General features: G+C 35.5%; 2 protein-coding genes and 1 long non-coding RNA gene across 5 annotated transcripts; 1 reads left to right on the top strand and 2 right to left on the bottom strand.

The window, feature by feature from the left end:
- Positions 1-177,851: 177,851 nt before the first annotated feature.
- Positions 177,852-570,718, top strand: EDIL3 (EGF like repeats and discoidin domains 3). 2 transcript variants are annotated; one of them, XM_074360330.1, is made up of 11 exons: positions 177,852-178,441; positions 297,367-297,495; positions 323,340-323,369; positions 362,862-362,990; positions 403,060-403,173; positions 431,727-431,908; positions 463,727-463,882; positions 465,449-465,593; positions 469,793-469,977; positions 541,977-542,132; positions 567,802-570,718. In XM_074360330.1, the coding sequence occupies exons 1-11, from the start codon at positions 178,375-178,377 to the stop codon at positions 567,949-567,951; spliced, it is 1,443 nt and encodes a 480-aa protein (XP_074216431.1). In that variant the 5' UTR covers positions 177,852-178,374; the 3' UTR covers positions 567,952-570,718. The 2 variants fall into 2 exon arrangements, with proteins under 2 accessions (XP_074216431.1, XP_074216432.1); XM_074360331.1 differs by lacking the exon at positions 323,340-323,369 and having other exon boundaries at positions 177,853-178,441.
- On the bottom strand, positions 256,719-262,808 carry LOC105074877 (rho-related GTP-binding protein RhoG-like). Its single transcript, XM_010962551.3, has 3 exons — positions 262,798-262,808; positions 261,258-261,360; positions 256,719-257,713 (listed from the first exon to the last, which is right to left on the bottom strand). The coding sequence occupies exons 1-3, from the start codon at positions 262,806-262,808 to the stop codon at positions 257,300-257,302; spliced, it is 528 nt and encodes a 175-aa protein (XP_010960853.1). The 3' UTR covers positions 256,719-257,299.
- Positions 556,069-567,784, bottom strand: LOC123618930 (uncharacterized). 2 transcript variants are annotated; one of them, XR_006727411.2, is made up of 4 exons: positions 567,219-567,784; positions 566,788-566,981; positions 566,263-566,460; positions 556,069-560,021 (listed from the first exon to the last, which is right to left on the bottom strand). It is a non-coding gene; the product is annotated as an uncharacterized LOC123618930 (long non-coding RNA). The 2 variants fall into 2 exon arrangements; XR_012505495.1 differs by having other exon boundaries at positions 566,788-567,784.
- Positions 570,719-576,716: the final 5,998 nt, after the last annotated feature.

Raw genomic sequence — 576,716 nt, 5'->3', positions numbered from 1 at the left:
CATCACATACTTGCCTAAATGTTTTAACTCAGGTAGAAGTATAAAGAAAAACATTTTAAATTATGTAAGTTTATACCCACAGAAATGATTTAGTTATGAGAACTTACTCGGCATTTATAGTTGAAAGTATTATGGAACATTTTATATTCATTTACACTTCAAATGTACTCAACTTCACCAAAAGAGATGTATGTCAGATTTTAATTAAAATTTTCCATTATAAATTCCTCTAAAATTTCCTAAACTTTCTTCTCTTCACTAGTAATCAGTGAGTGGAAATTACATGAGCAAGACCGGTACATACATTCAGGTTCTCAGCCTTACACTGTCGTGCCTTACTAACAGCTTCAGAGGGCTCACTGAATTCTTTAAAATAAAGTTTTCAAAACACTATTTTACATTAGTCAACCTGTCCTTCAAGCAGATCATTCATGCAAATCTAACACTGAAGGATCTTCTCTGTTAGAGACAGTGAGTACATAAGAAACATTTGCCCCTTTGAAACCGTTTTTAAGTTCAAGAAATGATTGTCTTCTTCCAATTACAGAATTTACAAGCTATTTTGTTTCTGCCTCTTCACCCACTTGCATTTCCTTTTTTCCGTTTTCTACTTTTGATCCCTTTCTCAGTACACATATGCATGCATGTGCACATAGTAAGTTTCAAATTTTAAAATCACCTGTTTTAGTCTTATATCTTCTAAAACATGTAATATATTTTAAATGTACTGATTAAATAAAATATATACTAAAGTAATCATTTAAGACACAAATTTGACTTGGAATGCAGTATTCTAATTTTCATATTAGAAAACATGGTCTGTTAAGTGTCAGTAGCATCGAAACAGTTTTTTTCTAGAAACTTAACACTATTAATATTGAAAATATTCTAAAACAAAAACACGCTGAAATAGCCTATGAGGAGCTGAGAATTTGAAGCTACATTAACCCTAATATATTTAATATATATAATTCATATATAACTATATATAACCACATATGTATTACCTTAATATTTATTATACATAACTATAACATATAATGTATATATTATATATGTAGTACATATATGTGACTATATGTGTAACTATATATAACCACATATAGTTTTATATATAAATATATATAAAATGATGGGAGGAAATGAGGTGGGGAGAGGAGAGTGTCTAAAAATTCAGAAAATGCTAAAAATTGTTAGCAGTGCATAGTTAGGCTGGCTGTATTTCAAAATTCTTGTCAAGTTTTAGCTCCAGTAAATACAGCACTCTGTCTCCACACCCCTGCCCCCAACACCACCAAATGACTGTCAGATTTTTTTATTTTAAAAAGGGAGCAAAACTAAAAAAACAAAAAAAAAACCACAAAAAGCTAACGGAAAACTCTGTGACATGCTCACTTTAATATGTAATGTGAGATGGTTATAGCCTATTTATGTTGCTTTAATATTAGACATCTCCTAAAATTGCTCATTCATCTTCCATCTGCATCCTTAATACTTTTGGTCAAACCAGGCCTGTCATTTCTTTCATGTCTTACTTTTCTTTTCCTTTCTGGGAAATAATCTTTGTTCTCCCAGCTACAGGCCAAAGCTCAATTATACTTATGAACACTCACTTTATGAAGATGCTAAATCATGTTTTACATATTTCTAGGTAATTTTATATATAACTCCTTCACCAGTGACACAAATGGTACTGTTGGTAGGAAAAGGTAAAAAAGTCAATAAGAAATTTTTTTTTGTTAAAATTGAAACTTATCAAAAACACTTTATCTGTAGTCTTTTTAGCCACTTTTTCCGTATCTAATTTGCAATTTTTTTAAGCATAAAAAATATCTCATGCTTGAGCAAAACCGTTTTGTTTCAGCAGACAAAAAGTACTGAGATCAGGTTTTTCCTAGTTCTAAGACCATTTAATTATGATTGGGTGACTTGGGAGGAAAGGAGTAGTTTTCATCCTCCAAACATTGCATTTACTTGTTGGGACTAACCATGAAGTTCCTAAATTTCAGAGAGAAATCTTTTGCTAGGTTCCCTGTAGGCAATTTCTTTTACAGAGGCAATAATTTTTGCTTTAAGATACAAACATTTAGTATTATGATGTCATGGCTCAAGCATTCTGTTATTTTTGAACATGAGGTAGAAAACTCTGGGTAGAGACAGGAAAAGGAGAGGCTAAAATTACCTTCTCTCGGCTATATATTACAGAAATAAATGCACTACGTAACACTGAATAACATATTATTCATTCAGTCTAAACATTTAATATTTTCCAAAGAACATACATAAAAAGGAAACCAGAGAGTTACACGCTTTACTACATGGCCTGAAACTCTAATGCCAACTTGAACCAAGAAGAGAATTAAAATTACTGTCACTTGTAGATAACCTTGATGCCAGTAGCCATTATTATTGTCAACAGCGTAAATACAAAATGAGCCATAACCTACAGTCTTTGAATAATGAAAGCTCCAGTGCCCTAAACTAAAAGCACTCAGCAGAGCATCACTGGCTAACTACACGCTCTCAGCACAACTCTGTGAAGCGTCAAGAATAATTGCATCCAATTCCTGTTTATTAGGTTTAGAAATGTGGCTCTCTACACAGTGTACTCTCTGTAGCCACGTGCAGTAGCTTAACTAATAGGTATGGAACATAGCAAGAGACTCAGTTCTTACATATCAGGATAGTTACACACTTCCTGTTGATGCTCAGTCCACTTTTTAACCATTGAAATGGCAGATCAGTGTTTGCTGCCTGGATTATCTTGATACCTGCTCTTGGTGTGTTCCTGTCAGGAAGAAAACAGAATACATCAACAAACCTCAAAGGAAACAATTTTCAGGTGTTTTGACTTGCTGTTTAATATGTCCCTATACCTTCAGACACAGGAAGTTATAGTAGGCTGTGACAGTGTTTGTTGAAGTAGTATAAAAGAGAAGGGGACAGAAAGTGAGGGAAGAGGGGAAGGAGGGAGAGAAGAGGAAAGAGGAGAAAAATAAAAGGAAAAAAGTGTATTATTACAATGCTGTATCATAAATATTTGCAAGCTGTATCTTCTGTTTTTTTTTTTTAAACACTCTCCTATCATTCAGAGACTTACTTTATTTTTCTCCTTCATTGACTTTGATGAGCCATTGGCTATCAGGACAATGACAGGTTTTAATACTTGCCAAAATATGCATGTACACGTGTCAGTGTAGTAAGTGGGTTACCACCTATAGAAGAGTATAATTGCCAACCAGTGTTTTCAACTGGCTTTTAGGTTGCACTAGAGGCCTGATCTGATTAAGGAAAGGAAAACCTAGACGGGCTCATCATTTAAAAGGCCAGCTATTTAACAGCTGCAGAGCTATTTAACAACTGGTAGCCCTAAATTTAAGGTATGGTAAAGGAAAAAGAAATAACAGACCTATCAAGTCTATGCTTACTGTATTTTTTTTTAAATTTTAAAGATATAGATTGACTTCAAACTTCTTATTCCTTCTTTACCCTCACTTCCTTAATATTAGACTATCAATGCCACTTGGCTTTCTTCGTCTGTCTTTGATGATTCCACATATTTACATTTAGTATAAATTTAGGAAGAATGTGTTACCAGATATTTCAATTTTAAAGCTTTTCAAAATTTCATAAAGGAGTTGCTATGGTCCATGATTCCAGAATTTATTTAAGCAGGAGAAAGGGATGTATTTTAGGTAGTCACATGTCTTTACTGTGATCCCTGAATTCCTATCATAAAGGCAACCACTTTCCAATGGAAAGTCACTTCTCAGCAATCATAGGATTATTCTCCATATCAGGATTTATTCCTTGAGCAGGAAAAAAATCATCACTAACCTAACAGCCACAAAGGCTCATTAACGTTTCATGGAGATGGGTAGTAGAACACCAAAGAATATGGGGTATTCATTAAAACAAGGCTGTGCCAAAATGCCGAAAAATAACAGGATGGGAAAGAGGGAGCCATCTTTCCTCCTTAAGAGAGTTACAAGCCAACGAAAGGAGGCCCTATGCAGTTAGCATCAAAAATACACCTCCCCAAATGATTTTATGCATTCCTTCCTCACCTGTGCCTCACATGGCAGGAACAATAGCCTAGCTGTTAAAATAAATGAAACGTAGAAAAAATGACAAGGGAATATTTGCCTCATATGCTTCAGGAATGCTCCTTTCAAAAGTTCAGAAACCGATGTAATCTGTAAATGATTCCATTTTTAAGCAGTGAATTCAGAGGATGTGTTGCTAAATTCACAGAATACACTTGTCTCTTTACTGACCAAGTCTGTTTATAAAAGAGCTATTAATTACTAGACTGTTTAGATAACTTGATTACTTTCAATTAATTTTCTCCCCAGTTAGGAACTTCAGTTATTGCATTCAGCTCTGTAATATTTGGCAGTGATAAAGTGTTCAGTGCTTTATTGTCTGTAGAATACCAAGGATTATAATCATAATCTAAATATTTTAGTCTCTATGACACACTGAAAACTTCTGAGAAACTAAGTGAACCAGAAAGACTTTTTCTTTTATTGTATACTAAAAACTAAAGCACATCATTAACATTTTTAAATTGTGTACATAAAGGAAATTTGACAAGTTAAAAAATAACTTAATCTCAATAAACAATCCCAAAATAAGCAGGTACTATATAAGAAACCTGATAAAATGCCCATGTCCTTGAGAGTACAAGATACATAAAACAGTCCCTTTCTATTTTAAGGAAGAAATTTATGGCAATTATATTGATGAGTGTATAATGTTGCCTAGGGTGCCATTCTGCAGCCCATGGAAAACATTTCTTCTTAAGTATTTATATTATTTATCCATTTTCTGACATTTAAAAAAGGTTTGCAATCAGGAAATTATGTGAGAACAGATCGTTTTAGAATTGTTCCACAGGAAAAAAAAAATTTCCGCAAGTATTAAAGTCTAATTAAATTATAAATTAATAAAACTGAATTACTGAAGACAATTAAATTTGACATGCATTTTATTCTACTACAATTAGTTGCCAGTTTTCATTACATTTGAATGCAGCTCACTGTAGCAATTTCACTAAAATTAAATTTTAGATGAGAAAAATATGCATTCTCAGCCTTTTAAGTTTTATTATTTACTTCTTAAAGGAAATCTTTCATGTACATCTAGGCCAAAACTTTGCTAAAATGAGGGGTTTTTTTGTTTGTTTGTTTTTTAGCTTGGATTTAAATAACTTATCGAACAGTTTTAAAGACAAATCTCATTAGACGTTCAAACTATTCACCGTGACTTTTTCTTGTCATAACATTATTTTTGTGATTCTTGATTATTTAAACGTAGAATCCCTATGTATTTTTGAAACAGTGCCACTACGGCTGTAAATACTGGTCAGAGGCAGAACATACTGAATGTAAGAGAATCCAATTTCATATTTTTGTCCCAGAACGTTGTTGCGAGACCATATTTAGATTAAGGCAATTTCTTTTTCTACTCTGATGCGCACAACCTTTTAAAATGCCTGCAATAGAGATATAGGCTTCAATATGAATTGCAAATGACCTTTTAAAGCTTTAAACTATTGCTTATATGTCTTAAGCCATTGCAGTTTCACAATAGGGAAACTTTGCTTTCCAATGTTCTTTACATTTGTATTTGTGTGTTACTTTGCATATCTAATATTCACATATGTAAATATGCACATGTTCATTACCTTTTAAGAAAATAAACATGATATTCTTGGGAACAGGCTACAAAGTATTCAGAGTGACTTGTGTACCCAACAGAATCCTCTGACTGTGGAAATCACCCTTATGAGTTCTCCTGAGACAATCATAGTCAGATACCAGTAGCAGCAAAGAAACAGCATGTAGTTAACCTCTGCCTAGTTAGAATTAACAGACAAGATCATATGCTTCAATTAGGATTCAAAAAATAATGTGTTTTATCATGGACAGAACAGAGAAATAGAAAATTTGAAAGCTAAAAGGAATACTTTTCCCTCCTTCCAATAACCAAAATTGAAAAGCATTTCTAAAAGTCACATAGAAATATTTATAGATGCATTAAATACATGTGAATGGTCTCTAATAGTATTTTAACATCAAAGCATGAAGAGCTAGACTACAGCATATTTCTGCCCATTTTAAATATTAATATTTAGGTTAAATAAAGCAATCATGCATTAATTGAAAATATTTTTAAAACACTGTAATTTCTATATATTGATTTAGAAACATTATATCCAGCATATGTGGTACTAAATCCAAAAAAAGGAAAAGCACAAAACTTGTTAAATATCTTATGATAACTCATTTTATTTCAGTTATATTTGCCAGTTATGGAAATTTTTATTTTAAAATAGTGATCTGACCATTTTAGTAGGTGGTAGTAAAGAAGCTGGCAGAATACAAAAATTGGAGGGGCTGGAATGAGGAAAACTATTTTTTATAACAATAGAAAACATTATGCTCACCACTGATACAAACATTTGAAATATATTTTCTCATGTATTAAAACAACCTTCTAAGAGACGTACCATTATTATTTCCCTTTTTCACGTGAGGAACCTGATACAAGTCTTTGTGGTTAATACAGTGCAGCCTGAGCATTTGAAAGCACGTAGCCTAGTGCCAGAGCCCATACTCTTAGCCTCTACACCACATCCATCCTGAAAAAGGTCACATAGAGGGAGAAAAAAGAGGAGGCTTATGGGTGAGATTGTAGAAGCCAGAGGAATGTCAGCTTCTCTTTGGAGAAAAGATAAGTAATGATTAAGTGATGATAACACAGATCATGAGACACTGGAGGAGGGGGAGTTTCTGATGGTTGGGACTGGTGAGAGCATTACCTCTATTATCTATAAGAAAATTACTCTCTGAAAAAAGAATAAGAAAGATGGAGAATCCACGGTCCCTGATTCCACACTTGAGTATTGTCAGGAAAGATTTGAAAGAGACAGTATAAAGAATACTGTCTGGAGAAAACAAGAAATAAACAAAAATATAGCTGAGAGGTAGTGAGGACTTAGTTGGGGCTAGTTAGCAAGACATAATAGTAAAGGTGCAGCAAGAAGATATGTGTGACTTCCCAGCACTGAAGTGCTCGGGGTGACCAAACATTTAAGAAGCAGACATTCGATAGATTAGAAATGTTCTAAAATTTTTAAGAACCAATTATCTTAATAGTTAAAAATAAATTTTATTCATATGTAATAATGAGGAGTATAAAATTAGACACTGGAATCTGAATCTTTTTGAAAGAATGATGGGGAGTTTTAGTCAAAGAACTTGAACATCCAAGTGCACAGTTTGCCATCAAGGTGAATGATACACAAAAGAAATACTGAGACAATCAGGAAGAAGAGAAAATGGGAACCCAAGCACTGCAGTGAGGTAGGTAGAGGGGCGCTTCAGAAGTTAAGAGAACTGGTGATGCAGATGAGAAAACTGATGTTGGTGCTCTAAAGTGGAGAGTCTCACTCCATGTAGAACCTAGGACCTCAAAAACAGTGAATTCTTTGAGTAAGAAAACAGGAGTGAGTTAATTGGTAAACAGGGACATGGCTCATTGGCCTTGGGATTTGGAAACTCAGGCCATAGGAGAAGATAAAGCCTCCCTGGGCACAGTCCTATAGGGAAGTGCTATTTTGGAAGAGATGGTTTCAGACAAGGAAATGTGATGAAATAGATGATGGGAAAAATATTTCTGGAAAAGGCATGTCTTTCTCCAAGGATAGAAGATGAAGTGGAGAGAATTTGTTCATTTATAGAAAGAAGCTCCCTAGTTTGCAGCAGAGCAAAGGGGTAGAGAGACTGATCACAGAAGAAATGGCAGTTCAGGGAGAAGAGCAAAGGACTAGAATTGTGCCAAAGGGCCAGGGTAGTCAGCAGTGAACCAGTACTGGTAGAAGTTGAGAGCTGGCTGAAGGATAGATGGTAGAAAAATGGTCCAGCCAAAATGCATTCATGATAAAAAAAATCAATGAGTGGTTCCCATTTAACTGAAATATCCAGGTGCTGAAATGTTGGAGAGGCAGAGAGAGTAATGGTAGCACTTGGTAAGGCTAAGTTCCAATCCTGGGACACAGAGGACTACCTCAAGCTAAGAGGAGGATTCCCTGTGACTATAGTGATAACACAGTGAGCTGCAGCACTGGACCCTCCTGTAATGCCAAGGCACGAAGAAAGGCATTAGCCAATAGGAACTTTAGAGTTCTTTAAAGTCGTCTTTCACATTAATTAGTGTCATAAGTATTTTAGATCTAGGTGATCTTCTGATGTTCATGCTTTACAAACTTCCTTTGTCTCCAAAATGGGCAGTCATTATTTCCTGTTATATGTGATATCAGTAAATCTGACTCCATGATAAAGCATTTTCTACACAAATTCTTTTTCACTTTTCACCTCACACAGTATGTAATCCTGTACAAAAGTGGTTTCATACAACTACAAAAGAAAATTTATCTTGAGCAATATCTTTTCCACATTTACTTGCCTCTGTAAAACATCAAAGGAGGAATTTTTCATCATGGTTCAGTTTTTCTATGTGGGTTGTTTCTATGTTTGCCCCTAAGTTTCTTTAAAAGTTTTTTTTCCCCCTCTGCCTCTGCTGATCTTTTGAAATTCTGTGATTTCTGTCACCTAACCCATGTCTACATGACAACAAACAAATGTTTCAGCAGGAATAATTGGTTCCTAGAGGAATGTAGCATCTGATGTCCAAACAAAATCATTAAAGCAGTTTTTGCATTTGGAAAATTTGAAGGGATTATTTCTGAACCAAATATTTTTATACATTTCAATAGTCAAAAACATTATATAATCTTACTGTAAAAAAAAAAAAATCCACACAATACTTGGGCTTCTAGGACTGCCCACACCTAACTCTCCTAGAAAGATAATCTCTAGAACTTTCCTGGAGACACCTACCCTTCTTTCTCCCACTTTACATCTTTCTTTATAATCCTCAGCACTAAACTCTGCCTCACCACCTGAATTAACATTTTAAACTTAGTAAGAACAAATAGCGTCAAGTCTCCATTATTTTGACAGGCTTGAAATTGCTCTGGTGATTCATTAATCAACTTATCAAATATGGAGTGGGATAGTGAATATACTAATTGAAAGTCAAGAAATAGAGCTTAATTGTTTAATGTCAAAAGCTCAGGGACAGATTTCAGGTAATTGCTAGGAAGCCTATTCACATGAGTTTTAAAATATAAGCACTTGATCTAGGTTAAACTAAAGATACTTTCTAATTATTTGGAAAGGGCTTCTCGGGCACACACTTCAATCTGGATTAAATAAGTAACTTAAATAAAACAAGGTGCCTGATTGTGAATAAAATTTTAATTAAAGTCTAGTACAAAAGTGAAAATAAATTACATGTATGCAAAAAAGAAAATAAATTGCCCTGTTGAAGACAAATTATAGTCTCAAAAGAAAGCAGGGCCTATTCCTATTTTGAGGACATAATTTGTTTTTAATATATACATTAGAGCAACTATTTGTTACATTAGTTCTGCATATGAAAGTGATAATGTCTCTGAGCTTTAAAATTGAACAGAAGAATTTAAACATTCTTGTCTTAATTTAGAGAGACCCTGATTTCTATTGAAACACGTAAAAATGGCCTGAAGGATTTTACATTGATTTTTTTTCCTTTCAATCATAAGTCTAGGAAATGAAAGACCTGGAGAACTTTGAAGGTTAAGGAAATAGTTCTGAAAAACAAAATCCTAAATGGCTTCAATACCCACTTCTGCTGAGAGTAACTTCCATAAAGTTCTCACATATTTCTGACAATCGAGTTACACATTTTACCCTGCCTTTTATGTCTTTCCACCAGGATGTCTTGCCAGCACACCGATTTTAACCGTTCCAAAAATGAACTTTTAACACAGATCCTCACCTAAACCTGGCCCTCTGCTCTCTCCCCCCTTTTTTTTCTTATTACCATGATTCTAATTGTACCACCACTCAGTAATTGAGACTGAGAACATTGGCATCATTTGTGTGTATGTATGTTTGTTTTATTTTTAATAAGATTTATATCTGAAACAGTTTAAGGTTCATAGAAATATTGAGAAAGTACAGAGATGTCCCATATACCTTCTGCCCCGACACAGGCATAGCCACACCCATTATCAACATCCTCCACCAGAGAGGTATGTTTGTTACAATTGATGAACCGACATTGACACATCATTATCACCCAGTGATACATAATATGGATTTGGGAAAATTTATAATGCCATGTATCCACCATTATAGCATCATACAGAGCAATTTTACTGCCCTAAAAGTCCTCTGTCCTATGTTCTGCCTATTTGTCCCTGCCTGCCCACTACCCCTGGCAACTGCTGATTTTTTTTTTTTAACTGTCTTTTTGGCTTTTCCTTTTCATGAATCTTATACAGTTGGAATCTTTCAATAAGTATACTGCTCTTTCATATCGTCTTCTTTCACTTAGTAATATGTGTTTAAGTTTTCTCCCTGTCTTTATGGCTTACTAGTTCATTTCTTTTTAGTGCTGAACAGTACTCCATAGTCTAGAGGTGCCACAGTTTATCCCGTCACTCACTGAAGTACATCTTGGTTGCTCTCAAATTTTGGCAGTTAGGAATTAAGCTGATATAAACCAATGTGTGCAGGTTTTTATGTGGATATAAGTTTTTACCACCTTTGGTTAAACCCCAAGAAGCCCAATTGTTGGATCATAAGCATCGTTTTCATAATTTAGTTGTTGAATGTTGAGTGAAAAAGATGTAGATGATTCTATTTGTGTCTATCAAATGTACATTAGAGATACCAAGTATTACAGATAGATACAGATAAAATGAATTATGTACATCAAACTCATGAAAGTTACAACCAGGAAGCTAGTGAATAATGCAAACTTTAGTTTTATTTTATGTTTATTTTAGGAAGATTAAAAGTCAAATTTTTAAAGACTAGTTTTAATATATTTTATATCTTCCTGATTTTTTAATATAATTTCCTCAAAGCTAAAAAGATATATACATGTAAGACAACAGTGTCAAAGAATAAAAAACAGTAAAGGGAACAGAAGAATGGGAAGAGATAATTAATCTAGGACAGAGTTAGTATGCAAAGTATACAGCAAAAGGACTGTACAGTATAAACCATACAATTGCCAAGTTCCTCCTCTGTAATTTGACCTTTACCTATTCTCAACATTTTCACTTCCCTATCCTGTTTTCTAAACTTATTATGTATTATTTGGCTCACTCTAATTATAAACTCTTCAATCCAGTGCCAGTTTTACATAATGCTTGATTATACTGCTTTATGTCTTCTATAAACTCTGCTTGCAAAAAGAATGAACATCTTCATTTTAACTAAATATTCAGGTCTGTGGTGATCTGGCACATGCCTTCCTTAATTCCTTTTGTCTATTCCACCTCTCTGTCAGAAACACTATACATTTCTACCAAGATCTGTCCTCTTTTCTGTTTTCTCTTTTGTTAGTTATCTACTGTTCTCAATCATGAATGCCTTGTCCTACGTCATTATATCATGAGAATCTATCCACCTTTTACATTTTAAGGTTTAAAATTCTACTCAGTTGCCATCTCATTGGTAGAATCTTTCTCAATTTCAAGTGATAGAAGGGAGGGAGAAGAAAACTTCCCTCCTGCTTTTGTATAAAAATTAGTCCATAAGTTTAGTTCTTATCAGTGTCTACTTAATAATATAATTAACATACATAACTTACCTTTTGTTTCCAGCATGTGAGTCGTTGGAGGATGGTTTGTGTATATATGGTCAATCCTCCCTAATGATAGGTGTGGAACCCAGGGATACTGAGGTCCAACTGTACTACACCTGTGCATAAAAGGGACTTGGGCATCCACAGATTCTTTCCATGGAGAGGGTGGGTGTCCTGGAACCAATCCCCCATTGATACTGAGGTACAGTTGGACTTACATATCACTCAAAATGCATAGTACAGTATGTACTTACTAAGTAATCAAAATACATTCATTACCCACAGCTTGTAGGAAATATTGCAGGATTCCACCAAATGGCATACTTCTCATAATGCCCTTTCCCATGACAGTTATAGCAACATACTGAGTTCTGGTTACCAATAAAGTCCATTCACAGCCTTTCACGTAGTGGAACTTGTGTACTCTTTTCTGCTCATCAGTGTCAGTAAAGCCCTTTCTTGATAAACACTAGAAACATAGCAATGAGAGGGAAACTGAAGACAAAGTGGGAAGCTGAAGAAGGAAAGTGGGAAACTGTCAACTCTTTTCTCTAAGAAGCTCTTTGACCACCATGCACATTTGCCCAGTGTTCCTAAGACCGTGAGTTGCGGTATGGTACGACTTTCGCCAAATCAAAACACTCTACCTGGTCACATGTGGTTTTAGACAGTAGACATGTTGTTTCCCCAGTAATTATGCTAGTCCTTTAATCTTCTCCAGAATCATTTGCAATTGCAAAAAAATTCAAAACAGCCTTTGGAAATTAGGCTTTCAGTCTGTGAACAGAAAACAGAGTACAACAAACTGTCAGTCGCTTATTATCCTTTCCAAATATATTTATAAATTTATTTAAAGAAACTAACTTCATTTAACAAGGTTCATGATATGGGAAGTAAAGTGACACTTAACCTAAACTCAGTTTTCTTCCAAAATAATGTTAGTAATGCATCCACTTGACACAAACATTTTTGATTTTTGTAAGGCACTACTTTGTGTGCAACTCAGCTTTATCTCACAACCCCATGAATTAGATAGGGTAGTAATGACATTGACAGATGAGAAAGATCACAGAGAGAGTTTACCTGACTTACCTCTGTTCATTAGTTGTAGCAGGGTTAGGAGAAAATAATGTCTCCTAGCTAAACAACAGTACTAGCAGCTGCTCAGTCTTTTGCTCTGTTTTCTTTTTGGGATGTAATCTTGTCACTCGAATATAAACTCCTTAAGAGCAGAGATCATTTTTATCTTTCCCAAAGCACTAAGCACATAGGATAATTCATTAGTGTATTATATTAAGGATAATGAATATATTAAGCATATGTATTTTTCCCACATTGTCTTCATTTGACTAGGGAAGGTAAGTGCTTCTTTGGCAACTAACACAGAAATCCAATATCCATCCTCCTAACGTCATGTCAAAAATATCACAGAAAGGATTTTATTAAAAGGTCTAACATAATTATGTTTTTTTTCCCCAAATAAAAATATGTCAAGTTATATATATAACGTTAAAATAGGTAACTAAAATACATGAATTATATAATTCTGTACAATGTAAAATAAAAATCACCTCTACACCAAAATATATTTTTCATCCACATAAGATAGTCATTTTCTCTTTCTGTATACATATATCTTTCTACATTAAATTTTAATCACAATCTGCGTATCACTTTGCAACCTACCTTTTTACTTGTTCACTTAATAATTTATAATTATTCTTACATTGCTGTTAATTAAAACAATACTATACCAATACACACTTATTAGAATGGCTGAAATCCAGAATACTGACAATGTAGAAAAGTTGAACAGCAGTAAATCTCATTTTAAAAAAATCTTCAGAAGTATGTTTCTCAAAAAGTAAGAAAATGATAATAAAGGGAAGTTCTAACATACAAGAAAAATTTGGCAAGTAAAGAAAGTAGTAAACACTTGAGTAAGTCTAACCATATATTGACTGTGAAATACAGAAAGTAAGAATAATATGCTAAAAAGGAGAAATAAAGAACTATGATACTTGATTAAAAGGCCATGTAGTTCAGGAAAAGGAACATAATCAGAGACAGCTTTTTATAGTCGTTGAGTCTTATTTTAAAAGTTAGATACACTAATATATTTATCCTGTATTAAATCATATATGGAATTAAAATACCAAAGATAACCTTTAAAAGAGTAAAAACAGAATGTGCGCCTTCCAAATGAATGTGGGAGCAGTACTATAAAAAAAGAAAAAAGCTTTCGTCAATCATACCTTAATAAAGCAGTTTTTTTTTAAGAAAACATTTTCAAAAAGGCCAGCGAAAGCTTGACAATGTGATAAAAATCATACTTTGGGTTATATCTATAATAGAATAGCTAATACCAAATTAACCTTCCCATAGAAGGCAGTACAAGGTGAGTATTAGATGAAAGGTGATGATAGATATAGATTCTTACATATATAAAATATATGTGATGGTATATTTGTGTCTATACTACATGTTTAGATACATATATTTATATATAATACACATATTTTATGTATAATGTATTTATATAAGTGTTATATATCACACATACATGCACACATATAGACATATATGTACATATACAAATATATAGAGAGGTTTAAAAATTATTAGAAACAACCGTGACAACCAGACCTAAGAGGGAAGAACAGGGAGAGAGACACATCGATGTAAGCCTTGAACTCCTTGAGATTTTCCCCTCAGAATATTTGCCTATTTGAACTGAGAGCATAAAAGCTAAAATGAAGGGATCACAGTGGTTATCACTAGTCAGAGGGAACAAAAAGTTAGACTTCAAAGTTATCAAGCATTTAATACTTGAGTAATCAAAAACTCTTGAGAATTGATGTGCAAGTTTTTTCAAGATACTTGTCAACTTCTGTAGCAAAAAATAACTCTTTAAAAAAAAAGTTGTAAATGTGAAAAATCTCCCAATAGGTAATGATCATAATAGAAATCATGAAAAAATTAGAAATCTCTCAAAATTACATGGTAATGAAAGCGTCATACATAAAAGCTCAAGAGATGCAGCAAAAACGGTCCTTTAGAAGGAAATGCTAATGTAGGTGCTTTATTAGGGGAATAAAGTGAGTTGGAAGAGAAATTATTGAAATTGAAAATGAGGATAAAATCTAAGTAACAAACCAGGAAACTAGTTCTTTACAAAAACGAATTGTAGGGGCAAAGAGAATGCACCTAGCACACCTCCATCTATAAGCATGTGATGTATCCACAGTAACAGCTGCTGCACCATGAAATCATTGTCTTGTTTACATCAGGACCATGGCTTCTCCCAGTCAAATCTGGGATCATAATGCAAGCCTGATCTTCGGAGACTTGGGGCTCTTCTTGTGGTAGACTTCAGCTCAAGGACTCCCGGACAAAGGCCCTGCTGTGTCTTTTTTAGACTGAATGGATGTCTAAGGCACTTTACCCAACTTTTCCTCCCTCCTTTCCTTTCCTTGACTTGCCTGGTGGTCTAGCAGTCCTCTGAGATATTCACCATCTCCCTCCTCTCCTATTTTCTCATACATAGGCATTTCCCTTAATAAAATTCCTGCACATTTAATTCCATCTTGATAACTGCTTCTAGTAGAACTGAGGCTAACACATAAAAACAAAACAGCTGTTCAGAAACAGAGAATGAAGGCACAAATAAATATTAGCAGAAAGGACATAATTGTTGATACAACAAATTTTTAAAAGATAACAGACGTGTGGACAAATTTGTACAAATAAAATTCTAGACAGAAAGTTCCAGGGAAATTTACTAAAATTGGCTCAAGGAAGGTGGAGGGAAAGCCTGATGAACTGTAAGCAGTCAAAATATCAAACAGTTTTAAAAATCTTTGCCAAAATGAAAGACAAATCCAAATAATTTTACTGAAAGTCCTGACAAATATTCAAGAACAAGATAATTCCTGTGTCATAAGAAACAGCATAAAGATTGGGAAGTGGGGAACCGAGGGGCAGAAAAATATACCAGGCACATTAAATGAGATTAATATTATCTTGATGATAATTGCATTTTAAATTTAGGTCTAAAACATATGTTTGTTTTAATATATAAATATTAAATGGGTGTAAATTCTATGTCTAGATTTTTTTCTTTTTTTCCTTGTGGATGTCCAGTTGTCCCAGCACTGTTTGTTGAAAAGATGGTTTTTTCCTCATTGTAGTACCTTTGTCCCTTTGTCAATCAGTTGACTATATTTATGTGAGTCTGTTTCCAGGCTCTGTATTCATTCCACTATTCTGTTTGTCTGTTATCATGCCAATACCACTGCCCTGATTACTATAGCTTTATAGGAATTCTTAAAGTTGAGAAGCCCCAGGCCTCTGACTTGATTTTCCTTCAGTATCGCCTTGGCTCTTCTGGATCTTTTGCAAGACTATAAAACTCTTAGAGACAACAAAAGAGAAAACCTAGATGACCTTGAGTATGGTAAAGACTTTTTGGATACAATATCAAAGGCATGATCCATGAAAGAAATAATTGAAAAGCTGGACTTCATTAAAATTCTAAACTTCTCTTCGGTGAAAGACTGTCAAGAGAATAAAAAGAGCAACCACAGACCAAGAGAAAATATTTACAGAAGACACATCTGATACAGAATTGTTATCTAAAATATGCTAAGAACCCTTCAAATGCAACAATAAGGAAACAAACAACCCAATTAAAAAGGGGGCCAAAGACCTTAACAGACTCGTAACCAAAGGAGATCGATAGACGGCAAGTAAACCTATGAAAAGGTACTCAACATCACGTTGAGCAAATGTAAACTGCAACAGTGATATACCAATATGCACCTATGAGAACGGCCAAAGTCCTGAACGCTGACACCACCAAATGCTGGTGAGAATGAAACACCACGCAATCTCTCATTCATTGCTGGTGAGAACTGCAGAACTTTGGGCACATAACAACTCCATGTGAATTTTTGTGCTAAGAAATGATCAAAATCTGTCATTGCTTCTAGCAGCATTAGATGTGTCCCTAGGAAGACCTGAGCCCTCCATGAAATGCTGGCCTGAGTAAGCTCAGCACTGCCAGGAAATGTGCTGTTCTTCTAGCCACCGTCTGAGGGTAGGTCCCTGACCTCTCTTTCTTAGAGTGTTTACTAAAAATGGTTTACAGTCGTGACTGTATCTTTTAAGCTCAGAAATATCTTTCTTAAGGACCTGAGAACCATTCCTTTGAAATGTAATCATTGGGAAGGATAGCGCCTCATGCTCCCAGGCTCCCTGGAGGAGAGAATGCTCACTTTGCTAACTGACAGCTAGCAAATACAGCTGTCCTCTTTTCATCTAGACTGACTAATCCTTTGTAACTTTTTGCTTCTCTGACTCTACTGAACTCCCACTTACCACCCCTCATCCTCCCTTTGAAATGCCTATTCACCTCTGCACAATCGGGTAGGGGGCTCAGCTCTTTCCCCTACTATCAGTACTTACTAAATAAAATCTCTTCACTACTTTAGCTAACATCCAGCTGTGTTTATCATTGACACTTGTGGAAATGCAAAGTGGTACAGTCACTTTCGAAGACAGTTTGGCAGTTTCTTACAACAACAAAGGAACTTATACTTCACAGCCCAGCATCCATGCTCCTTGGTATTTACCCAAGTAAGTTGAAAACTTACATCCACACAAAAAGCTGCTCATGGATGTGTATAGTATAGCAGCTTTATTATTGCCAAAACTTGGTAGCAGCCTAGGTGTCCTTCAGCAAGTGAGTGATTAAATAAAGCGTGGTACATCCAGACGTTGGCATATTATCCAACGCTAAAAGGAAATGAATTATGAAGCTGTAAAAAGACAGTGACGGATTTAAATACATATTCAGTGAAAGAAGCCAACCTGAAAAGCCAACATATATGATTCCAACTGTATGATATTCTGGAAAAGACTTAACTATAGATACAGGAAAAAGAACAGTGGTTGCCAGGGATTAGAGGAGAGGAAGGGTTGAATAAGTGAAGCACAGAGGATTGGTAGAGCAGTGAAACAGTTTTGTGTCATACCCTAATGGTGGGTACATACCATTATGAATTTATTCAAACCCATAGACTATCCAACACCAAGAGTGAACCTTCATGTAGACTATGGACTTTGGGGGATGATGTGTCAATGTAAGTTCATGGATTGTAGCAAATGTACCACTTTGGTGCTGGATGTTGATAGGGAGGCTGGGTGTGGGGGTGTGTGTGAAAGGGGTGTGAAGGGATAAATGGGAACTCTATTTTCTGTTAAATTTTGACAGAAAGCTAAAACTAAATTCTGTTGAAAAATACTGTGAAGTGTGACAATTTTATACCAATTAGGAAGAAGAAAAAACAATGTTGTCAATGAACTAAGACATACATGCTTTAATAGCACTTAATTTTATTATATAAATTTTTTTTAAATTAGAAGATCTTGTCAAATCAGTCTGCTATCTTGGTATCAAAGAATATACAATAAAAATTAATTGGAGAGACTTCCTGTCAGCTCCTTGGAATCTGCCTCAGTGGCAGAGACTCAGCTGGCTGAATGCTATGCCCTTCCCAGAGGAGCACATGAGGCATTGGTTTGAAGGCACAGCCAACGTGAGATGACAGTGCCACACCCACTCCTGGGGCGGCAGAGACCTAGAGGGCTTGCTTGGGCCTGCATCACCCTTCAGTTTCCACCTTTATACAGTCCTACTTCTTTTTTTCTCCTGGTCACAATTGTTGATCTCTACTCAACAGCATGTCCCCCGAACTCTGGCTCAGCGTCTACTTCCAGGTGATATTTCCCCAGTGTGCTTCTAATAGTCAAGGCAGTATCATTTTTGTTTAATATAAATGTCTCTTAATACCATACATAATGCACTTAAAATATGTCCTATTCGAGCTTAAAGGCCCAATAAATGTATATTACAGCATCTTACTTGGGCTTCCATCAGCTACTGGTATTTAAGCAGGGCCTGGAAAGGAGTCCCCAGTTTAATAGTCTAGATGGGGAAAGGGAAAAATGATGCAGTTGAGGGACAGCAAAGGCCAGGAGGCAGGAAAGTACAATGAGTGTGCCGCAGTAGAAAGAAAAATGGTTTATCTGGACAACGATGCAACTGGAAAGGGAAATTAGGGCAAGAATGGATGGAGAGGTGGGGGAAAGCCCATCAGAGGGTCAAGCCTTCAACGAGGCTTGTACTCAGTGCTCAGCTTGAAGCCCAGATATGTGTTACAAGTTTCAGCTTGTTTTTGACCATTGAATGTTACCTTCCATTTAAAATATTAGGTACTGCAAAGAGTTTATTTACAGCAGTCACCACTTCAGCAGACTAAATGCCCCCTAATCTATTTAAATTTAATATTTTGTTTATATAATGAGGTTTATATTATCTACTTTTCCTTACTCTATGTTGCCAAATTATATACTAATCACCTATAGATACATTGCAAAGATTTCAAAGGTACTTTAAAAAATAAGTGAAAAATGATCACTCACATTCTCCTACTTGATGGTCTTTATAGCTCACAAAATGTATTTCTGAAGTTATATGTAGAGAAGAAACAATAACTGTCTATGTGAAATTACCCTTAAACAACTGAGCCACCTGGTGGATCTTGTACCCAAGAATTTAGCTTCCCTCCTTCAAATCATGTTTTCTTAAGGACCACAGAATTCTCACAACCACCAGCAGATTTCTTAAAATTTCTTGACCACAAAACAAAATCAAATTAAAGGACGTTCAGGAAGTCAGTGAAACAAAATTACTAATGCCTTCCCTTCGTTTTCCTTTGGCAAATGTGCAGTAACAGAAAAGATCCAGTATCTTTCTGCACGTTGACCCACGCAGCTCCACTACCACGAAGGCAGCCACACAACACTCAGAGCTGTTGAGGACATGCTGCCAAAAGTACAGAAGGGCTTGGCAGCGAATAACAACATTTTGCATTTTTGTGCTGTGCCCATCGCAGTGACAGCTGCTGAGACAGATTTCGAAGTCTCTTACACCACCAGTTACCCACGTATTTCTATCCTTGGCACCTCTTTCAAGAATAGCAAATACCAGCTGTTCCTTCTGGCCACCAAGGCAGTGCATCACATTGCTTCTGCCCCACAAATAAGTAAATAAGAAAGAAGTAACAGCAACAGTAAGTAAAATCTAAGCCGAGATAAGGGATAACCAACCCCCAAAAAGTTTCTATTTGTACTTCCAACCTAGCACATCAATACTTTGGCTCACACTTTATCCAAAACATCATGCCACTCCTAATCTTTCCTGGAAATACACACAAAAGTGAAAAAAAAAATCTGCAGATAGCCTGGATGATGTGTAATTTGAGAGCTTGGAGGAATTTCAGTATGTTCCTTAAAGAGTGCCAGAAAATAGCAGTATCCTGTAAATCTCAGTAGTCGAGGCAGTGGTTCCTATCCAAACCTGGTTGGTTTCAGAAAACAATTTTTTTAAATACTATTATTATATAATAATTACTATCCATTTAATGGGGGGGGGGCTTTTTAAAATATTTGGGGCATGTGGGAAAGACCTAGATAAAGAAGACTATGTAGATGTAGGTTCTTTCTTATTCAACATAACATAGCACTGATAAAAAAGGATGGCACCATGTTTAGCTAAACCTTAAAATACTTATCTATTATTATAAGAGTGTCATAAATATTAAATAAGCTCCCTGGTTCCCCTTTTATAAATATTTTTTCATACTTTTTATCTTTTGATTTAAAATAGACTCATAAATACATTAGCATAATATTGAAAAAACCTATTTTTACTGAACTCCTACAGTCTGTCAGTAAAAGAAAAATAAGTTAAACTTCCCAGTTGGTTTTAAGTTCTACATTGGAAGTGCATGTGCTTTTAATTTGAACTGATAAACATTTGGAAGCTTTCTTATCTCTGACTATAAAAGATTTTGGTAGGATGCTTGTTGACTGAGGAAAATAAGGACATTTATTTTCATTTTTTCTAATTCTTGGTTATATTTCGGTTCGTATATATCAAAGGAATATGTAAAATATGGAGATTCTGCTAATGAGCCAGTGACCCTGTAATATGAACAGCCCCTTAAGGAATGATTGGGCTACTCATTGAATGGTTTAAGCTTCACTCTAATTTAACATGCATTCAGGAAAATAGGAGAATGTATCATAATTCTGGTTGTACACATGAGATTAAAATTAGACTGTACATTAAAAAAGTCGATGCAATATCTGAGTCTTGACAAACGTGTGCTTTTAATCTCGACTACTTTTTACCAGGTTGTTAGTTATTCTTTTCTTTTGTTTTATTTTCTTAGAAATGAACCAATTCTTCCATTTCAGAGGAGCCAAACATTCATTCATCTAATAGTACAAATGTAAAAGGACTCTTCACGTATCTGGTACCATGAGAAATGCCAGCTCCCAGATGGTGTTCTCATAGAATATCATACAAACCTAGTGCAACGAAACACTGATGGTTTCAACACTTGAGCCCCAGGTTTAGCATCCTACATTCAAGAAGGTTTATGTGACCTTTAAACATCTTTGGGGGTGTGTTTTATCAAATTCCTCTTAGCAAAAAAGCATTTTCAAAATAAAGCTGTCAATATAGGATTGAGTTTGCTAAATCCATGTAATTTTGAATTGATTTATTTTCCCCCTGAAGTGATCGATTAGGACTAGAAGTCCTATTTTGTTAATGACTCAAAGTTTACACTTTGAGAACGGGAAGTAAGATTTTGTTTTCTTTTTGTACAATACTTTTTTTTTTCCACATTATTCCTGGCCTTTGCTGCAGAGGTTCTTAGTCGGAGTGAGCACACACGTGTCCTGGAGGAATGTGAGCCACCACCTCTGGAATTCTGTAGATGAGTCAGGAAAACTCGTCTCTAGTTTCTTGGTTGAGAATGTTGAAATAATCTTACTAAGCTTGTTTTACTCTACCTTCAGGTCAGAATCTGTGATTTTTCACTGTCTTTGAATTTTTAATACTTGGGTTTGTGGTTTCATCATTTAGAAACTATTTAGCACCTAGTACATAACAGACACATAACACATTAACTCTAAAAATTTATAACTACCCTGCATTTTACATTGAAGGACACTGAAACTCAGAGGAACCTGAGGGGTGTGCCTTTAGGACGCTTAAATTAGCGATATAAAAACAAGATTTTGCATTTACCCTTGGCCAGTTCCAAAGAGTGTATTTTTTCTTAACCTTACTGCTGCGCCTTCTGGCTTATTACTATATTTTTAAAATCTAAATTTAATGTGGAGAAAGGGACTGGATTCCGAGGTGGGTGGGTATAAGAGACTTCAGCTGTATCAGTAGTAATTGAGGTTACATAAGACATACATTCATGCATTTTTTTTTATTAAAAGTAAAATGTGTAGTTTGAAATGCAGCTGGACTTTTAAGTTTATGAAGTTTCTATTTTAATAGTCGAGTTAGAAAAAATTTACCATTAAACTCTGAAAGTAGAATTAAATATTTTGTGGTAAATCATGGGCTAGTTTAGCTATAATTATCTGTTCAACTGTGGCAAAGCTGAGGTCTGGTTTTCGTTTTTTTTATAAGTAGAGATTTTTCCTTAAAAGTGAATTTTAAGAAGAGTGCATTTTTTTCTTTAGTTGAGAAATAGATGTGAAAAGTAAGAAGCATTTTTTTTTTCCCTAGGAAAGGTATAACTTGAGACCTAAGTCCTTGGGATTTTCTCCTGTGTTGGGTTTGGGGGTATCTTGGATGACCAACAATGACCTAAGACAGTCTTGACCCCCTAGTCATTTAATGTGTTTCTCTACTCCAAAGATCCTTTCTCTTACATGTAATTCCATAGATGTCATCTCCCAAGTTCTTGAGCCAGTGTAGACCAAGAAATTTGTGTATGCGTGTTGTTGTTTGGAAAGGACTTTTGATCTTACTGCTTGATGTTTCATAGATTACACTTGTTCACAAGATTTTTCAGCCAAGAAATATTTCAGTCTGCTACATACTAAAATCGGATAAATAATGGATACTTGATTAAAGTGAAAATTGTTGGCAGCATTCTTTGGAATCACTGTTAGGCCCCAACAATACCTGGCCTTTCCTTATCAAGGATATTCAATTGCAAAGGTATGTTTCAAAAAGATTTGTAATACACATTTTTGGAAGCAGAAAGTTCAGGTAAAATTGTATCCTGTCATATTTACCACCTAAGTTTGTGTCAGTCCCCTTATGGGAAAATTATGAGTGCATCAGAACATGAATGCTTTCAGGACAAAGCAAATTACCAAATATGATAGATGTAATTATGGCAGATCAGCAGACCTCAGTGACACTTGATGACATCTTACCGACCCTAAGAAACTATACATCAAAAGTGAGAATGGATCTGTTGAAATCTAGAGTGAAGTTTAGTGTTGACAAAAATAAAAGTATGCAAAAGAGTGGCAGAGGGAATTGAAGTCATAGATGAAACACTTCATATCTTACAATAGCAGAAATTGAGAATCTTTTCCAATATAAAAAAATCTACTTCAATATATAAGTGTATATGGAAAAATTACCTGAAAAAATAATTTATGTAATCAGCATTTAGTGTTACTGTCCTAAACACAGCAACCCAGATGGGGGCATATTACAGACTCGTGACCCCTTATAAACTTTCTGTCCTTATCATTAGCCCTCAAGGATTTGATGTGTTCCTTTGGACTGGAACACGTGTCTCCAGTCAGTATGGGAATTTTAGCTATAATTTTTTGAATCAAAAAGTAACAAAAGGTAGTCCAAATTAAGAGTAAAGCACATCAAGACAATATCAGCTATATTTCCAAGTTAGAATTTTAAGCATATGAGACTTTCTGTTACTCTTAATACTATTCAAAAAAAGTTTTGAGGCATTCAGCCTTTTGTGCAAAAAATATGAAGTTATTTTCCTTAGCTATATGCTTTATGGAAACGAATTTTTGCCATAAATAATAAATCACACAATGGCTTTCATATGAATATATAAAAATATAGATTACTCCATATCTAAAGAAAAACAAATTTGAAATTTAATGCATTAGAAAAGAAAGCTGAATGTGAAATTTTTGAAATGGATTTTCATCTTATTCCTATATGCTAACTGTATCTTGTAAATCAATTATTTGTGGCTTTTCCTTTAAGGATGTGACTTATGTTTCAAAAATCATAAGCTTTTGTTTGAAATGTCATCACCACCACATGGATTACTGAAACTCAGTTCACAAGCCATGATAGGTCCATTTGTTCAAGGATGTAGAAGCTTGATTTTGTAAAGCTAGACTGCTGAGCAGCAAAATAGCTACAGTTTAGTTCATGATTGTGTCTAAATGGAATCAGCAGCTAGAGAATAAGCAAATCAGACTGTTTCTAAAAGGATGGCCTCAAAAATAATCACTTTCAGGGACCCTTAGGACACCATGTAGAGTCATTCGTGTAAAAGGCCAGGTTTTCATCCTTAGGAGCAAGCTATTGTTGACGGTCCCTTCCTGTTGCATACAATGATATAATGAACTTGCAACATGTCCATTAATTGCATGTGTGGTACATCTCAGAGGTTAATGGAGTAAGATTAAATGTAGCCTGAAAATAAAATGAAATCAAAGAGTTTCAAGACCTTTGACTTTACAATCTCACAGTATACTACTGGAAAATCAAAGTGATTGTTATCCATGTTTAGCACACACCTATATTTAATAGAATCATTTTCCCTCATTACATCTCAGTGTGTTAACAACTGTTATTAATCAGCTACTTTCATTTAGCATTACACTACTTACCTGCTGATTTGTTAAGTACAGAAAAACTGATTTTACTACAAATGTTTTAAGTAACATTTGAGTTTCACTCAAGTTAACTAAAATCTCAGTGACACTGATGATACTTACTGACTCTAAGTAACTATACATCGAAAGTGAGAATGGATCCAGTGAAATCTAGAGTGATGTTTAGTGTTTACAGAAATAAAGATATGCAAGAGTGGTAGAGGGAATTGAAGTCACAGATGAAAACTTCACATCTTCCAGTAGCCGGAATTGAAATTTTTTTCAATATATATATAAAATCTACTTGAATATATGGTAAGAGTATATGGAAAAATTAGGTGGAAAAAAATTTATGTGACCAGCATCTAGTATTATCAGTGTTCTAAATTTTAGCCATTCTAATAGGAGTGTTGTGGTATCTCGTTCTTTTAACTTGGAATTCCATAATGGCATATGATGTGGACGATCTTTTCATGTGCTCATTTGCCATCTGTATACCTTCTTTACCATGCAGTCTTGAGGAAATCAGTGACTTACAGATCACAAAAAGTTTGGCAAGTAAATTAGTTCCTTTACTAGAGACATGGGAGGATAAGAAGTTCATGAAGATAATAATGGATGTTTAAAGGTATTTTCAAATATAAAAGGACAGTTGTAAATATTTACATGATTGAGATTACTAAACCCAAGATGTGGGAAAGTTGATTATTTTCAGTAATTGTGACTTAGATGTTAAACCAATTCTTTCAAAACATGGGACCCAATATTCTCTATACTATATTTTGTTGTCTGTATGATGTTATTATTCACACTTCCTGTGCTCATTTGCATAACTGGATGATACTGCTCTGACCTACCGCCTCTATTTTTTTCATATTTATCCATATTAGAACTTTTATTCCATTATATTTTCTCATGATCTCAAAATTCTTGGTTACTAGAAATATATATTATGATCATACAGCTTACTTTCAGTATATAAAAAGAAAGATAGCTATTTTCTGCTCCCTACAGTATATATCGTCCACATTAGAGCAGCTGATGATGCTGCCACATGCTGGGAAAAACATTTCACTGACAGACTCTGTCATCTGGATTATTGCAAGTGACAATGAGGCAACTGGTCTGGTGAGTTTCCAGACACATTTCTGACAAAGCCAATCAAGTGAATATGTCAAATCAGTCGTGCCACTATTTTAACTTTGATCCCAATCCTAAAATAAATCCCTTCCATTAGAATTTTGTAGTGTGTACAAACATAATGAATAAAGATTCTGCATTAAGATTCATGGAGCTGTTGGGAAAGCTAATTCACAGTAATGTGTTGTTACTTATTGATGAACTTTTGTCAACTTACCTTCTGCCAACTATTAGTGAAATTACTCTTTTGTGAAATTTACTCCCCAAGTCATTTTTCCTCATTTAGTTTAATTTCTAATTCTGTGTCAGAATATTAATGTTTGGTCCCTTTAAGGGATGTTTTCTGGATTCTGTATCCTGATTTACTGCCATTGAGGTTAGGTTTGCTTCCCTCTATGCTCTTTCTCCAGACAAAGCAAACAAGGGAGTTGTTGACAAGAGAAAGGTGTGTTCTTTGTGGTGAACAATACCTTTCGGAGTCTGCAAGGGGAGCATAATAACTGATTTATTCTTGTACCTCTAAAATATGTCAATTAAAGATACATGGTGCAGCTGTATAAGTGGAGATAATAAAACTTGGCAAAATTACATTTTAAGTACAGGGAATCACAGAACTGAACATCAGAAAAATAGAGAAGCCTGTGAAGCCATTGAAAGAAACCTAAAATTATATTAAAAATTTAATGCATAAGACACAGATCGTGAAAATCATTGGACTCACTTAAATTTCAAAGTGGATATAAGGTCAGTTTGTCTTGTAGTGAAGCATCCATAAGTTACAACCTAGCTTCAGCCACCAGCTGTTGGAAAATAAACTTGATAGGCTTTGTTTTTGTAATAGAATAATTCCTCTTTCTCCTCTGAGAGCCTTCCCAAAGTGTTCTTGTAATTAATCCCAGAGTTTTTCCTTTTTCTATAGAGCCTGTTCTGTTCTCTGTTTTCTACTATTTCTCCCATAGTAGATACCATGGTATGTGCCTTTCCTCCTCATTTGGCTTTGAATTTCTCAAAAGCCAGGCCATGTCTTATTTATAATTACATTCCATTTTCTCCTCTACCACTTAGTACAAAGTTTGACACAAAAAATCCTCCACTAACTTAATTATGTTATCGCCATAAGGGAAGAAAGTTGTAAACTCTTTACCTTCCAAAGAGACAGCCTCTAAGTAATTTGTCATAATTTCCTATCATATATAAATACAAAGAGAGACAAATGAGTAGTTAGAGCCTAAAGTTGGTAACAGAGTGTCACTTTCCTCTTGGTCTAAGCCTCCCAAAAAATTCTGCATGTGTTATGTAACATACAGTGGAAGCATTTAGAAACATCCATGAAATGATTTCCAACCACAAACGGCAATGTGCCCAGGACCTGCTTTGAATTAACAGTGAGTCAACTCAGTACTGTATTATTAGGCAGGAACATTTCAGCCTCTGAGTAGAAAGACTTCTTAGAAATTATAATTCCTTTTACTAAGGGGGAAAAATAAGGAGAAAAAATTTTTAATAAATTAAAGTTTCATGGATTGAGATGAATAAAGTATTGACTAGCTTTCTAATTCCCCAGCAGGATTTCTGTGAATCCTAAACGCTGTTTAGAAAAAGTTAAATTTTTCTAGTGACTGAGCATAAAAAAATGATAACAGTATAAATAATTTGTTTTGGTTTGGAAAACAATATTATTAATTTGATACTGTTTATGACTAAAGTATGCTAGTATGACAGTAGGGTACTTGTTTTAGGAAAGTTGAAATAAATGGTAGAAAATAAACTATGGAAAGATAGTAAAAACATTAAAAAGTACCAACATTTCTTTTTGTAACTTGCAAAACTGAGATGATCTAATTGAACAATCTGTTACGGCGATGTCCCAAGTTTGATTGGAAATACATCCTATGTGACTATGATCTGTACCTTTCTGTTCTCATAGCTCATGTCATCTTAAGTGCTGCGTGCTCAAAAGATAACATTATCAGAGAAAACAATAAATTTGACCACTGAATCATTTGTGTAATTTTCTAGAAAACAATCGACATAAATTATGAAATATTTCCTAATTTTTTTCCATACGACATTAGAGTAGAAATATTGGTATAAATCGTTAGAACTCTGGTTGATAACTTTGGTTCTCACAAAAGGGCTTTTAATTCCTGCAGAGCTCTTGCTGAGAGACATGCCAAAAACCCCTTGGACTGATAATTGTGTAGGATGAAACTTATTTACAACTCCAGTTTGTCTGCTTAAGAGTCTGCCACCATATCTATCAGAAGGATCAAATGCTGGACGACGTTTTCTGTGTGCAAATGACTCCACAGAAGAGTCAAGATGATCAAATCCCTCTCAGCCTCCCAGGTTTACTAAGAGGACCCAGTAATAAGGGCAGGAGGGGAGAGAAGTTAGGGACAGAATATGCCTTGCCACCTGAACCATAGCATCTTTTGCTCTTGAACATTTTCATTTTGTCTATTAATATATCTTTTGGTGAGGAGCAGATAAAGATCTAACAGTGACTGGAATCATATGATTATTCAACCATGGCATAAAAGAGATAAAAGAGAGTTGTAGGCTGATTTATTAGAGCAATATCAAATGATGAAGTCATCTGTTCTTGTGCAACAAACTACCCTAAAACTTAGTGGCTTAAAAGAACTATAATCATTTATTTTTCTTATGAAATCTGCGGTTTGGGCAGTGCTCAGTAGGGAAAACTCATCTCTGTTCCATTCAGAGTTAGTCGGGTTGCTCAACCGAGATCTGAAGGATGGACTTCCAAGATGAGTCACTACCACGGTAGGCAAGTTGGTGCAGGATAGGGCTGAGAACTGAGCTTGAACTGAGGAGTAGGGGTCTTGGTCTTCTCACGTGGTTTCTCTGTATGGTCTAGAAGTTCTCATAGCCTGGTGGTTGGATTTCAGGGTCAAACATCCTAAGAGTTGGAAGCTCTGTCACTTTCTATGACCTAACCTCAGAAGTCTGAGTTGTCACCTCTATCCTACTTTATTGGTTGAGGCGATAGCAAAGACCTCTCCTAGTTTCAAGAAGACGGGGAGATAGAATCCAGTAACGAGATTCTGAAAGGGTATCTGGGATAGGGAATATTGTTAAGGTCTTTTTTGGACTATGAAAGCTGACTTAGGACTCCTAGGAGTGATATAAGAGATTTGTTATGTAGATGAGAATTTAAGTAATGGTGGGAGCTAGTTAAGTAGGTGATGTAAGCCTGGGCACCTGAGTCCAGTGGTGGATCTGAAGTCTGGAAGAGAACATGGAATTGGAGTAGGGAGTGCAGGTACACAATGAAGCTCATTAGGATGGGCCAGAAACTCAGGAATGAAGTAGAACTTCCATCAGTTTCTCTATAGAAACGGCAAAGTCTGGTTAAGAACTGTTTCCAGGCCTCCACATTTGATGATGCAGATAAGCTGCAGAGACAGTGATGCACTTTGCCAAAGACCTGCATGTAAACTGGTCCAGGAATTAGCAAAGCTAAAGAAAGCTGCATAGCCAGCTTTGGAAGAGTTAATGACCTAGCTGCTACCCCACTGCAGCAAAGTGAGCCAGTGCACCCCAGACCAGAATTTGAGCCACACTGACTTGAGTGAAAATACGGCTGCCGTTTCATTTCCTCATTCCATCTCTCACAGTATTTTTCTTGTGACTAATCCTAACCCAGAACCATCCAGGGAAAGGCACTGTAGTTCTGGCTTTGCTAAATTGACTCAGTACAAAGCTGTTATCATAGCTTAAAATATGATCCATTTTCTTGAATGTGCCATATACACTTAAATAGGCTATATTATCTACTTTTCATGATTAGTTGCATATTTATAGATCTACTTCACTGAGTTTTTTAGGTCTTCTACAAGGTTACCAAAGTATTTTCACTTGCTTGATCCTAGGTTGAGAGAATGTGTCCTGCCATTAATGTCTTCCTGCTTCTGCTTCCATGGTTTTTCTGCCTTAAGAATGTTACTGGTATATCAGTGGGTCTGTAAATATTAATAAATATATCTTCATTGTGAAGGTAGCCTTTAAGATTATATCATGTCCCTCATTGTTTTTCTCAATACTTCTTGTCTGATTCTTGTCTTGTCAGATATTAGTATTGTGACCTCTTCTTTCTCTTGGTTTGCATTTCCTTGTATGTCTTTTTAATGTAATCTTCTAAGTTTTTAACTCTTCTGTCTTTAAGTGAACATCATGTAAAGAGCAGAAGGTTGAATTAGCTTTGTTAACCGATCACCAAACAAAAGATTTTTTTTCCTTTTATAAGGTGACTTAAGCCAACTTACATTATCATACTTGGTCACTTACATCAGTCATATTGTTTAATTTTTCTCTCTCCTTTTGAGGAGGGTTATATATACACTTTGTCTTTTAAGAAGGCATTTGTTTTTGGTCCAGTTGTTACTTTGAGACTAAAAGTTCAATAAAATATCCTTAAATCCCTCTAATATCTCTATTTTTATGCCTCTCTAATATGAATTACTGTATTGAAATGAGCTAGTAAATTCTACTTGCCACGGCGCTCTGTCTTCCCAGGATCTGAGTTGAAGTAATAGCCTTATTATCTCAGTTAATATCTCGATATGCTCCCTCTTACTCCTTCAGTTCTAACAGATTTAGCACATGCACATTGGCAGAGCACACAGTGTTGCCTATACTAAACTGTCTTCCTTATAGTCATAATTTAAGGTCAACAGGTAAAAATATATTTAATGCCTTTTTATGTCAATGCCATTTTTTGTTTGCCTGAAGTTTGTAGATTCTTCAGTAAGGAATTATGGGAATATATTTGCATATTCAATTCAGTTTATCTGAAACCTACATGTCGAAAGTTCATTTTGACCAGATACAAAAATTTATGGCTCACGTTTTCTTTCATTAAGTATTTTAAATGTTATTTCAATGTCTTCTAATGTGAAGTGTTACAGTTGAAAAATATAATGACAATCTAAAGTTCTTTCCTTTGCAAATGACTTGTTCTTTCTGCTTGAATGTTCAAAGGATTTATTTTCTTCTTTAAAATCTCATAGTTCGACAGTAATAGGTCTTGCCATTCTTGGTTAATTTTAACAATGAGATGCTCTTTGAGCATGTAGCTTCAAGTTGTCTTTTATGTCAGGAAATTTTTCTTGAGTTTTATACTTAACTTTTGGTATGTTTAATTGTTTTAGTGTTGGTTTTCTTCAGAATTGATCAATCTCTCTCTGTATGTCTGTCTCTATATGTAGCATTTTTGATATATATATAATATGCATTTCATTTATAATATATATTTATAGAATCTTTTCCTATCTTCTATACCTAAATTTTTTATCTTCATCATTTATTTTAAAATTGTCATATTTTTCATCTCTCTCTTTAGATGTAATCCATTTACGTACTCTTAGGTTCCTTCTAATTTAGTGTCAATTTATAAAATGAAGTTTTGTTTTTATGAATCTGTCTCCTTTCATCAAATCTTTTTCTCAAATCCCTTTATTTTTGAATTGATTTGCTTTTATAGCACATGTCACTTTTAAATTCATGTTTATCATTTTGAAATATTAGGTTATTGTTTCATCTGATCTGTGAGCAAGTTTTTCTGGTGTATTTTTATTGTTCATTAGGATGCTATTCTGTTTCTTGTTCTTTCTTTCTCATCATAAATTATGTATGGAGTCTGACTGAAACTACTGTTGCTCTCTTATTACATGCGATTATTTTTTCTGTATTTTTAGGGTGTTTGTGTGGCTCAGGACAGCTTTGCTTTTTGTAGGAGGAGAAATGATAATTAAATACAATGCAGGATCCTCAATAGAATAGAACAGAATAGAATACTGAGAATAAAAATAGATGAAAAATTAGTGGTATTTGAGTACAGCCTGTAGTTAATTTAATAATAGTGTATAAATATTAATTTCCTGTTCTTAATAATTATTATAGTTATGCAATCGATTTTTTAACATTTTTATTGATTTATAATCATTTTACAATGTGTCAAATTCCAGTGTAGAGCACAATTTTTCGGTTATACATGAACATGTATATATTCATTGTCACATTTTTTTCTCTGTGAGCTACCATAAGATCTTGTATATATTTCCCTGTGCTATACAGTATAATCTTGTTTATCTATTCTGCAATTTTGAAATCGCAGTCTGTCTCTTCCCATCCCATTGCCCCTTGGCAACCACAAATTTATATTCTATGTCTGTGAGTCTATTTCTGTTTTGTATTTATGCTTTGTTTGGTTTTTTTTTAGATTCCACATATGAGCGATCTCATATGGCATTTCTCTTTCTGGCTTACTTCACTTAGAATGACATTCTCCAGGAGCATCCATGTTGCTGCAAATGGCATTATGTTGTCGGTTTTTATGACTGAGTAGTATTCCATTGTATGGAATTCCACCTCTTCTTTATCCAGTCATCTGTTGGACATTTAGGCTGTTTCCATGTCTTGGCTATTGTAAATAGCGCTGCTGTGAACATTGGGGTGCAGGTGTCATCCTGAAGTAGGGTTCCTTCTGGAGATATGCCCAGAAGCGGGATTTCTGGGTCGTATGGTAAGTCTATTCCTAGTCTTTTGAGTAATCTCCATACTGTTTTCCACAGTGGCTGCACCAAACTGCATTCCCACCAGCAGTGAAAGAGGGTTCCCTTTTCTCCACAGCCTCACCAGCATTTGTCATTTGTGGATTTTTGAATGATGGCCATTCTGACTGGTGTGAGGTGATACCTCATTGTAGTTTTGACTTGCATTTCTCTGATAATTAGTGATATTGAGCATTTTTTCTTGTGCCTATTGATCATTTGTATGTCTTCCTTGCAGAATTGCTTGTTTAGGTCTTCTGCCCATTTTTGGATTGGGTTGTTTATCTTTTTCTTATTGAGTTGTATGAGCTGCTTATATATTCTGGAGGTGAAACAGGGTAAAGGATATAAATGAACTCTGGCAATTTAAATTTTTTTTTAAATTGTGATATAATTGACATATAACATTGTGTTAGTTTTAGTTATACAACATAATTATCTGAATTAGTTGAATTATATTATTATGTTGTATACCTAAAACAAATATATATATATAATCAAATGATTACCACAGTAACTTTACTTAACATTCATCACCTTAGTTACAAATTTTTGTGTGTGTGTATGAGAAACTAAGGTTTACTCTCTTAGCAAATTCAAGTGTACAATACAGTATTATTAACTATAGTCATCATGTTGTGCATAACGTCCCCAGGACTTACTTATCTTATAAGTGGAAATTTGTACCATTTGACCAGCCTCACTCCCATCCCTGCCTCTGGCAACTACCAGTCTATTCCTTGTATCTATGAGTTCTGTTTGTTTTTTTTTTTTTCTTTCTTTTAGATTCCACGTGTAAGTGATACCATACAAAATTCATCTTTTTCTCTCTGACCTATTTCACTAAGCATAATACCCCTACAGTCTCTTCATGCTGTCACAAAAGGCAGGATTTCCTTCTTTTTTATGGTTGAATAATATTCTGTTGCATGCATACACAACATTTTCTTCATTCATCTCTCAATGGACACTTAGGTTTTTTCCTTATCTCGGCTTTTGTAAATAATGCTGCAGTGTATATGGGGATACAGCTGTCTCATCCAGATAGTGATTTCATTTCTTTAGTATATATACCCAGAAGTGGAATTGCTCAATATTATAGGAGTTCTGTACACCATATACAAAAATAAACTTAAAATGGGTTAAAGACTTTAATGTAAGACCAGATAATATAAAACTCCTAGAGGAAAACATAGGCAGAACAGTCTTGGACATAAATCACAGCAATGTATTTTTTTGAATCAACACCTGAAATAGTGGAAATAAAGTCAAAAGTAAACAAATGGGATCTAATTAAACTTAAAAGCTTTTGTTTTTATCTTATTGAGGAACCTTCATACTATTTTCCATAATGGCTGGACCAATTTACATTCCCGTCAGTGCACCACAGTGCACAAGGATTCCCTTTTCTCCATATCATCACCAACACTTACTTCTTCTCTTTTTTATAATAGCCTTTCTGATAAGTGTGAAGTAACATCTCATTTTGGTTTTGATTTCTGTTTCCTCGAAGATTTATCATATTAAGTGCCTTCTCATGTAACTCTTAGTCATTTGTGTGTCTTATTTAGATAAATATCAGTTCAGTTCCTCTGTCCACTTTTTAATCAAATCATTTGTTTTTTATATACTAAGTTGTAAGAGTTCTTAATATATTTTAAATATTAACCTTGCATCAGATATATGATTTGCAACCATTTTCTCTCATTCCGTAGGTTGCATTTTCACTTTGTTGATTTTCTTTGCCACATAGAAGCTTTTTGATTTTATGTAGTCCCACTTGTTTATTTTTACTTTTGTTGCCTTTGCCTTTGATATCAAAGGCACATCTCAGTGAGCAGCATGTTGCTTATGTTTCCTTCTAGGAGTATGAAGGTATGTGTTGTTTGAAACTGCTAAATTTTGGTGTAAGTTGTAATGCAGCAATAGATAATTAATACAGGAAGAATAAAAAGAAAGAAGATAGGAATCTTAAAACTAGGACCCAAATAACAAGAACTTGGAGTAGAAGGATGAAAATAGAAGATTCATAGAGATAAAAGGCAGTGTTACTATGGGTGCAGTTTTAGGAGTTTTAGGAGTTTCCTGGAGGAAACTCTGAGAAAACTAGACTTTAATCTCTATATACACCTATAGCTTAAAATTGACTCAACCAGACTGAAAAGAAATTATCATATATAATGTACATTTTGGTACTTAAAAAATCACTTTTTGTGTCATGTTTGGGTCTGAGTCATACTCTGTTTTTACTATAAATGAAAGAAATGTATTAAGGTTACACAGGCTTGGATTTGAATACTAGTTCTTTGGTACACAGTTTCCAACTTGATCTTCAAAACAGGAAGAAAGACTGGCAAAAAAAAACACCTTTTTTCATCTTAACTTATTATGCTTTTCAAATTTAATAACCTTTTTTAAAAAAATTGGATTCATTCTCTTAATTTCAGCTTTAGACTGTCTCAGATATGTCTGTAATGTTAAGATTTTTCTCCTATCTCAAGAAATAATCTTAGCCAGGTTAATTAAATCTCTACATTATATATATGAACTCTATCTACATTGTTATTAAATTTCATATGTAGTGGATAAACAGCCATCACCAGGAAAAAAAGCCATTAGCAAATACCAAAATACAATTCTAACCTGGGATAACAATTTTACATGCTATCAGTTACTAGGGAGACAATGGGCGAGCACATGGCTGTATTGACACAAAACTCTCGCTTCTTTAGAAAGCCTCCTTGAGGATAGGCATTTGTATAAGTGGATATATAAAGAGTTATATGCTTTACTCACCTCTCACTGTAATCCTTCCTGAACTTTCTACCAAACCGTAAATTCACATCAAATGTTCATACAGTTGGTTTATCCAGTATTAAATGTAACTCTCAAGAATGTTTAATATTACACAAAAGTGTGCCCTCCAACCCTACAGTGTAATTTAAAATTGAGCCATAGGAAAGAATATCTCCTAAATTTAAAACATTCTAAAATTCTATTTGCTGTCATTGTACTTCTTGGATATGAAACACACTTCTTTTTCATTAATCACTCTGTGCTCTTTTTGTGTACTAATTTTCATTGAAAACCAAAAAAAAAAAAAAAGTTGCCATTATTGACTCTTCCCAATCAAGCAGAAATTTGATATTTGTTCATATTCTTTTACTCATTTTATACTCTTCATACTCTACCACACACTTTTTTTTTTTAATTTCTAGAAATGGACTCCACTGATTCCATTATCTCTCTTGTTTCAAGAGGAAATACTATTTGAGTACAGTGCAGTCCAGTCCTCTAGCTACAGCTGACTGAGGGAGGTGTGAAGAGATGGGATCCACGCTGGGGCAAAGGGGACTTTTCTTATGAATTTGAACTTGATACTTAGAGAGACAAGTGAGTAGATACATAACCACAGGTTAGTTATTAACTTTTATGGCTCAGTTTCTACATATATGAATTGATCATCATAAAAGTACTTACCTCTTTGGGCTTCTGTGAGGATTACGTAGGATAATATACAGAGAGAATGCCTGGCACTTAGTACATAGCCAATAACTGCTTGTTCTGTCGGTGGTTGTTATGCTTGTTCTTTTTGTTTCATTGTTGCTTAGGAATATTCTAGACCAAAAAGTAGAGCAAGCCTACTTACATTAAAAGATTAATAAATAAATCAAGAAATAAATACACAGAAGGCACTGGAGTCTTTGTATTCAGGTGTCTTCCATGTCTAGTGAATTCCTCTTTTTAGTTTTCATGAGCTTCTCTGCTAATCTCATAATAAAGTTGGAGTTTAAGATTAGTTGCAGTAGATCTACCTTCAGACAGAAGAGCTATACCTAATATGAGAAGTTTTATGCACACACATACACACACACAGATACATATAATATATTCAGAATATTATCAATATTACTAATTTATCTTTTATTACTCTTTAGTAGAACAGTAACAAATATCCTGTGACTACTTCGAAAGTTTTTATCATATTTAAAATAAGGCTAAAACTTTAAGTAACAGTTGGTCATGGTATTGTTTGCTTCCCTTTAATAGTTAATGTACACTTTCTATTTAGACACTAGAGTTAATATTCTATCCGCCTTCAGATTTCATCAACCCTGTCTCAATGGAGCAACTAATGAATGGACACTTGTGATGGTGTTAAGTTATTTGGCAGCCTACATGATTTTAATAAACACATCATTTTAAACCCTTACCATCTGTCCTTTGCTCTAATTATAGTTGCAAGATGACTATAATTATGAATTATATCCCAGAATAAGGTGCAAGTGATTTAAATGTTTTACATTTTTAATCAGTGGTTATCAACTAGTATATTCATTTTTGTAAGTAGACAAGAACCTAAAAATGAGAAACATCTTCAATTTCTCACACACAAAAAAAGCATGCTTAAACACATTATGGGACATTCCAATAATAGAATACTCTGGAGTGACTAATGATGCTATATACATAGACGTTTTGCACATCAATCAAAATATAATAGAGAATAACCTCTGTTTTTAAATGGCTTATTTATGAGAAACCCACCTATACTCACGTGTGTGTGTGTGTATTCTAGAAGCAGATCCTGAGAAAGGATTTGAGTATATGTGGTAAATTTAATGGTGTATTACTTACCTGATGTATAACAAATTGCCTAAAAACATAATATCTTAAGTGACAAACATTCACTATCACACACATTTTCTGAGAGTTGGGAGTACAAAGATGGCTTAACTGGGAAGTTCTGATTCAAGGTCTCTCCTGAGGTTGCAGTCAGAATGTCAGCCCACCATCTGAGGACTTAAGTGAGAAGATCCTCTTCCAAGAGGGCTCATATTCATAGCTCTTGGCAAGAGACCTTAGTTTCTTGCTGGCTGTTCACAGAACATGCTGCCATTTCTTCTCCGTTCTCTTTATTAGACCCGTGTGACTAATTCCAGCATACCCTCAAGAGGAGAGGAATTAGGCTTCACCTCTTGAAAGGAGTATAAAAACTTGAGATTTATTTTAAAACCACTACAGTTATTTAATCTCAGGAAAGGCTGATTGGGGAACAGGGATATGAGACATGGCATGGAAAGAATTCAAAACAGGTTATATTAATGGGTAGGTTAATGATTGTGGACAACCAGGCTCAGTTCCTCCTGGGGAATCTCTGGGAGAGGGCGTGGAACATGGTTGTGTTAGTTTTTCTGAGAAATTGAGATTAGATGAGCAATTAATTTACTGGGGAAATTCCTATGAAGGATAAAAAGGAGGAAGCAAGAATAGACAGGGAAAACATTTGGAATCAATGTAGGTGTGACAGCTATGAAGGGAGAGGGGAAAGGAAAGGGGATTTGACAGGAAGAGTCTCAAACAGCAGTGAAGTGCAGTTCTGAGAGTCAGTCGGGTCAATAGGGAGTGCCCATTGGAGGTGTCACAGATGCCACAATAAGGGTTGGCATTAGGGATCCACTGTGCTTAGTCATTCACTTAGAGCAGCCCTAGGGAAGTGTGGCTGCAGCATAAGTGCAGGGTCAAGAAAGGTGGCAATCCAAACTGTCAGTCACTGAGCCCTGTGGCATAAGATGTGAGCAGTGTTATTTTCTGCAGCCCACTTGTTGCACTGCACAGACCTAATTCTCAATGCAAGTTCCAAGAATAGATCCATGATGATTGCCTTGGCCCTCCCTTCTTGAAGAGAACAGTAAAAGAGAGATTGATGATGCCAGCTACAGGACCCATGACTATAGTTGGTCTTGGGGTCATAAGTCTCACTTACCCTCTCCTCCATTGTCATTCTAAGGTCCCCTCACCCTCAGCTATTACCTTAGCAGGTTTTGATGACTAAACTTGGATTGTGACCCAAACTTTCATTCCTGAGGGCCTAAGCCCTTGGTACTCATGGTTTCTTGAGCCATAGTTGTTACTGATGTCCATTCACAGTTGCAATAGGCATGAGGGAACTGGGGACCACATATGGTGGATCATCAAGGTTGCATATGTACTTCTACCTGCCACAGTTGTATAAAAACAGCTCAACCATCTCATGCTTGTGAGCATGGATTATTCTGGCCAAGATGGTGACTACTTTTCTCACCTGGAGTCCAAAGTCCCCTGGTGGCGTCTGTAGCTTACAGTTTAATGGTTTCCTTGCCATGCTAGTGACATCGTCTTTGCCCATAGGATGATCAGTTGGCCCATCCTGAAACTCCAACTTACCTCTTGTTTTCTCTAAATATTCCTGAACTGCCTTTGTTTGATTAGATTTTTGAGAAGCAGCCAAGATAGGATTAGGTATAAAAGAGATTTACTTCAGGGAAACACTCATGATGAAGAAAGGGGAGGAAGAGGAGTTAGAAGGAAGAGTGCTCAGACCACAAGAAGGTCTATGCAAAAAAGAGGAGAGGGAAAGATGATTGGGGGAGAAGAGACTCAGCTTTGTCAGGCACGTGGCAGATTCTCCAGCCTTAGTTGCCTTTTAGAGAAGTCCCACATCTCATAGGAGTGGTCCACCACAGTATCTTAGTCTCCCTACCTGAAGAATTCCAAAAAAGCTGAACTCTTCATCTTTTAATTCCCATTATTATTGCCCAAAGAAGAAAGTTCTCAGGCAGAACATCATGGGTGCTTTCAAAAGGAATCCATAGGCATGTGTCAATGAGGGTCTAGGGAATATTTGGGGGAAACCAGTGAAATTTTTTACAAATGTGCATATATTCACATACATCTTTAGGAAAAGGAAAGTCTAAAATTTGTAAACAAAAATGTTGATAGTAATGATATCTGAGTGGTTAGATTTGGGGCTTCTATTTAGCTTTTCAGTATTTTTTGACTTTTCTGATAATTAATATTTTACATTAAAGTTTAGTGATAGAAGTTAGTTTTATTTTTTAACACTTTTATTATGGTATGATTCCTGTATAGTAAACTACACATATTTGAAATGAACAATTTGATGCACTTTGATAGCTGTATACATGAATGAAATCACCACCAAAATCAAGATAGCTAACATTCCATTACTCCTCAAGAGGTGCAAATTTCAAATTCCCAATTTATCCTTTCCTAACCCCTTTACCCCCAGGTAACCATAAGTTTGTTTTCTATTTCTGTGAGTCTGTTTGTTTTGTAGATAAGTTCACTTGTGTCCTTTCTTCTAGACTCCACATATAAACGGTATCATACAGTGTTTTTTTCTTTGATTGACTTCACTTAGAATGACAATACCCAGATCCATCCATGTTGCTGCAAATAGAATTATTTTATTCTTTTTTATGGCTGAGTATTATTCCATTGTATGGATGTATCACATCTTCATACAGTCATCTGTCAATGGACATTTAGATTGTTTTCATATCTTGGCTATTGTAAATAGTGCTGCTGTGAGCTTTGGGGTACACGTGTCTCTTCAAGTTATATTTTCTTCCAGATATATGCCCAGGAGTGGGGTTGCTGGATCATAGAGTAAGTCTATTTTTAGTTTTTTGAGGAATCTTCATACTGTCCTCTACAATGGCTGCACCAATTTACATTCCCACCAGCAGTGTAGAAGGGTTCCTTTTTCTCCACATTCTCTCCAACATTTATCATTTGTTGACTTTTGAGTGATGGCCATTCTGACTGCTGTGGGGTGGTATCTCATCATAGTTTTGGTTTGCATTTCTCTAACAATTAGTGATGTTGAGCATCTTTTCATGTGCTTGTTAGAAGTTAGTTTTAGTTATGGTTAAAATGGTATACAGCAAAATGCAAACTACTTCTGACATATTGTTCATGGAAAACAGGAGAATCAAAGGACATAGATTACATCTATGTTAAATATATTTAAGCAGACACACAAAGATAGTTACATTATTATGGTTGTTTTGATTATCACAAATGGGAAATTTATTGGGACAAGTAAGGAGTCTGTTTTTAAAAGTTTGCACATTTACCGAATATCAGACAGATACCTCACAAGTTTCCATTATCTCTTTACTTTTTACCTAAATTAAAATGCTATTTGGAACTAGATTTATTCAGTGAAATATTTGACTACTGAATTTGCTTTAAATTGTAGTATTCAAATGTAAACCTAATACTCATATTTGGGGAAGTCATAAAAAAGGTTCTGGTTGAAATTTAGTAATGCTGATGTTAACCACAAAAATGCTGTATTAAACCACAACTGAATTAGCATTTCAGTAGTCACAGAAAAATAAAACACCAGTGTGGGCTACTAGTGAGATAACCTTGCTGCAGAGCACCACAAAGGCTCCATTTCCACTGTAGTCACAATTCTCTGCGGGAATTCACCTAGTGTTAAGGTCCTTCCTTCTCTCCTGCAAGGCAGCTCCTCTTCTGTAGACAAGAATGAGGGAAACATTCTGCTTTGTGATGCTAAAAGTAAGAAAATAAAAGAGAACGAAAATCATCTCAAGTTTAGATAGAAGTCAGTTCACATCAAGGACAAAGACTTGGCTGCCAAACAAAACTAAATCTCCAAAAAAATAATTTTGAATGTATTTGACCTTTCTTCCCACTTTAATTTGTCTCAGATTCTGAATTGACTAGAAGTAGAATAATTTTCTTTGGGCTCTAGTTGTTCTGCATTTGGCCCTAACCACAGCCCACCTTCAGTTTGACTCCACCCTCCTTCCAGCTTATCCATGAAATGAACACAGCCTTTTCTTCTCCTTCCTCCAAGAAAAATAAAAAATAAACATAAAAAGACTTGCACTATGTCTGCAATTTCATAGTTTTAATTTTTATCCATTCTGATTCTTTGTTCTTTTATACATTTATTCCTTAAATTTACCTCTTATTTTGATGATGACTTCATGTTTGGAGAATTCCATTTGTTTTTATATTTTATTTTTTGTGACCATCTACTGATGTGTTTTTAGTCTGATAGGTGGTGGTTCTTAAAAGTATTTTTTCAGTATTTTGTTTGTAACTGATTTAATGTTCTTCTCAGTTCTGATGCTCTTTGAGACTTTCCAAGCATATTTTTGGAGATCCCTAAGTACTCAATAATAAAGCCCTAAAATAAATTTAAGTGTATATTGGACCACCTGGATGCCTAAGACCAAATGCCACTGTATTTGAGTGGCTAGATTTGTGTTTATTATGTGACTGAGTTGGCAATAATACCACTATGTCACAAGTTAATGAAAGGAAAAAAAAACCCAGAATGGCCAAAATAACAAGATTAACACCAAGAGAACAGTAAATGGTGCCACTGCTCTACATAAAAAAACTTAGTATAGTTTGAAATTGAAAATTTTATGACAGTTTAGAAGCGCCTATGCCTAAAAGCTACTATTCACATCTTAAAAGGCAATTTAGTTTCAGCAAAACAACATTATTAGTCAAACAAAATCGGTATTGTTAATTTGAATTTTTATTGTTTTTATAGTTTATATTTAACTTGTAAATTTATTTGGCATTGTCATTTAGCATAAAGGTCTTATATCTGGATTTATTTTTCTACCATCTTTAAGTACCACTGTAATTAAAATGTTTTATGTCAACACTGTGGATTCATGATATTTGTTCCATTAAAAGTGATAAATATATTTCTCAAGTATAAAACAGTGAACTAGAAGGTCACTATAAGTGAAAAATTCTGAAAATCCATTAATGCGCATATGCAGATTTCAGATGTTTCTTTGTACCCTCTAGAAAATATGTGTACGTAGATTTCTTGCATCTAAGGATTTTCTCTGATCAATCAGAAATTCTGAAGAGCATAAAATGAGCTAGCTAGCTAGTCTTACAATATTGCCAATTATTTTCTTCCAATTAATGCCTAGATTTATACTTTCATCTGGATCCCTCTATTTCTATTATGTTTGCAGAATATTTCTGAGAAACTGTTTTCACATTTTGTGTTTTGTGCACTTACTTGTTTTGCTGCCACTGTTTCTTTTGATAAAGAATGGTTAGTAATGAGGCAGTCATACCTTAAAGATACTATGTTCATTTTATTTATTGCCTGTTAAGGCTTCAGGGTTATCAGGTTGTTTCATGACTCATAGAAACATTTTAAAATACAATTGACCTCTGCTTTTTCTCTGGAAAATAAATGAGAGGATTATTCTTCTTCAAAAAAATATTTATTGACATAATAAAGAATCATGTTTTCCAAGTATTACAAAGTAATGGGTATAAAACCTTTTTGGAGGAAATGATATGTAAAATGGTAGCATTTTTATGTTAGCAGAATACAGTAAGAATGACTTGGCGAAAGAAGATTAATACAGAAGACTGATCATTGTAAACTCATTAGTTACAGTCAGGGAACAAAATACCACTATTTTTTCTCAAAATATTTTTGTCTTGATGAACCCAACTCATTGAATGTTTCTTCATTAAGCACAGAGCATACTTCTCTGATGAAAATCTTCAGCATTGTTTGTTCTGCAAAGCATAAGTTTGAACAATATAAAATAAAAATAGAAAAATAGCACCATAACCTAAACCATTGGTTGATGAATAATGCTTTATTATCAAAATCAATTTGGGGTCCCAGAGAAAATTTAAAAACAATGAAGAAAGGATAGTAGGAAGACTCTTACCCACTTTGAAAGCATGATTTAGAAAATGAAGTACATATCTGAATATAAAATCTTCCCCAAGTTAAAAATCCATAGAAGAAGAACTAAATTATTTATTAAAAAAAAATGAAAAATAGGGGTGGGATCAAGACAGTCTCTTCAGTGTTGTTGGGAAAACTGTTACAAGTAAAAGAATGAAATTAGAACATTTTACCACATAATACACAAAAATAAACTTAAAATGGATTTAAAAGACCTAAATGTTAGACCTGAAATGATAAAACTCCTAGAAGAAAACATAGACAGTGGACTCCTTTACGTTGGTCTTAGCAGTATTTTGGGGGAGGGGGTGGATATCTTCTCAGTCAAGGGAAATAAAAGCAAAAATAAACATGGGACCTAATCAGAGCTTTGGCACAGCAAAGGAAACCATCAACAAAAGGAAAAGGCAACCTACTGAACGGGAAAAAATATTTGCAAATGGTATGTTTGATAAGGAGTTAAGTTCTTTACATATGCTGAATATTAATACAACTCAGTATTGAACAAAACCCATTTTTAAAAATGTGCGGAGGACCTGAATTGTCATTTTTACAATGAAGCAGACAGGTGGCCAAGGGTCACATGAAAAGATGTTCAATGGGACTGATCATCAGGGAAATGCAAATCAGAACCATAATGAGATACCACCTCCCATCTGTCAGAATGGTTATTATCAAAAAGACAAGATACAACAGGTGTTGGTGAGAATGTGTAGAAAACGACCCTAGTATACTGTTAAGGGAATGTAAATTGGTACAGCCACTATGAAAAACAGTATGGAGTTTCCTCAAAAATTTTTAAATAGAAATACCATATAATCCAGCACTTTCACTCCTGAGTATATAATCCTAATTTGAAAAGATAAATGCACCCTTATGTTCATAACAGCATTATTTACAGTATTCAAGATATGGAAACAACCTAAGTGTCCATTAATATTGAATGGATAGAAGAAAGTGTTTTACACACTATATATAGATATTCACACACACACACATACACACACACACACACACGTATATTCTACTACTCAGCCATAAAAAAAGAATGAAATTTTTTGTTTGAAACAACATAAATGGACCTGGAAGGTATTATGCTTAGTGACATAAGTTAGAGAAAGAACAAATAGTATATATGTTAATTTATCTGTGGAATCAAAAAAGTTTTTAAAAAGAAATGACTATAATAATGAAATAGAAAGAGACCAACAGATACAGAGAACAAAGTAGTAATTATCACTGGAGAGAAAGGTGGAGAGAGGAGTAAGATAGGTGAAGTGGATTAAGAAATGCAAATGATTAGGTACCAAATAAATTAGTTACAAGAAAGTAATGTATAGTATGGAGAATATTACCAATATTTTATAATAACTATGTGAAGTATAGTTTATAAAAATACTGAAATCACTATGTATACGACTAACATAATATTGTAGGTCAAATATACTTCAATTGAAAATGCAATTACAAAAATGAAAAATGTAAAACTTCTTAAATAGTAGACCAAGGCAGAAAATACCAGTACATCCAAAAATAAAGATTTAAATATTCCTATGAAAAAAAAATTGCTGAATTCTAGGGACATAATAAAAGTACATTACTTACCACCTATTTAGTTCCACTAAGGTAAATCTTTACATATCATCTGTCATATAATGAAATACTCTCATATTCTCAGCTGTTTGAATTGTAACAAGGTAATTGGTGTTTATAATGATAACTTATCAAGCACTCAGAGAGCTTAAACTATAATTTTGATGCTGCAATTTTACTTTTCATACTATAATTTTAATACTAAATGTATTCTCCTGTGTATCTAATACATAAAAATTTACTAACATATAGTAAGCCTTTACACTAAAATAACTGATTAACCAAAATGCCCTATCTTACAATTTTAGCTTACAATGGTCTTACCCTATCTGTAGATCTGGAAAGTAGATAGTAAATATCACCGCTTTGCTGAGAAAACTAAAGTTCCAGAATACCTTTTTTAATAGGATCTTTCCGAGAACTTCTACAAATTAGAGTTTCTCCAATTCCATCAATATCTCAAGCTCTCACTACTTGCAGTGCTTTGTTTTGTATGTTTTAGGAATATAAAGATACCATAACCTGCTTCCCTTCCAGAAGGGTGATGTTTAGTCAGTGCAACTTAGTATGTAGATAGAAACCAGTAGGTCCCAGGAATCTGCACTGATCCCTCATCTTCCAGATTACACTTCACACCTTCAGCCTCACCACTGTCCCAGAGGGTGTCTCTACACATAGACTTACACTGTGTTTGAATTATTGTAATCTAGGAAAATTTATAGGGAGTTTGCAGTTAATAATCCATTCATGTTAAAAGTTCTTATTACTGAAAACCAAGAAAGAGAGAACAAAAAGGATCAAATGACCAAGACACTGAGTATATGGTCTAAAGCAGATACCAGAATGGTCAGCTCTTAGCTCAGTTTGTTAGGATGTGATTAGATCAGTTTCAAAGATAGAATCGTCCACAGTTCAGAAGATAGTTTGCCTCCCAAAGCCAGCCTAATGCTCATGGCTGACCTTGCCTAAAGGAAATCTGATGAGGACCATGCACAATTCACCAAGTCATCCAAAGGCATCACTGAGTGTTAGAAACACAGCACATACGCTATTACTTGTATGTTGGAAATACTTCACCTAAAACAGACATCAGAAGATTGTGATTGTCTTGTTACAAAATCATGGGACTAAGAAATTTTGATACAGTGATAAGTGGTAGATAAGCATTAAAAATACCAGATTTTTTTTCTTAATCTTGGGAGAATATTAAAATATCCATTCCATTTAGTAAATAAGTTGATGTCTGTAAGTTAAATAACTTGATATTTTTTCTTTAGACTGGTGAAAGATAATTTCTTTATTCACCAGCTGAAGTGACAGAAAAGGTAAAAGATAAAGATATTTCAATATCATATTTCCTTTAAAGAAACAAATATCAGAACAACAATCAGATTCCATGACACCACACAATTTTAGAAACCTCAGACGCTTGCCGTTATTCTGTGTTGCTTCTGCAAATTTTCTTGTATTTATTAACAATATGAAGGTTACCATGACACCTTTGGCAACAAATCACATTTTTCTGTCTCTGGGAAACTGAACCACAGTTTAAAAGAAATGTTGGCTCTGCCAGTATAAATATTCTAAGTGTATCCATTTTCTTCTTCTACAATGTTTTTAGCACAGCTGTTTGCCAGCTTTATGCCTCAGTTTTCTCCAATACACTTTTCCTCTACATGACTACCATGTTCTAAACAGCATTTCTCTTCAAAAAGTAACAAGGACAAAATGAGTTATACTACAAAGGGATGGAATGGGCTCTAAATGAGACAGATGGAGTGAATGAGATTTTTTTCCCCATTTCTTTCCCACTATTTCAGACAGAAGGAAAGCCACAGCCTACTATTTTGAATAGCTACTATAATATACTATAATATGATGTTATCTTTCCAGTAATGAATATTTGATCAATTTGTACTACTTTCATAAATCCTCTTATATCTAAGAATTTACAGTCATAGCTTTTTCTAACGTTAGCTGTATAACTAATACACTTCAGTTTACAATGCAACGCGTTTGTGAGCTAGACTGCTGAGCATGGAGAAACGGCTGTCCATTAGAGTCAGAAAAGGATGTGAAGCGTAAGGACCACAGAAGCCTATTGGATCACTGCTGGAAATGTGCAGTTACCACAGGAAGCACAGTTCCCAAGAGCAGTACAAAGTATGCAATGGATGTTTGGTTATTTTCCAATATATGTTATCTAATTGCAAAAACAAGGATATATGCAGTTAAGAGTTTTGCAGTTCTGTGGTTATTTTGTTATTTAAGAAATAATCTTTTCTATTTAATTTACTACAGGTATCTTAAACATGTGTAGTCAAATAATTGTCAGAATAAGTCATCAGTAACTAAACATAACTTTTTCAAGTGTTTCTTACTTTTAAGAGAACAGAACGTAAATAAGGAGCATTGCTTATCCCTCTTAGGAAACACAAACAGAAAAGAAAAGGAAGGAAGGAAAGATAAGGGAAGGACGGTTAAAAAGAAGGGAAGGAAGAGGGGATGAAAGGCCAGAGAAAGACAGGAAACAAAAGAGAAAAAGAAATCATATTTGAATGCTTTGTTTTTCTTGAGCCTGTAAGCCTCACATAGAATCTAGTAGTATTTCAGGAGCCAAGTAAAGTGAATATAGATTGCTAGCTGACTTCACCCACTTCAAACATTTGATGCTCAGTCACCAAAATGAATGCTAGAAACAGTAATGTTCAGTAATGAAATTAATTAACCACTTTCTATCAAGTCTCCTACACCTGAGAAAACTAAAGCCAGGGATATCTCTATTTTTATTTACGAGTACTAAAAAGCAAAACTAAATTCTATTTTTAACAGAACCTATTTAAAGGACAAAATAAAAATAAAGTAGGTATGTATTCTATCTTCATCCCGAGTGATACATGATGATTTTCCTTTGTTTTCTCAGGAGATAAAAATTATTTCAAATTTTTCCTCAAGTTGGAGAGACTGATAGGAAATAAATGACAACTAAAGGAAAAAACTCAAATTATATTTTTTCTAGTGTTTACCATATTCTTCACATCAAAAGCTCTTTTGCTCTGAAACTCAAATATATAAACTAGTAATAAGTGTAATTTTTATCGACTGCATACATTCTACAGCTTGCTCTCTTAGTCTGTTATTCTGCTATTTATTTAGCCATATACTCACATTACCTTCAAGGGAACAGTCCAGTTTCACTATATGTATCATAATCTTAATCCTGCTTTTTTTTTTGCCCTCCCTTTTTAATTTTTATTTTTATTGAAGTATTGTCAGTTTACAATATTGTATCAGTTTCTGGTGTACCGCATAATAGTTCAGTCATACATATACATACATATATTCATTTTCATATTTTTCATTATAGGTTACTACAAGATACTAAATATAGTTCTCTGTGCTGTACAGTATGAACTTATTGTTTATCTATTTTATATATAGTAGTTAGTATCTGCAAATCTTGAACTCTCAATTTATCCCTTCCCAACTCTTCCCCCTCTGGTAACCATAAGTTTGTTTTCTATGCTGTGAGTCTATTTCTGTTTTGTAAATAATTTTATTTGTCTTTTTTTTTTTTGATTCCACGTATAAGTAATATCATATGGTATTTTTCTTTCTCTTTCTGGCTTACTTCACTTAGAAGGACAATCTCCAGGTCCACCCATGTTGCAGCAAGTGGCATTTTATTTTTTATGGCTGAGCAATATTCCATTTTATATATATATAAAATATGTGATATCATATCTTCTTTATCCAATCATCTGCCCATGGATATTTAGGTTGTTTTCATGTCTTGGCTATTGTACATAGTGCTGCTATGAACACTGGAATGCATGTATCTTTTTGAAGTAGAGTTTTCTCCAGATACATGGCCAGTAGTGGGACTGCTGGATCATGTGGTCAGTCTGTTTTTAGTTTTTTAAGGAATCTCCATACTGTTTTCTATTAATGGCCTCACTAAACTACATTCCCACCAGCAGTGTAGGGAGGTTCCCTTTTCTCTACACCCTCTTCAGCATTTATTATTTGTGGACTTTTTAATGATGGCCATTCTGACTTGTGTGAGGTGATAACCACATTGTAGTTTTGATTTTTCATTTCTCTAATAATTAGTGATAGTGAGCATTTTTTTCATGTGCCTATTGGCCATTTGTATGCCTTTGTTGGAGAACTGCTTGTTGAGGTCTTCTATTTTTGGATTGGGTTGTTTGTTTTTTTGTTATTAAAAATGTATGAGCTATTTGTATATTCTGGAAATTAAGCCCTTGTCAGTCTCATCACTTGCAAATATTTTCTCCCATTCTGTTGGTTGTCTTTTTGTTTTGCTTATGGTTTCCTTTGCTGTACAAAAGCTTGTAAGTTTAATTAGGTCCCACTTGTTTATTTTTGCTTTTACCTCTATTGCCTGGTTAGACTGCCCTAGAAGAACATTGCTGAGATTTATGTCAGAGAATGTTTTGCATATGTTTTCTTCTAGGAGGTTTATAGTGTCTTGTCTTATGTTTAAGTCTTTAAGCCATTTTGAGTTTATTTTTGTATAAGGTGTGAGGGAGTGTTCTATCTTCATTGATTTACATGCAGCTGTCCAACTTACCCAGCTCCACTTGCTGAAGAGACTGTCTTTTCTCCATTGTGTATTCTTGCCACCTTTGTCGAAGATGAATTGACTGTAGATGTGTGGGGTTTTGTCCCCCTTGCAAAAGGATTTTACTTTACCTCTGGCATTCATTCATTACCCATTGATGAATCTTTTTTTCTTCTCTTGTTTTACCCATCCTTAAAGATGACAGGAATTAAGTCATAGTAAAATAGAGAAAAAAAAAATTTTTCCCTTAACTTGGAGAGCAGTAGCTTTTGTTTTTCAGTGAGTTTTTAGAATGTGCTAAACGTTCTGTTGTTCTCACATTACTACATGAGCAATGTACTAGATTGGTCCACTTTTATAGATAAGAAAACGGGCGCTAGAAGTGATGATAGGAGTGCTGTGTGCTCATTTCCTGAGGAACGAGGCTGATTGAGAGCCTGTGTGACTCGGGTTTGAGCTCAGCACAGTGCCCACCCCTCCCACCGCATTTGGGCTATGGAGCAGATTCATCTGATCCTGTGTCGTGTGCAGGGATCATACCTTTCTCTCTGGTTGCCTTCTTTTCTGTCTCAAGTGCAATAACATTGAGAAGGATGAATTATTATGTGAATAACTCTGATACACCTACTTTTCATGCTTGGCAGCTGCTTTTTAGAAAAGTTTGGTTGTAGCTTTCAAATGCCTTTAGTAAATTACCTTTTCAGATTTTTATCAGACATGTTTTAATATCTCTTAGAGCATAAATTCCTGGCATAGGGAACTTGTTTAAATACAACTTTTACAAATAAACACATAAGCCTTGAAGATTAACAGCAAATGACTCAGAACAATACTTGATATGTTACATCTCTTTACTTTGGAAATGATAATAGATTTTTACTTCACACATTTAAATTTGGATTATAATTTCAATGATCTTAAAAATATTAAAGGCCACATCTTCACGAACTAGGTGTTTATGCATAGCCATAAGGGGTTAATCGAGCATAGACAGCACACACTTGAGACTCCAAATTGAATAATTTGATTTGTAAACAGGTACTTAGTGTACAAGATGCCATTACACATGCAATTATCTGCCTTCAATTAATTGTGTGCATCTCTAAGGAGCAACTTAAGAATGTTTGTTTCAGTTTCACTAGCTGTAAGGCCTGATATCTATAAACATTTATTTTACTTATGCTATCGCTTTGACCTTTGGAAAAGTACATTGCTAACAGCAATAATTATGCGCCTATCAGGAAAGATTGGGACTGGAATAATCATACCCCAAGTTTAAGTCATTCTCCTCTGATCAGTCCCCTCTCTCCCATGCAAGATACATGCCCAGAAAGAAAACCAAGCTCAGGCTTCTCACTAGGATGGTGAAGCATGTATTATGAAATCTGTATTTGTTAATATAGAATTGCCCTTAGTTTAAAAACTCCTATAATAAACTGGGTATCAATTGCATCAAAGCTAGGATAAAGGTAAGACACAATATGGGCCTTTGAATAGAGCTTCAAAGCATCATTTTAGGGCTGCCTTTAGGGAGAGAGCTTTCTTCTCTCCCATCTCTTTGGTTATGAAAAGACATTCCTTGTTTAGCTTCTGAGAAATCCATAATTTTCTGTATTACTGTTAATTTAGAAATTTAGTTCTACTAACATGGGAGTGATTGATCCGCCTCTTCACCCCTGTTCTCATCTTCTTCCACCTCTGCCTCCCCCTCTTCCTTCTTCCTCACAATCTCACAGAGCTCGAAATTATAACTTCAAAACACGTAGAAGGAAACACTATGGACCCTACAGCCTCCTAAGCAAGTCCAAGGCCTTATTTATCTTTCTGCCTCAGCTTTTAATGCGTGAGTGATCGTCACATTCATAGTAACCAATGAATTATCGCTGAGTGAATGAGTATTTTTTCCCTTAAACATCAAAATGGTGATGTCATTCTGGAAATTCTGAGACTGCCAGTGTGCCAGCCTTCAATCTGCTCTTTTTCTTTTACTTTCATCTATTGTATATGAGAGCCATGCAAAAGATACACATGAAAGGATATGGAACCCTTAAACAAATATAAGGTTGAATTCTTAAAACAATAACGATTTTACTGGTATGCCAAAAAGATCACTCATTCATGTGACGAATACATTTGAACACCTACTATGCTGCAAGCCTGGTTCTAGGCACTGAAATGTCAAGAATGAATAAAACAAATATTTCAGGCCTCAAGAAACATATGTTTTAGTGGAGGATGGAAAATAAACCAATTAAGTGTGTAAAGTATGTAATACTCTAGAGGAAGTGCTAAGGAGAAGGAAAAATAGTAAGGAAGTGGGATGTGGAGTATCAGAGAGGCTTGACATTTTCTGTATGGTGGTTGGGAGAGGCCTCCGTGAGCTGACTTTTGAGTCACGACCTGAAAGGGAGAATGGAGATAATCATGCAGCTGTTGCTGGGAATAAGATTTTAGGTAAAGGGAACAACATGTAAGGGACCTAAGGTGGGAATTGCCAAGCTTGCTCAAATAACAGAAGGGATATCAGTGTGACTGGATGAGTGTTGAGGTAGGGGATGGAATAATAGAAGTGATGTCAAGACAAGAAAGAAGTTGGGTCAATGTAGTTTATGTTGGTCACAGAATTTTACTCTAAGTTAGATAGGAAGCCAGTAGAGAACTTGGAGCAGAGTTTCAATGGTAAAATTCTGGCTGTTGTGTTGAAAATTAACTGCAAAAAAGAAACAGGCAGAAGTGGGACAGACAGATAGGAGGCTATTGCTTTTCTAGGCAGAAGAAGATGATGCCTTGGACCAAATCGGGATCAGTATGAATAGGGTTACTGTTACGGGCTGAACTGAGTCCCTCTGAAATTTATATGTTGAAGACCTACTGCCCAGTACCAGAGAATGTGACTCTGAAGATAGAACCTTTAAAAAGGCAGTTAAGTTAAAACGAGGCAGTTAGGGGGCTAATCCAACCCCTAACCCAGTGAGACTGGTGTCCTTATAAGAAGAGGAGATTAGGACATAAAAAAAGACAACAGGGATGGGCATGCACAGAGAAGAGGTTATGCTGTGGACACAGTAATAAGGCAAGTCAAAGAGAGAGGCCTCAGGAAAAAAAAATCCTTCCCGCGCCTTGGTGTTGGACTTCCAGCCTTCACAGCTGTGGGAAAATACATGTCTGCTGTTTAAGCACCTCAGTCTGTGGCATTCTGTTACGGCAGCCCAAGCTGACTAATACCGTCACTAAGGATGAAGATGATTGGTCAGATTGTAGATATATATTTAAAATAGACCCTACAAAATTGTCTGATGAAGCCAATTTGAGGTGTGAAAGAAAGGAGAATCAAGAATGACACCTCAGACTTTGACCCGGCAGCTAGCAGAATTGGAGTTGTCATTGACTGACACAGGAAAGATTCCAAGAAGAATTGGTTTGTGGGGGAACATCTCAATTTGGACTCCCTTGACACATGAGGATTTGAGTGCATGAAGTTTGGGAAGTTTAAAGAACAAGAGTAGGGAACTGTGGAGGTGAAATAAGAAAAGGAAGGTTGCCACTCTGGAAGTTCTACTAAGCCAGCTGACAGAGAGAGTGTTGGAAGGCTTAAGGCTGTGAGAAACCTCCAGGAAACAGCACTGAAGGTAGCTCTGAATTATCCTACCTTGGCAGTAAGAAAGTGGATATTGTTATCAGCTTCCAGTCACTGGTTGGATGGTGTTGATTCCACAGCACTTTTGGCTTCATAGTGGGTTTCTACAGTGGCATGCAAGAGTCCTTGGGTCCAGAAGTGCAGGTACTGGCAGTTGGAAATGGGAAGTCAACTAGAGTTTCTCAGTGAGTGAGTTTGAGAAAGTTTCAGTGAGTTTGTAGAGGCATATGGGAGAGGAAAAGACAGCGATTACTACAAGGAGTAAGCCGGAGCTTGTGGGGACCAAGTGAAGCTTGAGATTCTCTTAGACATCCAATTGGAAGTGTCAGTAACAATCTGGAGTGAAAGCATTGTCAGTGTGACATCTAGTGTAGCAATTTTAACCCAAAGAGTAGGAAAAAAGAAAGAACTGAAAAAAGTAGTTTCCTATGAGGTAACTGAATTTTAGCCATAATACATACTGTTTAACTCAAGGTAAATCAAAGTATTTATTCCACATTTACAAAAAAGAAAAAAATTGCAAGGCCAGATTATGTCATCTTTATTCAAGGATCAAAATTATAGCTATTTGTCCTCTTATATCGTTAATTTTAAAATTACAGACTATAATCTCAAAAGGATTTTGTTGAGGACTTATTATTTTATTATAAGTTCAGTTGTTTAAAATGAATTAATTCTAATGACTCAAGTTGTATATAAATTCCTACCATCAGTACTCTGAATCATCCTACCTTGGCAGTGAGAAAGTGGATATTGTTATCCACTTCCGGTCACTGGTTGGTTGGTGTTGATTCCACAGCACTTTTGGCTTCATAGAACAGAAGTCTAAAGCATTATATGGAAATTCTAATTAAATGTGAATCTTTCTCCAAATGGATCCAGAAGGCTTCATAATAGTTATGTCCACAGAGTTATTTCATAAACATTTTCAGGGTAAGAATATTGCTTTTAAAGCTAGTCTTCCTAATTTTTTATTGGAAACAAAGCTTTCCTAGATTTAGAGATTTCTGAAACAAGTACTCGCAAATAACTAAAACACAACATGTTTAAGTATAAACCTGATCTAGCCCATAAAAAACCTGTTCTTCCTTACAGGTTCCTTATCTATGTCATGCTTATTACCATTCACTCAGTCTTCCAAGTAAGGATATTGGGAGTCATGCTTCCTTTCTTCTTCTCTCTCAGCGAGTGGCACAATCATCCAGGTACGAAGGTCCAGAATTCTAGGAGTCCTCCCATTTTTCTTATATACAGTCCATCAGTACACCCTGTCAACTTGACCTCCAAAACATATCCCAATATAAATCCAGAAAGTCTACTTCTTTCCATCTCTACACCTCTCCAATGGCTATTTATCTTAAAGGAATAAAATCCAAACTTCCTAGACAGGGTTACAAAACTCCACATAATCTGGTTCCTCAGTCTTACTCTGACATTTTGATGTCATCTCATATCATGGTACCCTCTCCCATTGTGCTCAGATACTCTGAACTTTTTATTACTTATTTTAGCCCAGCTAATCCACTTCCAAATTTTGGTTCAGGTGTCTTAAAGAATGAAGAGGACATAATCAAGTTAAGTGTAGTAATGTGCAATCAAAAGAGCTTTGCACTGTGGTTATTAAGAGCACAGCCGTGGTGTGTGATGGGGACCACAAGAAGTTTAATGTTACTGCAGCATAAGCAGGGAATGATGTGGGACAAGTCTGGAAGGTTAGCAGGAATGGGATTATGGAAGGCCTTCTAGACTTTGTTGGATTTTATATTTTTGTTAGAGATACGTGATCAAGACTCTTTGTGGAATATAATAAAGTGCTGTACACCTTCTCTAAGGAGGTGGGGAGGGACAGAAATCACCTAGAAGTATTTTAACATTTTGCATACAATTTCACAGGGTTCTGAACACCATTCTTGGACTGAGGTTAAAAATCCTTGTGAGTCCTTTGGAGTCATTGAATGATGTTAATCAGAATGGCATTTTAAATAGAGTATCATGATAACTTTTGTCAATAGAATGGATGTGAGTAAAACAGTATTGGAGATGAGAAGGATGCTTAGGAAAATATTCAAGAAGTCCATAAGTGATGATACAGGAAATGCTGGATTGTAGAGACATTATTTATCAGATGTGTCCAGAGGAAATAGTGATTGATTGTATATGGAGAGTGATGGAGAAAGAGTAGTAAATATCTCTCCCCAGGTTTTTGGTTTGAGTTCCTCATATTCTTCATGACACTTTGACTTTTGTCTGGTCACCTTTAATTTCTGTTAGTGAAGTCACTTATATTAAATCATGTGCTATTTTACTTTATATTTTGACTCCTCAGAGAGTTGGACAGTTTTGAGTGGATAAATAATCTAGGCACTTAATAAATATAGTCAATCCTTATTATTCAAGGTATTAATGTTCTATGATAAACACTAGGTTAGCAAATACTGAACAGTTGTTCCTAGGGAAGAAATAGGGTTAGAGCCCTACAAGCCACATGTCTTTTCCATAGGCCAGTATGTAACCTTGTTTTATGTGTATTTCAGTTTCAAGAAACCTTATTTAGTATGTATTGTTGCATGACATTGAATTCCAGATAAGCAGCACTATAACTTATGCCTGAATAAAGCTTGTCTGTTTAATATACATATTTTTTCCATAAGGTACATCACAGCCTTCCTTCTTGCACTTAGAACACTAGCTAGCACTTCAGCAGTTCTCTTGGGGGGCATTTTCAATAGCAAAAGCACCAACAAAAAGCACAAAAATCTGGGAAATGTAGCAGTAAACAGCACAAAAACCATTGGTATGAGAGCTGAATCAAGATGGCGGAGTGTCATCTTATTCAACCTCAGCTGGCTTAGTATGCTGTTGAGGAACTCAAGTTTTCCAATGCTGTGTGTGTCTGCAAATGACAGCGACGTACCCTAAGTATTGGTTTTGGTGTTACAAATATATTTTAGCAAGTGGACAAATAATAAATCCACAGATAATGTGGATCAACTGCACATTTTTATATTTAAATATTTTAAAACACACAAAGAACATATCCGTCCAATGTACCCAACACCCAGATTTGCCAATTATAAAGGTTTTCCCACGTTTCCTTATTCATCACATTTTCTTCTCTTGTTGCTCTTTGCTGAAATGTTTTAGAAGTTAATTCCAGATGTGATGTCATTTCACACCTATGCATTCCTAAAAAATAAGGAATTTCCTTTTTACAACTGCAATGCCATTATCACATCTTACAAAATTAACATTAATTCCTTTGAATTACCTAATACAGATCATCAAATATTTCTAAGCAGAAGTTATCTCTACAGGTTTGATCATATGCAAATTTGGCAAAACTGGTTCTCAACCTTGTCTGCTCACTAGAACCACCAGGGAGAATTAAAAACCCAGCTCCCTAAGCACAGGTCCCACCTCCAGAGATCTGATGTAATTGGTCTGAGGTACAGACTGAGCATGCTTTTTGTTTGTTTGTTTGTTTTTATTTTTTTCGAAAGCTCTTTAGGCAGCTCTAATGTGTGGCCAAGGTTAAGAACAACTGTTGTATCAGTGGTAGGCTTGCCCCAAATCTAGTGATGCTAAGGATTATCGGTAAAGTCTGATGAGGACTGTGACTCTCTCCTTTGCAAAGTTCACCAACCACCTTTGATGGAATGTGTCTTTTGAATTTAATTAATTTTAGGATGTTAGATCAGAAAGTTATGAAGCCAATAACCAAACTAATTTATCAGCTACTCCCTTAGTGCCTTAAAGGGCCTATTTTTCCCCTCAAAATGCTTACATTAATTCCCAATATGTTTGGAAAATAAAATTGAACATTTAGAAGAAAGCTTAAAACACATAATTCACTTTTGAAAGAAATATACTTAAAATATTTGTTAATTCTGATTGAATTTTATAAGAATAAAAATACTCACATATGAATATTTTTAAAAGTTAAAGAATTTAACAGAATGATTTTTAAGATAATATATAAATTCTGTGCTTGAGCAAATGGGCTCCAAATGGATGAGATTATCGTGGCACTAAAAATATTAAAGCCATCAAACATAGCAATGCTAAAACTATGAAAAACAGCTTAGAGAACAGTGCAAAGTTTTAAAACAACATAGATGAAAATTGACCTGAGAAAATTAAAATGGAACATATTTTTAAGTTACATACTAAAGCTTTGCCTTATTTGCAACAATCTGACTTGAAAAAAAAAAACTTGTGTATTTTATTTAACAAGTTCAGAATTTTAAATGTTCACCTTCATCTGTGAGGTATCTCTGACAGAAGCTGAGGAATATTTTGCAAAACCGCTAAAACCCTTGGGAGATTTATCATTGGAGAATAGCCACATAAGTATATTTCTGTCTGTGACTTAGTGAATAATGATATAATGGTGGGTCATTTTTATTATATCTCTTTATCTGTTACAAATTGCTTTCTAATAAAAATGTAACTTGAGATTCACAATAATTTGAGTTAAATAGGGCCAGCAGTTATTATCCCTAAATAAATTGAGGTTTAAATGTTTGACTTGCCCAAGGTAACAAAGCTTGTACATTTTGAGATTCATATCACTTAGAGATCAAGAGATTTACAAGGCGATAGGCATGTAGATGAAAGAAGCCAGGCTTATTGTCTGAGAACTTCATTTGCACCTTTTTACTTTCAGAGACAAGAGCTATAAATAGCTGTTGCTAATGCTCTCAGCGATTTCTATATAAAGGTTCCACAAAGTAGAAAGAATCACAGTGTAAACTAAAGGGAAAAGACACGTAAAACAACCAATGAGTGAGAAGTTAGAAATGGATGTAGAGTCATATTATTCTTTAGGAACAAAGTAGAATAAAAAAGAAAACAGAAGGAGTGTGGATTGTAGACTTGTACATGGTAAGAAGCAATACAGTTTAATAAAACCATAAATGAAAGCAGCATGACCTGTGGATGCAATTATCTCTGCCTTGGAGCTCTACAACATTACCTATTCCAATGAAATACAGCTCACTTTATTTTAATTGAATGAACCTGCCTAGCTGGAAACACTTCTCTGACAGTTATTCTGTTGGAATCTCAGTATCTTAGTGAATTAACTGAAAGATGTGTCTTAGAAAGAAGAAACAGTGAGACAAAGACAGGAGAGATTTGGGAAAGTGTAGTGATAAAGAAACAGGCCAAATAAAACTTACTGTCCAGGTGTCCTGGACTGCAGAAAATGTATGTATACACACTCATACACACATACACACACACACACATATTTGAATGCAATTTAGAGAAGAATGTAATTATAACAAATTCTGTTTGTTTACTTAAAATTTTATTACGCTACGTGAACAGAGATTCAACTTATATTTCTTATCTCCTTATATTTCTCCTATAAATCACTCTCTGGAGGTCTTGAGGCAACAGTTAAGTTGACATACCTGATCTTATCTCCAGCCTTTAATCTAGAGCTAAATTCAGTTTAACTAAGTTTAAAATAATAGCTAAAGAAAGCTAAATAGGCCTCAGATGTCAGTGCACGTTAGTAAACAGGTAGCCATTGTGCAGGAAGACCTCTACGAGAAACACTAACAAAGCAGAACTGAATAATACCGATGTTTCAGACTCAGTGAAAACCAATTACAGAAAAGCAACCCTGAGTTCCATTGAGCTGGAAAGTATTATTTAGCTACCATTAGAAAAGATGAACTAAGATACCTCACTAAGAACCTTATTAAAATCCTCTGTCATTGTAATTTTAATAAGTAGCTAGATAAAATCTAAACGTTTGGAAGAGTTTTACATTATATAAAGGAAGATTTAAGGTCTAATCATGTAGGTCCTGGTAGCAGTTCTGCCCCTTACTAGTTGGGTGGTATTCAGAAATTCATTTAAATTTTGTAGCTCTTGGTTTCTGCCTCTCTGTAAAAGGGTCAGGTTAGTAACATATTAAGATTACAAAAATTGGTGACTACACAATTAGATCTGTGTTGAAGGAGTAAAGTATACTTTGTTTTATTAGAATTAAATCACATACTGATTGAAATTTTTCTAAAAAATATATAATCTATTGGCGATTGAAGAAAACTTAATTCTTTTCTCAGCTGATGTACTAGTATTTAAAATACCATGTTCCCAATTAACTGCATTTGCCAACTAATAGTACTCTTCATTCAAACATTCATTTTTTCATTTGTTTAACCAATACTTCTGAAGCAATGTCTATGTTCTATATCCTGTACTCTGCCATGGGCATGTGGTAGTGTGCCCTGCTGCCTGGAACATAGATTCTACTGAGAGAAGCAGAGAGGAAGCAAAGAAAAAGACAAAAATGTAGTTCCACGTGCTGAAAATTGATTAGAAGAACACAATGTTTAGAAGTGTAATAATGGAGAATCTCCTGTATATTTGGAGAAGAGGGAAGGCCTATCTGAAAATGAGAAGAGGCTGCCCAGCAGCCTAAGTGGAGAAATGAATGAGATCCCATGTGAGAAAGTTTTGAGGAAATGAAGGAACGTTGTGGGACTAAGTGCTGAAGAGAAAGACAGCCTAAGAGAAGAATGAGAGGCAGGTAAAAGAGCCATGTAATATAGAGTATTTAAACTTCTTTAAGGGGTTTAGGGCACTACTTACGGGCCACTGAAAACCATCACAGACTTGTAAGCTTGGGAGTGGTGGAAATAATTTACATGTTAAAAAGATCATCCTGATAGTTGGTCAAAAATTAGATAGTAGGGAGGGCAATAGCAAAGTACAGAGCTAGACATTGGAAAGGAGAAGTTGTTGTCAATGGTAGAAAAGATGGGAAAAAACCTTAATAGTATTTAAGTGATGATGTGCTTTTCTAATGACCAAGGTTGTTACCAACCTTCCCAGCTGTGGAGTTTTGTTTTGGGTTGTTTGTTTCCACCAGAATTACTCAGTTCTTGGGTCCAGGCAAGAAGAAAGTGGAGTGTCAAGAATATGCATTTGCAAGAGTATGATTGCTATGGATCATGAAATGTAGGTGGTGTAAGGAGGCAATAGGAGGAGGAGGAAGTTGATAGATACTATGTGGTGGGATTCACAGACTCAGTCTCCAAGATTCTGTAGAATTATAACACGGGGCAAGGGTGTTCTTTACGGCAGGTGAACTGAAAGGATGAAATGTTGTGTTCAGAGAGTAGAGTATTACAGTGAGAAATTTTAGAGATGGTGCATCACTCTATGTGGATGTCACCAAATGATGAAAGGCATGAAAAGAAGCTAGAAGACTGGGGCATGACTGCATTGATGGATGAATTAATGTTAACATGGGACTTATGCCATAGCCTTTGTAGCTTAGCTCTGTGCCTTAATGATACCTGAGCAATTTATAGAAATGTCTGTTACCCAAGAGATAGGCTCAGAACTTTTTGAAATCACATTGAGTGTGATTTTTATTAATTTTACTGCCATATCATGTTACTGAAAAGCTGTCATAATCAATATAAATTAGTGTTAATGCAGAATTATTTCAGAATTTTAATACCTTTCCAACAACCTTTTAAATTGAACAAGTGGTTAGCAATGTACTGGCCTGTCATTTAAAAAAAATTATGTGGCTGATTATTTAAAAAACAATAACTGAGAAATCTGAAAATATGGTGAGATGAAATAATATATGTGAGAAAATTATCTGTCACTCAGATAATTAAGTTCAAAAGAGTGTGAAGCCCCATTCCATAATCAAAATTTGCTGGAGTCTATAATTTTATATGTACAAAAGTTTAGGACATTTAAAACTAGTTCTGCCCACAAGTCACCAACTCAAACATAAGTAATATGTAACAATTGTCTTTGACCACAGTTTAGAATCTACATAATGTAAATCCTTAAAATTTAAATATGTGTATGTGTATTTGTATACTATGTTTTAAATGAAATTTAAATAGTATAGTTGTGCTTTGGTTATTTAAGAATCATCATCAAAATCTTACATTTGTTATTGAACTTCTTTCTCATGGCTCACAATGTATTTCTATAATTAGATCACAAATTTTGTTAGGACACATACCATGTATTTTTTCCTTGAATATAATTTTTCTTTGTTAAGACTTTTTTAAAGTAGTTTAATGTTCACAACAAAATTGAGAAGGTACTGAGATTTCAAATATACCCCATGCACCCACACATGCATAGCCCCCCAATTACCAACATTCCCCCAGAATGGTATGTTAATTTTCCATTGACATACTTACATTTACATATCATAATCACCTGAAGTCCATAGTTTATATTAGGATTAACTCATGGTATTGTATAATCCATAAGTTTGGGAAGACATATAATGACATATTCATCATTGTAGTATCATCCAGAGTATTTTCACTGCCCCTTAAATCCTTTGTGCTCTATTCATTTTCTCCCCTGACCCGCAACCACTTATCTTTTCACTGCCTCCACAGTTTTGCCTTTTCCAGAATGTCATATAGTTGTTATCATGTAGTACGTAGCCTTTTCAGGTTAGCTTATTTCAGTTACTAATAAGCATATAAGTTTCCTTTATGTCTTTTCATGGCTTGATTTTTTAGTGCCAAATAATATTCCATTGTTCAGATGTACCATGCTTTATTCATCCACTCACCTACTGAAGGACATCTTGGTTGCTTACATGTTTTGGCAGTTATGAATAGAGCTGCTAGAAAGATCCATGTGCAGGTTTTTGTGAGGATAAATGATTTCAACTTTCTCGGTAAATATAAAGGAGTGAAAATGCTGAATTGTATGGTAAAGGATGTATTTACTTTCGTAGGAAACTACAAAACTGTTCTTCAAAGTGGCTGTGCCATTTTGCATTCCCATCAACAATAAATGAGAGTTCCTGTTGCTCCATATCCTCAGCAGCATTTAGTGATATCAGTGTTTCAGAATTTGGCCATTCTAATAGGTGTGTAGTGGTATCTTTTTTTTTTTAATTAGCAATTCATTAATGGCATGATGTGCAGCACTTTTTCATATGCTTATTTGCCATTCATACATCTTTTTTGATGAAGTGTCTGTTCAGGTCTTTTGCCCATTTTTAAGTCAAGTGTTTATGTTCTTACTGAGTTTTAAAAGTGATTTGTGTATTTTGAATAATATTGTTTATCAGATGTGTCTTTAGCAAATTTTTTTGTAGTCTGGCTTGTATTCTCATTTTATTGAAATTATGTTTTGCAAACCAGAAGTGTTTAATTTTAGTGAAGTCCTGATTATGAATTATTTATTATTTAATTTTTGCCTAATTTATATTATTTAATTATTGCCTCTGATGTTTTATTTTAAAAGTTATGCCTATACCCAAGGTCATGTAGGATTTCTCCTGTATTATTATCTAGTTTTACACTTTTGCATTTTACATTAGAGTCTGATCCATTTAGAGTTAATTTTGGGGCAAGGTGTAAGTTGTGTATGTGTAGATTCATTTTCTTTGCATGGAAATATCTAGTTGTTTTAGCACCATTTGTGGAAAACACAATCTTTGCTCCATTGTATTGTCTTTGCTCCTTTGTCAAAAATCAGTTGACAGTACTTATGGGAGTCTATTTCTGGGCTCTATTCTGTTCCATTGATCCATTTGTTCTTGTACCAATACCACACTGTCTTAATTACTGTAGCTTAATAGGAAATCTTAAAGTGAAGTCGTATCAGTCCTCCAACTTTTTTCTCCATTTATATTGTCTTGGTTACTTAGGATCTTGTGCCTCTTCATATAAACTTTAGAATCAGTTTGTCAATATCCATAAAATAACTTGAGATTTTGTTTGGGATTACATTGAATCCATACATCAAATTGGGAATAAATAATGACCTCTTGACAATATTGACCCTTTCTATCCATGAACATAGAATACTTCTCCATTTATTTAGATTTTTAAAATTCAGTTCTTCAGAGTTTTGTAGTTTTCCTCATGTACTTTTTGTACATATCTTGTTAGATTTAAACCAAAGTATTCCATTTGGGGGGCTGCTAATGTAAATGGTATTTTGTTTTTAATATTAAATTCCACTTATTTATTGCTGGTATATAGGAAAGCAGTTGACTTTTGTATATTAATCGTGTATCTCTCACTTTAATCACTTACTAGATCCAGGTGGGGATTTTTTTCGTGTGTGTGTATGTGTCTTCTTTTGAATTTTCTATGCATATGATTATGTTATCTGTGAACAATCCGTATACATCTTGTTGCTGCTTTTTGCCTTTATCCCATTAGCATGGGATCTGTGGTGAAGTCTCCAATTATGATTAGTGGATTCATCTATTACTCCTACTGTAGTCTATCAGATTTTGCCTCAAAGTTTGACATACTATTGTTAGTCTCCTTCATGTTAAGGATTGTTATGACTTCTTGGAGAATTTAACCCTTTATTATATGTAATGCTCTTCTTGTCCCTGATAAATTTCCTTGCCTTTGAGGTCCACTCTGCCTGAAATTAACACAACTACTCATGCTTTCTTTTGATTAGTGTTAGTATGGTATATTTTTCCACTTCTTTTAAAAAAAAAAACTATATGTGTGTTTGTATTTAAAGTATGTTTCTTGTGTACAGTATACGATTGGGTATTGTTTTTCGGTCCACCTCAACAGTCTGTCTTTTAATGTATGCAATTAGACCACTGACATTCAAAGTAATTACTGATAGTTGAATTAGTAGCTACCATGTGTGTTTCTTATTTGTTGCTCTTGTTCCAATTTTTGTCTTCCACTATGTTTCTGTCCTTTGTGGCTTTATTTGAGCCTTTGATATAATTTTATTTTCTCTCGTCTCTTACCATATCTGTTATGCATCCGTTTTTTTTTTATGTTTGATCTGTGGTTGCCCTAGAATTTGCAATATATACTTAAAGCTTATTCAATTTCACTTTCAAATAACACTATACTACCTCCCAAGTAGTAGAGTACCTTATAGTAACAAAATAATACCAATTATCCTTTCCATCCTTTATATCACTGCTGTCATTTGTTTCATTTATATATAAGCATATATATATTATATATGTATATATTGTATATATAATCAGTTATATAGGTTAGTTTGTTTTTAAACTGGTTTCCCTCGAGGGCAGGGTTTTTTAAAGAACAGAGTACTCTAGAGTACATATTTCAAAATGTCTATCTGCCACACCTCCCCTCCACCCTCCATAGGAAGTGAGAGGACTTTTTTCCAGTATTAACTGTGGGAACCTGGTTGAGCTCCTGTAGGTAAACCTCATGATACTTTGGGGGAGTTCCTCTATGTCTGGGTCTCCTCAAGTTTTTAACTCATATAGTGTCCACATTGAACCTCCAGCAATTTAAGAATGAGAATTCAGGCTTTCCTACCCAGACATTGGTTCCTATGACTGTTTCTACTAGTAAGTCTGTTCCAATAAGTTGGGACTCCCTGTATTCTTCTGTCTCTGCAATCTTAAGTCTCGTATTTTGCTCTGTGTCCTTTCTGTTATAGATTAAAGAGGAATTGTTGATTTTTCAATCTCTTCAGCTTTTTACTTTGTTATTAAATTTTTATGCTTTTATGCTTCTTGCATGTGGAACTGGAAATTTGAAGTTCATTATAATTTATTAGCAATATATATTTGATGAGGTTTGAATAACTAGTGTGAGGAAATGAGGAACTCATATTTTCAGATTATCTTTCCCTTCCCCTTCTCCCATTATAATTCATCTTCCATCTTTCTACTCAACTGGATGGTAGAAAAGATTGGCCTGTGTCACAATTACAAGGTGTTTTTATAATAATAATAATAATTAACTATTTGAATACTTTTCTGTGTGCTTTGTATTAACATTCTGCTTACATTTTTATCATTTATTCTTGACAGCAACTGTACAAGGTGGATCTTTTAATTCTAATGTTAGAGATGTGAAACCTGAGACTTAGTTAATTATTTTGCTTAAGTAAATGGCCAACTCCCTAAATTAACTCTACTCCTAACTTTATTCTCACCTTCCCAATTATACCTACTAGTATCACCAAATCATTTTCTCCTATGATAAGTTTGACACCACTACTTCTTCAAATTCTCATCTTGATGGACCATGTTGGAATAACACACTTGCATCTGCTTCTAGAAGACTCTAGATTTTTAAAGTGGTTTTAATTTTTCACCAGTTGTGTTTAACTTTTATACAGTGCCATACTAATTTTGTCAATTACTCAAAATTAAGATTTTGCTTAATATACCCTAACTCTATTTTAACAGTGGTAATTCTATTTTAAATCACAATTTTACTACCATAGCAAGAGTTCAAACCAGATTTAATTGTTACAGATACACTATTATAAAGTATATTAAAAGTCTTTAAAGACAATTGATAACATTTTAGGAGATATACCTATATCCTTCTTCAAATCTCACTCTTTATTTATCTTCCTATCTATTCTCCAGTTATGGCAGGTATTTCTCCCCTGTAATTTATTCTCTTTTTCTGCTGTGGAAATAGAATACCTCAATTTCTGTTTTGAAGACCACATTCTCCATCTCCCTTGAGGCTAGACGTGCCCACGCACTATGGTCTGGATAATGAGTTGTAAAGAAAGCAAAATGTTACGTAGTGATTTCTGGAAACCATTCTTCAGAGACAGCGAGCATGAGCATATACCCTTATTCTTACCTTCTCTGTTCTGCTGATTAAAATACAGATGCTATTGTCGTTGATGGGATTTTAAGGTCACACGATGGAACAGAAAGGGTGCCCAAGTCCCTGATACTGTAATGCAACCTACCAAGACCTCAGTCTGCTTAACTGACTTTTAAATAAGAGGAAGAAAAGTATTTATTTACACTTCTCTTATATTTTTTATTTTATTTTATTACATACAGTTTAGCTTAATAGAAATGGATTTAGGACAAAAATCCTTCCTCTTCTCTACCGTCTGCCTCTCCATATTAGCACCATTGTTTTTAATTAAAGCTCCTATGTATTCCTTCACTGCACCATGGAAGAACTCTACCAAATACATCATCAAACTTAATTTTTATTTTTAAATTGTTGACTCTAGGAAAGTTCATTTCTTTCTGAGTTTTAATTCTTTTGTCTACTCATTGAGGTTGGTGATACCTGCCCTTGTCTTGCCTGGTGGCTCTCTTCCTGTGAAATCTAACACCTACAACTCTTGATCAAAAAGTTTAGAAACAGGGGGGTACTTTGTGAGAAGTGCCAAATAACTCTGGAATCATTCACATTGTAGGACATTCTCCCTCAAGCCAGAAGTATTTTGTATATTAGGAGTTTGCTGTAAAAAGTTCACCGAGTGGTCTCTGGACAGGTGGATTTTGGGGTTTTATAAGGCTATTTTCTAGGCTTGAATCTCAGACCCTATCTGCTTTGGGCTGGAGTATGCTAGGTTTCTTCAGAATTCACAGGGTATTAATTAGGCTCCAGGCCTTTCTATAATAATAATAATAATAATAATAATAATAATAATAATAATAATAATAATGATAATAATAATATAATGATGATGATGATGATGTGCTAAAAAGTGGTATCTTGATTATTAGTTTTCACCTTCTTTGTAATGTCTCTAAGCTAAATTTAAAATCAATACACATTAACATTTCCTTATGTGTATGCAGTTCTAATTCACAAGTATAGAAGCAAATGCCTTCACTGCAAGAAGACTGTTTTATGTGCCTTTAAATTTGAAACTCCCTATGAATTGAAGGGGATTGTCATGAGAATGCATCTGTTGAGCAACTTGCAGTTTGGCGAATATTCTTTAGGAAAATTACATTAGCATCAAAATGGCAACTTGCAGACTGAAAGGATATTACAATGGTTTGCAAATTCTCATCCTCCTTCACTTAAGAACTTGAAGGCAGCACCAGAAGCCATCTGGGCTGAGAGCTGTTGGTTGTCTATGTTCTGATATTACTGCTACTAATTGCAAAGCAGAAAGGAGGGGGGGAAAGTTCCCTGTATATGCCCTCCAACTGAAGGCAACACCAAATTTAACAAGTCAAAAAGATAGCATTGAATTATAGGTGTTCAAAATGCACTGAAGTCACTGGGATTAGTGCTGTCTGTTAAATATACTGCCTTGAATTCAGGGCTCTATTTGTGGAAGAGAAATAAAGAATAACAGAAGCTGATCAGTAAATGTTAAAGAAATAGAAAAGAAAAAACAGCCTAGAGCCCAAGGCAGTGAAGTTGGCTTAAGGCTAAATCATAACTTTCCTTTCGTAACCAGCAAAATGTGTAGAAGCCATTTCTCAATGTCTCTATGTATGAAATGTAGCAATGTTATGCCAAGCTATATGTTTATAATCAAAGGTAAGTGTGATGATAATATGATGGTTTTGAGGCCTATTGCATGTTGTATAGCAAAAACAAACAGACAAAAAACCCTTTAATTTAGAGTACTGATTAATAAATTACATTTGCTTGGAATATTGGGCAGTCAAAAATGCACTGCTCTCTCTCCAGGTCAGTCCATTTATTCAGTAGAGAGCAAAGACTCTGTGTCTTGCTAATTATATAGTGAAAATAATGGAATATCAGAGCAACCTTCTAAGAATCTGACTTGTTTTCTGTTAACTTTTTTCCAGTTTTATTGATCTATAATTCACATACATCACTGTGTAAGTTTAAGATGTACAGCATAATGATTTGACTTACATATATTGTGAAATAATTATTACAATATGTTTAATTAGCATCCATCACCATTAACCTTTTGACCCAGTGCCCAGTATGCCTGGTTTTAAGCATAATGTACTTCAGTCCAGATACTTCTGGGTCACTCCCAACAGAATAGGTAAAAGAACTGTCTTGCCACTTGGGGTCAGGCTGCAAAATAATATAATAATAATAATAATAATTTGTTATTTTAAATAATCATAACTCATATTTTAATGGAGATGTACAGTTTACAGTATGCTCTCATTTGATTATAGGCGGGTTTACCACTGTGTTTTTTGCATTTACTAAGAACTCAAGAGGTATTCGTGGATTAACTCTATAATCTTCTTGCTAATGCAACGGGTGAAATATTCAGTAACCCTGTTTACATCATCACCTCAGCTGTCTGGTCTATTGTGATAATTTCCACAGGGAAACTGCCTCCAAATACCAACACTACAGTTTTACTGAAAAGGGAGGAAGATTTAGCCTGACGATTAGTTAAGGATGTGGTTTTCTATGTTACTCAAAGGCAAAAGCTGTTTTGTTTACCTGGGGTACCAAATTCTACACCTGCAGTCACTTTGAAGCCATGGCTTGTCCCATTAGTATCCCAGTCACAACGATTTGTTCTTACAACGTTTTTTCATCTTGCTGAGCAATACTTAAGTGTGCTTTGGCATCAGATTGCTTTTGGGTTTTGTTCCATAATGTTTTTATTAAATGTGTATGCTAAAAGAGGAATGAGTCAGGGAATAAAAATTACCACTGGAAAACTGTAGCCAGGCAGGCTTCATAAATAATGCTTTGTTTTGATACTGATGTCAATCCAGCCAAGCCTTTTCAATGCCTATCTTTGTTATTCTGAATGTCGCAGATGCTAGCACTAGAGCTCGCTTGCTCTCTCTCCCTTTTTGTAAGAAATCACAGATAGAAGGATTGCAGATGAAACCATTACTGAAGATCAGAAATATGTTTTGCTACAAAATGAGAAGACCTCAGGATATGAATAAATGCAAAATGGAGAAAATTATAAATTTAGTTACTGTCCCCATAATAATAATTAAAAAAAGGAATAAAAGAAAAAATAGGACTGTGAGCTAAGTGGAATGTTATTCTTACAAAATGCAATAAATGAGTTAGCAGTACTTATATTCAAATAGTTAAAAATATTACTGAGGAGAACAGAAGTCCTTTAATATGTATTGAACCAGTTGAGGTTGCACGTTTTCATACAAAAAAACCTCACAAGATGCATTAAGTAATATGTGCTTTATTTTCAAGTGGTTGCACGAGGTCATTTAATCATAAGATTGGGAAGATATGACAGACACCCCTTGTGACCCTTCCCATGAGTCATACCCTTGTGTGGTCCCTTTAACTAGAGTGTGGGAGGACCTGTGACTTGCTTCTAGGCAAAAGAATATGGCAGAAATTATGCTTTTTTTTTTTTTTACCTTAAATACTGTTTAGCAGACTGGAGCCAGAAATTCTCCTACTGGCCTTAAAGAAGCAAAAGGCCACGTTGGAAATCACCCAGGAAAAAGACACCATGGCAGGGAAGTGTGGGCAGCCTCTAGGACCTAAGAGGACCAAAGCCAGTAACCAGCAAGAAGCTGGAGCCCTCAGTCATAGAGCTGCCAGGAAATTAATTCTGCCCACAACCTGAATGAGCCCCCAAACAGATTCTTCCTTATTTCAGACTCTAGGTGAGAACACAGTCTGGTCAAATCTTGATTGTACAGACCAGAGGACCCAGCCAACACATGCTTGACTCAGCCCATAGAAGCTGTGAGACGCTAAATGTGTACATTTTTAAGCTCCTACCTGTGGAGCAGTTTGCTAAGTGGCAATAGAAAATGAATATACCCAGTGTCACCAAATTGAACAGAACTGTACTTTTTAATCTTTTTTTTTCTTTTTCATTTTTGGTGAGAATATTTAAGTTCTACTCTCAGCACATTTCAATTATGCTTTACATTATTATCAACTATACTCACCATGTTTTACATTAGCTCCTCAGACATTCATCTTATAGCTGAACATCTAAACCCTTTTACTAACGTCTCCCTATTTCCCCCACTCCTCAGCTCCTGCAACCAGTTTTCTACTATTTGTTTCATTGAATTTGGCTTATTAGATTTCACATGTAAGTAGTACAATGCCGTATTTTACTTTCTTGGTCTGACCTGTTTCATTTAGCATAATGCCCTCAGGGTCCATCTATGTTGGCCCAAATGCAGCATTTCCTTTTTTCTCATAGCTGAATAATATTCCACTGTGTGTGTGTTTGTGTGTGTGTGTAGTGTTTGTGTTTTTGTGTCACATCTTCTTTATTCATTCATCCATTGATGGGCGCTTAGGTTGTTTCCATAACTTGGCAAATATAAGTAATGCTGCAGTGAACACACAGTGCAGATACCTCTTCAGCAGCCTATTTTCATTTCCCTTGGATATATACCTCCAAGGGGAAATTCTGGATCATATGGAAGTTCTATTTTTAATTTTTTGAGGAACCTCTAGACTATTTCCATAGTTGATAAACCAATTTGCATTCTTACCAGTAGTGCCGAAGGTTTCCCCTTTCTCCACATCATCATCAACACTTATCTCTTGTCTTTTAGATGACAGTCGTTTCAACAGGTATGAAGCAATATCTCACTGCGGTATTGATTTGCATTTCGCTGATGGTTAGTGATGTGGAGCACTTTTATGTGTACCCTTTGGTCATTTGTATTTCTCTTTTGGAAAAATATTTATTCCTCTAACTGTTTCTTAATAAGATTTTTTTTTGGATATTTGGGGTTGTATGAGTTCTTTATATATTTTAAAAATTAATCTTATCTAGATACAGGATTTTCAAATATTCCATTCTATAGGCTGCCTTTTCTTTTTGTTTCCTTTGCTATATGCAAAGGCTTTCTAGTTTGATATAGTCCCACATGTATACTTTTGCTTTTTTGCATTTGCTTTTGATGTCAAACCCAAAAACTTAATACCAAGACCAATGTCAAGGACCTTACTCCCTATGTTTTCTTCCAGGAGTTTTATGGTTTCAGGTCTTATATTTTACTCTTTAATCCATTTTGAGTTGATTTTTGTGTATGATGTAAGACAGTGGTCCAGTTTTATTCATTTGCATGTGGCTGTCTAGTTTTCCCATCATTATTTACTGAAGAGACTATCTCTTTTCCATTGTGTATCCATGGCTTCTTTGTCATAATTTAATTGATATATATTCATGGGTTTATTTCTGAGCTTTCTGTTCTTTTGATCTATGTCTAGTTTTACAAAACACCATGCTGTTTGACTACTGTAGCTTTGTAATAGGTTGAAATCAAGAAGTGTGATGTCTCCCATCTTGTTCTTTTTCAAGTTTGCTTTGGCTATTTGGGGGTCTTCTGTGACTCTATAAAATTATAAAATTTGTAGTATATGTAGCATTGCCATTGCAGAAGAATAGAATTTGGTGAATGGTTTTTCCAGAGCAGATTGACTTTCTGCAGAGTAAAATAAATGGCAGAACTGTTTTCAGGTTAAAGAACATAAATTTTAAAAGATGGAATTACATATTAGTTTTTAGCAAAATGAGACTAAAGTACTAGGAGTAATATATTATATGTTAAATGATAAAGATACAGTATTACTATTTTGAAATTTAAATCAATGTATCTTATAAATCTATATTATTGGAAAGAAGGAAATAATGTGAACTACTGGATGTTTGAAAAACTTGCTTGACTAAAATTAAAAGCTGCAGAATCTTAAGACTAAATACAAATGCATAATGTTAAGAAAAAACTGAATTTTGCATTATGTATGAATGGATTGGAAAAATTCACTGAAGAAATACTCCAAATTTTTATAAAGGATAGATACTAAGAATTTTGCTTTAAATTTTCATGAAATAGAATTTGGTTGGACATAACAAGGAAAGCCTATGACGATAATATTTGCTTAAAATTGTAGAACAGCTATAGAGGGTGAAAAATTGCTGTCTGTAGAATGAAAGAATGACTCAGTTACCATCCATCTTAGGTGATCCATAATTCTCCTTCAGCTGCTCTGAGAATGTGGGAGCCCTGTGGCTGCTCTGCTAGAAGTGCTGCCTACGAAACTGGAGCAGCAGCAGGGGCTGGTTATGGAGCACAAGTTCCGGTGCTTCAGCTCTTGGCTGTGTCTGCAGATCCCTGTACTTGTCACCAAACCAGTGCTCATGCCACAGCTACCTCTGCTGAACTGTCAAGGGCTAGAGTCAAACAGGTTCTCCCAGGTCTGGAGACCAGCCCTAGCAGAGGTCTTGGGAGAGCAGATAGAAGTGAGGTGGTCACCCTGGAAGCAAGAGATTCTCCTTGGTGACACCTCCATTGGATGACCTGGTACAGTAGGGCAGGGGCTATGGTGCCTGGAGGACATTGGGCTCCCGTGTGCCTCGTATCTGCTGGACATAATCAGTACAGGCTGGTGTCTTAACCGTTATTGCCCCTCAAAAAGAAAGAAATCTAATTTTTACTTTCAAATGTTGTTAGAGACACATTTCAGAACATACTTAGAGATGATCTCTCTCAAAGAATTGAAATTTTCCATTGCCTTTTTCATGAAATGTTTATTTGATGGAACTTTGTGTTTATCTGCTGAGAAAGCTCATGGCCGTAAATGACCTTGATGAGCTTCTTTCAGTTTCCATGTCCTTCCTGTCTGGATTTCAGACTCTGTCCTGTGTTTTCTTAACGCTGTTATCTTGGATAAAGTACCTACTTCATTTCTCTTTTCTCAAGTACCTCATCTAAAAATGAAGATAATACCTTACTGAAATGCCAAAATAAAGTAAGATTATAAATGCATAGTACTCAACTTTTGCATCTTTGTTTTTCCCATAAATATACAGTTTTAAATTATGACTGTGTTCTCTTCAAAAGGTCCAAATTTAATCCCTAAAACTTTTTAGGAGCAGGAACTCCAGCTTTCTTTCAGGAATCTCCAGAAATAAATTTTACTGCACCACAGTAAATTCAATGAAATATGAACTCTCACATATTTCCCACACTGACATCTTTTGAACTTTGCAAGAATTACATGTAAGCCTAAAGAAACTGCTGTTGACCTTTGCTTATACCTCAAATTTACAGTTAAAGGTTTGAAAGGTCAATGGTCTATTATTTTTCTACCTTTTGTATTTGTCTGTATGTAGGGGTGTAAAAGTGGCAAAAATAACAGAGCAAGTTAAAGTGTCTGATACTGCTCTGATATGCTGACCCTCACAAAGTCAGTATGTAAAGCACTGTGTTTGGTTGAAAGGCCAGCTATATCCTCTCTTCAAAGGACTCGCTGTCCTCCTCACCACTTTAATTCTCTTAAACAGATATTTACACAAGTATACCACTTAGTAGTATTTGAGTTATTACACTGTATGTTTTGATCTTTCACATCCATCATGATGCTAGTAATAAGATAGACAATAAAATTTTTTTTTCTCCAAAAACTATGAAGATAAGTAGACTGTCATCAATCACGTTAGAGTAAGTATAGGAAAAGTTAACGTCCTGTGTCAGTGGAAAGTTTTATATTATGGCTTCAGATAATGAAGATTAGCAAAGCACTTTTCCAAGATGCAATTCTGATTAGTTAAAATGAGTGAAAAATGATACTCTAATCTCACTGGAGTTTCCTAAGGACAGCCATCCCAGAAGTCTTAATAACAGTCACATGGCACAGTGGTTCTGGAACTTTTTCATAACTTCACCCAGTGAAGTTTCATTGACTTCCTGTGGCTTTAATCTGGTTGGGGAGATATGCCAATGTAGCTTCTGTAATGTAGAAGAAAGGAGAAAGCTGTAATTTGGGAACATTCTTCTGTCAAGTAATTTAGATTTGTTTGTTTCTTACTCTTAAATATGGTCTCTCTAATGTTGGATCTAGCCATTGACCAGAAGCACTGATCAGGAATGGCAGACTGAGAATACATTGCTCTCTGCATTGGTATGGCAATACTTGGATAAGGAGAAAATGAAACACCCTGGAAGTACTTCAAGACCAGCAGGACAAAGGCAAAAATGACAAGGCTAAAATTCTGATTGGTGATATCACTTTTCCCAAATGAAAGCTTTCTTCCTTGTTGGAACCTTCAGTCTATGAATTCATTCTTTATATTGAGCACATCTGTTGTCTTGGCATTTGGCCATTATTCCTGCAAAATAAGCATACTAAAATTTGAAGACAGTTCTCAAGCTCCTTAAATCTTCTGTTCAGAGATGTTAAATCATTCAATCTCTTACTCATTTTCTGATATGTGTTGTACATTCTTCTGCATCTTAATTTTAAATTTGTCACTTCATATATCTACCTTGTTTCCTAATTAAAGTGAGGTGTAGAAGGGAAAGGAGGAGGGAAAAAGAGCAAAAGATGGACCTTGCAAACAGATAGATGAACAAAGAAATAGAAGATTCTTTTTTTTTTTTTTTTTTTTTTGGCTTTGTATCTTATTTGGAGTAAATATTTAACTCCAAATTCTGTTTGGAAGGGAGTGGCAGTGAATAACAGGATCACCATCAAACCCAAGGAAGTAGAAAGAAAATATGAAAAAGTGAGAGTAAGAGAAAATTAAAAACTGAATTGACAAAGTAGAAGGGAGGAGAGAGAGGGGGGAAAAAAGAAAGCTATGTAATAAAGTAAAAATAACATCCAGCATTTGTTGGGGGTTATTTATTTTCTGATCATTTAATGTTCACAACAATCCTGCAAGGGCTTTATCTTGAATTTTGCAGATCAAGACACTGACTCTGAGAGGCTTAAATAACTATTGTATGGTGAAACCAAGGTCTGCAAGAACGACTGTCTGATCCCAATGTGTAGGAATGCCATCATCTACTAAAACATAGTGGCTATTTTGATTTCCTGAAGAATCTTTTCTTGACTTTCATGATAAATAAAATTTCTTCAGGGGTAAAGAATCACTTTAGCCTCAAGGAATATGTGCCAAGGCACCTAAATGCATGGTTGACCTTTCATGTGACCCTGGCTATAAATTTACATGAGTAACAGCCTAGTTTTAAATTCTTAGGCTTTTAGTTTAATAAACATTAATATTCTTTCACACTTGAATGTATGCCAGTCATTTTAGGAAGGATAATTAAATTTTAATCAACTGATAGACTTCTATATTATCCAAAATTTAAAGAGTTTATTATAATTAAGACAATTTAAGCATGATAGGACTTTTCTAGGCATTCCAAAAAGGTGATTGTTAATTCTTTAAGTAAACCACAGGGCAAAATTAAAGCATGCAATTGAAAATAGGCATTTCAGAAGTCCATAATAAATTCAGCTTTTGAGATTTACACAGCTGTCTCTGTATTAAACAATGAAGAACAGATTGGGGGAGATTTTAGATTTATCAACCAAGTGGTAAGTGAATCTCTATACATTTCATGGGGTTTGATAAGCATCTAAGGTTTCTGGAAGTTACTAGAATTTTATCTCAAACCAATTTTTTAGTTAGAAAATGAATTATAATGTCCTGTGAGACTAAGCTTTTACAGATACATTGGGGTAAATCTTACTCATCCCTGGGATGACAAATGCTTTTTTGCATTGGTAATCATTCATTTACTCATTAACTACTCAGTACCTATAATGTGACTAGCATAAGGCTCAGGTAGTGAGGGCAGAGGTATAAATAAGATATGACCACTTCCTCTCAGATAAGTACACAATCTTGTAAAATGTGAAAAATAATTACCCTTCTGAGAAGTAAGTGCTAATAGAGGATGTAAGTAAGATCAAACTTCTGCCAGGAGTAGTGATTGAGGAAAGAGCATTCGCCAGGAAATACTCTTGAGAAGAAATGGCATTTTAGCAGAATTGAGTAAATTAATTAGATAAAATAGGTTTTCATTGTTCAGTGGTATTCTCAGAACAGACCTGTCAAAGTCCTACTTCCTGTTTCCGCCAAGTACTGCAGCTTGTCATTCTGGGAAACACTTTAAAAGCTGTTTTTGTCTTGTTTTTAACGAGATGATGTAATGCTTATGTTACTTTCCATGGAAAGACCACTCTTTTCCTCAAATATGAAGATTTCCTTTGTTACTCAAAAAACTGAAATTACAAGATTATTCATCCACTATAAATTGAACCTCTGAAATAAGAGGCACTCAAAGCCTGCAGGAGAGCACACAAGAAATTTCTGACCCTAGGATTTGCCAGAAAGGCACCTATAAGCAGTATTTCCCCTTCCTAAGAAAGAAGCCTTATGACCTGTCCCCATATCTATTCAGCCTTTCTTAGCTTCCCCCAAATCCCTATGCCACTCTCCACTAAAAACTCAACTTCACCCACTTAAGCTCCGTCCCTCCCTGGTCCACATTGTATTTTTGTCTCTTGGCTCATTTCAGCTAAAAGACTAATAGAATTTCTTCTGTAATGGCTCTCATAACCCTAGGCAGTTTCATATAAATGCAGCCATACTGTGAGCTTGTAGGCGTGATCTGGAGCCTTGAACTTCTAGAGATTTTTTTCTCCCTTACTGGAGAAACAGTCTTTAGCATAGCTACATATGCATCTCGAATTTTATTCTGCAAAATTATGCCTTTTAGCTTCATTTTTATTTTTATTTTATTTTTATTTCATTTTTATTGTTACAGGGACACAATAACAAAGATACATTGAAGAATTTCTTCAGGCTGTAAAAAAAATGAGTTAAAGGAGTTCACTTTTTCAGCATATTAAATTGTCAGAATAAAGTGATTAGCATAGTCATGGAATTTCAGATTGTCATAAAACCTGATAACATTTTCCTAGCCTGTTTACATTAAAGATAAAGTGAGACTCTGAGTCTCAATTTAACCTTCTTTCCTTCTTTAAACTTTAACCTTCTTTCCTTCTTTAAACTTTATTTTAAAATCTTTAAATTGTTTATAGCATGATTTGCACACTTTGTTTGAATGTGTTTAATTTTTATAATCAAAATTTTCAAAATAGAGTTGTTAGTATTTCCCCCTGACACTTTTAAAGATTTTTCAGTTATTGGCCAAAAACAAAGGCAAAACACATAGAAGTACCTCCGAATACCTGATTTTAAAGAGCAAATAGAAATTTCTGCCACTTAGACTAAAATACTCAGTAATTTAGTCTGCCTTACAGATGGATAGCATCAACAGCATCCCACAGAGAGAAAGATACATAAGCAAAATGTTTAAAAGTTGTAATATATCTAGTCTGATAATTGAGGTGTCTCCTCATTAGTTTTTCATTCTTGCCCAGGAAGAGTAATGGTTGTGTTTCCTTTCACTTACTCTAATCAAACGATTTGAACTAGTTTGCTAAAGGACTGGGAAAAAGAACATGTGAGAAGAAAGGAAAGCAAGTTTTCAGGGAAAATGAAGGAAAGAAAAATACAGTGAAGTCAGGCATAGAGCAAGTCCACGTGATGCGTGTCTTAACATGACTTACTACACGCAGTTGAGAGAAAGACCTCTGACCTTTTTTCTATTTTTGTAACGTTTACCCACTCATAGGTAAAATCACATCAGATTTTAGTGCAGTTGACTGAACAATATTATTTGAATTAATCCTCCTAGCTACTTTTATTTTTAATCAACATTCAAGAAAAAAATGGCTGTCTCCTTTTAGCTGCATGTTCTGCAGTTTTACTACATTTTTAATGTGAAAAAAAAATTCCTACTGAGTAGTAATAGTTATCCAGAGAAAACCATTTACGTTGTTCTCATAGGCAGTCAAACAGAAGGACTCTGAACAACAGTTGATCAGTATAAAACAGAATAAACATGTAGTAACAGAATAAAAGTGTAGTAACTATTTAAGAAATATAATCTGCACTGCCTCTGTCTCAGCATAGCGTGTCTAGCATGAATGTTTTTTATTTTTTAAATTACTAGTATCCTTTTATTATTATGATTTTTGCTACAAAGAGATGATAACCAGAAGAACAATTGAACAAATGACAATGTATTTTTCACTCTCTGGAAAAAGATGGGAAAAAAATTCAACTGCCTGTCACATTTTATCTTGGCTTTTTCATATGATATGAACACTTAAATGTATCCCCTCATTGATCTTTATATTTACCTGTTAATGTGAAACATTTCTAAAACTACATAGCATACCACAAATTTCTTGTAGACTTTGTGAAAATTGAAAAAATTATCAAAGAATGATGGTTTTCATATCAAATTAACATCAAACAGTAAGATATCACTTAGTCTTTATGATAGGATATGCAATAGGAAGAAGACCTAATTTATTTTTCAACAGAAAAGGGAAAAGCTTGTGTCAGAAAGTGTTATTAAAATACAACACTTGCCTGTTAGTGAGACTGTGCAGAATACATGAGAATTTGGAAAGTAAGTGCTAGGTGAAAACCTATTATGCATATGCTCTTTAATTTGCCACGCTGAATCATTTTCAAATTGTGATCACCCAAAGTAAAAACGGAATAGCTGTCATTAGTATCTAGTGGTGTGAAGGAAAAAATATATATATTTGACCTCAGTACTATAAAAAGGCTAAACTCTAAGCCCATCTATGTAAGTTAAATTTCAAGACTGAAACATATCATTGACTAACAAAAATTTTAATGAAAATCTAAACATAATTTAATCCTAAAAAACCAAGATACATAGTATTAAGTGGATCTCTAATACTATCAAATAGTTATTTTTAATGCTGTGAAATTGAAAAATAATACTATACATGTGATCAGAAGTAAAAAAGACATCTTTCAGGAAATAGAAACTTATTTTTTTGTATAACAAAATCAGCATGCATAGCACTGTAAAAATGCTAATTAAAATTGAAAGGATTACAGCATTATTTGTTCAACACATGTTTATTGAGTGCTGTTTAGTTTACCTTTGCTACGTAACAAATTACTACAAACACAGTGCTTAAAATAACCACTTGTTAGCTCATAATTGTGTAGATCAGAAGTCCAGGCATGGTGTGTAATGTAACACTCAGACATAAATGAGAAGATTTATTGCAGAAATTGGCTCACATGATCATAGAGCCTGAGAAGTCCCATAATCTTCTGTCTAGAACCAGAGGACCGGAAAAGTTGATGGTCTAACTCAGTTCAACTCCAAAGATCTGAAAGCCAGGGAAGCTGTTCATGGAAATCCGATACCAATTTGAAGGCCAAAGGAGCAGGAGCACCGATTTCTAAGGGCAAGAAAAGTTGGATTTCTCGGCTCAGAGAAGCAAATCCACCTTTCCTCTGCCTTTTGTTCTGTGGGGGCCCTCCATGGACTGGATGATGCCTACCTACTTGACTCAGTGCACCAATTCAAATGCTAATTTCTTCCAGAACCACCCTCAAGGACGCACCCAGAAATGTTTTACCAGCTATCTGGGCATCCCTTTGCCAAACAAGTTGACTCATACTGTCGACCATCACAAAATAGCAACTTAGCTGAGTTCTTCTGTGGAGACTCTGTGGAAAAATCCTCTTGCAGACTTAATAAGATCGTTGGCAGAAATCACTTTCTTGCTGCAGTAGGATTGTAGCCCCCATTTCCTTGCTGGCTGTCAGTCAGGGGTGATTCTCAGCTCCCAAAGACTGCTCTCATTACTTGCCATGTGACCTTCTCCATCTCCAGACCTTGGGACACCAATAATCAGGGTTTGGAGTACAAGCAGAAGACCCAAAGAATTCTGAGAAGTTGTGAGTGACCAAAGAGATAGGAAGAAAACCTTGAGAATATGGTGTCATTGATGCAAGTGAAACAGGTATTTCAAAGAAGAGAAGGCGTCACACTCTGTCACTGCTTTTCATAGGTCAAGGAAGATGAGAGCTGAGACCTCACCATTGGATTTGGCAATGTGCAGAAGAATGTCCGTTTAGCAACAGTTTCAGCAGTGTTGCAGTAAATATTGAAGAGCAGGGGAGAAGAATTGAAGTAAAGCAGATGCGGAGATAACTCCTTTAAGAAGTTTTGCTGTGAAGTGTATAGGAGAGAGAGATACTAGAAGGCAGGGAAAATGTGGTCAAAATAGTTTGTTTTTACATGAGAAAAATGACAGCATGTTCGTATGCTAATGGGAATGATCTTCCATGTGAAAAATTGATGATGCTTTTGAATGACATCCTTGAGTAGGTCAGACGGAAAGGGATCTTAAGCACAAGTGGAGGAGTTGACCTTACTAGAGCAAGGAGAGTCCTTCCATAGGAAGAGGAGTGAAGGCAGAACATGGATTAGCTAGGTACAGCTGCTGGTAGCCAGATGGATGTGTAGGTGCCTGCGAATGTTTTGTTACTGATTTCTTCTTTTTTCTTAGTTAAATTATATTGTCAATTAGCGCTTTGCAGATAGGAAAACCTAGTAGTAGGAAGAGCACTCCTAAAATAATTAAGACTGTATTCTCATACTTCGCTGCCCTGAAATAACTCTGTGATTAGGTTGGGCAGCCCTGTAGAGCTGTGGAGTCTCTGTGCCTCCACTCTTCAGTCTGCACAGGGTAAGGATTTAGCTAGTTACCTTTACATCTCTCCCAGTGCTGAAATATTAATAAGTTATAATAATAGTAATGTTTTTACTGGCATACCTTTAATTCTGAACTGCAAAAAAAAAAAAAAAAAGAAAAGAAAAAAGTACCATACGTTTGTTGAGTAGACAACAGGGAAATGTGCAAAACTCCATCATTCAGAAGAAAAATTCTTTTCTAATTAGGACACAGAGTATTTCTATTACAAATTGAGAAGGCAGGATTTATTTTTAAGACAAGGGCTATAGGGGTCAATTCTCCTCACTCATATCTCCATAAAAAATGCCATGGAATCATAGATTACCAAGATAAGACTTGCTTATCCAAAAGTTAAAGAATTTAATTATAGAAGAGACCTTAGAGATGATAAGATCCTCATTTCTCGAAGGAGGAAACTGAGATCTAAAGAAAATAAGGTAATTGGTCCCAAGTGCATAGCTATATGTCCACTCAGAGAGACAGGAGCCAGGTCTCCTGGATGCCAAATGAGTGTTTTTACTTTATGCCAGGTAATAGACATTTATTCCCCAGCATAGCTCTCCATCTTAATTTGTTTTTTTATTTATTTATTTTTATTGAAGTGCAGTCAGTTACAGTGTATCAATTTCTGGTATATAGCACAATGTCCCCAGGCATGCATTGCATCTTTCTTTCTGGATTGGAATTACACCAGTTTTTACTCAGCAATCAACAAGTATTTGTTGAGCAATCACTACCTGTCCATCTCTAATTTAAAATTGGAGATACAGCAATAAACTCAATGTATGAGGCCAGTGGTCTCACAAAGCTTAATTCTAGAAAAATAAATGCATCCTTGTTCCAGGGATAGATAAATCACTATTCTCAAGAAACATTCTTTCGTCTTTTCACCTATTCCAAGAACACAGAGCACTGGGCTCGGTGCTGGTGGGATGGACACAAGCATAAGACGGGGTTCCTGCTTTCAAACTGCTGATAGTGAGTCGAAGCAGGCAGAAACAGAGAAGGACAACTACAGATGACATTGATAAATGCTGGGACAGGAGTGTGCACAAAGGCGAAACTCTAATTAAGACTAGGAAGTCAAACTCATCTTCCTGGGATAGCTGATACCAGTGTCCAACAGGATTAAAAATGTGTGAAGAAATTAACCCACTAAAGGTGAGGAGGTAAACAGCTGTTCAAGTCAAGTGAAAAAGCCAAGAAGCCAGGGAGTAGATTGTACAATGTAGGAAATGCAAGACATTCTACTGAATGAGCACACCAGGCAAAGAGAAAGAAGAGATTGACATGAGAGGGTTTTTCTCTTTTGAGGGTTTTGTTAATAACTTTATTTAAATGTCCCAAGGATCCCAAACCCCACTGAAAAATTAAAATTTCAGAGAACTCTAGTAAAAGCACATAAAACCCTCACAGTTAGTATCACAATTCATGACACAGCTCTTATTTTGAGGAAGGTTATTTTACCCTTTATTATAAAGGCACGGAAGTCACCTGAGACCTTGTGTATTAACCACACTGCATATTAGGTTTGGAGAAGGACCTGGAGAGGCAGCCAATGGAAATTCTGTGTATTAGGCCTTCACAGTGTGCCAAGAATTGTGCTAAGCCCTTGTTCTCCATAACAGCCTTAAAATTCTGCTTAGCCATTATTTTAGCACCATTTAACAAGTGACAAAAATGAGATTCAGAGAGTAAATAGCCATCCACACTACAGTGTGCATAAGAGGTGGTGTAGAATGAAGGTCTTTCTAAAATCAGATATAGAATTTAACTGTTGCCCTAAAACGTACTTGAAATTGTACTTTTTATGATCTATTTTTTCTACTTGTTGTTGCTTGTTTATTTTCTTTTAATTTTTGTTTCCACTGATGGTAAATGAAATCCTTGGATGATTTTAGCAGGAGATTATGATTCAAGTAAATTTGATTTTTTAAATTTTACAATAGTCTGGCTGTAGAATGGATTTAGAAAGAATAGACAAGTGAGAGAAAACAATATTGGTGGCAGAGAGACATTTTGGAAGGCCCTTTGAGAAGGCTGTGAAAATAATGAAGGCTTAAATTAAAGTAATACTACAAGGTATGTTAGAATTAGATAAGTTGAAAAGTACTAAAGAGGTTGAGTTGAGAGTACTTTGTGACTAAACGTGGAGAATGATAGACCAAGACAGGTGTTCCATTACTGATAGTGGGAATACAGGGTAACAAGTGTTGTGGGTTGAACTATGTTACCCAAAAGTTAAGATGAGGCCATACTGCAGTGGAGTGGACCCTAAATCCAATGACTGGTATCCTTAAAGAAGTTAGGAGACACAGAAGCACGCAAAAGAAAGCAGGCCGTTTGAAGATGGGTACAGAGTTTGGGGTGGTGCAGCTAACAGCCGAGGAACACCAAGGATTGGTGGCGACTGCCAAAACTAGGATAGAGGCATGGGATGGATTATCCCTCAGAGGTTCTAGAAGGAACCAACCCTGACAACAGTCTGATTTTGGAGTCCCGCCTCCACAGCTGTGGCAGAGTACATTTTTATTGTTTTAAGCCACCTAGTTTGTGGTAGTTTGTTATGGCAGACCTAGAAATGTAATACAGAGAGCAAGATCATCAGTAGGGGGAGGAGGTGTCATTGATTCAGATTTTCTTTGGTTATATTTGAGGTCCTTATGGAGGAATCCAGAAGGGATTGGAAGTGAGAAATTTGAAGATGAGGGAAGATATCTGAGCTAAATGTATAGATTAAGGATGTTCTTCCTAAAACTCTTCTATTATGTTTAAATGGTTAGCTCCTTTATTTCATTCAGTTCTCAGATTAAAGATGGTTGCATCAGAGAGACCTTACCATTCATCCAATCTATATGTTACAGGTTTTAATTCACTGTATAAATCTTATTACTCTACATGTTTCTCCTTCCTTTTTTAATCCTTTTTTCCTTCCTCATTGGGTGTCTCTGGAGTGTGGGAATGTTAGAATGCAATTACATGTGGCCTGAAAACACATTACTTTACTGTGTTCCTTAGTTGCCAGAGGACACCGCCTTCACTAAGGAAGTGAGAAATCCATAGTGATGGTGGTGGCAGCCTCATTGAGATGCTGAATAGAAGCTGTCTTCTGAGGGCTGGCAGTGATGGCAGGGCTGCTCCTATCAGGCATCAGAAGCTAATGGTAAAGCAGAATGGAAAAGGCTGGTTGTGAACTCATAGCTATAAGCTATAAAGTAAATGTAATTCCACTGGTGGGCAGCAAGAATAATGTGACAATGTGTGTTGACCCACAAGCATCTACAGCAGTGGGTCAAGTTTTTCTAAGGGTAAAGTAAATGGACAGCTGGTTACTGTGTTACGGGTAATATTATTATCGTCAAAAGCAATTGTGAGTAAATTTAAATGTAATAAGTAGATTTTCATGGCTTTAAGACAAATTAAAAGAAATATCTTTAAATTGGTTAGGTAAGGGATGAGGTTTTCTATAAAAAATATATCGGAAAATACATCTATCTTTGCCTTCTAAGACAGCCACATAATGACTTTGGATTCTTGTAAACTGACACACTGGCCTTTATTTCTCACTTGATAACATGGAGTTTATTTGTTTAAAGTATTTTCCTTTCAGATATATTTCAGAAATCCAAGTCAGTCGTTCATATGCATGCAGAACTTCTAGAATTGTGCTAAAGTAAATAAAAATAGATCATTGAAAATATATTAAAATAATCTTATTACAGAAAGGACTTAAACTGCTGGAAAGTTCATCGATGGTTCAGGAATTGTCAGTTTTTGACCGGATGAACAATGTGTGTGCCATGAACTGAAGCAACTAAAGCTTCCTGTTCAGCCTCTCTTTCATGCCCATATTTCTCTTTCTTCCTTTCTTCTTTTCTTTCTCTGTCTTTCTCTCTCCCTCCCTTCCTCTTTATCTCTTTTCTTTCTTTCTCTCCCTTTCTTTGTTTCTTTCTTCACTTCCTTTCTTTCTCTCTCTCTCCTCTGTCTCCCTGTATTTCTTTTTCTCCCAAATACACATTTTTCTGTCCACCTGGATTCCCTCTGTCTCAGGTCTCTTTTTACTGTTTCTGTGCTTCACCCTTCTCCTCTTTCTCATTAACTGGCATTTAATATATAATATGGATAAATATTTTCATGTTGGACTTGATTATAATACAAAAAGCATTTTGGATGCTGTATTTTTCTAAAACAAAATTACTTTTTAAAAAAAATAAATAGGAAAATGTGCTTGTATTAATTTCAAGCTTCTAAACTTCTGCATTAGGATACCTAATCTCAGACTGATGGCCCAATGCTATACTTCAAATCTTTTTTCTGTCATTCCAGGAAAGCTTACTTCCGTATAAACCACTGAAGTGGCAATCTTTTCTTCAGATTGGTCTCTGCCTTCATAACCTGCTCTTTATATGGCTTTATTAAGATTAAATGATATGCCACACGCTTCACATGTTTAAAGGATAAAATACAATAAATTTAAACATGTGACTGCAACTGTCAAACCATCAAATTAATAAGCAATCAAGATAGTAAACACAGTCATCCGCACCAAGATTTCCTCTGCTTCACTATAATCTCTCCCTCCCACCTTCTTCCCTCACCTCCAGCCAACTACCAGTCTGCTTTATGTCAGTATGGGCTAGTTTGTATTTTCTAGAAATTTATACAAAATGTTACTCTTTGTTTGTCTGACTTCTTTCATTCACTCAGCAAGATGTTTTGACTTTGATTCATGTTATTGCCCGTACGGTCTATTTACAACTGATTTCTTACTTGGAAATTGTCAAGTTCGCCCATAAATCTGATGAGTGAGCCAGCGTAAAAGCTCTGAGAATGGTATCTAATCTATCTAGACTCTCATCTTTGGGGGTATTTGAACTTGAGACGCACATTAATAGCAGGAGCAGAATCTACCAAACATGCAGAAAAAGAGACAGGTTTTGCCTGTTTCCTCAGACTGGCAGAGCAAGACCAGTGATGGGGCTCATAACATACAACTTTGGCATTTTATTTTACTATTTTAAATCTCTCTGTATGTGAATATATCTCTTTAATGTAATTTAGAATTATAAGCATTCCTTTTCTGAAAATAGGTCTTAAAATGACTCATTTTCACAAAACTACTTATTTCATTAGCAAAAGTAAAGGCAAATCAACTGAAAGAAATACCATGTTCCTGATGTTGGCACACTGACAACAGTAAATAACATTCAAAGGCTCTTTTAACTGACAAAGGAAATACCCTTTTCAAGGTTATAAATAACTTTGGAGAGTTCATTAATATTTTTCTTTACTCTATTGAAAAACATAATGGATAAAGTTCTGAGAGGAATAAACATTTCTAATAAAAAGAATAGAACTGAGAATATTGTCAGGAGTACTTCAGGATTTACAATAAACCTGGTTGTGTTAGGGAAGCCCAATGCATGTTTCTCCTATAGGAACAAAATATCAACTTGTCTAACCACTTGTCTACCAACACATGACCACTTCATAATAAATTCAAATCATGGAGGAACTTTAAGTATGCTTCCAGGAAGAGCTATTAGAAATACCTCTGCATTGAAAGGTTAATGAATCCATGAGAAGTCAAAAATATTGATGTAATATTAGGTTAAGTCATGTAGTGCATTGGTATTCAGGCATGTTTGAATCATTAAATGTTTTCAAAAGAATTATTATTCACAGATGGTCCAAAATCGATGCCTTGGCTTTGTTGTGATATTTAGAGTCTACCAAAAAAAGTATGTGGAATTTACTACCAGAAATCCAAGCCACATAGAATTAGCGTAGTATGGCGAAATTTCTGAAGTACAATTTTAGATAGTTCAGTATCAAATTTTTTCCAGTAATTTATAGCCTTTCCTGAGTTTTTAGAGAAATCATAAATAGTATATTGCCATGCACATTGCTTTATTGAAAACCACTTTTGGTGTGATTAGAAATCTCTAAAATGTATTTTTATTTTATTTTAGCATTTATGTTTATACATACACACAGTGTTCAAACCTTGCATATACTTATTATTAGAAATAACTGAATTACAAAACAATCAGAAAAATTTTCCTGAATTTTACTAAAGAATTTTAAAAGCAAGTTAGTATTAAAGTTAGTAAATAAAACTAGTAAATTATATAAATGTTAAACCATGAACTTAAACTATTTCTAAGATTACAGACAGCCTAAAGACAATAAAAATTCAATGAAGTTATACAAATAATAGAGAAATAAAGGTATGCTTTGAGTACAAATGTCTTAATTCATACCAATGTAAAAGAAATATTAGAGAAACCAAAATAGTAACATACAGACATTTCCAAAAGCTCCAGAACAGAATGCAGTAAATTGGAAATGAAGAAATGATTCTTTTAACAGTTTTCTCTATAATACCACATTTCTTATTATCTCTCCTTCATATAGTTATAGAAATCTTCATAAAAATTTTCTTTTTTCCAATCCCAATTTTATATAAGTGGAGACCAAGCTTTAGAAAACTTAAATAATTTATCCAAGGCCTCAAATTTTAATGTGGGATAGTGGATCTTCTTTCACACCAAAACCAATGTTTCTAATCATTCTACCAGCACTTCTTCATCTATGGACAGGAGCTTTACTCTCTTACTCTAACTATAAAGAAATCCTTAACGAGTTGTTGCATTACATATCTTAGCCTTGGTTTCCTTGTTAAATGATAGCACTGTATAGGTAAGCTTTAAATGTTCTCAGTGTTAAAAACAGGGCAGCATTGTGACTCTCCATTATTAGTGTATGAGATGATTTAAATCATTGCATAACCTCAGTAGTGATTAAAACTGTTAATTTAATTGTTCACAGATTATCTGATCATTGTTTGTAACTGATTAAAGGAGTCGGGATGGACATTCAGGCCTTTAGACCTTTTCCCTATGTCTACTCTCATCTCCCTCACAATTCTGGTACTTGAATTCTCAAAGAGACTCATTTCATCTTTAAATAAATTAGACAAATTTTCTTATGTGGATTAATTCTATTTCTCAGTGGTATGCAAGGATTTATTCTCTGTTTTATCTAATGGGGCCATGCAGAAGAGATATAATTCCTAACTCATATGGTAGCCCTGAACATTTCTTTTCTACGCTAGGCAGTCCTGCTTATGATTCTTACTGTAACATGGTTTCTAGATTTTCATCTTCACAATATTTTTCCTTATCTGAGGTGTTTTAGATTACCTGAAACCCTTTTGATATGTGGCTCCCAGAATTAAACACAATATGCTTAGACAGACTGAATAATTTGTTTACTTAAAGTCATATAAATGGAATTTAACAGAGTGCATCACATAAAAGAAAAAAAATCAGATATTACTTTGAGGAGTTAATATAATAATGTTCATCTGCATTTCAATTTAAAACAATTTAAAAATTAAAATAGAGTCTAGGATACAATATGTACAACGAACTGAGTCATAGCTTTAACATTAAGGTATTAAAATAGTCAGATTTATGTTCTGCTTCATAAATAGATTACTAGTATGCTCTCACTTATTTTTCTAACTATTAAAATGCTAACAATAGGTATCATAGACTTTTTTACTTTAAAATTAAAACGTTTAGGCAGATAATTTGCTCATCACTGTCTCATAATTTAGTTAGAAAAATATATTTGAAAGAAATTTCAGTGTCATTAAACATAATGAATTTCACTTTGTTCAATGTCAGAAATGCTTAAATGTATAGGAAACAGAATCAAGAAAAGTTAAGACAAATCTCTATGAATTGAATTGATTAACGTAATTTGCTAAGAGTAAAACCATAAGGGTCAGCCATGGGGTTGAACTGGGAAGGGTCCAAAGGAAGATTTATATACAGATGATTGAATTATTTCTGTAGCATGTATCAAATACATGCTTGTTTATAATTCAATAAATTCCCTGGTGGTGTTCCATTTGTCAGCATTTTTACTCACTGATGAATATTTTAAATGCTCATGTTTTGGTTGACTTTTGTAACTGAACCACTACCTAAGAAATGAAAACATTAAATCACAAGATTGTTGATCTAGTCTTTTCAGTTGTCTTGAAACTATAACTCAGTTTGCTGTAGAACATATTTATCACATGTTTAAAAGTCATCTTTCAAAATTGGCAAAACCATCTGAAAGAAAACTTGGAAAAGTATCTGAAAAAATATTCTTTATCATATGGCAAATTAAGAAATAACATAACATGATCAAGAATGTTTATTATTTTAGCTACTTTTTCTATAATACAGAAAAGTATTGTTATTAAATTTAAAAATTAAAGGAAATGTAATAATTGAGAACTTAAATATACGTAAAAAATCCTGGAAAATTCTATTAGGATGAAAAACTCCTGTAGTTTTTCATTTTCTAATGCTCAACATTATTACAAAATCTACTTTTTTCTAACCTGTATCTTCCTGCAAATCATCGATTCAGATTTCAAACATACTGAGCCCTCAGTAACTTTTCCATCCCTTCGTTATATAACTATGTTTCACACATACTTTATTACTCTTGACTGTTTTTCAAGATGATATCCTATGAGTTTTGAGCATAAAGACTCTATAAACAAGTATGTATTGTCTGTTGAGATTTCCTGAATGACCCTCAATGATGTAGGCTTTTAGAGTGGTACTCTTATCCTTTTTACACTTGGCAGAACTTAATTTTCAGAAAATAGATAAGAAAAGGACAATGTGTGATGCACCAGATAAGTTTACATCTGTCAATAAAAACACACAGAACTTGTGTTCTCATATATAGCTTTCAAGGATGCATGGGGTAGTGTCATTGGTATAAATAATTTAAAAAAATAAATAAATACATAAATTCAGTGATTGAACAATGAATGGCAATTTAGTAGATAAAAACCCTAAAGTTCAATAAGTTGAGGCTATGGATGAAATTGGATGAAAATAAGAATTTTTTCACTTTTAGCCATGTGAATTAGCTAAAATCAGACTAATCCTTCTGCAGAAAGTAAGCCAAGAAGTTACAAAAAGTCTGAGAAACATCTATTAAAAAACGTAAGAGAGATAATAGCAACCAGATTTGAAGGATCAAGATCCAAAAGAAAAGTACAGGGATATAAATCCAAGATTCTAAGTACCTGTCTCTCTTCCTGCCTTAGCCCTCTTGATATATTTGCCGATTTGATACCTCTGTTAAGGAGGCTAAGATGTTGGGCAGTTTTCAAGAGTTGAATGGGGCTAGGAGACAAATTTTAGAATTAAGGACCTGGTGAGGAGGAAGGGCTTTGGAAAATACTCCATATTTTTAGACAGAAATCTTGAAGGTCTATATCCTAAAAATAAGGAAATAATAAATCAATCCAAACAAAAAGTTCTTAATAGGGATAAGATAAAAGAATAGAAAAAAAAAAACTGGATTGTATCCTAGTTTTCAGAAACACTTTAACTCTGCCTTAAACTAGCTCAAACACTGTTTGGATCTTTTTTCATTGTAACTGCCTGTGAGAAACAAAATAATTCCTCTCTGGAAGAAATAACATCAACATAGGCTCAGATTATCTTTGCGATTTTTTCAGACACAACATGCTGCATTCAAGTAAAAATTACCAGACACACAAATGAGCCTAAATGAGCAAACCAAGAGAACATAAATGGACAATAGAAATCAGCCTATTGACGATACCAGATATGAGGTTTAAAATAACTGTGATTAATATATTTAAAATAATAAGGAACAATAATTTCAGGAGAAAACTGGAATCCAGATTTTAAAAAGATTAATGAGAATTTTAGTCTGAAAGCTATAATGAAGTACTAAATAAATGATCTTAATAGCAATTCTGATGGAGCAAAAGATATTAGTAAGGTTAAAATAGGTTAGCACAGTATACCCAGACTAAAACCTGGCGAGGAAATGTGATGGGGGAAAAAATGAAAAATAGAATAAGAGATATATGGGCACATTGACAAAGTCTAGCATATGTTAGAAAGGAGAGAGAAAATAGAAGTAATATTTAAATAGATAATGGCCAAAATACTTCCAAAATCTATCAGAAGATATCATCATAGATTAAAGAATCTCTACGAAAAGTTTTTTTTAGAAGCAAAATAAAACCTAGACACACCATAGTAAAATTGGTAAAAACAAACAGACAAAGACAAAGAGAACATGTTAAAACGCAGCCAGGGAATGATTTCAAAGAAATTAAGTTGAAAACATTAAGTCTGACTGCAAGCTTCTCTGTAGGAATGAAGGAAACCACAACACAATGGAACGACACCTTCAAAATTTTAAAAGGTAAAGCTTTGACCTAGAATTTAACACTCAGCAAAACTATTCTTCAAAAATGAGGGGAAAATAAATATATTTTCATAAAAATAATTAGCTGAGAGAATTACTAAAGAAATATTTTCAAGCAGAAAAGTTCCCAAATAGAAATAACAGAATAAAGAGCAATGAAAATGTTAATGTGTGGATAAATGCAAATGAATATTGACTGTATAAAGCAAAACCAAGGATATTATGCAGTTTTTAAAATACATGTTGAATCAAAACAAAGCTATATTTCACAAGAATAAAAAGGTAAGACTCTGCAATATTTGGGAAATAGAAAAGCATTAATTTGTATATGCACATTGTAATTTCTGGGGGTAATCACCAAAAGATTAGTAAAAGAATAAAAAATTTACAAGCTAGTAGATAAAAATCAACAAGTCATGAGTAATCCAGAGGAAGACAACAAAAAAAAAAAAAAAAAGAAAGAAAGAAAAGGAATATACTACAGATGGGACAAAAACAAAAGAATAAAAATACTTAATACAAATATGTTAATAAATAAATGTAAGTAGAATAAATATTCTAAAAATAATGTATATTATATACTGTTTACAAAAGAAAAACAAGGGTAATTAATACTTCATGCAAGAGTCAGACCTTAAATAGAAGGATACAGAAAAACATGGAATTAAAATGCACAATTATTTGCCAGGATAAAATCCAAAAGAGAGAATGTGTAGTTAGACTAAAATCAGGCAAAAATGGACTTTAAAAAAGCATTACTAGAGTTTAAGGACATTTTATGATGGTAAAATTTTTGAATCCCTATAAAGATATAATTCTAAATGTGTTAGTACTACATATATAGACTCAAAAATATCTAAGGTTAAAACTGACATTAATAAAAGGAAAACAAGACAAATGCACAATTGTAGTAGAAATTTTAACAAAACATCTGTGTCTGACAGAAAAAAATGACAAACCAGTAAAAGTGCAGAATATTTGAACAACACGATTAACACTGTAATTTGTGTATGATTACGAGTAAATTTACATCTATTTAATTGTAGCATGTATGTCCAGTCTAATTTTTTAAACTTTATGTTTATAATTAAGGAGCAGAAGTGTGAAAGAGAAGTTCTTTCTGTTTTTTTACTGGACCACAATGGGTGTTTTCCACAATGGGTGTTTTCAGTCTGGTTCTCTTCAATCTTGTTGTCAGGAGCCTTCTTAGGTCTGGTCCAGAGAAAGGCTTGCTCCGGGCTCCACAGTTCAGAATATTCTTCTTATGAGGTGAAGGGTCTGCAAGAGCGAAGCGAAATGCCCCCCTGGACATGTCCTCTTCCCCTCTCTAGATCATGCTTAGGGTACTTTGTCTGCCCTAGCGTTAAATGCTTTGTCTACTAGGATTTCTCTGTTTCGTGTCTTTATGATTATTTTAATAAAACTCAAGTGTCTTTATCTCAGGCAACTATTTAAGAGTTTAAGTAAGTAGCTTCTTCTCTTTGTTAAATATGAAAATGGAAGTTCAATAAATATTGGAGCAACTTATTTTACTTTATGATAATAATTTTTAAACACCTCCCCATTACATAGTGATCCAGTGACTGCTATTTTATGCTTTAAATGTATATTTACTTTAAGACAAATATAAATTTACCTTGGAATGTTGGCCATTCTTCCTTTTTTCTTACCAAACAATTCTTCGATTTTGTGCTTTGAGCAATTCATTTTTGTATTCGTAATGGAGGTAGTGGAGTAAGGGTCAACACAGATGCTTTGCTGAAAGGGCATGTAGCCCAAAGGGTCAGAGAGATAATTGAGTCTGAGAGCACAAATGAATGTCATGGCTGAAATTATTCCCAGGTCAGTAGTGTTATTACAAAAGCACTACCATTAAATAATCTTTTCTTTTCTAATGTCAGTCAAGTCTGAAAGTAAATAAATAATTTTTGAAAAGATAAAATACTGTGAGATGCAATGAGGAAAAAAATAAAATGAACATTTCCTGCAACCTAAAGTTTCAGGAAGTACTTAGAGTTAATTTAAATAAATACACTTAAAAAATCCCCCAAGCTATTATTTGAAAGTATTCTATTTACATTAAAAAGTTACCATCTGTTAACTGTTTTTTAAAAAGTCTCTTAAGTAATGTAGATCACTATATTTTTGATTATCAAATCTTGAGAGAGAATTCTCCAAAAAGCAGACTTCTAAAACTAGGGTATTTTTTTCATCAGCTTGCCAAACTATAAGAGATTAATCTTAGTTACCTCTTTTTTATTAGTATATTTTGGCAGGTGTATTTTTTTCACAGTAAGTTATGTCAGTAGTCAGGTAAAAAGACCACTGCATTTACTTTAATTTTTAAAATCCATATTAGATTTATTAGAAATTCATAAATCTAGTTTATGAATCTAGTCAATTAAAATTTTACCTAGTATATTATAATATATGATTCTAACAAACTTTATCATCTTTAAGTTGGCCTTAAATATAGTTGGTTAATTTTATTTTCTTAATATTATATCTGCATTTCTAAAGGAAATATATTCAGATTTTTCTTTAAATATTTTTATATTCTAAATAAAAATAAAATCTCAAGTTTTCTAGAAGTGTTCAGGTATCAAATAAATTATAAATATTCTATCTTAAAATTCTTATGTCTTTCTGAACTATTAATAAAATCTTTAATTTTTCAAATACAAATCTATAATAATCATGCAGTTATACACTTTGAATGAAAAGAGTAAGCCTTTTGAATACTAAAAAAATATCTTGAGCATCACAAAGATACTCCTTTAGTTATTTTCTGGACTTAATTCTAAACCGTTTAGGTTAAAAGACTCACTGGAGTATAGTAGAATCATCCCACATAAACTGGGCTCTGAGTCACAGGTATCTCAAGTTATACAGCAGGAGAGCTGCTTAATGGGAAGCTGGTATTTGCTGCCTTCTCACCTCCAGCCCCCCACCATCCCAGGCTGATTCCTATTTATTTTTATTATAACGAGGATTCCATATGGTACCAAACAGTTGAGCTTTCAGTTCAAATCTCTTAGGGTTAATTTACATATTACTTCATTCTCATCTGAATCTTCAAACTCATTCCCAGATTATAGCTATCATTTTTTTTTGCTAATTATTTAGACCCCCCCCCTTTTTTTAGTTAGCTTTGAGAACATGCTAGTGCTTTCTCTTCATTTAAAGACTTCTTTCCATTGTACACTTCACATGCTTATATATTCTTTCATATCATTTTGCACTCTTTTGCCTCATTTAGCTAGCAAGAATGCTATATTACTTTCCACACATTTTTTTTCCTGTCTTGCAAGTCCAGAGCTTTTACACTTACTAAAATGACCTCCCATTGGATTTCACATATATCTTCTCACTTCTGACTCTGTAGTCAAACTTTAAAGCTATATTGGTAACGGTAATAAATATTTAGTCAGCTCCTATTCAGAGTGAGCATGTGTAACAAGCCCACTTATGAGAGGGTACCCTTCCAGAAACTAAAGTTGTATTCTTTCCTATTTTCAAGTTAAAAAAAATAAAAGGCCAGAAAACTATCTTGGGATCATTAAAGCTAGCCTTCCTTAGAAAGATTCAGAAGAAAGACACAAATTAAACTCTTTGTATTCTGAGGGTTGAACATGAAAATCTTTAGAACCAGTAGTTCCGGTGGGAGATGAAAGGTGAAGAGAAGAAATAACCTAGGAAGTAAAGTCATGTTCTCAATCTTTTCATAGGGAATGCTTCTGGAAACAACTAATGCCATTATAGAAGACTGTGGGAACTAAACAGTCTGTGTATTGAGAGCTATAATTTTGGTTGGAGTGGAGGAGGTTCATGCATGGTGTTCAAGGACCTATTGGACTGTGCTGGACCAAAAATTCAATAGCAACACATTGTGGCATCCAAATAGTACTAAGGGTGGACTGATCAGACTTCAAGGCTTTCTTTGTTTGTCTGTAAGAGCTAAAATGACCACTTTTAATCATTTAAGTGATTAAGATACTTGACAATTCACGGGTATTTGAAAAAAGAGTTGGCGAGTTCTTGAGCAGTGAGTTAGAAAATAAAAGGAAGGTGATCCTCTCTGCCTCAAATTTGATAATCAATGAATAGACATTAGAATTTAATTTGAAAAGTGGCTATGCTCTAAGTATCTGTATCTATGTGATTGAAATGGCATAGATGTTATGAATAAAGATTTCAAGATGTTGTGATATGGGTAATAATGTCACAGAAGAAGGAAAATGATAGATAATTGAATGCCTTCTCTCAGCCAGACTCCAGGGACTAATGGTGGCCCACTACAGGGAGAAGGAACAGGGCAGAAGGTAAAGTAACTGTTTACAGGATGGACATTTTTGTTTTGACACAAGCAGAGCTGATTCAGGGCCCACATGCTGATACATATAATCCAGAGTTGGGAAGTGGCTTTTTTCTCCCTATATTTTATTTTTAATTTTCTGTATATTATGATGTTTGGATATATTTAAAAAAAAAAAATTAAACCACCTTTCTTGCTGGGAAGAGACTGTCTCTCCTGGCTAGTCCATTCTTAGGTAAAGCAAAGGGACCAGTGGGGAACATGCCTTTGATGTGCAAACTAACCAGTCTAGAGCCCTATCGCCTCTACCTGGCACATGTTTCCCAGGAGGTACTGTTCCTCTGCTTTAATCATCCCAAGGCCAGGAGATACTAGGCAACTGGGGACCATCTGTAGCCCAAGCCAGCTGGAATTATTCACATTAGCCAATGCTAAACTGGTTTACCCTGTCTTGCCTTAGTCTTCCCGAAGAAACCCCAGTAAAGGCCGTGGCCTAAGCTCCCCTTGTGCCTCCTGACCTGTGCTGGTGACCCTGTGGCCCTGAGTGGCGTGTGTTTACTTCCTTCTCTAGGACACTTGAGTGTAATAAACCTTTTCCCTGTGCTCCTTGTTCTCGTTTCCTCCTGTGGACGCACCAGCATTAGCATATCATGTCCAACACGTGCAATTTTAAAACAGCCCCAGTCTCTACCCCAAGCATCTGCACAGCTGTGGCAGCTCAGGGTCCAGTGTGTCCATCGTGGGAGGAGGTGTATTGCCACTGAAGGAACGACAGTGACCAACAGCAGTCACTGGCCTGCCCAGCAGAGCAGTTCTGCAAAAAACACAGAACCAGAACAGACTGCTTTCTGATTCCCATTAGACACATTTTAGAGACTCCCAGAAACAATTCTAAAGTACACATAGATTTCCTAAAATTATGCGAAAAACAAGCCAGCAGTATTGGGGAATTTATATTAACGTGACCTGATTGGACCTATAGGCTGGGGAGGCAGAAGGACATTCCGATTTTACATCAGTTACTGAATATGTATGTGCAGTTCAAGGTGTTCTTGGTTCCTGCACTTGTCAGGGGTGAATAAATGTTTTGTTCTGCTTTGACTTTTTAAACGTAATTATTAAGAATTGATTTAAGGGAGGTCACATGAGTGTGAACAGTTGCTATCTGTTCAACTCGGTGTCATCAACTCTATGAGTATTTCGAGTGCTGTTCAATAAATATTTATTACGCTGAAGTGAAATAAATAGGAAAATCCTAGCCAGCCTATGAAAGGGTGCCCATGGAGGAACTTAAGGAACTTTGCTGAGTTTTCCAAAAACAAAGATTGTGGGGAAGGTAGTTTTCTTTTCTGTTTTCATAGGAGAAGATTGTTGTCAATTACACAGCCCTAATGACTATGGAGCACTGTTGGTCCATGATGTGTTAAGTGTTAGTCAGTACTAGCTAATCTTCCTTGAGTGTTACTATATGGTAGGTACTAGATTAGGTCATTTATAATTATCATCTCATTTAATCTTTTCAACAATCCTGTGTAGAACTATTTCTCCATTCCTTTTGATTTTACAAATTAAGATACAGAGAATTAGATTGGTTTAATAATTTTAGTGAGGAACCAGTGAATACCTATGAAGGCTCTAGGATTTTACCCTGCTTGCAAACAAGTTAGTGTGCCATCGTTTCATGGATGCTGGTAGAATACATGAGACTTTTGGGTCAGAGACAAAGGACTTTGTTATTTATTACACTGTGAATAGCATGAGTTTCATGTTCATGTCAGTCCCTTTGCCCCCAAGTCCCATGTGGGCAAGAGAGAAGGATCCAGTTGGATGCTCAGCACACAGTGGGTCTGTGTTACCACTGAGGAAACCCCAAACTCAGGAATCTGATATTTCATAAGAAAGAATAAGATATGCTGCTTGGTCTGTACTCTGGAGAGAGATTTTGTTTTTATTTTACTGGCTTGCTTTTACTTTATTTTATTTTACTCTTCTCCAGAGGAAGATACTCTGTATTCCAAAATTGTTCACTATAAACAAGCATTGCTGAAAAGATACTGTGGAATATAAGGACAGTTAGTCTCTGCTTATAAAATAGGCAGATGTAAGAGACACATATTGAAGTAAGTCTTCCCCATATGACCTCCTTCTCGTACGTATACCAAGTCACCAATAATTTTTCCCATGAGTTTGTCACTCTGTCACTAGTCTGATGAATAGTTCTCATTAGCAGAGCTAGGATTTTAAACCTAGACATTCTGACTCTTATGTCTCTGAAAGGACATCTAAAGGTACTGAGAATAGTAAAGATCTAGAATAATTTAGAAACTTGGCACTAACTAACCAATAGAGAAAGAACTCAGACTTCTAGGTTAAAGGGTTGAGAGAAATGAACTAAGATGAAAAAGAGAATTGTGTGACCTAGAGATCAGAAAATTAGAGCTTCACTTTTTGTTATCTTCATTTTCTTAAGAGTTAATATCTGTGTTAAAAAATAAAAACTATTTTGTCCTAATATTGAAGACAAATTTGCTTGACAGCTATAAATTATGGTAGATTTCTTTTTAAAATGTATGCTTATTCATGAAACAAGCATATATTTAATACTAATATGTTCCAGGGCTTCTTCTAGTTTCTACTGTTCAGACATATTAAACTGTCTATTCAAATATGCACTGAAAGGATTAAAAATACTGGCTATTTGGTGTCAATTCCATGAATTAGTCTAGATCCTTACTCAGTATTCTCACACATCGTTTTAAAGAGACATAGTGATAACAAGCATGGACTACGTAGTGGGATTGCCTACATTTAAATCTTGAGTCAAATACCAAGTAACTGGGGTGAGCTTTGTCATAGCTCATATCATGTTATAAAAGATCAGGGTCACCCAGGAAGATTGATTCAAGAGAAAAAGCAGGATAGAGGTGACTACTTTTGTGATGGTGTTTCATTTTAAGGCTCTTCTTACCTCTTCAAGTGTCATCCCTCATCCTTCCCTGGCCCCTGCACCATCACAAGGCGTCTGTGAGCAGAACCATTCTGATAGCTCCATCACCCGAGCCCACTGTCCTTTCCTCCTCCGCACTACCACCAATGTAATGCTTATCCCACTGCACTGGGATTTCCTGCCCCTTCCAAGATGTGTACCCTAGGGTGCAGCTTCCTTTCCTAGCTGATGCATCAATCATATAAAACAGAGAACCAGGTAGGCATCATCTTTTCTTTAGCAGGGACATCACCTGTGTGTTGGTCTCTACTTACCTTTCTGGTGACTCTCCTGCAATATCTCTGATTCCTTTCCTCTCATTCATTTCAGACTTCCTGTGTTTGATCTAGAGTAAATGTAAAACAAACAAGGCTTATCAGTCCCAGGAGTTGAATCTAAATGTATAATAACTTCTTTAAAATAAAATCTTCACATCTCTTGCTGAATTCCCTTGATGTTTCTAATTTTATGTTATCAATTTTGGTTTCTTAAATATATTTTCCAGTGACTTGACCATTTTGTTCATCTTCCCCAAAGAACCAGCTCATAACTTGTCAGTTCTGCTGTTCTTTTTTCTTTCTTTTCTGAATCATAATTCATTAATCTCTTCTTGCATTTTTCTTTATCTTGCTTTATTTTTAATCTAACCATCCTAGAGTAGACTTCTGGTAGTTGTTTCAGAATGTATGCTTCTTAGAACAATTGAAATGATAATTTAAATATACATAGTTCCTCAACACTACTAAAGAGAAAGATTTTAATGTCCCTAATGTCTTAATCCTATCATTCTTTTGAGGGCTAAGGCAGGTGGTTTGTGAATGAGCAAAACATGTTCTTAAAGTGGCTAAGAGCACCACAGTTATGAAAGTTGAAGGAAAAAATGCGAACAAAAAACTTGTGAGAACATACAGAAGAGAAACATTTCCTCTACTTCAAGGAGACTTGGAACCTTCAGAAGCTTCGCCTCTGGAGTCAACCAGTAGGAGTTTTCTAATGCAGACAGATTTCTGGGGCTTTGGTTTGGAGAAGACTTTGCTCCCCACGGGACAACCATTTACATAGAATCAAACAGTTTTCATCTTTGTGTCTTGGCCTTTTATAAAGCTTTTTATAAAGAAGGGAAAGTACTCTGAACACAGCAGTTGTTCCCTAATTCTTTGGGGGGTTTAACAGAAGAAGAGAAGCACTATGGTTTTTCAGTCTTTTGAGTATCTTGATTTGTTCTGAAGTTTGGCTTTGGATGTGCTTTGCATTTAATATATGTTTTAAATCAGTAAATGCATGCATTGTATCTATATTTTATATATTTTCTGAAAATTTTTATTATATATACATACATACGTATGTATAAAGGAAGTACACATGTAAAATGTCTATATTAAGATATAAGTGAGAATAAAATCTAAAGCAAACTATGGGTGGTAACTTAGAAGGGAAAGAGGGACGTTCCTCCCAATGTTTTAAAACACAAACAAAAGGGGCAGATCATTTTCTGAGATGATGTGCATCCAGTGATACAGATCAGTATATTTTACCATGTTGCTCCACATGGCAATGATGAATTCTGAATCCCATAATTTATTTGGTTGGCATAGTTCTAGCTTATGCAAACTATCCTTCAACTACATATAACAGACATCAACTTCCTATCAGTCCAGAGAGACAATCTGTTAAGATCCCAAGGAAGAAACACATAGAAATGATTTGTAACTGTGAAACTTGTCATCGACACAGACACATCACAAGGAAGAGGACTACAGCCCATCAGCCTTACAGAAAAGAAACTCCATTTCTCCTAACTGTTGTCCAAAATGGGCTTAATTAAAGCAAATGAAAGTTTTGCTCAGCAGTCCTCAAGACAACAACTTTAGTGGAGTAACCTCCACAAATAAGATTTTGCATGCTTTTGTTTGATGCTAAATAAGAACTTTGGTTAGAAAGAATTCAAGTCACCTTCAGCTAATGAAGCACTCTCCAGCCCTCTTTCCCTGGACTAGGGAAGAAGAGGGCTGTCCCTTCCTGAAAGGGAACACCACAAGAGCAGTTTACAGAAAAATGCCAGGGAAAGGAGATGTAATGGGTGGTAGAGTGGGTTTTAGAATCTCTCTACTCAGAAATGAGCCATAAATGTAGCAGATATCGTTGATTCCTAGACTTGTCTTTCAATCCATTCTGAATACATATTGGGAAAGAGATAAGGACCTCAAATTCTATCTAGCTTTCTATACCTATATTTAGATTTGTTTTTCCCTCTTGAGCCCTGGAAAACCAGGCTGTTCAAAAGTATTGTGGTATAGGTAGCTTCCTCAAAGTTTTAGAAAAATATTGTAAAGGATTCATGATTCTATAAGCCTCTGAGAGACTACTACTGTCCGATAAAGTTGGATTTCCAAATTCTAGGTTTGAAATCTACTCAGTCATATATATTCTTCATAAGGGAACTTCAGTGACCTAAAGAAGAATCATGGACATTAAGATGACAGTTATCCAAGTTCTGAAAACTTTAACAAATCAGGGAAACAGTTTACAATCTTTGAAGGATACAGAATCATACAGTACACAAGGTAAACATGAAATATCAGAAAAAAAAGTCTATTTTACAATATTTAACAAACATATGAGAAAAAAATACTTGTTTCTAACTTAGAAAAGGGAAACAGACTTTATTTATAAGTAGTGAATTCTCCTTTAAGAAAATCTTTCAGATTTTGGCAGGAACTCCAATCTCTCTTTTAAGTCATTTAAGGAATACATGATCTCTCAGGTAAGAATAGTAGCTTCCATTATGACTTTTTTATTGGGTGAAAGCATGTCATCACATTTTCAGGAGAGGATTCTAATTATCTTCCATTATTATTTTAAAATGTTTCTCCTGAAGTTGTTTCTTGTCAACTATGTCTCAGTTACCATCCAACATGCTACTCACCCCTGTAATTTGAATAGTTGAACTCAAGGTCCCTTCCAGTTGGTTAGAATCTGTCAAGTGATACTGACATTTGAACTTGTGCATCTGTAATCTGTTTGCTCCTACTAAGTCTTACCTCTGTATGCCACCTATTCTCCATAATGCCTAGTGAAAAAACAGAGTTGATTTAACGACATCCTGGCCCTCTCAGCAAGGCACCCCTGTGGGCACCATGGCCCTTTACTGTATGTTGTCATAAAAACTGCCACCACCATAGTTATTCAGCATATGTTTTTAAATGCCTAAGTTTTGCAAACACTGTACTAAATTTACAGGAGTTCAGAAATGACCACCATAGAAACTTTTTCCTCTGGTGACTACTCCTGAGGAGGTTGGAGTCAGCATCATGCATTTCCCTACCTCCACACCCACAACCATCCCACCGGTGACACCAACATGTACACATCCTGGAAAACTCAGACTTTTAGGGAGTAAAAAGAAATAGCGAAATATTTTCACATCAGGTGGATGTGAAAATGAGTCCTAAGTGTAATTTGAATGTTCTTTTCTCTTCAGTGAGGTTGAGCACCTATAATATGCTTTGCAGCTGTTGGTGTTTCTTTGACAGTGAATTCTCTGTTCATATCTTTTGCTAAGTTTATTGACTGATATATCTCTTTCTTACTAATTTGTAAATTTAGACTGGGAAATCCAAATTTACCTAAATACATATTAGGAAAAATAGCCATTCATATATAACATGAATTTCAGTTTGATCAGTATTTTGTCTTTTTTTTTTTACCAGTTTGATTGGTATTTTGTCTTCACTTATGGCACGACCTTTTACATTTGTCTAGGTGGTGTATGTGTCTGCATTTTAGTCAGATGTATTAATCACTTGGTAAAATAATCACCTGGGGTTCTTCCTGTGGTTTCATTGGTAGGATGACCTTCGATATTTTGGGTTCATTCCGTGTAAATCATAGAGATGCATTCTTAAGTTGGTAGATAGGTTTGTATTTGCCATCATTATTTCCAAATGGCTACTCAATTCTACAACCACATTAATAGACAAAGCCATGTTTCCCCATTCAGTTCTTGTATGTGTTTGTGTCCATCTTTATCCATTTTGGAATTTGACAAATAGGTGAAAGTTATAGTGATTGGATACAACTAAAAGTGTCTCTAATTCATAAAATTAAGGAGTTGTCCAATCAGCATTAATAATATATTAGAATAATCAAATATGTATTATTTAGATGTATGTTTTATAAGAATAATGGATATATTTTAAGAATATAGAGATTTACTGTCATTAACTGCTATATGTAGATAGTAAGGTTTTCTAAAATTGTATTTATTACCTTTATGTAGATAGAAATCAATGTGTTAATTATTTTATACATAAGCACTAAATGGCTCTTAAAATAAATTGTAAATATAGTTTCTAAAATAGTTAACTACCATCCCCTTGTCACTTATTTTATCAGTTTGCCTAGAAATATCTCTTAATAAATTGCACAAAGGCAAACTTTATAAAACTATCATGAACTTTAAGGTATATGGAGTCCAAATAAATACAGCCTCCTAAATTATGAAATATCCTGATGACTAATTTGAGTCACTACTACATATGCTAAAACACATTTATTTTTTATAGCACAGATATATTAGTAATTTGAATACTCAGAAGATACAGATGTATCTTGGATACTCAAAGATAGGTATATATTTCATTTCTTGTATGTGAACAAAAATAATCCTAGAGTAGAATGTCCTAAAAGTTACTCTGGGCTTCATGAATTTCATGTTAAAAATTCTATAACTGGCTTGGCTAATCCTTGTTTTTCTCTTGTAGTGGACTGAGAAACATGCTGGCATAATTTTCTTTTAAATTTATTGTCTAATGCCTAGCATAGAGCATATTAAAATTGATGTTCAGTAAATGTTTAGTGATGACATTTTAGCCAATCATATAGAACAAACTGTGATTTTAGCCACTCATATTAATAACTTAAAATTTCTCCAGATGAGATTCTACTGGCTAGGAAGTTTTATCATCAGTTCAGTATAAGTTTTCTTCAATTTCTAGAGAAAATAACTCAGTATGTTCATGATCAAGAAAGATACTCCAATGCAATGACCAGACAAGGCAAACTTTTAGAAATTTTGTCCTTTGCTGACTTGGATGCACTGCAGATATACTTGCCACATAGAGCAGCTACTGACCTAGAGTGTTACATAACTGGGACTCTGACAAAGGTTCTCCTTCTAATTTTCTACATAAGTATGAAGACATCACTTCATTTTAGGCTTTTATCTATGTCTAGGAACTAAAAAAGTATCTAATGCCACAAAAAGTGAAAATTATACTGCAGAAGTGGAACTTTAAAAAATGCTTGTATATAAAAACAGTATGAAGGGATTGATACCCACGCTGATAGTTTCTCCTGTGCAGCAGCATCAAAAGTATCTAGATACTGTTTTGTTAAAAAAAAAGAAAAAAGGCAAAACTCCAGGAGGTCCTGGGTTCAAGCCTTAGTACCCCATTTAAAAAAAAAAAAAGGCTTACAAAGGCAAAAGTCAGAAGCAGGAATAAAAGTGAAATGACATAACAGAGGGGGAGCCGAACATGAGGGCCTTCAAGTATATATTTAAATAAAGGTCCCCAGAAAGGGGAAAATGTAAAGAATGTTAAGGATAATCAAGAAATCTGTCTCCTACTCCAAAACTTGCTTTGTGGAGAAAAGAAGTGCCTAATATTCAATTAGGTAGCCCCAAAGGTACCCACACATCAATCAGTTAACTTAACTTGAGAACTTCAATGTTAAGAATGGTGAAAAGTCTGACATCTTACTCTACTCGCTAGCCAACACGTCTCAGTGTTTTGAATGTTGGTTGGAGACGTGGGATTCCTGGACTAGGGACAGAAGCATTTATTTCTCTCAACAAAGCAAGCAGCTTTGAGCAAAAGCATGTTTGGTGTCCATTCTTCAAGTCCAAATTCTACTGGAGGGAGTTACTATCTCTATCCTCCAATGATTTTTGCTACCAAAAAAAAAAAAAAAAAAAAAAAGCCTGGGAAAAGGTACTCTGGAACAGTAGCACTCAGTGCTTTTATTTGTAAGATGTCCAGAGACTCCTAAGCTCCATAGAGGATTCTCTCCCAACCTTTGCTATTAGTGATTGACTAATGTAGACAGTATATTGTGACTTGTTAAACACCGAACTCACGTATTACATCCTTGTAAAAATGTTGCTATACTACATTCAACTTCTGTTAAAATACTGTTTGCTAAATATGTTTAACCTGTTATATAGAAGAAACCTGTCTTTTCCAGTTGCATGTCTGCACCATTTCTTGGGGATTTTTTTGTTTTGTTTCTCTTCCTTTTATTCTTAATTAAAGAACAGGAACTTCTTCCTCCTGGATACTATCCCAGGTTAATTTATTCAGGTCAGTTTGATTTTTCATCTTGTTTTAAAGGTATTAACTTGAAGGTCATCTAAACGCTGAGTATTTCTGAATTCCTTCCCCTAAGTTATCTAATGTCTATTCTGAACCACCACTGCAAATGGACATTGTAAAAATTTTTTAAAGTTAAAATACTTATCCTTTAAAACCTAAGGAAGAGGGGTAAAATTAAAACAGTGAAAATCTATAAAGATCTTTAATAACGTATTTTTAACTCACACATTTATGTAATTAAGCACACACATAGACAGACATATATACAAACTTATACACATGGTTAAGTGTTTATACATTTGGATTCTAGAGTTAGTTTACCTATGTTCATACACAGACGGCTACTCAGAGCAGAGAAAACTCGGTTTCCACATGTGCAGAAACAGAGATAGCAGCAGTTACATGCATACATCATAAGCTTGCTGTGAAAATTAGTTCAATAATAGTGCAACCTTTAGTGTATTACTTAGACCTAGTAAGTGTTCAGTAGTTGCTAAGTTATAACTGTAATGCAGAGTAATGCAGAATGGCTATGCTCCCAGTCACTAACAAGCAAGTTGAATGGCCTTACAGACTTCAGTATCTTCATCTGTGAAAGCAGTACTTTTGCAGTACCTGATTTCTTATATTCAGTCAAACACCAAGATTCTTCTATTCTGTGACTATAATTATATGCAATATTTGTTTTGAAATGTCAGCATTACGGTAAAATTCAATCATGAGAAACTAACAAAAAACTATTATTGCAATTCTACTATCATGATTATTATTCACACAACTGTAATTACTATTCTGATTCCTAGTTCTTATTTAGCTTTGTCTCACTACCAGACAGTAAAGTTTCACAATCATATTGTCCCTCAGAAAAATTCTTGAGTTAAGTACATTAATGTTTGTTTTGCAAACAAACAAACATGGGTTAATAAACTGACGAAGGTCACGTAACTGGAAAGAGCTAAGGATAAAGCCTGAGGAGTGAAGGAACAGGAATGCATTTTACACAAAAGGATAATTTGGGTGGTGGGCATGGATTTCTAAGTTAGTGTTTTTTGTAGGCACTAGATTATTAATTTATTTTTTTCTGGGAGATAACTTTATTATTTTTTCTTTCTTCTTTTAAAACATTTTTAAAATTATTTTTCATTGAAATGTAGTCAATTTACAATGTTAGTTTCAGGTATACAGCAAAATGATTCAGTTATCCATACATATATATGTATTTTCTCAGATTCTTTTCCATTACAGCTCATTACAAGAAATTGAATATAGTTCCTTGTGCTATCCAGTAGGTCCTTATTTATCTATTTTATAGATTATTAATTTTTGAACAAAATTCTAAGTTCCTCAAAAACAAAAACCATTTGTTTCCCAGTTTCCTTCAAAACTTCTGTAAACAATAGGCTCTCAATGAACACATACTGACTGAGTCAATCAGCCTATTCTCCTAGGATTATCTTGATAATATATTTGTTTCTTTGATAGGACATGAACAATCTCAAGGCATGAAGGAAGAGTATTTTTGTAAAAAAAAAAAAAGTTTCACTGAGTAAATATAGAATGGTTAGCTATGGTAATAACTAGAACACAGTATATTGACTTCAAAAGCTTTAGTCGTGAGTGTTTGCAAAAAGGAAGTTCTGGCACAGAATTGAAAGTGATCATTGACTTCTGTGTGAACATCAAGTGGTTGGCAGGAGATGTGCAAAGCGGAGATCAGCACTTCTTCGTGCAGAAGGTCGAGCAGACATCTGTCTTCACTGAAGACGTACCATGTTCTGATGAACCATGGCTGACTAAGAATGTCAACAACATCCCCTAGAGTTAAAATCTGGCAAGATTTAAATGATCTCTGTTCTGAATAGAGCAATTTTTTTTTAATTTAAAATTATGATTTCTAAATTGTCTCAAATCCTCAATTATGTGTAGCATTTTTTTTTTTTTCAAGCTTAAGAGGAAAACACAAATGCCACCAAAATTAAATGATTCCAAATTGGAAGTGGATCATGTTGAAACAATGTAATTTTCCTTCCGGCTTTTAACATAAAGCATCAAAATGATACCCATTTTTCCAAATTGCAGAAACAATGTAGAATATGATCAGTATGGGACTGTTACACGTATAGTCAGACACAGTCTTTTCATTTGTTTAGCCAATAACACGTTATGCAAGAACATAAATTCTTGTATTATTTTGCTTAAACCATTGTTGCATTTTCTCCCAGTACTTCATAAAACAAAAGTAAAATTCGAGCCAAAAATTCACTTTTCATTATCAGAAAATACAGGATGCCCATATTCTTTTTTTGTGTGTGTGTGTATATATATTTTTTTCTTAAAGTACAGTCAGTTTACAATGTTGTAACAATTTCTGGTGTACAACATAATATTTTAGTCATACGTGAACATTTGTTTTCATATTCTTTTTCACCGTAAGTTACTACAAGATATTGAATGTAGTTCCCTGTCCTATACAGTATGAACTTGTTTATCTATTTTATGTATGTATTAGTTGGTATCTGCATATCTCGAACTCCCAATTTATCCCCTCCCACCCTCTTGCCCCTCTGTTAACCATAATTTTGTTTTCTGTGTCTGTGTCTTTTTCTGTTTTGTAAATAAGTTCACTTGTCTTTTTATTTTTAGATTCCACATATAAGTGATGTCATATGGTATTTTTACTTGTCTTTCTGGCTTACTTCACTTAAAATGAGTCTCCAAGTCCATCCTTGTTGCTGCAAATGGTATTATTTTACTATTTTTTATGGCTGAGTAGTATTCCATTATATAAATATACCACAACTTCTTTATCCAATCATCTTCCCATAGACATTTAGGTTGTTTCCATGTCTTGGCTATTGTAAATAATGCTGCTGTGGACATTGGGATGCATATAACTTTTTGAATTAAGGTTCCCTCTGGATATATGCTCAGGCGTGGGATTGCTGGATTATATGGTAGTCTATTTTTAGTCTTTTGAGGAATCTCCATGCTGTTTTCCATAATGGCTGCACCAAAATGCATTCTCACCAACAGTGTAGGGATAGGAGTTCCTCCACACCCTCTCCAGCATTTATTGCATTTATCACTTGTGGACTTTTGAATGATGGCCATTCTGACTGGTATAAGGTGTAAGGTCATTGTCGTTTTGATTTGCATTTCTCTGATAATTAGCGATATTGAACATGTTTTCATGTGCCTATTGGCCATTTGTAGGTCTTCATTGGAGAATTGCTTGCTTAGGTCTTCTGCTCATTTTTGGATTGAGTTGTTTGTTTTTTTCTTAAGTTGTATGGGCTGTTTATATATTCTGGAAATTAAGCCCTTGTCAGTCTCATCGTTTGCAAATATTTTCTCCTGTTCCATAGGTTATCTATTTTTTAACTTATGGTTTCCTTTGCTGTGCAAAAGCTTTTAAGTTTAATTAGGTCCCATTTGTTTATTTTTGCTTTTATTTCTATTGCTTGGGTTGATTGCCCTAGGAGAACACTGCTGAGATTTATGTCAGATAATGTTTTGTCTATGTTTTCTTCTAAGAGGTTTATAGTGTCTTGTCTTATGCTTAAGTCTTTAAGACAATTTAAATTTATTTTGCCCATATTCTTATAACAGAAGTTTAACTACTACTTGCTTAGATCATAATTTGTAGCAAACATCATGCTAATAATCATTTTTTATTAATCATTTCTATAGTATCTGACTTTAGAGATGAAAAAATTGGCTTTAGAGTGAATCACAGGTCAAGGTCTCTGGCTGGACAGTGCGTGAGCCACAGTGACCTCCTTTAAGTTCTGTCTGACTCTGATGCCTATGCTGAGACAGTATCATGGCCTTCAGTAAATCTATATCCTTTTCAATAAATACTGTGGCAAAATCGCCATGGCATGTGAAAGATCCCCCAAAATAGGACTTGTTGATCTGGTACAGCCCAAGTCTGCATTCAACTTCATAGGGATGTTAGGAGTCCCTAAAATTAAATAAATTAACATAAAAGTGAGTAAATACAATAGATGCTAGGAATATCTTTCTTCTAAAATTACTACTGTATATTCTTAAGAAAAAACTAAACTTTTAAAAAGTACTTTGCTTGTTTTTAAGTCTTTAAGAAATGAGTAGCTAAGAAGTTATGCGTTCTGTGTGATATAATACACGAACAGGAAGCCCTGATGCTCCATTTGTGTGTGGGTGCCAGGAAACATTTCCAATTCTCAAGATTCTACATATTGTTGGCTTAGTTATTATTGTAGTTTCTTTTTGTATAATTTCAACATTTGTGAAACTTTTCATTATTCATTATGTATTTAATGTTTATTTTATAAAAATATCCTACAGTGATCCAAAGTAGTAAGATATTTTAAATGTGAAGTCATAGTCCCTAAAATTATTCTCAAACCAAATATACAGAAGTCAGAATATTTCAAAGAAAGGATGCCAAATTTCATCCACTGATTTCCAGCAGATGGGAGGTAAGCAGCCCAAGATGAAATGATTAATGACTTTGGGAACAGACTAATTCCAGGGAATTGTAAATGTCAGTTTTCTGTCTTCCTCCCCATTCTGAAAGTTTATCAGTGTGAAACAGTTTTCCTGATGTGCACAATGAAGGAACAGTCTTCCTGCTGAACCTAATTCAAAAATTCAGTTCACTTACAGTGTTGTTAATTTAAAATAGGCATGTTATGCGACACAAATGCTGTCTCACAGAAATACGTATACTTTTATAACAAAAATATAAAATGCATAATGTTCAATGCATTTTGAACTTTTAAATTGAATAAAATTGATTAATTTGTATTTCTTTAAATAGTTAAAAGTTTCTCCTGACAGTATGCCATGTGTCATAAGTTGAAAATTACATAGATTGCAGTCATCCTGGGGAAGGTTCTTGTGATAGTCAGAGTACTCTACTGGTCTCCCACATTCCAGTCCACTGGAGTACATGCCCTGTTTAAGCCATTTCCCTTCAGCGTGGGTGGGCCCAGTGACTGTGAAGGGGTATCACTCCCAGGAGAAGCTTATATGGAGAAAGTGAAAGGATTTTGCAGAAATAAGGAATGTCCTTAAACAGCTGACTTTAAGTTAATTGAAAGAGAAGTTAGTTATCCTGGTGGTCCTCACCTGATTAGAGAACCCACGAAAAAGAAAAAGAAAGAAAGAAAAAGAGAGAAAAAGAAAAAGGCAGAAGGAAGGAAGGGAGGGAGGGAGGAAGGAAGGACCTCTAAAGGTCAGCCACAGAAGAGATTCAAAACAGCAGAGTCCTTTTCTCGTTGGTCTCAAAGAAGTAACCTGCTGGATTATGGAGAGGGCCACAAGATAGGGAAGAGTAGGGAGCTTCTAGGAGCTGAGGGCCTCAGCTACAGCTTCAGAGAACTGAGTGCTTCAATGGCCAGTGAGTTTGGAAGAGAAATTAAAGCTTTAGATGAGATCACAGCCCTGGCTGATGACTTTGTTTCATCCTGGTGAGACCCTGAGCAGTGGACGGAGAAAGCCCATGCTCAGACTCCGTATTCAAAGATACTGCAAAATGATAAATCTGTGTTGATTTTAACCAGTAAATCTGTGGTCATTTGTTACACAGCAATAGAAAACTAATAGACTTAGCTACAGCTATCTTCTCTGGTATTGAATCATAAAGTCATTCATGTGCCCTTTGCTTTAGTATAGGGAGAAAATTGCAGGTGAATTTTCATACTCCCTGTATTGTCATTAGATAGTCACTCTTTTCACCTTCAGCACTACTTACTTTTCACCAGTTCAAACAACAAAACAAAATACTAGAAATTTTAACACAGAATCAAGTCCGAAAGGAAAAAATAGAAAAATTAAGTATTTTGCATGATCATGAAATCAGTGGAAGCCAATAATATCTCAGCTCTCTATCCAGTATAAGTCACATCCTGATTTTCTCCTATGAGACTGAGCTTGAGTTTTCTTTTATTTTCAAATTCCTCAAACTATGAAATATAATATCTTCAAATACATTAATCTCAAATAATTCCATTTCAACTGGACCAACCAATTTGAATGTCCCATGGGATTGATTACACAGAGATAATAGGCTAATAAGCACATGATGAAAATGACTTGCTGTGCTGAGAAAAATCACTTGTCTTTTGTTTTTTTCCAATTGTGGTATCTGTGAATCACTCAACAACATAATGAGGATTATTTTATATATGATGATTTTGATGTTCCAAGTCAACATTTAAAGTATTTTTGAATTATGCAATAGGATATACTTCTAAAAAGATTCCTTTTGTGAAAGCTGGATTTTGTAGTCAAGCATTATGTCTTCATTGGTATTTTACATTGAACTTTCAGAAGGAAAAATTGGATATAAAATAATCACACTTTCTTAAAATTCCAGTTAGTGCTGTTTTTCTAAAAAATTTTAATTTTACTATACATCAAAAATTTGAATATATCTTTGAAGTAACCCTAAGTAAGTCTAATGTTCTATATAAATGACTATTACAAAGTCATATCAAATGATCTAATATGAAAATTTAATCTCAGAATCAATAAAATTAATTTAGCTGGATATGATTATCTCTGTGTCAAATGCTTTTGACCTCAGGACATTTTCTGAACCCCAGGTCAGATCCTCTGTTACAAGTTCCTAAACACCTTATTCTATTTTAATAATTGACCAACTGTATTTTAATTATTTTTGAATGCTTCCTTCCATTCCCCAGCACAAGCCTTTGAGCTTCACTAGGAAAGAGACTTTGTCTTGTTCAGCACAGGACCCTGATAAGAACAGTATGGAGCTTCAAAGAAACCCTTAATAGGGCAAATTGACCAAAGGAGGGATAGAAGGAGAGAGAGGGGAAGGAAGAGAGATGAGAGGGAGAAAAGGAGAGAGCTAAAGAGGGAGAAAGGGAAGGACAAAGACAGGAAATAAGGGAGGAAAGGACCAGAAGATGAAAAGAGGAAAGATTCAAAGGCAAGTAAGAAGGGAGGAAAGAAGGAAGAAAAACTATTGTTATGAATGTAAAGAATAATCCGTCTCTCAACAGTAAGAAAATCATACCTACCTTTGAATAAGTGTCTACAAATAGATATTTATTATCTCTTTAAGATAAGTATTATCTCCATTTTACATCTTTATATATTTTATAGTTCATGGATTTTTAATCTGCAGCATAAAACTCAGGCTAGTATTCAGAAATAGTTACCTTAGCTATTTCCCCCCAGTTTTATTGAGATACAATTGACATATAACATAATATTAATTTTAGGTGTAAAATACAATGATTTGATATATGTATTTATTGTGAAATGACTACCACAGTAAGTTTAGTTAACATCCATCACCTCACATAGTTACATTTTTTCTTATAAGAAATTTTAAGATCTACTCTCACAGCAACTTTGAAATAGACAGTACAGCATTATTAATAATAGTCATCATGCGGTACATTACATCCCCAGCATTTATTTATCTTATAACTAGAAGTTTGTATTTTTTTTTTTACTGCATTCACCACTTTTGCCCCTACCCACCTCTGTCAGTCACCAATATGCTCTCTGTATCTATGAGGTTTTTATAGACTGCGCATATAGGTAAGATCATACAGTATTTGTCTTTCTCTGTCTGACTTACTTCACTTTAGTATTGCCTACAAAATCCATTCATCTTGTCTGAAATGGCAGGACTTCATTGTATTTATGGCTGAATAATATTCCTCAGTGTGTGTATGTGTGTAGCATTTTTTTTTCCTTAATTCATTCTTCCATCCATGAACACTTCGGTTGTTTCCATGTATGGCTATTGTAAATAATGCTGCTAAGGACATGGGGATGATATATCTTTTCAGGATAGTGTCTTTGTTTCTTCAGGTAAATACTCAGCCATGGAATTTGTGGATTGTATGGTAGTTACAATTTTAATTTTAGGGAACCTCCATACTGTTTTCAGAGTGGCTGCACCAATTTACATTCCCACTAACAATGCACAAGGATTCCCTTTCCTTCACATCCTCACAAACACTGTTTTATCCTGTCGTTTTGATAATAGCCATTCTAATAAGTGTGGAGTGACTTCTCATTGTGGTTTTGATTTTGTATTTCCCTGATGATTAGTGATAGTGAGTACCTTTTAGTATACCTGTTGGCTATTTATATATCTTCTGAGGAAAAATGTCTATTCAGCTTCTTTGCCCATTTTAAAATCATATTGTTCACTTTTATTCTATTGAATTGTGGGAATTTTATATACATTTTAGATATGAACCATTTATCAGCTATATAATGTGCATATATTGTCTCCATTCCATAGGTTTCCTTTACTTTTTGTCAGTGGTTTCCTTTGCTGTGCAGAAGCCTTTGTTTGACATAGTCCCCCTTTCTTCTCTTGCCTTTGCTTTTCGTGTTAAATCCAAAAAAATCATTGCCAAGATTAATCATTGCCAAGAGCTTACCTCCTAAGTTTTTCTCTATTAGGTTTATGGTCCCAGGTCTTATGTTGAGATCTTTAATCCATTTTGAGTTGATTTTAGAAAAAAATTCACTGATTTTAATGAGATATGTTATGATGCTCTCTAACCCTTCTAAGACAGCCAGGTATTTTCAAACATAGTTACAAAATGAAGATGCAATTCTATACATAATTAACAACAACTTAAACATAAACACAGTGTTTTAATTTTAATTATTAATTTTATAGCATATTTATTTGATGTGCTTTAAATGAAAGAGACATTTGAACAACACAAGTGTGAATGGCTTGCGTCCACTTAATATGTGGATTTTTTCCAATAGCAAATATATGGTATTACCTGATGTGTGGTTAGTTGAATCTGTGCATATGAAAATGCTAATCCAGAGGAACCCCATATTCAGAGGGCTGACTAGAAGTTATATAGGGATTTTCCACTGCTGGAGAGTTGGCACCCCTAACCTTGTGTTGTTCAAGGGTGAGCTGTACCAAAAAAAAAGTTGTTGTCCAAAAAATAATGTAATTTTTTTAAGAATTGTTACAACAATTCATGATGAATTGAAGCATAATTTGAGACAAGTTTCTTTAAACAATAATAGCAAAATCTACAACATTCATAATGTTTTAATAAAGTCTGTCTAGAAAGTAAAAATTATCAGTGCTTACCTTACTCTGGCTTCTCCCACCATGTGCTACAAGACTTGCTTACAACTCAGTCTTGGGTTAACCCCTGTCTAGCTCCTTGGCAGTGCTTGAAAAGTTCTCTAAAAGGGCAGTTTCTGAATGCCAATTCTTTTCAGAGACTAAGGATGTCAGAATGTGCTATGAAGTAGGCTACTTGGATGTCAGAACCTTTTTATCACTCGAATTGCTGTGCTTAGGACCTTCTCTGTTTCAAAAGCATCTACCTCCAGTCCCCAGTGCCTCCACAGTCAGCACCACACCCACACCACGTGCTCACGTGGAGCCCAACGTCTATATTGTTTTCAGAAGTGCCCCACTGTTGCTACTTCATCTCCAGTGTGATTCTGGTCCCTGTTTGCCACTTAGTACTTTCCCTTCAATGGTAACCATTATATTTTACTACCTTATTTACTGGTACTCTACCAAGCATCTGAAATTTTCAATTCCATTCTTAGTTTTTCCTCTTAGCTGTTTTTAGAACCTTTTGACTTTAATTTTCTGAATGCCTAAACAGTTTCGTAATGAGTCAACCATTTTAAGACAATCATAGTAGGTTAATGATTTTTTGACACTGTCACTGACATTTCCTAGAACTCTGCAGTGATCCTTCCATCCTTTCTCTTTTCAGTCACGTTTTTTTCCAGCAAGAACATAGTTCGGTTGCCAAAGCTATCATATCATATTCATCTTATTAATTCTTCTTAACTTTTTAGTGTCTCCATAAAAGTCTTGAAGAAACATATGTATGTATCCACAATCATGCATCCACAGATGTGAAAGCTGCAATTACTAATTTTTCCTATCTGCTTAGCAAAATGATCAACCATATTTTATCAAATATAAACTTCAGGGATTTAAAAAATATTTTTAATGGTTATAATTATTAGCTCCTGCCAACCCTCTCCACACCATCCCTAATCCTAACCCTTGTTCATCCCTGGTTTAGACTCCTTTAGGGTGAATGAGGATGCTGATTCCCAGAAAACTGATTCTCTGTTTAGGTTAACACACATGCTTATGACTCTTGTCCCTTGTAAGCTCTTTGGAGACAATGTGCACATTGTTACGGGGGTCATGTGCTCTGTGCAGGGCACTGTCCCAGGCACTGTGGTTGACTTAGTAGTTCCATGCTGCTGCCCCAGGTTTACTCTAGTGGGTGGAAGAGTGGGTTTGAGAGAGGGGCTCTAGGATCAACAGAGTTCTGAAAACTTCCATTTAAAAAGAAGCCATTTAATTAATGCATAATAGTGTATGTAATGACTTAACTGGATCATGAACCTTTTTTCTCTGCTCTCATGAATAAACCCTGTCTTCCTACCTCTGATTCTCCCTTGTGCATCTAGAAAAGATGAACAATACAGGAGGGAAAAGTCTCTAAAACTCTGCTTTTCATTTGTTTCTCAATCAGAACATTGAATGCAAGTATATGGAGTTTAGAATTTTATATAAGTTGAAAAGGAAAAAAATGAAGACCTGAGTAGGGAAATGAGAATGAGGGGCTGACTGTTAGAAGACAGAGATGGTCTGATTTTCATGAAAGCAGATAAATATGGGTTATCAGCTCATGTTCAGGTGCTGGACATCTTAGGGTTGAACCCTGGCCTCTATCAGCTACCCACGAACTCTTTCTCAGCTAAATGATATGTGTCAACAAATTTTGAACATCTTACTTTTAAATTACGTTTCTAAGTCTGGTTGATGATGATAATAATAATACCTTAACTCTTAGCCTTCTGTGAGATTCAGTAAGTTTAAATTTTATAGTACTTTAGAATAAGATATGGCACTTAATAAGTGTTTTATATTATACTTATTATATATCATTTATGTTATCTATATTATAGTAAAAATCATACATTGTTGCTTTTTTGAAGTTTGGAAAATAGATTTAGAAGTAAACAAGGTGAGGCAGGGAGAAAAGAGGGACGCGTAGGTCCCAAGCAAGAGATTGGATAAAGGTGGTGATATGAGAAAAAGTGAATGGATTTTTGGAAGTTAGAATCTACTCTGCTTGGATCTTGGAGGTGAGGGAAAGAGAAATGAAGGAAGATGCCTAGATTTTCAGTGTGAGTAACTCAGAATAGTATAATTATGTGACTTTAAAAAGATAAGACACAGAGTCTTTAAAGAAGCAGAATTTTTTTAACAGAAAAATAAGAATTCTGTTTTATATTTTAAAAATTTCAGATGTCTATTAAATATACAAGTCAAGAAGGCAGCTGTGACCATGATTGTGGAGTATGGGGAGATTTGGGATTTGGAAATTCAGGCTAGAGTTGGGAGATTTGAGAATCATAAGTCTACGGATTATCTTTAAACTGTGGATTTGGGTAAGATGACTTATGGACAATCTGTAGATACCTCAAGGAACTGTTACTAAATAGGAAGGAAAAAAACAAATGAAAGTAAGAAACTTCATCAATTCCTAATATTTACAACAATTTTCTGTTATCCTGTCTTAATCAGCTTGGGCAATTATGACAAAATACCATAGACTGTGAGGCTTAAACAAGAGAGATTTAATAATATTGTGTTGTATACTTGAAAGTTGCTAAGAGAGTAGATCTGAAAATTTCTCATCATACAAAAAAATGACTATTTGTGATAATGGATGTTGGCTAGACTTATTGTGGTGATCATTTATATACTCAAACACACACACATATATATGTGGAATCATAATGTTGGACACTTGAAACTAATATGTTATATGTGAATTATGTCTCAATTAAAACAAAAAATAGATGACAACAGCAAAGTACACGTTTCTCTTCTCAATTCTGCACATGGAACTTTCTCCAGGATAAACCATACATTAGTCCATAAAATAAGTCTTAATAAATTTGAAAAGATAGAAACCATGCAAAGTATCTTTTTCAATAATATTGAGGTGAAACAAACAAAAATAGACATTTACGTTTTACAGTTCCAGAGGTTGGAACATCCAACATCGAGGGGCTGGCAGATTTGGTTCCTGGTGAGAGCCCTTTTCCTAGCTTGTCTTCTTACTGTGTTGGCAGAGATAGCTCTGATCTCTTTCTCTTGAGGTAAGGACACTAATCCTATCGTGGGTCCCTACCCTCCTTATCTCACCTGAACCTAATTTCCTCTCAAAGGCCCCACCTCCAGACACCATCACATCAGAGATTAGGACTTCAGTATATGAATTTTGGGAGACACAACCATTCTGCCATAGTTTATGCCCTTCAGATTATTTATATCTTCTATGTTTGTATAGTGGAAAGATATTTATAACAGTGTGCACTTCTTCCCAGTTCTATGTCCAGTGACATTATATGGATAACTTGACATCAGCCAGGGTGAGAGTATCTATACCATAGACTTTGGAAAATGCTATGGATTCCTCTTCCCCAACCCCCTGAAAAACTAATTATTCAATATTTGCTAGCATATACTCTATGTATACCATTGGGCCAAAAGAGGTTTTATATGTTTTTAGGATGAGAGATACCACTAGTTACTCATACACTGATACACTGATACTTCGAGGACAAGTCTACTTAAAGTTCTAAGATAATTCCAAGTGGCTTAATTCTGTTAAGACAATATATAAGTTAATTCCATGATAGAGTTTTTGAGAGGGCAGATTCATAGAGGAGAACATTATTACAAAATCAGTATTTTTAAGAAGAGTGGATTGGATCCAGAAAGCAAGTGAAAAAATTGGCCTGAGATAGGTAAGAAGCATCTATAGTGACACGAGAGAAGGTGAATGCCAGTAGTTTGGTGTGCTTGTGTGAGAAATGATGAGAACATTGCTTCTTTTCCCACCAGAGGAAGACGATATCCCCACTGAGCCCGTGTTTTGAGAAAGACGTGCCATTTCACCCAGTAATGACTGCCACATCTGCCCCCACCTGAAATCCACGTGTCTGACAACTTGCTCCCCATTTATTTCCTCATTACAATCGAAAGCATTCCTTTCTATTATTTAGGAAAGGTCTAGAAGTCTTAGAAATGAAAATACTAACCCAATTTTATTTACACTACTTAGAAAAATTAATCTCTGAAATTATATGCAAGTAGCAGTTCTCACAAATCCTCTAAACATCTGTAAGAAATAAACTTAGGGCAAATTTTCCTGAAGTTTATGTAAATCCAAAAATACTGTCTGTGTTTTATGAGTGGAATGTTTAGTCAGCCCTTAGTACAATTGATGCTAAGAAGTTCCATTAGAATGTACAACAATTGATAAAATACTCTATTTCTAGTACCTAAATATAAATGTTAGAACCTGTTATCTCCAAAATGGTGCTGAGTGGTCACCTAGAGAAGAGGTAATCTCTAAAATAATAAAACTTAGAATTCCTCATAACTGGAACTGACTGTCTGATGAGAATAACTCAATTGAGCTCAGCATAGCCAAAAAGCTTTTTATATTTTATTAAAACTACTAGGCCAAGGTGAACCTTTTCACGTACCTAGAATAATTTCATTTCTTACTGGTCTAGTACTGTTAAGAAAATCATGTCAGTTCTCTGAGGAGAGGATTTTTTTAAACTTATCCTGTATCACAGATACTGTGACACATGTCTCTAAGGGAGCAGCTCATGAAGCAAATAAGGTATTGCCAAGCAGATTGGTTACATTGTTGGACTCAGGGAGACTCATCCAGGTTAGCTGAAGAAAAGAAGTTTAATGTAGAGATACATATATGGAGACAGAAAGGAGACAGAATCTCACAGAAATTTAGTATAGGATGCATATAAAAGCAGGTTAGGTCTTTTGCAGAAACAGTATGATGGGTTCAAAATATTTTTCTACATCAAGGGCAAGAGATTATCATCTCCCTTTCCAGTGCATTAGCATTAACCTAGCTTGTATAGTCTCTGTATGTCAGCTGAGTTCTCCACTCACTTCCTACAGCTTTCTTCACCCTGTATTTGTACGTCTCTTAAATGTTTCATAACTTGCATCATTCAACGTTTACTGCGATTCTTTAATGTGCCAGTGACTGTACTTGGCAATAGGGAAGAAGACAGATGAGGACTTTGCCCTCACAGAGTTTGCCTTTTCCTGGGGAGATGGAGATTAGCCAGAAATTCAAGATAAGTATAGATTGTGAACATTCTATGAAGGAAATAAACAAAGGCTGGTGATTAAAAAGAAACCTGGGTGGTGCAAAGCAGGGAATGAAGTGGGGGGGTGGTGATGAGCAGTACTAGTTTACGTAAAGTGATTCGGAGGAATCAGCCAGAGAGCTGGAGGATGAGTGACACAGCAAAGATACGAAGCGGAAAGAGTTTTGGTATAATAATCATAGCAATGGCTTCACTGTAACCTCCAGCTCACTGATAGCCCACGCTGGCAAATCTCATTGACCATTCATTCATCCTCCCCTCAGTGCTGGGCAGTGTGCACGTTCACCCAACCAGGGAAGCCCTATGCTTCCAATTTAATTCCTCTACTGATTCTGTGCTTTGCAGCTTCGTAGCAGATTAGATCAGATGAAGATGGTAGCTTGTGTCTGTTTTGTTCTCTGCTGTGTGTTTAACGTCTAAACAGTTCTGAAATGACTGGTTTAATGAATAATCTGCTGGAAAATAGGTGGATTAGAGAAAGGATGGATTTGAATTTTATCAGCCTAGTTAGGGATACTGCAGTAGTGTGTTTTCAAGACCTTTTCCTCTGAGCAAAGTTTGCTTTAACTGTTTTGGAAATGCAGTTTTAATTTGTGTGAGTTAAAAAAAAAAGGCTTAAACTCTTGCTTATGTTCATTTTGGTTCATATGAAAAGTCATCGAGACTCAAGAAAACTTAATGTATAATCCATATTTTAAAATCCCAAACACTGAATACTGTGCCTATGCTTAACTGTAAGTTGCTGTTGAATAAATGAGAGAATGTGCATATATGTTTATAGTTCTTCTATTTTAATGTTAGCTTGGGAAATTTTATAATATGGGTTTCTCCTCTACTGAAATACATAGAAAACTTGAGATGGTTTAAGTTCAAATATACAAAACTTTTCCAACCAGAGAATTAATGACATTGTTCAATTTTAAAGTTATTTCCCCCTCAAAGCATAACTTCTGAATGTAGCTTTCAGAACTTTTTTGAAGCTATGTGTTCTCTGAAACGAAAAATGAATTATCACACATGTCACCCACAGAAAAGCAGTTACAGAGCAGATGAACATTTAATTAGTGTTTTTGATATATTTCTTGCAATATATTTTTTATTCAGTAATCAGTTAAAAATAGTATTTAGTGTTACTCAAACCTCCGCACAGTCAACTTCTAGTAGGATATATTTTTTAAGATTGAATCAGAAACAGACATTTATCATAAATAAATAAGAAAATGATTTCCAACTCAAAGAAATCAAATTTTCTTTTGACAAATTGGTGTAGGTTTTCTCTACAGAATCTGAAATTTCAGGTTGCAAATTGTAACAAGATGAGGCAAAACTGTCTCTTAATCTCTGGAGATAAGGATGCTAATTAGATTAATGATGTCTGGGATCTAATCACAGATAGGTTCAGGACCAAACATGTATCACTGCAGCCACTGAGGGAGAAGAGAGAGACATACGATTAGCAGCTTCTGTCTGAATGAGAGACTTACTTTCCAGACAGTTCCAGCAGGGTGAGCACTTTGATATTGTGAGCGTCTAACTAGGGCACAATTGCATATTAACACCTTCACCAGCTTTAAACCCTGCCTGAAATGTCAGACTTCTGGCATATTTTTCTAATGGTAAGTGAGACAATTTCCATTCAGTCATTCACTCTACAAACTTGTGTTCAGTGTCCAGTCAGTGTAGGCACTGTCCTAAGTGCTGTCTGGTTTACTTAATTGCAAAACAAAACAAAAAGTTGTGTCACATGAAACAGAAAATCACACAAAATTGTCATATTTTAATAGAAGTTATAACACACATGAGTTAGAAATGTTTTTAGGTAAAATATTACTGAACCTTAAATGAGAAAACTGAGGCCCATAAAGTGGGTCACGCCCTTTAACTGAAGAGAAGCCGTAGGACAAACTGCAGAGCAGAGCAAGGAGTCACGTGATACCCTCAGGTCTCCAGGAGGGTCACAATTTTATATCATCTTATTGTTTTAGTGACATTTATTTTTGTATTGTATTAATGTTTGAGATAGAAATGCAGACATGGTACAAAAGCGAAGAATATGAAAAGATTTATAAGTAGAAGTGTCCTTCCACCTTCAGCCCACGTGCACTCATTTTTTTCTTCAGAGGTTACCAAAAGTACCAATATTTTAAAAATTATTCTGAAGATCCTATAGGAACAAGAGACACATGTATGTGCATATGCATATAGTGTACCTGTATGTGTACATGTATGTGCATGCATATATGCATATGTGTATGTGTATTTTTCTTAATAAAACATGCTGGCTAACTATACATGATATTCTACAGCTAACTCTTATCTCTTAAAAATATTCCCTGTAGCCTGTTCTATATCAAGATGTGCTTCAGATAGAAAAATCTGAAGTCATTCTGATCATAATCTTTCTTTGGAGATATTTTTATTTTTCCTCTTTGAAAACTTCTTTTGATCCCAGTAATCTAAAAGTCACAATCATTAGTGTCTTGTGAGGGTCTATTTTTAATTATTATGCTGTGCATGGTATTTTGCATTTGCCATTTCTAATACCCAGGGTAGTATACAAACTTTGCCCTTGGTTCCTTTTCCAAGGAAATGATCCTGGTTTTTAACTGAGATAATGGACAGAATTCCTAACAAGTGGTAGAAACAGAGACTTTCTTTTGTCCAACCACTGTTTCTTTCTAGTTCTCACGGTGTACAGGATGCTCACAAAGAACACAGAATGGTAGCAATCAGTTCCAGGTTGCCTGATGCTGCATGAAATCCAGCCAGCAGTTCGTGTTATCATTCCTATGGCAGATGGCAAAAATGACCACCATCTTTCCCTCCTTCCTTAGAAAGGCAGAGTCTGTTTCACCTTGAATCTGAGCTGGCCAGTAGAATGTGGTGGGAGTGACCATGGGCCAGTTCTGAGGCCTTGCTCCTTTCTGTTCCCTTTCAGAACTGTGACACTGCCATGTGAGCAAGACCAGGGGTGGCCTGCTGGAGCGTGTGATACGCGTGTCCACTTGGCCCCCTGGCTCCAGTCAGTAGTTAGCCAAAGCCCCGAAAGAGAGATGCCTAACTTGCCTGAAACTGAGTTGGAAAATTAAAACTGGGTTTTGTTTTGTTTTTTTCCAACTGATAAGTTTCTCAAAATAAGCAAGATCTGGGGCAAAGACTAAATCAAGGGTATGGCTGTAAGACCCCTTTTTAAAGGTATCTGAAAGAGTTCAGATAGTGTCTATTAGACACTCTCAACTAGAAAAAAAGAAGTGATTCTATGAGTCTTAAGTCTTGCACAGCAGCCTAATCATACTGTAACCCTATAGCTGCTCTATGTGGGCTCCTGTAATCAAGGAAATGATCTTTATTCTATGTCTTAATGAGACAGTAGGGAAGAACCTAGCATATAATAAGGAAAATTCTTGGGATTTATCTGAACTGCTGTTTTCTGGACTATAGATAAAACCTCAGTTTAATGTGGAAATGAGGAGAAAGTATTTAAAATTCATCTTCTGAACCATTAATGATGCCCAGAAGGGAATAAGAATAAAGCTAAGCGAGCAGGGCTTCAGTTACTCCAACCTGTGGGAGCTTCTCACCTATTTCATTTGTGATTATTGCTGTTGCTTTTTGAGTGGTAAAAGCTATGCTTAAAGCTACAGAAGTATTGTCTCATTTAATCTTCACAGCTACTCCCTGTGCAAACTATTATGTACATCATTTTGCAAATTAAGAATCTGAGTCTTGGAAACTAAATTATCCAATCTTTCAGTTAGTAACTGGCAAGTGTTTACTGTAATACACAGGCATGCACAACATAGGAGACAGTGGTATTATATATAGTTAGGTACCACCCCTCTTTATAGGTTTTAATAAATTTTTTATAAAAGAAATGTGCTGCTAAGATGTTTGAGATCCATTGGATCACTTATAGAACATCTAACACAGCTTTCATTCTGTGTTGCTTCAAGAGTACGAAATTGTTTCTAAAAGTACAGAGGTTTTAGAAAAGAATTGGAAGTCATTATTCATCCACCTGTGATGTTCTAACTTTTGTGTTTTTGTAGCATGGCAGATTTTAATGTGTAGAACACACCACCAGATACCAATTTATAGTAGAGTAAACACATACATATTTCCTGACACCGCTTCAGAAAATTAAACTTTGATAGTTATGTTATAAAGACATAAATATGTCAAAATGAAATTTCCCAAAATGAAATTTTAAAACACAGGTGTCTCAAGCTTTCTTTCACTAAAATACCTTGAAATAACAATTCTTCAGAGCAACCTAAGTACTGATAAGAAAAAAAATATTGATATGCCACCAGAATAAAATGCTAGGTTGACAGACAAGATTTCTGGATATGGAAAGACATTTTATTTTTAACCTAACCTGGGAATGTCTGTGAAGGATGATATTACCTAGGTAGTTTGTTTTGATGGGAAACATTTAAAATTTAATTTGCTAAAAGTAGCTTAGGAAAACCCTCAATTTACGTAATCAAATAAATGAAAGAACATTCTCTCAGTAGGCATTCATCCATCTCAGTTATCTCATGTATCTCAAGGCTTAGAAACTACATTTTTACGCAATCTGGAATAAATCAATTACATTTTTTGCGTAATTTTCAAATCTTTGCAATTTATAAGTTACATCATACTTATGAAGGTGTTAGATTAATATGTGAATAATGCATTTTCTCATTTGTAAAGAGTAAGTCTACTGTATAGTAGTACTCTTGTGGGAAATGTATTCCCATATACTTTTCACTCATCGTGCTTTTTTTTTTTTTTTTTTTGCTGGGTCATGACTTAGAAAAAAAATTAATGATAATAAAAAAATCACCACCCATACTTAGTGGGTTTCTTCCTAGTTTCTTCCATCAAGCCAGACTAGGAGTTATAAATGTATATCACCTGCTGGAACTAGTCCTGGTGCCTTTAAATTCTTAGAGCTCTTAGTCAAAACATAATGATGATAGCAATGGAAATAGTGATAATGGTAATCATAACAAAAGCATTGTAAGTGAGGGACGTTTAGAATGTAAATAGATATTTGAAGTGTCTTTTCTAATCCTTCTTGGTAAGTAATAGAACTGAGGTTAAGGAGGTTAATTTACTGTCTTGCTGACATACAGTTTGAGGTTGACACTTTCTTAGCTTTCTAAATTCCATGTTGTTATTATTTACAGTTATGTTACAAATTGGGTAATCTATTGTCCTCACCTTAGAGGCCGCATTTTCTTATGTTAGAGTTACAATGACTGTGTTTTATGAAAAACAGAATCCCATGAGGAATTTAATAACAGTGAAATGGTCAAAATACTAAAGGTAATATACACTTTTACTAAACTGCTGATAAATACCAATCAAGCAAAATAATACTTCAGTTTATATCATGTATAATTTTTATGACCTTAAATAAATTTCACGTGATATTTTTATTGTGGATTTCTCATTGCCAGGAATAAGTCTTAAAAATCCTAAACCCACCTAAAAGTATATTTCCATTACTGTGTTACCTAGTAACCGCCCAGCCTATTTTGAAGTTATTTTGGTTGATAAGAAATAATGCCCATCTTTAGGAAAATGAGTCATTAACATAAATTAAAATCCCGTCATGATTACATGGGGAACACAGGGCTGTCAAAACTTCTGGCTAGTTGTACATGGCAGGGATATAATATGTCACTATGCTTTGTAAAATTATGTTACCTAAGTTATAGATCCAAAAAATGACCAAATTTACTATGTAAAAGAACTTTGAAAATTCTGGTTTTATATCAAATGCATAATGTGCCAAAGTACTTTGCACAGCTAATGAGATAATGTATATTAGGATTATGAATTGTAAATTCTTCACAATACTTGTATGTGAGATCAACTATTCATTTGGTGAGCATTGATTACAGACATCCTACTGTAGCAGATGAGGGATATAGGGTATAAATGAACGATGTAGTCCTTTGAGTCATTAACATTCTACTTAATATAGAATATTCACTTCAATTCATGGATTACAGGCTCAGGAAAAATTTGAAGAGCCAAATAAAGATTTTTGTAAGCATTATATTAAAGGTGAACTTTGAGACCCCATCTGAGACCATTTGTGTCTCTATTAGAATCAGACTTGGCTGTAAAATGCATATGGCAAAAAATACTTAACTTTTTCTAATAAAATAGATATATTAAAAATTCAATTGATGAGATACATTTGACATTTTTTATTGTCTCCCAATAATGAATTATATAATATAGCATATTTCTAGCATAAGGAGCTTGTCCCTTCAGTGAATATTTGTATATTGCTTACAATTATTATACATTTATATGTGAAACCCTACATTATGAACCATAATACATTTTTGGCTTTAAAGATGCTAAAATTCCAAGACTCAATTGCATTGATTTTGTTATTAAAATCAAAATATACTTCTATGAAGAAATAATTAACTGGAATTCCACAACCGACTATATTTCAAATCTAATAAAATTTAGTTTCATATAAAGTCAAACATTAGTCATAAACCAAAAAATGTTTTTGCTCCAAATTTATTCCGTTCTAATTTTTAAAACAACCACATTCAATTATTTCAACACATAAAAAGCAGTAAGCATTCATTCTAATTATAAGGGTCCACATTTTCTGAATTCTCACTGTAAACAAGACCAAATAAGTTCATATACTTATTTCACCATACCCTGGCACCGTTATGACTGCATGCCCATGAAGGTAAAATCAGTACTCAGCAGAACGCCTAGAGCAGCAGAAACTAACCATAGTACAGTGTCAAGGACATCCAGTTACTTCCCAGGGACTCACTATTGAGTGTAAAAATGAGAGTCAACAATTTTTTTCAGAGTCTTGTGCATCTCATGTTTTGATGTTTGGGTGATATCATACCCTTGAAAAATCCCTCAGCTGTAACAAATCTTTTTAATCTGGCCCTTTGGTAACTAGGAAATTAACAAATGTATGTTATTTCTCGTGGTAAAAGTATTTTAAATGAGTCTTCCATATTTTCCCTGGAGACACTCATATAAATGAACTTCACTCTTGTGGTAGGTTTATAGGGATACTGGCCTTGCTAGTTGATGCCCTAGAATCGTTATTTTTTCTAATGGTTGTATTAAAATGATCATTTCCCATTCCTGAGGAAAATCTGAGCTCTGTTGCTCTCAAATAATTATGGAGTAACATGTAAACCTCAGTTCAGAAAAAAAAAATTGAATAAAATTATTACAAAGACAATGGTTACAAAACATAGTCTGAACAAAAATTATGACCTGCTTTACAGAGAACTGGAAATCACATCTGTGTCTAAACCAGATTTCAAATATCAGCCTGATACTCGTGGCGCCAGCGCCCAACCTGGAGCGTACTAAGAAGGGAAGGGAAGAGGCTTCCAGTAGATGTCTTGATAAGGTGTAGTTGTGTAGGTGGACCATGTCTCTAATTACTCATTGGTGCTAAGTCTTTTTAGGTTAAGTAATTTAATGATTTCCAGTGGATGGCATTCATTCCTTTGAGATTTAAGTATTTTTCTAAGAATATTTAGCCAAACCAGCAGCACATGTAAAGAGCACCCTTGGTTGTAACTGATTAAGCATAAAATGTCAGATTTTCCCACTGCCAAAGTGTAGTGGTCTTTCAGTGCTTAGAAAAGTACATCTTTTTAGATCACTTGGGTATCATCTAGTACACTATAGTTAGAATAATTTAGGAAGAATTAAAAGCCATAACCTGGAAGTTTAAAAGGCCTTTGTTCCTATACACCACCTTTGTGCCAGCCCACAGATAATAAAGATAAATCATTGGTGTCATATACATAACAAATCCTGGTATAGATGACTTCCTAACTTTTGCACTACAAGTATAATTCTACTTGTATTATGTATTGTTATAAATGTATATGAAGAAATTTTTAGTGTTTGGAGACACAGAAATGTGAGAAATTTAGAGGTATTTTATTTTAGTGTTGGAAATTTTGTGCCATAAAATCTTTCTAGCACCATGTGATATAATATTTATAACATTTAGAAATTATTTTAGCAGAGAAAAAAATGCGCAAAAGTTTATATGATTCCAGGATCAGTTAATACAATACAGGTCTTTCCTATTTTCATATAGGCAGGATTTATCCTTTTCATAGACTAATGCAGCATCAGTTTATTGCAAGTTGGAGATGAAATGGAGATTATTACATTATGAGGTAGTTATTTCTGGTTAGATGATTTCTGATTGGTTTGGGTTTTACCCACTATATCTTACAAATGAAGCAATAACCAAACCTAAGAAGCATTAATCTCAGGGTAAACATGAATCAGATGGATAGCTTGGCCTGTCTATTTATTTCAGCCATAATTCCACGGATTAAATGAATTAAGGTTGATAAATCCTTAACTGATTAATAAATCTAGGGACGCTTGATGAATATCCTTTAACTGTTAAAATTACATCTTAAACGTTAACCCTGGGGAAGAATGATGGAATGCCTCAAAAATCAGTCTAATTCACTTGTTTTTTTCTCTAAATGTACAAGCTTAACCTACTTTCATATACAAAGAAAATTTAAAGAAGAGAAGAAATTCTAAGATGCTATAGTGTTCCAAAGTGAAAATCAAAATAATAAATATGCTAACATAGTTGACAGTAGACATTCTACATTAAAATTCTTCAAAGATAATGAACACCTTCTGATGCCAATACATTACCATTCAACATCCACTAATGTAGAAGGAGCCAGTTTGTCTGCAAGTGCAATGATCAATAAAAATTCCCTCCTCCCTCCCTCTCATCTCTCTTCTTCCTCCTCCTCCTCTGTGTCATCTTACTATCTTAATCAGGTTGATGTCACAGCCTCTATCCCATCACTTTCAAGTGAAAAATCCAAAAATAATTACTCTTGATTCCTATGTCTCTCTCTGCCCCACAGCCCATTAGTATTGGCAACTGTCCCTTGTCTTGGCAGTTTTATCTCCTAAATAAGTCTTTAAACTTTTCCCACCTCCTCATAACTAGTTTAATTATCCTTGTTAAGGTTCAAATCATCCCTCTCCTGCACTACTTCACGATTTTCTTAACTACTTGCTTTCCCTGCTTCTAATCTTACACTGTCAACTCTGGTCCCCACACCATTGCCAGGGTGCCCTATTTGAAAAGAAATCATCTCTTAAAATGCTTCAGTGGCTCTCTGGTTTCTATAAAATGGAGTCCAAACTACCTTATGTGCCACAACTAACTTATTTTATCCTGGACCCTTTATCTTCACTCTTTTCTACGTGAACTTTTTGATCTGAGTACACTGAGCTGCATATAGTTCTACACCTACAGTACCTTGTTTTCTGTCTTGCGGGGTCTTCACACGAAGTTTCTTATGATAAGAACTCTCTTCATCCATTCTTCACCTTGTAGAATACTTCCTACAAAGTATTTTGTTTTAAAGATTCAGGTTATATATGTCTATCCCTAAGTTTTCCAGTATTGAATAATTATTTGTGTATATGTTTTCTACCCCACAGCATCTTATCTATCTTTAGCTCTCTGGGAGCTGGCAAGTGAATAGAACAGACACTCAATACATTGTTATGAATGAATGGTAGAGTTCCAATTAGTATATCAATTTCAGAATGTTTATCCATGTTAATAGAAGACGTAAATAACTCAACTTAGGCTTCATGACTCAACCAGAACTTCGTGATCTGTTGAAATGCCAAAGTTGTAGGACAGGAATTATCCTAACTCATTTAAAGCAATTTAAAATGTGGTCACCCTATAATGGGTCCAGGAAATGTACTCCAAAATGTATTTCAAGTCTGTCTACTTATACAGAGAAGCAAGCTATTCTCTGCGGGAAAATTTAACCATTAAAAACTACCGTGGGTCCTTTTAGGGTGAAAGCAAAGACCCTCACCTCTTCTCAGTAGACAAATAGTACAATGATAAGGTCCTTTCAAACTCAGTATCAGATTATACAAGAATTTTTTGCTTTAAAAGTGGTGCAACTTTAATCATCCGTATGAGCAAGCAAATGATCATATTCATTGAATTTTAGCTAAAATTCTGGCCATTTCCTTTAAATCTTTTATTCCTTATTGAAATTTAAACTCTGTTCAAGATAAGCTTTAACATGTAAAAGAAAAGTATTTATATATTTCAAGTTTAATAATACATTCATTTAATAGTCAATTGTATTTTCAATTTACACAGTCTGTTAATTCTCTGATTTCATGACTGCACCTCTTCTGTGGCCTAGTATCATGTAAAAGCCAATGCAGTATTTGCTAACTGCTTGTGAATGTATCTTCCAGATAACTGTGATTTTTTTTCTTAATGGCAGAGGTCTTTCCTTTTCAGATCTTAAAGGGGTAGAACTCTCATTAATAGAAAAATGAGGGTTACATAAAATCTTTCTACCATTGTAACTGCTCAGATCCTATTCAAGTTAAATAGCTCTCCAACAAGAAGTTAATATGCCAGCTGAGTGTTAGCATGACGCAGCTTCAGCACAGAGCTCTTCTTTTCAGTTCACAGAATATCCTGTGGTGAAGGTGTTGATGTTGCAAAAGAAAACTATTTCAGTTCAAAGGAGGATGTTTAATTCATATGGGATTTCTTTCCTTGTTGTTGAGTTCTGCTTTGTAGGGAAGCATGAATTGAAAGTTGAAGAACTAAACTCTGTTCTCAGCTATGTCACTGTCTTGTTGCTTTAGGTTATGTGCAGTCACAAAGCAATTATCTCTCTGTTTTTATACATGAGCAAATAGAGATATTAATTTTCCCATAAATAACTGGAGAGAATCAGAGTCAGCAGGTTGAAATAAGAAATTGTTAGTAATGAAAAGTAGTATAAATAGAATTCAGTGACTGGCTGGATAAAGGTATAGGAGGACCTTCTGAAATTAGGTAGATTTTCTCAAAGATGTGGCTTAACATATGGCCTGAACTTGAATCTTGAGAAATGTCTCTATTTAGGAGGTACAATAGAAGGGTGTGAGGCTAGTTCCCGTGATGGAGACAGTTCAGAAGGCTGGTAGAGGAGCCAAGTGGCAGGTGTGGCAGAGACCAAGGAAACTGTCTTCCAGACAATCCACCCATTCCCTGATAAGCATCTCTCCATCTCTACGACCCATTTGTAGAATCATCTCTTTTCAGGCAGCATAATGGACCCCCATTACCCCCCAACCTCACCAAAGATTTTCATGTCCGAATCCCCAGAATCTGTGAATATATTTGATTGTATAGCAAAGGGGAATTAGTGTTGCATGGAATTAAGTTCGCTAACCAGCTGACCTTGAAATAGATTTTCCTGGATTATCTGGGTGGGCTCAACATAATCACAGCAGTCTTCCACTTTTCAAACAGAAGAGCATGAGAAGATGATGTGAGGAGGGATGCAGAAACCGGAGTATTTTGTTGGCTGTGAAAGAGTTCAGCCTGTCATTGCTGGCTTTGAAGATGGAAGGGGCCTTCTGACAGTGTGGGCAGCCTTTAGATGCTGGAAAAGGCAAGGAAATAAGTTCCCCCCTAGGGCCTCTGTAAAGAAGCACAGCCCTGCTGACACCTTGATTTTAGACCAGTGAGACCCACATCAGACTTCCCAACTCCAGAACTGCAAGATAATAAACTTGTGTTTTAAGCCACACATTGTTGTCATTTGTTACAGGCACTTCCAGTGTAACAAAATTTCAATTTCTTTGGTACACTGGTCAAACTGAATTGTTAAAAAGGAAACACCTTGGTACAGGAGAAATAGTATTGGGCTTGGAGTTAATAAAACTGGACTCTAGCCTTGACTTATAAAAAATAATCAGCCAAATGGACTTGGGCAAGCCCTTGAACTTCTGCACCTTACTTTCCTCCCCTGTAAAAACAGAGAGATTAGATGATACCTCAGGTTCCTTGCAGTTTTAACTATTATAAGCAGATGACTGAGCTCCTTCAAACTAACATGTATTTTTCAGTTCTGTCTTATCACTAATAACCTTCCCTAAAATTTTTGAATTGCTAAGAGAATGTGCTTTCCCAAGAAAGGAATTGATTTCTGAATAGGCATTCTGGGGAGTTCTTGGAAGGGTATATGAGACAGGGAACTTTCTAGACCTTTCCAAAATAGCAAATAGATGGGATTTTTAACCTTTTGTACCACTGGCCTTGGGCCATTCTGAGACAGTATGTTCCCAATGTGACCTCCCTCCATTGCCCCTTATCTGTCTACCCCTCTCCACTTCACACTTCATTCGTTCTGGGGTGCTTGCCTGATGCAAGCTGCTGAATTTGCAACTTACTGTTTTAAGTTTGACTCTGCTGAGCCCTTGAAATAGAGGCTGTGTAAAAACTTCCCCTAGGACAGCCATAGGCAGGCCATTTGTGAATAAAGCTAAAGGAGTCTGTCTAGAAAGAGTAAAAGGAGCAGGTGAGAGGCGATTTAGTCTGAGAAGGGGCTGCAGAGGCATACATGAGAGAAAGATAAGATGTGAATGAATGGTCACTGCCTACCTCTTGGCCTAGGGGAGACCCAGCTTCTTTCTACTCTCTGGATGATGTGCTATGCACCTGCCAAGTATTTCTCCTTTTTTTGTTTGAGCTCCCTTGTGTTGCTACATTTTCTTGCAATCAAATAATCTCTGCCTGCAGCAACAGACCCTCACCTAACCTATTCAGCACTGATTCTCCATGCAAATGCCAAACCATTTATGAAAGATCAGTTAAAAATGAGCTCATGTCATTTAGTGATCAGAACACCTAATTATGAGCTAATAGCTATTCAAGTATATAAATTAATAAGCATTTCAACTCACAGCATTAGAGTTAAAAATTAAAACACATTGATTTCAGTATTTTTTTCTCTTCTATTTCCTGTTAATATTTCCCACTGAGAAACCAAAGCAGGTATGAGAGAAACACATTAGTGTTATTTACTAGGCATTTAGCTGTGTTTAGGGGAAGAAAAAAAGGAATGCTTGCCTATTGAAATCTTCTTGGCTTTGTAAATATTTTTACAGAAAAACTTTGTTATAGACTTCTGAAGGTTATTTTGTTTATACCCAAAAATAATAAATGAGGATTTTTACTGTATAATTAAATGTTCTTTATTAAACAGTCATATAGTGCCCTGAATTTTATATTATAGTTAAATACATGAATGTATCAAATATTAATATTCTCTTATGGTTCTATAAAAGATTGTGTCAACTTCTATTCTACCCAGGGATTTTTCCATTGCATTAGGTATAAATATAAACTCAGAAAAGGTGGAATTTATTGATGTATTACTAGAGTTATGGCAGTGACAGCTTGTCATATGTTTTGCAGAGAAAGTCATTAGCCAAATGGAAATTTAGGTCAGCTAATAGTTCTGAATGATATTTAGGGAATCACTGAAATTATTGAAAATGTGCTTCATATTTCATCATGCAAATGTCAAACTTGATTCCTCATTCATTTATTTACAGTCATGTTCCCAAACTTACCTGAATATGCAACCAGTGACGATCTATCATTTAATAAAGCTTTCCTCCCCCACAGTTCTGATTTTCAGCAATCAAGGTAAAACACTGCATCTCATGTCTTTAAATAAACTCTCACTCTCTGACATATACAAATAAATATTTATGCGTATTAAGTATACATAAAGACATCTCACAGAGACTAAATAAATGAAAGTTTAAGTGCTTATAACTTCTTTCCTCTCATGCCTTTGAAATAAAGTGTATGATCTGTGCTGCATAAAAGCGGGAAGATACAAATAGCAGAAGTACCAGGAGGCCCAGATTGCCTCATAGCTTCGTTGGGTGGACCACTCAGTGAAGGGAGTTAGACAATTAAGAAAGAGAGATGAACTAGCATAGATGGGAGAAGAAGTTAGGAAAAATTAAATGGACAAAAAAGTAATTAATAGAAGTTTTGATGAGGGTTGTGTGCTATACTTTCTTCTATGTAATATTCTTTAAGAAGACCTGGATGAAAGAGTTACTATAATCTTCAAGATTTTCAGAGTCAGAATGATTGTTCTTTTACATGTTTTCCTATGCTGAAATTAGCCTTGACTGAAGAAAAATACCACCTTGTATTCTTTGAGATACATGCATATTTATATGTATGTGTGTGTGTGTGTATATATATATACACATTAATAGATTTGAATGCCTAGTATATTAGAATAGTTTTATGTGCTTTGATTTTAAGAAAAAAGAATAATGAATAAAGTTATATGACTATTATTCTCTCAAAGTTTAGCCTAGGATCAGTGCAAGGGCTTTCTGATGATTTCAACCTGTCTGTAACTGATTTTTGCAAAATTCTGGCTTTTGGCTACTTTGCTTTCCATTAAAAAATGATACTGTTCTTCTCTTTTCCTCAGTTAATTCATTCCCACAGTCAGGTTCTCGAACTGTTTACTAATAATAGCCCGCAGCTTTATACTCTCAAGTTTAAGCTTCCAACTCTCCATGTACAACCTTTTATCTTTCAGTTCACTCTCTCGAGTGTCCCGATTACAGTAATTCTCTGACTCCATCAAAACCTCCAGTTTATTGCTCCTACCATCTTTGCATTTTTCCTCAACCCCAGTTTTCCTCAACCTGCTCCTTATCTGACTTGTCAATGACAAATCAGTCATTATTACTCCTGTGTGTGGACCCTCTACATTGTCCTTTATTTCCCTCTGTTACATTTTCTGAGAAAAATCCCAACTCTGGTTTAACCTAACATTGTATTCCACAGCTGCTTGGAGAAATACCTACAAGCAGGCTCAGAGTCAGTTTATGATAACAGACCTTAAATGGGTCTTTAGTACTTCCAGTCAGTCCTACTACCTTCTCCAAGATGAGTACTTGACACCTTCCTTCCTGTCTGCAAATTATCAACAGTCTTCTCCTACCATCCTCTCTACAGATGACCTTCATTCCTATTTTACTCAGCAAATGAAAGTGGTAGGAAGAGACATTCTCTTTATCCTCTTGCCATCGAATTCAGTTCTTCAGATGCAATACCTCTAACTCTTCCCTTAGCAGTAAGTTTTATGAAGGTCTTTTGCTCTGTTTCTTTTGTTCGTGTTGTTTCTTACTCTGTCCCCAGCACCTAGAACAATGATGGGGATATAAGCCTGTAAGTAACTGTTGAATGAATTCAGTCTAATCTCTGAGGCCCTCTACAACTATGATACTGTCCTTCAATAGCTGTTATTGTATTCTTTGTCTCAACTTTTTAGTACCTACAACAGTGCCAACATATAGTATATCTTTACCAAATTAACTCAATAACACTAGCTAATAGCAAATTTAATTATGTTCTGTCCATCTTTCTAGGATATTTTCTAATCATGGTTTAAGAGACTTGCAAAACCTGAAAGTTGATCTTCAACCAAAAAAATTCAACAGAATGCATTCTATTAGAATTCTAACATAGCCAAGGTCAATAATTATGCTTATTTGTAATTGATTTTGAAGGAAGTGGTCCCTTTTCCAAAAGCTTTATTGTTTAATTTTATATCTCCTAAACTGTAGGCTCACAAGAGACAAATAAAAACAAAAGCATACTAAATAAGTTCCATTAGAATCAATCACTTTGGTCCCAAGGGGTGAGCTTACTCTTTGTAGAGTTCTTACTTGCAAATAGACACTACTGTTTTTTCAGCTTTAAGAGGCACAAGTGGAAGCTCATAAATCACAAAATTATCCGGATTCCCAAATTCAAGCTTGGGTCCATAACTCTGGGTGTTTTATAGTCTTTAAACTGTCATCTGTTTATGAACATCATAGCATGAGATTAAACTTTTGTAGTTGATTTCTCACTGTAGTAAACTTTCTCATCTCTACGCTTGGCAGTTTCTGACTCTGATTTCACTCTCTGTTAAGTTCATTGATGAAACAGCAGAAAAAGAACAATCTGCCAGACCATCTTAATGTTTATTGACAGAAATTGTTCAGATTTTACTCAATAACAATTTCTAATTTTCTTGTTTTCATCATCCATTTACAGTCTAAAATGTTACAGACAATTGACATCATGTTACTTTGCACATAAAAGAGGAAAGATATGCATTCAATAAACATTTTAAACCAAGACTCTTGGTTTGATTTACACATATACATAAAAGAAATCTCTATGTTGAAAACAAAATGAGTTCTTGGAAACCATGTCAAAAACTCATATTCATAAATTGGCTCATATTTTCTTCATTAACAATATTGTGTTGGTAAGTTTTGTGTTTTCTCAAGGCCTTGACATAAATCACAGACATAAACAACGGTGGCAAATAAAAACAAAGATAGGCCCCAGTCCTGCTGTCTAAGGCACGTAGAATGGATTTATATTTTCTTCCATATAATAGTTACTTTCATATTTGAAGGGCACTAAAATGTACTGTCACCTGAATATTCTTTGCTCCAAATTAATAAAAATCCTCACATCCTTTCTATGCTGTTCTATCCTTTTATATGCTAAGATTTTATTCATCCCTGAAGATTCCAGACAGTATTGCTATCTTGTTAAAATTTTTTTACCTCCAAAAAGTAGAAAAGTAATAGTAGCCTCTGCTGTGCTTTCATTGGTGCAACCCTAGAGTAGACCTCATTCCCCTCTGACTTGGCATTACAATTCGTGGTATCTTTGTGGCTGCCTTTAAGACAGAGACTTCATCTCCTCATCCTTTTTCAGGGCTTAGCAGGGAATGTAGGGCACATAGTCGGTACTTAGCAGTGTGTTCTAAATGGAATCAAGTTAAATTCAAGTATATTCTAAAATCAATAAAACTGAAACATTGACTTTAATAGGAAGAGACAGCTCAGGTCTAGTTCTGACTTTTTTGCGTATGTGTAATATTTTGATAAGCTAGTCATAAACTTAGCATTTTGGGGATTTGGATCATTTCCTTTTTATTTTTCCTAGAAACATATATTCATTCTTTGTAGATAAGATTAGAAATACAAATGAGCAAAAAGGAAAATAATAAAACCATCTGAAATCCTACCACCCAAGGGTAACTGCAATTAACATTCTGTGTGTATCTTTCAGGTATTGTTCCCAGGGTATTTCCCCATGGGGTTCTCAAAGGAGAGAATAAGAGAAATGACAGACTAAGTTAAAATAGTTCAAGGCAAACTGCTGTCAATTAGTCTGAAGCTACCATCTTGGTGATACACATGAAAAGAGGATTTTAAAAATTTAATTAGTATTTATTCTATCTTATCTTGTACCGATGTTTTCCATTGACCATATATACGCAGTAAAAAGAGTCAACTCAAGACTCTAATTTACTTTTATATTATTCTCACTATTATTCCAAAAGCCCAATTAGAAATATAGAATAATTTGTCTAAATGTCTTTAAATTTAAATTGTCCAGTTAATTTAGGTTTAATGTCCAGTACCATCAAGTAATATGTCATAAAATTAATCACACATTGATGTTTTCTATTTTTCATTTTGGCAATTAGCATCTTATGTTATTTAAAGCAGAAAATTCAATAGAATTTAAAAGTGCATTAGAATTAAAACTAATGAAAAACATTTAGGTAGTATTGCCTAAGATATTTAACTCATATTTTTTAGGTATTGTATATATTTTACCTGCAATTTTAAATCTTGTCAGGACTCTAGAGTAAATATTACTTGGTGATTAATAAGATTGAATGCTATATATTTTAATAAAGTCACTAATTTCTCCATTGATCCCTCTAGATAATATGTGGTGTAGTCAAGTGCTAATTTTTAAGAAACTTGCTCATACATAGAATATATGAAAATGCTTGCATACAATTCAAATATGTTAATGTGAAAGCTTTAAATTGTTTCCGATCACTTCACCAAGTTTCCCTGCTTTCCTCTGTAAATAATAGGCTTAATCTTCCACTGATCTTACGTCATATACTTATGTCCTGATCCAAGGTTTTTATGTACCTCCTCTCACAGATATTCTAATGAGCATTGTTTCTCTAAAGGGAGAGCTACTTGCCTTGGAATGAATATTTGGAGTTCTCTCTTCCCTCATTGTCAAGTAGCAATAAATGATTCTCCTTGAAAGGAGAGAAAAGAAGATAATCCAGATTGCAAAGGATTGAGGAGGGAATTTATGGTAAGAAAGTGGGTAGAGTAGGTTCCTATCAGGATTTAAAAGAAGTTGTTTAGAAAGGGAATAATTACAATGGTGGGATCAGGTTTAGGGGGAACCATGGCTAAACTGTCACCACTCCTAAGCCCTGGGGATAGGAGGATAGAATAGTCACAGGAACCCTTTTAGTAGAGGTGGGAGTTGGAAGAATGGATACTGTACTTGCATCCTCCCTTTACCCTCTAGCTTCCTCGTTGCCAGACCTAAGGGAGACCTGAAGCCTTGGGAAACCATTGAAGTAATACATTCACAGTGGAGAAGGATGAAGACTAGATCTGAAAGGCAAACAGAAAACAATTAGGGGAGTTAGTAAACATACAATTAAAAACGCTTGTAGCTAAAGAGTGAATTAAGATCAAGAAAAAATGGTTCCTGATTTTACTATAAGAGAAAGTAGTACATATTTTTGAATAAAAGAGATGTCATAAATTGAAGCAGATTGAAGAAAATGTGGAGAAAGAGAATAGTTGAGGAAACAAAAATTTAAAGTCAGGAACTGCCACATCAATGACAAACGAGTCCAAGATGATCAAGGCAATAGGGAATATATGAATACACACACACACACACACACACACACACACACATATACATACACACATATATACGTATACATATTATATATATTTAGTGTCAACCTTTAACAAAACTCAGCAATAACTTCCACTGCACTTTTATAAACATAATAAACCCTCTCTCTGTCCATCCCAATTTCTTTCTTGTATTAAGTTACTTATGAAAGCAGGTTGTCTCCACGATGGAACAATTTAAAGTGAGATTTGTATGTTTAATTCAGCAAATATATTGAACAACTATTATATATAAGGCAATGATGTGTAACACAAGAATAAATAGAGCAGGTCCCTGATCTCTAAGGGTTAAAAATAACCTAAAGGAATACAACATGTAAAACCATTAGAATTCAAATTACTCTGTGTAAGCACAGTATGGTAAGAGGAAAGTCTTTAGGAGACTACATAGAACAGAGAGTAATGAATTTTGAAGAAGACAATGAAAAAGGTTTCATAGAGAAAGTGCTATCTGAGATGTGCTTTTAAAAACAGTTAAGATTTCAACTGGTAGTGAACAGTGTAAACACATTGTAGACAAAGGGAATAAGTAGCAAAGAACAAGCAAAAGTAAGGAAATGTGAAAATGGATGTTTGGTGTAGGAATGGTGAGAAAGTTCAGTGCAATGAGCATGGGGTGCATAGCTAGAGGATGTGGCATATAGCCCTCATTTATTATTTAATCTCCATTTGTTTGTTTCCTTACTAACAGGACTGATTTATTCATGGAAGAAATATTCCCAAACTAGTAGTAAGATTTGCCAGCGACTTTGCAGTAGTACAGGTGTCCATGTAATTAAGTTCTAGTTGAATTTTTGGGTAAGCTAGAGGCAAGGATTTTTTCAAAGATGGATGATGTCATTTAGGCAATTTTTGCCCTTTGCTTTTTGCTTTCCTCCTTCCTGGAATGCAAATATGAAGGGTAGAACTTTAGCTGCTCTCTTATGACCATGAGATAATAGGTATATCCTACAGAAGGCTAACTGTAAGAACGGAAGAATCCTAAGTCCTGACTGTACAGTGGACTTACACCACTCCCTGACCGCACACTATTTCTGTATATTCTTTGAGAAGAGAATTCCTTGTCTTGGTTGGCTACTTTTTTGTAGATCTCTGTTCTCACAACTGAATGTAATTTTTAACTGATAAATATAGAGATCAGGTTGAAAAGATGCCACTTATATTGAGCTCATACTGTGCCTAACTCAGTTCCTTCTACATTATAAACTCTAATTAATGATATTTCAAATTGTATTTATCACGTGAATGAATTAATACAACAGTTAATGAATTAATTAATCTATAGGGGTGGTCCCTCCCACAAAACCTTAGTGCCATAGGTAGAAAAAAGAATAAGAAAAAACATTCTGATACCTTAAAAGAGGTTGTAGTGAATAAAGAGGTGAATATGTTTAAGGTGGGTTTAATTCACTCCACAAGAACTATATTAAGTGAAACTAACAGTACTTGAGTTATTCTTTTAAGATGAATAGTGGGGAGGGAAACTGCTACATTCTAGGTATGTAAGTGATAGCAGCTAGATAGACACTGGTCTGATCATGAATGACATTTCTTTTGTGCTTTTATGATATGTTATTAAGATGATGATTCCTCCCATTTTTAAAGTCCTCTAACCTTCCCTTGTTAAAACTTCAAAGTTTAACAGCTCACACTGTCAGGAATGTTTTCTTTGTGTCTAACTGACATCTTGCACTTTTTAGAGGACACAGAGAAAAATATGCACCTGTTTTCTGAATAAAAATCCTAACAGAGAACAATGTTATAGCTCTTAGGAAAAGCAGCTAAAAATTATGATGTGACTAAGAAAATTATTTATCCCAAATATTTTTTAAAAACATAGCAAATGATTGGAAGAAGTCAGTCACCTTAAAAATCAGTTGAAACAGCGTCACTCTGTAATCTTGTATCATTGTTATTGAATTCTTATGCAGAAAGTACTGTTACATACTAACATAATCCAATTAAGCATCTATCAACTGTCTAAAATGGATATGTGGAATATTAAGTAAAAAACTGATCTTTACTAATGTAATCATAGAACTTCATACTGACATCTTTTAAAAATACACTGAAATATAAACATCATTATGCTTATATATGTACATATATACTACATATAAATATATACATGTATAATGTAAACTAAATTATTTACATAGGAAATATATATTAAATTCCTTCAAATGTAGGACACTTTACCAGCTTATATGGTTGCTACAAAGAGAAAACAGTTGTAATTCAATACAGTTATTTCTATAATTGGAGCAATTTCATAAAACACTGAAATATATCTGAGTAGTCAAGAGACCGTATCTGCAAATGTAGTGTATTGTGAAATGATAACTAATTTTCCTTGTAGGAATGGGAGGCTAATGTACTCTGCACAAATATTGCATGATACATTTTCACTAAATAAAATATTTAAAGCACTCAGGACAGAACCTGGCCTGAAGTTGTTACTAAAAATTATGTGTTAATTGCACTTTCCATTAGTTTCCCCACACATTTCCAGTTACAAATAGCAAGTGATGTTAATGCTTTATCTTTTTAAAACATGTCTTGTCATTCCACTTCTGTAATCAAGAGCTTATTTGCTCATTTATTTTTTGTTCTCAAAAAGTGTTGGCCCAGACCCTACGACTCTCCATATTCTGCTCTTCCCCAGCTATCTAAACATTACCTCTACTTTGTCTCACATTTGCCCTCCAATCCTGTCTTCATGAATGCCACATTCATTTACACTTCTCCACAATTACTCCTGCTATTTCTGATACCTGAAATGCTTTCCATCTATAAAATTCATTCATCAGTTCTTACTGTTAATCTTGCCAATCACAGTTTCTACAGCTGTGTTACTACCTTTATTAAATATCACATTCTGCACAAACTCTTCCATCTTGGGCTCAGTGTTTTACTTGGGATTACCACCATAAAACCTAATATTTTATTGATTATTAAATACATTAAAAGGATTTGAGATAAAGAGAAAAACAGATTAAACAGTAACGTATTTCCCAGTATGATTTTTAAAGTTTTCACGAATAGAAGGAAATAGATGAGACCCTAGGTCATTCATTCAGATTTAGCAAACATTAATTGAGTGCTAATTTGTGCCAGTCACTATTCCAGATCCTTGAGATTAAAATATCTTTCATGGCAGGGAGATGAGGTGGGGAAGAAGATTCCTATGTGTGTGTGATTTATGTTTGTAAATCTTATGTCTAATGAGAGGAGAGAAGTATTTACTAGTATGTATCAGAATGAGTAGATCATCTTGTAAATTACAAAGGAGAAGTAGTACGATGGAGGAAAAAAGGAGCAAAGTAGGGTATGGGGAACCGTATCCTGGTTGAGAAGTTTGAGCATTGAGTGGCAATTATTTACAAAGTACAGATAGAATAAACAACTCTTTTAAGGAACTGGACTATAGAAGCAAAGAGGACACTAGTCAGAAAGGAGGGCAAATCCCAAGAGAATATATTAGTTGTTAATTTAAGTTGGGAAATAACTGAACATATGGGCTACTTTCAGTTGTCAGTGGGAAGCAGAGACAGGAAAACAGGATGATTAGTTGTACAGTGAGCAAAGAATATAATGGGAACTGACCACATGAGAATAAACGGCTATTTGGGATTGCTTTGAGATAAACAGAGTGTGAGTTTCCCCCCTCGATTTGATCTCATCAATATGTATTTGTTCATGTGCCTGGAAATTGTATATTTTTTTCTCCTTTTTGTGTTATAAAAGGTTAGTATAAGATAAATGAAGGAAATGAGTCTATACAACATTATTGGGGTCTGTTGGTTTCAGAGAACTTGTTAAAGTAATGTGGAGCTACAGGGACACCTGAATATTTTTTTTTCCAAAGTAAGGATTTTGAACACTTAAAAGCCTAGAAAATGTGAGATAAATTGGGAGGCAAAACCAAATTCATCGTGCAGAACAATGTGAATGAAAGTATTCCTATAATGAAACAGAGTGAGGCTTGCATTGAGGCGGTGATTGGGAATCATGACAAATAGGAGAGCTCCCAGGCCAATAGCTGGATGTGTTGGCAGATTACCAAAAAGGCACTTATGACCCTAAGACCTAGGCCCAGAGCTGACAATCTAAATATAAACGTGTTTCTTTAAAAATATTTTAATAAATTCTTCACCTATGGTGAGGAGTTGAGGTCCACTGAAACCTTAATAGTGGAATAGATGAACAACTTCACATATTGTTGAAAGATCCATTAGCAATGAATATTTTTGCAATTTGGAAAATTAGAATTAGTGAATATGTTCTTTTCTTTCTGAAATATGAAAGAAGGCTTGCATCTGTATAATTTTAAAAAGAAAACCTGCCTACATGGGGGGGGTGGCAGATTGAGAATACACTGTTAACTTGAAAAATTTAGAACTAGCATGAAAAAGACTTCATTATATTTTATTTGTTGCAGTGACAGACGAGAACCAGTTCTGACTCTGCTGCTTTGCTGACTCTAAGACACTGAGTGAGTTTCTTGGCCTCTCTGAGGCTCCGTTTTCTTATCTTGAAATAAGAATGTTACTATTAATTGCAATATGTTTATTGTGAGAATTTAATGCAGATAGAATGTACAAGCATTGTCCTTGATGTGAAATAAATTAGAGGCATTGGTATTGTAAGTGAATCAGACCTGGTGTTGGCATTGGCATTGGTTTATAGTGATGTTAGTGCTTATTATGGTGTTGGTTTTATACCGGTGTTGGTATTGACATTGATAATCACTACAAGATACAGTCTGGAGGCAACTGTTAGGGTGGTAGGAAAAAGGGCCCAAATTTTAGTTATCATAAAGGCTAGAACTACTAAGAAACACAATGAGAACAATCCATCTTCAATAACCTGGAAGATGAAGACCTTTGCATGAAAGACAAATGAAATCTCCCAATGTCTGACAATAAAACTATAGCAGGTTCTTACGTGAATAAAAGTTGGCCTTCTGGGTCAGGATGGATGTGTGAACTAAAAATTAGGCATCATAATACCTGTTTGAAAGTCCTACAGTGCACGTTAAATGAGATAACATGTCTGCGGTAATGCCTGCAACACTCTAGGTTATTACTTCCTCATCAGTCCTCTCTTGCTTATGTAGATTCATCTGATTTTTTCTCACCTACATCTAAAGGGAAGAATGAACTGCAGCTCTGTCTTTTATGATGCTCTTATATTATTGAGAAATAAGATTTTATTCATTCTCTTAAAACTAAAAAGAGGTCAATATATATGAATAAAGAATATAACAAACTCTGAAATCAAGACAGTTTTAAAAGGTCCATTCTATATAAAAACATGGCCTTATAATAGTTAGAATCAAGAGAAATGGCTCCTACAAAACTTCAATGTATTCTCCTTTCCTTGACTGAGATGCTGAGAAATAAAAGCATCTGTTACTTTTATTTAAAACACTTGAAAGATGGGAAAATGCAGCTGCTTAAAGATAATTTCTAATTTCTATAAAAAACATGAACTAAATGTTTGATATTTTTAGAAATTTGGAAAACACGCTCATAGATTAGAAATTTAATGGATGTGTTAATTCTCTTGCAAAAGATGAAAAGAAGGATTCTATCTATGCAGTCCTCACAAGAGAGCCAAAAAGGAAAAAATAAAGACTGAGGTCATCTATTTGGCTGAGATAGAATGACTGACAACTTTAGCAGCAATCCTGCATAATGTAAACATTTTGGCTATGAAAATGATCAGTATTATTTTTAATTTTCTGATTTTATTATATTCCTCTATTTTTTACTTTTAATAGTTTACAATTGTTAATATGTTTTTGTATTAATTGTTAATACCTGTATCATCACCTTAATAACCTGGGCAGAGACCACATATTATATATCTTTAATTCTCTTAAGTGCTTAGAAAATAGTTGTGATCAGTACATATTTTAAAATGAACTAAATTGTGCAGATTCACTGTGTAATGACCTCGGATTAATCATTTCAATTTATTATAATTTAAACATAAGGCCTATAACTTCTATTTTAAATTTTCTTTCATTGTTTTAAAAAATCTATATCACAAATATCAATTTTTCTTCAATTATGAATCAAAGGAAAATTGGGTAACATGTGGAATGAGTTTTGTGTAAAGTTTTAAAGAAAAACAGCAATTACTTAAAGAATAAGGTTTGTTTGCTTTGCTTAAATAAGTGATAGGGTGGAATAATGCTGGGAAATACAGTAAAGATGATAAGATAGAGGATGTAGAGCATGTCTGTCTTAATGAACAGGAAGATATATCTTGAGAAATAATTGAATGGTTTCTTTAGGGAATGTGGGGCCAGCTCAGAATATTAGGACAAAGAAACAAATGTTCTATGTTAGTTATAGACTGCCATTGTTTCTAAAAAGAGTACCAAGATTAGAAGGTACGTGGAATTGAGAATAGGTCATGTTAAAAGTATCCTTGCATCTGGTCCCCTTAGTTGTAGCTATATCATGGTGGTAAAGGGTAAGAGATTTTGAAACACACTATGAAATCTTGGGTTCATGAATTTATTTTCTTGATGCTAAGAATAGTTGAGCATCAGTAACATTCAGACACTGAAGTCTGGAAAAATTTTGTTAGTAAGCTTTGTGAGATTTATGGGAACTGTCCTAGGCAAGTTGATTTTTAAGGAAAACAATTGCAAAATATTATCATAATCAATAGTTCTCTCTCTCTCCCTCTCTCTCTCTGTCTCCACGCACTGTGTGTGTGTGTGTGTGTGTGTGTGTGTGTGTGTGTCTGCATCCACAGAGAAAGAGAGAGAACAGAACACACACACACATTTTGTTTATTTGGAAACAATAATGAAAATACAGTAATGTATTTTTTTAAGAATAATATATGGAGGGACAGTTTACTTCAGAAAGGCAAAGTTTAAAAAATTAAGCAGTGTGAAAATTTTAATTTTAATTTACAACATCATTAATAAAACAAAAAAGGAAATCATCTGTTAATCTTAATAAATGTCAAAAAAAGCATTTGAGAAAATTCAATCATTCATTTTCTTTTTTAAAAGCAAATTAAGAACAGATGTAAAACTGAAAGCTTTTTCCCTGAGACTAGGGATGAAAAAGGATTACTATTATTACTACTTTTATTTAATATTTTACTTGATGCCCTAACCAGCATAATAAAGCAAGAAAAAAAGTTACTAGCCCTGAAAGGAATGAATAAATTTATCTTTATTTGTTGAAGACCTGATTGAACAAGTAGAAAATCCAGGAAGTTCCAGATAGACTTTAAATCTAAATGTGAATGGTGAAATATTTAATTTATAAAGGAAAAATATTGAGTAGCTTTAAGATAATAAATAATAATATTTTACATAGGACATAGTGGGTGCTAAACCTAGAAGACTGAGAAATTGGATTTCATTAAAATTAAAAACTCTGTTCATCCAAAGACTCCAATAGAACAATGAAAATGCAACCACAAGCTGGGAAAAAGATATTCATAATACAAATACTCAGCGAAGGACTCATATACAGAATAAATTTTTTGAAACTCCTATAAGTGAATAATAAAAATGCAAACAATACAAAGGAAAACTAGCCACTAGAAAATGGACAATCTAAAAGCAAAATATGATCTAAAGATGTGTTTCAAAACAGAAGATATCTAAATGTCCAGCAAACAAATTAAATGTGTTTAGCCTGTTTAGTTGACACGGAATTATGAAGCAAACCACAGTTATATTCAACTATCTATGCATCAGAATGGATAAATTTAATTAATGACCAATATAAAGACAATGCCAGTGTTTGAAACTATCTGAATTAATAAAGATCTCATATGTTGCTGGAGTAGGTGAGAATCAGTACAAACTCTCTGAAAAACTATTTGACATTATCTCCTAAAGGTGAATATAATATTCTTGTATTTTCCCAGTACTTTTAGGTATACAGTCGAGGTATGTCCCCCAGTTCTCTTAGTTATATACTGGTGGGCATAAACCCAGTACTCATAAGTATATACTCAGAGGATGTAACTATTTAAAATGTGCATATGTGTACTAAAAGGCACGTACAAGATTACCAGTAAAGCACCATTGTGTCACACCAACAAAACTAGAGATAACGAAACATTCGTCAGTAACAGAATATATAAATTGTAGTGTATTCATATATAGGATTCTATCCAGCAATTCAAATCACTAACATACTGCTACATGCAGTATGAGTTAAGCACACAGTCACAAAGTCTATCAAGATAAATCACACTATATAATTCTACTTATATAAAGTTCAGAAAAGAAAAACTGGTTTGTGGTGTTTGAAATTAGAGCAGAGGCTGTCTTTGGAGAGGGAGAACTAGTACTTGGGAGAGAATGAGTGAGTAGTGTCTGAAGTACTGGTAATATTCTTTCTTGATCTGGGTGTTCCTTACACAGTTAAGTTCAGTTTGAGAAGTGAGCTGTTCACATATGTTTTGTGTACTTTTCTGCATGTATGTTATACTTGAAAAACTTCATGAAATCGGACAAAAGTAAATATTGTGAAGGCTAAGAATCTAAAGAATATTAAATTGGAATAGTATACTTCAGGAAAATTAAAAGAGGAATATGCCACGTTAAAGTCATATTTTATCTTAAACACAGAAATTAAAAACAGACACAATTGAATTCTCTTGAAAAATAAATCAACTGAAGTGAATAGAAAAATCATTTTCCATTTAAAAGCATCAAAGAGTTAAAAAAGAATATTTAAATGTATGTTAAGTTGTTGAATTAGAGTATTCTCAGGTATTAGAATGAGCTTTTTATAATTTTTGTTTTATTAAAATTATTACTAAAATTTCAGTGCTACTGTTAGAAAATTACATCCCAAAGAAACGAATTTAATTAATAAAATATTTTTGTTTGTTAATCTTTGTCATCTTCCACAGCAAGAAAATTAAAACTTTACCAACAAAGCAAAATGAATGATAAACAGAAAAGTCTTAAAAGTTTTAACCTTTTTCTTTAGAAAAGCCTGCAAGCAGAGTAAAGGCATGAAAATTTGAGAATGTGTACTACATTGTAAAGATTATATTTATTGAAATCTGATATACTATTCCTCAGTAACTGTTGAGAATAAAAATATTACAATGAAAACCTGTACATCAAATTAATAAATCGAATCTGGACTCATTTAAGTGGTAATTTAATAGTGGAATAATGGAAGATTCGCATTAAATTTTATTATTAGACATAATTATTTGAGTTCTTTGGATAACATCAAAACAAAGCTTTCAGAGTAGATTTTTACTGTTTAGTGTCAATATCTATCCCCTTCTATTTGCAGTTTAATTAGATTTTTAATTGAAAATTGAAGTGATGAGTTAGAATAATTATGGATTATGTAAACAATTATATCAGTAGCAACATTGTTAAGCCTTTTAGATATACAGAGGAATAAAAGGGTATAAGTTTCAATATAATATTTTATACTTTGATATAATATATTAGAATATATAGTGCTATATTGGATTATGTGGTAACATTTTTCTGCAACTGCTTGGAATAAAACTGCTTATTAAATGACATTATAATATCTGTTTTTGTAGATCAGTATGAACGTTTCTGAGGCCATAATATCAAGTTATAAAAATCATTTAATACAGTGACATCAGCAACATGGCTGAATGAGATACCTCTCACACATATTCCCTCCTCGACAGTAATTTAGCATCTGTACACAGAGAAAAGCTTGATTATTTGCCTGTTGAGTTCTTAGAAATAGGTATAACTCTTACAAAGTAAAGCAGTCCAGTATGAAAGCTTAAAATAAATAAAATTAAAATTTTAATGAGATTTTTACTTTCATTATAATTATAAACTGTATAAAATGTTAAAAGTCTGTTGTCAGAAGCCTATTAAATTAAGGAGCTCTGCTACACTGTTTAATCGGCATATCCTCTGCTTTTTAATAAACACTTTCGGGCCTAGCCAGGCACATCAAGGCTTCATTTGATTCAGTGAGTATCTTAATTGCAATCTCATTAAATCTTTACTATCCCACAGAAAGACTCAACCTATAGGAATATAGTTTACTGATTCATGGATAAATAGACCCAAATACAAATTCATGTTTTTTAATGATCATCAATTCTTAATGTGCCTTTGTTCTCTTTACCATAGCAGATTTTTCTGTTTCTCCCTATGATCCTTGTACACTGTCGTATGTACTTGGTACAGAGCTATTTTATCGCTACTTCTAAAGAAAGGACCTGAGTATTCCTACCTGCTTCAAAAGACTATTGTCTTCCTTGGGCCAGCATTAAAGGTTATTACAAAATATTGAATATAGACCCCTGTGTATACAGAGAAAATTTGTATATGTAGTGGTTAACATTTGCAAATCTCAAACCCCCCAGTTTATCCCTTCCCATCCCCTTTCCCCCAGTAATCACAGGATTATTTACTATATATGTGAGTCTGTTTCTGTTTTGTAGATGAGTTCATTAGTGTCCTCTTTTTTTTTTTTTAATACTCTACGTATGAGTGATATCATAAGGTATTTTTCTTCCTCTTTCTGGCTTTCTTCACTTAGAATGACAATCTCCAGGTCCATCCATGTTGCTGCACATGGCATTAATTTTTCTTTTTAATCACTGAGTAGTATTCCATTGTATAAATATACCACAGCTTCTTTATCCAGTCACCTGTTGATGGACATTTAGGCTGTTTCCATGTTTTGGCTATTGTAAATAGTGCTGCTATAACTATTGGGGTGCATGTATCTTTTCAACTTAGAATTCCCTCCAAATATAATGCCCAGAAGTGAGATTGTTGGAACACATGGTTTTCTATATATGGTATCATGCCATTCACATATAATGACAACCTATTCCATAAATAGGTTCATAACCAAAGTATAGGTAAGTAGTCAGACTCATGAGAAATTACTCTATTATTAGAAAGATTATAGAGCTGTATTTACTTGTGTTTACTGAAGTATATACTGAGATAGACATATGATGCTTGTGTCTTCTCTATAATACTTAGAAGTCAAGATGAGATTATCCATACCAAATTCTTATTTCTGTAGTTCATTTCATTGAAGACTATCAACTCATACTACAGTGGTCTCGTTTAACTCATTTCTTAAGTCCTTAATCATTCTAAGTTTTATTTCTACGTACAAAATACAAAGTGACAGAGAAAAACAAGACTGTCTAAAAGGGATAGATTTCTAATTTTCAGGTTGTGATTAGATTTCTTCCAAAAGACTGCTGTTAACTGTGTTTCTGAGTTTTATTACCTGATTTCATTAGATGTTGAAAGTTAATAGTTTATAATTTTCACTTACTCAGTATTCATTGAGTTGCTTACCTTATTGCTCAATGATACATAAAAAATCCAGGATAAATAATGATTTCTACCATCTTCACAGAATCTAAAAAACACTTTGGTGAGAAGTTTTATTGGGCATATCTACAGTTTAGATAATTATTTGAAACTTTTCAGTCTGATTTTTTTCTATTATGCAAGCACAAATTTCTGTAATTATATTTCTTTGCATCATTAAAAAAAAAAAATCTCAAACACAGAGTTGCTAGTACAGAGCAAAGAACTTACCCTCTTTCTGGAATATTTCAGAGCCTGCATGTTGCCCCCAGCAGGACACCCTCTTTACCTGAGTTGGGCTTTTACTCCCCAGGCCAGACTTCCCCTCCACATGGGAGCCAACCTTGTTTTGTCCATCTCATTGCTTTAGAATGGAATAACCCAAGGAAGGGAGGGAAAAGAACAGCTGTAATGACACTTCAGGACTTCTTCCTCAGTCATTTTGGTTAAGGAGTGTATATTGTGTGATCAGTTACAGCATCATACTGAGGAACCTTGGAAAATATTCCTCCAGAAAAAAGTAACTCAGAATACCTTTGCTTTATTTTATACATTTGAATACCTAACTAGGAGATTTCTTCTATAAACATCTCACAAGAAGCAAATTTAATCATATAACAGCATTACTCACTTATATCTAATATTTGCTATATAGTTTTATGTTATTATATTTGGCAATAGTCTAAATTGATAACATTTATACAACTTTGGAGACATTTTGAATATATATTTCAATTAGCTTGTGTTCCAACATCTGGAGATAATTTTCATATATTTTGTTACGGTTGTGAATTATACCTAGTCATATTCATTAGAATTACTATTGTTCTTTTTATTTTTTTTTTTAATTTGAAGGCTTATTTATTTTAAATAACAAGTCTTAAAAGACGTTAAGCCTTAAGCCACGTATAAATACTTTGGGGAAAATGATAGTGTATTCCAAAATAAAAGTATTTCTGCTGTTATTTCTGGAAAAATGACCTGTTTCTGTAACTTTAGGGACAAGGAATAAGCATGCTGTTAGTACTAAGTGCATTTTCTACAAGTAAACCACAAAGTGCTTCTGCAAATCAATATGTTCTTTAAAAAAAATATTTTTAAACCTATGCAGAGGGGAAATCATTTTCAAAGTCAAAGGACAGTGGGAGATAATGGGCACTGGAAAGTTCCTCTTTCTTTCCATTCAGAGTGCCCCTGTGTTCTCTCCTCCTGGAGACAAAGCAGTTAGGTACATGACCCACACAATGGAGAAATAACAGCCCAATAATCCTGAGACAGAGAGCGTGGCCGTGGAAACTGCTGCAGTGCTGGAATAATACTGGTTTTCCTTTAATCCATTTCTAGAATTTTTGCAGAGATTTTTATATTCTGTTTAAGTGTTACAATTTAGAAGTACTTTCTACCCATTTTCTACCCTGATTCTCCTCCAATAACATATTTGTGTGTCACAATTTTGATAAACAAAGTAAGTACATATGTTTTTTAAAGTAATTTTTCCTCACTGGTTTTTATTCAAATACAATCATGTAATATATTTCACTTTGCCTGTCCAGACTGAGTGTGTCAGTATTTGTCTTGTTATGTTTTGGGAAAGACATAAGGAGGGGGCAGATCATTTCAGCTCAGAATCATACTGCTACCAAGAATCTGGATTATAAATATTTAGATTTAGAATGATCATGCATTCAACAGACCAAAATTTATGAATAATCTCCTTTTGCCACAGAATTGCAAAATGTTAGCTCCAGGGACACAGTGATAAATGAGATTGCACCTCGGTCTTAGAGATACTGAGTCTGAATGGTGCCTCCATGGAGCAACCTTCAAAATGTTTAGAAAATTGAAAGTGAAAGGCGTTCTATCATGTTCTGTTAATCTCCATGAGAAGAGAACATTCCCTTTAGAAAGAAGTAAATTGTGAGAGTCAATGAACCTAGAAAAGGTTGATTAAATATTGATAGGTTTCTGTGATACATTGAAAATATGTATAAGTAGGAATCAACATTTGCTGGATTAAATCGTAAAGGACCTAGAACCTTCAAAATGGTTATAAATTTTATCAGTATAGACTTCTTTGCCTTAACACAAGCAGTCATGTTTCAGCTGTCAAAGAATCAGATAATTAATGTAATGTATGATGATTGAAATTTTGATTCATTCTATGTCTCTTCTGTTTCATTTATTGAGGAAGTTTTGAAATATCTGCCTTAATAGGATAATTGCCTTCACCCTTCACTTTACTTTTCCTTTGTAGACATTCTGTACAAGTGTCTGAGATAATGGTATAACTCACTGTATGTTTTGTTCATTCAAAAATACTCAGTTTACGTCTCCTACAACTAATAATACTGTTCACATTCCATTTGGCTGATGAATAGCTTCTCTTACACTTTCATGTGGTACATCTCAGTTGAGTCATATGCTTATAGTGTCATTTTGAAAATCATTACATTATGTATTTATTTTCAGCTACTGTAACTTCTTGTGTCCTACTGGATGCTATAGTAAGATTAAGGAAATGTATCAGTTATCGATTGCTGTATAACAAACCATCCCACATATTAGTGGCTTGAAACAAGAACAATTTACCATCTCTCATAATTCTGAGTTGATTGGGCAGTTCATCTGCTGGTTTTGCCAAGATTCAGGCATGTGGCTTCATTCACCTGGAGGGTGGCTCAGTTGGTGGTTGAAATGTCTTCCACAACGTGTCTAGAAGGTGAGGCCATCTCTCTCAGCTGGGGTACTTATATTTTCTTCCACTTGGCCTCTAACCCTCAGGTAGTTTCGATTATACTTCTTCCTAACATTGTGATTTCAGGGTTCTAAAATAGAGCAGAAGCTTTGAGGCCTCTTACGGCCTAGCCTCTGGAACTCATACAGCCTTACACCTGGGATATTCTGTTTGCCAAAGGAAGAATGAAGATCATTGCAGGGACAGATAGATGGAGAAACAAAACAGAATGGGAGAAAATATTTGCAAACCATCTATCTAATAGGGGGCTAATATTCAAAATATATAAGGAACTCATACAGTTCAGTAGCAAGAAATATCTGATATAAAAATGAGCAGAGGATCTGAATAAACATTTTTTAAAAAGTCATGCCAACAGATACATGAAAGGTATTCATCATCATCATCATCAAGGAAATGCAACTTAAAACTATAATGAGACATCACCCCACATCTGTTACAATGGCTATTATCAAAAAGACAAATGACAGGTGTTGGAGAGGATGTGGAGAAAAGCAAACCTTGTGTACTGTTGGTGGGAATGTAAATTAGAACAGCCACTTGGAAAACAGCACGGAGGTTCCTCAAGAAGTTAAAAATAGAGCTACTCTCAGATCTTGGAATTCTGATTCTAGGTATATATTCAAAGGATACAAAATCATAATCTCAGAATGATATCTGCCCTGCCACCCCACTCTGTGTTCATTGTAGTATTATTTACAATAGCAGAGGTAGGTTATTTCCATAAATATCAGTCATTGGATGAATGGATAAAGAAAAAAGTTGTGTGTGCTTGTGTGTTCATACGTGTATGTTAGAGAGAAAGGAAATTTTGCCATTTTTTGCAATATAAATGGACCTTGAGGGTGTTATGCTAAGTGAAATAAGTTAGACTTAGAGAAATACTATACGATCTCACTAATATGTGAAATTTGAAAAAGCTGAACTCATAGAAATAGAGGGTATAATTGTGGTTTCCAAGCGCTAGGGGGTGGGGGAAATGAGACAGATGTTGGTCAAAGGGTACAGACTTCCAGTTATGAGACTAATAAATTCTGGGAATCTAATGTACTGCACCGTGACTGAAGTTAACAACTGTATTATATACTTTAAAGTTTCTGAGAGAGTAGATCTTATGTTCTCATCACACACAAAAGAAGGTAATAATGTGAGGCACTGGAGGTGTTAACTAACTCCTACTGAGATCATCACTTCACAATAAATGTGTATCAAATTACCATGTCGTACACCTTAAATTTACACCATATTACATGTCAGTTACATCTCACTAAGCTGGAAAAAAAATAACTAAAATCATAGAACCCAATAAAGGAAAGCTCCACGAGGTCAGAAACCTGACTGTTTTGTTGTTGTTCATTTTGTTTTGTTGTTTTTTTTTAATCCTTTTATCTTCAGTAAACAAGCAACATTTCACATAATGTGGATTCAGTAGACATAAAAAGCATAGTAAGCTTTTTGTTGGTTTGTTGTGATAGATAATATGTAGTGAGTTGGTACAATAAATATAGTAAACTTTTTGTTCATTGTGAGATTTTTTGTTATTTTCCTTGTTTTATGTTTGCTTCCTTGTTCTGTACAAGAAGGTTGAACCCACTTGGTTTATAAATGAGGGTACAGAAGCCCAGAGAAATTAAGTGAATTATCTAGATTTAAACATTTCAAGTACAGCAACAGTTTTAACTACTCTCTTAATATACATCCTCCATGGGGAAGTTACATGTCCATAATTTCTTTCCACAATTAACTTGGATCCCTTAGCTCTTTTACATAATAAAGAGAAACAAAAGCTGTCTCCTGTAAGCAATATATGTAAAGATTTTTAACAAAGGGCATATAAGAAGTATTGATTTAGCTTGTAATGTATTTAGTACCATTACTATTTTAAATTACTATTTGCAATAGATAGATTTTTCCTAGAAAAATACAATTAATTAAATAAGCATTCACTACAAATCTGATTTATCTTAGATCCCTTTTCTAAATTCAATAATACATGCAGAATTTCTCATTTAGTAGTCCAACAGCCAAACACATACGTGTTTATCTGCATATAAATGCTCAACCTAGATACACATACGTACTGACATGCATTTGATTTAATACTGGCATTAATGCTGCAGAAGAATGATCTAAGAAATTAATTAAAATCTTAAGATTGTTTTAATCGATTCAGTATTGGGATATAACTGTTATTTTCATTTTAAACCATCTAAGGATAAATGTCTGTAAGGATCATAGTTTTAAAGATCATTGCACAAATAAACATAAAGCTATTTACTTTTAAATCCTGAATCAATAGTTGATTTTTAAAATGCAAGTTAAACACTATTGTGTTTTAATGTTGGAAATTAGTTTTAATCTCATAGTAAAGAAGATTTTAAACTTCTTATCTAAGTATCATTTTTAAAAACTATACTTTGTCATGTTTGCCTTGCAATAATATGAATAAGAGGATTTTCATATTTTAGGAAAGTAATGGAGCATTTTTAAACATATAAATTCTTTATGAAGAGCTGTGCAACAAAGAGCTCACCATCTCCTTGGCAGATTTGAAGAACAGCTCTCAATATTAAAATCTTCTTCCTTTTACTGGGCTGAGATCTGTATCTTGGTAACTTCTTTTTAGAATTTTCTCAGCTAAGCACCTTGAGAATTATATCCGCAAGGGAACCCACAGCTCTCTTCATCCTATCAAGTACTTCTTCCTTTTCTATACAGGAAGGATACTCTTGATGCCAGTGGTTATCCTAATGGTTTTTGGAAACCCTGGTAATGGAAGCTTATTTTGAGGCCCTGGACTGTTGAGGATGCCTTTTGCTTTGGGCATCATATTTATTAGGTCTCTCTGTGGTTTTGGTCTATTTCCTTGATTCTAAAGGGATATATACATACCTGAAGTGATGGTTAAAGCCAGAGATTATGACAGTTAATATGCTAATCTTTTATGGCTCAAGAGGATATCCTAAAATAACTTCTTCTCAAGCAATAGTTTATTGGTAGGTAATCTGAGATAATTATTAATTTTGTAAAATCTGCTCTGAAGGAAAAAGTTTATTATTTTATGTGTATTTTTTAAATAACAGTGAAATATACAGCTTAGAAATAAACTGTCTCAATTTAAAATAAGAAATTAAGCTTCTTTAAATGATAATGAACCTAATGGAAGAAATGTTCAAATAAGCACACTTTCTAGAGTAAAAAAAAGTCATATATACATTCTGGAAATTCAGACCAAAACATGGTTGACTGAATTCCTTTGTTACCCCATTTTTTATTGGCCAATAAAATTTCCCTTCCTGTTGTAATAAAAAATCAGATTCTCTGAAATAAAATAAGGGAGGTAACTAATAGAGAATTAAGAATCAGCGTCTTGTGTCCTGGACGAAGTTATTTAAAGGCTCACCTAAAGTAGAATACCATGAGCAGCATAATACTCATGAGTACTTATCAGTACTCCTGAGAACATGAGAAATTGATCAGCTTTAATCCTGAGCAAGGAGCATAACAAGATTAAGAGAGAATCAATAGGGCAGTCTGATCAAAACCTGGTGAATTAGGCTTTTCATACACATTACCTCCCAAACGTACAAGCCTCACAAAGACTTTTATGTAAATAGTATTCATCCCATTTAACAGATGAAGAAAGTAAAGCTCAGAGAGCTTACTTTATATAATAAATAAATTGTGAGAAAGAGCAGCTTGTTTGACTCAGAGCCTCACCCTTCTCGTGATACCACAAGGCAAGTCATTGTTTTTCCAAACCACACTGAGGGGAATCCAATGAGTCATGGGCTCATTTTGGGTCACTTTAGCAGTGTAGAGTAGCAGCAAGAGCAGAGGCTTTGAGTCAGGTGACCTGGCCTTGGAATTTCCCTTACTGAGCTGTCAAACTTGAGTGAGTAATTTTGGATCATGGTATCTAGTTTTCGTATTTATAAAAGACAAAGTTAAAACTGGATGTTCTAAGACTTGTTACAGATTTGAAGTTCTGTAATTATCTCACACACCTCTTTAAATTATATTTTCCTTTTAAAACAAGAGTTACCTGGGTTTAGACAATTGTATTTATTTTTCATGTCAGTTATTAAAAATATTTGGTAATGGGATGGATTGTACTTTGCTAGATATTGGCACTACCCTTTGATAAACCTTTCAAAGTCTTCTAATGCCATTATCAGGTGTTAGATTTCCAAATGAGCGATGTGTGGCTGACAGTCTTTTGATGCTGGTAATTATCTTCTTACTCAGAAACTACAAGGTCCTTTGGCTCATGTATACAGTTAAATTTTTGAAGCACAATGGCAATACTCCATTTTATACATTTTATGTAATTCAGTGATTTGCTCATGGGAAGAAAAAGCTGATATTTGGATATAACTAGCAATATAGCATAAAATCTGAATTTTTTAAATGGAAGATTATGTACATATGATAGTTGTGTAAATTTGTATATATTTGTATACATACACATAGGCCTAGTAATTTTTTTTGAGTGAAACAAGATATTTCACGTACATTTTAAAGAAATAAAGCTAAATTTTTATGTCATTAAAGTTATATTTTACTATGTAAATAAAAAGGAAATTTTCCAGGCCCTCTACCTACCATTGCTTATTTTAATATAAACTTTCTGTTTTACAAATGAAAAAATACAGCTAAGCCAAAGGAAAAATTACCTTCAACCCCATAATACAGACATAACCATTTTTTAAATTTCTTGATATACATACTTCCAAATTTCTCTAAGCATTTGTCTATATAAATATAATCATAATATATATCCTCTTTTCTTAACCTGATGTATTTAATGTTTCATATAAACAGATGCAAATTATAGTAGTCAGTGCATGCAAAATATTTGACTACACAGGTATAAGAAAATTCTTTTTTTTAATTCATTATTGAATGATTTCCAATTCTTGATATTAACAACATACAGTAAATATGTATATATATCCATCTGTGCTTGACTAATTTTTCCATTAAAATAAATCTCAAGATGTGAATTTATTAGATGAAATGGTGAAGCAGTTTTAAAAGTTTTGATATTTACTGTTTAATCTTCCCACAGGTTTTTAAAAAAAAAATCATTTTACACTTGTACTTACTTCCTAATAGTCTTGCAAACCCTGAAATCCTCTCAAATAATATCTAAATACTTCGGCCGCCTTAACATTTTTCCATGAGATCATACAAAACACACAACTATATGAATTATAAAAACATTAAAGATGAAGCCCTGTAATAGTCCAGCCGATACTTATTTTGCCCCATGAAATGGAAGCCTACTGTTTTTGTTTGTTTGTTTTAAATCTGAAACTGTTACATTCTTTGAACTCCCTTTTGGGAATGGCTTGCTCGCACTTTCAGTCCACGTGCTTTGGTAGAGCTGTTTCCATCCCCAGTGTTGTGAGATGTATGTGACCCACACCTCAGACATGCATGTTTCCTTCTTGTTTCTATGTACAGTCCACACCTCCAGCCATATTGTAAACACACACAGTGTGTTACTGCCCTGTCTCCTCTCTCATCTCTGAATGCGTAAACATTGTATTTTACATAGTAGAATAGAAATAGAAATAGAAATAGAGTAGAAACATACAGACAAACTAGGAGCAAAATGACGACAACAACAATAAAACTTGAATATTTATTGTTGAACTAGTATTTATAAGTTCTCCTAATTATCTTCAAACGTTACAGCTCCTCTACCTGCACACAAGACAATGAGCTTTTGAAGGGCTGGTTGTGATTCTTGTATTTGTTTGCCTTTTCTGCAGAGTCTTGCCTTAACAGAACAGGAGCTCAGTGAAAAGTGTGCTGATGGATTGAAAACAAGATTTAATGACAAATAGAAGTAACAAAGGAGGGCCTTTTCACAGGATAGCTGATAGCCTTAAGAGCCCATAAATCTGTATTAAAGATAAGATAAATTGAACTGCTAAACTTTGCAGGCCACACTGGCTACAATATCTCAAAGATTAGTAACATCGTATTCCTAAACAATCACATACAGCATAAGCTATAAAATGTACAATTATACTGGCCCGATTCTATTTGGGGTATGTTATTTTATTCACTTGCCTTTTAATTTCAAAGTATATTGCCTTTCCTTATCATTGAAAATGCAGAAAAATTTTACTGGAAGCCTTGGTTTATTCTTGACATAAAGTAATTCATAGAAATAGTATGTTATCATAGTTTTATTTATAATTTTATAAATACTTAATAATTCAAGTAAATAACTAGCTAATCAATACGTTATTCTGTGTTTAAAAATTAGAGTTTTATTTATTCATTCTTGACCCGCACTTTAGCTAGAGATGAAGCCTTTATTACAAGCCCAGAGGGATTTCACAATATAGCAGGCAAGCCTCAGATTATTATTTGTTTCATCAAGATTTAGCTCAAAAAAGTAGAAAACTCATGGACTTGTCAAGACATTCAGAAATGCTGTATGACTGATGCAGAGTCAAATAACTGATTCAAAAATAAATCCTGCATAACAGGAGGTTTATATGAATCAAAATGGTTTCCTATTACTTGAAACCTTCACACTATTGTGTTGCTTACCTACTGAGAATATTTTATTGCTTTTTAAATAAAAATAATTTTATAATTTTACAGCATATTCCAAAAAGCAATATATGTAATATTTAAGTTTTTTAATTAAAGTTAAATTTCAAAACACCTAGAACAATGTGCTCAGAGATAAACTTTGCTAATACTTTAATGAAAACGTGCCAGAATGCTTCCTGTGTAACAATTAGCATTTTTTACAAAAACTGTATCATATTGTATATAATTATTACAGATGCATTTATGATCATTGAATTATGATTATTTCTCCATATTCATGAATTTTTTTCTGTGATATGTTAAGGGTCACATGTATGCCATTGCTGAGAGTACTATTATTTAATTGATCAAGCACATATTTACATTTAATTAGTCTGTTAACGTTCATTAACTGTTAGAAACAAAATTCTGATGAATAATAGAAGGATACATTTTCCATTCTCTTCAATAAGACTTGCATTTGTTTACTTCTCTTAGTCAGTTTGGTTGCTTTACATGATGCCCACCATGAACTAGAATTTCTAGCAGCAGTTTGTCACTTATTCTATCTTTCTTTATTACACTGGTAACAGAAAAATGCAGGTTACTCCACAAATTACTGAGCAACTGACTACTTCATTCTGGGGAAGGACAGAGCAATTTTATAGGATGATCACAGTTCTCACTAGAGGCAGACTTGCCTTGATACTAGTGAAGCTTGTGTTTCAGGGACTCTCATTTTTCACCAGCTCTTTCCAAGGCCCTGGGAGGGGGCTGGCAGTGTGTTCATATGGCTATAGGCCTTTGAAAATTTTGAAAAAGGAAGGTTTGTAACCATTGTCTCTTTCCAGTCCAACTTCTCCTTTGTCTGTACCTTCCTTTATGTGGGGGGTGGGAGGGAGGGTGGCATTGGAGGAGCCATGGGAATTTTGGAGCTACCGTTATAAAAAAGTTGAGATGGGAACACATTTATTTTCGGTTTAATGACATATATTTATATGGTTTGCAGTCACTTTTACTTACTGTAGGTAACTACTCACTGTTGTAGATAGCAATAACTCCATGAATATTACCACCACTTACTACCCTGACTAACTCAGGGCTAGACCTTACAGAAGTAACCTGCACCAACTGTGTGGAGAATGGAGAAACACAGTTCAACAAATACAGATCCAGAGATCAAGTCTGTGGAATATGCCTTGAAATGTTCCACATTGTTCATAAAAGAAAGTTAATAGAGTTTTATGAACCTTAATACCAATTCCAAAATTTCAATATTACTAACTAGGAGTTGTGACATAAAGAAAGTTAACAATTCCTGTAAAATCTTTTGATTAATCATGGTAGAGAAAAGATCAAATTATTTTTCCATCATCACTATAGAAACTCATATTTTAAAAATTGTTCCTAGTATACATCCACAAAAATTACAGAATATATGACATGTGTCAGGCTATTAATAAAATGTTTAATTTTGTGATCTTTGAAATGAGATATATCTCAGCTTTTTAAGAATTAAAAATAAACTTGGTCATTCTAAACGATAACTTTCACTTACATTTATATAACCATTTCAAATTAGATTGAAATACGTAATGAACAATACATATATTTATGATACATTATTTAAGGCATAATGAGAGAGAGAAAAAAGATGAAAATAGGGAGAAAGGAGGGAGAGAGGGGTAATGTATAAATATTCCTGTAATCTGTTTACATTTAGCATATATTCTAGAAAGGTATATTCTAAAATGTTAGCAGTTATTAAGAAGCAGAGGTAAATTTACAAGTGAATTTTTCTAGCATTTAAAATAATCCAGATTAAACATAAACCTTTACCTTAATAATTTAAAAATTAATTAAAACCATCATGTTAGGAAAAGCGTAAAACTATTGATGTAGTTTAGTTAAACTTTAGCTAGTGTTGGACATATAACTTGTTTTGAATATTTGATATAATAAATAATGTTATATATATTATACTTGATCTAATAAATATTCTACAATAACCACTCCTATACCTGAATTGTAATCATATATGAAACTTTTAAATGAACTCCTTAGGATCAGTTCTCAGAAGTTGTTTTACAGGGTCAAAGCTTATATTTTAAGTCCATCTGTATTATCACATTGCTTCTTAGAAGGTGGAAGCAATTAACATTTCCACTAGTGGTACATGACAGTAGGTCATCACAGTATTTTTTATGCATTGATATTTACCTTTAATTATTTTTATGATTATTTTGATCTACAGAAGTGTTTGTTTTTTCATTTTTGTATAGACAGGAAATGATCACTAACCTCTTTTGTATTTACGTTAGTTTGTTTTTCCTTATTCAAAAATTGCATTAAAATTTTGACCCAATTTTTCTTTAATTTTATGTGGTTTGATAGTAAAGCTGATTAGCTTATTAGTAAATTTTTAATTTATTTTAGTGAATTATCCAAATGGCAGTTTTTTCTTATTTTCAAAAATATCCAATTACTAGAAGTACGCTACTTTATTTGATCTGCAGAAATGTTTTGAGTTACACCTGCATGTTAAAAATTGGGAAGTTTCATATTAGACTTCAAGTTTTGAAAAACTAAGGTGTAGCTATTTGGGGTCTATAATCCCATAAGGCAGCAACTGACTGTAGTTGGATATCTGCTACACACTTTAGATTGGACATGCCTTTTCCAGTTTGCCACCACTCCTTACTCTGTTCAGTTAGGTTCATTTCACTCTTCTCTGTGCCTGCCTAATCATAGTAGGAATTTAGTGTAAATTTTCAATGTATATTTTATGCAACTTTTAAAGGTTACACTGAATTTATAGTTACTACAAAATATTGCTGTATTCCCCATGTTGTACAGTATATCTTTATAGCTTATCATATACCTAATAATTTGTATGTCCTACCCCCTCACCCCAATATTGCCACCCCCCACCCCTCCCCACAAGTAAGCACTAGTTTATTGTCTATATCTTTGCTTCCTTTTTTTCTTATATTCATTAGTTTGTTGTATTTTTTTAGATTCCACGTATGATATCATACAGTATTTGTCTTTTCTGTCTGACTTATTTCCCTTAGCATAATACTCTCCAAGGCCATCCATGTTGCTTCAAATGGCAAAATTTCATTCTTTTTATGGCAGATTAGTGTTCCATTGTGTGTGTGTATATATACATATATACATACATATATATATACACACTACATATATATATATATGTAATATATACATATATATGTATGTATGTATGTATATATACACATACACTACATCTTCTTTATCCATCCATCTGTTGATAGACACTTAGGTTGCTTCCATGTCTTGGCAATTGTAAATAATGCTGCTGTGAACACTGGAGTGAATGTTACTTTTGGAATTAGTGTTTTTGGTTTTGGTTTTGATTTTTTCCTGATGTATACCCAGGAGTGGAATTTCTGGGTCATGTGGTAGTTCTATTATTAGATTTTAAGAAACCTCCATACTGTTCTCCACAGTGACTGCACCAATTTACATTCCCTCCAGTGGTGTACTAGGTTCCTTATTCTCCACATCCTCAACATTTGTTACATTTGTTACAGAATGGTGGTAGCTATTCTAACAGGTGTGAGGTGATATCTCATGGTTTTCATTTACATTTCCTTGATGATTAGTGATGTTAAGCATCTTTTCATGTACTTGTTGACCATCTAAATTTCCCCTTTGAAAAAATGTCTGCTCAGTCCTTCTGCCCATTTTTTAATCAAGTTGTTTGTTTTTTGGTGTTGAGTTGTATCAGCTGTTTATATATGTTGAATATTAATCCCTTATCAATCATAACTTTTGCAAGTATTTTCTCCCATTCAGTAGGTTGTCTTATCATTTTGTCAATGGTTTCCTTTGCTCTGCAAAAGCTTTTAAGTTTAAATAGCTCCCATTTCTTCATATTTGCTTTTGTTTTGTTTACTTTATGGAAATGTATCAAAAAACTATTGCTGTAATTTATGTCAAATAGTGGTATGCTTGTATTTTCTTCTAGGAGTTCTATAGTATCCAGTCTTACATTTAGGTCTTTAATCCATTTTGAATTTATTTTTATGTATGGTGTTAGAGAATGTTCTAATTTCATTCTTTTACACTTGGCTGTCTAGTTTTACAAGCACCATTTACTGAAGAAATTCTATTTTCTCCATTGTATATTCTTGGCCCCCTTGTTGTAGATTAATTGCCCATAGTGTATGAGTTTATTTCTAAGTTCTGTGTTCTGTTTCATTGATCTAGTTGTCTGTTTTTGTGCCAGTACCATACTGTTTTGATTACTGTAGCTTTGTATTACAGTCTGAAGTGAGGGGGCATGATTCCTCCAGCACTGTTCTTTCAAGATTGCTTTGGCTATTCTGGGTATTTTGTGTTTCCATGCAAATTTAAAAATTATTTGTTCTAGTTCTGTGAAAAGTGTCATTGGTATTTTGATAGGAATTGCACTGAATCTGTGGATGCCCTTGAGTAGTATGGCCATTTTAATAGTATTAGTTCTTCCAGTCCAAGAACATGGTATATCTTTTCATCTGTTTGTGTCATCCTCAATTTCTTTCCTTAGGCACTGATTTTATAATTTTCCCAGTACATACCTTTTATCTCCTTAGGCAGATTTATTCCTAGGTATCTTATTCTTTTTTGATGTAATGGTAAATGGGATGGTTTCCTTAATTTCTCTTTCTGATATTTAATTGTTAATGTATAAAAATGCAACAGATTTCTGTATATTAATGTTGCGTCATGCAATGTTAACAGATTCTTTGATGAGCTCTAGTAGTTTTCTGGTGGCATCTTTAGGATTTTCTATGTATAGAATCATGTCATCTGCAAACAGTTTTAATTCTAACTTTCTAATATGGATTCCTTTGGATTCTTTTTCTTCTCTGACTACTGTGGGCGGGACTTCCAAACTATGTTGAGTAAAAGTGGTGAGAGTGGCTATCCTTGTCTTGTTCCTGAAATTGGAGAAAATGCTATCAGATTTTGACCATTGAGTATGAAGTTTGCTGTGGGTTTGTCATATATAGCCTTTATTATGTCCAGTTATGTTCCCTCTATTCCCACTTTCTGTAGAGTTTTATCATAAATGGGTGTTAAATTTTATCAACAGATTTTTCTGCATCTGTTGAGATAATCTTATGGTATTTACCTTCAGTTTGTTAATATGATGTATCACATTGATTAATTTGAGGACACTGAAAAATCCTTGCATCCCTGGGATAAATCCCACTTAATCATGCTTTATGATCCTTTTAATGTATTATTGGATTCAGTTTGCATTCTGTTGAGGATTTTTGCATATATTTTCATTAGTAATATTGACATGTAATTTTCTTTGTGGTGTTATGTCTTTGCTTTTGGTATCAGGGTGATGCTGGCCTCATAGAATGAATTCAGACATGTTCCTTACTCTTCATTTTGTAGGAATAGTTTGGGAAGGATACATGTTAACACTTTTCTTCAAATATTTGGTAATATTTACCTGTGAAGTCATCTATCTGTTCCTGGACTTTTTTTGTTGAATGTTTTAAAATTACTGATACAATTTAATTACTGGTAATTGTTCTGTTCATATTTTCTATTTCTTCCTGGTTTAGTCTGGAAAGAGTATACCTTTCTAAGCATTTGTCCATTTATTCTAGGTTGTCCATTTTGTTTTCATATAGTTGTTTGTAGTAGTCTCTTATGATCCTTTGTTTTCTGTGGTATTAGTTGTAACTTCTCCTTTTTCCGTTCTGATTTTGATTTGTACCCTCTCCCCCACCCTTTTGTTTTTATGAGTCTAGCTGAAGTTTTAGCAATTCTGTTTATCTTTTCAAAGAATCAGCTTTTAGTTTCATTGATCTTTCCTATTATTTTTTGTCTCTATTTCATTTATTTCTGCTCTAATCTTTATGATTTCTTTCTACAAAATTTGGGTATTGCTTGTTCTTCTTTCTCTAATTCTTTTAGGTGTAAGGCTAGGTTTTTTATTTGAGAGTTTTCATGTATCCTGAGGTAAGATTGTATTGCTCTAAACTTCCCTCTTAGAACTGCTTTTGCTGTGTCCTATAGGTTTTGGATCACTGTGTTCTCATTTTCATTTGCTTCTAGGTTTTTTTTTTATTTCCTCTTTGATTTCTTGGGTGATCTATTGACTGATTAGTAGCATATTGTTTAGGTTCCATATATTTGTGGGGTTTTTGCATCTTTGTGTGTTTTTTTTTTTTATTTTTTGCAATTGATTTCTAGTCTCATAGCATTATGATTGATAAGATGCTTGATATGATTTCAGTTTTCTTAAATTTACTGAAACTTTTTTGTGGCCTAGCATGTGATCTATCCTGGAGAATGTCCCATGTGTACTTGAAATGTGTATTCCACTGCTTTTCGGAATGCTCTCTATATATGAATTAAGGATATCTGATCTAGTGTGTCATTTAAGGCCAGTGTTTCCTTATTGATTTTCTGTCTGGATGATCTGTCCATTAATATAAGTTGGATGTTAAAATCCCCTACTATTATTGTGTTACTGATGATTTCTCCTTTTATGTCTGTTAATATTTGCTTTATGTATTTTAGTGCTACTATGTTGGGTACATATATATTTACAAGTGTTATATTTTCTTCTCAGATTGACCTCTTGATCACTGTGCCATGTCAGACTTTGTCTCTTGTAACTGTATTTTAAAGTCTGTTTTGTCTGATAGAAGTATTGCTACATTGGCTTTTTTAAATTTCCATTTGCATGGGGTATACTTTTCCATCCTCTTACTTTCAGCCTATGTCTCTAGATCTGAAGTGAGTCTCTTAGGCACCATATATATATAGGTCATGTTTCTGTATCCATTCAGACATTGTATATCTTTTGGTTGGAGCATTTAATTCTTTTAAATTTGAGGTAATTCTTGATATATGTTCTTCTTGTCATTTTGTTCGTTGTTTTAGATTTGCTTTTATAGGTCTTTTCTTTTCCCCTTTCACTTCTTTTGTTCTCTTGTGATCTGATGACTATTTTGTTATGTTTGGATGTGTTATGTGTTATGTTTGGATACCTTTTTGTGTGTATGTGTATCTTTTATAGATTTTTGTTTTCAGTTACCATGAGGTTTTGTATAGCAGTCTGTGTGAGTGTGTGTGTATGATGTATATGATTAGTTGAAGTTGCTAATCTCTTAATCTCAAATGCATTTTAAATACCATGCATTTGTACTCTACTCCCCTCATGATTATTGTTTTTGCTATCATATTTTTCATCTGATTGTTTTGTGTGTCCCTTAACTAGTTACTGTGGATATGGATTATTTTACTGTTTGTGTCTTTTAATGTCCCTGCTAGCTTTTTGTATATGGCTGGTAGCCTACCTTTACTGTATGTTTGCCTTTACCAGTGAGCTTTTTCATTTTGTGATTTACTTTTTATAGTCATGGCCTTTTCTTTTTTGCCTAGAGAAGTTCCATTAACATTTGTTGTAAAGCTGGTTTGTTGAACTCTTTAGCTTTTGCTTGTCTGTAAAGCTTTTGATCTCTCCATAAAATCTGAATGAGAGCCTTGCTGAGTAGAGTATTATTGGTTGTAGGTTTTCCCTTTTCATTATTTTAAATATACCATGCCACTGCCCTCTGGCCTGCAGAGTTTCTGCTGAAAAATCAGCTGCTAGCATTATTGGAGTTCCCTTTTTATGTTATTTGTTGCTTTTCCCTCATTACTTTTAATATTCCCTCTTTATCTTTAATTTTTGTCACTTTAATTACAGTTTGTCTAGGTGTGTTCCTTTGTATAGGAGTCTCTGTGCTTCCTGGACTAGAACAACTGTTTACTTTCCCTGTTGAGGGACATTTTCAGCTGATACGTCTTCAAATATATTCTTAACTTCCTTCTCTCTTCTCCTTCTGGGACTTCTATAATGCCAATATTAGTGTGCTTGATGTTGTTCCAAAGGTCTCTTAAACTATCCTCATTCCTTTCTACTCTTTTTTTCTTTTTTCTGTTCAGCAGCAGTGGTATCTACCACTCTGTCTTCCAGCTCACCAATCCATGCCTCTGTAGTATTTAATCTATAGTAGTTTCCTTCTAGTGTATTTTTTTTCACTTACTGTATTCCTCACCTCTTTTTGGTCATTCTTTATATTTTATAATTCTTTGTTAAAAACATCTATCTTGTCGCTCTGTGCATCCATTCTTCTCCCAAATTCTTTGGTCATCTTTATGATCATTACTCTGAACTCTTACTCAGGTCAATTGCCTAAATCCACTTCACTTAGTTCTACTCCTAGGGTTTTATCTTGTTTCTTCATCTAGAACGTGTTCCTCTTCTGCTTCATTTTCCCTAAGTTGATATTTGTATTTTTAGATATCTGGTAGGTTACTTACATTTCCTGACCCTAAGAAGTAGCTCTCTGTAGGAGATGTCTATGCATCCCAGAAGTGCATTCCATTCTAATTATCCAAGCTATGGGTGCATCCTTCTGTTGTAGTGGGCTGTGTAGACGGTCTTGTAGGCTTGGTTGCCCCTGGCCCAATTGGTTTCTAGGTTCTGCCTTGTGTGGATGCTGCTGGCTGCTTATTAGTGGCACCTGGTAATAAGGCAGTTGGCTGCACAACCCTAGGGAGTCCTGGTGCTAGTGCTGGCTCACTAGTGAGCAGAATCAGGGTCCTGAAGACTTCAAGGCTCTTGCATGCCCACTGGTGAGTATTCTAGGTCCTGGGATTACTGCCAGACTACTGGCAGGCAGAGCTGGTTCCTGAAGTCTGGCTATAGGGCCTAGGGATTCCCAGAACTTGTTTCAGATCATTGTGGGGAGTGAGGGAGGTAGTAGTTCCTCACACAGCTGTGCCTGGGGCCCTCGGTGTCTCGAAGGTTATCTTGGCCTGCTAGTGACAGGGCCAAGGCCTAGCTGATCCCGGGGTAGGGTCTGGCTTGCTGTGGGTGGACTGGGTCCACAGGCTGTGGGATCATGGTTTTCTGGTGTCTATACCCTGGTGGATGTGGCTGGTCTAGACATTTGTGCATGTTTCCTCAAGGGCAGGGCTGGTGTCTTTCCACTCGTGGATAGAGCTAGGTTTTGGCCCTCTGGTGGGCAGGACTTTGTTTAGGGGCATGTCTAGTGGTAGCTGTGGGCTTAATAAATCTTTAGGCAGTCTATCTACTAATGGTTGGGGCTGAGTCCCCACCCAATTGTTTGGCCCGGGGTATCCCAGCACTACAGGCAGTTGACTGTGACTAGGTCTTGGCACTAATGAGCTAGAGGGAGACTCCCAAGATGGCAGCTGCCAGCAGCAGTGTTCATGTGGTAGAATGTTCCCCAACATGGCTGCTGCCACTGTCTTTATCCCCAGGGTGAGCCACAGCCAATCCCTGCATCTCCAGGAATCACCCTAAAACCAGCAGAAAGGCCCTGTCAAATTACTGCTTTTGCTCTAGGTCCTAGAGCCTGAGAGATTTTGTGTGCACTCTTCAGGAGTGAAACCTCTATTTCCCCCAGACCTATGGGACTCCCGAAATTAAGCCCTGCTGGTTTGCAGTGCCAAATGCTCTGGGGGCTCATCTTCCTGGTGCAGGAAATCTGGGCTGGGGAGCCTGACATGGGGCTCAGAACTCTTACTTCTGTGTTAGAACCTCTACAATATAAAATTATCCTCTAGTTTGTGGCCTGCCCACCAAGTATGGGATTTGATTATACCGTGAGTCCACCCCTCCTACCTGTCTCATTGTGGTTTCTTCTTTAAGTCTTTAGTTATAGAAGATCTTTTCTGGTAGTTTCCAGTCTTTTCATCCATTATTGTTCTGCAGATAGTTGTTGTTTTGGTGTGCTCATGAGAGGAGGTGAGCTCAGATCTTTCTACTCTGCCATCTTGGCTGATCTCCATGAATTTTCATTTTAAATAATAGATTAGATAGATGTTTACAGAGAAGACTTATCGGGATTAATCTGGGATATTTTCCTCATCAAACTGTGATGTCCCTAGTGTCTGGAGTTAAACAGGTTCCAATATTGTTGAGTTCAAGTGGAGATGTAGTCTTGGCTAACTGACCAGGGTCATGAGTGTATAAGGGGAGTATGGGGGTATATGCTGGTGAATTTAGTCAAGACTAGTAAGTTAATGAAATATTTGGGCTGCAAATTAACACTAGTCAAGAAAAGAATATCTGAGTATTTCACAGGCCTTAAATTTAATAATTTAAAAGGAGCTACTTAGTATAATGCCTGAGACATATTATATAATAAATGTTTTTTGAATGCATAAAACAGTACGTGAAGGGGTGGGGGTATAGCTCAGTGGTAGAGCACATGCTTAACAGGCACAGAACCCTGGGTTCAATTGCCAGTGCCTCTATTAAAAAAAACAGTAAATGAATAAATCTAATTACTACCCCCACCTGCAAAAAAAAACAAGAGTAAGTGAATGATTGAACATCTCATGATTAGGTTTCATTACTAGATGAGAGGGAAATTAACTGAGGAGGGGAATCAACCCACACTCCTGGAAAAAATTAGAGCTCTGAGTAAGTGATGAGGAAAATAGTACCAAGTGACAGAGGAGCCGATAATGCTTGTCATCATATTAATTCTTCAGGTGAGTCAAAGAAACAGACTGATCAAAAAATTTGATTGATAGAAATATTATTAAATGATGTTCCAAATTAAGAAAGTAAGATATCTTTTTTTTTTGGTCTAATTTTGTGAGTTAGCTGGTCAATCCATAAACAGCTCCTAGGTTCATCTTAAGAGACACATTCATATGTTTGGCCACTTTTCTCAAGAGAATCAAAAACTGCTCTTGACATATTGATGATGAAGTAAAGTTTAGGAAAACAAATCATACTAGACAACCAACACTCCTGCTTACCAGAATTCTTAATAGAGATTTATTCTGTAGAATGAAGTTGAGTAAGCAGAGACTAAATAATAAAATCTTAAATGTTCAGGATGCAAGTGAAAAACAGACTAATACCCACTTGTGATTTTTTTCACTTTCTTCTTTCTTGGTTGCTGAGGCCTCTGCTTCCTAAAATTTGCTATCCAGGTGTTTGGCTTCTTAGCTTGTGCCTCGTGTTCCACTTCCGGCCCTCCTAGGACTATGCCACCCCGTGCTGCCCCCTCCACGTTCACTCACCTTTTGAATTCCAGCGTGTACTCTGATTTCCACTTATCCTGATATGAGAAGTATCCATGAGGATGCCCTTAACTTTAGAGAGGAAAGTTTTCCCTGGGTTTCCTGGGAAGACATTGGTGCATTCCCCCCTCCTCCCCGACACCCTCCTTTTCTACTTTGCCTATGTTTAAAGAAGAGACCAAAATCAGGCTAGGAATTAACTTCCTTTGTTAGACCTCTTCACCACAAAATTGTTTAAATAGACTTAGGGATAGACTCACTACCCTTTTTAAAGATTTATACAACGAGGTATGGTATAGCTTCCTTCTCTGCTTCAGGTAGTTGGGAGATTTTCCTGAAGGGGGCAGAGACAAGCCAGCATATGACATACTCAAGTTTGCACACCTCTGGCACTGAAGTAGGGCTTGAATGCCACCAAAATTTCATACTACTGAGGGTTATTTAGATTTGTTTGGGAGTGCTGAACAAAGTAAATAAAATGAAAGGAATTATGATGATTTCCAGTTTCCTTTTCACCCCATACTAAGGACTGAATGGAGGGCTTGGTCACTGTCAGAAACTAATCTTTAATTCATGGATTTGTTTATTAAGGACTGAATGATCTTAGAAATTAGAAAGCAACAATACTCTAGTCGTTACCCTGAGCTGTCTGTGAGTTGGTGCTTATTACTCTAGTGGGATGGGATCCTCAGCCAACAGTCCCAGGGACTGCCAGGAACAGTGAGTTAAGTTCCCTGCTATCCACTTCCTCCACAGCCTTTTAGGGCAAAGGTGCCATCTGAGACTAGAAAAGGAGATCGGTTTTGTAGCATTACAAAGGATTTTACAGAACTAATTAGAAGCAAAAGAGCCGGCGTCTCCCTTGTTAGGAATGTAAGCTATTCAGGGAATTCAGAAGATTATTCTTCTGTGTTTGAAAAAATAAAAATTAAAAAAGCTAAAAGAAATATGATGATAATAAATGTAAGTAAAGTAGACTATAAAGCAAATAAAACAATAAAAGATTTTACTGTGATTAAAAACTATTAGGGGTAAAGGGCCTAGAAATTACCTTTCTTTAAAAGTAAACTGGCTAACAGTTGTGGATCAGTAATCTATGCACTAAAGTTATCAAAACCAAGGCTCTTATAAGGGAGAAAACTTCTTGGCATTTTTCAGTCATTGCTCAAGGTTCCCAGGCAGAACTGAGTCACAAACTCGAGCCATAGCCCAGAGTGACACGTTATTTAATACAGGAAAGGAAAATGTTAAAATAATAGACGGGTGTTTTCGGCTGATCCTGAGTCATATCGTTATAGACGGTACTTGAAACATTTTAACCGCTGACCCTACACACTATTATGATGTCTCCTACTCATAAACAGGAAGCCCAGAAAATAGTTTACATCTCAGTATCTCTGTTAATTTTATCTTTAAAATTAGACAAATGCAATTTTATAACATTGTGGCAAGAGTTCCTCTCTTCTTTCCATTTGGAGGCACTTTTAATTTACTCATCACCAATTGGGAGGAATTTAAAGAATCCTCTAAACTCATCATTTTTAAGAAAGCCTGATTTTTCATTTCTATTTTCAAATTTATGTTTTTTGTCATTACATTATTTTAAAGAAAACATTCAGGAATGTATTCTGTACAGTAAAATGGTAAATAATAATTCAACTAAATGGGATATTAATGTTTTCAGTTTTAGTTACTGATAATTAGAAGATTGAGGGCCCATATTACAGTGGGTTTTTACTGTGTAAGCTGCAACTTTTCAGTTCAAAATGTCCGTTTCATTATCTTTCAGATCATAAACTGCATTACAAATCAAGTTGTATCTCTGTATGTGTTTAAGAAAACTATAATGATTAGAATAGACTAGAAATCTCTGAATTCTCTGAGGATGTAGTGAGACAATGGTGAAATTTTGCTTCATTGTCTCTTTTATATATGCTTTATAATTTTGTTCATGAAAATGAAAGCTTCCCTATGAATTAAAGTCCCCAAGATCATCAAATAAAATAAGAAAGGCATGCTGTCATGGTGTTTTCAAAACCTTATTAAAAATCTTGGTTTAAATCACTTTTTTTGTTTTGCTCACTCTCAAAGGCATAAGTTCAAGATATTATAATTTTCCTCATGGTGAGGAGCGTGATATTTCCTTCATCCTTCCAATTTTAATATAAGCATTATGGTTTTGTACGGGTTTTTGTGGGAAAGTTATGGGTTAAGAACAGTTAATCACATATTTCATATTATGTTAATGCAGTAATTTAAGAAAAATTACAGCTATGATATGAGACATGCATAATATTTTATTTTAGTGAAATGTTTAAAATTACTGTATATGTTAAGGAATGTGATAGGAGTATTTTGTCTTCAGATAGAAGTAACAGAATCAATGTCAATTAACACATAAAATTAAATGTTAATCTCCTCATGGAAAAATAAATAAACCATAATTTAAATTGCATTTGCCAAAATACCATGTATTAAAATACATTCCACTTGAACTTTATTTTTCTTTAAATGAAACAGTGATTGTGAAAAAAAATTTTTGACGGAGTTCTCTTGTTAAATTGTAGCTTATTTTGGAACCAGGGAAACCAAAGAGGATTTTACATATTCATTTGTTTATGGAGACAGAAATATTTTACTCTAAGTTTCATTTAGCTTTGGTCCAATTACTATGCCTGATGTATCAAACTAGAAGTCTTGTATATTTTAAATAAATAAATCTCTGGAGAAAAAGAGAAATACCAATGAAAATTAGATAAAAGGGATAGATATAGTCCAGACTTGTCCTTTGGACTGTTTCAGTATCATTTTTCCCCAGTTAACCTTATATTTAAACAGCTATGGCTATGGTGGGCATGAAAGGAGTTTTTGTCATTTTGCTTTAAATCTGAAGACATTGCGTTCCAGGTTTCTGTCAAATATAACCTCAAAGTTTACAACATCCGATCCTGTCGAATCCTCACAAGCCTTCTTTCTTGCTTGCTGAAGGAAACATTATTATTTTTTTCTTTTTTTCTATTCTGTACATTCATAAACATTATTTCCTCTCTACACTGACAGTAATGTCTTTATTCCTTAAAGTTATTTTTTGAGAAAATGCTGGTATATAGAAAATGACTGTACCATCTGCGACCCAGGAGACCAGAAGTCAGGTACTGTGCCACAAAAGGTCACTAGAATGGTCACTTTAGAGTCAGGATCAATGCAAGTGTGTATTTATTTAGCATTTATTTGGCAGCAGTTATAACAATTCAATGGGGAAAAGAAATAAGTATGAAAATATGAAAAGAGGAAGTAAAACTAATAGAACTTTCAGATGATATAATTGTATATCTGGAAAACCCCAAAAAAATCAACTAAAAACCTGGTTTAAACAGTAAAAGACTTTGATAAAGTAGCTGGGTATAATATAAATAACACACAAATAGCCTTCTTATAAATGTAAACAGCTAATTACAAAATATAACAGGGAAAAAAAACCTCCCTTGGAGGTAGGTACATAAAAATATAAAATACCTAAGTAGAAACCTAACAAGAGAAACATAAAAGAAAACTCGGATATATAGATAGGAATAATAATACTATAAATATGCATATTCTCTCATTTCAACTAGACAAGTTTATTCCAAAGTTCATATGGGGAAAAATAAATGTGCACCATTAGTGAGGGAATATTTTTAAAAATGAAGTTGTTTTACCTGAGCAGTTGTTAAAAAATGTTTTTAAACAAGAATACCTAAGAGTGTGGTGCTAGCACATGAATAGATAATTCAGTGGTGTCATCTATAAAGGCAGTCAGTAGCACCAAATATATCGTGATTATAGGTGACTGTGTTGGCATGCCATAGGAGTAAAGAAGACATGAATTTATTCAGTAAATGGTTTTTATGTAACTGGTAGTTTTATGTAAAATAAGTAAGATCTGTACTACCCCTTTACACAAAAATAAATTTCAGTTGGATAAAAATTGAAAATACACACATGAAAACATCCATAAAAGTACTGTGAGAAAATATAAGAGAATATGTTTATAAACTCAGAATAGTGAGAGCCTGTGTTAGCAAAAAATGAAACCTAGTAATCATAAAGCAAAGATGGTTAAGTTTCATCACTCCAAATATAAAACATTTTAGCACAGCATAAGCAAACAACAGCTGTAAACTAGCTGAATAAATTTTTTGATGTAAATATGACACACAATTGGCTATTTTCTCTATTATATGCAGAGCTCCTACCAGTCAAGATAAAGGTCAGCAGTCTGGTAGAAAAAAGAGCAAAAGGCATGAAATGTAGTAACATAAAGAAAATATGAATTATTTGTTAATATGTGAAAAGTTGCTAAAACCACATAATAAAAAATATTCAAAACCATGAGATACCATTTTTTTTAATCTGCAAGACTGACAAGAACAAAAATTGCAGTCACACTGTATTAACCAAGATTGTAAGGAAGACAAGCTGTCTGATGCATTATAGGTGGAAGGATGGATCCATACATGTTTTATGACTCACACTATGGCGGTATCTACCACAATTTTAGATGCAGGCACCCTCAACCAACACTACCAGTTCAGGCAGTCTATTCTAATGAGTTTATCTTGCACATGTATCCAATTGTGCATTCACTGCAGCATCGCTTGTAATCACAAAAGATTGGAAACAACTTAAATGTCTATCAAAAGGGATTTATGTTACACAAATACTATGCCAGTCTTTGATGCAACTTCAAAAATTTATAACTTATTGGGGAAAAAAATCAACATGCATAATGTTTATAATTTAGTAATTTTTGTGAAAAGCAAGTATGTATACACGTATACACTCTATATACACATGTGTATTTGTGTGTTATTGTGTGTGTATGTACATATGCACATGTCTTTTGAAGGATATACCATCATAGCTACTAGGTACCAGCTGGTGGCCCCAGGGAGGGAATGTGTAAGAAGGGAATGTCATCAAGAGGGAAACTTTTATTTCCTTATATATCCACCTGTACCTTGAACTTTTATTAAATCTGTGTATTAATTATTTTAGGGAGCTAAAGACTTAGTTGCTAAATGGGTTGAGCAGGAAACTGGAAGGAAGGAATTAGAGCCAGCAGAAATTTCTCTTACCAGTGTCAGACTCTGAAGACAAAGGGTCACTCTTGTGTAATGACCCTGCGTACCTTCTGGAAACAGCATCCATCAGGGAATCAGGCAGCAAAATACTGGGAACTCTGAATTTGGTATAAAATGTGGGGTTTTAGAAATGAATTTTTCCTTAGTGTTCATAGTGGAAAGACTGAATATGTTGTAATAACTATAACTGGAAAGTAACCTTTAAAAATTGTACAAAAATAAAAAATAGGGGGCAAAAAAGTAATATTCATCTATATCCAAGACATGCAGTTACCTTTGCAGCAGGAATCGCTTATATTTGGAAAGATTAGGCTGATGCCAATGAAACAACTAGAGAAAAATAAGAAGTACTGATTCTAAGAAAGCATGGTTCTGTGGTGCTGGAATAATTTGGGAGGTCTTATGAGGAGACAGGAATTTAGCTAGTAGAATTTATAAGAGATCTTTTCAGATGGGGATAACAGCATGGCCAGAGAGTTGGAGGAAAGAATTTTCTTGGTGTTTATGGAGAGTGATGGAAAAAAAAAAGTGTGATGAGTTTGAGTTATGCAAGTATTTTAGACAACTTTAAAATGTACTGGGAATTCTACATTCAAGCAAAGTATACTGTAAAATGATAAATCAAGACCAGAGAGCATGCAGACTGTACTTTAAAAAAAACAGACAATTACAGTATAGCCACTTAAATTGAAAATATAAGTAAATGAAATAAGTTAGACCACTGACAAAATAGATGCCACAACAGAATGGTTGTGATAACTGCTCCTGGAATCAAGCCAGGACTCAGATTCTAGCTTCTGGCTCCATCCCCCACTGCTGCCTTAATCTTGGGCAAATTACTTGAATGCTTTGATCCCTGGTTTCCTCAACTGTTAAATGGAAATAATAATAATATGTACTTCATCAAGGTTGTTGGGATGATTTAATGAAGCAATGTATGTGACAGTGCATAGTGCTTGGCATACAGCTGCCCCCCCAATTATTGTTGCTGGTAGAGTAAATTGGTTTCTGGATTCGGACTGACATTAACTTGAGACCATAGGCAACTTACCTAACCTATCTGTGCCTCATTCCTTTTCTCTAAAAAGGGAATAATGATAGTGACTTACTGTATTACTTTTCCCTGGTTGGTTGATTAACAAGTTATCAGAAATTTAGTGGTTTCAAATACCAATTTATGAGGTCACAGCTCTGTGGGTCACAAGTCCAGGTGGGCTTGACTACACTTTCTGCTTTAGATCTCACAAGGCTGAGAGTTTAATTCAGGAGAATTTTGGATATTAAAGAAAATAAAGTCTTTGAAATGCAAAATACAGTTTTTAAATATAAAATTTTAAAAAATAATAGTAGTACTGAGTGTAACTTGATCAAATTATCTGACTTTTCCTATACCTAGTTTATTGATAAATATTACTCAGTAATTACAGGAATAATAAAAATTCTATATTTAGTGTTTATTGCTTGACAAATTAAAAGATGAGTTAATTTTTCTATATAATTTAATGGGGGAGGGGAATGGGGATAATCAGCTACTGAGGAAAATTCTTTTGGAATTCCATATGTGACTGTGACCTTCATCATTATCCTCATCATCATCATCACCACCACTGTGTGCCCACTACTGGCCTGGGTCCTTTTGTGACAGTAATCTACCACTATGAGTTTGGTATTAAATTACTAAGTCCATTTTAGAGAGGAGAGTACTGAGGCTGGACAACTAACTGACTTGCTTACGTTGAAAGAATTATAATGATAGAGACAGTATTCCAGTCAGATATGTTCTGCTCCAGAATCCAAACACTGAACTGATAAGAAAAATTCTTGAAAACTAGTAAACTTTTCAGTCTCTTTTTTGTCTGTTTTGCAGATATTTTATTCTGCTTTATTTTCAGATGTTTCCCAAGTTGTTTTCCTTGTAACACTAAATCCAATATGTTAACAGGTGTTCTGTGAAAGAGCTTGCCTTAGTAACTAAAGTTTGCAAAATGCTGGCTTAACACTTTGGGAAAAGTTTCTTAATCACTGGACCTTTCTAAGTTTTTAATATGCTAACATTCACTGTGAATCTTTAAGAGGCTGCTTTGATAGGTGATGTTTCCCAAAGTTATTTGACCATGGCACTTTTTTTTTTTCCTATTAACATCTTGGGGAGAGTGAGCCTGCAGAAGATACTTTGGAAAGTGCTGTCTTCAACTGATACATAGATTCATTTTCAGCACTTTAGGCATATATTTGGAGAAGCTATAAAACTGTAGGTTGGATCGTATGTGATTAGTAAAGGTCCCTTAGCACTTCATGTGAAATAAAAATTCGTAACAGAACTTCACCCTTTTACTTTTTCTTGTCCTTTTTTTTAATGTCTATTTCTGTGGCCCTTTAACATTTCTTATATTTCACTTCTGAAGAGGCTCTATATGAATTTAGTAAGAGTGAAATGAGTCCTATAAATGTAAATTAGATAAAGTGCCTGGAATTTTCAAAATGAAACGCTTATTGATGTATGATCATTGTCAATAAGTGGGAAAAAAAGACAGGGTAACTAAGTACAGGGAACTGAGTCTAAAGTCTATGTATCAAATTTAGATTGGAAATGGGACTTAAGAAAGTAGAGGTATTAAACTGGCAGCATATTTTACAAGTCAACTACCAGGTAATACAGAATGGCATTTACAGTCACAATTCCAGGCATTTGGTCATAGAATATGCATTTTAATGTAGTTTTACACTCCTGGAGTTTTTTGGGTTTTGTTTTTTAAGAATTTAAACTAAAAGATAGTTTTAGTAGCATATGCTGTTGCAAAAAAAATTACTTAACTTGCTAACATGCCTATTAAGTGAGGTCATATATTATCAGAAAAGTAGGAATAAACAGAATAAAATAGGAAAACAAAAAACTCTTGGCACACTTTTTTTCTTTAAAATCTCATCACAGAGTCATTGGTTTCTGATTTTACGTTTTTGAGATTTAGTACTATCCTTTAGAAATAATACCTTTAAAATAATATTAAATATCTCATTTCAAAAGTTAAAGAGGTGGACATGCCACAGCATGACTGAAAGCACAATCTCAAAATTAAGTAAGAGTGATGTATCAGAAAGTTGGGATTTGATTAAGACTGCTTTGCTACAGCTCTGCACAATGATGTCTTACTCAAACTTCTGTTGCTTTAAGCAAGAAAATAGGCTGTAAATCGATGATTCTCTCTCTTAGCAAAGGCATTTTAAAAAATATTCTTTTACCCTTCTACCAAACGAGATCTGAACAAACCTTGTTTTGAAATCATTTTTATTGTTGCTGTTGTTTTTTGTTGGTGTGTCACTGTGTACAGTACCTTAACTCCTCCATAGCAGTATGCAGTGTTACTTTTCCATCAGCTTTGCATCCTTGTTCTCACTTCAAATTCCAAAGGAAGGTAGAAATTGAAGTTTAGAGGACTCAAGGAGGTAACAGGAGGTGAAGTTGCATGACCAATTGTCCTCTTTTTTGGGAGGGGGTGCTACTCCTTTCAAATTCTTGCCTTCAAGAATGTTTTCTTCAATTTCTCTATGTCTATGCTTCTGTCTCTCCCTACCTCCCCCTCTAAAAAAAAAAAAAAAAAAAAAAAAAAGACTTTTTCACTTTATTACCTGCAACTGCCAGAACTGAATCTATGTACGCCAAGCAAATATTCTAACTGAAAAACAGACGAAAAAGCACTATTGTAAGCCATGAGCTGTATTTTGGCTCATCCACTTTGACTGCAAAAGCTAGACCATTTGTATTGCTTTTGGCGGGTAGAGGGGAAATTTGACCTACCATAGTGATGCTTCAAGAATCTCTCCTTGCCTTCTGTCTTATTGCATGGTTCCCAAACTCACCCTACTATTTATTTGAAACAGATATCCTGCTTAATGAGATTCATGTCTCCCACTCGCTTGCCCCATGCGGTCACCTTTTTTTGCCCACGTGAACAGATGAGCCCACAACACTCTCTTCCAAGCCTAGAACCAACTAAAGTGCATACAGAGCAGCAGCGGAGCAGCCCTGTCCTAGCTTAAAGGTTGGCTGCTGACTAAGTTGCCTTTCCTGAGAATCCAGGACAGTTCACTTTGCAGGGTTCTGTCCTCTCAAGAAGCTTCGTGCCCCAAGAGTCACTTTTCATGATCTCTTAACTTCTTTTCCTGGCTAGACTGAGAATGGAACTTGAGGGGATTCCGTAACGTGGTTAATTATAATCAGTGCTGGAAAACAAGAGTATATCAGACACCAAGGGTGCCTCTCTTAACCCCAGAGTCTCTGGCGTGTGTGGAGAAGGCAGGAGCGCTGTAGGAACTTCAGAGGCAGTGGCAGGTGCTAGGGTGTGGCTGCAGTTGTCTCCCTTTTCTTTTCCAGCAGAAGGAGCCACCTCTGAGAGGGAGAGGGAGAGAAAGGGAGAGAGAGGTGGGGAAGAAGAGGGGGAGATTGGTAGAGGGAATAGGAGGGAGGGGGCGCGGGGCGGGCGGGCGCCGGGGAGCGCGCCTGCGAGGCTCAGGCTCGCACGCACGCCGCCTCTGTTTGTACACAGTGCGCTGCCGGCTGCCGCCAGCTCGCTCCCGCCTGCTCACGCTTCATTGTTCTCTTAAGTCAGAAGCCCGGCAGCCGCGGCAGGGAGAGCGCAGCGCACGGTCTGCGGGTGACCCAGAGCCGCCGCGGGAGCCCGCGCCCCGCCCCGCCCGCCGTGCCTCGGCTGGGACCCACCCGCAGCGGAGGCTGAGCCCGCTGGCGGCTCCCTGGAGCTCGCCCACCTCCCGGCACCAGAGCGCTGGCAAAAGGGGAAGAGTCCTCTCTTTGGTCACCACTCTTTCTCGTCCACTCCAAGAATCTGTTCAAGGAAAAGCTGTAGGAAGAAGACATCTTCTTGAATCCTCTGTCAGGGGCGGGGTCTGCCTGAGCTGCGGTGCCACCTCAGCGACACTACCCCCTGCTGCGACCCCTGACCAGCGGGGTCAAGTCCCGGAGACGGGATCATGAAGCGCTCGGTGGCCGCTTGGCTCTTGGTCTGGCTCAGCCTCGGTGTCCCCCAGTTCTGCAAAGGTGAGGCAGCGGGGTCCGGGGCCGCTGGGCACGGGACAGGCGGGGAGTCCCTTGGGAGACGCTATTTAGAGGGCTGGAGGTGGTTTCCCCTACGCGCTGAGGGTGGTGAGCGCCGCAGGCGACGCACCTTGGGTACCCCCCAAAAAGTGCTCCGAAGTCAAGAGCGGAGTACGCGGGGCCGACTGGGGAAGAGGGTGCGTGATACCAGGATGAGATCGAGAGAAAAACCAGGGCACAGGGAAGGTGGGAGGGAAACCAAATTTTCTGCAGCTCACTTGGCCACCGGGTCTCCCTAAGAACGCTACCTGGGCAGTGTGGGCAATGCCGGCTACTGGCGCCAGGCGGGGCTTTCGCTGTGGAGCAAGGGAAGCGAGCATACCCCGGGTGTCGGTGGAGTAGTTGAAACCGCGAAGAGGCTGAAGAGCGGAAAAGCTGTCACCCCCTGGGGTGCAGTGCTACAGTGCTGGCAGGGCTGAGCAGTTGGCAAATCTGAACCTGGGCTGGGGGTTTTAGTCAGGGATGCGATGGAGACCGTTCTCACGCGTCAGTTCGGCTTTCTCCCGCCTCCCCGTACTGGACGCACAGTACAGCATCAGTATTAGAAAAAAAACAAGAACCTGCCTCTCTTCTAACCCAGGGGCCTAGAGCTTTGCTAAGTGCTCCCTGTGGTAGAAGCGTAACTCCTGTTAATAGAGAATCGTACATTGCAAGACATCCCTGGTGCCCCTGCCTCAAAGCGAAAAAGTTGTAAGAGTTGGTCTGGTGGTGCTTCCCATGACTTGCATGAAATAAACCAGTCTGTTAAAAAAAAAAAAAAAAAGAAAGAAAAGAAATGTAGGACTTCAATGAGTCCCCTGCTGAGTTGTATAGTCGACTTCCAGGTCTTTTGCGGAAGATGACTTGTCAGTACAAGCCTGGGTTGGCCCCGTCTCTGTTCAGGTCAGTGTTGAAGTTGTCTCCTGGAAAGGGCAGGGGGAGCGGCAGAGACTCTGGGGAGGCCGCTTCAGCAGACCTGCGCCCTTTCAGCGGCCGCATATCCAGGCAGCCTCTTCTAAGGGGTACGAGTATTTAAAAAAAAAAAAAAAAAAAAAAAACCTTCGCAGACTGCTTCAAGTGGAGAGCTGAGTGCACTACAGGATTTAAAATGCTGTGCCTCTGAAGGAGTGGAGTTGGATTTAAAAATGCATTGACTCAGATCCATTTGGGACTACGCACTGCGTGAATATTCTACACCATCCATCCATGTACCCAGCCATCTATTTGTTTCACAGGAAAATTATGAACTCTTGGGCTACCGTTTGCCCAAGAAGCCGGGTGTTCCTGGCCATCTGCCCTCGCTGCCCTGCCGGTAGCGATCCATGGCCGCGCCTTTCCTCAGTCTCCCTCCCTCTCTCCCCCAGAATGTGACTATTTTCCCCAGCATGTAGGGGTGTGTGTAGGTGTGTGCCTTGCTTGCGTTTGCAAAGTGCCCTTCCAGTTATCAGGCGGAGGCAGCCACTCCACTGAAGGTTAAGGAATGGTAATGGCTCTGTAGTTGCGCTGCCAGTCTCCCAGCGATACGAAGAAGACAGTGCTCTCACTATCTGTATTTCTCCTTTCTCATTTCCTGTCTGGATTCCTTCTGCGCTTTGATCCCTTAGCAGGAAGGGAAGGGGAGAACTGCAGGCACTCCCCTCTCCTCCTCCCTTGCCCGCCTCGGTTCCCACCCCAAACACGAAAACACACACTCACCCACTCACCCTCTCACACGTACCTACTCCATACCTCCACTGCCACCATCAGTCCCGGCTTGGAGGTAGAGGGCGAGGGAGGGGAGTGTGGAGGAGGAGAAAGTGCGTCTAGCGTGTGTGTGTGGTTGCAGGAACCCTGGGGCGCGGTGAGTCCCGGCTCCCTGCATCTTGACACTCTGCCTCCTGAAGATACCCACGCATAGGGCACAGTTTACTCTGCCAGACAAGCCAACCTTGGTGTTATATTTGGGCTCTCCATTCTGGCTCCTAGGCAATGTTCTGGCGCTGAGTACTCCACATTTTTCAGTAGATTACTCCCTAGTTTCCAGCTAGCCTATGGGGAGAGGGATAGAGGACTTTAGGCAAGAAATGGGCCATTTTTCTATGAGCTCTTTTTGTTAAACTTGCACCTTTTAAATTTATTCACCCTCAGCTCTGCGGAAAAGCAGAATGCAGCTTGCACGACAGCTCCAAACAATTAAACTTTGAGCAAACTTACTGAAGCCAGTATTAGGATGAGAATTTACCTCGCAGTGCCTCCCTCCTCCCCAGAAATCATTTATCTAGTGTATGCTTTTTAGAAATTGGTGTTTTCCTGTATGGGTTGCAGTATACATTAATTAATGCCTGGGATTTGATAAGGACATGTAATTCCTTTCATTAGTCGTTTTTATTTTAAAATTAAACCATTGGATCAGTCAGACTGAATATTTTATTAACTCTTAAATTATTCATCATTATGGGTTGCTCTAAAAAATCCAATAACATGCATACAATTGCAGCAAGCACGTGACATCTTATGCAATCTGTCCCTGTGCCTGCAGTTTGTGCCTGAAGTCTTTAAGCAAATGGCAATGTCTAAAAATGTCTAGATATGTCCTAAATACTATGAATCATTGGTATTTGCACTTCCTTTTTTAATCAATGGTGATTTTTAGTTAATTCTAGGTGGGAATCAATTAGTACCTGAACAGTCTCAGTCATGATAATAAGACCATGCTTTTATCATTAGTATAGCAATATTTATGTTGAAATATAACGGGCCTTTGTACTTCTAAAAATTTATTACACATTAGTGTCTTTATTACCTGATTTACAGGATCATTAATTTTATACCTTAAAAATAAGTTCAACTTCAGATTTCAGGTGAAACATTGAAAAATAATTTTAAAATATTGAATTAAAAATAATAAACTGGAGGCAAAGTGTCCTGCTCTAATAGTTTGAAACTAATACAAAACCCTGGCCATGCCACACACTGTCATGGTACAAAACACATTTTTTTTCCCCTGTGTTCCTGAAAAAGTTTTCCTAATTAGTCTTGAAATGTTTTCTTAGAATTGAAATACATTTTGTTTTAAATTTATATAGTTTGGGGAAAACATTTATAATAATGTAAATTAAGGGATATGAAAATTGAAATGGTCTATTCTCCCTTTTTTTTGATCTTGAATTTTTAAAGATCTTCAAAACCAGACAAATTTATTTTACTTCTGAACTCTTCTCTAAATTAAAACTCTATTGTATTTTTCTCAGATATCTTAAGATCAGTGTTCATATCAAACATGTATGCAGGATCTAGGGTATTTAATATTTTAATGAAGTTTACTCTTATTGCTAGATGTACAGAATTTTTCCTTCTCACAAAATGATAGGAATATAAACTAAAGGGATAAAATACATATGACTAAAATAGAAAAGCTTGATTACTCAGAACCATTATAAAATAAGTTTGATAGTTTTTAGACTCTAACAGTCCATACTCTTGATTTCACTGATATTAATTAAGATGAAAATTTTAATTAGGTAATTTATTTTTAAAACTTTTCCTCTTTTGAAGGGTTTTGAATAATGGAATAGACTGTGTATGTTATCATTTGTGTACACTTTTAAGAACCTGCCTGATTTGAGAGTTTTGTAAAGGCTAAGTAATTCTGATATCTGTTGCTTACTAAACACGCTCGCAAGGCACAGTAGCTTTAAGTATGATTTTATGATGATGTAGTTTCATTATATCCTTGCCAAAGACACCCACAAAAAACCATGTGGGTTTCAGAACTCAGTTCAAATCAGAGTAAAGCACAATGAGTAGGTACCGAGAAACAACTAACAAATTTTGCAAATATGTAATTAATGGTATGGCTTCTCTCATAACTAGTCAATTTACTCTTCTGAGTTATATGAATTTGAGCTTATTTCCTAGTAGTTTGCACACTGACGTGATTATGGGGAAAAAAATCATGGAAACCCAAAGCCAAGCCACTCCTATTACTCAGTTCCTACCTGTGTTTTAAGGAAGATGCTTAGTGTATTTTGCTTTTGTTTTTAAAATTATAACCCATGAAATGATTATAATATCTTTTCGTTAATTGAAGCAAACACTTAAATATTAAGAGTCAAGTGGTTGACCGCATGAAGTGGATTATTGAAAATTTTCTCGTGGTTGTGTGATAATGCTAGAAATGAAGTACTATAAATACTTAAACTGAATGAAGTACCACTTAATTATTACTGAAAATATCTCTAAAAAGTCTTTGACTTGGGGAAATTGTTGGAAGGAAAAATAGACTGGAATCAACTATGCCCTTGCCAGCAGGTGTCAGGATAATAAATGGAGATCTTTTAAAGGGAAGATGGGGAGTGGGGGAGCGGTGGGAATAAACTAGTAAATGCTAATCTGCAAATCCACAAAAAGTGACTTTTTACTCTATGTGAAACATGTATCTAGTTAAGCTTTCAGTGCTCCCCAGAGAAGAAAGGGGACGGGTCATTGCAAGGACCTACTGCGTGTACCATAGGATTATAACTTGGTTGCAGAATGCAAGTGCATGTCTAGGTTGAACCATTATTTTTCAGAGATCTCCTGAAAACCTTCCAAGGAAATGCACAGAGAGCTCTGTGGTGCTTGTACTAAAACAATTATTACTGAAACGTTTGGCATACTTTTAAGCTTACTCTCCATAACAACTGCAAGTTTTATAAATAGAAGTTCTGTTATATTGACTTCCATGGATGTATATTCAACTATGTATTTGTACATATCTGTATTACTGGTAAGAGACAACCTTGCTTATCCTTTGCTATCACAATGGTAAGGTGTATGTATCCTTGGAAGTTTCTATGTAACATAAATCATGTGGCAAAAAAGACTAAATGACATGATAAAGTTCTGTCATTACCCATTTCAGCCAGTTACTAATCCTTATATATGTGCCTGTTGTGTTTCAATAGTTGTCAGTGACTTGACATCATTTATTTGTTTCTAGTTGATCCTTATCTGTTAAGTTGCAGATTAATTCTAGCATCTGCTGTTATATTTCTCTTAAAATAGCATTACTGATTCACTGTTACACCATTTCTACAAGTTCTCTCGGTTTTTTATAAAGTCACAGACACCATGCCAAACAGTCTGTCTCCAGTGGCATCCTATCTGTGTCAGAGTCCCCCTTAAGTAACTACCCCCAACACACAATGTTTCTTTGCTGGATAGCAACTAGGGCGCAGCATCTACTATAAAATCCTGTTATCATTATCAAAAGGTTGCAAATCTCCAAAACATTGTGGAATTTGCAGTTTATTTTCTTGTGAGGAAAAAACAAGAGAAAATGATAATGTGAAGCCTCTACTGCTAAATCTTGAGGTTTAAAACATAAATGGAAATAAATTAGGATCTGAATTATGGAACAGTTCAAGATTTTATACCTTGATTTGATCACAGAGTCGTGCCTAAAACTATCAACTGGGCAATAATTTATATCCACCCCGCCCCCTCCTTGTAGAAAAGCCTCTTTCTTTGCCTGGAGCACAGAATTGAGAATCTGGGAGAAAACATCAAAAACTCCTGACCACCTAGAATAGATACTACATTTAGGCCTTAAAGCATATAGTAAAGTCTATTTCTCTTGGTTTTTAAGTTCCTGGACTCTCTATAAATGGATCCAGAAAATGAAAGGTGTATGACGGAACAAGTAGGCTTAATCAGAGCAATAAAATATGGCAGCTGTTAGACAAAGAGAAGATTGAAAAAGCATCCACACAAGCAGTGCTAGCTAACATTGTAAAAAATTAGGGACACTTACTGGGGGTGGGGAGAGGGGCTAAGTTGAAAGGCCAGAAGGTATTTCCTTGTAGGAGAATATTACAATAATTGATGTCAGTATTGGTTTTGCATGCTAGACAAAGACCCACTGCAATATGTTTGACATTTGGGGTACAAAGGCAGTGAAATGTATGCATGGAAGAGATTTTGTCAAAAATGTTTAAGCTTGAAAATCTGCTTAAAGGTCAAAGAGCAGATTTCTGAGGAATATGCTTGTTTGAAACTTTATTTTCCCATCATTCTAGAGAAGATGTTATTATATATATTTTATTGATTTTTTTCCCTCAAGTAATGAAATGAAGATATGTATTACAAAACAAAGGACTCAATTTTATAGAAAAGTAGACTTCGGAATGCAGATAAGACGTCCTGCAATTATTTGGTTATATTTTAGGAGAAAATGACCTCTTATTTTGTTTTAAAAATGTGTTATTATGGTGTTAGTAACTGTAAGATTTGTTCAACAGACGATTTAACAGTGCGTGAAGTAGAATGGAGGATTTAAGTACAAGAATGCAAGTGAAGGCTTTCTAAGTACTAAAGCACTTTTGAACGTGATTGTTACTATGGAGAAAGAAGATTGACTAGATCTTAGCTTTACTTTTTCTGTTTTTGCAAACAGGTCTGTATCAAATTGATCCATCTCTCTTGAAAATAGTTTAATAAGTGTTCTAGTCCATAAGTAGGAAGGCCAAGGTTTTAATCTCTTGTCAAATGATTTTGTGCTTGATTTGAAGGTAATCTCTAAATGGGTTAGGGCACCATGCATTCTTGAAGGTTTATGCCTGGTATTTGATAAAGGCATTTATTTTGGGAATGCACCATAATCCTCTTAAGTCTCTTCTTGTACTGAGGTCAGAATGACCATTTACATTTTACTGCCACTGGAGATTATATGAAGACAGTCCTGGTCAAATTGTTCATGACTCCTGAGCAGAAAAGACTAGAACAGTGAAGTGGGAACATTGGAGCATGTTTCATTTGCAATAAGTTGACGAATCCCTCCCAGTAATGTAGAGCAGTCTCCCAGTTCTAGGCATCAGTCTTTTATCTGTGCTCACATCTTTGATGTCCTTCTCCGCTCATATAATTGAACTCTTAATTTCATTCACACTATTTTTTCCTGTTTGTTTATTCATCTTTTTTTCTTTCTATAGTTTAACTTTTGTACTGTTAACACTCACTTTTTCGAAATACTGTCTATAGGCAAACAAAACGCAAATTACCATTTAAAATGCTTTAATATTTATTTATAAGTTCTAGAGTAATATTTTGTGCTTCCTGCAGAACCAGGGCTTAGAACAGTGCTAGGCAAAACAATCAACACGACTGAACAGCAACAAAACTGAAATACTCAATATGTATTGAAATGAATGAAACTGTCCCCTCAGCACACCCGCTCATCAGTGTGTCATAAGGAGTACCTGCATATTTTCGACAGCAGTATGTCTTTTATAGAAAAGATAAGTCAAAAGTAGTTTGAAGAACCTTAAAAGATTTGTTTCGCACTTTGTTTTATAAACTTTTTTTTTACAGTCTGTGTTGTAAAAATGAGCCTACTTTGAAAATACTTCTCAATACTCCTGCAAGAGCATTATTAAATATGTGGTATTAATGGACATTCATGATATGAAGTGCTATCTATCTTTGTTATGCATCTTCAGTTAGAAGAAAAGCTACTGCTAAGTGATAGATTTCTTAGATACAAGGATCTGACATTTCCAGCTAACTTTAATTCTGACCTGGAAACAATAATTTTCAGACATCAGTTTGTTTTTCCTTACTTTTCTTTTCTTAGGAACTGCCATGATGTCACTTTAAGCATCTTGGTAGGCAAGTTAACAAGGGGCATTCATTTTAATATCTTTCTTAAGTATAGTTAGTAAGTCTAATATTCATTTAGTGCATGCTGTGTGTTCCCCTGTTCTGAAAACCATCTTGATTCTCACAATAATTTTGTGAGGCAGGTACTGTTGTTATTTACATATGGATAAAAAAACAGATACAGAGAGGCTGAATAATTTCCCAAACAAATAGTCTACTAAGTAGCTTGTTAGAAATACAACCCAGTTTAAATCTAAAGTCTTCTCTCTTAACTACTAAACTAGGCTGTATTTTGGTGAGTTACACATCCGGTATATATGTCACAGGGACATTTTGTTAAATGATTTTCTGATTTGTAAAACACACATGTCATATCTTACTACTATTTAACTGATAGATATTTTGGGAGGGGTAAATTCTATTTATTCTCTTGGGGTATTTTAAAAATTTTCAAATTTAAGTTGGCTCAGTGTCATGCCTCTTTTCTTTTCACATTCGAAAATCAAGGTTGGAGTATGCTGTTTGGACAGAAGGAATTACTGTGTCTTCCAGAATAATGCATTGGTAGTAAGAATAGTGAAGACAGGAAAAAGAGGAGGAGCATTTGGGAAGTGATTCAAAGTGCATGTTCTTCGAAATCTTTCAGTTTTATTTCAACATGACTTTTATATTTTGTTTTTGTAGGGTTCCACTGCTCCATTGTTATTCAGTATGATATTTAAGAGCATACTTTCTCTGTAATTTTCAGATACGTATTGTAGGACAAAGTGATTTTAAAGGTTAGCAGATACATACTGTAGGACATTGTGATTTTAAAGGTTAACAAGGTTTTTATTTCTGCTAGTTTAATGAAGGTATTTTATTTGCCTTACATCCCATCTTCATTTAATTTTATTTCTATGTAATGTCATTCAGAAATTTTAGCCAAAGAAGGATACCAAATGGTCTCAAATCACATCAGCTAGAAAATTAAATTTTCTGGTTTCTTTTAAAAATCATTTAACCAAAATATGGTTTGTTTTTAAAAACTAGATTTAGATTAACTTTAAATATTTTACAAAACAATGAGAATTACACCATCTGAGATCATCTTGTCAGTATCTTCTTCTGTACAGCTGTATAATATTTAATAGTTTAAAGGGACCTCCACATGCTTCATTACATTTATTCCACAATAACAGTGATAAAATATTTCATAAGCATTTCCCTTGTCTGTTCTACGGAACATAAGCAGAGAAGGCATTCTTAATATTGTTTAACAGATAAGGAACCTGAGGTTCAAAAAAAGTCAGATCACCTGTAATTCAGCATGACCTGTAATTCAAGCAACCAGTGACACAGTTTGAACTTGACTCTATGTGTTCTGATTCCAACTTACTTTATACTCTTTTCTGCTACAGCACTTTACTTGAGGTAATTATAGTTGTGCTTTTTTCTCAGTTCTTGGATTCACAAGATGAGAACGAGGAGTGGATGTACTACTTGCTTTTTCAGAAATTACTCTGCCTCTCAGTACAGTATTAACACTTAATTGCCATCAGCATATCATACTCCCTTTCCTCTTTGGAGCCAGTTACTAACCATCACAATATCCTGAGCTTCCTCAAAGGCTTTAGAACCCTGTTTCTTCTCTATTAGTTGTTCCCTTAAAAACTTGCGACCCGTTTAACATTCTGGTGTTAAACTTGCTGAAAGTTACCAACACTAATGATCTCATCTCCATTTTTAGCTACCTACTGACAATGCTGTTCATTAGACTTTCTCATCATGTGATTTATTCAGTTACCAGTTACCAGATCTCTGACTGTCCATCTCTTACCAAAATTTTCTGTCTTTCTACCTCTCCTTGCCCTTCATTCCCCATGAACCCACTCTTGTCATTGCTCTAATTTTCAGTAGTCTCTCTCTCTTCTTTCCCAGCCTGGTCTCTCTGTTTATCCATTTCAAGAGGTATTCAAACATTTGTGAATTTCTCAGCCCAGATGCTTTCATCATTTTTTCTTCATTATGTCCCAGACTAAGGTAATTTCCAAAGTCCCTTTACTACCCCTGGCACTGAGAAAACTGGAGTTCTGTCAAAGGGTGATAGGATCCAGTAGAAATCCTGGTGGATCTGAAAGGTTGAGTTGTGGATCTTAAAGGGAATGAGTAAGAAATAGAGAAAGTGATGGTGTGAGGAGTAAGATTATGTGGGCATTTGCAGTAATTACGCTGTAATTCTAACTATGATCAGTATAAATTTGGGAGTATGGCCGTAGGAGTTATGATTGAGGGAGGGCAGAAGGCAAGCTCGTTGGAAGAAAAGAGTGAAGGCGTGAATGGTTGGGTGTTGAAAATCCCCCATGTAGGTATTGAAATCACCCAGAAATTATAGCAGGAGAAATATTGGAGAGAATGACAGTGAACCAGGAACAGAAATCTTCGAGGAATGAGGGGGTATGGTATAGAAATCAGGAAATAGGTGTAGTAAGGGGATAGGAGTGGGGAACAGAGATCAATGGCATGAAATTAAAACTGGGGTAATATTTTTGTTTCTTTTTGAGAGGAAAGAAAGAATATTCAGGAAGTTGCACTGAGGAACAAGAGGGACTCCTGCCTACCTCATGTCTAAAGCTATGGGAGAGAAAACAGTATCCAGTTAAGAGGGCTGCAGGGTAAACAGTGACTCAGAGGAGAGCTGATTTTGTCTAGAGCAGAAAGGCAGACTTACAAGAGCCTAGTCCCAGGTGCCATGCTCTTTGACAGTGCTCATCCTACAGCTGTTGACACATTGAGCTCATTGTAATAACTGATACATCTCACGAAGAGCTATGCTTTTAAGCACATAAAATATTCACATGCGACAGCTCTTTTAAACCTCCCAACCACCTAGGGGGTTATTACCATCCCCATTGACAGATGAAGATACAGACTGAGTAGGGTAAGTGATCAGCTCTCAAAACTAGGTGTTATAGACCCAAGTCTAGGACTCATTTTTCACTCTAGCACAATTACAGAGAAAAGCCTTACATCCAAGGAAGGACCCCTTCTGAATTTAAAGCACAGCTGGAGGAATAGGAAGATTTCTGCAGTTATGCCCTGACCTACTTTGTCCCGCTCAGATGGGCCTCTGTATTTTGAGGTCTGCATAGTTTTGGTTACTGGGAATGTCTGTGTCTCTGTGGTGGCCTTAATCCTCACCCACCTTGGATTATTTGTCCAGTGGTTCTTCCTGGAAAACAGCATTATTACTATGGGAAATTTATTTTCCTTTTTAACTGCTTATAATTGTGCAACCTTATATGCAAAGAATTCTTTTTCCTCAAATTTACATGTTTCAAGTATTTGTAAACCATAATGTTCCTTTAGTTTCTGACATTCTAAAGTCGTACGTAGTTTTTCCTTTAATCTGTCCTTGTAAGCCAATCCTTTCATCATTTTAGTTGTTTCATTTGGAATCTGTCCAAGTAGCCTACATAATTATGCAACAGGCTTGCCAAAAACTCAGCAGAGAATTCCAAGGATGTGCTTCCCTAAAATAATTCCACACACATTAGTCTGTACTTTTAAATTTTGCAAATACATTTTTAATTTTTAATCTATTGTTTTGCTAGGTTTTTTTCCCTATCAGACTTTTCCAAGTAATACTTATCTATGTCCTTTTTTCCCCATCGCTTTGTTTTGCATTAGCCTTCACTGGAGTTTTAATTTATTTTTCATTCTCTATCTAGCATGATGATCGTTAGTACAATATGATGTATTCTCAGCCCACAGAATCTCAGAATAACCTAATTTATTTCCTGAAAATTATATTATTCTGCTATTTATTGCTATTTTTATATCACATACATATCAGCTAAATAATAATGAAATATACAAATTCCTATCCTTAGCTTTTTTTTTTGCATATTTATTCCTTTCAGGTCTTTGAAGTATTCATTATCTTCTTGAAACTATCATCTGTCTCTATTTCCATATTTTTCCTATGTCTATATTTATTTCTAGCTATCTCCTTCTGTGTGTTGCCATTTTTTGCTCCCAGCTCTTTCCTCAGCTTAAACTGCACATCAGAGAATCTCTCTGATTACCTTCTCCAAGTAGCTGAGGATTTAACACACACACACACACACACACACACACACACACACGCAATATACCTCTGTCATTAGTCTCTATCATTCTGTCCTTTTTGAAAATTACGGCATTTAAAATCGTTATCATAATCATAATCACTTGTTTATTTACTTTCTGTCCTGTTTCCAGTGTATTGCAAGTTCCATGTGGACAGGAAAAACATCTATTTTGTTCCCTAATGTGTAAATCCAGCTCCAAATATGATGCCTTGTTACAGTAGGTACCCAGTTAATATTTGTTGGCTGAATTTATGCGTGCTTGAATGAGTGAAAAACATGAATGAAAAACAACTCTGCTGGTATATAAATCTTTCTCTGGTTAAAAAAAAAAATGTTCGTTTGCTAGACCTGTTAACTCATTTAATAAATTCTTCTCTGCTTGACACACTGATGCACTGACGTGTGATTTATGGCACAAGTGATACACTTTTAGAAAGCAATAAATACTTAAGTGGTGGCAAACTCTAAGAGCTGACTAAATAAATTACCTACTTGTTTCCATAGCTGTCTAATTTATGAACACTTTAAAATTGTAATTTGGATTTTACCTTAAATTACCAAATTGCAATAAAATAGTTCCAATTGTATATGGAGAATAGACAGATTCAGACAGCTGTCGTTTTATTATCAAGAGTTGGCAAGAAAAGTATGTGAAACAAATTCAAAGTGCTTGGTGGAGTTTTAATTGTCAGGTGGAGGAGCTGCAAGGTAGCCCTTTGGTCTGCTAATTGCCCCAGTGCCCTGGCGATCGCTCGCATGATCTCCACCAGCGATAACTTTCCTCCAACCGTAACTTTGTTCCCTCCTCCCACCACGCAGTCACACCTGATGAGCCCAGATGTACTTGCCAGAGGGAAAAGGACAGCACCTGGGTGCTGTATCAACACAAGCCAAGAGCCTTCCTGAATCAGCTCTGTTTAGAGTTGTTTGCATGATGACCATCTTTATGTCACAGCAAACTGCTCTTCATTCCTCTTTGGGCAACTTTATTTCTGTCTTTCTTAAATGCCTCAGTAGTTCTAAAACAATCTGTACGCTTGTGACCCCTGTAATTGTGTAATTTCCACTCCTTTTCTGAAAGCTGTGAAAGGGACATGTCTTTTAAAAGGTATACACAGCAAAGGATTATGTATAGTAAAAACTGTAAAATCTAATGCTTTGCTCCTTTTTATGTGATAAGAAAGAAACTTTTTTTTGGAGGGGGAGTGAATTCCTCATCTTTGTTTTGAAGTTTTAATTATTTTTGAACCTATAGCCACTCATTCAAGAAGAGTTGTAACTGGTGATATTTTGGTGTCTACATTATTAGACTTGTTTCAATAAATAAATATCTCAAAGTAATGTTTTTATCCATAAAAGGGATCATACCAGCTAGTTTTATAATCCATTCAACAGCTTTTTATTTAGTAGAGACAGATGCCAAGAACTGCTCTAGGTTTTGTAATGAAAACAATGAACAAAATGAACAAAAATCCTTGCTCATATAGCGCTTTCATTCTAGTAAAGGGAAACAGAATAACCTAAGGTAATTGTCTTGTCGGTTAAGAGGAGGGTATAAGGATTTCAGGAGTGGATTTCATTTTTATGTAGGGTGCTTAAGTCAAGCGTGACTGTTCAAAAACTTGAAGAAAGTGAGTTGTGTTGCAAGTATATTGTCTCAAGTTTCATTTGTCTTTATATGTATTAGGTTTATTATGCAACAATTAAAATAAATTTATTTTGTAAAATATGTCCATATTTTCTCTTACGAATTCTGCTTTTAGCATCACATTTAAGTACATAATAATTGCTCTTCTTTTTCCCACAAAATATGCCCCAACACAGCTTCCAACAACTGTTAGGGTATGAAGCATGTATCATATACTAAATTCTAGGAAATATTTGCATCAGCTCAGATTCCTACTGATCTGCTTCTTTATTAGTGTGACAGTAGCACATGGATTTAATTATTGTAACTTATGTTTGTGCCATTATGTATAATTATTAAGAAATACATCTGAATTCATATGGTGAATACTTTAAATGTAGAATGTATTCAGATCAAAAAGTATAAGTAAAATGGTTGCTAAAAATAATTTCTATATAGTCTTTGGGAAGTGGTATAGATCAATTTGACATAACTTTTTTTCTTAAGTATAATTGCTTTACAATGTTGTGTTAGATTCTGGCATACAGTATAGTGATCCAGTTATACATATACATACACACACATATTCTTTTTCATTATAGATTGTTATATTAAATATAGTTCCCTTGCTATACCATAGAACATTGTTGTTTATTTTATATGTAGTAGTTTATATCTGCTAACCCCAAACTCCTAATGTATCCTCCACCTTTCCCCTTTGGTAACCATAAGTTGGTTTTCCATGTCTGTAAGCCTGTTTTTTTTGGAAATGTTTCTTTCTTTCTCTCTTTTTTTTTTTTTTCTTTGATTCTCCGTATAAATGATATCATGTGGTATTTGTCTTTCTGTCTGACTTACTTCATTTAGTATGATAATGTCTGGGTCCATCCATGTTGCTGCAAATGACATTATTTTATTCATTTTTATATGAGTAGTATTCCATTGTGTATATATACCACAATCCCTTTATTCAACCATCTGTCAGTGTACATTTAGATTGCTTCCACATCTTGGCTATTGTGAATAGCGCTGCTATAAATATTGGGGTGCATGTATCTTATTGAATTGGAGTTTTCTCCAGATACATGCCCAGGAGTAGGATTGCTGGATCATATGGTAACTCATATTTTTAGTTTTTTAAGGAATCGCCATACTATTTTCCATAGTGTCTGCACCAAATTAACACTGCACCAACAGTGTAGGAGGTTTCCCTTTTCTCCACACCCTCTCAGCATTTATCATTTATGAACGTTTTAGTGATGGCCATTTTGACAGGTATGAGGTGATACCTCATTGTTTTGATTTGCATTTCCCTGATAATTAGCAATGTTGAGCATCTTTTCATGTACCTGTTGGCCATATGTATGTCTTCATTGGAGAAATGTCTGTTTAGGTCTTCTCCCTATTTTTTGATTGGGTTCTTTGTTTTTCTGTTATTGAGTTATATAAGCTATTTTTATATTCTGGAAGTTAAGCCCTGTCAGTTGCATTGTTTGCAAATACTTTCTCCCATTCTGTAGGTTGTCTTTTCATTTTGTTTATAGTTTCCTTTGCTGTGCAAAAGCTTTAAGTTTAATTAGGTCCCATTTGTTTATTTTTGAAGTAACATTTCTTGATAATTTTAAAGAGATTATTTTGTTTTATATTCCCCATAATTCAAGTACCTTGAATGTTTAAAATGCTATTACCAATAACAGCTGCATAGTAAACTAATGTAGGGTTGGAGGTTTCAGTTTTCTGATTTAACTCTAATTGGAAATATGTTATAAATTAAGTCAATTGACTTTAGAATAATAAGAAGCATAAAGAACTCCTCCAAATTGTTTGTGAAGGCAATTACTAGGAGCAAAGCCTAAAATCTGAGCCCACCAATTGGAGCATACAAAGTTTAACAGTGACTTCTTGGGCTCGTTATGTCGGTATATCAGTCTGAAAGTATGCATTTCTACGTGTAACTGCATTATAGAAATCTTCATATTTAGATCATTTGGCAATAAAAACCAGCACTCCATAACAGCTAATATGATGAAATCATACTTATTATAATCATACAGTGTAGTTTGAATCAACCTTTTTTTTTTTTTTTGATTCAAGAAATCGTAGGAACACAGTGACTATGAGGAAGATACAATTTAACAATTTAGAACTTATTCAGATGGTTCAGTGGTTCCCTGACTCTTACAAAAGGAAATTAAAGCAAAATGAATTGATGAATAATTTGGTTGCACTTCAGGAAGTTAAACACTATTGTTTCTTTTGTTAGAGTAGTGACCAAGGTGTGCAGTAAAGCAAAAATACATTTTTGTTAAGTGCTTTTAAAGCTGGTAATCCAGAAATTAAAATGGAAACCAGTTCAGGAAACCTATTAATACATGTTTATAGTTAAAACTTAGTTCTGTTGGCATTACTGCTCATTTGAGAAGTTGGTTTATAGGTATTTTACATTAAGTTCATTTTGTTGTGTATCTGCATAAGCTTGTTATTACAGGGTGCTGTCACTCAGACTGTCACAGTGAAACAACATTCAGAAAACTCTTGTGTAGCCAGAGTATTTATGACCTCCAATTTAGGTTATTAGTCTTATGCTGAGGTGGTCAATGTTGATTTTTGGGGTTTATGAAAATTGCTGATATATTTGCAGTGACAAAATGGTACCATAAATTTTAGAGGCATTTTGTTATTCAAGAAAAGCCAAACAATCTTAAGTGTATAGTTTAATGAGTTTTCAAAATTGTATATGCCCATCTAGTCACTACCCAAAACAAGATATAGAACATTTCCATAATCCTATAAAATTTGCCCGTGCTATTTCCAGTCAAATCCTATCCCTCCTCTCTCCATTATGTTTTTTGATTTCTGTTGCCATAGATTAATGATTAATTTTGTTTGTATTTGGACATCATATCATTGTTATGATAGTGTGAGTGTGTGTGTGTGTGTGTGTGTGTGTGTATTTTAGTCTGGCATCATTCGCTCAGCATGACTATCTTCGTATTCTTGTTGCATATATCTTGAGGGCATTCCTTTTTATTCTTGAATAATATTTCATATAAATATGCTACAATTTGTTTATTCTGTATTGATGAACAAGTAGCTTGTTTCTGGGTTTTAGCTATTCTAAATAAGGATAATCTGAAAAATCTTATAGAAGTTTTTATTTTGTAGACGTATGGTTTCATTTCTCTTGGCTAAATACCTAGGAATGAAATTGCTAAGTCATGGGTAGATATATGTTAACTTGCTGAAAAAGTACTCAACAGATCTCCAAAGTGATTGTATAATTTCACTCTCCCAACAGTTACGTGTAAGGGGTCCAGTCGTTCCATATCCTTAACAAAATTTGTCACTGCAGCTGATGCTTGAACAATGAAGGAGATAAGGTCACTAAGTGTCCACTAAAAGTGGACCTGAACTTTTAAACCCCCGTTGTTCAAGGGTCAACTGTATTAGTCTTTTGATTGTAGCCATTCTAGTTCATATGAAGTGGTATCTCACTGTATTTTAATTTGTGCTTCCTAATGACTAAGAATTGAAGAACTTTTTATGAGTTTATTGACATTCGTATATCTTTTGTGAAGTATCCAGTCTTTTGCAAAGAATACTTCTTGTTGTTGTTTGGGTACTGAAAGTTGACTTGTAGGGGTTCTTTATAAATCCTGGATATGAGTACTTTGCCAGATACATACTGCAAATACTTCTCCTAGTCTGTGGCTTGATATCCAGCTTCTTAAAGGTTTCTTTTGTTGTGGAACTTAGTAATTTTGATGAAATGCATTTTATTGACATTTTTCTTTTAGAGTAAGTATTTCTAATATCCTGAAAGGTATTCGCCTGGCCCATTGTCACAAATATATTGTCTTATTTCCTCTAGAAATTTCATATTTCTGGTTTTTACTTTTAGTTTTATGACTCTTCTTAAATTAACGTATGTGTCACGAGGTACAGGCTGAGATTTATTTCTTCCATAGGAAGATTCAGTTATTTCAGCTCCATTTGTTGGAAAGACTGCTTTCTTCATTGAATTGACCTGCCACCTTGGTTGTGTCAATTCTGTCTTTAATCCCTTTATCTTTACACCAATATCAGGGTGCCTTGATTTTTTTAGGTTTATAATTAAGCTTGAAATTATGTAATGTAATTCTTCTAAATTCTATCTGTATCGTTTGTATCTTCATACAAATTTTGGAATTAACTTGTCAATTTTTTTTTGAAGTCCTGCTGGAATTTTGATTAAAATGGCATTATATTTATAGATCACCTGGTGGGGAGTGGCTGTATTAACAATATTATATCTTCCAGTTGATTAAGATCTTATATCTGTTCATTTATATGTCCATATGGATCCATATTTAACAGAAGTACCAATTCCTTTTATTTCTGTAGGGTTTTATAAAATATAAAGCATTTTCACATTGATTATCTCATTACTCATACTTTATCTTTTTTTGTATATATACTTTTATTGAAGTATAGTCATATTACAATGTTGTGTCAGTTTCTGGTGTACAGCATAATGCTTCAGTCATACATGAACATACATATATTCGTTTTCATATTCTTTGTCACCATAAGTTACTACAAGATATTGAATATAGTTCCCTGTGCTATACAGTATAAACTTGTTGTTTATCTATTTTATGTATATTAGTATCTGCAGATCTCGAACTCCCAATTTATCCCTTCCCACCCCTTTCCTCTCTGGTAACCATAAGCTTGTTTCCTATGTCTATGAGTCAGTTTCTGTTTTGTAAATAAGTTTGTGGGTTTTTTTTAATTCCACATATGAATGATATCATATGGTATTTTTCTTTCTCTTTCTGGCTTACTTCACTTAGCATAATGATCTCCACTTTATCTCATTTTAAAGCAGGAATTAAGTGTAAACAGTGGAGATCATTTAGTACCATAAGGCTTCATAGTGCTTACAAAAGCACTTTGCATGTAGGAGATACTTGATGGACAAGTTGAATTCCCAGGAGACCATTTTGTTAATACTTTTATAATATGACAATGCTGTTAGAAAACAAAAATCAACATTACAAATAATGAAATTTTTTAAACTGAAGTGTATAAATACCCAAGTTTCGAGAAAAATAAACAGATTCATAGCATCAGGCCTATTAAAAGCTGAAATAACAAAATCTTTAAAACACTGGAAATTACTTAATGGACTCAGAGAAATTTAGAATACCTGTGATCATTTTATTCTCCTAGAAATAAAGATTACACTTTAGCCTCCTTAGGTAAGTGCTCTTCCATTTATAAAGATAATGGTAGGTAGAATTCTTTCTAGCTTTTTACAGAATAGTCAGGCTCCCGAGGCAGGAAGACATGTACAGGGGCTTCATCTGGCTTTAGAAGCTTAACAGTTGTGTGAGTGAGTGTGTGTGTGCGTGTGTGTGTGTTGATGACCTTATCCCAAAAGAGTGTTATCACCAGAATGCTTTTGCTTTGACTGAATCTCTTGAATCAAGTCCAAGCTAATGTGATTTTCTTTTAAACACTTTAAGAAAAAAACATGAATTGTCTGTCTTTTCTGTTACCACTTGTTTTGCAGAATTGACTTAGGAAAGTGGACAGCTATACTAAAAGCAAGATATATGCTTTTGAGCCACTCATTGCTGGCACTTTTCCAGTACATTCAGAAATATTTAATGTGTGAATATGGTGCCTAGAACATTTTAGGGAAAAAAAAAACATTCCTAGGAGAACCTTGCTATATAATTGTAAGCCACTCCCCAAGTAAATTATTTTTTTGCTGCTTTATGTGATAATTAAACTCTAGATTGAGTTATTGGAAAAGGGATTGCATTCTTCTTGCTTGAGAGGCAATTATTAGCAATATATTTATATTAATTCTCCTCCCATGATTTAGTTATATCACATATTATTATAGTGAAATGAAATAAAAATTTTCTAAAAGACTACTTTTTCCCATGCTGATTTGTGGTAAGATTTCATAGATCTATACTAAGCATTGCTTTGAAATTTGCTTAGGTCTCTTTCCTTTCGGTGTTTACTGAGGTTCTCATTTAGATAATTACCATTCTGGAGGTTATAACCTGCACAAGTGATGGCATTACTTATTCCTTCTTTACTAATTTAATAGGAAATGACTGATAAAGGGCATTCGATTTATCTACTCACTTCGTATTAAGAGATGTTTAGGGGGTAGTGAATTTATTCCCAGGCTTTAAACACCTTGGCCTTTAATTTGTCAAACTTCAGTCTTTAAGTAAATTAGCTGGGTTCCTCCTGAATTAATTGAATTCAGAGAAGGCTGTACAAATAGTTGTTCCTATATTTTCTCACACTTCAGTAAGGTCCACACTGTTGGAAAGCAATTAGATTTCAGATTACTCACTTACCCCTGAAACACCTGTTCTTTGACCACATAAAATCTCCCCTTTTTCCTTGTATTAACCCTCCTCATGCCTTCCCTTTCTTTTCTATTCAGCTTTTATCATTTTGCCCCTGACGTTAGCCACTCCCTTGTGAATCTTCACCTCCCCGAGACCTTGAGCTGTTTTCACTTGGTGTTCATTCAGGCTTAGATGATAGTAATAGTTTAGTATTTCAGTTCTAGGAACAAGGTTTGGTCAGTGCACTGAGAACAGATTCATCTATGGTATGTATTATCTTTGAAAGTATTATATCACAATATGAATTTTTAATTCCATAATGATAATTATAATCACTGAAGATACAGAAAGACATCGGAGACTTGCGGTCAGTTATTCACTCCTTGTTAATCATGGGTTTAGAAGAGACGAGTTAATTGAACAACTTGAATTGTTTAATGGTCTGAGGCTGAGATGATCTGATCCCATGAGGGGTACAGCTGTCCCACGGTCTGTGCTACAGCCCTCATTCTTCTGGTCAGTGCAGTGCTGGGATGGGCAGTGCCAGGTTTAGCCTCTACCTCTCAGATCTGGTGCTCTAACTGTTGCATAACCTCTTTTTCCCCAATACTGTTCATCCACCAAAGCACTCTGGCTGATAGATTCTTTCTTTTGATATGATTATACATTCTGTTAGTTCCCTGTCAACCGCTGCTGTCCTGAAAAACAAGTCTTTTCTATCTGTTGGAATTTTAGAATTCAACCATCAGCCAGCAAGTTTATTTTTCAGATTTCCATGTTCCTAGGGGATTCCCATCCTGTTTAAAATTGCAACCTCGGTATGCATAAGCTGTATAACTAGAAGGCCATAATTTTGGAATTTAAAGTCTTGAGTTTGTTATTTATTTCAGAAATAAAATTGTATATTCTAGAAATGCAATTTGTGCTTTTATGTTTAATGATTTAGCAGTGTGTTGTAATAAATCACTTATCTAATTAAATGCTTATCTGATCAAATTTTGGGTAAAAGTCGGGCATGAGAGAGGACATTTATCCAGATTCTTGCTGTGTTGAGTGTTAGTTGCCTTGCACGTTTTATGATAACGCTATAAAGGCAGACATGCCTGGTAATGTTTTAATCAATCAAATGGTTGATTTGAAAATTTTATTCTTCATATTTAAGTCGTCTTAGACTGAAACTACAAGATATAAAATGGAAATGTTAATTTGTTTAGAGCAGAGCAGCAGAAATAGTCAAATGGCAGTTTTTAATAAACCCACACTCCCATATCTACATGAGTGTTCTTTAAAGTAATCACCCCGGGATGTTTATTCCTTTTTCCCAATGATACCACAACTGTTCATATATGGTAGCTTAAATTCCTTTTGGAACTGCCTTTAAAGCCATCAGATAAAAATGAGAACCAACTATTTCATGCCACAATTAGCTTCTTTCCCAAAACAGCTTTATCTTGATAATTAGTTTTCTAGGCTTGATACTGAGAGATGTTTTACACCATCTAAAAATTATATATAACCTCCAATGACCGAAAGCTACCACCATTTAGGTTCTTCAGTGTGTGACAGCACAGTATGTGGGATATTTCAAAAGGGAGCTTCGTGTTCCTTCAGAACAACTTTGGTGTCCCCTGCTCACATCACATTATTGTAGATATTTGCAGTTAAGAGCAACACTTTACTGTAGCCTTATGGCTTCCGTATGACTAGAGAAAACTGCCCCACTTTGGGTCCAAGGAGAAGAGAAGATGCATTAAATAGTAAGAGAAGGCCAGGTGTATTTCCAGAACACAATCTCCATTTGTAATGCGTTCACTGGAACTGGCCTCTAAACCCCAAATTATGAGGTTCCAGGGTATACCAGAGCTAATTATTGCTTGTGCAGAATGTTCCTTGGCTGCATGGAGGATTTTTGTGGTTAGTCTGGGTTTTCTCTGTGAATACTGCTTCTTTGTGTCTACCGAGACTGATTCAGCAGCCCTGGGGAGAAAGAAATGGGTGAACATTCTGCCAGTGTTCCTGGTAGTTCTGTGTTTCCATTTTATTCACAGAAAGATGAGAACGTGGTGGGAGTCCTGGGGCAGCGGAGCGCAGTGAGGGGCTGCAACTAAAAGTGGGAACTGACATCAGAAAGACTGTCCTCTTAAGGCCAGAAAAGCCAAAAAAATGATATTTGAAGAATCAGTTCCTAAATCATCAATGTAATGATTTCTTAGAAGAAAATAAGTATGATTAGTTACAGCGAAGATTGTATGGGAGAGGAAATTACAGCACTGTATTTATGATGTGGTTACAGAATAATGGTCCCCCAAAGATGTCCAGCTCCTGATCCCTTGAACCTGTGAAAAAGAAACTTTACAGATGTGAGTAAATTACAGATCTTTAGATGGAGGTATTACTCTGTATTATCTGGTGGACACAAGGTAGTTACATGGGGCCCTTAAAGTGGAAGAGGGAGGCAGGAGATTAAGAGGAGATGTGATAATTAAGGCAAAGTCAAAGTGATGGCTATGAAAAAGATTCAGCTGGCCACTGATGGCTTTGAAGCGAGAAAGAGGCCACACAAGTCAAGGAGTGTGGATAGCTCCTAGAAAATGGTAAAGGCAGGATAACAGAATGTCTCCAAGAACCTCCGTGAAGGAACACACTCCTGCTAACACCTCGATTTTCGTCCAGTGAAGCTCATTCATGTTTCTGTCTTTCTAATGGTAGGTAAGGTAATAACATGTATAGTTGTCTTAAGCCATTGATTTTGTGGTAATTTGTCACAGCAGCAATAGGAAACTAATACACTGATGCAGGAGCATCTCTCCCACTTACATAATCCCAGCCATTCCCTCTGTGTCACCATTCTTGCTTTGGCATCCTGGATTTTGGGAATAATATATTTTTACATAATTTTTATGTGATTGTTTAAGATTTTTAAAATACTAATAGAGTGAGTTTATCTGAATTAAAAACAAATTTAGAGGACAGTGTGTTTAAAAATATGTCGGTAAATTCATTTAAAAGACTTAATAGCGGTAGTGAATTGGACTACAGTTTTCTCCCGAGTATGTTCCTTTTTCTTAATTTTAATGTGAAACTACACTTTCTAACACTTCTGTAACTTCGTTAAAAATTATCCTTAAAAGTTTTCTGTATAATTTTACAGTACTAAAATACTGTTATGCTTGGTATTGCTAGAGACAGAGGGGCCATCTGCTTAGATTTGGAAGCATGCTTTTTTTCATACAGAGATCTATATATCCAGAGGATCATTTTAACAGAATTTGATAGGTGATTTTCAAGTACTTAAAAAAATAGGGGAGATGTGAACCTAGAGGTAGAACAGTGATATAAAAATTCTCATAAGAAAATGAAGAAAATTGTTAAGATAGAAATTATATAAAATGTAAAATGGAGTTCTGTACTGTTATGTCTTGAGTGTATTTCAGTAATACATATGTGGGGAATTGTAGCAATGTAGGCCTGAGGAATTACAAAATTAATTTTATATAATTAATTATCATTGATTAGCTGGACATTTAAAAATTATTTTTAGTGAACTCAGTGGAGTTGGACACATACTCCCTTCCTTTCTGGTATTTAAGCATTGTCACCATGGAAAGGGAAAGGGAAGAGGCCTCAACATGCCTCTGTTCCTGGTGTCGCTGCGCACTCCTCCTATTTAAAAATTGGCACCTGCTCTTTCTGCCCAGCGAGGTCAAATGCGAGACTAGTCTATGCTTTGGCCTTTATTATGTATTTACTATGTTTTGGTTGACATTATTTCATTGAGCTTTCACCACACTCACAATTGATTCATCTACAAGGTTCTTATTACACAAGTGTTTATCATATATATGACCAGAGTTGTAAAGATTTACAGAAAACCAACAACTTTAAGAGAAGAAAATAATAACTAGTCAAGAGATGACTAATAAAATTAGTATTTATTTTAACAACACTCTCTGACTAACAAAACAGTCTGAAGCAGAATATTGTTGTTTACTAACCAGTTATCAGATATAGGAAATACTGAATAATGCAAAATAGACACAATGGTAACCCACAGCAACAGGGCTTCAAATGAAAATGATATACATAGAATTAAGAGAAATCTCTGGGGTAATTGATGACTACCTACAAAATTGTTTTTCAAATAAGCTTCCTTGTGATTGTGCTGTCAGAGTTACCACTGAAGTGAAAAAAAAAAAACATGTGATTATACAACTTTGGGGGAAAAGTTATCAGAAATCCTTCCTCCCAATCAATTTTTAATTCACTGTTCTGTGCACTAGAGCAGTTATAACTTAGTTTTGATATATATAAAGTGAAATAAACTTAGTTTCATAATTTTTAGTTCAAGGTAAGTCTTAATCAGAACTATTATTTTTACTAAAATCCTAAGATATTTTTAGTACTATTTAAGTAGATGCATTTAAAATTCCTTTATCCTGGAATTAATTATGTTTCTGTAAGAGACGTCTTGTAAACACACCTCATTTTATCATTTGTAATTTTAGATCATTTGTGATTTTTCGATGAGAAAACCACAGCTTGATGAGTTTAAGTTATCTACACAAGATCACACATGAAATAAGTCTTCAGAGATCAGACTCTTCCCCACAACTTGCCTCTTGGTCAGTGTTCATACTGACTGGGAGATGCCAGTGTAGCCATACTAGTTGGTTTATATGGAACTTCCTCTTTGATTAGTTAGAATCTTTTTGTTCTGTTTTTTTATTAAAGTATAGTCAGTTTATAGTGTTGTGTTAATTTCTGGTGTACAGCATAATGCTTCAGCCACACATATGCATACATATATTCATTTCCATATTCTTTCTCATTTTAGGTTACTACAAGATATTTAATATAGTTTCCTGTACTATACAGTATAAACTTGTTGTTTATTTTATATATAGTAGTTAATGTCTGCAAATACCTAACTCCCAATTTATCCCTTCTCACCCCAGCTTCTGCCCCTGGTAACCATAACTTTGTTTTCTATATCTACAAGCTTATTTCTGTTTTGTAAATAAGTTCAATTGTGGCTTTTGTTAAGATTCCACTTATGAGTGATATCATATGGTATTCTTCTTTCTCTTTCTGGCTTACTTCATTTAGAATGATAATCTCCAGGCCCATCCATGTCGCTGCAAATGGCATTATTTTATTCATTTTTATGGCTGAGTAGTATTCCATTGTATAAATATACCACAGCTTCTTTATCTAATCATCTGTCAATGGATATTTAGGTTGTCTCAATGTCTTAGCTATTGTAAATAGTGCTGCTATAACTATTGGGGTGCATGTATCTTTTCAACTTAGAATTCCCTCCAAATATAATGCCCAGAAGTGAGATTGTTGGAACACAGGGTTTTCTATATATGGTATCATGCCATTCACATATAATGACAATTTTACCTCTTCTCTTCCAATTTGGGTCCCTTTTATTTCTTTTTCTCTCCTGATTGCTATGGCTAGGACTTCCAATACTCTAAGTGGTGAGAGTGGGCATCCTTGTCTTGTTCCAGTGTTTAGTAGGAAGGCTTTCAACTTTTCACCATTGAGTATTATGTTGGCTGGGGTTTGTCATAAATAGCTTTTGTTATGTTGAGTCATGTTCCCTCTATCATTTTGGTAAGAGTTTTTTTTATCATAAATGGATGTTGAATTTTATCAAATGCTTTGTCTGCATCTATTGAGATGATCCTGTGATTTTTGTCCTTTCTTTTGTTGATGTGGTGTATCTCATTGATTGATCTGCATATATTAAAACATCCTCGTGTCCCTGGGATGAATCCAACTGACCATAGTATATGATCTTTTTGTGTGTTATTGGATTCTGTTTGCTAATATTTTGTTGAGGATTTTTGCATCTATGTTCATCAACGATATTGGCCTATAATTTTTTTCTTTTTTCGTAGTGTCTTTGTCTGGTTTTGGTATCAAGGTGACATTGGCTTCATAGAATGAATTTGATAGTATTCCCTCCTCTTCAATCTTTTGGCAGAGTTTGAGAAAGATCAATATGAATTCTTCCTTGCATGTTGCCACAACTGTTCTGATTGGTTGGTGTTCATGACTTACCAGTTGTTAAATACGTTGACTATCACCCTTGACTCTACTGCCTCAAAGAAGTGCTTTTCCCAAGTAGGTCTGCTACAGAAACTCCTGGTCCTGCACTATACCCATCCTATCTTTGTACAGCCATTAGGGAAACAAATCTAACCTACCCTCTTTGGTGGTGGGAGGTAAGGGGTGAATTTTCTTTAGACTTACCTCTTATCCACATGCCGTGGTTTTATACACTTCACTGAATGATTGACTATTTTAATTGGAAGGAATCTTGGAGAGCATTCTAGTTCACATCCTCATTTTGTAGATAAGGGAATTTACATTTAATAATTGATAAATGTTAAATGTAACTGAGGTTCAGTATGAAGTAAACAGTATATAGTTTATTCCTAACAACAGCTCTATGAGGTTAGTATTATCTCCAGGTGACAGATGAGGAAAATGAGAGCTTCAGTAACTTTCCCAAGGTCACCCAGCTCATCATCAGTAAGACAAAACATGAGCCCTGCCAGAGTTTTAGGACTGAAGGTCTAGTTCATTGCTTGCTTGCACTGTTAGCCACAGAGATAGAAAACAGGCATCTTGGGTTGCTCAAGTTTATACAGCAAATTAGGAACATACCTAGGACCAGAACACAGTGTCAGCAAGACATCTTAAAATAATGCCAAAAAATTGTAGATAAATTTTGAATCAGATAATACTGCAGAACAAGAATGATGCTGCAAATTTATTGTCCTAAACAATCCCAAGAAGAGTCAAAATAGTTTAAAATGTGTAAATAACACTAATAAGAACATACAATTTCCCAGAACTGCCTGTCATTGCTGACTTACGAACATTTTTTTTTAACACCCCAATGAGCTAGTTTAAAGGATGAAAAAGGATAGTAGGGAGGTGGCACTGCTGTAGCTGAAAAAAAGCTATTGCTATGTTACTCAGTACAGTCGTGTTTGGTCACACATGGCTGTTGAGTATGTGGCTAGTCAGAATTGACATGTGCAATGAATGTAAAACACATACTGGATTTCAAAGACTTGGCAAAAAAATGTAAATTATCTCATTTAATTTTTATATTGGTTATATGTTCACATGATAATTCATTTTATTGAAATTAATTTTGTGTCTTTCCTTTTTTTTTAACGTGGCTATCAGAAAATTTAAAATTGCATATGTAGCTTGCTTTATATTTCTATTGAATAGTTTTGGGCTCAAATCAAAGATAAAGGTGAATATTTAAATCAGAAGTGGGACATCTGCCCACGAAGTACTGTTGTGAGTTTAAATGATACATAGTATGGCTGCCCTTTAAAGACAGTTCTGGCTCACTAGAATTTAGAAAGCTAGATGATAACATGCTATTATTTTAATAGTATTATTTTTGTTCTTTCAAGACTAAATCTTATCTATGTGGCTTGCCAGGTGGTTGGCCTTTAGTTTAAGTATGTACAAGCTTGAGAGGTTTAAATATATGCGCAATTGTCCTAAATCTTTTAAGTGGATGTAAAGCCAAACTTATTCAGGTGCTCATTTACTTCAACAGGACATTCATCTACAGAGACTAATAGATGTATCAAGAATACTCAGCTTTACTTGTAAGTAAATAAGTACAAATTAGAATGGTATGATACACTCTTTGCCACCTGTCAGCAAGGCAAAAATGAGAAGTTCAATTAATATCTAATATCCTGGTCGTGGATTGCTGGAGAGAGTATAAATTGGTTCAGATTTTCTCATGGGAAAATTGTCAGTAGATGTAAGAGTTTAAGGAATTTAATATAATAACTAATGGTGAGGCATAATATTGAGAGACAAATAACCACTAATCACATAATATTGAGAGAGAAATACACTAAGGTAACTTACTACAGTGAGTAAGAGCACAAATGCTAGAGCTAGTCTGCCTGAGTTTGACATCAAGATCTTCCACTTATTACTTGTGTTAACATTAAGTTATGTACTGAGCTCTCTGTGCCTCTGTTTCCTCATCTGAAAAATTGAAACACGAATAAGAACTGCCTCACAGAGCTGTTTTGAGGATTAAGTTAATATTGTTAGAGATTTTGGAACAGTGCCTGGCACACAATCAATTACGTATACATTCTTAAGTTCATTAAAAAGCACTTGCTAAGACATATGTGCATATAAAAATCTCTGATATCGCATATGATGCAAAATTGGAAAATGAGAAATTAAATAAATGGTATATCCATGCTATAAAATGATGTGCAGTCATTAAAATGATACGAGCTCTATTTATTGACATGACAGAGCATTGATGCTATTCATTGGACAACACAACGTGCAATAGTCTACTCTGTGTATACTCATAGGGAAATGACTGGAAACGTGAACGTGATTCCTTTGAAAATAGAATTTTGCTTTACACGATGGTTTTTTTTTTTAATTATCCTGGATTTTTAAATTTAAGTTCAAATTTCAATTCAAGGTGATGTCCCAAAACATTGGTTCTTTTCTTTAATAATGAACTATGTACTTTTGAATCAGCAGATATTAAGTGCATTACTGCTGTTACTTCCCTTTTAGGATGAGAGAGTTGGTTGATCTACTAACTAGATCACTACATTACAACACACTCTGACAAGTAGCCTTAGGAGGAAGAAACAAGCTGCTTCAGGTCAAGCAGGGTCAGGGAACACAGGTGGAAGGGCTATCACTAATTAGGCTCCTCTGGACCTTGAGTTTTCCACAACACAGGCTTCAGAGACGTCTGGTACACTGTTGCTTCGAGACCTGTGCTTGGGAAAGCAAGCCGTTATTCTTTATAAATAACAGCAGTAGTAGACCATGTTTCTAAATTTGGCAATAGAAGTTAATAAGAATATTATTTATCTCTTTAAGAAGGCTGCTATATTAGTAAAGAGGAGAGATGAGGGAGCTATATCTTAGGTGAAATTTTGAACTGTAATATACAAGAGTTATTCAGATTAGGGACTGGGACAATGACTTGTCATACGTAAGAATTGTATTTATTAAAGTAATGATTGAATAATTTTCATATTCTAAGAGGTAATGAAATAGGATTTTTACTTAATGAAACAAAAGGTATTTCAAGTGTAAATTGCTAACAAACACTAGCTAGAAACATGAATTTTGTGACCATTGAGGTGATACTTGAAACATTTTGAAAAAATTAGGATTCTTATATCTTCAGTAACATTGAGGACTTTCTTTGTGTTGTGAGTTTTCTGGATGCCCGAGTCAGAGAGAAAAACTTAGCACATTGGAAATCATTAATAGGTTTCAATTTATGCATCTTTAATCCAACTAGCCACACACCATCCTAGATTCACAATTTCCTTTGTGGTTAGTTTTTGTTTGATTTGATTTGGTTTGATTTTGCCACAGAAGAACACAGAAAATCAAAAAGGAAAATCAGGTGAGACGCTTTAGATAAAACCAAAGAGAGAATCACTGAAGTTTTTTGAATAAGGAAGTTTGATAAAATAGGTATTTTTTAGAATACTGCACAGGAAAGGTGGAAAGGAGAAAGACAAGATGGGGGAGCAGATGCTGTCAGCGCCCATCCTGCATCCTTCAGGCCCTGCCCTTTTGGGTACTCAGGATGATGTCCAGTGGCTGTACCATTTCTAGGCCTAAAAACTTTTTCTGGAACAGATAGAGTGGACATGAGGAGGAACTAACACCTCTGTGGATCAGTCCTCAAGCAATAGTTGTGGGGAGTTGATAGCCTGGCTCTCTTCACCAGAAAGTATACATCTCTGAAGTATTTTCCACCTTTTCCTCATAGAATTAGGCCCAGGTCACCCTCTGCAATAGTGTAGTAAGAGCTCTTTACTGGCTGCCTCTCCTTCCGTGAATCATTTCCCACTCCCTTACCGTCGCTTCCTGGGCTTGGACCTAGTGTCAGGATTTACCTCTGGTGAAGGTGAATGAGATAACAGCATGCAGGCAAGAGACAAGAAAGGTCTTTATCTTTTTCATTCAAAATGGCAGTCCAGCATTCCAAGTCTTTACAATATAGATGCAAGCAAATATTCTAAATGTATCTTATAAGGAAGAGTAATTCAATTAAGTGGATGTTGACTCCTTTCAGCATGGAAGAAACTACAGTAGCCCTGCAAGGGCTAAAACTAGTGAAACTCACTTATCTACCTTCAAGGAAACCACAGTTTAATATTGGGGGAGAAAGCAAATGTAAAGATAATTATAAGATAGACTAGTACAGTATGCGATTTCAAATTGAATAATTATTCCTACTAGTTTTAGATCTTAATGCTTACTAAATATTTTCTCCAAAATTAACCTTAATTTAACCCTCTCTTTAGAAGCTAATAGATTGTATCTGGAATAAAGGCAAAATATGGCTATATTTATTTAGGGAAAAAAGATCAATAGAAAAGTCACTTGCACTTAGTTTTACTTACTATAATTAATGATGTGAGCACAGTGCATTATAATAATAAAGGCAAACATTACTGGAAATGTCAATTAGCTATTCCCAAATGGGGCATAACATTGCTTTCCTCTTACTCAGTTTGTGTCCTCTGCTTCATGATACAAGATCTGTAAATTATTTAGGGCAGTATGAGATGAGTTTTCTGATAAGACAACAGATAAAAATAGAGTTTTGTATTTGAAGAGATCTGAGTAAATTCAGTTTTATTGTTTTTCTTCCATTCATATATATCTAATGCTGCCTAGGACATAACTGTGGACAAAGGGACACTATGTTACAATGTCTGACCTCCTAGATACACATAAAAGAAGCCAAGGCTCACCTCTGCAGCTTACGTCCAGATCTAGTCTTAGAAGCCTTAAGATATTGTTATTTCTCAGTGTATTTTTGTCAGTACTTCCTGTGTGGAAAAGACAGAAAACAGACTTAAACCAGAGAATGCATTGTCTCATGTAATTGAAATGTTCTGTCCTCAGACACAGCTGGATCCAGGGTTTTAATGCCATCAGGACTTAGTCTCAGTACATCCCTTGGTTCTGTGTTGGTTTCATTGTCAGACAGGCATACCCCATATGAAAGCAAGATAGTTATCAGTGGCTCTAAATATACAGCTTATTAGTTTCAAACCTAGTAGAAAAGGAATAAGCTCTATCTCTGAAGACTTTCACAAAAGTCCTGCAGTATCAGTGGCTCTGATGTCCTCATTGCTTCATTTCCGAGTGACTCTAATAGTCACTTAAAACATGGAGACTATCAAAGAGGGGAGTTTCCCAGGGAACATCAGGGAGCTGTTAACAGGATACAAGGAATAGACGTCATAGGCAAAACCAAAAATGTCCACTGTACTCACCTACTTAAGGAAAATACTCTGGAAAATACCAGGATAAGCAAAATAAAATTGGCAAGATCAGTGGTTCAGAGACACAGAGCAGCAAGGATCAGTCATTTATAGTCCTCAGACTAAATCAGCAACAGCAATCCCCCCCCAAAGCCTGTTTCTGTAAATAAAGTTTCATAGGAACAGAGGCAAACCTATTGGTTTATATATTGTCTCTGGCTGTTTCTACACAACAGCAGTGGAGTTGAGTAATATCTGCAGAGATAGTATGACCTGCAAGCCTAAAATATTCGTGTCTCACCTTTTATAGAAAAAGTTTTGTGACCTTGAAATAAAGATTTAAGAGAAAGGAATAGTATTAAGTTGCTACAATTAATAGAGTAAATAAAATCTGTAGAAACATCAGTTTTTAAAATAGACATTGGTGCTTTCTGAACCTGTTCCAATAGACAGTTTTCTAAAATCATCTGCTTCAGTGGTTTAGGAAACATTGCTGTAGTTGCATAGGAATCTGCTGAATGAGATTTCCCCATACATTTTAGGTTATTAAATATGTACCTATTTTTAGAGGTTTTGAGCCAGCCTTTACTACCTTGAAATTTATTTTTTTTGGACTTGCATATGACTGCATTTCATTTTTAGGAAATTTTGAAAAATGCTTGGTTAATTTTATGTGTGTGTGTTTCTGTGTATGTCTCTGTACGTATAGATGATGCATAAAGATTTTTTTATGGCCTCTATTCATCCATCCATATAAATTAATAATGGAACCTAAACACATTATCCCTTTCTGTACCACTGTAAGTCCTTACTGATTAGGGAGCAATTAACAATGTTGTGCTCGTTTGTATAAAGTGGACCATCTTTGGAAGATGCTCAGATTATAGTTTTTTTTAAAGTTTTATTTTTATCTTTCTGCTTATTTAACTTTTTGAATGAAAGATTCTTTAAATTCTATAGTGCTTTGTAATCTTCAGAAGTTTCATGTTTCACACACATGATTTCATATAATTTCATAATAACCCTTTTCTCCCATCCCTTTATCACCCCTTCTCCCTCCCTCTTCCCACTGGTAACCACTAGTGTGTTGTCTTTATCCCGATCTGCCTCTTTATCCACTAGTCTGTTGTATTTTTTAGATTCCATGTATAAGTGATATTGTGCAGTATTTGTCTTTCTGTCCGACTTATTTCAGTTAGCACAGTGCCTTCCAAATACATCATGTTGTTGTTTGCAAATGGCAAAATTTCATTCTTTTTATGGTTAACTAGTAGTCCATTGTAGATAGATTCTACTTCTTTATCAATTCATCTGTTGATGGACACTTAGGTTGCTTCCATATCTTGGCAATTATAAATAATTCTGGTATAAATATTTTGGTGCATGTATCTTTTCAAATTAGTGTTTCTGGGTTTTTTTGGATATATACTCAGGAGGGTAATTGCTGGGCCATATGGTAGTTCTACTATTCATTTTTTGAGAAACTGCCATACCATTTTCCACACTCATTTACATTCCCATCAGCTGTGTATGAGGATTCTTTCCTCTACGTCCTCCCCAACATTTGTTATTTGTGTTCTTTGTGATGATAGCCATTCTGATAGGTGTCAGGTGATATCTCATTGCAGGTTTGATTTGCATGTCCCTGATAATTAGAGATTTTGAGCATTTTTTCACATGCCAGTTGTCCATCTGCATTTCTTCTTTGGAAAAATGTCTATTCAGTTCTTCTGTCCATTTTTTAATTGGTTGTGTTTTTTTCTTTTTTATGTTGAGGTATATGAGCTGTTTATATACATTGGATATTAACCCCTTACCAGTCATATCATTTGCAAATATTTTCTCCCATTCAGTATGTTGTCTTCTCATTTTGTCAGTGGTTTCCTTTGCTATGCAATTTAATTAAATCTTTTTTGTTTATTTTTGCTTTTATTTCCTTTAGTTTAGGATACGAATCCAAAAACTATTGCTGCAATTTGTCAAAGAAAGTTCTGCCTATGTTTCCATCTAGGAATTTTAGAGTATCTGGTCTTACATTTAGGTCTTTCATCCATTTTGACTTTATTTTTTGGTATTTGTTAGGGAATGTTTGAATTTCATTGTTTTAAATTTAACTGTCTAGCACCATTTGTTGAAGGAATTGTCTTTTCTCCATTGCATCTTCTTGCCTCCTTTGTCATAGGTTAATTGAACATAAGTGTGTGGGTTTATTTCTGGACTCTCCATTCTGTTGCACTGATCTGAGTGTCTGTTTTTGTGCCACTATCATGCTCTTTTGATGAATGTAGCTTTGTAGTATAGCCTGAGGTCAGGGAGTATGATTCCTCCAACTCTATTCTTCTATCTCAAGATTATTTTGGCTATTCTGCATCTTTTGTGTTTCCATACAAATTTTGAAATTATTTGTTCTAGTTCTGTGAAAAATGGCCTTGGTAATTTGATAAGTATTACATTGAATCTGTAGATTGCCTTGGGTAGTGCGGTCATTTTAACAATATTAACTCTTCCAATCCAGAACATGGTATATCTTTCTACATGCTTTTGTTGTATTCAACTTATTTTAGCATTGTCTCATAGTTTTATGAGTACAGGTCTTTTATCTCATTAGTTAGATTTATTCCTAGGTATTTTATTCTTTTTGATGCAATGGTAAATAGGGTTGTTTCTTTAATTTCTCTTTCTCCTACTTCATTGTTAGCCTATAGAAATGCAACATATTTCTATATATTAATTTTGTATCCTGAAATCTACTGAATTCATTGATGAGCTGTAGTAGTTTTCTGGAGGCATCTTTAGATGCCTTTTATTTCTTTTTCTTCTCTGATTGCTGTGGCTAGGACATCCAAAATTATGTTGAAAAAAGTGGCAAGAGTGGACATCCTTGTCACATTCCTGATCTTAGAGGAATTCTTTCATCTTTTCACCATTGAGTATGATGTTAGCAGTGGATTGGTCATATTTGGTGTTTATTATATTGAGGTTTGTTCCCTCTATGCCCACTTGCTGGAGAATTTTATTGTAAATGGATGTTGAGCTTTATATAAAGCTTTTTCTGCATCTACTGAGATGATCTTGTGGTTTTTATTCTTCAGTTTGTTAATGTGGTATATCACATTGATTGATTTGCATATATTGAAAAATTCTTGCTTCCTGGGGATAAATCCTATTTGATTATGTTGTGTGATCCTTTTATAGTGTTGTATTTCGATGGCAAATATTTTGTTAGGGTTTTTTCATCTATGTTCATCAGTGATTTTGGCATGTAATTTTGTTTGTGATATCTTTGTCTGGTTTTGATATCAGGGTGTTGCTAGCCTCATAGAATGAGTTTAGAAGTGTCCCTTACTCTTTAATTTTTTGGAATAGTTTGAGACTAAGTGTTAAAGCTCTTCTGTAAATGTGTGGTAGAATTCACCAATGAAGCCATCTAATCCTGGATTTTTCTTTGTTGGATATTTTTAAATTACTGATGCATTATGATAATTGGTCTGTTCATGTTTTCTGTTTCTTCTTGGTTCTGCCTTGGAAGATTGTAACTTTCTAAGAAATTGCCCTTTTTTTTTAGGTTGTCCATTTTATTGATGTATAGTTTTCATAGTAGTCTCTTCTGATCCCCTGTATTTCTGTGGTGTTGGTTGTAACTTTTCCTTTATCCTTTCTGATTTTATTGATTTGGGCCTACTCCCTTTTTTTTCTTGATGAATCTGACTAGAGGCTTATCAATTTTGTTTATCTTTCAAAGCATCAACTTTTAGTTTTATTGATCTTTTCTATTATTTTTAATCTCTTTCATTTATTTTTGCTCTGATTTTTATAATTTCTTTCCTTCAACTAAGTTTGGGTTTTGTTTGTTCTTCTTTCTCTAGTTGCTTTATGTTTAAGGTCAGGTTATTTATTTGAACTTTTTCTTGTTTCCAGAGGTAAGCTTGTATTGCTACATGCTTCCCTCTTAGAATTGCTTTTGCTGAGTCCCTTAGGTTTTAGGTCATTTTATTTTCATTTCAGTTACCTCTTGGTATTTTTTTATTTCCTTTTTGATGTCTTGAGTGACCCATTGGTTGTTGAGGAAAATATTTTTTAGGCTCCACATATGTTTTTTGCAATTTTTTTCTGGTAGTTGATTTCTCGTCTGATAGTGTTGTGGTTGGAAAAGATGCTTCATATGATTTTAATTTTATAAAAAATTTCCAAAGCCTGTTTTGTGGCCTAGCCTAGGTTCTATCCTAGAGAATGTTCCATGTGCACTTGCAAAGAATGTGTACTCTTCTGCTTTTGGGTGGAATGTTTTATATATATCAAGTAAGTTCATCTGATCAGTTGTGTCATTTAAGGTCAGTTTTTACTTATTGATTTTCATTCTGGATGATCTATTTGGTTAATGTAGGTGGGGTGTTTAAGTCCCCTACCATTATTCTTACTGTTGATTTCTCCTTTAATGTCCATTAATATTTGCCTTTTATATTCAAGTCTTCTCTGGTGGGTGCATATATAATTTTAATTGTAATATCTTCTTGTTGTTGATCACTTTATCATTATATAGTGTCCTTCTATGTCTCTATAACAGACTTTATTATAAAGCTATTTTGTCTAATGTAAGTTTTACTAGTTCAGTTTTCTTTCGATTTCCATTTACATGGATTAACTGTTTCTATCCCCTCACTTTCAGTCTGTGTGAGTCTCTTGTAGACACTATATGTATGTCTTTGGGTTCATCCTGTTTGGTACTCTGTGCTTCCTGAACTTGGATGACTGTTCTCTTTCCCAGGTTAGGGAAGTTTTTGGCTATTATCTCTCCAAATATTTTCTTAGGCCCTTTATCTCTCTTCTTCTGGGACCCTCTATAATGTGAATATTAGTGCACTTAATGTCCCAGAGGTGTCTCTTAAATGATGCTCATTTGTTTTCATTCTTTTTTTCTTTTTTCTGTCCAGTGGCAGTGATATCTACTACTCTGCCTTCCAGCTCACTAATCTGTTTCCTTGTATCATTTAGTCTACTATTGATTCCTTCTAGTTTATTTTTTATTACAATTATTATATTCTTTGTCTCTGGTTGTCCTTTATTTTTTCTAACACTTTATTAAAGGCTTCTAACTTTTTGTTCTATGAATTCATCTTCTCCTGAGTCTTGGTATTTTTTATAGTCATTACTCAAAACTCTTTCTTCGGTAGCTTGCCTTTCTCCACTTCACTTAGTTCTTCTTCTCGGGTTTTATCTTGTTCCTTTGTCTGAAACTTGTACGTTATTCCTTCATTTTATCTAAGTTGCTATTGGTATTTTTATGTATGTAGTAGGTTAGGTACAGTTCTCAACTTTGAAGAAGTGGCCCTCTAGGAGAAGACTTGTGCATCTCTGAAGCACACTCCACTCTCCTCACCCAAGCTGTATGCTCTGGAGATTCCCCCTGATAAGTCTGCATGAGTCCTTCTATTATGGTGGGCTGACTGTGTGGGTGGTCTAGTAGACTGGTTGGCCCCTCATCCAGCTGAATGCCAAGCCCTGCCTCATGAAGATGTGCTGGCTCCTGATTAGGGGGGCCTGGTCAGCAGGTAGTTGACTGCAGAACTCCAGGGGGCCCTGGGGCTAGTGCTGGCTCACTGGTGGGCAGAGTGAGGGTCTAGAAGACTCCAGGATTATTCCCCTGCCCCCAGTGGTGCAAGAAGCCAGGTACTGGCATTACTACCAGACTACTGGCAACCAGAGCAATGCCCTGGAGTCTGGCTGCTAGGCCCAGGAATCCCAGAGCTGGTGTCAGACTGCTGTTAGGGGATGCTGATTCCTGACACAGTCAGGTATGTGGTCTGGTGTGTCCCAAAGCTTGTGCCAACCTGCTAATGGGCAGCACTGGGGCTAGGGTCTGGCTTACTATAGGCAGACGGGGTCTGCAGGCATGGGATTGTGGTTCTGTTGCACCTAGTGTTTGCTCCCTGGTGGGTGAGACTTACCTAGAAGCTGGTACTGGGTTCCTGGAGGTCAGGCCTGGTGCCTTCCCACTGGTGGGCAGAGCTGGGTCTTGGGCCTGTGGTGTAAGGGCATTGTATAGCAGTATGTCTGGAGAGGGCTGTGGGCTCAGAAAGTCTTTAGGCATTCTGTGTGCTATTGGCTAGGGCTGTGTCCCCACCCTACTAGTTATTTGGCTTGAAGCATTCCAGCACTGGTGCCTGCATTCTGTTTGGTACCAGGTCTTGGCACTTATGAACTAATGGTGCCTGCCAGCACTGACTTCCTCATGGCAGAATGAACTCCCAAATATGGCTCCTGCCAGTGTCTATGTCCCCAGCTTGAGCCTCAGCCATCTCCTACTCTCCAGGGGATTATTTGAGACCAGCAGGTAGGTCTGACCAAGGCTCCTATTAAATTACTGCTTTTTCTCTGGGTCCTGGTGCTCATGAGATTTTGTGTGGGCCATTTGAGAGTGAAGTCTATTTCCCAGATTCCTTTGGGAATCCCGAAATTAAACCTCACTGGCTATCAAAATCAAATGCTTTGGGGACTTGTTTTCCCGGTGCAGGACCCCTGGGCTGGGGAGCCTGACCTGGGGCTCAGATCTCTCACTCCTGTGGGGGAACTAGAATGTAATTATTCTCCAGTCTCTGGGTGGCCCAGCCAGGGGTACAGGACTTGATTATATCATGAGTCCGCCCCGTCTACTATGGTTCCTTCCTTAGGTCTTTAGTTGTCAAAGATCTTTTCTTGTCGGTTTTGGTCTCTTTCATGGATGGCTGTTCTGCAGATAGTTGTGGTTTGGATGTGCTCCTGAGAGGAAATGAGCTCAGGGTCTTCCTACTCTGCCATCTTGGCCCAAAACTAGATTGTAGGTATTTTGTTACACAGTAATCCAGATTCAGTTTTTGGCAACATGGTAACTAGAGAGCTATAGCTTTACTTTAATTCTTGAGCTGAACTGAAGTGACAGCATTTAAATTGGGAGAGTGTCTGGATTTTTTGTTATCCTGTTTTTTAATTTTTCTGTTTATTTTTTCCCAGTAAAAGCTACCTCAAGAATAATAGACACTTTGAAAATAATATTTGAGTAATTCCTTTTTCTTTTCGTAGGTAGGTGAATTCAAAGGACATTTCTTTGGCAGAATATGTGTTTCAGATGTCTCTATTCAGTAGGATTCTCTCTCTCTATGGCAAGATAACTTGTGTGTTATACAATAATATAATTACTGAAGATTTAAGTGGTTAGGTATTTCCTCTGTGGTAAAGTGGGAAATGTTACAGAATAGGTTTATTCTGTAGAGCTGGTAGAATATTATCTGTGTGGGCCAAGAAAATGAGCCACAGGAAAAGATGACAGGATAATGACTTGGTCATTAAAATGTTTATGTGAAAATACCTAATCCTTTTAAAATGTTTCCTAAGCAGTCTAAGAGTTTTTAGAATGGCACCACCAGTTTACATCAGCTTACAACTGATTGGCTGAAAATGAAAATATAATTTTGAAGCAACATAAAATGTTTAAATCAAGAGCCCTCGCCTTTGACACACTGAATGATTTATTATTGTCTAAAGCAGCTGTATTTAGTAGAGGTGTAATGTGAACCACATTTGTGTAATTTAAATTTTTCTAGTAGCTACATTAAAAAACACAAAAATAAATAGCTTAAATTAATTTTAATAATATATTTTAATGGTGACTCTAGTTGATAACAGATTAACACTCTATTGTATAATGGAAATTTGCTAAGAAAGCAGAACTGAAATGTTCTCACCGAAAAGAAAACAAAAGGAAAATATGTAAGGTGATAGATATGTTGATTTCCTCAACTGGGTAGGGGGGCGAGTAGAGGGAATCCTTTCAAATGTAAATAAACTTATATATATATATATATATATATATATATATATAAACATATATATAAAAGTATATATAAAATCACTACATTGTGCACTTTAAATACCTTATAATTTTGTCAATGATACCTTAATAAAACTGAAAATTATGTTTTACTTAACCCAGTATGTGAAAAATACTCTCATTAAAGCTTAACAGTATAAAATTATTAATGATATATACTACATTTTATGTTTTATTCTAAGTGTTTGTAACCTTGTGCGCATTTTACACTAGCAGTACATCTCTATCTAGATGCTGCATGTTCATCAGAAACAGTTTATCCGTATTTGGATTTCGTTAAGTTTATATTTGAAAGAGAAGAGTCATGTATCCAAGGTGTTGCTAGCAATTAAAATTTTTCTGATAGCTACGTTAGATTAATTATTAGATTTTTATTTAAATGAACATTCATACAGTTATCCAAAAAAGTGAAAATTCTTCAGCCACAGGAGCCACATTTCCTATGCTTAGGATATCATTGGGCAGTGCAGGGGGGGCACATTAGTCACACAGGTCAAAGTTTTAAAATACTAGTGACTTATTTCCTTATAATATCAAAACATACAAATAGGAGTATCTACAATGTGCCAATTGTAACAAAATATATGAAAATTACTTTCTACACTAAAAATTGACTGGCCTATATTCTGTAGGCATTTTGGATATTTCTCTCTTTGTTTCCCAAATAGTGGCTATCCTTCCACAGCTGAAAAGCCTCTGCTACTGTAGGTAGCAGCTTACATAGATAAGATGGGCTAGGGTTTTTGTTTGTTTCTTTTTCAAAAAAAAAAAAATAGAATTATTTTATTGGAGGAACATTTCTCTAATATGTGTTGTTCTCTTTTTCTGGTTATTAAAGATTAAACAGTTTCATGTCAGAATCCTGGTGGGACCTCATTCTGAAACTCTTCCTGGGCCTTGGCTACAGAGTGACTCTTAAGTAATGGAGGCCAGAGGCCCTGGGCCTTTAGGACCATGTTAAGAGTATTTCCCATAGGACAGGAGACACCTCCTATTTAGTTCCCAGGTTCTGGTCCCAGCCATGGATCCAGCTAGAGAATATGAGTTAGAGGGAAACCACAGAGATCAATCTCAATTCTTCTTCTCCTGTGGACATACAAGTAAATTTACGTCTACTCATGCAGTATATATGAAATATACCTTAGTGATTGTTTGGTTTAGGTTCGCTTTCTGAAGTCCTAAAGTAGGAAGAAGTTCCTGTGGAAATACATCACTTGTTAATTCTCTTAATTTTCTAACAATTAAAGCAAATCCAAGTATATTTCCCCGGTACAGATGAGCTGGCCTATCTTAAAATATATACTACTAGACAATTTCATTTCTCCTCCAAAAAGAAAAAAAACAATTTATTAACAACATAACATGAATGTCAAAAAGCTATTTTTACTTGAGGTTAGAAGAACTTAAAGATCTGACCCATTGTTACAGTAGTTCAAGAACATAGCTAAGAAGAGAAGATATGCCAAACACATTTTTTTCAATTTTAAATGTACTGAGAACTCAGATAGCATTAAATAAGAGAAAAACATAATTTCCAGGTGCTGAATTTTATCAGATGAAGTTTCCTGCTTAAAAAAATGTATTGGGAGGCAAAGACAGTGTGCATCTGAAACTTTAAATAGGCCAAATTTAAATGACTTCTCAATACTTCTTTAAATTTCTCTCTAAAGAAAATAAACTTGGTTGTTCGTTGCATTTTAGCCATTAAATATTTCAAGATATAAATTTACCATGAGTCTGAGTCTTGAAAAATATAGAAAAATTATGATTTGGAATCATGAAGACTTTAAGAAACTTGTGAGAAAGTAGAAAGAAATTTGGACAGGAAATTAAGTGAAGGATTGTAGTCCAGACTTTATTACCAACACCTTGGTTTAGAACAGTAAGGTTCTTTGAAAAGGGGAGGTTTATAGATAGAACTCATGGCTACTTAACAGTTGAGAAATTCAGCAAAAACACTCTTTGATTATAAAAAAAAAAAATACTGTCAACATTTGAAAGGAAACTTGATTACAGATATATAGACAAATGATTTCTAAGTTTACTTTCAGCTCTAGAAGTTTTAAAGTTTCTAAAACAAGAGGGAAACTGTGAAAAATGAAGAATAACATTCTGGCAGACAGCTTGATTCTAAGTCAGTATTTGAACTTAAAACTGGAATGTAATACGGAACAATCATGAAGGAGAGATAATTCATCATACAAAGATTGACTTGCTGTGCTGTGTTCAAAGAATAGATGAAAGAAAGGATTATTTGATTCCAGGAAACTGAGTTATGGTGGGTCATAAATTTTATTGATAAAATTTCTTTCAAGGGTAGGAATCAATTCACCCCTCAGGGCCAAAAGAGAGCACATGGTGATTGTAAACCTTCATCATTTAAAATTGGAAGAAAGGCTGTTATTTTAATTAAGAACTTAAGGATGGTATAAGGAAAAAGCATGCATTGATAATGTATTGAATGCACACTGAGCTTCTAGGTAGGAAGAAGCTGTATTAAAATAAGCTAAAATATTTGTATTAAATTCTTTGTTATGACAGAGGGGCATTTGGATACACAGAAGGGATATTATGCTTAAATTCTCATTTGGGTTTTTCTTAAGAAATATGCCTATTTGCCAGTGGGAAAAAGGACATTTTCAAAACTTCTTAATCTACTAGAAACTTAAATGTATTTAGATGAAGTGGGATGGATTTTCTGATTGATCTCATGTCAGATTATGTTAGTCGGCTCAGGTCATCAGGTTTTTTTTTTTAGGGTCTAAGAAGGATTTGAGGTGATTGTGTGAGATTTCTGGCCTATACAGTTAATGACAATAGAAGCTGTTCAAACTTACTTTGAAAAAAAATACAGAAATATTTAACAAACTTTATAGAAGTATTAGAAACATGTATTTTCTGTCAACCTGAAACATTTTTTTTTTTTTTTACTTTCTCTTGGTTTCTATGAGGCTTAGCTCTATTCCGACTATTTGGTGTGTGTGTGTGTGTGTGTGTGTGTATTTTTAATACATATATTTTATAATCAGGCACAGTTGTCAAACAGCTGTTCATCCAACTAGAATATAAAGTCTATCAATGCAAGGAGTTCTGTCTTGTCGACTGCTCTCTCCCTTAGTCTAGAGTAATGCACATCGCAGGAGCTCATTCAGTGTTTACTGAAATATGTTGAGTGCATGCTATGTGTAAAATATTGAGCTATGTGGAAAATAAAAGATAAATGCGTATAAATTCCGTAAATATTTGTGAGAACCTATTTTTACAAGATGTGTTCTGGTACCAAGCCAGTTGGATCAGTCAGGGGAGATAAACCTTAACCAGGCAATGAATGTAAGCTGAAAAAAAAAATGTAATGGGTGCAGTAGGGGAAGAAAAAATTCCCTCTGTTCTTCTAGAGTCTTGGTGGAGACCTCTAGAATAAAAGACAGGTTAAAAAAAGAAAAACAAAAATAATTTTAATAACATTTGTACTCCCTATTTCACTCATACCCCAACCCTCCACCCCTCTGGGAACCACTTGTTCTCTGTATCTATGAGTCTGTTTCTGTTAATGTTTATTCTTTTTTTTTTTTTTTTTTTTAGATTCCACATTTATGTGAAATCATACAGTATTTGTCCTTCTCTGAGAAAGACAAATTTCGCTTAGCCTAAGACTCTCTAGGTCCACTCGTGCCGCAAATGGCAAGGTATTTTTCATGACTGAATAATACTCCATTGTATAACACATCTTCTTTATACATCCATCTATTGATGGGCACTTAGCTTGTTGCTTCCATATCTTGGCTATTATAAATATGTTGCAATGAACATAGAGTGCATATATCTTTTTAAGGAAGTGTTTTACTTTTCTTAAGATAAATACCCAGGAATGGAATTGCTGGATCATATGATAGTTCTATTTTTAATTTTTTGAAGAAACTCCATACTGTATTCCATAATGACTGCACCAGTGTTCATTTGTACCAACAGTGCATGGGAGTATCTTTTATTCCACATCCTTACCAACACTTGTTATTTGTTGTCTTTTTGATAATTGCCATTCTGACAGGTGTGAGGTGATACCTCACTAAGGTTTTGATTTGCATTTCCCTGATGATTAGTGATGTTGAGCATATTTTCATGTGCCTTTTGGTCACCTATCTGTCTTCTTTGGAAAAATGGTTATTTGGGTCCTCTGTCCATTTTTTAATCAGAATTTTGTTTTGTTATTTTTGAGTAGTATGAATTCTTCATGTATTTTGGATATTAGCCCCTTAATGGGTATATCACTTGCAAATATCTGCTCTCATTCAGCAGACTGCCTTTTTGTTTTGTTGATCGTTTCCTTCACTGTGCAAAATCTTTTTAGTTTGATCTAATCCCACTTGTTTATTTTGGCTTTTGTTTCCCTTGTCTGAAGAGACATAACCATCCCCCCACCCCCAAATTACTAAGACCAGTGTCAGGGAGCATACTGCCTATGTTTTCTTCTAGAAGTTTTATGATTTCAGGTCTTACATTTAAGTCTTTAATCCAGTCTGAGTTTATTATTGTAGAAGGTAAGAAGGAGTAGTCCAGTTTGGTTCTTTATCACGTAGCTGTTCAGTTTTCCAGCACCGTTTATTGTAGAGACTGTCTTTTCCCCATTGTATATTCTTTCATCTCTTGTCATAGATTAATTGCCCTTATAAGTATGGATTCCTTTCTGGGTTCTCTATTCTGTTCCATTGATCTATGTCTGTTTTGGTGTTGGTACCATACTGTTTTGATTACTCCAGCTTCATAGTATAGTTTAAAGTCAGAGTGTATGTGTGATACCTTCAGCTCTGTCCTTTTTTCTCAAGATTGTTATGGCTATTTGGGGTCCTCTGTGTTTCCATACAAATTTTAAAATTATTCTAGTTCTGTGAAAAATGCCATTGGTATTTTGATACCAACTGCATTGAATCTGTAGAGTGCCTTGGATAATATGGTCATTTTAATGGTATTAATTCTTTTAATTCATGATCATGGTATATCTTTCCATTTGTTTGTGTCATTTTCAGTTTCTCTCATCAGTGTCTCATCGTTTTCTGAGTTCATGTCTTTTACCTCCTTAGTTAGATTTATTCCTAGATGCTTTATTCTTTCGGATGTGATTATAAATGAGGTTGATTTTTAAAATTTCACTTTCTAATAGTTTGTTATTAGTGTATAGAAACATAGCAGATTTATGAATATTAATTTTGTATCCTACAACTTTACTGAACTCATTGCTGAGTTCAGTTTTTTGGTGGCATCTTTAGGATTATCTATATGTAACATCATGTTATCTGCCAACATTGACAGTTTTACTTTATCTTTTCCAGTTTGGAATCCTTGTATATCTTTTTGTGTGTATGTGTCTGATTGTTGTGGCTAGGAGCCCCACTACTACATTGAATAAAATAGTAGAGTAGGTTTTTATATTTATGTAAAAATTAGAAGTCATGTGCAGTTGTGAGATACTGTGTGTAGGTCCACCCAGTGTTAGATTCACAATAAGCATGCTGTTACAGTTGAAATACTGTAGGAATTCTCATTTTCATAAATATGAAAGCCAGATACATGCATTTTACTTGGAGTAATAGAGAGTTCTGTTATGTATAAATATAAGTAATAATATTCCCTTTGTGAAATTCCATGAGTAATAATACTATCTATCAACTCACATTGTTATACTGTGTTCTAATTACTTTACACACAGCAACTCATTTAAGTCTCACATTATCCAAATAAGAAGGTGACCATTATTATCCTCATTTTAGAAATAAGGAAGCTTAGGTGCTGCCATGCTAAGTGACTTTCCAAGGGAGTAGAGATTATGAGTGGCAGAACTGTCTAATTTCAGAGCCTATACTCTGAACCACTTTTTTTTAAATTGTCTTTCATGTAAAAGTTTTATTTACATTTATGAAGACTGTAAAATTATAAATTGAGCAAAATGTATTATGTATAATTTACTTAGGAATCAAGAATATGTTTTCTTCATAGGCAATAGTAATACCTGTATTATGTATCAGGACAACAAATGAAAGGAAATAAAAACAAAGCAACCAAAAAATCCTTCAACAGCCTAGAATGTTATAAGATCTCATATTTATATACTTCAGAAAATGAGTTATTAAAGACTGGTTTATTCGTCTATACTAAAATGTTTTTCTTTTTAATATTGTATTAATTTTTTCTTCTACATGGACAGAAATTGAAGTCACTATTTTTAAAAACTTAGAGCATAAGCAGAATTCAATCGTTAAGTGTATTTTCCCAGAGTAAGACTTAAAAAAAGAAACCCTCTAGGATAGCCTGCCCCTCATTTCTCATCTTTCCTAATACTTAGTTTTTTCTTTCAACATCACAGTTAGAAGTTACTTCAACTGCAAATGTCTTTTAGCTGTACTTTATGGAGCATTCTATGTCCATGCTAGAGTTAAGATTAAATAACATATCTCAGATATCAACATGCAGAATTTTCATAAAGGTGATTGTTAAGAGCAATAAATACAATATCACAGAAAATTTTAAAAAGTATTCCAGTGTTTAAAAAAAAAATCTCAGGAAATAAGTCAATCATTCAAGTTGATAGGTAATATCCTGATACAAACTTCTTAAAATTTGTGCTTGTCTGTAGGCAGAGGGAAGGCACCCAATTAAGATAAAAATTAAATATAAAAAATACAGGATGACTGATAGAGTGCCTGAGAAGAAGTTAGAGGAGATAAAAGTTAGTATGTTCCCTGAAAACATAGATTAATTATAATGATGCTGATAATGCCAATATAATTTATACAATGCTTTCTGTGGATCAAGCCCTGTTCTGTATATGTTAATTCATTTAATTCTCACACAGCCCTATGAAGTAGACACTGTCACTACATTATCCCTATTAAACAGTGATCTGGAACACAGAATATTTAAGTAAATTGACCAGGGTCATACAGATGAAGAGTGGAAGAATGAGATCTGAACCCCTAACACCATAGCTCAAAAGTCTTTCCTTTTAACCATAACGATAAATTGATAAATGGCCTCTTGTACAGTACAGGAAGGTAATGTAGATCCTAGTCATTCATTTTTACTGTTTGCCCAGCACCTACCACAGTTCCAGCACAAAGAAGAGCAAGGGAGAAGAAGGGGAAGGCAACAGGAGAGAGCTGCAGGTCCAGCTACATAATTTTCAGGGCATAATGAATATATGGGACTCCTTGTTCAAAAATAGTTAAGACTTTAAGTCAGCAATAGAAGAACATCAAACCAAGCGAGCACCACTTCCAAGTGTGGGGCCCTGTGTGACTTCATAGGTCACATGCCTATGAAGCCAGACCTGGGGAGCTTCCTTAGCTTTAGAAAAGAAATGCAGTAATCTCTTTTTCTATGGAAAGGTTTTGGTGGATTGGATGGTCATTCTCCGTTCTTCACTCCCTCCTGTCATGTGACCCTACAGTGTGAAAGACAAGAAAGTGAGAGCTCTCACTTCTCCCCCACAGTGATGTTGGGTTTTGTCATGAAACTTATTTAGGCAAAGGGATAAAAGTAATGCTTCAATATTGCCAGCATGGAGCCAAACTTGGGCCAATCTGCCTGTTAAACTGCTTATGTGAAATAAGGTAATTAAGGGACTATGCTAGTAATTTTACATATTTTATCTCGTTTTATTTTACAATGACCACTGAACTTAGGTATTATCATCGGATGCCAACCACTTTTCTTATGTGCAAGTAAGGAAAGTGAGATCCAGATAAATTAAATATGTTGTACAAGGTTATATGGCTGTATCAGTCAGCTGTTGCCAAATTCATGCTGCATAGCAAACAGTCAAACTCAGCAGCCTAAAAGAAAAAACATGAATTTTTTGCTCACATGTACAAAAAAAATTCATTTAAAAAAAAGAATTCTAGTTTACAATATGTTAGTTTCAGGTGTACAGCAAAGTGATCCAGTTATATATATATACACACACACACACACACATATATATGTTCTTTTTCAGATTATTTTCCATTATAGGCTATTAAAAGATATTGAATATAGTTCCCTCTGCTTATACAGTAGGTCCTTGTTGTTTTTCTGTTTTATATACAGTAGTCTGTTTCTGCTAATCCCAAACTCCTAATTTATCTCTCCTTCCCTTTCTCCTTTGGTAACCATAGTTTGTTTTCTATGTCTGTGAGTCTGTTTATGTTTTGTAAATAAGTTCATTTTTATCATCTTTTTTAAGCTTCCACATATAAGCAACATCATATGATATTTGTCTTTCTCTGTCTGACTTATTCACTTAACATGATAATCTCTAGGCCCATGTAGGTTGTTTTTTGCTTACAGATCTGGAGATCAACTGGTGCTCAGATCTAGACTGGGCCCAGAAGGGCAGCTCCTCTTCCTGCCGTAGATTGTCTGGACTTGACCACAGGCTGCAAGTTGAATTCACATTTACTTCACATGCTCATGTCTTCTCACGACGAATGACAGGAGGGCAAGAAGCTAACCGAACCACACAAGCACGTTGTAAAGTTTCTGCTTACATCACACCTGCATGCATTCTGCTGGCCAAAGCAAGTTACAGGGCCAGCTATGTTCAGTCAGAAATGGGCTTCTTATGGAATGGTCTCCTTGTCCTCATCCTCCCAAGAATTAGGATATAGCTTCCCAAGGTGGTTGGTTATAGAGATTCTAGCCTGAATAGTATTATTGTGAAAGAGAATAAGAAGAATTTTAATTAACAGAAATCTAGAGTTAGCTTTCTAGATGTATTTCTATATCCAATTATTTGATACAGATATGTGTATATCTAAGTATATGGATCAGTATTTAATAGTTATGAAACTTCAGAAAAGCATAAAAGCTTGACACAAACAGAAAGGAAAATGCACATTCTTGTCAAATTGATGATGAATAGTCTCATATTTTATTATGGTACGAAAAAGGACAGCCTCATAGCTTTTGCATAGTGTTCATATGATTATGATTTCTTATTCAGTATGGAATTGAATGTTACAGTTCTATAGTAAAAGTGAAATACTTGCATCAGTACAGAAGAAGCCATTTTTCTGATTATGATTCATCATTTACCATGACCAAAAATAGTTAGGGAAAATATTGAAGGTCAGTCTGAATATAGTCACTGAGTCATAAATTTGTGGGTAATGTAAAATAAAACCTACAGAGTGCCAGAAAAAGTGTTTTTATTCTTTATTATATCAGAATTGTTTTCTGTGTGTCTCTAGAGCCAGGCCCTTGGTGTGGATTTTTTTTTCCCCACTACTTTCAGAATAGTCATGCTCTGAAGGGGCTATATATATATACACACACAAATTATGTTTGTACAAAGATATGTCTAAACATAATTTGTAATTAATTTTAGTCACACTGTAATAACAGTTTTTTTTTTTAAGTTGTCTATGTTTTCTGATTTGAGCATGTAGCTACCATTTGGAACTGAATGCAGGAAATTTCCAACCCCATAGTCTCATATATATACATTCAGAGTGGATCCCACCCTCTCCATTCTTGCTTCTGGCTTTAGGATAGTTTCCCTTTACTGTTTGCCAAAGCAGACCAATGTGTACCTAGACAAAGTTCTTAATACAGTGAGTCAAGAACAACCTCAAGACCCTGGCTGACTTTACTACCTTTGTGCGAATTGGAACAGTTCCTCCAAGAAGACAGAGCTCTAAGGGCGCACAGCTCTTACCAGAGGACTTTTCTATGAATTGGGAAAAAGTACCTCTTCAAAGTGTTATATGCAGGCTTGGGTCATTGCACAGGGCTAAACCAGTAATATGTAGGCAGGAATTCAGCCCTCACTTGGTCACTTGTCTTGACAGCGTTATGCAGTGAAGAACCTGCACAACTGTAAGGAGTCCGTATGATTAAAAGAACTACCACAGCCTAGGCAAGAGCTTGAATAAATTTCCAGCTCTGCTACTTAATAGGTAAGTGACATTGAGCAAGTCCCTTAAACTTAAAAGAATTTTTTAGAAAAAATAATCTTAGGGTTTTGAGATAAGATCTCACTTGAAGGGAAAACAGGGAAGATACGTCCCTGCATCTTGTGTTCGAACTGTATTTGTATTATATAAGAGAAATAAAGTTACAAAACATTGTTATTTTATAGTGATATTTAGCATTCTCTCAACTTAATTATGGATTAAATGCATCTAAATTTAAGATACCACCATCCACTTTGTGAACCAAGCCTGAATCCAAGAATTCTTTATGAACTGCCTCCCCCCAACCAGTCAGTGTTACTGAGCTTTATTAATGCCCTTTCTTTAAAAATAATTTATATTTCACCTTTTTTCTATCACTACTCTGGCTGCCTTGGTCCACACTCATTATTTTTTCCGTGGGTTATTGTAATTACTGCTTATTAATTCCGAATCATGTTTCAATCCCATTAATCCATTCTCCGTACTGTCCCAGTAGTTACCTTTACCGTGTGGATATCCCCTCTGCCTGAAATCCTTCAGTGGCAGACCGTAGTGCCCAGGAATGAATTTCAGTCATAAGCATCACATATGAGGCCTTTCATGCTCTGACGCCCATTGACTCTTCCAGTCTCATCTTCTACCTTCATGTTTTTCAACTACAAGTAGACCTAAACACATGAAGCTTTTTTACATTTCTTTGCTTTTCAACTTCCTGGTCGCACTATCTCAAATGCTGCACTCCCAGTTCCTATGATTTCTTACCCATTCATTAAGTTCCTGTTTGTGTATCAGAGTCAGTTTAAATATTCCCTAACCCTTTACCCTTTCCTCCACTTCTTTTCCAAGGCATATAGTTTTTTTCTTGTTTATAACAGTTAATTCTACTTGTATTATAATTATTTACAAGTTGTGGTCTCCGTTTAAGTGTGTTTGCTCTGAGCTAGAAGCCAAGGTCTTAGTTTTGTTTTTGTTGTTGTTGTTGTTGTGTTTCTTGAAATATCTTTGGATTCTTATTTAAGGCATGACTCAGGATAGCTGTTCTGCACATGTTTTCCAGTGAATGGCACTACCTAACACATTCAGTGTCTAGGTTAGGGCTTGCCTTCCAGTACAGACAGATACTATACAATGGAAGTAGAAATAACCTGGGGTAAGATGGAAGATATAATAATGCTATTAAAAAGAGAATGAAAAGAAGAAAGGAAATTCCAGTGACAAGGGGTCAGGAAGAGGAAGGAGGAGCAGATCTGGAAAGCAGGGACAAATTAAACAGATAACATGGCTGCAAAGCCCTTACCAGAGAAAGGAAAGGAAAACTTGTAACATCTGAAGAAAATTTTAATGCAGACAAAGAGATTGCCTAGAATGGACAAGAAAATTCAGACTAAACATTTTGTATATATGGTGGCTATGCCAGAGGAAGGGGTGAACAAAAATTACAAACCAAGGATGTAAAATTAAAAGTGACTTAAGAAGTCATGAGGAGTAATAGAAATGGTCACTGTGTAAACTAAGAGCAGGAATAAAAAAAAATTACTGTAAAGGGTTTAGTGAAATATTGTTATTAAATTTGGAATTGTGAAGAAAATGGGATTCCTTTTAAAAAATAATGTCTGGTTTCTTTTAGAATAATGTAATTACTAACAAAATGGAATAAGACTGTAAATTGTACTCTTGATTTGCTCTCAAATACACCATTCCTGTCAGTAAGGAGGACAAAATATCAAGCTCGTGCCTCTTGGGGATGCGTGATAACATGAAAGAAGATAATAAGAGAGAGTGTGTGGATGGTATACGCGGCCAAGGGACCATCACCATTAGGATGTCCTTCACTATAGCATCACTTGAAAGATGCCTAGCTTTAGCTGGTACTTCAGAGGAGGGAAGACAAGGTCCAGTCAGCCTCTGTGAGAGTCCAGCACCTTGAGGCCAGGGCTAGGATTCATCATAGGACTCAGCTGGATTAATCTGTAAGGAACCCCATTGCCCCAGTGACTGGGCTGGCTGGGTGGTTTGCTTAGGCAGAAGTGGCTTCAGGTCTTGTGAGGCAGTTAAGACCGATGTTACTTGCCCACGTTCATCTATTAAGATTTTTTGCAAAACCTGATTCCCCACCCTGTTCTACTTTCTCCTACTCAGGAGGATTTTTGTTACGCATTTAACTGTTTAGTTTATTAACCAAAAACTGAGGTGATTTACTTTTTAAATTGATAAATGTTGCTCATTAAGGGTTGCACCATTTACTACTATAGTTTAAATGTTAAGCCTTACTGGGGATCAGCTAGTTTTAACTGGCTGTTGGTTCAATATCTGAGTGCTGGTTGCTGTTACAGTTCTTACAGTAAAGTAATTTTGCACATGCTAGTTTGGATACTGTAAAAGAGTTACTGTTTGTAGTGTAAATATATCTGAAAAAGTCCAGTCTAACAGATTCTGGAGGAAAAATGTCTCCAAACAAATGAGCTCCTGCTAAAATCACTGGAAGTGTATCGTGTTACAATGGTAAGGGCTGACAGTTAACCAGGGGCTAATTTAGGAGTTAGAAGCTGCATTTAGATATTTACATACATCTTCTCATTAATACTCACACTGTCTCTCCCAGGTAGATAGCATTAGTATCCCCATTTGTTTGAAGAAGAAACTGGAGTCTAGAGAAGACAAACCATTTTATTCCCAACCATTTAGTAAGTGGAGGAGCAAGATTCAAACCTTCACAGTGAGCCCAGCTGTTTTCAGACATGCTACACTGGAAAATCATACCTCAGTGAATGGATTCACAATTACTTGATTTTATGTTAGGTTGGGAAGATATTTACTATGTGGAAAGCTCTTAGTACTTTAAGCCTGTGAGTGGTGGAAGGCTTTGTGCTTGGATAGTCAGTAACTGCTAAAGGCCAGGCTGTGATTACAAAGTGACTTTTCCCCAAGGTACACTTCACCTGTGGGGCCTCTGTCAGTCACAGCTCCTTATTCTGAGCACCTCATGGGACTAATATATTGTTGGTATTTGCAGTTAAGAAGGACCACTTGTGAACCCCATTTACTAGGAACTTATAAGACCTCTCCTTAATTTTGGTATAACTAAGAGAATCAAAATTCAGTATGACAATGGAAAGTAATGAGAATTACTTTATATAAAATTTATTTTATTTCCCACATAGTTTATAACGGAGAATATATATTTACATGTATACTTATATACATAGAGAATAGAGCTGGAAAGGATTTGACTCTTCTGACCCAAATTTAATTTAAAATTTTATTGCACAAAAAAGGCATGTGAACCAAATATTCATCAGTGGTTAATTAGAATGTTAAGAAACAAACAGCCAGGATCTATTGAGGGAGGATTTAAAAGAAAAGATGATTGTACTGGCAGAAAAACAGACACACAGACTGTAGAACAGAATACAGAGCCCAGAAATATACATACACATATAGAGACAACTAATTTACAACAAAGAAGCCAAGAACATAAAATGGAGAAAGGAATGTGTCTTCAATAAATGGTTGTTGGGAAAGCTAGACTACTGTCTTACACAAAACACAAGAATTAACTCAAAATAGATTAAAGACTTGAAAGTAAAACCTGAAACCATAAAACTAGAAGAAGAGATTGTGCACCCTTTAACATTGATTCTAACAATATCTTTTTGGATATGTCTCCTCAGGCAAGGGAAACAAAAACAAAAATAGACAAATGGGGCTACACAAAACTAAAAAGCTTTTGCACAGCAAAGGAAATCATCACCAAAACAAAATACAACATACTGAGTGGGATATTTTCAAATCATATATCGGATAAGCAGTTAATACCCAAAATGTATAAAGAAATCATACAACTCAACAACAACAAAATAACCCTATTTGAAAAAATAGGCAGAAGCTCTAAATGGAACTTTTTTTCCCAAGGAAGACATACAGGTAGCCAATAGAACATGAGATGTTCAGCATTACTAATTATCAGGGAAATGCAAGTCAAAACCACAGTGAGGTATCACCTCATCCCTGTCAGGATGGCCATTATCAAAAAGACAAGAAATAACAAGTGGTGGATAGGATGTTGGCAAGAATGTAAATTGATACAGCCAGTGTGGAAAACAGTATGGAAATTCCTCCAGAAATTAGGACTAGAAATACCATATGATCCAGCTTTTCCACCTATGAGTATTTATCTGAAGGATATGAAAACACTAATTTGAAAAGATGGATACACTCCTATGTTCATTGCAGCATTATTTACAATTGCCAAGATCTGGAAACAACCTAAGTGCCTGAGAGATGAATAGATAAAGATGTGATATATACACACAATTCAGTAATACTTGGCTATGAAAATGATTATGTCATGCCACTTGTGACAACGTGAATGGACCTTGAGGATATTATGCTAAGTAAAATAAGTCAGATGGAGAAAGACAACGTATGTTTTCACTTATATGTGAATATAAATAAAAGTAAATGAACAAACCAATCAAAACCGAACACATAGATGCTGAGAACAGATGGGTGGTTACCAGAAGGGAATAAGGGAGATGAAACGGGGAGAGAAAATGCATAAAGAGGGTCAATTTTATGGTAATGGATGAAAACTAGACTTCTGGTGGTGAGCACACTTCTGTGTGTCGTACTGAAGTCAAATTACAATGTTGTACACATGAAATTTACATAATTTTATAAACCAACATTACCTCAATAAATTGTTAATAAATAAGAGATCATTTTAACAAGACAAATAGATGATACTTGACAAAAGATAAGTAAAAAAAATTAAAAACTTGTAACGGTGTCATTAAAAAAGACGGAGATTTTATTACAATGAGACTTTAAGCTCAATGGATTTAAGAATGAGGTTTGTTTTCATCATTTTTGCTCAGCACATAAAACGTATTCAATAAATATCCGCCAAATTTATGTATCTCTGAAAGGGCAGGTAGGAAATTAAAAGCCAAAGACTGAAAAGGCAGAATGAATCAGGGCCCGTTGGCAACAAATTCTGAATGGGGATGTTTGGATTAAGTTTAAGATAAAGAAAGTAATAGAACTTGGTTTCTTGTACTGTAGAGAAAAAAAATCTCCCCTCTTTTTAGCTTCTGTATTTGAAGAATAAAATACTTCATTCATTGCACATAGCCCCTGTGCAAGGGCATCACTCTTACATGAAGAGATTGAGGATGAAAGAAACTCAGTGTCTACTGATACCTACTTCTGTTCTTTTGGGCAGGAAGAAACATGCTGTGTAATTATTACACTTCTTAAGTCACAGTGGTTGCTCCATTTCCCCAAGCTACCTGAAGGTTACATCTTTGGTATCTTTGGTGTCTTTATCTTCCATCAGGCAGCATTCAGAAATTCTTCTAAATAAGAATTTTAAATCTATAGTGATTTTTCTTAGTTAATTTTTGAGGGAAAATTTTGTGTCACTGTCTTTTTCCTATTGAATATGTTATGGTAGGAAATAACCTGATACAATATTTATGGATTTTAGTGTTGTACTTGGTTATTCGTTTAACCTAAGGCCTTGGGGTCCTGTCGATTCGTGAAGAGTGTAAGCTTCAAAGATTAAAAAACAAAAAATGAAAAGCAAAATTTTAGCGTAAGAGAATGTTATGCCCTAAGAAATAGTTAGTTTCTATTTACTTTGACACAGAAACTTACCTTTCAATGTGAAGTAACTCTTCTGTTAAGTTTGTGCTTGTGGTCTTTGTGTTAGTTTGTTGTTAAGGAATCATAATTAATCACTTTATTATGCATATTTCAGTTTCTCAGGACTATTTTTCTAAAATATTTCTCAGTGAAATGTTAATTTTGTACGCTTTGAAACCTTCCTTTTGTTCCTACTTAGGAAGGTATACATTTCCTTTTTATTATTTTATGTATTATACATAAATTTCAATTTGTATATATAAGTAATATATTATTTAGTGATAGCCTAATGTTTATAATTATTTTGCTATTGAATTTTAATAGTTTCTGAATGCATATAATAATTCATCTTCAAAGGCCCCTATAGAAATGGTAGTTATTCTTTACATTTATAAAAATATATTTACCTCATGATTTCTTTCTAAAAAGATGAAGACTTGAATATCACACAGATTTTTCTCTTACTGTATCTACCAGTCTCATTATTAGCTTGTTCCCTTGAAGTTAAACAAATAGAATGTGTTAATGCATGTGTTTATTTGAGATCTTGATTCAATTTTCATTCAAATCAGTTTTTATTTTTAATTTTCTCCTCTATCAAAAACTGAACTCCTCTCAACCCCAATTTTAAAAGGCAAATTATGTTAATTTTCAAGTGGGGAGAAATGATGGTGTTTAAGCAAGTGAAATGCATAGCTTTAGTTGTTAAATTCTTATTATAGCTTCAGCTCCTGCTGATCAGCCATATTGTTTACAACTTAAATACAAGAAATTGGTTATGAAAAGTTTACCAATTCACAACCTGAAGTAAGGAGAAGTGCCAAACTACATAATCATATGTTAGCAGGAGGTTAAGCCTGAGCCTTAGTATAACTCTGGATCCTCCTTTCGCGAGTGGTATTACTTTAAAAAATTTATTCACATTTCCCCTTTTTTATTGGCCATTCTCCTTTCCTTATATACTTCTCAATTTTTGTCATTTTCATTTGTGTCTCTCCTACCTACCTACCTACCTACATAAGTGTGCAGACACACTTTTAAAATAGCCTGAGAATCCCTGTCCTCAATGTGGCAAGGAAGGTGTAGACTGTCAGGTTTTGTCCCGATTCTGCAATATGCTGATGGGATTTTCGAGGAGATCTTTACCATAGCAAACTCTTTGTGTTCATCACTGTGGAACTGTGGGGTTACTTACTGAAGCTGTACCTCTGCCATTACACTGTTGATTGAATCAATGACAAACACCAGTAAGAGTAAGACAGCCACACTGTCCTGGACCCTCCTTTCATAGGACTTTATGTCTCTGCCAGCTGAGAGCCTGGCATGTTTTCTGTGGACATGCAAGGAGAGCGGTCCTGTTAAGCGCTGTAAGGAGAACAGCCACTTAACTTTCAGTGAAAGATTACATGAGGTTGAAATTCTATAATCAGAACTTTATCTTGAAAATCTCTATAATAGCGTTCCACTTGAACTTGAGTTAGGAAATCAACCATTGCAGTACTCTGTGTGCTTCATTTTCCTAGACTAGTGTGATACTAGATTTTCTCTTCTATCAGTCAAACGAGATCCCTCCACTGGACTGGCGGGGGAGGCTTTCACTGAGTCTTCTAATGGACAGATGTATTCAGCCACTTTGCCCCTAACTCCAGAGTGAATACAGTAATTTGAAGGACTCGTATAATAAGTTTACTTCTCTTTAAGTCAAGTATCGACTGAGAATCCAATGTTCCAGTTTTGAATATGTGCTGGAGGAGTTAAAAAACATAAATGAATAGCTCCTGTACCCTGGTGGGTCCTACTGCTAAAGAAAAAATAGTATACAGAGAAACGTTTATATAAGTGTTCTGATAAGAAGTCCTTTTGAAGGTAAATACCAGTGAGGAAACAAAATGAAATGAAACAACAGAGAAGTTGCTGTAAGGGCTAGAACGTCAACCCCTTCCTGATGCATTTTTCATTGCCTCACAGTGTTCTAGGGCATAGAACTAACCCTGTGCCCTTTATTACTCTTGGCTGAGGGCAGCGCCGCTACTCAGGGAGGGGGAGCCTGACCACAGGCTTGCATGCAGCCCTGCAGCAGCCTTCATAGTGGCCCTGTCTACTTAAAAGATAAGTGGAATGGAGAGGCTGGTGAGATTTGCAAATGATAACCACTGTATATAAAAATAGATAAAAAATAAATCTCTTCTGTCTAGCACAGGGAACTATATTCAGTATCTTGTAATAACCTTTAATGGAAAAGAATATGAACACAAATATATGCATATATATGCATGACTGGGACATTGTGCTGTACACCAGAAATTAACACATTGTAACTGACTATACTTTAATTAAAAAAAAAGAACTTGGGAATTTTGTTGATAACTGATCTCTCTGTTGCAAATGTTGACCACAGTTTTTTATGTCCAAACCTTTATCTAGATGATATTTTTATTGACTCTGTTCATTAAAGACAGATAAAGGAAGATAGCTGAATGTGAGGAGTGAATATTAATAAGAATAATATTTTAAAATTTTATTATTTTTAGTTTATCCCTCTGGGAATAAACGTGACTATATGTAAAATACATAGCCTTAATTTATTTAAAAAAATAAGATGTCAACTATGAATTCAAGAGCTATAGTTATACTACTTCTATCCACACAATTACATAGACTAACTTAATTCCATTTTTATTGTCATAAAATAAGTTTTCTGACTTTTAGGTAAAGAAAATATGCATTCATAGAAAATATGATCCTGAGACTTTGCTTAGGTACTCAATTTACACAACATTAGCAAGGCAAGTGGTACCTCTCAGGGAGGATTTTTGGCAGCTCAGGGCAGGGTGCACTGCAGCCTGCCTTGTATCCGTCTGCCCATCTTACTCACACTTGTTTGTTGTCATCTGAATGAAGGCAGGATGTGCTTTTCTACATTTATGAGTTCCAAGCATGACAGGACCAGTTTTAGAACTAAATCCTTTCTCTTTGCACTGAAAAGAAAAAGTAGTTTGTTGCTCCAGGAGAAAATGGTAGTTTTTCTGGGACTTTTAGTCCCTCAGGTTATCATACATACTCATATTTTACATTTATTTGGGTTAGTCATATGCAAGTTAATATTATAATCATCTATAATGTCTCTGGAGAATTAGGTACTCACTTCCTGATGATAACTGTAGGTAATTAGATATCTAGGTATTTAGATATTTTACTGTGATATTTAGCAGTCAAACTGGTAATTTTGTTCTCTCTGAAATGGAATTTCTTTTACAAATCTATACATAATGTGTACAAAAATACAAACTGTAATTTTGGACAGGTCACCTGATAGAAAATTCCAAGTCTTTGTTTTCTTTTGTGCAAAGGAGATAATATGATCTCTCTGATTTGCCAGTTTTGTTCTGAAGAGTTTATGTGAAAATACTTTGCAAAGTGCTGATTATTATAAGTTTATCATTGTATTTATGATTATTTTTGAAGTTGTCTTTACCATTATTATCAAAATGATGATAAATTTATACAGGAGAATGAAGAAGCAAAATAATACCAGTAATAACTTACTAATTTTGAGGTGGAAGCAGAATATCAAATGCAGAAATAGAGACAAGCAGTATAGACAAAAGGAAGTATAATCAGTATGCTAACTTCTGAGAAAATTATGTAAGTTAATACCTGGCACAGCATCATAGAAGGCAGTCAGGGGACCTGTATGACTCAGGGAGCCTTTCATGGTAAGCGCTGTGTAACAAGCACCTAAAGAACATATATCATGCGTTTACAAAATTCAAAATTAGAGTTGAAGTGTTATCTTGAATATTGAAGATAAATCTTACTATTATAGAAAAACATCACCACATTTAATGGAAATTGCCCAACTTTGCTTTACTCTTCCTGTCTTTTTATAGCTTGGGATGTTGATAACATTCAGCTAGTAGACAAGGGGTTTAGGTTTTTAACAAAGTAGTTGCCATGGAAGAGAAAAAATAGTGGTCATTTTCCTTTTCATGCCTTTCTCTCTCTTGTTACTGGGGGAGGAAAAAAGAAACCAAATACCAAAGTAGTAACCTGTTCTCAAAGAAGATACACTCTTGCATTTATTATAAGGAGGAAATGTGCAAAATAGGAGTACTTAGCATAAAACTCATTTAGTATGCAGATAGTGAGGTTTCCCAAGTAGTGAGAGATTCAGTGCTGCCTGCTTTTCAATGCTGGTACGGCTGAGGGTTCCTTGGCAGAGAACGGCAGTTCTTTTAGAAGATGATCTCTCTCTGAAAGGTCAAACAGACAGCGAAGTTGAAAGTTCCCTGAGGAAAATTTCAAGTGTTTGTAAGAAACTTTACAAGTCTCTGCCTCTTCTCCTTTTCCCAGCGGAAATAATCTTACAGATGCAGTGAGAGATAATATGAACCACCGACAGTTACTTGAAATTTACTTCATTCAGGCGACTGCACTTCTTTTACTGATGGAATGATATGAAGCATTTTATCTCTGCTGAATCCTGGTGTTCTTTGAGCTGAAGAAATTTGCCATTTTCTGCACTGAAGCAGAGGCAGGGTAAGGAGATAGTGGGGTGAACTTTGTCTTTCTGTAGAGCCATTTGTAATACACATGAAGAGACCCTGGGCATAATCTGTCCAGTTCAGAAATATTTGATTCAAGTTTCAGAAATCAAAAGTCACCTGAAGCATTTATTGTTAGATGAATTGCATCACTCAATGGTGATACGCAAAGGTATCTTCTCTTGAGGATATTAATGCTTATTCTCTTAGGGTAGTAATCACATCTTTTTAAAGAGTCAGAGCACAGAGATGGAGAAGAGGTGGGCGGAAGTGGTGGGAAGGGTTTTCTCTGTAGTCAGTATCACCATGGCATGATTGTTTGCAAAGCTTTACAGGCTTGGATCGATTTCATCTTAAGACACAGCTTCAAGAAATATGTTCTGTATATAAAATAGTAGAAGAGGATTACTGAGAAAGGCCAAAATGTTTAATTACACATGACATGCTTCTACAGTTATGTTTCAGAAGATTTTCTATCTTACCTGTCCTTTTAAAAAAATATTCATTTTTGGCTCCTTTCTCACTTTAATGAAGCAGAAGGAAATAGTACTTCTGAAGAACTTTAATCAGTGTTATGGAATTGGTAGATTTAATATTGGAAATAAGTCCTCTTTGAGCAGCATCCATTTATTCATTTAATTAGTAAGTACAGACTGCCTCCAAGCATTCTTGGAGTGCCCCTGTGTGCTGGCGAGACCTCCACATACTATCCTCATACAAAACTGAGATGAATTGGGGCTATACTCTCCATGGGAGAAGTAGAAATAAACCCAGCTTTCTTAATCTTGCCAGTCAGAAGGAAAAGGTAAAATAATAAAAGTACAGTGTCTCTCTGAGAATTCCTAATAGTAGGCCCCACTCATAGGGCATTGGGACTGCCATTCATGCTAACTGTATGGCTCTGAAAACTGCAACCCTAAAATTTAATATAAAGTGGTCTTGGGAAATTGGTGTCTGAAGTGTGTAACTGAAGTTAATGCAAAACCGTTCTGTAGGGAAAAAATATGAAATACACCACTCTAAGTTTTCTAACAGAAAAAGCTCCAAAGAACATGAATTTAAAAGCATAGAAAATAACACTAAATATAGAGATACATAATCTGCTATGAAAAGAGTTTAGAAAATATAGAGACAAGTTTGCACAGACTGTATATAGCAAAATTATATGCAGAATATAAAATAAATATCTTTAATCTCTTTAAACAAACCTAAAAACAATGGAGTTGAAAGTGTGGCAAAGGTGAAAATGACTATAAAAGTTGGCCAGTTATATTTGAAATAGAACTAAATTAGACTTACAGAAATGAAAAACATAATAATTGAAATTCTTTTTTAATAAATGGATTCGTTAAACTGAAAAACTGAAGAGTAGACATAATTAAAAAGACATTTGGGATAGGGGCAATTTATCTAAAGAAACTGATTACAGAACAAAGAGAAAATGAGATGGAAAAATTAAAAGAGGAGTTAAGAATAAAGGATAAATAAGTTACAACATATGTCCAATTGAACTTTCTAAAAGGGAAAATTTAGAAAATGATGAAGAAACAACATTGGAGATAAAAGTAGCTGAACTACTTTCTAGAAATTTATGCACTTCCAGAAGAAGGAGAGTAATCATGTTGGGAAAGTCTGCATAAAGGAATAGTGAGCCAATAAAAAAACAAACACAGAGGAAAATAAAATTGAATGTATAATGTGTAAACTCATAACAAAAATATGCAATCTCTTTTAGGTTAGAAAAATCAAGTTATAAGCAAATCCCTGGAAAGCAATTGTACTGAAGTCTAAAGTAGATGATCATTGGTAAAGACTGAAATATCATTGTATTAGTTTGAAAAAGGATAAAAATATTGATTAACCTAACAGTTGAATAAAATACAAGATTTCAACTTTCTAGTCAACTAAACTAAAGCAGAAACCAAATAATCATAACTAAAAGGAAAGAAATAGAAATATATATCCCAAGCAGGGCAGTGAATGAAGTGAGGGTGAGGATGAGGAGAATCTCGGTAAGTACAAATGAGAGGTAAAAATACACCTAAGCAAAAGCAGAACAAATTAAAAGCTTAAGATGAGACGGTAGAATTAATCTAAACATATTGGTGATCTCAATCAAAATGAATGGACTCTGCACTTCAAAGGAAAGATTGCCAAATGAAATAATAAAGCAAAGTATTTACAGGGCACAAGTTCAAAATATAAAGATACAAAAATGTTGAAAGTAAAATAATGAAAAATATAAAGTAGCAAATACCTAATGAAGCAATTTCTTAAATTAGGCAAAATAGATTTAAGGAAAGGAAACTACCATTATTAGAGATTAAAAGGGTTATTACATATTGATAAAAATGTTAAATCTCCAGTATCATATATCAGTTCTGATCTTGTATCAACTAATGATAGTTTCAAATATGTAAAGCCAAAATTAAATAAAGATCAATTGACATTATCAACTGTCAAGGCAGGCTTTTAACTTCATATCCTAATAATTGATAGAACAAGCAGATAAAGTACATAGCGAATATCTAAAATATAAACTCAATCTAAGGATACATATAGAGCGCTGCCACCTAACAAATGGAGAATATGTATAATTTTCAAGAATATATAAAACATTATCCAAAATTTTTAGCACTTTAGGTTATAAAGCAGATTTCAACATATTTCAGAGTGTCAGTATTATGTCACTGTATTCTCAGAACATAACTTTAGTTTAAAGTCAATAACTACAAAACACAATATGTTTGGAAATATTTAAAAAGCATATTTAAAAAAACTCACGAGTCAAGGAAGTAATAGTGGGGATTAAAAAATACTTGGAAATGAATAATTAAAATATTACATGTCCACTTGGGTGATGCATTAAAGAAATTATTAGTGGGAAATGTGTAGCCATTAGAGTTATTATGAAGAATCAAATAGAGATATTAGGAAGGAAGAAAAAGGTGAAAATCATGTAAGCATTACATTTGAGAAATTAGGTTTAAAAAAATCCAAGATAATTAGAATTAAAGAGATAATAATGGTAGTAGCTCAAATTAATAAAATAATAAAATCAAAAAGGTCAATAGTTGGTTCTTTGAAGTTCCTAAGATAAGGTGTTAAAGATTCTACAAGCTAAAAGTGGCAAGGCCCTAACAAACAGCATTAGTAGGAGAAAGAGGGTCATAATTGCAGATACTACAGAGAATAAAAAGGTAACTAGAGAAATGAATGAATTCTTTAAAAAAACACATTTGCCAAAATTCACTGAAAGAGAAATAGAAAATCTGAATAGTCTTCCAACTGTTAGAAATAATTAAAGGGAAAGATACAGCTTTTAGAGCAATCGTCCTAAAAGAGAAATAGAAAATGCTTCATCATATTTTATGAGGCTTTTATAGTTTTGATCCCCAAACCTGACAGGAACATTTGGAGAAGAAAATATTACAGATCAGTCTTACTCACAAAGATAATTGTAAAAATCTTAAGCAGAATTTTAGAAAAAGAAATAAAGCAATGTGGGAAAAAATAATGCATCATAATCAAACTGAATTTATTTTATGTATGTAATCTGGCTCAGACTTTTAAAATCTGTTCACCATATTAAAATGTTAAAAAAGAAAGTAATATCATCTGTAGTTGCAGAAAACAATTTAGTAATGTTCAGTAATCATTTGTGACAAAGATTTTTAGCAAAGTAGAGTAGAAGGAAATTCCTTTCTTAATACGAATTCTCCACCAAAAACTTCAGCAAACCTCAGACCACAAGAAGTGATATAGTTGCATGGACAGTAGGGCAACCAATTGCACTACACCATTTTATGTGGGAGATTTCAGCAACCATGGATATAGTGTCATCGAGGGTCCTGGAACTAATCTGTGGATACTGAGAGACAACTGTATATACTACAGTCAGCCTTTCTTCTTGTTGGCATCCCTGCGTGGAAGAAACCTTGGTGGAAGTTTTTTTTTTTTTCCTTCTCCGTTTGGTGTAGGATGGCTTGAAATGAGAGTGTTGGTAGCAATCTGGGGTTTAGGTTGCTCTCCCTGCTTGTACAGTCAATAAGAAGGGCTGGATCTGCCTAGAGGAGGTCAGTATTACATAGGATTCATAGGATGATGTGGTAGCAAAAGATTTAGGATGCCTCAGTTCTAATTCAGCCTCAGGTTAGAGATCTTCATGAAATCTGCACGTCTCAACTTCTATTTCTGGTTCTTCAAAATTCTTGCTGTTAATTAGATTTTATTTGCCGCCCTTTCCCCTGGGTGCAGCCAGAGCTGGCTGCCCACACTTTTCAAACTTCACCGGATAGCTAAGTTCCCAGGGCTCTGTTAAGATGCGGATGCTGATTAGTTAGATCGGGGGTGGGCCCTGAGTTTCCGTCTTTCTAACAAGCGTTGCCGGTGCTACTGCTCTGCATTTTTAAGTAATGTATTTCAAATAGTAGGGTATTTTTTAAAAGGTTCTAAGAGTAATTCTTTCAATCAGTATACTTTATTGACTGAACTTAAAAAGAGATTCAATCAACCACAGACAACTTTTTCAGAAGTATTAGTTACATTTTCTTTAATTAGCTGCTTGTTATAGCCCAAATCACAGATACACTGAAATCAGTGAAGCGTTTTATCATTTAAAAAAAAAAGTCAAGCATGGAAGGAGATGTGGTGGAACAGAAAATCAACAAGTGAAATACTCTGGATTTGGTAATCATGAGACTTAGGTGCTAACTAATCTTAGGTCTCCAACTACTTGATTATGATTTAAATGATCTAAATCTTAGCTTCTTAATCTGAAAACCTAGGAGTTGAATGAGCTGCATGGTTTCTCTGGATTGCTACAGCTTTAAACTGACATGATTCTAACACTTTCAGAATTACAGTTTTGAGGTAACTCACATATGAGATTTCAGATCATTTATACATAAGCCAAGCAGTGAAGTGCAGACTTGAGTCCAGGCAATTACCTCAATCATTGAGAAACATAATGAGCATTTTCAGTTGGGTTATTAGTATTAGATGATCAAATTCAGTGGAAATAGATCAGTTCATCTTTTATCTTTCTAGTCCTTGCCGTATATTCTGTTAAACCAATGGTAAATGAAAGAAAAATTGCAATAGAAAAACATTCATGTATTGTGAACCTTTAGTAATGTCACCTCACACGCCTCATTATCCAGTTTCTACAACTGCCATAAAAAGCATAAAATCCAAAAGATGTTTATATTTTAAATTAAGCTGTTTGAACTTCTTGAAATAATGAGGTTAGAATATAATTTTCTTGATTTCTTTGATTCCTGAGACTTAGTCATTTAGAAAATTGAATAAGCATATATACTCATTAAATTAGGTGTGGATTTTAAAGTTTATTGTCGAAGGCTTTTCGAAAAATTTATGTATTATCATGTCTTGTTTGGGACTCTATAGAAAAACTCTATTTTTGTATTTTAAATATTTCACATTATAGGACAGGAGAGTGATAGAGGGAAAGATTAAATGACGCCGTTTTATGTTCAAAGTGTTTTGGAAGGAAGATTGATGTTCTTTCCAGTAAAAGTAAATTGGCCTAATAATTTTAGCATGGTGAAATTTATGAAATCTAAGAAACCTTTTAACTTACATGTCTGTATGTCTGTGTTAACAAAAGATTCTCCATAGCCTAAAATAGACATTCCTTTATATGCATTTATTATATGAAAGTCAAATGCTAAATTAAGAAGGAAAAAGATAAAGCAAATTGGGCACAAAGATAAAGCAGATGTTTCTGATACTGTAAAGACCTAGCAGAGCAAGTCAGGACTGTGATGGCAGAGATTGGTCATTGGAGTCACTGCCCTGTCCCTTCCGCATGATCTGTGCACCTCATATTTCTTTGTCCTAATTCAAACTCCCTTCTGGTTCCCACTGTGGTCTTCCTTTCCTTTTTCTTCTCAGCTACCGGACCCTACTAAATGGTATCTGCCCGATGTTCTCTGAACCTGTAGTATGTGGATCTCATCTAAGTATCTACAATTTGGTTACAAAATTGGACTCACCTGAAGCTTTAAAAAAAATGCTAGTGCCTAGGTCCTACCCCTCGAGATTCTGATTTAATTGGTCTGAGGTGTGGCCTGGGGACTGGGATTTTAAAAAGCTTTCCAGGTAACTAACATGTAATTGGTGAACTGCTGAAATGTACTGAGAAGTGGACCCGTCTCTTTGGAATCACCATCTACTTATTGCTCAAAATACCCTTCTAGGTGGCTATTATATACATTGTAGAAAAAAAGAAATGGAATATCAGAAAGGTTAAATGACTTATGTAGGGGCAGAAACTAATGTTCCCTTATCCCTTCTGAGTTCTTAGCTGAGACCTCTGTAATGAAAGATAGATGAACAAGAGAAATAGAGAGGTACACTAATTTGTACACCTCATGCATACATGAGAGAGAGGAAAGAAGAGAGACTCAGAGAGATGGTTTTCGAATTCAGGCTTCAATACCATCTTAATAGGGAAAGCTTGGGGAGAGGGGAATGCAAGTTCCTTGGGGGAGAGTCAATGATTTTTAGGAGAGATGAATGGGCTTTTAAAAGAATAGAAGGGAGGTGTGATAATTTATGACCGTTTGGGTGTGGTGTCTTCCAGGCTCCTCTCTTGTGATAAAAGGTCAGTCCTCCCTGGTTGATGAAACTCCCTGGGAGGGAATTTATGACAACTGAATGCCTTTTGAAGCATTTGTCTTTAGGCAGATAAAAGGAGTTCAGAGAAAGCCTCTCCCTGCATTTGCTGTTTTTGAAATGCCTACAGCTCAGAATAATCAGTATATGAAAGTGGCATATTCTGGAGTAGCGTGTCCTGGACTCCTACAGTTGTTACTTGCAGTAGCGTATTCTTCTCTTCTCCACTTGCCTATGGTTAATACCACTGGTATGTGATAGCCATAGGATTCTACCCTTGTTTTCCATGATTGCAGGCTGGGTCCTTCGCTTTACTTAGAAATAAGCCTAATTTTGTGCTGTGTGACCCAGACTCTTATCAAAGCTGTGGTCTCTTTTCGTATTGTATCACAATATTGTTAAATCAGTAGTTTTCATAAAAAGTTAAAGAAACGATATTTACTTATATATAAAACTAATACTCTGAATCTGTAATGATAGAATGATTTAAGTTATTTTCTCCCTTTCATTTAATGTGGTGTGACAGTGGTCCATTTGAATTTAAATTGGTATGTTATGTCTTTTAACCTGACTGGCAGTGCCAAGATAGCTATTTGATATTTGCTATATTCCATTTAGTAAAAAAGAATTCTAATCTTCCCCCATTTAGTATTAGATATGCATTGAAATGTATGCATGTATTTTCAGTACTGTGGGCTCTGTCATAAAACCCAGACCTTTACTATCAGTTAATTCACATAATTTTGTGGCAGGAGCAGAATGCCCCTCAAAACATTTCTGAGATTTCTGAAAATTGTATTTTTCTTTCAAAATATATTTATTTAAGATATTCCAATATTATATGGGATAATTACTTGAAATTACAGATTTCCTTCTCCTCATTCTCTATGCTAAAATTACTGGTTATATTTAAATCATCCATTTGTTGAGAAAGAAGAATCCTAAAAGATGAGCACTTGGCTGGTTTATTTTGTACAGCTGACAAAAAGTATAACCTAATAACAAAAAAAGATTGTTAAAATGTTCAATAGAAAGTGCATTGGATGGCGGGAGTGCACCTGGGTACCATCTTTTGGGAGTGATTTGTCATTATGTACCGAAGCCAGTGTGTGTTAATTAACTAACAAAATGAACCTAAGACCATGCAATTTGAAGTACATGGCTTGTAAAAGAATATTTATAGTGACATTATTTGTGAATTTAAAAAACTGGGGGGAAAACCCCATATGTCTGCCAGTAGTGGAAAGGATGAATTGTTATAATCATCCAAGGAATACTCTATAGCAATGAAGAAAAACTATTTCATGCAACAATCTGGATCAGTCTCACAGAGGTATAATGTTGACGTGAAAGAAATCAGACTCAAAAGATGGCATTTATGAAGTGAAGTCCAGGGGCAGGCAAAACTAATCTGTAATGGTGGTGGTCGTAGGTGTGTTTCCTTTGGAAGGTGATTGTTGACCAAGAGCACCAGGGAGCGTGGAAAATGCCTTATATTTTTATCTGGGAGGCAAAAAGGGAGGATACTTGTGTCAACCTGGAGCGGCACACCTGGTTTCTGCACTTGATACAAGTTGTAACTCCTTCGAGGTACATTAGGTATGTGTATGCACGTGTGCGTGTGTGCATCTACTTTTTTTAGTTTTGATCTGAAAGGACCAAAGCCTGATTGAGCAAGACCTTGGAACTCAGCAAATATTTGTATAAGCATAAAGAAAAATTAATTGTGACCTCAGAAGATTTAGAATTAGCACCTTAGATGACTGGGTCACTCACCTTGGTGCTTAGATAACTAATCTGTTTTCAAGGTTTGCCTGTCTTTGGGGGTGCAGTGGAATTAATTTTTTGTGTAAATTCTTCAAATAATTTTAAATTTCAGTCTTAACATAAAGGAAATTGAGCATACGATTCTTACAATAGACGGTTTTTTCATGATAGCAGAGCCTAAAACTTAACATTGCCCTAATGAATTCTCCTCCACATTAAAAAATATATTTGTTTTCCTCCCAGTTACTTTGGGTAGATTACTTACCACCATGAATCTGAAGATTTCTGATAAAACCTCATGATCATCATTAGCATCCTGCACAACGATAACTATTTATCAATGATAAAGTGCTACTCTGAGCTGAGAAGTGTTTTCTGAAAGAATGTCTAGCTATCAAAGTGCAGATATTTCTTGATCAAGAGAATGCTTTTAGAATGTTATTGTAAGTTGTGTGGTCTCAGTGTCAGAATTCATTTCCTTGTTTTCTGTGAAATTTCTGTCGTAACAGGTTTGCTGTGTCACATTTGTAAGAGTCTCTGGAATTGAGGGGAAGCAAGGGTAGCACGGGGTGACAGAGGGGACAGAAGGGTCTGAGGAAATAACATGTATCACTATCACATAAGGATGAATTGCTGGCTTGAGAAACATTTTTTTTAAAGTAAAGATTTCATATAAATGGATAGGGGAAGATAAATGGGGAAAATCTGTTAGAGACCCTAATCTTGAACATAATCATGACTTACAAGTTTGAGCCAAGGTAAAAATTTTATTCTGCATGTGTATCACCAGTAGACAGCTCATGAAAGGAAATATAAGTATGTGTTATTAGATCCTATATCTTTACATAAACTATGAAAAATTTATTTGACAAACTGCAAATATAATGTCTCCTTTTGTATGTCCTATAAAAATCACTTACCCTACATAAATGATAACTATTTTCCTGGGTTTAAAAGGAAACCACTCAGTGATGGTGGAATTTTGCCCATTTGCATGACCAAAAGGTTGTATTGAATCTCCTGAGCAATCTTTATTTGAAAATATGATATATTATTAGAAAAAGAAGTAGCAATTTTTAAAAATCACTATCAACGATCTATTGGACCAATAGATTGATCTCTTTATACAAATGGTATTATTTTTTAAAGATTTATTTTTAGTATTGCATCTAATGTTACGAATCTAATCCTGTTAGAATATCAAGCATTTCTATTTTATAAAATCTGAATCCTAAATTAATAATTTATTTATATTTTTTTCAATATTTCTAGAAATTGCTGGCCAAAAATGAGTGCTAAATATATTTTTATCTCTGACCAAGGAAATAATTCTTAGTGAAATTGAATTAATTTAAAATACAAGAGAGGGCATGTACCAATCATATAAAAACCAGTTGCAATTAAGGTGTCACTAGTTTAGACTGCCCTGCAAATGGTTAGGAGAAGACGTCACTGGAGGAGTTAACACAGGAAACATTAGGACTATTCACGTGTACAAATCACCCTGAGCTTTACAATCCTGGACACCTTCAGCTGCTGCTTCTCTCTTCTGCATTCCAGATACATGTTCCTACCTGCCTGCTGGTCATCCTCCAAGCCCTTCATACTCAGCATTTCCAAAACATACTTTGTAGTCTCTCCTCTGTCTGCCCAAGCTGGATCATTTATTAGTAATGAAGGCCAGGAAGCGAAGAGGTCGAAAGGTTAGGCTGCTTGAGCATCGTTGTCTCTTAGATTCCTCTCCTGTTCATTTTTGTGTCTGTTCCTCTCACATTGAGTTTTCCAGGGGACCCCTAAGTTGTCTCCCTGCCCTCAACCTCCTCTGCCCTCCAGTATTTCCTTTACACTGTTGTCCAGAATTATTGTTGTAAAATATAGATCTAACCATGATTGCTTGAAATTTTTTTTGTGGGTAAAAGGATAATGCAAGAATCCTACATAGTTTTGGCCTCAAACTGCCTGTTTTCATTTTTCTACCCTAGCCACTCTTTTCAAACCCAATTTTGTCTTTTTTTTCCCCCTCCTCATCCGTATTCTCCTCCACCTCTTCACTACTTTGTGCACTAGAGACCAAACTTTTTAATATACTGTGTCTTCTCATCTCTCCTCTTACATTTTTTTATATCTGTCTTTTCCTGAACAGTCTCTAGCTAATTGTGGACTTTCTTCAAGTTCGGCCTTGCCCTCTGCTTTTTTTTCCCCTCTAATAACTCCCTCAGAGAGAGTTCATTTGCTCTTGAAGCTTCAACTGCCACTTCTGTGCTTCCAGTGTTTGCTCAACCCAGAGCAGGCAGCCTGCAGCTGCTGACAGAACCTTTCTAAAACATAATTTTTGACAAGTTATTTTCCTCTTCAAGAACTTATAGTGTTTTTTTTTCTATTGCTTATGTGTATAAATGGATAAAGCTGGTCTAAATAAATACCTCTTTTATAACTGTAGCTTATATGGCGTTTCTACAAATGACTTCTCTGTTTGTGGGCCCTCTTTCAACCGTCCCCTCTTTATTTTTCCGTATCCAGATTACTCCAGCAGCAGTCTTACCCATACCACTGTTAATTTTCTTTTCTGTGACTTTTCTTACTGTTCTCTCTGCCTAGAACATCCTTCCCACTTGTCCATTACTCTGCAGGTACCATTTAACACAAGGCAGGTGGGATTCACTTACTCCATGGAACCTCCTTTGACCAATCCTACTTCGCTCCTGTCACTTAGTTTGGAATGACTTATCTTTTGCTTTTAAAACATGTTCTTGTATTTCTTTTTGTTCTTTAATTGTACCTCCCTAACTAGATTATATATCTGTTATGATCATGTAATTTGTGTCTTTTTTTTCCCCTTCTGGTACCTAATACACTAGAGATGGATACTTAGGTAATGCTTACTGGAAGAGTACATGAATGATAATTAACTCTTACTGAGTATTCACCGAAAGTCTAGTATTATATAAAGTATTCTACATGAATCATTTCGTATATTTTTCTTAAAGCTCCTCTGAAGTGGTACTGTTACAGCTTTCCTGTTGCAGGTGGGGAAACTAAGACACGAGAGGGTAAAATGGTTTGTAAGGTCATATGGCAGGTGAGCAGTGAAGCTGGGGTTTGGGGCCTTGTACACATAAAATCACTAACTCCATTTGGAAAATATGACTTCACAGGGCTACAGAAGATGCTGCCATTGATTACATCTTCTCAGGAAATGACTTGCTCAGGAAGCATGCCTTACAACCCTAAAAGTTGTGCCACCAACTTTGACACCACAAAATAATAAAGCAGAAGCACTGGGAAGGAATTGCTTTTGGCAGAAATGACTTATGTTTAGGCCTTGACTCATGGTTGAGGACTAACTTACTGACTAAGCTCTAAAATGTTTTTGATATCACCTAAGCAGTTTTAGTCGAGAGAGTTGTGGATAATTTGAACTATAGACTATAATTCACCCATTTGTCATAGTCCCAGATCTCAAGGAAGATTCTGTTTCATTCATAGAAGGTGGGAAATGAGAGTAAAATTATTGTTGTAACAATAACATTTACCAGTATGGTGTTTTCAATAAAGTGTGCCCCAGTTTTAGAAATATATCCTGAGCATTAGAGTTCAATCAGTTCATATGCTCCTGTTTCCAATATTAATCCAACTTGATGACTTTAAAGGAATACAGTCCAAGTGCGTCATCAGGCTGGTTGCTGTTGTAATTGGTCTCCTACTGTCTTTCCAGCCAGTGCTCAGCCCAAGCCAGTGGCCTTTTTATGTGGCAGCTGATTCTAATACTTTTCTGCCTACAGTGCAAGAAATGTAAAAGGCAAAGGGCTCACTTGTGCCTGGTGAGTTTTCTCATGATAACGTCCTGAGCTTGCTTTGGTGCTTTTGTCTTAACAAGGAGAAAGTTAGAAACTGACAATTCTCATGACAAACAAAGAAATTCTGCTCCTTTAAATCTGAAGAGGTTTGTGCTCAAATTCACAGGTCAGAGGATTTGAAGGACATGACACAAAAGTCAAGAAAACATGTACAACGTGTATCTTGAACTTACTTTTTAAGTAATGAGTAATACAACTCCCAGCTTGGAATTGTACAACATAGCATCAAATCACACTCAGCTGAGAGCTTTCGCGAGTCCTTGCTTCATTTAGCTAGTGGATTACAGCCTATATCTAAAAAGGCTCCTGGGATCTAGGGCAACTGAGCTAATATGCACCTTTGGGAGCAATTCCACAACAACTGTTAAGAGCTCAATTTCGTAGAACAAATTATGTACAAGATAGGCGCAGCAAATAATTGCAAGGTGGTCCAAAGAAATGGTTTTACCATACAAGGGGGAGGAGCTGGTTATTATAATTGTTCACATATGTACCCATGGGGAAATCCCTGGAATTAAAAAAAAAAAAGTTAATAGCATTTAAATGCATCTTTTCTATTCTTAAAGACTGATGAAGTCAGGATTATTTAATTACTCCTTTAAGCCCCGTATTTGTTATTTTTAGATTTATATTCTGACTGCTTAATTTTAGTCACTTTCTTATATACTAAGAGTTGTTTTATTTTGTTAGCAAATCCAACATGTTCCAAGCCGCTATCTATTGCAGTGTTTTGCCCTCCTAAGAGCTTTAGATTTATTTTTAGCTACTTTCAAGTTACATTAAAAAGACATTTTCCCGTCTCTGGGATTACATTGGTGATGACTATTTTTATTTATTATTTTTCATGAGCGAGATCCTTGATTCTGACACATTACTAAAACCACACAGAGTGAGGGCTTTATTTTTTTAATTTTATTTTAAGGTGTGATAGTTTTTATCACCCCTAGCATTCCTTCGCTTGTATCTGTTGGTTGTGCTTTTTGGCTGCTTAGATTCGTTTTATATTGAAGTAACTTTTTGAAGGTTTAGTCGTGAAGATATAGAAGTAATTAATGGGTTTCAATGAGGCTTATCCCCAGACAAGATGTATCATTCATCAGATCCTCAATGTGAGATTCAGAACATAATTTCACCTTACACGCTCAACTGATCTTTTTAACAATTTGTTCTAAGGTTTGGCTTCAAACGTTCATTTAGGATACATAAAACAAATTTTCCCCTGGCATTCTTGTGTCAACCTCACTAAAGTAAGAAGAGTGGAATAGAGGCTGCCTATTCAAAAGTACAGAATGCAAGCTGGCATTCAGCATTGTGTGGTCTGTCATGCATGTCAGTTAAATGACAGAGATGCCCCAGATATTCTGGAACACATTGAGAAAACTCCATATTCCAACTAACACAATTTTGGTGCACCCTAGGTAACTTTGAGTTGAAAATCCAGAGTTTGACATTCTTGTCAGTCCATTGACATATACCAAAAAATGTAGTCCGGCTTGTTGCATTAGGTTAAAACCAAGACATTCTGTTACCAATTCAGTTTTTACCTAGAAAACATTCCTGTTACTCAATGATGAAACATTAAAGATGAGCTGTATTGTTTCCTGGACCATCTACTACTGTATATCTTCATATATTTACTGTTATAGCAGGCTTTTCTAAAAGCAGTTAGTCAGATTTTTGAATAAATTTTGGTTTGTACACACCAAGAAATGCATTACTCTGTAACCATTAAAAATAAAGTGATAGATTTCTACAGGTTGCCATGAAAAGTTGCCCAAGATACACTGTTGAGTGAAAAGCTGGCTGCAAAAGAATTTATATGGCACATTCCACTTTATCCCACACAGAGACACACACACACACATATGCAGACATTCACAGAAACAGACTTGTTCAAGTGCACCTCAGGGAAGTCAGATTCAAGAGATGAAAAAATAAAATTTACATTGTGATTTTATACTTAATGTAAAAACTTAGCTGTAACTATTAAAAAGGATTTATGCCTAATAGAAATTTAACTGTATTGAATTATTAACTTTTAAGATAAAATGTAGGCATTATAATGTAAAAACAATTAAAATAGTAACTTTATTATGTATACCCTTGGACATTAATCACTAAATTAATTGTGAGCGGCTACAAGGCAGGCTAGGACAGGAAGGCTGGGATGGGTAGTGTGTTCAGCTTTGGAGGTGGTTCTTGGTTCTCCGGTTCTCTCAGTGGGAACCAGTGACTGTGATGTCAGGAGTAAAGGGACAGAAGAAGCAGAAAGCACTTTCAAATATATTGTAGCCAGTCCTTAGATGTTATATGTCATGAAAAGAAACAGAGGTGGGGAAGATTCTGGCCAAACAGCTAAGAAAGAGCAGAGGATGGATACCAGGAAGAAAACAGGAAATGGCAGCTTAGAGCACAAGGGTACAGGTTTACTGTGATGTTACACACAGATTTTAGTCAGTGACTCAGAGAAGGGTGCTAGGTGGCATGTTGTGTTATTCAGCTGTTTGTGAAGGAACAGGATGGTGTGGATAGTGACATTCAGGCCAGTCCAAAAAGGGCCCATAAAAGACAGAGGGAGAACTTACATAACCTCGGCCACAGGCTAAGGGGGCCCAGGCCATTTCATTAGACGCCTGCCACAGGTACCACTCAGATCCTTCTACGTGGCGCTTCTGGGGCTGTGCGGGACACAACCTGTTCAGCAGTCCACACTGTCCTGAAGGAGATCTTCGTAACTGGAAAATTGCTTCAAGGAAAAGTATCAGTATTTTTCATTTGCTTTTAGAGATGCTGTGGCTCGTACCACAATTCATGATGGCAGTCGCCCTAAGAAGCACACTGTTCATTGAATGCATTAAATTAATGGATGATTAAATGATCTTGTTCCATTCAAAGGGCCTGAGATGGGGCATTAAAGTGGACACTGTGGAGAACTCTATTTTGAAGATATTAACAGAGAAACTGAATGAATTCTGAGGTTTAAGTTTACTTCATTTTTAAGGTTAGGAAAGACCTGGCGCCTGATGAAAGCTGAAATGAAAAGGTTCATGATGAGAGAATGATTTAAGTCCTGAAGGTGATGACTGCAGAAACAAAAGTCTGGCAGGTAGGGCAAGGGATGAGACCCAGAGTGCAGGCAGGGGAATTCTCTGCAGAAAAGACATCACCTCTACCTCTGAGAAGGCTCATTTTGGAGCTTCTAAACTGCACTGTGAGCATCGTGATGGCACAGGTCAAAGCCTAAAGGAGGCATGAGTGAAATATTTTCATCCTGAGTAAAAATACAGGCTGGTCACAGGGTTTCTGCTAGACAATCTCGGTCTTTGCCACAAATTTTGGGGATTGGCCACCTTCTACATTGATTGAACTAGTTTCTACTATTGTCCCCGTGGGTTCAAAATCACCGGCAAGTTAAATGATGAGATTGCTTAGGATCGAAGACATGTAATAGAAATAGACAACACAAGAAAGACTTCGGAAAATGACATTTCATTTTTGAGAAATGAAGAGGATAAATCCATACTAGACCATCTACAGAATACACAGGTTCCTTTTAAAATTGAAGTACTTCAGATTTCAAGTTAGAAAAAAAAGTACACAACTATTCATGCGCTAATTGAGCTACAGAAAAAAAGAAAAACTTCAAAATGAAACTGGTAAAAGAATAAAATGAAGTCTATGCCATTAATACTAAATCTCTTAGGAAGTTACCAGTCAGATTTATAATTCCACTAAATGACTGCTTTTTAAGACAGACATTATACAAATATATTCCCTACACAGTCAAGACTCTTGATAGAGAAAATATTGTTAAAAAAAAAAAAAGTTCATTCTTGGCCTCTGCAGCTATTTAAATTCAGAATAGGATGGATCTTAACTTCTTGTGTCTTACAGTACTTTGATAATATGATGAAAACTATGGAATTTGTAGTTAGAAAAAAAAATTACACAAAGCATACACATCTGGACACCAGATGAAGAAACACTCAGAATTCCTGTCTGGTTTTTTTTCCTCTTCTTCATATTCTCTTTATCTGCTTTAGACCAATCAGTGCTAAGGAATTAGAGACACTCCTTGTAAGGGTCAGCAAAGATCATCACAGGAGAGCATTTGGTCTTGCTGATTTTTTTAAATGGAGAATTTACTTGATTAATGATTGCTTCAAAGAGTCGTAAGTCACAGTGGCCTGCAACTTGATGATTTATAGTTGTAGTTTAATTCTTTACTACAAGTTTGACAAGCTCTTGTTAAAGTAATGATAATTGTGATTTATACGACTCAATGGAGGCTGACATATTTCAGCAGGGAAGGATCTGACCATTTTATTTCTGTACTTGGCCCACTGCAGCAAGCAAATACTAAGGCTTACAAGAATAAGAGTATGCTGTATTACATATGACTTGATTTAACAAGATTATTTTGAGATTGGCAAGTCTAAAATTTGTCCTGTCATAGTAACTGTCTTTTGTAGTTCATACTGTTGGATTCATTTTACTTCATGAGTTTGCATTTGGCTTTTTCTTACTTCTGATTCCATATGGTTCTGTAAACTTTCCAAACTATTTTATGAGATGTGTGTGTGTGTGTGTGTGTGTGTACGCATGCCTATGAGCAAGATTAATTGGCTTGGAGTCATTATATGTGGATTCTAGTTCTAGTCTGGATTCTACCACAAAAAAATTGTTTTTCTTGTGTTAAGAACTTGTAACACTTACTCTCTTAACATTCTTCTATAACAGACAGCAGTGTTAATTATCATGTTGTTCAGTATGTCCCTAGTACTTACTTATCTTACAGCTGGAAGTTTGTACCTTTTGACCACCTTCATTCAATATGCTCTCTACCTATCCCCACCTCTGGAAACCACAAATCTGGTCTCTTCTTCTATGAGTTTGTTTGTTTGTTTTTGAAGTATATTGCCCTAAAATATTATGTTAGTTCCTAGTATACATCATAAGTGATTTGATGTTTCTATACAAAATGATCACCACAATTAGTCTAATTACCATCTGTCACCATACAAACATATTACATTATTTTTGACTCTATTCCACATGCTGTACATTCATTTGTAGTGAACAAATAGTTCTTCAGGATGGATTTCGACCTATGCTACTATTTGTTAGGATTTACATTTTATTTTCTGTATATGCATAGTTAATTTTAAATTATAGAAATTTAACTCAGGAAATGAAATAATTTTCTTATATTATACACCATATCCATTGTTAAGAGTTTTTATTGATAAGATTGCATAGATGATACAAACTGGGTGTGGTAAGCAGAATAGTGGCCTCCCAAAGTTGTTTACATCCTTCCTAATCCACAGGACCTGTGAATATGTTGCTTTCCCTGGCACTTTGCAGATGTGATTAAGGTTAAGAATCTTGTGATGAGGAGACTCCTGGAATATCCAGGCAGATTCAATGTAATCACATGGGCCCTTAAAAATCAAAGAACCTTTCCTAGCTGAGTTCAGAAGAGAGGATGATGTGACTGCAGAATCATCAGAGAGGTGCAGCGTTGTTTACTTTGAAGATAGAGGAAGGGGGCCAAGAGGTACAATACATGGGCAGCTTGTAGAAACTGGAAAAGACATCAAACAGATTCTTCCCTTCAGCTTCCAGAAGGGAATGCAACTCAGCTGACACTTTGATTTTGATCCAGCAAGAACTGTGTTGAATTTCTAACTTACAGAACTGTAAGATAATAAATTTGTGTTGCTTTGAGCCCCTAAGTTTGTGGTAATTTGTTAGCATATTAGCAGAAAGCTAGTATACTGGGAAATGGTAAATTCAGATCAAAAGTGTAGATTTTTTTTGTGTGTGTGATAACCAAATTTTCAATATGCTATGATATACAAAATGTTACAAATGCACAGGTTAATAATGATTACAGACAAAATATAAATGCTTTGGGCTTATGGTGATTAATTTATCATGTGATTTTTTTACTTCCTATATATCAGATATGATGGAAATAAAGGTATACATACAAAGATCACATGAAAATAAAAAGGCAGTAACTAACTCTTCTAGAATAATGAACTTTGTACATGAAATACATTTAATAAATTGAGACTATTTAGAAGAGCAGGAAATAATAGTTATAGTCAGAAAAAGGAAAGAACTCCATTTAAATATAGTTAAATTTATACTGAGAGAATAAAGGGTAGGTTCAAAAGATAGATAAAATATTTTCTACTGTAGAGAAAAGATTACTTTAGGGAGGTACAATTATCGGACCACCCTTAATGAGAATGTAAAGTTTTATAGGGATATATACAGAATGGGGATCTCAAGGAAACAACATCTTTGAAGAGAATTATACTTGCACTAAATGGTCATATATATATATATATATATATATATATATATATATATACACACACATATACACATACACACACACACAGATATATACACACACGTACATATGTATAAAAAATATACATTCAACTAATAATGCTTATTATTTAAAAAATATATCAAATAATGCCAGGAGTCCTAATAGAGGAAAAAGCAGTTCCCTGCCACCCAGCCCTATCCTGCTGCTCTAGGCATCACACTTTCAGCTGCTTAAGCTCCTTCTTGTCATGTTAGCCTACATGCTTTTAAAAAATATGTGTCTACCACCACCTCTTAGTTCAGTGACTTTGGACATGGGAGCCTTACGATATGTGGTAAAGATTATACCTGTCTTTCTACCTACTACCTGTTAGTGGATTCCAGAGGCAGACCCTCCCTACCTCCCCTGCAACTTAGTAACAGAATATTCTGAACTAAGTTGTCCCCTCATCATTTAGTTTCTCAGCACAGCTGATAGATTTTCCAGGCATTTGAAAAGTATTTTGTGTGCTGGTTGTGGTTCCCCACTTCACCAGCAGATGAGCATGCTATACTGACCAGTATATATATATATATATATATTTTTTTTTTTTTTTTTTTTTTTTTACTGGAGACAGGAGGTTTTATTGATGCTGATGGGGGTGGGAAAGGCCCCCCAGGAGGGCTGAGTCAGTCAGCAGATGCATAAGGCCTGGGCACATAGGGGTAGGTTAGGGCACATTCATCTTAGGATTCTGTGGCTCCTTCTTTGGGGAAGGGAGAGAGCATCTTGATGGGGGAGCAATTTGAAGAGCAGCAAGGGAGAGGTTAGGGATGGCTGAGAGCTCCTAGCCTGAGAGAAGGCACCATAATAGCCAGCAACATCTGTGTGGAAAGCTGGATCAACTGGTCAGTAGGGGAAACTGGGGAGGAGGCACTGGGTTGGCTTCTTGGGGAGGGTTCCAACCTTGGCCTGGGTGAGCTCTCGAGAATACCTGGTGTTCCCAAGCAGAGTAGGGCAGGGCCCAAAGCCTCTTTCCCTGTGGGCCTCCTTAAGGAGAGAAAGGCATTCGAGGAGCCCCCTGGCAAGGGGTGCCAGAATTAGTCCTTAAAGCACAGCTGGGGGCAGACAAGGCGCCAAGGCACAAAGGCACAACTGGTGGGGGGGCAGGGGCAGCCTCCAAGCTGAGTGCCAGGGTCACAAGAGGACGCAGGACCGCCCACGCTTGACTGGCGTGGGGTTGAGCACAGCCCGGACAGCCTCCGCAAACACTTCCTTGACGCCGTCCTGCTGCAGGGCCGAGCACTCGAGGTAGCTCACAGCGTGGATCTGCTTGGCCGGCGCCTGGCCCTGCTCCTTGAGGCACCGGAGGGTGTCAGGCTGGGATCTCAGGTCCTTCTTGGTGCCCACCAGGAGGATGGGCACGTCGGGGCAGTGGTGGCACACCTCTGGATGCCACTTGTGCCGCACATTCTCATAGGAGGGCGGACTGGTAATGGAGAAGCAGATGACGAAGATGTTGGTCTGAGGGTAGGAGAGTGTGCGGAGGCAGTCGTACTCCTCCTGGCCCGCTGTGTCCCACAGGTTCAGGTTCAGCTTGCAACTGAGGCTCTATGCGGTTTCTAGCGAGAGTGTAGTCACGGGTGAAGAAGCAGCCAAAGAGCTGAGCCCAGTGGGACCCCAATCCTAAAAGACTAAGAATCAGTATTCAGTGAGACAAGAGAGGAACCAGAGATGGTAGCAGGCATGAGAGGAGAGTGGTTTCAAGGAGAGAAAGGTCAGTTAGTTTCCATTTGAGTGAAAGGCAGGGATGTAACCATTGCTTTCACAACTTGGAGACCATATACGACCTCAGCAAGAGCAGCTACCTCAGAGTCCTGTGGCCAGTGGCTCCAGTGGAGTGAGTTAGAGAGGGCAGGCATCACGTGGTGGTGACAGGTTTCCTTTAGGTGCCTTGATGTATAACATCAACCTAAACTTTTCTTTTGTTTCAAATTTAGATGACATAAAAACTTATGTTATTAGTTTTATCAGATTAAAGCACATTCCGTTTCTCCAAAAAAGAAATACTTTGTGCTTTTCAGATACAGATTTGGTTTCATTTTCATTCCAAAATATGTATTTAATGCTCATTGAGTATGTGTCACTCTCCTAGATCCTCTGGGAAATACAGACTAGAACGTACTTACTTTGGAATATAAATTTATCCATGAAAATTACTAACATACCTAACTAAACATTGATACACAGTAATAAGGTGCCTACTTAGCTAGTATGAACTTTAATGCCTGGAGCTCCAAGTATGTAGAAAGGAAGACGCCCTGGGGCAAAGGAGGAGGGAAGGCGTTCAATATCCTTTCTGTGACTACCTCATTCTTGCTAGAGTTGGAAGAAAGAAAGTACCTGACAGGCAGAAATTGCCTACTGTGTGTCACATACAAATTTTGTTGCTTTCTGTGCAGTATAAATGTATCGTTACAACAAATCGAGGTAGTAACTCTAATTATCGAATTTCACAAACAAAGAGACTAAGACTAGAAGAGGTTTGCTTTACAAAGTCTTTCTTACCTTCAATAAATGTGGCCCAGGTAGAAAGTTACTAAAACTTAACTTGAGAGTAAAGATACACTAACTTCTGTCAGATGTCTATGACAAGTCTTCCTTCCTTACGTGACTGCTGACATCCTGAGTCTTTGTTCACACAGAGACCAAGTCTTTGGACATTCAAAACGTTTCTATTACAACGTTGTAAATGGTGTTTGCATAGCAGTTAAGAATAATAAACAATGAAAGTGAATGTTTGCCTTATTGTGTTGTAAGTGATTTAGTAAAATTTATAGTTGTGTCTTTTAAGAGTAATATATTTAAATTAAATAGGCACATCCTTAATTACTACTCTTACTGCTATTTTTAAAATGAAGCAATGAACTCTGTAGCTTTCAGAAATTAGTCATTAAATTACAGAAAAGTTAGTAGGTCTGCTCTTTTCCCACTTAACATCTAAAAATCTTGTTGAATGTTCAAAAGAATATTTAAAGTCTTAACAATTTAATTTAGTTAATCTTTATGTTAGGTATGCTTTAATGTCCCACTGTTATAATGACAGGCTTTCCTGTTGCTTCAGTAATAATTGCTAAATTTGTAATTATGCATAAATACCATTGTCTGAATTACTTTAGACAATTTCCTTTGGTAGTTCATATTCTTAGAGCATGAATGTGCTCTAACATCATTTTAGGGTGGGGTAACATCTTTCCCTCAGATGACATGCAAATTATATATACATATTCAAACAGACACACCTACATATTCACACTTACTGGGTTGTTATTTTTTTAAAGTTATATATACAGTGATATTTTCCTTTAATTTCCTTTATGCTATTGTGTGACATCAGAAGAGAAAAAATACTAAAATTTTCCATTTTCTTGTGACTGTTGTGTCTTCTACTTTTTTCTTTTCCGATTACTATTGTATTGAATTCCCTGCACAACATCTGTGGGAACTAGATAAATGCTTCAGATAAACTTACACTTTATTGAAAAGTGTAAGTATTAAAATGCATTACCCTGTAATGTACATTGTGTTCAATTTACTGCCACACTTCAATTTTGTCAGTGCTTCTGTGAAGTGATGTGAGGCCTTGAATATAGGGCTTCTGTGGTCTAGATCCTAGAATCTGCATGTATGGCAGTGTAACCTGTTCAGGTTATTTGCCTCCGAGTTCTGTAAGATGAGGATGATAATGGTGCATAATTCATTGTTGGGGTTTAGGGAGGTAATACACATAATGTGTTACCACAGTATCTGACACGTAGTAAGTACTTTGTAAAGATTAATCAATAAATGTTGGCTAATGTATTTCCTAACTGGGAAATCCATTTGGCTTTTTAAAATGCTTTCAGATAATATGAATGCTTTCAGATAATATAAATGGTTTGCAGGTTTTTTTTTTTTAATAGGAATCCCTTAAATTAGTATAGTACTTGAGTGAGATGTACATGTATTATGCATGTGTACATCTGCCAGAAGACTAAACTCTGGTGATAAATTAGTTTCAAAACAATTTATTTCTTACAAATATTTGTGTTGTATATATGACTAGTGGAAATTTCTCAGAGCATTTCCATTTGATGATGGCTCACTTTATGGTCATTATGGCACATCTGATTTTTGAAAGGAATGTATTACTTTGCAGTGTGTAATTTTGACTTATATTTTATATGCTGCCATACTTCATGTATTTCATATAAACACTTGCAGATGGGCTACACAACATTCTTCTGTTTCCATCAGATCCAAAAGAAAATGTATTTTTATGTCTGTATAAGTATATTAAGATTTTGTTGTGAAATATACATGGAAAGGAATGAATTATTTCAAAAAGAAAAATTCATGTAACTGTCATTTGGTCTAAAAATCTCTAGCCCAGATACATTGTCTCTGGTGCCCCCTTTCTAACCACATACCTCTATCCCTTGTCCTTCCCGATTGGCAAAGGAAACAATACCTTCATTTGTATGGTAATCACTTTCTTGATTGCTTTACCACATTACATCCTGAAAATGTATCCCCAAAGGCTATAGATCTGCTAGTTTTAAAATTTTGCCTTTACGTAAAGATTTTACACATGTGGATTGAACTTGACATGGTTTGTTTTTTCCCCACATGTGGCTAAGTCTATGCTTGGAAACAAGTATTAGCTGAGCCGCTTGCAAATGAAAGCACAGGGACCAAGACTATAGACACTCCAGCTGGAGGACCTGGGTTCACATGCTGGTTTTGCTTCAGGAGCCTTCAGTGGGTTGTTCAGCTCCTCTGTACCTTACCTTCCTCAACTGTAAAATTGGGAAATGATCATGTTAGCTCATAGGGTTGTTAGAAAAAATTTTAATAAATTTAATGGACTTGGTAAAGTGCTAAGTAAATAAAAACAGTTATAGTTATGTTAGCAATAACTCTTGGTTTACTCAGTGTACACATGCATTTCTAGTACCTGATATAGGCATCAGTTTGTGAAATCACTAAGAGTATATAGTCTGAGAGGCAAATGTAATGGTAGGGTAATTTCAAAAATATTTTAAAATAGAGAGGATGCAATTGTTGCATGCTGTTTTTCCCCCCTTTTAAATTTTCAGCCATTAATGGTAAACACAGATAGCCGCTGTTCTGCCATGGAGTCTGTATCATTGCTGTTGGCTTGACAGTATGCTGTGCAAATCTGTGCCATGCTCTTGTCCTCTTTCTTCTGCACACAGCTGAGTAAGGCAAACAAAAAAATCATTAATAAAGAGTGAATGCTTTCCTGGCTCCAGAACACTATATCCTATTCAGCATGAGATGGATTCTGAAACTCTGAGTGCCTTTTAGTATTTTATGCTGAAAACAAGGTCTAAATTTTGAATGTTAGAATTTTGAAGTTTTTTTCCCTTAAATAATGCAATCAGTACATTGATCATCACAATCATTGTTGTTAAACAGGTATGGGAGAGAGCATGGTGTAGCAGAAAGATGTCAAGCCTGACGTGTGAGTTTGCTAGAGCTGCCGTAACAAAGTACCACAGATGGGATGGCTTGAACAACAGAAATTTATTTTTTCACCATTCTGGAAATATGAGGTCAAGGTGTCAGCTGGGATGGCTTCTTTTGAGGCCTTGTCCCTTTGCTAGTAGATGGCTGTCTTCTCCCTGTATCTTCATATGGTCCTCCCTGTGCAGATTTATCTCTGTGTCCACATTTTCTCTTCTTACAAGGATACCAGTCAAACTGGATTAAGACTCATTTTAATGACCTCATCTTAGCTTATTTTCCTCTTTAGGGACCCTGTCTCCAAATACAGTCACATTCTGAGGTACTGGGCATTAGGACTTAGGAATCTGGAGGGACACAATTGAGATCAAAACACCTGCACATCAGGATACAAAGTTTCTGATTCTGTTTTTCTATAACAATAGGGGTTTAATAAGACGTTTAACTGGTCTAGTCTGTGTAAATTTTCTTTCAGCTGTGACATACAAAGATATAAGTCAAAATTTATATAAATATAAATATACAAGACATTAGCATGCATGGAATCATTTATTAAATTTATCATTTCTGTGAAGAGTGGAAATTCCTTGTTGAAAGTAATTTTAGTTACATAATTAATCCATGAACACAGTTCTTAAAAAAAAAAAAATTAGGTGATTGTGCAAAGCAAGTTTCTCTTCAGTGAGTTCCCCCAATCCCTGTTTCTTCTCCGTTAAAAGTTGAATTTGTACTCTAGAAGAGCACTGCCCAATAGAACTTTCTGTGATGATGGAAATGTTGTTTCTGATGAATATAACAAGCTAGCAATTCAACAGTCCCCTGCTAATTGAGTATTTAAAATGTGCTTAGTGTGACTGGAGAACTGAGTTTGATGTGTAATTTTATTTTTAACTTTAATTAAATTCATATAGCCATTATAGCTGGTGCTACCGCATTGAACAGTAAAGTTCTAGTATGTTTTCTAAGATATTAAAAAAAAATATCCGAGCAAACTAATGGTATATTTGTTTTTATGTGTGGGGGGAGGACTATAAAATATAATTAAATTTTTTTCTACATTTTGTACTATGCTTTTTTTCAGTTACTATCTTCAGCGTGCCTGGGCTATGTGTTTATGTGTATACGTGGTAATGAATGTTTTAACTTCTTGGTTGATTGTCACTTACCTTTCAATCATTGTATCGATTTTTATCTAAAATTCCATTTTTCAATATTTATAGTTTTAAAGTAAGTATATTATATATATATTTATATGTATATAAAACACTATCATATTATTTTCTGTCTTTCAGGGTTGTTTTGCTTTCTGCCCTTTTCAGAAGTTATATATACAGATGATTTCCAAAGTTCAATCTAACCTCTGCCTTAAAAAATGAAGTGATTCCTTTGTTCAATATTCTTTAACTATATTTGAGCAAACTAGTTGTGTGTACCTATGTGTGTGTGTGTGTGTACATAGAGCTAAAATATAATTAAATGTCTCTCTCATTTGGATAACATTCTGATATATATAATGAAAATCAATTTAGTAAGGAGAAACAGTAACTCCTAATTGATTTAGCTAAATATAAAGCTATGAGCTCTTTTCTCTCTTTAGTTCTTGTCAGTTCTACAAGCAGTTACCAAGTAACTTGTATGATTATAAATGTCACATAGCCTCACTGTTGGACAGATATTACCTTGCATTTTTGTGGGGTACCGTATATTGAATTTTAAATTGGGTTATCAGGCAGATTATAATATGAGCAAGCTATCCTGGTTATAATGTTCCCTTGTGGAGAATATTTTAGTTTAAGTGTTGTAGTCAGAGGAGAGCTAAAATAGCAAGTTTTCAGTGAGCAGTCTGTTCAAGGATTGAAACTGAGCTACTTGAAATAGCATAGATATTCAGTTTCTTAAGTATTAGAGATGCTGTATATCCAGATGGAACTCTGAATTGGGTACATGTGTGCAGGAAAAACACTTGAAGGGAGTGAGGGGAACAGGGACAGGCAGACCGAGTGGTTGACCATGATGAAGTTGTAAAAGAGGTCTTGGGTGACACCATAGGCAGCTCTGAAGCTGGGACGGCCCTTCCAAGTAATCTGCTGTTGCAGCCAGGGTCTGTCTGCACTTCTGTACTCTAGCGTCAGCCGATCACTGGATGTGTGCTGTACCCAGGGAGGGCATGCAGTCTCCAGTGCAGCTGCTCCCTTGTCCAGGACAGTTACTGAGAAGGAACTAACTTTTGAGCTTATAGGAGCCAATATTCTCAACTGCGGAAAAATGAATGCTTTGTTCCTGATGGGGGACCTAAGGGGTCCACTAGTGTATCTTCTACAATATATTACTTAGAAGGCAGGAAAAGTTTGTTTTTAATTATTTTTCGTTAGTCACTGGGGTGTTAAAATGACATCCCTTAGGATGGATAGTCAGGATGTGTCTGGCAGAGTATAGAATTCATGTATTAAGGTTTTCATTTCCTCAGTATACTTTAGTGCTTAAGTAGTTTCTTGACTTGCAAGTTGGAAGTGTCTGAAACGATTGCTAATAACTTTAGTAAAGCTATTTGTTTCTCAGAAAGAAATAACATCAGAAAGAATAACCTAGAGAGGTAGAAGGATGGAAAGATAAAAGGGAGTGAATGCTACCAAGAGAAGAGTATGCTAAGAATCAGAGTGGTCACAGCTATGTTAGTTGCCGACAGGAAGTCAGGTAAGGTATGAACCGAGGAACACCCACTAGATTCACAGCCAAGTGGTCCTGGGGTCTTTCGGGGGCGATGAACTGCAAACAGATAACGGCTTACAAGGAGTGAGGAGGTGATCGAATGAATCACAGGGAAGGAAGTGTATTTGACAATCTGAGTGTGTGTTGGTGCTGATCAGAATTAGCTTACGAAGAGCAGACTGAAAGAACAGAGAACTAGAGTCTAGCATCTCTCACCAATGAGGAGGTGGGAAAAATATGTTCTAGAAAGAAAACGTAGTACAGAAAATTCAAGCAGCAATTTGTCTTCCTGACTAAACTCTTTTGTTAATTGAAAGGAAGAAAAATTTAATGAAATGCTCTATTATTGCTAATGACTAAGGGAGTTTGCCTAGAAAAAACCAAAATATTATTAAAAAGTGGCATTCCAGGTTGGCGGAAGGGATGTTTTAGTCACAGTGGCCAAGCCTTGATCTGCATTTCTTAACTCTATACATTTCAAATTTATTGGTCCGTTCAGTCATTCGACTTTCATTTTGAAATTAGATAATATTCTAGACCATCTATTATATGTAGACTGGTTCTGAGTAATGAATATAGCAGAAAAAAATCCTACCTTTTTGAGGATTCATTCTAGTGGAAAATAAAGACAGTAAACAAAATATTTAAGTAAAATTAGTAGTATGATAGATAAGTATTATAAAGGAAATGCCCAGATTTGGGGACAAGGAACATAAACATTAAGTTTAGTAGTCATGGGAGGCCTTTGGGAAGGTAATATATGAGTAAAGACCTAAATAAGGTAAGCATACAGGGCCATCTCACATTGGGAGGAAGAGCATTCCAAGCACAGGGAAGTGTTTTAGAGGCAGAAATTCAGAGGTAAATGTATGGCTGAAATATTTGAGAAACAGTGAGGAGGACTTGGACTGTAGCAAAGATGCTGGGAAGTCATTGGAGTGTGGTTGAAATTTAGTTGGTAGGTGTACTCGTGTGATTTATAGTCAGAAGTATATATTTGATCTTTGTCCTATTTCTGGTATAGACCTTGGAATTTCCTATAAGAGCAATAAAAGTATTTTTTTTTTCTGTTATTGGGGTGACTTTTGGCAAACCCTTAGGTAACCAAAATATGGAGGCTGGTTGCCATGGGAACCAACCACCTAATTAAAGGGTTAGAGCTTTCACGTACCCCACTTCCAAGAGGGGAGGGGGCTGGAGGTTGAATCAGTTGCCAGTGGCCAATGATTTAATCAACGCCTGTCTATGTAATGAAGCCTTTATTAAAACCCAAAAGTTCAAAGAGGTTCTGAGTTGGTGAACATGTGGAAATTTAGGTGAGAGTGGTGCACTCTGAGATCATGGAAGTTCCACCCTTTTCCCCATACCTTGCCTTATGCATCTCTTCCATCTGGCTTTTCTGAGATAGAGCCTTTCATAATAAAATGGAAATGTAGTAAATAAAGCGTTTCTCTGAGTTGTGTGAGCCACTCTACCAAACTAATTTAACCCAAACAAGGGACTGTAGGACCCTCCAACCTGTAATAGCCAGTCAGTTTAAAGCACAGGTGACAACCTGGACTTGTGACTGGCATCTGAAGTATATTGGGCAGGGACCGTCTGTTAGGACTGAACCCTTAACCTGTGGGATCTGTTGTTCTTTCTGGGTAGATAGTGTAAGAATTGAGTTGAATTTTAGGACACTCAGCTGGTGTCTGAGAATTGCTAGTTGGTATGGGAAAACCAGCACCCCACCTCTACACACATGTTGGAGTGGGATGTTAGAATCATTTTAGTAGGTTTTGGTCCAGTCTTGTTAGGTTGATACTGGCATCTATTTCCATCTGTCAGGACTGCATTATTTTCCCTGCTTAAGTTTTTGAATATCATCCTTACCGTGAGAATTTCAAGCAGAGGGGTAACATGATCTGACATGTTTTAACAAAATCACTCTTGCTGACATGTGAGAAAATACTGAATGGGGCAGGGGTGAAAGTAAAAATCCAGTTAGGAGGTTATTGCAATAATCCAGACAAAAGATGATTATGGATTGATCTTGAGTGTTAGCAGTAGAGGGATGAGTTGTGGTCAAATTCTGGATGTAATCTGAAGACGGAGCCAACAGGAACTGCTGACACAGAGGATGTGGATATGAGAGAAAGTAATGAGTCATGAATGCCTCTAAGGCTTTTGACCTGAGCACCTGGAAGAATGAATTGATAATAACTGTGATGAGAAAGACAGAGGAGAGGTAGGTTTGAGGAAGACGATCAGGAGCTTGAACATGTTAAATTTAAGATGCCCATTAGTCATCCAAGTGAGTTTGTAATTATGTATCTGGAGGATAATGGGATGTATCAGGCTGGAGGTAAAAATGTTAAGAGTCATTAGTCTATAGGTTGTATTCAAAGCGAGGAGATTGGATGAAATCACAAAGGGAGTGAGTACAGATTAAAAAGACAGGAAGTCCAAGGACTGAGCCCTGCAGCACTCTAAAATTAAGAGTTAGGGAGGAAAAGGAAGTGCCTGCGAAGAAGAAATGGCCAGAGAAGTAGTAGAGAAACCAGAGGAAAGAAATGTATTGGAAACCAAGTGAAGAGAATAGTTTATAGAGGAGGCAGTGCTCAGCTTTGTCAAAGGTTGCTGCCTGGTCAAGTAAGATGAAGACTAAGATTTGACAGTTGCATGAAGTCATGTTTTCTGTTTTAAGGGTTCACTTCAGTTTCCCATATGACTGTGTAGATATCAGGCCTCTGTGTGTGTCCTAGATTCAGACATTGTTGCATTTTGATCCCCACTTAACTAAGTCTGTGTAATTTTATGGATTAATGTAAAAATTCATCCTGAATTCCAAACAATATTGGAAATCATTTTGACACATATTTCCATGGTGATCTGACCTCCAAATTTAATATCCCACTATTTAGAATCTGAAAAGCAATATTGTTGTTTTCTTCATACGCCATGGACAAGACCAACACTCTTGAAAGTCAAACACCAACATCTTAGATTCTTAATAAGAAATTTTGCTTTGAAAATAATCTCACATATCATGTTACATCCAAAACTAAGCTTGTATAAAGGATCAAAATAGCACATTTTTCTTCAGAGTAGTTTACAATGCATACCTTACAGAAATAAGGCATGTTGATAAACACAGGCTTAAAATCAGTAGAACTCTGCAATTTATAAAACATATGCATATATTACATCATTCAAAAATATTATGTAAATGATCACCAACCAGAAGTATCTATGTCTCCTATTATGTGGCTGCCTTCCTCTGTCATTATCAGGGATGGTCTGCAGTCATAGACATCTTAGGTAGTCATCTTTCAGAGGAATACCTGCTGGGGCCCAGAATAGGCTGCCCCAAAATAGGCCTCAATGGCATATTGATTATTCAGAATTAAAGTTATTTAAGAAATGGCCAATGCAAGAGGGACACTCTGACCCTCCTCTTTGTCTCCCTGAAAGCAGGAAATAATTTCTCTCATGTGAAAGGTGTACTCCTTGCATCTAAAGTTAGAAAGACATCCTTATCATCAAAGACAGGGAATTTGAGCTGAGAAGCCTACATAAACAAACCTTGTCACTTGTTTAATTTACTACCTCAAGCCCAAACTCTGTTTAGATTCTTCACTAATAGGGCACCCAAAACCTAAGTTTCTTTGTCCTGTCAGTTCCTCACAAATTTATTGGGGTTTTTTTGTCTAAAAATATAAAACCTGCCTGCTTTAGCTATTTCATAGGTCCTATTCCTATGGGACCTCTATGTGCATGAATTAAAATTTGTTTTTTTCCTCTCTTGTTACTGTCTTATGACATATTTATTATTAGTCCAGCCACAAGAGCTCAAGAGAGGTAGAGGAGGAAATTTTCCCCTCCCCAACATACCAATAAAATGTTATCTATACCATGAAGTAGGGTTCTTACAGTCCTCCTTATGCTTATGCACTGAGATGCTAGGCAGAGTGTAAAAGGTGGGCAGAGTTCCTGGAGTTCAGCCTCAAGCCCCAGTGGGGAGAGCAGGCACTGTGTGTGGGGCTGCCTCACTGGGAACCCTGCCTGATGACTAGCTGAGCACCAGCCTAACTGATCCTACCCTGAAGTGCAGAGCCTTATTCTGTGGGGACAGGAGAAACAGAATGTACAGAGAAAGCATTATATCCGAAATCTTCAGGGAAAACAAATAGATTCTACACGATTCTGTGTATTCTCTTGCCCTATTTAACCTAGTAGGTTATAAAATATACCAAAATGACAATCAAGAGTCCCTCGTACAAAGAATCCAACTAAATGTATAATGTTGTGGATCTCTGGCTTATGTTTATCAAAATCAAAAAAGCAAGCATGCTAGGAATAGATGCTAAATGCATTGTCTTGATCCAGAGCGTGGCTGCCTGCTGAACTCCTTCAATACGGGCTTGATAAGACCTTAAGGACAGCCTGTCAGCCTGTACTACAAGCTTTATTGCTGAATCATCTTTTTTATACTTTACAGAGTATTTTATTTATTTCTGTTTTCCGTTAATAAATCTTCTCTTCCTTTTTGTGGCTATCTATGTCTTTCTCTTCTAAATCTGGGGCCGACTATTACTACTTATTGTCCTTTCCTTCTAAAAGTATGGAATGGAAGGAGTGTTGCAAGCTAAAACACATCAGTTTTTGTGAAAATACATGATATCACAGAATTAAAAACATTTTTAATATCCTAACCTGCAGTCTACTGCCTGTGCTTCTCTCTGGAGAGCCTGACTCACAAAGCCCAGTGCGAGAATATTTATGCGGTCTGACTACAGAGTTTGAGGTAAGCCTAAAGCTAAAACAAGAATTTAAAAGATACGGAATTTTGAAAAAGAATTTAAAGATACAGGAGAAGAGCTTCATCTTAGGTAAATACACGGTAAACATTCCCACGGAATCATATAGGTTGAGATTCTGGCTGCCAGCAATGATGTTCAAACAGGTAAAAAGAAGTCCATGCGTAATAGTGTTCCAGTTCTGTGTGCTGTGTGTCTCTGCATTTCCATATAAAGAATTGGCGCTGAAATTAATCAGTGCCACTGGATCCCTCATGCCACTGATGGAACAGTCACCCTGACACTTTCCCTGTAAAGGCTTTCTATCTGAGGCCTCCACAGTCCATCACTCCCCTCCATTAAATCCATGGCGAAAGCAGCAACTTTCATTGAAAGTGCAGTAATGCATACCAAGTGGGTCCAACATCTTAGTAGCTCCACGTGGAATTTATTTTCAACAACCTAGAAGCCTCAGTCTAACGTAAGATTATCTTTTCATGGTGTTCCTTTTATGAATCTGTTTTGTCTCAGGTAATATGAACCACATTTTTTTTTTTAATATTTGTAAAGACAAAGTGTTTTGTTTCATTCAACTGGCCATTTATTGCATACCTACTATATGCCTGACACTGTGCCGGGTGCAAAGGGCGCCAAGTCCCTAGACATGGTCCTTGCTTCGTAACCAGTGATGCTTTTTTTTATTATGTATCAATAGTTCTCAGTTGGCTTTAGATTAACGAATGTATACATAGGCAAAGTAGCATTTGAAGGCTAAGTTCACATACACACAATTTTTTTTTTTTTGGAAAGATACGTGGGATTAGAATGTTTTAAATTTAGTTTACTTGATTAATAGTAGCATTTGTCATTAAGATTTCTCTCAATCAGTGAGCCTTCAAAGTACAATTTAGATTATGTGAGAATTGATGATCTTTTGACATTTAAAAGGAGCCTGCTTATACAGAAATGATCAAATTCATTGTTACACAGACTACACATATAGTTCGACTGTAGTTTCATCACAGTGCTGTTTAACAGATTCACTTACAGGTGCCTTTAGAAACACTTGTAGATATCGACTTTTTTGTGACAGCTGTTTGGTTTGTTTGTTAAACTAAATTTCAACCCATCACAGAGCTTTCTCTGGTACACAGAGTGTCACTGAAAATAATAGTTTTTATAGATTTTTCCCTGTTGTCTTCTGGATGGTAACTGATACTTAGCTACAAATCAAAAGCTACATCTTTCAGGAGTGTATGGGGCAGCTTTTTCTTTGTTGTGCTGGAAACAAAGGTAGCGTTATAGCAATAAGCTGTGATATCTGTCTCTTTGGTCTGAATTCCTTAAGATCTTTTTTTTTTTTAATTTTATTGCATTGTTCTTAATTATGCTGTCAGGACAAAACTTGTAGAAGTTAAAAGTATTATTATATCAGGCAGAAACATTTCTTAGTCAAAAGCAACAAAAGAGAAAAAGCTACCATATAACCCTAAGACTACTTTCTATGATAATGTCCATCTAATTAGATTGGTTACAATCAATTCTTAAAGCAAGTGGTTTTTGAACATAATAGTGGCACTGTGTACCATTCCAGGTGCTGGTGGTAAAGTGATGAAGGATAGGCATTTGTCCTCGAGGATGCTATAGCCCAGTGGGGAAGGAGCAGTATGCAGGACAGGTGCATGGGTGTGGTAGCAATGTCGTAAGGATCATGCCATGTGGTTTCTGAGAGGAGTTCTCTCCCCAGAAGTTGATGTGGAAGGAGGGCAGGAAAATTGGCTCCAACTTGGGAAGGTTAGTCAGCAGTTCAGAGATGAAGACTGAAAAATGTAGGAGTGAGGATTCTTGGCAAGGGAGTGTCAAAAATGCAGAGGTGTGATGATGGTGGTGGGAGTGGACGTGAAGGGAGGGAGTCGATTCCAAGGCTGTTTGAGGAGGTAGAACATGAGGAGGACTTGGTGGTCATAGTTTGGATGCTGAGGATAAGGGAGGAAAGAGCTCCTGTACATGGTCCTGTCTTGTGCAACTGGATGAGTGGTTACCCTTTTCATTGAAGGTTTTGGGGATAGTTAGATTTTAAATTTAATAAACTTGTGGTGCTGTAGAGATATATGAATTGGGATAACCAGTTGGCAAAAAAAAGACAAAAAGAAACAATGACCAGAGAAATAACAAGAAAACTAGGATTAAGTGCTGGGAAATGAGGAATATATGTAAAAGGCGTTTCCTGAATAGATAATGCTTTGTGTTGCTCGGTAATAATGAGAAAGATCTGTGAATTGCAACTAGTAATTCATCACGGCCAGAAATGTGGACAGGAATTTAATTCTAAATAATTGAGAGTTTTCTTTTAAAGTGAATGGTATACCTCTGAAGGATTTGAAGCTGTAACCTGTTTACTTTAAAATAGCCTTTGAAGGAAAACCTGGGGTCCTACTTAGCTATAAACATAGATGTCCTTAAAGTAAAGATAACTCAGCAAATTGGAGTTATCTCAGTTTGTTCTCATGGAAGAAAAGTGGAGTTAGGATGAAGAAACTTGTTTATTTAAAAAGAGCAGTCAACCATAATCATAGCAGTTTCTAACTCTTAGAGTGTAAACATGAATAGTAAACTGATCTTACAATTATTATAATGATTATCATCATGATGTTATGATTACTGTATCAGCAGCAGCCACTTTTTAACTACCCACATGAGAGGGCATAATTGGGAAGAAACTGTAGCCCTGCTTAGTGGGCATTTATAGTCACTTCTTTAATATATTTCCTGTAGTCCATTTTGGCTCTTATAAATGAATCCTGAACATACCAGCCCAGTACAGAATTTCATCTGGTTGTATCTTTCTTTCACAGTGACACGTAGGTTAAAAAAAGAAGAAGGAAAATAAATAGACACCGTTTATTTGTACCCTTCTATTTTTCCTACGTGACATTTGATGAGGTAATCCCAGGGAAAATTCATTGATAAAATATAATCAATATATACTTGTTCTTCAAAAAAAGTATGAAACAGACTGAAAAATAAATATGGAGAATAAGTCATTTAATGTCATTGTTGGATACTTAACTACACGTGCCAGTTTCCTCAATTTAAAGAGAAGAAAACTGAACAGTAATCAGGAGAATGTGAACTTAAACAATAAAGAGCCGATATCACACCTATCAACTTGTGGAGAATTAACAGTCCAACAGCACCAAGTGTTGGCAGGAGTGTGGAGTCGTGGAGATACACCCTGATGGTGGGGATACGCAGAGGTGCCACTGCTTTGTGGAGAAACTTGAAAATAGTTTAGTCAATGCATATCATTTGGCCCAGCAACTCTGCCTCTGGATATATATCTGAAAGACATTTTTGCACAGTGTATAAGGAGAAACATACTAAAATACCAAAAAAAAAAAAAAAAAAAAAAAAACCAAACTGGAAAAAGCTAAATCCTAAATATCCATCCACAGGAGAATGGGTAAATCAATTTTGGTATATTTATACAATAAAACAGTTAAAATGTGTGAATTGGAGTTCTGTGGATAAACATGGATAGATTTCAAAAACACAGTTTTAAGAAAGAAAGGAGATTGTGGAAGAGTCCATTTAGTATAATATGATATGTAAAGTTTAGAGAGTAAAATCAAACTCTAGATTTGTGTGGATCCATGCTTTGGTAACAGAAGTATAATCATGTATTTAAATGATAAATATAAAAATTATATTACTGGTTTCCTCTTTTGAATGAGCAAAGGAAAGAAATGGAATCAAGGAGGGGTGACTAGGGACTTAACACCATGTCTTTAATGCTTTGCTTCTTAAAAAGAAGTGAAACAGAAGCCAGTGTTAAAATTTGGCAAAATTAGGTGGTAGATAGATATATGGATGTTGATTATATTAATCACACTTTTCTGTTTTCTTGAAATATTTTGTAACTTTGAAAAACAAGAACTTGGACTGCCTGAGATTACAGGTTATTATAAGGGGTGCAGGGACTGGAGAGCACCTGGTTGTCATAACCAGAAGAGAACAAGCCAGAGTCAGGTCTGTACACACAGCCGCCCATGCGGAGAAGACCGGGCCACTCCCACACTGTGATCACAGATGTCGCTCACAAATCGTATGAACAGCGAACATTTTTAACCACTGATTCGGTACTTTGCTGAGTGTTGTATGCTGGTTGTGGCATTAGAATAAGATGAAAACAAAAGTCATGTTTAAGTGAGACCTGAAGTGATTTTAGTGAACTGTCCATTACTGAAAGGGAACGTGGTTTGCAAAAGGCATTAAAAGACAAATGAACAATGTGTTTGGGGGATTAAGTGATGTCATACAAGATAGACCCCATCCTCTTACTTGTAGTCAACTTTTTTTTCCACTTTAAACTGATTTAGATGGTAGCCTATGTATAAAAATAGCACAACTCCTGAAGAATTTGAATGTTATTGATCACAGTAAAGGTAAGATATAGAATCCAGTGAGAATAAAATGGTAAGAAAAAAGTAACATACTACACTTCAGAAAGCTCACCAAATCTATTAACTAGATCATGGAAAGTTAGCAGTTGGTGACGAGAGTGGTCATTTATTGACCACTTACTAAGTGCCAGCCACTGTGCTAAAGGCTTTGCAAACCTGAACTCATTTATCTCTCACAATGACCCTGTGAGTTAAGTCCTTAGATTTTTTTTTCTTTATGGAAAAGATGACCAAAGTATACATGTTAAGCAGTTTTCCCACATTCACAAAATTAGTGTATAATGAGGACAGGATTCCAGGGCTCACATGTGTAACCACAATGCAGTGTGAGAGCAGTACTGTAAAAAAGTGATAGTAGAAATATATTTGCAGATAATAGCTCACAAGCCAAGAAAAGGCAACATCATTATTTAATAGTCACAATACTACTGTTTACCAAGAGAAACTCATACAGACAAGTGCAATGACAGTGAAGAAGAAGCAGGGCTATTAGAATGTACTAGTGGAACAGCAGCCACCATTAAATGAATGCCTGCTGGATGATCATTATCTTATTTAATGATAGCAATATTCAGGAGGTGAAACTGAGCCCTGGAGAAATTAATGGATCGATTCACGATTGTACTTCTCATACTCTGTAGCTACATCTGTACATAGGTCTGTGGCCCCCAGATCTGGGTCTTTGTACCACACCACGTTCCATTTGGACATTCACATTCTTACCAGGTCTGGTAGGATTCTTGGGAATTGCTATTATTACCCATCATGACCTTTCTAAGTGATATCCCTTACTACCCAGTACCCAGTAGAGGTGAAGGAAAGGGAAGAGCAAAGAGGGACATGAGTCCTGGATGCCACAAGGAAACAGTTCTTTGCTAGGCATTTTGTAGAGAGTGAAGAGACAAAAACATTATATTTGGCCTTTCTCTGACTCAGCCACTGTCCTTCTGTGATACAAGTCATGTGGGAAGAATGAAGAGCAATGTGGCCAAAGCGTCAGGCACAGTAAAGCAGTGGAAATGTGCAGCTTTTGGTTTTCTGTGAAAACTGGACAGCATCAAATCTTGAGCAGTGGTACATTAAATAGCAGGAATGAGACCCTGGGGATTAAGTACTGACGTATCAGTCCACTGGCAATAAAGGAATGCTTGCTTTAGTGCAGAATTCCTGGGTGTCTGGGGAGAATGTACAGCAGTGGAGTCATCAAAGAGTTTTGGAATGGGAGCTGGAAAAAAGAAGGTGTCAGCAGAGATGGCAGGATAAATATCTGAAAAAAGCTTCAGTACTGTGATTTTGCTGTGGGCAGCAGGTCACAAGAGTAACAAGGAGGTAAAGATGGACCAGTGGCAAAAGGCAGAGATCCTTGCAGACCAAAGCATCTATCCAAAAGCAGAACTGGAGAGGCAGTGTTGCAAACAGCAAAGCGTTCTGCAAATAGTAGCTTTGACTGCAAATTCAAAAAGGTACAATTTTAAGATATGCACAATATAGCATCATCTCTTCATAAAGCATCAGCCATTATCGGTTTAACAGGACAGTGTTAATAACCTTTGTAAATGCCATTGCATACAGATAAAGAATGCATACGTGGAATGCAGATTACAGTGTTTATGCTAATGTATATGGCAGGATTCCTTAAGGAAAAGATAAGAAAACAATTTTTAGCATGTCAGTGGGCTGCTGAAGAAACTTCTCAAGGGAGAAGATTGGCTTTCTTTTATTGATTGGGTTTACTAATGTTACAACAACCTTTTGATGTGATTGCTCCACATATATTTAAAATATTCCTCCTCACTGGAGGGAGCTAGACTTAATAATCTTTATTCTGGTGCAGGATTTGAATAATTTTTCTTTCACCAAAAGAAGGGAAGAAGGGAATTTATAGCCACTGAATGCCTGTTATGCGCTAGCCTTGTGCTACTTGATTTACATACATTATTCTGTTATCCCCAGTTAAGCCTCTCAGTGTAAGAATGGAAGAGAAGTCGAGGCAGAGGTTTTCCCAAGGTGGCAAGGCTGAAAGTAGTAGTTCTGGGATGTGAAAGAGGTTGATCTGTCTCTTGGAGCCTGCAGCCTTGTTTTATGGAATGCTGCCCTGTGCACACTCTCAAGAGGAGCCAGGACCTGGGTAGGGACAATTTACCGGTCACTCCCTGTCAGAGATGTGAAGGAGAATTCTGGCAGAAGGATGAGGAATCCCTGCCTCCCCAGGAGAGGAGTTAGCAGATCTGCATTTACTTATGAAAGGCACTGGGGCCAGGCAACTAGGTTATGTACGGACAGTCTGCACTGTTCTTTTTCTTTCTCTGAAGAATTTCAGTCTCTTCGAGATAAGGTTAGAATTTAGGAAGTAACAGTGGACTCACAGGTATGTTCAATGGCTCATTTCCTTATTGCTGAGGACAGCAGACAGTCTTTCTTGTCCCCTATACCTGACACAGTACTGGGCATGTGGTAGATCTCCGTTTGCTGTTTTGTGTTGAAAGAATGAAAATGAGAAGGCTGAAATGAGTTTTAAGTCTATGTGTTTGAGTCTTTGAGGAAGTTATTTTACCCATGTGATTCTGTAGAAGTCCAGATAATTTTTGAGTCCCTATTTTGTGCCAGGGTCAATGCTAGAAACACAAATAGTGGACTCAATTTATCTGCTCAAGTGCATCTATGCTATTTAGTGACAGAGGCAGTGGTTTAAATGAATGAGTGAACGAATGAATGAATGAAGTGTTGTGAGATAAACGAGAGAAGCAGTTGGTAATGAGTGTTGTATGCATCCATTCTTTTGCACTTGTCGCTCTAAATTTTCTTGCCTTCCATTTATTCTTGTTTCATAAACTCTCATTCATCCTTAAGATCACTCTCAGACATCCCCATTCATGTCTGTTTGCCTTCAGCTCTTCTATCTATAAAATCAAAACAACAAACTAGATTATGTGATTGATATGGGCTACTAGGGAAAAAAGACTTGCATAACTGCTTTGAGTTATTTGAGGAAAATTGCTACACACAAACAGGTGTTATTAGAATTCTAGTCACACTGATGGAGACATTAAAAGGTTGGGTCTTCAGGGATAGTCCTTCAAGGGTATAGTACTAATAGAAGGACATACATTATTTTTAATAAATACATTATGGTGTGAATTAATTTTCAAAATAAGCGGTTCAATTTTGTGCACTGAAACTGATTTCTAATAAAAGAATCAATTTTAATTTAATTTTTATTAGTTCAGTGTTTTCAGAAAAAAATACAGGATCCCTATGTAAATGGTAGGAACTGTACCTATGACATTATAAATGGCTGTTTCACTGTATTAGGCACAAGTAGATGCTTAAAATATATTTGTGGTATGAATGAGTGAATTAAAAAAATGAAATCATGCTGAACTATGTTCTGAACTGTTGATGAGTAAACATGTGGTCTTAATGTGGTCTTTGAAATGTGGTCTTAATAACTTTAGTAGCTACATATTGAAGATGAAGATACATGAATGGTAATAAGTTGATAAATGTAATTCTTTAACATAAAATAGCGAATAATCAGTAACTGAAATTTTTATTAAGCAAATAATGATACCAGCTTTTTAATGTTAAAAATAGTTTACTTGATATAAGGGGAAGTGTTTTGTGGACTAGTGGTGTTAATGGACCAAGGTTAGAGAATAACAAAATTGTGATTATTGTACGTCATATGTTTTAAAAGTTTAAATGATTAAAAAAGTGTGTGATTCAGTTTGTTTATTTTTAGAATGTGATAAAACCAACATTACTTGAACACAAAGTCAAGAGGTATATCAGCAAACTAATGCCAAGGAGGACATAAAGGCATTGGTAAACAAAATAAACAGATCAAAAAACAAATAAATTTATGTTGATAGATCACAAAGGAAAGGATTAAAGAGTTACAGGAAAGCAATTAAAGCAGAGTTAGAGATTAGTGGGGGAGAATTAACAATCAGGGCTGAGAATTCTGAAAACATACCTTGAGTTTGTGTTGAAAATTCATAAGCAAGAAAATGTAAGTCCTTCCTAAAATTCATCTGAGTATAAATATAGGCCCACCTTCACAGTGTAGTATTCTCAGACTGGACTGGACCTAGAGAGCCATATTTCTTATTTTGAGGTTCCCTGTATAACTAAGCAAACCAAAAGTTTTACAAACAGATGCATAGGAGTAAGCATCCAACAAAAGAGATAATGTGCAAGAGGATGAGATGGCAAAGGATTGGCTTGTAAAGGCACAAATGGGTTTGAAAAGGAAAACACTGGATGACTGGGACTGGCTTGAAAATACACAGGGCGGTAAGAAAGTGAGATCCCACCTTAGAAGGGGAGAACATACTAAATATTCATGCATGAAAAATGCAAACTAGGAAACATCCCTGTAGCACATATATAAATCCAATGAATAAAAAGTAGTTCAGTCTTCCGCTAATGAGGCCCTGAGCTGATATTAATAGTTCTGTTTGACAAGAAAAATGTTGATGCTTAAGATTTACATTTCCATTTTACCTATCAGATCTTTGTTTTTGAGCATGCATTTGTCAAAATCATTCACCAGCTCCCTTCAGGGACTCCGTTAATATGTTTGCTTATTGTTATAATTCTTGCATATCCACTGAAAATAATGATGCTTCTTTGATCACTTATTAGAGCTGCAAGTATTCTAGATTATCACCTCTACCAATCTTTAGATTGCCTTTGGAATAAAAATAAAGAACTTCCAGAATATTCTTTTAATATCTAACGGAAATCACACACTAAAGCCAGTTCAGTTGGGAATAAGTGAAAAAATACTCAACTGAAATGCAATTTGTAAATGAAACCAACAGATTATAAGTTATACATAATTGAGAGTGATTGCTAAGAGCATGTTAATACATTTTATGTAGAGGCTTCTGATTTCCTTCTTGTGCTGACAAATGAAATGACTGTATTTTAAATGAGTGGTTAAGGTAGGAAATCAGTACCTGGTGCAAGACTTTTGTGACAGTGAATTATTTTGCACATTTGACAAAGAGAAAGCTCTGCTGGATGTAAAACAGAGAGTGGATTTTATTATGTTCTCAACTGTGTGATGTAGCAGATAGTAGAAACATCATGGGGCTTGATTTATCAAAACCTACCCAGACTATGTTTGAGTCACTCATTAGCACCAGAGCCTAAGTTTTTCCATCCCCAAAATAAGAATAACTATGGAGTAGATGGTGTGATACAGTAAAAAAATAAATAAATAAACACTGGTTAGGGGGTCAGGAGATTAAGAAGATTCTAATCCCAAATATGCCACTACTTGGCATTGTCTCACTTTTAACTTTAGTAATATCCATAAAGTTGATTTCATATGCTGATTTTATTTTTTCTAATACATATTAAAATAAGTAAATAAGATATCCTTTTGTGCAGTACTTAAAAGCCTTTTCTGAATATTTGTGAGAATTGGGCTAGAGTGTTATTAGAAAATGGTGCATAAAGAGAGGCTAAATGTTGAGTAAAAATGATACTAAAATATTTTAGGTTGTGCAAATTCAAATAGCACGTATGCAGTTATAAATGTAGCATTCTGAGGAAAAGCTGCTGTGCATTAAAAACAGGCATGGCACAAAGACAATGGAAAACAGGTCAGTTCATCTCTGCCTGTTGTCAAGCTTTTGGCCTTGTTTTGATGATAAAACATTCTTGTTCACGTTAAGAAGAATATTAACTAGTATTGGAGTTATAATCAAGGAATAATGGTACAGAAATGAAACAAGGGGATGTCTAACCTCTGCCTGTATTACAAAAACCTGGAAAAATAAGGAGATGGGTGTGTCCACCCTACATAGAGGCTTGAAAGAAGGCAGTGTTGGACTTACTACCATGAAACCCACTGTATGTAAGAATTGTAGAAGAAACCTGGATATAGTGAAAATAGAAATTAAAGAAAGGCCAGGCTTGGCATTTGCATTCATCAGTAACTGAAACAATATGGGGTTGACCATTTTCAGGGCACTGTGACAACTGTGTCTCTTGCTATTCCAATAGATTTAATGGGTCTATTTAAAAAACACTTAAGTATCACTTGTTATGTGTTAGTTATTTTTCTAAGCATTTTATGGATACTAACTCTGAGTTTTCACTACAACCTTCTCAGGTACTTAAATTGCACTTTATACATGCAGAAACGGGAGCACAGACGTGCTCGAGTACACAGGGAAGCGAAGTCTGAACCCTGGAGTCTGGCTGGGATCATCATCAGCAGATTCATGCTGTTCTGCCTGTCCCACAAGTGGGCCTGATTTTTCTAAAGACCCCTTCTCTTTGGTTGAGTGAGTGATTCAGGAATTCGGGTTAAGGCCATCAACACAAGGCATTCTCCTGACAGAACTGAATCAGAAATGCACATTATACATATACATTTAGGACCAATAAATAGTGGAGAAAATTCCCAAGCCTTCTGGGAAAGAAATCCCCTTGCTCTTAGTAAAGAGTGCTTATCAGAGACTCTTCTTCTGGATATCTTAGTGTGTGGTTTCAAATCCCATTACTGCTTTGGTCTTTTGGGCAGTATATCAGAAACCCTTCTGATACCTAACCAGGAACAAGAGACAAACAAAGCCAAGAGAACAGCAGAGGACAGTGGTAGAGTCACTGTCCACTTAGAAGCCACCGTGTAAAGTGTTATCATTGCCATGGGCTTGAATGCTTCTTGAGCTTTTAACTCTGTGCCCTCAGACAATAGAAATTGTGAAAATGTTGGGTAGCTCCGGGTTCTCGTTCTCTCTTTCCCTCCTTCCCTCCTTCTTTCCTTCTTTCCTTTTACTGTTAAAGAACACAATTAAATTTTAAAAATTTAAATCACAGAGGAGGAAAGCTCCAAGAAAATCTTCTGAGAAAATAGTGGCAGCGGAGTATCCAGATCTGAATAATGCCCAATTGAGGATGCAGTGTGCAGCTCCTCTGGCTGCTGTGAATTATGTCATCCTGCTGAAGAGTTTGTGTTGACCCTGGAAATACTTCTAGATTTTATCATGCCAGTAAAGTTACTAAAATTGAACTCACCTCCCAATAGTATTAGAATGTAGCTTATTTAGTAATTAAGTAATTATTTTAAAAAGCATGAGACATAATTATATTAATCAAAGTCAGAAACCTGATAAGGGATTTGAAATGAACATAAAAAAGATTCTCTTTCTGGTAGTAAACTAAATCTCACTAACTTACAAGCTTACAACACATCAGTAACTAGAGGCTTCCTGGGGAAAATCAAAGGCATGTAAACCGTTCATGAGGGGCCCTCTGAACATCAGCATTAGTTTTCCTTCTATAATAAACTATGTCCCTTTTCAATTTTAAGTGACAGTTAAAGGGGTAGTTTAATTCCACATGAAAACTCATAATAATATGACGCTTTCAAATTGAGTCAATTTTGTCTATTTCTCTTCTTGCAGAAAGCCCCAGAAAAGGTGAATTTTACGGTGTCCAGATAAAATTGGACGAATAAATTAGGTAGGCCAGGACTGTGTCATAAGTTTGTAATTTAACTCAGTACGTTGAATCTAGTAGAGAAATGATGAATTATTTTTGAATGACTCAAGGGATGAATGAGTAAGACTTCTTTCAGGACTGGGCTATATAAGCGACCTAGACGGTTACTTAGGTTTCTCTTAGACTTTGCTGGCTGCCTGTTGCATGTATGTTACTTCATTCCTTTCATCGAGTACTAGGTCAGGTTGCGTGGTGTTGAGTATAGGTGACATATTAGAGCAGAAGCTCGAGTGAGTGAGTTAACCTTACTTCCTGTTCACTGTTTGTTTTTAATCACCAAAGTGGTAGTAGTATCCATGTCATGATTATGGAAGTTTGTGTGAAATAATACTTTTCAAGTGCTTAGAATGATGCTTGGTATATAATTAGTAACTAATAGTTAGCTTTTATACTTGTTGGTATTAGTATGAATTTTGAAAATTGAATAGAGTTAAATAAAAGAAATAAAAACTTTAACCTCCCAGGATATGTAACAAAGTAAAAAAGGAATTAGAATTGAATTATGCATTAATTTTTACCAAAAAGATGTTGTAAATTGACAAAGAACACCACATAAAGTAAACAAACAGTATCAGCATATTTACTGACATCTATATATCCTCAGGCTCACGAGTTTAACAACTAAGATAAACCTTGAGAGCTCTTGCCTGCAATGTGTCTGTGATGAGAATAGGCTGAGTTCCTAGGAGCACTTTGTCAGTATTCCCTGCGTTAGTAAACATTGAACATTCATGGCCCATCATAAGGCTCACTAACCTCTGTTTCTCTCAGTTCAACCTTGGTAGTTATCCTTTCTGCTTCTACCTAGCTGCTAATTGGATTTATAAATGTCATACGTTTTTTAATGAAGCTTTTTTCCTTATTACCAAAAATCTGTACATATAATTGTAGGAAACATTACAAAATAAACAGTGAGGAATATTTAAATACTGTTGTAATCTCCCTAAAGATTTTCACTGTTGATCTCTTTGTGTATGCTTTTCCAGACCTTTCTTTTCCTTTCTTCAACTCTAGAAAAATCTCATAGAACATTTCCTGCTTTTTCCGTTAACTCAGGATTTTGACAAGATCTAACAGCATTTGTGTATTGGCCCCATGCTGACAAATTGTAATGATCTCCTGGAAAGAGCTATTCCAACCTCAAGGTTGGAGGGGCAGGGGCCGGCGGGAGGGAAGTGGAAAGGATGGAAGCTAGGTCCTCTGAAGACCCCGTAGATCTACTGATCTGCCTCTTAAGTTTCCTAACCCTGAGTCTGGGAAAACTGCCAACAATAATCTCACTCACTTTGTGGCCCACATTCGGAATAGACTTAAAGCTTTAAGAGCCTCCAATTTGTTTATCTTTTGGATTAGTTATGCAGTTAAGCAGATCATCCTTTATTTTTTCTTCCCAGGTGACAAAAACTCAGTTTATCTTGTTGGCACTAAGTTGGAAACTGCTCCTATTAAGGAGGAATGGAATGATATGTACACATCGTTTGCAAATTAACGTACATTATTGTAAGCAATCTCAACCCAATGTCACGAACCATAAACTGCAACTTTTGTAGATTTCAATTTTTTCATATGTAAAATAAGGCTTATTAACAATATCAGCAAACTTTCTCATAGAGATTATGAGGATTAAGTGATATCATACTCATAAAGCATTTAGTATAATGTTGGCACATAGTTAAGGCACAAAAAATACTAGTATTACTATAAAATAATAAAATGTTCTAACAGATTGGTCTAGTAATAGAATGAACAAATCCAGGGATATGTGAAATTTGGAAATTTAAGCTAGCAGGTTATTTGTATCAGAAAAAAATGTTTAGGAGCAGATTGCATGAGTTTAGGACTAAAGATACTTGTGTCACCAAGACACTTAGGTCAAAAAGGAGCACTATGGGGCCTGGGACAAGGAGCTCCCCAAAAGTTCATGTAGTTTGAGGCTCTGTACCCCAGTAGATTCTAAACTGCATTCACACCATTCTTGTATGAGAATCTCTGACAAAACTGCAGAGACAGTAATTTCACCAATGAGAAAAGAGAGACAAAGTCAGAAGCTCACTAACAGCAGAGAAAAACTGATGCCAGGTTCTGAGCCTTGGGCTAGAGCTGCATAAAACTCTCCCATTTCAGTTCAGAGACTGGGAAGGAGCTGGTGGGTATCAAATGATCCCAGCAGTGAGGACAGGAGGGGTACAGAGATTAAATGCTGGTTAAGGCCTCATGGTGTGTGATCGAACGCGGAGTCGAGACTATTGATAGACCAGAGACAGTGTGATTTTTAATGCACTCAAGTTCTTAAAGAGTTTTCCGATTCTGTGCTTAATGGCTTCTTTCAGCAAGTCATATTTCTATTTGGTAGGCCAGAGGGATAACATAGTTCCACTTCCTAAGTATTTCCCTGATCTTTTTTAGTATAAAAGCCGTGAGGTTCTAAATGGAGTTCCAGTAAGGCCTCTGAACTCCTGAAGAAAGGGCACTTTGCTTCTGTCCTTACAATCAAGTTGTCCCCTGCAAAGATGCAAATTGGAGTGCTTATAGCAATAACCTGATACCTTTTGAAAACCAGGAAGGTGGTAAGAACTCACCCATAATTTCTGATTTGCACTGTTATTTGTCGGGAACTCCCCTGTATTAGGAAAACACATTAGCCGTATAGCCATTAATCTGAATAACAGATTCCATGTTTGTTAAAAGAATTAAGGAGCTCATTTGTTGTCATGTTTATCAGTAAGCGCATCCACGGAGAGTGGCCTATCAAAGAGATTTATGTTTCTGCTCCTAAGACTGTTTTGTCTGTGGATAAAAGATATAAATTCTGAAATGTTAGAGACTGCCTGGAATTAGAGTGTTGAACAGCTAGTCTATAAAGTGTTGCTTTCATGTGAAAATATTGCTGTAAAAGGTGAATAGGAAATCATTTCCTTTTTACAAAGTTTAATCAAGATCTAAGTCTGACTTTCTGAATGATTTACATCTATAAATTAGATAGGTGTCTATGGTTATTTCTGGTTGAAAGAGGACTAGTTTTAAATTTTGTGATTCTCTCCACCCACCAAATGGATGAACATAGTCAGGTTCAGTGGTGCAGTTTGTAAACACGTTATGTAATGAAATGATTTTAAAGATACTACTTTAAAGATTCTAGGAATAAATAATTGGGGCTGCACTTGAAATAGTAACATATATTTCTTGAGCTTTTTCACACTGTAATTTGAAACTGTCATTCTACTGCCATCTTAAATTAGGACTTTTTAAAAGAAAATTCTAAACAAAACACAAAATTAGACCTCAAAATTTTTTTTCTGTAATTTTAACGTGACATATCCTTTCTGCCTGAAAAATTGATAAAATGGGTTATATAGTAATTAATAAAACGTCCTGTTGTGTCTTTGGGTCACTCTGCTTAATAAGTGATTCGTTGAGACAATTTATTTTCTTACTCATCTTCCTTGGAGGTTATGTTTCAATTTTGGTCTAGCGGCTTTACACTTAGAAAAGGAAGAATTCACAATCTAAGGCCTAAGTAAGAAGGCAATGTGAAAGTTCCACAGTGGACATGGCACTGGATTTCATCTTTTTTTTGTATCACCTGGTTGTTTTTATAAAGTCAGTATGAGTTTGTGTCCTGACAAGGATTGATGGTCTCAGTGTTATCATCATGATGTACTGCATTATTTATACACAGCAGCCAAATTCTGTTGTTTAGTTTGTCCTTTGCTGTCAACTGAAGAACTGCAATGTTCTCTGAATGAACCATTCACTGGGTTTATGATTTTTGCATCATTTTAAAAATACATAATCTTGGAGTATAAAATTCAATAAGCCATCTTAATTATGCATTTTTCAAGAAATTAGAAGCCATCAGGTGTCACTCCTTTGCTCTGTCATCCTTCAACACGTCCATCTGGTACAGCAACAAACCAGGGGCAGGCTGTTTACTCTGCGTGAGTGCCAGCTGCTGTCCGCTTACCAGATACGTGGCTGAGTACATGCCACTGTCAGTTCTTGTCCCCAAACACAGCTCTACCCTCAGTGCTTTCCCTCAATCTTTTTTCTAAGCTTTTCCAGGCAGCAACCTTTTATTTACTGCAGGTGCGTGTTCCTTACCTTCTTCTCTTCTCAAGCCTCTAATCCCATCCCATTTCCAGCCGCACTATACCACAGAGAAAATGCCGTATCTGTCAGTTTGTCTAACAGCATCTCCAGACACCTAGGCATCCAGGCCATACTTCATATAATGTCGGTCTCCCTCCTCACACTGAAGGGGATTCCTTCCACATGTACTCTGAAGACCATCATCATATTGTTTTCTCACTGCCTATCCTTTTGAGCATTCCCTCTCTTCTGCATCTGTAACCTCTTCTTTTCTGGTAGCTGCTTCCCATCATCACCAAAACTGTCATTTTTCTGCCATTTTAAATACATTTCCAACCCCTGTCCCCTACCCAATTTTCATTTAGATAACATTTTATTTGAAAAACACCGAGTATGTGCCAGGCACTGGTCTTTGGTCTTAGTCAGGGTTGGGGTGGGTTGGAGCAGGGAGACTTGGTGAATAAGTTGAAATGATTCTGAACTTCAAAGCATTTACAATGCAGAAATACCTGTCTGCATCTAGACCATGTTTCCAAAAACACTTCTCAGAATTTTTTATTTACCTTCCCATTGTTTAATAGATCGACTTGATGCAAATTTCTCTATCTCTAACCTGAATCTTTCTCCACAGGTTCAAATCCTTAAAATCAATTTCTTACTGAATATCTGCATGTGGATGTCTATAGACACTTCAGTCCAGGTGTTCCCAAAAAGGGGTTCCCCTCCTTCACCACCATCCACAAACTTGCTCCTTAGACCATGTTTTCTATCAAAATGAAAGGGAGAGCTCTTTGTTAAATTTTGATAATCTGAATTTCATTCTTAGTTCTTCTCCTTTTCAGCCGTCAAATTGGACCTATAAATTTTGTCTCTCAATATACCTTTTGGAATCCTCCTCTCTCCATTTAGTTTTTGGTATTGTAATGTAAGCCAGCAGTCCCTTGTTCCAGAAGACACTTTGCCGCTTCCTAACTGGTCTGTCACCCTTAGACTTTGCCTCCTTGTAATCCCTTCTCCAGACTACATCTAGGGTGAGTTACCTGAAGTCCAAATCGTGTCACCCTCCTGCTTAGACCCCTAAATGACAGTCCTTTATGCTCAGGAATGCCCAGACTTCTTATGACTGTCTTAAAGACATTCCATTCCCTGGGCAATGCCTATTCCTCAGTCTTGCCTCTTGCCATTCCTGTTTGCTCTCATCTCTTTAGCTAACGTGAGTTTCATCCTGTTTCTTAAGCACGTGCTCTGACTGTGCTCCTTGCACTTGCAAAGCTTACCCTTCTGCATTAGACCTCTGGTCCCACGCTTTGCCTGGCTGGTTTCTGCTAATCCTCTGGTCTTGAATTGGAGATCACTTGCTTTGGGAAGGCTTCCTGACTCACAGTGCTGAGTTTGGTGTCCCTCTCTTGTGCTCCCTTGGCACTAGGTGTTTCCTTTCTCATAGAACTACCTGTCTTTTGTTAGACTCTAAAGAACAGGTTATTGACTATCAGGGGCCCCATAATATGTACCGCAATTATCATTTAATGGCATGTAGATGGGCTTCAGTTAATATGAACTGAATGGATGGATATGCTTCATAGGTAGAAATAATATAGTCAAAAAATACTTGGGAATTCCAGTATATGGTTGAATTTTCTGGCACTTTGTAAAATTTAAGCTAATTATTCTATGTAAATTCAATATATGCTAGTAGTGAGTAGTATCTATTCTACTCTCCCTAACATGCTCTGTACCTTTATTTTTAATTTGCTGATTCTAACTTCCTGCAAATAATTTTTTTCATAACTCACAGTATACTAACAAAGAACATTAGTCAAATAAATATCTTTCCTCATTTATTTTCGTCTTAATTGAAGGTAGGAAAATATAAACTAACTTCCTTCTTTCTATCTTTTCTTCCTCTTTCTTTTCTTTCTTTCCTTCCTCACTTCCTCTTACTCATTTTCCTTCTTCTCTAATAAATTGAAATCTTTGGATGAGTTTTTAAAAAAAAATGTGGAAGTCTGGGCCCCAGCGCCAGTGATTCTGATTTAATTAGACTGGGCATCAGGAATTTTAAAAGCTCCTCTGTGATTCTAATATACAGCAAAGTTTGAGAACCACTGGGTTAGATCATCTCTAATGTCCCTTTCAAATCTAAAAACTCTAGATTTTGTTATTTTAAGGGACTCTCCAGAGTGTTTTAAAATACAAAATATGCCGAAAGATTTTTTTTTTCAAAATGTAGAGCCCCAAATATTTTTGTCTTTTCATGCAGTTAGCCTTGATTGTAGCTGTGTATTAAAGGATGTAAAATTCAGGTAGTCAACACTCAACAATTATTGCTGGTTTTCTTCTAATTCTTTTCAGCACAGTGTTCCCTTAGCATTTAAAAAGTTATCTAAAAAGAAAAAAAGTGTCTAGAAATAGTGGGATAAATCCCTGGCTAGCAGCTGAGAAACATTCTGCTTTAAATTAGCTTTCCTGTGCCTCTGAGTGAGTCTTAGAAATTTCTTTATTCATTCCTTAGATCTGTGTCTTCTTCTATGGCTGAATATGGTCATTTGGGGCTCTGTGGACACCATTTGGATAGTCTTTTATTACAAGTATTTCCCATGATTTTCTGGTAAAATGACAGTTCCTCTCAATGCAGATAAACATATTCTTACTGGCATTTTTATCTTATTTCCTTCTCTACTCTTCCTAATTGCTGGATGGTCTGAAATACCAACTTAAATTTGTTTTAAAGCTAACAAGCAGATCAGATCTTTGAAACTATATATATTTTGGGGGCGGATATTTACACTGGCCACACTTATAAGATTTAACTTGTGAAAGAAGGCTTTAAAATTAAATCTATGCATCATACTCATTAGAACATACAACAAATAAAATTTCAATGTTCAACACAAATAGCCTCTTCAGAGTCACCAAAATAAATTGAGAGGCCTATTGTTGATTCAGAAAGTGACATTTATTTGTTCTGTACAGTTTCACTGGCAGTAAGTCATAGGGTGCTAACATTTTCTGTGAGTTTTACCAGTTTGAGTATGCAAATCCCCATGAACTTTATCTCTTTTTAACTGGAGTTACTGCTCACTTGGGTACTGGAATTGGCTCATTTTGCAAAGTACTCTGTTTACAGGTTAGTTCAAATTCTAACTTGTGCAATTGAAGACAAAGCCTTTATTTTCTTTCAGTTTTTAAATGAAATGATAGTATAGCTGCCAAGTTCAATGGGAGAGCAATAAACTGAAGATGAGGTTGTAATACACAGACCTGCATTGTTGTGGTTGTGAAACATGAATTTAAATGGTTTCTTGTTTCACATTGTGGCTTTGATTTACATTTCCCTGGTGCTTAGTGATGTTGAGCATCTTTTCATGTGTCTGTTGGCCATCTGTAAGTCTTTTTTTGGAAAAATGTCTGCTCAAATTCCCTGCCTATTTTTTAATCAGATTGTTTGGAGGTTTTTTTTGGTTTTTTATTTTTTGTTTTTCTTCTCAAAGCCTGTCACAATTTTTTATTACACAATCACATGAGACTTTTCTTTTTGCCTCCATCACTTAACAGAGAGAGTTAAGATTTTCTTTCTTTTTTTTTAATTGAAGTATAGTTGACTGTGTTTTTATTTTTGATGTTGAGTTGTATGAGTTCTTTATGTATGTACCAGATATATCATTTGTAAATATCTTCTATTCAGTAGGTTGTCTTTTCCTTTTATTGATGGTTTCCTTTGCTGTGCAGAAGTTTTCTAGTGAGGTGTATTCCCATTTGTTTATTTTTGTTTTGTTGCCCTTGCCTGAGGAGTCATATCCAGGAAAATATTGCTATGAAAAGTTGTCAGAGAGCTTACTGCCTGTTTTCTTCTAGGAATTTTATGGTTTCTGATCTTGCATTTAAATTTTTGATCTGTTTTGAGTTTATTTTTGTGTATAGTGTAGGAAAGTAGTCCAGTTTCATTCTTTTTCATGTAGCTGTCCAGTTTTGAAGTGGCTGTCTTTTCGATGCTGAATATTCTTTCCCCCTTTGTCATAGATTAACTGCTCATGAAAGCATGGACCTAGAGGGTGTCTTGCTAAGTGAAAGAAGTCAGACAGAGAAAGACGAATACAATGTGATTTCATTTAAATGTGGATCTAAAAAACAAAACAAATGAACAAACAACAGAAATAGACTCATAGAGAACCAAACTGGTGGTTGCCAAAGGGTAGGAGAGTAAGAGGACAGGTAAAATAGATGAGGGGATTAAGAGGTACAAACTTTTAGTTATAAAATAAGTAATTCATGGGGATATAATGTACAATATAAGGTGTACAGTCAATAATATTGTCATAACTTTGGTGACACATGGTAACTACACTTATAATCACTACATAATGTATAAAAATACTGAATCATTGTGTTTGTTGTTCATCTGAAATTAATATAATATTGTATATCAATTATAATTCCATTAAAAAAGATCAAAAGTAAAACAAAAATAATGTATGTCAATTATAATTCCACTAAGAAAAATCAAAAGGAAAACAAACAAAAATAAAGGTCTGTTTTCCTTTACCACATATAAATATGTATTTAATAGTCTTCACATTTAATTTGCAGAGATACTGAAGAAATATCTTGTGTTGATGAAGTAACATGCTTAAGAGGGATGTTACCACTTTTTTGTTTCTAATTTTACATCTATACAGATTTTTTTGCAGAAATAGAGAGAGGGTAGGGATGAGGGTGGAGACATATTCTAGGTGGCTTCTAGCATTGCTGAGGAACAAAGAAAATGGAAATGCATGCATTCATCCAAATAAATGATTAATATAGTTACAATACTGTGCGAGTACAGGAATACATTAGCAGTACTGGGTAAATATATTAATGTGTAAAAATGTATCAATATATACATAAGTACATTAATATATAAATGCAATAATGTATTTTCAGTAGATGTTTGATAATGTAGTAAGACTAGGCTTAGCAGAAATGCCCTTGATTATCACGAGGACAGAGGATCAAATGTGGGGCTTTAGGTTATCACTTGGTTCCTACTAAAAATGTGTTGCTGATGAAAAACATTTAGTGACACTTTGTTACTGTGTTCCAGCTACACTGGCCTCTAGCATTTCTTGAATTCATCACTCACTTGCCCCATCACTGGGGCCACACGCTTGCTGTTCCTTCTGCCTGGAAGACTCTTCTTCAGGCTTTAACAAGACTGGCTAATGTCCCTCTTCAGCTCAAGCAGCACCTTTCTTGACTGGCTCCCTTAAGTAACCAGATCTATTTACTGCCTTTCTCATCAGCCTGTTCTCCTGTCTACTCGCCCCACCACCCCGCAACATAGCTTTCGTTACAATGGACAATACTTTGCTTATTTATTTGTAAGTTTTTCACTTTCCATCCCCTCCACTATAATACAAATTCTAAAAGTGCAGAAACCTACATATCTTTATCTAGTCTGTATTCCCAGTGTCTAATGTGATTCCTGGAGTATCAATACACGATAGAGTGATCACTGATTCTCTGATCTGTGAACTGGATTTTGGCACTCACATATAAAGAAAATTGAATATATAAAGCATCCAAGAGTTTAAATATCAATGAAAGAAATTAGCTATTCTGTCCACCTGATTCCCGGAGTAGTGGCAACATAGAATTTTCTTCTTTACCTGGCATTGGCATTATAAGATGCATGGTCGTATACTGAGCTCACAAGAAAAACACAACCACAGCATAATGGTACAGACTTTAAGTTTTTAGAGTCTTTTTTTTTTCTTTTGCATTGTCTTCTGCAGTGCTACATGATATTTTATAGATGCATACAAACTTTTGCTATCTAGGGTAAAAGATCATACAAATTGATAATAAAGTGAAATAAGACAGTCTCTGAATCACCTTGAATAAGAGGTGACTGGCAACAGGTGGTGGGTCAGTGAGAAGGTTGAGGCAGACACTGAACACAGACAGGATGGTCCCAGTCCAAGCAGAACCCTGGAGTTGGGGGGAGGGTGCAAAGAGCAGGCAAATGGGAAGTTAAATTTAGCCTGCAATGATTTCTTGCCCCTGGGAAAAATAATTGCTTCATTCTATTGCCAAAAGGCAAATCGGCATCAGCTTAATCTGCCTGAGTCTGCCATAAACTGCAGATGGAATCATAAAACATAGTTAGATTCAAATTAAACACATCTGTCCTAATCTAAAGCAGGTGAGTCCAGCCAGCGAAGAAGCATCAAGGTATAACACTGCACACAGATTACAATAGGCAGAGGTGTATTTTAGGAGACTGCTGACAGTGGAATAAAGAAGCATGAAATGGTGTTTTGTCCTATTTTCCTTGTGTTGGGCCTGCCTTCTTGTCCTGGTTGCCATCTTAGTTTTAAAAGGCTTTACCAACACCCCCTCTAGGAAACAAGCAAGCTGACAACAAAGCACTGATTTGAAGTCCAGAAATGGGTTGCATTTTAACGAGGATTCTTACCTGAGCTGATGCTTTCTCAGATTAATTGCAATGACCAGGAATCAGAAGTCCTGACAGTGCGTTTTTTTTTTTTTAATTTTAATTTTTTTATTGACATATAGTTAGTTTACAATGTTGTGTCAGTTTCTGGTGTACAGCATGATAGTACTGCCTACAGTGCATTGTAATTGGCCTTGAAAATCTAGCCAGAGGGTTTGTTTCTACTGAAGGTGCCAGCCTATAACTGTAGCACCCCCGAGATAGTGGGTGTAGAGGGGAAAAAGTGGGCTAAGAAATGATGGTTTTGACCAAGGTGACTGTGCATCTTGTCCACACCAGGACAGTTTTGAGGGTAGAAGGGGACTCTGGCACCCATGGAGGTGCCTGGCTCCAATTTCCCTTCAGGAAAGAACATGCTGTTTGGCTGCAAATAATTCAGTTAGCTTGCAGTGACCCCCTTCTGTAGCACCGACAGGATCCCGCTTGAGCCTTAGAGCCTTGCTCTGCCTGGCTGTCCTCCAGCCAGTGATGGAACACGGTCAGGGCATTAGTGCCTGGTCATTTCTGCCCTTGGGGGATTCCTCTAAAAAGTAACCTTTGCTCCTGGAGATCCCAGCTGGACTGGCTAAGACTTTGCCATGATGGCCCAAGACTCACCTGCCCATTCCTCCTTCAACTCCCACCCACATTTCCTCCCCAGGTGTCACATCTACATCACAAGATGAAGACTTGTGCTGCCCACTTCTGCTTCCTCCTCATTTTATCTTGCTTAGGCATTACTGCTCAGTAAACTTGTGCTTTTAACTTCATTTTAGCACTTACTTCATGGAGAACCCAACTCACACAGGGGTCCTACTAATAATTAGATATAGGGAACCAGATACAGAGAATGGTCTGTAACAACCCTAATTATGTTTGATGAGCTCTGTGGTCTTCCCTCTACTTCATTCAAGGGCAGAACTTTGTATTCTGCTGACATTGTCCATCTAACATAGGTCTATGTGGGGCCTTTAATTAATCTCAGAAAGACCTTGACATACTAGACCCTGAGTGAATAAACTGCATGTTTACACTGCAGTGGAAAGAGCCTAGCACTAATTTTCTTTTCTTTTTTTCTCTTTTGAAGAATCTTCTTTCTTCCTCCTCACTTATTTGTTAGTATGCTCAAGGACCTCCTCTTCCCCTCCCTCCCCATCCCTCTCCTCTCTACTCCCCTCCTCTGCCCTCGCTTTAAGACTCTCACAGGAATACAGTATTCACATTTGTACTTAACAGTCCATGTTTAACAGAAGCTCTCCAATTCCATATCTGCTTATTCAGTAGGTTTATGGGTCATTTTCATTTTGACTATCCCACAGGCTTCTCAAACCCAATAATTCCTTTAAAACTAAACCCATTGTATTTCCTTATGAAAGATGACCACATAGTCATAAAGACAGGAGCTCTGAAACTCAACCCAGATTTTTTGCTCTCCCACAGACCCCATGTCAGTTTGGTCACAGTGTCATCTTGAGTCTATCTTATACATTTTGGTCAAACCTGTTACCTCTTTTCTACCTTTTAAGAAGACACTGAGGAAATATCACTAATGGCAATAAAATGTTAGTTTTCACAAGCATATAATGTGTTAGAAATAAGTAGATGTAAGCAAAAAGAAAGAACAAAAAGTACAAGGACAAGAGGGAAAAAGCAGGTCAGCTGAAGAGCAGCTGGCATCTGCAAGATACAGTGAGAGGTGGACAGATTGTTCTGACTCTGACCACAGAAGCACTGTGTGGCTGGCCCACACCCCGGCTAGAAAACCAGTTAGATTAAGGGTGATCACCTAGAAAGGGCAGCACCAGTAACAAGGAGGATTTCTTAAGACACCAAAACTCCCCATAATAATGGGATATTCAAATAGACCAGACATTCTGGCTTCATGTGGTCCTGGGTATATCAGGACTGGAAGCTCACATCAGTTACTAGGTTATGCAGGAACCTGGCTGTAGGAGTGAGAGGGATCCGAATGAAAGGTTCCTGACTTGGGTACATTTATAAATGTAGCCTGGATTCTTGAGAACCTCTAGGATACTGTTCATGCTTTGCCTTTCTCCTGTAGACATTGCTTCTGTCAGTATAAATAAATCAATATAAATATCTATAATATGCCTTGATCTGTTGAGATTTCTGTAACAACAGACCCTGGACTGGGGAGGAGAAGTCCTTTTTGTAGTAATGACATTTCACAGAAATATGACTGACATCTTATCAAAAAAGCCGGTGTTCATACACATCATCATGCAGTGCACAGAGCAGATGGCGGTGTTGTTAGTCTTGCTATACAGAGCTGTGCTCGTTTACTCACAAAGGCAGAGAGGCAGGATCACACCTTTAAACTCGTGATTGGCTTTCTAGAAAATCTCAACAATAATGCCTTTGCTTCTAGGTGAATTATCTAGGGGGAGGGGAGGTCATGATTTGGGGAGACTTTCATTTCATTTCCAGTATTTATTCCATGGATTGGGTTTAAATTGTGCCTCCGTTGCTTTCCCTGTCCAGAGCTACCTCTAAAGAGGGTTAGGAATAGCGCTACTATTCACAATAGCCAAGACATGGAAGCAACCTAAATGTCCATTGACAGATAATTTGATAAAGAAATTGTGAAATTGTGGGATATATATGCAATGGAATACTACTTACCCATTAAAAATTTTTGTACGACATGGGTGGACCTGAAGATTGTCATACTAAGTGAAGTAATCCAGAAAGAGAAAGAAAAATACCATATGATAGCACTTACGTGTAGAATCTAAAAAAAAAAAAAAAAAAAAAAGACACAAATTAACTTATTTACAAAACAGAAACAGACTCACAGACATAGAGAACAAACTTACGGTTACAAGTTGGGAAAGGGGGTGTGGAGGGATAAATTGGGAGTTCAGGATTTGCAGATACTAACTACTGCATATAAAATAGATAAACAACAGGGTCCAACTGTATAGCACAGGAAACTATATTCAATATCTTTTAATAACCTATAATGAAAAAGAATATGAAAAGGAATATATACATGTATAACTGAATCACTATGCTGTACACCAGAAATTAACACAACATTGTAAATCAACTATACGTCAATTAAATATATAATAAATATATATATACAGGCAAAAAAAAAAAGAGAAAATCCTCATCATTTTTTGCTGGGACTACTTCAGAAGATTAATGTTTAATCCTTTTGCCCTCAGTCTTGATCCAACAGGATGCTGCCTGGGTCATCGTTCAGAACACAGATGAAGCCGTATATTTTCCCAGGTGTAAAGTCCTTTTATGATTTTCCAGTGCTCACGGATAAACTTCAGAATGTGGGCACAGCATATAAGGCCTTTATTTATATGACAGTGCTACCCTTCTGAGCTCCTTTCTCTCTATTCCTCATATACATCTGTGCTCCAATTACAGTGGCCTGCTTGAAGTTTCTGGAGTGAGCTGTGATCTTTTCTCTTTGTATATATTATTTTCTTTGCCTGGAATGCTGAGCATGTACCCCCTCATCTTCTGCATCACCTAACAGCACTGAGTCCTTTTAGGAGTCTCCTGTGATCCCACAATTTGAAGCATGTGTACCAATCAGAGGTCTTATTGCTGTGTGCTGTAACTGTTCCTATATTTTAATCTTGGATAGTAGGCTCTGTTGCTTATCGATCTCAAAGACTTTCTTTAGTTCTGTATATTCAGCACTTACCTCAGTGCCTATCATAAAATAGGTACTCGGGTATAGAAGGATAGATGGACAAATGGGTGGACAAATGGGGGGATGGCTGAGTGGCTGGCTAGCTAGATACATGGAGAGACAGATAATCTATCGAAATAGCTTTACCAGTCATCAACCTCCAATTTCAAGTGTAGTCTATAGAATGCTGCAAGCATAGTGTTCTTAAAATAGATTTGATTACGTCAAAGCTTTAAAATACATATTAAAAACATTCATTGGCTCCTCATCTTACAAATGGTGATGTCACTTTTTAATCTTTCCTGATCTGACATATTTGTACTTTTTCAGCCTTTCCCAGTCAAATACTCCATAGTCCAGCCATACTAAATCCTATAGTGTTTCCAGACCATACTCATTTATTCACTTATTTCGTGACTCCCTTTTCTGATACCTGCTCCAGAGCTGATGCATTTTTGTCTGTCATCTTAGAATAGCTAATGACTTGCTTTATACATTTGACAAATATTCTAACTTCCATTTTCATTTTTCTAATATTTTAAAGTGGTTAGTCTGGAAAAGAAATGAAATAATTAATTCATGAGAAAGCTTCTACAGGGGATAGAATGCCTAAGAAATACAAAGTAGTAGTAGGAGGTCCTGCTTCTTCTTTAAATTTTGTCAAGCCTCAGTCTCTTCTGACCGTGAGGTGGCACTTCCACCTGTAAAGCTCCGTTGGAAACTGAATGGGCTCTTCTGAATCTGATTCACATCCTCTTTGTGTAATAAAGCTACATCTGTGTCTCTGAAGCCTGCTGTTCCCCAGACTTAACCAGTGCTACTTTGGGTACATCAGGCTACTCAGGGATTAATAACCCTTAAGATTTCTAGAAGCCCTTCTTATTTAGCTGAGAGAGTCTTTCAGGCCGCACCTGAATTACTTGAAATGTTTTCACAAAGGTCTCATAGCCACATGCTTGATGTGATGTTTATGTTGAGGCCATGTCTTTCTAACACAGCTCTGGATCTGATCCTTCACTGGTTTGAAGGGCTGGATTTGAGAAATTGTTTTATTTTCAATCACAAGTCCTGGTTTCCCTATAATCCTTTTCTTTACTTTCAAACTCATCAGTTTTTTTCTTTAACACGTCTCTTTCTGGTAGTGCCTTATCAAATACAGCTATTAAGAGCCAAGTGGTACCTTAACACTGCCTAGAAATCTCATTACTCAATTACAAACGTTCATTGGGTACATTTTCTATCATGCAGTTTCCTCAGGTGACAGCTTTACCAGCTGCTTCTCTCTGCATAACGTGGATAGACGTTTTTTTAGTCTCCTGTAGCCATTCTCTGAGTGCCTTTGCGGATTCCATCTGCTACAGTACTAAAGCCAAGGCCACATGTTTTAGCTCTTTGCTGTGGTACAGTTCATTGCTCTTTTCTTCCATGTTTCTCTCACCTCTCTCAGGCAAGCTAGCCTGAATTTATTCTCTTGGCTGTGGCAGGCTTCCAAGAAAGGAAGTAGAAATATTCAAGTGTGTTTTCAAACTTCTGCTGGCTTTAAGTCTGCGACCATCCTGTTGGCCAAAGCAAGTCACGTGGGCAAGCCCAGACTCCAGGGAATCAAGAAATAAGCCCCACCCCTTTATTGAGAGAATTGCAGTTACAGAGCAAAGTGTGTGGATGTAGATAGGTTATTTATTGGAATAATTAATAAACCAGTCTACGACAGCTATTTCGGTTAATCTTCTTTAACAAATTAGACAATATTTCATTTACATGTAATGAAAAAACCCCAAACTGAGTTAACAACTTTTAGGAGGCAATTCAGTATGCAATGTTTGATTTATAAAATTTAATTTTTTACCATGTTACATGCCATCCCTCTTAGAAGCACATGGTTTCAAATGAGTTTTGCCTGCCTTATCTGTAAATCTAAATCATATGGTGACTTTACAAAAGGAAGATGAATGGAGTATGTGAAATAGTACATTCGGTGCTTAAGGCAAAAAAAAGTCAATATCTGTTTCTTTATTCCTCAGGTGATATTTGTGATCCCAATCCATGTGAAAATGGAGGTATCTGTGTGTCAGGGCTGTCTGATGGTTCCTTTTCCTGTGAGTGTCCAGATGGCTTCACAGATCCCAACTGTTCTAGTGTTGTGGAGGTTGGTAAGTGCAAGATTTAATCATTTCAGTAGTTATCCTGTTTGTTTTCCTGAGTGACTGGCAAGTTTGGGTGTCAGTGGATTATGGGTGTTCTATGTAAGATTGCTGTGTGTTGCTAATTAGTCTACTAATTAGCAAGTACTAATTGTAGGTCTCTCAGTTTTATCATTTCTATTTTATTTTTAAATTATTTTTAATTTAATTTAAATAATTTCAACCTGTTTTAGTGATTAACACTATACATAAAAGGCACTGCCTGTACTACTTGAATATAAGAAATTTCCTACCTTTCTAGTATTCATATACATTTAAATTTTCTCACTGGAGAATGATTCCCAAGTCAATTTATTCAAGTTAAATCGTCACTTCAGATAAAACAGAACTTATTTTAGTAACTGAAAATATCCATCAGTATGTTGTAGCTGTTCTAATCATTACTTTTCTAAGACTACAAATATATGATGAAAGAAAAAGTGTTCCAGCTGCATTGTTCTTCAAGGTCTCAAAAACTTGCTTGGCAAATATTGATCACATTTCAAAATGTTTTTATCTGTGAGGTGCTTCATTGGCATGTATAGTTATGGAGTCAGGGTAACTTGCATAATATCCAAATAGTTCCCCAGTAAGAAAATAGCTGTACGTTAATAATTTAGCATGACGTAAACTTGTATAGAAATTCTTTTCCTCTGATTAAAAGTAATACCATGATTAAGTTTGAAGAAATTTTTTTTTCATGCCAATGTTAAGAAGGAAAAAAGTAGACTATATCTGTTCAATACAGGAAAACCAAACATGTGCTGTATTAAAATTCTGTCAGGCAACATAAATCTTGGGAGACTCAGATTTATTTAGGTTTTCAAAAATAGTTTTGAAAAAGAGAAGTAATAGTGTCTATAGTATGGGATAAATTTGAATTATTCATCATTGTATCTAATGCACCTAACCTAGTACCTCTATGCATACTAGGAGTCCAGTAACTATTGGTTGAATGAATGAGAGAATAATTAAATAAAACCACTGACTTGCCATTTGGAGCCACTAGTTATTGCATTTTTGTGTGCTTTATTTTTTAAATGTTTTTTCTTGTATTTTTTATATTACATTGCTGTGAGTATATTGTATCTGAAAAAGTTAGTTACATTATTTCTGAAAGGTACCTTGTTCATTTGAGTCATTTCAAAGATAATTCTCTTTTAACTTGCTGCTATTTTAGGGGGATTGATGCAATGCCATAGAAATAAAACTGTTGTAATCACTTTGACCCAGTCTCCAAATATGTGCTGTGAGTTTCAGAGTTTAATCTGAGAATCATATCCTCAAAAAAGTTTATAACTCTGAGAAAAATTACGGTCATAAATATTCCTAACAGGAATATATGAATAGAATAAAAATTTAGTGTTACATTTTAAGCCCATGGACCCCAAATTGGCAGTGCCTTAGATTTGTAGTGTATAATGTTTTTGTTGCTAATTATAAGGGCCAAATCTGGAACTGAAGAGGCAAATGTATGTAAATAATTAAGAAACTGATATCTTTATAGAATTTTGAAGTAAATACTTGATTATTTTGGGCCATATTCTTAAACATTAATTCAACATTTATCATTTTATCAGAAGGATGATATTATAGGCAGTAACACTTTAAAAACTAAGCATATTCCACATAGTTCGATAAGACTTTGGGAAATCAAATGCTTATAGAGTTAAGTTTTACCTACACTCGTTATTCTATGTTACTAGAACACCTCTGAAATTCAGAAATGACATAGTTATACTATATTACCTTAAGCTTTATGTTTTTATGTTTCAGGCAACTTCATTCTTCTATGAGGTATACTGAAATGTTTTTGGAAGAAATATGTTTAATTTATATTTGCTTTATCATAGCATATTAGTTATGCCAATTTTAATTTAATGCATTGGTTTTATAGCATTAAAAAATAGAAAACAAGTATTCTACAAGTTTAAAATGTCCATAGTTTCTTAAATACAACTTTCTAGGATGTGAAATAATTTTTAAAGGGTGAGAAAATAAGGGAAAATTAAGTAAAATTTTCAGGTTAAAAACTTCTTTAGGACAGATGTGTTATTACCTTTCTTACCTTTCTTTGAACTCTTTCTTAACTCTTGCATATATTCAGGGAATACTAAATATTTATTGAATAAAAACACTTAATAGCAATACCTTTAATGTCTAACTTACCTTGGTCTTTTTTTTTCATATTTTTAAAACTATTGGTGCAAAATATGTGAACATTAGGTCATTAAAGACAATCCTGCCTATTTTAGTTTAAAGCATCTACTATTTTTCTGGAACATTTCTGGGACATTGTTGTTGTTTCCCTGCTGTTAGGTAGCCCCAGTGCAGAAAAGCAGAATGTACTGGAGTTTTATATCAAAAAACTCCCAAAAGTTGTAGGTATTTTAATGTAGTATTTTAATAGACAAGATTTGAGCTGTCACCATTGCTGTATTTTTACTTACATGTTAATCCTCCCAAAGATGGAGATGGAGATATGTTTAAGATATCTACTGACCCTGTGAGCCATATAAATTTTATGATTATATGAAGTTCTGAATCTCCTTATTTTGAATTTCCAAAAGAAAGAAAATTATCTTGTTTAGATTTGCTTAGAAAAAGTTGTGTTTTGATCTTAACTTTAAAAATTATTACTCCATTTATTCTACAGTCGAAAAATATACTCTCTTTATTGTAGCACATCTGGAGAGGGGAATTTTAAATACATGCTGCTCTTAGAGATAAAAATTACTTCTTGATTTTACCTCAAACCTCGTTACTTTGCCATAACCTTATTTTAAGTTCTTGATGCTACTTCAAGAGAGCCTCATCCATTTTTTGTACTTTTAAAAGCATCTAATGTCAGATAAACACAAAACACTTTACCACCTTTGCAGTCAATCCTCACATCACTTACATTCCCATATTACTTGTGGGAGCTTAGAGAAATTAACTTGCTCAGATTTGTGAACTTCATTCACTAGACAGCATTGCTTTTATATGAACTTAGTTCTTTGTCTGTGTGCTCTGTTAGCTCTGACTCTTTGCCTCTGTCTCTCCTCTACTGTCTCTCTCTCTCACACATCCTCTTATATACACATCTACACACCTCTCAATGTACTTGGCCTCTTAAAGTTAAAAAGACTCACTGGTAATATCCACAAAATACAATAGGAAAGCATCTCTGTGACAGAGGAGAGGAAAAAGAAAACCTAATTTTCATCTTGTGATTTGAAGACTTCAGCCAGACTTACCAGAGTTTGTGCAGATGTGCACTGGACACTGCTACCTTCTCCAGGGGACTTGTAGACAGAGCACCATGTGGTTAAGCCCCAAATTACTTGCCAATTACCTGCTCATATTCCTATATGACACTGTAACTTGGAGCCAAATGTTGACACACTCATTTCATGAAGAAATTTCTATGCCTAGTGAATATTCTAGCATTCATATATGGAAATCTGGAATTATTAAACTGTCCAAGTTCCGCGGCATATTTCTCCTTTTTATGCTATCAGATTAATTTGTAAACTTATCATGAATACAAATTATACAACCCAATTACATAGTATATTAATGTAACCAAAGAGAACAAAATAAGTGATTGAAATTTAAAAAAATAAAATCTTAGTTTTCATTTATTCTTAGACAAATATTTATTGAGTACTAAATAATAATTACCTAAATGGTAGAGATGCAGTTGTAAACAATTTTACAGGAATTACTGTTTAGCTAGGAGAGCAGATAAATAGGATTGGTGTTATGATAGGAGAAGAATATGGAGCCTTGAGAATTTAAAACAGGTGTCCTTTTTTAAGCTCAGTGTCAGAGAATGCATGCCTACCTGAAGAAAAGAATACTTAGACATAATTCTAAAAACTAATTTTAATCTACCAGGCAGAAAGCTAAGAGTATTCTAGACAGCAGAAATGTTTTTTAGAAAAATCAGGCAATAAGGAAAGTCATAATTCCATGAGCTGAAAGAAATTTAGGGTGGCTAGAGCTTAAAAGGATAGAAACAGATAGAAACATGGTGGCCACTAATGAGTCTGGAGATGGTGATGGTGGCAGATTCTGCAGCGTTGCAAGATGTTATAAGGAATTTGGATTTTATTCTAAGAGTAATGGAGAGGATTTGTACTTTTAAAAGATCACTGTCACTGCAATATGGAAGAAACTCATGCAGAGTAAAGCAGGGGACTATTTGTAGGCTACTGCAGAGACCAGGTCAGATATGACATTCTTAGCTTGGCTCAGTGTAGTAACAAAGGGAGTGGAGAGGGGAGAGTCAGTAAGTATTTAAAGGATACAGTAGATAATTATTCATGACTTGTGAGGTTATTGAATAAAAGGGTTTTAGATAAAGGGAGGAGTAAAGAAAAAGCATCTCCAGCTTCTGGCTGAGCAACTTGGTGCCATTTACTGAGATAGTGTAAATTGAGGATACACTGGATTGGGAGGCAGAAAGTGAGTTGAGTATTTTGCATACTGAATTTGAGGAATCTGCTAGACATAAGTAAAGAAGTCAGGCATAGATTTGGAAGTCATAGTTAAATAGATAATTATTTAAGCTCAAGGAGTGTATGAATCCATCCAGAAGAATAACTTATGAAAAGAAAAGAGGACCAAGAAATGGAAACTGATTAGAGGTTCATTAACAATTAATCAATAGGTAGAGAAAGTAAAATACATAATTAAGTCTGACAAGGAGTGATTGGGGAGATAGAATAGAAACCAGGAAAGGATTGTGCCCCCAAAGCCAAGGGTAAACAGTGTTTCAAGGAATGGATGATCAGCAGTGTCAAATACTGTGGAGAAGTTGACCAAAGTGGACATATATATTGAGTCCATGTGAATTATGGATGCTCTCACCAAGATCAGTTTTGCTGGAGTCTCATGGAGAAAGAGCTAGATGGTGTCACATGGAAGACTTAGGGGAAAGTTTTTAAAAAGTGGCTAGCAATAAAGGGGAACTTCCTCAACTTGAAAAGAATATCTATAAAAACCTACAGTTACCATTATACTTAATGATGAGAAACTCGGGGTTTTCCCCCCAAGATAAGAAGCAAGGCAAGGATGTCCGCTCTCACCACTCCTTTTTAATATTGTACTGGAAGTGTGGTCTAGTGTGGTCTAATGGTCTAATAAGATAAGTAAAGGAAAGAAAAATACGCAGATTGGGAGGAAGAAATAAAACTGTCTTTGTTCACAGATGACATAATCATCTATGTAGAAAATCTTCAAGCATCGACCAAAACACTCTCCTGGAACTAATAAGGTTTTATAGCAAAGTTTCAGGACACAAGGTTAATATACAAAAGTTAATCATTTTCCTATATATGATTTCCTATGTATTTCCAGCAATGAACAAGTGGAATTTGAAATTAAAAACAATACCATTTACATTAGCATTCACAAAATTAAATATTTAGGTATGACAAACTATGTACAATATTTATATGAAGAATACTATGAAACTCTGATGAATGAAATTAAAGAAGATATATGGAGATATATTCCATCTTTGTGGATAGGAAGACTCAGTATTGTCAAGAAGTCAGTTTTTTCCCAACTTGATTGATAGATTCAAGCAGTCCCACTCAACATTTTCTACATATCAACATGCTGATTCAAAAGTTTATACAGAGAGGCAAAAGACCAAGAATAGCCAATAGAATATATAACAGAGTTGAAAGACTGATAATACCTGACTTCAAGTCTTACTATAATGCTGTATTGTTCAAGACAGTGTGGTATCAATGAAAAAATAGACAAGTAGATCCATGGAACAGAATAGACAGTCCAGAAATAGACACTCATAAATATAGTCAACTGATCTTTGACAAAGAAGCAAAGGCTGTACAATGGAGCAAGGGTAGTTTTTCTACAAATGGTGCTGAAACAACTGGACATCCACATGCAAAACAAACAAGAAAAAAAAAGGAATCTAGACATAGACATCCTTCACAAAAGATTAATTCAAAGTGGATCATAGACCTAAATGTAAAGTGCAAAACTATAAAACTCCTAGAAGATAACGTAAGGGGAAACCTGGAAGACCTTGAGTATGAAAATGACTTTTTTAGGTACAACACCAAAGACATAATCCAGGAAGCAAATAATCAATAAGCTGGACTTTATTAAAATTAAACTTCTGCTCTGTGAAAGGCAGTATCTAGAGAATGAGAAGATAAGCCACAAGTTGAGAGAAAACATTGCAAAAGATAGAGCCGATAAAATGTTTTCTAAAATATACAAAGAACTCAACAATAAGAAAACAACTTGATTTTAAAAATGTGTCAGAGGCCTTAACAAGCACCCTACCAAAGGAGACATGCAGATGGCAAATAAGCATATAACAAGATGTTCCACACCATACAGCATCAGGAAGTACAAATTAAAGCAACGAGTTACCATGACACACCTATCAGAAAGACTAAAATCTAGAACACTGACAACACTAGATGCTGGGAAGCATGTAAAGCAATGGAAACTCTCATTCATTGCTGGTGAGAATGCAAAATAGTATAGTAGTTTGACAGTTTCTTACAAAATATAACATACTCTTACCATATGATCCAGCTATCATTCTCCTTGATATTTACCAAAAGAAATTGAAAACTTATGTCCAAACAAAAACCTAGACACAGATGCTGATTGCAGCTTTATCCGTTAATTGCCAAAACATGGAAGCAACCAAGGTGTCCTTCAGTAGGTGAGTGGATAAACTCTGGTACATCTGGACAATGGAATAGTACTCAGCTTTTAAAAATGAACTATCAAATCATGAACAGACATGGAGGACACTTAACCTGCATATTACAAAGTGAAAGGAGCCAATCTGAAAAGGCTACATACTGTATGAATTCAGCTATGTGACCTTCTGGGAAAGACAAAACTGGAGACAGGAAGAAGATCTGTGCATGCTGGGGAATGGTGATAGGGATGAATATGCAGAGCATGGAGGATTTTAGGGCAGTAAAAATACTCTATATAATATTATAGTGTTGGATACATGTTATTATGTTTGTCCAAACCCATGCAATGTACAATACCAAGAGTGAACCCTAATGCAACCTATAGACTGGATGATTATGATGGGTACATGTAGGTTCATCAGTTGTAGCAAATGTAACATTCTGGTCCAGAGTGTTGATAATGGGGGAGGCTGTGCATTTGTGGGATCAGACCATATGGGAATTCGCTATACGTTCCTCTGTTTTGCCATGAGCTTAACACTGCTATAAAAATAGCCTTTAATTAAAACATGGCTGTAACAGACATTCATCAATTTGTTCATTTATTTGTTTATTTGTCCATCCATCAAATATTTATTGAGTATACTATGTGCAGACGTTCTTCCTGGAACTGAGGATATCAACATTAAAAAAGAGGCTTTCCCGTCACAGATCTTCTAGTCATATGGCGAACTAGACAATAAACTACTACACTTATCATGGTAAACTCTATTTAAAAAATAAAGACAGGTAATGAGGTAGACTAAGAGGAGGTCTATTTTTGGATAAGACGACTTGAAGAGACTAAGAGACTGATGTTTGAACAGGGGGAGAAACTGAGATGGATTTGTTGTATAAGGATGGGAGAGAAAGGACAGTAACTACAAGGGGAATTTGGGCCAAAAGAGATTTTTCTTTTAAATGAAATTGGCATTAAGATTCAGAAACATGATATAAAGCCTAAGCTTGTGTTTTACTAAGAATAAACTATATTAGATGACTCATAGATATTTCAATAATATTTAGTGTACATTTAACCTATCAAAAATTTCAGTCTGAAAACTAAGGACATTTGGTAGTCACTTAATATTCATCATCACTTTTAGAAAGAATTCAAAGTACCTGCATTTCTGAGAGTAGTTCAGTACAAAGTTAGCATATCATTTCTTGTTCTTCCTCTTTATCTTCTCTGTACTTGCATTGGCTTCTAACCAGGTTTTCTCATTTAGAAAAAATTAATAAACATGAAGTTGCTTTATCCTGTTTTATCTTCTCCTGTTCTATTGTACTCCAGCCAAGCGTAATTCCCTTTGGTAATTGGTATTCTTTTTCTAACATAAATTCAGGTTCTTTTAAATTTGTGGCCCTCCGGTCTTCTCACGGCTAATCTATCTTTCTGCTTCCATTTCATTATAAGAAATTGGTTACAATTGCTCCAAAACATGAAGTGGCTCATAAAAAATTAAAAAACAAAAAACACACCCATTTCCACTATATATCTTGCACTCTGAATAGCCATATTCATATTTATCTTTTAAAAGGTGATCAGTGTCAGAATATCAAGTAGTATAACAGAGGCTGACTCTGTCTAAAAAAGGCTTCTTGTTAGAGATCATGCCATATCAGAATATTAACAAGTCTTAAAAAGATCTCTTGGGTAGAGTGAGGCTATTTTTACGTTTCCAAACTTTGGTTACCAAATGAGAGATTTGATACATTTCAGTTAAATTATTCATATATTAGATGAAATTATGAGTAGTTGTCAGATTCCCCCCCCCCCAAGATTACTCCTTGAACTAAGGAAAGATCACTTATGATTGAATCCATATTTCTAGAAATTATCATAAAGAGAGCTATTCTGCATAGACTAAAATAGTTTCTCAAAAGCGGCTAGCCATGGATGATTGCTTAGAAATGTCATGGTCAATGAGAGTCAAAGGGATTTATTTTCAGAGTTTTATTTACTTAACTTTTCTGATAATAAAAATAATTGAATATGTGTTCAAACAAACAAATAGAATTGTATAGTTAAAATGACAGAGTTAATAACATAATGGACATGTTTTGCCATTTATTTTGTGTACATTACAGAAAAATAATTTTGTTACATAATAAATATGTAAAAATTTCTATAATATAGCTTAGAAACTAGTTTACTAATTTAAAAATGGTTCTACTTTATTGTTAATTACAGTGATGAGAACTTGTTAGCTTGCAGTTCCAAGCCCTAACAATTATGTACTGACTTCAGAAAAAATATATAGAAATCTGAGTAGTGCAGAAAATATCAAGGACAGAGATTCCCTCTTGCCCAATCAAAAGATGAGTGCCAATTTGTGGTAAGACTTTTATTTGTAACAAAAGACAATGTAACACATTAAATGTTTCTGATGTTAGCCATTTAAACCACTATCTTTTTTTTTTTCTGAGTATACACTTCCTGTTAATTAGAGATAAATGCTTTTGTGAGTGAAGTGATAGTAGATGTGTATTATTAAGCTTTTTCTGGTTAACCAATCACAAATTTAGTGGATTTAAACAACAACAATTCATCTACAATTCTCTGAGTCATTTGAGCGGCATGCTGGTTGGCTGGTGCTGGGTAGTAGATGGCTTGGCTGGGATGGCTTGTCTCTCCTAGATCAGGTTTCCTTACATAGTGGTGGTGGAAAGATCCCCAAGAGCAGCGAGAAAGATCAAGTCCCAATTATAGGCACTACTCAAGTCTCTGTGTGTCGTGTTAGCTAACCACACTCAAAAGTGTGGAGGACTTGCCACTTCATATTGCAAAGATGAGGATGCAAGAAGGGGAGGAATTTATGGCTAATTTTACAATTTACCATGGAATGTTAGTTGCTTTTCTTTTTATTTGATATTTTAAACAGTTTTTATTGGCAATGCCAAAAGTTGGTAAACATAGATATGATTTTAGATACTTATTTTTTGCTACTAGCTATGCATACAAAAATTTTAGTAATATTTTTATCAAATCCTCTATTTTTTATAAGGGAGAAATAACTAAAAACTCTTTAAAAAGGAAAAACTTGATTATTTTCTGTTTATTTTAGGAAAATAAATAGAAAAAGTTAGAAAGTGAAATGGAAAGTGACATTAATTTGTTATTTTATTCAGATTCCAAATGGAGTGGCATGAAATCACTTGTGGCATTGCCAAAATGTACAATTCTACATACATATGAAAATGAAAATTAATATTTTAAAGTAATAGGCTAAATGACAAATGTAGCATTAATCTGGGAAAAAAAAATTCATCTTCCATATCATGGAAAGAGTTCTACAAGAGACTTGCAAATGACTTATAAAATAATTAAAACATGCCCAACAATGTTTAAAACCTTTCAAATTGTTGCTTGGTTTTTTCTTCATTGATTTTCACCATCTATTGCTTGATTTTAACAATTACACGTAATGTTTTAATGTTTTAATGTTTTTCCTTTTAACTGAGTTAAGTCCACATCAATCCATGGTATCCCAAACTGAGCAGGTCACTGAAAAAACACAAAACATTATTTTGAACTTGTCATGACAAGATGTTAAAATTTTATCATTTCAGGGAAATTGATATGTTGCTGGAGAATGAGCAAAATTTTCTTTCTATGATGACGATAGAGACAAGAAAATGAAAACATAATTATCTTTAGGTTGAGTTGCTAAATGCCATTAACAGGAAGAAAAGTGAAGTGTCTACATTGCTTTTGTCTTGGGATAGCTAGCTATATTTAAGAATTTATATTTTACATAAAATTTATTGATTTTCTTCTTTATGAAAGTAATAAAGAAGAAAATTTAGGAAATATAAGGTAAAGGAGTAAATAAAAATAACAGAATCCTAGGTTATGTAGACTTTCATTTTTTTTTATCATTTACTTATATCTATGACTCTTTCTGTGTCTGTATCTATAGCCATAGTCATATAGTGAGCAATAGCACTTTGACAACTTTATATAAAATTGTGTACATGTGTTTATATGCACACATAACGTGTGTAAAACTTAAAGTATACAAAGCATATTCTTTGATCACTTTTTTTCACTTAGACTATGAAATTAATCTTTCCATTTCATTGAAAATTATTTTCTGATGTTAATTATTAGACTAACTTTCTATCATTTACCATCATTTTATTCGACCAGCCCCTATTTTTGGACGTTTAAGTTACATGCAAATTTCCCCTAGTATAAACATTTTGATAAACATGTTTGTAACTGAATTTTGTGTACATTCACCTCTGTCTCCTTAGGGGGAATTCTTAGAAGTAAATGACTACACTAAGAATTATTTGAGAACCTTTAATATCCTAAGATTATATGGAAAAGACTGAACGGTTTATTATGATGGATTATGATGAAAGAAAGCTTAATGGGCTTAAATCTACTTAACCTTAGTAAACATTCGGGGCTATTTGATTTGTGTAACAGGAGGAGAAAAATATACTTGAAGAGCAAAAAAAGAGATGGTCCCATCAAATGTATTTTTAAAATAGCATATGAAGAATACATCCCTTTTTATTTTCAGTTAGACAATTATTATATAAGGCCATACATCATTTAAAAGGGTAAACTAGAAATAGTCATATAGGAAGTCCAGTTTATTGATAAAAACTGTAAGGAAAAGGCTATTCTCTAAAAGTAAGACTAGTAAGAGGGGGAGCAGGCATTTTATCAAAGAAACCTTAAGAAGGGCTCTCGAGCATCTAGAGTACGGAGCAGACTTAGAATGACTGGATGAGGAAAGCCTAGAAGGTTAGACACAGGTGGGGAGTGGGGAAGTGATGACTATGACTACAGGAAAGTGAAGGGCTGTTGCATGAATGATGGAGCGTCTGCTCTCATCTTTCCACTTACCCTTAGTTACACCGAAGACAGAATGAAGAGAAAGATGAGGCATTAAGAATTCATTGAAAATAAGCATTTTGATAGGTTGATATTTATTTCTTAAAACTATCAGAACCCCCTGTAGTATTTAATACTAGTAAATTGGATTAATCAACAAATCTTATCGGCAGCCACTCCGTGCTAGAATCATACCATTTGTTATGAGGAGTGACTGGAGTAAAGCAGAAGGGTTACTGAAATGAAACTGAAGGCCTGAATCTTTTCTCAAGGAGCTTCAAGTAGATGTCATTGTGTGGGAAGGTTTATTTAGCCAAAGTCCCTGAAGCCATAGGAAAACTGGGTGACACCTCAAGGTTATAGCATATGAAGAATACACCCCTTTTTATTTTGTATTCTAATTGTTAAACATACATCAAAGTATTTATATGAAGGCATAGTCTGCAGTCTATATTACTTAAGGTACAGTGGCAGTACATAATTTTTAAAAATCGTATAATGAGAGAGAATTTGGGCAGAATCTTTTTCAGAATATATTCAATTTTTTGTCTCTAAAATTCACCAAACTATGATTTAAAATGGACAACAATCAATATTTATCATTATCTTTATTTTATTTTAATCAAACTTTGGAAAGTGAAGTAGGGAGGACACAGTTTCAGTTCCTCAGTAAGAGATAAAACCACAGATAAGGATGTTTTCTTAAGTACTATCGTTGGAAAATAGAGCAAATTTCAAGGAGGAATTAGCATCTTTGGGGTAGAATGTTGATAAATTCCCACAATGTCTCTACCTGGTAAAATTTTAATTGAGAAATCAGACCCCAAGGGTTTCATCCAAATCATAGAGAGCAGTAGGGTAAGGAGTCATTACTGTTACTCATCGACACAGTAGCTACCAAACATTTTCAACAAGACAAATGTTGTTTGTGTCAGATCATCTCTGGTTCAGTCAATGGCTTTGGTTCCTCAGGAAATGGAGAAATCAGAGTGAATCACAGAATGTGCTCTAGGCCCTCAGGTCAGCTTCCATTAATTATTCAACTATCGAAGTCGAGCTGTACTATTCTCTACAATGATTTCCTGACACACAACTTCTGTGGTAAGGCTCTCCTCACAACCAGACATTCTGGTTATCAGGCCATCATGTCATGAACATTGAAGCAGGGCATTTATGCAGTCTATCAGTCACCATAATACCAAGGACGTTTTTTCCTCACCCTTTTCCCTTTAATAGTGTCTTGTATTTTTAGAGTACTCTATCCATTAAAAGGCTTATATGTGTGTGTGTGCATATATATGTAATTCCTATAATAATCTTGAAATAAACAGTTGAGCTAATACCAATCTCAATGTTACATGGGAAGGTGATTCTTTGATAAACACAATGATTATACCAAGGTCGTAGATTTCTGCTAAAAGGCAACCAAAAAGGGTGAAATTTTGTCCCATGCGTTTTCACAGTCCAGTGTTTCTGTTGCTGGTGGATGCAACTGGTGTTCCAGGTTCTTGTCCCATCCCAGAAAGAATTCAGAGATAAGATGTAGAGGTTAAAAAAAATGAAGTGAGGATTTATTAAAGGATGGATAGTACACTCTCAAAAGGAGAGCGGGCAGGCTCAGTGGAGCAGCTGCCCTGAGTTTCTTTGGGAAGTGAGTTACATAGGGTGTAAAAAATGAATGGGCAGAATATTCATTGAGGAGGGAAGGGCTTGGGGTCCTATGTCCTGCTTGTCATCCCAACTCCACCTTCCCAAAGGGAGGAGGGATTTTTGTCCTTATTTATTCTGGAACACAAGTGTCATGGTGTCGGTGCATGATGGGTACTTTTGATCTGTAAAGCTAATTTTATCAAAATGAGTGCATAATGAGCAAAAGGTTACATTCGGACACTGGAAATTCCTGCCCTTTTTTTCACCTTTCTTTGTTGGTCTCCAGGCCAAAAGGTGTGGCCCCTTATCAGCCAAAAGATCTCTGCTTTTTGATCTCTGCCCAGGGACTCCTGGTGTTTAGATGATGTCTGTTTTTCTGCATTTGGCTTGTGCCCTCCTTTCTGCCCAATTCCTGCCATTTGGTCTGTGTCCCCCTTTCTCTGCTCATATCTAGCTATCTGCCTGCTCTAACATTTGTGTCCAAGTTAAAGTGTTCCTGTTATACATATGGGGATGGATACTTTGAAACAATAAAAGAACCTGGGTACATAATAACAATAATTATTAATAATGCCTCTAATTCCAGCGTTGTCATGCTGAGCATGCTCTCTTGGAATTCTGTAGGAACATTCTTTAGAGGATTGCATCATGGTGTTGTGGTTAAGAACTCAGTCAGACTGAATCAAATTCTGACTTTTCTATTTACTACCCCTGTCTTCTGGGGCAAGTGGCTTAACCTCTTGATGCCTTAGTTCCTTATCTGTAAAATCGGGGTAATAATAGTGCCGTCAAAGGGGCTATGTTCAAATTAAGTAAATTCATATATGTAAGGTTCTTAGACTAGGTCCTCACTTATAATGAGAGCTATTTAGGAGTTATAAAATAAGTAAATAAAAATAATTAAACCTTTTAGACAATTCAAAAATTACATGCAGAAATCAAGCTTCTAAGTCTCTGAATATTCTTCCATCATTTCAATCATTAATAACATTCAAATGTCCAGTAAATCCTGGCCTGTTATTTTAATGTCAGGTTTTTTTCCTACTTGTGCTTGAATATGCAAACTGGGGGCAATTTAGCTGTCAGCTTTAAATTTTTCAAAATTTTCTTTTCTTCGGTGTATAATTTGAAAAATCACCTCACTTGTTACGGGAGAAAGAGAGAACCCTATGTTTTATTATTTGAAAATTATGAGTAATGTAAGTAATGCTTGCATAATTAGGAATCAGCCTTTCAGGGATATAGCCTTCCTTATGCTTACAGCACATAACTTATGAATTGATTTTTCTTTATAAGATTGCAAAATGGGAGTCCTGTAAAGCATAATAAATACCAAGTTGGAATTTATGGCGCCATATTAATATTAGGGTCTTAGATGTGAGAGATCAACAATAAGCTCTTTGCATGAAGATAGAAGCACAGAGCACAAAAGAACACTAGCATCTGTTATTTAACACAGATTATTGAGCATCTCTGGAAGGCTGTTTCTGACCCCCAGAGGCTAACCTCCCCTATGTGACCCCCAAGATAAAGGGCTGCACCTCGAGATGCTTATGTTTAGGAAAGGACTTTAAAACACACATGCCATTAGTCATTAAGACAGTGCAAAAAGTAGTCACTGTAGGAAAAGAAGGAAGTGCTGTAGGTATCAAGAGACACAAACGCTTCTTCCAGTCCTAGGGATCAAATTTCACGGGTGAGATGGCTTTTGAGATGGGCTGGTTTAGGAGTGTACTTCACCCATGAAATTAGTAGGTAGGAACATGTTGAGCAAAATACAGGATGATAAAAAAAAAACAAAAAACAAAAAAAACACAAAGATGAGAAACGGGAACCTTCTGGAAGAGTTAGCATTAGAGGTTGCCCGGATTATTTGGTGTTTATAGAGATTAGGAGCCAAACAGGAAGGTGGTTTGGATCTATACTATACGGGGCCTCTAGTCATCCTCTTGAACTATTTCCATAATATAGTTTTCAATGTTATTAAAGAAATTATCCCAGGAATGTTAGTCTGTAATCTCTTTTGATAATTAATAATTGAGGCATAGAAACACTATAGAAAGAAAACAACACAAAACTCTGAATATTTGAGGTAATTTTTAAGTACTGCCTCAGGCTTTTCTTTTGAGGATTAAATTGTACTATTTTTGCTATTACATTTTTTCTGCCTACAAGTTGAATTTATTTTTTCAATTCACTAATTATTGTGATTGTTTTCAATAAGACTTGGTCTACAAGATTGTTGATTTGGAAAAGGCTCAGTGTGGCTTATTGACCAATATGAGTGCTAATTTCTAACCAGAAACTGATTACTGAAAGAAACAACTACGAAGGTTTCAAAATAGTTTTCAGGAGACCCTTCTATGACTAGAAATGTCAATTGACATGTGGAAAATTCCATGAGGAGCCACAAAATATTTATATTCACCTGGCTTGACACCTAGTCCTGGGCACTAAGGAAGCTGTTTCATTGACGACAAATGTTTGGTTTTCGTGTCTGTGAGCTTAATCAACTACATATAAAACATGCAGACTAGATTCTTTGCTAGAGAGAAAGTGAAAGATTGGAAAAGTCTTTAAGGCTTTGCTTGGTTTCAAACTTTTGGAATTTTTCCTATTGCTAAGGTACTTTCTGCATTGCTTGCAAGCCAGTCTATTTTCCTTTGATTTTCACCCCACATCTCCCTCCACCTCTTTTTTCTCTTGCCTCATCTTGCCCTCAGATAGGAAGGAGATAAGATTAGAAGTCACTAGTGCTCTCAGAGTTGGTGTATAAGCTGGAACTGGAGGAAGGAGAGAAAGGAAATTCATTCTTTACTCTTTTAGTAGCTAATGCACTGTTGGACTATTACTTGTAATGTAGCAGCCTAAAGAAGGCAGTAATAACACTGTATTTTGCGCTAGTTAGATCTTGTCTGGACATCTAATTCTTGTTGCTATATTTTATTTTATTTTATTTTTCTACTATGTTAGTTTACAATGTTGTGTTAGTTTCTAGAGTACAATATAGTGACTCAGTTATACATATATATATTCTTTTTCATTGTAGGTATTATTTTCATATGGGTAGAGGATATTGAATGTAGTTCCCTGTGTGATATAGTAGGACCTTGTTGTTTATCTATTTTATATATAGTAGTGTGTATCTGCTACTCACAAAGTCCTAATTTACCCCTCACTGCCCCCAACTTGTTACTGTATTTTAAAAGACTTTGACAAATTTGAATTTATCAAGAGGAGGAAAGAAGAGGAAATATATCAAGAAGAGGAAATTTATCATTTATCAAACATGATGAAAATGTGATATGTCATGGCATGTGAAATTAAGTGGAAATATTTATTTCAGTTAAGAAAAGAAGTATAGGGGATATGATAGTTCTCTTCAAATATTTGAATGGCTCGTATGCTAAAGAAAGCCACATTATTCCATTGTTTTCCAGAGGCTGTCTCTGGGAAAGTGATGTAACATGTTCCTTTATGAGACTGAGTCCTTTGCCACTAGAAGTTTTGAAGTAGTGTTTAGATTTTTGGTTGGTAGGTTGGACTAAGTGGCCTTTAATTTTGGTTTGGATTTAAAATTTTATTTTGCAAAATTGCTTACATCCTGTCTCCTTACAGGCTGCTTCCTAGACTGTTTCTTGACAGTTTGGAAGAGTAGAAGTTAACAGTGTGCATTCACAAATTGAAAATAACCTCAAAGATAAGAAGAAGGGTTCTGGGCCATCCCTTAATAGCCCTGCACCTTTATTCAATTTCATTGTATTCAAGTTAGACCTGTCCTCTTTTTTATCAGTTGAGTTCCTTAAAGACATTCCAATTAAGGAAAAGTTTAGCCTAGGGAGACAAGTTTTGAAGATAAGGAAATTACATTGTCAATGTCATTTGATTAACACCTGAATGTGGATACACTGACTATTTTCTTTTAAAGGAGGTCCTAGTGATTCCGAAAAGAAAGCATTTAATTTTAGCTTCTATTTTAACAGGCAGGGGAAAAAATCCCTATAGCAGTCATTAACTCACTGCTGAATAAGTCAGCGGCATATTAGATTAGTCAGCTCTGTATAGGCAAGCAGAGGCTTTACTGTATCTCTTACGGTTAGTGTCCTTGGAATGAGTTCAAAATACATGAAAAAAATAATTCATCTGACCAAAGAGAAACCGATGGATCCTCCAGAGATATCTCAGCTCTTTTCAAGTCACACCTTCCCACTGTCTTTTCCCTTTATCTATTGAGTTTCAGAACATGTTTTAATTAAGCCTAATGTGTGGATCTATATTTTGGGAACCTATCATTTCAAAGCCATTGTAAAGTTTCTGAATTCCTCTTTGGAATATAAGTAGTGAAAAAGAAATGATATTTTGCTAAAAGTCTTCACGAATTTCAAAAGTGGTATAAATACCATGTTTGAAATAACTAATATAATAAATACCTACTTGTGTACCCACGCATTACATGCCGATATTTTGTAATAAGGTAATTTTCTGTCTTCAGATAGTCACCATTAATTTTTTATAAACAATGAAGTTTTATGTTATTTAATATAAGAATATTATATTTAGTATACATTCCTACACCATCTATAGCTGGGAGAGGGGTGTCAAGCAGGGAAACCCTTTCATCTAAGGACACAGTGATTCAAACACAGAGCTCAGCCATTTCTTGTCTCTGTGTCTTGTGCTACATGGACATGGGACACTGGAACTTTTACTTGATCTCCGTTAATATTGCAACTCTATTGCAAGAGAGTAACTTTCATAGGAAGAAGTCACAAATTTGTTGTCTAATATATTTAAGAAGCATGTTACTAAAGATAGGCTGATGGCATAAAAGAGGATCCTTTAAAGCCTTCTCTACAAAAAGTGCACATTTTACAGTGTGTTTAAGATTATGGGCTCCTATTTATTTACTTAAGGAAATTATTTGGTCATATTTTTGTTTTATATTTCTACTACTAGTCAAATGGAGTCTGATTATTCTTTGAAATATTATTTGCAAGAGAAAAACCCCTGAATCCATCCAAATACCATTTAATAAAGACTTCATTAAATAAATTATGGTACATCCATAAAATAAAATATTATTAAATATTGTCCATATTCACTGATTATATTGACATAGAAAAATACATAATGTATTGATGAAAACAAGGTATAGAACAGCATGTATCATATAATCCTCTTTTGTTTATAATATAAATATTTAATTATTATACATTGTGTATGTATTCTGATGTTACAGTATTTTTACTTCAAAATTCAGTTTGTGTCGAGTTTTTAGTTGGTAATTTAGATAATTTGATAAATATGATATAATCGATGTACTTCTATTTTTTAATGCAAGCCTTAACCCATTGTAACAATGGATTTTTTGCCAACCCCTTAATCACACAACCTCTTCTGACATTAACATTATATGTGCAATGATTCTGTAGTTTCCTTAAGTGGTTGCTGTCACTGAGATTTGTGCCAACACTGCTGATCTAGCCATTAGCTTTTCATGTTTTGTTCTTTCAGTTTTAACAGATTTACTCTCTAGATTAGCTCCTTTGTCCAGACTTATGGAAATGGATTGAGGTTGAAGTGAGTAGTTGGCCACACATAAATAAAGCAGAAATCCATGGAGTATGAGCCTGATGGTATTAGCTTCCTTCTGTCAGTTGCTGTGAAGCAGAGTTACACAGGTGCTGCACCATCTTAACTTCACATATGATGAGCAGGTAACCTTAGCTGCATGGCTTCCCTGTCACACTGAACAGCATTCTTCATGCTAGAACTATTCCCCCCTCTCCTGTATTAAAGTTTCAAAAAGATTATGAATTAATTTTATTGGAAATTGAGCAATCATTTACATTAACTTCTAATCTTTTTCCTTCAAGTTTCTTCTATTTGTCCACGAATTTCCTTAGGATACTTTAGCTTTAATTTCCAATCTTCTGTTTTACATGGCTCATGTAAAAACAACCATGAAATTCACCTCAGGACTTCATTTTCTCTTCTCTAAAACTGGAAAGCTTTCCAAAAATACTGATTCAGTTAATAATGTTAATTATGTACACTCTACAAAGTTAAAACATAACTACTGCCCTTGAAAGAAGCACCATGAATAATTTCGAGCTTGGGAACAAGATTGAAAATATTATTGCCATTTTCTTTACAATTGGCTTTAGGTTATAGTTTAAAAGCTAGTGGGGCATGCAAGTGGGTAACTACATAAATCTGGAAACTAAAATATTAAAGAACTGAGGATGGTGAGACTTGAACTCAGTCTACAAAGGTGGTGAGACTTGAATTCAGTCTACAAAGATGCGATGAATTTGGATAGGGAGGGAGGGGGCGTATTCAATAAACGAAATATATTTGAGGATGATTGAGTAGATACATGAGATACTGAATTATGGGCTTTTGTAATGTCAGACCAGCTAACTTAAAGATCTTTAATGCTTCCTTGAAATAGCAAAATCTGTCCTAATTATGTCCCCAAAGTCTTTTTAGTACTAGCTGGGATATGAATGTAGGCTACTTGAGTCATACTACTTCCCAGCTACCCAATACTGTGCTTTAGTTTTGTGAATTTTACATATATATATATATTTTTTTTTTCTCAGTAGAGAAAAATGAAACCAAACTTCCATTCATTCTTTATTATCCTCCCCATTTGTACCTATTTCTAAAATGAGAAAATCACAAATGCATTGCTAATTGCTGTTAGCATGACCCACTCACTGTATAAGTAGCTTATAAAACTCATGTGAGATGTATTACTACTGAACTATAGAAAGTGCATTCTAGTGCAAAACATAGAAATTGTGGTTCTGTTTTAATGAATCTATTTAGTTAATAAACTATAGTTTGATGCTTCTGAATTAATTTAAAATCACAGAATTGTTTTTTCATGAGATGATCAAATGGTTATTGGAGCAACCATTGTCTTTTCTACTATTAATCCTTTTCTCTCTGCTGCAAGAAAGAAAATCGGATTGATAGGACTTTATATAGTTATGTAAGTTATTACATATATAATGATATACAGAGATTGATGTAACTAAAACATAGATGACGGTGTAAGGCTTTCTCTTTGGTAAGTCTAGTAATGTAGCATAACGAAGCAGCTAAATTTTACTGAGTAATACAGAAGACGGTATTAAATATTTATACATATTTTCTTTATTTTGACAAATATTTATTGGGCCCTGCAGTGTTATAGGTACCATTCTAAAAACTGTAGTTAGAATGATGAGCAAAAAAGGCACATCCCTGTCCTCACGAAACTCCTAGTCTAATGGGAGAGAGTAGTAAACACACAAAGAGATACAAACTTACATGCTAACTACCTGTGTACATAATTGTGTTTTATGTATTACATATTATTAACTGTACTCAGATGCTATCTTCCAAACTTAGCACAAGAATTAAACTGCACACAAAAGACTGATAGAATAGAGGACTTTGTGTCTCTGAACATTTTCTATGCAAATACATTGCCTGCGGCTCCTCCCTGTGACCCAGATACTCTGCGGCTGTGACAGTGTAGAATTGACCGGATAATATCCTGCCTGAAGAGCCAGGAGAGACTAATATTTTTCTATGTATTTTCGCAAAGAAGGAGTTGGTAACAGCAACTTTTAAGTCCTGAGGCATGTCCTCATTGGGCCATTGGCAAAGAACAAACAATTCAACAGACAGACAATAAAGACTATATAAACCAATTTTCTCTCTAAATATTTCTCTGAAAACGTCCAGAGGCAACTGCACATCCTACTCAAATGACTGAGTTCACAAATTTGAAATGATAATTTACTCTTCTTTGCCATAGTGATCACATACACACACATATTTATAGCATTTAACATCTGGGTAGGCATAAATAATAATGTGTAAATATCATCATTGTTATTTTTGCATCACTTCAGTTGAATAAAAACATACTAAACTGTGAGAATAAGAATACATATTTCTTGTTGCTTTGCTCATGGAAGTAATGAATTACATGTATAACTGTATACTTGCAAAGCATAGTTGATGCATAATTAACTAAATTTATAATATAGCAACCAAAATGATGCACAAGTCAATATGAACTGCATAACATCTTTATGTAAAATAGATTATAATATGCTAAGAAATGTATTTTATATATTTCATAATGAGCTTTTCCTATTTGATAGTGAGTCACACTGGGTATAGAATTATTTTAAATGGATAGATTTTCCAAGTTATGAAAGTTTACTTAAGACATCCAAGGATAAGGCAAACCAAAGCAGGAGATACAAGAATAGTTGAACCCACATAAAAAGATTAGACCCTGTCCAATGAAGAAGTATGTGTGTTTTAATAGTGTATGTATATCAGGGTAATACACAGCTCAGTGGGTAATTATTTGTACCTGATGTAGATCCTGTTACCAACCCAGTTCATGAACATGTATAATGCCAGACTCTCCTGAAAAAACTGACCAACTTAAGAATCAGAGGGATAGGTTTATTGTATCAAAACATGGTGGGAAACTGTGGAAAAATTAAAATTAAAACTTGCTGAAAGCCCAGCTTCCCTGTGAAAGCACAGCTCCAGATGTGCCTGCCTCAGAGGTAATTAATGTTTTATGCATTCTAATATATTTTAAATGGGAACAATGAAACTGGTTATGGTTGCAGCAGAATGTCATTAGTCACAAGTAAGAGAAAGCTCAACTAAAACTAGATAAACAATAAAGTGGAAGTATTTTTCCTCAGAGCTGGAAGTCTAGAGTGAGGTCAAGATATGATTCCCTGCCCAATAATATTATCAATAATCTAATTTCTTTTTGTTTATCTACTCAGTCTTTGAGGCTTGGCTTTTTCCTGAAACGTGCTCCAATCATGGTGGCAAGATATCTGCCAACTTACTTCTGGGGCCACAGACTTCCTTGTCCATATCTAAAGGAGTGAGAGAGAAGGTTATTAGCAGATGCTTTCTCAGAAGAAAGTGTCCTTCCAAGAGCCTGTCCTCACGCAAACACATGCACGCCTCTCCTTACACGTTATTGTCCCCAGATGGGTCATATACCTCCATAGACCAGTAACTATGGCCAGTAAAAAGGAAAAAGACTCACCTGGTTCTAAGATACAGACTTTCTTTCTAAATCCCAGGCAGGGATCATCTTCCCCCAAGGCATTGACGTAGATGCCCACATAAACCTGAAGACGTTACAAGAAAAAGAACATTGAAGCCTGATGAAACACAGTGCATATCACCACATTGTTCATTTACTGCTGCAGTTCCAGCAACTGGACCCATGGCTCTGCAACAAACTTTCTATGGGTAGAGTCATAATTCTCAGCATTTAGTCTTCATAACAGTCACCTGCTGAGCTTTCCAAAAATGCAGAGACCTGGGCTAACACCCAAAATTCAAGTTCTTTAGATCTGTGGCATTTTAACAGACGCCCAGGCAATTCAGTGATGTGCAATGAGAGGACCACACTGAATTAAATTCTGTATATCAGATAGGTCTTTCTACTGTGTGTTTTCCTATCATCAGCATAATTTCAGTAGATTCTTCTGCATTGTCACCAGCCAGAACAATACAGAGTTATTTGTCAGTTTATTTTTATTTTCTTGGTACATATGGTTTTAATTTCCAGGATTAGAGGAACTTGCATGTGACACAGACTTATGTGTGTGTGTATATGTGCAAGTGTGTGTGTGTATACACACATATACATATACATACACACATATATATACACATATACATACATATATATGTTTTTTTTTAATTTACTAACTCTATAAGTTCCAAGAAGCAAACAGGAAGAGTAAGGAATCATTTGGATAGTACGACGTTACTTCTGTGATACTTAATTTCACTCAAATGTCACTAAATGGGCCACTAATGTCCACTTTTAGGTTTATTTGTACTCTGGGGGCTCTTGCTACCACCTGTTAATAGTTCACGATGCTTTGTTTGTTAATGCATTTAGCCTTCAGAGCATCTTGGTCACTGATCACTGAAACAGCAGATTAATACCAATCCTAACCCTGTATGTGTCTTTGTGAGTGTGTATGTATTTTAATAGTATATATGTTGATTAATAGCGTAAATCTAGTTACATCTACATATTATGAGGAACCACCACTATGGAGATGTTGCACAGAAACAGAATTCTATGCAGACTTGTGTACCTGCTGATTCTAATATTGTTAATTTGTTACAAGCATGCTTTCAGGTATTATATAGCCTGAAGCGTAGGTAAATGCACTACTTGCCCCAGGGGTTGTGGTTTTAAGATTACCTAATTGCTATGAGTCCTGTAAATCTGGAATTGTCTTTACTTCTGTGATTGCTAGTTCTTTCCTAAAATTTCGTTCTTACCTATATAATGGAGGAATAAAATCTTAGCATGTCTTATCTTTCTTTCTTAGGCATTTTTGGCTTAGGATGTTTTCTTTAACCACCTAGTCAGGTTCTCACCTAGCTGTGTCTATTCTGGATTATAGGGACTTGAAGTTATTTCCCAGGGAGCGTTTCATTTCTTAAATGGATTTCTCTTGTAGCCCTTACATCCAGTTTTTGTTTTTGTTTTTGTTTTTGTTTTTGTTTTTGTTTTTGTTTGTTAAGCTAAGTCCAACGAACATAATTAGAGATCTAGCCAGTCCTTGTTCCTTGACCCTTTCTCCCTTTTCCCATTCTTTCTAAGTGGATACTGAATCAGCAGTTAGTGAGGCAGTGAGGCAGTGAGGCAGCATGGAAAGAGTGGTTTTAAAGTCACGCGAGCTCAAATTCAAATTGACCTTAGACAAATTGCTCAGTCACTCTGCATCTCTGTATCTTCATCTATCAGATAAGAGTAATTTCATCTTATAGGTTGCTTTATTAATTGAGTTCACATACACAAAGGGACCAGTTAAAAGTGTGAGCTTTTTTTCTTTTTCCTTTTGAATCTCCAGACTTTTACTAATAATGACCCATCTCATTCAGCACTTCTACAAGTCCCAATGGTATTTTCCAAAAAGGGAATTCCTGGAAGCCAGCGACAGTTTTCCTTGTATGTGTTGTGATAATATTTTGGACATGATAAAGCAGTAAATAGCTTTTTAAATATTTATGTTCTCCACACCATGCATGCCAAGTGTGTTTCCTCACTCTCTCTCTCTTTTTTTTTTTTTTTTTTTTGGTGCCAAAGAGACAAGCCAAACAGTGTGAGACGAAAATACTGTCAGGACACAAAGTAAGCTTGTCTAATGTGTACTCTGTGCAGATGTAACCTTAACGGAAAATAGTGGAGACCGCTCCCTAGTTGCACAGTGATACCTTGATGAACGAATCACTTGGGGACAAAGCTCCTTTCTAAGCAATTCAGCTGAGTAAATTTTTATTTTAAAACTTCGTGAATCAAATGAAGGAGTACTGGCCAGAGTCATATAATTCAAAAGTAATTTTCTGGTTAAGCTGTGTTTGTGCACAGAGCAGAAATGTCTTCTCACAGAGTCGGTCTGTTGGTAGGAAGGTGAAAAGGTGGATTGAGGGAGAAACTGTGAGGCTCCTTCCCTCTTGCAACCACCACGCTCCCTCCCGTGCTTAAGCACAGCACATTATTACCCTTGAAGTGTCGCTGCTCTCATATATTTCTCCCCTTTAAAGCAGGAATCAAAATGATTAACATTTTGAGTTATGGTTCATCTCACATTATACTGATATTACTTAGTAGTGTCTCAGTCCTGGCCACAAGTGAGTCACTGAAAGAGAGTCTGACTTAACTGGTTTGGTGGGGTGGGGCAGAGTTTGGCATTCTTATAGAGATTCAGGGTTATGAACCACTGTTTTAGCTTAAACTTGTATTTCCATAATGTGGCCTTTGTTTGTATAATATCCATGTTTATCCATGTACGGTCTGTAAAATATTTGTGTCAAAATCAGTTGGGATCAACCCTTAGAATGCAGGTTCCTATGGCTTCACCACAGAACCACTGCTACAGAATCCTGAAGTGTGTGGTACACATGCGTTGAGTGCGTTTATGTGTGTATGTGATGGAGAGAGAAAGACAGAATCTTTGTGTCTAACCAACATGCAAAGTGATTCTGAGTCTTAGTAATTGCTATCTTTGTTAATTTCTCCCTCATGGAACAAAACTTTTGACTAAAACAACAATACCCCTTCATTCCTCTTTGCTAGCAGAAAATTCCCACAAAGTGGTGATGAGTGGGGTGTTTACATGTGATATACAATTTATATTTCAAACAATTATTATTTCTAATAATTATAATTTACACTCAAACTGAAAAAAATCAATCTTGTTTGTAAAAGAATGGGAAATTCAAATTCAGACAACTGAATGCTCTTTTCTAGTTCTTATTTTCTATTTCTTATTTTAATGTATAAGATTATTTAAGTGTTAAATTGATGTAAATATCCATTAACCTATAATTATCTAATGACAAATTTCTAATGTATACTCAAAATTACAAGTCAGGGCCTTATAGTCATTATGTAGAAATGTGAAATTTATTTATGTTCAATCTCAATTTCTCTCTCTCTCTCTCTCTTCCTCTCCCTCTCACCCCTTTCCCATCCTCTCCTTTTTGCCACTTTATCTCTTTTCCTCTCATTATAGCATCCGATGAAGAAGCGCCAACTACAGCAGGTAAAGTTCCTATGCTGTAAAGATTATTCCTATTTAATGTAATTCCCTTAATAATAGAGACCTCTTAAAATGTGCTTTTTCAGGTCTCAACCAGAAAACTGGCAGATTTTTATTTCTTTCTTTCTTGGACCCATTATGCTGTCCTAGACTAAATGATGTTGGTTATGAGTTTTAAATAAAAAGAGAAGATAAGTGAAAATGAATTATCACAGAGGAAAACATAGCACAAAACATCACATACACATTAAGGAATAAGGAAAATTAGAAAATTAAAACACTGAGAAAAATGCCAAAAATAATAAAATGGGGAGAGAAAACTAAAATGTAAAAATGCAGGAAATAATAAAATGAGGAGAATGAAAAAGAGAAAAATGATAGAACGTACTTTCAGAAATCTGACTTTTCATGATGGAATACTGCATTATCAAATATATGCCTGACATTGAGCATGATACTCATTTAAGTTTAAGGATAAAAATCATGTTGTTGCCGCAAATACTCACTTTCTTTAAAAAAATAATTTTTACAGTTATAACCTAACAATGCTGAGACCAATGCAAATGGTAGAGACCACGTGGTATTTTCAGCATGGCTCCAGGACAGTGGGTGGGTCAAAGAGAAATGCTAGGATCCTAAAGAACAGACACATTTGTAAGAATATAGGAGACACTACCACCAGTCTGCTTAGTAAGTGATAAAAAGCCCAGGCTAGCAGACCAGCAGCATCCAGAAAGGGGGATGAAGCCCTGGGATGGAGGGGGGTTAGGGGCTGGTTGGAATAGAAAGACAAGACTTCAGAACCAGACTCTTTCTTAGGCAAAGTAATTGAGGAAAGGAGTTAGGCTTGAGAGAGAGGAGCAGGAAATGGTTACTGGAACTAATGGGGCTTGATTTTATAGGAAGTGGGGAATGTAACCCTGTTATTGAAACTCAGGTACAAGGCAGGGTCTTTTCAATTCATAGACCTAATTTATTTCAACTGGTGGGAGACTTCTTGATTTCTGCTGTTCTCTGAAACTGGGGAGGGATTTTCACTTGGAAAAGTAAGTTCAAAAGATCAAACATTCAATGGAAGGAAATGAAATAGACATCTTACAAATATCTTTGGTCAACTCCAAGGATGCCATATTGCATTACACTCATTTTAACTGCCTTGAAATGGAATCACAGAATAGGATAAGCTCTCAATTAATGTTTCTTTTTCATAATATCATTAGATAGATTATAACCTGATTTGGATAAGAACTCCCTATAATTTTCTCCTACCCTAGTCCTATTTTGTAGCCTATTTTTAGAAGCAACCTCATCACGTGACCTTCTAGCAAACTTATCAGTTGTTCTGAGTTTCATCTGCCTAGTTCTGACTTCTTTCTGCCCTGACTTGAGGGTTTAGTGTTTACAGAGTTTCTCCATGAGTCTGTTTCTCAGTCATGATTGAGTTTTCTCTTCATGTGAGTACCAATCCTTGTGAGTACCCATGCTTTTCTAGCTCAGTCTCATTTCTCTGATATTCTTACATCCCATTCCTTGCTATCTTGCCTGACAAGGGATTTTGGTGGCTTTGCAAAAGAATTATTATTTTTGCATGATGGAGATCAATTTTAACTTAATGTAAACTGTGCTTACGGTATAACTATTTCTTGGTGTAATTTTGTTATTTTAAAATTATTTGAATAATTTCCCTGCTTATTAAGAACATTTTTGGATAAATGCAACTTATGAACATTTTTTCCTCCAAATATTTATTTATTTGACTCTAGAGTGATCTGAACATCATAGAGTTTAAACTGTGTTTTAAATATATTTTTGTTTTCAGATAAGAGCAGATGTTTTTGTTGTTGATTTCAACACAGATGATTAGAAAAGAACAATGTATTCTTAAGGAATATTTTAACTAATTTCACATACAAATGATATTAACATTAAGAAAATTTGCACTTAGTAAAGCAAACATTCCTTTTATATAAAACTACCAATGGGAGCCAAATTTTTCTTTTGATTTTATCAAAGTGTATAAGAGAGAGAGTATTATTGTGTAGTTGTATTAAAACTTTTGACAAGATATATTTGTAAGGCTTAGTTTTGTAAGGAATATGAATAATTGTAGAAAGTGGATTGTGATTTTTTTTTAGTCCTTTTTGGTACTTCTTACCTCCAGTTATTTCAACAATTATTTTTCTTAGTTGAACATTTATTATTCTGTTTATGTGTCTTTTCAGTGATATTTATCAAAATATATCTTTTATTTAAAACTATTATCCATAATATATTTACTATATTATTAATATTCTCTGTTTTCACTCTCATCTCCTCCCATCAACAAAATTTATCTAGAGTGATCTTTTCCAAGCTCAGACTGCTTTATGTTTTGTGGTCCTTCTTTAATTTATCTTCCTTTCCTCTTATTTCTCCATTCTGTTTAAATTATCAACAAAATGGAGTCTTTTGTTGGCCGCAAAAATTGCACCTGAATTAAACTTTCATGTCTCCTCACCCAATATCTTTATCAGATTCAATTTCTTCCTTCAGATTCACAGCATAATTGGACAGTAACTTCTTCTAATACTTACTTTAGTTTCTTCAAATTATTCAGATACTTCTAACAGGAGATCTGCTACCCTTCCAAGTTCAACAGGAGAAGAAGTAATAAAGTAAATGGGGGTGTTTCTTGGTGCCATATAGTCACACACACCTGATCACTAGTTGTTAATGTATGAATTATGAATTAAAACTTATTTTAAAAATTAATATATAAATGCTTTATCTAAACATGTAGGTGCCTAGTAGATACTACTACTGAGTGATACTGCGTATTAAATGTTTGCAGTATGGACATTATATTAAAAATCTAAGTTATTTTTACCTGTGAGGTACACAGAATTGGATTAATTATAATTCAATAATTGTAATAAATTATCATTGTTCAGAATATTTTTTAAAGAAAATAGATTTCTGTCTAGACTAACATATACTGTAAAAAATTAGGAAGAGGCTATATAACTCAGAGTAAATTAATGCAATATTAGATAGTGTTTTACTTGTATTATGATACTACAAAATGATACGGGCTTTTCTCTTTACAACAGAGCATATTTGATTTGCCTTATATTTAGAATTATTATGACTGCCATTATTAAAACAGACAAGACAAGTGATCACTCTGTTCCCATATAATTCCTTTTACAATATTCTTGTGCTTCAATCTGTCTTATTTTTTTTCAAATATGCCCGATTTCTTTTATTTGAACCTTTCCCTGCAGAAAGCAAGGACTTACTGACTGCTTTTTTATGTGGATTTGTAGAAGGGATGCATGATATGTCACATCTGCATTTCTCCTCATGGAGCTATATCCCTGTATAGAACTTGAAGCATCCACTTGATAATTATTTTCATCTCCAAATGTTCTGATGGGATGTATTAGCCTACAGCAACATGTTTGTAGCATCTGAGTTAGTAGGGCAGTTTTGCCTAACACCTGTTTTCGTAACTACTGGAAGCATCATTTTATTTATCTTAGCTGAATCTTATGTTCAGGTACTTAAACATCTTATCATTGAGTACAAAAACACATCCACTAACTACACAAGAAATTCCTTCAAACTAAGTTATGTCCCAAGATCTAATTATAAACTAATGAGATTCACATTTTTAAAGCAACCACAACAGATACTGTACCTCCATATGAGTCATGTTTAGAGGTGATATATGTAATCCAATTATGTTGCTATTGCTCAGATAATTTTTGGTAACTCTGTTTTCCAATTTCCTTCAAAAATTGCAATATCAGTTATTCCCTTTCATACACTAAAAACTGTGCTGCTATATTCATCAGACTTTGGTCTAATAAGTAGGCCTTCAAAAACAAAGACTTCCAGATATTAAGATGTGTGTAATATACGTGTGTATCGGTGGGTGTGAAATACAGATCAGTTCATAACTTTAATAACACTCTTTAGTGAAGTTAAGTCAGTGGCTGCTTCTCCCATTTTGTACTAATCCAATTTTCATTTATCTTTTATTTAAATATCATAGTAAGGTCAGGCTTGATAAACTGATTACACCAATGCCTTTGTTCATTCCTTTAAAAAAAATTAAGACATTTACATAAGAAAATTAACTGCTAAAAATGAACTAATCGATACAAAATTCTATCTATTAACTAGAATGTGCATCAAATCAGGCTTATTCTCATATAAATTTCTTCATTCCTCTTAATTTATTTTGTTTTCTTAGCTATTATTTTACCTCTAGAAATACCATTTATTCACCAAATTAATGAAATCATTATAAGAATTAAAATAGGGACAGAAATGGAATATATTATTGAATGGGATCAATCAGTCAGAAAATGAGACAGTGGCAATCTTATAGCTGTACAATAAATCAATGCCTAAATTTAATCAAACCACAACTTACTGGGTTTTGTTCATACTACCTCAAAAACGAAGCTTGAATTTTTCCTTGTTCTCTTGCCTAAGGGGAGATTTTTAATTGCTTTAATAGTCATTTGTCATTTTTTAATATCACAGAAAGAAACTGAGTTTGAATTTATATGAATGTAGTTATTAATACTGAGTCAGGTCATATAATAAAAAATTATGATTAGGAAAAAATTGAATTTTCAAATGAATATAAAAGGAACAATCTTTTTAGCAATCAGCTATGTTGAAACACTAAACTACAAAAGCCATATGGTTCTTCACATGTTTATAAAGTTAAAATTTCTTAATATACTTAAATGTAAAACTGCATTTGGGACTTATTAACATCTGTTCCCAACTGGTATGATGACAGAGGTTACTGCCTGGATAAGTAGTTTATGCTAGACATCTTGTGAGCTGTGTGATGCCCATCAGAGGTGAGACAGCAGTGATTCGGCACAGCTGAGCTTCATCGTTTTTACTAGTTCCTTCTCAATCTCTAAATATGTTTTATCTTTTAAATGAAGAACATCTAAGAACTCATCACATATAAGGGAACATTGGCTGGGAGTAATAAAGATACAAATCTATAGTTTTATATATAAATATGTATTTATAGTTTTATAAACAGACTATATACAAATAAGCTATATATATGTGCAGCAAACGCAGGACACAGTGATTAGATATTTTCCCCTAACTTTCAAAATACTGTTTTAGTCTTACAAAAATATTACTTCTGTTTATAATGAGCTTTGTGATTTTTCTTAATTATGCTACATATTTCTTATAGATCTCTTTCCTGTTTTCTTGTAGAGTTTAATTCTGCATGGCTGACTATGCTCAATTATTCTACAACTCATGCATTTTGAAAAGGAATGATATCCAATCATAGTATTCTCTAATGAACAAGAGTTGCTTTTACATTTTGATCTTAGGACTTTATTTCCTTGGGGGTCTGAAGTAAAGCTTCACATCCTTGTTTTTGTTCGCCTACATTTGTTACAGACTTTCTCCTTTTTTATACAGACATGCCTATTTTCCCTCTAGTGCCTGGAGCAACTTGACTAATTATTTTATCAAGTATATTCTTGTTCATAAATATATGCTAAGCAGGCTTAAATATTGAAACCTAATATATAAAGACTAAAAAGTTTATTACTACAAGCTCTAAAAAATAGAAAGAACTCATTTATAGATTCTCAGTGGAACAGGGAAGAAATCATTGCTTCTAAAGATTTAGCTTTGGTCAATTCACTAAAACATTAGTGAAAAGACCTAATAGTGCTTGCTTACTTCTTTTTTGATATAACAAAACTTCCTTACTGAAATATATTTGATAATGATGTTGAATTGTGAGAAAATAATTGTTATTTAAATTTATTTTATATGTAGATAGGATTTTCATATTTCGTATTGTTATACTTCTATTTTACTCAGATAAAGTTTAAAATAGTAATAAAGATATGTAGATGGAAAAGGAAAGTATATCAGACAGTGTTCTCCAGAGAAGCAGAATCAAAAGGATATATACAGAGAGAGACATATAAAATATGTAAAATAATGAGATTTATATTACAGAATTGGTTCGTGGGATTGTGAGGCTGGCCAAGTCTGAAATCTGCAGGGCAGGCCAGGCCAGTTGAAAACTCGAATTTCTGTTTTACAGTCTTTAGGCAAAGTTTTGTCGTCTCAGGAACCTTCAGTTTTTGCTGTTAAGGCCTTCAACTGATTGAATGAAGCCCACCCACATTATGGAGAGAAGTCTGCTTTATTTAAAGTCAGCTGACTGTAGGTGTCAATTACATCAACCAAATACCTTCACAACAGTATCTAGATTAGTATTTGACCAAGCAACTGGGTGCCATGGTCTAGCCAGGTTGACACAGGAAATTTAACCATCACAGAAAGTGAGTAAAAATTATATAAATGCAAAATATTTTACTTTTCACCAGATTTATTTCAGGAAAACAGATCAAGTGTCATTTCCAGTGTTTGAAACCAATGCACATTGCCCTACTGTCTGTGTACGCTTAGACTTCAAGCCTTATTTAATTTCTATTCCTCCTTGCATTGGTTGGATTCATTGTTAAGGCCATCTCCGATTGTCTGGGTCAATTTTTTTATTGTCCCAAGTTTCACCTCAAAGTTGATTATAAATAGAACACTGAGAAGTATTAATTTAATATTCCAGGGATTTCTTTTTTTAAGCTCAGGGAAGGCATTAAACTTTCCAGTTCATGATGGGTGGGATAAAACCCCTTGGACCTGAAGCCCTGAACCTATGCCTTTAGGTTTTTCTATCTTCAGATAATTAGCCATATGGTTCCATTTACAGGTTTTATTTTCATCATCTGTAAAATGGATTAGTGACAGTGCCCACCTTAAAGATTTGCTGTAGGAATCAGATATGATGATGCATTAAAGTGTTTACCACATGATGGCCATTCTGTAATAAGTGTAGGGAACCTAAGCGCAATGTTGTTTTCACTTTCATTATCATCATTATTTGCCATGTTATTGTTATTTTTATTATGATTATTTGTCAAGCAATGTGCTGAGTATTTTATGTATAGTACTTTATTTAATTTTCATGATAAAGCTATACAACTAATTTTAAATATATATATATATTCCTAATTAAAGAGGAGAACACTGAATTTTAAAGCATGAAGAAATATGTCCAAGGTTACATAATAAGCAAGTGACAAAAGGATTCAAATTCCAGTTTCTCTGGAAAAACTTGTGCTTATTCTACTGCAGCAAACTGCCTTCTGTTCACTTATAAATACTTTTAAATAGCATATATTTCTTTCAGTGGTAAGAGAAATACACAGCTATCCAAGATGTTTGTCATGCATAGGTTGTAAAGCTATACCTAATTACATGTGCAAAATTTTGCCTATTATTTTAAATGGCAATCTGATTACTGTAGTGATTTATGGACCTTGTAGACATTTTTAAAATAGTAAGATAAGAAATGACAATCCCTCTGACTGCCTTTATCCATATTGAATATTTGCATTTTTATAAAACATCCTGCCTCAGTCCAGTTGGTCTTACAGCCTTCTTCATCCCAGTGGCTCAATCTAGAATCTTCAGGGTCAACTTTGATGACACCTACTACCTCTCCTTCTCACAGGACCCGTTTAGCCTCTTCCTCAAAAATATATCCAAAATCTAATCACTTCTTGCCGTCACATATGCCACCACCCTGGTCCAAGTCACCATCTTCTCACATTTGGCTTATTATGCAGTAGCCTCCTACTGGTCTTCTTCTTGGCACCCTTGGCCCATCTGCAGTTATAGAGAGGCCAGGGTAGTCTCTTACAAGGCCATAAGATCCCGTCACTCTGCAGCCCTAAGGCTAAATACTTTAGTAATTCTCGCTCACCCCTGCAGTAAATTTAGGATTAAAACTGGATATAACTTGGACTCTTCTCCATTACCTCCCTGGCTGCATTTCCTCTACAGCTACTCTGTCCTTCCTTTTCTATAAAACAAACACAAACCTTGAGCACATTCCTGTCTTGCACAGGACTTTGCATTCACAGATCCATTGTCTGACAGCTTCTCCTGTAAGGTCTGCATGTCCTCTCTGTCTCATCCTTCATGTCTTGACCTAAAGAGGCCTTCTCAGAAAGGCCCTCTCTTTATCTGTAAAAAGGTCACACTTTCTCCATCTTGTCATGGTCCCCTGCTGTGCTTTTTTTTTAATGTTATCACTGTCTGCACACTTTTATGTATGTAGCTTGTTTATCTTCTGTCCAGCCTGAACATAAACTCCCCAAGGAATGGGATTTTTTATTATTACTGTTTTATTCAGTACTGAATCCCTAGCTGCTGAAACAAGTATTCAGTACACGGTAGATGCTTAATAAATATTTGTTGTGTGAGTGAATTAATGAATAAATTAAACCCTACTGATTTAATGCTAATTTTAAAGCATTATTAACCCAAGAAAATACATAGTTCTTCCCTGTATGCTGATACAGAGAGAAAGGGTGATGATAGATATATTTCCCAATTTAGGAAATAAATAAAAGGATAACACTAATAATTTGATGACAATCTTAAAGTTGCTTTAAAATTACTTGAATCCCTTGGCAGTGAAAAGCCATTACATTGATCTTTGTCTGTTGTTGCAGTAGAATAAAATACATTACGTTTAGTAATTCTTTTAGCGTGGTGTCCTAACAATGTCAGTAATTCAGCCATTGTTTAGTAATTACTGAACAGAAGCTGCAGCAGTGATTTCTAAGAAGCTTGAGACGACAACAACCACTGTCTAGTGCTGGGCATGGGTAGAGGAGTGGGTGGGCTTAGGTCAAGGAGGCAGCAGAAATGGTGTTAGCAGGACCACTGGCTTCTTGGACTCTTAAGTAGAATAAAAAAGGGCTTGCAAATTTTTTGTGCAATAACTTCCCCCTTATTGCTTTGTTATCAATTTATGTCTAATAAGCTCAAAGACATTTTCAAGTAATTTTATTTTCAAACTTGAGTGAAATGTAGAATTTTAAGCCTTTGAGTAATACCTTTAAAAATAAAATAAAATGTATCTGGATACAATACTCTTGGGATACACCTTTCTGTTTATAATTATTTATCCAGTACAGCCAAGATTTAGAGATGTATTCTGTGTTTTGCATCTAATTTTATACTTCTCAAAACATAAATCTACATGAGAAAATATCCAGAATTTCTTATCTAATTTAAATGTTACAACATCGTTGATTGTTTTAGAAACTTACTAGAGTTTCTTGAAAACGAGTGAACAATCCAGTTCCCCAAAATAAAAAAGAATAAAAACCACTGTACATGTCAAGTAATAGTTTGTGCCATGGGTTTAGTTTTTTTTTTTTTAAGGCAGTGTGATATCTGTCTGAGACTGACGCTCTCTGAAATCTATTTCAATCCATAACATAGTGTTTAAAAAAGTGTGTTGGGAGGAATTGTGGAAGTACTAATCTATGAATATAAACAAAGTTAAATAAGAATGATCAGAAAGTGAATAAATAGGGACTTTTCCCCAGAATTTTAACATTCTGCATCTTTACCTGTATAAACACATTGTTTTGCAGTAAGTTTTATACATAAGAGCATGAAGAAACCACTGAAAATTCTGATCCATGTTGAGCTCGTATGATAGGCCAGTCCTCAGTCTGATATTCTTTCGGCAGAATGCTCAAGCAAGTGGTCTAAATTTCAGGATTTCTGAGAATTTATAGAGCTCTAGAAGAGGGAGATCAACATATTTTTAAATAACTTGAGTTTTCAGACTGTAGGGTATTTTTTCAGTCTTCTGTGTTTATATCTTTCCAATTTCTGTATTCCTTGACATTTGGGTGGGTGGTGGGAGGTTGATAGATAAAACTATTGCTTCACACAACTTTTGTTTTCACTGGGAGAATGAGGGAACCAGTAAAATCTGTTCCCATAAAGGCATTCTTTCATTTCATTCCATGAAACCAGTGCCTGTTTTTTATGACCTGTCGTCACACTGTCATCACACTGGGGCGTCTTCTCCCCAGGAGACAGACCATCTTCACTCTTCCAAGTCATGCATGCTTTGCTCATTCCTACTTCAAAGCTTTAATTCATGTTTGTCTGACTAGGGCATGCTTTCCTTTCCCTTTTATATCCCCCAAATCTATCCATCTTTTCAACTCATCTCAGGTTCTACATCTCCCATCTGCTGTAACCGACACAGATGTCTCTTTCTCCAAATCTCAACTTGTGTATCTGTTAGGAATGTTCTTTGTGGCAGGGAACTGAGATCAGCATGGCTGGGGAAGGAGTCCACTCTCTAAGATCACAGGGTCTTTGCTGCTACCTTTCAAATAAACCCTGTTTCTATGAGTATGAAAGAAGGGATAAAATAGTTATTGGGGAGACAATAGCTTCTATCCTTAAAGGGGTTTGAGTTCCTTTATTACATACTAGATGTGCACTGCAGTTGCTTGTCTCCCTTACCTGGGGACTCAGACTTGACTGTGACTCATTCTTGTATTGTATTCCCAACAATGCTGAAGACAGAGTCAGGGATCAATATCCATGTTGTGATAGGTAGATACTTATCATTAAAAGTATTATCACCCGTTAGGATCATAAAACAAAAAGAAATTAAATGAACATAGTGCTTTTCAAATATGTAAAATATGTGAAGTTATGTGACATTAGCCTTGTACAGCTACTATATCCTCCTGAGTTTGTGTAAATTACGGTCATTTTTTTTCAGATAAAATATATTTTATTTTTTAAAATTGTATTTTTAATTGAAGTGTAGTTGATTTATAATGTTTCAGGTGTACATCAAAGTGATTCAGTTATATATACCCATATATACTCTTTTTCAGATTCTTTCCCATTATAGATTTTTACAAGATATGGAATATAGTTCCCTGTGCTATATAATAGGGCTTTGTTGTTTATCTATTTTATATATAGTAGTGTGTATCTGTTAATCCCAAATTCCTAATTTATCCCTCCCCACACTTTCCTCTTTGGTAACCATAAGTTTGTTTTCTTTGTCTGTGAATCTGTTTCTGTTTTGTAAATAAGTTCATATGTATCATTTTTTTTAAAGATTCCACTCATAAATCATATCATATAGTTGTCTTTCTCTGATTTACTTCACTTAGTATGATAATATCTGGGTTCATCCATGTTGTTGCAAATGACATCAATTTTTTATAGCTGAATAGTATTCCATTGTGTGTGTGTGTGTGTGTGTGTGTGTGTGTGTGTGTGTGTGTATATATACCAAATTTATTTATCCAGTCATCTGTCCATGGACTCTTAGATTGCTTCCATGTGTTGGTTATTGTAAATAGTGCTCCAGTGAACACTGGGGTGCATGTATTTTTTTCAAGTTAGTATTTCTTCCAGATATATGTCCAGGAGTGCGATTGCTGGATCATATGATAACTCTAATCTTTATTTTTTAAGGAACCTAGATACTATTCTCCACAGTGGCTACACCAATTTACATTCCCACCAACAGTGTAGGAGGGTTCCACATGTTCTTCAGCATTTATTATTTGTAGACTTTGATGATGGCCATTCTGACCAATGTGAGGTGATATCTCATTGTGGTTTTGATTTGCATTTCTCTAGTAATTAGTGATATTGAGCATCTTTTCCTGTACCTGTTGGCCATCCATATGTCTTCTTTGGAGAAACATCTATCTAGGTCTTCTGCCCATTTTTCGATTGGGTGGTTGTTTCTTCTTTTGATATTAAGCTGTATGAACTGTTTGTGTATTTTGGAAATGAAGTCCATGTTGGTTGTATCATTTGTAAATATTTTCTCCCATTCCATAGGCTCTCTTTTTGTTGTGTTTATGGTTTCCTTTGCTGTATAAAAGCTTTTAAGTTTAATTAGGTCCTATTTGTTTGTTTTTGCTTTTGTTTCCATTACTCTAGGAGGAGGATCAAAAAAAAATATTGCTGAGATGTATGTCAAAGAGTGTTCAGCCTGTATTTTCCTCTAGGAGGTTTGTAGTTTCAGGTCTTATTATATTTAGGTCTTTATTCCATTTTCAGTTCATTTTTCTGTATGGCATGAGAAAATGTTCTCATTTCATTCTTTTACAGGTAGCTGTCTAGTTTTCCCAGCACCACTTATTGAAGAGACTCTCTTTTATCCATTGTATATTCTTGCTTCCCTTGTCATAGATTAATTGACCATACATGCATGAGTTTATTTCTGTGCTTTCTATCTTGTTCCATTGATCTATGTGTCTGTTTTGGGGCCAGTACCATATTGTTTTGATTGCTGTAGTTTTGTAGTATAATCTGAAGTCAGGGAGCATGATTCTTCCAGTTACGTTCTTTTTTTCTCAAGATTGTTTTGGGTATTCAGAGTCTTTTGTGTTTCCATACAAAGTTTAAAAATTTTTGTTCTAATTCTGTGAAAAATACCATTGGTAATTTGATAGGGATTGCATTGAATCTGTAGATTGCCTTGAGTGGTATGGTCTTTTTAACAATATTGAGTCTTCCAATCCAAGAACATGGTCTGTCTTTTCATCTGTTTGTGTTGTCTTCAGTTTATTTCATCTGAGTCTTACAGCTTTTGGAGTACAGGTCTTTTGCCTCCTTAGGTAGGCTTATTCCTAGGTATTTTATTCTTTTTGATGTGATGATAAATGTGATTGTTTCCTTAATTTGTCTTCCTCATATTTTGTTGTTAGTGTATAGAAACCCAACAGATTTCTGTGTGTTAATTTTGTATCCTGCAACTTTACCAAATTCACTGATGAGCTTTAGTAGCTTTCTGGAGGTGCCTTTAGAATTTTCTATGTATAGTAGCACGTCATCTGAAAACAGTGACCATTTTACTTTTACCTTTCCAATTTGGATTCCTTTTATTTCCTTTTCTTCTCTGATTGATCTGACTAGGACTTCCAAAATGATGTTGAATAAAAATTGTGAGACTGCACATCCTTGTCTGGTTTCTGATCTTAGAGGAAATACTTTCAGCTTTTCACCATTGAGGATGTTAGCTGTGGGTTTGTCATATATGGCCTATATTATGTTGAGGTATAGTCCCTCTGTGCCTACTTTCTGGAGAGTTTTTATCATAAATGGATGTTGGATTTTATCGAAAGCTCTTTCTGTGTCTATTAAGAGGATCATATGGTTTTTATTCTTTAGTGTGTTAATGTGATGTATCACATTGATTAATTTGTGAATATTGAAACATCTTTGTATCCCTGGGATAAATCCTGCTTGATCATGGTATATGATCCTTTTAATGTGTTGTTCAAGTTGGTTTGCCAACATTTTGTTGAGGATTTTTACACCTGTGTTCATCAGTGATTTTGGCTTGTAATTTTCTTTTTTTGTGATACCTTTGTCTGGTTTTGGTATAAGGGTGATGCTGGTCTTATAGAATTAGTTCAGAGTGTTCCTTCCTCTGCAATTTTTTTGGAATAGTTTCAGAAGGATACATGTTAACCACATTTATTGATTTATATAATTCCCTAATCACTTTGATTCCCTACAGGTATATTAGTTTCCCAAAGTTACCATAACAAATTACCGTAACCTTGTTGGCTTTAAATAACACATATTTGTTCTACTACAGTTCTGGAGGCCAGAGGTCTGAAACCAAGGTGTCATTGAGGTTGTGCTCCCCATGAGTCCTCCAAGGGAGAAATCCTCCCTTGCCTCTCCTAGTTCATGGTGGCTGTCAGCACTCCTTGGCTTCCTTGGTTGTTGCCACGTTGCTCCAATCTCTTCCTCCATAATGACATCATCTTCTTCTCTCTCTTTGGCTTCTCTTCTTTTGTCTCTTATAAGGACACTTTGTCATTGCATTTAGGACCCACCCAGATAATTTCGGGTGATTTCATCTCAAAATCTTTTCATTACATTTGCAAAGACCCTTTTTTCAAATAAGGTCACATTTAAAGGTTCAGGGATTTGGTCATGGACATATCTTTGTAGGATGCCATTCAGGGTACTACAACAGCTTAAAGTAAACGTGGTAAATAAATGTACAGTGAGTTTGGTTGTCATTTTTGAGACCTGAAATTTTTAAGTAAATGAACATATTAATGTGTAATGAAAGATTTGCCAGAATGGGTAGATTATGTATTCTTGCACCTCTAAGATTTGTTATTTCCTGGTTTAGAAATTGGTCGTAAAATTATAGTGATGAAATCATAGTTTCCTCAGTAAAGCGGCGCTGAGAGCATTCATAAAGCCTGTAGACATTGTCATAGCCTCAGCCAATATAATTCAGTAAAGTTGGAGCTAATCTCGGTGTCAGTGGAAATTCTATATGTTCTAAGAAATGGGTTCTGAGTAAAACAAAAGTAGATAGTAACTCTAACAATATATATGTTATTTTAAACAAATGTATATTTAAGAAACATCTGGAGAGAAAAAAACAGAGATACACAATATTTTTGCACATTATAAAGTAACTCCTTTTCATTTTAAAGAAGAAAACTGTTATTCATAATTTTCTTAAGTATTTTGGCATAATTTTGTAATTACTTGAGGTTTCACAGGTTCTCCAGTTTTAATGCTGGATTCATTAATTTGTATAAGCAAGAAAAAGAAAAGCAGAGCCCCAGATTATAGAAACCCAAAATGCATTTATTTTATCCAGTCAGCTTAGTTAGAATAACACAGAATTAGGAAACATAAAATTAAAATTTACCTTATTTTTATTTTTATTTATTGGCAGAAAAATAATCAGCTCCATATGAGTGCTCTGATCTGAGTAGAAAACAAATATTTACTGTGGCAAATGAGAACAGTCTTTTGTGCAAATTCGTTTTAGCAATTTGGGAGCCAAAGCTTAACCTTCTTATAATGAATACAGAAACTTTTAAACTATTACTGTTTTAAATTTTACTTTTCTGGTATTTTTAACATATAAATCTTGTTGGTAAGCCAGTATACTTTTTATACCTAGAAAATGTCCTTTGAAGGTGATGGTGATAAAGGTTAAATTAGAATGTCCTTAAACACAAGTCTAAGCTCTTTCTAGATTCAGGTAACAAGAACCAAGTGTCTCACTGTGTTGTGAAAACAACCCTTGGGAAATCATCATGTTGAGTAACTTGAGGGATAGAGCAGAAAATATCAGTAAATTGCTGTGAAAAATGTGTCAAGAAAACATTTTAAAGGAATTTTTTCCACTTTATTTACCAGTGAACTAGGTACTCAATAAATACATGTATTTCTGTTGCTGAGTGTTTATAGCACTGCCAGCTTCTCTACCCTATGATTGATAGATGTTGAGAATAGCCTTACTGTTCACCATCTGTCATTAGAGTGAAGTTTTTCAAGTGGACACAGCTTCTTTATAACATTTTAAATATTATGGCTGTTACACGTTTCATTTTGCCTCTGTGAAAGAGATGTAGTCTTTTCAATGACACATCTGACCTCATTGTTTTTCTTACTCCTTTGTCAGATTACTGCTCATCTTTATTTTTGCTGATTCTTTGAATGCTTCTAGCTTATTTTACATTATTTTGGGGCTGTCTAAAATCCTTCCTGGAAAAAAAGTGGGACACAGATTGGTGTGTGTAGAAGTAGAAGTTTACTGTTTTAATGACTAAGGTTGTTTATAGGACACATTGCATTTCAAAATGATACAAAAGTAATGCTGAAGAAGGTATGGAGAAAAGGGAATCCTCCTACACTGATGATGGGAGTGTAGTTTGATGTAGCCATTATGGAAAACAGTGTGGAGATATCTCAAAAAATTAAAAATAGTGTTACCATATGATCCAGCAATTCCACTCTTGGGCATATATCCAGAGGGAACTCTAATTTGAAAAGATACATGCACCCCAATGTTCATAACAGCACTATATACAATAGCCAAGACATGGAAGCAACCTAAATGCCTATTGACAGATGACTGGATAAAGAAGTTGTGGTATATTTATACAATGGAATACTACTCAGCCATAAAAAATGAATAAAATAATGCCATTTGCAGCAACATGACTGGACCTGGAGATCATCATTCTAAGTGAAGTAAGCCAAAAGAGAAAGAAAAATACCATATGATATTACTCATATGTAAAATCTTAAAAAAGAAAAAAAAAGGAAAAGAAAAAAGAGGATACCAATTAATTAACTCATCTACAAAACAGAAACAGACTCACAGACATAGTAAACAATCTTATGGTTACCAGGGGGAAAGGGGGTGAGAAAGGATAAATTTGGTAGTTTGCGATTTGCAAATGTTAACCCACTATATATAAAAATAAATAAAAAACAAATTTCTTCTGTATAGCACAGATATCTTTAATGAAAAAGAATATGAAAATAAATATATGTGTATATATGCATGATGGGGACATGATTCTGTACACTGGAAATTGACACATTGTAACTGTCAATTAAAAAATTAAAAATTAAAAATAATACAAAAGTTACATTATTCTTTTTAGATCATGCAGCCATTTTTTGATAGTTGGCCTTGGGCCAATTAAATTATGCTTTATAAATGGTCACAGTAGAAGAGAGAGAATTTTAAGAACTACTTTGAGATCACTAATTTGTTATTTCATAGCAAAGCAGAAGACTCTTTGAAGGATACTGATGTCACACTTACAAGAGGCTTGCTGAATTTCCAAATTAATTGGAACTCAAGCCGACAAGTGAAGAACAGGTTTCATGTAGACCTAGAGATGGAAAATAATTGGATAATGACTAAAACTGGTATTTAATGGAGGTGCATACACATTTTATAATAGAATTGAAGGAAAAGGAAGAATTTTTTAATTAAAGGACTGAACATCAAAAACGTGGAATTTGGTTATAAAAATATATTATCTTGATTGTGGAAATTCAGTTATATGTTACCTATATTTAATGAAAATTAAGGAAATAATTTCTGCACCAAACATTATTAGGATAGACAGTGTTCAGAATATTTTAATGTTAGAATTGGTTGTATTCTGTATTGTTAATTTTAAGGAATATACAGTGGACATTACTACCTGAAGTATAGGCAAGTGAATTTGACTAAAAGGGCTATATTAATGTGTAGTTTTCTCTTGGACAACTAATACCTTTCTAATGAAGTATTTTGAATAAATTTTGTAATATTGATTATTAGGTTTATTCACTAAGTGTTCAAAAGTGCTGTAAATATTCTTCACTAAGTTAAAATTGTGTTTGATGTTTTGCTTTTGGTAGCTATTGTAGAATAAAAGTAATTAAAGTACAAAGCAACAAAAGTAGAACAAACAGGTAAATCAAAGCAGCTTTCTAATAATCGAACCCAGTATCTGCATGAATTGTTAATCATGTCTAAGGAATTGGCAAAAGCGTTTAACAACCGAAATGTTAAAAAAAAAAAAAAAGTATCTGCAGATGTGTGCTTGCCTTACTTAAAATTTGCCTCTTCTGAGATAGTTAATATGAGAAATTCAAGTAAATTATCTTAAGTTATGTAAAAAGAGTAGGTTTTTTTTTTCTCTTAAATAATTGTGGACACTTTTTATAAGTTAAGAGTATTGTCTTCTTATAAGTCTAGAAATGTGAAGAGCCCTTGACCTAAAGTTCTTAACTGCCCCATATGAGAGTACAGTGCTTCCATTATGTTATAGGTTTTATAATAGTCACTCACCTATGTGACCTTTTAATTAAATTATTGGAGTGCATTCTAATTTAGGATTTTCCTGAAGATCACTCTGAATATTCATCCAATTCAGAGATTCCCATACATCTCATGAAGCAATATGACCCACCAGGAACATGTGCTGTTGGCACACCAAAATCAGCACTGAGATGCAAATTCCTTCTGAGAGCAATCTGTGGAATTAATTTGATTTAGGCCAGTGAAGGGGTTCATTCAACATCTGTTGGATCATCTTTGCTAAAGATATTTTTCATCTAAAGAAATAAAAAAATATTCCTAGTGGTAGTATTTACTTAATTCCCTGGATTTTAATTTAGGCAAACATGAGGTGTGATGCTCATAAAATACCCCGTCTTTGAGATTTATTCAGCTCAATATTCTGCAGAAGATTAACATATGAAAAGCTGAACACTTTTCAGCTTTTGCCTCTCGTAAGTTAACTCTTTTGAGGCAAAACTGAGTAGTTTGAAGATGATGAATCTAGTTAGTTTTCTCGTGGTGTTCATCGTAAACAACATCCCTTTCCTCCTTGACATTTCCCCCTTGACCCCAGAGGCACTCTGTTCTTGGTTGGCTTTAAAACTGTTTGTTTAGTGTCTTTTATCCTTTGCCTGCCTCTTAAGTCTAGCCTTTCCTGTCTCCTTGCCCCTTTTTCTATAATCTTCCCCAGACTTCTGTTAGTTCCTATACCAATAGTATTCCCAAGTCTGAGTAGCTAAACCTCTTAGTGACTCAGTTTTTTCAGTGAAATGGTGAAATTGTAATTATTATTGGAGATATTACATGTAAAAGACCTGGGGAATAGCCAACTCATAGAATATGTTAGGCTGCTTTCTCTTCTCCCTCTTTTCTATAACCATGGCCTCTCATAAATTTCGTATTTTCATCTTCAGACATCAGCTGGACACATCTAATGGCTAGTATGCAAAAATGAACATTCTTTCCTTTTTCCCTCTGCTCTCATGTGTTACCTCTCTCAGTGGCATTACCAATTTCTCTGTCAGGCGTAAAACATCCACGTCACCTTCAATTTCACTCTCTTGAACATTACCTTCTATGATGATTGGTTTCTTACTCAGTAGAACTGTTAAGTCCATTCCTTACTAGGTACTCCCAGCCGACATCCTGTAGGACTGAAATATCTGTGTTTGCACAAACTTTGCTTAAGTTTTTATGGTTTACAAAATGTTAAACAGTGAAGGTATTAGACTCCCATTACCTTTTTTCTTTTTTTTTTTTTTGCTGAGTCAGTCAGAATGAACTTTGTTATGCCTCAGGAATAAGCCACCTCCAAATCTCAGGGGCTTATCACGCAGGTCCAGTGTGGGTCAGTAGGGGATCTCTGCTCATTGTACTTGGCACCCAGGCCAACAAAGTCTACATCTCAATAGTTGCTTCTATAGTCACTAAAGCAGTGTGAGTCAAGCATGATTAATCACTGATTAGTTCATAAAACATGGTTAGAAATAACACACGTTGCTTCTCAAACTATTGGCCTAAGAAATTCACATGGCCTCTACTAACTTGAAAAGGGATGGAAAAGTGCAGCTCCACCATGTGTCTGTCTAGAGACATAGAATACTTGCAGAGTTTTAGTGACTGTAATCGGACCATTACAAGGGCCTGCACACTGGTTTCCTGCCTACATTGACCTTCCTCCTCAAACCCTTTATGTCAAAATTCCCCATCATAACCCTGCTATTTAAAAAAATATATAGATTCTTTCAGTGCTGATTATTTTACTATACCACATTCTACTTGGTTGTAGTACAAACTGTGCTCTCTTTACATTTAGTAGAATTCTATGTAGATTTTATCATATAACTAAATTGTTTTCATATTTTAATTTAATTGGCAATTTTCTATTCTACTTCACAGTTGTGTTATATTGAAAGCTGTTTAACCATTCCTCAACTTGTGGGCATTTGGATTACCTCAAGCATTTCACTTTTAGTCTGCATACGTTTTCCAGAAATGTTGACTAACTAGAGTTGAGTTAATTCAAAAGATGAGACTGTCGGTTCAGCCTTACTCAAATGAGATCTTACTCAATATCAAAGCTTACTATTGATTTCAAGGATACTAGCAGGCAAGAGGCACAGGTGAAGCAGAGAGCTTTAGGACATTGAGGACAGCTGTCTAGGTCCTTCTTTCCTGCATGGGACACATGCTGTCTGACCCAGAAAAAAAGATGAGTCTCTAAGTATGGTACTTGGATTACCATGTCTGCCAGGGTGTTTAGATAATAGTCTGTCTTCCTGTAGTTGAATAGCTTATATGACATTTGCCATAGAACTATACCTTGTAAATTCGTAGATTGTAGATTTGTTCACCGTAAGTAATCCTAAACTAGAGATATACTGCTAAAAACATTTGTAGATAAGGTTTCTCCTCCTAGCAAATATTTGCTGGCAGGTTTAGTTATCAGTATATTTACAAAGAACTGAAACATCTGCCTTTCTTTCCCTTGGATCATACCCCTGATAAAAGGAGAGAAATGGATTATAAGCCAACTGTTTAACTGTTTTCTCCACAAGACTCAAGTGGTATATATTTGGGAATTAGTATTCATATCCTAGATTATTTCTTTGAGATTTAAGATACAATAAATTAAATTTTTTCATTACCCCAAAAAATATGTCCTATTAAAATGTTGTAAAACATCCAGTTTTACTGTGCTCCATTCCTGAGTGCCTTATGCTTGATAAATAATTATCTTAGGCCTTCCAGTGAAGATAAATTTTAGTGAAAATCATATCAACTGGAAGACTTGTCACTCAGTTTTTATCCATATAAGACAGTTTTTTCCAGTCTCTTTTCCATTATGCCAATACTTTCCGAGGAAGTTTTTTTTCTTGTTATCAATGTCTACATAATTAGTAATGCCTGTCTGCTGTTAATGTTGGCCTAATGTGGACTTAAGAATTTTATTTTGTTTCTTTTTATAATGAGTTTCAGTTTCATTAGAGTAATTATATGACTAATCACTTCAGTTTTCTTAAGACAAGTATATCATAAAACTATGTAACAGGTTTAATTATTTGGATGTCTCATAAAAAATAGACTCTTACTTCTAAATTTGAAATCTCATTAAATATCGATTAAAATCTGTAATAATTTAAGATGATATAGCTATTCTTCTTTATGTATATTATGATTTCCTATTTTGAAACTTGTGATTTTTTTTTAGAACTAGGAAGAAAGCATACTATATTTCCTCTAGTTACTCATAAATATTAATTTTTACATCCAGTTTGTTTTTTGAAACAAATATGCTTCATTGGTTATGTGTGCTGAAGATCTTTACATAGAATCATGCTTAATTCCTGAAACAATTTGAACTCATTAAATAGGTTGATTAGTTAATACTCTTTATTTAAAGTGATTTCACAGCAGGATCTTTAAGTTCAGATATAAATTATACAACATTTATAATTCATATTTTAAGAAAATTAATCCCTGAATGTAATCCTGATTGCAGTCACCTGGGTTCCCCTAATTTTTCAAGCTTTAGGGGGAATTTTACCAATATACTATTAGAAATCCCCAATTGTATAGATTTGGGAAGGTCTCATTTTCCTCAGTGTTTAGATACTGTTTGCTTTAGTTGCTCTCAGCTTGGCTCTCAGCCCATGATCACTTTGTAGTTGGTCACAGGACAGATTTCCAGATTCTTTCATCTGCTGCTGCTAATGGAGCTCTCCTCTGAGCTGCAGTGGGATAGGAGGAAGTGCCATTTCCTCTTCCTGCCTACCACTCAAGTCCCCTCAAGCCCACTGAAATAAAAGCTTCCTGTTGCAAAGATTTTACTGGAGATTTAAGGCTCCCTGGAAGAAATTAAAAAGACAGAACAAATCAAAAATAAACTTGATATTTAATATGACTATTCTTTGAATTAAGGAAAGGAGAAATAGAAACAAACCGTTCACATTGTTTTCTCTTCACTGGTGCCATTGGTGCACTCCTTTCCAATTCTTGCTTCTCTAACTCAGTCACCACATTTTCTTTCTCGCTTTAAAATCTGCTGCCTTGTTCAGTCTTCCTATTGCAAATCTCATACTTCCAGGTAATGGCGGAGACCTACTTAATTAAGAGATCAAGGTCATTAGAAAGTATTGCCAGGCAAACAAACAAACAAACAAAAACCCCACCTACTTAAGAGGTGTTCACTTTGGGTTGGATCACATTTGGGGGCCTATTGCCTTCTCCTGATTGATGTTTGAACTTTCATTATATGCAATGTAAGGATTTTCCGTCTTCCAAAAGTGGTTAGAAAGGATGAGGAGGATTGTTCTTCTGGTTATGTGTGACAAAGGAAAAAAATTAAAGCAGTCAAATTAAGATGAAATTGGGGTGAGGTCTGTGTCTAAAGGGCTCGTGTGCTCTTAGCATAGACTTGTGTGATAGAGGTGAGTGTGAATTGGGCTCTAAACATCTTCCTTAAGGACTGCTGTCTAAAAGACCCTAACACATTGACCATCTCATCACTACCCACCAGGAAAGATTCCTTCAGAAGCAAAACTAATTCAAGTTGCAATTTGCTCTTTATACAGAGGTTTGAGTCTCTCTTCCCAGAAATGTTCTTTGTCTTAACACAGTGTTTCTGAAAGTATGGTACTTACTGCTGGTTGTCATTGGATGGCTTTAGGTGGTGAGCAAACAAGATATCAATAATCTTGAATCACACAGTGTTCCACAGAATGTTGCTTTCATGCTAATTCTCTTTTACTCATTCTGATCATGTCAAGAAGAATGGCTCAGTATGTTGGTAATCTTTAACAGGTCTCTAACATTTTATAAATCTATATTCAGAATGTATATATGCATTTATTATGTGATGTAACTCAATAACTACTTTTTTTTTCAGACCCAGAACTCATTTAGTCCTTAAACTACACCTTTTCTTTGATCTCGGACCTCCAATCCCTGTGTTCCTCCACCCTTCTCTTTTAGCTTCTTAAAGCCTGATCTCCCTCTTTTTACTAGCCAAGATATAAGTTCCATCACGAAGACCACTCTTGCACACATTTTCATTTTCCTTGCCTTGCCATTCCTGAGTTACGTACAACTAGAAAACTCCTAACTTTGGGTTAACGATATCATCATTCTCTGCTAAGCAGAGCAGAAGAAATGTCGCATCATGCAGAGAGTGGTGCCCTTACAGTTTCCTCGTCTTCAACACCAGCTGAACATCAACACTACCTACAGATTCCCTGTTTGCCTCCTCAGTTGTCTCCTGTGCCCCGCCAGTTGCTATTTAAAATGCTTCTGCTTCCTTTCCTATCACACTACCTCCCACTGTCTTTTCTACTACTGAGACAGACATACGTTTTGTAGACGAAACAGAAACCATCCCTTGATAACTCCATCAGATAGCTGATCCTATATATTCAGTTTGTGTGCATCTGATCAGTCATTCTTTGCTTAAAACTTTTAACTTCCCATAACATCCTGGATGAAGTCTAATTCCCAGTTTGGCTTGGGAGGCTTGTCATAATCAGGCTCTGCTAATCTCACTGAATTTTTCTCCTACCAATTTCCCTCTTGCACTGCATGTTTTTTCAGTTCTACAAATTAGCCATTTTCTTTACTTTGAATATTCATACCTCCTCTGTCTCAAGGTCTAAAACCTACCTTCCTTAACAGCCAACTTCTATCCATCCTGTAGACCTCAGCTTTAAATGTTCATTATTCCAAGATAACATACCTGAGTTTCCAATACTGAATTAGGTGTTCATCGTACTTTCTCCTAGAACTTTCTGTTCTTGGCATGAATTTATTTCATTATATTGAAATTTTCTATTTACTTGTCTGTCATCTTCATTGACATATAAGATCCTTGATACCATTGAGTTTTTTATTTTTTTGATAGTGTTCATTATACTCAGTGCCTGGCACATAGCAGCTGCTTAATAGGTTTCTGACGACTGAATAATGTTATAGATTTCAATTGTCCATAAGTATAAACTAGATTTGTTGTTCATGAAAAATAAAACTGTTCTTGGTTTCAAGTTCAGAGATACTGCTCCTTGGATTCTGGATAATGTAGCTCCTTACAATAAATAAACCAGGATGCTTTTTTTCCCTAAAGTTTTGTTTTGTTTTGTTTTGTTTTTTTGTTTTTATGTAGGTCAGTAGGATTACAGCAACAACAATCCTGTAAAAGCATTTTAGTATTTGTCAAAATGATCCAGTGTACAGAGATAATGGCCTTTCTGACATAATGCAGAGCTAAATCCAGCTTTTGATCAGTATTTAGTAAGTTTAACCTTCTATTTCCTGACAAATACTTGGAGAACTTACACTTAAATGCAGAGACATATTCAGTCAACAAAGATATACTGATTACATCAATGCCAGGTACTTAGGATATATCAATGAATCAAACAAAGTTCTGTGTATTCATGGAGCTCATATTCTAGCTGGGAGTCTTTTTGATAATAAGCAAAACCCAGAATAGATACATAGATAGATCTGAAGAAAGAAAGAAAAAGAGATTTTTTTAAAAGTTGTATTAGAAGGTAAATATTTCTGAGAAAACCAGATCACAGTAAGGGAGAAATAGGAATACTGGGATTGAGGGTATGGTTTGCAGTTTTGAGTAGGAAACAGGTGATGTCATTTTGAGCAAAAGTTTGATAAAAATGAAGGAGTTAGCAGAAATTTCTTAGGTAGAGGGAACAGCCGGTGGCAAAGTTCCCAAAGTGGAAGTCTGACTGGCATGTTCAATACAGCAACAGGGGCCATGTAGATCAAAATTATTTCATTGCTTTGCAATGTAATGTCAATATACCATTTATTGTAAATACTTATCTGTGTCCCCTGGCTTATTGCCACTCAGTTATATGTTGAAGGTAGAACCAACAGTATTTCTTAATGAGTTAGATGTAGGCTGAAGGCATATATACCCAAATGTCCCAAGCAAGGGGTGGCATAGGCATGAATGGTAGTGACATCCTCTTAGGAAAGTTGAGAGGCCTGACGAGAGCAAGTGTCTGAATCAAAGACTGCACTTTTTAGCCCAGAGGTGGACGAAGGTAGCTCTTGTATAGAGAGCTGAGACTCGAGATTTCATGTCCCCTCTAGCACATAGATCAAAGAAATTTTGGATGCCACATGTTCTGTGACATAAAGCGTGGTCAAAATTATTTTACCCAGAAAAATATTAAAGTGGTGTAATAAGATTCCTGCTACAGTTAAGAGGGTGAGCCTCAGTCCACATCTGGAAGATATTTAATTGGAACAATATGGTTATCTTAAATACCCAACTTAGAGACATTTTTGCTACTTGCCAGTCTTCTATGAGAATTCAATGCTGCTTTTCTATCAAAGTGCCATAGTGTCTTGTACAGTGATGTAAAGACATTGTTTAGCTGCTTCTTTAGAAATTACCATGTCTGTACATTTACAGCTGATTTTTTTAAGTACTAAGTAAACAATCATAAATCTCTTTACTTCATTGTTTGTGGCCTACTTCAGTTAGATTCATAAATTATTTTAAAACAGTTTTTGTAGGAAAAATCACAGTAAAAGCCATACCACATTGACCAAGTAGCAGCCACATAGTCTATCACTTCTAGTAAATTGTTGATTACTCTGAAAATCTTTTATATTTGAATATGCTGATCTTAAAGAATGACCTACTGTATTTAAATTTCAGACCTACTAAATTTAAATAGTATATTGGTAATAACTTCTCTAATTAATTATTTAAGGTATTCATTTATTGACTAAAGTCTTCTCTACTGAATATAATTCCTCTATACTACAATATTTCATCTAACAGAAATTATATCGGAAATAAGAAAGGGTAACAGGCAGAAATAACCTGAGGCATTTTGTACTGAAGATGTGGACCTCATCTTCTTTGTCCTTCCACATGGTGACATCCTGATCATTTTAATCAGCACTTTGATCTTGAAAACACTATAAATATTAAATCACAGTGCAGTCAAATCTGGGTTATTGCCATTTCTTTTAATGGTTATATGACCACATTCTCTGTAGTACTAAGTAGTGTCAGAGTCCAAAGACAGTGCTGTTAAAGTGTAGTTTTTTTTTATTATTTTGATAAAGCTGAGCAGGGCTTAAACATCTAATAACTTTTGTGAAGAAAGCCTTGCCATTTTATGAACTATAGTCAGTTTTTAACAAAATTCACCACAGAATTGTCAGCAGGAATGATTTCTTTTACAGGGAATACAGTGATTACTGTAGCTCCCTATCTAAAAATTGCCCATCTATATTCATGTGATTAATGTAACATGGAATTTACAAATTTGAATGTATAATGCTGGAAAATAGAAATAAGGATTTTTGTAGCAGTGCAAGTCTGTGCTGCATACATTTAATATTTTCTCTCATGGGTTAGAAAGTGAATTGTGTTTAATAGCTCAGCATTTTTAATTGTGTTTGCAATGATAGTAAATTGTTAGACACATTTTTAAGTGTATTTCCAGAGTTCTCAAATATTTAACTGCCTCCTCCATTTTCATGTCAGACAACTACTTTACATAAAGTGCGATGTTATTATTTTTAAATGGCTTTTTGGGGTTTTTTTTTTTCACCCACACACTGCTTATCCCTGTGGGCAAATCTTGACAGAGGTTTTCTCAGCCTAGGAGTAAAGCGATTTAAGCTGGGTTGTCTTGCAAATAGTAAAGCAGAACAAGTTGGATTCCCTTGTCAACGTGATCTTACAGGAACCAGTTTGAGATGTGTAAGTCAAAAGGATTTTGAAGGTTAGTAAAAGGACAGTATGATGTGGAGAGTAGCACCAGAGAGACAGTCGTGGAAAAGGAAAAACAGCCAGAGGATTTGAGGTAAATCTGCAAACATGTCTATGTTCTCAACATGTATTTTTGCTGCTTTTCTTCATTTTCATATCACTCTTTTTGTTCTTTACGTTCTTCCTTTTCCTCTCACAGATGCTAAAGGAACTGAGATTGCTAAAACGTTTGTTATTCCTATTGACCAAAGAAGCCTTCTTTGGGGAGCAAACAAAAAGTATTCGCAGTGTCTCCAGCTGGGTTTTTCCTTTAGTTATAAGAAAGTGACTCCCTAGATAAGCAAAAGAATCAACTAGAATGTCCTCTTGGTATAAAGCAATGTCACTTAAATCCCTAACATACATTGCTACTATAATCAGTCTATGAAGTTGTGAACATATTTCATCCATCCAGCAAGTATTTGTTGTGGGCTGGGAGGTATATAAAACACCGAGTGGATTATAAAAAAAATATAAAACAGAAGTCCCATGTGTCTGGGACCTTAAAACCTATTCAGAATGATAAAATATATACAGGTTAAAGAGTTTAATAATAATGCAAAGTAATATGTTAAGTGCCACAATCTTTTCACTTTCCCTCTGATTTTTTTTCCTACCTCTTTGGCTGCTGCATTTTCTGAACACTGCATTTTCTACCTGGCCATTAAGTCATGGCAATTCTTGAGTCTTGATCCTAGATTCTCCATATTATCTCTAGTCTTGCCCCAGGCAATGACATCCATACCCATTAATTTCCACCTATAGCGGGGCCACTGACATTTATATCTCCAGGCCACACTGATTTCTGCCTCCTTGATACCTCCTCTTGAATAACAGATCCAAAAACTGACTACATGGTCTTCCCTTCCAATCTAGACCCTCTTCCAGTATTTCTGTCTTAGGGAACAGCACCAGCATTCATCTATTGAGATATGAACTCTAGAAACACCGTAGTCATCCTTGACCCTTCTCTCTCAAATCTGTGTATGTCCATATCTACCAGCTCACCACTCCAATCCAGGTTTCTTATCATGCTTCACTTGTGCTAGAGTGAAGCCTCTTAACTGGTCTACTTCATCTATGCTGATCCTTTCCAAAGTATTATCCATATAGAACAGAGATTACCTTTAAAATTGAAATCCCAATCCTTTTATTCTATTGTTTACATGTGCCAGTGTATCCCATAATACCTTTTTTTTCTTTCTTTCTTTCTTTTCTTTTTTTTTTTTTTTTTTTTTTTGTATATGACCTGGTCCCTCTCTATCTCTATTAGTGTTGTTTCTACTCCGGTTACCCTGGCCTTCTTGAAGACCTTGATTCTGTCCTTCTCTGTCCATAGACCTATAAATGCAAAACTCATTTTCTTCTTTAACTCTTGTTTTATTTTTTTAGCTCGTAGCTTATGTGTAACTTCTTTAGGGAACCTCCTAGTAATAGATTCTTGGGATACTGCATACCTTTCCTTAATGACTTATTGAAATTACATTTTTAGATGTGATTATATGGTTGGTGTCAATCCTTCCACTTGACTGAAGTTACATGAGAAGAGAAAGAGGAGGGGGAGGGTGCAGCTCAAGTGGTAGAGCGCATGCTTAGCACGCACCAGGTCCTGGGTTCAATCCCCAGTACCTCCATTAAAAACAAATGAATAAATAAATAAACATAATTACCTTCCCCCTAAAAAAAAAAAAAATAAAAAAATTTAAAAAAAAATAAAAAAAAGAAGAGAAAGAGTATCTGTTTCGCTCACCGTTATAACCCTAGTACTTAGCGCTGTGTCTGGAACATAGTGGGAGCTCTAAATATAAACTGAATTGTTATGTGAATTAATGGATGAATGAAGGAATGAAAGAAACATGGCTGTAATAGAAAGTAATAGAAAATTTGTTGAAGAGAATAAGAATAAATGATGGGGAAGAATTAATGAAAGATATGAAACTTGGGGTGGTCTTGAAGGAAAGACAGATTTGGAAGGGAGAGTGGGGTGAAGAAAGGCATTCTGAGCTGGGGAACCTTTTCAGCAGAATCTGAGGAATAGAAATTACCTTCTTTAGGCCATAGGATGGTAACTTAATCAAGTGAAGCATTTTTGGTTCATTTTTGTGAACAGTAGAGGGTAACATTGACTATACAAGATTAGTCCAAACTTATGGTCTTCAGAATTTTTATCGAGTACATCATTCCATTCCATTCAGGGGATTAAAACCTTTTATGATTTTGCAATTATTAATTATTTATGAGAAAAAAGCTGCTTTCTCAGAATGGGATATTGCAATTGATTAAAAAATATACAGAAAGAATTCTGACCAATCAATGAATAGTTGGTATTACTCTGGGGAACTATTTGGAAAAGCTTGATGTTAATGGCTATAACCGTAAGTACTTTCAACTCAGGTCAGAATGATAAAGCCCCTCACGTATTTTCTTACTTATAACATTCTTCTTTAGCTTGTAGTTTTCCAATATATATTGATACATGCATAGTGCGATAGTAGAATCCGTGACAATATTACCTAGCTTCTGTATGAGACCCACATCTTCTATTTGAAATAGATTCAGTACGAACAAAAGCAAAAATGGAAGAGACGTTAATTATTGCTGTTTTGTATCTATTTCATTGCTCTTCTTGTTTTTAATTCTTAGTTTGTGTTGGTGACCTTTTCTGTGTTTGGGCAACCATCCCTTAAGCTCTCACCCAGTGATTAAGAAGCATTCATTATGCACTCTGTTTGACATGGTCATTACTTAATGCTCACTTAACAAAATTCTACAAGACCGAATTATCACAGTGGGTGAAGGAACAGATGGCCAGCTGGCCAAAATCCATGCCTGCTTTGCTTTATGCCTTCTCCAGTCTGCCTCAGAGAAGCCCCCTGTGAGGCCTGAGGAGGCAGTCCAAACAGTGACTTGCCTGTCCAGCTGTGCGTCAGTGTTTTTGGCAGTGAAGTCTGGGCAGGTACCCTTCCCATCTGAGGACAGCTGGCACCTCTCCTACAGGGATCCTGCTGCCTCCTGATTAAGATGGAAGACACACAGGGCAGCTTCCAAAAGTAAAAATAGAAATCCTTTCCCCCACCTTCTGTCATAGCCTTCAAAAACCAAACCACTTTACAACTCTTTCTTTTTTGAAATCTAGCAGTTTTGTGGAAATAGTGCACCTATTTTAATACCTATTTGTAAATATAAGATTATCCACAATCTGATATTTTACAAATTGCCACAGCATTCAGCAAGAAAATTGAACCTGGCTCCAGGCTTAAACTGGGTTGTTGCAGCCTGCTAAGTGTGGATGAGAAAGGGCTACAAATGAAAACGTATCTATCTCGAAACTTTAGGTTTTCATTATTGACCATGAAGAGTAGTTTGGATAATATGCTGCTATTCCTAAAATTAATGATTTTTTTTGTCAATCATCATACATTTATGAAGCAGCATTAGAGTATCTAGCACTTTTCCAGGGTCTATAGTGGGATAAAAATATAAGGAGTAGGGGTTCCTGTGCAAAAGTAGTTTACAGTCTTGTCAGGGAGACCAAAGAGATGCATAAAATACTTAGAGAAGGAAGCAGTACATGGTGAGATGCTAATCATACAGTACAGGCAACAAGTTCAGCAGGAGCCTGAAAAAGGTGAAAAGCTGTCAGAGGAAGATTGATGAAGACAATGGATATTTTGTGGCTTTTTTGAGACACCGTATGAAACAGTGATATTGCTTGATGCTCCTGAAACTTAGGCTCAGATAATTTCTCTATAATAATATCGATGGAAAGCATTGGTCTCTGCTTTGTTTTTAATCTATACCCTGTCCTATTGACACATAGAAGAGGAAACAAACCAACGTAGCTAATGGCAGACTTGAATGATTTCTTACCACTTTGCACCACCTGCTGATGTGTATTCTGGAGCTTGAATTGTATTTTGCAGTGCATGGCACATGAGTTCTGACAGATGCACTTTCAAACAAGTGATTTGCAGAGCTCTGTTTGGAAACAGCTCCCTGATTAAAGAGGGCTTTTTAAGGAATTGGAAATTGTTATTTCTTAGAGATAACCAGAGCTCGTTTACTATAATCACTAGAAGCAGAAAGTGATTTTTTTCCCTAGATTGATTGAAAAAATTATTAAATGTCAGTTTTATCCATCAGATTGGATTGCATTTATGGTTTCTAAAGTTTCACAGGAATTTTTCACAGGGAAATCTCTTACTCTAGTGGCTGTCTGACAAAACAAAGGAAAGCACGATGGTCCATACTTTTAATATCAATGTTTCCTGTAGATTTTAGGATTGTTTATTCTATTGACCCAAGATTTCAAGATGCCTTATGTTACTAACTTCAACAGTAATAGTTACTTAATTTCATATGGCATTCAGTAGTTACAAAAGGCTTCTATATACTATCTTTAATGTTCATAAGCATAGTATTCCAGAATTAGTGTCCTTTGTTTTAGCAAGAACATCAAAGGGCAACATTATATTTTGTCCTGTATTCACTGCACATTATTGCTCTGTTAACCATGACATCACATTATCAGTCAGCAAATATTATTGGTTAGCTAAATGATGCCCTGAAATAGGCAGTATGTTTTGAAAGATTAAAAAAATGTATATGCATTGTGACAACAGACAAATGAGACAGATTTCTGTTTGAGTAATAAAGCATTCTGAGCTGAGAATTTCCATTACACAAGTGGTGGTTTAGGAAGCCCGTTTTGGCAGCAGTGTTCAGGCTGCATGGCCAGGGGGAAAAATACAAGATGGAGCAATAGTAATAATTATCACCTTGTAGATGAGACATCCTTTTGCTGTATTTTGTTACTAATTTTTAAAAGTCGTGCTAATGTTTAATAAGATAGTTATTGGGAAAAGAGGACAGCTCAACTGTTGTTACACAAGTGATTATATGTGTTTATAGAAATAATGTATATGACGATTTCCTCAGAGTGTTGGCTGAGTACCTAAAAAACACACTGCCATTGTCAAGCCCAAGGCCAAACAAAAGTAAGTGGATAAAGATGGACTCCAAGAAATCTTAATTATTTCTCCTATCAGTGACAGGTCCTCCTTGATGTCATGTGATAGCCATTTCTGTGCTCTTCCTAGGCACTGCTCCAAATTTAAACTGTTCTCTTGATCTCCAAAATCATCAAAATTTGCTTACTATTCTATGATGGGACCCAAGTCAAATCAGTTTTAGCTAAGGTGTCAATTGTTGATAAACATGTGCTTTGTCAGCTGACTCTAACAGTAGGTGAGGGCTCTGGATTCCTTAACTGCGTTGCTACATGAAACAAGTACTTGGGGACTACAGCGGTTTCAGTAGTACCTTTACAAAATGCATGTCTCCCAGGAATCTCAGAAGGGGCCCTTATTTGGAAATTGGGTCTGTATTAGTTGGCTAGGATTGCCAAAACGAAGTACCACAGCCTGGGGGAAATAAAACAAAGTATTTCCTCCCAGTTCCCAAAGTGCAAGGTCAGGGTGTCAGCAGGTCTGGTTTCTCCCAAGGCCTTTCTCCTTGGGTTGTCAGTAGCCAGCTTCTTGCTTTGTTCTCGTACGGCCTTTCCTCTGGTGTTGGCACACTGCTGATATCTCGTCAGTGTGTCCAAGTTCCTTCTCATAAGGGAAATTGGATTGGATTAGGGCTCTCGTACATGGCCTCCTTTAACCTCAATTGCCTCTTTAAAGATCCTGTCTGCAAATACAGTCATATTCTAAGATACTGGAGTTAGGGCTTCAACAACTAAATTTTGGGGGAACACAGTTCAGCCCATCCCAGGGACTTTGCAGATGTAAGTAATTAAGTATCGTGAGGTGAAATTATCCCGAATTGAGTGGACTCTAAATCCAGTGACTGGTGTACTCAGTCAGAAGAGGAGACAACACAGAGGAAACAAGGCAGGAGAGGATGCAGGCAGAGATTGGGATTATGTTGCTACAAGCCAGGGAACACCAGGAGCCCCCAGAAGCTGGAAGAGTTGAGGAAGAGTTGTTCCCCTTGAGTCTTCAGAGGGAGCCTGGCCCTGCCGACACCTTGATTGCAGACTTCTAGTCTACAGAACTGGGAGAGAATAAAATTCTGCTGTTTGAAGCCACCAAGTTTGTGGTGATTTGTTAGAGAAGCCCTTGGAAACTAGTTACAGGGGCGCTAAATCACCTTTGTAGCCACTAGTCATCTCAGAGCCTTCCTGTGGACGGTTATGTGTAGAGTCCAGGACTAATTCTTGAGGAGAAAGTGTTTCAGTAGGTATTACAAAAATCTCTCTTTAGCCTCAGATTTCAATTTTCATAATCGACTTAAATATTTTATGTTTAAAGAACAATTTGTTAAGTTTGCTGATTTTCCCCTTAAATTGAATATTTTAGATTTATTTATCGTTTACCTCTCTGTATGTATACAGAATACCCAGAAATTACAGACTATGTTTTCTCTTCAAATGCTGAATCTGCCTTTTGCATTTAAAAGGGAGAAAGAGTTGAAAAGAGGAGAAAGTGGAGGAGAAACAACTAGTGTAAAAAAAAATGCTTTGAAAGTATGTCAGGTGAACATTCCCAGGTTAATTCCTTCTTTTTCAATTAGATTTAAAGTAGAGTGGCAGTGGCTCAAAATGGGAACTGCCAGAATGTTCAAACCTTATTAAATGGAAAAGTAGCACTATAATAAGAGAATATTAACATGTTTTTTAAGACCAGAATTTGAAGTGAACTGTTGGGTCATAATTATTCCTGTTTGATTGTACTGCTGGAATAAATGGTGAAACTTACTGACATTTCTTTGTTACATAATCTAAAATGGACATTCATTTTGAATATCTAACTGCCAAGATTTTGGGAGCATCGTTTGTAAAATTTGACCAAGCCTATGTACACATCATCACAGGAGAGGGTTAACCTATTTACTTTCTAATAATCTGCTTACACACTATAAGGAATTCATGATGTGGGACATAGTCTCTAAATACATGAAAAGCTAACCATGTTACATGCATCAAAGTAACTTAGTCTCTCTACTGTTGGGATTGTGAAAAGGTAGATGCAGAAAAGTAGCAAGCCATACAAATCTATTGCTCTTGTGAGCAATTAATCTTCTTGACATACTTCTATGAGCTTGCATAAAAATGCCTGGAAAGCATGCTGTTGACTTCAGTTGTTCATTAATATTGATCATCTGCTGTCCTCATTGTGTTAGGAGCTCCTTAAAGATTACCTACCAAAGTATTACAGCATTATTGATTTTAAAACTCCCTGAAGCCTCTTGTATCTTGAAAGTCCACTTATACTTTCATGGTTAAGAGTGGTATTACCAAGTGTTGTCTAATCAGACAATTTTGACTTTTATGAATACTACTCAGAACTGAAGCTCGTAGACCTCTCCTTCTACCTGTGATATCAAAAGAAGCAGATCTTTGAAGTAGAAAGGAATTGAGATCCTTTTTGTTGCCACAAACTCTGAGTGCTTGAGTAGTACTTACTTGTTTTCACATTTTGCTCTGCTATTGAATAGTTTTCAAAGCTATGTATAAGTTATAGATTCGTGCTAATGTGTTACAAGAAAGATAGGAGATCCCCTAAATATACTAAAGTTTTGGCAGCGAAAGTTAAGAATGTAACCATGTTACATTTGTTACTATGATGTCACTAACGAAATTCTTGAATTAAATCTTCAGAAACCATTACATAAACAAACAAACAAAAAAACAGATTAATACTAGTCATAGTATATTCACAGAAGAGGATAACTGTTTAAATTATCTTTAAAAAATTAGGTGCATAAACTGGATAACTAAGTACTTTCTTGTATTGTGAGCTTCTTCCAATTGCTGACGATAGTAATTCCATTTAAAATATTTATCCCAAATCACTAGCAGAGTGCTCACACAAAATAGATGCCTAATGGATAAATGTTACTTAAACTGAAATTGGAAAAAATAAATAAAACACACCACTATGTTGAGCAAGGTCAGGGTCAGTTTCTTTCTTGTCTCATAGTACATATCTCATGGGACATGCTATAGGGGCTGGTTGTTACTTACCAGTGTGCCAAGACCTTAGAATACCTCTGACTTTCAGTATCAGAGAATACTGTTGGATTGGGGGGGGGCACAAAAATAGTCAAGAGTTTCCTAGGATCTCTAATTCTCATACGATTAGCCCACTTGTCATTTAGAGAAAGAAACCTGGAAACTGCTGATACACTTAACACCAAACACAAAATTTTTTGACTCTACTAAGAAGAGTTTGTGAGTTGACACTTTGGACTACATGTATTATCTTATCTTTATGTACAAATTTGTATTCAGATTATTTCACCTTGCTGATGCTTTAAGTGAATGTCTTTATTTACATAGGAATTGTTAAATTAGGAGACCAAAACACTATTGATGGGATTATACAATGTTACGTATTTCTTGATTATTTGTTTGCCAAAGAATTAAAAGGCATGTAATCATTATGTAAAAGTTAACATTCTAATTATCTGTTATTTACAGTTATAATATTACAGATATAATACTCCAGAAGCTTGAACCATCTGACAGACAAAAAATATATATAAATTTAGAGGGATTGAACCTTAAAAAGTATGGAAAAGTTATAGAAACTATCCTAATTAATTACCAATTGAAATGCCAAAAGATACTGATCGTTTACAAACCTCATAAGCTTGAATGGGGTTTAGGCAAAAGATATAATGATTCTCACTCATTATTGCCATACCCTTGTTTATTAAAAATATATCAGAAACCTACTGTGTGCCAACCATGATTCTTACCACAGAGAATTAATGGTCTAATGGTGACCATTTTAGCATTCTGTCATGGATATACAGGACATGTGATATCAGTTTCATAATTGTTATGGACAAAAAAAGAAAAAAAAAGAATCTCTGTGTTGGACAGGGTCAATTTCTTATCCTCACAGTATAAGCAACAGTATACACATACCAAATATGTTATTACAGAATAATAATAGGGAAACATGCGTATCTGACAGCTGATTTCAAACATAGCTGAAGTGGAGTATCGTTGGCATAGCAGAGGCCATCTGTATTCATAATGTCTAATACACTCTGGCCCATTTGCTGAAAATGTTCTGAAATATTTCCATTTAGGAAGGCTTTGGAGTCCTGTATCATGTATAGGAATGTGCTTAGTGAGTCCCTGCGGCTTCTGTATGCATCTGTCAAGATTAACATATTAATACACTGATCTGTAAAGTGGCAGAAAGTGCAGCTTAGAGGAAAGAGCTTAGGTTTGTAGTCAGGCAGAAGGTACTAAAGCAAAATTTTGGTTTTTCCAGATAGACATGTTACTTAACCTTTGTGAACAAGCCTGTTTTCTTGCCTACTATATATACTTTTTGCTTAGCATATAAAGCACTCTAGAAAGGTTAAATCCTTGCCCCGTTAGCCTTACCTCATCCTCACCCTGTGAATGAAAAGCACTGAATTTCTTAGAGTAGAAAAAGTAACAGCAGCTACAACCTTTGTAACAGGTAGTCTTTTTCCGAAACCCAGGTGTCAGCTGAGGTCATGATGTCTTCTAGGGTATAAATAAAATGAGCTTCAACTCTCTAACTCATCTCTTTGGGGAATCCCAGAGGCTGCGCCAGGACTGCTGGACAGGCTTCACCTGTGCCCTCAGGAAATATCTAGAGTGTCTAGGACGAGACACCTCTGTCAGCTCCGTCTTCTGCTGGATTCTTGAGTCCCTAGGGCGTCTTGTGCGACAACAGCTCCTCCCTTCTGCCCCATGAATGAGATGAATAGCAGAGCTGTTTCTCCCTCACCTCCGCAGATCCCACACCCAGCTCTGTCCAACAGGCTTGAGAGTAGATCTGGATGTTCTGGCAGAGACAGATCACATTGCAGCCGTGCAAACAACTTAAGCCTGAATTTTTTTTTTTAATTTTTATTTACTTATCTTTATTTTAGGGGCAGGTAATTAGGTTTTTGTTTATTTACTTACTTTAATGGAGGTACTGAGGATTGTACCCAGGACCTTGTGCATGCTAGGCATGCACTCTACCCCTGAGCTGTACCCTCACTCCTCAAACCTGAATTTTAGACATCACCATTTCTTACTAGCTGCTTGTCTTCCCATGTTACAGCTTCACAGCACACTACTTGAGCCCCCTCGCTCCCTGAAGTTTACTTTCAGCTCTGCTTGTGAGATCTCCCCTCCTGGGTTGTCCCCATCCCTTCCTAAGTCCTTGCCCTTCTAAGGCAGAGCCACTAACTCATCCTCAGCTTCTCACCAAGTTCTCCTTTTCCAGAGAGGCGATAGGCTTGAATACACAGTCATCTCTTCCAAGCTCATGTTTGCCTCCTGCTCTTCGGGGTGACTTCCATGGACCACCTTCCTCGCAATCTCGGCTTTAACTGCCCCCAAGAACTGGCAGAGACCTTACTACTGTAGTCGATTGTCGATTGTTTTTATCCCTCCATCACCCAGCCGGCTCTACAAGTGGAGGGGAAAACACTTACTCTCTTTCTGATAAAAATTATGTCACTCTCTTGAGGTGTCAGAAAAAGCTTAATCGTTTTTGGTTTTAGTAATATTTTTCCTCCTAGAGAGAATTCCTTAAGCCCAATTTTCCTCATATTAGGTGAGGTTTTTGTTTTTGTTTTCATTTTGAGAAATCACTGAATTCTTTTTGAGTTGGTTTCCTCATCTGCAAAACTGAAAGACTGGATTAGGTGATCTCCAATACTCCTTATTTATCTAAAATTATATAATTCTTTGGCTATCATTATTAATATTTTTGTTTAGCAGTTATATACCTGGGTGTCAGTTATCAGTTAATAAAAAGAAATCTAAGTCATGTATTTTCTAATTTTGAGTGAACTGATGAGTCAAAACTCAAATATCACTTTTGTTTCATTCTCCTTTCCCTGATTGGTTGGTTCTGTAAGGAGTATAGGTTTTAGAGCCACAGCTTCTTAGCTTGAGACCTAAATGCATCACTTGTAGATGTTCATTTAACAAATAGTATCTAATCTCTCAAACCTTTAGTGTTTTTAAAAAAAGGTAAAAGAGTGACAATGAATACTACCTTCTCTAGTTTCTGGGAGGAATAAATGAGATTAATTATGTGAAAGGAATTTGTAAATGGTCAGGCACCATGAATGTTCATTAATTTGAGAGAGGGGAAGAATAGAAAGTGAGAAAGAAGAGAAGAAGAGAAAGGTTCTGTAGCATGATTTGCATTTCTTGATGATGGAAGAAAATGATCCTTGGTGTTGCCCTTCGTCTTGTCAATATACCACCTCAAAGGTAGGTGTTAGTTTCATTTTCAAGCACTGCACCACACAAAACTGCCTACTTGAGTAAATGTATTGTTTTTAATTGGTATGGAGATATCTGGAAAAAATCACAGAAAACATTTAATTGCTTTTCACTTTTTGAAAGTCAGCACTACCAAGAAGAGAAGATCCAGACCCCAGAGCTGCCACATTGTTTCCTACTGCATGTACATCTTTATTGTGTGCTACAACAGTTGAATGTCAGGAAGTTTTCAACTGAAATAAACTGAGTGTCAAAGAACTGCTGGAGGAGGTAATAGAATTATAAAGTCTTGCCTCTGTACAGGACAGCATTGCCTAACCCCTAAGTGCTTCCTGTTGTTAGCTTCGTGATGATGGTGAATTTGCTCTTTTCTTATTAAGTCATAAAGTGGCTTTGACCCACACTTGAGTAGCCATTCACTATCGCCCTCTTTTAATTGCCTTTCCTGGTGGAGCCCCAGCCAGTTCCCTCAGGTTATCACTGTTCTTGTGTCCAACACTTCAGCCTTCTCTCTAGCCTCTGATGAAGCCACTTGCTCCTCTTCTTGGCTAACCTGCCTCCAGGACTCTGGGATTCACCTCTACATAGAGAGTCAGACACTTAGTTTAATCACTCTTGTTTTCCTTTTCTAAGATGTACATCTTAACTTTTTCTGCAGTGATGTTTGTTTTACCTCAATGTGTTCTCATCTCTTGAATTTAATAGAAGGACAAAAGTAGAGAATACTATATATTTTCCTCGGTCTGTCTTCATCTCCCAGGGAGAGCGTTCTCTTCCATCAGATTTTCTCTTCCCTTCTTCATAATTGCCAGTCTTGATTCTGCCCCAAGCTAATTAGCATCCTCCAAGAGGCCAATTAGATGACAGAATTAGAGGTCCAAAAGTTGTATTGATGGGAATGACTGTGATGGACAAAGAGGAGATAGAGCAAGAGTAGGTAGGATGAGCCTTCAGACTGTGACACAAGCCTGTCAACTTTGAAGAAAGAAAAGGAAGGAAGAATATTGCAAAGAAGAAGCCATACCAAAGGGGCACCTCAGAGTAAAGAATGTGGAATGTACATTATAGGACTCCCAGGTCAGGCAGGACTGGCCCAGCCCTGCACCCCCACTGTGTTGGCACCTGGTTCTCTCCAAGGGAGGCGGAGCACTTCTGTTGACTGTCACCAGTGCCAGTTATCCTAGTGAAGTTTCTTTCTTGAAGCTTAAAAATAACTCTCAGCACCTCTTCTCTGTTTATTTGCAATTTTCCATGAGCTGCTTGCAATACATCAGCAACAACTGTGCTTCTCTAGAAGTATGGCCCACCACAAACTCATAAGGAGCCGATAAAAGTATTACAACCCACTCTCTACTTGTAAATAGCTGCTAAATCTACTAAAAAAAAATGTGTTTACAGTAATTTGCAAGTTTATGTTACTTTCACCAGCAGGCTACGAAAGCTCTTCAGTGTTCATAATTCTAGAAATTGCCATTCAGTATTGCTTTTTAAATATGCAGAAGATATTTTATTATTCAGAGATCTTAATAACAATATTTTACCTAGTGCTAATACATTTTGAGTGTTTAATATGTGTTGTTTCTGGGGATTTTCTACATATGAATTGTTTTTATCTGCATCTTTAGCCTTTGAGGTAGATTGAGGATTGACATTTTACAGATAAGACTAAGGTACAGAGAGGTTAAATAAATCATCTAAGACCACATGGCTAGAAAGTGATGAAACTAGGATTCAAACCCAGGCTGTTGGTTTCCAGAGCTCACACAACTACTGCATTTCCTGAACCACTACTATCCAAGGTGTTTTTTTCCCTACAAAATTATTAATTGTAAAAGTTTGACCCAATGTCTGTTGTAAACCATATGCATCATGGCAGCAATATTTTTTTCTGTCTTGCAGGTCCCTGCAGTCCTAATCCATGCCATAATGGAGGAACCTGTGAAATAAGCGAGGCGTACCGAGGGGATACATTCATAGGCTATGTCTGTAAATGTCCCCGAGGATTTAATGGGATTCACTGCCAGCACAGTAAGTCATCCACGGTCATTGTGTTTTGATTATCATTGATTGCACAGTATACAAGTCATTATCATTCTTGTTTGTAGTAGAATGATAGAAACTTCGAGCAGCAAAGAGGCCTGACTGTTGGCTCGTGCTCCTTCTCTCCCACTGAGCACACCACATCCCCTGCTTAGGACTTCTGGACTGTATTTCAATCCTCGCAGTGGCGTGAGGGGGTAGCAGTCTTGTGTTGGTCCTTTTCATTGTTATACAGCCGTATATCAGAGTTTTGCATCTTATATTAAACTGGTATTTCTCTTTCTTTCGCACTTGTTCGGAAGCTATTCTTCAAGCTTTCTAGATGTTATCCTGTTAAGTTCTGAAATGATACCCAGAGAAGAAAACTGCCCACTCTGTCCTTCGTACAAGCCTGTTTCCTGTTTCCTCCTTACATGTTTGCATGTTCAGTGTGAAAATCTGCAAGTTTGACAAATGTGTTTTCTGCACTTCTCTCTTTTATCCTCATTCTCATGTATCCTTCAGTTACACAGAATATGTCCACTTGTGATGATTTCTTCTGAGAACTATGGCTCAACTTTACTGTCCTTCTATGGCTTTCTAACAGTAAGAATCTGCCTTGTATACTCTGCTTTTTCTGTCCTGGTGCCTTGCAGCATAGAAAATGAGAAACGTAAGATGATACAACCTTGAGTGCAGTTCCTGCCTCTGAACACTGGACAACATCCCATTATGGATATTCTGTTCTCATTTCAAGGGATGATTCCTCTGTAGGTGTGTGTGCTCCGAGCAAGCAGCTCTGAGTTGAGGGGCTCAAGTGTGGGAGCTAGACTGACTCCCTCTGGGTGTTGCTCTGACACCACATCACAAAGCTTTGTAAATAAGTAAAACTCATAATGTTCTCTTCAGGTGATTAGGTGAATGTCAGGGCAGCCAAGATTCTGGGCTCCCACCCCTGTCTTTCCAGAGACGTTTTGAGATGTTCATGTGTGAAAGCTGAACCATGTTGCTACAATAAGGGAGAATCAGCCCTGGGGTGACTTGAACTCAGCCTGGGAAGAATTAATAGCTGCTCAGCTCCTTGTTGGTGATCTGAATTCTTAGAGACAATCAAAAGCAGTTTATTTTGTTTTGTTTTGCTTTGGTTTGTTGTTGTTGTTGTTGTTGGAGGCGGGAGATACTTAGGCTTATTTATTTACTTATTTGTTTATTTTGGGAGGAGGTATTAGGGACTGAACCCAGGACCTTGTGCATGCTAAGCATGTGCTCTACCACTGAGCTGTACCCTCCCTCCGTAAGCAGTTTAGGTATTTTAACAAGGTCTGTTGTTGCAACAGAAATTCCACAAATTCCTGACCATTGCAAGTCTCCAGAAAAGTACACAGTGACCCCAAAGTGTCAGAGCCAGGAGGCACTCTTTAATTTTTACTGGTGGTTGAAAATCTGGCTCTGAGTGAAGTATCCACCTTTGCCTTACTCATTCCTGACACCATGGTCTTAATCATCGTCACCCCATTATTCAGGGCTTACATATACTCATTACCCGCTCTGGGCCACGTACTATTCCCCTGTTCCCCTCCCCCTGATCAATACCCTACACTTCCTTCAAGACTCAGATTATATGAAGCAGCCTTGTAACAGCTTCCCTGATGGCTGATGGTCCACTGTGGCCTCCCTGCTTGCTTCCTAAACCCCTGCAGCGGTTAAGGACCCACACCACTCATTTGGCACTTACGTTGAACTATACTTCTAAGAAGAAATCATCACAAGTAGACATATTTTGTTACACTTATCAGGATAAATAACATTGAGGATAAAATACTGTCCTTTGGGAGGCATGTGTAGACATGTCATATTTCATATTTATTCAGCCCACCTCCCCTAACCTACTGCTGATGTCAGTCTGGAGTTGGGTTGATCCTTAAACCAGAGGTTGGGAAACTCCAAATCTAAGTTTCAATGAGTAATCCTGGTACAATGGCACAAAATTCCTTTTACATGTCTGAGCTTTGTTTTCTACATATTGTGAAGAAATGTTTACTTTCAGTTATCTTTAGTAGCCTTAAAGTCCCTCTGAAACCAGTAAGTCACCATTTGTTTGTCCCAGTATAAGCGAGGTTGCTCTGTACAGCTGGTACTGGGGTAGTGCCTGCCTGCCTTTGACTTCCAATGTGGTTGGCTATGAATTCTGTCAAGAGAACGATCAAGTTTGGAGAAATAGAATGAATCATTCTTGTCCACATTCTTCACAGTGGAACATCCAAGTCTTTTCTCTCCTACCTTACACCATATTCTATAAGCTCATTAATCCACATAATTGTGTTGAATTTCAAGGCTTATTTTGAAGTACAAAGAAAGTCTCCTTACTACACTTGGTCTCCTATAAGATGCTAAACCCATGTTAGAAATTACAGTGGGAAGCCAGAAGCTGAGGGATTCAATTTAGGACAGGGATTTTGTGGTCTAAACAAACTGGTCCCTATTCTCTGAAGTGCATCATTATTAGAAGCAGGAGAGAATGGAGGGAAAGGGTCTGGACTTGGAATCAGAGACCTGGATTTGAGATCTACCTTTAAATTATTGGGTAAGTGACCTTGAGTCAGTCCCTTGACCTTTCTGTGATTGGAGACATATAAATAGAGGAGTTGAACTAGAAATAAATGATCTTTGGTTCATACAAGCTAGGAGAGTATTATGACTAAATGGGTAGCTTACAAAGGCTATCAAGCCTTCCTCTTTATAGATAAAATTGAAAAGGATTATATATTGGGAAAGCAAAATTAGAAGTGCTGGAAGCCCTGAGAGCTTTTCTAGGTGGGAGATGCAGAAAAGCAGCTTTTTGCTCCCTTGCAAGAGCTTCTAGGGATTTGGGTTTGTGTTTCATAGTGGTAATAGTTTTATGGGCCAACTATGCTCTAGAACCTTGCTACTCAAAGTGTGGTCATGCATTGGCATTGCCTGAAAGCTTGTTGGAAATGCAGATGACCAGGTGTCACCTCAAATGAGCTAAATCAGAATCTGAGTTTCAGAACGATCCCCAGTTGACTCCCACACATACTGAAGTTTGCTAAATACTGCACGAGGCTTTCAGTAGCCAAAAGGAATCATCTTACAGAAGGTAGCAACTTCTCTATTCAGTTACATAACAATATATGCAAAATATTTATTATGTTTTCTGCTAAACAAAACTATATTGAAAATCAATGAAAATGAGGGCTACCAAAATATGAACATTTCATTTGAAGAAAGAATTGGAAAAAATTCTTCATACATCCATATTACAGGATGGCTTATTAATTTAGCTCTGTAGGACAACGTGTATTAAGTATCTTTCGGAATATAGTAAATAGCTAAAGAATTTTAAGTTTCATGATACAGGAGCGACAGATACATAGTTATTAGTTTAGTTTAACAACTATTTTGTCAATATATTACAAATTAGAAAAAATGCTTCCTGTGCTGGCATTAATCTTACCTACATATTTTTTTAATTAGATTTCAGTTTTTGGAACAGTTTTAGGTTTACAAACAAATTGAGCAGAGAGTACAAAGAGTTCCCATATCCCTCCTCCTACAGAGTGTCCTCAATCATTAAACCTCTTGCATTAATTTAGTATGTTTGTTATAATTGATGAACTGATATTAATACATTATTATTAACTAAAGTCCATAGGTTATATTAGGGTGTACTGTGTGTATCATATAGTTCTGTGGGTTTTGAAAACTGCATAATATCATGCATCCCACTACAGCCTCATACAAAATAGTTTTACTAACCTAAAAATCTTCTGTGCTCTGCCTGTTCATCCCTTCCTCCTACCCCCAATCTTGGCAACCACTGATCTTTTTTACTGTCTCTGTGATTTTGCCACTTCCAAGATGTCATATAGTTGGTATCCTACATTGAGTAGCTGGAATCATATCATATGCAGACTTTTCAGACTAATTTGTTTCACTTACTGATATGCATTTAAGTTTCCTTCATGTCTTTTTGTGACTTGATAGCTTTTTTCTCATAATCAATGCATAATACTCCATTTTATGGATGCACTACAGCTTGTTTATTCACCTGTTGAAGAACATCTTGGTTACTTTGGCAATTATGAATAAAGCGGCTTTAAACATTCATGTGCAGGTTTTTATATGGACATAAGTTTTTGACCCATTTGAGTAAATACCTAGGAGTGCAATTGCTGGGTTGTTTAGTAAGAGTACATTTAGTTTTGTAAGAAACTGCCAAACTATCTTCCACAGTGGATGTACCATTTGGTATATTTACCAGCAATGAATGGAAGTTCCATATCCTCCCAGGCACTTGTTATTGTCAGTGTTTTGGATCTTGGCTATTACATACGCTTTTTTTGGTAATGAAAATAGCATGACGTTGTAACTTTACAAGACTAATAATGATCAGCATTGGTTTTTATATAGAATTATCAAATTGTGCATGCACTTAAAATGCCATACAATAATGTAAACCATACATGTGTGTATGTGTGTGTGTGTAAATTATAAGATGAAAATTATAGGATATATTGAACACTACTAACATTGTCTAGAGGTTGGACTTTTGAAAGGCAATTTTTAAGCAAGCACTTTCCTGCTGGGAGCTGCATTTTGGGCTGGCTGGAAGTAACCATATCTTATTTGTTGCCTAGTGACAAATCTAATGCCTTAGGGAAGGATTGTTTCTTCATCCCCAGGACTCTTTGGCCATCTTATTACTGAAGGAATTCTACATTCCTCCCTACCTGTACATAGCCCTGCAGCCTTCAGTTCCTTTTAAGAGCACATTTTCTTGGTTCCTGTTCTTTGAGAAAAGAGAGCTGATGTAGGTGCCCACCAAGCCCCAAAAGAAAAGGGTTGGCTTAAAGAAGGGCCCATGTTATCAAATTAGCTCAAGATAACATGCTTTCTAACTCCTTTTTGAACTGAGAAACTTGGCCAGGAAAACACAGATTCTAAAGCTTTCCTCTTTGTATATTATGCTCAATACTCTAAACCAGTTTGGTCTTAATTTTATACTGTTAATAGATGCATACAGTCAACAAATATTTACTGGGGCCATAAGTCATTTTACTTCTTTAACTTACATATTTCACTTTTCTCACAGTTAGCCGATGGTATTTGCTGTTTTGACAATCATTGTTAATTGGACTAATTGCATTTTTGACAATTACATGTGTTTTCTGGTAGGTGGTTCTTGCTAAACAAACAGGATCTGGTCCCTCCTCAGCCCTATTAAATCAGAATCTTTGGTTGGTACCCTGGAGATAATTAAAAGTATCCATGTGGTCCTTAGGTATACTAAGCCTAAGGACTACTGGCTAAAAGAATGACATTTAATTTCCAAATCATACTGGAGTAAGCATGCTATTAGGGAAAGAATTTTGGATTAGACCTGGGTTTTTGATGCAGTTCTGTCTTGATCAGTTGATGAAGCATCAGTTAGCACTTTATGGTCCTGTGCTTCAGCGTTCTCTTTCGGCAATTCAGTTCAGTTCAAAACGCTTAGAACTTCATACTAACGTGTCTATAAAAAGTGGAATTAACGGTCCTTTGTCCTGCTTCCCTAATTAGGATATTTGTTAGAATAAAATGAGAAGTTTTAGAACATACTTTACATATTTTAAAGGGTAAGATATGCCTAATAGATGAATATTTTAAAATATAATGGGGTTTCCTATTGGTCTTTAATTTTTCTCTTCCCTTAAAAACATTTTAATTGTAATTTTTTTTCTAGAAAAGAATGAGTTGTGGGGCAGGTGGAAGTCCACTTTGGAGCTTTTTGTTTTTCTAGGACAATTCCTCTCTTCCATTCTTAATTCTAATACATAATTATTATTTTCTTAAATTACTCTTTCTAATTTTAGCCCGGTAGCGTCTTTATTTGAGCTTTTCCACTAAAGGACCAATTTGCCCTAATAAAGTACTCACTTCAAAACTGTCTGGAAACTTTGCCTGGAGTTATTACTGACACCTGCAAGCTGTATAACTACAGTGGCTAAATAAAGACCTCCAAGGAGACTTCCAAAATAGACTTGCCTCCAACCTGGAAAAACTTTCTGACTGTAGATGGAGAATTCAAATTTTCCTGATCACTGAGGATTTTGCAGGTCAGTGTTAGCCACCTTAACCCTATCAGCCAAAGGTTCTCAAACTTGGTATGTATATGAATCATTTGGGAATGAAGATAAATATTCAGACTCCTCTTGTCATCCATAGAGATTCCAATTTAATAGATGTAATTTTGGACCAGGTATGACTATTAACAGTTACCATAGTGAAACTGACACAGATGATTCTAGAACACCAGTTCTCACCTTGGTTGCACATTAGAATCACCTTGGGACTTATAAAAAATACTGATGCCTGGCTTCTACCCCAGAGATTCTGATTTAATTGGTCTGGGATATGGTCTAAGCATTAGGAGATTTTGAAAGCTCCCCAGATGACTCTAATGTGCAGCCAAGGCTGGGAGTCAGCGTTCTAGAGTCATACTGTGAGGAATTACTATGCCTTGAAGAAACCAAGCAGGGAAATACTCAAAGAGAAACGAAGCTTAGAATACACAAATATAATTCCACACTAAATGGATAATCAGGCAACCCTATTGAATTTTGCCATTCAGCCTTTGCTTAATAGAATGGAAATCATCTTACAGCAAGAACCCTCAACTGATTGAAAGAATCAGGCCAGAGGAAAGTATCAGCTTACTGTTCTTAAAATATGTTATCCCTTAATCAGTCTGCAGTAGTCAGAGTTCCAAGGCATTTTTGTTTTCTTGTTTTCATTCTTTGCAGGAGCCTCACAAAGAACACAGTCCTGGCAGATATATGTAATAGGTATTTACACAGAAACACTGTTCAAATATAGACAGTCTGTGATATTGTCAAACTCAAAATATTTGAAAATTGCTACTTTAAATCACAGTTAAACGTTCTTGTTTTCCTGTTACTTATTAAAAGAAATTTGAATGTCAGGAAACCATAAACTCTGAAGAAAAATACATTAAACCGAACTGGTCAGAAAGGTTATACTCCTGAAGGTGGTGTATGTCCACTAATAAGCCTAACCTTCTAGAACTGATTCACTTGTGATTTTATAAAGGATCTCTCCAGGAATAGAGCTAGTACCACAGACACAGTTTAAAAAATAAATTTGTTGCATGTAATCCAAATTTCCCAGGCCTCTCTGTTTGTGGTGGTGCTAGCTTGATTTCTAAATTCCTGTTGCTCTCAGCCACCATTTTCCGTACCATTTGCCCCATTGGGCTTCATTCTCCCCTGAAGTCTCCCCAACTCAGGAATTTATTTACTATTTACACATTTGACAAATATTTTTTGAGAGCTTGCTTTCTATTTTGCCAACTTGCCACATGTGCTTAGGAGTGGGTGCTGGACGCTCCCTGGCTCTACTGCCAGCCCCACCTTGAAAACACCACTAAGAGGCCAGCTGCTCTCTCCTCTGCGGGTGGCCCCCCAGGCCCCTGAAGCTGCACGTGGCCTGAGAAAGTGTCAGGCCAAGTCCAGCTGTTTGAACAACATTGGGTACTGCTGGGTTCTGTGGGGCTGGAGAGTCACGCGACATTTCCCAGAACTCATACATCCTTTTATGGACCCAACTGCTCAACTATCTGCCCTAACTGCTCCTTTTTTTTTTTAATTGAAATATATAATGACATATATTAGATTCATTTCGGGTGTACAATCTACATTTTTTTTCTTGTGATGAGATCTTTTAAGATCTACTCTCATCAACTTTCAAACATGCAGTACTGTGTTATTAACTATAGTCATCATGCTGTACGTGACATCCCCAGGACTTACTTCTCTTATCACTGGAAGTTTGTATCTTTGATTTCCCTCATCCATTTCACCCAGCCCCTGCCTGTGGCATCCATCAGTTTGTTTTCTTTGTCTGTGTTTGTTGTCCTTGTCTACCTGAAGATAGTGTCAGATACCACAGATTAAGGGCTCAGTCCCATAAGACTGCTCCCACCCCACTTTGGATGCCAGTGGAGAGTAGTAGGTCCCCAGGTTAGCGACAGCTTCTGTCAGATTTGGCTATAAATAGGAGGTTCCTGCAACCCCCTCCTCAAGTTCTATTAATTTGCTATAGTGTCCCACAGAACTCAGGGAAATACTTTACCAGCTTGTTAAAAGATATGATAAAGGATACGATGAAAGCCCAGAGGGAGGTCTGGGAGGGTCCTGAGCACAGGAGCTTCAATCCCCATGGAGTTGGGGTGTGTCACCTTCCCAGGATGCATGTGTTCTCCAACCTAGAAACTCCCCAAACCTAGTACTTCAGGGATTTTTATGGAGGCTTCCTCACATAGGCGTGATTGATCATTAATTCCATTTTCAGTCATTCTCCTTTCTCAAGAGAATGGGGTGTGTGTCTGAAAATTCCAAGCTTCTCATCATGGCTTGGTCTTTATGGTGACCAGCCCTCATCCAAGAGCCAGCCAAGAACCTTCCTAGAGTTCCCTCATTAGAACAAAGACACTCTTATCACCCAAGAAATTACAAGAATTTCAGGAGCCTGTGTGAGGAACCAGGGTCAGAGGCCAAGTATTAGGATAAAAGATACTTCCCATTACTTAGGAAATTACAAGGGTCTTGTAACCTTTATGCTAGGAACTGGGGATAAAGACCAGCGTGACCTAGTGCCACATGTCATAGGACTTCCTTTCTAATGGAGGAAAGAATACAAAATAGGACACACACATTTACCATATGGCTCAGCAGTTGCACTTTTGGACATTTATCCCAGAGAAGTGAAAACCTAAATTCACACAAATATTTGTATGTGGATGTTCATAGCAGCTTTATTGGTAATACCCAGAATCTAAGATTGGCCCACATGTTCTTCAACAGGTGAATGGTTAAACAAACACTGGTACATACATTCTCTGGAATACTTACTTCCCAGCAATGAAAAGGAAGGAACTGTTGATAAATAAAACTTAGATAAATCTCCAGGAGATTAAGCTGAGTGGGTTAAAAAAAAAAATCAACCCCAAGAGGATACATACTGGATGATTCCAATTAAATAGTATTTTTTAAATGACAGAAGTTTAGAAAGGGAGGACAGACTGCCAAGTGTTGGGGAAGTAATAGAGGAAGGTTAATGTTGTCTTAAATGGACAAAATGAGTTATCCTTGTGGTGTTGGAATTATTCAGTGTATTGCTGGAATGATAGATCCACAAACCTACATGTGTGATAGTATTGTACAGAATTACATACACACAAATCAGTAAAACTGGAGCAAAATGAATAAGATTGATATAGTAATATCACTAACTTAGTTGTGCTTTTATATTACAGTTTTGCAAAATGTTAACCATTGAGAACTGGGTAAAGTGTACACGATATTTCTTTGCATTATTTTTTACAAATGCATGTGATTCTACAATTATTTCAATACAAATGTCAATCAAAAAGTAATGTAGTATATAACACATAGTAATATAGTAGTAGTATATAATATCAACTGTAATAATATGTATTATAAGGATAAGGACTAGGGAGCAGCGGTGTTTTATATCTTAGAGCATGGCTACAGGTTCTCCCATTAAGTGACGCTTGAGCAGAGACGTGAATGAAGTCAGGAGGCCAGGCAGTTAAACCAGAGGGAGTAGCAGGAGCTAGAGTCCTAAGAGGGGTGTGTGCTTGGAGTGCAGTGAGGGATGAGGTGGGGAGGCAGAAAGGAGATCTAACTGGGAGTCGGGGTGGATCATGTAGGGCCCTTAAAGCCATAGAGAGGACTTTTTGTTTTATTGAAATTGTAAAAGAGCAGTTTGGGAGAGGGTGGAGAGCAAGGGAACGTGTTAACTAATTTCTGTTTGAAGAATGACTCTGACACCTGGTGAAGCATAAGGTCTTGTTGGGGGCAAGATGATGGCAGCTTAGACAGAGGTGGAAATGAAGGCTTGAGAGGAGCTGAACAACATTCAGATTTGGAAAATCGTTTCAAGTGGATTACCTGAGGGTCATAAATACTTGCTTTTTTATAGTTAATTTCAATAGCTGTAGAATTATTATTTACTTTTGCTTAATTTCTTGTCATAGACTTGGGCAGTATATTATAATTTTCATTATGCCTTGTTGTTGGCATTTGTTTCTAGTCCCTAACAGCATCATTAGGACAGAAGCTAGAATCTAAAAAACTTATGTATATGTACACATATATGCATATATAATCAATGCTTTAAATATACATGATATTATTTAAGATATTGAATTTTCAAATTTCATATTTTTTTTCCAACTTTTTTTTTTGGTGTTTGTTGTTGTTGTTGTATATAGAGGGGGTGGGCAATTAGGTTTATTTACTTGTTTTTAGAGGAGGTACTGGGGATTGAACCCAGGACCCTGTGTATGCTAAGCATGCACTCAACCATGTGAGCTATACCCTCCCCCTTGATATTTTAAATGAAACTGGTTATCTTTAGATATATTGTGTCAGTTAATCTTTCATATTAGCTGAGTCATACATTTTAAAGAAAACATTATAACAGAAGTGGTATGTAAATAAAGACTAATACAATTACATACTAAAATACAATAGTGATTTTGAAAAAGAGGCCATCATTTACATTTTAATGGGAAATCTGGAAATCGCAATTGCATTGAGTGGATATTTACTAATATCAGCCTTTAGACTGTAATGTGATTGATTTTGCTCTCATGATTCCGAATTGACTTTGCAGTCATGCTACAGCCTGTAAGTTGAGAGAAATTTGAGGCAATATATTCTTTGGAATTAAATTATCCCGAGATATTCAGAAAGTTTTACCCATTTTATATGATACATTTTGAGCTAGAATATTTCTAAATGAGTATTCTTCCCTTCAACCATATGAAAAAGACTCTTTTAGTGTTAAGCAAAGGAATTGTCTCTAATTCTTGCTAAATGAAACGAGGAGAGTTTACTTGAATCATTAAGGCATGATTGTTAAGAAGGCGGAGAACTTAAATGTAAAAGAGACTCAGGGTTGAATTCTATCTGTTATTAACAGGTCATATCAATTTGAACTAATGATTCTGCTAAGCCTTGGTTTTCTCCTGTGTAAAACAGAAATAACTGGACCCTTTGCCTACTTTTAGGTCCAGCTTGATGATGCCCAGACAATTTAATGTATATGAAAATGTTATGTGAAACTTAGAAGACTGTACATCATAAACTATCATTATTTCTATGATTAGTTTTCAAAATACTTTGTCTTTAATTGTAGTAGAAAAAATTGGCACTAGAATAAAACTAACATAAATACTGATTTTATCTGAGCTAATTTTGCAGCAGAGAGAATGGGAACATCAGATGCCTCAATTTAAAAAACAATCTTGTCATTGAGAGTGTACGCCTTCTCAGTAGCTAGGGTAAAAGGAAGAGAGGAAGGATAAAAGAGGGAGAGAATGAATGAATGAATGAATGAATGGGACATATTAGTACTTTTATTCCGTTTGTGTGCTTTCCATTAAAGCTCCTTAGAAGAGTTATCTCTAGTCAGTGCCTCTATATGCTCTGTGATTACTTAAAGACTATATCCAGATTCTGATCACCTCTTACTACCTCCACTTTTTCCCTAAGGCACCATTATCCACTAGGACATACTCTTAAGGATCATGCTGTCTCTGCACTTGTCCTTAGTCTGTTTTCGAAACAACAACCAGAGTGGTCCTCTTAAAACACAACTCATAGTAGGTCATTTCTGTGTGTAAAACTCTCCACGGTTTCCTAGTGCACTTGAGGAAAGATCCAAAGCCCTGTATAGACCAAAAGAGATTGATGCATTCTGTTCCTAGCCATCTGTGGCCTTACCACCAACCATGCTCTGTGGTGCTGGTTTAGCTGTGGTCACATCATTCTAGTTGCCCTTAAATGTGTCACACCCACTTCCAGTCTGGGGCCTTTGCATTTGTGTTAGCTTGCCTGACTGGTCTTTCTTAGATAACCACAAGGCTCTCTCCTTTTCTTTTCCATATTAGATCTTTGCACAAGTGGTAATTTTCCAAAGCGCCTTTCTCCAGCTACCCTGAATAAAATATCATTTTGTAAAACCTTCCTCTGCCATCTGTACTCTCCAACCCTTTTACTCTATTTTTTAGCGCTCCTCACCACCTAACATATTATATATTTATTTTTTATTGTTTTTATTGTTTTTCTCTCCTCTGCAAAGTAAGCTTCCTATGAGCAAGGGCTTGATTTGTTTACTTTTTGTTCTGTTCTCTATGCCCAAAAAGGTCCTAATAGGTGCTCAGTAAATATTTGTTAAATAAATAAGTGAATAACTGACTCATGAGTCTGTTAAAAAAAATTAACCCTTTAATGTATCATCTGCTAAGACCCCATCTCCCATGATGCTGGGCTCGGTGGAAGACCTAAAACCTCCAAGAAATGGTATTTGCCTTCAATGGCTTGTGAAATTAGGGTGGAGAAAAATAATGTGTCATCTAACAAAAGTCGTATGATCAATTAAGTTTGGGAACAAAGTCTGTTTTTAACTCCTTTGGGAGATTGTCAATAGACTGTCAATAAATTAACTGTCAATTTGACTGATAAATAATTGTTAAATAATTTTTAAAACTTGTTTAATATTGTTTAACTCAGTTATCTGCGAGAGAGGGGAGTAGGAGTGACATCAAAAGCTCAGATGGGAAGTTGACTCTTTAGGCAAAGGAGAGAGTGTAGACGAAAGCAAAGTGAGGTAGAGATGCTAAAGGTAAGGGGGTTGTTGCCAAACGACTGGTAAATATCTGAGAAGCAAGTGTTCGGTGATGCGGAAAATTATTTCAGGGATCTTTTGCATCTGTGCATATTCATGCAATTTTGATGCAGATACACACCAAGAGGACCGTCCACCCACACATACTTCTTTAAGAGCATTGATTCAGCGATTACAGTTCACCCAGAAATAATAATGTTCATGTGGCCCTGCCTGTGGTGACTTCCTTTGTCTGAGAGATGGAGTGATGAGCAGTGCTTTCCATCAGGATTATCTAGAGAGCCATTGCCACTTTTGCTGCTAGAGTCTTTGCTGTTATTTGTGGTTTACAGTCAGCACCCTTTTCTGGGAGTCGGTGTTCTTCCTGTATCTTCTTACCAGCTCAGTCCTTTGCTGCCTTTTCCCGGCTGTGTTCGCTTTACTGCTGCGTCTCTTCAGAATGAACTGAAAAGCTCTGTGAGCTACATCCTCGCAGCGCAGACAGTGATCCTTCAAGAGTAGTGTTGTGAGGCAGGCTTTAGCAGCACTTAGAGAGGAATGCGACACAGGAGTTACCCTTGTGGGAGAAGCGGGTCCTGAGAAGTCACAGTCACACGTAAGAGGTAAACACGGTGAGAGGCGATTCTGTCACAGATCAGATGGCTCCGGATCTGTGCCTTTCCAGAACTGTGGCAGTTGTATAGTTGCTTTTTTTTTTTAAATACAGCTCTATGTAATCATCTAGTAGGAGAAAGGTACATGAGAATAATTTAATGCGAGCGATTTGCATTTGCCTTGCCGTGCACAGACTAGACTATGAAGTCTTTGAGGGCAGGAGTCTAGCCGTGTGTCTCCTTTGCCAACCTTTGTATAGCAAGGGTCATAGTTAGGGGCACCAGCTGAGCCTTATCTCTTGCCAAAATCTAGCCCTGACCTAACTTCCCTGCTGTTTCCACGTCTCCTCTACATGTCACATGCTTCATCCGTGTGAACCACTTGCCCTTCCCAGTTCACGCTCCTCGACTGCACCCTGTGCCGCCTCTGCTGATGTGCCTTCTGTGCCAGGAGCCCTCCTCTCTTCACGCGTCTGTAATCCCAGGCCCAGATCCTCCGCGGGCACTGCTACGATTCCCACTCCTCCCTCAAGCGAGAAAGCCCCTCCTACGGCACTTTTTTCATATTTCTAATTTGCTTTGTGTTGATGTGTGTACTTCTCATCTCCCTAGGTAGCGTAAAGACAATTTCCCCCTGAATCATCCTCGATTCCTGATCATAACCTAGCACTGTGCCTTGCACATAGTAGGTACTCAAAATATAGTTGAGTATATTTGTTTGACTACCAAAATAGAAACCTAGAGAATTGCAACAAAGATCATTGGAGTAGCTTTGTCTCTTGCACCAGTCCTGTTGGGGTTACTTGTCCTTATATGGCAGAGTTCTATGTCTGTTCTGTATATCCATTTATCCTTTATGTCTCTTAAGGAGCCTGTCACAAAGTAGGTATACAATACGTATTTGTTGGATGAATATGAGGATACTTGTTATCAATGTGTTGTTTATATATTTGATGTAAATTCAGGGAAGCACATGTTTCTCTCTTCTGAGGTACAGAGATGCTGCATGTTACCAGATACTGAGAACTACAAAAGCTGTTTGGCTTGGCTGGCAGAGACATACTTAGCATTCAAATCCACCAAGTATTCTAAGTTCCTGTTGCGGCCACTCTATATGGGTTTGGACATCTATTTCTATTTTTAACTATTTTAATTTGTAGGGATTTTACTACAAGCTGTTTCAACTGCTTTATGGAAAAAGCAGAGTGTATATTAAAAATAAATAATTATTCCAAATGCTTCTCAAATGGCTCTGCATATATATTGAGAACATCACAGCACAGCGTGTATAGCAGTAAATCCCTTATGACCAGCTCCAGAAGCTCAAGTCAGCCTTTTTAAGCCAGGACAATTACTCCAAATTTCTAAGGAGCTATGTATAGATGATTCACCATATTTGAATAAAGTAAGCAGGGGAGTCCACTTAGGAATTAATAAAATATTATTTTGGTGACAACATGGCTAGCATTTTCTAGAATCATTTTCTATGTCTTCATTTAGGATGAAGTCCATTGTAAATCTGCAAGTCTACACCTGTGAATTTTTTTTTTTTTTATAAAACTTGCCATGTGCGTAGTTCTCGCTGTAAAAGGTGACACAGTGTCCTTGTTAATCCACTACTATCAGCATGACTCTAAGTTATGTAGATGGATTGACTCAGGATGGCTGATTGCTATCTCTAAGATACACTGGCTAATCTTTTAAGTCTGTTTAGATAAGTTCCCAGTCCGTCAGTTACTTTTTAACTTGCAAAGTAATATAAGGTATTTAATATATTTTTATGTTGCTGGTCTAATATATCAAGAACTAAACAGATGTGAAATTACCTTATTTCCTTGAGGTAGTTTTACTCCTAGTGGACTCTTAATTTTTGAATTGATATTTTAAACTCATAGGAAATGTAACATATTTCAATTTCTCTCTAAGTGTAGTCTTGTAAGAGTGTAAATGACATTTTTATCTAAGAACATGGTCTTTTTCTTTCCTCTTTGGAGCAGTTGAATTGAAGAAAAATATTTATTGCTAGCTATCTTTCTGCTGTAGTTTATGGCCTGCCATTCTCAAATGGTTCAGAGAGGATATTTAAAATGAACCTCCTGGTCATTTTCTGTCTTTCAGGGACTTTGGACATGATTTGATTTTGTCGTTTGAAAGTAGAGTCACTCTTTGATGTTCAAATTTCTTTCCCAACTTTTATTTTTAAACCTTTTCAGGTACCAAACTCATGAACCTTGGTGTATTTTAAAAGTAGACCGTCTTTTTTCCTCCAAATATTTCCTTTAAGAAACCATGATTAATACTAAGAACATTGTCACTAATAAAGGAAAAAGAGACCATGGGAAATCAGAAAGAAAGAAAACACCAAGTTTTTCTTTTCGTATTTGTAGTGACTTCTCATATTCAGTTACACACTGGTGATTTAACACCTGCCTGGAGAGGTCCAAAGACTAAAGACTGTGACTGAAGCTGCCCCCCTACTTGATGTGGAACAAGGGCAAGATATTGTTTGAGGAATGGATTTTGCTCTAGAATATGGCAGGGAAAGGATGTGTGGGGATTTCCTGTGGGTCAGATATGACCCCAATTGAAGCAGCTGTGTTGTCTTGGGAGGGCTAGAGCCCTAGAGGAAAGCCCAGAGAAGCTCTCTGACCCACCAGCATGGTGGTCCACAGACAGCCAACCAGGGATCAGAGCATAGCAACCCATCAGAGAAGGCAAGCTAGAGGGAAGGAATTTCCAGTGATGAGTTATCTTCAAAGAACCGACAAAATTGCCCTACGAGAGAATGAGCCCACAACGGCACATCTGCCACATCCAGGTCACCAATGCCATATTTCAACCTGAATATCAAGGAAGACTTTCATCTCATCTACTCTGACAGTGGAGAGGCCAAAATATATCTAGAGAGTGGAGGATGAGTTGGGATGAGAGAGAGTATGAACCTAACTCTCTTCCCATTTTTTTCCTTGGACACTGCCTGGAGGGCCCCCTGCCCTGTATCTCATATTGGGGACCTTGCTCTGGCCTTCCTCTGGCATCAACCTTCTCCATGGGGCAAGGAGTCAGTGGGCACAAGGAGCATGACCACCTGGAGACAGTTCCCCCCTTTCATGCCTGAGGTACTCAAGACCCCAGAGTACTTTGTCCAGATGACACCCAACATTCTTCACGGGTAAAGTAGGTCTTTTCTGTATCTGCCCTGCCATGAATGAACTGTGTCCCTGGTATGCTTAACCCTCTGCTCAGTGACAGGTCATTGGGTAGCTGTTTGCTGGATGAGGGATAGACCTTGGATGTTCAGACTGGGGTATCCATTGAGAAGAGTGTGTTGAAAGCCCTTTCTTCCAGGGTCCTCACTTTGTTTATGAAACTCTGAAATATCTGGGATCCTCAACTCAAACCTAGTCTTCTACATTGTTAGAAATGTGGGAGAAATTATCTATCTGTCTGTCTGTCTGTCTATCTATCTATCTATATTTTGCAGTTAGTTAACCTTATTTATAAATTTTCAATATTCAGGCAAGTAAGAGAGCTGCTTTTTTGCCCAGACTGCACATGTTAAGAGGGGGACTGCTCCTTCCCCACTGCTATTTTCCCAGCCTAAAGTAGGCTGGGAAAGAAATTTCCAAATTGGATATGATTATGGAGGTTTAGATGCTACAAGACTGGACATACTTTACTATGTAAGATATAAGTGATCATTTATTAACTGAAAGTAAGCCAAGGATAGTTTTATTACCTAAAAATAACCAAAAACACTATGGAAGCTGCTTCAAGATTTGATTCAGTGATAGGCAGAAATAAGTATCTAGTATTAGGTAAAAGATAGTCTTGTTTTGTTTTAAATCTTACAAGGGAGGAAGCTCTTTGGTTAATGAGGAACCCAGTGTTCGTTTTCTTTGGTTTGGGTAAATCATTCCCTTACAGTCACCCTGTGATCTTAGCATCTGTCTAAGATATATAGGCTTGAATAGAAGATTAGTCATACCAAACCGAGTTTTTAAAAAGGCAATTGTCCTGAAGTTATCATAATAATTTTTTTCTTTCTTAACTTGGGAATACTTCATTAGATTAGAAACGATTGAAAGAAGAAAAATCCAGTCCTATTAACCACTTTTTATTCTCTAGAAGCCATAGGTAGTTGAGCATGGTTTCCTGATTAAAAGCAAATAGGAAGGAAGGGAGGAAGGAAGGAAGGCTTAGTTTGCAAATGTTTATTAAAAATCACCTCACATGAAACTATAATTCTGGTTGTTGTTTTTTTTTTTTAAATGGTTTCAATTAGACATATCTGCCTTTCTTTGAAAAAAGAAATTAAAACCTTCTGCTAAAATATAATATAAAATAAATCTGTTATAATAGAAACACAAAAAGTCATTAAGAGGATGAGGAACAGGAACCTATTTCAATTCAGAGACTACAGCAAGGTGTAACAGAGGAGGAGGTGTTTGTGTTGGGCTTTTGGATGCACATAGAAAATTGTGATATTCCAATAAGTGGATTTATGTCCTATAATTTTTCTCTTCTACCTTTAGTATGTCTTTATATTTTAAACCACTTTAAAATTGAGCTCATCTTTATCCACGTAGCTTAACAACCAGAATAGACAACTGATACTATCTGTGTCAACATGACTCTACTATTTCTTTATGAAATTCTTCTCTAGGAAGATAAGGCTGTAAACCAAAAAAAATAAATAAATAAATAAATAAAAAATAAAAAACTTCACTATTTGTTTCCAGAAAGTCCTAAAAACAAATTAATCTGGATAAAGAGTTTTCTCATGTAGACAGTTAGTTCTTCAAAAAAAAAAAAAAAAAAAAGCAAGTAGGACATAACGTTAAATTCCCAGATTCATCAGACTCGTCTTCCTAGACATTTCCCCTATAATGTAGTTTCCACATTGAGTGCATATACCCTGGAAGTGTGCAAGAGACAATCCTCTGATAGCTGCAAAGAAAACAAGGTGACACACTCTTACATTTGCTTGTTGTTAACATTACATTTCTTAATCAAACTCCCTTTTGCCACATAGATTAACAGAGGCATCTCACTGGGTTAATCTGTCATAAGGACACCAGGACAGGGGTTCTGAGGGAAGGTAGGAGTTCACAGTGCTCTGCTTATGTCATCTATTTTTAATTAAATTAATCCTCACCGCATCCACAATTGGCCTAAGAAGACATCTGCAAAGAAATGTTAGATTGGAGAAATTACCGGTAGTGCAAGAAGACAAGAAAATGGCAGCTAATGTTTCTTCTCCTATTATCAGCTCAGCACAAAGCATTATGAAATAAAGCCATGTCAGACTAGTCATACCTAACAGGAGATTGGCCCCCAAATAGAAATTATCAACATGATGTAGAATATATTTTACATCCATCATTGTTGTTGATGAACTTACCCAGAGTAAATACCATGTTTTAAGATGTTAATGGTAATATGAAGCATCACAATTAGGAAGGTTCTTTAAAATTTGTATTTCAACCTTTCTCACTAAAAAAAAAACCCCTACCTCCCCCTACATACATTTTGTAACGTATAAAATATATTTATTTAGTAATACTTGTATATAGTTTACAAATACTTAACTATACACTTTTTGAAGTACATACTGCAGTTAAAGTTTTACTGATAGACATATATGATCAAGAGTTTTGAGACTATGATTAGAAAGGACAGCAGAGTATTTAAATTTTTTAAAAGAAAAAAAAATACAACATAAGAGCTCATGTACCCTTGAACTTGTAAGACAAATGAATGTCTTACTATATTTATATTAATCCATTTCCTCTGCTTCTAACTAACCAAAGATATCGTTTTCTACCTATAAATTTGTAGGCCATTTAGGATTGTTGAAGCAATAGAAAATTTCAATCACAGAGATTTATGCAGCCCTTGGAGAAATACAATACTTGTAACAATGTCTTCACCCTGGCTTTTATGAAAGTGATTTAAGATGAGCTAACTCATAAATGCACTATTTATTTATAATGGATAGCTAGTTGCCTTTTAACTTTTTTGTGTGAATGGAAGGTTCTACCCACTAATTTGTATTGCAGAGTGGCAACAAGTGGATCTCTAGAGATGCCTGTGGCTAAAATGTTTCCACTTGGTTGTGCATGTATAAGCAACAGGGATGTCATTAAAATATAATAAAAATGCACATTGTTTCTTTTTATTGTTCTGTTTGTTCCTTTGTTATAGGCACCACAGGGGATACTTTTACAGGTTTTATAATAAATTAGGGACGATATAAAATGACTGTAGATATTTGGGGGAGTAGAGTTTGAATATTAGATCAATACTGTCTATACTGAAAATGAAACTGAAGCACAAAGGGGTGGAATGACAGAATTGCATTCCTTGACCTGAAAGTTTCAAAAATCAAGGTAAATACCTTGTTACAGAAAATGGAGAATTTATCACAAATACTATTTGCAAAGTAGTAGTTTCTCTGCACATCTTTAGAGAAAAGGTTTTAGTACATAAAACCAAAGATTTCTGTATTTATGTCTTTTTTTTCTTTTTAACTATCCAGTTTTACCATGTAATTGAGGGATAAATAGAAAATAGATGCAAAGCTTATACTTTATAATAAAGTAGGACCACCCACAAGAGAACTGTGGAATATAAATGTGTCTTGTATATGCTAGAAGCACTTTAAAATTGTGTTTTGGTAATCAGTGTATTTCTGCATTGACGTTCTGAGTGCCCTTTCATCTCTCAGGTATTTTGTTTGGTAGCATAATTCAAGGCATGTCTCTGAGAAAAAGCTGACATATTTAGGTATGTATGAATGCAGCTGAACTTCTGTGTGTTTTGCTAGTGGGAATTCAATAAATTATTTTTCCAGTATTCACTTTAATTTCCTTCCGTGCCAATACTATTATTTAAAATATCAGAGCAGCATTCACTTCGAGAGTTGAGAGGTAACTTGGCAAAACCCGTAAGGTTACTTATTTTTGTGAGTTGCTGGATAAAAGTAGAGAAATGAGAATGCCAGAAGTTACTTGACTCTGTCCAATATAAGTGATATATTTATAAACTAGTCAGATTTCTATTTACTTTTACTTTTATTTACTAGGACATCTGGTTTTACAAATGTATTCATTTTTATCTTCCTTTGTATATAATGAAGCTTGTTGTGCCTAACGGTTTCTTTGTCTGTATACTATTTTAATACTTTATTAATTATATGCAGTGTGCTGCTTCATTATAGCACCACCACTTTGTTCAGTAATATATTCCAGTTATTGTGGTCTAGAAATTTTCAGAAACATCCACCACTTTTATTTGTCACCAAAATATGCTATATTCTAATAAGGCTGAATATTCTAAAATATTCTATTCTAATAGAATAGTTTTATTCTAACTACCTCTTCTGAATATTTATGCATTTTGTAACTTGCACATTTAGCTGTCTATATACTCCTAGCTTTAATTCATAACACAACTTTATAAGAAATAATTACAAGGGAAAAGCAAATTTGCCAACAAGAGTTCAGAAGAATTAAAAACACTCATCATCTTCTTCTAGATCATTCTCTCTACAGGCTTCCTTACAGACATGACACAGATTCGCAGCTCTGCCACTGTCAGGAACACTGAGTTACGTTATGTGGGCAGAATGGAAAGGGTCCAAGACATTGATGTTGGGAAAGCATAGAACCAGACTTTGTAACTTTAAAATTATGTTGAATGTGCAGAATGTGAACACTTAAGAAAATAAGACTTCAAGGAAATAATACTAGAAATTGTGTAACTGTGTGTGTGTGTGTGTGTGTGTGTTTAGTTGAAAAGGTTTGGGTGTCTTATCCCTGACAACTGCTAAGCTTTCTGTACCTTGATTCTTCAGAGTAGTTTGAATGTTATTTACTGGGCACCTTAGTTCACATATGGATCATATGTAAAGCTGTTTTAGAATCAGTGATGATAATTCTCCCCACTTCATTTTAAAGAAAAAAACCAAAAGGTTAGGGTGAGATTCTTGTCAAAAACTCTTCAGGTTCTTGTTAGAATCAGATGGTAGAAGAAATATTTTTAGAGCTTTATTAAGAATCCTTTGTTTTTATCTTTCTGTAAGAAAAATACAGCAAAAATCCTGGATCATGGTTCATTCCTGGCATAAAAAATTGGATATGGGTGGCACCCAAGAAGGGGAAGCCCAGCTGTGTTTAACTTCTCTTTCTGTCTCTGTGACATGTGCTGATGGTGCTCTGGTCTGGTGTCACAAAGGAAGGTATATTGGAGAAAGATCTTATCAAGTGGATGCTCGGTTTAAAAAAAGAGAATAACTTCTCCTGAAGCTTTTGCAAAGAATCTCTGGGACTGAACTTATTGCTCTCTCAGAGAATACACTCTCCTGTAACTTTACTGAGCCATCAGAAGAAACAATTTTATGTGCGGGGCTGCCACCTCCCTCGAGGGCCATCTTTAAGTCAAGGGACTATGGTGAGAGGTTGGTTTTCAAGTGCTTGAAAAGCTGCTCCTTTATCAACCTCTACAAGTAGAGAAAATAGTGAACACTTTAGTGAAATTGTTTGGAAAGAAGATGCCCTAATAGAGGATCTTCTTGTTTTCATCTTTCTACCTAATTTTTATTTAGTTTCTTATTTAGTTATTTAAATTTAGGCTTTTACATCCTTGACCCAGAAAAATCTGAAATAGTATCAGAGGCTGTTTTTCTCCTAGTAGAAAAGTGTGAGCTAGGAGTCAACCTGGAGTTAACTGGTCTACTACAGAAATGAGTGGACAGACATCAGGTTCATTCACTAAGAACTCTCTTTGGAACAGTGACCCCAGTTGTCCATCCTTTCATTTCTCTCCTGTATATAAAACATGATTTCTGAGTCTAAAGCTGGGAGACAGCTGTCGGAAAACTTAAAAAGAGGGAGAGCTTGGGTTCCCAATGTGGAAGTAGGCGTCACTGAATAAAAACCCTTCTCATTTTGCAAATGGAGGTGTTCTTGCTACCTGCTCCCTTATCTTCCACATAACTTAGAGTTTCCAGTCAGTCCATCCTTTCAAAAGAGAAGACTTGGTGAAAATCAACTTACAAAGAGACTGAAGAAACCACACCAGTTAAGTATATTAATCGATCTAGTGTTTCATCAGATAAGTAGACAATCGCTGATCATTTGAAGTCAACAACACAAAGCAGAAGATCCAAAATCAACGCATAGAATAACTGATACAAGACTAAGCAAGCATGATTCGTGGAATAGAGAGAACTTTTTAAAAAATATTTTAATAAGAAACATAAAGAAAATGATATTCATAAAACTAGAAAATGTCACTTTGAAAAAGTTTATGGGTATGAAAAATGTGATTAGAAAAAAAAATTTAATGTAGTAGAAGAATAAAGTCAGAGAAATCTTCCAAAACTTAGATCAAAATATAGTGACGTGAAAAACACAAGATTATGTTTAGCAAACATGGAAAACCAATTTAAAAAATTGAACATAGGACTAATTTTGTAGATCCAGGGAAAACAGAAATTGGAGAACAGTAACAAATAAGTCTTCATGTGAAATAAATTAATTAATACCAACAAAATGAACACAAAGCAAATGAATATATCCAAACAAATTCTAATGAAATCTGAATATAGAGAAAAATCCCAAAATCCATAAGAAGGGTAACATGTTAACCCTAAAGAAGCAAAAATTGGGTTGGCTTCAGACCTCTCAAACAATGACAGTATACATTAGAATTAAATAAAGAAATGAATGTACCTTTACATTTCTAGGGATACATGAATTTGAACTTAGACTTCTTTTACCAGCCAGATTTTATTCATGTGTAGGGACAATTTTTAAGACAGCAATTCAAAATAATATTTTTCTTCCTCCTTTCATGAAAATTACCTGAAGATGTCCTATGGCAAGTGAAAACAGGATATGAAAAAGAAACAGCCTCCAATAAAGAATAGGAAGGAAGAAAGGAAAGAAGGAAAGAAAAAAGGAAAAGAAGTCCCAGGAGGTAGCTTGCAGCAGACCTGGAAAGCAGTCAGCCCAACTCAGAACGAGAAATCAGAGGACTTAATGAAACTGTCTTCAAGTATCATGGAAATAAATTTCAATTAAAATACAGAAAGATTGTGATCATATGGTGGATATGTTGATATTTCTGTCAACCAGAAAAAAAAAATTCAGGAAAAATAAGAGAAAGAGAGGGGGAAAAAAGCTCTGTAAATATGAAGCATCTAAATGTGACATGATTTTAAGCAACTGATAGAATATGTTCAATATTCAAAGGAAGTCCATCTGACCATGATGCTAAAACAGTCTCCATAATATGGCACATTTTGGGGAAGCAGAATAACATTTTTCTACTTGGTTCTGCAGTGAAAAATATTCATATAATCATGTTATTGTAAATGCTCTTCATTTTCCAATTCTTGCAATCAACTAAATACAAGACATTGGATAATTAATATAAAGATGGCATTATCACCCCAATTCTTCATCCCTTCATAAATCCTCATCCTTTGTCACATGTGACTTTGGATCTTCCTGTAAAGGAGGAATTTATTTCTCTCATTCCTTAACTTTGAGTTTGGAGATGTGACTTGGTTTGGCCAATTGAGATGAAGTGAGGTGATAGTGAGCCTCTTCTGAGCCTAGTCCTTAAGAAGTCTTGTATGTTTCACTTTTGTGAACTTCAGTTGTCACATAGGCGAGATGCAAAAGATAGTTGCTATACCCTCAGCTTGAGTCCCAGAATGATCACACAGGGGGCGAACTTGAGCCCAAACCTCAGTAAGGAGCCAAGTATGGCGAGATCTTTAGGTCAAAGCCAAGCTCCTCCATGAAGCCTGTTGAGATCTCCTGACACCAACAAAACCCCTCACTGAGACTTGGATGTTGGGGAGATAAATACATGCATGTTGTGTGCCATGGAGGTTTGTGATTGTTACACAGAACTGTAGCTTTCATCAACTGATACATTCACCACCATAGAACAGAATGTGTTGAAAAAACATAAATAAAATTTTGATAGTGAAAAAAATAATAGGACTATAGAAGCAGGAAAGAGACATGAAAAGTGATATATAGCCTTAATGTCTAAAGCTTATGAACAAATAGTGGGTTTAAATATACTGGTTAAGATTGTAAATGTAATCAGTTGAAGAAGGAAAATAATTAGATAACTAAGAAAATTCAGAAGGCACAGAGAATAAGAGGAGGTAGTTTCTGGAGATCATTTTTTCATTTGTATAATGAGTTACTATTGATAATGAATAGAATAAAAGCCATAGGTTAAATACTTGTAATCCACAAAATTATGTACATATATATATATGTAATATGTATTTTACGTTTTATTTAATATATATGGCAAGTAGATAAAAATAAAGTATCAACTGTATTTAATTATGTATGGTTACAGCAGCCTCCGTATTTCTTAAAGATATGAATTTATATAGATAAGTGGTAGTATCTATAAAGAGATCTACAGGCTTCAAAATGTATTTGTATATTCAGTAAAATAGATTAATCAGTAGATCTTGGTCCTTCTCTATCTCTCTGTGATTTAACCAAAATGCTTTAAATACTGTGGTACCCTGGGTATGGATTTTACTTTGGAAAAATATTAATATCACTTCTGCAGATAACTCTGTAGTCCATTTAAGTTAGACTGCATAGGTCTTTCTTCATCCCCTGAAACACAGAAGGAGATTTAACGAGGGTAGGGAAGTAAGTTGCTGTGTAAACTCAAATCAAACTGAGGGCCAAATTAAACAACCAAATTAAGTAGATGGGGTTACACTTACATTTACTATTTACTGATATTTAGCCCATTTTACGAGTGATTGGATTTTATTAAAAGGAACTAAATTATTTTTCTGCATTAACCTAATAATAGCATAACAGCAATGCAGTTTCTAATCAGACCCATTCTGCTCTAACATAGGACCATTTGTTAATGTGCTTGTTATGGAAATAGCCAATTATTTTAATCAGGTTCATTGGAGATGATGGAAATTGTTGCCCTGAAGGCTTACTTTTACTATGTGAAATTACATGGTAAGTGATTAATGGAATGGAGATCTCCATCTTAGTGTATAGTAAAAGAAATTAATAATAAAACCCTCCTTTTATATATGTGTGTGCACATGTGTGTTTAGTCAGACCTCTCATTTAGGAGCCGAGAGAACTAGAGAAAATTATTTCATGATTTTAATGTGAAAATTACAACCTCTTAAATAGATCCTAAGAGTGCAGGAAACATACACATCAATATACTTTATGAACTTACTGCAGAAAAATTTCTGGGAAATAATATCTATTCGGGAAGGTATGGATAACTCCAGTTATAGTTTAATAATCTTCATATTTCTGATAGCCATCTGTATCAGAAATAAATCCAATCTGAAACCAAAAATATATGAGCAATAGAAAATCTTGCTGTTAAACGACGTTTTTTCCCATTCATCTTCATTTAAGGCTTCCTGCAAAGCCTTCCTTGAGTGATGAATATCACCTGCGAAGCAGGAGGTGAACTACTGTGAAAAAACAGTATTTTTGTCATTTTTATGAATACAGCACCTTCTATTAGTATGTTTTATTAAAGTGCTCTGTCTTTCCACTAAGGCCTGCCTCATCTCACTTGGGCAGCATGGCTCTCACTTCGAGGTGTAAGTATAAAAGAAAACAAACCCTCTCTGATGTGCATTTGAGAAGGCTGATGTCCCTCATTAATTCTGTGGGCCTGCCTTTGTGATACAGTGTATGTGGGATGTGTGTTTGTGTGTTCGTGTGTACATGGATTCATGTATGTGTGTAGAGCTGAGTTCACAGATGAGAAATAAGTGAGTCATAAAAAGAACCTTGACATGATCACTGCCTTCAACATCTCTGTTGAGACATAATTGCCATCCAATACAATATAACACACATATTTAAAATGTACAATGTGATACATTTTGACATATGTATCCATCTATCAAGCCATCGTTTTAATCAAGATATTGAACATTTCCATCACCCCCAGAAGTTTCTCCCTACCCCATTGTAATTCCTTCTGTCTGTCCCTCCAACTTTATCACAGATTACTGATTTTCTTTGTCTCTATGAATTAGTTTGAATTTTTAGAAATATATGTAAACAGAATTTATAAGTATAGTCTCTTTTTTCTCTGTTTTCTTACACAATTATTTTGAGAATCATTCATGTTGTTATATCAGTAGTTCACTATTCTTTATTGCTGAGTAGTACTCAGTTGGATAGATACACCAATATTTAACTAGCTGTTCGCTAATTGAATTGATTGATATTGGGTTGTTTCTTGTTTTTGGATATTACAAATAAAGCTACTATGAATGTTCATACATGTCTTCAAATGGACATAAGTTTTTACTGCTCTTGGTTCAATACCTAGGAGTGGGTTGGCTGGATCATGTAGTGTTTATGTGTTTAAATATTTGAGAAACTGTCGAACTCTTTTCCAAACTAATTGTACTGTTTTACATTCTGATCAACAGTATATGAGAGTTAGTTCCTCCACATCCTCACCAACACTTGGTATATGATCAGTCTTATTTTAGCCATTGTAATAGTTGTGTAGTGGTATTGTTTTCGGTTTTAATTTGTGTTACTCTTTGACAAATGATGTCAAACATCTTTTCATGTTTACCTATCCATTTTTTTTCATTTTTCTGAAGTTGAAATATTTTGCCCATTTTTTTTGAGTCATTTGTTTTCTTATTGCTGAGTTTTGAGACTTTATATGTTCTGGATACAAGTGCTTTATCAGATATTTGATTTGCAAATATATTTTCCCGGTCTGCAGTTTGTCTTTTCATTCTCCTAAAATTGATTTTGAAATACACAAGTTTATAATTTTGTTAAAATACAATTTATCAATTTTGGTGACTCATGCTTTTAATGTCATATCTAAGAAATCTTTGCCTGAACTGAACCTTGAAAGATTTTATCCTATACTTTTTGTAGGTTTAGGTTTTATTCTTAGATCTCCAATACATTTTGAGTTAACTTTTGAATATGGTATAAGATATGGATCTGAGGTTTTGGTTTTGTTTGTTTTTGTCATATAGTTATTTAAATAGTTGTTCTGGAATCATTTATTGAAAAGACTACACATATCTACAGAACTACATTTACAGTTTTTGTAATCATGATGTGATAATGTGTGGTTTTCCTCGTGTCCTTTCCATGGGATTTGCTGAGTTGCCTGGATCTGTGGATATAGTTTTAGTCATATTTGGAAAAATGTTGGCCACTATCTATTCAAATATTTTTCTGCCCACTGTTTTCAGGGACTCTAATCATATCTCTTTTAGGCTGTGTATCTATATGTGTGTGTTTCCCAAAATTCACTGATGTCCAGTTTCTTTTTTTTTTTGGTCTGTCTGTATTTTATTCTGTAGTTTCTATCTTAAAAATTTACTAATTGCTTCTTCGGCAGTATCTAATTTGGTTTCTTTTTTTCTAGTGTACTTTTCATCTCACATATTGTAGTTTTCATCTCTATAAATTCAGTATAATCTCTTTATATTTTCCTTGTCTGCACTTAACATTTTCAATATGTGGAATATAGTTATAATAACTATTTTAGTATTGTATGCTAAATCTAAAATCTGGCTTGTTTCCTGCTTTTTTACATGTCTATTAATCTTGACTGGATTACGGACATGAATTTTACCTTGTTGAGTATTAAATACTCTGTAGTCCTATATATCTTCCTAAGCTTAGTTCTCTTACACAGTTAAATTACTTGTAAATGGTTTGATTCTTCTGGGGCTTACTTCTAAGATTTGTTAGATGGAACCAATGAGGTGTTTAGTCTACAACCGGAACAGTTGTAGAACTTATCTGGCTTATTACTAGCCTTTCTTTCCTAATGTCCAGTGCCTTGAAAACTGTTGTCTCGTATGTTTGATCTCTTTTATTGTTTTGGTTGATTCTGGCAGGAAGGCAAATCTGGTCCCTGTATGACATACTGACCAGAAGGAGAAGTTCTCTTGGATCCTGTGTTGTCACTTTTAGTGAAGAACATGTCAGTTTGCCATCCTTAACAATAAATATGGGAAAAAATAAAATATGAAAAGTAGTTAGTTGTAGGCAGCAGTTTTTGGCACTGAGGAGTGAGTTGGTTGCTGAAGCAGATTCTTCTGTGGTAGCCTTGAGTGTGGCAGATATTTTGTTGCCTCTAGCTCTGCCAGGCATCCAGGGATCCAGGAAACCTCCTCGAATTGTGTCGCAGGATTCTGGGATTGAGGGCAGTGTAGCCATGCAGCTCTTTCACTTTGATGAGAACGGAAATGCCTAAGAGTGTTAACAGGAGGATTCTCTGCGTTCGCCAGCCATAATGTGCGTCTGTCACCTATAGATTTCAACGATCTCTCAGGCGAGATGTATAGAGAGTCAGTGAGCTGCTTTAAAAAAAATAGTAAATGTCACCATTTTAGAAAGCAGTGTACTGAGAGTATCTGTTGAATTATCCCATTCAGTGGATCAGAGTTTCCATGGGCTTTGCAATTATGGGAATAAATACTATCTTCCATGTCCCTCCAAGGAAAGGCTGCTCTTCTGTAGAATATTGATGAAAATCCTACCCACTTATTTACTCTGATGATAACCCCAAAAGTAGACATACATGAGTACAGAAAGTCTCATTAAAAATTTACCTGCATTTTCCTCCTGCAGCATAATCAAGAAACAGTCTACAGAATAATATAAATATGGATTAAGCTGTATTATAAGAATGTGGATAATTCTTTTTACATTCCTTAAAGTTTACAACACATTTTTTCTCGCAAGTTACCTCATTTAATTCTTACAGTAGCTTTAAAAATATAATAGAATTAACCATTTTAGACATCATTTTTAATTATGCCTATGATATAAAATTTCAAAAAATATTGAAATGTAAAAGCAGGACATATTCTTATTGTATTACCAGAATATCTACTTATCTGTGAGAGTTTGATTTATAGAGTAATTTTTAAGAAATTATTCCAGAGTTATGTAAAATTATTTTTCCATATATACAGTTTGTATGTGTTTATCAGTGCCTATTATTCTATTGCAGCATGGCCTATATACTTTCAGTGGTTCATCATTTTTAATTACTGTCTATTTTTTTTTAACGTCATGGTCATTGAAGAGAAAAATAATTCAACCTAGTGAGTTGAAAGTAAAAGCCTCTCTTGGTAAAATTATACTTTAAAAAGACCTATTGGTGTTAAATCTTTCTACTTACAATTTGTATATGAAGTGAAGTAAGTGCTTAACTGACAGTTTCATCCATATTATATCTTCAAAAAGACTATGAATTAAATTGCTGACAGGATTGCAGATTGGTACAAGCACTGCACATCCAGTTGGGCATTATCTACTACAATATGTAAATGACTCAGCCATTTCATTTCAGGGTAAACCCAGAGAAAATTCAATATGCTTATGTACAAGCATGCTTGTGGATGCTTTTATTTTCAGCAATAACACAAGTGCCATTAACAAGAAAAAGGGAAATGCATCGTGGGCTATTTTATAGTGAAGTATTATAAAGCAGTGAAAATGAACTCACTGCAGCCATCTGTGAAAACATTGTGAGTGAAGCCACAAACAAAAGAACACATACTGAATGGTTTCTTTTTTTACTCCCTAGTATTAAAGTTCAAATACAGGCAAGAACAGAAGATGCAGTTTAGGAATGCATATTCAAGTAATGAAACTCTAAACCACATAAAACATGAGCATGTGACTGGCATAATAAGCAGGAGCTCAGTTACCTTTGTGAGGATGGAAGGGAAGTTGTAAATGGAAAGGGCACAGGGAGGTTCTTGGAGTTTCGGCACTGTTCTTGTGCTTGGACTCCGGTGGTTGTTACACAGGTCGTCTCTTAATAATTCATCTAACTCGATGGTTGTGTGTACTTTTCTGTATGATATCTTGCAAATAAAGATTTAAAAATACTGTGGATTGTCACCTTTGAAAAATGAATATTTCTACTGTACAGCTATAAAATATATCCATGTTCTTTGTAAAGAAAGAAACAGAAATAAATGGGTTCTCTCCATCAGAATGTAAAGTGAAAAATCATGTATAAAAGAACGTAGGGACCAAAGAAATACATTTCTAAATAGACAAGCAGTTGTGGACTTTAGGAACAAATTTAGAACAGATGCCCATGAAGCCCAAACCACTTAAGAGTTTGAGAAAAATTGCTAAAAGGAATAGAGGAATTGGAGGGAAAAAAAGTATTCCAAGCTAAGACTTTAGGAGTGGGGTCTTTGGCCTAGAGCAGCAATACTAATATTACTCGGACATTATAAACGTTTTGAGATCGAGGACCGTGTATTACCCTTGTCTGTCTTCCTCAGCACGCAGACTGGTACCTCGAAGGCAAATATGAAGGGAAGCTGAGGAGGGAGTGTTCCTGTTTTCCAGTGGTGCTAGAGGTAACTGGTGAATAGTACAGATTTTTGAGACAGATCATCTGGGTTTTAATCTCAGTTTTACCACCCCTGTGGCCCTGAGCAAGTTATTTACATTTTCAATGTCTCAATTCTGTCATCTGTAGAACAGTTATGCTAATAGTAAGTAGCTCAGAGGGTGTGATGTTATATACGAAATTCTTAGAACAGTGTTTGGCACATAGTCCAAGTGGGTGGATGTGCTAATTGATGTCAATCAGTTGTCATCCTGGAGAGCTGTTTGTCCATACTTAATACAAGTTACTGGGTTATTTTTAAGAAATTAATTCTAGAGTTAAATGAAATTATTTCTCTGTATGTGCAAAATATAAGTGTGTATCAGTGCCTGTTTTTCTAATTGAACTATAGTTGCTTTACAGTGCGTTACTTTCTGTACAGCACAGTGATTCAGTTATACATACATATATATATATTCTTTCTCATATTCCTTTTCCAAGTTATTACAAGATACTGAAATTAGTTTTCTGTGCGATAACAGTGGGACCTTGTTGTTTATCTACTTTATATATGGTAGTTAGTAACTGCGAATTCCAAACTCCTAATTTATCCCTCCCCCTTCCCCTTTCCCCTTTCGTAACCATAAGTTTGTTTTCTATGTCTGTGAGTCTGTTTCTGTTTTGTAAATAAGTTGACTTGTATTATTTTTTCTTAGATTCCACGTGTAAGTGATATCATATGATATTTGTCTTTTTCTGTCTGACATACTTCACTTATTGTGACAATCTCTAGGTCCAACCACGCCGCTGAAAATCAGTGCCTGTTATTTAAATGTGGCATTGCTTACATGCTTCTAGTGGTTCATCACTTTTAGTATAAGTTGCGGGGTTTTTTTAAGTCACTGTCATTGAAGAGAAAAATATTTCAGCCTCATGAATTAGAAGTTTTAATTCATTCCCTTAAAAGTCTCTCTCAATAAAAAAAATATATCTTAAAGTGATATATTGTTGTTAAGCCCTTCTGCTTATGACATGTATACGAAGCGAAATAAATGGTTACCTGCAAGTTTCATGCATAGTATATCCTCAAAAATATTGAATTAAATTGCTGAGAGGAGTGCTGATTTCCCCATAATTTCTTTATGTCTCTTTGTAATTCTTCTCAAAATCTTAAGTCGTTTGGGCTTAATGGGCATCTGTTCTAATTTTATTCCTGGAATCTACAGCTGCTTGTCTATTAAGAAATGGATTTCTTTAGCTCTTGCATAGCCAAAGTATACATGCAAGCGTAACTGTATAAATAATACATTGAAGCTTACATAGAGATAAACTTGAAAGATTATGAACTGCTTTGCTGAATTCAAGCAACGAATTTTAGTTTGAGCAAAAGCCTGCGGAAGACTCATTTGTCAATAATGATTTTCTACTGTAGGTAGTTTTCCTTGGGGGTCTGCTGAATATAGAAAATGGAAAGCATGACCATATGCTGAAAATTAAAGTGCTTATATAATAAGAAAGAAAGAAAATACGGCGAAATCATATTCTAGTTGACAATTCAAGGAAAATTCCCACATAAAATACAGGATGCTCAGGTAAATTTGAATTGCAGATAAACTATTTGTTGATAAAATATGAGTGAACTATTGCATGGGCATTTTGTATTTTTATCTGTTAAATCTGGCAACCCACATATTAGGAAGTCTGTATGCATTTCAAACCAAGCTAAATGTTTAGATACACACTAGGGTGATCATGTTACATGGTCTGAGTGATATGGACTCAACATAAATTTCCCTTCTGACTTCTGAATTATTTTTCCACAGTGTTACTTACCAGTGATGAAATTCTAGAGTGAATGAGCTCTTTAAAACACAGATCTCTTCAATTCCATTCCACACTTCTTGAATTCTCTATTAACTCCCTGATATCTAAGGACTGAACTTCAAACTCCTTGATTTGTAAAGCCATAAAAATCTGGTCCCAGACTACCTAGTAACCACCATCCCTAATAGTTCCACACACATAGTCACATGCATATCCAGACAATAAAAGTGTTCAGTTCTCGCTGAAAACATTGTGTCCTTTTATGTTCCTTCTTATTTTAACACATCTAAAAATTGCCTGCATATCCTTTAAGCAGCAACCAAGTATTACCTTCTTTAAGTAGTCTTCCACATCTCCTTTGGGCAAAGCCATTGCCTCATCTATGATCACAGGACGTTTTGTCCATAATGGTGTATTTCACTATATTATAATTTTACTATAGTATAATATTTTCATAGTTCACTATATTATAGCTATTTCTCTGAGTAGAATTATGGAAGATGAATCTCTCAGAACAGGAACTCTATCTGTCCACTGATGTATTTAATTATATATTTTATTTAGAGCCTGATTGATAGAAGGTGCTCATCACAGTTTTAATGAATGAATGAGTGAGTGAGTGAACGGATGGGTGAACTCAACCATGTAGATCATAGCTTTGCTTCGCATGTGATTCCTGTCTCATTTAGCCAGTTATGGGTTTTTTTTTAACTCACTGTAGAAAAAATCCAAAATAATTGATCATTGGTATTGAGCACTAAAAATAGAGAGCTGCAAGCAAACTAATTTAGCATGCATGTGACAGAATAGAGTGATTAATTTTGGATAAAACATTATGAATATGCAAATGTATATAAATTATACATAGTAAAAATAAGAAATTGAAAAATACATGACTTTTACACTTGGAACCAAGAACTATGGGACAATGAGAAGTCACCCTCAGATAGGTAGAATAATGAGATGTATATTAATTTAGAGAAATAACTTTTCAGATTAATTACTTGTAACTTAACATAACTCAGAAGCATTTTCTCCAGGCAGCTAGACTCATCTAAAACTCAACGTTCTCTGTCTTGCTAGACTAATTAATGATATTTGAATTTTCTTTGAGAAACTGTGCATTCATTCTCCTGTTAGAGCGCTTGTCACTGTACACTGTAACTGATTATTTTCTGGTGAATCTACTGTACTATAAGAACCTTGAGAAAAGTAAGGGAACATGATATATTAATCTTTGCATTCTTAGCACCTCACAGAGAACTAAAGATGGTTGAATGGATGGATGAATAGATGGACTTCATACACAGAGGTTCTACACAGTGTTTGGCAACCCTGACTATCCTTAGAATCCCCAGGACTTCTGTATAAACAATATTACTGCCTCCATTCCACCCAAGTCCATTTAAATCAGAATCTCTGATGTGGAATCTTTGCATTGGTATATTTTAAAAGTTTGGGCTTTGAGAAGGACTGTTGTTCTAAATCCATTTTCCTCTGTAGAACCCCTTTAGAGGTATGCTGGTACACTTGCCCTAATCAAGGGACTCACTGTGCAGTACAGTTGATGACTCCTCAGTTCTGTCTTACCAATCAACACATACGTACTGCAGGATAAGTTACTCTGCTGCATGCCCCTAAGGTAATGTTCTTCGAGATGGTTTGCTGTTCAGTGAAAATTTTTACAGAGACATTGGTTCTTTTTGGCTTCTACTGCGTCTTTCTTGTAGCTTTTATTTATGAATTTTTCAAGGCCTCAGATATTTGAAGTGTAGCACTCTCTTGATTGCCCCTCCCCCAACCCTTCTTCTTTCTTCCCTGGTTTTGGCTTTACAAGTATCCTGGAAAAGCTATTTTATCGTATTGGCCAAATACCTGACTAAGGCAAATAAAACCTTTCTGAATTAATTTTATATGGAAACATCCTGGAGAATTGGGCTGTAGCTGGATACTAGTAGCAAATGTTTTGAATGAAAATTGAGATCTCAAAACGTATGTTAGGGTGCCAGGATCCAGATAAGCCTAGAGTATTATCTTTGTGAGTAAGCAGTGATGAATAAATACCTCTTGGATTTTTTTACACTATTATTGGTAAGTGAAGGTTATCAATAAATTATTATAAAAGGTTTGTGTGTGATATGTTCTGATTGAAGAATGCTCTTTTTAATTTGCCACTTTAAAATGAATTACTAGTGATACAGCAAAAGGCCAGATCAAAAGGAAGTTCAGTCACACAAGATTAACAATATACTGACTGGTTCCAGGGATGATTGAGAAATCCTGTAGATAATTCTGATTATGACTGAATTTATGATGAAATTCAGTATCTGAGTAGGGGGACAGAATTCCTAGAAATTCAGTGTAATTTATTCAGCCTTGAAAGAGAAATTGAAAAACCACAGACTTTAGATAAGAAAAAATAATAAAAAGTCAAATTTTAAAAGGCAATCACTCACCAGAGGCCTGGAGAATATTTAATAGCTAATGGGGAGCCCAGGGAAGACCTGTTGTTAAGGATCAAAAATAGCAGGCTCTTGAAAATAAGCTCTTGCCAGCTAATTAACAGTCAATAACAATATTGCAGGAGGAAAGACTGCTCAAGGGAAGGGAATAAGGAAGTCGAATTTATCTTTGCAAAGGAAAATAGGCTTAATTATGGTGTCCTTTTAATATATCAAAATGAGGGTGCTCAGCCTGAGAGTCAGTTGTTCTTTCTTGAAGCTCATGGGTCCTGGATGTACTTGGGGATGGAAAGAGATAGTTTCGTGATTAAGTTGCTTTTTCTCCAGTCAAGAGGAGGTCACATGGATTTCCATCCCCAAGAAAGAACGGATATCCTCGTCTAAATGGTGGGCAGTATTCGAAATATCCTAAATCAAGTTGGCAAAAGTAAATCTAGTGGAGCTACTGGGGTCAGATGGCATTGACACAGGAGTCTGGAGAATCTTGAGGGTAAATTGGGACACTGATGGCCCAAGAGTACAGCCTGCAATCATTCCTATTCTGCACTTGCAAAGGTGAGCCAGCTTTCAAGCCAAGCAATTAATTAGTTGTTTAGTTAATCAATTAATTTTGAAAGTTTGGACAGGATGCCTTAGCAAATCAGACTCCAAAAATCTCCATTTCATCTCTGGCCAGCTGGTGGAATCTATCATGAAGAAAGGAATTACTGAATATTTAAGTATAATTATCTGAAAAGAAGCAGCATGATTTCTGTGGCAAGAAATTATGCCCAGAGAAGCCATGGTTTTTTTAAAAGCACAAAGAAATGAACTAGCAAATATAATTTTGAATTTTCAAAAACTCTCTGACAGCCTACCACCCAGAGTCAATTTCATGAGCTTTGGGCCTATAATTTGCATGATGATGGATCAAAAAACACCTAGAAAAAAAGACGAGAATGCAGCTGTGTGGAAGTTCATGCGTACTCAAAGTGACCTTAATGAATCTGTGTTTTTCAATTACTGGAGGAGACTTCCCATAGGGACATCTCCAGAGTATGTCTGGGTTGGCATTATTTATGTTAGCAAAAAGCCAAGCCAAAGGGAAAAGACTACCAACACACCTTTACAAATCTGCATAAGGTGGGCTAAGGGCGACAGAAAGAGAATGAGTTATACATATAATATGAATAAACCTGTGTAAGTAGTTACAACAAATCTAAGGGTCTGGAAATCCTTGCAGAGTACTTCTTTGTTTCAAAGATATGCACGCTGTTGTGACCAACTATCTCTTCTCTTCTCTACCTCTCCTTCCTTCCTTTACCTTGCTTTTTAATTCCTTCACACACACACACACACACACACACACACACACACAAAGTGCATTGTGAGTTTATATCTGGAAATCCATGTTCAGCTCTAGTCACTACCTCAGTCAGCTTGAGGGTGGGCAGCAAGGTTTTATGTTCTCAGTGAGGAATCAGGACTCTGCTAGGTGTCTTGATAATAGAATCCAATTTTGAATGAGGCCATTTTTTTTTTTTACAACAGTTCTCAGAAAGAAGTTATAGAAGTAAAAACCTCAAATATCATAGCTATTATTATTAGAAATGAGCTATAAAAGTGGCCAAATATGGAAATTCCTATTTTATATGAGGATTGCTATGCCAAATTTTTCTTAGTTATAAAACAATTTAGTATATTTCAGTATATTTGGAATAGATCAGGACTTTTTTCTGGAAATAATAATGTCTTGATCTATGACAAAGAGAAATGTACATGCAAAGGAGTTTAACCTTCATTTCATTACATTTTATTCTGTGAACATTTGTACCTACTCTTTAATTAAACATGATTTATTCAGATTGAGATCTGTTTTCATTTAGATTGCTTGCAGTGTTAATCACAGTGCAAATAACCTTCATTGCTGAAAGAACTCTTGCATTATACTAATATATAAACGTTTCAATGTAATTCTCATCTGTGGTGTGTGCCTACATGTTACTAGATGTGAATGGAATGTTTTACTTATTTTGCTACTGTGTTAAAGTCTGTAACTCATTTAATATAACATTTATATTTTTATGAATTTAGATAAACATAGTTTTTTGAGTTAAATTTTTTTAATGCACAAACAAGAAGTCCATTTCTTATCACAGACTGAGTATGGATAGAAAGCATTTTGACTTCAGCAAATGCAATTCCAGTTTATTCCATCTCATGTTAACTTCTTGATAAAGGTGTAACTGTATTGTTAGAAACAAATGTTCTTAATTAAAACTTCTTTCATTGATGATTATAGATCTGACCTGATGAACAAATAGAAGTTCAAAGGTTCAAAGGTTGATGTGGCTTAATTAAATTCACAGGTGCTACTTATTGTGTAAAGACTTGGAAGAAATAAGGTAGAAAAGAACAACAGTGCCTGAATATTCTTAATAGTATATATTAAAAACTCTTGATTGTTCGACCCACTGTGAAAACTTCCTTCTATTAACATTTCAAAGAAGCAAGAGCTAGGTTTTATTTTACCGGTGATATAGTTCAGTATTAAATTTAGAAATGTTTTGAGTACCTGAGAATTAATATGTATAGGTACCTATTAGCATCAAATCCTGGGTGGGTCTCTGTCCTGGCTGGCTTCATTTATTTCTTAAATCCATCCCACGTATGGCTTCACAAGGGCCTTCTAGAGTACGGGGATACAGAGGGTGCCATCCCAGCCAGCTCCAAGTCTTCAGTGCCAAAAAATAAAGGCCAGCTTCTTTATCTGACCCTAAGGGTTCATGGTAATCTGGTCCCCGTCTACATCCTCAGACTTGGTTCCCAGCACTCCCCTTCCCACTCTCTGCTCCAGACTGTGCTATTCATGAACTGGACACATTGTCATACCATGAACATTTGTCTGCAAAGGTGTGACTCATCCTGGATCCCTGCTTGAACATATACCACCATCCTCATCCTGTTTTTATTAACCCTAATTAAAACTTTCCTTCAAGTCCAAGATAAATTCTATTTCCCTTATGTGGTCGTTTCCAGACATTAATATTCAGTTTCTTCCCTATAAGTATTTAAAAGGTAGCTTTTTATGTCTAACTTTACAAAATAAGGCAATACATTCTTTAAGATAGGAAGATTAAGTAGGAAGATTTAACTTCTTATCAACCACTGACGTTATTCTCACCTAAAACAATTGCAGTAGATATAATACAGGGAAAGGCATGTTAGTCATATTCCAAAGTAGCCAGCTATTGCCACTGCCTCGCACTGAGCTGGCAAGAAAATGCGTAACACAGTGATTTTTGTTACCACTTTCAAAATTTGATGGAAATATTTTGCATGTTGGTCCAATATAAATAAAGACTAAGTGAAATTTTGTAAAGACTAAAAAAGAACTAAATATTTCATCAGATTAGAAAAATAAATAAATGACATATTCTTCCTTTCCCTTCCCTTCCTTCCTTCCTGGAGAGTTTTAATGTCAAATATTTGGGAGTATATTATATTTTGTAGTACATAGCTATTTTTAAAAATTATCAGAGTCTGATTTTATCCAATTATTTGATGTTATAAAGTGCAAATTATTTAGATTCTTTTTAACCACAGTCATGAATTGTCTTCACTCTAAATCTGTAGCAATTCACCAGAAACTAAAAAGGATGGCTTTCAGAGAAAGTGATCACCTGCCTAAGGAAGTTTAGAACAAGCTTTGCCGTAAACTTAGAATGAGGGTAGCCATACTGCTTCCAAGAGAAGATGTTGTTGAGAAGAAAGAAGTTAAAGGAAAGGGTAAAATAGGGGGTTTCTAGTATTTTGTCCTTATTTGGTACTGAGGGAGCAGTTTAATAATCATATTGTTTTAAGCACTGTGAAAAACCAGGACTTCGGAATACCTTTTGATACATTGTAGTGTATCAGAAGGCACATTACACATTTGAAATAATTTTTTTTCAGATTGTAGCACTATTTTGTTAGAAATTTCATCAAGGAACATTTATTGGGCACTAGTGGTCTTCCAGATAGATTTGTTGGGGTACAGAGAACAGTGCAGGACAGGTGCTGCATTTGTAAAGCTCACAGACTGACTCGGTGAAAAGGTGCAAGACACATGAACAGAAAGCCCGTAAGTAACACCATCTGAGTGTGTAAGCAGGAGTTGTAGTAATAAGAGCAGAGCAGGAGTTCAGCTGAAGTAGACGACAGGAAGAGACAGCACGGGGGAGCAGTGTGTGCCCTCTGACTACAGGCCTACCTCCCACAGACCCTAGCGTGTGCTGTGCTTACAGGGAACGGTGTGTAAATATCAGTGACTGATATCTGCCTGAATTAGTCACTATTTCTTTTTTTGTTCAAAATCCCATTTGTTGTCTCTGTTGTCCAAAATTAGCATGGAAATTAGTATAACCTGCTAAATGCTTTATGTTTCATGTGATTTTGCATCAGGTATAATAATATAGCAAAGGTAAGTCCCTTTAGTCACCCTAACTTTAGAAACCCTTGAGTGAGATTAGGAAGTGATCATCATTTGCATTTATTATACTTCGCATGTAACGAGCTTTAGCTATTAACTTTAATTTGCTTCTCATCACATTCATCAAGGGTGAACTATTTAGAAACTAAAACATCTCTGTCAGTTAGAATTTTAATGAATTAAGATGAAAGGAGACAGTGTTAATTGGCAGTGGTTGCTGTAGGGGAGGTTTCTAGATCGTATAAGTGAGACCAATTCATTTCTCTATCAGGGTTAATTTGTTTGATTTAATTCTAAGGATACACTGCATATTTCCCCAAACTATTCATATTTACTTTCTGGATTGGAGAGTGGTTTAGTTTTGTTGGTCTTTTATTTGGATTCTCAATTCCACTTCAACTTGATTTAATTTGATTGTTAATAAATTGTCAGTTATAAGCACTGTTTGCATTATTGACTAGACACACACACACACACACACACACACACACACACACACAAAACCTAATAGCATTATTTTGACTTGGTTTTATTTGGAATGCCTAAAACCTTCCAATAACTAATCATTTTTTTCCACCAATAATTCTCTTCCTCTGTTCTATGTTCTGCAGATATAAATGAATGTGAAGCTGAACCTTGCAAAAATGGTGGAATATGCACAGACCTTGTTGCTAACTATTCCTGTGAGTGCCCAGGGGAGTTTATGGGAAGAAATTGTCAATACAGTAAGTATTCATATATACCTGAATATATATATGTATATATCTTTATTTGCATAACCTCCATCTATTATGGAATCTGGGTCAAAGTCAATGTAATTTGCTTCCAGAGTTCATAATGTATTGAAATGGTACATGTCATACTTGTTGTTAATGCTATCCATGTACATATACTCTCCAGGATGGGTGTCACTTAGAGCATGATAGGCATAGGAGTGGTCACCTGATAGTCTCACAGGAGGCCAGCAGTTCCTCAGAGAACCAAGTGCATCTCTCCCATGAGCTCCATTTACACTTTTGAGTATGTGTATGACCTAAATTTCCCCCAGAGTGGATACTCTGGTTCAAACAATAAATTCAGGGCATTCTAACCAGATAGCCTTCATCACAGATAAAAAGTAGAGATTAACGAAGATTCACGTTGAACTGGCCTATACATTGGTAAGAATTTTACGTGCTATTTATTTGTCTTCTTGGAAGCCTAAAACAGTAGGGTCTTGAGACAGTGGGTCAGGTTATAGGACAGTAATTTCCCTGAAGTGTTTACAAATAAGCACAAAGCATCCCTCAAACTAGGGAAAGGTAGTAACAGGATTACAGTCAGTGGGAGGAGACCAGAACTAGGTACAAATGCATGCTAATGAGAACAGTAATTATTAATTGTTGGGCACTTACACAAACTTCATAGAGCTACTGCTTTGATGTATATACTATTACAGCATCGTAACATTATGCAGATTCAGAAGGCAGATGGGGATGAGAATTCAGGTGCAAGAGCTGAGACACGCAGGCTGTGTGCTTTACCCACGCCCTCGTGGTTAGTGACAGAAGCAGGACTGGGAGGAATCTATAATCAGGTCTTTTGAGTCCCAGTTCAACATATTTTTCCATATAGAGTTGAACAAGATAAACGTGAAAGCGCCCTCTATCTCTTCTCTCCCTTACACACACATACACACACACGTACACGTACACATTCACAATCCACCCCCTTCTGCTTTAGCCAGAGTAGCAATTTTATTTCTCACCTTCTCTCTCTTTCTTCCCCCTTACCATTGTTACTTCATAAAATAAAACGAAAAATTAGTGAAGAATTTATTTGGGTTTTATATATAAACAAAATGATCATCTTGGGATTCTTACCACCCTAGTCCTGAAAAACCTTATTAAGATAATGAAATTTTGACTATCAAAGAAATACCTCAGATTGGGGGGTAATTTTTCTAGGCTTTAAAGTAATTGGAGAAGGCAATTGAGCATGAGTTAATAAAGGAAGCTTCAGGCAAGGATGAATGGAAGGAAAGGACCGTCTAAGTAAGCAGGTTGATCATACAACCAAATAGACCAATAGCTACCCAGTTATCTAACCTAGCAAACTTCCTATAAAGCATTTAACTGACCACTCCCCAAGTTAACTTAAATTCAGATTCAGCTGGTCCTGGGCCCACCCAGGCCCAGCTCTTGTGTCCTTTTCCCTTTGGTTCACGGGACTTGAAGATGGCTGCCTAGTCAGCCCTTGCCCCTTGTCCTGACCGAGGAGCACTTAGACATTCAGTTGGTTGCCTACCCGATAAGAATTAATAGAGACCTGGACGTGAGCTAGAATTTGAAATTGATGAAGCCTTTTCATCCCAGCATCAGAAATTTTATGGAGGTCACCACCTCTAAATATGCCCCTGGAAAGAAAGAAACCTAACTGATTAGAATGGACATATTGAAAAAGACTTTGGACTTAATTGTCACCAGTTTGTGTCTAGTGTCTTCCAATCAGTTTTTGCTGTTGTGTTTAATTAAAATTCTTTGTTTTTCTTTGTAGTATATTTATGTTTGAACTCAGACTTCTCTCTGAACATGAATGTGGTAGTGAGGTACCTCCCTTAACTTATCACATGCTCTGACGTTCTACCCTTTCCTCTGTTCATCTCTGTGCCCAGACAGAGATCAAAGAGAGTCACCTAACATACAGTTTAAAATACGTTCCTAATGGGGTATTTGTTTTTATTGTTTTGATTTATAAGATTGTGTAATGAATTCAGAATCCTGATTCTTCCCATTGTCTAGGTTTCTAAGGATATGGTTTTGCTTTTCCTGTGGTTTTTTAGAATGTTTAGGAAATCTAGAGCAAGAAAGTGCATCTTGCCACAGTGATGATTTAGTACCATCCACTAAGAACTTAGATCCTTCACTTACTGCAGGGCATGCAGAAGCACCTGCAGGTTACAGGTGCCAGCTCGAAGCTGACTGAGTTTAGGATCTTGGGAGTTGACATTACATAGATTATAGCCAATTTGCCCACTTCCGCTCTGAAGTAAGATTGATAAACTGTCTTCGGGCTTTGTATCATGTCCCACAGGGGTACCACTAGGTCAGCTTTCACCTGCACTAATGGCAGGGAAGCCATTTGCTTTAGTAGATATCTCATGACCGGGAGAAGGGAGAGTGATGGAGACTCACTGCTGGGTGGGTCAGAGGACACTCGTACCAAAATGATGTCATCTTGGTGTTCAAATCCAAGCTGCCTTTAGTCTCATTTGGGGCTCCTGCACTCATATTTCTTTACTTACTCCACTTCTCTCTTATTTGTACTGATGGGTTAATTAAGTTCTGGTATATTTTAAAATGAAATTCTCAGTGCCCCCCAAAATAACAAATAATAGAAGATGTTGCAAAGGAATAGAATTAATTTTGTAAAATCTATGCAAAACAGTAAACTATAAACACAAATAATAAACTGGGGACATATTTACAATAAACGTGAAAGGCAGTATTTCTCATCCTTAATTTATTATATCTTTCAATTCAATGAAATTAAACATAACAACTATCATTTTCTTAGGCCCTGCTCCAGCCGCGCTGGCCTCCTTGCTGTCTCTGGCAAACACCTGGCACGTTCTTACCCTAGAGCCTTTCCTTTCCCTTCTCCCTTTTTCTGTAATATTCTCTGTTATGAACACTCCCATGCTTCCTTCACGTCATTACATAAAAGATATCTTCTCAATGAGGCTTTCCCCAGCCTCTCCACGTCCCTTCCTCAACGCTCCAAAACACACACTCGTCCCCTTCTCTGCTATAGTTTTTTTGCTTAACATTTAATCACTCTGTCACATTTTTACTTTAATATATTGTCTATGATTGTTTCTCCCATGGAGTATATTCCAGGACGGTGAGATTTTGCTGTTGTAATCACAGTTGCCAGAACAGGGCTGGCATACAGTAAGTGCTCAATAAATATTTGCTGAATGAATGAATGAAGCTAGCACTCTGAATTCCCTAAGTATAGGGATAATATCTGATTTCTCTTTGTTCTCAATTACCGTCAAGTCATTTTTCACCTGACTTTTCATTTTTAAGCAGTATTCTAAAGCTGCTTTTGCCAATATAGTAAATACAATCTGCTATATTATTTGGTACTCAATAAATGGTATTGCCAGTTGAATTGCTTTCCTTCAACTTGATAAAATCTTTTATAACTCTCTTTTGCAGTGGGGTTAAGAGAGGTAAATAGGGACATGTTTCTCATTTTAGGTCATTTCTACATGCAGACATCTATATGATATATATGTACATACACACCATATCTTCATTATCCATTTATCTGTTGATGAACCACTAGGTTACTTCCATGTCTTGGCTATTGTAAACAGTGCTGCTATGAACATTGGTTGCATGTATCTTTTCGAATTAGAGTTTTTGTCTTTTCCAGCCCAGGAGTGGGATTGCTGGATCATATGGTAACTCTTATTTTTAGTTTTTTAAGGACCCTACATATTGTTCTCCATAGTAGCCAATTTACATTCCCATCAACAGTGTAGGAGGGTTCCCTTTACTCCACACCCTCTCCAGCATTTATTATTTGTAGACTTCTTAATATTGGCCATTCTTACTGGTGTGAGGTGATACCTCATTGTAGTTTTGATTTGCATTTCTGTAATATTTAGTGATGTTGAGCATTTTTTCATGTGCTTTTTGGCCATCTGAAATATTTTTAATATTAATGATATACTACATTTATAAAACCTAAGTATGCTTCTTCATTTTCACTTAAAGGCAAGATGTTTATGTTGAGATGCTACTTTAATATTATTTTAAAAGTTATCTGAATTCTTTATTATAATGTATGTTTTTAATTAATATAGCTATTAAATACCTTTATGAGGAATAAATTTCTAACCCTATCTATTATGATATACCTAATTATGTGATCATAATTATTATGCATATCAATCACTTATTAAACATTTTTAATATGTTTTTACATAACAATTACATAACAGTGTAATTATTTCAAATGTTAACAACACATGTTTTAATACTTGGCAAAGACTCTGCCTGTTATTTTCACATTATTTCCTAAGGTTTATAGGTGGGTTAAGGCAATCATACATCTGATTTAAATCATTTCAGTTTAAATTTCCAGATACTGTTCATTTAAGTTATGATTGACTTTGCCAAATCTCAGTTACTTTTAGTTTTATTTTTCATTTGTTTATTACAGGAGATTTGATTGTTTGATTAGTTGTTTATTTTATTTAAAGTTACTTTTGATTAATAGATAAAAATTATTTAGATGTTTCCATGGTATTTATTATAGTATTACAGGTATTCTTCTAATTAAACTTCTAATTTATGTTCCCTTGTTGCTTCTTAAATGATACATGCTCAAGTGTTCAGATAGCCATTTTCATAGACAGTTTGAAGGGACAATGATGATGAACTGGAATGAGGAATCTGTTCTCATAAGAACAGGTTTATGCTTTGCCATGTAGGTTTAACAGAACATGATATTTAAATTAAAGTGAGTACAATAGAAATTGATAGCACTTTAGTTTACTAATCTAAAAATAAGTAGAATTGTTTTCATTTATTGGGCCACGTGACCCACAATAGCCATATACATTTCCCTCCTGGGTGTTTAAATGTGACATGATTAAATTTCAGAAATGGCACTCAAATTCATTTCCATCACTAATACTATTTCTGGAAATTAAGATAGTCACCAAGGGAGCTCTTATAATACAACATCCCTGAACTATTATGCCAGAAAATATCGAGACGGGGCTGATTTCAGAGAGTTTTATTAAAAACGAAAGCTAAAATCTTCAACTGAAGATAAAGTGATGTTTCTAAATGCCAAAATTATCCAGTTTTTTAAATTTATAAAATAATCTAGGTAATTCTATAGCACTTTAAGAATTCCATCTATAAAGTCCTAAGGACAAAAGATGATAGATAATACATGTGAATATGGTTTAAAAACTATAAATGAATATTTCTGTATATTCAGTTTTTTTGAGCAGCTATACCTCTTTGAACCTTCATTACAAATGAGGTAGTATTTACAAATACACAATCATCTACAATGTATACTATATAAATGCACATATGTATTCTTTTGATATCAGGGTGTGCTGCCAAGTACATCTGTACATACGTAGGCTTATGCAGTGAAAATTGTTAAAGTATTTTATGGATAAATACATGATGTGATAATGTGTTTTTATATGCTCAACACTTCATTATTGCTTTTGTAAAGACAAATTTGTAAAGAAACACAGTCAACTTACCTAAATATTTTGTCACCAATTTTCATATGATAGTGTTGAGTTTAATTTAGGCTTTTAGTATGAGCCCAGCTCTGTCCTAAGGACTTTAAATATTAATTTATTTGACCCTTTAACACTCTTTATCATAGATTCTGTTTATCATTGGCTCCATTTTACAGAGAAAACTGAGCTACTGTGTGATTACGTAATTTGCTTAGATTCACAAGGCTGGTAACCTGCAGACCCTGGCCTTAACCCCAGGCATTGCAATGAGTGCCTGCTCTCCGAAGCATGACACCCTGCCCCTTGGAGAACACTGTAGATTACAGTGTACACTTAAAGAATGTTTGCACCTGAGGAGTGCTCTTGGCGAGGGGTGGCAGAGTTAAGAGGAAAGGGCACTGGCTTTGCATTCAAATAGAAATGGAGTTTAAACTCTGGCTTTTTTCATTTGTAACAATAGGTCTGAACAACATTAGTTGCCCTTTCTGAGCCTCAGATTCCTCATCTGTAAATGGAATGAATAATACCTTTTGGTTTATATTGATGGGCAGATTAAAATTAATAGCGTATCTCAAATACCTAATAAATTACCTAGGTCGGTAAATGTAAATAAACAATTGCATAAATAATTAAGTAGACAGAAGGATCCTTGAGTTATTTGAAAAGCTGATGCCAGTATGTTCCACTTTTCCTTTTGTTACAATTTTGTGAAATTTAAAATTTTTAAACAACTGCCTATCCTTAGTAACTGTGTGTATTGAGAACAAAATGTATAGAAATTAGCTTTAATGCCTTGCATAATACCATGATTTACAAGTACATATTTAGGAAATCCAGTGGCATTAACATAATTTTAATAAACAAATATTATTAATCCAACCAAAACCATTATATGAGATAGGAGTTGCTTAAATTTTTTTAAAAACATGGCATTATAACATACTTCTGAACCACAAACACCTAAGTTCATTTCTTTACGTTTTTATGTTTATAATAATTGTCAGCTGTCACTGTTAATTTGATTAAGTACTTCAGTGAATTGTGAACAGAGACTAACTGTGGAACAAATATTCCAGTATTTTCTTATACTATGTAGATAGTCAAAGATTATAGTTTTATCCTATATAACTGTAAATTCCTTCTCTGATTTATCCAGGTATGACATGGATCCAAAAGCCAAATATAAAGAGATTCTGATTAAAATAAAGAATGTTAAAAAATCAGAGGTGTTTATAAGGAAGTAAAAATAAGAATTAATATACACATGAATTTAATAAGGAAATTGCATAAGTCCAGTGTTATAACATAGTGAATATATTCCATTATGTTGTCAAATAAACTTAGCCACAAATATTTATCGAGTTTTTCAATGCATAACTATGTACAAATTTTTCAGAACATAAATGAGTTCATTTACCAAATTGCATCAAACAGTAGCTATCCTCTGGAGCTGGGACAATAATGGTAGTTAAATTCAGTTCCTTCTCTTACGGAGTTTACAGATCAGTGGGAGAGAAAAACAAGAATTACATAATGTCTAAGTTTAAAACATGATGAGTGCCATGAATGAGGACACCTGTTTTGTTTTGGGGAGTTTAAGGACATGGCATTTGAACTGAGGCTAGAAGAATATGTAGTTAGTACTAAACAGATAAAGGGCTGTGGAAACGAGAATTTTACAAGAAGGATAATATTCTCAAGGATAAACAGACCCTTTGTCCTTAGAATCTTAGTATTAAGTGTATGAATTCCGATTGCTTTGTAATCATCATGTGACGAGATTTGTAGGATGATCAACTTACATTTTAGGTTTTGACAATATGGGATCAAGATCAATTGATGACAAGAATATTTATATATTAAAAACCCATCTCATAAATTGTGCTTTTGTGCATCCACAAGGGATTTTTAAAACACCAAAATAGAATTTAACTTTTGCAAATGTAGCAAGAAATCAAAGAAAAGCAGAGAAAAATTATCATTAATGCTAATTCTAGTTTTATTCCAGATTTAAAATATCTGCTCTGTTTTAGAAATTTGAAATGGTATGCTTTAGCAATATTTGTCTTTGAAAGCATTGCCTAATATCAGCGTAAGATTACTTTCCTTGAATAGATAGAATAGGAATTAATCCAGAATGCCAATAGGATGTGACAAGGACAGCTTACCTCGGGCTGTCACCTTTTGTGAACATAAAAATAATAAAAATAAGGAAATCGTCTATGAGTTGATGAAAGGTTTATATTCAGGATTAATTGTATAATGTTAAATCCAAGATATATAATATTTTAAATCTACCAATAAATATATAGAGAAATAAGTGGAAATAACCATAACTATAAATACTTGAGTGTAGATAATCATTTTAACTTAATTCCTGACATTCTTTTTAAAGATACTACAATAAGTGAAAGAAAAAAAAACAAAAAAAACAGAATACTGTGCAAGTGTATCGGTAGCCCTCAAGGAAAGACATGATTCCAACATTACTGTAGGATGAGGTCTTTGCAACAATAAACACAAAAAATTGACTCAGTGACAAACCTGAATTGAATTTTCTGTGTCTGACATGGAAGTTCCATCTTCAATCAGTTCCCTCTGGGTATATTTTTCCAAATTTTGCCCAACAATTTAGTACAGACATATCACACTTTGAAAGTTCACTTGCTGTACCTTAAAGTGATGATCTAATAAAGGAATGACAGAAAAAATATCTGCAGAATGCTCAGATAGACCCCCTAGGACTTACTAAATACATCTAACAAATTGAATCAGATTCTCATTACCTGACAGTTTTGTATCTGACTGCAAATAATTACTGAAACATCTAGTAAGACCTTCTTGATTTTCAAATTATGTTAACATTCCCATTATGTGGTAACCTGCATATATCCAGGGATTAAAATTTAGTTTTTGCATTTATTCTCCAGGCTAAAACTCACTCTAATATTTCCTATCTCAAAAACAAAGAAAGATAAAACATGCAGAGATCAGGAGAGTTTGGAAACAGGGTAACTTGATTTTTCTTCATAACATTTAGAATTGTAGTATATGATTAAGAAATATTGTACTTTTCTCAGACTGTAAATATCAGTCTTCTCAATAATCACCCTATCCTCATTTTTGTTTAAAAAAAAAAAAAGGGAAGAACCCAAGTAAAGTCTGTACATTCCAGAAAAACAAAAATCTCTATAAGAAAACTACTAGAAAAGAAGTCATCCTAGGACTTGAAAGTTAGAACATGATTAAAATGTAATTTGTAGGCTAGTCATTATACTGTACTTCTTTTACCATCGCATTTTGGAATGCTTAGGTGAAATTTGACTCTAAATATCAAAATGAGACTGAAGTGGTTATTTTGTAATGGGGAAATGACAGGCATAAACCACTGTAGTTTCTGCTTTTATCAGATTCACTGAACAGCAGAGATAAATGCTTTTCTCAAATAGGAAAAAGAACAGAATATAGATGGTTTCTGATCTTTTACCAAACATGCACAATTTTCTGGGGTTTCCTGAAATCACAGAGTTTCAAAAAGTTGCAATAAAATTTTACTGGCAACCATGGAGCTGAGTTGGGCAGAAACCTAGTACCTGACAGGCCCCTAGCTGTGGTTTTCTACTCCATCAGCAGACTTGGAAGTGATGGCTTCCAGCAGCATGTAACACGAAGAGCCATGTACGTATTTTGAGTTTGATCTTCAAAGCAATCTTCTTCAACTGAAGGAAAGGGGCACAACAGATTTCTTTCCTGTGGAGGTATATTGAGTTGTACGTATAGTTGGAAAGGTAGGACACGTCCTGAGAAGGTAGGACAGCTGGATATTAAAATGCAGATGATAACTCAGGGGAGCATTGGTAACACAGATTCAGATTCGGGAATCAGATGAGAATGGTGAAGTGATAAGATGGAATGTTAATACTGGTTTGAGATTTGCAAATATTAACTTCTATATGTAAAATAGATAAACAAGTTTCTTCTGTATAGCACAGGGAACTATATTCAATATCTTGTAGTAAACTGTAATGAAAAACTATATGAAAATGAATATATGTATGTATATGCATGACTGAAACATTGTGCTGTACACCAGAAATTGACACATTGTAAACTAACTATACTCAATTAAAAAAAAAAAAAGAATAAAGGGTTTAAGATCAAGAGCACTGAAGATAGAATTTAAGACAGGTGAAGAAATCCTGTCTGCAAAGGGGCAGGTAACTAAAAAAAGTAATCAGAGAAATAGAGAATAAAGCCTTAGAGAGGGTAAGGAATAAATGTTTCCAAAACAGGAGCTCCTCAAGGAAATGGATAACTGAGAAAAGACTTTTAGTTTGAAGCCTCAAATCATTAATAGTCCTTAAATCATTGTGGTGGGCAGTGGAGAGAACGCCAGATTGCAGCTATTCCAGATCGAGCAGGTGCTGAGGAAGTAATTGCCACAGACCACTCCTCCTAGGTTATAGTGCATTCCATTTGGAGCCCATCTGAAACCCCGAAGAGCCATTAAGGTGCCCAAGGTCCTAAAAATAAATTTCATAATAGTTACCTTAATAGCTTTATCTGGTCAATAATATACATTCTTTTTAGAGCTCTGAAGGGAATGGACATATAAAGTATCCAACTTAAAAATAAATTGAACTTGAGGAATATGGTTCTATAAAAAGAAGTGGAGTCCAAGCAAAGTCAGTAAATTCAGTACTAAAATTCAAGGAAAACAGGCGCAGGGACAGAAAATAAACTATTCTGACAAGAAAAATGGATAGAACTATAGTTATATAAGGGAACCCATAAATACTCAGGGCTGTTGTCTAACTACAAAGCACCACAGAATTGAACCTGCACCTCTCAGCTCCAAGAAATCCGAGCGTATTTGTGGTGGTTTGTTCAAAATAAAATTTGCTTTGTGTTTTTTTGGGACACGCCGGCAGACACAATTTTTTAAACATCCATAAAACGACTATTTGCTATATAAATGTTGCCTCATGTCCACTCAGCAGTAACTTAATAATGCCATTTCCTTTCCCATTAGAATTATTCCTGGAGTCTATCTTGTTAATAGTTTTCAGTTTAACAAAACATGAGCACTTTCCGACAGGGATTAATGGAAGGACAGTTCTCAGCCCTGCCTTTTTAAGTGCTTAATGCAAAGTTTTTGACCAAGGATACAGGGCCCTCAGGGATGGGTGGATAGAATTCACAGTGTCTGTGTTTTCTGATCGGAAAAGAAAAATCATATGTTAATTTTTCCTAATGGTTCCCTGAAACTTAGAATTTCCTTTCATTGCCTTCATAGGCAACAATGAGTCATCCTATTAACAGTACCAGTAACTTTGTCACTAATAGAAATCACAGATGTTTTCACAGCACATTATAAGCATTGTACACATCTGAAAATACCATTTACACTGTGCACTAGTAAGACGCAATAGTAGTCCTGGCACCACCTCTGTTAATGTGTTCATTGATAAGCACGTATATTACTATATCACACATTTTTAAATATTTTGATAATGACTTTGTGCTCCTGTTCATTTCATTTTATGCACTAAAAAGCTTATTTTTAGAAGGGCTCTTCCAGGCTTCACCAGACTGATAAAAAGGGTCCATAATGTAGAAAAAGCTCAGAACCCTGAGTTAATAGCTTATTGGTTTCAAAAGATATTTTTTTCCTTCTGTATAGCATGGAGGAAGCTTTTGGAAATAAAAGATATTAATGATCCATTTTCATTGAATGTTCATTTCTGGCCTTGATTCTGAGTTTGTTCTTTAGCTCCATGTATAAAAAATATAAGCTGTTTTTCACCATTAAGTACTGTGTTGGCTGTAGGTTTGTCAAAAGTAGCTTTTATTATGTTGAGATATGTTCCCTCTATACACCCTTTTGGTAAGGGTTTTTATCATAAATGGGTGTTGAATTTTATCAAATGCTTTGTCTGCACCTATTGAGATGGTCATGTGATTTTTGTCCCTTCTCTTGTTGATGTGGTGTGTCATAGTGATTGATTTGTGTATGTTGAACCATCCTTGTGTCCCTGGGATGAAGCCAATTTGATCATGGTGTATGATCTTTTTTATGTGTAGTTGGATTCTGTTTGCTAATATTTTGTTGAGGATTTTTACATCTATGTTCATCAATGATACTGGTGTGTAATTTTCATTTTTGGTAGTGTCTTTGTCTGGTTTTGGTATCAGGGTGATGGTGACTTCATAGAATGAGTTTGGGGGTATTCCCTCCTTTTCAGTGTTTTGGAGGAGTGGGAGAAGGATCAGTATCAGTTCTTCTTTGTGTGTTTGGTAGAATAAAATAGCAGAAGATGATACTATTAAGTCACATTTTTGTTATCATGTTTACAGAGGTTTTATTAACAGGCTTGAGTTTTTAGTGAACCCATTGCTGCTTCTCACCAACAATGTAGGTTTAGAAACTTTGTAACCCTAGAGAAAGGTGAAGTATTCTGAGTTGATTACAGACACTAACCCATATTTAAAAGACGAGAGAAGAAAGATAAACTAAAGAATATCCCTCCTGCCCGGGTCTATGGTCTGAAATTGAGCACTTTTACCAGGACCTTTTCAATTTTCTCAAAACTAATTGTCATCTGTGTAAAATTTATAATCAGTTCAGTTATTTGGGTTGTTAATGACATGTACATTTGAGAAGAATGCTGCCTGCTTATGAGTTAACCAAAAACTACTGATCATCCAGAATCATAGCGTGAAATACCAAGTAAATGTGTATTACTCATTACATAAAAAAAGGATGCCAGTCTATTAAATTAGTGATATTTTCAGTTGATGGTCACGTCAGTTTCAGAGCATCAGAGTATTGTCACTGAACACATAATTAAGTCTATTTTTGAATTTAGTTCTTATTTCAGAATATGCTGGTGCCGAGAATTATTTAAGCAGTGTATGCTTCCAGGATTTGTATGATTCTGCCATTTGCTTGGCCTTCTCTAAGGAGGATGAGTTTGCACAGATCTCTGGGTGTTGGACGGGAATAAAAAAGTAGAAATGATTGGTCTTCGAACAACCTAGATTTTTTTGCAACTTGACTGTGACAATAGCATTATGCTAGGTGCTGAGACAACTGTCAAGATATCTAGCACATGATCATATACATTAAGACATTTGAAATATGTCTGATATACTTTTTCTGGCTTTTTGAGTACCAGGAAAATGTACCCACTCAATTTACCTCCTTAAGAGGGCTATTTTCAAGATTACATGTGAACCAAAACTATAAAGAAGGCTAATGTACTACTTGAGCCTCTGTCTGTCTGTCTGTCTGTCTGTCTTTTTTTTTTTCAATAAATCTGTCTTGCTTTCTGAATTCTCTTTTTATTCCTGTTTCTAGGTCACATGGACTCATATAATTTTTGCTTTTCCCTGTGTTTGTACTGTTTCCTTCTTTGCATGAATGATGAATTTCAGTTTATCAAATATTCCTCAATTACAGCAGTATTTTTACTTGAGGTATCTTTTTTAATGAATAATAAATAGTGCTCTAAATTATACATGAAAAGGTTACTTATAACACAGAAAAGTAGTAAGCATGCAACTGTATCTGAGAAGGAAAAACAATTCATTTAGTGTCTCTTAACTCTTCTTCCTAGCATAGCAAAATACCAGCTTTTCATACGCATTTAACCTTTTGAGCAGTCAGGTGGACTTTATCATAGGAGCTTAAGTGAGTTCATTCATTAAGCAGAACACTATAGAAGTCCCCACAGAACTATTAACTGGCTTCTGGTGTTTGGTCTAGTCATTTAAAGGTAAAACAAATTTTATATTCTGGGGTTAGTGGCATTGCTGACTGAAAATATTACAAAGAAATATATAAAATTCTGTCCAATAAAATGGATAAGCCAGTATAATAGAAAAAAAATTATTTCATTTTCCTAGTCTAGTAATAAGCCCTCAAATTTTTGCTTCTCATAAGACCTAAAAGAGAAAATTTTGTAGTTCTGGTTTAACTGTATCAATTGTAGGATTGCCTAATTGCCTAATTGCCTAATACCAGTAATATGGGAATAAGGAATTCTCCCCCCAAATGAAAACAAGCACCTCTAAGAGAAGAAAATAAACATAAATCATATGCATTTCCTCATTTCCACCATTCTAAAATGCATGCCTTTTTTGTTGTAGTATTTCTGAATTTGGGATTTACCTTAAAAATCAGTGATATATTGGTGGTACATAAGAAAATGGTACACAATAATGGGAACTTGGTCTCACTGCAGTCTATTAAATTAACAATAAAACAGAAATAGGTAACATGACCGTTCCAAAAAATAGACTACCAACAAGCATTTATATCTAAGCTAAGCCATCCAAGTAATGATTTTTAGATCAATAGAATAAAAATATGGATTAATACTAAAGCAAATGATGCATAAATTCATGCTGCCCATTTGTATTTCCCATTGTGAATATGAATACTTCACTGTTATTCATGTCAGGCCACATCTGTAGAAGCCCTTATGTTTGCACATGGATTATATACCCTTTCCAAATATGGAGAACTATGCTTAGACTAATTCAAAACCAGTAAGATCATTACACAGCATTTCATACACACACACACATACCTGCCTTAATTAGAAACTAGTTGAATTGTCATTTACTAGGCACAATTATTAAGAAGTTTCTAGTGCATATCTCTGTGCCACTTAGCAACAGGTGATCGCATCTCTGATCGTCTAACTTGGAAAACTGTTGGCATGTCACTTGTAACGACCCTTTAATTTTTTTTTAACTTTTTCTTCTGATTACAGAGTTACATATATATACCTATATATAGTTATATATATAATAATATACAGTTATATATATATTTATATATGTATACACAAGACCCCAGAAAAGAACACTTGGAAAACACAAAATTTGTTTGAATTCATTTTCCTTCTGAAATGGAGTCTGCTTAAATCCACCACTTGTAGTATGCTACCAAATACTGCCCTTGTAACACTTATTTATCATTGCTTTATTCTTTCTAGTGTGGCTTCCCTCTGTCTAGTTGGCCAAATACCATTTCAGATCAAAAGTTTTCAAGAATAGACATTGTTTCTTCATTGTATTTTCTTTCTTAGTATCTGTAACACCTAAAATCCCTACCTGGATAGACTGGACATTTGACAAACCCAGGCAGTTGAGTGACTCAGATTTCTTGAGAGAGCTAGAATAAAAAATCTTAGAGAAAGAGAAAGAGATAAAGAGATTGAGAGATGGAGAGAGAGCAAGAGAGAGTGCCTTCATCTATATTGATTAATATAATAATGGGAAGCAGATTTTCACTTGTTTAAACATAATGAATACACTGCTAGACATATGTAACCCAAATTTAAACTGAATTTTAAAAAAGAAAAATATTGGGAAAATTTATAGACGTGGTCTTACCTCACAGCATATAAGTTAAAGGAGTGACTGTTTTACATTCTAGTCACAGCCTCTCTGCTCCAAATAATGTAATAGTACATACAGTTGTTGAAATTCCAGGAGCTGGCTAGCCAAGTAAATTGTCTATGAGGCTGCTTTTATTACTGGTAGAGACGATTTTTCTTTTTAGTATTCCACCTTAACCAGAGAGTATTGATAGAGGTTAAATATGGCAAAAATTATGTCTCAGTTAATCATGTTATTAATTAGTCATGCTTATGAGAAATGAGAGTTAAAACTGAATTTTAAAATAATTGCAAGGTGTGTGGCATAGATTTAATCAATTAATTTCTCTTCTTTATATTTACTTTTTAATCTGTTAGCACAGGTAATGAATCTTAGATTTACATTGAAGTGAATTTGAGGGAAAAGAGAAATACACTGGAGAAATCCAAGTTAATGTGCACATGAATATTTAATTGGTGTTTGCTTATTTTTTTCTAATGATTATTGTACACCGAAAATACAAAGCTATTGGCAAAAAAAAACAAAAATTAACAGCAACAACGAAAATAATCCTGGGTTAGGACACAAAGTTCTTGATAAAGTAATGCTAAAAATTTTGGAAATTATACATAAACCTTTACCTTTGTAACCTAAATTAGACTAATGTGATACTTACCCAGATGCTAATTTCATGTTTGAAGATATTAACATTTGAAAACAATTGCTTCCACGGTTTATCCTGAGGCATTTTGTTAAACAGAGAAGAATGCCCTGTGTCATAATTGGCCTTTAAAAATGAAAAGATGAAAGCAGTTGTAGAGTGAGAATAAAGAGTAAGAGGGAGAGGAAAAATATAGCTGTAGAAATCCTTGAGGTAGGCAGTTCACTCTAGTCCTTTTCTATGGACCTCTAGCTATAAAATGATGCTGACTTCAAATTAGTTTCTACTGAACTACTCCCAGCTGTATAATCACTTTGAACCTCAAAAGACTAAAGTATGAAATGTTATGACTCTGCCTTGCACAAAGAAGAGGTTCCACAAATATTTTTAAATGTTGAATGAATAACAGTCTATGTGGAGCCTTCAGTCTATGAGCCATGGCAGAAACAATGATGAACACAAGGTGAGTGAGGTTACTACTCTCTGTCTTTGTAAACATGATCACCAAGTGCCGTGTTTGTCATTTTTCATCACTTCTCCACACTGCTTAAGCCTTATGCAGCAAACAGAAGGTCCCCAGCACGTCATATCAGCGTGTTTATCGTGACCCTTTGGTAATAGATACACCTGGTGCCAAATTTTGGCTCTGTGACTTTATGGGAGCTATTTAACCTCTCTGAGCCTCAGTTGCCTCAAAGTTGGAAATGAAACTACTATTCTTGGGGTTATGTTGAGGCTGAAATGCATAGCATTTTTTTTTCTCTGCAATAAATATATTCAGGCTTCATTTTTATTCTTGGAATGTCTGTGAGAGAAAAGATCCACACCTTTGGAGCAAAGAAGTTTCTTCTGAAAGTGTCTTTTCATTTTACTTTGTTGAGTTGACACTTCCTAAGAAACTAGTATTCATGCATGATTTTCTTATATTACACAATCAGATCATAAAAAGAGTTGGCTATGTTCTAAGGGGCATTTCATGATTTTTCTTCCAATACATCCCCTTTATGTCCTTGGATATCTGAAATAATGAAAATTAGCATTCTTCTCACTTTGACTGGAAAAATGAGTCATGATGAAACAAACAAAAAAGGTTATGCTGAAGATATGGGAACCAAGTATTATTCAATTTGGAGGGAAATGGTTTGTTACTTTACTCTCGGTTATGGACTTGAGGAAATAAGATTCCTTTGATTACTGCAACAAAGTGGCCGCCAGCTAAAACTTCATCTCCATCTAACCTAAAGGTAGGATTACTCGGATATTGAATTGGGAAAAAAACTTGATTATAAAGGTGCTTTTCAAAACTGTAATCCGGTTTATCAGAGTGTTAATATGAGACTTTTCCATAGGAGGGCTCCCTATTCTGTACCACAACGACGAAAAGCGCCTGCCAGACATAGACCTATTTTAAAAAGAGATTATTTAATTAGTTATTTTTATTTCCAGTGAGTCTGGCCATATACTGTGGGGAATCATTTCATTTTCATTCATTATAAAAAGCTATAGTTTGTATTTCCCTCAGGCAGAGATTTATGTGGCAATTTGCATGCTTTGGTGACAGAATTATCTGATGATGAATATGATATTAGGGAGACGCCAACTGACATGACATTTTGAATCATTGCCAGTAACTGTTCATGATTAACAATTGTGCTTATGTATGTATTTTAATTTTTATTGAAGAATATTTTGTATGGAAAATGGGAGTAGACGTTCTATTCCTTTTACTTCCTGAATAAGAAGTGAGTGCATGTAAAAACCTGGCTGAACTGGCGATATATGTTCAAATCTTGGATCTCCAAGTAGTCACTGTGGGAGTCAATCTCCCCTAGCCATAACTTTTAGCTCTAACTTTTGCTTTGTAACAATGAAATAACAACAATAACAACTACAATATAAGAGCTACCATTCACTGAGGGCATATTAACTGCCATATGGTTTACTCTGTGCTCACCATGTATTTTTCCTAACCTGTGCAACAAAGCTCAGGTGGGTGTTATTCTCCCTGTAATACAGATTATTAATGCACAGTTTCCATACTTTGCTATGTATTGGTATTACCAAGATTTTAAAAAAAATTACGGGTATCTGGGACTGCATTTACCTTCATGCCCGTAACCAAAATTGCAGTGAAAACAGCCTTGATGAACTGATATACCAGCAAATTTGCCAAGACTTAATAAGTCACTTTATATACATCATAAGTCACCAGTATATTACACTTCATTGTTAACCTTTTTCCCCACATAAATTGCTTATATTTGTAAATTGTATAATGCTATGAAATTATAGACCTTTGAATCTACTGATATAAGAGTGTTTCTATTTTCCTTTTATCTTTGTAGTTTTGGTTTAGTTGAGCAGATAACTTTGGAAAGTACTAAGGCCCAAGGATATATTGTCATAACCCCCTGCCTGAGCAATTTATAGTTCACACAGTCATTTCTTTTTTCTGTAGCTAAAGAGATTTTGGGTAATGAAAAAAAGTGTTCAACTAATGAAATATTTTCTTACTAATGCAAGATTAAATTTACATCTCAGGTTCTATTTATTTTGTGTAATTTATCATTCCTGTATATTAAAATTAGTAGCTATAGCCTTCTGTATCCTAATGACTATTAAGTTACAAAATAATTGTTTTTAGTATTTTTTGACGCATTTGACTGAAGTGAAGGATTCCTAAGAAAAGCATGTCACTCTTTTCCTCATTTGTATAGGAGCTTTTAGAAATGATAGTAATTCTTCTATTTCCATTTGGGGTTAGTGGCTGTGCTTTGTTTTATGTGTGTGATTTGCTGATTCTTACCTGATTCCTGGTGAATCCTGTAAATATGTAACTAGGGTGATGAACATGAGTAAGGTGGTAAAATGAAAGCTTCTGGAGAAACTAGTCATTTACATAATTCCAAAATAAGAGAAACATTAAGTTCCCTTGTAGTTAAAAGCTTAAAAAAAAAAGTGAAATTCTAGTTTTGACTGCTTTTTCAAAATTTACAACTTCTTAATGAGCAAACAGGATTCTTTGTAGTCTAAGTCTTTATATTCGTCATATAATTTTAACATAAGTTTGTGAGAAGCATATCTATTAGGTCAGACTACATAACAATAATATGAACATACTAGAAAATAGCATCATATCCCATTATGAATATTTTGTTGAACAAAGATAATATTCTCTGCTCTTTTCAGCAGCTTAAGATTTAAATGCAGATTTAAGATTTTTAAATACCTTTACTTCTCTGAAATGTAGTATCCATTATTAGGTAGCTCTGATACACATTTTAGTTGTTTTTTCTACAAATACTACCCAGCAAAAGTGAACATTAAACCTGGTCGTAACATAATATCAAGGTCTACTTTATTATTATATAAAATAACTTTGAGAAGACATAGAAGTTAAATATCCTGTTTTAATAAGCTGACCTATATTCATTACATTATAAAATGGATATCCCATATGAATCTTGAACAAGAGATAATGTGTTGGGGGGAAGGTATGTCTCAAGTGGTAGAGCACATGCTTACAATGCAGGAGGTCCTGGGTTCAATCCCCAGTATGTTTTCTAAAAATAAATAAGTAAACCTAATTTCCACCTCCCCCCCCAAAAAAAAAAAATGTATGAAAAGCCGGCTTAGCTTCTGTAAGTTTGTAATAATATTGTTATTAATTGTTAAGCTACTAAATTCTCCTAGAATGTACTTTCTGTGAAATTCACAAAGCATCCTTTGTTTTAAGAACTTTACATTTGCTGTGTTTAAAATTCTATGTTGAGTTGTCCCTTTCAGAACTACCAAAGTCCTGGCAAATACTATATGCAAAGCCCTTGTGATACTTTCTTCTCTAGGAATATTTGATTAGTAAATATGTTGTTATCAAGAATTCATCTCCTGCCTCAGTTTTGTACTGGAAATGCTGACAAAAGGTTTTCTGTTTTATTTAGTTTGGAAGGAGGAAAAACAATGGAGCTGAGGTTGTGACATGGAGGGCAGTCTGAAAAATATTACTTGCAGAACTTTTAGTTTCCTTCCCCAACTCCAGCACGTCTCTGATGATATGATTCCTATCTCTTTATTTTCTGTGTGACAAACACTTCCTAGATTTTGGGGAATTAATGCACATATAGATATTTCTAGAATTCAGATAAGCAGATCGTCTACAGTGCACTTCCAGTTTCCATTTTGCTCTCCATCCTTTGTTCTGCCAACTTGCCAAAGTGTTCCAGCAGGACGGGGGCTCATTACGTAGTACCTTGCCATCTGCAGTGGCTTCCTGTTTATTCTCTTCTTGTTTAGTTTCTTTTGACCTCTGGAACACTGAGACTTCACACTTGACCTGAGATAACAATCTGATATGAAGGAAAGCACAGCCTCATTGTACAGAAAAAATGGCTAGGTAGCTGATAATTGGATTTTGGACAATGATTTATCTCTCAAATAAAACTCTGAGTTTGACATGTCAATAATACTACTTTATAACAAAACATCAGAGGCAATGCCTTGCATTACTTATTCAGATATGAGTTTACCAAAAAAACTTAAAGGAGGTAAATAACTTTTAAGCGTGGGAAAGTGTCTTCTGCATAGCAGGGTTTGAATATTTACATTTAGTATTCGACTCAGGTCTCTTGAAGCAGCTGAATCCACCTTTAGCATTTACCTTGGCATTATACCCCTTTGCAGCTCTTTCCTGTGCAGATGTACGTTTTGTCGGAAGGCAAGAATAGGTATATGTCTGCAGGTTTTTTAATTGCAGGCTTTTGACTCTACAGACAAATGTTTCATCAAACCATGCTGTTATCTTCATAGTCGGGAGAAGATAAATTGTGCAGTGTAAGTGGAAGCCCGAGTACAAGTTCCTGAAATCTTGCTGGACTGCCAAAGGGCACTCAGCACTTGAAAAGCCCTTATGCTTTTCTTTCCTGAAAGAAGGCATCGTAAACAAACTAAAATGCACTCTTTGATTGTCCTGTGACAGTGCTGGTAACTGTCATAGGAGGATAGCATTGGATTTTGTTGACTTTTGTGAATTACTGCAATACAAATTTTGGCCTTTGGATACTAGACTCCACAGGCCCCAGTGTTTGAGTAACACTATCAGTCCGCATCAGTGCGCTCAGAAATTAGCTTGGGAACATATGAATGGACAATTTCCTATTATAATTTAACTTCATCATGAGTTTAATTTTTTCTGAATTTAAAATGATTAATTTAAGCTGATAGTACATCATAACTGACTTGAGATAACACAGTGTGAAGAAAAGCATAACCACATTTTATAGGAAAATAGCTAGATGGCTGATAATTGAATCTGTAACTTAATGAATGCTGGTTTTCATTCCAAACATGTTATTTCCCCTACCTCCAAGAGCTAATTCTTACATATTTCAAGAGTTCCAGCATTCCAAGAACATATTTCTGATTTTTAACACCCACCCAGTCTGTTGACTCCTTAGAGTGATGATACACCTACATTCAGAAGATTGATCCAATTTCAAGAAGAGAAGTCATCCCAAAAAAGCAGTGATTTGTTTTAATTTACGTTAACCCACAATGTTGAGAACTGCCAACTGTAAGGTGCTGTGCTAAGTGATTTGGAAACATAAATAGTGCAAAAGGCATGTTTCTACCTCTAAGAAGTTTATTACCTAAGAGAAAAAAATACGCACAAATAGTTGTTCCTCATCGTTTACCTTGGGCACCTGTGAGCTTTCCAGTAGTGAAAATAATAGCATTCAGTTCTTAATGGCATGGGGCAAATACTTTAGTGGCCATATATCACAGAATCAGTCTTCAAGACTGTGAAGAAAATTGGCATTTATCTAGGGTGTGCAGCCCATCTGATGCAAAGAAATAGACTTTTCTCCAAGGTACACATGCATTTTATGTGAATTCCAAATAAGCTTAACTGATTTTTGAAAACTATTTTGATGATTTTGCAATTACTAGTTTCCCTAAGCAAGGTTACTATGGCCAGATGTGAAATTTAAGTCCTGATAAAAGAAGCGTGTTCTCTAAGTGTGGAGAGAAACAAGCATCACCACATGGGATTTTCCCTCTAAGTCCTTTTAAGGTGATCACTCTCAGTGCAGTGAGGGGAGGCTGACCCCCAGGGGTGCTCCATGGGGATTTGTGAGCACATGAGTTAAGGGAGGACTGTGTTGTGCGTGTCCACTTCACATTCTTACACCAAATCCAGGGAGCTCTTCCCCATTTCCCCTATCTCCTGCCACCAAACTGGTGCATCTAAACTTTCTTCTTGAAATCAGCTTTTCTTATACCTCCTGTAGTCCTTCTGTCCCTCATCCTCTTTCCTCTGACACCGCTCCCCAAGACCAGAAAAATGATAGCCTGACAGAAATCAGCAAGTGTGGGGGGTGGGGTGGGGCTTAAGTGACAGGACTCACAAGAAAAAGATCTTCAGGGCTCCTTTTAACCCCTGGGCCACAAAGTGAGAAATAGTGGCCTTGATCTCTCCCTCATCAATTTAGAACCTGGTCTCAAGACAGCTCTAAAATAAAACAAATGCTAGGAATAAAAGAAAGGCTGTGGTCCAGGTGGCAGAGAGGGAGGTTTATGCTTGACTCAGCATTAGTTTCTGCAGCATTGGAGGTCATCAGTAACTCATCCGCTGGTGCTTGTGTTCAGCACAATTATCATGCTATGCTAAGCACAGCAGAGGACTCACACTCCTGCAAGAAGATGAGATGCTCGGAGAAAGAGAGGGCTGGAGATGTTTAAAGATTTGTTTCTTACATGGCTTTAATTTGAAATCCTTTCATTCTGAAGATGTCTGGATATTGAGATAGAGCAAAGGAAAGCAGTACATTCCTGTTAGAGATTCAGCCGAGCATCTCCCTTATTTGAAAGGCTTAATCAGCACACTCAGGAACAAGATGTGAGACATCTTGAGGCACTGCTGGCTTGTCAGCTGCAGGATCAATAAAATGCAGACGCCATTCTTTGCCACACTCCAGAGACTGAGTTTGCAACGTGAGAAGGACTTCACTTTGAGGCCATGTGATTCACGTGGACTTGGCAAAATCGGAGGCGTCACTCTAGGGAGGGCACGTGAGGCTTGGCCGCTGCCCGCTGGCCCCGCGGCTCCTGCTCAGCCTGCCGGGTGACGTCACTCACGTCACTCGCTCAGTTAGTTTGCACAGCAGGGCCTCAGGTCAGAAGGCATTTCCAGGCCACTCAGACAATTCAAGCAAAGCATTTATTTAACTGATTATTTAAATGATGCCTAAAAGCCTCTGGTTCTCAATGTTGATTGGACTCATTAATTCAGGATTATTGTTAAACCTGACCAAAGGAAGCACAATAGCAAAGATGCATAAACACAGCTCACATGGCCAGGAAATGTTGACCATATTCTACTGTCGTATTCGGCAATGATCCCATTGCCTCTGGGCCCACTCTAGAGGTAACAGTAGACAATTTCAAAAATACTGTGGCTGTGTGACAACTAGTTGAAAGAGAAATAACCCACTTGACTGTCAGCCCATTTTCTTAATTACTCCCTCTTCACTCAGCATACCGTTTCTAAAAACCTCAGTATCTGTGTGCTCTGGAGAGACTAGGTGAAATTTTTAAATTTAAAAGTGCATTATACAAATAAAATTGTTACAATGTTAGCTGTAGCTTTTCCTGTTTATGTACCTTTTGGATTTATTTTAAGAAATTAATTTTCTGCCAAGTATGAGGCTAGATACTGGGAGGGATGTAATCCCTCTCCAGAATAGGGCTCCCCATTTTGTGGAACAAGAGATGTACCTGCACAGTATACATGGGTGAGCTGTAGGGCAGGGGAGTTCTGAGTGTGGCTTCAGTGTGGAAGCAGGTTTTCTCTTTTCAATCCTGTCCCTGCAGCCTGGTTGTGAACATAGCAGGCAGGGTTCTACATGACAATACCAGCTGTAACAAAAACAGGTCCTCTCAAATTCCAGCAGCAGGAATAGTTTTTGATAAAATTTTAAGGGAAGAATTAGATTCAAAGGTGTTCTTTGTGAGGCATGACCAGTCCCTTCATTGAGGGTTGCCATGTGCTCTCTGCTGTCCGTCACCCTTGAAGATACTCCATTACTCTTCTCCGTTCAACATCTAATTATTCCTAGCTCTATTCATTTTTCAATTTCTAAATATGCTTTAAACTCTTTTTTTCCATTTCTCCTTCAGACCTGCTCCATTTTTCACCTGGACCATGATAGTAGCTTGTTCTTTGGCCCTAGTTTTGTCCCCCCCTTAAATTATTTACATTAAATGAAAATATGATCATAGTTAGAATCCTTCAAAAACTCCACATCATTAATAGAATCAGTTTTTTCTCAGAAGCTCTTTAGCAAAATAATCTAGGCTCTCTCTGCTTCTTCACCCCATCCTTGACCATCTCCTGACCAACTTGTCTTGGTCTAATAATACTGAACCACCTCCACTTCCCTAATCATACCAGCTGTTTCCTGTCTCTGTGTCTGCCCTCTCTTTCTTCTTCTCTATTTTAGCTCCCTCTCTTTTCCAGGAAATCTTGTCCTGAACCTCAGTCTGGGTGATAATTCCTTCTCCTCCTCCCATTGAATAATGTGTATCCAACATCACAGCATCTGCCATATTGTATTCAAATGTTTTCATTTCTAGGTGTGTCTCTCCCACTGGACTGAAGCTCCTTCAGAAAACAGCACAGTAAACCTAGCGCAGTAGCCCACCCGCTTCTCACTCAGAGATCAGATTTAGTGTCACCTCTCAGAAAGGCTGTCTCTGATCACCTGACACCGCTACCTGGTCCACCTTTTTTTTTCCTTCACTAACCTTTATGGTATTTCCTTTTTCACTTAAGGATTCATTATAGTGTGTCTCTTCACTAGAATATGAACTCTGAGAGCTGGGATTTTTTTCTGCCTTGTTCACTGTGTTTACACTGCCTAGTGTCTGGTGTATAGTAAGCCTTTAATAAATGTGCATTTTTAAAAACTGAACTGAATGAACAGAGAATAGGTGGATGGATGGATAGATAGATGAGTATAACGAGAGGACAGTAAATTAGTCAGGATTGAATTAGCCTATTCATATTTGATAAGCAGTATATAAGCCAATAATGGTAGCAGGTCAATTTTGGATCCTTTTAAAGGAACACAGACCACCATAATACCTCAGGATTTACTTCCATGATTCACTGCCACAGACTGTCACCTGCTGCTTTAATATGTCCCAATTTGCAAAAACTCGGTCATATCCTGGGTACCACTAGTGATATTCTACAAGTTTTCTTAATGTTAATTATCCTATCCTCTACTCTAGTATGTGTAAGCCCACATCCTCCATGTAAAATCACCACAGAAGGAAAGGATCCAGGATCCAATTTTGAAGAATTACTGAGCTCCTTACACTATCAATTGACATTATTTTCTGTTTGTGCCAAAGAGCATTTGGCTTTAATTCCAGACTCATTTTTTTATGAGTTGAACTTCCCTCCTCACAAGTTTTGTCACTTATGAATTAGCATGATGACCTTTTTCCCTTGAAGTATAATTTTGCCTACATGAGGAAAGACATGCGGATGTACTTTTCCAACTTCAGAATGCTCATCTGAGACCATTTTTCATCAAGCATTATTTTATATCCTTCCCTCAGTTATTGATAGTGATAGCAATGTATATCTCCAGATTGTCTTTCTTTTAAGCATCTTATTGTTCACTGCTTAAGGTCACTGAATCTTAGGTGTTCAATCATTTGCATTCTGAATTGCAACTCCTTTCATTTTTGTAACTGTTGAATTTAATAGGGCACTGGGGAAGTGGATAGCCCAGGCAAAAAGAAATTGAATTTTGAACCCTTTATTATGATGATATCCATTTGATTGTGGTCCAAATGATCAGAAGAAAAGCTGCTGTTGTGACAACTTTTCAGGGTGAAACAAACTATAAGACCTGGATTTGATGATTAGCTTCCTCTTCAGGAAAAAAGCCTTTGATACCAACATTAAGCACATGATTATTGAGCTCTTCCTGTGAAGAAGCCAAGCCACTGTGAACATCTAAGGATACAACAGTAAGATTCAGCGCCTGCTTCAGATGAGCTAGAGTCAGGATCACCTCTTGATCAGCAATAAAGAGAAACGTGCAAATGTCCTTGTAGAACCAAGCTCATTATTAACAATTTGTAGTTACAAAGGCAAAACACTGTTTATCTTTCTTTACTTCACAGCTGGTGGATTAGTTGTCATCATAACCACAATTTTTTTAATGAAAATAAAAATTGAGGACCACTCAATGTTTAAGGAATTAAACTGATAACCTCACAGATGCACGCTTCACTCAAGAACCCCCCACAGGGTCTGTTCCTCCTGCTGGGCTTTACTGATTGGCAACACACAGCATAGTATGTAAGTGAATGTTACAAGAGTTTATTTAAAAAAAACAAAACAGGAGGAATTGAGAACTGAGAAAAGAAATGTTCAATTTGACATTACAGCAATGAGAGCTCATGTGAAAACACTTTATAAGCTGTGAAGTCCTATGTAAATATAACATGTCAGTTGTTTTTGGAATTATATTTTGTTTGAAAGAATGACTGTTGATGGCATGACGAGGATTGGGGGCCTTATGGCAGAGTGAAAAAAATGCAACTATATTTTAAAAATTGCTCATTGGTATCTGGCCTGTATGATGATGCAACAATTCACAGCCAGTGTGTTTTGCTGATACGGTAGCTAATAAGGTTAAGAGGACTGACAAAGCAGAGACACTGAATAGTGTGGTTTGAGGTCTAATCTCTTTTAAAATGGTTACAAATTCAGGGAGGATATCCAATTCCGCATAAGGTCTTTAGAAGTACAGAACTAAGTGGTACAGAATTCTTTCTAAGGCTGCCCTGCAGTTTAATTAATCAACGCTGGCTCTCTGGCTCTGCCATTCCACTGACTGGCCTACAATAAATGGCCTCCCTGCCTGCTGCATTTTCGCATCCAAACATTGTACAAATCAAGGACAAGCATCCTTGAGACTCTTTTTAATGGCAATATTCTTAAAAAGCCAGCCTCCTGCAGTTGTTTAAAATCAAAGTGTCATCATGAAAGTTTCTTAGTGCTTTTATGAAATCTGTAAAGATCTTAATGTTTAAAATGCAAAGCAAAGCAAGAATTCAAAGACTCAACATTTGAATTTTCAATGTTAATTTTTTTGGAATATGAAAATCAGATTATTATCTGTAGCTCCTAATACTACGATTCTAAAAATGAATGGCTTCTTACTTAATGACTTCAAAGTGATATAACACACCTTTATAATGTGCTAAAGAGTTCTAAATGCATGTTTTAGAAAAGATCTTACTATCTAAAGTAAACTTATCAAGTGAATGATTTGTGAATTGTCAATCACAAAGGTACAATTTTTGCTGTAGTAATGTCATCTTTACTAATAACATCTGATTAAGATGATTACTTATCCACATATTTTCCTTTTTATAAAAAATGTTTTAAGATTTTTAATCTGTTGGGGAAATGTTAGTAAGTAATGTGCTTAGAGCTGTTTATTGTCTGAGAATGGGAGAGAAAAACACATTTATGCTTAGTGAAGAAAAGGTTACCACCGAGAAACATCTTTGTAACTTTTTAAAATATTACAGTCTACCTGCAAGGTTTTTCCTTTCTTATTTTCAACCTCAGTCGGAGTGTAAACATTTAATCACTGACAAATGTTGGACTTCAATAGTAATTAAAATCTGTAATAGGCTTGGTGGTAATCTCTGATCAAATTGACTTATATACGCTAACATTAATAATGGCAGTATGCTCGTTTCATATTTTCAGGAATTTTGATGCATTTTTGTAGTGTATTTTGTAATAGGATTATCAAATTAGTTACTATATAACTCTAAATTGGCAAAAAGTTGAATATAGTACATGAAATTTTAATGAAATTAAGAAAGCTAGGTATTACCTTTCACCATAGCATAGTATTATTCAAAATTTTTGAAAATGAATTTAAAATAAATGTACTTTCTGGTGAAATTCTATGAAATAAGTAAGAAATTCAAATATATATGATATATAATATATATAATTTTTAGATTGATGTAACTTCATTTTTAATTTTAAAATCTAAGCACATTTGGTATCTGAGAACATATTTGAGTACATTATGCTTTAATGTTAGTGTTTTAAATTTTTTTAGGGAGAGTTTTCTTGAATTTCCAAATCGCAAATTTAAAGAAAAATAAAAGAAAAAAACTAAAATGTAAATGCAGTATCCCTGTTGGTACAGTTGTGAATTTTGAATTAAAAATATTAGAAATGTAAGTATTTAATATCTTGATTTAATGAGTGGTGTTCATACTGCTGTTTATAATGTCAGAGTTTACCTACTTACTTTACAGAAAGAATTTGTTTATTCTCTATTATAGCATATCACAAGTCATTATTATAATAGTCTTAAATGTGAACAGATTGACATATTGCCCTTTTTGTGGAAGTATAACTGACAGCGGTTATAAAATTTAAGTTAAAAAATGCATAGTAGTGAGAAGAGCTAAGTCAGCAAGAAAATGATTTTTGATACAAAACTCAGGTGTAGGCTAGTTAAGAAATATTGTATCAACAGATATTCTTGAGAACTTATAGTTTATGAAGCATGCTAATGGGAATATAAAAGATGAGACAGACCTTTTAAGGACATTACTCTTTTGTTGATGTGATCAACAATTAAAGGATAACATTAAATCGTACAGAATCACAATTCAGAGGGGAGTGTTCAGGTGCCACACTCAAAGCAGAGGGAGAAAAGAGTGGCATGAAGAGCAAGAATTATCTCCATCATGTCACCAGTAACAAATCTTGAAAGTAGAAGGGGCTGAGATGGTATGATGGTCCAAATTAAAAGCACTTAAAAATTATCTCCCATCAACTCTAACAGCCACATTTCGATAGGGATTATTTCTAATACATTCACACTTTTTTCCTGATTTGTTCCCAGAATGCTCAGGCCCATTGGGAATTGAAGGTGGAATCATATCCAATCAACAAATCACAGCTTCATCTACCCACCGAGCTCTTTTTGGACTCCAGAAATGGTATCCCTACTATGCCCGTCTTAATAAGAAGGGGCTGATAAACGCCTGGACAGCTGCAGAAAATGACAGATGGCCATGGATTCAGGTAACAAATGGGATGGGTCAGGGCTACTGTCAAGGAATGACCAGAGTCGTTTCAGAAAGAACATAGTAGGTGCCCACAGTGGGACTTGTCTTCATGGTTGCAGAGGAAAGGATGCTTTAGCTAGAGTCCCAATTGACTGTAAGCTCTGAAACTGTGGGAAATGTGATCATTCCATTGGGAAGTGCATTAAGAGGGTTAAAAATGTTAAAATTCTTAGATTATAAATATCATTATCTTAAGGTACATATCAAGGGGAAGGTTTTTACATTTACCATGTGTTCATTAGTACTGTATCAAACATTGCTGCTAAACGTTAACACTTCAAGAATATAAAAATTGTCTTTTCCTTCTGTGTCTTATAAGTGGTTCCATATGTGCAAATATACAATATGTAGAAGCTTAGGGTAATACCACAAATGTCTTCAGCACCTTCTGTCAATAGCTGAGGGTGTTTCAATTCATACTCTCTTATTTGTTACCTATTTTTTTTAAAACATGAGGAAGCAATGACATATGGAAATATTAAGTGATTTCCCAAAGATGTGATGGATGTAGTGATGCTTGCATCTTATATTCTACCTAGTAAAACACTTGTTGAGCCCTTAGCTGAAGTGAGACAGGAAACTACATATTTAGAGACAGAAAAGGCGGTCAAACTCTGGTTTCTGTGAAAAATTATACCTGTGTTGATGGGGAGCATGTTAAGAACATCTAACAAGTCATTGATGTGTGCTAATAAAGAGGGAAAATCCAGTATACACTGGGGACAGAGGAAGAAGTGATTGTCATGAGAAAGCATCATGGGGAGGGTAGCTTTTGAGATAGGCCTTGGCTTTCACTAGAGACCAGGTGCCAAGGGAACAGCATGATCAAAGATGCTAGGTGAGAATCTGGGCAATGACATACAGAAAATTATGACCTGTGTTTAGGTTGCTGGAGGAATGCATTCAAATCCAATGTGCAAGTTTCGTGTGCCGTCAGATTTATACATACTAAAAGATTTTGGCTTTATTCCATCAGAATAAGGAGTTGTTACAGAATTTTGATTTGTTTAGGTAGCTGATCTGTTTTATCTGTTGACTACGTATTTTGAGTCAGAGATAATTTTTTAAATGGGAATCCATGATGTGATGTTATTAGGTGCAAAAAACAGAGGCTGCTGTACAGGCAGTTTTAGAGAAATTGATTTATGGCCAAGTAGTGTAATTTGCATACTTTCAAAATAGGACCAAGCTCTGCTTTAGATATATCTTCAGTTTTCTTATGAATTTTTACATATCCTATATACATTTCTTTTATCTATGTGGTTCCATGTGGTTACTTGATATTCTTGTTTTGTTTTATGAATTCATTTTTGCATGCATTTGCAGAAATTATTTCCTAACCATGATCTTTCTAATCTATAGCCACATGTGCAAAAATTCCAGATAGTTGAAATGGCACATCTGCACAGTTTGATCATGGACTAACGAAGTTACGGTTAAGTTTTAAGTAAACAGGAAACAACAACAACAAAATGCTTGCATTCTATTTGCTAAAAGTCATTCTGGAGACCATTTTTTTAGTTGACTTTATAAAATGCATTTATAGGATTGAGGTCATGATAAAACTTTAGAAATTAAGATTCATAGCAGAAATTGCAGAGCAACTGAGAAATGATGTCACAGGTTTGAATCAGGGTTTCCACTTGACAGATTATGTTTGAGAGTATCAGTGATTACCATGCTTCAGTAAACCATAAATAATATACTTCTGCAGTGTTTTCTCTGAGAAGCACCTTACGAATGTTTTATGTCCTGATTTTTCACTTTACTTTGTTGTGGTTTATTGCCTACTTAACATTATGCAATGCCCTGTCTTTCAAAGTATGAATGAATTTTAAGTTTTCTTATTCCTGGCAATTACAGGTAGAAATATCCTCAATGGAACAAGGCAGTGGTTGACTCTTAGAGGAATTTAGAGTAAATATAATTTTATCAACCTCAGTAGAATAGTTAAATACTTCTTTTAAGGATAGTCTATTACTATTATTGCTAGTTTTCTTATTATTATTTTGCTTTTAGTGTGAAGATAGTAACTGAGAAAAACAGTAAAAGTAAATAAAGAGTTTATATTAGGTGAAGAAATCTTACATATAATGGAAGGAAAATTGAAAGCTCACCATTGTTCAAAATATACTTCATGATTGTGTTTGGAGTACATATTATGCTATTGTATTCTTTAATGACATCTTATTTTCTAAGTTATTTTTCTGGAAAGAAAAAGTGTATCCCTTTCTTAGAGGAAAACCATATCTAAGAGGCTCTGGGAAGTCTAATCCTGTTCCGCATTTTCTGTGTTTGAGCATTATTAATTTCCCTTGTCACTTAACTCTTTTATTTATATTCAGGCCTTCAAATGAAACATTTGAGTGCTTTGCTTACACTCACTTATAATGAGCACAGTATTCCCCTAATCTTTCAGGTGTACGAGACACATGCACTAATTAGTATTCAATTTCATTTTCTTCCTCGTCTTGATGAAATGAAAATTGAAATTGCCATTTTAAATTTACACACTCAGCATGTAATTATGGATAGCACCACAGTGTTCATAATTGGTTCTGAATTTAAGGAGTTAGTGCAGTAAATACAGTTAAACAAAAACCTTATTTTATCCTTTTACTCAATTTTTCTGACCGTTAATTCCTCGCCTAGATTTTTATCCAAGTAATAAATAACCACCATCTTAAACACTAACTAGTTCATTGGCTTCCTGGAATATCAATTTTTCTTTCTGGCTGATGCATTAGAAATTACCTCACACAGTTATGGAAATAGGTCTTGTGTTATCTCATATAAAGATGTAGAAGTTTGTCTAAACCTTCTGGGAACTTAACTCACTGAATAAGGTCAGTCAGGCTGATTATTTATTATTTATTTTAAAAGATATTTATTTTTTATTCCTCTTATTTTTCTTTTCTTTATAGCTGTAGGTGGTAAAAATCTCCATTTTATTGTTTTTTAATTTCTCAAATGATTTTGTTTGTATGTGTTCTTTCTGGAATGAATATACATTGAATTTCCAGCCATTTATTTATTCACCCATTCAACAAATATTCACTAAATGAATGTCTACTCTGTAGTCTGTTCTCTCCTGGGCAGTAGAAAAAAGACAGTCCTTGCCTTCAGGATGCTCTAAATCAAGGATATAGATAAGTAAATAGAGTAAATATAATAATATAACATACATAATCTGATCTTACATCATCTGCTAACCATTTTATTTGAACCATAATATTTTACTATTATCCAGGTAGTCTATTTTAAAAGAGGTTTTGTTAAACTAAAAACTAGTTTAGCATAATATTTGTAGAATATGAAAGTAGAGAAATCCCCATTACACCATGTATTACCTAGCTAAATTATTACATGCTGATCTATTTGATGAGTATACTATGGCAAAGCCATAATTTTCCTTTGAAAATTAATTTACCAGTGTTTGTTTCAGCGCTAATATTTTATTACTGAGAAAAATAGGTTTTGATCTTTCTATTTTAAATAATGCATTACCCTTTTAAAAAATGTGAGTATGATCTTAACATATTCCTTTTCTATATGCCAGAGTTATTTCTCAAACTTAAATGTGCACAGTAATCACATGGATCACTGGGTAAAAACAGAAGCTTCTGGATTGCCCTACAGATCTATTTATTACAGGTCATCCTCAGATTGACCGTAAAAACAGGTCTCATCAGCTCATAAAGCCTGGATTTGTACTGCCTGAAATACATTAAAAATAAATAAATAAAATTTAAAAAGCACTTTTGTACCATATGATAGCACTCACATGTAGAATCTTTTAAAATGACAAAAATGAACTTATTTACAAAACAGAAATAGACTCACAAACATAGAAAACAAACTTATGGTTACCAGTGGGCAAAGAAGGGAGGGTGGAGGGATAAATTAGGAGTTTGGGATTTGCAGATACTAACCACTATATATAAAATAGATAAATAACAAAGTTCTACTGTATATAGCACAGGGAACTATATTCAATATCTTATAATAGTCTATAATGAAAAAGAATGTAAAAACGAATATATATGTATAACTGACTCACTATGATAAACACTAGAAATTAATGTAACATTCATTATAAACTGACTATACTTCAATTAAAAGGGGGAAATTTTTAAAATTAAAACTTTTTTTTTTGAATAAAGGTAGATTTATTTAAAGAGATACATCGAAAGGCAAGAGAAGGGCCACGAGGTGTAGGGGTTGGGTGCTCAGATTGGAGTAAAAGTAGGTACACACTCCATAGACAGAGCGGCCGTCTCTGAAGAGAGAGAGAGAGAGAGAGCGCGCGAGCGAGCTAGCGAGCAGCGGCTGTGGCGGCAGTGTTGCCCGTTTTTATGGGCTTGGTGACTTCATATGCAAATAAGTAGAAGGACCAGTCCAGCTAGTCTGGAGAAGGGGCTGGGATTCCCAGGAAGTTGGCCATTTCCCAATCTTTGACCTTTTGTGGCTAGCCTTGGGACTGTCATGGCGCCTGTGGGCATGTTATTCACCTTGTTAATATATTACAGTGGGCATATAATGAAGCTCAAGGTCTACTAAAACTTAAATCTCCTGCATCTTAAGCCTCAAGGCTTACTAGGGGTTGAATCTTTTACCATTTTGATGTTAACTGCTGTAGCATTTCTAGAATGGCTATGCCCAGAGTAAAAAACAGTTTTGCTTGATGATCTGGGCAGTTTGTTGTTGGAACTGCAAGTAGTGATAACTTCATGGGTGGAAGGAAAGGAAAGAACAGTGAAGGAAAATGAAGAAGAATAGTAGGAATTATGTGACCCACAAAAAGTTTCTAAACTAGAAGGAAGTAGAACCATGTTGTAGATGGTAGTCAGAAGTGCACCCCAGCTTTAGCAACAATTTATAAATATTCATTAGTCATAAAGCTTTTAAGTATTTTCCGTAGTTATTTTCCCTAAATGGCTATTAAATTCTTCATTAGAAAATTTAGAATGCCCAAAAGCAAGACCATCTGACTTTTGCTTTTTAAATAAAATGGTAACGTAGAATACATGGGCCCAAAGGAGAGTTATGTGAGCACAAGTAATGTTACAAATTCACATTTCTGGAATATAAATTCTATATGTGTTTTTTTTTTCAACTTTGTGAACAATGGGATTGAATATGTTGCAAAACATAGAGTAACCATCTATTTCATTTCAAAAGGCTGTATATAATGTGTGTGAAAACATTTTTGGTACTTACAGGCACTCGGAGCTCCTTGAGACAAAAAAACATTTTTAAAATGCGGATTTTAAGAAGTAATTTTTTTTTTCATTTTCAGATTGTTTTCAAGTTACAGAACCTGAGTCTGATCTAACTTTACTACTTCTTCATTCAAATAGAAAATATTTTAGCCTGTTTTTTCCTGAAAAAAGCTATATTCCCAGATATACTTCCATCCATGCTAAATACCTCTCTAAGGTTAATTATATCTAGACATTAATATATTGTTTCTAATGATCTTCTTTTAAAAAACAGTAATTCTGGATGGAAGATTACTGTTTTCCTTTAAGTTGTTTATTAGAAGTGAGCTTCCACACAGAGTTGAGTATGTGAAAAAAATGTTACCTTTTAATTTTGAAAAACCAAAAGGCACTTAGCATTAAGTAAAAATGACTTGATGCATCTGTACTGAAAAATATTATATTTAGTGTCTAATCATCTGGTCATTTACCACATTTATACTAATACTAGTGCCTACTACTTGCTTATTTGCTATAAAGGGTATGTTTTGGATCTTAACTCCAGATTCTGTGAGCTACGGAGCAGATGATTAACTAGATAGCAGTTGTTCTCCAATGTAAAAGAAGCTGCATCTGGAATCTCTTCTTTTTCCTCTAAGCTGCTTCCTCTTTTTCAGCATCCAAATCCTCACTGACCTGGATTTCTTGCTATTCCTCAGCTTTCTCTGGCTGTTTTCTGCTCCTGTGATTAAGCATGTACACTTAATGGTTCTTCTACTGATCATCTACCAATCTTCCTTTGATTCAGTTCCTTTGTTGCCTTTTCTATAAAGGGATTCCTGGAATTCCTACTTTTTATCTCCAAAGCTAGGAGCGACTACACTGTCCTTTTTTCCCTCTCTGCCAACTATATATTTCAGTCGTAGCAGCTAACATACTTAACATAATAGGGTCTTTGTTTACCTTTCTCCTATACCACTTGAGAGATGGTTTTACACCTGATTTAAGTCTATTTTCATAGCCCCTCAAATAAGAAAAATTACGTTAAATAGTTGCAGGTAATTGACTGAAAGAAGAATAGAGACTATTGAACAAAACAGATGGGAGAGAGATAGTGGTCGTTTTCACGTGGTAATTATACAGCAGTGAGAGAATGCCCAAACAACACTGCTCTCTCTCTGTGTTCAACTGTTTTACACTGAGATTCAATTGCACCATCTAAGCATGATTCCATGGGTGCCATAGGTGCTACATCTCTCCACATCATAAGAAATGCCTCACCCATCTGCACAGCAGAGGAATCAAACTTTCTGTAACCCTAGTGCCCCACACTTTCCCCCATAATCACTGCAAACCACTTTTATAAGCAACATTAGATGAGCAGGGATAATATTTGTAAGGTGGTTGCTGGGAAGTCTGCTAATTAATCCTGTGTACCAAGTACCAGAATGTTCATGCTCTCCTATCCCATTTATGTTTTGTTCCTGAAATGTTAAAAAATAAATAAATGTTTGCTTTAGCATCCTGCACATTTTTATACATTTGTTATCATAAGCACACCACCAGGAACTTTAGATAGTGCCATTGTTAAAATAACCATATCTTCTCTAAGACAAATTTATCATAGGAAAAAAAGCATTTAAAATACTGGTATCTCCCTAGCTTATGCTATGTCATTTTCATCCTTACAGAAATGTCAAAAACATACCAACTACATCTATTACTATTATTCATAAAATATAGAATATAAAGACTTGCAGGGATTTCTTTAACACAATTTTAGCATCTCAAAAAATCTTAGTAGATAATTCAGTAAACCACTTTTATGTGAAAGACTTTTTCATTATATATACTTGCTACACATTTTGGCCATGAGGAAAACATTTCCAGCTTAACTTCTGTATTTACAAAGGTTGAGATTTTAAATGTCTTGTGGTTCATTTAGTCTCATGAATATTACTAGAGTGATTTTTTTTTCTGTTTATGATACTGGTCAAGTGAAATGAAGGTCATCTGAATTGACTGACAATAAATAACAACTTGCTCTTGTCATGGAAAAAAGAAAGCATTCAAAGATTAATATCTCTGGTTTTACAATCTACCTTGATCGCCTTCATGGCAAACTTACTCTGAGTCCCTCTTCATCCCTCTTCTCATGACCATCTAGGCAGTCCCTGGGCTCTATATCCCAATTTCCAGCACTTAGGACTCTGGGAGGCAGCACTCAGTTCCCATCATCTTCCAGAGCATCTTGTAACTTTGCTGATACTGCTAAATGCAATTGTGAATGTGACTCCCCTGTGAATGTGAATCCTGCTGCAACCGGAGGTGTTAAACCTGCTCTGAATCCTGTCCATGGAAAACTGTGCCTGTGAATTAGAGTCGGCTCCTGCCTCCAGCACAGCAATTCGTCCTGAAAGGCCTGCAGCAGCACCTCCCTCCTGCCAGGACAGGGAAGGTCTCCTGGCAGTCTGTCCCGAGTCCCTGGGGGTGAGAAATGCAGAGAAGCAAGGGGAAAAATCAGAGTCTGAACTAAAGGTTTGATTGTCTCTTTATGTTTATCTTCTGGGAACTAGCGGGATAACTATTTGGATTGAGCTGAAGGCATCCCTTATTTCTACTGTAGACATTGAACAAATTAGTTCTGCTCCCAGGCCTCTCTGAAAACCTCCTTGTGTTGAAAATGTGACCTAGTACCAAGCCACCTGGCCTGATTCCGAAAGCTTTATTTTCTTGAGACAGCAATTACTTTGAAACCATTTCAATCTGGGTGACTTGGTTGTTGTTTAAAACGAGCTAAATGTGGTTAGATTCATGTGCAGGAAGAGGTTACTATAGTCAACTACACTTAGGTTATAGGTGAGTCTCGTTATCCATACTATTATGTATTCACTTTAAAATAACCTAACAGCTAGCACTGTTTGCTATTCAAACTACTTGGCATGTATTGAATCCATAACCCCATATAATTCATATTGTTCTTATTCTCATCATTTAGATAAGGAAATCTAGAAATGGAAAGATAAATTGTCCAAACTGACTACTAATCTAATAAATTGCATAGTTCAGATTGAAACACAGCTTGTGTGAGAGGCCAGCACTAAACCATTCCTAACCTCTGTACTATCCTCTCTTTGAAAGCTCTTGAAAGTGTCCTTTTACTTTATGTGGGTTTTTTTGAAGGTAAGGGAGGTGAGTGCTGGTAGGAGTCTTGGATTTTCTTAAGGCTTTATAAAGTAGCTATTGTATTTTATAAAATCTGCATTTGCCCATAAGCAAGCAGTTCACCTCTAGCCAGGGACAGTGGTTCTCAAACTTTAAAACTCTACAAAAAATTACCTGAAGAGCTTTTTAAACATGGTTCCCATCCTTAGAATTGCTGAATCAGTGAGTTAGAGTTGAGGTTCAGGGGACTACAACATGAGCAGACACCTCAGGCGGACTGTGATATTGATGATCCCAAGGGGGAAAAAGTGGTGTCTACTGCCCTGATGGAGCTCACAGTCTAATAAGAGAGACAGACTTACCCCTTGGTTGTGCCCCTTCCACTAGTAGAAGCAACTTAATTAAATAAATTAAGATGTTGGAGAACAGTACAGTGTTCTTCAAAATGAGACATCAGTGCAAAATATTTTAAAGTAATGGATCAAGACATCACAAATCTAAGACGTAACTACTTAACCTACTTCGGTGATATTTTATTAACCTGCCTGTATCAGCTGCCTGCCTCAAGTGGAATCCCCATTCCTCCATGAACTGGAACTAGTAATGCTTAATTGTTTTCAAAGGATTTTTGCCTGTGACATGGAGGCCTTCAATAATTAAGTCATAATTAAATAGTAAAAGGATTGTAAAACTATCCACATCCCTAGAAGACTAGGCATTAAATGTTTTATTGTTAAACCCTCAGCGGGGTCGTAGGAGTCTTTAAGGAAGATGTACTATTTTCTGTGCAACCAGAGTATAATGAAAACATCAAAAAAGCCATTTACATTTTAATTATTAGGTGAATTTAGCATATTCACCATTTTTGAGGATGATATTAAAGGGGTTATTTCAGTGGGAAAGAGTAGAATGAACAAACTCACAAGAGAGACAGAGGGAACTCAGGGTCCTCAGGGACTGGTTTACTGTGCTGAAAATTTGGGTGTGTATCTGGGGCATAGGAGGATAAAAGTCTGCAAAGTAAGGAGACATCAGAATGTGAAATACACCAGTGTTAGGCTAAGGCGGCACTTGATGGCTGTTGAAGGGTTTTCAGCAGGGTATTAACACTGTCAGAACTTAGAGTTTAGGAAGATGGCATGTGAGTTGTGTGTATTATGAGTACACAACACAAAACGTAGTGCTTCTGAGGCACTGAGTAAAATTGTATTGAATAAATACTGTGCCGCATGCAGAGGCAGGTCTAGGAGCAGGCACCCCAGTGATGGCTTTTACAGCTAACAGCCCAGAGGAGGACCTGAATTACACTGGCAGTTGTGGAAATAAAAATAAAAAATAAATTTGTAAGCAGGTTTGAGGCTGCCTCATGGACAGCTGATTGAACTGTGTGTTATGGGAAAGGCAGGAGTTAAAAAATAAGAAAAATTCCAGGGTTTTGAGCATGAGCATGATTTTGGTACCATTAACAGAAATACAGGAAATAAGACAAAGAGTTTGTCTGCTTGGAAAAATGGTGCATATATTTGGGGTCTTAGTGATTTACTTGAAGAAAATAACAGTACCCAGCATGAAGTTGAAAAAGTGAGTTTGCTGCTTCTGTATGGAGATTGGAAATGATCAAGTGGACACCACTGCCACGTGACATTATTCCTTATTGCCATTGGCCATTTGTGAGTCACATCACATGGCCACACCTGGTGGAATGGGAGGTCAGGTAGTGTCCACAGAGTTGAAAGACACTTGAGGGAACAGATGAGAACTCCAAAATATAGTATCTTCCCATGAAGGTGAAAGTTGCTTTCTGTCCTATTTCCATTTCCATCAAAACAATTTAAAGCACATATCCAAGAAATAATTTTAATTGGACAATAGCTTACCTGGACACACCATTGCACAGGACCCTTAGGGGGAAAAGAACTGAACTTAGAGCTTCTGAGTAAGTGTATCCATTCTACATGAATGCCCTTTTCAGGACTTTTCATTTTTGTGCTCTACATTGGTTACATTTTCTCCATGTATTTGTTCTTAACGTTGTTGTTGCTGCTGGGGCTTCTGCTGTTTTCCCCAGAATTGATATATTTAATTAAATAGTAGTTGTTTCAGCCTAACATTGGTGTACTTAGGATAGATTATTTTATTTTGTTGTGATTTTGGTTCTTGAAAAAGTAACAGAGGACTCCTTTTTCTCCACAAAGGGGCTTTCACATTTCTTGCTTCTATTATATATTTAATGCTTCAGTAGCTTTGAAGTATTTTTTTTTCTCCTAGTTCATAATAATAGGCTATATTTTCACTTTTCAGATTGAAAAAAAGAAAAAAAACCAATGTGAAACTCTGGTCTGTCTAGTTACTATCGTTAGCACTGCTTAGGCAAAAAGTGCTGAATTTCAAAAGTAGATGCAAATTTTTCTATCTTAGTTTTCCTAGCAGGGGCCCAACCTAAGCCAGTATTTTTACATAACGGCAGCTTTCAAGATGCTCTTAAACTGAAATATGATTATCCTGCAAAACAAAACAACAAATAAGACATTTTAATATTGCCAGTGGATCTTCGCTTTTCTTTTCTTAGGAACATTAACCTAGACTTGGAAAGATGGATGTAAATGTTGAAGGAGGAGCACGTTATATATTTTGTAGAACGTCTTCTTTATTTTCAAACCTGCTGTAGAAGAACTGGTATTTATTTAGCAGCTCCTATTTGCAGAGAACTATTTGGGCAGTAGACAAGTTTTCTGTGCCCATGCAGAGTTCACTGAAGTAAATAAAACATGATCTGATGCAGAAAATTTTTACTTCGTTGTATGGACATTTGAGGGGGAAAAAAGCGGTTTTATTTAATTCAGTGAACAATTGAACTGTGAACTATGTGCTGGGAAAGTGTAGCGAATTGACTCTGAGTTCCAGCCAGATGGGACTTCTTGAAGGGTACTTCCTTCTGCTTCCCAGGCTTAGGAAAAACATCTTCCAAAGTGACTTCCAACTTCATTTTAACTGATAAATTCATTCATTCATTCAGTATATTCATTATTTCCCAGGTGCCAATTGCTCATCTAGATGCTGCCTTCTCAGGGAAGCCTTCCCTAACTGAGCTCTTTGCCCCAGACTAGATATGGTTCTCCTGATATACGTTCATATAACTTCTTATTCTTTTCTTGCCTAACACTTGTTGCAGCTTACAATTAAAGACCATGTTGGAGATTATTTTATTAGGTAAGCTGCGTGAGGGTAGAGCCACTGTCTGTTGGCTCACTTAGAATTCTCCTCAATCCCAGTGGCTAAACCTTTCATAAATAAGAAAAAAATATGCTATCATAAATCTTTTGGTATCCCCAAGACTCAGAAGAATTCTTATTTGCTTGGTAAGTATTTATTAAATGAATTAATAAGTAGTGTGAAGATAAGCCACATTACCTATAAATCTAATGCAAGTAAAATACATTTGCGTAAGCAGTTATTTTCTTTTATATATATATTTATTGAAGTATAGTCAGCTTACAATGTGTCAATTTCTAGTGCACAGCATAATGCTTCAGTCATACATGAACATACATATATTCAGTTTCATAATCTTTTTCTACAAGGTATTGAATATAGTTCCCTGTGCTATACAGTATGAACTTCTGGTTTATTTTATATATATATTAATTAGTATCTACAAATCTTGAACTCCCAATTTAACCCTTCCCACCCCCTGTACCCCCTGGTAACCATATGTTTGTTTTCAATGTCTCTGTTTCTGTTTTGTAGTTTGTTTTGTTTTTTTTTTAGATTCCACATATAAGTGATATCATATGGTATTTTTCTTTCTCTTTCTGGCTTACTTCACCTAGAATGACAGTCTCCAGCTCTATCCATATTGCTGCAAAGGGCATTATTTTATTATTTTTTATGGCTAAGTAGCATTCCATTGTATAAATATATCACAACTTCTTTATCCAGTCATCTGTTAATGGACATTTAGGTTGTTTCCATGTCGTGGCTTTTGTTAAATAGTGCTGTTATGAACATTGGGGTGCATGTATCTATTTAAATTAAGGTTCCCTCTGGATAAATGCCCAGGAGCGGGATTGCTGGATCATATAATAAGTCTATTTTCAGTCTTTTGAGGAATCTCCTTAGTGTTTTCCATTATGGCTGCACCAAACTACATTCCCGCCGGGAGTGTGAGAGGGTTCCCTTTTCTCCACACTCTCTCCAGCATTTATCGTTTGTGGACTTTTGAATGATGGTCACTCTGACTGGTGTGAGATGATACCTCATTGTAGTTTTGATTTTCATTTCTTTGATAATTAGTGATACTGAGCATTTTTTCATGTGCCTTTTGGCCATTTGTATGTCTTCATTGGAGAATTGCTTCTTTAGGTCCTCTGCCCATTTTTGGATTGGGCTTTTGGTTTTTTATTATTAAGTTGTATGAGCTATTCATATATTCTTGAAATTAAGCCTTTGTCTGTCTCATCTTTTGCAAATATTTTCTTCTATTCTGTAGATTGTCTTTTTGTTTTGCTTATGGTTTCCTTTGCTGTGCAAAAGCTTCTAAGTTTAATTAGGTCCCATTTGTTTATTTTTGGTTTTACTGCTATTGCCTGGGTAGACTGCCCTAGGAGAACATTGCTGAGATTTATGTCAGAGAGTGTTTTGCTTATTTTCTTCTAAGAGGTTTATCACGTCTTGTCTTATGTTTAAGTCTTTAAGCCATTTTGAATTTATTTTTGTGTATTGTGATTTATATGCAGCTGTCCAATTTTCCCAACACCATTTGCTGAAGAGACTGTCTTTACTCCATTGTATGTTCTTGCCTCCTTTGTCAAAGATTAATTGAACAAAAGTTTGTGGGTTTATTTTTGGACTCTCTATTCTATTCCATTGATCCATATGTCTGTTTTTGTAATAATATCATGCTGTTTTGATTACTGTAGCTCTGTAGTATTGTATTCTAAGGTGAAGTAATATGGAGTTCAAGATCAGTGGTTCTGGATTCAACTGGCCACTGCCACTGGCCACTGTGGACAAAAATATTTAACCACTCTAAGATCCAACTTCTTTGTATATAAAGCAGTAAAAAACAAAAAAATAGAACAGCTTTTTAGGAATGTGATATTACATAGTGGATTGTCACATATAGACCGTACAGCAAGCGACTAATAAATGTACATTCTCATTCATTCAGTAAATGTTGATTGAGAGTCATAGCCAAGACTTTTAACTGTCTCCCAGCATCCTTTTTGCCTGTTTCTGTAGCAAGAGGATTGTTATCTAAGCATGTTTTACCTCAGGATATAGTCTTATTCTGTATAAGATTATATATCTTATTCAGTGTAATATATGTATATTCTATATAAAAATATAGTCTTTTAGGCTATATTTCCCAACCCCCCATACTGCTAGGTGTAGACATGTGACTCACAAGTGACCAAAGGCATATAAGCAAAAGTATCACATGGTGGTTCCTGAGAACCTTCCTTCAGAGACAGCACCCACATGCCCTCTTCTCCTTTATTCATCACTTCCTCCATCCTGCTGCCAGGACTCGGGTGCTGCCATGTTGGACCATGAGACCCGGGTTACATACAGTAGCAGCAAGACTGAGAGCCGTGGGGCCCCGCTATATCAGCCCCTTCTGCCTAGTCCCATGTTTACACAAAAGAGAAGCCAAGTTCTTTCCTATTAGACACTGTTTTGGGTGTTTTTTTTTAATGTATTTGTTTATTTATTTTTTATTGAAGTATAGTTGATTTACAATTTTGTGTTAGTTTTTGGTGTACAGCATAATGATTCAGTTATATGTATATAAATATTCTTTTTCATTATTGGTTATTAAGGATATTGGTTATAGTTCCCTATGCTATACATGAGGACCTTGTTTCTTAAGCTACTATTAATTTGGGTTTTTGTCACTCAAAGCTGAACCTAATCAGACCAAATGTAAGCTTGCATTAGCATGTTCAATATTAGATCCAAGGCAGAATGTATAAGTTTCATAATAATAATTTTTAAGTGGTACATGTGGGTGCAAAGAAGCTATTTAAAATGAGACTCAAAGAGCAGATAAGTTTTCAGACTGCTGCAAGAGATGCAAGGGGCCTTCCAGGTAGACAGACCTAGCAGAAGAAGAGCTATTGTTCTGTCCAGCCTCACCAGACCTTCATAAAGCTTAGTGAGTACTCCACTTCCTAGGGTGTCTCTCTTCCTCTTGTCTGGAACTGAGATGACCCATTCAATCCCAGCATGTGACCTTGGGCAGGCCATTGACTTCTCTAGACCTTAGTTTTCTGTTTCCAGTCACTATTAACTGATACTTTCTCTTTATGTCCATGACACGGCATTTGTCCTCTTATTGTTTGTAACATTCTGCTTTGAATTACAGATAATTGTGTTTTTTCCTCTTTAGATTACATGTGACAAGTGCAAAGATCTTTTCTGATTTTCCATTTCCCACTGTATCTATCATCATGTTTATAAATTATGGACATGTAAGAATTTGGGGCACATTAAATACTTTAATATTTGGAAGTGCAGCTGAAAATATGTTGCGATGACCTGGTAGAAGTTTGTGCGTGTCAGAGTAAAAAATGTACATATTTGAAATTGGTGTTGTAGGGGGAGAACCGCTGAAGTTTTGAAAACAGAGGAGTGATGTCAAATTGGAGAAAATCTGTAAGTTCAAGTTCAAGCTACAAAAAAAAAATCAAGTGTAATAGAGTTTGCCTAATTTTGAATGTCCTAATAATATGATTATAGTATTTTATTATCAGAAATTTTATGTCACTTTAAAAATCATATAAATATTAGAATTATGGGTCCATAAGATTAGCTCTAAAACTAGAGTTGTGGATGTTATTTGTATATAAACAAATCCAGTCACTGGTAAGTGTGTGTAGCTCTTGATCATTAAAAATAACTTGTTTTCTAAATTCGGGTCACACTCTAATGAAATTACTAACATAAAAGAATGATATTTTTCCATTTAAAAATAATTTATTCAAGCCTTTGAAAATGTTAGATAAAATTATAGTATTTAGTTAGGGAAATGGAAATAAAAGTTTACGAACAATACAATTATTGCATTTTTTAAAGTAAGTTGGCAGTTCCTAATTGCCAACATCTGTTCAGCAAAATTATTATTTTAAAATAAGTAAGTGCATTCTATTTTCTTCTTCATAAATTTTAAGCACTTTAATTTTTTGCTTATACAGAATTCTTTGGGAGTGATGAAACTGCATTTCCTTGAAAACCTGTAAAAAAATATTTTTACTTTATCAAGGAGTTGATGTTGGATATGCATGTAGTGTGAGGAGTAGAATTTTTTGTGGTTGGTTTTGCTCTTTGTGTGTTCTTCTCCTTACTTCTAAGGGAGCAGAGATGACCACAATTCCCCCATCACCTCCCCCTGTTGTCTTATACAGAGGACCAGAATTGTCCAACTTATTTCTTAAGGTTAATATAAAGAGCAAAGAAACAGTGTAACGTGTATAAAAGCACTTTGAAAAGTAAAAGTTACTTCAAGAAATAGAATCTAATATACCTGATCAGTGTGAATTAAAGAATCATTTTCTTCTTTTTTTTGTTTATCCACATTCATAAATGAGAAATTCAACTTTCTTCTTCCCTGGAAAGAATGGCAATGACAGCAAACAGTTATTGAATGCTTAAAGATGCTAGGTTCCTAAGGGCCAACATCACCTTTAATATGCAGAGGACCCTATGAGTTACATAGCATCTCATTTCCATTGCAGGGATGAAGGAATTCTGGTTCACATGGTTAAGAACCTTGCCCAGAGCACAACTAGGTTTCTAGCCTGGGTTTTCAGAAGATCAACATCTTAAGTACAGTGGTCTACTCTCACCCTGAAGAAACATAACTTCGTTCAAATGTCCCTTGGCAGAGGCAGGCAATTTGGAGTCTTAGTGGTTCTTATCACTGATCAGCACCGAGAGAGGAGGGCCTGTCTGCACATCTTAAAGACATGTAGTACAGGACTCCCGATTGCCGGCTTTTGCTTCTCTGTGTTTCTCATCTTTTCAGTGTTCCTAAAGCAGCATCTTTCTCCCAACACCCAATAATAAACGGTCCCAAACTCAACACGTCCAGTCCCAGGTATTGGTTTGTTGTGAAAAGCTCTGACTTCACATTTCAGAATTTACTTGCTCATAAAGGTATTCAAAATGTTAAAACAGCTTAGGGCACTTTACCTTCCATATTTTATTTGAAAATAATTAGATATTTAAGTGTGGTACCCTACCCGTAATGTCCATAGAAATACAATGATATTATAAATTAATCCTTATTATAGAAATGTATAAGCTGGCGGAAAAATTAAAAGATATTACTTGCTTCTTCTAGGGAGACTTGATTATAGACCGCAATGAATCTTTTGTGTCAGGCAGCATTTTAAGAGACTATGAAATACTGCAAGTGTGTCTCTGGTTTTGGAGTCATATTAAAAAGTGATTTCAGTGTGTCTGAAATTAGATAATCTGGTCAGGCCAGTTAATAACATTCCTAGCAGCTACTTTTAAGTCAAAAGTAACAATTAAATAAGGAAAAATAACCAAGCACTGTTTCGTTTGTCTATTTAAAGAGAATTTTTGAATCATGAAGTTCTCAAAAAAGGCATGAAATGTAAGTCTGCTTTGTTATTGTTCAGAACATATGCTGGTATATTGCAATGTGGCAATGAAATTTAATTTCTAAAATTATTTAATTTTATTTTTGAAACACAGATGTAAGATCATACTTACTTAGATTAAAATAAAGCCAGAAGAACACAAAGCATACAGAACACAAAGTTATGACTTGGTAATAGCTGCTGCGTCTGTGTTCCAGAGGGGTTCCATTCCTTCTGTTCAGCCCTGATTTCTCTTTTTGGTTAATTTATTCATATTGCTCAATGCTAGAAAATAATATCCTAGAAAGTTTGCCACTTTGTGTGCTAGAGCATATGTTTGCTTAGGCTTCTTTTTCCTTCAGTACATAAAAATGAAGAGTATCATGGTATTCTATTTCCCAGAAGTACCTTTAAGTTTTATTATGTGATGTTTGTTTCCCTCTTGATGTTTAATTGATCCCACATCAGCATTCTAAATTTCAGGACACTTACTGCCACTACCCATAATACCCTCACCAATGGAAAGGTATAGAGTGTTCTCAGAGCAACACTTGAAAACTGTCCTGTAGACATCACTCTGTGTGTGCTCAAGGTAACACGAAATTAAGAAAAAATTAGAGAACACAGGGGACTATGCCTTCTTCTCTACCTGCTAACCCTTCGTCATCCTGGATAGGGGTATGGAATCAGGGAGTTCACAGTTTTAGCTAAGACTCTGCTTAGGGTAATTGGAGATCCCATTTTTGTTTTTCTTTTCTGGTTCACTCAGCACCGTCCTTAGTCACATTCACTTTGAAGTCCACTCAGCAAGGTGGCTGAAGCCGAGGAGAATATTCATATGACCTTAAAGTGAAATTCCACACCCTTTCCAGAACCTTATTCCTGGGCCAGCTATTGGAATTAATCCACCTCTCCTCAGGCCTGTCTTTTAAAAAAGTAATTAGCTTCTTAAAATGTTTCCATAAGCTTATTTATTTTCTTTCTCTCTTTTCTTGTTTTATCTGTGGAATAGGTGATTGCCCACTTTACATCCACATAAGAGCTATTGCTGTTGACACTGGCCATTCACAGGAGTTTGAAGAAAGTCCAGTCTCTCCCCGACGGACTCCCTCTTTCCTCTCCCCTTCACGGCACACCCAGTGCCCAGTGCGCTTTTGCACTGAGGGTTTTTTTTTCCTTTTTAGCAGCACCTCAGGCTTCTTAGAAAAATATACATTACCAAAGTGACCGTTTTCATTATTTCTAGTGTATTTTTATTGGGATTAGTGTTTCTACTCATGTACTATCATCCTTTTATTTTTTTATTCCTTTTGCTTCTTCTCCAACTTCTATCTGTTCGTTGAGGTTTCTGTTTTTCTCCTTCCTTCCATCCATCTGTCCATCCATTCGTCCATCCATACTATCCATCCATCCATCCATCCTTTTACTGAATCTATTCAGATGGCTGGGCTTTATACAGTGACTCCTTTAATTCTTGCCCAGCCATATGAAGTAACCAGGAAAAAGGCAAGAAGAATCTAAAATTCAGAGCATATGAATTAAAATATTTACCTCAGATCATAAAACTATATTTCTGATGGGATCTAAACTACCTTAAGATATACTATTGCATCTAACTTAATATACAGATTGACATCTTTAAAGAAAATAGCCACAGTTCATTTCGCCCCTGAATGTGAAGCTGTAAATGGTGGAGGATGTGAAGAAAGTCTAACCAGAGCAAGTACTAAGAGTAGGGAGATGAGTACAATACAGTGAAAGCCCTTCAGAAACAGGTGGAAACTCGGAGGAAACTGTTAGGCCCGGCCAGGGCTCTTGGAACAACCAACAGATTACACCCTTGGTAGTGTATTGCTTCTGTCACATGCAGCTTAGTGAATGAGGGGTTTCACTTTGATCGGGAGCTTTACCAGGTGCAGAGTCATAAAGAGATGCTAGTTTTTAATGTTGATTCACGTATGTTCTTTTCTGTTTCTCTTCTTAGATGAACCACGCCCATAAAGCATTCCTGATATATCAGTTTTTATTTTTTTGCCTATACATACTGGGAAAGTTACTCAAGCACAGAATCTTAGATATTAATCATTTTCCCCAATATTATCGATTATTTTCTATAATTTCCCTTTGGGGGGTTTTTCAAAGCTTCTTCATGTTTGCATAGACAAAAACCCCTCTTCTTTTCTAATCATACTTTTAGCATGTATGTTTAATCAAATTATGTAATTAAAATAGCACAGCTTAAAAAAAAAAAAGATTAAGAGCAAACACAGCTGATTCGGGGTTAGTGTACAGTCCAGGCAGCAGCAGCAGGGAGCAGGGAGCGGGGGCAAGTGCTGGGAGGTGCAGAGCAGCGTGTGTGTCTGACAGTAGGAATGACGTGTCAGCGGATCAGGTCGTTGGTGATACGGAGTTTGCTTCAGAGAAATGTTATTATAACCACTAGAGTCAGCCTTGTCAAAACTGTGAGCTATGCACTGTTGGTCTGAGTTACTCCTTATACCCTCACACATCTCAAAGGTCTTCTTCCTTGGGTACGTTCATGATGCTTTCCATCTTCCTTCCATAGAAGATATTAAAGATGCATTCAGTAAGATAATTTATCATCTAATGTGAATTACATGGGCATTCTAGTTCCCTGTAATTTTTAACTAGAAGCTTTTGGAGATGTTCCCGTTTTTTTTTTTAAACCCCTCAAGTGGCATCTTTACAATCCAAATATTTAAAACTGCCCGAGAGTCTCAAGTTATTTGTCATATCCCACCAAAGAGATGGTTGCCTGTTCTTTCTGCCCCAGGCTTATTTGTATTGCCCGCTCCCGAAAGGAGGATTGTCCTTACTGTGACCTACGAAGGCATACTTAAATGAAGTGGGTTATAAAAAATATTGTGGACAGAAAAAAAAAATCTCATTTACAAATTTAAAAGTTTAAATACTATCAATACAAAATGGTTATCTGGAAATTTCATATATACACATACATACACACACACCTATACATATATATGTATATGAATATATATATTCATACTTCCTTGGTGTTAGGAAAAAGAGCTCATAGAATACAAGTCTTTTTGCTTCTCCACTACAGGTAGAATGTTAGTACATGAAATAAAATCTCCGTGAAGATGGAAGTATCATGAATAATGATGATTTACAATTTCAGAGGTGCTCTAATTTACTCCAATTACACATTTTCTTTATAATAATCATACAAAAATAATGTTTTTAATGCAGCAGCAGGACAGCTGTGATGTTCAAGTGCAATACTTGTTTCTGAAATTGAAAGGTGGTTATAGTCTGGTCATTGTTTTCCTAAGAAACGTGCTTTTCCTTTAGTTTAAGCATGAGTGTGTGCATATCTAATAGGCAGTAACAGCAAAAACTCCTCAAGCTGTGATTTAGCAGTTGTAATGATGGACATACATCAGTCTCATCCTGTCTAGCAAATTCTTTTATTTCTTAATCTTTTACCTGATACTTTTAATGTTATATGATAATCCATAACCTTTATCATTAAGAAAAGAAAAATCAGTAATTGAAAAATCGCTATTCACCAGCACTTAGTGGTCAATTTAAATAAATCTGCAGATTATTAAAACACTGGTATGCATGATTGCTGTAGAGCATCATTAGTATTTAAGTATTGTTTGTTTATATAGTACTTTAATGTAACATGCTATCTACTCTTCAAATCTGCATTTTTTTCTATAGCAGCTCACAGATTACTGCTTGTGTGTGTACCTCAGTCATGAAGTAAACAACCACTGAATGTTTGATTTTAACATGATCTTCCTATCAAGTTATGGATCAGGCATTTATTTTCCTTATTAATTGATTTCATTCATTAAAAAGAGAGACCATTAGACTGAGGTGGCTTTTTCTTTTATTGAAATATAGTTGATTTACAATATTTTATTAGTTTCAGGTATACAAAATAGTGATTCAGTATTTTTACAGTTTATACTGCATCAAAAGTTATTGCAAGACATGGCTATAATTCCCTGTACTATACAGTATGTCCATGTTCCTTATCTATGTTATACATAGTAGTTTGTATCTCTTATTCCCATACCCCTAATATGTCCCTTCCCCCTTCCCTCTCCCCACTGGTAACCATTAGTTTGTTTTCTATATCTGTAAGTCTGTTTCTTTTTTGCTGTATACTTTCATTTGTTTTATTTTTTAGATTCCACATGTAAGATAAAACATACAGTATTTGTGTTCCTCTGTCTGACTTATTAAGTATAATGTTCTCAAGGTACATCCATATTGCTGCTAATGGCAGAATTTCATTCTTTTTATGGTTGAGTAATATTCTTATATGTGTACCTCACATCTTCTTTATCCGTCTGTTGATGGATGCTTGGGTTACTTTCATATCTTGGCACTTACAAATAATGCTGCTATAAATATTGGGGTGCATGTATCTTTTTAAGTTAGTTTTTTTCATTTTTTTCCAGATGTATACCCAGGAATGGAATTGCTGGGCCTATCTTTAGTTTTGAGGGAGAACCTCCATGGTGGCTGCACCAACTTACATTCCCACTGTACAAGAGTTCCCTTATCTCTACATCCTTGTCAACATTTGTTGTGTGTAGACTTTTGATGATAGGTGTTAGGTGACATCTTGTTGTTTCGATTTGCATTTCTCTAATAATTAGTGACGTTGAGCATCTTTTTCATGTGTCTGTTAGCCATTTGTATGTCTTCTATGTTTTCTGCCCATTTTTGATTGGATTATTTTCTTTTATATTAAGTTGTTGAGTTGTTTATATATTTTTAGACTGAGTTGGCTTTAATGCCTTAGCAGCCTACCTGAGTAAATAAACCTAAGCCTGTGAATTCCTCAAGGTTAAAAAAATGGAAACCTAAGGACAGTCACAAACAGCCAACTAGGCTTTCCCAAGTGATGCAATTGCTTAAGCTATAGCCAATCAGATCATTTCTTTGCTTTGCTTCCCCCTCTTCTCTGTGAGTCCTGTTCATGGAGCGCTCCAGACCACTTCTGGTTTGGTGCTGCCCGATTCCAGTCAAATTTTGCTCAAATAAGCTCAAAGCTTTTAATATGCCTCAGTTTACCTTTTAGCAACCTTCTATTGGCAAATGCTTCTTAGAGTTTCTTCCAAAAGGAATTCTTCCATTCCCAAGTATTACAACGTTAAAGAAACTGACAGCTTCTTTTTCAACTAAATGAAATAGGAAAATAGTTCCTCTTGGCAAACTGTTTGCATTTTATGTTTGTATTATTATTACATAGTGATAGCAGCTATCAGTCAAACCCACACTTGCATGCGTACTACTTAGGCATATCACATCTTCCAGCGACAAGCTTGAGGTAGAGAAAAACAATTAACTATTCACAAAGCTACTCAAAGATAATTGCTTATTTAATACTAGCTTTTGTCTGAATTACAACTATAAATACTTTTAAGTATGTTATTATATAGTTAAGTGTGTTTGAAATGCTTGTGGTACTGCGTCTTATACTAGGGAATGCGTCTCAGAAAATACTTCTGTATGTAACAGTTCTATTACATCAAATGGCCATACTTAAATCTTTTCCCTTGAGATTAGAGCAGTAAATGGGAGGAACCAGTGATTCCTTCCCCCACGTAGGGTATCATTTGCCAGGACTGATTTGAGGGTGAACCTCCTTGTTTTGTGGGATTGTTACCCATTCCCCTACCTTCCTTCCCATTCCTCTTCTTTTATGGAAATACAGCCTAGGAGAGTTGATGTGGATCCTTTCATTTCACCTTCCCTGTGTTGACTTAGACAAGTGAATTATTGGAAAGTGTATGATGTTATCTTGTATATGTATGTTTTTAAATTTACATAAATTGTATTGTGTGTCTTTTCATTCTGTTTTTTTTTTCTTTTTCTTACGTTCTTAAGTTTTTAGGTAGCTATGTATAAATCCAGTTCATCATTTCTGACTCTCAGAAGTATGCCTTTGTGTATGTGTGCAAGTGTACACACAAATACATGCCTGTGCACACACACATACGTTTTCTATCTTAAATCTTTATTCCTCAGGGGATATTCACTTAAGCTGCTCTTCTTTGCTGACATAAAAAATTCTGCAGTAAATATGTGTGTGCATTTCTCCTTGAGCACTTAACGCAGAAATTTTTCAGGGGAAAATACCCAGGAATAGGCTGATTGATTTTACTAATAAGTAACAGATTGAAATAACTATGCCAGTGTATACTTCCACCATCAGCTGAGGAATACTTCACCAATATTTGATACTGTCATACATTTTTTGTTTTGTCATTCTGTTGGCTATAAGTTGCTATTTTTTTATTCAATTTGCATTTGTTTAATTAACAGTGAAAGTTTAACTGTTGTAATTTTCTTTTCTTTGAATTGCCTCTTAATATGCTTTGCTCCATTTTCTGTTGGTTTCTTCCTCTCTTTGGGGGCGTGTGTGTGTGTGTGTATGTGAGTTTGCAATAGCCCCTCGTATATTTCAGATCAGTAGTTCTCAATTGAACTTGCAGTTCACACATCTCTTTTGGAGGTAGGGGGCCCCAGAAGCATATTCAGGAGGTTCACAGGTCAACACTATTTCCATAATAATTATAAGACTTTGCCATTTTCATTATGTTAACATTTGCACTGATGCCACAAAACAACAGTGAGTAAAACTGCTGGAATCTTACCGCAAATTAAGACAAGTAGCATCAAACTGTACTAGTAGTCTTTGTATTCACCTTCATCATGCACACGTTAGAGGGAAAAAAAAAAAAAGAAAAATCCAGCTCATTTAAGAATGTCCTTGATGAAACAGTAATGATCATTAATTTTACTAAATGCCAGTGCTGGCTATGTCTTTAATATTCTGCATGATGACATGGGACTCACACATAGAGCACTTCTGCTGAGTTCTGAAGTAGAATGATGATCTTGAGGAAGAGCACTTGGTAGATTGTGTGATTTGCAAGCTGAGCAACCCCCTCCTTTTTTTGAACATCATGTTTACCTCAAAGAACAATTGACAAACCGTGACTATTCATACCTCGGTATTTGGCTGATATTTTCTTGAAAATGAACAAAGTAGTCCTGCCACACTAAGGGAAATAGCTGACAGTATTTGTTGCTAGATAAAATTTGAAATTTCAAGAGAAAATTAGAATTTTGGGAAAACTCTAACTGCCAGCATAAACTTGAGAGCTTCTGATACTTGAAGATGTTTAATGAAATTGGTGGTGATATTAATGAATGTGACTTTCTGATAGTATACAATTAAATGTGTAATCTTTTAGAGAATCTGCATAGCTCGGTGAGCCTGTATTTTCCAAATGACCAGTGCATGATATTATAAAACCATGCAAGGATAGAAGATTCATTCAAAGTACAAGATAAACCAATGGATTTTCACTAAACAAATGGGAGAATTTCACTGGTAGATTTCAGATTCCACACTGCAACTAAAATTTAAGAAATGATTGAGTCAAGTTTTGATGTCATAGCAAGGAAGAATATACACGTTTACATGAAAGGTTATTAAAATACCCTTCTTTTTCCAACTACACATCTGTATGAAGCTAGAATTTCTTCACATAATTCAGCCAAAAAACATTTTGCAATAGATTTAATGTAGAAGCAAACATGAGAGTCTCATTATCTTCTCTTAAGTCAGATATTAAAGAGATTTACAAAAATGTAAAATTACCTCTCCTCAGTAAGTTTTTGGCTTTGGGCAATTTATTTTTTATGAAAATATGGAGTTTTAAAATAAAATGTTATATAATTTTTAATAAAATTTATAAAAATATAATTGGCTTATTACTGTTATTTTAATAAATTATTCAATTACAGTTAAGAAAGTTATTAATTTTAAAAAGTAGTAAATATTTCTAAAACTTGGTTTTAATTTCTAATAAAATAATTGTTGATATATACATATATCCCACAATGCCAGGTGTGAGTATATTTGCTCTTTGAGGCCCTCAAAAATTAAGAGGGATGGAGTCTTGAGACCTAAGTTTGAGAACTAGTGTACTAAATAAATCTGTCAGTTTTTGACATTACAAATATCTTCTCCCAGGATGTCACCTTCCCATTAACCTTACCTGTGTTGTACTTGGTTGAATAGAAACCTTTAATTTCTTTTTGGAGCCAGTTCCATTTTTCCTTCACATTTTGTGCCTTTCTGGTCTTCTAAAAAGAACAGCTTCTTCAACTCTGAGGTCACAAAAATATGTTTCTACATTTCCTTCCATTAGATGAATAGTGTTACTTTTCATATTTGGTCTTCATTATATTCCAGTCCAACTTCATTTTTCTCTGGATAGAGAATCAATTTCCCCAACATCGTTTTCTAAATAATCTGTCCTCTCCCCCCCTGACTTGTAATGCTGCCTCAGGTGTGAATATATATTTGGGATCCAATTCCACATGGATATTTATCTGTCTCTCAGCTGATACCACATTATTTTTCATTAAAATCATCTTGTAATGTCTTAATGTATGGCAGATTTCCCCCATTGTTAACATCTTTTCCAAGATTCATTTAACTATTTATTAATGAAAGTTTATTTTTCAGTGTATAATTTAAACTAAACAAGTATTGATTTTTAGAATAAATTTATAATTACACAGAATAGTTTTCCTCTGGATTTTGATGAAAACTGCGCAGAATTCACAAACAAAATGGAAGGAATAAAGATATTATATTGTCTCATCCATTCAAATTTATACTGATCTTCTGTAATGTCTTTTAGTTAAAAAATATTCTCCGTAAGATCATATTAATTGTTTATGAAGTTAATTTCTAGATATTTTATAATGAATGTGCAATTATAAATAACATCTGATTATCAATCATTTTTTACTTTTTTGTATTTTGAATAAGTAAGACATCTACATATTGCAAGCTTCAACCGATACACGAGTATAGTAAAAATTCTTCCTCCTCCTCCTCTGCCTTCCAGACGTCTATTTATCTCCTTTTGAAACCATTAGTAACTAGCTTCTCATTTTTGCTTTCAGACACTATAATTATGTACAAGAAAATATGTATATGTATTATTTTCCCTTGACAGTAATATAAACAGGAGCCTACGGTACACACTGTCCTATTGCTGAAGTCTTTGTACTCTTTCCACATAATTTCCTGAGAATTGTAAATCTTCTTTGATACCACACCAAAACTTGACAAGCAGTAATTTCTTAAATCATATCTGAGGATGTCTCTTTTGCTGCTCTTTCCCTCTCCTCCTCCCTCTCTCCTTCATTCTTGTTCTTTTGTTTTACAAATGAATTGTGTCCATTTTCTGGACTTCTCCATAATGAAATGGCTTAGACCCCTATTGATAGACATTTTAAATTGTTCGAAATTGTGTTCTATTATACCTAGCTCTGCAGGGAACACCCTTGTACCTGCATCAATTTGCCTATGTGTGATTATACTTGTAGGCTACATTTCTAGAATGAAATTACTGAGTTTAAGAAAATGTGCTTTTGTCATTTTTTTGTTTCAAGTCACTAAATTGACCTTCACAAAATACTGTGTCATTTATACGCCCACAATGAATGTACATGCTTGCCTATTTCTCTGCATTTTGGCTAATACCATGTGATAATTTCCTTTTGCTTTTTGCTGATGTGAAAGGTGAATTATAGTACCTTGGGGTAGATTTAGTTTAATTCATATTATAAGTAAGATTGAGCATCTTTATATAAGTTTAAGAATCATAGGTATTTCCTAAGATGTCAACTAATGAAATCCTTTGCCCATTTTTTTCTCTTGGGTTGTTTGTGTTTCAACTATTAATATGTGAGATCGTATTTCTTTGATTAATGATTCTGTGCTATGATATGATTTAGAAAATATTAATCCCAGTTAATCATTTGTCTTTTGACTTTATTTTGCTTTTTATTTTAAGGAAAAATTTAGTTTAATATAATAATGTTTTGAAAACTAGTGCCATGATTGGAATGTAATTTTTGTCTCTGAGATTATTTTTAACTCTCTGTTTCCTCTGGTCCTTTGTGGTTTCTTTCTTTCCTTCTTTCCTTTTTTTCATTTAAGTGTGTAATTTACCTTGAATTTACTCTCGGATAAGAAGACAGACATTGATCTAAATTTATTTAAGATGTCTACCGAATTGTCCCAATCCAGTTATTGAATATTCTATCTCTTCTCCACAGATTTGAATGCCACTTAATTCATATACAAAATCCCTTTACATAGAGGGGTCTATTTATTGATTTTCTATTCTGTTTTATTGTTTGGTCTGCCTCTATATGTGCCAGTATCATACTATTTTAATTACTTATATTTTCCCTTGATAATTGCTGGTATAGATTAAGTATATGTTGATCTTATATTAAACAAACTTTCAGGATTTTTAAGTTAGCTTTTACTATTTGTTACTTTTGAGTTTTCGAAGTCACTTGTTATATCATCTGCCAATGTGGGCAATATCATTATCCCATCCCATTGCCTTTTGGAAAGTTTTTCATAATCTGTCTTTCTGCTTACTAGTTTATGCTTCAGCTGAGCCTCTTTGCTTTAAGTCTCTTCATTGGGAACTTTATTTTGCTTAATTTTAAACTTCATTTAACTTTAATTATATTTTTCATTCTCATTATTTCTAATGAGTTCTTATTTATATGCTTGTTTCTGTTTTATGTTCCAAAAACTCCTTTATCTTTTTAGGGGTATTTAATTTTTTTGAAGTCTTAGCCTGCCAGTTCTATTACATTAGTTTTTTCTAATATTACTTCTTTTTCCTTCTTCTTCCTCATAATTTTGACACTAGCATTCCTCAGGTAGTTTGTTATTAATATTTTGGCTAGAGATGTATCTGGAGGGAAAGGTGAAGCTGATGCCCTAGCTTCAGTGACTTCAGGTGGATGGAGCCGTACTCAGCCATAATCTCTCTTCTCCCAATGGAAGACCTTGTCTGCCCTAGACACCGCTTTCACCAAGACCTCCATCTCTCTGTTTTACCTCCTTAGTTCGTAGGCTGGGAATGTAGAGTGCAGAGGGTGAAAGGCTCAGATCTGTTAGTCACTACAGGCCCCCCATTCCAGCCTGGCCCTCATTTCACCACTGCCATCCACTGACTGTGGGCTGGAACTGGGTAAATCAGGAAAGAACAAGGCAAGCAAAATGAGAATGAGAAATGGCACATCTAGAAAGCTCTTCCCAAGCTTGTTTTCATCATCATTGGCCCTTGGAGTTCCCCTCCACACATCCAGACATACAAACATGCACTGGGTCTCAAAAACCCCTGTTCTGCTAAGGGTTTCCCATGGTTCTTTTGTGATGGAGTTGAGTTAGAGTACCAGTCTCAGTACAAACTCAGCAACCTTCTGTCCTGGAATATCTCCAGTGCTAGATTCAGGGGCGAGAGCCAGTAGGCCACACTAGTTTGCTATCTTGTCAGAAGCCCATTAATTTTCTCTTTCCCCTCACGTTGAATCTAATGATAAGATTTACACACACACGCATGCATGCACACACACACACACTCTCTCTCTCTCTTAAATATAATAGCCCTAAATGTCTTATTAATGCATAGCTTTGGAAGTTATTTTCAAAGCTTTTTTCATGTGGTAATTATGATCATCAGCTCTTAAAAATAAGGGTAGAAAACAGAAAAAGAATGCTTCTTTTCAGCTAAAAAAAGAACAACAGAAACTAAAAACCCAAAAAGCAAATGTTCTAAGAAGTTTCTAGGTGGCAGGTGCTATTAAATTTCTACATTCATTATGTCATATAATTTTTACATGATGTAATAGTTATTTTAAAATTCCTTTTATTAGGGAGGAAATTAAATTTCAGAAAGCTTAGACAAAATTGTCCAAGATTATATTGGTGGGAAGTGACAAAAGCCAGGGTTGAAAGCCTCATCCTTTTCTGCCTTCTGCCTGGTCTTCACCTGGGTTCTAGGCATCCAGGTTACATTTCTTAATATTTATGCTAATGCAAGGGAAACGGTTCACATAGAACACCTTAGAACACACTTGTTTTTTAAGGCCATACACTATACCTACCCCCAGTGGAACAATAATTTCTCTTAAACCAGAGAAATAAATGAAAATATTTTATTGCATATCCAAACATCCATCAAAGTCACTGGGAATAATTTGGAATTTCTCCTGCAGTCCTCTTTAGTAGACCTTTAACAATGTCTGGGGTGATTCATGCAAGCAGAATGAACAGAATAAAAGGCAAATCACATTGTAGCCAATGTTATTTTATGATGAGATCATAAAATAATGTTGGGGTGGGATGAGGGGGGATAACTTGCAGCATGTTTAATGGTAGAGATGTTTCAAAAATCATGTGATGGCTTTCTTCCAAGGCTTAGTTTTTTTCTCACAGTAATACAGATTCCTGGTATTAAATTTGAGTATGACCATGATGTTGAAATCGTAGCCCTTTTACATATGAATTCCTTATTATTCTAAGCTTAATAGCGCCAGATGCAGGAGAACTCAAAAAGTCTAAAGCCCAGTAATTGTGAATAATCCCAGAACCAGTATTCTATGAATCACTTTGTGGTTTTTATTTTTCATTGGATGAAAACAGCACTGATATTTGATTACAAATACTTACTAAAAGTAGATGCAGCCCAAGTTGGGTGCTGCTTTACTCTCTGGAGTGACAGCTCCCTGAGTTGTATGTTCAGAGCTTGTAAATATTAGAGCAAATAGAAATCTTTTAAAACATCATTTCTGATGATTTAGAGAGAAACATACTCAGATTTTTATTTTTTGATTGTGATACAGTTTAAGCTTTAGAAAATTAGTCTACAGCTCATCAGCCAAAACTGGAGGAGAGATAATTTAGCCATCTACGAGAAGTATAAACAAGATAATTGAAACAAGATAAAAGATAATTGAAAAAGGAATGTTTAGCAGTATCAAATATGGAATTTGGCTTCCAAAATGGGAGGAAACATGATTCATAGTGCCCACTGATTATGTTATATACGTATGTGTATCTATATATGAATACCCACACATATATATTTGTAAGGTTTAGACTATGAAGAGTCTCAGTTTGAAAAAAGAAAAAGAATGCCATACGCAGGACAGTGGGAGAATATTGCTCTTTCCTGGCAGTGTGCTAATTTACTTAACATAGTGAAATAAAGTCTCTTTCGGAGGTTACTGATGCCACATCCCACAGTTAAAATTCCAAACCCATTCTTTAGAGAACTAAATAAAAGAGAAATAAGTAAAATTTACTTTCATAGAAGGATATTCTTTTACTTGAGCCTCCAAACAAGAATGGAACATAAAACGTATCCCTGCCGGTGATTTTGACATCTAAGTATTTAAATGAGAGCAGCAGAATTGGATATATGAGTCAGCTGTCTTGGTACTGGACCACTGACCCCAAATTTAAAAACAACAGTGTTGTTTGTGGGTTTTCACTACAACCTACATGGGTGTGCTCATCAGTCAGAGGCTGGGGACTGTTCACCCCAGTTCTTTAACTCATCCAAATCCCAGGTTTTCCTTATAAACAAGGAAGACAGAGCATCACTTGGTGAGCACTAGCTGGGGAGGAGCCTTGGAGAGGGAAGATGAGACTTTGGGAAACTTATGACAAAGAGGAAGGTGCACCTTGCGGTGTCGGCAGACTTTCAGAAGCCGAAAAGAGCACTGACTACATGCAGGTTTCAGGATTGCCCTCAACCCATTTGAAATTTATACATTCAGGGAAATTAACATCATAGGCCTCTTAATAAGTCACAGTGTTTGTCTGGGGTGGGAGCACCTTAAGGATTGCTTTCTTAGTTCCGATCTTTGACTTTTTAGATATGTGACATGAATGTACATATGAAAAACAATGATTCTAGAAGAGCTGGTTTCCTCATGCACATCCTCTATCATTTCCAATGTTAAGTGGAGAGCTTTATAGCAGTTTGTCAAGAACATTGAAACAGTACCTTTCTACTGAGCTTAAGATTTTATAGACATCAAAAAGGCATTTTAAAATCAATGGAACAATTTTTAATGTTTGCCATATATAAAGAAAATATGTTTTCTCCCATTGCTGCATTTAATCAATTATTATATGTTGTGTCAAAGGGGGATTTCTATTTAAATATGAGAAAAATGTTGAAAATTTTATTAGATGACAGTTATGATGCAGCAAACTATTGAAAGGTAATTTGGAGTGGGGAGAAAATATGGAGACAAAAATACCAGTTAGAACGTCTCCATATAGTGAATGAGAAGTGTCTGGTGAGGAATCCTACATGACAGTGTGTACTCACACAATCCATAGCAGAGACTACAGTATAAAGATTCAGAAACTGAAGATACTTTGTTTTGTATTTTGCCATCATTGTTGTCTTTACTTTTTCTTACTCTAGTGCTCAAAGATCTTAAAGAGATTTGCATGTTTTATTTCAATGGAAATTTCTTGGCATCTAAAGCCAATTTGAGATACAATAACAGTTATGTTAACATTAGAGTTTCATAGTAAGGTTATTGAGGTTATTTTAATAAGATAATATTCTCATTTTTCACTTTGGTAAGTCACACTTCCATATCACAATCAACCAAATGCTTTTTTAATCCTTATATTTTTTGGAACACATTGCCCTTTTCAAAGCTTGTTCACAAATGCTGCTTAACTTTAAAAAAAAAAAAAAGTATACCATTAGAGAAAGACATTTTGAAGCTAAGCTGGATATATGCTTATTTTGTATTATTTTAAATCTATGCTAATAAATAAAAATGTTCCACTTTCAAATTTAATATCATCAACATTGTTATCCTGAAAGCAATGAGATTATAGTTGATTATGCCTTGTCTCCTCAGATAAATTTACAAAGAAAAATGAGAGTTACTGGTGTTATTACCCAAGGAGCCAAGAGGATTGGAAGCCCAGAATATATAAAATCCTACAAAATTGCCTATAGTAATGATGGAAAGACTTGGGCAATGTACAAAGTGAAAGGCACCAATGAAGACGTGGTAAGGCTGACACGATATACTTCATTTGAAAATAATGAAGTAATAGTCATTGATTAATTAATAGTCGTTGATTACTAAATGGCTACTGAGTCTTCAGCAGAAGCTTTAAGTTGTTGAAAATAAATTTATGAATTTTTTAATTGGACTAGTAGTGTGAAGAGGATAAGGAGTTATCCCAAATTATAAATGTACAGTATCTACCATTTAAGACTTTCTCAGATTTTCATCAGTGGTCCTTTAAATACTTTATCGCAAGGTTAGCATGGTCCTGTGTATGACAATTAAGTTTTGTTTCAACAGTAGTCAGCTTTCAATTTCATTTTACTGCTTTGGCAGATCATCACTCTCCTTGATCAAATAACTGCAGATCAGTACTACTATTTTTAAAGAAAAAATATGATTTTTAAAGAAAAATACCTTTATGGAAAAGATTTATATCTTAATATACTTCATATTGGAAGAAAATTTTGTTATTTAACAGAAGAAAATATTTAGAAGAAATGGATATAATATTCAATATCTCCTTTGTCTTTCATAAGGTATTCTCAATTTTTAAATTAATTTTACTCAACATTATTAATTTTTAAAAATACCAGGACTATAGCTTATTCCATTTAAAACTAGTCATTAGACTAGACTAATAAAAGATTTTATGAAAGATTTTAAAAATTACCTTCTTAAATTAAACCTATGTAGGTTTTCTGATTACCAGTTTATATAGAGGGTAAAATGAAAATGAGATTTAAAAGAATTAAAAATAACACATTTTAGCACTTGAGTTTTAGAGGGAAATTAGCTTTTCACTGGAGATATATATATAAAGAATTACAAGTCTCTTATCTAGTGACCTGAAACTGACTGATAAGGTACGAATCTTGGGGAATCAGACCCTAAAATGTCATAAATCTGATCACAGGGTGAGAGAAACCCAGTGATCAGGAAGCAGTAGTGAAGACTAGTTCTAACAAAAACAAACAAAAACTATAATTACCAAGTAGCAAAATGATCAGGCAGACCCAGACCCCAAATTAAGTTGAAAGATTTAAGGTGCCCATTTCTCAAAAAAAAAAAAAAAAAAAAAAAAAAAAGAAGCATTCCCTGGCTCTGAAGGACTGGCCTTAAATTGACAAGACCATTGTAGTAGGGTGGAGATTGAGCCATAGGTCACAGTGATATTATAGCTTTAATCAGGATTTTATCTCTAGGTTTTACGTTCACTGCTGATGGCAAGGTGCATCTGAAATGCTCCAGGCCCCTAAATTATTTAATCCAGTTTTTGAAAGATTATGTTGAGTAGTATATAGAGTCACTGTATGAAAATAGGTTTCTTTAAAAAATCTATTGCAATTAATTTTTTAAATTTATTATTATTATTATTATTATTATTATTATTATTATTATTATTATTATTATTATTATTATTATTATTATTATTATTATTATTTTAGTGGAGGTACTGGGGATTGAACCCAGGATCTCATGCATGCTAAGGATGTGCTCTACCACTGAGGTATACCCACCCCTGGCAATTAACATTTTTAAATTCTGTATTATCTTTTTACACAGGTGTTCCGTGGAAATGTTGATAACAACACACCCTACGCTAACTCTTTCACACCCCCCATCAAAGCTCAGTATGTAAGACTCTATCCCCAAGTTTGTCGAAGACACTGCACTTTGAGAATGGAACTTCTTGGATGTGAGCTGTCAGGTGAGTCTCATTTTATCTATTCCTGTACCCTCTTTAAAGGGGGGGAAAAAAGCATATTTGTTGGTAGTCTGCTTTTAACTTGCAATTTTTTGACACCATAGATAATCATTACTGCTTCAGAATATCCGGGCTTGGTTCAGTGAGAAGGCAAGAAAGAGAGTGTGTGTGTACAGGATAAATAAGTTCTAGAACACACTACAGGATAGAATTAATGCAGAAGGGCAGTGTATTTCTTTGAATGGTTGAAGAAAGTGCAACAAATGTTCACTCTGGAAACTTTTGTCAAATTTAAATGTGTTTCTTGATTTTAATAGTAACTATGATTTATGGTTTGTGACAAGATTTCAGTAAAAACTGGAGTCTGCCTGACCTCACAAGTTGCAGTTATGTTTAGGGTTACAGTATAGAAAAGTAAGCTTTATCTTTGTCCAGCTACCATAAGAATTTGGTTTTGTCCTTTTTGGGGGGTTGTATGAAACATGCAAACTTAACATTCCTTCCAAGGAGATGGTAGATCTCAGATTGCTACTCTAAATTCATTCTTAGATCATTCTTATCTAGTAACCTGCTTATTGTACAAACAGTGGTTATGGAACACAAAGATAATCTATCCAAGGACTCAAAGTTAAATAATCCTTGTCCTCCGGGAGCATCAGGACTAGACACAAAGGTGCAGACCTTATGTGCAGATCTCACAGTGGTTCACTTTCAGTGTAGCTAGGTTCTCAGCTAAGCAGACAGTCTTGTCTAGGTGTTTCACTGTGTTATATTTTTGGTGGTAGTTCTTATAGTTCTAACATCAACATTTATCTTTGCCCCTGTTGCCTGAAATTCTGTTCAGACGACTGTGTTTTTAAGAAAACTAAAAATTCACGTGTGCCCTACTTTTTAGCATCACCTCCAAGTCTGAGAGACTTTTATCACATTTACAATAATACCATTTAGTTAAAAATAGGAGAAAACATCCCTGCAAAGAGAGAACAGAGAGCTTTATATTCATTTCAAAAGGTTGCACGTGGGTTAAAATGCATACTTCAAATCTATTCCCTTCTTAGGTTTATTTGTGATGTCAAGAAAGGGAGTGATTTTTAAGGAAATAGAAGTTACTAGCAAAAAACAACCAAACCTTAAATGAACGCATTACATTCAGTGGAATGAAAAACATTTGGGCAGATGAGTGAATCTATTTTAAGAATCACATTTTCATATTATAAATGGGTGTCTTTTAGGAAGCAATCAAACATACAGTTTTAGTACCATTAATTATCCTAATAGGGATGTTTTCCTTATTTTGGTAATTCAGACTTACTGACTACCAGTAAATCTCAGCAGAATTATTGCTCTAGAGTGTTTATATTGTGTGTCACCATATCATCACAGGCCAGCGTCATCCCTCAGTCATTCATCATAAAGCAATCAAGAGGAAGCCACAATATGTTGAGGTTTGCTGCAAGTCCCGTGGATTTTAGTTGCTTAATATTACCTTCCCCAGTTTTTCAGTCTTTTGATTCATGAGGGCCAGTCTCTCAGACATGACACAGTTACACCCCCAAGATAGGAATATATTTTATTTTCAAGTTTGACAACAGGTTACAACTGACACTTTACGGATTTTTATGTTTTTAAAAAGAAGCCATACCCCACCTCCCAACCCCACCAACTGATTTTGAATGTGCATGCAGAGAATAATATCTCTTGATGAAGGCTTTTAAAAGCTAGGGTACCTCACTATAGAAATAATCACTTTTGCTGGTAATGCTTCATTTTGTTCAGGTGCTGTCCATGCTGGTAAAAGAGTCAATTTAGACATACGAAGTCATACAGATAAGAAGGGAAATTCGTGATATGAGGCAAATTGGCGAGGAAGTTCACTATAACACTTGGAAATAAACAGTAATATAATGCACCAAACTATTTCCCACAATCCAGTGCAGCACTGTGAAGCCCAAGGCTGCCTTATTGTGTTCAATAAACTGTTACAAGATCTCTCAACCTGCCTAGAAGATCAGCAGTAAAGCTTGTCTCAGATACTTAAAAAGAAAAACCCCTAAATTCTCTGAAAGAGATATGATTTAAGATGTTTAGAATGAAATGAATCATGACTACAATTAGTAGAGGAATAATCATTCATTCTTTCTTTAAACAAAGAATACAGCACTTTTTCTGGGCTAAGTACTAGACAACAGAGTGGGCAATGAAATGAATCTAGAGCAAAGCAGAAATGGTCAAAGTAAAGGTATCCCTCTTCTATCCAGTACTTCAGATACTATGCTCTATCACAAAAAGAGAAAAACAGTTACCTTTCCTTTTCCCTTGTGTCTCTTCTGCAAGCCAAGCAATTTTACAGAGACTTTGGTAGCAAGTCGGGTGGAGGTGGAGGATTGCTGGTGGGAATAGAAGAACTGGTCAGAAATCCATAATACAGACAAATCATGTTATCTTAGAACTGCTTGAAGATAAATAGCATGTTGTTAAGATGTTAGAACTTTCTAGAATCTTTGAGATTTGTCATGAAATATTTCTTTTCCAGAATTTATATTTAGGATTTAGAACTGTTTTCATCATTGGACTCAGAATACAGGTCTCCTATGATCCTACAACCCAAAAAGACTTGAGTTAAGACATCCAATTGGCTAACCTTCTGGGTCCATTTTTGTCATGTTTGCATAGGAGTTTGTTAGAAGGTAGGGGTGAAGACAAATGTGGAGGAGCCTCAAGAAGGAACCCTGGATCTAGACTGATTAGGAAAGAAAGCAAGTAATTATAGTTAAGAATTCATTGTATCAGTGAAGAGTCTAAACCACCTCTCTTAGAGCCTAGACTTAAGATGGTCTAGTTTTAGAAACTACAACCAGTTAGAGGATATTCTTTAGTACTCACTGATACGCTGATCTGGGGACTTAATGTTGTCATCTGTTGCAATGAGCTTTATGGAAATAATAAAGATAGCTAACATTTACTGAATGCTAGCTATATACCAGCACTGTTTCTAAATACTTTATTAACTTACTTCTTAGAACACTTCTTTGAGACAATTTTTATTATTATTTCCATTTTACAGATGAGAAGACTGAGGCACTGAATGGTTAAATAATGGGTACAAGGTCACACAGCTAGTGAGTAGGGGACCAAGAGAGTGTGAGGTGACATTGATTAGAGAAGTCTCCTCTTTTATCCTAACTTTCTTGATGCACAAACTTACCCTGTGTGTTCCTTGGCCAAAATGTAAAATTTTACATATAGAAGGCTCAATCACTGGTTAATATGATAGTAGAATCATGCTGCCTGTTACAAGCTTTGTGAATATAATTTTGTCACAGTTGCAATTCAACATTGGGAAATACTGTGTGTATATACACACTCACACATGAGATTTTTCAAGGACAAGGACAAACCTAAATTTTGTACCATGTCAAACCTGGATTTGAGAATCCTCAAAAAATATCCAATACTAGAGGTTATTGAGAATGATTGAAATATAAAAATTTATAAAAAGGCTTGTCCACTAATGGTTTTTGCTAGAATTAGCTTTCTTAAAATCTCATCTACTAGTTTAAATTCTACACTTGTACAATGCTGGGTACATGATATACATGGAATAAATATGAGCTTCCTACCTTCCAGAAGAAGCTGTGGTGGTACTGTAAGAATCAAAGATAATGATGAACAGATTTCTTAGAAAACAAAATGCTGTCCAGTTAAGAATATACCATTGGAGCATTTTGTGAAAATAACTTTGTATTGAGGGAATTTTCATTTGCAGTATTATATATAGAAACAAATAAAAGACAACCAAATATACTTTGCGAGAAAAATGTTCCAGTTTTAAAGACACAATGAAACCACTGAAAACCAGGAAACAGTCATGAGGCTATCAGTAATGAGACAGGAGAGAGCATTTCAGCATTGTTGTCATTTTGCAAAATCATCTATCACAGAAAAGTAGTTTGAATGGTCCGTCTTGTTTTCAATTTTTCCAAAATATATTCAGACAAAATAGCTTGAATTGGCTATCTTGTTTTTCGATTTTGTTCCAGATTTATTTCTGATTATAGCCTTTTTTTTGAATCTAGATGCTCTCTCTTTTGGGGAATGAATAGCATTATGCTTAATCTTCTCTTCCCTGTCCAAAATGAATGCAGAAACCTTCCACGGTGATAAATTATTTTTCTCATAGAGCCCTTCTTGTTTTCTTCTAGGCTGTTCTGAGCCTCTGGGGATGAAATCAGGACATATACAAGACTATCAGATCACTGCCTCCAGCATCTTCAGAACTCTCAATATGGACATGTTCACTTGGGAACCGAGGAAAGCTCGGCTGGACAAGCAGGGCAAAGTGAATGCCTGGACCTCCGGCCACAATGACCAGTCACAATGGTTACAGGTAATATTTTCCAAAAGTGTATCAGTACCCACTGCTCCCCTTCCTTAGAGGATTTCCTGTTTTTAGGTGAATGTTGGAATCGTTACCTTCATACTAATTTAAAGGTGCCTTCTTCTTTGGCTTAACTAAACTGGTAAAACAAAAATTCCTTAGGAATCCATGTCCTCGTGTTATATTTACTCTGGTGTTGATTTATAGATGTTCCTGTCAGACTGATGTAGCAGAGTGTACCAGATCACGCTATGTATAGGTCAATTTGATTGATTATGAGAACATTTGCATTTTAACTCTCATCTTTTCTAATGCTTTGTGTCAGTCTTGGTTTGAAAGCATCACAGCAGGAATCCATACCGCCTTGAAATCATGCCACTGACCTGCAGATTGTTCCCATAGAATCATGACTCATGACTTATTAGCTCTTTACTGGTGGTTGCTAAGCAATAGAGCAATTTGATTACATTTTCATAAGAGAGCTTTATAGAAGGAAAGCATACACATTGCAGAGTGTGTTTATCATTTGCACGTGAGGTAAGGTTACAGTCGGTGCTTTTTAAAAGTCTTCTTAAAATGCACTTATGTGTGGAGTATTTATAAGTATGCACAAATTTGTTAATGTCTTCTGTGGCTAAGAAAAGTAAGACAGCTTATTTCTATAATGAGGTCTTTTTTTTTTTTTTTTTGGAAAGCTATGAGTTCTCCTCTTACTGATTTTTAGGCTGCGTTTAAGAGTTTCAAAGATGTGGTAATTCATAGTATTTCTGGAAATCATGAAAATAACTAAAATCACAAATGTCGCCTTGTATCAAACTGGATTTACCACACATGAAACTGTTCTTTCCAAGTGACCTGAAATTTCCAGTGGTCTCTTCTCAGTCTTTGCTTTCTTGGCCTTCATGTTCCCTAGTCTTATAGAAATAATCACTTTTTTCTTTACTTTCCCCTAACATTCTATCTGGAGCCTTACTGAGCTGAAGTTGTATTAAGTTCTTTCGTTACCAGGCATGATAGATAATTATGTATGTCTTTCTCCTTTTCCTTTTCTATGAGCTTTGTGAGGATAGGCCATATATATGGAACACAAGATAGATTTGTCATCCCGGAACCCAGCCTTATGTCCTTGTCGTATAATGTAGCAGAGCTACTGAGTTAAATCATTCGCTTGACAAATGTTGTGATGCATGTAGGAAGCATCACATACTATGAAAAATAGTGATGGCGCGTGAGTGAGCACCACACCGTCATGCTCCTAAGACATTACCTCTGTCATAGACCATTCCATTTATTCGGGGCGCACGGCATCATACTCTGTCTCCCTTCATCCTTCTAGCTGCTGTGTCCCGTTGTCCTCCAGGCCACCCTTCCCCTGCCTGTGACCTTCCTGACAACCTCAGTATCACCAGCTCCACACACTCACACTAACTCATCTAGCAAGTACTGGTTATTTCAATAACTGAAGAAAGGATTCAGTGACTTAAAAATCCTTTTCCCTTCTCACCACCCCCCTCTGCCACTTCCAAGATCTACCACCCTCTTTCACCTGGGTTTTTGCGGAAGCCTTCCAACCAGGCTTCTGGTTTCTGGCCTTACTCTGTAAAAACCTATTTCCCAAATTGTAACGAGTGTGATTTTTTTTTTCTAAAATGTAAATGTGATTCTCTTGCTCCTTTTTTAAAAAGCTCTTCAACTGTTCCCTATCAGCCTCAGAATAAAGTGCAGATTCCTCAGTGTAGCCTAAAAGTCTTCGCGTGCTTGGCTGCATTTCATCTCTTAACCACGCTTCTGAATCTGCTTCAGTTGCTCCTCTTCGCAGAGGAAGCGAATGTCCTCTTCCTAGAGGAAGCGAATGGAAAGACGTCTGCCCACAGCATCCCCAGCCTTCTGTTGGTTAAATCCCTCAAGTATAGTTTAGATGTACTTTACTCTGGGAAGGCTTTGCTGCCACCTCCATCCCACACCAAATCTGGCCTAAGTTGTCCCCTGGATATTACCGTGTCATCTGTAATTCTCTCACTGTCGTATTATCATGCTGTACTGGAAATGGTTTTTTCCCGCTAGATTATTTGCTCCAGGAGGGATGGAACCACATCTGTATTTTGTTTACTTTCTCAACCTCTTGTCTCATACCTAACTAAATACCTGTCACCACACCTGACATATGGTAGGCATTCAGTAAATACCGTTGAATGAAAGAATGAATGAATGGATTTCAGTATTATTCAAGTTAGTGATTTGGGCCTATACTGCCTATAATTTTGATCCCCAATTTAAGAGATCACCTGCTAGGATCCTCAAATTTTAAAATAATAATTCAAAAAGAAACCTAAAATTTTCTATTAAGGTGTGGCCTTACTAGTAAAGGAACTAATTTTTATTATACATAGCCTTTATGAACTTTTCAAGTTCTTAATTTGAAGACACCGTGGAAAATAACCCTTCCATTTGTTAGACTTGAATGGTGAAGTTAAACTTGTTCTTTGCCACTGTATAATATTTTTAAAATTGGAAACATTCCAGTCATATCTCATATTAGCTGGGTATGGCGAATATTATTTGTGAGTCATAATGCCATGTGGAATAAGACAAAATATTTTACACCCCATAAGTAATTCAGACAGGCTGGTAGACTCTCGAAATATCCACGTAAAGGTGTTGCCAATGGCAAATTTCTTTAGAAAGACAAAAATAAAACAACTGTTTTTACACAAATCAGGGTGTAATGTTCAGTGCAAACCTCTATCCACCACTGTTTTAAGATGGCTTTTCATCTGTCCTCTTAAAGTCACCTGCCTGCTGAAACTGATTCATTCTGTGGGTGACAGATTTTCTGTCAATCCAAGGACCACTTCTTCCCGTACATGTCTATTTTTTGTTGTGTCAGAACATATTCAGAATCTCCAAGCCAAGGTAAATTGACGTCTTATTTTTATTTTCCCTTTTTTGATATCATTCAAGAAAGTGCTCCAAAATTGTGACTATTTTTAGTATTTTCTCCTCAAGAGAATATAATCTGTTCAACTAGACGTTGTTATACTTGTTAGTATCTTTGTTGACAAGAAGCTTAATATTTTTATAGATAGTGTATAGAGTGACTCTGTTTTTGAATTGTTGATATAGAATCAATTTTTATCCTTATCTGGAGGCTTCTGATTTTATAAATTTTGGCTGTGTTCTTAACTAAGATGCATCACTTCTGAGAAATAGCTCTTCAGAAGAGAAACTGTCGGTCATTTAAATTCTCTTCCTTCATTATCAATCTCCTGCTAATTGTTTTTTGAGAAATTTCTTTCATATGCCAACTATTTATGTAACTCCCTAATAATAAGTTTTATTTCAGTTTGGTAGGTTTTCCAAAACTTGATCAGATAATACCTGGAAATACAGTTGTTGTAAATGAAACCCCCCAAAACATCCTTTACCCAGTTGTGATATATTTTAAGGAATTCATATACATTCATTTAGGGAATTCTTAAGTATTCAAATATCAATTTAACATTTTATTATTATTATGGGTCTAATGTTTCTTCCAGTCTCTTCTCTAAGGTCAAAATCTCAGAAGTTTCTCAAGCAAAACTTCTTGTGTTTTTCTTTTAGAAGTGATCTTACCTAACTGATTAGCTTCCTTGAACTACTATTAATCATAAAAGCATGATGCTATTCCTTTATGAATATGTGTGAAGTCCACAGGTGGTCCAAAGTGAGAAGCATATCTCAGACCTATGAACAAACATTGTTCCATCACTTGAAATGTTTGATGGTCTCTGAAACTTTGAGCATGAAGTTCTACCAGTGTGTTTTCCAAAAGCCTGCAAAGGTTAAACTGCATTTACTCTCTTTCAAAAAGTCTTACCTACATCTACGTTGAGGGGTCATAAGCCGATCGTTCCAGACTCATAGTTGGACATTTAACACATGATTGGCTTGGATTTTAATCCTTAATATAAAATAAAGTGACATTTAATTTACAGAGATCTTTTAGAATCAGACTGTTATCTCCTGTGCTTAGTTTCTAAACAAAAACACAGAAATATTGTTGGGTCTTAAGGTAGATTAAATAAAACAAATGACAAAACAGAGACAATGCATAGTAGGTACCCATCAACAAGTAGCTCCCTTTCTCTTTCTGGTGGCTTCTGAAACCTCAGGAGCTCGTAATCTGACACCGCCTATTATAACCAAGAAGGAAGATATGCATCTGTTCTTAGCTTCTTCCAAAAGAGAATTTCCAATGAAACTGTGAAATGTAAAGTAATACATTATTATATCAGTTGCAAATTGTGAGTAATGTTGATAAATTACATAAATTTGCTTTGGCAAATGAAAATTTTTAAATATTTTAATCTAAGCAGTATCAGTTATTTTTCATATTCTTTACTTAAGAGTAGTAATACTATTATTATTAATAACTTAAAATGAACATTACATCATTTGGCAGTGTTCTCTACTGAAATCGTATTCTTTTTTGAATAGTTTTGTGCTCTAAATATTCTCTTTCAGTGGCTTTTCAGCAGATTGGATAAATCCTCTTTTTGTTTATTTTCAGATTATACAAACTGATTAAAATTCAGCATAAAGTTGAGATGTTTAGTGACATTCTGTCAGGAGTAGGAGCATTATTGATAATAATTTTATAAACTGTGAAGAAGTATTTTGCTATATTAGATGCATCTAAACAACGAGCACTCTACAAGTTAATTTGGATTCTTTAAAATAAGACATCATAGATTCTCTTATGGTGAATACAGTGTGTATATATTCATTGTCCAATTGGTGGTGACTATAGAAAATGGATAATTCATTGTCTGTAATTGAATCTACCGAATTTTTTTTTGGATTTCATGAAGTGTAGCATACTATAAATGACTAACAGGAAGGAAAATATCACATTGTCACCTAGGAAATGACCTTTTGGTCTATTTCATGAGACATTTGCTAATTTAAGATAGTCTGTATAGTATTTCAACCAAATTAGTAGAATTAATAGAATTGTTAGCCTGCACATTTTAATGCTGACCTTTGTCAGAATTGCAGCTAACCCTCCGCAGCTTCATTTCAATACCAATTTTGTGGAAATACGTAAAAAAGCAATTGAATTTAGGTTTTCAAATTAAATAAGCCTTATTTAATTTAGTCCATTTCAGATTTTTGAAAGGAAGTATTCTGGCCATAAAATTTGTAACTTCTTTAAAGCCAATAACTTCCCTTGCCTTCTGGACAGTTTATTTACAGAAAACCTAAAGGAAAGGTTTTCAAGGATCAAGGGACCTCTAAGCCACTGGGAAACATTTGGCAATATGAAGGGATATTCTGGTTTCCAATTCACTATTTCAATATTTCATGTACAATAAACAGTAAGTCTGCATGAAAGGTGCAATTATAAAGCAGATCTAAAAGAGATCAAATAATGAAACTTAATTTATGTAGGATTGTGAAGCCACTCCCATCTTTCATAAATGGTAATATATTTTGGAGTGTATGAATTGAATCCAAGAACTCCGTACTTGGCTTGGATTATAAATTCATCTTTAAATTTTTAAATAATTTTGTAATATCAAAGGGAATCTCCATGATCTAATTAGAAAAAAAAACTTTCAATGAGCAAAACAAAATTGAATAGGGTATTTATACAAAAAGTACTTGGAGGGCCAAGGAAAGTGCATCAGCGCCAGTGTAGTTAGAGTGAGTACATAATTCAGTACAAATAGACCAAACGCCAAGAGTCTGGTTTTGAAGACTGACAGATCACATCAGTACTCTGGGTTCAGTTTTTTCTCTTCTTCAGCTAAAATGTAGGTATTACAAAAAAGATCACCTCCCAGGCAACCTTCCCCCTTTTAAAAACTGTCACATCACTAAGATTCTAGTATCTAAATGATGATTGACTAAATCCAAAGTAATTAGAAATTTACCAGGCCCACCAGATAACTTCTGGTGAAGTTAACAAAAAGACATCATATAATTTATTTAGTGTTGTGGATGCAGCAGTATAACCTTAAAATTAACCTTTAAAAAGTAAACTTTTACATTATGTGTATTATGTCTACTTAATACCCAAAATATTGCCCCTTTCCTTCCACCCATTCCAATTTTGAGTTGTTTCTTTGTATTATAGCTCGCTATAAACAGCTTGAAAGAAAAGACTTCCCTAAGACAAGGCAATGACACAAGCCATTAGGAAATACTAATACATTAGCATCTGCAAATAGCACCTCATGAAAAATACCCGAAGCAATAGCTTCTGGTGGCAGGAAAGGAGGAGATTAGATTGAGTGCAAGTGGCAGTTTGGGGAAGGCAGGCTTCGATGGTACATGAAAATTGGATGGAGACTTTGTGGTTTTGGAGGTTCTTATAAACAGCTTCATAGTTTTGTTTTGTTTTGTTTTTTAATTCAAATATATATTTTTGAGACATCTATTATAACAAAGTATAATACCAGGTACAAGGAACTGAAAGATATATCCAGCACTACGTCTGCCTGCAGGTATGATTATTGATGCACTAATGTCATGGATTAACATTCCAAAGGCAATACACGGAAATGTGGGATGTTTGATGCTTTTGCTTAAAAGCCATATTTGAAACATTGAAAACCTGAACAGTAGGGCTGGTAAGAACTGTATGTACACAGCAGGCCCGTTCATGTTTTTTTATGATAATGAGAATTAAATGACTTCCGATTCCTTTGTGTGCAAATGAATTTTAATTTGTGACATATTAGTTATCTTTGTATTAGCAAAATACAGTTACAAGAGTAGGAACCATTCTAAAGATATGAACTTCAAATATACCGAGGAATAAAATTTAGAACTTGGGAATACTGTTTCAAATAAGATGAGTGTTTATAAAGGCTTTCAATGGGAATGAGAGTCAACTTGAATCAGGGATCTCATCTTGCCTTTCAAGCAGCCCTCGCAGTGACTAAGTTACTCCTGGATGTTCTCCGAGGCCCCAGAGAGTCTGAGAGGCTTGCTAAGGATTGCGAGGCCGGTCAGCAGTATGAGGGGAACTCAACACGCCAGGGAGTCCACGCGATGATTGTTACCGCAGTGTTTTGTGGACCACTTAGTGAGGGAACTGCCTCCTTCTCTCAGGGAATGTTTGCTGAATTAGGAAGCTCATGCAGTGCCCAGCGCTGACCAGCAGAGCCCTGGCCACACATTTCTTGAAGGAGAGCTTCTGGTATTTTCTGTGGATTCAGCCTGCCCTCTAAATTTGGGGTTCCACACTGTAAAAATTGTATACCCCTCACAGTGTTAGTAAACGCTGAACACATATGCATGATATTTAGAAAACCTAATTTCTATGATTTTGGTTTCCGATAAAACAAATAGGAAATAGGGTGGAAATTCTAACTTCTTCTTCCTGTAACTTGATGGTGCGTCCTGTGTGCAGACACCATGCTTTAGGCCACACTGCTCTGCCCGGCACTCTTGGTCTAAGTTAATCTCACCTGAACTTGTTATTTTGGTTTATCCTAAGGATCTTTGTCATTTTTCTTCAAAGCCAGTGGTGCTGTGATGAATAGGTCATTCAGTTTTCATTTACATTCATGATTAAAGTATCTTCCATTTATGGAGTATTTATTTGCTAGCTAATGTCAACATAAAATAAATTTATTGATTGCAAATACTGCATTCATTTTCTCTCTCACTATTAAGTTAGCATTTCTGTAGAGAAAGCATGCCTTAGTGAAGTGACTTCTAAATTTCTAGTGTCTTTGTTTTATGTTGTAGTTCACCAGCTCAGTATGTCTCCTGGAAAGGGTTGGTCCACCTGGCCATGCCCATTTCGGTACTAACCTTTGGTTAGAATTTTCTCTGCGATCCTTTAAGATGTGCCTAAGAGCATATCTCCCTGCTAATTCATTAGCTTCCAATGAATCACTTTCTGGAATTAGTGTATTTTTCAGAGGGAAATAGATAACAATTTCCTTGGCCAGGACTGTGCCCTGAGTATCAAGGCCAACCAGAGTTTTGACTTCTTCACTCATCACTTAGGCTCCTTGCCCAGGTCTGTCAAGATATCCATTGCTGCTCTCTGCGTTTGGTCTGCCCACTGTTTCCTGCGAGTCCTGGTGCACATCTGACTGCCCTCCTCTTGTGCCCTCTTCTCATCTGAGCTTTCCTGGGTCCCTGTTTAGTTTGTCTAGTCTTTGATCTTGCATTCCAGCTCCAGCTGCCCCTTGAAGGTTAATTTATAACTGGCTTATTCTTATCTTTTTGGAGTTTCAGCCCTGCCCTGGCTCTCAAAGGGCCATCTGATGCCCCCTTGACTATCAGACTTCTCAGTGCCCCTGGGTCCAGCTTGCTGTCATAGCTGACCTCAGTCTTAGCTCTCTTAGCTCCTGGTCCTGGCACTTACAATTTCTCTTTTTCCAGATGCTTATTTTCTTCAGATAGTTCCACTACCAGAATGCAGCCCTCCTGACTACAGACCCAGAGTTTCCAAAGGTTCTCTCTTTCTCAGTCTGATTATGAAATGATAAAGTGAGGATAATACGTATAATTCTTTGATCCTAAAAATGCAGCACCATAAAAAAATTAAGTTGCCTTTCTCTCTAGTGATCAATTTTATCAGCATTTTCCCAGACGTACCATGAAGAACACTGCTTCCATAGGGTTCTCTTCCCCACCGACAAAAAAAAGGATTCTGTGCTGAAATGTACTTATTAAAGTGTTTATCCTTTTCTCCATTCTTACTGATTCAGATGAATATTAACATAGAATGTTTCAGACTCCTATAGGAAAGAGATTTGTTTTATTTGGTTATTTTCAAACTCCTTTGATCACAAAGTGCTTTTTAAAAATAACTATCATAACATCCCCAGTAGCCACTTCAGAATATCCTGTATCAATTAAATTGCATTTCTCTAACACTTTGTTGTCTTCAAAAGGCTTTTCTAATAATCTGTGTCTTTATAATAATCTGGGTACATTTAATTATTTGTGTATTCTATCCCAAAACATGAAAGAAACAATTTATAGTGGTTATATGACTTAATCCTATAAATGTCAGAACTTGACCTAAAAATCTGGTTTCTCTCTTTTCCACTGAGTGCCATTTTTTCATGGCTGTTTGCATTTGACATCAGGTAGAATGAAATCTAATCTTAGTAGCTTGTTTTTCATGAATTTTGTTCATAATTTTCATGATTTTTTTTCAGTACAGCAAAATATATGCAAAATACGCATATTTGGAAATACGATTTTCCAATTCACTGCATTCTTCAATTTTTGTGATAGACCTACTCAGTATCACAAACAAGTTCATCAATTCCACGTCCGTATACGTACAACTCAAGCATTTAAAAATTGCCTAAATGAATTCAAAGCATTTTTTCATTTCCTCTTCAAAAAGAATGTTGCACATAGCTACAGGTATTCCAGATGTGCCTGAGCAGTGGTCAGCCCATGTTAAAATGAGCTCTATGCATTGGTCACTCTAAATACAGAAAGTAACATGTGAACAGTTTTGCCTATTAAGAAACAGTTCCTGTGAGCTAATGGGCCTTTTAGCTACAGAAGTTTATAATAGCACACAAGTATTTGTCACCGTGAGTGGTAAAAAAATTTCTCATTTTTGAAAAGTGCATTTGATAATTTTCTTTAAAATTCATTTCCCTCTCACTTAAAATGATGGAAGATTTTAATTGGAACTTACTTTTAAATAACTAAACTGTAAGTTCTTCCTCCTGCAAATGTTCATACCCTTTGGCTTTGCCTTCTCTGTGTTCACGGTGTAAAATTCTATCTCTTCGTTCCAATGAGAGAGGCTTCTGTCCCTGACATGCACTGAACTGTAATATAGGATTCATATTAGGATAGTCACTGTTTTACAGTAAAATGGGATACTAAACTCACTCAATAGACGTTTTGTAGCACTCACCTCTTTTGAGCAACGTGAACTTGGAACTATGAAATCATCATTATTTTACAAATATATTCCTTGCAGATTTTCCTAACTTAAGAAATCAGGCTGCAGTCTCTTTGAATATGATTTCTGTTGTCCCATACATTTTTTTATTCTAACTGCTCTGTGACTTGGAATAGAGAAAGCTAAAAACAGATACAAAGCATTTCATCAAGGTTATCCATTATAAGAAAGAGAAAAAACCAAGAGATACTTACATATAATCATTATTAATTACTACTAATTTATGGGATATCCATAGTTTTAAAATTAAAAATAAAATAAAATATTGTTGATTGCATTCAACATCGTATTAATTATCATTAGGGAACTGTAAAATTATTATTATTACCATTTTATGTGCAGCATAGTTAACAAAACCAAATATAGTTAAGAGGGCTTAAAGTAAATGAATAAAATAAAAACAACAGTAATTGACTATTATTCCAGTTAAACACTGAGTCCCCTCTCTCCCTTCTCCCAACATTCTATCACCCATTCGAAGCTCAGCCTTTGTTTCTTTCATGAGAAGCACTTTGGATTTTAATCCCCAAAGCTGTAGGATTTGATGGCCCTTCATGAGTACCACAGGACCCATCTGTTCTGGTAGGCATATGCCTGATGATGTGGGAGGAGCTGTATGTACAAGATAATGGATCTAAGAGTACTTAGAATGTAACACTAAATATATATATGTATGTTTCTACAGCTGCCTCAAAGATCTGTAATGGGAAATAGGGGAAATTCTAAAAATAAAGCAGCTTTAAAGCCCTCAGTGGGAAAAAGCACACACCAGCTGCTTGTCTTTTTGGATGTTGGGGTCAAAGTCATTTTCTCAAAGTGCGGTTTAGAGACCTCCTGCATCCAATGAACTGGCATGAGCTGGCTGAAAATGTGGATTCCCAAATCCCCTCCCCAGAGACTCTGATATCACTAGATCTAGTTTGGGCAGAAATGTACATTTCGGAATATATAGCCAGAGATTCTTGCACAAGGTGAAACTTGAGAGAAAAGGAGTTGGTAATTTGTGGCTTGACTGAAAAACATATTCATTTAGAGGCAACTAGTTTAATGGGACTTGCTTAGACATGTTGACTTGAAAATTATTTGAGTATGAATCTAATTGCAGTTTAGGAGTAGAGTATCAGGATACTTCAAATTAAAGAAACGTCATGATAACAGTATGCAGAATTCAAAAATTCAGCCATTTATATTGACTTGACTTTTGTGAAATGAGTGAATCCAACAACAAATCTTTAGTTTCTCCTAACTCTATCGGAAGTAAGGTATATCAAACACACATAGAACCAGATCTCAAATCTGAGAAAGAGGATCTACATTAGTTTCTATATCTCTAGTATTTTCTGGCTATGAAATATAGGTAGGTGAGAAGTTAGATGGTTAGATTGAAGAAAAGGTCTAGTATATGGAATTACAGAATTTAAATAATCATAGACTTTTGTTAATTGGTCTTTTGATATGTGTAGTACAGTAGCAAATATTCCTAACAATGACCAGGAGACACTACCAATTTCTGAAGTACCACTAGAAGAGAGTAAAATACGTCCAGTGAAGATGGAGTATTGAATTCACTGGTTTTATCTGATACAGGAGGCCCTGCTTAAAGTAGACACTTGTTGAAAGTCTGTTGAATAATGTTTTCAAAACCTGTACATGTATGTGCAGTGTATGGAGTTAATTTTAAATTAATGTACATATTTGATAAGAAATAGTATTTTATAACTGTTAGATGGCAGACTCTACAGCAGAGCTATTGGGGTTCAAACCCTTTCTCCACCACTAACTAGCTGTGCTATGGACGAGTGACTCGCCCTGCTAGCGTCTCAGCAGTCTCATTTTCTAAATGGTAAAGGCAGTATCTATCTTACAGGCTTGTGTTAAGGACTGAATGAATTAACATTGTAAAGTGCTTACAAATAATTACCATAAAAATGTTAGTTACTATTATTTTATATCATAATAAACCAGTTCCCAGTGAAACTATATAGCATATTTTCTTTAATTTAAGGTTGTCAAATTAAAAAAATATAGAATGCTTAGTTAAGAATAAATGATGAATACTTGTCTAATATAAGGGTGTCCCAAATATTGCAAGGGACATACTTACACACACACAAAAATAAGATTGTTTATCTGAAATTCAAATTTAACTGGGCAGCCTCTATTTTATTTTGCTAAATCTGGCAACCCTGTTTTCACTCCAGCTCAGACTTTCAACAACCGTCTTTCCTCTGGAATGTATAATTGAACAAGTTATGCTGCTGATATAGTGATGATTTAGTCAATAGATAATGGTTTCAATAAAGTGTTCACCTGTGATTGTTTTGCACTCTGCCTGTATTCCAAGATGAATAGATATTAGGAAGCCACTAGTTTATTAACTCCCAGACAATATGCTAAAATTGACTTCTACTTCAAAATTACTAACCCCTTCAAAAAAAAGAGAGAAGCTGTTCTTTATCCTGGTGCTTCTGTGTTTAGTGAATTTCTGGGGATAAGATGAACCTTTTTTGGATCTACCAGGTGATAAATGCTGGAAGTCAGTGTTTTTTCAATATATTGGAACTCAGTATAATCATTTTCATCATGGGAATGGTCTGAATTTGCCAGGAATTCCCCCGCATGACTCTTAATGACATTTGGGATATTGTGTCTACAGTTTGTAGAAATTACCATTAGATGGCATTTAAGATCTTCAAACATTTTTGGCTCAGTGAATTCATGTTATAAAAAGACAGACACAGACCTAACTCCTGGTCCGCTGAATGATACTGGAAATGGTCTTCCCCCCCCCAAGCATTGGTTTGTTCATCTGGGAAATGTAGTAAATGCCCACTCCACAGGGCTGTTGGAAGACTGAATTCTCTGAGTATGAAATATATATATCTCTAGTGAAATTATGGAAGTTAAATTATCATGGATTTTGTTAGTCTTCTGATATGTAAAACACAGTAACAGATGTTTTTAAAAATGATCATGAGATACTACCAATATAAGACCCAAATCAAGGTGCCTGGAATAGGCTAAGTGCCCCATGTGTGTCCCCTCCCTGCCTTTTCGCTAGCATTAAAACAGAAACTAGAGATTACCATAAGTAGAACCAATTTTGACCCCGAATGCTGTGACTGTATTATATTTAATCGCAAGACACGGGAAAGGAGGAAACAGATTCCTTTGTCTCCTTAGCCGTCAGTTGGATTACTTCATATATTTCCAAAAGCTGCCTAGACTTCTCGATTTTTTCTCAATAGTTCTCCTTAACTATCTAAAACATGCCATAGAACTTCTCTCACCTACCCACTTTGTGAGATTATCTATGGTTTGATTAGCCCAGGTTTCTTTCTGGAAAGTCACTGCCTTTGGGGAGCAATCTCAGTCTAACCAGATATTTGTAACAGAAGCTGCCAACATAGTCTTGCCTTCACTCACTGCAGCTGAGTTCTTTAGGGAAGAGTTCAGAACTTCCTTGTAAAAGGGGAGTATCTTGTTGGAATTGTCACAGAGAAGGTGGAGGCAGAGGCAGGAGACATTCCTTTAAGCTACCCTTGTAGAGCAAGCCCACCATAATTTATGAGAAAATGATTATTAGAGCGGCTTTGTGGAGAGGTGAAGAAGAAACCAAAAACTCCCAACCACCTTGGAGCCACCCGCTCCTTGGAGCTACCAGTCCACCCTCAGGTGTGAAATTGAGGGACAGGCTAGGTGGAGACTGTCCCCAACCTGCCACATGTGGAAAGACACTCCAAGAGCATTAGTGGAGAAGAGAATCCCAACACACTTTGCTATTTCTTGGGCTCACTGTTCATGTTAATGGACAATATTTTTTTTCCATCTGCCAAGTGCATACTAACCAACAAGAGAATGGCGAGTATTTAAGAAAAATTCATGGTAAAAGACCTTAAGTAGAAGAGTTTATCCACTAGATTGTTTTGGAGTTGTTTTTGTTTGTTTTTTGGCCTTGGAGGTCTTATGGGAGCATAGTAGCAGAAAATAGTATTCTGCCTATTTTTCAGGTTCTGGGGAAAAAATACAACCGAAAAACACAGCACTTGAAAAATTGTATCTATAAATAATATCATGAATTTAAATGCTAATTAGGTTTAAATATAGGAAGTGTAGAATCTCTTTAGGAAGTTTTATCCTCTGACTTTTTTAAATATACTAAAACCTGTTTATATAGAGCATAAACATACTCATTTCCAAGATGGGTTTTTTAATGGATCAAATAAACACAAAACATATTAAAGAAATCTATCTTATTTCTTGGTATTTCCTTTATAATTTTAAAAAGTCTACCTACTTTTCAGTATCTCCAAAGTAAATTAGAAGCAACAATTATTTCCTAGTAAAAGTCAAATAAATGAGGCTTATTATTTTCTGCCACTTTACCAAATACACATAGAATCACAAAAAAAAAAAAAAATGAGGAAATGAACAATAGTATAAAGCTAGCCAGTTAATGCCAATTAGGAGATAGCTCTATCGTGTGACCATCAAATTTCAATCATAGAAGCCCCATTCCTGTTATGATGTTATGGTATTAATGCAGCAAGAATGTACAACAACCATACCTCACGCTGTTAAATTATAGTTTGTTTTCACATGAGAATTTAATTACAGAATTTTAGACTACCAGGTACTGACTCTAGCTCGTGATTACCCAGGCACATGATACCTATTTAAGAGAGAGAGGATGGAAGATTATATTGTTCAAATTTTTGCCCCTGCTATTCCCTACATTTCTCCTTTCTGAAAAAGGATAAACCTTTCCGCTAACTGACTTCATGCCTTGCCATGTGACTTACCTTGGCCAGTGAATGGAAGCAAAGTAATGCTTCCCTTTTCTGAGTGGAAAATTTGGGGAATGGAAAAAAAAACAGGTATCGGGTCCTGATTCACATTATAAAGGTAGGCACAGGTTAGTTACCTTATAGCACGGGGCATGTCACTTCCAGGTAGATTCATCCGGCAGCTAGGGCATCTCCTGGAGCCAAAAGGAAGTCAACCAGCAAACTCTTTAAATGTCTGGAAGCCAGAGGGGAGAGAGTGTACAAAATAAGAATAATAGCATTTACTCATGTATAGGGCTGTTCTAAGCATTAAATTATATAATTTAGGTGTAATTCAGTAAAATGCCTTGTTCATAGTAAACCCTCATTAAATAGTTAATGGCAAGGGGCGCGATGACAGTGACAGTCACAGCAGTGCTGCTCCGGACCTCACCCAAATGGAGACATTTGTGAGTGAGGAAGATTTGATGGGAACTGGGTGAGAAAGCAAACATTTTATAATATTAACGGTAACAACTGCACAAAATTAGCTAGCTTTGAAAAGAATGTTTTGACAGAGGTTGTAGCCCAGTAGCAGTGGGCTGGATTCTGACTCAATCTAGTTTCCTCAGATGGCACTATGTCCTTTTTAATCTTTCCCTTGAATGGCCGAAATGGAGCACTTGTCCTCTCATTCACCACAATCCACCACTGGCTTGTACCTTTTTTATCCCAAATTGTCATTTGATTCACTCCCCGCAGGCCTGTGAAGATATTTCACTTGCTTAAGATGACCAAAAGGGTTTTTATTTTAGTTGGTTTTAAAATAAGATCCTCAAGGAAGAAATAGTCCCCCAGCTTTTCCCAGCTGAGCTGTGACTTAGAGAAAGCAGAGCTCTTTCATTCATAATTTGCTTCTGTTGTTCTGTTTTACTTCAGAACACAGGGCAGAGAGAGAGACAGGTACCAAATGGCTGAAAATCTAAGGTTTGGACTGGGGGTTGTTGAAGAGCCTTGCCCAACTCTAGAAAATGAGTAAGCATGTTCAGGTGAGGAAGAAAGAAAAGAATAACAAAACTTAAAGGTCAGGCAAGTAATTATGAGTGATCACTCACACACACACACACACACACACACACACACACACACACACACACACAGACACACACACACACACACACACACACACCCCAGGTACTAGCAAAGAATGGGCACGGTGACTGGAGCACCACTGGTGGCAGTTTGGTAGTCTGCGTCTAATAACAGAGAAGTATTCAATACGAGTGATGTATCCTGAGCAGGACCTCAGCTGTGGGACCACAATTCTAGGAGCAGAACCAGTTCCAGGCTCAAGAGAGATACAGAAGCTCAGTGGAGCTGGCCTGACACTGGGACCTGACACTTGAGGACAGAGCAGGGACCCGGTGGGGAGAAACAAGGGAACATCACAGCCTTTGAATAAGAAAGAGCTCAGGTCACTGCATGCCCACAAGGTGCATTTGTACACATGTGCCCCTTCCTCTGAGTAGAACAGTGATGCCAGGGCATCAGGAAGCTTTTCAGCTTCATCTCGTCCCATTAGCTGGATGCCTCGTCCCCTTAGCTGGGGCATAACCTACTTGTACAGTGATATACTGTGGACCTGAAGTGACCTTGCAGATGGGAAGAGAAGGCGCATGAGATCGCCTGCTTCAAGTCAGGCTTGATCTAGTTTTGAATGAGATAGGGTGCAATTGGGGAGCTGGGAAAGCAAGGTCTTATAAGTTTGGCCAAGCCTGTCACCTTCTCTGTCAAAAATGTTGGTCTTTTACTGACAAGCAGAGACTAAGCATCAGGAAGAGAAAGGTGTACTTTAATATGTGTGAAGAAACTTAGCTCCCAAGAAGCTCTAAATGAGATAAGTTCTCTCACAGAACTAAGGTTTTATAATTTTGCAATTGCATTGTCTTATAATCCATCAAGTCTTTATGGCTTTTAGGATTACCCCCATATCAATGGTGAATGCAGGACTCCTTAAATCCCTTCCTGTTTATGATTTTCTGGCTTAGGAGATGAAGTATAACTCCAAAGTAACGTCTTAAAATGAGATGTTTAGAAAGTTAGCCTTAAAATGTGTAAACAAGTAGTTTGTAAACAACTAACTGTAGCATGACCCTTGGCAGGTGACCTGCCTCTTCTGGAGCGCAGTTTCCTTATTTTTAAAATAGATGAGATGTCATCTATGGCAATTAAAATGCCTGTCCTTCTTATTGATACCTACCTGGTATCCAGGGAGAAAAAATGGTACCTACAGTTGTGCCTTAAGATCCTACCTGATCCAGACCAAACTCTGAATGATCTTCCATAGAAGTACAGATCTGATTGCACTGACTCTACACATGCCCACCCCAAGAGCTAGATGCTGTGCTCCCAGTTGCCATCCCCAGGAGAGACAGGTCTCCGGGGTATTTAACACCATTATCCAGAACCTTCATTCAGGTTACTCAGGAGGAAATGACACAGAGAGTTATCACTGGTTCTTGTTTCAGTAATTTTCATCATGGTATCCTATGAGATTTTTAAACACAATTTGCACTTTTTTTTTTTTTTTTTTTTTTGGCAGTGTTACTCAGTATCACTCACTCACTCATTCAGCAGATGTTTATTGTATGAATTCTAACTTCAGACTCTGGGGATGAAGAGGTGAAGAGGAAAGATAAGGTTCCTGCCCTTATGAATTTTATAGCTTATAAAGACAGAGCTATAAACGAGAATTAAAAGAAGAGAAAAATAAGTATTCTAGAAAAATAGAAGACTTTGTTAGAACATATAGTAGAAATCTGATCTGATCTGGGTATCAGAGAAGACATTCTGTGAAAGTGATATTTGAACTGACACCTAGAATATAAGCAGGAGTTGTGCCTGCAAGTAGGAGGAGGGAGATGGGATAGAAAGAATACTCTAGAAAGAACAGTATGAATAGTCCTTGAGATAAAAGCATGGCATATCTGAGAAACTGAAAGAAGTTTACTTCCTAGTAATTTGAATGAAACTGTGTGTACATTACCCAATATACTCTCTGCATGTAGTTTTACATAAGGTGATAGCATAAAAGTAAAATGAAATTTAAGATGCTTAATGGAATAGTTATACTTATGAATGACCCCATTTCAAGAAATATTCACATAAATATTTATTATGAATTAAATTAATTTTAAGAGATCATCATTGTTTTTTCAAATGTAACTGGTTTTATTTCTTAATCCTCTAGCAAAGAAAAGTTTAAAATATATCATTTAATATTAAAACTGAAGTTTCTATAAAAAGAGCTAGAAAGAAGAGACTTGAGATTATGATTCTAGTATAAGAAAGCTGACTTAGCATATCTTGGCTGAGATGTAGTCATAGTACCAACATAAAGGTAAACTTTGCTCCCTGTTGTCCCTAAAGTTGCACGAAGGCTAGAATAAAAAAGTTTTACTTATACAGATGCTCAATGAATTAAATAACAGTGAGAATTCTGGGATGCAGTTTAATTATTCTTAGTCATTTGAGTTTTAGAAATTTATTTTAATTTCATAAGCCCAATTTAAGAAATATCAGTGTAGTTTTATAGTCTATGATAAAAAGCAACATCCTAGAAAAATAAAAAGTAAATCACCATAACTTTTATCTTCCAATGATTAAGTACTGAAAGGGGTCACTCGTTCAGGCCTGTAAGAGTTATGTGGTGGGACTTGTTATCAGTGATCTGGCCTGTCTTATCAAGGCTGGAGAAGGCGTTGTCCTCTGAGGATTATTGGCTGGTAAGGAGATGAAATGCTGGGATACATTCCAATTACTGTGGTTCAAATTCTAGCTCTGCTTCTTACTACCTTTATTAGCAGGGCAAATGAATTTACCACCCCAGGGCTTCTCAACCTCAAAATGAGGTCAGCCAAAAAACGCAAGGGACTTTTGTGGACTTGAAATGAGAGGGATATCCATGGAAGTCGTTACCACACTGCCTGGCACATAAGCAGTGCCTTTTCCCCAATGGACAGAGTAAGCAGATAGCAAGGGCCATTCTAGGTTAGTTGAAGGCATATTTGCTTTTTGTGGTGTCTACCATGTAGAGTTGATTATGACGTGGTGATTATTATCATGACTACAGTGAAGGAGGCCTAGCCTCCAGCCTGATAAAGTTTCTTTCCATTACTTTTAGAATGACCTGATCATTAATTCCCACTAAAATGTGGGGGGAAAATTAAAATGCTGGACCCAACATATCCTTTGGTCTTTGAGAAAAACTAAAGTTTAATTTTTTTGAATCAAAAATGAGAAATGGGAAACAAGTGCCATTCTTTTCTCAATGAAATGATTGCATCTAATTTTATTGCGTGCATCTGTGTTTGTGTTTAATGGCAAGTGTAATTATGCACCTGCAATGTGCAGCTCTTCTAATTTTAGTAAAATTGATTAAACTATTTAGAAAATACGTAACAAATTGCTCTTTTAAAATGAGTAAATTTAAATGCTGAAGCCTTTATAACTATCAAATTTCTGATCTTCTAATTTCCTGCAGTAGCTGCACACAGCTCTTATGTCCAACTGTGCAGCCTGGAGTCTTTCTAGTGGGTTCAGAATCTTGCCCTGCATTCTGCTGGGTTGAGATGTGGCTATAAGCCAGCCAGTGCCCCCTCTTCCTTCCCATAAGAACTTCCTCTCCAGAGAGGACTGCCTGTTCAGGGTGAGAGGTAACCTTTATTTTTATGTCAGAGAGATAGCTGTGGGGGTTAAGAGAACAGACTTTTTTTTTTGCCTGACTGCTATGTTAAAATGTAGTCCCAGTACAATGCAGAGTACAGATCACTAAGTTAGTATACCCCACAGAGAGCACAACCATCCAGAGGTAATTGGTGGCTCACAGGAAAGTGTACCAAACTTTATTTCTCTTTGTGTCACATGGCAACAAGTTAATGTTTTAATGATTTTGAATTAATTGTATCTTGTTGGTTGCTTTAGATCAATTTTGAAATAAGACAGGAAAAAAATTTTAAGAAGGTATGGAAAAGATGAAGAAACCCCATTACTAAAGGATTACTAATCCTTATTGGTCCAGTGAGTGGAGTTTTCATATGCAGATTTGGGTGTTGGCCAGGAAATAATTAAGTTGAAAGGAATCACCAAAATAACAAGGGACAGAGTAGTGCCATATGCACACAATAGAGAAAGTGTAGCTATCTCTCTAAAGAAGCATCCTACACTGGAATAGAGGATCAGAGAAGCTAAGTATGTAAAAGATGCAACCTGAGGGCAACTCCTGGCAGCTCCTTAATGGGTGCAGCTGCTGGGGATGATGCCCTACAAGACCTGAAAATTTGACCTTTGGAACCAGGGAGCTATTCAAACCTAAGAGGTCTGAAGCTCTACCATGTCTAGTGGCTTTGCTTTTCCCCAGTAAGATGCCTAACGCCAGACCCCTCTGAAGTGTCACCTATCCCACCTGAACATGTTGAATGTTACACTCCCACATCTTCTCTATCACTCACCTAGATGTCTTAGAGCACATTTAAACATTTTTTGATGGAAAAATATAACTGCATATATTCGGCAGCAATCAGTGTCATGTATATTTCTTAAGCTGTAGTGCATACTTTTAAATTTTCCATTAATAATCACTATACCACAAAGCAGCAGTGGTCAAGGGTCACTTCAGTATTTTTTTTCTGTTTCTTGAATTTTTTCTGGCTATTTCATACAAAGACTTGAAAATAAAAGCTTTCTTTTCAAATTATTATTGACATTGATAACATTTTGCTATGTCTACATAAGCTCTGTGACTCGGAAATTTAAAGCAAATACTTCAAAAACCTTGACTGAAAACTCTTCAGTTTCAAAAAAAAAAAAAGGAATGTGTAGATTCAAATTCTTGTTGTTTTTGCTTAATATTCCAATTCCCAAATTTAAGGTTTAACTTACTGTTTTTTTCATCTACGGGAATATATTTTTCACGTGGAATTCTCAAGTTAATCAGAAGTACCACTTGTCAATTAAGATCTATTAGTTCTATTTTTGAGTAATTATAATTTTTAAAAGAGCACTAACATTTAACCTAGTATAGAATTATTTCTGTTTATCTGTTTGGATTTTTAAAGAAATGCCATGTAGATAAGTTATAAAGGCCAAGTGTATTTTAAAGGTTTTGCCAGTGGATTACAAGAATTGCTTTCTAATTGTGTCCAATATGGAACAGAATGCTAATTGATCTTAGTGGAGTGATCCTCTTAAAGATTTTTGATTTAATTAAGTAGTAGTTGTGTTTAATCCATTTCAGCTTAAACTTTATTTTTAATTAAGCAGGAAAAGCACTTGGCAATCTTACGTGAATACTTTTCTGAGAAATGCTTTCATAAGAAAAAGAAAACTGATTTCTCCATATGTGATGAACAAGTATGCTTTTCAAATACTCCTTTGCACTTCTCTTTAGTTTGGTTCATAGGGCATGTGAACAAACTTTAATGACATTTTGTGCTAAAAAGTCCAGCAAATCTGAAATTATAACTGAAATTCCTCTGTAATATTTTAAATTAAAAAGGTTTCTGTGTCATCTTTAGTTAGAGCTTCTCTGGTAATAAGTAGTGAGCATGTAGAATTACCAACTAAACCACAACTCCAAAATAGGATCCAGACTTTTGCCTGAAAGTACAATTATCTTCTTTAACTTAGCAAAATTCCTTAACACCAAAACATCTAGTCAAAGCTTAAAAAGAACTGTGCCAAACAAGTATTTCACATAGAAAAATCAACTTAGTGTATTACTAGCTTTCAAAATTATTATGTACTGAATAGTGTCTCCCCCACCTCCAAACTCCTATGTTGAAGTCCTAGTACCTTAGAATGTGACTGTATTTGGAGACAAGGACTCTAAAGAGGTAATTAAAGTGAAATGAGGTCATATGTGAAAGCCTTAATCAAATATGACTGGTGTCTTTATAAGAAGGGGAAATTAGGACGTGGGTGTACACAGAAGGGTCCATGTGAAGACAGGGAAAGATTGGCCATCGGCTGACACCTTGATCTCAGACTTCTAACTCCAGGACTGAAAGAAAATTCATTTCTGTTGTTTATGCCACCTAGTCTGTGGTTCTTTGTTATGGCAAAAGGAAGACAATTACTGAAACTAGTCAACCTATGACAGGATTTGTTTAAGTGATGAGATTGGGAGAAGTAGAGCCATGCTTGGGGTTGTGTGAGAAGCTCCAGGAAGGCACAGTCCGAGGTGCGGGCTGCCTCGGATCGTAAGTCCTGGCCTCTCCCCAGTTGTTAGATGGCCTGTGATTCTGCTACTCTAGGAATCAGAGTTAGTGTCCTAGTGTTCCCATGTGGACATAACCTAGGGAGGACAGGAAATACTGCCTCATTCATAGTAAAACCAAATCCCAGTAGCTGAAAATCCATAGCATCACATCATCGGTCAGGTGCTTCAAGAAATATGTTTAAGTGAATATCCTTTAAACCCTTGCATATTATAAATATATAAATATAAGACCTAAGAATAAACAGAAAACCGATGTACATACTCTTGTGCTGTTGCTGTTTATCATCTCTCAGCTGTATCTTAGAAAATTGCTTTGCCTGATAGATATTTTTAAAACCACTCTTGATGCATCTATTCCTTAAGGAAAGCCACTTGACCTCATGTTTCAGTGCTTATGAAGTAAAGGTTACAAGGTTGGAAGTAAAAAAACAAAATAGAATTATAGACAAATGGTTTGAGCTTTCTGAGAAATGTAATTTTTTAAAGAATATTACTTACATTTAAACTTACTTTAACATATAATGGGTTATTATTGTAATTTTTGAATGAATATTTTTGAAAGTTAACAAAAGTATTACTTACATTTAAATATGCAACTATATGTATAAATATTAAGTATGTATCTCATACTTAAAATACTTAAAAAAGAAAAACACAAACACCATTAAAAACCATTAATGATTGTCTACTGCATGTCTCTTTTCCTAATAATAATTGAATAATAGATTTAGAAAGAGATTTTAAGATCATCCAGATCAAAAATCAGACGTGATGAGTCAGACCTAATATTTAGAATCCTTGCAACACAGCCTTTATAGACATACAATCACTGAGCCTGTGCCTAGATTATTCCAGTTACAGGGAAGTCCATCCATATTATTATAATTCATAGAATGCCCTTCCTTTAAAAAAAAAAAAAAAGAAAACTTCCCTGAGTTTCTAGCCGCTTTCTGACCTCTACATTGTAAATAAAGTATGGTAATCCTAGACAACTCATTTGTCTTTCTCTCCAGTTGTTTGTTTGTTTTTGTTTTTTACTTAATAGCTCTTTTAAAATGTGGTCCTCAGAACTGCTCACAAAGCTCTGTACATGTTCTAATCAGTGTGGAGTGAGATGGACAGAGTGCCCTGAGAGAGTGCCCTTGCCTCTGAGTTTGTAGACACAGACTTGAATTAGTGCAGCCTAGCACTAGGGAAGGTTTTCTTATTGTTGTTCTTTCAGTATTATTACAATTTTGGAGTATATTACATTTCTTACAGGAAAGAGATGAAAGAAGTTATTGCATGTTGTTAGTATACTCTAACATAAAAACTTAAGATTTTGTTTTCTGTTCCAACTAACAGCAGGATGCCAAAGCAATTCTCAAAAATACACCTGTGATAAAGATCAGGAAAACTCCCTTTTGGTAAAAACATTAAAGTAACTTATTTCTATGCTTTTATTTCTATTATTTTTCATGAAATATAAATATATAAGTCTATGTTTAGAACTTCAATACAATTGAACATATTTACTCAAATTTAAAATTATACATAAGCAATATTATGTATATATTTGAAGACTGAATATATATGTATATGTGTAACTATATGCACATACATATATACATCCATCCATATGTACATACAGGACTATTGGAAACATTTGAAAATATTTTTTGAAGTTTAAATTTTTTCCAATAATTGTCCATTGATTTTTTATGTATTTTCATGTATCATGTTTGCCTAATTGGGATCTCCTATATTAGGTGTTTTATGTGGCAGAATTTTAAGTTGTTGAATAAAAGTATAAATTCATCATATGTTCTACAAGTATAATCTACACACATGTACATTCTTTACAGTCCCCTTGTTTTGTTTTAGGGTTTTTTTAATGTTAATTTTTTTCTTTTGGGTTTTCCTCTAATGTGGTTGAGAAAAATATGCCACTCAGCCATTCCTGGTGGCTCTCCTTCCTGAATCAGCCACCCCTACTTCCATTAAACTTCACCTTGGGAATTTGACAGCAAATGGATGGTTCTTTGAAGCTCCTCTTCCTTGTAGGATGTGTTCTGGATGCCTTTAAGTATTACTTACCACATACTGATGTAGACAGAAGCAGTATGACAACAAATAAGAGCTTTTTCACAACCTTCAAGAGTTTCCCTGCCCCCATCCTGCAAAAAAAAACCTGTACTTTCTTCATAGTTACTGAGATCAGGACAGTCTCTCCTAATATCATTTGTCTTTCATTTTATCTCTTCTGCCTCAGAGCAACTCTGTAGACTGCAGCCCCAGCTGCACATTGAAATTACCTGGAGCTTAAAAAAATTCGCATGCCCCAATCTCTGTCCAGGTGTATTAGATTAGGATGTCAAAGGTGGTGCCATGGTATTGTCATTTTATAGAACCTCCCTGGGTCATGCTAATGTGCAGACAAGGTTAGAAGTCACTCATGGCCACAGATTTGTCTCAATTACAAGAATCTTTGCCTCCGTTCTTTCTATTTAAATAGATAAAGGACTCTTCCTTCTTATCAAGACTTAACTTTAACAAGGCTTACCTTTATCCAGTGTTCTTTTATTTATCAAGGATCCTTTATAAAGAATCAAGTGGTGTAGTCCTCTGATTATACCCCCTCCTACTTCATCTGATACTTCAGTTAAATGCTTCTATACTACAGGTTGAGTCTCTCACTTCTTCTTACTCATTGTCTACAGGAAAAAGTTAGGTATCTCCTAATTCTAGAAAAATATAACTCAAAGTGTAATCCTATATTTCTTTTCCTCCCACCATCAAAAGATAAATTTCATTCCATCTACTTCCTCAACTTCTCCATCACTCCTAGTTCTCTTTCCTTCTAATTGTGGCCACATCTTGCCACTTCGCTCCCCATCAGTATATGGATTTTTTTTTTTATGACATGAGCTAAGATTCACTGAAAATAGTTAATTCTACAGTTAAATTGAATTGTATTTCCCTAGACAATTAGCATTGATCCTAATATTAACTTCATTGCTTCCTAATTGGGTAATTGATGGTATTTAGCCATATTAGGCTAAGAAAATATTCAGTCCTAGTTTTGCCCAGAATATTTTACACTTTATTATTATCGATTTTTCAATGGTAATTTTCTTATATATGCATCTCTCCAGTGTCTATCATGTACTGCGCTAAGCACTTTATATATACAATTTCATTTAATTTTCAGGATAATCTTGTCAGGAAAGATTTTTTTTTTGAAACTGAAGACCAGATAAATAACTTGCTCAAGGCCACATGATTAGTATATAGTAGAATCAAGATTCAGATATACATATCTGGTTCTAAATCATATTGCCCTTTCTGTTAGAACTCACTGCATTTTCCAAAGATAAGATTTGGGAACCATTGACAGACTTTAAATCAAAAAGTGACATGGTTATATTTGCATACCAGAATGATTACTCTGGTAACTGTGTGAAGGGTGGACTTGGAGGACAGAGACTCTAGACAGAAAGACCAGTTAGGAAAAAACTGTAAAGGTGAGTAGAAGATAATAAGTCCCTGAGTGTGGCAGAGGCAGCAGAAGTGGGAATAGGCAGGGAGAAAACTGGAAGAGCGAATTAAGAGGTAAAATTGGTAGCCCTGGATTGACCAGTAGTATATAAGATTGTTTGCACATGTCATGATGTAGTTACCAAGAAAGCAAATCTTAATTTGGGAAATAACATAGAGGATTACTCTTGAGACACCAAGGTTCATATAAAGCATGGTAGTAGAAATGCCCAGGAGGTGCTCTAAAGTGATTAAAATGGTGTCTACAGTTCAGAAGGAGAGCAAGCTAGAATTTGAAAATTATTTGGAAATAACTTCACAGAGGGTTAAATTCCTCAAGAAGAATGTACAGCATGAAAAAAGGGGGTCAAAGGCAGTGGACACCAGTGCTACAAAGCATCTTCAGGATCGAGCCCTTTAATTCCACCCCAGTTCCTGTTTTCTAGGTTCAAGCTCTTATTACCTCTTATTGTCCTACACATGACTTTCTCCAGTTTTTTTTTTTTTTACTACTTCTCAGCCCACACCCTGTCTCCATCTAGTATGTACTTGACTGTCAGATTAATTATCTCACTGATCAGAATGCTCAGACTCACTTTCAAAATCTTCCTACCTGTCCAAATTTGCATGCCAGTGCTAGTCCATAAGTGTTTTACACTTAATCAAAATGGACAGTGTCCCAGAAAAAGCCCTGGATTATGCTGTACCTTCTGGAAGGAATAACAACTACTCCATGAAAACTTCTTATAACCCAGATAGGAGCAAGTTTTTCTTCTCTGAATTTTCATGGATGTGTTTGAAGAATGGTATGTTTATTACGTCTAATTTGACAATTGTTTTGAACAGTTGCAATGTGCTACAGATTATTCCAGGGGACTAGACATCAATGAGACAAGGACCTTACTCTTTAGGAGATTATATTCCAGTAGAATCTTTCTTTGTGGATACGTGGATACTCTTATACTAACCAACAAGTGCTATTCTATGTGTTAATGTCTTTATGCTGTACAAATCAAGCTTGAGTTCAGAGGATATCAGAGCTAAAGAAAGATGCTCTTACATCAACCATTTTGAACCTAAATGTTAAGATCCTTTTATTCGTTTAATTCTTTAGTAGACAAAACATGCAGATAGCTGCAGCTATTTGATTGGTTTGAAGATAACTATTCAGAGCTGATTGTTTTCTAATTCATAAGGAAAATTACAGTTAGAAACAATCAAGTAAAAATAAAATTCCAGAATAAAATAGTTTGCTGTGGCTAAAACCAAATATAGTAAAATTTCTATTAACTAAATATTAATAGAGTAATTAAATATATCTGAAAAAAGTTAGAACTGATCAATTTAAGCCAGGAAAATTGGACTTAGTAGAAATGCCCCTCTCCCCTGAAAAAGACATAGTGGCCCAGGTTAAATACTATAATTTTATATGAAAAAGATGATGAGTGAATTGTATCTTCATTGTAAAATTTACTTAGAGAAGAATTGATCCAATAAGGTAATTTGAAGAATATAAAAAAGAAAGAAGGAAACACATTTTCTCTGAAAATTGATTAAAGAATTAAATTGGCTCACGGCAATTTGCTGCAGAAAATACTTTCTTATGAAAGCATCAGCATTAGCCTAATTCCAATGACATATTTGGATTCAAAGCATCTGAGGAGTCAAAACAGAAATCTTATATTCGACAAGGGTGATGCCATGCAAAATGTAGTGTGCATATGAATCTCCTGTGCACCCTATTACACAGCGGATTCTGAGGCATACATCTTGGAGTGAGGCCAGGTATTCTGCAGGTCTAACCAGCTCTCAGGCGATGCCAACACTAGTGGTTCAGGGCCTTCACTTTGAGTAGATATGTACTAGGATTTCTCATGTAATCAAATTTATGTCTTCATTGGGCAACTAGACCAAACTAATGAGCCATTGCTCAGTCCCTTTTTTTTTTTTTCTTTTTTTGAGAAAATCTGATTAACCCAGTTTCAGTGAAGTGGCAAAGGGTGCAAGGGATACATAATAAACCCACAGAGGCAAAAGCCCTGGCTTTTGTGTCTAGTTACAAAGCAAGAGACAACTCCTCTCCTTTGATAAACATGGTTTTGCCAGATACAGAATGCTCAATGTTGTATTCGTGTGTAATGTGACATGTAGTTGTGGTGGCCATATTGGGATATTGAAGGAAGCTAGTTGAAGAGAGGAAATCAATATTCTTAAGATGGTAGGGTGAAAAAAATGGAAAGAACTTGTGTCTTTGGGGATACTAATGAGGCCTTTAATTAACCAACCTGTAGTGACCCTATTTTAAGACTTCATGTTACGTGAAATAATAAATCTCCTTAATAATTAAGGCATTATGGATTGAGTTTTTCTGCTATTTAAAGCTCGGAGTATAGCATAGCTAGAAGGTAGCAGATTCATGGTCAAAACCCGCAGATTCTGACTCTTTAGTCTCCTTTCTTCCTACTCTAGGTTTTGCCGTTCTGCTTTATGTTATATCACCCTTGCAATAGAGGAAACTACAGAGGGATCAGGTTCTGAATTCAAATATCTGTACTGTAAAAAGTGACTGGCCCTGGGCATTATATATGGTGCTTAGCACATAGTCATTAAATGAATGAATAAATGATTGAAACTGTGAGGCATTACAGGACAGAAGGGAAAAGCAAATGAAACACTGATGCTAAGGAAAGTTTATTAAAAACATTCTTCTTGGCTGCGCCAAATAATGTTTGATTTAAAGTAGGCTATTAAGAGTGATGTCAAAGGACTACATTGTACTTAAAAAGTGCTTGAAAATTAACTGACAGGATATTTCCCAGAATATAGCTACAATATGTTTGAGGCCAGTATACCATGAAGGGTCTGCTTAGTTATAGTATGCCTGAGTCAGGCCAATTAGGAGTGAAGTACAGTTACACATTTTGTATTGCCTCTTAGAAAGTGTGCCTGATATAAGCACCAAGGCTAATCTCTGTGGAAATAATCGCTAAATCCTGGAAATTGGGTTATCAGCCATTATTAACAGCTCAGAGCAAGTAAAATTTTAACGTACCACATATAAATGAAAACGTTAAAATCAATTATTCAAATTTAATCTGCTTTTCAGCTTTACAGAAAGATGTGAGTTTAAATTGAGCAATGCTACTGTGTCATTTGAACTGCAATCTTGCAAGTTATTTAAATATTGAAATAATTTTTCAAGTTTTTCTTTTTGGGCTTGATAATAGGATGCTTTGTCATTTTGCCCTCTGTCAGCTAGTAATTGTGTCCACGGCATACAATAAAGAAGAAAGGCCTAATGAGACAGGTTAATAGGAACCTTGACACCCAACTATTTCTTAAGGAGAACACATCTCTTCAGCTTCAAATTTGAATACACTCTAAGTAGTCAGATACATTTTTTTTCATTTACATTAAACGTGTTATCACAACGTGTGTGAGGCAATATATAGGCGACCAGACTATACTTAAACTTTTTGTGCAATCTTGGAATTATTAAATCAGTAGAAGTATTTATGTCAAAACATTGCTAAATAGCTGTCTTGTTCCATAGGGCCAGATGTTACAATACGTTACTAGTATTTGGACTAAATTTTCTTTATCTTTAATTTTAATGCACTTCTTTTGCATTTGACATTTTTTCTCCTTCTAGAAATGTTACTAATTTTTAAATATTTTTATTGAATGAGAGATTCTTTAAATTCTATAGTGCTTTACGATTTTCAAAAGTTTCACACACGATTTTATATAACCCTATAATAAGATTTTTCTCCTTGACTGTTTTTTTTTTAAATGCAAGTAATTTTTTCCTTATTCTATCTAAAAGTAGAAACTGTTGGCATGTACACCATGACTACTTACTGGTATACTTATGTAGTCTTTTCTTAAAGTAAAGAAATGTAAAAGAATTAGAAACGTGTTTCTCTAATATAACTGTTCTGGAGCAGAAGATGATTTATGTATATATTTAGACCTTTCCTATCAAATATCACTGTTCTTGCTGAGAGAAGTAGCTAGTTATATAGATAAATCAATCACTGGGACAGATATCATTACACAGAGCGTGCATATGTGTGTAACCAACTTGTTACATCCTATTGCAAATTTAGCCATACTGAGGGTCAAGATTTCTTTAAAAGAGAATGACCACCTTAACCTGGTAAAAATTATTCCTCTAAAAGTTGAAGAGATGCAAAGAAGAATTGATTTTAAGTAGTCAATAAACCTATTCCCTTGTAAATGTAACCCCCTCTGGACTTATCTCAATGGCTGCCATTTAGCTTGCTAGATTGTAATAAGAAATGAGTTTGACCTGACATTTTATTCCTTAATTCAGCAAACTATCTCTGGAGAAATGGCCCATGAGAAAGCAATCTTCTTAATCCATATTTCCTTTGGGTGAATATAAATCTGAGTCATTCCCAATCCATTCAAGTTCCCTAAGTTATTAAAGCAATTAATAGCTGAATATAAGTTCAGATGAGGGTAAAGTCTGTTTTAAGCATCTGAGAAATGCTTCTCTGTGTATCACAGCAAAAACTACATTTTATGTACTAAAATAGCATTTTACAAAGTGTTATCTTTAGAAGGTTAATACTGAAGGAAACACATGGGATTATAAAAGGAAAGCTTTTTTTTTTTTTTTGCACAAAGTTAAATCTACATTTTAATACACTGATACTCATTATGAATGTTGGGGAAGAGCCATTAACTGCAGAATTCCCCACACTGATTTGGCCAAGGATCCCTTTGGTTGCAAAGCACTTTTGCCAGACCAGTCAGTGCTCTGTGGAGCAGCCTCAGAGCCTCCCAGGAAGGTCTTACCAGAAACCTAGACTAAGTGAGAACACAAGTTCCAAGGACTCAAGAGTAGAACCAAAGGTTCAGCTAGAACCAGTATGGCCAACTTTGGGCTTCTTGTTCAAATATATGTTGCTAGCAAATAAGATGAAAAGAGGTCTTGCACATCCAACCCTTCACTGATAGTTACTTGAAAGCCCAAGAAAGGTGTGTTAGGGGCCCTGTGCTATATCCCTCTTTTGCTATTTTAAGAGAGCAATCAGAGTCTTTGCAATGTATATTTATAACCAGTCCCAGGAGCAGAGTTTCCCTTTATCTTTTGGGTATTTAAAGTTTTGTAATTCCAGGGTTAATGACTTTCTAACACCACTAGAAGGAAGGCTAGCTTCAGAAGACCTCAGTAGTTCTTTGGGGAAATTTACGAGCTTCCCAGTTACTCCATCGGAAGACAGAGGACATCGTAAGGAGTGAGAGGAGCCAGGCGCTGATGGTGCTTCATGATTCTTGAGGGTAGAACAAAATTTATTGCAAGTACACATCTGAGAACCAGGACAGCTGTGGAGAGATTTATTGAGCATTTTATTCAGGCCCCTCTCGCCTATCAGTGTGTTGAACCCAGAGAAATTAGAGGAACCAAGCAGCCCTCCTATCATTAAGGGAATTAGTCTCCTGGAGGGAATAGTTAAAATATCAGCAAATTTTCTTGATCATCCATTCTTCATGAATCACAACATGAATTTATACGGTTGCCTATTAAAGCTATGTTGAGACAAAACGTGCAGAGAAATACCAGATGTAAGAGTCTCATATCTAAATATAGCATCAGAATTTATACTCTGAGATGCAAAACAATGCAAGTTACTGTATGCTGCTGGCCTACTGCCTACTTTAGACAACCATGCCACAAGAATTCCAAAAGAAAGGGATGCCTATGAACTTGGGTAGCCAGACATCAGAGAAGGAGGGATTTAGTTGGACATAAAAGGATAAGGCTCATATATGTACAAGTAAGTCAGTGGTTTTTTTCCCCTGATGGACAGCTTTTTGTATGATGGCCCAAGGAAGGTGACATTCATGATGACTCAGAGTGGAGTAAAACAAGCCTTCTTTGGGAATGTGTTATTTGTTCCTCTGGGTTTATATGGCACCTTTTTTGGAAGTGACGCAATTTATGATCAATACTAACAGATGACAGAGTAAGTAACCATTGAAAAGAAAACAACAGAATGAATTCACTTTATACTATTCATAATTCGTGTCATTTTACCCAATGAGTACATCCTGTCATTTTTTTCCAAATCATGCTTCATTATGTATTTCCTGCCCAATGAATGAGTCCCCATATGTGTTACACATTTATTTTAAAAACATAATTTAAAAAAAAACTTTAAAAATTTTGCACTGTCTGTCACAGTGTGTTTCTATTCCTAAACCATTAAGATAAACCCTAAATTTAAAAATGATTTGATCCTTACACAGTTTCCTAAGAATAAATATAGCTGCCTATAAAAGATGCTTTCAAATTCATTAAAAAAAAAAACCCTCAGGAGGTTGTGATCCTCATGAAATCACAGAGTGTTATTTACACATTTATAAAGTGAAACTGTCATTAAAGTGAATAAAACTGGTAATAATTACTCACACTGATCCTTTCTCTGTACCATACTGAATAACAAATGGAAGAACAGGTTCATCAGTAGCAAAGCCCCAGATGACAGCCTGGCACGTCCTACCTTCTATTCGTTCAGCAATTTAGATTTACGAAAAGGGTACTGTGAATCTTGATGGTAGAACTAGGGTGGGTGTAATGGCATCTATGAGAGAAAGAACATCAGTAGAGAGATTTATTGAGTAATTTCCACATTGATCCTCATAAAAACTCTGTGAGGGATGTTGGACAGATGTTGTCTTCCTCACTTATCCTCACCATTTTGTACATGAAGAAACTGAGACTCATGATGATTAAGGATCAGGTCCTGTGTTAAAGAGCTGCTGCATAACAAAAGGAAGAGTCAAGCCTGGGTCTTCTGATGCCCACATCCAGTGCCCTTCCTGTGTCCTTCCCATACCACCCACAGATAACCAACCTGTGTGGAAGCTGGGTTTCCGCAGGGTTCACACACAGCTTGTTTCTATCTAAAGAAAGTTTTTGAATAAGTAGGCTTGAATGACAAGATGACATTGTTGGAAGGGCATGGACTCCCCTCCCCTGCCCCAGTTTTATTGAGAAAGGGCAGAGACTTGTGAAAGGAAAGTTCTGGGTATGAATTCACATTCTTCCACAAAAGCTTAGACTCTGGATAGCCACATTGATCTCATTTAGGTAATGTTCCCCTATTAATTTATTTATGAACTTTTAAACAAGATATCTGTTAGCTCCTTCACAAGAGCCTTGAGAGGAATAAATTTGTCTTTTTGTATATGAGAAGTGTTTGAGGTAGTATCAAGACTGCTGTTGTTGATTCTCTCTATGGCCATCACGCAGCTTGACTCACACTTTGTTTCTACAGCAGCCGTTGGGTAGCCTTCGGCAGGAAGTACAACAATCCACGAGGAGCAAGTATCTTAACCGCAAATTAATTATGTGTGTCCAGATAACAAAGACTACAGGCACCGCACCTTTACTGTAATGAAGTCCATAATGCTCTTGTTTGTTTGTTTGTTTAAGTTTTCTTTGCTCCCAACATAATATTTTTTAATTTTATTTTTTATTGACATGTAGTTGATTTACAATGTTAGTTTCAGGTGTATAACAAAGTGATTCGGTTATACATATACATACTTTTTTTCAGATTCTTTTCTATTGTATGTTATAGTATAAGAAATTGAGAAATTGAGTATAGTTCTCTGTGCTATATAATAGGTCCTTGTTGGCAATCTGTTTTATATATAGTAATGTGTATCTGTTAATCTGAAACTCCTAATTTATCCCTCCTCCACCCTTTCCCCTTGGTAACCATAGTTTGTTTCCCAGCATATTTTGAGTCCTTATAGCATCTTGTATTTCTACCCTTCTTTAAGTTAACTATAAAAAGAGATTTATTTATTCTCCTTACAAAATAAGAAGCTTTGGAGGTTCAGGGATTCTGGCCCACTGAGGTGTGTTATAATGCAAAGTAGATCAGAATTCAAGGGACCTCAGTTTTAGTCTTACCCCAACCAACAAGTACGGAAATCTTAGGCAGATTCTCAGTTTCTTTATTTTTTTAAATAAGAAGGTTGGGCAAGTAATCTGAAACCTTTTCAGCTCTAATAATCTTATGGTTTTTAAATCATCTGTTATCTCATATATTCTCAATACAAAGCCTTCACACTCAATATCTGTTGAACTAGATGAATTACAACACCCATCAAATATGAAATACAGTAGGGAATATAAATTCAGAACATTAATTTCCACACATTTCACAACACTGGGATCAGAAGAAGGCTTTATAGGAAGAAGAGAAATAAATGAGATGCACTTTATTACAGCTAACCAGGGTTTTGGTATGTATGAAGGTAAACTAGACGTAAGCTGAACTTTGGTTTAAACATTCTTCTTTGGCTACAAATCTCATCACACACCATTTAGAGCAAATTTGCTCTACAAACTGTAGCACATGTGGTAATAAACAGATTTACGAGATGGCAAAGGTATAGAAGAAGTGCAATTCTTTAGAAAAGCTGTAATTCTAAATGAAAACTCTCAAGGCTATTGCCACAATTTTAACATTTACTTCTCAAGAGAGCTTCTGCTATTCATATGAATCTTTTCACTTTGTAGAGGCTTCTCAGCCTGGGTCATTTTTTGATAGATGCTCCATGAGTGTTTAGTGCTGATGAAAACCTTATTTTCCTCGCTTTATTTGAATACCAGCCAGCCATGTTCCTATCCAGGTACTCTTGTTCTGTTTCTCACTATAAATTGATAATATAGGCTAAGGCCATATCACCTTGAACATGCCTGATCCTGTCTAAATTAAAAATGTACATTATTAATTTCATCTAAGCCTAATGATTTTCTTCATACCATACTGAGAGTTTTGTTGGGAAAATATGCATTTGGGGCATGAAAATAATTTATTTTTTAATTTCCATTTTAGGAATCAAATATTTTTATTTAATTGATACCAAGTTCTTATTTGAAACTTTTGAAAAAGGAAATGGGTGACCTATACCTAGAAAAGAAACTTCGGAGTAAATTCTAGAAAGAAGGTATGGGTCTGTGCTAAAATATTAGCCTACAAACCAAAGTCTAGCATTTCAGTCTGAGCTGCGCCACCTGTTGGGTGGTAATCTTACTCATTCCCCCTTGGAGTAAATGGCTCGTCCTATTTATCCAGCTCTAACGTGCCACTGCATTATTGTGATGTAGGTACTTGCCTCTTGAACTTAGATTTTTCCCTTCAGGGCTCATATGGCTTCACTCACAAATAGTATTTTCCACTTCTCAGATAGTCATGTTTATGAGGCAGTCACTGACTATACCCTGTTAGGTCCCAAGTGTACCACATACTGAAATCACTCCTGAGCTCATCAGAGTGACCTAGGTCATTTATCTATAAAAGAAGAACAGTTCTGTAATCACCAGAAGAAGCAAGTCTATGGTACAGAGATCACTGTGCACTCTGTCCTACCTCCTTCTGTTTTTAGCTGCAAATCTTACTATAGCCAAAGAGCAGGACAATCAATTTCTGGTATTGTTTGGCTATCCAGAGTTCTGTATCTGTTCTTCAGTTAGCCAAAACCCACAGATGCAGAAAAGTAATTTCCTTGGTTGGTTAGTTAGTTAGCTAGTTTTTCTTTGTTTTCTTTTCTCTTGGATCCTTCTTAAAGCAGCATTTCATTTCACATTATACCTCATTAGAGAGTCTCTAATTTTTAGTCACAAATGTGATCAAAGACTTTTCTAAAGTGACTTAACTGTTCTAGACATCTGATGTGGCATTTCCATGCCTTCAGAAGAGTAGTCAAAGTAGCACATTGAAAAATCCTCTTAAAGTGGGGAGGGTAGAGTGCTCAGTGGTAGAGTGCATGCTTAGCATGCAGGACGTCCAGGCTTCAATCCCCAGTACCTCCATTAAAAATAAATAAAATAAACCTAATGACCTCCCCCCCACCAATAAATAAATAAATAAATAAATAAGATATCCTTTTAAAAAAGAAAGAAAGAAAAATCCTGTTAAGCATAGTGGAGTCAAGATTTATTTGAACCAAATGGAGTATTATCATAAAGAGTTGGTAAACAGAGCTGGTGCAATTTTTAGGATTCCAGATTTGGAAGCTTAGAAAGTCACAAACAAGGTATGTAGGTGTGGCTGATCTTAAGGTGCATCATGTCTTATTAAAAGCAAAACAGAGAAACAGAAAAATTCTTTCAAGTTACTATAATATAACGTATGTGATATAATATCATTGGATTGCCCAACTTTTCAACCAAATTGATTCAGTACTTTGGCGTTTTGTTCATTCCACTTAAGAGTTATTCCCTGGGAAACAGGTTAGATCTTCAAAATGTTTTGTGTTCTAGAAGATATATTTTGCATCAGTTGGCTTGGGTTGAACGTGAACTTTAAACTTCAGTAGGAACATCTGCTTACACATACCACATTCTTCTTTCTTCACTGCTGTATGCCAGCCTCCAGAACTATGCCTACCGTGTGGTTGACATTCAGTAAATAAGTGTTAAGTGAATGAAAGAATTAATGAGCAAGTCAATGATGTATGTATCTCATACATTTCAACATTTATTCATTTACTATCTAAACAATCACCACCCACTAAGAAATAATCTCTGTGCTTGGCAGAATAATATTCCTGAAGGCTTTTGATAAATTTCAGATAGTTCTAGTCTTCATGATTAAAGCATTCTTTTTAAAAAATTAAACTATCAGCCATTCCAGCTCTTATTTAACCCTGTTCTAAATCACAAACCATGCTTAGTACTTCAACTGAGATTTCCTAATAGAATGGTATTGTGTGTAATAAACAGTACACCTTATTGTTTTTAGATTAAAGGTTTAAAATTTAATTTTGAATTTGCCTTAATGCATATTATACTTGTATATGAGATCTTTTTAAAACGGAAGAAGCACATTTTTTAGCTTCTGTTCCCAGAAATAAAATAAGTCATAATAGGTTAAAAATTCTTCCCTGAAAGCATGGAAAGGTTTCCTTATTATTTAAAAATTGTATTTTGTAAAGAAATTTAAAACACTTTTTAATTCTTTAAATCTGCCAGCCGTATGTTCTTTAATTAGGAAGAAACTCTAGTAAGATTGCAAGTGCACATTTTATCTGAACACAGTAAAATCTTCATATAAATGGAAATGTACCTAATAGATTTTATATATTCAGTTAGAGTCATATAAAATGAAAGCTATTTGTAGGGTAATAAGCTTGGCTTCTTCAGCCAGGGAAAAAAAAAGATTAAATTGTATCTGGGAGGATTAGGAATTTCTTTGATTACTTTATCATCCTTTCCAATAGCTCAGGATAGAATAATTATAATTTTAAAATATGCCTTAAACCATGGAGAATAACAAATTGAGAAACTGTGTTTACAGTTACAAATGGAATGTTTTCAATCCAGTGGGAAGCTAGTTTACTCTGCTCAAAATCAGTATAATTTTTTTAAAATACAAGCTTTACAAAAGCCTTGGTACAGTCAATGTTAAACAGGCACTATTCCAAATACCATTGGACTGTATTTCTAATGTGAGCATGAATATTTGTTTAAATCCAAACAGTGTGTTTTATTGAATTGATATTTGTCACTTGAACTCAGAATGAGGTCAGTGTCCTGACCCACGGTGTACCCTGTCTGGTGACAGTCCTACCAATTGCAGTGGTAGGCACGATGTTAGGATTTCCACAAAAGTTATCTTTGATCTTTACAAAAACTATAAAAAGTTGTCTAATCTTCACTATTTACAAGTCAAAAAAGAAGCAACAATAACACAGGTTTAGGGAGGTAATTAACTTGCCTAAGATCAGTTAGCTACTTAAGGCCAGAATTGCTATTCTAGCCAGTCCAAGTCCAAGTCTGTCTGACTCCAAATCACATCCTCTACCATCGTCTATCATGCTGGTTCTTAAGGGAACCAGGCCTTGATTTTCCATTCTGCCTGAAAAGATGAATATGAATAATTAGTTTATTCAACCAACATTTACTGAAACACATGCCATGTGCTGGGCACCATGCTAAGCACTGGGAGTGGAGGGAACGTGAAGGGGGACCAAATCCCTGCCCTCATGGAACTTATGCTCTAGTGGAGAGGATGCCAATCAACAAAGAATTTAAATTAATGATAATGCCAGGTAGTGCAACGTGCCATAAAGTAAACTTGCAACAGGCCGTAAGTCGGGATGCATGTGTTGCGCGCGCGCGTGTGTGTGTGTGTGTGCATGTGAATGTGGGGTTGCTATTTTAGATAGGATATTCAGAGGGGCCACCTCTCTAAAGACTCAAGATTGGAATAGATACTTAAATGATGTGAGGAAGCCAGCCATGCAAAATAAGTACTTGGGGAGAAAGGCAAAAGCAAGGCCCTAAGGTAGGAATAAACTGGTATATTAGAGAAAACAGAAGAACACTGTGGCCAGAGCGGTGTCAGCAAGTCAGAGGTACATGTAGTTGAAGGTGGAGCCCAGACCGTCCAAGGCCACCCACATTGTTTCGTGTGTGATGAGAAATGACTGGAGCTCTTATACCAGGAGGAAGTCATCTGAACTGTGTGTGGTTTTAAAAGATGATATTGGCAACTGTGAAGAGAATTGACTATAGAAGAGCAAGAATAAAAGCACTGAGACCAGTTAGGATCATCTGAGAGCATGGCACAAGATTCAGGTGAGAAAGGATTTTGAATCTGAGTGACAGCCATAGAGATAAGGAGAGGTGGATGGAGTCAGATTAAGTTTTGAAGGTGGACTTAGGAGGTTTGATAGAATGAATATAGGGCTTGAGGGCAAAAGAAATGAAGTATGATTTCTAGGTTTGGGGCTGATTACCAAGACAGGGAAGATTAGGAGAAGAGCAGGTTTAGGCTTTTGTGGGTTTGCAGTGGACAATGATGTAGATGATTGAAGTATAAAAGGGGTGGACATAGCTCCGTGGTAGAACACATACTTAGCATGCACCAGGTCCTCGGTTCAATCCCCAGTACCTCCATTAAAACAACAACAACAGTACTTCAACTAAAAAAAAATCCTGTAATGCCCACTGCCCCCCACCAAAGAAGTATAAAGATAAAGATGATGTGAAATGTCTTTAATGGCAAAGGATATAAAAACTAAAGGTAATGTTACATAAAGCAGTACAGGTAGCATAGAATGCTACGGTTAGGAGGTTTGGCTCTTCCAGGCCCCAGAATTCTCCCGGGGACATCGATGATACTTTCCACACTGAGATGTCACATGAAGCCATTTTTATGGGGGCTCACTGACCCTGTAGCACATATCATCCCCACACACACCCTGTTCTGGATACTTTTGTTATGTGCCACCTGCTTCCTGGGGTGGATCTACCTTTGACGGAAGTCTAGGTCAGTTTGCCTAGAAGCACTCCTGGCTGCCCCAGGCTTCACGTGTATCTGAAATTCTCTCCTGTAGGAGTGAATGTGATTGCATGTAAGTGTGAGCTGCCTCTTAGACATCCATTTATAAAGCCCCCAATGCTAGTAGGTCCCAGACAGAGTCAGCACATGAAGAACATAGTAGAACTGGCGATACAATGAGGGATATTATGTGTAAATGAAAAAGAATAATTAATTGAGATAATGTCTATGCTCTGTAAACCAAGAAGCACAAAACAGTATACAGCATTATTAACATTAAACAACACCTGTGAAACTAGACATGAATATCAAAGGAACTGTACCTTACATTTGTAAAGCCAGCTACAGCTACACATTTAAATTCGGAAGGAAATAGAACCTGTACTGAAAAGGTAATTGAGAAGCTTTAGTAGTACTTTTGAAGGAGAGGGGATTGTAGTCCAGTAAAGAAGACAAAGCTGGAGAAAATGAACTGCCTGAGTAATATGAGTGGAAAGAACAAGCCAAATGTTTCAAAGAATGAGATTATGAGTAGAAAGAATGATTGTTATAAAGTCCCCAGGCTGCTAATTAAGAATTGCATATGAGGTGATTACAGGAAACGTGGAAAGAGGAAGAAATGGGATTGGATGTTAAACTTACATTTCAAGCACAGCTCAACCAGGTACCTGAAAAAAAGTACTCAGTGAGTTCCTGGCAGGTGGGGACCTCACTGTTGCAAGTGTGAGTCCCAGCATCTACCGGACTCTTTGAGCCCCAAGTGGTCCATCTGCTAGCTGTGTGACTGGCAGGAGCCGTGTGACCTCACTCAGCTCAGTTTCCGCATTTGTGGATTAGCGATAGTTACGCCTGACCTAACACACTGTTGCCTGTGAAATAGAGAACCTAGCAAAGTACTCGAGCGTTTGCCTGACTTGGTGGAAGTAGGCTGCCATCTGGGCCGGGGCCAGGGCCAGTGCAGTTAAAAAAAAAAAAAAAGACTATGTGCTGCATCTGACAGCCATCCTGCCTGGTTCATGGAAAGTTCTCCTGTCCCATCACCTGTGGTGCTTCTACTGTCTGATGATAGTCACAGTTTTCAGCAGTTACCAGAGACCTCCCAGTCTCCAGCCATCTAATTCCCCTTCACAAAGGCTCGCTCTTTTATAGAGACTCACTTTGATGTTTGGCAGCAACCCTTGGGTGACAGTGTTTTTCACTCTTGACATTTCTCAGTGTCGTTAATCTCCCAAGTTCTTAACTCAAATGTTAGCCTCATTAAATTAAACATTAATCTACCTGAAATTTTGCTTAATAACCTGACAATAATGTTAGCATACCCAGATTCTTTCAATAGATCACCATATCACAGATGGATAGTGACTTCAATGTGTTAAAGATATTTGTTACTCAAAACAAAGGCTTCATAAGACCCAGGGAGTGAAGATGCCATCTCATCATATCGCATGCAGTCTGGATCTTCCAAGCTCAGAAAGAATGCCAGGAGATCCCATTGGCCCCATCTGTTCTTGGCCCTATATCAAAATGATCATCAAGTTAGTGATTATCACTTCTATAATGTCCCAGTTATGATATTTGTATAATATGAACAAACTCAAATGGAAATAAGCCTCATTAAGCAGATTTTTATCAAGAAAGGTGGCTATCTTTATTTATTTTTTTATTTTGGGAAAAAGTTTAAAATGAAGTAGAGCAGACTGACAACCTGGGTGGGCCCACCACGTTCAGATACATGTATTTAACAGTCTCAGAAGCATCTTTTAACATGGGACTCCAAGATACCCTCGCTCCCTTTCCATTAATAGTCAACTAACTATTCATTATCTTCATTTTTTCACATTCCTCTCACCTCCTCCTCCCTCTTCCACCCCATCACCTCTTTGAAACTACTTTCATTAAGATCTTATCAGCAGTAAAGATTTTACATTTGACATAGAAAATTCCTTCTTCTTGTAGAAATAATACATTATTTTTCTTCCAACCTTTTGACTAATCCTTTCTGGTATGTTTTTGGGGGCTATTCTTTGTTTCATTTCTTCAGGTCTTTTTTTGGAAGGGGGAGGTTAATTGGGTTTAATTATTTATTAATTAACAGAGGCCTGGGGATTGAACCCAGGACCTCACAGCTCTTCTTTCTGTTGCCCACTACTCCTTGTGCCTTCTTTGCCAGTCAGATTACATGCTTTCCCAGGTGACACAATCCACTCTTAACCCTTTATTAACAACTCTGTTGGATGACTCCCAGATTTATAGTTCTAGACCTATATATTCAACTACTCCTGGATATCATCACTTGTTTGTCCTACAGATATTTCAAACTCAGTTATGTTCATCAAGTTGCTTACCTTTTCTATCCAAATTCAGTCCTTATTTCAGGGACTGGGCCCACCAACCACAAATGCACAAGCCAGAAATCTGGGAGGGTCTGTGACTTCTCCTTCTCTCATACCCACCCCCCTCTCAGTCTTCTGTATTCAGTTAGTCGCCAAGTCTGTTTAAACTTTTCGTATTCCTGTCCCGTATATGTGGGCAGTGCTTCCCACCCTCATGGCCACTGTCTAGTCTAAGTAACCGTCCTTTTTCCTTTAAGTATGATAGGCTCCTAAGTGGTCTCCCTGCTTCATTACTTGCTCTCTGCCAAAAAGTTCTCCACATAACAGCTAAAGGAATCTCACTAAAATACAAAACCCGCCCCTCGATCATTATCTTGTAGAAAGCCCGGCTCCTGTATGTGGCATTATCTGTCATTATCCAACCTCTGCACGTTTCTCCTGCCTCCCTTCCAGCGACCCCTCCCACTAAACTCTGCCCTCTGGCCATACTAACCAGTATGTGCCTACAGTTTCCAGTCCAGGGTGGCTTCTTCCTACCTCCAGCCCTTTGCCAGCGTTGTTTCCTCGGCCTGGAAGGCCTGTTCCCTTGGCTGCTTACAAGGTGTCTTCCAGAGCAGTGCTTCCCAAACTTTAATGTGCAGACAAGTCGCCTGGAGATATGGTGAAAATACAGATTTGTTTCATTGGGTCCAGGCTGGGCACAAGATTCTGTATTTCCAGCGATTGCTTCTAGATGATGGCCACAGTCTGGTGGGTGACCCTCTGAGTAGGAAGGTTCTAGATCTCCCTTCAGATATCATTCATCCTGGGAAGACTCGCGTGACCTTTCAAGGTTGGAAAGCTGCTATTATCATAACATGTGGAGCATTCCCACGTATCACGGCACCACGAGCCTGCATCGTTATTGCGTCTTTATTGTAATGTTACCACAGTCTGATGGACCCATAGCATCACTCTGGATCCTCTGCAACGTGCCCCTTACTGATAGTGCTCCTTCCATTACTGCTGCTATGTCTGCCTTTGCTCAGAGAACAAGTAAGGCTTCATCACCTGCAGTGCTGGCTCTCAGCCGGAGAATACTCACATTTTCCATGGGGAGTGCGTTTTCTGGCACCATCGGGGTTTTGTGCCACTCTGACAGTGGTGTCCTCTCTCCTGGTCTGTATTCTTCTACACGTTGGCAGAAGAGGAGAGGTACTTGAATTTCCTTTCAGTCAGAGTAGATCCTGCTTGAATACCAAAGCAGAAAACGTAACTATATTTATCCAGAAATATAGACATCATGAAAGTTCCTGTTCAATACTGTAGTGTGAGATTTCACCATTTAATCACTCTGTGTCCAATATTATTAGAAAGGTTTGCACTTGTCCAATGGCACTTACATAATATATTGGCTGACATGCTTGTAGGAACAAGTAAAGTTAATCAGAAATCCCTTGCTCTCTTTTCATCTAGATTATTCATCTCAAAATATCTTCGGATTTCCCAGGGATCATTAAATTTGACTACTGAAATGAGAGACGCTTAAGATTACTCATAAACAGGTCAGGGGGAAATATGAACATAGTGGCTACACTTTATGCCTCCTAATTGATCAATTACAGAAGCCAAGGTAAATTTAGGGTACCCGTTGTCTTAGCTCATTACGGATAAAAATACCTCTGTCAAGAACATAATCAGACTCAGCCTTGCTTACTGGGTGGGAGGGAGAATGAGCCTTCATAAAAGTTAAAGCATTTTCTGTTCTCAGTTGGAAATTTTGAGCAGGAGAGGAATAGGCAAATGAATAAAACATGGTAATAGAATGCAATAAAGCAGAAATTGAGACATATCCACTAAGTAAGATCACAGAGAGCATACAAATTTCACTGACCATTAAAACGCCTCGTCAGGCAAGATTATGATATTTTTAATCCCTAAAGTGATTATGTGATAAGTGTTACAGAGTTTGCATTTTATTAAAAATTTTAAGAGTATATGAAAATGGATTAAAGTTTCAACTTCCTAGATTTGACATTTATTTTTAGCATTTAACAGCTCAGCAGTTTTAATGACTATTGCCAGATAATTCTACTCTTTAGAACTGATGTAGAAATAACTCTACAAATGGTTCATCAGTTGTATGCCAGGTGCTGGTGCAGGGACACTACAGAAAATGACATCCGTGGAATAAAGGCCTTCCCTTAGTTCTCTACCCTTCTCCCCTGAAACACGTGTTTATGTACAAAAGCAGTGACTCCAAGCCCGAGTCCAGTAAACCTGGTATTAGGGAGCAGGGAGCAGAGAGGGAGGTTGGAGGGCTTGATGGGGTACTTTGGATTCCTACCATACTGAGTGTTGTTGCCAGGTTTAAAATATGTACACACACACACACACACATACGCACATAACACACACATATATATTTTATAAATATTCCTGTCTATTGCTGTTAGGAATTAAAACGCATTTTAAAATGTCACTGAATTCTTAAGTTATTATTATGTCTTCTATCAATAAACATGTATAAGTAAAACTGCTACTATAAAGAAAAGGAAAAGGCAACCCAAACTCTGTTTGTGTGTGTGTGTGTGTGTGTGTGTGTATTTAATCCCAACTGCTCCTGCAGTGAAAGAGATAGTATCTTTCGCCTACCAACAATCTAGATAAATACATATAAGATATAAATAGAGAAAGGAGGTAACTTAGGGATTGTGGAATAAAGAGTTTTACACATAATTCTCTTTTCTAATTTGGCCAAATTTTAAGTCATTCCCATGTGAAGTAAGTTTCCTTGAAAAACAAAATGAGAAATGTTTTTCTCTGCACATAATTTAGGTGGAAGTACATCCAGTAGATCCAGGTTTTCTCTCCAGGCAAAAAGTAATTTGGAAAGAACTAAGCAATATGGTATTGGTAAACAGTGTTTCTTTCTCATAAAATGCCAGCCAAAAAGAGAATCTATTTAAGATTTTATTCAGACCTTTCTGTCAGCCAGCATAGGAAAAAAAGTTTTTAAATGGCTGCTTTTAATGCAATTAATATTTGTTGCTTGGGTTTAAAGAAAAAAATTGAGTTTTTAAACAAATTATTTTTTGATAAATAAAAAGCTTTGCATGATAGCCTGAAATGGTAGAATAATTGAAATGGGGAAAAAAAAGTCTTCAGAAATTATCGCCAGTGGATTTCTATAACTTTAGTTTCAAATGCTTTTCCAAAACGTAACTTGGTAAAGTAGTCAAAAAATCTCTTCTATTTAAGTCTACTTATAAGTATAGCACGTATATAATTATTGAAAAAGAATCTGGTTATGTGAAAGTATCTTATAAGTTAAGTTTAATGCTCCCAGCTCTGTGGGAGGATCTAAGAATATTTGCACCATAAAGACAGCACAGGATACTTAAATACAGAGTGATGGAGAGAGATAATTTGCAAGATTTCCAATTATGTCCTAATTTAAAGTAACTATGATAGAAGACACTGTTAGTGCATTCCCCTAAAGGGAACTACACATAGTTATGGATAGCTTTAGGGAGTAGAGTGGCCAAGAATTGAATCAGAAGAGGAAGGGGACAATATGACCAATAATAGAAAATGTCAGAAATATTTTAAATTGGTGGTTTGCTAGTTATATTCCTCAGGATCCCAGGATTGCCTTGAAGGTCTTGGGTGCCAAATGGGTGCTAGAAGGCAGAGGAAAGAGCCAACAAGTGAGTTTGGGCAGACTTACTTCCCTCCTCAGTCAGTCTGAGTAGTGCAACTTTCACCATTTTTGCAGACTTAAGTTCCATGGAAGATTATCTTTGCAAATACAGGGTGCACCCTAAATTATATGCAAAGAAATCATTCCTAATTTTGTTTTTCAAGGAAACTTGTTCCCCATTGGAATTACTTCAAAATTCAGCATGCTTAAATACCACTGGTTTAGAATTTAAGGAGGAGGTCTTACAGCAGGTGGACGAGGAGATTCAATAGCAGTACTTGGACGATTCTCTCTATTCTTCCTATAATGTGATTAAAGGATGCTATTTACAAAATGAAGGAGCCAGGATGCAGATAGGAGAAAGCTGTCACCCCAAGGGTTTCTTATTTCAGAGGGGAATGGAGGAGAGTATGTGTGATTTATAATAAAATATCATTTTGTCACATTACTTTGATTTTGTTTTATTCATGGAATTTTTTAAAAATTTCAGGTAATATTAACAAGGGTGTGAAATCTTTATGTTCAAAGAATGGAAGTGTGCCTTTTATAAAGGCAAGAAATACTGCTTTACTATAATTAAGGTTTTGCTTAAAGGACAGTTTATTACCACTGGGGCTCTTTTATTCCTTCCTCACTGGAATTGTTCATTCTAATGTTTCATATTAGTGACTGTTTTAAGCTAGTCTCTTATTTAGGTAACTTGAATCTTCCAGGACAGCAGCTAGTGCTTCCACGGATACTTCAGCAGTCGTTGATTTGGGTAGACACTTAATCCGCCCCAAGGTTTTAAAGCTTTATGTTTATACATTACTAATCCAGAAGAGAACACTAAAGTCGATAATCATTAACTAATTAATCAAAAGATCTCATTTTAAAAATAATGTGATGGTCATAACTTTCAGAATATGATGTGTGATAATAATTATTAGTCAGCAATAATATTTCTATAACATTCAAAATGAATAGATTCATGTAAAATATCTTTCATCTTTCCAGGCTGTGCTTTGTTGAAAATAATTAAATAGTGAAAAAAACCTGAAATATGTGCATATATTGCAATGTCTTCATAGATAAAGTACCTTAAAACTGGATTTGGCAATGAACTTAATCATTGGAATATAAACATATTTCAAGCGTTAGGTGCTTGCAAAATTTTTTATTTGCTTGCCTCCATCTCTTCCTTGTGACTTTGTTAACCAATGTCTAGATGGCCATGTTTTGAATCTTTCATTGAAATGGTCATAGTAAGACCATACATTGTGAAGAGACTTTGGAAAATTAATAGTATGTTTAGCCTTATTTATAAAGGTTCATGGAGCATATTGTCTAAATCAACTTGATAATGGCCCCGTCAGTATTTTGCCTTACTGCCATCTATGGAATAAATGTAGATTTTTTTAATCTAAAGAATTTATGAAGTGGACTGCTGAACACAGTTATCATATTCTCTAAATTATTTGCTGTTATGAACTGGCTTGGTGTTTTCCAAAGTCTACCTTTCAGTGCTTCTATAGGTCCATGCTGGGAATTGCCATGTAGAAACGTAGTGTGGGAAAATAGCCCTTATTATCTGCCATCATTCTTGCATCACTGAATCCCTATGTGATGCACCTGCTAAGCCTTGTGAAACCTCCAAAGGCCAACTAATAGATTGCAGGGCATAAAATGGAAATTATCTGAATTCACAAATTTGCCAAATGTGGATGACAAATATATTCACTGAAGCAGGGAATGTGAGTACGCTCAGTTTGACAGGGAACTCTGGGGAGATCAGGATCTTTTGCCAAGACATCAGGGGGAAAGAGAGCAGTGAGGAAAACCCACATTTCACCTATGATGAGGGTGGCAGATAATTAAAAAGTATACGTCAGCCTCCTGCCCAAACTTAAGAGGTGCTGTTTGTAACTGTGAGTGCAATTACATACAGTCTTGTTTCTCCTCACCCCCGGTGCCATCAACACAGAGTTGTCCAGATACCGTGTTCCTTGTGCTGCTTAACTCATGGCTAAGATTAAATGACGATGAGTGGCCAAGAGACAGTGATCATGTGTGCAGTGTTGAGAGCATGAACGTGTTAACTTTCATAAGGTTCATGTGAATTTAAATAAAAGTGAGAAAAATAAGAGGTGTGATCAAAGAAGAAAAACATGTTGTTGGATGAAATTTGGAAGCAGATGGTGAATCGATGAGGCAGATACAGTAAGATAGAGTGATTGGTTACCGGAAAGTACATCTAGCTTTTTCTAATTAAAAAAAAAATATTTAACTACTTTATTGTACTCTTACCCTTAATAAAAGAGACTTCTACAATATCAAGCTCACTGTTGATGTTATTATGAAAAGTAGAGTTTTTGCAGTTCAACTAGGTAAAGAAAGAAAGTGGGAGTAGACCAGTTGCCATAGGGATTCTAAACAAAGCTGTGAGATGAAATATGCAGTACAGGGATGGCACTTAAGAAGCAAGCAACATAAATGTTTAATCAGAAGGAAATATTCAGAATCTGAAAAATACAGAATAAGTTGAAATGACTTTGCATTCTAAAGGTATGCTGTAAAGCAACGCTTCATATCACATTCACAAATATAGGTCTTTACTCTATAAATAATACAGAAGATTCTCAAGGTATCCATTTTCTGTGCTGCCCTGTGCCCTTCACTTAACCTGCTTCCTTCATCCTTTGCTCTGTTACTTGACATCTAATCATTTCACCAAGTCATCTTTCTGACCTCCTCCTGTTAGCTGTTATGTTAGTTTTCTATTGCTGCGTAACAAATTATTACATCCTAAAACACTGCATATTTATTTTGTCATGGTTGCTGACGGTCAGGAGTCCAGGTGTGGTTTAGCTAGGTCCTCTGCTCAGGGACTTAAAAGGATTCAGTAGAGGTGTCAATTGGGCCGTATGCACATCTGGAAGCTCGGCTGGGGAAAAATCTGCTCCCAAGCCAATTCAGATTGTTGTCAGAATTCATTTCCTTGTTGCTGGATGAGGGCCCAGCTGTTTAGATGGCTCTCAGCTGGAGGCTGCCCTCACGTCCTAGAGGACACTTTAGTTGCTAGAGGCCACATTCTCGTAGAGGTGACCCAGAGTTTCCTGACATGTAGATTGCTCAGCATGGTCTGTGAACTTATCAAGCCAGCTAGAAGAAACTAGGGCAGTCTGCTAAGACAGAGTCTCATATAATATAATGTGAACAGGAACTGAAATCCCACTGTCTTTGTTATAGTCTGTTGGTTAGAAGCAAGTCAGAGGTCTTGCCTACACTCGGTGGAGGGGACTATACACCAGCGTGGACAGCAGGGAGGCTGAAATCATGGGGCCACCCTAAAGCCCATCTGCCACACCGCTAAGTCCATACTTTTGCCTAATACCTCTTACAAGATCCACTTATCTCTTTAGCCAGCCTCCATTCCACTGTGTCCTTTGTCCCCTTTCACTCAAAGAACTGATGTTAAATCACATGCTATAAAGACACAAAATAACCATCAGGGACATTCCATCTCCCCTTCCCAAAAGATAAGGAGTAATACATGTTTCAAGATAGCATCAGTAAAGGGAAAAATCAGAACATTTTTCTGGCCAATACAGCTCCTTTATCTGGGAGCCATCTCCATTCCACAGAGCTGTTAGCAAAGCGTCACATTTGGACAGTGGGAACAGAAGCAACCCTAGCACATGGGGTGGGGGAGAGGAGCAAAAAGGAAGTGAGTGAGACTCCAGATCTTTATCGAATGGGACTAATCTTTTCTTGTATCTGGAAGAAGATGAGCAGATGGGGTAGAGCTGCTGCTTCTCTCTGCTCAGCATTTGTTAAAATGAGAGAGAAATTATATTTCCCCACAAGCTCAGTTCCTAGAGTTTAATACCCAGGGAAGAACCGATACTCCACGGCCAGGGATTCAATTATCCTGAACCACTTGGAAGTGAAAGTAAGCAATCTGAAGTTTACTTTGTCCCTAAATCAATTGGTGAATAAAAGCCTTAATGTTTGATTTTTTTTTTAACCTTAACATCATCTTCCAATGACTTAAAAATATTCCCTCTCAAAAGATTCTCAACTTGAAAAGCCGACCACTTCTACAGGTGGTGATAACTTGCCCTTGACCTAGGATTAAGAAATGTCATCCTAGGTGGTCATAATACAGCTGCTGTTGTTCTCTATAACATCTTTACATTGGATTTTAAATTAGTGGCATTTTATTTCTAGAAAACTCAGCTTATATTGCTCTTTGGAAACAAACATATTTTTGGCTGAAAACAAAGGAAAATCATTCCGAAACTTATCTTGGTATAGCATTTTACTTTTAGAGAAATATTTTCATATTTCATTTAACCTTGAGAACAACTATATGAGGAAGTCAGGGACAGTTGCTATGAACCCCATTTTGTAGGAAAGGAAACAGTCTCAGAAAGGATACGTGATTGTCCAAGGGTACGCAAGCAAAAAATGACTGAGGTCCCACTGAGTCCAGGCTGCCAGCTCTGCACAGGGAGCTCTTCCATGTACTTCCTGACTAGAACAGATGAGCTCTGTGCAAAATGGGACAGACACCAAATCTAGAGGAAAACATTAAAGCAGGGCTGTTTCCCTCTTGCTCTTATGGGATCATAGTTTTTAATTGATCATTTTTTTTTAATTTCAGAGGAAAATGTATTTAAATTCAATAAATATAAAACTGACTGAATTTCATTCATCTTTAAAAAAAGTTGCCTGAGTCAGAAAAAAAAATATGATTAGTTGTTTTATGTGTCAGTAGATTTGGTAATTATGCATTATTTTATTGAGCAGCCCAATGAGCATATAAATCACTTGAAATGTCAACACACAAATGTGTTGATTTTGGCTGCCTTAATGCTGCCGTTACTTTTCTCCTTGAATATGAGAAAGAACTTACAAAGATGCCTTTCTGATCAGTTTTAGTGTGGATCTGAAATGGTAGTATCTAAACAAGCAGAGTCATTTTCAGTGGGAAAAAGCAAGTTGCAGGCAAGCGTATCCTGTGTAGTCAGAAGACAATGCCACACCTAAGAGAGATCTGGAGACCTTCATTGTGTGCTAGTCTGAGGCCCCAGCCCAGGTTCCATTTTGCTTTCTAGTAGACATTGGTGACACCGTAACAAATGTAATTTGAGATTTTTCTTCATAAATTAAATATATGGTATATAGTTAATTATACATATGAACTATATGGGATATAGGGTGATACCTAGATATATTATCTGATATGATCTGTAAAATAAAAATTTTTAACTCAAAGAAATATGAAAAAGAATGTGTTACATTATTCTTTTTAAGACTCTTTTTTAAGTGTGTAATTTTTCCTCCTCAGAGACTATAGCAAAAATGTGGAGATTTGGACACAAGTGATGAGTCTGCATATACTGGACATGTATATGGATAATGAGAGAAAGTTGCAGTGACCATTTAAAAGATTAAGCTGTAAGAAGCAAACACTTGAAAGATAAGCCCCAGATACACAAAGGATCTGCACTTTTCAGAAATGGAAAATTGATTTTTAGCAGCTGCTTTTTTTCTAGCGCACCTCAAAGGGGATGTAGGGAATTTCTCCCTAGATGAAAAATTGGATACATATTTTGACATATACTAAACATTAAAATGTCCACCTACTAATGTCACCAGAAATTAAAGATAGAATACTATTTAGTAGTCTAAGTCAAAAGATTTAAATTTACATCATACTGTATGAATACATGGTACTTTTTAAAAAGGCATAAAATGCTACTGAATTGCACACTGGACTCACAAATTATGTACTGGTGATAGTCTTTTACTGTTGGACACTAAAACAAGAAGAAACCAAGCTGTTTGCAATGGAGTGTTCTATATAAAAATTGATAGCCAGGGACTGCACAAATTCAGAGATTAACCTAAGAAGATAGAAAAACAGAAACATAATGTTAAAGGTGGACCTAAGGCATTTTATAAAGAATCTAAAATCCAGAGAGGTTAAAGGATTTCTTCCAGTAGAGTACATGATAAAAACCTAATGGCCTTTCCTTTTTTTTTTTTTTTTAAATTGAAGTATAGTCAGTTACAGTGTATCAATTTCTGGTGTACAGCATAATGTTCCAGCCATGCATGTATATACATATATTCCTTTTCATGTTCTTTTTCATGAAAGGTTATTGCAAGATATTGACTATAGTTCCCTGTGCTATACAGAAGAAATTTGTTTTTTATCTGTTTTTATATATAGTGGTTAACATTGCCTTTACTTTTAAAATAGCACATTTAAGTTAAAATCTAAATTCCTTAGGCTGTAAATGTCTTCATTTCAACTGGCTGTTGACTCAGAAAGCCCTTCACAAGTTGTTCAAACCTTCCATTCCAGCCTCGTTCTCCTAAGGTTCTTTCTGCCCTATATTCCAGCCACAAGAAAATGCTCCTCCTTCTCTAAACACAAAAAGCTCTTTCAAGATACTGTACATTTGCAAGTGAACTCCTGGTCTGGAATGTCCCTCCCTCCTTTCTTCACTATCCAACTCATACCATTCCTTCAACATTCAGGCTCACCTGGGCTCTGCTGGCTCTCCACTCACTGCAGGCATTTTTTTCTTTGCCTCAAGAGTCCACACCTCAGCTGTAAGCTATGCATACCCGGGTCTGCTTCTCCAAGACACCAGAGTTCCACGAGGAAATTTTAGTCACCTGAGGGCTTAGCACATAGTAGGCACTCAGTAAATACTGGATTAACCTTTGGATAAACAGAGTAGAAGAGGACATTTAATTGAAGTCTTTATTATTGATTAATATGTAGCATAGGGAATCACAGACATTTTTCAAATAGAAAGAAAATTCAAAAATCTAAACTATGCCTCTCATTTTACAAACGTGTTCAGGGAGGTGAATTAACTTACTTAAGGTTACTAAGCTAGTGTACAACAGATTCAGGACTTAAATCCATATCATCTGGTTTTAATTCTACATCATAAGCCATGTGATGGAAGAAACTTTGTTATGTCTTGGTCATTTGGAATTTGACTTGTACATAAAAATAGAAAAATGTTTTGCAAGTATTGGGGAGCATGTGATGACTGATCTTTTTATACAAGCCATTGTTTTTGTTTTTTTTTAATCATTGGAGTGGTTTGTTGATTATGTCTTTTTTTATTTTTTACATCAAAAAAAAAGTGGTATGGAACATTTTTCATGCACATTTTAAAATCAAGGAACTTAATTAGCCTCTCCATTTTTTTTTCAGTAAGCATTAATCTTGTTTCCAGTTTTTATTTTCGTATTCCACATTTGTAACCCTGTACTTTTTAATGTGAAATTTTGTATCTCACTGTAGACCTTAGTTGGCCCTGAAAGTTTTTCTTTAATGTATCAATTCCAACATCACAGTCACCTAAAACAGGTCAGATCTCAGTACTTAACAATACAAACCTATCCATAAGCTATGAAAAGCATATTTAAGGTTGCATGAAATAATTTACTGAATTTTAGAGTAATGAATTTAACATTTTTACCTAGCACTAGACAGGTAAAATACATAAAACAATCAGGAAGAGAGTTCAGGCAAACATAAAATCAAGGCCACCTTATTTTTAAAAGGTAGGGATTTTTCCTTCTCTTTTAACCAAAAATTGATTTCAGGAATAAGAGTAAGCAAGACATGACAGAGCAGAGGGTGTATGGCCCTGATGTACTTCTTTGGTATAAAAACGTATCCATTTTCCAAAGCTTTCTGGGCATGGCACCAACATACAGACATTACAATTAAATTCAATTAAATCCTGTCACTAAAAACCCACACTTCATATTCATAACCAAGACTGAAGAAATAAATGAGGATTTATAAAGAATATTTTGTCCAATCAAAAGAATATCTTCCATTTTTCCTCGCAGGTATGCCATACCAGCACTCAGAAAACTACAGAAATCATTATGCCAGAACAGAAAACTAGTACAGTGTCCTATACTGATCACGAGAGGTTCTGATTATATTTATATCTGACTATTTTTCTCTGGGGTAATCAGCATACCAGGGAATATAACATATAATTAGCACAAAAAAGAACCTACAGTCACCAAGTGGAAAGAGCCTTTTCCATTCTCCTGCATTCTTCCTTTTCCTTAGTCTGAGATAGAAGAAGAGGGAATCAAGGAGATGTTTGAGGAGCAAATTAAGGGAGTTTAAAAGTGGTAGAAATCATACTCTGCTTATACAGTGTGTGTGTGTGTGTGTGTACATGTATGAATGTGCACCCTTGCTTAGTGCTATGATGTATTACCTATGCAGGTAAGCCTCCTTTCATCATAACATAGTCCGGTCTGTCATAGGCAGAAGCTGTCTGGGTGTGAATGGGTTGCATTTTATGCCAGAGACAGGTGGAAGAGCAGATGATATCTGGTGCAGCATTTTTCAGGACCCTCAGTTCTTCAGTGATCTGGATGGAATTGGTCAGCATGACGGCCTCTCTGGCTTTTCATCTCTGAGTACTTCTAGCCTTCACAATTGAGAGCACCTCATGCGTACTTGAAGTTTCATCCCCTAGAGTCCCAGACTCTGGAGTCCATCTTATTCCAAGACAGTGGACATGTAAAACCCTATCATAGGAACTCTGGGTCAGGCATCATTAGAATTGCTGCTGTTCCTCTCTGTTGCTAGATGCAGCTTTGGACCACAGTCCTATTTGGTCTCCCAAGTGATTCCCTGCATGATATTCCATCCCTTCCCAAATTTAGCCTCACCAGTATTCCCTGAGAAGAGAATCCAACCACTGAGGGGACATCGCCTTATTCCCATGTCTTTGCTTGGTGATACAGAGTGTCTGTGTGCTTGGATCTTCACCTGTTGTTTTCTCTAGACATCTCCAAAACTCCTAGCAGTACCATTTGCACCTCATCTTTCACTCTATTTCTTAAATAGTGCTTTTTGCTGGACGTCTCAGATCTACAACCTTCTACAGAGGTCTCTTGTCTTTGGTCACTCTTGGGTCCCCAAAATTCCAACAGCCAACTTAACATGCTGTCTCCCAAGAAACATTCCTCTGCTCCAGCCTCTTCAGATGGTGTGGAGTTCAAATTCGCAGAGTCTACCTCTTGTACCCTAGCAAGAAAATCCAACCCATACTGCTTCTGTTAGCCTCCTGATTCTGAAACTTACTTGGCAAAATGATATTGGACTTGATAATCTACTAGTTTCCTCTAGTTTCCCTGGTTTCTTATCTACCTATTTCTGACATGTTAACTCAGTCATTCCTAAGGGCTGTCATTGGCTGTCATTTTGGTGCTGTTTATCTTGATTTAAGTTCTGATTAAATTGAGTGAACAGTGCAGAAGAAAGAAAAAGACCCTGCCCTTTCACCTACCAGATTGTCCCTGGGTTTTCCATTCTTATTACTACTCTTTGAATCTAGAGATCTTTACCTCGTTCTGCAATACTGACAAAGCATTAAAGTCATTCTCACTAACTGTAACATTTTCCTGCCAAAGTTTATATTGCCCAGTGCTGCCAATTCACAGTGCTAAGATGTACAAGCAGATTTTTAATACTGCACCTTAAAACTTCTCTCTCAAGAAAATCTTTTTCTCCGCTCAAGCATTTCTTTAGATATTTGCACATCATTTTTCCTTGCTGCTTATCTATGAAGAAAAGTTGACCCTGCTATATTTTAAAAACAAGCCCCAATCTGTGTTCCTGGTCAGTTTCTTTCCATCTTATCTGTCCACCTATCTATTAAGCATGTTCCTGGATACATAACACATGAAAACCTTGCAATAAACTTAGAAGATGCAAAGATGACTAAAATATGATGGAGTACTCAAGGAGTTCAGAATCTAGTAGAGGACTTGTTGCAGAAACACAGCCTCCATACCCTGCTTACCAAATTGAGATGAGGACAGAGTTTTGGATGAAGCAGAAAAGGCAGCTTTATTTCTTTGCCAGGCAAAGGAGGTCACAGTGGACTAATGCCTTTAAGATTGTGAGCCTACTGGGAAGAGAAGGCAGAGGATTTTATAGTAAAAGTTCAGCAGTTCAAGGGGCAGAGCTAGTTTCCATAGAGATCTCTTACAGAGTAACAAAGTATTGCAAAGTTGTTCTTACTTTTGCAGATGCAGTGGTCCCCTTCCCTCTGCTGGGTATGAAGTTCATCTCTGGCTTTAGGACTCTCTTAATATTCTTGTGCCTAGAACAAAGGATGCACAGAAAGGGGCTCCTTGGAAAAGAGCTCTAGAGAAAAACTTGTGCAGTTTAAAGTCAGGTTGATAAATGCTTTTAGTGTTTAAATCAGGCTGAAGCCTGGGATTTCTTGCTGTAGGCTGAGGCCTGCAGCTCAAACAGCAGGATACAAGGAAACCACAAAGGGTCAAGAGTAGGTCACTATGGGCAAAAGCAGGACACTGAACATCATCATGAAGGGGTTGAGCAGGGGTTGAGCAGACCATCCAAACCTTTCTCTCCAGTCCAACCCTGGTCAGTAAGAGCATGGGAAAAACCTTTATACCATTATACAGTTAAGCAGTTTCAAACATCATTACAGATATCAGATGGTCACCATTGATGACAATATGGTCCTGCCCCATTACAGACAGACATTCATAAATGGGTCATTGTGAACACTACTATAATGGAGGCTCTAAGGAGAGCATAGATTGAAAGTTGAGAAAAGGCTTAGAGCTCTTTGCATTTGAGTTTCAGATCAATATCAAATGTAGATAATTAATTCTGACATGTTAATTAATATTCATTTTGGTCCCATTCACTAATGCAAAAATAAAAAGAATAAAATTTGTCAACCATCTAGTTCCATAGTAGGCATCATGCAGTATAGAAAAAGCTGGGTTGGGGGGATGGCAATACATGTTAAGAAGAAAATAAATATTTTTTAATTACTTTCATTAAACTTTTTAATTTGTTTTGCATGGTTTTTAAAGAAAACCTTTAGGGTGCATGTGTTAGATTGTGTTTTTCATAAAACTTATAATAAGGAAATGATAAACTTTGTGGCAGATAGCTTAATTATATTTAGTTTCCTTACCTATCTACCTGTCATTATGAAAAACATAGCTTTATGATAGAATGTATGAAATAGCTCAGGTTTCATTGTTGCTTCATGTTTACATAATTTTGCCATAACTCTCTTATGCTGAAGGCAGCAAAACTGCAGAAACATGAAAACAATTTATACAAAATAAATTCAGCTAACAGAACAAAGTCCTTCTTTAAAACGAATGGCTCAATGTTAGTGGTATGATTGCAATAATAAAAAGAAGTCATGTGAAATGCCAAAAAATTAAGAGCTTTGATTTTAAGCACTTAAGTACACTAGTTTTTGTTAGGCCTAGAGTTACAATATTGTGAGCAAGCAGAGTTTCTTTTAAAACACTTGGAACTTGTTTAATTATGTTACTTTTCATTTGAAGATTGAATGTGGTTTGAGGTTATGTTGCAAAAAATACATATGGTCAATATTACTAGAGAAAATTAGACAGATATCTTAAGAGTCTACCCCAGCCTTCACCTGTACATACTTCCTAAGAAGCAAAAACAAATACACATATTATTTAAGTCCTTCCTCAGAGACTACTGTGCTTTTTTAAAATTATAAAGTATCCTAGTCATTTATAGAAAATAATGTAATACCTGAATCTAACAAACGTTAACATCATGCCATATTTACTTCATATATATTATATATACAGTAAATAATATATTACCAAAAAGTATTTACTAAAAGGGAAATGGAAACCTGTAGGGTCAAGAAAGATCACACATAAAAAAGAGAGGGGAAGAAAAGAAATGAATCCCTTAATAGACTTATCCTTGTTAAAGACTTCAAGTCAGACTTTAACAGCTTTCAAAAAACATATACCCTGTGTTTTACACAGAACACATATACCCTCTGTTTTCCACAGAAAACAGAGAGAAAAAGGCTTCACAAATTCTTTTATAAAACTAAGATTTCTTGTTACTAAAACTGGGCAAACACAAGAAATTGACTTAGAATCTCACTTGCAAAATGCAAGTCTTAAATAGAACACTACTAAATGGAACCCATCAAAGTTATAATGAAGAAGAATTTATCCCAAGAATGCATAAAGTGATCAAATTTTAAAAAGAAGAAAACTTAAAAAAATCTGTTAATCACCAAGGTATGAAATTAAATGTGAGGAATGTATATATCTTGCTGATAGGAATATAAATTGATAAAATCATTTTGGAAATTATTTGGCTTATCTTACAAAATTGCACATTCATGTACTCTACAACCAAAAAAATTCCACTCCTAGGGACATGTTCACAAAAAAATTTTGAATACTATTTATACCAGGAGACAAGTACAAGAAAGTTCATAGTGTTGATTTTAAAAGACAAAACTGGAAATAATCAGATACTCATGACAGTAGAATGGGTAAATATATTGTCTTACATATACACATGGAATATTACATAGTTATGAAAATAAATATACTTCATAACTATAAACAAACTTATAGATTAATCTCAGTAATATAATATTGAATGAAAAAAGTCCCAAAAGATTACTATATGATACTTTTTATGAATTTTTAAAATTAAATATTATTTAGGGGTCCACTCTAGTAAAATGTGTTTGAAAAAATAAAGAAATAGAGGAAAATGCAGCACTGAGTAACCATAGTTGAGAAAAGCAGGAAGATAGGGGAAGATACACACGTAGGTATTGTCAGTGTTATGGTTCTCAAGTTGGTTGGGTTTGTGGCCGCTTATGTCTTAATTAAGGGAGGAATCTGTATAATCATCTCAATATGAACAGACATAATTTAATAAAATTGAACACCTATTCATGATTTTAAAATTCTGAAACAAGTAATAGAAGGAAAAGTTCTTAATCTAATAAAATATGTCTACAGAAAAGCTATATCAAAAAGCATTCTCAGGGCAGAAATGTAATATACATTCTTTTAATGTCTGGGTTTTTATTGTTGGATTACTTTTAACTATTGTTTCCATCTTGAAAATACAAGATGTTGTTGTGACCTGAAAGTTTCCAAAAGAATATGTTCTTTCAGGATAATTCTTCGCAGTTTACCTTCCAGTCTGCCCAACGACAGTGACATTTCTTGCTCCTAAAGCATAATCTCTTCCTGATGGTTTATGTCACTTGCTGTTACTTGTTAATGAAAGTGGCACTTGTTAATGAAAGTGGCATACAAAGGAGTTGGAGACAATGAATTATAAGGCCATTTTTTTTTTTTTTCAGAATACAGGGTATTAAAAAGCATGTCTGGTATTTCCTCCATAAGTTTTTTTGCTGCAAACATTCTTGCCACGTAACTAATTGGCCGTGAGGCAATTTTGCCCTGAAAGAATAGCTGGTTGACAGTTTTGGGTGTGACAGCTTGTTTTCAACTGGATGAAACACATTAGTATTTCTTCCAGTTAGCAATGTTATTGGAAGCTTTATCAAGCTGACAGATGACAACAATTTGCCCCAAGAGTTGGTTCCTTATTTTGAAACACTTTGCATTGGAATAGGGAGAGTCCAGCCAAGGGCCTGGATGGCATAGAGTTGCCACATTTCCCATAGAACTTGGGAACATCTATCTTACGGACATATGACAGTATGCCAAATACCAACAACAGTGTTCACAATACAATAGCGCAGGTATAAATATGCATTCTAGTACTTGGAAATGGATAACTCTCTTAATGGAGAAAGACGTTTTAGCAAAAAAGAAAAGGTGTGATGCCCAATGAAGAGTCAAACCAACAAGCCAAAAAAAAACAAAACAAAAAAAAACCCCACACCAAACAGTATAAGATACTATGAATGAAAAACTTGGAAGACAAGTATGTGGGTGCAACCCACAAAATAAAATGTTGTTCGCACAGTTATTGCTATGAATCTACACACATTTTACATGTATTCAAATATTTAATACTTCATAACAAAGTCTTTAATTTTGTTACTCATTTTTCATGTTTAATGTTTCTGTCCTTTTTAATGTCCCTCTTATAGTTATTTTTATTGTTTATGGCAAATTTGCCTTATAACCAATTATGTGACAAAAATGTTTGCAGCAAAGGTTTCTACAGCTAAGATACTTATGGCAAAAATACCTAGAACCATTAAAAAGTCAATAAATTATATCTGTGACCTCCGTCCCAAGTGTGCCCTAAAGGGAGACTTGCAAAAAGTAATTTGTGTTGGACCTATAGTGATTCTGTTTAATGTATAGATGTGTCAAAGCTTGTATTCTGATTCATAAACTAACAGGTATTTCAGCATTTCTTGAAATGTACCAGATTTCTCCGTGATGGGAAAAACATGTCAAAATAATCTGTTTAGGTATGACAAGCCACAAGATAAGAGACAACTCTTGTGAGTTGTTTATGAGGATGAACTTTTTTTTTTTTTAATACTTCCTTGCTGCCTGGTTCCACTGTAAATAACTTTCTGAAATTATATTTTTAGTGTTATTCTAATAATTTCTACGTAATTCCTCTTTTTTAAAAAAAATCATTGTTTGAATTTCATCTTTGGACTTCAGGATCCTTAAGCACTTAAATCAGATAAAGGGAAGTATACTTCAATTGCTTGTTTATTTCTTTTTTTTTTTTTTTTTGCAAATTATGTTTAAAATGCCAGAAGCTTATGCCTGAAGTCTGAGGTGGAATATCAAAAACAGTTGCAAAGGTGTTCAACCATTGGCGGGGGGTAGGGTTGTTATCTCATGAAATTCTTCACTTAAATTTCTAAGTGGGCCTTCAGTGAAGTGAAGTATAACTTGGGAGAGTTTTTAAACTCTTAAATACATATGCAAAGAAAAGTAAGTAAGTATAATGAGTTTGTTCCAAGTGATTTATTAATCCCATACCTAATTTAAAACTGTAGTTTATGAGCTATTTTGCAGTAATAGAAAATACAGTGCATGAATAGTTTTAAAGAACATGATTTTTAAAATATGAGATTGTTTGGAGCTGACTGCACAAAGAAATGAACTCTTGTTCTGAAACGAGCACATATATGAGAGTCCCTTAAATAAAGTGCCACTTCTCAAGAGAAGGAGAGTATGAGCATCTTATTGTTCACAAGCAATCAGGAAGAACATATTTTATGAAAGTTACATACCCCATACTTGCACCATAACAGTATAACTGTTAAGCATATACTGATTTGGGGCTTCATTATAGATATATCCAGGCCATACTGTGCTGTGGGACTTAATTAAAATATGTTCATCAGATAGTAGTCAGATTTTATCCGCATTCAGAGCTCAGTTTTATATTCTGCCACTTAATAAGCTCAAAAAGACCTTGAACACTGTATTAAGAAGAATAAGTAGGAAATTAATATAGGGACCTAAAGGAGAATCTTGGCGAGATTCGGATTTCAAGTGTAGAACAGCTGCTCCTTATTTCCACTCGGGAACAAAACAAATGGAAATTAACGTCAATAACAGCAGAAGAATACAGATAAGACATTTTCACCATGAAGAAATTAATACAAATAAATAAAACATGTTGATTCTGTGCATATTCAGTGAGGGACTCTAACCCTGGCTTCTAATGAGGCTCTGACAGTTATAACCTAGAGTTGATGAACCAGATAGCCTGTCTGCCGGTTCCAGGGAGTTTGTCCTTCCTTTGCAACTAAAATGCTGACAGTGTTACTGACTATGCATTTCAATGGAAATAATTTGTATCCTTTTTATCCATACTATATGCATACTCTGGACAAAAGTTTTGTTTTTTTTAATAAGTCACCCTTTAGGGCATTGCACCTTCTGTGTCAGTGGCTCTTAACCCTGTAATCCGGGGGCACTTTTCTTCCAGGGGGACCCATCCCCCACTCCTTCCCCTCCCACTCTGATCACTTCAGAGCAACGCACTGACCTGGGCTGTTTTTCAACTGTTGACACTGATGGTCCATTTTCCCAAAGCAATTTGAAGCCTTTATCTCATCCTGATTCCTGAGAGGCCATGCCCCTTTCTTTCCACTTTCCTTTGTAAGAACAAGACGGAAAAGGTTACGTCTAGGTTTCTTTGCATTGTTGTTTTAGCCTAAAAATCAAATCAGGATAAAACATGCATATATATCCAGTTAAGATTGAAAAATCTAGAATTAAGGCTTATGCGTCCAATGAAACAAAATGATGTATAGGACTTTACAGATGATCTACATATTGTGGGAATGACAAAGTTTTATATCAATATAAAGGGCACAGCTCCTAGCAAGCGTGATGCATAAAAATACGTTGTGTGTTCTGTCAACTTTCCTACCTTACAAGGGCCTCTAAATATTTAAGATATGCAATGTGATTTGCCTCTGCAGTATACCTTAAGCTGTGGATGTTTTATTTTCAGAGTTCTCGTGATTTCCCTTTATGTGTCACAGAACAAGAAGATTTATGTAAATATACATATTGACACACATATTTGTGTATAGATGTTTGGTGCTTGTAAATGTCAGCCTCTAAGATATAGAAGGGTTATACAAAACACAAATGCCTTTGATAAAATTATATTCAATAAAGTAGTTGTCAGAGATATATATTCAGTAGTTCTTTCAAGTGAACAGCCAACCAAATTCTAGCTACTGAAGTGCACGCCACGTCAGTGAATTTTTAGCTATCAAAAGAGCCTGACAGTTTCCACCTAGGATCTCCTCTCACTGTGCTTTCTAAAAGCACTAAATAAAAGCTACTTTAACTCCTATTTAAAAGTTATGTTATTGTTTTCTAAACTACATGTAAATCATTCACCAGTAATTTTCTTTGTTTTCTACTTCATTTGGGCATCAGCACTGCTGTAATTGAAGTATCTAAATAACATTTATTGGGTATCATCAAGCTATTTGATCAAAGCCTAGTATCGTCTCCATTAACCAATTAATAACTACCCTATCAATTATACACTAATTCAATTAGTCACCAACCTGAATTATTGTTCATAGAGTAAGTTAAAGTTCCCAGCCTAATCAAAATCAGGCTAAGAAGGTAAATAACAAAGATATTCTTTATTTAACTAATTCTTCTTTCTCAGGCTGATCTTATTTTTGATGAACTCAGCAGAAAGTCACTTTCAGTAACCCAGTGGGAAAAGTATGATTATTTCCCCTAAAAATTTTCTGAATTTTATATTTTTTTCAAGTATGTTTTAGTTTTGCTGACACAGGATTTGATGACATAGGATTTGGAGAAATTGGGTAATAGCTTACCTGTTAATTTGACATAAATTTTATTTACTTGTAACTGTAGTTGTTTGAGAATTATTTTAAAAACAATTCAAAAAATAAAATTTATATAGACTATTAGAAAAATCTGCTCATTAAAAAAGAACAGAAAATCAAATTATTTTATTTTCTCTTTATATGTCATGCTTTAAATAAATCATCACAAGGGCATTAGATTCATTCCTTTTACTATTATTTTGTTAACTCCAAATGTTTATAGTTTTGGTTTTTATTTTTTTTAACATTTTTTATTGATTTATAATCATTTTACAATGTTGTGTCAAATCTGTTTTTATTTTTTATTGAAGTATAGTTGTACAGCAAAGTGATTCAGTTATACATACATATATATATTCTTTTTCAGATTCTTTTCCATTATAGGTTATTAGAAGATATAGAATATAGTTCCCTGTGCTATACAGTAGGTTTTGTTGTTTATCTGTTTTATATATAGAATCTGCATCTACTAATCCTAAACTCCTAATTTATCCTTCCCCCACCTTTCCCCTTTGGTACCTATAAGTTTTTCCATATCTATGAGTCTGTTTCTGTTTTTGTATGTGTGTGTGTGTGTGTGTGTGTATATATATATACACACACATACACATATATATCACATTTTCTTTATTCATGCATCAGTCGATGGACACTTAGGTTGCTTCCATGTCTTGGCTGTTGTAAGTAGTGCTGCTGTGAGCACTGGGATGCATATATATTTTCAAGGTAAAGTTTTCTCCAGATATATGCCTAGGAGTGGGTTTTCTGGTCCACATGGTAACTCTATTTTTAGTTTTTTAAGGAACCTCCATACTATTCTCCATAGTGGCTGCATCAATTTACATTCCCACCAACAGTGTAGGAGAGTTCCACACATTCTCCAGCATTTATTATTTATAGACTTTTTGATGATGGCCATGATGACCTGTGTGAGGTGGTACCTCATATAGTTTTGATCTGCATTTCTCTAATAATTTGTGATGTTGAGCAACTTTTCATGCACCTATTAGCCATCTAGATGTCTCCTTTGGAGAAAAGTCTGTTTGGATCTTCTGCACTTTTTTGGATTCAGTTGATTTTGTTTTTTGACATTGAGCTGTATGAGCTGTTTGTATATTTTGGAAATTAATCCCTTGTTGACTGCATCATTTGCAAATATTTTCTCGTGTTCCATAGGTTGTCTTTTTGTTTTGTTTATGATTTCCTTCTCTGTGCAAAAGCTTTTAAATTGAATTAGGTCCTACATGTTTGCTTTTGTTTCCATTACTCTAGGAGATGGATCCAAAAGAACTATTGTTGTACTTTATGTCAAAGAGGATTCTATCTATGTTTTCCCCTAGGAGTTTTATATCTCAGTCTCACATTTAAGTCTTTAATCCATTTTGAGTTTATTTTTGCATGTGGTGTTAGAGAATGTTCTAATTTCATTCTTTTACATGTAGCTGTCCAGTTTTCCCAGCATCACTTACTGAAGAAATTGTCTTTTTTCTATTGTACATTCTTATCTCCTTTGTAATAGATTAATTAACCATAAGTGTGTGGGTTTATTTCTGGGCTTTCTATCCTGTTCCATTGACCCACATGTCTCTTTCTGTGCCAGTACAATACTGTTTTGACTACTGTAGCTTTGTAGTATAGTCTGAAGTCAAGGAGCCTGATTCCTCCAGCTCTATTCATTTTCCTCAAGATTACTTTGACTATTCAGGGTCTTTTGTGTTTCATAAAAATTAAAAAAATTTTTTTTTATTGGTGTGATGGGACATTGAGAAGTAGAGTGCTGGCCACAGCATGCAGTTTCTGGCTATGGTAAAGTGACCTCCAGGCCCTTGGTCCATAGAAAAAACTTTGGGTCTTGGCCACCCCTGTCCTGATTCAGATGTTGGAATCCCCATACTGTAGTTACCGGAAGCTCTGCCCAGAGCCTGGAAAGTCACCGACTGCTCATAGTTGTGTGCATACTTCATGAATGATGGGAAGGGAATCAAAGGCTGCATCAGTCACAACTGACAGGTTAAATGTGATAAAATCATGTAAGTGATTTCCTGATAAGCTCAACATAGGAACATTTAAAATCAGGTCTGCTTTCTCAGCTCCAGAGGAAACTTCCAAATGTAGTTCTTACAAATATATTTGAGAAAATTCACCCAGGCTTCACTAAAACTCTGTGTAAAGATAATTCTAAGTGAAAGTCCATCTATCAAGATGTTCTTATTAAATCTCAAGGAAGTTTAAAAGATAAAAACAAAGACACTGAAGAAAGAAATTGAAGACCGCACAGACAAATGGAAAGATACACAGTGTTCTTGGATTGGAAGAATCAATATTGTTAAAATGACCATACTACCCAAGGCAATTTACAGATACCAATGCAATCTCTATCAAATTACCAATGGCACTTTTCACAAAACTAAAACAAAGCATTTTTACTGATTTCTTGTTCTCTTTGTTCAAGGAAGGGAAAATAAAACAAGATTATATTGGGCTTATTTTTACATATGCAGAACAAGAAAAGGATAGAAATTATTCTAAAGGTATGAAGAAAACTGTAAAGATGGAAAATTTTTTTTTACAGAAACAACAGATTACTAGAATATATATGAAGGGATTTTCTCCATGAGTAGTAGATGAATGCTGGGAGGATGAGGAGGGGTCTTAAGTAATGTATTTCAAGGAAATTTTTTAAGTTAGCAGTAGGCATTCCATTTTAAAAATCAAATCCATAATATTGAGGGCAAAATGGAGAAACTCTGAAAATACAAAGGCGAATAATATTAAAAAATGATGAATGAGAAAGTATTATAAATAGGAAAAATTAGAAGTAAAGAGCCAGTCTTTGGATAATTGACCTTCTAGTGAGAGACATCAAAAGAAGCAGAAGCAAAATTTTAAAATGTAAGAAAAGAATACCTTGTGAGCACACCTCCCTCCCCAGAAATGAGTTTACAGCTAGAATGGATCTACTTTTCTTCCATTCAGAAGCAATTAAAGAGACCTTACCAAGATACATCCTGGTATATGATGATGATGATGATTTATAGTTTTGATTTTAAGAATAAAGAGCAAACCTTGTAACTACCAGCCAGAGAGAAGGGAAAATAAAAACAAAGAAAAAATGGATTATTCAACAAAAAGTGTTGAGAAAATGACATTTTTATAAAAATCAAAGTATTAAACTTCTGTCATGTCATATATACGCATAAAGCCAAGAAGATTTAGATGTTAAAAGAAGGAAGGAAGGAAGGAAGGAAAGCTAAGAAAGAAAACACAGAGGAAATCATAGAAGAACATGTAAATAATTTTTAAGTGATCTAATTAAGTAGGTCTTTTTAGGCATACAAAAATATTCAGTCACAAAGGAAGTGATTGATAGATGTGAGTATAGGAAAATTAAAAACCTGTATGGAAACAAAATTAAATGACATAGCATATTAGGAAAAATGCAATAAGTATAACAAAAGCCAATATTGATATTACATAAATAATTCTCAAAAACAAACAAGAAAATCTCTAATCCCAGAAGTATTAGAGGACATTAAAAAGACATTAATAATAATATATGTTATTAGTAAGACTGAACAATTAGGAGAATGTAAATTAAATGCTACTTGTCACCATTTATGCACATTAAATGTAAAAAATGCCATTTTTCACATTCTCAAAAATATAAAATCATATAAAACATAAGATTGGTCAGTATGTAGAGAAAAAATTACCATATACAACAGCTGGAAGTATATAACTTTCCTGGAAACAAATGAAACAACATATATGTCACGTTTGAAATAGCAGATCCTTTATGGCTATAAGGAAACAGTTGCAGCAGTGAGTAAAAATAAGTACACACAGGAGTTCAGTCTAGGTTTTTACCAATGAAAAGGAATTGGAAACAAATTAAAAGAATATTAATAGAGGGCTGGTTAAATAGTTTTCCTATTTATTTCTATATCCATAAGATAGATTGTTACATAGCCATTATAAAGTACTATTATTTAGATATAAAAATATCCACATGCAAATTACAAAATCACATGTGTACTGTGAGTTTATTTTCATGAAGATATATTGGGAATAGGAAATATCTGCAAATATGAATATCAAGAGACCAATAAGAATTAACTCTGGATAATAAGAGTTTTGGTTATTTTATCTGAATTCCTTGTATCTCTTCACACCATGTGAAATACTCATGACTATTTATTACTTTTATGACCAAATACTCTTAATTATATGAATTTATTATATGTAAATGAGATATGTGGCCAAATGAAAGGACTAGGATTCAATGAAAGTATTAATTTTCTTAGAAAATTTAAGGATACAGGGAGGAGTAAATGTTTTACAGTAAATAAATGATTGTGGTAAATTCTTAAAATGGCTTGTTAGGATAAAAAAAGTTTTAAAAATAGTTTATTGACATAGAGAATTACTAGTGAAATATTAAGAAAAAAAGAATGATTTGACCTGCAAATATGGACTAAAAGTACAACCAACACACAGTAACCAATAATATTGTTCAAATGCCAAATACAACAAATTTGTCTAAAACATCCACACTTAAGGGGGATGAAAGCATTGATTGTATTTCATGGTTAGACAGAGTTGTTTTTGATTCTTCTCTGTATTTCTCAATTGTTCTTCATAGCTTGTATTTTATAATGAGGAAAATTATTAAAAATATTAAATATGTAATGTTCATAGTTATGCTATCTCCCATCCTTAGTTAAAATATGCAGTTCAACTACCTACATGAGTCCAAACCCTATTGCAGCCAAGTGCAATAAAATGAAGTATGTATGTGCTTTACATGGAGTTAGCATTATATACCGTTGTTTCATGTAATGTTATGGTAAACAATTCTTTATTGAAACCAAAATGTCTGACTCTTTTGTCTATAATTCAAGTTTTAAATACAGATAATTATATTAGCCTCAAAGTTATTTACTTTTAATGAGTTAGCTTTACAAACCTTCATGAAGTTATAAAATGTGTAATCCAAAATAAATGATACAGCATAAAAGCAAAAACTAGAGCACTGTAGATGCAGCTGAGTGGCATATTTCTGTGGCAAACCTCTTTCGTCTTTTTGTTCACTTTCCTTGCGCACCTGTTTATCTGTATCACTTTTCATTTTCCTCACCCCTTTAAGAACATCTCCATGAAAATCAACGGACTTTCCTTGGTCTGCCCTGTCTCCTGTCAGGGAGCCATCTGTCAGGGTGTTATACTGAAGTGTAGATAATCTGAAATGTAGTTTCTCTTGAACTTTCTCAAACAAATGCTCTTAGTTTTTCTACCCTGGTTTTCTAAGTTAGACCCTAAAAATATTTATGCTTTGTTAAAACCTTACAGGATGTTTCACAGCAAAAGTTACATTCCTACATAACGCTCATGCAGTTTTTCCTTTACTTACACATCACTTAAGCCTCTATATATATCGTTCTTTTTTCACTCTTATTAAAGGAAATAAATTATTCACTATAATTTGGAATATAATTTTCTCTTAATATTATTTTAGAACCATCTCCCCATTATAATATAATCTTAATATTTAAATGGAGATGCACAACATTCCATAAATTTATATTATTCTTTGTTAATCATTTCACCCATAAATGTGAATTTTAGTTACTTTAAATGTTCTCTACTTTAAGTAACAATGAAATGACTGTCTCTGTACATCCTAAGAAGGTGACCAAAATATGCTATGATCAAGAAGTGGCTTCTAGGAGAATCTGGCCACCTAGTTTCCGTTTCTATATTTATGTTTCTAAAAAGGTGCTCTGAGACTGATTAAATAGATTCTTACCCCCAGTTTATTTGTTTTATAGTTAACAGTTTTTATATAGTCCTTACTATGTTCTATTTATTGTTTTATGCATTTAATAAATATTAACTCATTGAATTCTCATAAAATCCATAAAATCCTAATCATGGGACTATTATTCTAATTTTTTTTTTCAGATGAGGATGTAGAAAGGTAAAGTAGCTTGCCCACAGGTATATAGTTAGCATGGGTATATAGAGAGCCAGTCTGGAAACTGAGACCGTTCAGCTCTGCCAGAATAGGCTGCCTCTCACAATCACATTCCTGAAGGGTGGAGAGGATTTTTTTTTTTTTTTATTGAAGAATAGTTGAGTTACAGTGTTGTGTTAGTTTCTGGTGTACAGCAAAGTAATTCAGTTTTGTGTGTGTGTGTGTGTGTATTGTGGGTGTGTGTATATATATATATATATATATATATTCTTTTTCAGATTCTTTTCCATTATAGTTTATTAAAAGATATTGAATATAGTTCCCTGTGCTATACAGTAGGTCCTTGTAGTTTATCTATTTTATATATAGTAGGTTGCATCTGCTCATGCCAAACTCCTAATCTATTCCCCCCACCCCCACTGCTTTCCCCTTTGGTAACCATAAATTTGTTTTGTCTGTGAGTCTTTTTCTGTTTCACAAATAAGATCATTTGTATCATTTTTTTAGGTTCCACATATAAGTGATATATGATATTTGTCTTTCTCTGTCTGACTTAAACTCTAGATCCATCTATGTTGCCCCAATTGGCATTATTTCATTCTTCTTTATGGCTAAGTAGTATTCCATTATATATATATATATATATATCTTCTTTATCCAGCCATCTGTCGATGGACATTTAGGATGCTTCGATGTCTTGGCTATTGTAAATAATGCTGCTACGAACATGGGGGTGTATGTATCTTTTCAAATTAGAGTTTTGTTCTTTTCCAGTATACGTCCAGGTGTGGGATTGCTGGATCATATGGTAACTCTGTTTGCAGTTTTTTAAGGAACCTCCATACTCTTGTCATTAGTGGCTGCATCAATTTACATTGCTATCAACAGTGTAAGAGTGTTCCCTTTTTTCCACACTCTGGAGAGGATTTTTTAACTAGTTGTGTTCCCAGTAAAAAATTGTTGGTACAACCATGACATTGTATTTTCTTGACCAGTAATGTCACGTAGAGAAACAACAGAAAAGCACTTAGCATTTTCTGATGTGACACATTGCGGCCTTCTTAGCTGTAAGTTGGTTTTGTCTGTAGAGCATGCTTAGGAAGTTGTGCCAGCTCAACCCAGCAAAACCTTTATTAAGAAACCGCTACATGTAAGGCACTTTTAATACAGATCCAGGCATGAAGTTCAGTGCACTAAGCCTAGTGCCCTAAATAACTGCTCTGTCTGAGCCAAACCTTGGGAGGTGAGGGTCTAAAACAGCAGAAGCATGTTTGCAGTACAACTTTAACTTAGAAAATCTGCAGGAGGGCAGAGTGATCCTGGGCCAGGGGTAGGCTTAGGTCCAGAGGAATGGGCTTTTCTGCATGCTGAACATGAGAGTGGCACGTCCTTTCGGTGTGTCTCAGAGTGAGGTCTGTACATGCCCTGCGGCAGCAACCTCATGTTAAGTGCGGGATGCTGAGTATTTTTAGACCGAAGTAAGTCTTGCTTAGGCCTGGTATTCTAAGTTTATAATGTAGCATATTTTAGGACAAAATCCAGCTTGAAACAGATTGCTGACTATTTAAATCGAGAAGTTGACTTAACTGGAACAAAAAAGAAAAACATTTCTAGATCAAAAAATATAAATTGCTGGAGAAGGGGAGCAGTGAGAGTGGGAGTAAAACAGATCTGTGAGAAAGAGCCAAGACACACAACTTAAGGAGAAAACATCTCCACCCAGCAGGAAACCCTGACTTTAAGAAATACCACTGAAGAAGAGATGCTACCAGACTCCTCATTGCATCATCTTAGCTTAGGACTTAACAGACGTGTAGGCACTGAAGAATCCAGCCCTGGAGGTGTTCGTATTCTCAGTGACAGTTTGAATTCCTGTGTTTACAGCCTTGACGACAGCACAGTGACTCAGAGGACCGTAAGGGTTTTTTTCCATTCACTGAGTGTCGGCAACATTAAGAGCACTTTGAAGACCAGCGGCTGTGCCTGGACGTTTCTGTGCAATTAGATTTGGATTCAGGACAGCAAAAGCAATCCATATTTTCAAGTCCAGACAGCTGCGGGACAGAGAGGAAATTCATGTTTAAAGACAGGGTTCTCTTAATATTGCAAGGCTAGGGTTCTTTTTGTTTGAGTCTTAGGGTTACTGTAAGTTTGATGAGTGTGGTGAGAAACTTTGAGATTCTTCAGGAATTTCTGAAATAGTCGCAGAGAATGGGAAGAAATCATTGAGTGAGAATTCATATGTGCAGTGGAACTCTGACCCAGAAAGACATGGATTTGAATCTGGGGTCCTCCCTTTACTATTTCTCTTTGAGTCCAACATCATGTGACATTACCTCCCTAAGCATCTGTTCCCTCTAAAGTGGAAATAATACCCCACCATACAAGATTGTTAAGCGTCAAGGAAGGCAAACAAGGAAGCACTTAGCATATTGTGAGCCCGCAACAGTTTCCTTCCCAGGATATCATAATTTCACTAGCCCACATTGCTCCTGGACACCCAAGATATTTTAGATAACATAATACATGTTTGGAAAATAGCAGAAACAAATATTTTTTAGATTTTTGATAAACTTTCTAGAATATTTTAATAAAGCATTAAAGGCAGTTTCCTGACTTCATCCATTGTCCAGTTTGAGCCTAATGTCTTTAAATTAATGGTCCAAAAAGTGAGGGGAAAGTGCGTTTTTTAAGAAATATATTCCTAGGCAGTGAAACATTGGGAGCTGTTTTTGTATGCTTATTGATGAGCATCTGTGTCACTAAATATGGTCTAGTCAGTGCCTTCCCTCAGCTCACTCTTCTCATTCGTGGCCTGTGTCTGACCTATGACTGTCTATTTGTGGCTGGGTACCTCTCTCAGGATGGAGAACCTGAAATAGAAACAAAAGGACATAGTGGTTGAAAGTCACCAAGATCACACATGGGATTGTGACAATTAAAGATGATAAGGATCAAAGATGTAGCAAGACATTTATTTAGTCAGAGGAAGTAGGAGGAAGTAGGTGGCTATTGTAGGAGGAGAGAGGAAGCTATAGATCAAGGAACATTAATACAATAAATGCTAAAGGTCTTGTAAGAATTGTCCACATGGAAAACAAAGTTTCCTATAATTTTTCTTTTAATTAGCATCATAAATAGAAGAAAAGATGCATGAATAAGAGAACAAAGAGTAGGAATACTAACCTATTCAATGTTACATAGTCTTTGGTGAAAATCATCCTGATTTTTTTTTGCATTTCAATTTTGCATTTGAAGAATTTAATGCTTATAAATCACCATGGATCTCGTGTCCTTTAATATATATTTTGCAGGAAAGAACACATACTAAGCACAGGTCCCACAAGTCATAGATGTGTATTTTAATTCTCTTTCATTTTTGAAGAATACTTGACTTCCTCTTCCACATTTTTAGGATTCTGAAAGGATTTTCAGTAGACAATGATTACTATTACTCAATTTTATATTACTTAACTGATTAAAATTCATGGAAACACGGTTGACTTTTTATTTAATATTTAATTATGAAACATCAAATATTATTTTCATTTCTGATGTGTACACAGCTACAATTTTATTTTTATTATTATTGAATTGACCAATAAAGCCAACAAACTGAGTTATAAGCACAAGCCCTGGGAGGTAACGATCAGCCCCAGGAAGGTCAGCCTCGCCAATCCCGTACCATCTCAGTTCCCCAAAAACAACACATGCGAGGAATCAGTTTAATATTAAATTGACTGGTAGGCTGAAATGACCATCATTTTATTTAAAAGTGATCAAAATGGTTGCTCAAGTTTTAAACGAAGTTTATCCAGGGGCATAATCAAAATTACAAGCCAAGAATAGACTCAGTCATGCGTTTTAAAGTGCAAATAATCAAGTAGATTTTTGGCTTTAGCATATTTATTTCTGAATCTCCTATGTTCAAGAGAATTGAACATTTATAATAGATTATATTGTGGCATTTAAATTATGCCTTTTCCTTTTCTTAGGTGGATCTTCTGGTTCCTACCAAGGTGACTGGCATTATTACACAAGGAGCTAAAGATTTTGGTCATGTGCAGTTTGTAGGGTCCTACAAACTAGCTTACAGCAATGATGGAGAACACTGGACGGTATACCAGGATGAAAAGCAAAGAAAAGATAAGGTAAGCCATCCAGGTAATTTATAACATGCAGAAGTGGAGAATCAAATGGCTTAATTTTTTTTTATTTCCTTGATTATTTTGATAACTAGGAATTACAGAATTATAATTACAGAAATTAAGAGATTTGATTGTTATACTAATTTGTTGAAATTATAATGTGGGATGTTTCTCTGCTCAGTTTCCTAGATTGTTTTAATTCATAGATTTAATTTTTGTGACCTGTTTAATCTGTGTTTTGATATGAGAATGATCAGTATATATTGAGGCACCTACATTTCTACACCATACAGTTTCTAATTGTTTTTCTAAAAGTTCTTTCTACGTTGAATACCGTTTCATAGTATCTACTGGTCTCAATGTGTGTGGGATCCTGGAGAATGAGCGCTCAGGGGCAATATCAAAAACTTACTGGATTAGATGTTAAAATACGGCCTTAGATTAATGAAATTGAAAGAATTCATTACTTAGAGACTTTGTGCAAAGAATCGTAGCTTTCTAGATATCAACAGAAACAAAATCTTAGTTCAGTGATTCGGGGGATAATGTAATACACTTTCATACATGTTAAGCATTTCTGAGCTAATAATGATTTTTCCATTTTGTGAAACCCTTTACGCCTTTACTGTTGTATTTTTAACCAGTAGAAAGGTTGGGAATATCTTCCTTTCTTCAAGTATGCAAGATAGAGAATTTAAATTTTCCGAGAAATACTAAGACTGGAATGGCTATTTCAATAAGTCTACGAAGTCTGAATTCAGTTCACACAAAATTCATTTTGGGGAAGACATGTTTTTAGGTTTAGATTACCAAAGCCACATCTTTTTACCTTTTAACATCTCAGAACACACCTATTTTGTGTCTCAGGGCAGCCACGTTCACTGAACATCTCAGGACAGACACTTTTTGCATCTCAGGAGTTGGTATATCTCAATGTCGCAGTTTAATTGGAAGTGATTACTATTTTCTAACTGGTAGTTTTAAAATTAAATTTAGCCATGGATCTCGTGTCCTTTAATATATATTTTGCAGGAATGAACACATCCTAAGCACTGTAATTTTGATTTGCGTTTCTCTGATGATTAGTGATATTGAGCATTTTTTCATGTGTGTATTGGCCATTTCTATGTTTTCACTGGAGAATTGCTGGTTTAGGTCTTCTGCCCAATTTTGGATTGGGTCATTTGTTTTTTTGTTTTTTTTTTCTTATTAAGTTGTATGAGCTGTTTATATATTCTGGAAGTTAAGCCCTTGTCATTCTGATCTTCTGCAAATATTTTCTCCCATTCTGTAGATTGTCTTTTTGTTTTGCTTATGGTTTCCTTTGCTTTGCAAAAGCTTGTAAGTTTAATTAGGTCCCATTTGTTTATTTTTGCTCCTCTATCTACTGCCCCTCTAGACGGCCCTAGGAAAACACTGTTAAGATTTATATCAGAGAATGTTTTGCCCATGTTCTCTCCTAGGAGGTTTATGATGTCTTATGTTTAAGACTTTAAGCCATTTTGAGTTTATATTTGTCAATGGAGTGAGAAAGTGTTCTAATTTTATTGATTTACGTGCGACCGTCCAGCTTTCCCAACAGCAGTTGTCACAGAAACTGTCTTTTCTCCATTGTATATTCTTGCCTCCTTTGTTGCAGATTAATTGACTGTAGCTGTGTAGGTTTATTTCTGAGCTCTCTATTCTGTTCCATTGATCCATATCTCTGGTTTTGTGTCAATACCATGCTGTTTTGATTACTATAGTTTTGTAGTATTGTCTGAAGTCTAGGAGGGTTATTCCTGCAGCTTCATACCTTTTTCTTCAGTATTGCTTTGACAGTTCTGGGTCTTTTGTGACTCCATATAAATTTTAGGATTATTTTTTCTATTTCTGTGACAGTAGTGCTGGGCAATTTGACAGGTATTGCATTAAATCTGTAGATTGCTTTGGGTCATATGGACATTTTAAGAATATTAGTTCTCCCAATCCAGAAGCATGGCGTATCTTTCCATTTCTTTAAATCTTTAATTTAATTTAATTTCCTTAATCAGTGTTTTGTAGTTCTCTGTATATCAGTCTTTCACCTCCTCGGTCAGGTTTATTCCAAACTATTTTTTGTTTTCATGTGATTTTTTTTTTCTTCCTTTTTCTGATATTTCATTGTTAGTATAAAAAATGCAACAGATTTCTGTATGTAAATCTTGCATCCTGCTACATTGCTGAATTCGTTTATCAGCTCTAGTAGTTTTTGTGTGGAGTCTTTAGGGTTTTATATATGTAGTATCATGTCATCTGCATATAGTGACAGTTTTACCTTTCCTCTTCTAATTTGGATCCCTTTTATTTCTTTTTCATGTCTGACTGCTATGCCTAGGACTTCCAGTACTATGTTGAACAGAAGTGGCAAAAGTGGGCATCTTTTTTCTTATTCCAGATTTCTGCAGGAAGGCTCTCAACTTTTCACCACTGAGTATTATACTGGCTGTAGGTTTGTCATAGATAGCTTTTATTATGTTGAGATATGTTCCCTCTATACCCACTTTGGTAAGAGCTTTTATCATAAATGGGTGTTGAATTTTATCAAATGTTTTTTCTGCATCTATTGAGGTGACCATGTGATTTCTGTCCTTTCTTATTGATATGGTGTATCACACGATTAATTTTGCATGTGTTGAACCATCCTTGAGACCCTGGGATGAATACAAATTGATCATAGTGTATATGACTTTTTTTATGTGTTGTTGGATTCTGTTTGCTAATATTTTGTTGAGAATCTTTGCATTTGTATTCATCAAAGAATTGCATCTCAGGTTAGGGATTGCACAGATCCTCTATGCCAGCCTCTGTTCTGTCTGCCACAGAGCAGCTTCTGTGCTTTCCTCTGAGCCTCGGAAGCTCCCCTGCTATCCCATCTAAGCTCTTGCTGGAGACGGGGCTTCCCAGGATGAGGGTGCTTTTCCTCTTTTGCAGCTCCCTCCCCGAGGGGTAGATCCTGTCCCAATTTCTTTTCTCTTTTTTCTCCTACCAGCTTTCATGATGATTTTCCTTGTAGTTCTACTTGTACAAGACCTTCTAGCAGTGTTCAATAGGTATTCTGTAAGAACTGTTCCAAATGTAGATGTATTTTTTATGTATTTGTGGGAGAAGTTGAGCTCCACGTCCTTCTATTTTGCCATCTTGACGTCCTCATCCATATATTCTTTATAGATGTGTTCTTCTTCTTTTGAGAGGTCCTGCACAACTCAGCAATTAATTTTTCTAAAGTTGAATAACCTATCTCCTGTTGATTCTTAATATTATTTGTGTCTTGTTTCCATGGTTACTTTCCATAAAAGTCTTACATATTTACAAGCGTAAATTCAACTACACGTTTTTATCTAAATAAATACGTTTTATATGCTTTTTTATATTTACACAGTTCAAAGGGAAATATCTACAAAGTTATCTAACTTCTTTTTTGTGCTTTTCTGTTTTTATTGACTGCTTGCTCTAATCAATTTTGGGAGTATGGATGTGGAAGTCTGATGTAGATCCAGAAACAAGATTAACATCAGAAAAACAATCTCAAACTCAGCAATTTTCTAGGTTTACTACAAGTGGTATAAATGAAATTCTAGAAGTGTGAATGCCCTTTCTGTTTTTCATTAATATAACTGACTAAGCTTCAGGGAAGCAATGCCAAAAAAACTTATATATGTGCATAGGAGTTTCTAAATACACATATGAATGTGCATGTAAATATATGTGTATATGTGTACGTGCAAACCAAAGGCAACTTCAAAAAAAAAATAGATGCCTTGTTCTCTTCATCGAGATGCTACTTTCTCATTACCCTCTCAGAGCTTCAGTCAGAATTGTAATTTACTGTGCTATTCTATTTTTGGACACAATTTCACAGTAAATCTTTTGCTATTGAGCATGTGGTGCTACTATCTTGTTACAGATGCTACATTCTTATTTTTCTCTTTCTAGTCTGAAATATTTTCTAACATTTAACTAATTTTTATATTTCTCTATACGGATTCAGATACATTTTTATTTGAAAGTCAGATGTCTACAACATGGATTCAAATACATTTTTATGTGAAAGTCAAATGTTCCTTTGCTCTCATGAAAGTGATGTTTGTTTTTATACTCTTGGAAGCCTCTTTTTACTGCAGTTAGCAGGAAAATTGCAAAATCTGACAAGACACTTTTTGTATTTAATTTTTAAGGTTATAAGCCAAAGTAAAACAACAATAAATTTCAGGAAGAGTACTTATATGGAAAAATTAGAAATGAAAATGGATTTTCTTATCCAGTATATTAGTCATAATGTCATGGTGCTTAAATAAACCTGAGTTTACACCATGTGAGCTTTCTTCTTTGGAAGAAGGAAAAAAAAAGCTGGTATGATCTTTTGTCTTTCCCCCTAAAATTACCTAGGTGTTGTTTGTTTGTTTTAAAGCGTAAGTCAAAAACTTGGAACTTTACTCTGGGTTTTCTGTTTAAAAAAAAAAAAAAAATCCAAAACTCTGTTTCCAGTAAAATTTTGTTGGTTCTTAAAAAGATGAATTGCACATATTCATCAAGAAGTATTCTGCAATATCTAGGTAAACTCTAATTCAGTAGTTTCCAAAATCATCTGAGCGTAACACTCACGGGGGGGCTTGTTAAGAAATACAGATTGCTGGGCCCTGCCTCAGACTCTCTGGGGATGAACTGGGAATCTGAATCTTTACAGAAGCCCCAGCTAATCTGAATAATAAGCAAGTGTGAGGCAGATGACTCTAACAGACACCAAAACTCAAATTAAGCTTTTGAAACTAAATGTAGTGTTATATTTTTCTAGTCAGAGTGGAATTTATTATATTGTAATTCTGTAGGATTTGGGTTGGCCTCTAATTTGTCAGTGGTAGTCAATATGAATCAACATTTCCTAGAGTAAGTTTAAATTTTAATGTTTGCCAGTTCTCTTACAAATACCAGAAAGCAAACGGGTATTAGCTTTAAACAAATTTTAAATTTAGATAATAGATTTAAGTCGTTAGGAACACAGATCATGTGCGAAAGCATCTAGGAGAATGTGACATTTCTATTCATTCAGTCACGTGTTCAGTGGGAGATTACTGTGTACTCCATGCCAGGTGTGAGGGGGGAAAAGTCTGAATACGACACAGTGGCTCAAAGAACTCCCAGGGGCTTTGATTCAATCAACTTATTTTTAAGAATCAAAATTTAATGTACCATGTTATTTGATAAAAACAACTCTAGGAAAGAAATAGCATATAGATGTCCGTTTCAAAAAGTTTGTGACTCTCTAACAGGGAAAAAAAAATTCCTGGTCCTTCTCCACTTCCTTTCTTTTCTCAGCATCAGTGTGAAAAGAGAAACAGCGACATAACAAACCTCATTAATAAAGCCTCCATAATCTGTATTGGAGGATATCTTCAAGCCCAACAGTAGTTACAGGTGCCACAGGGCACGCCGTCTCTCCTGCTGATGCTGGCACTCTCAGGTAGCTGAAATTAAATTTGAATATTTAGAGCCCTGGAAGTCCAGCTCATCAGTGAAGCAGATTCAATTGAGATGTCTTGCCCAGTAGTCAGTGCCCATGCTATTCTTTTGAAATTTGATCTGAATCTGGAATTTAGAACCTGAAGAATGCTCTAGGAAGTGAATAAAAGGAATCCTCAGTGGCAGTGAGGAGGATGGTGGTAAGGGAATACGAAAGGGGGTAATTAAGTCTTTCAAGGAGGACCAGCCACATGTTTCTGAGCAGCAAGATCAAGTACTGATGCTTGCAATCTTGCAGGGAGACCCTCAGTTTCATCCAGAGCCCTCTTACCTGTTTTCAAATAACGCAGGGAGGGAAAGAAAAGAAGCTGCTTTTCCGAAAGCAATTTTCAAGAGCTAATTGGCTTTGCACAAAATGCTCGAATTCAAAAATACCAAGTGAGTTGTGCTTTTACTTGCTAGAGATTCATAATGTAGTCACGGGAGTGTACTTACTTAGGGGTCTGGTGAGCGAGTGAATTAACTGGAACTAAGTTAAGGAGACAGCAATAGAATTTCAGCATTGTCTGAAAATAAGGACAGTGTTATTTAAATAAACGCCATCTGGTATCAACTGTTATTTACAATTCTATCTGCTGTCTTCTTTGCGGTAATTCAGTATTATGGGACTGAGTAAGACAGAGTTGGTGTGAACAAAAAATTGCCTATGTTCACATAGACGTGGGTGTTACTGGATTTTTGAACTTAGGACACCACCTGAGAATGTTTCCGTTTTGGCAGAATATAAAGTTCAGTGATGAGTGCACCCTTTTTAATTTAAATTATATTAAATAGCTCTGCTCAGGAATGGATAGAGGAAGATAATAGTTAATGTCATGATTCCACTTTTAATGCAATAAAAAAAATACATGGAATTAGGCATTGAAGGGAATCGTAGGCGCTAATATGTTCATCAAGACTGAATGAAGGTTGATAATATGCGGAGACAAAACGTTTAGTGAAAACACGTAAGCTCAGTTATTTCCATAAGCTATATGCACCAACTGCAGAATTCAAGGAGATCCTGTAATTCCTTACATAGCTTTAATAATGCATGTTCTTGCCCAAAATAGAATGGGATCCCTGTAAATTTTTCTAAGGCCTCTGACCAAGAAGTCCACATCTGAGGAAATATCCCAGGATAGAAGAATTAATTTATCAAAGTGAAAGTTGTTTGCAGACCTAGGTCTGCCTGCTGGATTGGGAAAGGGCAACCACGCTGAACAAATTTAAATTCGGAAAGCAGCATATTGTCACCAGTGAGTAGTATGAGAGCAGTTGTAAAGGTGCACAGAGAATGTGACGGGGACTCACTTAGAGTTGGTTGTGAAGTAGGGGCTTGGGGTCAGAAACAAGGCAGAGACTGGATGCAAGTCCAAAGCAGACAGGGCTGGATCATGTTTAACATGAGTTCCACATGGCCTGCCTACCTAGCGATGTTTGCTCCTGAACCTCATGTGAAAAGGGTTTAAGAGCAAGAAAGGAAGAGAGGAAAAGAATGAGGGCTGACGGGATAGAGGTGAGCAGGGAGAGGGTTAGCAATTTAAAGAACTTTGATTGTAGACTCAAGGAACTAGCTGCATGCTACAAGTAGAAGACAAGCTGGAATGACAGACTAACCACAGAAACAGTCAGAAGCCAGTGTATCTCAGGAGTTCATTAATTTTAAAGCATTCTGTTTATTTGGAGACAGAATTAGAAACCTAGTTGTCTGTCTTCAAGGACTGATTCTGATATTGCAATGAAAATTCTCTGTATGTCAATTCAGTCTATAATATTAAAGACTAGCAATGTGAAACATACGGTAAATTTTGGCTATTGAAGCCTTTGTATTTCTCAGAAGGTGTTTGGATTTTTTTAATCTTCCTCATTTAAAACAGCAACAACAACAAAAAGCAGAGTGATTGTCTAAACAGGACACACCATCAAGTAGTAGGAAAAAACAAACAACAGGCACAAAATCCATAAAACTCACCACTTTTGGGATGGGTTGGAGGAGGAATCGCATCCCTGTCACCATGACTCATATTTAGTGACAGATAACATCCCAGCACAGATGCTATGAAACATCATTCTCAGTAAGATAGAAGTTTATGAGAAATGGAGGAAACAATGCATAGAAATGCAGTAATGAGGAACAAATATATGTTTGTTCTTTGCGTTAATTATATATGTTCTGAAAACTCAACTTCTTTATTTTCAGAAAATTTGATAAACTCTCTTAAAATGTGAAAGCATATAGTCTTTCTAGTTAACAGATGTTTCTGCATCAATGAAAAATATGTGTAAAAACAAAAGGAATATGTTATGTAGTTATTCAAGTCAAATGTTCATAAATTCAAAAAAAATTTATCATTGCCAGCTTTATGGCCTTACTTTTCCCAATGCTCAAATGCCAAAACACTTAAAAGTTTTCTAATTTTTGTCTTCCTAATCATCACTTATCAAAAATTAATAGAAATTTCCTCACTGAAAACTGTGAACTCATGTTTGTTTGGCTTCCATATTATGAGACACAATTCTGTAATAAAAATATTCCTCAATAGGAAAGAATTACCTCTTTCCCTATTTAGGTCATGCTTGTATTATTACTGTGAAGGGTTCAAGTGTTAGCACAACTATGACCCTGTGCACTGGTTAAAAATGTGAACACATAAAAAAATATTAATTGAGGGAGAGGGGAAAGGCAAACTGTTGAATCTTATGAATTTAAAAAAGTTTTGATAAAAGTCAAAAAAATGTATGTATTGAACATTGATAGGTCCTCAACAGAATGGTCAAGGCTATCAAACTTTCATAAACTGTTAAAAATTCAATTATGTTTTTATTCTTTAAAAGCCAATGATGAACCCGATAAAAGCAGGAGAGCTTAGCTGAAAAAAAAATTTAATATTTTTACCATAAAAATTAGAGTCCTACTTAATGTGAATCTGCTAGTAATCATTCCTACTATGAAAGTGAGTACTCGATCAGTCTAAGACAGAAACCACATCATAATTTTGGTTGTTAGAACTATGCGTTGACTTCTGGTTACAGTACACCAAAAAAAGAACCCATTTTATTTCTAAATAATTACCAAACAATGAATATTTTGGCTGTTTAATATATTTTGAAGGTAAGAAATTCCTTAAGGACATCATATATGGTACCAGGGCCATTTTTATTATCTACCATCACACCATCAGCTGCAATATGTCAAGCAATTAAAAGTCTCTAATACTTTTAAAATGAATTAATATTCATGTCTGCTTTTTCGTAGTTTAAAATTAAAAAAGAATAAAAGATACCTGTCAGCATTCCACATTTACGGAAAACGATAAAAAGATTTCTGAATCTGCCACGCTTTACAAAATGACCCAATTGGCAGTGACTGTCATGTACCTCCTTCTGTTGGAACTCAAAGAGAAAGCATATTAATATGTATGGAGCGCTCTGGAGACTCACATCTGTACTTAGCCCCTCGGGGCCCTTATTAAAGAGGCAATGCATTTCTCATCACTATAAAGCTTCTGGTGTAATTTGAGACACAAAACTGATTAAAAGATAACTTTAAAAAAAATGAAAGATGAATCCAGCAATTATACCTTCACGAAAGGGCATTCCTCTTAGTTTCTCTGCAGCTGTGAACAGATTCCAAACCCCGGAAGACCGAACATAGAAATTAATTTCCTACTTTCCAATAAAACTAGAAACAAAATTAATTTTGTACAGATAAATGAAATGTGAAATAGTAATCAAGGGAGGCATTCCTCATGAGTGAGTGAAAATGTTACTTTTAAGAGCAAAAATGTATTTTTATTTCTTTTCTTCTTTTTGGTAGTTCACCAATTGAAGCACAGGAATAAGGAACAGCACAGTTGAGTTTTCTCCCCTGATATCAAGTATATTTTAATAATTAATACACCCTTAGCTCATTGAGATAAAAAAGACCTAGGATTCAGCTCAGACCAAAGCAGAGTTCGCACCTGCTCAGCTCAGGGCCCGGATTCCCTATGCCCTTCAACTAGGGTTCCCACATTAAATAAAATACAAGATACCTGTTCATTTGACTTTCAGATAAACAATGAATGTTTTTAGTATAAATACATCCCATATCTTGTATCTTGCTGTCCTATCTCCATTAAAGATCTCCCCCATCTTCTAGCTGGATCAGATGGTCTCCTGAGAGTACACAGAGGAGAAAGGAGAATGCCTTCCTTCCACGCCTAGACACACACACACACACACACACACACACACACGCACACACGCACACACGCACACACGCACGCACTCACTGCTTCAGCTCCGAGTTTCCCCTCTGCTACCTCATCATCCATTTCCAGGATTATCTTCTCCCACTTCCTAACACTGTCTCCTCCTCAGGACTGTTTTATCTTAGAAGACACATGGCTGAATGCTTAAATCACTGCTGTGCTCAGACATACAGCTCTGTACTAAGTCATTTTTGACCAAGATCGGGTAAAATTTTCTTAGACTGGGCGTGAGGAAGAGGTTCCTAACGTGGGGTGGGAATTCTCAGATGCTGATTTCTCTACTACCATGTCATGTCGCTAAAAGGGGTTGAAATCACCTGAAATTTTATTCTGATAAAATAAAAAATGCCTGGTGTGATTTAGGAAATTCTGAGAGTTAAGCATTGAGCTTCAATAAGAGAAGCAGGCTGTTCTGTACTTTTATAGAAAAGGGGAAGGACATTTCTACATTTCTTATGTTTTCTGAAAAAAGGAATAACATTAGATGGCCTTGCTCTCTGACTACTGGTAATATCTCCTGGAGATATCTTCGAAAAGCAGATGACTTTTTTTCAATTCTGTTTTTTTTTCTGTAGGAATATATCTTAGGGCAGTCAAAACCCGAGTGCTGGAAAGCAGATAGTTTAAATATATAGCCACAGCTTAGAATGGCATATTTTATGTTTCATAAATCTTTATAGGCAATCATCCTAGGTGATGTATTTCCTAGGATATTCCTGTTACTTAAGGAGACTTTCATCATAAAAGAAGTTAAATATGGTGGTGTGTCCTACCTACTGACTTTTAGAGTGAGCATTCTAAATGTCAGCCAATTGAGGGGAAGGAAGGTAGTAGTCTACAGAGTTGGAAACTTTTGCTTTGATTTTTCTCTGGGTCTTTTTCCAGGGTCGAGACCTATTAACAAGTCATATGAATTTCTCAGTGGAGTTCTTCTGGCTCTAAAAGGCTGCCAGGTCTCCAGCTACTTGGTGACAAAGTTATGGTAGAAAACCACAGAAGAGATGGAGGTAGAACTCAGTCCCCAGTCCTCTCTCTCCGTCGTTTGACTGGGTTGAATCTTAGCAATATTTTTTGTTACAGTTCGTTATAAGATATTGAGTATAGTTCCCTGTGCTATACAGAAGGACTGTGTTGTTTATCTATTTTATATGTGGTGGTGTGTATCTGCTAATCCCAAACTCCTAATCTATCCCTCCTTTCCCCCACTCCTACTCCTTCCCACTTTGGTAACCATAAGTTTCTTTCCTGTGTCTGTGAGTCCGTCTCTGTTTTGTAAATAAGTTCATTTATATCATTTTTTAGATTCCACATATAAGTGATATCACATGATATTTGACTTTGTCTGACTTAGTATGATAATCTGTACGTCCATCCATGTTGCTGCAAATGATATGGTTTCCTTCTTTCTTTATGGCTGAGTAATATTCCATTACATATACATAAAATGTATATATTCACATCTTCTTTATCCAGTCATCTGTCAGTGGACACTTAGGTTGTTTTCATATCCTGGTTATTGTAAATAGTGCTGCTGTGAATATTAGGGTGCATGTGCCTTTTTGAATTAGAACTCCCTCCAAAAATATGCCCAGGAGTGGGATTGTTGGATCATATCTTGACTCTTTTTTTTAGTTTTTTAAGGAACTTCCATTCTGTTCTCCACAGTGGCTGCACCAATTTACATTCCCACCAACAGTGTGGAAGGGTTCTCTTTTCTCCACACCCTCTCTAGCATTTATTATTTGTAGACTTTTTAATGATGGCCATTCTCTTTTTTTTAAATGTTCATTGAAGTATAATTGATTTACCATGTTGTGTTAGTTACTGGTGTACAGCAAAATGTTTTATATATATATATATATATATATATATATATATATATATATATATATATATATATATATATATGACATATATATATATATATATATATATGTCATATTCTTTTCCATTATGGTTCCATTATTTATTACAGGATAATGAATATAGTTCCCTGTGCAATACAGTAGGACTTTGTTGTTTATGTATTTTATATATAGTAGTTTGTATCTGCTAATCCTGGAATCCTAATTCATCCCCCCCACCCCCTTACCCCCTTTGGTAACCATGTTTTCTATGGATGGCCATTCTGGCTAGAGTGAGGTGATACCTCATTGTAGTTTCGATCTGCATTTGTCTAATAATTAGTGATATTGAGCATTTGTTCAGGTGCCTGTTGGCCATCTGGATGTCATCTTTGGAGAAATTTCTATTTAGGTCTTCTGCCCATTTTTTGATTGGGTTGTTGGGTTTTTTTGGTTATTGAGTTGTATGAGCTGTTTGTATATTTTGGAAATTAATCCCTTATCGGTTGCATCATTTGCAAATATTTTCTCCTATTTTGTAGGTTGTCTTTTTGTTTTGTTTGTGGTTTCCTTTGCTGTACAAAATCTTACAAGTCTGATTAGGTCCTATGTATTTTCTCAGCAATTCTTTAGCTGAACTTGTCACTGTCACAGTGCACCAGGGAATCACAAGATAATCTCTGCCTGCTTTCCAGTAATACAGAGGTTGATGTTACTGTGGATCATTGTACTCTCCTGCCAATTTGGGTCATCCGCACCCTTCTAGGAGAGTCCAGAAGTTAAAAAGTTTACAGAAATACTCCCAAAGGTATGTCATTTCATCCTCTTTCCCAGCATTTGCAACCTCCAGAGTACCCAAGAAAGAGTGAATTTTAGAAAGATACCACAGCTCTTTTTCCCAAGCAAGAATTAAGTATCAGTCAACCAGCTTTCATATCAATTATAGGACAATGAAAAAGACTGTGTGACAATTTGAAAAGCAATTAAAAGGGTAGGGGGAAAATAGGCAACATATCTGCATTTGAGGCCAGCTGTTATTAGAATCTCACATGGGTGTATTTAGAAAAAAAAAAACTCACAGGAAGAACGATAGAGGGCAAATAATGCAACAAGAATTCCAAGTGAACATAAAATTTGCAGTTTAGTGAAATTTTCTTGGAATATATCAGAGATCTACATACAGTAGGAGCATGAAGCAAAGCCAGATCAGTTCAGTGAAATGTAGCATTCCCTGAAACCAAAGACCTACCTGGAACTTAATTACAAAAGAGAGCAGACTTAAGAGCCACAAGAAATCTCCTGAGAGCAACACTGCTGGTGAAAATCATTTTCTCAGAGAATCCATATATTCATTTTAATGGTTTAAAATGATTCATGCACTGGTGGAAGAAAGACATGGAACTTGTCCCCATGTTTTTCTTTTCACTTCCGCCATCAAACAAAAATGCTCTGTAATTGGACCTTCAAAGTTAAATCTTTGGATAGGCAGTCTGAAAGCCTCAGATAATTTCATCAAGGGGTTTCGGAAACAAAGAAATCTCTGAAGGCTCCAGGGTCCAGATTTTTAAAAGGGCTTATGGAATAAAACAGCATTTTGAAAGAAACAGATAAAAATTGGTATCCAATATGAAATGTGGTACAGAATTATTTATATATGTCACCATGTTCTGTAGCTTTCAGCAAAGTTGACTGTAGTTTCTTAAGAGATTTCAAATTAATCCCCCTAGAAGGCCCAAGTAATATTCCCCAAAGGTTCTATAAACCTTTGTAGAAACGATACTAAAGAAATAAAGAAGAATGAAAATATTGAATTGTTAAGTCAGTGAAATATTAAATAGAACAAGTAACATTAGTTGTTGCTATATTTAAGTTTATGTCCATGAGAATAACTATCCAGAAATTAAGAAGAGTGAGTAAAATAGAGAGTAGAGCCTAAGAGCAGAGGATTTAGCACTTGTCTCAAGGGTCACAATAAATACAGTTTAATAGCTCGTTGTGTCAGGACTTAGTCAAAGAATCAGAAAAAAAAAGTTCACAATTAATTTTGAAGCCTGAACATCTGTCCCAGGCCTGGTATATAAGGTCGAGGAAGTTTTAGACATAATCCTTCCAGACAACTGAGGTCCTTTTTAGACAGTGAGTGTTACAAATATCAAAACTGCCGTGGAGCCTATAACCTTCCAATACCAAATACTCAGTGCAGAATTGGGAATTCCCTAATCCACCCTCACTTCTGATGCCAGTTGAGAGTGCTGAGGTCCAAGACCACCTCTGGTTTGATAATTCACTAGAAAGACTCACAGAATTCATTTAAAACTACTTTATTCACAGTTACAGCTTATGACAGTGAAGGGATACAAATAAAAAGCAGCCAAGGGAAGAGGCATATGAGGCAGAGTCTAGGAGATTCCAAACACGGGCTCTCCCTTGGTGGAGCCTTGATGTTCAGAGTTTTTGTTGAGGCTTAGACATGGAGACATGGTTGAGCACCTGCATGGCTGACCTTAGTCTCCTGCCCCTCCAGTGGTCAAGGTGGCCCAAAGCCCCACCATACATCACATTGTTATCATGGACTATCTTACCACAGCCCCCAGATAAACAGATATACTCTAATCATGTAGGCTATTACAAGGTTTAGAGATTACCTCCCAGGAGCTGAGGGCAAAGATTAGAACCCCCCCACCCCAGCCCTTTGGATAATCTTCCACGGCACACTCATTAATATTAAAGTTGTACGTATGAACTCTACGCTCCTTACTGGAATGACGTGTCTGCAAACACTGTGACTATATTAGCCCAACACATCCTAAACCATACATAAATGTTCTCCTGCTGACGAATTATTTTGGTTGGCTATGGCCTTACTTCATCTGCACTTTTGGAAGGCAACAGTTTTATTCAAGATGCTTTGCGTTAGAAGACAGCTTCCTGTTCTTCTCGGCTGATGAGAATTTTTGCTGCAGCATTGTTGGGATGTCCAATAGTGAGGACTCATCCCCCAGCTTATTCTTCTGTAGACTAATAATCAATGTAGACTCTTGTTAACACATCTACTACCTCCAACAAGAGCCTTTTTTCCTCTTTGTACTTCTTAGAATGTGATTCTCAATTTGCACAATTTTCCAAGGAACATTTCTTAGAATATTGGAATTTACCTGGAAACTGGTTCTTGTTTCCTTATTACAGCTGGAAGAATGTACTTATATTTAGGCTAATTTTGTTACAGGGTTTCATTGGTTTAGTGGAATTGATTGCAGAGGAAACCATCAAGAATGATATACCAGCCATTCAATCATGAAATGGTTTCAGGGTACTGGTATGTTTTCCTAGAAAATTGAATTCTCTGAATAACAGCTAGAGTCTATGTCGGATAAAAGAATCAAACTTTGGTTTCAAATTTTTTATATCCAATCACTAACAGAAGTTTCACAAAACATGCAGAACTTCCAATAAGACTTTTTTAAACATGATGTAGATTTAAACCACTCACTGAAACTTTCAGAAAACAATTTTCTACACATTTCAACACAGTAATTTTTATTTTACTTTTTTAAATGAAAAGTTTGGAATTTTGCAATGTTCCAATATAAGGCAAAGTAGGACATAAATTGTTGCTCAGCCTAAAGCATATGAATAATGTGGCCAAAGAATCAGAAACAACTGAAGTGTCTGTTATATACAATATTCATATGGATAAATATTATGTTTAACATCATTTGTGCATACTAATTCTGTGAAATTTTTCATAAGGCTTTAAATCACTTAAAGCATTGATTCAAGTTGTAACTCAAGTTGTAACTCTAAAATGTTTAACAGCCCAGAAAATTCAAATAATGTTGATACTAAGTATGTAAAAATGAGTTTTATGATGCTGAATCATAAATTAGTAAGTATAAGTCCTTTATGTCACCCACAAAAATCAGATTTTATACTCACATAACATGTAAATGCTTACTTTATGAAATAGATACTTAATCTATAACTACTAAGTTTCCACTATTTAAAAAAATGGACCATTATTTTAACTAGAAATTGCTAATTTTAAAATGTCATGAATTCAATGAAAAACTGGGATGAATATAAATTTCTACATGTACTATAAACCCATTTTACAAGCACAAAATTGGGGAAGTCCTGGCTTAAGAGAAATTTTATGGAAAAGCTCAGTTTATTCAACCATAAATCAATCAATCATGACCCAAAATGTAATATAATAGTTTTAAATCTTAGCCTGCCTTGATAGAAGCATTGTATCCACAGCAAAGCTGCACTCAGTTTTTGAGCCATTGGCATAACAACTACATACCATGTACAAGCAAATACCACTTTTTCATAGAATCACAGTTAAAGCAGAAGGTATCCAGTGGAATGCAATCAAGATAAGTCTGAAAATCATCTAACATAGGGAACTTTTTAAGGAACCATAAATGTTTAGCCTAAAGCACTGGATTTGAGTGTGAAAGGCTTGTGTTAGTTATTGTTAAATATGTCTAAAGTGCTTTTCTTTTAACACCTAGAATTCTATGTGTGTTGAGAATAAAGCTGTAAGATTGATACATGGATGTTAGAAAGAGGCATATTTCAGCCTAATAAGAAGGCAGGGTTTCCAAGTGTCTAAATACATACCTGCTTTATTATATTGAGACTTGCCATGGATGGGCTGAAAGTTCCATGTCAGAAATGCTGGGGAAGTTGGCACTAGCCAGATCTGTCTTCTCTTTTAGGTCTCAGATCTGTTCACTCTATCAGTAGAATTAGATAAAAACAGGGTTTCTCAGGGATCAGAGCTGCAAAACACTGTTCTTTTCTAACTTCTTTATAAGCACTCTGAATGAAAGGGTAGATACTCAAAATTATGTATGCTAAGTAAAGAATTCTTAGCTTTTGCACACCTCCAAGCCCCACCCACAGTCTGCCTAGGAAAAAGGGTTTTTATCTTTGTCCTTCCCTTAAGGACATTAGATCAGTGTACAGATCTAGTCAATAAAGCCAACACTGTGGTTGACACTATTAACAAGGCAAATGCAAACAACAGAGAAAACTTGAGAAAGCTTGATTCAATCCTTTCATTTCCACAATATCTAGAATCTACATACCAGAAGAGAAATAATGAAATCTAGAAGATGACTAAGAGGCCACAGGGATAAAGTGATGGTCACCTGAGACCTTGCTAAAATACTGACTTGTCAGCCCTGTGAAGAGCTCAGGGAGGCTATATAAAAATGCTTAAGACCGCTTGCTATTTGGATGATGTGAACATAAATTTCAAAAGGTTAGAACAGTGTGAATCTCTTTAAAACTTTTAATACGTTAAGTGAAAGACAAATAAAAAGCACATTTTTACAAACCCGATGACTTAGTAAATAAATAACATGTGCAAGTTGTGAAAGACAGAGTCATAATGCTAAGAGACACTGAGATGCTCCCCAGCTCTGTGACTGAGCCATGGAGGACAGTCTTGCCTTCCTCCAGTTGATACCATCTCCTCTGGCCTGAGTAGACCATCGTCCCTACTGAAGGATGACACATCTCATCTTACCAAAAAATGTTGCTCCCAGCAACTTTTGATGGTTCTATTTTGTCGGACAGTCTGTGTGTTGAGATTTGAATCCTCACCAGAATCTGACTTGAATTTTAGCTAATATCACAGGAGAGCTGATACAAGAAAATCAGATCCAAGATCTCAGTCACATTGACACAGCTGCATTTTTCTCTCTCTTACCTTCTCCTAGGTTGTAATTGTAGAAGCCTCTCCTCTCCAAGGTATCTTGAGTACCTTTTTCTCCTGGCCCCGTATGTTGGGAAAAACCTGAAAGACCTCTAAGCATTATCATGTTTGAATATCTCAGCAAAATTGTCATCAGCTAAGTAGCTAAGCTTCCTCCTAAAACTGAAATGTGTGCATATTCTTTCTAAAAGCTTCTAAATCAACTTCTCTTTGTCAGGTACAGTGTTTTCCTTTTTCTATATGGGGATTTAATATTCTCCATCAGTCTTTTCAGACTTTGATTTCAATCAAGGTGCTTGTATCTCTAAAGTGTGTATGTGAAAGCACTTTTCTAGAATTCTTACAGGTTTTATAAAGTTAACTGAAAATACCAAGTTTGCATCCCTTTGCCAGGTAAAGCCTTGAAACAGCATTCTTCAGCAGGATCCTCTTAGTGCTGGAGACAAGAATCCAGCACATGTGCCACATGTTCGCACAGCAAGTACAAGGTATCATGCTGGAATTTGCAAATGTGTGCCTTGTTCTGTCTGGGCCGTTATTGAGAGACCTGTGGGGAAAAAAGTACATTTTCAGTATTTTTAGATCTTGGTTTGTTTGATTCCCTTACAGATTTAGGCTGTTTTCTTTATTCTGTTTTATGAAACTTCATTTAATTTTGTTGATGAACATTCAAATATCTATGACTTTCACATATTAAATCAGATGTCATAGCTGTATGCAATTTCAGAGCTGCTATAATTTCTCTATATGTATTCTCCATTATGAATAAAGCAGTAAGTATAAGTAATAATTCAACTACTGCTTTGTGGGTTGACAGTTCCATATTGAAACTTGTGCCGAAAACAAGCTACTTAAAAGAAAATTGTTTCTTCCTGTATTTCCTTCCCAGGAAGTGGTATAGCACTGTACTTTGGATGGTTGCAAATCTTGTGATGAAAGTTAGTGAATTTAAACTCTATTATTCCAGAGATATGCTTTTAACGTTCTGTAGCAGGGTTATGAAATTGGATTTTAGAGTCTCTATTAAAGTGTAACACCACAGTCTCAGTGAAGCACTTGAATCCAAATCGTATGTTAGAGAGAATGTCAGGAAACCACAGAATATACTCTTCTTATTTTCTGTTGTTACAGTAACATCTCTCAGGATTTCTGGTGAGTGTGTACGTGGTATATCCTATACATGTGAGCTTTTGCTAACAGAGACACTGTTATGTAGTAACAATTTTCAATCCAGAATTAATTCCTCTTTGGACATTGCAGGCTAGAGCATTGCTGAGGATAAAATTTGTATTAAATGAATGTGGATTCAGATATGCCAGGATGATGAATTCTAGACTTGGCACAGTTCAGTATTCCTTTCTTCAGCAAATATTTATTCAAAAACAGTCTTGAGATATATTTTGTGTCAAAGTGAAAAATTATTTCCCCACAAGATTGGGACGGCACTTTGCCTTCACCTTCAATGGCACATAATCTTTCCATGGAACCAATGGAAAGATTACCTCATCTTGCCTGTTGCTTCCATTAATCAGTGTCACACACTGTCTAATGCTTTAGAGAGAGTATCTTGATTTTTCTCTTCCCAGGGGACCTTTTGTGATCATGTGAGACTGAACCACTTATTCCAGAAGGCCATTTTTAAAACATTTCCATTAATTTCAGAACGTTCAAAGATAGGGTTAAATATTCTGTCATGTGATAATAGAGTTTCTTTTTTTTTTTTTTTTAACCCCTTTGAAGAATTTTATTTTCAGGTCTCTTTGACCATGTAGTCACATTTTGATCTCACACAAGTAAAAAATTATCCTCCAATTTTAAGATACCTCATAAAGCTGAAAGGCAAAACCCTGAAGAGATTTTCACTATCCTAGCTGAACTGCAACAAAAATGTTAATGTAAAATAGTTAGAAATGACTTAATAATAAATGTTCAGAATCTATAGGTTAAAAATGGTAAAATCTTCAAGACTAAATATTATAAATATATTAGTTACTCCCAGAGTAATTTATAATTTATTGCCACTCTTATCAGGACTCCCCTGTTTAGTTTTGTTTTTCTTATACTTTTATTGAAGTATAGTTAGTTTATAAGGTGTCAGTTTCTGGTGTACAGCACAATGGTTCAGTCATATAGGAAAATACATATATTCGTTTTCACATTCTTTTTCATTATAGGTTACTACAAGATATTGAATATAGTTCCCTATGCTATACAGCATAAACTTCTTGTTTATCTATTTTATATATATTAGTATCTTTAAATCTCCAACTCCCAGTTTATCCCTTCCCACCTCCTTCGCCGCCCCTGGTAACCGTAAGTTTGTTTTCTATGTCTGTAAGTCTGTTTCTGTTTTGTAAATAAGTTCGATTCTTTTTTTTTTTTTTAAAGATTGCACATATGAGTGCTATCATATGGTATTTTTCTTTCTCTTTCTGGCTTACTTCACTTAGAATGATGTTCTCCAGGTCCATCCATGTTGATGCAAAGGGCATTATTTTATTGTCTTTTATGGCTGAGTAGTATTCGATTGTATGAATATACCACAACTTCTTTATCCAGTCATCCCTCGATGGACATTTGGGTTGTTTCCATGTCTTGGCTATTGTAAACAGTGCTGCTATGAACATTGGGGTGCATTGCCTTTTTGAATTAAGGTTCACTCTGGATTTATGCCCAGGAGTGGGATTGCTAGATTGTATGATAAGTCTATTTTTATTCTTTTGAGGAATCTCCATACTGTTTTCCACAATGGCTGCACCAAACTGCGTTCTCACCAACAGTGTAGGAGGGTTCCCTTTTTTCCACAGCCTCTCCAGCATTTATCATTTATGGACTTTTGAATGGTTGCCATTCTGATTGGTGTGACGTGATACCTCATTGTAATTTTGATTTGCATTTCTCTGATGATTAGCGATATTGAGCATTTTTTCATGTGCCTATTGGCCATTTGTTTGTCTTCACTGGAGAATTCCTTGTTTAGGTCTTCTGCCCATTTTTGGGTTGGGTTGTTTGTTTTTTTCTTAAGTTGTATGAGCTGTTTATATATTCTGGAAATTAAGCCCTTGTCAGTCTGATCTTTAGCAAATATTTTCTCCCATCCTGTAGATTGTCCTTCTGTTTTGCTTATGGTTTCCTTTGCTATGCAAAAGCTTATAAGTTTAATTGGGTCCTATTTGTTTATTTTCGCATTGATTGCTATTGCTTGGGTAGACTGCCCTAGGAAAACATTGCTGAGATTTATATCGGATAATGTTTTGCCTACGTTTTCTTCTAAGAGGTTTATCGTGTCTTGTCTTGTTTCAGTCTTTTAGCCATTTTGAGTTTATTTTTGTGTATGGTGCGAGCAAGTATTCTAACCTCATTGATTTACGTGCAGCTTCCAGTTTTCCCGACACCACTTGCTGAAGAGACTGTCTTTACTCCATTGTGTGTTCTTGCCTCCTTTGTCAAAGATTAATTGACCAAAAGTTTGTGGGCTTATTTCTGGACTCTCTATTCTGTTCCATTGATCCATATATCTGTTTTTGTACCAATACCATTCTGTTTGGGTTACTGTAGCCTCTGTAGTATTGTCTGTAGTTTGGGAGGGTTATTCCTCCAGCTTCATACCTTTTCTTCAGTAATGCTTTGGCAATTCTGGGTCTTTTGTGATTCCATATAAATTTTAGGACTGTTTGTTCTAGTTCTGTGAAAAATGTCCTGGGTAATTTGATAGGGATTGCATTAAATCTGTAGATTGCTTTTCACCATGGAGTATTATGCTGGCTGTAGGTTTGTCATAAATACCTTTTATTATGTTGAGCTATGTTCCTTCTGTACCCACTTTGGTAAGAGTTTTTATCATAAATGGGTATTGAATTTTATCAAATGCTTTTTCTGCATCTATTGAGATGATCATGCGGTTTTTGTCCCTTCTCTTGTTGATGTGGTGTATCACATTGATAGATTTGCATATGTTGAACCATCCTTGTGTCCCTGGGATAAACCCAACTTGATCATGGTGTAGGATCTTTTTTATGTGTTGTTGGATTCTGTTTGCTAACATTTTGTTGAGGATTTTTGCATCTACGTTCATCAACGATATTGGCCTATAGCTTTCTTTTTTGGTGTTATCTGTGTCTGGCTTTGGTATCAGGGTGATGGTGGCTTCATAGAATGAGTTTGGGAGTATTCCCTCCTCTTCAATCTTTTGGAAGTGTTCGAGAAGGATTGGTATGAGCTCTTTCTATGAGATCCCCAGTGAAGCCATCTGGTCCTGGACTTCTGTTTGCAGGGAGAATTTTTATTGCTGATCCTATCTAGTGATTGGTCTCTTCAAGTTGTCCAATTTATTGCCATCTACTTGTTCATAGTTTTCTCTCACGATTTTTTGTATTTCTGTGGTGTTGGTTGAAATCTCTCCATTTTCATTTCTCATTTTGTTTGTGTCCTCTCTCTTTTCTTCTTGGTGAGCCTGGCCAGAGTTTTGTCAACTTTGTTTACTCTTTCAAAAGAAACAGCTCTTGGTTTGATTGGGTTTTTTTCCATTGTTTTTTTTCATCTCTATTTTATTTCTTCCCTTCTGCTGACTTTAGGTTTTGTTTGTTCTTTTTCTAATTCTTTTAGGTGGTAGGTTAGGTTGTTTGAAATTGTTCTTTTTGAGAAAGGCCTGTACTGCTATGAACTTCCTTCTCAGGACTGCTTTTGCTGTAGCCTACAGATTTTGTGTGGTTATGTTTTCATTGTTGTCATTTGTCTTAAGGTATTTTGTAATATCTTCTTTGATGTCATTGTTGACCCATTGGTTTTATAGTAGTATGTTGCTTAGTCTCCATGCTGGCATTTTTCTCATTTGTTTTTCTAGTTTCATGCTATTGTGGTCAGAGAAGATGCTTGGAATAATTTCTATCCTCTTAAATTTGTTGAGGCTTCTTTTGTGCCTGAGTATGTGGTCTATCCTAGAGAATATTCCATGAGCACTAGAAAATAATGTATATTCTGGTTTTGGGGGGATGTAATTTCCTAAAAATATCAACCAAGTATAACTGTTTTATTGTGTCATTTAGAATCTCCCTTGCCTTACTGATTTTCTGTCTGGAAGACCTGTCCAATGATGTTGGGTGTTAAAGTCTCCTACTATTACTGTATTCCCATCAATTTCTCCATTTATATCTGTTAGTATTTGTTTTTTATATATATCCTATTATCCTATATTGGGTGCACATATGTTAATGAGTATAATATCTTCATCTTGTGTTGCTCCTTTGATCATTATATAGTGTCCTTTTTCTTTATGGCCTTTGTTTTAAAGTCTATTTTGTCTGATAAGAGTATTGCTATTCCCACTTTCAATCTAGTGGGTCTCTTGTAGGTAGCATATTGTAGGCTTTTCATTTATTATTCAATCTGCCACTCGTTTGATTGGAGCATTTAGTCCATTGACATTTATAGTAATTATTGATCTTTGTTGTCAAGTTGATTTGGTGTTTCTTCTTTGTTCCTTTCTTTTCCTTTTCTTTCTGTCATTTGATAATTTTGTATTAGCTTTGCTTCTTTTGGGGTTTTGTGACTCTAAATGCTTTGTTTTTCCTTGTCTGTGAAATTCTTTCTCTTGCTTTCTATTCTAAAGGATAACCTTGCTAGATAAAGAATCCTAGGCTGCATCTTTTTTTCATTCAGGACTTTGAATATATCTTGCCACTCCCTTCTGGCCTGTAGTGTTCAGCTGAGAGCCTTATGGGGGTTCCCTTGTAAACTCACTCTTTGTTTTTCTCTTGCTGTCTTTAGGATCATTTATCTTTAACCTTGGCCATCTTGATTATGTCTTGGTGTAGGTCTATCTGTGTTCTTCTTGTTGGGGACCCTCTGTGCTTCCTATACTTGGTTGGAAGTTTTCAGTCATGATTTCTTCAAATACCTTTTCTTCTCCTTCTGGTACCCATATTATGTATAGGTTGGCACACTTATATTGCTTTCATTAGTTTTTACTTGCTTTTCTGTCTGCTGTTCTGATAAGGTGGCTTCTGTTATTCTGTCATCTAAGTCACTTACTCATTTCTCTGCATGATCTAGTCTGCTTGACTGCCTTTAGTGCTTTGATCACTCCCTTTTTGAAGTCATGATCTAGTAGACTATTGAGGAGGTTTATTTCATTGATTGTTTTTTTCAAGGAATTTCTCTTGGTCTTTTTAATTGGGAGTATCAGTTGTCTATTGTGGTCTTGAAGGGCTGTTTTATTTTTTGTTTGTTTAAATTTAAATAATTAGGAACATTCTGTACAGATTTTGTGATGGCTGTTCACCATGTCTTTCCTCTGTCTGTATGGGCTATTATCTCTTTAATTGGGGGTGTGGGGATCAGAGCCTGCCCTGATAGTTGTTGTTGAGCTGGGCCTCCTTTTTTGTTCCATGGTTGTCACAGCCTTGACAGGGGTCTGCTCCCCTGTTGCTGGATTAGAGGCTTCTAGACCTGTTTCTGAGCTGTGGTGTCTGGTAGGCAGATGTCCACTGGTAAGTGCCCTCGGTGGTGGTGTCTGTTACTTGTTATGTGGGGTTACAAAGTGCTCCTTGTTGATGCTGCCTTTGTCCTGTCCTTAGCTGTGGGAATGTCAGCCACATGCTCTGGTGTCCACCAGGTTCTGGGGCCCAGGAACCACCAGTGCACATCCGCCAATATCAGGTGCTAGGACCCACCATAGGGAGCGTGCAGTCACAACCTGAATCTGTGGTGCACCACAGGGTTAGCAGACCCCAGCCCCACACCTGCATACAGGACATTACGCTGGCCTGTTATTAATTATCCATACTCACCTCTGCCGTGTATCAGAACTCTGCTTACTGCTTGTTTGCCCTAGAGGTGTGGGTCCAGAGAACAAATCCACCTTCTCTACCTGGGGCTGTAAACAAATCTCAATCCCGCCTGGCCTGTGAAGTTACAGGGCTGCTGGGTGTGGATTCAGCTTTCAGCCCTGCTTCCGTGATGGCTATGCCCAAGCCCCACCTCTCTTCCTGCAAGAAAACACCAACAATGGAGCCAAGTGGAGAAAGCAGCTATGGCGGGGCTGTGTTGTGCCCATCCCCACCACACCCCCCAACACTGTTCCTTTTTTATGGGAGGTCCCAGGCTGTTCTGTTCCACACATGCCCTCCAGTCCCCTGAGACGTCCTCTGTGCAGTGAGCCCTCTGCTTCGCACAGATCTCCAGCAGCCAATCCTGGCTTGTTCCTGCGGGCTCGAGTCTAGGGCCAAGGATCGCAGGGACCCTCACCCCTGCTGACCTCCCATGCTGTGCCCTCCCTGCAAGACCAGTCCTGCACCGATTTTTTTTTTTCTTACCAGATTTTGTGAGAATCCTCCTGTATTTCAAAGCGAGAAACACTGCCAGAGTTCAGTCGGTGTTCTGTGTGATTCAGTGGGTTTGTAGACATAATTCTTGGTATATCAAGGTTCAACCCCCATGGGCTCCACTGTTTTGATTTTGGGTTTTTTTTCCCTGAAGCAAGCACTTCCCAACGTTACTATTAAAGTCTCTTGGGAGAAAAATGGACATAAAAAGTTCAAAAAAACTTTGAAACAAAAGAAGAATGAGGAACAGGCACACAATGCCAACATGCCAGGACATTGTAGGTCACCATGCTCACAACAGTGTTGTATGGATTCAGAAATTAATAGTATTGATTGGGGTTTCTCTCTTGGGGATGGGTTTTGTTCTCTGTTGTGAGACGTATGTGAAAAACAAACACTGTGAGAAAGACCATGATGCTCACCAAGTATCCATGTGCTCCTCTCCATTTTCCAGACTCCTTTGCAGTTGGGCTGGGGTCCTATAGTTAGATAAGGTCAATGAGATGTATCCAAGCTCCCCCATACCTTTTTCTTTAAAACATCCTGCACAATCTCCCAGCTCTCTCTCCCCTTGAGGATGCGGACATCTCCTCTTTCAGACGGCGGCTGTAATTTCCAACAGCCCACATCTCTGTAGCACTCCTTCAAAGAAAGCATGTTGGTAGGCTGCCTAACCAACAGCCTGTAACAGAAGCAAAAAATAACTATTTGCTGCATTAAAAAATCCTGATAGACAGTTTTAAGATAGACAGTTTTAAGAAAACATTAAAATTCATAACTATGTATTCCTGCGTTAGACAATCTACATCTTATTTAAGTCTTAAACAGGCATTGCCAGTTTCATTTCAAAATGATCAGTAAAAGAAGTTGCGATATATTTTGAAAAACCCAGCATGAATTACTTATCAAATCTCATGTTTAGGAAAAATGCTCTCAGCAAGAAAATAATAAAAATCATTTCTAAGAAAAGGAAGGCCAGATGATTGATAGTCTGTTCTTTACTAGGTTTTCCAGGGCAATTTTGACAACGATACTCACAGGAAAAACGTCATCGACCCTCCCATCTATGCTCGGCATATAAGAATCCTTCCTTGGTCCTGGTACGGGAGGATCACGCTGCGGTCGGAGCTGCTGGGCTGCACAGAGGAAGAGTGAGGAGACCCCCACATCCTGCACCCCTCCTATTTCCCTAAAAGTCTCTCCATGGAATGACCTGTGCAAAAATCTGTAGGAAACTGAATGGGATTTTTCATGAAAAAGTGCTCAAATTATGGTAGGCCACTAACTGTCTTCTTAAGGAGGTCTAAGCCTGCCTTTTCAATGGTTTAATTTGATTTTTATCGTTTAAATTTCTTAAGCAACATCGCATTAACTGTGAACTATTCTCATTGTTTTCTGACTTATTCATACTGGTTGAAGTATATTAGGGAAAGATAGTAGCACTCTTTTGATAGCAAGGGTAAAAATATCTCACAGTTATCAAACACAAGGTTGTTAGAGCTTTTATAATCAATTCTTATAAAAGGAATACTGCAATGTTAGCAATAAGTTTTTTTTTCCTTCCGTAATGACTCTATATTATCCTATTTCCCTGTGCCTACGGTGTTTAAACTGAATTCTGATGAAGAATCTAATGTGCAGTACTAATTGATACTATAATTCTCATTTTACTTTCATTATTTCTAATCAGATTGCTATCTGTTTCTTTTTGTTCTATTCTATACACTGTATATTGCCTGAATAACTCCGTATTTTTCCCAATTGAGTTTTGTCCTATTACTCACCTAAAAGAACTCATGCTTGTATGTGTGTGTTTATATGTATACACACACACACGGATGAAACGTGACTGAATATCAGTCAGTACATTGGTCATAATTAATTATCAGTAGGTTGAATCTGCAATTCTTTTGTATAACTATTTAAATTTAATTTCCAAATACTTCCATTTTGCAAAATAAACAACAAAATTCCATTATATTCCATTATGATTCTTTAAAACAAAATGTAAACCTTTGTTTTACCAGCATTTACATAGCCTTATCTTTACTTTAAAATAATAGAATAATAAAATGTCTATTTAAAAATTTTTTAGCAAACAAATATTGACATAGTGCTGCATAACCAGGTCAAGCATACTCATCATTTCTTTGTTCATCTCTGCATTTCCTGTGAAACTAGAATTTTATTGAGGTTTGAAACTTGGTGGTGGTTTCTCAGGAAAGTACAGTGGGTACATATTTGTGAGAAAAGAAGTATACTAATGACAAAGCTGTCAACCATTTTCAAGATGAAAATTGATTTCTACTTATTTTGCTTCAAAGGTTCTGAAAAATAAGCAATTATCATCACAATTTGTTATTGATAATGGAGGTCTCATTGACAGTCTCTCAAATTAAAACTCACACTGCCTCCATGAAAGTCTTCAACATCTAATTTATAACCTTTACAAGTATTTGTTTTCTAAGGCTTAGACACAGAATTATTGGGGTTTAAAATTAAGGGTCCTGGAAAAGAAAGTATGGTATGTGTACGAAACGTTGAGGTCCTGTGCAACACTGCTAAGTTCTTTTCTTTATTATTTGTGCTGCATAACAAAAGCCACTAGACTGTTACTGTCTTGTCTGTGTCCACGTGCTAACAGCATCTCTTAATGATGTATATACGGTGTTGTCTTCAATCATAGTGAAGAATCTAAAGAGAAAGTCAATCATAATGGCATTTTTCAAAGAGCAAAATACAGACTAGCTGGCCACATATTTGTCCTATGCCCACACGCTTTCTAATTTAGGTTCTTATTATAAAAGTGTTGATTTGAAGTATCTGAAATGGTGAAAACAAAACTGCCATGTCATCAATATCACCTTTCTAAGAGAACTTTAAAATATGAATTTAAATATTTTTAATATGCTAAATATTAAGGTCATGTTACAAATAATGACTTAGGTCCAAAAATATACAGAGACTTACTTACTTCATAGCCAATGGCCCTTATTTGTTTAAAAATTTACTGTCCTACCAAATTCCTAGCCATTTTCCTTTGTACACTATGCACAATTCTTGATCCTTAACAGAGTGTGTTTTTAAATTTTTGAGTAATTTTTAATGCTTTACTTTCTCAAATTATTCATGGCTTCTTATAATGTTTTGAATTATATCTTACTGATTTTTTTTGAAAAAAATAACTAGTTTCAAAGGGAGTTTGTTAAAATTCGGTTACCTTTCAGAAATAGATGGCTTTCTCTTGCTTGTGCATTTTCTCTCTGCTCTGTATGCTTTTCATCAACACAGCATATCATGGGCTAGCTGTCCAAGACGCCCCAAATTAATAACAACAAAGAGATTCCGACATGTGGAAATGTTAATAATTAATTATTGTGAAGTATTATGTAACTTTTGTGTCAATGACATCAAAGTAAAGCAAACTTTTTCTATTTAAGTTTACACTAAAACAAGTAAAATCTCATAAGCAGAATACACAGAAGACTTAGTCTTCACCATACTAAGTAACTATAATATGCTAATTTTATAATCTATGAAATTACAATTTTAAACATCTTCATTTCATCTATGTCTTATTAAAAGCCTTTATCATAATCACTAATTCTAATTTTAGGATTGACTTTCTCTTTCTGAATGGCTTCATAAGGGTTGGTGTGAATTTTGAAGACTTGGGGTACTAATGATAGTATCTTTGCTAGTCAACAAATTATGAAATATAATACTCACTGCTGGCGTCAGATGTGTCAGTAAGTACAGAAATAACTAAGACACAAGATAACCTTTGCAAACTTTCAACTGTGTAATATTCCAATGTTGGGTTTTTTTTTCCTTTGTATATATTAAATCATGTAGGATGTTGTAAAATCAGTATGACCTTGTCTAGTCTTCAGAGTTAAAATAAACTTTTGAAAATCTGGGATACTTTTGAAGCCGCTGTAATCAAACACATTTGTAAGAATGCACAAATTGTCTCAATGTGAATACCCACTACTCTTACCTACATGCTGGTTTACTTTTAACTTTGTACAGGAAAATTAAACAAGTACAGAACAAAAACAAACATCAAAATCACAATAGCCTTCAAATATACATTGCTATCTGCTAAATTGGCCTTTCCAAAATTATTAAAATGTGTGCATTTCTCCTGCTCCTTTTAGCTGGGGAACATGTTATTGGAATACTAATAACCCAGAGTCGTATTTTTTTTGCCTCATGCATATTTAAAGCCTTGAGCTCCAGGACTGATCTGCCCATTGTGAAGCCACTGCTGTTATTTCTATTGTTCTTTAAGTGCATGATTCTCAGGAGTATAATGGAGAGATTCAGTCAATACTAAGCAGTACCACAAACACTAATATTTATCCATATAACTCTAGCTGCTGCTGAAAGAAAATCCTAACACTTGGCTTCTTCACAAACCCTGCTTCTTCCTCTCTGAAAGTCACTGGTAAAATATTCAGTCCATTTACGTCCCACATTTAGATATTTTCTTAACATTCAAAGAATTTAGGGAAGAGACTTGAGATATTAAATGCTGACTCCTGAGTTGAGGTTCAGTGAATCTCTGCTAGTTCTCAGACTAACTTATTATATGTTTGTGTATTCGTACATGTTCCTATTTAATTGCATTTTAATGTGAATGGTTCAGTGGGGTTCCATTTCTTGCCTACTTTTCCCACATACAAACCTATACAAATGTGTTTCTTATTAAATACAAGCAATTATACGTATTTTCCCAATAAGGCCAATAAAGAATTATGACATCTAAACAGGGTAAAAATTCATTATGATAGAAGAATTATTCAACAGAAACTTTTCAACTATGAGGCTTTTAAAATTACTAGTTCAAAATGTAAAAATAGTAAAAATATTTCCAAGGAGGAAAGTCTGATCATGTTGAAATTTGATTTTAAAAATCTATTAAGAATAACTTCATGAATGGAAAATATTCTCTCTACATAATCTAAAATTTTAAAACATCTAGCACTTCAGCTTTGAATACATGATGTTAAATGCTGTGAGAAGTGCAATGCTCTCTCTTCCCAAACGCTAGTTTAAAATATTGTTAACAATGGAGTTAGTGTCTTATTTATTTGTGAAAAAATACTGCCACAAAAGTGTCTGTGAGATGCGAAAGTACCCTTTCACCTGAGCAGTTAAAATGCAGGATTAAACAACTCTGCTAGTTGAGAAGCAAGAGAAGGTGTTGTCATTTGTCTCTGCAAAGAAAGAATACCTGGTAGAGGTAGCATTTTTCTATTGGTTTTGAAAGAGGAAATGGGAGTCCCTGATTCTACTGCAGTAAGAGGCTATAATTCATACTGGATGTTTCCACATTGCCACCAAATAAAGTGCTTTCCACAGCAGGCAAGTGGCACTTGCTCACAGAGTTATTTCTATTAAATGAATTTGGTGGCAGAAATAGGAAAACATTTTTGGAAAAGGCTCCTCATTTGGTAGTTTTTGCATCTCTTGGCAGGAGCTGATGGAGTCATGTGAAACCACTAATGCTGTGGAAATATGGTAGAGTAGCATCAGCACATGGTCACATTACATGATTAAGCACTGCATATGGTCACTGTCTCTAATTTTATTTTAACGTCCTCAAAGGCATGAACCACACTTTCATATTTTCCCTATTTATGTAAAATCCCCATAGTGCTATTCATATGCCCACATATAAATGTATTAATGATGATCAATGGCTCAGAGGCTCAACCTGCTGCCACCTGGAAAAGAAGTAGTGCTACTGAGACTGATGGGGTGCATTCAAACAACACATCCCCCACGGCCAGTACACAAACAGCTTTGTGATAACTTCCGTAGGCATCAGGCCAAAACACTACAGAGGATTAACAAGACGACAACTGGGAGTAGGCAGCATGCCTATGACAGAGGAGTATTTTCAGGGATAAATGACTTAAATGACAAACATATTTACACATTTTATAATTTTCCCACTTTTTTGAAATGTAAAGAAAAAGAATAAAAAGGACTTGCCTTTCCAGAAGAGAACCATAGCAGGCCGGTGGCTCTGGCAGGGTTAATTAGCACTATGCTTCCCAAGGCCAATGGCATTTTCCACCTGAACCTAGGAGAGAGGAATTGAACACAGAGGTTAAACATGGTGTATCACAAAGGAAGCACTAAATAATCAACTCCAACAGTTTAACTTTCTCAGTTCTCAAGCTTCTTAGGTAATGGTACGGATTTTCTTTTTTTTTTTTAAGTAGAAGCAGCCTGCTATTATCTGAAGTTTATGTCTGCCCTACCCTCTGCCAAATTCATATGTGGAAATACTAACCCCTAAAGGTGATGGCAGAGTAGGTGGGGACTGTGGTACAGGGGATTAGGTCACAAGAGTAGAACCCTCATGAAAGGGATTAGGGCTCTTATAAAAGAGCCACCACAGAGCTCCCCAGCCCCTTCCACTGAGTGAGACACTAGCCATGAAACTGGAAGCTGATCCTCATCAGAAAGCGACCATGCTGGTATCTTGAACTTGGACTTCCCAGCCTCCAGAACCGTGAGCAATGAATTGCTGTTGCTGATACATTACCCAGTTTGTGGTATTTTGTTTTAGCAACCCTAATGAACTAAGACACATCCCTAGAAGGAATCTGTTACTAGTGGTATAAATACTTTAATAAGCTGCTTGGCATGTGGACTTTTAAACAATAGTAAAATATTTTTCAACTTTACAGTGGAGAAAAATTAGTGGGTTAGGACTAGTTTATTTTCTTGATTAAATACATTAGGAGACGAGGGGAGGGGAGGAGAGAGGAAGGAAGGATTGAGTCCATTGTAAAAATTCTTCTGCAAAACATACTATTTCAGTTATATTCCTGTGTATGTAAGTGTTCTTTATCACAGTGCTAATTATTTTTCTTACTTTGAGATAGCCATAAAAGTTTGAAAACCACTGCAGTATGGTCCCTGAACCTCTTTCTTAATGAGTGGCATCTCTTGGTTGCCACGTATGCTGGGGGCTGATGTGAGTTTAGAGCCAGAATTGGATGGATCCTGTCAACAGGCTTTTAGGGGCTGGGTGGGGACAGAGGCGGCACATGGTGCTGGAGGCCTGAGAGATTTTTAAGAAAACAAAGAGATACTACACGGAGAATTGTGTGGATTTTTTCTCTGCGGTGGGCAAAGCCCTTTGTCCTCCTCGTAAAATATTCTAATAAAATAAATTTTTCCCTATTCCACTTCATTGTTTATTCTGCTAAGGAAGGTGCGAGTACGGCCTGAAGGTGGGTTTGCAGCATGAGCAGAGGCTGCCTGTGGGCACCTGGCACTTGAGTTTAAACATACAGATCCAAAAGTCGTTCTGTTTTTGTTTGTTTGAATAGACATTGATGGGTTTTTTTTAAATGGATTTTTCTACAGTCACTTCTGATTTAAAAATTGATAATTTGATTCCCCCCACACCTTCATTCTAACCTTTTAAGCCTACCTTTCAGAACTCTTACTACTAATTCTTTGCTTGAGAGTTTTCCTACCTAAACCTGATACCATAAATGCCTCCAAATAGTAGCATTGGGCTGTAATTCAGGACCTATAAAATGTTGAAATGTTTTCACTTTCACTGGAGATATAAAAGCTAAATCCTTTCATAATTAACACTGTAGAAACTACTAAATGAAGATTAAGATTTAGATTAACCAACTCTTTAAAAAATCATTCTCTGAGAAAAATTTCAAAATCTACACAAGCAAGGTTCTGGAAATACAAAAATGAAAAGACTCCAACTGTCATGAGATTGCAATCTGGGGGGTGGGAGTGGGCAGACAAGGAAGCCAAGGATTGTATTAGGTGCCGTGACAAAACTATGCGCAAAGTGCAAAGAGAACACATAACACAAGCACTCACTCTAGTAAATGAAGTAGGTCAGGCAAGTCACCCTGGGGGAGGGGACATCTGAAATGACATCAAAATGGTCCAATTTAATATTTATGACTCCCAAAATCTCCAATTTACTATTCATGATAACTCTAGGAAGTAACTAACATCTCCTCTTTGGAAAACAAGAGAGGCTGAAAGAGGTTAGGAGATCTGCCCAAGTTGCAGAGCTCTGCTTTGTCCCTAGATTTGATTCCTCTCCATCCCGATGTAATACCCATTTTCTTCTTTTAAGTCAAAGGAGGTGCTGAAAATGTTTCCTTACATACTAGTACATAAATTACCAACAGGAATGATATTCCTCCAGACAAGCAGTCATTGTTTATCCTGCAACTCCTCACACTGTCCTAAATAACTGCATAGACCAGTATTATCTAATAAGGTTTTTGAAATAATTGGTTAATGAGCGATGTGTTGATCACAAGACATATAAGGACAGGTCCTCAAAAGATGACGAACAGCTAATGAGCACCATGAGATATGTGATGGCATTAATTTTTTAAAAGGAGAATAATAAGCCCCAGATGTCAAAGTATCTGCTATCCCACGACACAGTAAGTGGCCTGTCCCCATGTGCAGAAGCATGAGATTGTTCATGGAAAAATCAAAAACATTTATATTTAAGAAAATTTGGAGAACAGCATTCACTCGGTAAGAGAGGCCACAGATAGTTTCCATTTTTAAAACAAATTCCAAATAACACCCAAAAAACAAGAACAAAAACCATGCCTTCTTGAGTTCTAGTTCCCAATATTTAAGAGGTAACATGCTCTTGATTAGAAGGAAGCTGAGTAGTGAACAATATCTTAGAAAATAAGGTATGTGTATTCACACAGTTTAAGGAACCAACTTAATAAATAGATGGCATTATCTTTTTCATTCCCTGGTGACTTTTCAATTAGTAGAATTAGGAGCTTAACCAGTGACTAATAACTCTGTGCAACCTCATGTAATCAGTAAATGAAATTCCTATAACTTGATTTAAATAGTCAATTCTCTGTCAGTTATTCATCAGTGAACCAGAATAAGCTGAAATAATTCTAGACAATTGGAATTAAGGAACCATCAGCTCTGGGATGCGTTTGTTTAAATGTTTAATTCCCTAGGTTGTATTCATCCAGTATCTAAATGTGTTCAAGAAAGGACAGTGTAACAGTTCTCATGGCCAATGAGTATTACTCCTAATATCTGAATTATAACCTTGCTAAAGCCGAATTCATATATTTCACTAAAATCAGAAAACTGGTCGATGGTCTTTTTATGCTGACTCTGCTCCTGCCCTTTCCAGGAAAAAGAAAATAGCTTTGCTCTTTCATCTCTCTGTTTTTTAAACCTACTCAATATTTTAAATCATCTTTTGAAAATTTAGGGCCTCAGCACTGATAAGGCACACTGAATGTAGTGAAAAGATCATTTACGATCCTTATTTATCCTTTCAGTGGGCTAATTTTACAGTAGCACCTGAAAGCTTTAAGAACATTCAGTCTGTAGTCTAATGTGAGTACCTGATTATGTCTAATGCATTCCTGAACATTAAGTTATTCTGGGTCTTGGTTTGAGCCAATATTCTGTTCCTTATTAAGCACATTGTCATGTATATGTTCCTATTTCTTTTCTAAAAACCATTTTCACAGTAAATAATAATTTGAAACCTGCGCTTCAGGCACTCTCTCATCCAAGAAATTTATTTAGAGTGTACTAAAGGCAAAACAAAAGGACCCATAAAAATATCAAGGATGAAATTTATGTCCATGGCATCTGTGGATGGTCAAATAGATTGTGACCGGCAGAAAGCTGACAGGCCAAGGGTTCTGAGTGCAGGCTGAGGTCCAGCCTCTTTTTTCCTAAGGAAGGTATGTCCAGAGGAAGTGCCTTTGTGTATATCATATTCCCAGAGAGGCCCCTTTTGCTAATTATAATTAGCATCTTATTTTCTGGGGATAGAGGCATGATTAGTTTCAATGCCTGCCTAAAATTTTTGTTAAATTCAATCTTTCAGTATAGACACTATCAAT

Source organism: Camelus bactrianus, chromosome 3, assembly GCF_048773025.1.
Source record: "Camelus bactrianus isolate YW-2024 breed Bactrian camel chromosome 3, ASM4877302v1, whole genome shotgun sequence".
In the NCBI taxonomy this organism is placed as follows: Eukaryota; Metazoa; Chordata; class Mammalia; order Artiodactyla; family Camelidae; genus Camelus; species Camelus bactrianus.
The sequence above is the reverse complement of the archived record's forward strand: the minus strand, read 5'-3'. Positions and strand labels throughout refer to the sequence as shown.

Coding starts and splice junctions, on each gene's coding strand:
- EDIL3 (XM_074360330.1), top strand. CDS start 178,375: ATGAAGCGCTCGGTGGCCGCTTGGCTCTTGGTCTGGCTCAGCCTCGGT. Junction 297,496..323,339: donor TTCTAGTGTTGTGGAGGTTG/GTAAGTGCAAGA, acceptor CTCTCATTATAG/CATCCGATGAAGAAGCGCCA. Junction 469,978..541,976: donor ACCAGTCACAATGGTTACAG/GTAATATTTTCC, acceptor TCCTTTTCTTAG/GTGGATCTTCTGGTTCCTAC.
- LOC105074877 (XM_010962551.3), bottom strand. Junction 257,714..261,257: donor TGGCAGAACAGCGGCTATCT/GTGTTTACCATT, acceptor GAAACCGCATAG/AGCCTCAGTTGCAAGCTGAA.